At 40.5% G+C, this 576,716-nt stretch overlaps 4 protein-coding genes and 1 pseudogene across 17 annotated transcripts in view; 2 read left to right on the plus strand and 3 right to left on the minus strand.

Annotated features, from left to right (window-relative positions):
* The first annotated feature begins 19,941 nt into the window (after positions 1–19,941).
* On the plus strand, positions 19,942–201,787 carry Sulf1 (sulfatase 1). 4 transcript variants are annotated; one of them, XM_069990895.1, is made up of 22 exons: positions 19,942–20,226; positions 61,221–61,315; positions 113,877–113,949; positions 114,206–114,428; positions 127,604–127,843; positions 140,968–141,119; positions 143,662–143,831; positions 154,879–155,029; positions 156,243–156,418; positions 158,368–158,496; positions 158,755–158,811; positions 159,523–159,652; positions 173,969–174,188; positions 176,676–176,928; positions 178,972–179,068; positions 179,604–179,698; positions 180,029–180,094; positions 181,549–181,721; positions 188,211–188,353; positions 188,456–188,579; positions 190,944–190,977; positions 199,425–199,544. In XM_069990895.1, the coding sequence occupies exons 4-22, from the start codon at positions 114,257–114,259 to the stop codon at positions 199,453–199,455; spliced, it is 2,613 nt and encodes an 870-aa protein (XP_069846996.1). In that variant the 5' UTR covers positions 19,942–20,226; positions 61,221–61,315; positions 113,877–113,949; positions 114,206–114,256; the 3' UTR covers positions 199,456–199,544. The 4 variants fall into 4 exon arrangements, with proteins under 4 accessions (XP_069846996.1, XP_069846993.1, XP_069846995.1 ...); XM_069990892.1 differs by lacking the exon at positions 190,944–190,977 and having other exon boundaries at positions 199,425–201,787; XM_069990894.1 differs by lacking the exons at positions 19,942–20,226; positions 190,944–190,977 and adding an exon at positions 51,044–51,127 and having other exon boundaries at positions 199,425–201,787.
* A 4,530-nt stretch (positions 201,788–206,317) lies between these two features.
* On the minus strand, positions 206,318–332,209 carry Slco5a1 (solute carrier organic anion transporter family member 5A1). The gene is made up of 9 exons (XM_069990896.1): positions 331,288–332,209; positions 278,384–278,516; positions 272,759–272,976; positions 256,646–256,810; positions 227,283–227,481; positions 221,086–221,245; positions 218,789–219,030; positions 216,813–216,877; positions 206,318–212,961 (listed from the first exon to the last, which is right to left on the minus strand). Exons 1-9 carry the CDS (start codon positions 332,207–332,209, stop codon positions 212,504–212,506), a joined length of 2,562 nt encoding a protein of 853 aa, XP_069846997.1. The 3' UTR covers positions 206,318–212,503.
* Positions 304,305–305,115, plus strand: LOC138805783 (large ribosomal subunit protein eL6 pseudogene; annotated as a pseudogene).
* Positions 332,210–429,827: 97,618 nt separating the features above from the next.
* Positions 429,828–442,968, minus strand: Prdm14 (PR/SET domain 14). Its single transcript, XM_069991789.1, has 7 exons — positions 442,296–442,968; positions 441,607–441,660; positions 441,349–441,506; positions 439,020–439,287; positions 432,658–432,860; positions 432,077–432,178; positions 429,828–430,055 (listed from the first exon to the last, which is right to left on the minus strand). The coding sequence occupies exons 1-7, from the start codon at positions 442,966–442,968 to the stop codon at positions 429,828–429,830; spliced, it is 1,686 nt and encodes a 561-aa protein (XP_069847890.1).
* Positions 442,969–460,968: 18,000 nt separating this feature from the next.
* The window catches only part of Ncoa2 (nuclear receptor coactivator 2), a 255,599-nt gene continuing 139,851 nt past the window's right edge, over positions 460,969–576,716 (minus strand). For 7 of the 11 annotated variants that reach the window (XM_069990904.1, XM_069990897.1, XM_069990898.1 and 4 more), the window contains 22 exons: positions 551,909–552,013; positions 546,486–546,658; positions 517,734–517,837; positions 513,388–513,565; positions 512,977–513,060; positions 509,926–510,114; positions 506,633–506,734; positions 505,287–505,430; positions 502,617–502,764; positions 499,289–500,558; positions 491,699–491,909; positions 488,933–489,139; positions 486,010–486,246; positions 482,633–482,759; positions 479,196–479,361; positions 476,976–477,254; positions 476,724–476,801; positions 474,873–475,107; positions 473,158–473,335; positions 472,371–472,569; positions 470,735–470,824; positions 460,969–464,801 (listed from right to left, as the gene is read on the minus strand). In XM_069990904.1, the coding sequence (XP_069847005.1) occupies positions 464,790–464,801; positions 470,735–470,824; positions 472,371–472,569; positions 473,158–473,335; positions 474,873–475,107; positions 476,724–476,801; positions 476,976–477,254; positions 479,196–479,361; positions 482,633–482,759; positions 486,010–486,246; positions 488,933–489,139; positions 491,699–491,909; positions 499,289–500,558; positions 502,617–502,764; positions 505,287–505,430; positions 506,633–506,734; positions 509,926–510,114; positions 512,977–513,060; positions 513,388–513,565; positions 517,734–517,837; positions 546,486–546,658; positions 551,909–551,994 (4,497 nt within the window). In that variant the 5' untranslated portion in view covers positions 551,995–552,013 and the 3' untranslated portion in view covers positions 460,969–464,789. Of the gene's footprint in view, positions 464,802–470,734; positions 470,825–472,370; positions 472,570–473,157; positions 473,336–474,872; positions 475,108–476,723; positions 476,802–476,975; positions 477,255–479,195; positions 479,362–482,632; positions 482,760–486,009; positions 486,247–488,932; positions 489,140–491,698; positions 491,910–499,288; positions 500,559–502,616; positions 502,765–505,286; positions 505,431–506,632; positions 506,735–509,925; positions 510,115–512,976; positions 513,061–513,387; positions 513,566–517,733; positions 517,838–546,485; positions 546,659–551,908; positions 552,014–554,109; positions 554,195–576,716 lie in introns of all 11 variants that reach the window. The other 4 variants (XM_069990902.1, XM_069990905.1, XM_069990908.1 and 1 more) reach the window with 4 other exon arrangements.

Here is a 576,716-nt window from a genome sequence, read left to right on the forward strand (position 1 = left end):
AGGAGCTAAATGGCATACCCTTCATCTATTAGGATGGGTAGAATTTAGAACATACTCTCAATCGCCAGCACAAAAAGCATTAATAGGAACAGCTAGTGGTAATAATGTGGAAAAATGGAGCCCTTGTACTTTGCTGATAGAGAAGCATGGAAAACAGTTAGGTACCTTTTCAATACATTGAAGACAAAACTACCAATAATTTTACTAGTAGGTATATATCCAAATACAATGAAAATACACATCCACGTTAAGCATTTCATACAAATATTTATAGCAACGTTATTATCTATAGCCAAAGAATGGAAAAATCCAAATCCAAATATGTATCACCAAAAACAACATAGGAATGCCCAAATGACAAGCAAGCTGCCAAGCGGCTGCTGATGGCTCACACTTGTAATCCTAGCTACTCAAGAACCTGAGAGCTGGGAATCATAGTTCAAATACAACCCCAGCAGAACAGTTCATAGTTTCCAATTAAAGACCAAAAAGCAGGAAGGACCTGTGGTTCAAGTGGTAGAGCACTAGCCCTGAGTGAAGAAACTAACTAAAGGACAGATCCCTATATCAGCACAGAAGAAAGTAGGGGGTGGGGAGGAGGAGGAGGAGGGAAAGAGGAGGAGGAGGGAAACAGAAGGAGGAGGAAGGGAAGGAGGAGGGGGAGAAAGAGGAGGAGGAAGAGGAGGAGGAAGAGGAGGAGGAAGAGGAAGAGGAGGAAGAGGAAGAGGAAGAGGAGGAGGAAGAAAAGGAAGCAGCAAACAGCCCTTTCCAGCTTTTCAATGGCTTAGAATCAAAACAGCCAAACAGCCTGAAAAAAAAGCTTCTCAGAGAAGTGAATGGGTGACTGAAGGGACATACTGAAGTTTAATATTAGGCAGAGATTTTGAGAGACCCAGACACCCTAGTTATCTAGGGTACCCGTGCTAAGAATAGACCAGTATCCTTGATGAACATTGATTGCAAAAATCCTCAACAAATACTTGCAAGTACAATTGAATAGCACACAAAAAAGACCATCCATTATGACCAAGTAGGTTTTATTTCAGGAATGCCAGGATGGTTCAACATATGCAAATCAGTAAATGTAACACAGCACATAATTAAAACCAAAGACAAATATCACATGATAATCTCAACAGATGCAGAGAACGCCTCTGACAAAATCCAACACCTCTTTATTTAAAAGTAGGTATGACAGGCTCAAGAATGTACCTCCCAGGCCTCCAGCTACAGGAGAGTAATCCAATGAAAATGCCAGCCACTGTCTGTTGGGCCAAGCTGCGACCCATGCCTTACTAGGCTTCTTTGCTGCTCCCATCCAAGCAACAACCCCACAGGGCCAGGAAGATTGCCTGTCCCTAAAGACCCCTTCATAGCACGAGCCCCTTAGCCTGTCTGAATGTCCCTTTCATTGCTCAGAAGGGACTTCCCCCAACCAGGTTCTTCCCTTCCGACCGACCTCCCTCCCTCCCATCCATGGAGGTCCACAAGCTCTTCCAATCCCCATTCTCTCTCAGGCTAAATCTTGTCACACTTTATCTTTCTGGGTATCTGTTTCTTGGAGAACTGGCTAGCACAGCTTGATAACTGTCTTCCAACATAGTTGCTTTCGGCCAGGCGCTGGTGGCTCACGCCTGTAATCCTAGCTACTCAGGAGGCTGAGATTTGAGGATTGCGGTTCAAAGCCAGCCCAGGCAGGAAAGAGACTCTTATCTCCAATAAACCATTAGGAAACCGGGAGTAGCACTGTGGCTCAAGCGGTAGAGAGCGTGCCTTGAGTGTAGAGTGCAGGGACAGCGGCCAAGCCCAGAGTTCAAGCCCTATGACCGACCAAAAAAAAAAAAAATTGTTGCTTTCTTTTGTAATCAAATATACTTTATCCTCTGGAAACAATCATGGCTACAGTTATCTCGAAATTTATTCATTGTGTAGTTTAAATATGCATACACGTTTTTCAAAAGTAGCACAAACGATAAATAAATATATCAAAATAAGTCTACATATTTAGCTGTCAAAGACTACCAAACAAATCCAGAGACTACAAACCAAATCTGAATTAGGATTGCTTTTTTTTTTAAATTGTGAAAATACTGTACAGAGGGGTTACAATTACATGGGCAAGATAATGAGTACATTTCTTATCAAACATTGTAGCCTCCTCCTTTATTTCCCCTTCCCATCCCTTCCCATCCTCCCCCCTCCCCCGCACCCCCACCCAATCCTCCTCGCTCCCCTCCCTTCCCCCACCCCAGGATTGCTTTTTACCTCAGTCACAATGGCTAATGTCAAGAAAATAAAAACAGCTGGGCGCTGGTGGCTCACGCCTGTAATCCTAGCTACTCAGGAGGCTGAGATCTGAGGATCGCGGTTCAAAGCCAGCCCGGGCAGGAGAGACCGTGAGACTCCTATCTCCAATAAACCACCAGAAAACCGGAAGTGGCGCTGTAGCTCAAGTGGTAGAGCGCTCGCTTTGAGCTGAAGAGCTGAGGGACAGCGCCCAGGCCCAGAGTTCAAGCCCCACGACCGACAAAAAAAAAAAAAAGAAAGAAAGAAAAAGAAAAACAGCCAATGCTGGTGAGGATGTGGAGAAAAAAGAAGACTCATACACTGTTGGTAAGGATACAAGTTCATGCAGCCACTAAGGACATCAGATTGGAAGATCCTCAAAAAATTAAAAATAGAATTATATATGATCTGTATTCTACCCCTAGGTATCTAACCAATCTAATCCCTTACTAAAAAGATACTGGCATATCCATTGAGTATCACAATACTCAACTTTTAGAATCAGCTTAAGTGCCCATCCACAGATGAATAAAGAAAAATTGGGGCGTGTGTGTGTGTGTGTGTGTGTGTGTGTGTGTCTGTCTGTCTGTCTGTCTGTCTGTCTGTGTGTCTATGTCTGTGTCTATATGTGTAGCACATATTATTCAACCATAAATAAAAATGATATATGTGATTTACAAGAAAGTGGAACTCAAATTCTTCACATTAAGTAAATTAAGCTAAACTCAAAAAAGGAAACACATTTTCTCAGATGTGGAACAATATGAGAAAAACAATAACAAAAGCCAAATAAAAGTAATAGGAAAGCAAATAGGGAAGATGAGAAAAAGGAATAGAGGGAGAGAGGAGAGAGGATAATGCATATATGATCCATGTATACTACATGCATATATGAAAATGCCACAACAAAGTCCTTGGCAAAAGTAATATACAATTATAAAAGTATTAGATTTTTTTAATGTGGTATATCCATACAATGAGATGATCTTCAGGCATAAACAGTAATTAATTACTACCGCATATAACCTTGCATCACTATGCCAAGTGAAAGAAGCTGAACATATAAGGCCATGTAGTTTGTGATTCCATTTACCAGAAACAAAGAGATAAAGACAAAGAGACTAAGATAAAAAAGAAGATTCTAGGAAGGTTGCTTACTTAACTGCAAATTGAAAAAATGGTGTTCTATATTTTATTTATTATTTTACCCTACTAACCACCAGTTCTAAAACTTCCCTGGATTCTCCCATGCCCAAAGAAAGTACTTTTTTTACATCCTAAGGTGGAATTTTGTAACTCATATCCTTCCTCCCTAGGAAAGTGGATTACAGTCAGTGCTGTATTTTTTAGTTAGCACCTGTCTCCTTGGCTCTGAGAGGGGGTCTCTCTAACTCTCCCAGGATGATCCCACTTGACAATCTCACCATCATCGCTCATTTAATATTCTCACAAATTCTTCCTGAAAACAGCCTTCATCTGCCACTTTTCTCTTGAATACTTTTAGCCAGTCATCCAGATTTAAAATTTGGTGAAATTCAATGGATAGGAGTGATTTTTTTTTTTTAAAACCACGTAGCTGCCTTGCTATAGTTACAAGTCAGAAAGGTGATAGTCATCTTTCCCTCATTCTCTTCATCCAGGATCTCCCATTAGTCACTAAATTGTGTTGATCTTTTCCTTCCAATGCTCTTTGAATCCATCTGCACCCTTCCATCTCCACTGCCAACCCCCTCCCCAATCACCAACTCAGGTTTTCAACACCTCCCACCTCAATGCCCATGTCAGCTACCTGATGGGCCCCTCCAAATCTATCCTGCACACCATGGCCTCTTTAGCTGGCCTGAAACCACAGTACATTTGTATAGAAAGGATCTGGAAGGTTTTCAGATCTGTTGTACCAAACAGAGAGGAAACAAGAGCCAACCCAAATTTCAGCCTGCTGCCTAGGTTCATGTCAACTCTCCCAATATCGAGATGTGCAGAATGCAATAAAAGAAGAATTTTAAGATAATCATACAGGCCACACACAGGCTACATCAGACCTTCTCATGCTGAACAGATTGAATGGAAGTACAGTACCACAGAACCCTCAAGAAAAAGCTCAAAATTGGAAGGCTACTATTTTTGAGGAGACGAAGGGAAGAAAGGTCGTATGGATCCCAGGCTTGCTCTCAACCTTCCTGCCTTAAACTCCTACCTGCGTTATACGCATAGAGTTGGAGCTGCACAATCCAGGCACCAATCATCAGCCCTCCTCCTATCATATCATATTCAACCTGTAACATAAGAACAAGGGAAATAGAAAGTTTGCTCCAAAATGAAGTCTCCCATGATTATATAGAAGACTTGAGAGCTGAGGAAGTAAGCCAAAGTGTATGAAGTCAATTGTGAAGCATTCTATCATCCATCCTCACTTTACAGTGAAGCAATGGCTCAGACATGCAAACTGCCTCATCCAGAGTCACTCACACTGAGAATGTAACAGAAACAGGACAAAGATAACCTGCTTCCCAAGTGAATGCTTTTTCCTTTCCCTTGTGTCTCACATTAACTTCTCATACAGAGAAGTGTGCCTAATAAAGGCATGTTTAAAGACCCTTGAAACAGCAAAATCACCTATAACATTCTGACTTCTGCAATCTGGATTCCTGCTACTCCCAGGAGCAACGTAAACTGTGGTGGGGCTGCCCCAGTATGGACCTTAAGATGCTCAAAAACCTTCTGGAAGTGGGGGAAATCACAAAAATTCATTTCTGTGGGAGCTGAGGAACCCCCAAAAGGAAAACCCAGTGTGACTTAACTGTCCTTTCAATCGAGAGGACAACAAGGTCCACAGGTGATAATTCTCTCATTCTGTATAATAACTGAGCTTTGAATAAAGTAAATTGCGAAAAGCAAGGCACAAGTATCTCTAACCTCTGGGGAGAAAATGTTCATAGAAGTTATACCTGAGCAGGATTGTCCAGGACTAGATGCTCTACAGATAAGCAATAGTAAAGTTCTGTGTTCCATCAGTTGAAGCTTGGACCCAATCCCCAAGTTCTAGAGTTAGGTTTCATGGAGAGCAGTACTCATAGCTCTCATCATAAGCTTCAAGCCAACATATCAAGTCTGGTAGCAGACATTTAGGGCAGTTCAATTGACCTTGGGTCCTTGCAGCTGGCAAGAGAATGTTTCAGGCAAGATGCGAATATAATAAAGGTGATAAATAAGTTTATTAGAAAAGGAATATGACACACAAAGAGAGCATCTGGCATAGACATTCCATACGGAGACCACATTTCAGCCTGTCTCTGGCATTTTGCCCATCTTCAGAGCCTGGCCTTTTTTTTTTGGAACCCTTAAGACAACTCTTTGGGTGGTGGGTCTCTTTTCTGTTCTCTCTGTAAGGTCATGAGGCTAAAGATTTATTGCCCACCTTAGTTCCTCATTCTTGTCCATTCTTGGGGCTTGAACTGGGGGCCTGAGTACTGTCCCCAAGATCTTTTTCCTCAAGACTAGTGCTCTACCACTTTGTGCCACAGAACCACTTCCAATTTTCTGGGTAGTTTATTGGAGTTAAGAGTCTCACAGACTTTCCTGCCCCGGCTGGCACATTCTACAGTTTTCTGTTCTCTTTTTTCTCTCCAGACATCATGAACCCTTGAACCCAACTGTAGCCCGTATATCAAGATTTTACTTTTTCTCACCAAGCTGAGACCTCCAGAATTCTGAATTCTCTCCACTTCTCCCTGCCTACTTTCATGAAAGTCCTCCTTAAGCCTACCTCACCATCCTGATGACTCCAGCATTTTCCTTGGTGGACTGTGACCTCATTCTGCATGGGGTCTAGGCTTTATAGTCATAAAGAGAACTGCATGTGGACCTTTGCTAGTGCAGTGGTCCCTCTGTTTTACATCTGTACACTTAACTAAGAACAGATCAAAAATACTTTTTAAAAAACTGCATTTATACCAAACTTGTAGACTTTTTTATTTTTCTCTAGACAATATAACATCACAACTATTTAGTTAGCATTTACATTGTTGTATTAGCTATTATAAGAAATCTAGAGATGATTTCAAGCATGTGAGAAGATGTGTATAGGTTATATACAAACACTATATCTTTTTTTAAAATATGGTAACAAAGCAACCACAGGTTTGGGGATCCACAGTAATCCTGGAACCAAGTGCCTGTGGATACTGAGAAATGGGTGCATCTCCAAATTTGATTATATTGACTAACCCAAAGGCACTCTGAAAAAAATTGAAAACTGAATTTGTCATTCAATTTAAACACGGGTCTTATTTTTTATTCAAGGTCTATTTGATTTGCCAACAATCACAATGCTTTGATAAATTATATAATTTTAGTATAAGTGGCACAGTGATATTACATCTTTGTGGGCTACAACCATAAATTTTAGGCTATGAATTGAATTTTTTGCCATTTAACAAAGCAATTATATATAAAGTGCATCTTTATATAGTGCATGCACTAGAGAGATGTATTAAATTATGGAAATATCTTGTTTTCATAATATGCCTGAAAGTTTTCTTCCATCTTGTCTTCAATCCCACAGTATTATCACTACTGCAGAATTTGGTATCCAATTGTTGCTGCAGAGATGAGGATGAAAGAAGAAAGCCAAAAGAGACAAATTAAATGTCATGACTTAAATATGGTTAATAAATACATGTATAGACTAGGAACAAGTCACTCATCTCTGGAACCTTAGCTAGTCGAGAGGCTGAAATCTAAGAATCATGGTTTGATGCCAGTCCAGGCAGAAAAGTCTATGAGATTCTCATTTTGAATTAGTCACCAAAAAAGCTGGAAGTGAAGCTATAGCTTAAATAGGAGAGCACCAACCTTGAATGGAAAAAGCTAAGGAATATCACAAAGTCATGAATTCAAGCCTCAATACTGACACAAACAAAAATAAATGTGTTGCTACAGATTAGTAGTAAAGCCAGCAGAAAATTGTGTCCTATACAGTTTGTAGACGGCAAAACCTACCTGACAATGAAATGGGAAGCAGGGAGCTACAAGAGAATGTGGAAGTAGTAAGTCGAATGCAGGCAAGAATACATTGCATATGTCACAGAACTGAGAAATATCAAGGAAGGGGAGGGAGGGAGCAGGGTGAGGATGTTGAAGGGATGGATGGCACAGATCAAGATGCACTTTATATATAATTGTTTTGTTAAATGGCAAAAACTTCAATTTATAGCCTAAATTCTTTTTCTTTCTTTCTTTCTTTCTTTCTTTCTTTCTTTCTTTCTTTCTTTCTTTCTTTCTTTCTTTCTTTCTTTCTTTCTTTCTCTCTCTCTCTTTCCCTCTCCTTCCCTCCCCCTCTTCCTGCCTTTTTTCATTTTTCTTTGCCAGCCCTGGGGCTTGAACTCAGGGCCTCGGAACTGTCTCTGAGCTTCTTTTGCCCAAGGCTAGCACTCTACCACTTGAAGCCACAGTGCCACTTCTGGCCTTTTCTGTTTATGTGGTACTAAGGAATTGAACCCAGGGCTTTGTGCATGCTAGGCAAGCACTCTACCACTAAGCCACATTCCCAGCCCTGATAGCCTAATTAAAAAAAAAAAAAAATTGTGAGGAAAGGTTGGGGTGGGAGTGGTTGATGAGAATGTTAAAAGGCAGCAATATAGAGCCATTGTTTTCATGAACTGCTCTGATGAACAGCAACTCCTTTATACAACTACCTAAAGAACATAGAAACATATTTTTTTTAATGAGGAGGCAAGAAGGACGAAAGAATGAGTACATAACGCTGAGACAGTAAATCTTTGGTGCCACAACCTGACAGGTTCCCGATCCTGATCCAAACCAGAAAACTTTCCTCAAGGACCCCAAGTCTCCCTATGTAACTGCAGGCAAGCTTTGTAAAGAGGGAGACAGCGCAGGATGGCTGAGACGGGCTGAAGTGTCTTTCCATAGCATGTCTATGCACTTGTCCTCGTTCTCTGATAACATGTTGTGCATTGGCCAGAAAGTCAGAGCTTAAATATATCTTTTTTCTGACTTGGACCCTTTGGAAGGTCATACTAACTTACCCTTAGGCTAAATTACACTTTTAAATCTTCTGTAAATAATATAGGAAACACACATCCTGGGCCCAGCTACAAGAAATATATGAAATAAGATCAACTTGAACTTGGGAGTGTTCTGATTCTTTTCAGTTCTCCCCTGCCCACCTTATCTTCTCCCTCTCCATTTCCTTATCCCCCTGAAGAGCCTCTTCAAACTCCAGTGTCCTCAGCTGGATTTCACACATCCCTTCTCTGAAGAAGTTTTTGAAACCACACCTGTTAAACTATCAAAGGGTTTCGAATACTATGAGAGACATCAACAGGAATAAAAATTCAGTTTGAGTCAGGTCTCTTAGATTTCCATTTTGTAACTCTCAGATTATATTTAATGCCAAACTTCTCCCATGGGTTTTCTAGGTTATTCCAAACTCAGTGATTTACCATGCAAACAAGGAAGGTAGCAGGTTATTTAGGGTATTTTAGATTCTAAATGTTCCTAAGGTAAAAGGACTATCTTAGCAAACTCCCTCCCCTCCTCAAGAAGCTGGACTTTTTTTTTTCTTTTTTGCTAGTCCTGAGGATTGAACTCAGGGCCTAGGCACTGTCCTTGAACTTCTTTTGCACTCGATCACTTGAGCCAGAGCACCACTTCTGGCTTTTCTGTTTATGTGGTACTGAGGAATCGAACTCAGGCCTTCATGCAAGCTAGGGAAACACTCTACCACTAAGCCACATTCCTAGCCCTGGAGTTCTATTTTTGTTGTTGCCCTAGTAATTCTCCAAGTTTAATTACTTGTTTCATTTATTCTATTATTTATTTTGTGGTGCTAGGGGTGGAATCCAAGCCAGGTCATGCTAAACAAGCACTCTATCATTTAGCTACACTCCCATCTGTTGATAGATTCATTTTAATTAGGTTTAATTGTTTTTTGCTGTTTTTTTTTTTTTCCCCATCTTGCCTGCCTGGTAGTACAGTTAATCATGAAGAAAATGCCTTTAGTATTTGGACTTAGTTTCAATATTTATAACTACATCTACAATAAATAAATAATAGCTACCAGTAGCATTTACAGCAATAATAAGATCCTTCAGAAGGTCCTTTTTAAAAGCCCAGCTTTCCAAAACAACAAAATACAAACACTTGATTGACACTTTTATTCTAAAAGATGATCAGAAAATGAAGATGGGAGTCCTACCGTACCTTTATTACCTTTTTATGCTTGAGACAAGAGAAACATTCTGTCTGTATGGACGGTCTTAAAAAAATAAGTTTCTCCTCAATTTAAGTCTTTTAACTTAATGGGTATTAAGTTACCTTTTCAAAAAAAAACCCTCAATTTATCCAAGTATTCCAAGAAAATGCCTTCTTAATGCATTCATGGTCAAGTGCTAACATACACCTTTCTAAACCCATTGAGATACTTTAAAAATATGTTCTAACTGTATTTTCTCACAGGAAAACAAAATTTTCATCAGTAAATATTTTCTTTGGGATAAATTTATAAGCAATGAATAAGCTTAATCTACTTCCTAGACAACTTAGATACCAGAGCAATAAAAATGCTAGACACAATATGATATCAAATTTTCTTTAACTTATTTTGGCAAACTATTTTTAAAACATTTTGGAGGAAAAAGAATGAAACTGAAGTTTTGTGTGGTGCTTTTCTTTTTTACTTTTAAATGTCAAAGCCCTTTATATTCAGCTACTGGCTTCTTTTAAATCAGATTTCTAATCTCATAATTGAGTTTGCAGTGGTTTAAACTGTTATCAAACATCTTTGGGGTATTAGAACTCACTTCTGGTTTAAATGAAGCATCACTAGGACTGTACGTGGTGCTGCTCTGGGAAAAAGTAAGGGAGGCCAACTCAAATTCCTCTAAAGCTAATTAAAGAAGTTGGACTTGATTGGTTAGGAGTGGTAGTTAATGATTGCCTTGAGGATATTCACCTTATTTTAAAAAATCAAATACATGTGGCCATTAGGCCCCACAAATAAAAGGGAATCAAGGTATGTATGAAGGGAACTTAGGTGTAAATGGATGTACATACATGCTATTTAATATTTCCTGAGCACTTGTTGGATCCAAGTTTTCTAGAGACTTTGGATAGGCATTTATGAGAATTTAATCTCTTCCCACAGAATACAAGAGACAGAGCATTGAAGGACAGTAGAGCTCACTGTCTTGTTTCAATGCAAAACAAAGAATTCTATTCTACAATGTGTAAAACTGATTTGCAAATAAATATTAAGGTAATGAGTACTGGAAATGTAGCACCTAATCTACTTTGATCCATCCAGCTAGAGAAGAATGCAGACAAGACACAAAGGTAGTGAAAACTGATAGAAAAATTTATTAGGAAAGCAAAACACTTTTACTAGACTGAAAGTGAGTCATATATAAGGTGACAATGGCAATTATTTTTAGGAGGGACCAGTTTCATTGAAGTGGAAGAGGCTTAGAGTGTTAATTCTCTTCCAAAGACCAGACTATGGGATACAATGTATTCTCAAGGGTGAGGGAGATTTAGCAAATTCCCTTTGACTGTAGGGCAAGTTTTATTCACCTAGACTGCATAAGTTAGAGATCTGTTGTTTGGGAAGCTTTTGCTTAACTCACAGTTGGAATGAAGCCTGTCACCAATCCTTAGGCAGAGGGAGTACTTACCTTGCTACCTACATGATTTTGGTGGGCCCCGAAGGCTGGGTGGAAAGTTAAATTACACTGCCTTCACTCAGAAACCTGGAGATCAGGAAGTGGAGTTGTAGTTCAAGTGGTAGAGTGCTTGCTTGCCTTGAGCTGAAGAGCTGAGGGACAGCTCTAAGGCCCACAGTTCAAGCCCCACAACCCACAAAAAGCAAAAAAGAAACCTGGAGATCACATCTTCAATTTTAGGTTTACTTTGCTCCTCATCACTCTTGGATAGCAGCTCCCTACCAGGTAGGTCATAGTTAAGAACTAGAGATTTGAGATGAATGATCCTGTCTCCTTAAAGCTAGAAGTTCAAATGCAGACTCTACTTCTGACCTTGACCAAAGGCCCCCCCCCCCATTTTTTTTTGCCAGTCCTGGGGCTTGAACTCAGGGCCTGAGCACTGTCGCTGAGCTTCTTTTTGCTCAGGACTAGCATTCTAGCACTTGAGCCACAGCACCAGTTCTGGCTTTTTTTTGACCAGAGCATTTTAGGTTTCTAATTCTCAGTTCTCTTGTCTATAAACCAGGAATAAAATCAGGATCTTCTCCATTGATTTTTTGTGATGGTTAATAAAATTAACCTAAGTAAATATATTTAAAAGCCTCACCCAAATGAGAACTCCAAAATGATTAGCTGTCAATCATTTTTATTATAAGAATTTTTTACCATATGAAAATCATTTTTATGGGATTGATCATGGAAAAGACAGTCAAGACTATATATATATATATATATATATATATATATATATATATATATATATCTTTTACTGATATATATCAGTATACTGATATATATATATATATAAGTAAAAGATGCCAATGTTTACAAGGTTTTCTTTAGAGAGTGAAAATTAAATACATTTTAAAATATGTCACAAAAAAGTCCTTTTGGAGAATAGATTTTTTTTGTTTAATTCTGTGTGTTTTCAAAATGAATAGGAATCATGGTAGTAAACTCAGAAGTGTATTGTCTCATAGCTTCTAGCTTTAATATTGCAATTGATGACTTACAAAGCAATTAAATAATTAATTAGAAATCTTCGTTGATGCAAAGCAAAGAAGGAAATAGTCAACTTTAGCTTCTGACATATTTATACTTGAAATCAAAGCTTTTGTTAAATGAAAACCCAGAGAGCTATTTAGCATAAGAAAGTTTAAACACTAGCTTACTTAAGAGAGTACTACTTTTTTTCTAAGTTGGTTGGAAAATACTGGATAAATTTGCCTTTAAATGCAAATACAACTGGCTGCTGGTGGCTCACATCTGTAATCCTAGCTCTCAGGAGGCTGAGATCTGAGGATTGTGGTACAAGGCCAGCCAGGGCAGAAAACTCTGTGAGACACTTATCTCCAAATAACCACAGAAAAAGCTGAAAGTGGCTCAAGTGAGAGAGTTTAAGCCCAGGACTGTCAAAAGAAGAGAGAGAGAGAGACAGAGAGACAGAGAGACAGAGAGAGACAGAGACAGAGACAGAGACAGAGACAGAGAGGGAGGGAGGGAGGGAGGGAAGGAAGGGGAGAGGGAGAAAGAAAGGAATGAGAGACAGAAGGAAGGAGGGAGGGAGGGAGGAAGGGAGGGAGGGAGGGAGGAAGGGAGGGAGGGAGGGAGGGAGGGAGGGAGGAAGGAAGGAAGGGAGGGAGGGAGGGAGGGAGGAAGGAAGGAAGGAAGGAAGGAAGGAAGGAAGGGAAAGGAAATTTAAAAATCTATGCAGCATTTATTTTCCTAAAGTATCACAGATTTCATTTGCTTTAAAGTATGTAAAAGTAAGACAGGAAGATGAGTATCTCTTGAGATCTATTCCACTTGTTAAATAAAGTATGACATAAAAAACAGCTTTATTCAATAATTATAAAGCAAAGCTTTTTGTACTTAGGATAATAAAATATTGACCTAACAATTCTCATGCCTTTTGTTTTGTTTTTATACTGATACTAGGGCTTGAACTCAGGGCCTAGAGCTTTTTTGCTCAAGGCCTCTCAAGCACTCTCTCACTTGAGCTACAGCTTTGTCTTTTTGGTATTTAATTGGCAAGAACAGTCTCAAAGATTTCCATACCTAGGCTGGCTTCAAACAGCAATCCTCACATCTCAGCCTCCTAAGTAGCTAGCATAACATGCATAAGCCACGGGTGTCTGGCTTCTCATGACTTTTTACCACTGCCTGGTGATATAAAGAAGAAATACTGTATTATTAAAAGTATTTTGTACAAAATGTCATGTCAAAACCAGCTTTACAATGTCGGTGTGTGGGGGGAGGGGGGTATGATTGGGTGTGGGGGAGGGGGGAGGCTGGGAAGGGAGGTGAAGGGTAAACAAAGGAGGAGGCTGCAATGCTTGGTAAGAAATGTATGCATTATCCTGCCCATGTAATTGTAACCCCTGTGTACAGTATGTTCTCAAATAAAATTAAATTAAATTAAAAAAAATAAAAGTATTTTGTACATCTAAAGTCACACTGACTTCTCAAATTATTTAATGTAGCAATAGCAAAATACAATTATTCCAATGAAAGAAAATGTTTGCAGCTCTGAATTCATTTCTTAAAATGTACATATTGTTACTGAGAGGAAAACATGAGCTAATAATTGGGATGCTTACCCAGTTCTACCAGTGGTTTTGACATTATCTTGATACTTTCCTGGGTCTCAATCTTCTCTTCTCTAAGGCAATTGTATTTTGTCTATTATTCATCCTAAAAGAAATATTCTAGGGGAAAAACAAAAGAGGAGGTAACAATGCTTGATAGGAAATGTACTCGTTACCTTACTCATGTAACTGTAACCCCTCTGTACAGTATTTTTACAATAAAAAACCTACTTAAAAAAAGAAATCACATAGTACAATAAAAGCAACAACAAAGAACAAAGAAATATTCTATTGAATTATCTGGGTATGAGTGCTACCCATAGCTGCATCTAATACCTCTGCCACTTCCTCACCTTCTCTTTAGTTGTTGAGGACCAAACCTAGCACTTCACCCAAGCTAGCCTAGTAATCACTCCTCTAGCTCCAATTTTCTATTTTCATTCATATTACTCAACTGAGTTAGGAAATGGATATATTACAACAAAAAGATCATTTCTTCATTTTGGAATACTTCCAATCTTACTCCAAGTAAATCTTAGGAAACCTCATGTTCCTATTGCTACAATTCACATTTTCTTCTTATTTGCTATCTATACTTTCTATTAGTATCGCATCAATTTGATTTTCCGTTCAAGAGAGGACTAAAGCAAGGTGCCCCCAAATTTCCACAAATACAGATTTAAGAGTGGCTGCCAGATGCTACTGGCTTATGCCTGTAAGCCTAGCTACTCAGGAGGATGAGATCTGAGGATGCTGGTTCAAAGCCAGCCTGAGCAGGAAAGTCTGTAAGTCTCTTATCTCCTATTAGCTACCAAAAGTCTTGTAGAGTGTCCACCTTGAGCAAAAAAAACTAAGGGATAGCACTCAGGTCCTGAGATTAAGTCCCAATACCAGCTCTCTCTCTCTCTCTCTCTCTCTCTCTCTCTCTCTCTCTCTCTCTCTCTCTCTCTCTCTCTCTCTCTCTCTCTCTCTCTCTCTCTCACACACACACACACACACACACACACACACACAATCTGGTTTCTAAAAATTGTACTATTCTATTCCTACAATACTATTGAATCTAGTACCTTTTACTGAATTAACCCATTTGTAGGTCCCTGCTTTGTCCTAAGTCATTTTTACCACTTCATCTCATTCTCTCCAAATGAGGAGGGCAACCGTCCTCAGTCAGCATGGTTCTGGCTGCACTTCCTAAAAGTAAATTCATGGAGACACTGTTAGGTGGAATGGCTCCCTCAGGCTCCAGGGCCATCTCCGGACACAGCCATTGCAAACAGGAGCAAGTCTAGTGCTTGTCACAGAATTTACAGGAATTCAATTAACAAGCCATAATTTTCCCTCTCTTTCTGAGAATGACTTGGCTCTATGTGAATAAAGGCAATAAAGTTTACTTGAAGGAGAATAAGAAAATGTCTGAAGCTGGGTAGCCTCCAGTAATTTAGGCATGTATGTTGTTCCAAGCTACAAGATTTATTGCCTGTCCACAGACACTTTATGATATGAATAGCTAGAGGCTAATTGTTATACATGTTTCTAGTAGCCTGAGACATTAGGTGGTCTTTGTTATTTGTTTAAAGGACAAAATTTTAGGAATGTTACCATCAAAGCAAAGAATTAATCAGGAGGAGCTTTGTAGATTCCCATATCCTATCAGATTTACCATTAGTGATTGGAACTTTTCTTTCTCATACTAATCTAATATTTAGATGATAGAAGTCAGTCTCAGAGACAGTTTCCCAGTGTCACCCAAGCTAGCGTCTAACTAGCAAGCATCAGATGGTCAGAATCTTCCGATTTTTCTGGGATTAACCTAAAAAAAACTTTATTTTGGGGGTCTGATCGTGGACAGCCCGGGTTGTGGGGCTTGAACTCTGGGCCTGGGAGCTGTCCCTTAGCTCTTCAGCTTAAGGTTAGAGCTCTACCACTTGAGCCACAGCGCCACTTCCGGCTTTTTTCTTTTTGCTTATGTGGTGCTGAGGAATCGAACCCAGGGCCTTGAGCATGCAAGGCAAGCGCTCTACCACTCAGCCACCTTCCCAGCCCCTCAAAAAATATTTTAAGAATGAAACATTTCTGGACTGTCTAGCATCCATGAGGTCTTAATATCTAGCACCAAAATTAATTAGTTAATTAATTATTCTATCAGCATTGAAGAAATCTTATTCTCGTTTCATTCCCAATCATAAAATTCATGTCAAAACCAATCTCAGAAAAATGACAGTACAGAAATGCTGTGCTACCTTTTTTCCTTTCTTACTTTAGTTTTTTTTTTTTTTTTTTTCTGTACCAGTACTTGGGTTTGAACTCAAGGCTTCACACTCTTGCTTAGCTTTTCTTTTCCCTCAAAGCTGGCACTCTATTATTTTAACACCTCTACTTATGTTTTTTTTTTGCTGGTTAACTGGGGATAGGAGCCTGTCCAATTTGTCTGAGCAAGCTAGCTTTGAACTGAAATCCTTAGATCTCAACTGCCTGAGTTGGATTACAGGCGTGAGCCTAAGGCTCCTGGCCAATGCTACCATTTATTTTCTAGCAAAATTCAAACGTGCCATGACAAAAGACTGGATTCTAAACTGGTGACATCTCAAGTTTTTATTTTATTTATTATTTTTTTTTGGGGGGGTCCGGTCATGAGGCCTGAACTCTGGGCCTGGGTGCTGTCCCTCAGCTCTTCAGCTCAAAGCTAGCGCTCTACCACTTGAGCCACAGCGCCGCTTCTGGCTTTTTTTTTCCTTTTTGCTTATGTGATGCTGAGGAATCGAACCCAGGGCCTCATGCACACAAGGCAAGCGCTCTACCACTGAGCCACCTTCCCAGCCCCCACCTCAAGTTTTATTAGGGCTGCATTACCTCAGAATAACACTGAGTTAAAATGCAGTTGTGTTCAAAGAAGTCAAACCAAGAAACCTCATTGCTTGTTGAGCATTTGTGGAAGGCCTTCCCCACACCCAATTCCCCACCTGGTCTGTTTTTTCCCTGGATACAGGACCGCATTTCCAGGATCCAGCAGAATCACCTGCTTTTAGCAGCTGGGAGTAGGGTGAGCACAGGGCTGAGATGCTGAAGATTCCTGTAGCCAAGGCCTGCTCCCTCAACCTCCCTGATCTTTGTTTACTGATTTCAAGTTGGAACTCTTGGCCAATTGGCAGCACAAGGCGGAAAGAGCCTGGGTGTCTTAAGTGCATTAAATCTTCATATCAGCCTCCTGGCTTGGTAAACCTTGATGTCGGCTTTGTTCTCTTTTTCTCAAGCATGACAAACAAGTGGTTTTTCTTTTTCGTTTTAATGGTGCTCACAACAAAAAAAGGGGTAGTTTAGGGCTTTCTCCCAAGCTGATAGGTGTTTTTGTTTAATGAGGTTTTTATTATACTGTATTGGCTTCCCTGAAAAGAAATTACAAGCAGCAAACAGCTGATAATAGAACAAGATTGAAAGCAACAATAACCAAAGGGGGAAAAAATTAGTGTGGCAGCAGATGCACGCGCTCTGGCTAGAGGAATTAAATACCACTTCCATTCTCCCTTTGCCACCATTGTGCTAGCAAAAAAAAAGTGAATGTGGGCACTTATGTGCCAGTTATGCATGTGCAAAAGATATGGATCCAGATACAGCCGGGGCTAAACTACCATCTGTGGAAGAAGAAGCTCAGTCTAGACAAAGATGAGTGAAGCTCAGAGTGCAGGGTTTACAAGGGTTGGTGGGTTACCATGGAAACTAATTGGAGCTAATAAGTAAAGGGACATTTTTAACTGTGGGAACAGAATAGGAGGGGCCATTCCTCAATATCACTGTTACCTACAATTAATCTTTCATTTTAGGAATATCCCTACTTCATAAATCTATCCACTCCACACATAGTTTCAATCTCTCCACTCATCCTGACTTTAAAATGCTGGATTATCATCTTTGCAAATGCTTTGTATTTAAGTTTTGTTCTTTCAAGACAGAATCAATTTCTTCTCTCCCCCCCCCTTCTTTTTTTTTTCCTTAAAAAATAAACTGTTTGCAGATGGCAAAGAGAAAGGAAGGGAAGTAATGGAAAATTTTTAACTTCCAAACTGACACTAGGAGAAGGGAACATGGGGCTTACTTATCCTATAGCACCAACTTCAGGTTTTAGTTTGAGTTGATTTTTTTTCCCCTAACAAAAGCATTTCAGAACAAGGAGAAATACATCTTTGTGGACTTATTTTCTAACCCTTTTTGAAAGGTAGCATGTACACCCTGAGCAGAGAACAAACATTAGGATCAGAGCCAACTGCCAGAATCTACGACATATTTGGACTTTATTTTTTAAAGCAAGAATTAGGCAAGGTAAATAGCAGAAGTTATCAATAAAAGAGAAATAGTAATTGAGTTTTAATGAGAAGGTTTACAATGACGAAAGGAGCAAAGTGTTCACATTCAAAAGCACTTTAAACAATAATGTAGGTCACAGTCAGGCCCTCTTGTGTGAAATGTCTTATAGATCTGAGTTACAAGGACAGGGTTGATAAAAATGTATTGTTTTTAACACCTTTACAGTTTCTTAGGTTTTATTTTCATAACTCAATTTTCAGTTTAAGAGAATGCAAAACTACTTTAATAATGTCTCCTGGGTCTTCAAAATCTATGCCACTAAGGCAATCCAGATTTCCAGACAGGTCTGCTTGGATTAACCACTCCAGTCCTCCCAGAAAGAAAAAAAAAAGGTAAAAAGTTACAACAATTGGTACTATTAAAATTTTATAGTGCCCCAGGGAAACTTTTGCCTTATCCTGCCACTTGCCATTGTTTAAAATGTTTATGTTGATTATATATCTGGATTTAGGTGATTAGGAGTAGTGGTTTAATGAATTCACTATATTGAGAAACAGACACCTTATAATCGCTTCTGGAAAGAAATTGAGCTAAGGATCTCTTTTTCTCCCTCCTTTCCTTGTAATCCAGTTACAGGAAAACCCACTATATAAAAATAATAGTTCTCTCTCTATTCCTGTGCCTCAAAAATTGTACCTGGAGTAATTTTTAAATCTCTTAATATACTATCACAAAAAAAATTCCTGGACATTCAAAAAAATAAAGTCAATGTTGCAAAAACTGAAATGATTCTTTTTGTGACATTAGTACAATTATTAAATACCTATCTATACTTTTAGGCTTTACTATTTCAGGAAAGTATAAATCATTTTCTCCCCCAAACAATCCTATTTTCAGTTCCAGAAAAAAAAAATCAAAAGGTTTAACATTAAAACTGTTGACTTTTGACAAAGACACATACTGTTAGGGAATTGATTAATTTAAAGTTCCCATTTTCTCTGTAAGATGATGAAAATTCCTTAGATATCTGATGGAATTTTTGAAATAGTGAGATTTGTAAGTAATGAATTTATTTCCAAATATCTTCTAAAAGTACTTTAACAAGTATAACTTTTTTTTTTCTAAATTCAGCAAGGAAGGTAATTAGTTCTAGAAAATAGTTCAGAGAACCTAAAGGAAAAAAAAAACCATAAGAAGGCGGTACTGGAGCAATCCAAAATTGAAAACATTTCAAAGCAAAATTGTTAATGAGCTGTGGGTGCTTTATGGACACTATAAGTGCAATTAACCAGAAGCCAATAAAAATAATCAATGACAGGAACATAGTGCTTTTACCGAGATGTGCCCAGCAGCACGTGATTTTTTTTAAAGCTACCTTTATCTAGGGGAGCACGTGCTGTTTTACATAAGTAGAAACGAAAATAATTTTCATTGACTGGTTCTGAAGTTCAGTCTGTGGCAAATGGCCGAAGAGTTGGTATTTGAGAAGTTTCTGCTCCTAGCTCTGCGCCCTACCCTACCCACCCCGCAATCCCCCCCCACCTCCCCTACCCTCCCCCTCCCAGGAATGTGGAAGGCAGCCACCACCTAATCAAAGGAAGGTAGGAGTTTAGATTGCAAAATGTAGATGTCACATTTCAGTGCAAGCTACTCCTACATTTAACACTTTATCAACATGACAAGACGAATCTTTTATCTCCTTCGAGGGGCGGGGGTGGAGAGGTGGAGGGGGGGGTGGTGGTGGAGAATGGCTGGTGGAGGAGATTGCCCCTCAATAGATGGGCTGTAAAAGATTTTCTAGGCATCCTACTGGGAGCCTCCCTCTCACCCCCTCCCCCTCCAAATCCTGGAGGAGCAGAAGGACTTGTGAAAAGTAACGCACAACTGGCCACCAGAATAATTCATTCTCTTTACCTTCGCTGAAGCACCTCCCACTCCTCCCCTTTTTATAGCCAAGTCCCTTTCTCTCGGGGGGGGGGGGAAAAAAAAATCTCAGGTTACTTGACTGGGAGTTCTCAGACCTCCCTTTTCAGCCCTGCCCTCAGCCTCCAATCCGTAAGAGACACCCAGCCCCAGCAATTGGATTGGGCCGCCTGTCTTGACACACCACTGTGCTGAGTGCTTGAGGACGTGTTTCAACAGATGGTTGGGGTTAGTGTGTGTCATCACGTTCGAGTGGGGATTAAGAGAAGGCAGGCTTGCCTTGCTGGAGCTGTGTGGTCCTCTCCAAGTGAGAGTTGCGGGCAAGACAACTACTCTACTTTGCTCTGGGGAAGACGAGGAGGAATTCATTTGCAGCAGCCAGAAGAAAAAGCAGGGTTTTTTCCCAGGTAAAGTGAAAGACGCTGAATGCTCCCCTCTTGCTTCTCGCGCTCTTGCTTTCTCCCGTGGTTCGGAACGGAATGCTAGCACAGCAGGGCTTATCGAAGCCAGTGGTGGCGGTCCCCTCAATGCCGCTATTGTACTGGCTGACAGATAGCAGCGCACGGAGCTGGATGCTCGGCGGCTATTTTAGCAGAACCAACACTTCTCGTGCCTGGCTTTTGGAAGGTGTTGCTAAGAAAATGGATTTGGGCGATCGGGCGTGTGCCCTTTCGGATGCCCGTTAGAGACTCAAAACAGGAGCGGTAAATTGCTTGAAAGAAATAGCCCAGACCCAGAAAGCGTTGATTTCAGCTTTCAGAATTAGAATTCACTCTCAAACTGTTGCAGTTTACTACTCAGATTTAAAAAAAAAAAAACAGTCTTAAAAAAAAGTCTATTCCAGAATAACTGGCTGAGATGGAAATGCTTTGTGATCTGTCTGTGCAAGGTAGATGGTTTGATTTGTGGTAGAGCAAAGTGGTTTTTGAAACAACTGGGGGGGAAGCGTGACTGGGTACTCTGGAAACTCCTGAGAAGAAGGAGCTATCCTCTGAGCAACCTGAAACAAAAATGCTTGGAACTGGAAGAAAAGCAGAAAAGGAGGAAGGAAAGGGCTCTTAACACAGGCCTCCTTGAGCTGCAGGGGAGCAGATGGAGGTAATTCATTTGCAGATCCCTTTGTGAAAGTTTTACAAGTCATGGAAAACTAAAGTAGCGTATCTGTAATGGACCATTAAAGTCACTACATTTATAGGTTTTAAACAGGCTATCTGAAGTGTTAATTAAATGTTAAATACGTGTTCAGTCTCAGTTATAAACAAACAGAAAGGTTTTAATTATACATTAGTTATTGGAAATTAATGGTCACCTAGTGCCTGAGAAGCATAAAATGAGTTGTCATCTGCTGAGTAACCTACTCTGCCCAGAGAACCCACTGAGATTAAACTGGGTGGAATAGAACCAGAAGGTTTCTATGGTATATTTACTTGTGGTATTAAAAAGGGCCTTTCAAATTGTTGTCCTATTTTTTACAAGAATTCCCACATGATTTTTTTTCTTTTTTCTTTGTAAACTTTTAAGCAATTGCAGTGAGTCTCTGAGTTACTTCTTTGCCATCCTAACAGACTGACTGACTGTTCATATGCCTGTGGGGTCAGACAACCTTGTTCCTACTGGATTTGCTCAATTAGGTAGAGAAACCCAACAAGGTCCTCACCTTTTGCAGGTGAGAAATTCCATGTGTAATACTGTGAGAAACTATTCTCTGACATGTTGGGCAGGTAATGAAGGGGACATACAAATGAAGGGAGGAAAGGTGAAAATGTAGTCATTATATTCAATGCACATTATGAAAAAAACTATGTAATGTGAGGGTAGGAATGGGGGGGGTGATGGGGGAGGATGATGGGAGTGGTCACATTGATCAAGGTGCATTGTGTTCATTACCTGACTTAGGGAATTGAAAACTCTTCGTTTAACTATTCAATAATATAAAGCAAGAAAGAAAGTATTCTGAAATAGCTGTTTGGTAGGCTGAATAACAGGATTGATGGTTAGTGCTTTTTGATGTTACAGCTTGTAAAGTTATGTTTTACATTGTATTATATCTATGCTTTGCAGCCAGAGAGCTGCTGCTTTTTGTTAATTCTCTTTTTTAATTTATTGCTATTATAAATATAACTCTCTTTTTAAAAAAGTTATAATTAAAACATTATGTAAGCAGAGTGCTGTTATTCACCAGGTTCTCTAGTTATGATCAGAAAACAAAAAATGTCCTTCAGTGAGAAAATACCAGGCAATATTATCTGATTCCCAATATTATGTAACCAAAATAGGACTTAGTTTGTAAGCTGTCTTTTGGAATTCCAATCATTCCATTTTGGCTTTACAATGGAACTGGGGTTTAACAAAATAAAGACAGGAAGGCAGACTGATATCTTATGGCCTATGAGGAGCAGGACAGCATCAGGCAGGTATGGTGGGAACTATCCTGGCCATTTGCACCTTTGCAAAAAAATTTTTTTTCAAGAGAAAGTAAAGATCCTGCTCACAAGGTGCATAGATGTTCATTATGGCATTCCAAGGAAGCAAGGTACTATTCAGAATTGGCATTACCCCCACCCCAATGCTGTAGATGGATCACAAGGCCAGCCACCTGTGCAGGATTTCCACAACATGAGAGAATATCCCAATCTCCACACTCCCACACTTCAAAATTAAGTGTATAAAGAATATACAGTGGAAGTGTTTAGAAAGAATCAATCCAGACCTTGTGGATTGTGATTTGTCTCCTTCCACAAGTACTATAAAAGAATGGAGTAAAAAAAAAAAAAAAAAAAGAACTGAGTGAACTGAAAGAGCTTGCTCAAAAAAACCAGTGCCCACAGGGTAATCCCAGTTTCTTGTGGCTATCCAGATCCACCGCTCCAGATGGTAAACATTCAGAGGCTTATTTATGGTGACTTCTCCATAGCTTAGTTTGACATTTGGGTTCATCCTGACAGCACTTGCGATGGTTACACACATGAAGTTTCCATCAGTAATAACAGCTGTACAAGTATTTGAATACACCAGATCCTTCCCAGCGACATGAAAAATAACTTGGTTGTTTTTAATGGTACATTTTTGCTCCATCCAAGGTGACAAAGCTTAGAGGTAACCTTCAAGCTTGAGTCCTAAAAGCTACAAAAATTCATTTTTATGGTGGAGGGGAATACTATAATCCATTAATCCAGGTAATGACAGAATACATGGGAGATTATGAATGGAGATCATCACTGAGGAACTGAAAATGTTCTTCTATTCTGTTTCCTTCTAAGGAAATTTATGTGGAATCAGAAAGATTGTTGAGGCATTTCCATTGGTGCAGTGGAGAGCAGGGGAATGCTTTTCCTCTCGTTTCCTGATAGCTTATCCATGAAGGAATGGGCAAAGATTCTGTTCTTGTGTGTTGTAGATTTAAAACACATTTATTCTTTTAAGTCCATAGGCAGGATTCTGATACTCAGCTATATATAGTATGGAGATTTCTTCAACTATTGCCATGTGGATGAGGCCAACCCGTGGGTCAGGTCAGGACATCTGGTTCTTTTTTTCTGTGTGCAGTACTTTTGTGTACAGAGCATGGAGTAAATTTAAGGGGATTAGAATGGTTAAATGCTGATGCAATATATATATATATATATATATATATATATATATACATATATATTTATCATTATTGACTTAGAGAATAAAAAGGTTCATGTATAAAATGAAATCAAGTGGGGTGCAGGTGACTCAAGCCTGTAATCCTAGCAACTCAGGAGGCTGAGATCTGAGGATCTCAGTTTAAAACCAGCCCGGGCAGGAAAGACCATGAGACTCCTATCTCCAATAAACCACCAGAAAACCGGAAGTGGCACTGTGGCTCAAGTGGTAGAGCACTCATCTTGAGCTGAAGAGTGCAGGGACAGTGCCCAGGCCCAGAATTCAAGCCCCACGGCCCCCCCTCCCACTCCCCCTGCAAAAAAAGAAATCAATGGTACACTCACCTTTACTTGAGGTTAGGTCCATTGGAAAAAAATTGAAAGAAGTTATTTTATAGAAAAAGGTTTTGGATGGAGGGTGAAAAAAAAAGTTTGTCTTGAAATACATTTCTTATTTTAAATGATTTCACTATGCCAGGAAGGAGGAGAAATGTTCTGTTAGCATTTCTTTTCCTCTAACTGAAGTATTCCCTTCTCCCCTATAGCCAATCTGTCTTCAAATGCTGTAAGTTCTTTCTTTAAAATTTCTTCTACTTCAGGCCCTCAGCTACTATGCCAGTGCAATGATTCTAAACTTAGGTTATTCTAACAGTCTCCTAACTGGCCCTTTTTGCCTCCACTCATGCATTTAAAGCACATGTTCTACCACTAAACTCCATCTCTAGCCCCATTGCCTCTTCTGTCCACTGACAGGCTGAATTTCCATCAAAGCATTTCTCATTTGAGAATTAACACGTGGATCCTTGCTTGCTACAGGACGAATTTGATACTCCTCAGTCTGATATGCTGTTCCTTCGGTACCTGCCCCAACTTGCCCACTGCATTCCCACCTAAAGCCTACAACCACACAAACCTCTTATTCTTTCCAGTTAAAATGACAAAATCAGTGTTCACCCTTCCTAATCTCTTCTTTATCCCTTCAGTTTTTTTTAGTTTGTCTATTAAATGAATTTAGCATCTTGTGTATGGTACCTTCTTCTGTGGTACTAGAGATTAAACCCAGGGCCTTATGCAAAAGAGGCAAATTCTCTACCACCGAGCTACACCCTTAGCCGATGTGGCTATGATTTTAAGTTCATAGACCAGTCCATTCTCATGCATTTATTAATTATAATTATACATCATACATATTAATTATACATATTTATTTATCTACTTTGTTGGTTGTGGGGCTTAAAATCAGGGCTTGGGCATTGTTCCTGAGCTTTTGTGCTCAAGGCTAGTGCTCTACCACTTTGAGCCACAGTGCCACTTTGGCTTTCTGGTGGTTAATTGGAGATAAGAGTGTCACAAATCAACTTTCCTGCCCTGGGTGGCTTCAAACTGTGATCCTCAGATTTCAGCCTCCTGAGCTAAGGATTATAGGCATGAGCCACCAGCACCTGGCTCATTATATACATTGTAAGCTATTTTCCACCTCTTCCCTTAAACTTCCCTGACCACTACATTCCAGTGATATTTACTTTTTATTTATTCTGGTCACTTGCTATCTAAGGATTGTACCTAGCTCAGTTGCCTACCTTAAAATCCTACACAATAATTCACTTTTTAATCCCTTGACTCTTAAACTAAAGCAATAAGGACTGGCCTAATCCACCTCTCATAGGTGACACTAATAAAAGTGTGTTGATTAACTCTCTGGCTCACTCAAACATCCAAGGCTCCAAACATCCAAACTTCCAATGACCTCCCCCAAATGGGGTTGATATCCCATTTTTAAGGATTAACCAGCTTTTGTAGCTGGTTAAAAGGAAAAGAACAACAACGACACCCAGTTGACTTTATTTTCATTTGTGGTACGGGGGATTGAATGTGCTGGGCAAACATTCTACCACCAAATTCTACCCCATTTCCCTTTAAGTTATTTTAAGGGCCTTAAGAGTAAATACCACATTGACAGAATGTTAAATTATTGTCCTCAAATAAGCTTGACTGTTCTAAGAAAAAAATTCCATCTATTTCAGCATTCTATAATATGATACAAATTATGGCTATTAACTGTCCCATCACATAAATGTGGCCTTGGAGGAAAAGAGTACAGCTTTGAGTTCAAAAGATCTATGACCTCACCCAGATCACAGGTCACTTGCCATGTGGTGTTGGGGAAGTGGATTATTCCTTCTGAGTTCTGGCTTCCTTCTCTAAAACAAATACAAGTATATCTATCCTGGAAGGGTTGTAAAGAAAACACACTGAGGACTTAACCCAGTTCTTGTGGAGTATTGGATAGTCAATAAATAGGAGATAGAGAGGGTTGATGGATGCATATATAGAATATGCTGGGCACTGGTGGCTCACTCCTGTAATCCCACCTACTCAGGAAGCTGAGAGATGAAGATTGTGGTTCAAAGCTATCCCAGGCAGGAAAGTCTGTGAGTTTCTTATCTCAAATTAACCACCAAAACACCAGAAGTGGTGCTATGGCTCAAAGTCGCAGAGTGCTAACCCTGAGTGAAAAAGCTCAGAGAAAGCACCTAAATCCTGAGTTCAAGTCCTATAACCAACAAAAGCAAAAAAAGAAAACCATGTCATTCACTCATTCTGTGTGTGCGCGTGCGTGTGCACACACACTAGACTTGGGGCTTGAACTCAGAGCCTGGGTGCTATTCCTGAGCTACTTTGCTGAAGGCTAGCACTTGCCACTTGAGTCACACTTTCACTTCTGACTTTTTGGTAGTTGATTTGAGTTAAATGTCTCCTTGATTTTTCTGCTCGGGCTGACTTTGAACTGCAGTCCTCAGATCTCAGCATCTTAAGTAGCTAGGATTACAGGCATGAACCACTGACACCCGGTTCATTATATGCATTTATGGTGAGTATTCCTTTAGTATTTACTTCTACCATTAAGGGGAGGGAAATGGGGAAGAGAAAAAGAGAGAGAGTGAAAAAAATGGAAGGATATGCCTTTGGTAATAAGGAACCTGGAACCACTTGAAATGATAGAGCTGTGGAGTCAGCTGGGTAAACTGATCCATGGTTCAGGAACAGAGTCTGTATTAAAGATGATAAAGAACAGGCTGGCCCACAGTGCTATGGGTAAACAATCAGAAGACCCTCGCAGGGAGGAAGATTTACCAAGGGTCAGGTGCCCTTCTTTCTCCTGGAGTACTATTCAGAATAAAATAATAATAATAGTAATAATAGTAACAATAATTGATTAAAGACTATGGAGTGTCAGGTCAAGCTTCCATTTAAGCAAGGTGCCATTTAAGCAAGATAAAAGAATTTGGAACTTTACTATCTTTCTCCTCCAAAGCAAATTTAACCACATTAAAAAAAAAAAAAAAAGGAAAGCTCTTGCCTATTTCTAAACTCTGAAGTCACTATCTAAAATTGAACTTTATGTTGGTACCTTTCCCCCAGAAGAACAGCTGACTGAGAATTTCTCAAACACTGTCCTGAATGTTACTTAGCAAATATGTTCCAGGACAGTAGGCACTCAACTCCAGTTTTCAGGATCTTGGGAAAGATCAAAAGACCTTCTTTCCAACCCTGATCATCTGGTCTGCACCTGCCATAAGCAAAGAAAAGGAAGAAACAGGGCCTGCCTAGGGATGGGGTACAGACAGTCAAACCCTCAGCTTTAATAGCCAAAATAGTCTTGTTGCCTCCCAATGTAGAGTCATGTACTCCTGGATAATAATTCCTTAAATCTTTGTTGACTAAATACAGTGGACCTATCTTTTTGGTCCAAGGCCAAGACTCTAACTTGGTACTTGATGCTTTTACTCATTGGCTCTATCACCTGAGCCAGGCCTCCAACCACAGCAGTGAAACTCGCTTCAAAATTCAATGTTTTCATGTCTTTTTTTCTTTCTAAGTTTTGTTTGAGATAGGGTCTTACTCTGTAGCCCAAGCTGGCCTTGAATGCATTATTCCACCTCAGCCCCTTGAGTGCTAAGATTATAGGTATGCATCATCATATCCAGTTTAACATTTTCCTTATACTCTGATTTTCTTTATATTTTTCTTTTTATTTTAACAGCACATTTAAGAATCTGCGGGAAACTATTTCTAAACTTTGAGTCATGCTACCTTTTAGCTTCAGTGTGAGAGATTGCTATTAAAACACTATGTTGAATGTATGAACGGACACACTGTGTTTTTAGATGAAACTTCTTAATTGTCAAATACACAGTCTCTCCAAATTGACCTAAAAATGTCATTACATACAAATCAAATTTTAACACAGTCTTGAGAGTTGATAGGGGGAAAGTTGGGGAACTGGTAAGAGCCAGATGGCTTTTGTTCAATCCTAAAATTAATGTGGATACTAAATTTATGAGTAAGCCTAGAGATTTGTGTAAGTGTCTCATTGTAAGATGGGGATTTGGCTTATCATATACCTAAGCACTTTATACACAAATAACAACTGAAAATTTTGTGCCTAAGAAGTTGATTCTGACGTAGATTTTTTTCATCTGCCTTCATCTGTAGTTTTGCTTTGTTTCTCTTTTGTTTTAACTCACACTTTTCTTGTCCTTACCCATAGTTGAGCTACAAGTTGCTGTTGAGATACTAGTTCTGTTGCTACAATTTACTGGATTAGTTGGTTTATTTTTTTTTTTACTTTATTCTATAGTGTTATTTTTTCCGTCTCCACATAGAACTCTTAATACATGCAACATTTTTAAATTCATAGAGCACAAAGAAAACTGGAAACAGGATTGTTTAAAGAACTAAGGAAAATCCTCCAGTGTTCTCCCAATAAAAAGGACCCTAATGCCATCCGATCTACCTACCTTTCTACTTTTCTGAGCAATTATAGCTTATCCCCAAATAACCAAACTGGAAACGATAATATAATGCAGTTTCTAAATAGACTTTCTGACACAGAAAGCCTACTTCTTAACCTTCACCTGCCAATAATCAATCATCTCCTGAATAGAATGTCCTTGTACCCAGATGTGCTTTGCAGCACACCCAGGAATTCTCAAAGTTCAACTTTTACCTTTCATCTTACAAAAAGAGCATCTTCGAAAAGAAAGCACACCACAAATCATGTGCTACTTCTTGCTCTTGAGAGCTCCATGCTGGTAAGAGAAAGGAAGATACTCTGGGGACAGCAAATAAATAGAAGCCTAGGATGAGTTTGGCAAAATTAGAGACTACATATTTTATCACATTGTTTTTTCATATGTTATACCTGTATTTAGTGAAAGAAGCTTAGAAGGTTATACTTTACTTTTTAGCAGTAGAGCTGGTAATGTAAGGAAAAGTCTTAGGCAGCTTTCTAAACAGAATTAAATCCAAAAGAAACAGGCCTAAGAAAGCATGTGGTACTTGAGAACTTCCTGTATATTTTTATCCCAGTTGCCAAGAAGAATATAAAGTACTTTAAGATATCATTCTCATCCTCAAGAAGTATCTAAGTTAGTGTGAAGAGAAGACATATATACAAAATAATTTCCAAGCGTGATGCAGAGAATTTGCAGGCTGCATATCAATTATTAGTACTAATTAAACAAAAAGGATGTCAACAGAGCCCCCTATTGGAGGAACTGAATCCTGAGCTCAGCAGAAATTTGCTCAAGGTCTGTATAAAGATGAATCAGAGAATGGGATTCATTTCCATCTGCACTCACTTTCCTCTGTAAAGTGGGCAGATGTTCATTTCACATCATAGAGCACAGTAAATGCACAAAGAACTGCTTTATTTTTCAAGATGGGGGAAAAACAGAGCTGAGCTTGACATGCAGCTGAGTATTCGTTTTCAAATACAGTTTAATCAGATGGTGCGTATGTACATAATTTGGATATACATGGAAAAAAGTCAAAGAAGAAGGAGAGGAAGGGGAGGAGGAGAAAAAGGAATGACCTAGAAGAGAGAGAAAAAGGAGAGGAGAAAGGTTCTGGTCTTTCCTTGTTTCTCTGCACACTTTTCTATAATAAACATAGTGTGGAGTAATGAAGGAAGACCAGATTCTAGCATGTTCTGACATGTCAGGTGCAGAGACTGGAGTTTACATTTAAACAAGTGCCTTAGGAAATTTAAGTAATAGAACTTTTAGTAAATAGAGACTGAAAGAGAAACCAGACAATTGAAGGATGCCCCAAATCCGCCCCCCCCAAAAGTTGTCTATTTCCATCTAACAAGTAACAGAACCAGGCATGGAATGTATGCCTGCAATCCCAGCACTCCCAGATAAAGGATCATGAACAAGACCATTGCTCAAAACAAGAACAATAACAACATGTGCTAGGCACCAGTGGTGCTTGCCTGTAATTGTAGCTACCCAGGAGACTAAGATCTGAAGATGGGGTATGAAGTCAGCCCATAAAGGAAAGTCCATGCAACTCATCTCCAATTAACCACCCAAAAGCCAGAAGTGAAGCTGTGGCTCAGAAAAGCTCAGGGAAAGCTGTCAAGCTCTGAAATCAAGTCCTAGGACCAGCACACCACTCTCTCTCTCTCTCTCTCCCTCCCTCCCTCTTTCACACACACACACACACACACACACACACACACAAATATGAAGGTAAATAAGAAACAGAAACAGACCTTGGTCACATGGAGGGTACAGATAACATGTCGGTATCAGGCCCAGGACAGGGGAGAGGTTGCTCCACATAAGGAAAAGGGGTTTGATTCCCAAAGTGATACAGGAAGTGCCTATTTCTTTCAGAGCACACTCTTAAAAAACACAAACATGGATAAATAGATGTGTGATATTATATAATTTGAACAGACAAAAATCTCATTTCTGACAGATGTTAAATAGAATACACACTTGTGTTTTTATAAAAACAATCAGAAATATCCCTGCTTAAATAAAAAGAATCTTGCTGGACACAAGTGGCTCATGCCTGTAATCCTAGCTACTCAGGAGGCTGAGATCTGAGGATGGCAGTTCAAAGCCAGCCCGGGCAGGAAAGTCTGTGAGACTCTTATCTCCAAATAACCACTAGAAAATCAGAAGTAATGGTGTGGCTCAAGTGGTAGAGTACTCTCCTTGAGCTGAAGAACTCATGGACAGCACCTAGGCCCAGAGTTCAAGCCCTACAACCAACCAAAATAAATAAATAAATAAATAAATAATTTTAAAAAGGAATGTTCTATCAGATTAAAAAAAAAAGGTTGGCCATTTTTAGCATTTCTGACTTGAGGGAATAATGAAATTTCAAGTTAGAACAACAAACTACTTCCACAAAATACCTGTAATTCTCTTCTTTCAACTAAAAAAATGTTTATGTAAAGGGACATAAAATTTAAAGACAGTCTGGAGGCAAGAAGAAGTGAAATATTTAAGTTGCTTCTGCTCATAAAACATTAAGATTTAGTGTGGAAGAGAGTGACTGAATATATGAATGACATACTTTACAAGTGATGTGCAGGCTTCTTTTATCCCTATAAAAAACATTCTCTTGGAAGGGGTGACACTAATCATGATTCATCATACACATACATTGACATGTTGAGTTGAAACCCTTTTGTACAACTACTAAACAATAATAAAAATACAATTTCAGAAAATTCTTCAAAAAGAAGTTTTAACTGATACACACAATTGTACATAGTGATGGTCTACAGTATTTTGACACAAGTATATACAATGATGTATAATTATGATACAAGACCAATCGTTCTTAATTTTAAGGTTTGAGAAAGGTTTCTCCTCCATTCCCTTGCTTTTCTTTCTATCCCCTCTTGCTTTGGCTTTTTTTTTTTTTTAATCTTATCCGTTTCTGTGGTGTCATTTCCTCTTCCAAATAGAAGAGCCTTTCCTTGGTCATGGGTTTGATCGAACTCAATGGACAGGATTAGGGACAGAGGTAGTTTTATTAAAAGGAAGTGATTATGGTTGCTGTATCAGATTCTCACCACAGGAACTGAGAGCAACACAATGATTGAAAGAATACAGAACTTGAGTCCCTGCAAAGTAATTCTCTTACGAAAATATGAGACAATAGCATTGGCCATGGAGACCTGACAGCATTTTGGTTCCTCCAACAGGACACTCTTGGGTTCCATTTAAGTTTTTAATGAAGACTTTGACCTATTTTATTTTATCCAGTGTAGTGTTCTGAGTGTTGCTTAGTTCCTATGGGAGACATGCCAGCCAAAGTCTCAGTATCTGTAAATGAGGGCCTAATTGACACAAAGCAGTTTATATTTGAAAGCCATTAATGGCTGGCAACTGAATTGTTGAGACAATGAACCAAGGGTGGAAGATTTAATACACAAGTACTTCAGTTAGATCAATAAACATCATCTATGCATGCACAGAAGTTGGGTATAGATTCACAGTTTCATATGGGGTATTTCATCCAGTACCAACTTAGCTCAATGGCCAGGTGTCTTTGTATAGAGATAAGGTAATGAGTCGATATTCCCCATTTTCTTATTTTCAGGTTTCAATTTAGGATTCTACTTTTCCATGTTAAACTTCTAGACCTGTCTGATATACAATTCACTTCTTGAATTGGAGAAGTGTGATGCTTGTTTAAAAATTAAAAAGTTATAAAGACATGGGATAAAAAAGAATACCAATCCAGTCAAATATGATTATCACCTTTCTTGACACAACAATAAGGACAGAATATAGACAAAAAAACCCCAAAACACAACAAACTAACAGTGTGAAAAATATCTTGCTTAACAATCTTATTAACCATTTGCAACCCCCAAAATGTCTACCTATCACTGTACCCTTCGATTCTCCCACTTGAGCAGTCTCAGGAATGTGGAATCAGAGTTGCTACATTGGCTTATGCCACTGTTGTAACCCTTCGGGAGTTGAATTATCTTTGGACTAAGCTTCCATAAATTATATTTCACACTGGAAAAAGTAAAGTAAATGTATATCTTATGTATTATTTCCTTGCTTCCTTTTCAACACTTAAAACAACAATTAAGTGTGCTACCATTAGTCAAACAAAATTTGCTAAATAATGGAAGCGTTGTCCACTAGGACAAGGAGGCGAGTGGTAGATTAGAAGAAAAACATTGGAAATTTGGATTGTAGAACTAGAGCCATTCATAGTGCCATTAGGAACAAACTACTTACCTTTCAAAAGCATGCTATTGCTTCTACATTTATTTTTGCCATTCCTAGTATCTAGATTACATTATTCTCACTTACTGGAAATATCTGCTCTTCCCTTAAGACAAGCCTAAGTAAATAAAGCCTTCCTTTGAGACTAAACAGGATGGTAGGGGCAAGAGAAGGACTTTGATCCAATTGTGCCACCCCTTACACTTCTAAACTGAATTCAGCATTTCATCTCCTATTCTCTTATCTTTTTCTCATACCATAGTTTTACCAGTCTTCCCTTTGTACTGTTCCTCATACCTTTCGACAATAAAGCAGCAGTCTCCAAATTTTCTAAAGAATCAAGTTTGAATAAAGGTATCTGCAGTTAAGCAGCTCCTCACTTTTTTCTGCTAATCATTCTACTTCCTCCAGAGACTTTCTGCATTTTACTAAATGTTTTCACCATGTCCTGAATTTATGCAGTTTTGCTTTCTACTACAAGCTTAGGTGGACTCCCAGTATGGTTCTTCATACCCACATCACAAGCACTCTAAAGACTGGAGCACCATTTCCTCATGGAATATTCTTACCTCTGCTCTTCCTACCTTGAATAATTTCCTATTTCTATGTGTTCTTAGTCCACCTAAAATCTTGTCATCATTTTGCTTTTTTTTTTTTTTTTTTTGGTCAGTCATAGGGCTTGAACTCTAGGCCTGAGCACTGTCCCTCAGCTCTTCAGCTTAAGGCTAGTGCTCTACCATTTGAGCCATAGTACCACTTCCAGTTTTCTGGTGGTTTATTGGAGATAAGAGTTTCACAGCTTTTCCTGCCCGGGTTGGCTTTGAATCGCAATCCTCAGATCTCAGCCTCTTGAGTAGCTAGGATTACAGGCATGAGCCACCGGTGCCCAGCTTATTTTGTACTTAATTACATACAATTTTGTATATTTGTATTATTCATAGATTTTAAATATCACTATTTCACTTTCCTATTATTGAGGTAGAAGTGGAGGTTTAATCATCCGTATTGGTTTAATATAACTTTAAAGTAGAATATCCTGTACTTGCTATAGTCCTTCATTATACAGTCACAGAATAATTAAAGGCAATTGGGATAAAAATTACATTTTACTGAAACATGTTTTGTCAGAGGGGGATAAGATCAAGGGGAGGGAGGTTAGACAAATGGAGAGAGAAGGGCTGAGTAAATGCAGTCATAATATGAATGTGCATAGGCAAAAATGGAACCAGTTAATTTGAGGGAATGGATGGGGCTGGGAGAGATGGGGAGAAAGGTAGAAGGGATGACATTGATCAAGATACATTGTATCATAAACTGAAGTGTTGAATTGAAACCCCTCTGTACAACTACTTAAAGATAATTTAAAAGAGAGAGAGAGAGAAAAAAGAAAAGTACATGAACCAGCAGCAAATCCAGTTATACCAGGCATTTTTCTGACAATGTGGAAAACACTATTTCAACTACTGATTCTCTGGTACAATCCAACTCCTCCTCCAACCCCAATCTTCTGCCCACATCACTCTCAGGGCTGTATGAGAGCCAGTTGGATTCCAGCCAGGAACAGATTCAAATAGACAATAGGCCAAGTAGAATTCCCATCTTCCTTGATTAGATGTGAAATTGTATAGCTGGGTGTCACTCACTGCCAGCCACTCTGGACTCTAAGTGATCAATTAATTTCTCTTGAGAACTGAACTGAGGAGATTGTGACAATTCTGCTTTGGAGAAGCTGTAAAATTATAATGAGACCAGAATTTCTGGGGCAGTATGAGATACATAAACCTGCCCAGTATCTGTTTTGTAGCTTCAATTAAAACACCCTATAAATTTGATGGTGAGTCATAGTGGTTTGTTTTGTTTTTGTTTTTCCAGTGGGGCTTGACTATAAAAATCCTTTATTAGGGAAGAATTCTCCTTTTTAGGACCATGAGCAAGTGAGATGAGAGACTTTAAACTACTCAAAGAAAGGATATTATTACTACATTTTCTCAAAGATACTCAATCTTGTATGTTGCTGATTCTTAAATAATTTAGAACTCTGGGTTCTAGGAAAGGCAAGTCGGATACAGAAATACAGAATGTTAGAGGTGCACCTTGGAGATCAACTAAGTAAACTTTGTATTTGAGATATATGATGTGTGTGTAGAGACCTGCCTAAATCACAAAACTCACTCTTTTTTGTCCATTGTGGGGCTTGACCTCTGGGCCTAGGTGCTGTCCCTGAGCTCTTCAGCTCAAGGTGAGCGCTCTTCAACTTGAGCCACAGTGCCATTTCGCTTTTCTGGTGGTTAATTGGAGACTAAGAGTTTGACAGACATTACTGCCTGGGCTTTGCACTGTGATCCTTAGATCTCAGCCTCCTGAATAGCTAGGATTACAGGTGTGAGCCACTGGTACCCGGCTTGCTTGCTTGCTTGCTTGCTTGCTTGCTTGCTTGCTTGCTTCCTTCCTTCCTTCCTTCCTTCCTTTCTTCCTTTCTCTCTTTCTCTCTTTCTTTCTTTTTTCTTTTTTTGTCAGTTGTGGGGCCTGAACTTTGGGCCTGGGCGCTGTCTCTCAGCTCTTCAGCTTAGGGCTAGCACTCTACCACTTGAGCCATAGTGCCACCTCAGCTTTTTCTGCTTGTGTGGTGCTGAGGAATTGAACCCAACTCATGTGTGCAAGGCAAGCACTCAACCACTGAGCCACCTTCCCCAGCCCTGGCTTTCTTTTTTCATTTTTAATTTTATTTTACTTTTAGTGCCAGGGTAGAACTGAGGCTCTTGTAAATGCCAGGAAAGAGCTCTGCCAATGAGCCACATTTTCAACTTACAAAACTCATTCTTAGCAGAGAAAGTTCTAAAAAGTAGAAGTCAACTGGATGATCTGGACATGCACGGCTCACCCCTATAAGCTTAGGCATCAAGAGGCTGAGATCTGAGGATCAGAGATTGGAGCCAGCTGGAATCTTAAGACCTTCTTCAATATTCTTATATCCAATTAAACAGCAGAAATCTGGGACTGGAGGTATAGCTTAAGTGGTAGAGTTCTAGCCATGAATAAAAAGGCCAAATAAGTTCAAGTCCCAGTAGTGGCATACATGATATGCGCACACACACATGCAGGCACACATGCATGCATGCATGCACATATAAAATAAAGTAGAGACACTGAGTAATTTCTCCTGAGATTGAGATGAATCCATTTGTCAGTTTTACATTAGGATGTAGTAAGTACATGAAGGGATGAGAGTCCAGCTCTCTTTAGACCATGGACATTCTTGCTAAGTGCCCTGGCAAATAAATCAAGAACTATAAGTAGTGATAAGATAGGCACTGATCCACAAAACTCTTTTTATTTCTTTACCAACTATTCGTAGTGGAGAGTGCACTCTAATAGAAATAAGCTGCACTGTATCAGGGGATCTGCAAGTATGTGGCTCTATTGTAGAGAACTTTCTTTGTAGGGGTATATTGTAGAGTAATGCATAAGGCAGACTACTGGAAAGTTGACTATAGTATCAGCCATCACTCTTGCAAAACATTTTTACTTGAGCTAAACCACTGAAGCTTGTAATATTTGAATAACCAAAGAGAATATGCCACTTTTTCATGTTGGAAAGCCAACTCTATAAGAAACATCCATTTACTTAATGGCTAAAGGCTTCTGCATGAAATAATCAATGTAAGAACTCATGTCTTTGTTGGTTCTGGGATCAAGCCCAGGGCTTCACTCATGAAAGTGGACAATGACTGAGATATAGCCATAGCAGCTAGAGCTCATAACTTCTCACTGTCCCATATCTCAACTTTTTTTTGCAATATTAGAAAAATTTATTGCATTCTAAAAGCTTAACTCTCTCCCAGTAATCCCATTTACCCAACTAGGAAACAAACATTTGAAATATTTCCTTAGGTACTGGAATTTTTCCAAAAGAAGTATAAGAGTGAAATTCTTTGTAGCATAATAAATTACATGAGTATGTACATGATTATGTGTCTATAATTTATGCTTAAAACTGATGTATTTGTAAAGGAAGTAAAATTAGTCATTCTTGGATTATTAATGTTGTGTTCTACACAGTAACTTACATTTTTCATATTGCACTATAAGAAATAATGTGTTAATCATTCAAATAAAAAGGATCGATTTAGAACATATTAAGAGTAGCTTCTGGTTTTTCAAAAAGAGTTTTGCTTTTAAAACATGTTCTAGATTTCCTCTTTGTTGTTGTTGTATCTAAAGAAAGCCATTGCAATTTCTAGGGCAATGAAAGAACTATGTCAAAGAAAAAAAAGAGCATTTATGTTCATATTTTAGGTTATTGGTCATATTTCAGTTCCTTGGAAAATGTGATTGCAAATCTACTTTGAATTATGAAATTATCAAGTATATTACAACTTCTGATGAAAGAACAGATTCTGCTAGGAGTGTAAAGATAATTTGGCAAAATAATTATGTACATTGTGTGCAGCTAAACTTTATTACAGTAAATGCTGGATAAGAATCTATGTGAGGTTATTCTTTTAGCCTATAAGAATATTGTATTCATACTATTTTTGACTAAGCCTGCACAATAAACATTCTAGAAAACAGTGCTTCCTTATTTCCCATCATACCTCAATTGTTGTCTGTACTGAGAATAAAACAAGCCATTTTCAGCACTGAAAGGGAGGACCAGAGGAAATATGGCTGAGCTGTTACTAAGCTTCTTACAGCTTTGAGCAACAATGCTCTTTAATTTCTATAATCTTTTCTCAAATATGCTCATAACTTCCACCAAGAAATTCCCCATGAAATAGCAAATTGTTCATGTGAAAAATTGTACAAAAAAAATAAAAGACCAGTCCTTGCTGGTAGAGGAATACAATGCAAAAAGATAGGCACATAGGGACCAGCACATCCTTCCTTTCTTCCTCTGTTCAGACAGGTTTGGCACAAACCATCATCTGCTATGCAGGCTCTACCACAAGTTGTAAGTCCTCTGAAGTTTTACAGAATTTGACTTCTTTTGTTCCTGTACTTTGTCAAGTGTATGTCTTTTAATTTTATGTAACAATTTATATTGCCTAAAACACTTGAACATTTTCTTGATTTTGATGACTTTATGAAGCCTAACTACGTGGCCATTTTTAAAGAATAAGACTATAATCATAGCTATTCAAGAGGCTGAAATCTAAGAAATTGGGGTTCTAAGCCAGCTGAGTTAAATATATCCAAGAGACTCTCATCTTCAGTTAACTAGAAATAAAGGCATGACAGAAGTGGTAGAGTCTCAGCCATTAGTAAAAAAGCTGAACAAGAACAACAATCAGTGCTGAGTTGAAGCCCTAGTATTGGCATAAAAAGAAAAGTAGAATTAGAAATAGCAGGGTACTGATGGCTCATACATGTAATCTAAGCTACTCAGGAAGCTGAGATTTGAGGATTGTGGTTCCAAGCCAGCCCAGGTAGGAAAGTCCATGAGACTCTTATCTCCAATTAACCTTCAGAAAAGCAGAAGGGGAGCCCTAGCTAAAAGTGGTAGAGTGCTGGCTTTGAGCAAAAGAGCTCAGGAACAGTGCCCTGCCTCTGAGTTCAAGCCCTAGGACTGACAGAGACAGACAGACAGACAGACACAGAGACACAGACACAGAGATACAGAGAAACACGGACAGAGACAGAGGCAGAGAGAGAGGAAGAAGAAGAAGAGGAGGAGGAAGAAGAAGAGAAAAAGGAGAAGAAAAGAAAAAGGAGAAGGAGGAGGAGGAGAAAAAGAAGACAAAGAAGACGAAGAAGAAGACAAAGAAGACGAAGAAGAAGAAGGAAGAAGATGAAGAAGAAAGAAGAAGAAGAAGAAGAAGAAGAAGAAGAAGAAGAAGAAGAAGAAGAAGAAGAAGAAGAAGAAGAAGAAGAAGAAGAAGAAGAAGAAGAAGAAGCTGCCACATTCTTATGACAATAAATACAGAAATAATATTATTTAGTAATACAAGACCATAACGTGCAGATTACTCTCCGGATTAGGAAGGGAAGATATATGATGGTCTCTCTCAGTTCTTTCTTGTTTTGTTTCTCCGTCTCATTGTTTCAGCTTCTCTTACCCTCTCTCTGTCTCTCCATCTCTCTTCTCTTTGTCTCTCTTTCTCACACATACAGTTCCTGACTTACATTCAATTTCATAATTTTTTTTACTTGATTTCAAAGTGTGTCTATACAACCAATCTGTTGTTCTTTATTTTCAAGATAGTATTTACTAAGTAAACACCTAAGATTGGCAACAATGTATTGTAAAACATTGTATTGTATTGTTAAACATTGTCCACCTAGCCACAGACAATGTAATGTTTTGAACATGGCCAAGCTATGTTAGTTAGATTGTGTGTATTCAGTGCATTTTTGACACATGACTTTACAGGGCACTTATTGGGATGTAACTCCATCAGAAGTCAAGAGCCTTTGCATTCTTTCCTTCCTTCCTTCCTTTATTTTTTGTTTCCTTCTTCTCTTCCTCCTCCTCCCTCTACTGTTTCGTCCTCCCCCTGCTGCTTCTTCCTCCTTCTCCTTCTTCTTCTTCTTCTTTTTCTTCCTTTTCCCCTTCCTCCTCTTCTTTTTATTTTTTTCTTTTCCCCTGTTGTGCCTGTCCTGAATTCAGGGCCTGGGCATTGTCCACAGATTAACCTGAATAACTGATAGACAAGAGTTCTTTCCTTTTTTTGTTTTTTGAAATCCAAGATATTTTATTATAAACAGGTAAATAAATATCCTCTCTAATAGCTTTATAACTTTCTTAATTTTGCAATTATTGTCATATACAATTTTCTAAAAAGAAGAAACATCAGGACACAAAACAGTTAAATAATTTTCATACAAAACAAGTTGGTGAGAGGAGAAATGAAGAACTAGAATTTGATCTTCTAGCTCTTGAAAGATCTTCTGAATTTGTAATCTACTTCTGCAAATTAATTAAAATGTTGACTGAGCTTAAAAAGAAAAGAAGGTAGGCTGGGAAGTTGACTCAATGGTAGAGTGCTTGCCTCTCATGCATGAGGCCCTGGGTTCAATTCCTCAGCATCACACAATCAGAAAAAAAGCTGGAAGTGGTGCTGTGGCTCAAGTGGTAGAGCACTAGTCTTGAGCTGAGGAGCTGAGGGACAGTGCCCAGGCCAAGAGTTCAGACCCCACAACTGGACAAAAAAAAAAAATGAAATGAAGGTAGCCTAGCGCTGGTGGCTCACGCCTGTAACCCTAGCTATTCAGGAGGCTGAGATCTGAGGATCACGGTTTAAAGCCAGCCTGGGCAGGAAAGTTTGTGAGACTCTTATCTCCAATAAACCACTAGAAAACCAGAAGTGGTGCTGTGGCTCAAATGGTAGAGCATTTGCTTGGAGCTGAAGAGGTCAGTGACAGTGCCTAAACCCAGAGTTCAAGCCCCACAACCAACAAAAATAAAAAAGGAAAAAAATAGAAAAAAAGAAAAAAAAAGAAAAGAAGGTAGTAGGGGTGAGCTTCATCTCTAGCTGAGTGATACAGACCTTCTCTAACATGCTTGAGGCTTTGCGTCTCATGTATGCAATCTATTTCTGCAAAATGAAAAGTATAAACCACAATGATGCTGTTTACCAACCAATCATCACCATAGCCCAGGAAACACACACACACACACACACACACACACACACACACACACACACACACACACACACACTTGTATGTATGTGTGTATATAGATTTGTTTGATATATATGTTTTACATATATGTATATATATTTAGAGATGAGGTCATGCAATGTTGCCCTGGCTGGGCTTAAACAACTGGGTTCAAGTAATCTTCTTGCATTAGTTTTCCAAGTAGCTGAGACTACAGAACCACACCCTGCCCAGATTTTCATTATGATTTAATAATAACCTTTATTTGCTTACACTTTTGAATCATGACCTTCATGATGTTTCAGATGAAGAATGGAGAAGAAAAACATTATTGGACTCTTTATTGATTGCGAAATAGGCTGTGAGGGTTACTGGTACTATGAACATTCATAAGTACCAAAGGGCAGCATCTTCACTCATGACCCAGGTCCAGAATCACTGTTCCTTCTAATAGATCCCTTTGGTTTGGCTCTGTTCATGTGTGTGTGTGTGTGTGTGTGTGTGTGTGTGTGTGTGTGTGTGTGTGTGTGTGTGTGTGTGTGTGTGTGCGTGTGTCTGTGTGTGTGTGTGTGTGTGTGTGTGTGTGTGTGTGTGTGTGTTGCTGGAAATCCAACACAAAGCCTCATACATGCTAAAGGCATGTCTACCTCTGAGCTACACCACCAGCCTTCCAATATGTCCTCTTGGCATAGTGCTTTCATATGTGTACTAACCATACATAAAATACCTAGAACTTATGGTATATTTATCATTGAAAGAATAATATTCTCTTTAAGAACAAAACAAAATAACAGAAAGATGTCTGTGTTTTATTCATGAACATGATCTATAATTACATCACTTACTTAACAAGACATGCAAACATCCTAAATCCTATGCTAGTAAACTCTCTGTACACTACCTAATTTCACTTTTCACACTTCTGTGACAGGGAATTTTCATGACAGCCACCTTTCAAATAAAAGAACCAGGCTCTGAGAGCTTCACTGCCTCAATCAATGTCACAGACTTGAAGGAGCCAAGAACAAGATGTAGATCCAGGCCATCTGACTCCAGACCCCCATTATCTAAATAGTTCCCCCCGTTTTTTTGTACTAGTCTTGGGGCTTGAACTCAGGACCTGAGCACTGTCCCTTAGTTCTTTTGCTCAAGGCTAGTGCTTTACCACTTTGAGCCACAGCACCACTTCTGATTTTCTGGTGGTTAACTAGTGATTTGGGGAGGGGAGGGGAAGAAACAAATTGTTTAAATAAGGATACAGGTGGACCCATTGCAACAATGAGATGTACAAGACGCTATGTCAAAAAACAAACTTTACAATTTAGTCTTGTGGGGGGTGTAATTGTGGAGATGGGAGGGAAGGGATGTTAGGGGAAAAACAAAAGAAGAGGCAAAGGAGGAAGCAACAATGCTTGATAAGAAATGTACTCATTACCTTGCTCATGTAATTGTAACCCTCTGTACACTATTTTCACAATAAAAAACTTATTTTTTAAAAATAATGTCTCACAGACTTCACTGGCTCACTTGGAACTACGATTCTCAGATCTCAGCCTCCTGAGTAGCTAGGATTACAGGTGTGAGCCCCCACAGTTCAGCTTAAATAATTCTTATTGAACATACACACACACACACACACACACACACACACACACACATACACACACACACACACACATACACACACACACACACACACATGCTCATGTGTGCAGGAATGCAGGCACACACACTTTTTTTAGTGGTTCTTGGGATTGAACCCAGGGCCTCAGAAATGCTCCTGATGCACAAGGACTCTGAGTTACAGCTCAAGCCCTCCCTTCTTTCTTTCCTTTTAAGCTCAGTTGATATTTGAACCAATTTCCCCTCAGATTTTTTGAATTTTCTTGCTACTGAGAGAATGCTTTCTAGGAATAATAATTGGTAAGGAAAAGAGTAGGTATAAAAACGCAGGCTGGCACATCTTGGTATGCACGGCAGCCCCTGGCACACACGACTAGACATTCTGTGATTGTTCATTAGATGAACGAATGATGTTTGGAATTCCCTATTAAAAAGCTTTTAAAACATTATGATCTAAGTACATAAGCACCAGACCTAAAAATTAAGTTGGCTTAATTCACCAAAGCAAATGGTTTTAAAGCCAGAAGGGAAGGAGGGAAAATGGGAGAAGGAAGGGAGGGAGGCAAAGAAGGAAGGGCAGGGAGGGAGAAAGAGAGAACAAATTACCCTTGGAAGTGATTTTTACTTCAACCCTTGGAAAGCTAAACAGCTCTGCTGATAGTTTGACAGATAGGGCCTTTGATTGGATTACTTTAGCTTACAATCACTTGCTTACCACTGGTTGGATTTCACAGTTTTTCCTCTTAACCATAGTGTGACATAAAAAGAGGTAAGGCTCGCAAAGATGGATTGTGACTGCTGGACAGAAGTAGAATGGCTCTCTTGACACGGCTGTCTTCCTAGGTGCCTCTCACAGCGGTCCATGGAGCAATGACTTGGGAAGAGACCAGTCACAGACGGTTATAAGCTTAAGATGAGTAGAGGGAGATTTCACTTTTCCTCTTTTCTTCTAACTCATACTTCTAGCAGAGTTTCTTTTGTGGTTCCTGCCCACTCCAGAGTTTCCCGTAGGGATACATTTATCCTCAAATAACTGTGGTTAGGGAGCAGCCAGGACCCCACTACCTGGCTTCCTCCCTTCCTCACTAATGGTACCCGTATGTGCCCTACCGCCCAGTGCACAGACACCTTAGTCACAGCTTAACCCCACTGCAGTGGTAGCAGGGTGCAGAGGTGTTAGGTGAAACTTCAGTCATACCTTGAGTTCAGGGTAGTACTCAGTTTGTACTATCAGGGCCAGCCCTTTTTATTCTCTTTGCTGCCCATCACTTCTGCCCCATTCTCTGGCCTGAGACTTGGCTTCTTACACATGTACATTTCAACCCTATACTGGGGACCCTTGTAGGTACTGCACACTGAAGGTATTAGGGCTTGAGCTCAGGGTATGGACTTATTCCTTAGCTTTTTTAGTCAAGGCTGATGCTCTACTATTTGATCCACATCTCTGCTTTTGGCTTTTTGATGTTTAATTAAAGATAAGAGTCTCACCAACTTTCCTGACTAGGCTGTGTTTGAACCACAGTCTTCAATTCTCAGCCTCATGAATAGCTACAAGTACAGGTATGAGCCACCAGGCCTCAAATCCCCATGACTGTATTTTTATATGTATATACAAAAGCCTCCACTGGAAAGGAAATATGGTTTTTATTCAATATAGAAAACAATATTGAACTATGATTAAAGATAATAATACCCTAAAATATTAGGGGAAGGAGGAACTGAGCAGGGATCCAGTGGCTCATATCTGTAATCCTAGCTATTCAGGGGAATGAGATGTGAGGAGTGTGGTGTGAAGCCAGCTTGGAAAAAAAAAAAAAAAGTCCATGGAGACTCTTATCTCCAATTAACCACCAGAGCCAGAAATGGAGCTGTGGCTCAAGTGGTAGAATGCCAGCCTTGAGCAAATAAGTTAAGGGATAATGCCCAGGGCCTGAATTCAAGCCCCAGGAGAGGCACAAGAGAAAAAAGAACAGAAAGAAGAAGAGAAGGAAGAGGAGGAGGAAGAGGAGGAGGAGGAGGAGGACGAGGAAGCAGTAGGAGGAAGCAGTAAGAGGAGGAAGAGGAGAAGACAAAAAAGAAAGGAGGTAGGGAAGGAAGGAAGAAGGAAGGAAGGAAGGAAGGAAGGAAGGAAGGAAGGAAGGAAGGATGGATGGAAGGAAGGAAGTCAAGGAAAGTAACAACAATAACAAGGTGTCCACATGCTGGACACCATTCTAGGCAAGTTACTCATGTTAGTCATACTAGTTATAGTATAGGAACTTGATTTTTAAAAGTATGCAACTTTAGGGATAGGATTTGGATCCAAGTCACTTTGCTTCCAAAATTCCATGCAGTTTTTTAAAAGAAACTTTCATATATACAGGCTAATCATAAAATTCAGCCATCAATTAAATACAGTTTACATTTTTCTGCAATTTGCACCTTTTTTCCCCTTTAGACTAATTAAACTCCTCATGCTGGAAAAGTGCTTCTTCCCATAATTTTCTAGGCTTTTTTTTGGTAGCGTTAAAAGGAAGTTAGTAAGGAAGAGAAGACTGAGGTTCCAATAAAAATCTGTTAACTGGTGTGCAGCAACTTGCCTGTCAAGAATGGAACAAGTACTGGATGGGAGTGGCTCACGCCTGTAATTCTAGCTTTCCAGGAAGCTGAGATCTGAGGATCTCAGTTGAAAGCCAGACTGGGCAGGAAAGCTCTTGAGACTCTTATTTCTATTTAACCACCAAGAAGTTGGAAATGGAGCTGTGGCTCAAGTGGTAGAGTGCTAGCCTTGAATAAAAATAGCTCAGGGACAGCTCCTATCCATGCCCTGAGTTCAAGCCCCATGACCAACCTTAATACATAAATAAATAGCCACAAACAAGTAACCATAAATAAATAAACAAATAACCAAACACCATGGCAAAATACACAGATCACTCTACATATTGCTTGTTAATTGTTGGTCTCTGTTCTCTCCTAGGCTTGTGCGTAAGTCTCAGGCCCAACGCTTAGTGCTGAGAGTTCTGGAACAGCCCCCAGGGAGCACAGGGTGATTACTTAGAATAGGAGGTATCTCAAGAGTGGTTTTGTAAGATATTCCTACTGTTCATCTGAACAAGTTAAGTCTCACACATACTTAGTGAGTTCCTTTGATTTGCTTGTCCTTACCTCCAGAACATTGTTAGTAAATGGGAAATGTGTTATCTTTTCTTCCAACAGAAGTTTTAGGAAGCTACCATGGCTAATGGATTCAGTTCATTTACATCAGTCTAAATAATTTTCTTCTGACAGATTATTTCTGTTTTATTCACCCAGTGTGTGTGTACCTGTCTTGGAGCTTGAACTCAGGGTCTGGGCACTGTCCCTGAGCTTTTTTACTCAAGGTTAGCATTCTACCACTTGAGATCCTTAGCTCTCAGCCTCCTAAGTAGCTGGGATTACAGGGAAGAACCACCCTTGCCTGCCTATACCAAGTTAGGCAGATTATTACTAAGGATAAATGATTTCACATTCCTCATAAAGATGCTGGTCATTAAGAATATTAGCACACATTCCTCTCTTGGGATGGAAGGGAGCTGTCCTTTCAGCAATGCTGCTGTGTCAGCCTTTCTATTGTCAAACACAACAAATGATGAGAAAAGTCAATTTACTTGTTAGAATTAGTCAAGTGTGGAATCCTTTGAAGTTGGGGACAGGGTTTTGCTTGGATTCTAGAATCAGACAAAAGTGAGGACTAGATGTATGTTAGTAAAACATTGTGTAATTTAATGAGGACTATTTGTTGCCATAAGGTCTTCCAGACACAATCTATCTCTGAAAAAGAATTCCCTATGCCCAAAATAGAGGCTTGATGAGCAACAGATGTGGCTTAAATGGACCCTTCTTCCACTGAGCTGAGATGTATTTTGACGTGAAGGAGGTAAAATCCAGGAGAGAAAGGAAGTGCCAATAGCACAGCCTCAGTGTTGAAGCTGGTAGTGTGCTTCTAATAAGTGTATTTACCCCATGAGACAGAACACAAATGGGGAGGGGGTTGAGAGGAGGAGATGCAGAGACAGGACTTTGATATGGAGTCCCAGGCTGCTTTCAAATTTGAGATCTGCCCTCCAACTCTTCAGTGCTAAGATCACAAGTATGTCACACCATTCCTGAATACTGTATGTGCACCTCTGTGTGTGTGTGTGTGTGTGTGTGTGTGTGTGTGTGCTGGTCCTGGGGCTTGAACTCAGGTCCTGGATGCTGTCCCTTAGCTTTTTTGCTCAAGGCTAGAACTTTACACCACTTGAACCCACAGACTGTCTGTCCTGTCCAGGCTGGCTTTCAATGGCTATCCTCAGATCTTGGCTTCTTAAGTATCTAGGTTAGAGGCATGAACCAACAAGATGGGACTCAGAATGAATACCTTATAAAGGTTGGGGGATGTCCTACCTGCTGCTTGTAGAGCAGTTTGTATTTGTACTTAGTAGTCTAGGAACGTTCTGAGAAAAGGATTCCAATGGCTAGTCATAACCCTTAGAGTGATCTATGCCCTGGCAATGATTTGCAAGTTCCACAACTCAGTTTCTCCACCCATAAAGGAAAGATTAGAGCATTGTTCAAGAATGACAAATATTTCAGATTTGGAAATGACTAAATAATGAAGTGCTTAGATTCTATAGAAATGCCAAGGAGAAAAGAAGATTAATTTCAAACCAAAGTCTAGTACAAACATGACCTTCCTATTGTAAATCTCACAACCAGGGAAAGAAATTAGTTTTAACGCTTTGTTTCTAGGACTGAGAATTTGGAAATATTAGAATGGCTCAGATGGGAGGAAAAGAAAAGATCTGTTTACTATAATCTTTTGTCTGAGGAAAATTCTTTCTGCTACATTTTCTTGAAAGAATGCAGTTCATAGAGATTTCAGTGACAGGCAAGGGAGGGTCATCTTAATTCCTTTCCCTGGAGGCAGGACTGTAGTTCACCATCTCAGCAAAGAGAACAATGTTATTGCTTCCAAAACTCTGGAAGTGAGAATGATAAAAATGAAAAGGAGCAGATGGCAAAGCTCAGAGGGCCTTGAAATGAATAAAGGTCAGTTCTGGCTAACATAATTTCAGCTCTAATCATTTCTCTTTGCAAATAAGTCTAACCCTTAGCAAAACGTCAAAGGATGGGCTACTTGGCCCTAGCTCTGTACAAAAATTCCATTCAATATTAGTATTAATGTCTGGTCATTGTTTTGTTTGCCTTCTCTTCACCTGGGTGGTTCTGAAGGAGAGAGTCTCACCCCAGGGCCCTGGGGATGGCCAAAGCCCCTGTGCTCTGGGAGGCTGGACAGATAAGATCCTCAGCAGTGTCTTAGTCATTTTCCCCTCAGATTGCATTCTGGATGGGCAAACAAGTAAAGCAGGAATTTGGGAGGCAAGCTTTAGAGTAACAATAGCTTAGGGTACTCCTGGCTCCCCGGGGAGGAGGAGGGCAATTTGTTTGAAGGTAAGGTAACCGGGTCATTGTTAAAGCCCTTTAAGTTGAGTAAATTAAGTTGACTGGGTGAGTGTGGCTGGTCCCGTGGAGAGACTGAGACACAGGAGACTTTGGTCCACTGTTGAAGATACATGTCATATTACAAGCAGAGGAATGCAGTTTGGCCTTTGGAGTTCAGTGAGGTACAATGATGTAAAGGCAGCATGTGTGATTTTAGGCCTTACAAATCCAGTCACCCAACTGTGCCTGGGACTTACATCATTCCCATCCCTATTGTTTCTTGTGTCCAGTCACTTTTGACCAATCTGATAAATATTTGGATTTAAGCAGTTTTCTAGGTACTGTACTCTCAGGCGTAGACCATATAATTCTCTAGATGATACATGCAGAAGTACCTTTCACTACTCACTGGTTTGAATGACTAGGAAATCTTAATTCATGCAAACCATATTTTTAACCCTTTATTTCATTTGAATTTGTCTCAAGACAAATGTTGATACATTTCAGATACATAGTCAAAGGGCAAAAAAATAAAATCTAGCTAACCAATGTGAAGATGTTCCCATCTTTAAGGAGAATATTGCTAAGACACACTCACAAAACTACAATTTGGGCTGAGAATATGGCGTAAGTGGCAGAGTGCTTGCCTGGCATGCCTGAAGTCCTGGGTTCGATTCCTTAGTACTACATAAACAGAAAAAGCCGGAAGTGGCACTGTGGCTCAAGTGGTAGAGTGCTACCTTCTTTTGAAGCTCAAGGACAGTGTCTAAGCCTGAATTCAAGTCCCAACACTGGCAAAAAAAAAAAAAAAAAGTACAACTTTTCTCATTTTGCCTGTTATTCAACAAGTGGAAAGATAAGAGGGCATCTCAAGTGACATCTAAACCTGTCTTAGTTATAAAATCTTGGGCATGACATTTAATTTCTCTGAACCCCAATTTAGGGATTTATGTTTTAGTGATTTCATATACAGTGTCTCACAATGTTGATAAGACTGACTTTAAACTCCTGGACCAAGAAATTCTCTGGGAAGACCCCAGCCTTTAGAGTAGTAAGAACTGCAACTACATGCCCAGCTTGAGTTAATACTTTTTTTTTTTTAGCAGCAAAAACCATGTTTCAAGTAAACTACAATTTTTTAAATTTTTTATTATCTTTAAATAGTTGTACAAAGAAGTTCCCATTCTACAAAACAGTATATGAGTACAAAGTGTCTGACGACATTGTCACCCATCTCTCTTAACCCATCCCTTCTCTCACTTTTTTCCCTTTGAGATTAGGTGATTACATAAATTTCACAGTATTGTGGAATAGTGACAGTTAGAGTCACAAACACATTTTCATTTTCACAAGACAAATTGTCATTATCATGGTCTATACAGTTTGTGAATTCTATGAGCTTTGACATTACAAGTTATTTTTTCCACATCAGGTGATGTTTACATTTCTTTCCTTTTGCTTAGTGTAGGCTCTTCCCACTTACTCTGATCCTCCTCCTGGCTTCCCTCTGTTGTGTGCATACATCTACCATATATATGGCCTAGAACATGGAGTCATTTAGCAATGATATGACAAAATGGGTGGCTGTCCTTTGTCTCTTGAGTCCTGTTTGCCATATCTTCTTGTCTTTTGGCTTTAACATCCACATATCAGGGAGACCATGTGCCTTTGTCTCTTTGTCCTTGGCTTACTTCGTTCAAAATAATCTGCACGAGTTCCATCCATTTCCCTGCAAATGCCATTATTTTGTCCTTTCTAATGGCTGCATAATATTCCATTGTATATAGGTACCACAATTTTTGGATCCACTCATCAGTAGTGGGGCATCTGGGTTGTTTCCAAATCTTGGCGATTGTGAACAGTGCTGCAACAAACATGTGTCTTTGTATACTGGTTTCAAGTAAATTACAATTACGTTATGATTGGGATCCAAGCTATGATTGGATCCCAAGCTAGTCTGGTGTCCCTCTCATAGTTGACACTCTTTCCAGACAGCTGAGGTCCCTGAAATATCTCCTTAAATGCCCCAGAGTGTCTTGGCATCCAGTTTGATAAACTGCATGTGAGATACTATTTAAGGTCCTTCAAGGTTTGGACAGAATAGAAAACCAGCCACTGTAAATCAGATTTAGGTTCAAATTCTGGCTCTATTATGGCTTAAGCTGTATCATCAATATAATGGGTTGAATTTGAAAAGTCACCCAAAGGCCTACCTGCTAAACACTTGATTGAAAGATGGTGGAAGCTGTTAGTGGGAGGAGCTTAGAGGAAGGAAGTTGAGTCATTAGGAGAGTGTCCTTGAAGTGGATATTTGGAGACTGCCCCTTTTCTCTCTTGCTCTTTTTTCTTTTCTTTTCTTTATTTTTCTTGCAACTGAGATGAGAATCTTTATTGCACTATGCACTCTCTGCCTTACCACAGGCCCCCAAAACAGCAGAGCCAACTGACCATGAACTGAAACTCTCAACTTTGAGCCAAAACAAATGTTTCTTCCTAATTAGTTGTTTATCTCGGGCATTGTGTCACAAATGGAAGCTGACTAATCCAATCAGACTGGATTTCCCATTTGTGATTTTATTTTATTTTTATATTTTATATTTCAGAATCTAGCACATATCTCTACCATGTAGGAGGCCTTAGGTTTGATCCCTAGTACCACAGGAAAAAAAAAAAAGAAAAGAATGAATAGAAAGCATCAAGCACAGAAAAGGTGGGACAAAGGATGAACAAATGCAGCAGTGACACTCTCCAGACACTATACAACTTGTCAGGGAGGGGCAGGGAGGGAGAAACTGGAAGAAAATGCGATAAGAAGTGACACTGTTCAAAAAGAAATATATTCATTACTGACATATAACTGTAACCTCTCTGCACATCACCTTTATACTAACATTAAAAAAAAAAGCATCGTCTAGTGCCTGAAACTAAGTAGGTTTCAGAAATACTAGCTCTAATAGAGCTGAAAACAATAAATACAATAAGTGAAGATTTTCCACCTGAACTTATAAATTGCAACGAGAACTCTGTTATTCATGAAGCCAACCCCTGATCTCTTGAGGTTGAAATTCTTCAGATTCCCAACTGGTTTAGACTTACCCAAATTAATGGAGGCAGAAAAAATTTTCTCATTCACCAAACATTCTGTATACACTGGAGAGGATGGACTGTATAGATACTCTCTGCTTCTCCTATGGGACATCATGACCCATCTAGCCACCAGAGATGGAATTTGAAGCATGTTGCTTTTACCAAAAACTAACAGAGGACATGTCATCAAGAACACTTTCATACAAAGCCACAGCCACTCAGTACCTGCCAGATCATGTTTCATAGTTGATCATGTATTATAAACAAGTCTCTGGGGAGCTGTTGCTCATTTGCTGATGGCCTGCATGCTTTCAGTAGCTAAGGATTCCCCCTCTAAAGTGCATCCCAAAGTGTCTGATTGCTTCAACTCTCACCTGGGATCAAGAAAACTACACTTCATAGGTCTAAGGGTATTAGTCAACTTCAGTCCAACAGAAAGTCTAAACTCAAGTTTAGATGCTTTCTCCCCACCCCCCTTTTTTTCTTTGTGCCAGTCCCAGAGCTTGAATTCCCTGTCTGGGTGCTGTCTTTTAGGTTTTTCACTCAAGGCTGGCTCTATCATTTGAGCCACACCTCTGCTTCCAGCTTTTTAGTGGTTAAAGATAGGAGTCTCATGGACTTCATTTCCTGGGCTGGAGCTCCTGAGATCTCAACCACCTGCAGGGGTCACTGACATCTGGCTTTTTCAAAACATAAAAGCTTAGGTGCTTTTATTGTTGTTTTTCAGTGCTCGACGTGCCAGGTGAGCACTCTCCCCTTGAGCCTCACCTAACCCATTCACCAGTGAGGAACCTCTCAGTAGATCTCACGCTGACTTTCTTCCAGATGACATCTGCTTAGCTGTCAGATACTTCAATTAACACTCGGTAAGCGCTGTTTCTTAGGGTCCTGTCTCAGGCCACCAGAGAGATCAGAAAGAAGTCCTACAGCTATGTAGACTAGGAATGACCCCAGAGACAACAGTGTCAACTGGAGAAAAGAGGGGAATTCGGGGAAAGCCTGGGGGGTGAGGTGGATAGGGGAGGATTTGAACAGAGCCTAGAAGGCCATAAGAGGATAGGAAGTGGAGGAACTGCCAAGCCATCTTTAGAGAATGATTCACATTCCTATGTGCTGGAGTGTAGGTGCTGCTGGAGGGCGGATGGGAAGTGGGAAATTAGTGTAGAGACAAAAATTGGCATCCTTTGAATGCCAGGATGGGGAATTTCTTGACATGCTGGGGAACAGTGCCAGGGGTAGGGCAGGATAATAATATCTAAAGGAGATACAGTAGGAAGTTGGCAGTGGAGCAGGGAGGGCGGGGCTCAGAGGCATGAGAACTTTCTTGGATGAACCGGGCTGGATTTACTGCTCCCAGAGAGATAAAGCAGAGAGATCCAGCCAGGTTTAAAACAGAAGATTCTGCGACCATCAATGTAGCAAAACAACAAACGAGGAGAGAAGGAGAAGCATGGAGCGCACCTGGTTCCAGTCTAAGAAAGACCAGTGTTGACTGAAGCTCTTGGTCTCTTGGAACGCCTGGCTTTGCAAATAACCAAATACCACATATCTTCCTCGTCTACTCCATCCCGCCTCAGGCAGCGAGTGGACCGGGTGTGCTCCCGGGAGCGGAACCGCATGGCTGGAAACCTTGACTCCCTTCCCGCCCCCTCCTCCTGGCAGCCCGGGCCAGCTGCAGTGCGCGGTTTGTTTGCCTGGGTTTTGCATACACATACTGAGTTGCCTTCCCCCCCTCCTAGTCAGTTCAGCAGTGTCCCGAAATTCACCCCCAGTGTAACTTCTGCCTCTGCTCCTCCTCTTCTTGGAACTGCCTTTTGTTTGTCTGGCAGCGTTGGTTCCATGGGGGTGTGTGATGATAATACCCGGGGCTTATATAACGCTCTGCATCTTGCAAAGCACTTCACACACAGCCCCAGATGTAGCCTGGGGCTGGTGTCAGGCCCCGCGGCGGCTTAATCTACAAATAGGAAACCCGAGGCACCCAGGGCCAACGGGAGGGCAGTGGGGATCGGAGGCCAGGCCTTCTGGGCTCCTCAGAGCTCCTTGGAGGTCAGCTGCAGATAGGAAACAATGAGACTCCCCTTCTGGGGGAGGAAGGAAGTCCCGCAGCCACCTTATCTCTGCTCCTTTGCCTCCTCCCTGTTCCCAGAGCTTTTTGTCTACAGAAGATTGGGAAGGCGGCTCTTGTAAGTATGATGCTCTACTTTTGCTTTCAAAGGGAACAAGACAAACTTTCCTTTCTGCCCCGGTGCATTTCATGGTATTTACTCATTCCAATCGTTTGCCCTCATTGGGATTCGAGGAAGATGGAAAATGTGTTTCTGGCCAAAGTTCTCCACCCGATTTGGTCCCTCCTCAGGATCCTAGCAGGGGGAAAAGATTTCTGTTGAGAATTCATTTAACGAAACGACACTGAGGAGAGGTGTTTAAAGTAGTCCCTTTCAGGGTTATTTTGGCCCTGTCTGGCTGTAGGTAGTCTCTCTCTCTCTCTCTCTCTCTCTCTCTCTCTCTCTCTCTCTCTCTCTCTCTCTCTCTCTCTCTCTCTCTCTCTCTCTCTCTCTCTCTCTCTCTCCCTCCCTCCTTCTCTCCCTCCCTCTCTCCCTCTCCCCCTCTCTCCCCTCGCTTCCCCCCCCCACCATGAGCCCTGATGATTCAGTGGCTTGTTAGGCAACACGGAAAGCTGCAACAACTTTGATCTTCAGGTTGTCTGTCTTGTGTACACCCAATTTCAGTTAAGTGTAATTGTTGAAAGTTTCTTTTCACAATGTGAAATAAACCCCATCCTTCAGTCCAGCTTCTCTGTGCTGTTCAGTACCTTGTAACTATAACAGACACGTTAGGTTTTAGTTTTTCACTGCATGTCCTAAGGGTTTAATGTTGAAGGAACATGGGTACAAATTTCTAGAGCACAGGCAAACTAGCAAACTATGTTTCTGTAGAGAGAAGTGCACCTTGGAGTGACATTGCCTTTCAATCAAAAGTGGATTTAAGTTCTAGAAGAACTTGAAGAAAGGATACAACTGCTGAACATGTAGAAACTCTGATTTGCTAATGGAACAAACCAAGAAAATAAAGTTTTAATTTGTACTTATTTATTTTTAATTATCTTCAAGTTGAAATCTCAATTTAATGTATCCAAAATTTACATTTATTAAATCACCTCTATTGCTCGTTATCCTGTGAAGTACAGAAATTTGTTTCCTTAATAGTAATTCACAGTAGAAAACTAAAAAAAAAGTATAAATTGGTCGTAATATACAAAAATATAGTAAGTAATACACTAGATGTTGTGATTTATTCACAAGTTTCATTGTCTACCTTTCAATAAACACATGAAACCCATATATGTATATATGCTAGTATATACATATGTATATATATATATTTAATAACCTTGAACTCTTAGATTTTAGTGTTTAATGAACTGTTACATTTAGTGTTCAGTGTTTTTACATGATATGTAATATACAATGTAGGTCAAAAGGAAAAATATTTTATGTCAAATTTCAGCTGACAAAAGATCTGTATTTTTAAATTGAACAAACATGGTAAACAGTTATTTTTAAGATTTAAATGTGTTTAATGACATTTCTGTTTCAAATTATCTGTGGCTCTCAAGACATTCTAAGACATAATTAAAGTTGAAAATAAGACCGAATCCTAGTTGCTTTTACCCCTGAGTGATCTGTGATCTGCAAGTGATCTGTCAACACTAAATTCTATCCCCTAGCTAATTTGATACAATGATCAGCCATATAATCTTACAATTAGCCTCAGAATCTTCCCAGTTATGGCAGAAAGAGCACAGACTTTCAGATCATTTGGATTTGAGGCTTGGTTTGACCATTACCTGGTTGTAGGGCCAGCAGCAAGATCTTTACAGTTTTCACACCTATTTCATAAGACCAAGGAACAGATGTTGAAAAGACAAGAAGGAAATAATACGTGCAAAATATCTAGTGCAGGGTCTGAGAATACCAGTGGTTCAGTCCATCTGAAGACTTTTACATTTACTCCTACTTTTTCATCTGTCACTATATTCATTACTTTGTTGAACATTTGCCATGGATTTAAATGTATTTGTGCTAAAGCACTGTGATACAAAGGTGAATGAGATTAATATCCTGCCCTAGAAGAGTTCATAGTGTGATGAAGCAGACCAAAAACAACCAGATTATTTTTTTATAATGTCATACCTGCAAAAGTAGAAGTGTGTTGAAGATCAAGAGACAGTACAGAGTTGAGAACCAATATTTATGCCAGAGAAAGCCTAAGGGACTCAGGTGATGCTGACTGACTTGGAGATAATAAACAGAAGGTAAGAAGGATATCCCAGAAGATTGGTGAGTAGGAAGTGTAAGCAAGCCTGGGAGCAGGAACCAGGGTCAAGTGGGGCAAAGTATTGAATCTAGTGGTGTTAGAAGGTCAGTAAGTGCTCGATTATCTGCGTGTAGCCCCTTAAAGCCAAGTGCATGGACCCATTAGTTCTAGTGCAACAAATTCATCCATGAGCAGCCTTGGAGCTGCGGTCTACAGTATCATATGGAGATAGGAAGCCTGAACCCAAATGTCAATCCTAAAACACCACCAAGTCATTGACTCAATGGGATAATTTTATTTCTTGGGGCTATTCTCTTTGTTTGTGTCAATCCATTTCAACGATAGGACCATTGTTTAGCAAGCTCCCTAATTCATCTATGTTGTTGCCATTTTGAGGATCACATTCAATCAGTGGAGAAACAAAAAAACAACAACAACAAGAGGTGCAGTGCACATCTTAGAAAGATTTTATTTTATGAGCTGGGAAGGTGGCTCAGTGGTAGAGTGCTTGCCTTGCATACATGAGGCCCTAGGTGGTTCAATTCTTCAGTACCACATAAGCAGAAAAAGCTGGAAGTGGTGCTGTGGCACAAGTGGTAGAGTGCTAGACTTGAGCTGAAAAGCTGAGGGCTCAGGGACAGCGCCCAGGCCCAGAGTTCAAGACCCATGACCAAAAAAAAAAAAAAAAAGATTTTATTTTATGATTTATTTTGTGATGGTGGATTTCAGAAGTAGGGCTTTATATATGCTAGGCAAGTGCTCTACCACTAAAGAATACCAGCCCTAGAATGCTTTTCTATAGTTCATCTAGTAGCCCATATAAAGTATGGACTGGGTAAAGGCCTAAAGGTAGCAATACTGTAAACCCAGAGAACAGCTAAGAGACTATTGTTATAAACAAGTGAGAAATGCTGAGTTGATGCAGGTGGATGCTGAGCTCAGATTCCAGTCATACTCAGAAGACTGGCTGGACAGAATAAAGAAACAGGAAACTTGTACGATATTTGTCTTAGGTTTGGACAACTAGGTGGCTTTCATGGAATACCATCAAACAAGTAGAAGTACAAAATTTATAGAAGAAATAGTTTGTTGCGTCAATGCCAGGGTGAGATGTAAGGAAATTAGACTGCAGCATTGCATAAAAATTTTTTAAAAAATTAAAAATGTAGCAAAGTCACCAGATGTGGTGACACATATCTGCAATCCAGCATTTAGAAAATGGAAGCAGGACAATTATGAGTTTGAGGCCAGTCTGAGACCCAGTCTCAAAAAAAAAAAACAAAAAACAAAAAACAAACCAAACCCCAACAAACAAGATAAATTAAAATATGTAAAATACAATTTTCTCTCAAATTTTGAAAAGAAACATGAAGAGTAATCTTTGCCTCTTCTTTTTCTTCCCTCTTGTTTTCTAACTACCCCCAAGACACCTTCATATTTGGGCTCCCTGGCTTTATACATATCTTTAACCTTGAGTTCTTTAATCTTGTCTTAGTCATCTGTCAGCTGGATTTTGTTCCCATTAACTTTTCAGCAGGAATGACCTGTTGGAGTGATCTTGTTTTGTGTACCCTCAAAGTAATGTTTTTCTTCTACTGAGCCTTCAGAATGAGCAAAATGGAACATGTTTCTTAAAAATGTATCCTTATAATGCATTACGACTTATTCATCAAAAACAAGACCTTTTAGGGTTTAATGAGAATGTTTCCTTCTCTTGAATTCAGAGACTAAAATAATGCAGGTAATTTCTCATCTAGCCATTAAATAGCCTATAACCAACTCATTTTTCCTCAGTGTGACCAGAGTTCCTCTGATACTACAGAAGGATGCATGATTAGAGAAGAAGAGTGAGTGACATTTGCAAAATTATAAAAGATGACAACTGGGAGAGATTTCATGTTTTGAATGAATAGACAACCTGATTTAGCAGACAGGAAGCTGTGACTTTCTTAAATCTTTCAGATCTGATTACACGATAACCTTGGCTTTGTTCTATACTTTCCCCCTTTCTAAGCTTCTATGACAAAGCTTCTCTCAGGTTTCCTGGATTTCAGAGCTCTTACCCACCTGAAAGCTTCAGAGCAAATGCCACTGATTACCAAAGGGGTTTGGCTCCAGACTTTAGGGCTCTTCAGGCAGATTTGTATCATATTTCTTTCTGGTAGGTGAACTGTGTTTAAAAATAGATTTAAGAACCTATTTCTGTTTAACTATAATTTTTTATTATCCTTTCTTAGACAGTATTTGACTGTAATCTGAATTCCTACTGGCCTCTGATGGCTCTCACATCCAAACTCACTAAACTTTAGAAATAGACTTTAATTACAGGCCTGAGATTGTACCAAGGCCTTGTACATACTTGGCAAACAGCCTACCAGGGAGCTATATATCTCATGCCACTCTGACTTTTGTTTAATTAAGTATTTGTACAAAGGAGTTTCAGTTCCACAACCTCTTTGGCTTTTGAATGCTTAAAAATGTTTCTATTTATGCCAAAGTACTTCTTCTGTTAAATAAAAACAAAAACTTACATCTGAGAGTATGGCGCACACTGGCACACCTGGCTGGCACGTGTGAGGCCTGTGTTCCTCAGCATTGCAAGAGAATCACACAATAAAAAGGACTTTCTTCTGGGTGCGGGTGGCATATATCTAGAATCCTAGTTACTCAGGAAGCTGAAATCTAAGGATCTCAGTTCAAAGCCAAGCTGGACAGATAAATCCTGAGAGGCTCTTATCTCCAGTTAACCAGGAAAAACACAAAAGTAAGGTTGTGGCTCAAGTGGTAGAGCTACATCCTTGAGCTAAGTCAGGGAACTAGGTCCTCATTTAAGCTCTAGTACACACACATACACACACACACACACACACACACACACACACACACACACACACACACACACACACACACAGAAACTTCCCCAAAGAAACTATTAACATCCCAGCTATCCAAAATAATAAATATATACTTCAGAGTACCATGACTTCCATAGGGAAGTTTTCTCAAAAAGGAGCAAGACAATGTGGTGGAGGGGTTGGCACTAGTAGAAGTTGAAGAATGTAGTGATCTTCCATATGTGGTACAGGCTACCCCACGGTTAGCTTCCTCAGGCCATTTAAGGTCTTGGCATCCTGAGTAATTGCTGCACTTGTCCTGATCTCTTTGGGTTTGCTGACATACTGATTTACTCCAGCCTGGTTGCTGCCTGAGCTACTGTGCTTTGCCTACACGGTGTTTGGAGAGTGGATGGGTTACAGCTGTTGCAGCTGTCAGACACCTGAGGTTCAGGAAGACTGCTGGATTTTGCTTCATTTCTGAGCTCCATGTAAAGCTCCATGTAAAGCTGGAAGCTCCCCAACGCCATTGGCTTTGGCTTCTTCCCTGCATGTTTTTGGGTCTCCAGCCATGGTGCATGAAGTAATAGTCCCACATGCATGCATCTCCACAGTGGCAAGATTTGTGTGGTTCAGAACAAGTTTCTAATGAAGACATTATGGACCTTCCCACATCTTTAGGGGAAAATAGTTTGGAACTGTATTACTTTTCAAAGAGAAGGGAACAAAAGCAGAACATACTTCAACAGCAACACTAAAACAAAACAACTCATAGAAGACAAAGAACAACGATTATAAGCAAATCATCATTTAGTTTACACATCTGTCCAAATGTATGCATGAATTGTATAGAAAAGCACTTCCAATTCACTACTTAGAACCTACCCATTAGTGTTTTAGCACTTCAGAATGAATGGTGTTCGTGTTTTCCACCTGGGAATGTTATTTTAATGACATTTCTCAGCAACAAAATCTGATGAGTTTGTGAAGTTGGAGAGCCAGGAAATGCAGCTCAGTTTCTGAACACGTGAGAAAGCCAAGAGAGTTTCATTCCATCCTCCAGTTGCTTTATAGCAGGAATTCCTAAGTGCTAGTGTGGTAACATGCTGATGAAGAGACACCAACCCAAGCATCGCAAGTACAGCTGTTAACCTATCAAGCTTTACTTCCCAGCAGACTAAAAGCAGGTGAAGTTTTGGTACCCACCCACGCATATTCAAATTAATAGGCAGATAGGCCAATACTTTATAGACTTTTGGAGAAAGGGGTTTCAGAGATCTCCCAATCTTACCATGTCCTTTCATTCTAGGAATAGAAAACTATGAGATTCTGAGCTGGCTCTGGCTCTGGCTCTCTGTCTCTGTCTCTTTCTCTGTCTCTGTCTCTGTCTCTGCCTCTCTCTGTCTCTGTCTTTCTCTCTCACTCGCACACACACACACACACACACACACACACACACACAAACATACACATATGTATCTTTTTTTACATGACTGCTTACAGAAAATTCCACATCTGACTCAGAAAATGGAAGGGGAAAATGACCCATAGTGAAACAACCAGTTTCCTGGTCCATTTGTATGGCCCAGTAATGTGGGACAACTATTCATTCTTCCTTGAGGGACCACTCAAGATCTCAGATGCGTTTTAGTTAAAGTGTGTGTGTGTGTGTGTGTGTGTGTGTGTGTGTGTGTGTGTGTGTGCCTGCGCGCGCAAGAGTAGAGTTTGAAGTTGTGCCATGTGCTCTCACTTAGCTTTTCCTGTTCAAGGCTAGTACTCTACCACCTGGGCCACAGCTCTACTTTCAGCTTTTTACTGTTTAGTTGGAGATAGGAGTATGTCTGCCCAAACTGGCTTCAAACCTTGATCCTCAGATCTCAGCCTCCTGAGTTGCTAGGGTTACAGACCTGAGCCACTGATGCCTGGCTTCTTCTCACATTTTTACATGGATGTTCTCATATAATGTTCACTAAAAAATAGAAACAATTTTTCAGAGTATGCTGAGGTATAGAGAAAATAAGCTTCTGGGCTCACTCATCCAGTGAACACTGTAGTGTGTTGTGCAGACGTCTAATTCCAGAATCTGCTGCCAGTAGAAGCTTATGCAGAACTGTCTCAGAAAGTCTTTTTTTTTTTTTTTTGACATTAGGCTGCCAGCGTGACATAGCCAGATCTTCTGGCATTACATTCAAATGTAATTTTCAGTAGGTGCTGGATGTTGAACTCACAGCTTTGTACATGTTAAGTGTGTGCCCCACCTCTGTGCTAGCTACACCCTACCTCCTCAGATATAAATTTTCCCTTCATGGCATCTCAAGGTACCTGATAATCACAGGCATAAGTATTTATAGGTCCTAGAACATATTTTAAAAATAGGTATCTGCATGATGCTTATAATAATTTATGACATTTTAGAGTCTTGGTAGCAGGATGTGAGAGAATTTAGCAATTCCTTGGATGAGAGTCACAGGGGAGGGTCTGAAGGCCTAATAGATAGGTCAGGCCAGATCATAGAGGGTAGTTTAAATCTGGCTATTGGGGAGTGCAGCTGTTGTGTGGTGTGGGAAGAGACAAGATAAGGTTGTCCTAAGAGAAAAATGAGCCCTGAACTAACAGGTCAACCCAGGGGAAACCCAGTTCCAGGAATCCAGTGTTGGAGATTCTTCTAGAAGTAAGGGAAGGACCTGGGGCTGTCTACATTTAATAACATTGCAACTCTACAGCAGGGGATACTCCGCACTCATTACCCTGAGATTCTACTTCGTTTGTGTCAACATACAATTACAATCACCAAAGGGAAGGGAAGGAGGTGACAGATCAAATCATTATTAAATCCTAAAGTGTTCATGGGCAAGGGATAGTTTTTAACTACGACAGCAAATTGTTAGAGTATGTCATTTTTCTTAGTCTATCTTGGATTATTTCCCCTTCTATTTTGCAGATTATACACATAGGAGAGAGTGTTTATATATAAAATGTGATAGTCATAGTAGCACAATGTGTGATGTATGTGTGTGTGTGTGTGTTTATGAAGTAATACATTTAAAATGGATGCTTCAGATCCAAGCTGGTGGCTCAGCCCTGTAATCTTACCTACTCAGGAGGTTGAGATCTGAAGATTGTGTTCCAAAGCCAGCCCAGACAAGACAGTCCATGGGACTCTCATCTCCAATTGACCAGCGAACACCAGAAGTGAAACTGTGGCTCAAGTGGTAGAGTGACAGCCTTGGAAAAAGCTCAGGGATAGTGCCCAGGCCATGAGTTTAAGCCCTATTACCAGAATAAAAGAATAGAATAATGGGTGTATCCTTTTATTCAAGGTATCACATTTGTTTAGTCACATATTTCAACCATTATAAATTCAGAATAGAAACAAATTTAACCACTTTAAATGCTTGCTTTGTTACTCACCAGAACTTTAAAACATTTTGTGATTCCACACAGTTTCCTTTAAAACAGATCCTACAACCAGAAATTAGAGAACATTAACCTTTAAACTTGGAACACTGTGTAAACTTTTAAAAAAGAAATTCTTCTTTCTGAAATCCAGGAGAAGAATAACATGAAATGAATCTAATATAAAGTCTTTCCCTTGATGAGGAGGAGGTCACATGGAAAGTTCTACAAAAGCACTGAATCACCTTCAATGCTTCAAACACTCTTAACAAGTGATCATATGATCAATTTGGGTAAAATTTGAGAAACATCATGGTTAATGATATTCTCCTTTTGAGGCTCTGAAAGGGCAACATCTGAAAGATGAGCAATTGCTGACAAAATGAACCTTTGCCGTCTTCCTTTGTAGGTGCTGAGGGCCACCCACCATCGTCTGGAGAGAGTGAATTTAGCAAATGAAATGCAGATTCTTCAAGACAGAATAATTGCAGAAACTCTTCAAAGGTATTCATATTAAATTTGTATCCCTTAATTAATTGAGCCAAAGAACCATCTGAACACTTTATGTCACTTGCAGCAGGGACCAACTCATGGATGGAGAATAGTAAGCATCAGAATAGTAAGCATCAGGAGTTGCTAGTGTGATAATGTGCTGCAGCATTTTCCATCTCAGTGAAGGAAGCTGAAAAGGGTCTTCCATACGATTGAGCCATGTCATGGCATTAGTTCTCAGGAATGTCATAAGGGCTATCTGAGATGTGAAAATACAAGGAGTCATGACTTTATTAACATGATGAGCTATTCAGGAGGTTGGGTGAGGGGATTACAGAGGCCAGGAAGGACAGGCCAGCTGCATTTAGTCATCATTGTGTTATGTGTCAGAAGTGACAACTATACCACGGTCATTGACTTGTTCCTTGATTGTCTTCATAGTTGCATGCCCTGGAAGATAAACTAAAGTACCAGAATGCTTTCTTAGGAGCAGGGAGAGTTGTGGAGACCCATCATGAGTCTTTTTTCAAATGTCAACTCTACCCCCAACCAAAACTAATGCAGTGGAAACTGTTGAGTTCATTTAGTTTCAAATTGCTACTCATCACTGCCCTTAGCTTGATTTTCTTTCTGAGTCCTGTGTTGTCCTATTGCTGGCTTGAAGCCAGTCCCCTAATTACGAAAAAGTTCATGAACCTCACACACATACACGAAAAAAGCAGAACAGAATCTTTAAGTCTGGCTTGAATTTCAGGTTTGTTTTTTAGAGATTGGTTTCTACAGTTCTTCCTTCTAATACTTAGGAATTAAAACTTGTGTATTCTTTTTACAAATGACAAGTGAAGAGGGGAAATGACTGGAAGTGTATGGAAGTGTGTGGGTACCTGCAGTGAGTGCTGTAAGATGGAATCATGGGCATGAGCAATTTTCTCCTCCTTTTCTTTGTCTGCAAATGGGCTTGGGATAACCAAATAGCGTGGTTACTCAACTGTGTTAGAAGCTTGTTATCCACAAGCTGAATCAAGAGCACAAGAAGACAAGTCGCAATGGAATTTCCTTTAAACCTGCAATTAGAGCTGGATATGGTAGCATATATCTGTAGTAATCTCAGCACTCAGGAGGTTGACGCAAAAGGGTTGTGAATCTAAATAGTGAGTCTCAGAACAAACCAAAACAAAAACCCTGCCAACAAGACAGAATAACAGAAACTAGAAAAGAATATATGTATAGGACTAAGTTCAATAAATGGAACAGTGACTTCCTTAGAGTTCTGTATCTTCTTGAGTCAGTTCTCAAAAGGTTTTCTTGTGAATGTCTAGCCCAGTGTATCACTTTTCTCATGGGAAAGAAAAAGGTTGCTTTCTCCTCTGATAGCCTCAAAAATTAACTATAGAAAAGCTGGAAAACCTCGACATTGGAAGACATCCTTTATCTTCCCAAGAGGTCACTGAAGATCAGGTGTCTCAAAACAAATGTCTTACTTCTTTGTGTGTGCTAAAAAAGCCACTTTTCTTGAGGCCCACATTCGCTTTCTGGCTCATGTTCTCTCACTTCACACTTTCCTCCCTTTAACAGGCAATTTTACCCCTTGGGGTATTGTATCAATTTCATTTTGCAGCATATTCTTATCATGGGAAAAGAGAAATATGTGCTTTCTCTAATATTGGATTAGAGTCATTTGCTCAAGTTTAACACCCAGGACACTTATTTCTTAACAGTATCTGGACTGCCTGTGTGAATTGGCTCCAATCTTTGTTTTCCATCTTTGGGCTGGAAAATTCTAGTTTAATATCTGACTGGCTACTGACTTCAGAGATCTTTAGTCTTTTTTATCAAATGCCATCATTTGAGTCAGATTAGATAAACACCTGGACCACTTTCCACCACCACATCTATATTTATAGACCCACAATCCTCCAACCCAGCCAACTTGGTAGAAAGAATCTGGTCATTGTAGTGTGTGTGTGTGGACAGGTTAAGTTTATAAAATTAGGACTACTTTATCAGACCATACGTCTTCTGAAGAGAAGGCTGCTTTATTTTACATTATCTCTCTGCTCACCATCTGAATGTAATGTTCTTTTGCTTAATATTTTTCCAGCTTTGCAAACTACTTTGCAAACTAGAGATGTAATTCAGTCCTAGAGTCCTTTCCTAACAAGTGCCCTGGGTTCAATGCCTAGCTTGGTTAGTGCTGTTTTATTATTATTATTATTGTTGTTGTTGTTGTTGTTGTTGTTGTTAAAGAAACTGCTCACTCTTAGTTCATTGAACTTGACAGCTCCTAGAAAAAAAGATAACCCAAGCAACAGAACTGGAGATATTATAGGTAAATTATAAGTATCTCCTGTCTGTTGGATGTTCTAACAATGCATAACATAATAAAAGGACAAGTAAATCTCACTGCTTGGAGATTTTCAAGGTTCTCCTAAAAAATATTCATATTTGTGGAATAGATTGGCAGTTTTTTTTTTTGGATTGGCAAGATTTGAGAAGCCTGGTTGAAATACACCTGCTGAAATGTGAGTGACTAGTGTGGTACATTCTGAGTGCACTGTCAGATGACGTTTGGTACACATAAATGGGATCAATTAGAACAATGGCTATGTTGTTTGTAAGGAAATTTGGACTAGATCCTGTTGATGCCTATTTGGGATAGAAAATTTTATCAGCTGTAGCTGAGCTTCCCAGGTAACTTCATCATCATCATCATCATTTCTACAATATCGTAAGTCAAATTCAATACATTGATTTGAACTTAAAGAGCTTAAATTTATCAGTGATAATAGTAGAGTATACATTTGCAAAGAATCAATATTAGATGTGAGCCCTAAGAACCATTAAAGTTATTCATCTTGGTATCCAGTAAACATTTAAAGCTTTCAGCCTAATATAGACTTTCTCCATTTGGGTAGGTATGCCAAATTCTCTCAACAAAAGCAGCAATTTAATCTTAATTTTACTTATTTGCCTTTTTATAATATAATGCTGAGTATCAAATCCAGGGCTTTATGCATACTAGTAAAACACTACCATTGAACAGCATTCTTACTACAAAAGCAGCAATTGGATATAATAGTGTTTCATATTTTACAGAATTGGAATTTATTTATTTTTTAGTTTTTAATGAAAATACCATACACAGGAGTTACAATTACATGGGCAAGATAATGAGTACATTTCTTATCAAGCATTATTGCTTCCTCCTTTGTTTCCCCTTCCTATCCCTTCCCATATCCTCCCCCCAGTTCCCTCCCTCCCCCCAAAGTTGTAAAGTTCGTTTTTCAACATAATGACTTGTACATCTCATTGTTGCAATGGGTCCACCTGTATCCCTATAAACGATTTGTTTTTTCCCTTCCCTTCCACAAATTATACCAACATCAAATACAGTGAAAGCAGGGGTTATATCGTGGGAGAGGGACATACAAAGCAACAAAGAAATCATCTTATAAATATGTTAGAAATGATCGCATGAAAGTAAAAAACATTTGAATACTTATCTTGGGGGGTTCATTTCACCTAACATCAACTTATCTGACTTTTTCTGCTTGACCCAGACATATAGTAGTTATTGCAAATAAGGGAAATCATGGGACCTATGTTTCTTTGGGCTTGGCTTAATTCACGTAGTATAATTTTTTCCAAGTCTTTCCATTTCCTAACAAATGGGGCAATGTCATTCTTTCTGATGGAGGCATAGGATTCCATTGTGTATATATACCACATTTTCTTGATCCATTCATCTACTGAGGGGCATCTGGGTTGGTTCCATATCTTAGCTATGGTAAATAATTCTGCAATGAACGTAGTTGTGCTGGTAGCTTTAGTATGGTCTTGGGAATTTCTTTCTAATTTTTCTTTTCCTATCTTGATAGCAAAATGGTTTAGTTTCTGCATCATCTTCATACATATTTTTTCAAATATGTCTATCCTTTACTGTAGCCAGGGTATGGGACATTTGAGATGCTTTTTACTCCAAAAACATAATCCGTACCTTTATGTAGATAGGCATTCTATTTGGTTGTATTCTAATGCCTGTTTTTAAACTTGCATCTTCTTCCTTATTCTCTTGCCATTTCGAGGTTGTTTTTTGTTTTTGTTTGCTTGTTTGGTTTTTGGTTTGAACTCAAGGTCTGGGTACTGTCCTTGAGGGCTTTTGTTGTTGTTGTTGTTTGGTTTTTATTTGAGCCACAGCTCCACTTTCAGCTTTTTGGTGGTTAAATGGAGATAAGAGTCTGATGAACTTTCCTGCCTGAGCTGGCTTCAGATGGTGTTCCTCAGACTACAGTTTTCTGAATAGCTAGGACTATAATATGAGCCACTGGTGCCCCATACTTCTTTGAGACTTAAAGACTTAATTGTGCATCTTTAATACAAATCTAACCAATAACAGGGATTATCACCAAAAAAATAGCACATGAATGTACATAATTAAATAGTACTGTTTAGGTAGCACATTCTTTTTTGTGTGTGTGTGTCCGTCATGGGAGCTGAACTCTGGGCCTGGGTACTATCCTGAGCTCTTCAGCTCAAGGCTAGCGCCCTACCACTTGAACCACAGTGCCACTTCCAGGTTTTTTTTTTTCTGCTTATGTGGTGCTGAGGAATAGAACCCAGGGCCTCAAGCGTGCAAGGCAAGCACTCTACCACTGAGCCAACTTCTTAGCCCCTAGGTAGCACATTCTTAAAGCCAGTGACTTGGTGAGTTTTTGTTTTTGTTTTTGGTGTGTGCTTTGCAGTGCTAGTAATCAAACCCAAGGCCTTGCACATGCTAAGCAAAGCTAGTGCCATTGGACTATGTCCCCAGCCTGGTGAGTTTGTTTAAAGAAAATATCAAATGCCAATGGGTTGAGAAAACTGTGCCTATCAGGCTATTCTACCTCTAGCTGACGCCTCTGTACAATGCTCTGCAAGTACCTGTCCCAGCATTGAGCAAGGCTACCTCTCAGGATGCTTTAGCTATTAACAGAATGATGCTTTGTCTGATATGATGGGGTAACAAGCTGGAGGGATGTTGACAGACAAAAGGAAAATCCTTTGCTCTTGCCCTAATGATATATTCAGGCAGGAAGTTAAGAGGAAAACAGCTATTCCCTTGTTGGGGGAAGAGGCTGGGGTGAGGGGGAGCAAGGGAATTAATTATGTTGATGGTGGGGGATGGGAAACATTTATAAGGGGCCATCAAGAAAAAAGAATGGGATGATGTCATGCTTTACTGGGACAATCACTGAAATGAAATCAGGTCATACAACAATAGTCTTGTCTATGCTGAGGACCACATTTGTGAGAGATTACTATGTGGTGATGTTTCTCAGGGAGGGTCTAGGAGTCCCTACTTACATGAGCCTTGAAAACCCAGAAGACAAGAAGACCCCAATCATTCCAGTCAGTGCCCAAAAAACCTACACTGGGTTCCCAGCTTTGAAAATTATGAAGTCATAGTTTAGGATAGTTTAAAAAAGTCCCTGTTCATAGGACATTGAATTTAAAGAAAAAGAATGCAGTTACAAAACTTGGTATTAAACCACATGTTTAAAATCAGTGCTCATTTTTGTAGAATAATTTTGCATGGCATAGGGAAGTTAGAACAGAGTATATTCTGAAATGCTACCTTACACACAAGGTAGGAGTGATTAATTCAGCTTATAAAAGAAGCATTTGATCTGTGTTGATCTTGAGTTCCTGGTTCCAGTGACAAATACATTCAAGTTGAAGTTCCTCCACTCAATGGCATCTTAATTTGACCTCATTAACCTGCTTAGATTTTTATAAGAGTACACTGTAATTATAAATGAAGGTTAAACTTTCCAAGAATACAATTCTGTTGTTCTTGCATTCATAGAGTTTACAAGAACTAAGCCAGTGCTGTGGCTTTTTTCTACATGATTATAATGGTAGGATTGAAAAGCCTACTGTCTGTAGGCTTTTTCTATTAGCATCTTTGGCTTCAAAAATTTGCAAAAAGGGCTGGGAAGGTGGCTCAGTGGTAGAGCGCTTGCCTTGCATTCCTGAGGCCCTGGGTTCGATTCCTCAGTACCACATAAGCAAAAAGACAAAAGCCGGAAGTGGCACTGTGGCTCAAGTGGTAGAGCGCTAGCCTTGAGCTGAACAGCTGAGGGACAGTGCCCAGGCCCAGAGTTCAGGCTCCACGACCGGACCCCCCCAAAAAAATTTGCAAAAAAAAGAGATCATTCTGTGTAAACCACTGATCTTTAGATGTAGGTACATGTTCATGTCATGGTCTCGTAGATTACATAAAAATGTAAAAACAAATTTGATTACAGTGAAAATTCATACTTGCCTTAGGATTTTGCGCTCATATTACTGAGGAATCCTGCTTCATATGGTAGAGGGGATGCAGTTATGTTCATAGGACCAATAACAGTGGATAGTTATGAAAATTGAAAGAGGTACCTATTGAAAGAGTCCTGTTTGTTTTTATAACTCCTCCCTTTTTTTCTCCTCTGTTTGTTTTTGGCAGACTTTAGTGACATCTGAGTTTGTCATATGTAGTGAGTGTGTATCAGCATTTTCCATGCAGGTGTTATTTTAAGCAAATATGCTAACAAAGCAAACCACTTAGTCACAGACTCTTATAATGGGATTCACTATAAGATTAATTTAAAAAAATTTTAGCTCTTCAATTTTTTTTACCAAAGTGTTTTGATACATTTTCTAACACATACATACACACACATCTAAAACATGTATATATACATATAACACACACACATGCACACACGCACACACACATATACATAACATAAAGTCTTTATCTGAGATTAAATGCATCAAGATCCTATAAATTTATGAGAGTCTGGTCCAGCCATAGGTACAGATGTGATATTGCTGAGCAGTGTTAAGTGCCAATGGGATACATTCCAGTGCCATGATGTAAGGGTTATAGATATGCTAAATATCATTCATGGTGGTTAAGTTCACCATATCATAATTGGTCACAAAATATTACTTTTTTTTTTTAAATTTTGGCCAGTCCTGAAACTTGAACTCAGGGTTTGGGCACTGTCCCTGAGCTTCTTTTGCTCAAGGCTAGCATTCTTCCACTTGTGCCACAGTGCCACTTCCAGTTTTTTCTGAGTGATTTATTGGAGATAAGAGTCTCATGGACTATCCTTCCCCAGCTGGCTTTGAACTGCACTGCTCAGATCTCAGTCTCTTGAATAGGTATGATTACAGGTGTGAGCCACCAGTGTGTGGCAGAATTCTATTCTTTGAAGAACACTGAACTGATAATCAAATGTTGGATCTGGCCTTAGACATTTTCTTCATAGCTTTCTACAGATTAGAATGTTCTTGTCCTATTTTTCCCTTACTGGATGTTGTAAATATGAGATAAAGAATGTAAGAGCATTTTAGGAGGAAGCAAATATGGGAAACCATTCAAACATATCCTGTTGTTATTGGTGTAATACTAAAAGGCTAAGGTATTGTGTGGTAATCATTAGTTCCCATCACACTCTTATTATTCCCAGCACCTATTTCTTCCTCATTATTCTTTTAGTTTTATGTCTGCCTGCCAGTAAACTAATCCCAATGTGTATTTTTTGATGGCTGGCAAAAATTGAAAACATGTTTTGCAAAAGAAAAAAGGTTACAGAATCCTTAGGGTTATAATTATGTGTTTAGTGCATAAATGTCACAAAAATAACAAAATAAAATACAATGAAAACTCTTTAAGACAGAAGTGAAAAAAAATTACTGGGTACTATACTTCCAGAAATTCAGGTAAGGATTGGCTGTAAAATATGTGCACTTAGAATGATTCTGGATGATCAGTATTGCTTTTAATGCCTGTTAATTAGCTAATAACATGCACTAAAATGGCTGAAAGATTGTATCTCTATACTCCAGTCAGGGCACATCTCAAGACTGCCTTTCTTTTTTTTTTTCTTTTCTCTTCTTTTCTTTCTTTCTTTCTTTTGCAAATTCTTTATTGTGATTAAATGATTACCTAATTTCATAAATTTCACAGTATTGTGGGATAGTGATGCTTAGTTAAAGTTATAAATACATTTTACCTTTCAGGGGGCAAATTGTCTATCATGGTCTATAAAGTTTATGAGTTCTATGAGCTTTGCAATATAGTTATTTCTTCTACATCAGGTGATATGTACATTTCTTTCCTTTTGCTTAGTGTCAGCTGCTCCCTCTTTCCCACTCATTCCCTCCCTCCCATCGCTGACATTGAGTTGCTTAGTTCATTTTGATCAATGTCCAGAGGACTGCCTTTCTCTTAGGGGAAAATATTCAACTTTCTGGTTGCCATTTCCACCCCCATTGATTGACAGGGAATCTTCTTTCAAATATATCACCTGTAGTCTCAGTTACTAGTGTATAAGTGCTGAAATGTCCCTTCTGGGTGAATAGAAAGGAATGTAGTTTAAGTTTCTGTTATGAAAGTCTATGTCATTTAAAGAAAATTCTCTCTGGATGTGCAAATAGTAAAACAGTTTGTATGGCATGACTTGAATATACATGCACAAGCTACTGTTACAATGTCAACAAACTCCCAAAGGTGACAGACAATGACTCTGACTATTGAAACACTGGGTTTTGTTCATAGGCAACTCATATAGGCAGTAGGACCAGGTATTGACCTGGTTATAACTAAATTGAGTTATTGGTTTTTGTGGATGTTCAAAATTATACTTTGTAATGTATATTGGAGTACTGTAAGAAGCAGCATTTCCTACCATAGGAAGCCTTCAGGACGGGTGCAATAATTAATCACCTGCAAAAGTGATCTTGTCTCCTTAAAATAGAAATCCCTTTTATTTCTGATTTATAGTCAGTAAATCATGGGAGGAATGTGTCCAGGGATTAGAATACAGATTTGGGAGCCAGGCTGCCTGGCCTTGAGTCCTTGGTATGCCATTTGCTAACTGACTTTGTTTCTATTTGCCTCAAAGTCCTTGGATATGAAAAATGGGCAACAGTAATAACCATCACCTTCCTTTAACTGTTTTGAGGTTAGATTATTTCAAAAGTAGGGAGGGTGCTCAGAACAATGCTCTATATTATAAAGGTGTTTTTAGCTTTTTTTTTTTTTTTTTTTTGTCCGTAATCAGGCTTGAAGTCAGGGCCTAGTCCAGGCTAGTCCTCTACCACCTTGGGCCACAACATCACTTGTGGTTTTCTGGTGGTTAATTAGAGATAAGAGTCTCACAGACTTTCATGCTCAGGCTAGCTTTGAATTGCAGTCCTCAATCTCAGTCTTCTGAGTAGCTAGGATTGCAGGTGAGCCACCAGTGCCAGGCTTCTTGGTAACTATTATTACTACATGTGACAGTTTAAAAATTCAGTAAATATACAAATAGATACTATTTATATGTCCTGTAATTTCCAAACTTAATTACACACACACACACACACACACACACACACACACACACACATCAATGTATGATCAACTGGAGAAACTAGTCTCTAGCCACATCAATCACCCTGTGGAGACAGGTGCTATACAAAAGTAGGCCCACATAGCCCTCCCAAATAATAGCAACCAAATACTTTACATTAAAATATTCATTTGTATGTTCATAAGAACGATTGAGGGAGGCAAATGACATAAGTGGTCAGGGAGGATATTGCCTATGATAAACTTGGTTTGGTTTTTAGAGGGCTTTATGTTTGTTTGTTTTTGTTTTCTTTTTTTGTTTTGGTCAGTATGAGGGTTTGAACTCCAGACCTTGGCTGCTGCTCCACTCCTTGAACCATGCCTCTAGCCTTGCTCTTTGCTGGTTATTTTGAAGATGGAATGTAACTTTTCTGCCTAGGCTGGCTTTGAATCAAGGTGTTCCAGATCTCAGTCTCCTGAGTAGCTAGGAATATGGGCATGACCCTGGCTTTTTGTGCTGATACTGACATGAGAAACCATATTTAACCTTTTATCCTTTAGATTTAGTTCAACATTTTCCTACCATGAGTTGATGGGAAAAATTAACAGATGGATAATTACTAAAGATCCAATGAAAGACTCTCCTGAGGGAGCTCTTTATGATGGAATGGACCCAGATTCTGATCTCCAAGCAGATTTAATATGATGACTACTCCAGTCCAGGATACCTGCCTCTCCTCATTCCCCTTAACAAAGCTTCAGCCTCCTTCAGCATTCCCACAGAGCTGGATGCTCAGAGCCCAAACAAATGGGTCTGCCTCTTCAAAGCATTTTCGAGTATTTTTCAGGCAGTGCTTTTGTTTTGTTTTGTTTTTTGTCATTCATGGGACATGAACTCTGGGCCTGAGCACTGCCCCTGCACTCTTCAGCTCAAGGCTAGTGCTCTACCACTTAAGCCACATTGCCACTTCTGGCTTTTTCTTTTGTGGTGCTAAGGAATTGAACTCAGGGCCTCATACGTGCAAGGCAAGCACTCTACCACTGAGCTACCTTCCCAGCCCTACTTTTCAAGCAGTTTTAGTTCCCATAGCAAATACTGAGAAGATACAGAGACACCCCAACAGACTCCACGCCTACACAGGCACAGCCTCCCAGATTGTCAACATCCCTTGCTAAGGTGTTCGTTTATTACAATCAATTAACCCCATTATCACATCATTGTTAGCCAGAGATATAGTTTACATGAAGGCTCACTCTTGGCATTGTTCATTCCATCTGTTTGGACAAATGTTCACTGACATGTCATCAAATCATTTCTTATTTGTTTAGTTGCAAATAGTATATATTTCTTGACTTTTCTAAATATAGCACTATAGCACTAATTAGCATGCTATTTAAATGATGTCTGAGACTGAGGCTGAGATCGTATAACAACATCCTACTCTTCACTTTGTGTCATTAGTAAGATTCCCTGGTTGAAAAGAAGGGGAAAATCCTTAGAAGTGTCAGGATTCCCAAGTGTTTTAAAAATGATTTCTATGTGTTAGAAAGCACTAATTCTACTGTGCTTTCCACAACTATGTCTTATGTAAGAATTATGTTTTCTACAAAAAATTCAAAATTCAGATTGCATATCTAGTGTTGTCACAGGATATTAAATAACTACTATAAGCTGAGCACCAGTGGCTGATGCCTGTACTCCTGGCTACTTGGGAAGCTGAGATAGAAGAATGGCCATCCAAAGTCCATCCCTGAAGGAAAGTTTGTAAGACCTTTAGTTCCAATTAACCACTAAAAAGCTGGAAGCGGGGTGTGGAGCCAGTGGTTTAGCACATCTTGATTCAGGTGGACCTGTTGCAACAATGAGAAGTACAAAATGTCATGTCAAAACCAGCTTTACAATGTCGGTGGGGGGGGAGGGGGGTATAATTGGGTGGGGGGAGGGGGGAGGCTGGGAAGGGAGGTGAAGGGTAAACAAAGGAGGAGGCTGCAATGCTTGGTAAGAAATGTATGCATTATCCTGCCCATGTAATTGTAGCCCCTCTGTACAGTATGTTCTCAAATAAAATAAAATAATATTAAAAAAAAAAAAAAAAAAAGCTCAAGAATGGCTCCCAGGCCCTGGGGTCAAGCTTCAGTACTGGCACACACACAAATAACAACTATACAAATGTAGATAGAAAGTTTAGCTCTTCTACTGCTCTCTTTGTCATTGTAGTGGTCCCGAGAGCTGACAAGCCCTGCCACACTGTTTTGATTTATATAGAATTTACCATATTACATTTATTAACAGGCTTGCAAATTTTTCAGTTCTTTGTTTTTCCCAATATTTTCCCATGATCACTGTTGCCTACTTATAGGCAATTTCATGTCTGTTAGCCTGGCTGATGCTAAAACTGTCCTATAGGTAACTGACTCAAGACTCATTTTGTCAAAAGGTTTTTCCTTTCAGGTACTGTACTTTTCCAATATATAAATTCTATTTGGTCCTTTTGACTAGTTTTCATTGATGTTTTTATTTATATTCACATTTTCCTTAAAATCCTTGAACAGATTTATAATAGGTATTTTAGAGTCCCTGTTTGCCAACCCAATCTTCTCTATCATTTGTTTTCTGGTGTTTTCTTTTATTGTTGTTTGTTTAATTTTTGGGTTTTGAAACTGGGAATTGGACTCAGAACTTCACACATATACAAATGCTATGGCTCTAGATTATTCTCTAGTCCTTTTTTTGCCATCTATTGGGACTTGGGCTTGAACTCAGAACCTCATATTCTTGCTTGTGTGTGTGTGTGTGTGTGTGTGTGTGTATGTGTGTGTGTGTGTATGCTGGAGTGTGGCACTCTATTACTTGTGCCACATGTCCATTTCTGGCCTTTTGATGGTTAATTAGCGATAATTAACCATCTTGGACTTGTCTGCATGGGCTGGCTTCGAACCATGGTCCTTAGATTTCAATCACCTGAGTAGTTAGGAATACAAGTATGACCATAGTGCCTAGTGTTCCTATCTTGTATGTATGTATGTATGTATGTATGCATGTATGTATTATTTTGAGACAAGTTCTCAAGATGTTCCTGCCTCAGCATCCCAAGTACCTGATATTACAAGGGCCCAGCTTCTTTCATTTTAGATTTCTTTCTATTTCTTTGGCTCCAGGTAACAAGTCATATTTTCTGGCCTTTACAGATACCTGGTAATACTTGATTGGCTGATGGTAAAGCCTGGGTTTTATTTTGGCAGGTTGTTAATTTATTTGAGTATCAGCTGGCTCTTTCAAGCTTGTCTTTCAGTTGTGTTAGGTGAGATCTAGAATGATCTACTATTGAGTGCAATTCCAAGGTTTGACCTTTCTGGCTTCCCTACTCATGTATGTTCTGCTGAGTTCATTTCTTTCTCCTTTTATTTTGCTATGGCTGGTCAGAAATCCAGTATATTCCAGCCATATACAGTGTTAGCTGTTTGAGTTATAGCCCCCTGGTAATTGCCCCTTGTGGATTCCCATTCTAAATATCTATAGCTTAATATTCAGCCAATGGCTTCAGAGGGCCTCCTAAAGATGTTCCAAATACTTTCTCTTTTTAGCTCTCTCCTCGTATGCTCTATCCCACCAATTTTAGCTCACTTGCCCAAACAGCATTCATCGTCATCTCTGCCTGGGTCCCCTCTCTATGCAAAACCCAGTAAGCATCTACAGTTGGACATACCACACTGTGTCACTCCCTTGGGGACCACAACCAGCCTAATGGCTGAGGTAGGGGCTTCCCAGAGTACACTCCAAAGATTTCTGGCAGTGAATGACAGGAGGAGGGGCCACCATGATGTGGTTACTCAACCATGACCTACCATACATTATTTAAGAAACTTTATTTCTGTTCTTTTTCTCCTGTTGTACAGTGAGACTCTTTCAGGTAGTGGTAGAACCTCATTCATTTCTGGGTTCCCAAAGCCCAGTGAAATTTAGCACATCGTAGATGACACCACAAATGTCGTCGAATGAAAGAATGAATCATCATTAACACAATCAATTTGTAGGGTATCATGCTTAGTGGAAACATTGTCATACACACCAAAATGCTTCTATTAAGCTACTAAATGTCTATTATACTACTGGATACATAGGAGCTAGACATTAGTGCTAGGGCTGGATTGAGTCTATGCTAAACTTCAGACTTGGTGGTCTTTACAAAACTAAGATTTGTATCCAGAAGCAAAGATCACATGTTTTCTACAGATACCATGTAGCACAGTAATGACAAGTTGTTCTAGAATTAAAAGCACTTCTGTCTGTTTGTAGCGTTCAGTCCATGAACTTGGCAAACACAGAATCTATCTGATTCAGAGCAGGATTATAAACATCCAGACTACAGTGCCATTTACTTTCATGGCTGTCCATGATGGCGGGACTACAATGACTTTTTATTAAAATTGAAGTGGCCTTTGAATGAAAGTCTATAACTATCCCCCTATAAAAAGAAAGTCAACTTGCAAAAAGAGAATGCACAGTAAGAACTCCTATGAAATATAGAAACTGGAAGGCAAAGCAGTCCTGTATTTCCACATTAAAAGTACCTCTCTATCCAGGTACTGATGGCTCACACCTGTAATCCTAGCTATTCAGGAAGCTGAGATCTCAGGATTGAGGTTCAGAGCCAACCCGGGCAGACAAATCTATGAGACTTTTATTTCCAGTTAACCAGCAAAGGGTAGAAATGGAACTGTTGCTCAAATGGGAGAATGTCAGCTTTGAGTGAAAATGCCAAGCAAGAGCTTGAAGCCTGAGTTCAAGCCCCAGTACTAGCATAAGAAAGAGAGAGAAAGGAAAAGAAACAGAAACAAGTTTCACTCTAAGATCTTAAGACACAGGAGGTTTCATATAAGAAAAAATGAATCTGCAAGACAATCTGTATCCAAAAGCATGTAAAATTTGTGAAAGTCTGTTAAAAAAAAATCTGGGAAGCCTAAAATACCTAGAGACATAGAAGCATCTCATAATTAGAGTATCTTCATATCATTATAAAGGATCCTTAAAACTTGTAAGTATTCACACATACACACAGAGACACACAGATGCATACTATAGGTCAATTCAGAGTTCATAATATTGTTATCATCGGTATTCCCGTGTTTAAATACTTAATACCTCTTAATCCACAGGAGTCTTGAAATTCTTTTTTGTGCTCCTTTTCAGCTGTATTTATGGTTTCTTTCAATGAAAAATCAGTGCATGTTTTAGGTCAAGGAAGTCTGCTGTGAATGTGGTGAGTCCTGTTAGTTCATTCTTCTAGTTACCTTCAGCAAACTACCTTTTCATCTTTGTTCTTTGATTATACAACCTTCCAGGTGGAAGTAATAATTGGATCTCCACATGCCTGTTAAGCATCCCTAAAATTCTGATACAGAGTATCAAAAACTGATGCAGGAAACTTTGCAAAGTAATGATTGTACTTGTTTCAAGCCTGAGTGAAACCCTGTTTAAAAAGCAGCCATTTAAGTTCATAATGGCAAAACAGTTTAAAACTAAGGGCTTCATTTCACTTTGTTTCTCTTCCCTCCACAACATTTCCCCCTTGGTTTACATTCCCTGGGTAAGAATTTGAAGGGGACTTTGCCAAAGCCTCAGGTTCCACCTGGTTTGGGGTTAAAACCACATGAAGCCACTGCATTTTGCATAGTTTCCATTGGAAATGATCTACCAGCTTGGATTCTCTTTCAGGGCAAGCCAGACTCACATGAAACTTTGCCAGGCTTTTAGATGAACCTGCTCTAAGTTTTGATTTTATATCAGACTCTACAATGAGACCACTTACATAGTTCATAGTTCTATCTTTCAAAAGGCTCTCATTGTATCATCCCCAGAGTATGTATAATCACTCCTAGAGGCTGACAGCCAGTAACACCTTGTGGTAGTTTAATATCTCAGCCACTTGGAATTCATTCTAATCGGGAAACCAGATCAACTTTGTAATAGAGGCTCTGGTGTCAGGCAAAGCACTTTGGGGAAAGAATTTCCTTTGAAGTTTCAACAAAAGGGTTTTCAAGTAAATAGCTGGTTTAATTCTGGTTTAATTCATTCCTTCCTTTGCTTCTTCCTTCACTTACATATTCATCAACTCAACAGATACCCAGTGAGTATTACTCCATTGACCCACCCATCACTGTGACAAAATAACTGAAAAAGTCAATTAACAAAAGAAAACCTTTATTTTGGCTGGTAGTTTCAAAGGTTTCAGTGAGTTGGCCCTGTTTCGGGCCTATCAGAGCATAGAACTTCCTCGTAGGAGTGTGTGGCAGAAGAGGCCGCTCACTTCAGGGTGGCCAGGAAGTGAAACCGGAAGTGGAAAGGACCCACATTCCTATATTCCCTTCAAGGCCATGCCCTCAACACCTCCTAAAGAGTCCAGCAATTTCCATTAGCATCATAGGCTCTTTGGAGCTCACATGAAGACACCACACATCCCAGATGTCCCACATAAAGTTATAGGATTTAGTATTTTCCCAGCTAGGTTTCAGTCTTGCTGTGGTCCTTGGTTTCCTCCCTGTGTCCTTGTTACTCTCTTTAAGATTGGGAATGTTTACTCTGCGCCATGATATCTGGAGAGTATGTAACTTCCTTTCTGTTCTTAAAAGAGTTCCCAGCTGAGTTTAAGTCTCAGAAGAAACTTTGAGTTAGTCCCCCCCACCCCCAGGCTTGAACTCAAACTCAGGGACTGGAGCTATCCCTTAGCTTTTTGCTCAAGGCTAGTATTCTACCTCTTGAGCAGCAGCTTTATTTTCAGCTTTTTGGTGATTTATTGGAGATCTCAGCCTCCTGAGTAGGTAGGACTACAGATGTCAGACACCAGGGCCCAGCTTGAGTTGGACTTTTGAACAATGTTAGAAATTTTAAGGCTATGGAGACCCATGGAAATGGATTGAATGCATTTTGCATTAGGAAGTGGATATGAATCTTTTGGGAAGTCAGGGATGGAATACAATGTTAAAGGAGATGTATTTGAGTGTCAAGTGTACAAGGGGTGGAATTGTGATGGTTAATCTTGATTAACTTGATTAGATTGAGAATGGCTAAAGAGATTAATAAAGGACACCTAAGCAAGTCTGGAGAAAGTTCCAAGAGCTGATTAAGTAGTGGACTAATCCTCTGAAAGAGTCATAATATGGTAACAATATTAGAATGTGGTGAAAGTAGGAGGTGGGTCTAGTTGGAAGAAATAGACCTCCAGAGACTAGATCTTACCCTGGCTCCTTCCTTTATATCTCTTCCTGCTACTTTCCATCATGATGTGATGTTGCCCTACCATCTCCTTTGTTCCTCTGAAATCATATGACAAAATACATAATTCAAGTGTAAATAATAATAGTACTAATCATAATAAATAGAAAACACTAGATACTGTGAGATAAAATTAGGGAAAAATTAGAGATTAAGGTAGGTTGTAGTGTTAAAGAAGCCTCAGAATGAAATATTCAGTGAGATAGCAAATAGAACAAAATTTGAAAGTAGGATAACTTGAACAAAAAATAAAGGAAGTATAGAAATAGCAACCGGGTATCTTGAACATGAGTATCCCAAACAAAACAGTGGTAGCAAAAGCCCCAATGTGGACATGTACCCACATAATAGAGGAACCATAGGGAGACCATTATGACAGAAATGAGCCACTAAACAAGGAAGTGAGAGAAAATGAAGTCAAAGTCACAATAGGCTAGCACAAACCTATAGAATTGGGAAGGATTTTGATGGTTTCTTTGGCTGAAAAGGAAACCACTACAGGATTAAAAAATTTTTTTTACAATAGTACATTCTGATTTGTATTTCAAAAGCCTCTTTCTATCCCTCTTGGAGTAAATGGTAGATGGGCAAAGGTACAAAGAAAAGACTTATTAGGAGACTACTGAAACAGATAAGAGTACTTCAGAGTTGATGATAGAAATTGAAGTAGCAAAATTAGACACATGGTCTCTATATTTAAGGGGGAACCAGCAGTATTGCTGGATCAACTGGATATGGCAATGAAAAATATTAGAAAAAAAGAGGAAGGAAGGAAGTTCAGTAGTTAACAAGTATGAGATGCTTATTAGATCTCAAATGGAAATGTCATTAATTAGGCAGTTGGACTAATGAAATAGAAATTGGTTTTGGAAGTCATTATTATGGTATTCACAAAAATGTAAGAAGAGACAGAGGAAAGTACCCATAATATACTTCAGAATTTAGAGGTGAAAGAGAAGAGAGATCAATGGAAGAGTTCCAGTGAAGTAGGAGAAATACAAAGGCATGAAGAAGTTCCTTGGAGGTTAAAGGAAAATGGTATTTCTAGAAAAGAATGATCAGCTGTCTGACAGATCTGGTATTATGAAGATTGGGAAATGCCTATGGATTTATCGGCTCAAGTATCTTTAGTGATGTGTGGTGAAATGAGGTATGGGTAGGAAAAGTCCAAAGATAGTAAGCATAAGAGAAAATGGAGACAAGAAACTGAGAAACATATCAAAGATGTTGCTGCTAGTGGATTGAAGAAATGCAGCAATAGAGTCAAAGATATTATTAAACAATAAGAGAATTAACAGCATGATTCTGCCAATAGTGATACCATATTAAGAGGAAAAAGTGTTATAGGCAAAAGATGTGAGTATTGCTGAAGCTAGGATTTTGAATAGGTGAGAAATAGAACTTATGTGCACAGAAGTACCTGCTTCAGAATAAGATAAGGTGATCATTCGTCTATGCAAACAGACGAGAATAATAGAGTAGATGCAGATAGGTAAGCAGACCACACCTCATGAATGTGGCAGTTCTCCAGTTGCTTCTATTTCCTCAATGGAGTACAAAGCAAGGTTGAAATTGCAGGTCAGGAAAGAATGAGGTGATGTGAAATGGACATTTGAGAGTCTGGAAAAGTAATTTAACTGAGGAAATGAAATATGATCACCTTAAAGCTAAGAGGCCTATGGGTTCACAGTCCTAAAATATAACATAAATATGACCATTTAAGGTGAATTTTTCTTTTTCCTCCCAGTTTGCAAAATTGCACGGATGCAGGAGTGACTTTGACTTAACTTTGGTTTAGGTACCAAGCAAGGGTAACAGTGAGGAAGGGATCTGAGAGCATGTGCCAAGGGCTGATTGCAAAGCCTGACTGGGATCCAACCTAATAAGGAAGGCATGAACAGGTCTAGGTGGTGGGCTGGTGACAGTGTTGAGATCTCTGGACTGAGGAGGCTGCCAGGTCAAGGAATTGGAGATGGCTATGGAAAGAAAGGATCAGAGAAAAGGATAAATGAAATAGAGTGATGGAATGGGTGGGGAAGGGTGATGCCAGTACTGGTAAGAACTAGAAGAAAGGAGATCGATCCAGGGGACAAGTAGGTAGAGGAGAAGTCAGGAATGAAAGGAGGAAGGGTGCTAGCCAGCCACATCTACTTTAAAATCACTAAGAGCTCAAACGTTCATATGATGGATCGAGAAACTCACTTTTGATCTCAAGATAAAATGAGTTAGAAAGGAAGAGGGACTGTTCTGGAGCAGTAGGTAACTATGGAAACAGTAGGCTATAGAATCTAATCATAGGAGGTTACTTTTTATTAGAAATAAGAAACTTAAGCTGGGTGCCGGTGGCTCATGCCTGTAATCCTAGCTACTCAGGAGGCTGAGATCTGAGGATCCTGGCTCAAAGCCAGCCCAGGCAAGAAAGTCCGTGAAACTCTTATCTCCAATAAACTACCAGAGAACCGGAAGTGGCGCTGTAGCTCAAGTGGTAGAGCTCTAGCCTTGAGCTGAAGAGCGACAGCGGTCAGGCCCAGAGTTCAAGCCCCACAACCAACCAAAAAAAAAAAAAAAGAACCTTAATAGGTTCAAGGATGAAAGTAGGGGAGGATAGAAACTGAGAAAGGGCCAAAGGAAGGGAGGAAGGATGGCACTGACTTAATGGATGCACCCAAATTGGAATCTAGTTTTCTAGCATTACATTACTGAAAGGTAGAAGAATTACATACATCTTGGACAAATCATTGCACTGGGTAGGAAGTAATGGTTTGCCAAAATACAATTATCTTTCTTTCCCTAAGCAGAAATGATCAAGACGTCCCAAAACTTAGTCTTCTTCTTTTATGGGGAAATAAAGGAGAAAATTCTTAGAAAGGTGCCAAGCAATAGTACAGAGGAAGAAATCTACCCTAAGTATAGAAGGTCCATGTTTATTTTATGGCAGTAATAAACCAAGTATCTTCCCTGGGGAGAATGTTGTGCTCTATCAAGGACAGTGGACAAATAGTGTTTATACATAGAATGGTGGCTTCATTACCCTTTTATGGCTTTGCATCTTCTCCTTCTTTGACAAAAGATCATTTGGGAAGAGAACTTATTTCACTCAGTGATATCTTTCCCAGACTGTGCTGTCAAAAATAATTCATAGTATTTTTCTTGGTGACAGCTCAGAGGAGGTGGTCAGATTTTTATATTTTCATAGTTATGCCATATTGTATTCTTGATGCAAGAGAAAGGCTTTAAAAAAATTACCTGAAAATCAGAAGCAGTATCTTGGGCAGTTTTCGCATCCTTCTGAGCCCATAGATATTGAGAAAGTACTCAATGGGACTAAGTTTTATAAGTTCAATTTCATAATGGAAATGAATCCAATTTCTTTTGGAGTAAAAAAAAGGATGGTGGCCACGTAGACTTTCCCTGGAGTCATTATCCTTTTCTTGTTTATGAGTTATGTCTTTGCCTGTGGCGAGCCCAGGTCAGAATGACAGCAGGTGGCTCATTTCAAAAAGCAGTAAACCAGCATAAACCTTCTTTCTTGCATTTTTCTAAGAAACTGAGAAAGGAGGAGGGAGATAATTCAAGTGGAAAGAGAATATTAAGACAATTGTAATGAATGAAAAGCTTGCTTTTAAACTTTCAATAGCAGTATTGTAAAAAGTGCAATGTAAATTAGATGCTATTGTAGACCTTGTATCATAGGAATGATCCCCTTCATTCATTCCACAGATATAGCTGTTCATGTTTCTGTGGGCCGGACACTGTCCTAAGCTCTGGGGGAGTGTTAAAGATGTCCCTAGTGGCTCTTCCCAGGAAGCTTACCTTCAAAGATGAATGTAATACTGGCATGTCTGATTATTTTGTTATCCACTGCATGTGGTATGACTGCTAGAAACTAGAAACTCCATCTTTGGGAGAGGATGGGGTGAGATGAATTTTTGTTAACACAAATTTCTTCAAACTCTTTCATGCAGGATCCTTCTAACTATTGTTCCTTAAAAGTTCAGAAAAGTGATTTTAAATCAGTGTGAAAATTTGTTAGGTTCTCCCCCTCCCAAACTGAAAAGTTTGGAAGTATACATTGTTCCATAACCAAACTCCTGTCTTCTGCTGTCTGCTGACAGCTTTAAATATTTAAGACAGTAGAAGTTATGTCCCTAAAATTTTCTCAGTGATCTGGGCTTTGAGTGCAACACAATCCTCCTCTTGAGTGGCGGAGCTCAGAAGTGCAAATAAGGTGCTGGGGGGGAAAAGGCTCTTCTCCTGTCCCCTCCACACAAGGAACTTCCTTCCCAAGGCTGTGGTCTGTGTTTTGATTTAAAAGAAAATTTAAATTCATGGACTTTGAACCCAGCCTCCTCTAATCTATTTGCCAGGCCGAGGCAGGAAGATCAAGAGTTTGAGACCTGCAAGGGCTCCACAGCAAGACTGTGTTTCTAAGAAAACACTAAATGTATGAACTTTTGTTTCCAAAGATCAACTTATCTTTTCTCTTCCTTTCCTTCTTTTCAACCCCTGTGCCAAGGACCAAACTCAGAGCCAGGCACTTACGAAAGAAGTGTTCTTCCACTGAGATAAATCCCCAATGCCTCACCAATTTTTAGGCTTTATTGATCAGCCTATTAAAGCAATGGACTTTCTTCTTTTTTACTTTATTATACCATTTTCTGAAATACTTCCATTTAAAAATATTTGTCACTGGCATCCTGTAGAGAAACTACCTGAGTCTCGCTGAAATTGACAGGATTCTAGGTTCATGAGAAAGATAGGAAAAACAAAAAAATTAAAACATCCCCATGTAAGTGTCTGAAGAAGAGTAATTCAAAAGTACTTTCAACACTCTAGGAGAGCAAATAGTAAAGTGTCAAGTTCTTGTTTGGTTTGGCTAGTGGCTTCCTGCCCTTGAGAAATCCCTTTGGATTTGCAAACAACCTGGGTTTGCTGACAACTTGCTAGAGGGTGATGCTCTCCCAAGCAGGTAGGGTTCTGTACGTAGACACTGCAAATGGCAAAGTAGTTTGTATTTAGATCTTCATCTTCACAGCTTATAATCATATGATCTATCTGTAAACTTGCTATCAGCAGAAAAGTTACAAAAAAAACTAATAGGAAAACTAAATTCTAGCTTAGAAGATTGTCCCACAGGAAGCCTTGTAGTAGTGGAAGCAAATAATATAAAAGCCATATAATAGCTGTGTGTTTTAGGCCAATGAAAATGTAAGGCAAATGACCACGGGAGCCCTAGGAAAGAAATGAAGGTAGGAAGGCACAAAAGCTATGCATAAGAGGTGAAAACTTCATTCCAGATGCTCAAAGACACAAACGGGCAGGGTCAGCAGGAGATTCCGGGGGAGCTTAGAGGCTAAGCAGAAACAGGACTTTGCTTTACTTAAAATATCAGTTATATAAAATCTAGGATTGCAGGTGTCTCCACTGCTCCTAAGATATTCAGAAGGCTAGATGGATAGATTAAATGCAAAGTAAATATTATTCACACACTTAGAGATTAAAATTATGAGATTTTTTTTCTCTGTGTGGTTTCTACCCATTTGCTGTAGGTTTCTTTAGAATTTCAGGAAGAATACAAGGTGAATAGTGATGTTTGAATGTGTTACGTAGGGAAGACAGGGAGACAAAAATGGAGGATATGAGAGGAAATTTGTAAAGACTTTGATTCAAAAACCACCCCCCTCCACTCCTCACAACAGTGACTGAAACTAAAGGCAGAGGATAAAGTTTTTAGGTTAAGTCATAAAAATGGAATGTATCAAGTCATTTTCTTGAATTCCCAGAAAGTCTTTTATGCCCACAGTATGTGTCTTCCTCTAATCTTGCCCTTTGTCCCCACGTGGCCTTCAGTACTTGCCTCTTGACCTACAAATGAGTTGCTCTGGAGCCAGGAGCTGGTGGGTCATGCCTATAAGCCTAACATGTCAGGAGACTGAAATCTGAGAAGCCAGGCCTGGCAGGAAAGGTCTGTGAGATTCTCATCTCCAATAAACTACCCAAAAACCAGATGTAGAGCTGTGGTTCAAGTGTTACATTGCCACCCTTGAGCAAAAGAAGTACAAGGACAGCATCTAGGCACTGGTTGGCTATGTGTTCAAGACCTAGGACCAGTGCATAATACACACACACACACACACACACACACACACACACACCCTTTAAAGAAAAAAAAGTTCAGAAACCAGGTGCTGGTGGCTCACCCCTATAATCCTAGCTACTCAGGAAGCTGAGTTCTGAGGATCATGGTTCAGAGCGAGCCCAGGAAGAAATGGCCATGAGAGTCTTTATCTCTACTTAACCACCAGAAACCTGGAAGTGGAGCTGTGGCTTCAATAGTTAGAGCATTAGTCTTGAGCAAAGAGCCTAGGGATAGTGCACAGGCCCAAGTTCAAGCTCTATGAATTACCAAAAAAAAAGGTTGTTCAGAGCTTCAGGGAGATTTTGATAAAACTACCTGCTGCTCTTCTGCCCCTCCATCCTCCCCACTCAATCCAAATAATGTGGCTGAGTGAGGGTATGAATATGCTAGTGTTCTAAACATCACCCGTCCCCCCAACTCAGTAACATCTATGACATAGTTATAAGTATCAGATGAATCTATAATTCTCTTATGTATCCAGTTAAGAATGGGAATGGCCAAGTATAGTTTATACCTATAATCCTAGCTATTTTAGAGGCTAAGAGCAAGATGATTGTGGTTTGAGGCCAGTTTGGGCAGAAAAGTTAATGAGACCCTTTCTGAACTCTGAGCTGAGTATGTACACGTGTCATCCTAAGCTATGCAAGAGGATAGCTGCTCATGCATCCCCTGCAAGAAAAGTTCAAGAGACTCCATCTCAACAGAAAGGGACTGTGTGTATGTCATTCCAGCTACAACAGGAGGCATAAAGTAGGCAAATGAAAGTCCACGCATGGCTGAGCAGGAAGTGACAGTTAGTCATTGGGAACCTTTTAGGTACCATCTATTCTCCCAAGCACTAAGTAGTTCAGTTAAATTTTATGAAACCCATGGGGAGAGTACTATTGCCCCAGAGTTTAATCTATTCAAGTTCTCACTATTGGCAAGTTACCAAGCTCATATAACAACTCACCTTGTGAGATCCCAGAGCTTATATGGATTGTAAACCACTGTGCGCTAGGCAAACAGAGCTCTTGAATATGTGAGAAGAGCTGAGAATCTTCTGAGAGAGAGCTATTAAGAAATTTCTTCCTATCATATCTGATACAGTGCTGAATTTGAGGATATCTCTATTCTTATGAGTCTTCAACAGCACTGTGTAGATCAGGTCTGCAGTCATCTGAGGAACTAGTTGAGTTGTAGGAATCTCTTCCAAGATGGTGTCCCTACAAGGCACCATGGCCAGTGTAGGGCTGGCTGGCAACCAGAGGTCTCAGTCCTGACTGTGTGAACTTCTCTGTTGAGCTGTTTGGGCATCCTTGCCATATGGCAGAGAATTGGTTTTTTTTTTCTAGAGCAGGTGATTCAAAAGAATAAGGGACAAGCTGCAAAGTTTATTTTTGTTAAATGCCAGCCATTGTTCATGGGAAGAAGCAGCCACAAAAGGTGTAAATGTCACATGGCAAGGCTCACTGGGAGTTGAGTACTGGTGGCTCACACCTGTAATCCTAGCTGCTCAGGAGGCTGAGATCTGATGTGGTTTGAAGTCAGCACAGGCAGACAAATCTGAGAGACTCTTATCTCCAGTTTATCAGCAAAAAGCTGGAAATAGAGGTGTGGCTCAAGTGGTCTCAGGCTAGCCCTGAGCAAAAAAAAAAAAAGGCCCTGAGTTCAAGCCCCAGTATACACACACACACACACACACACACACACACACACACACACACACACACACACACACACACACACACACACACACACACACACACACACACGACTCATTGGGAGCCATGAACATTGTTCTCTCTCTCTCTCTCCCCCCTCTCTCTCCCCCCCTCTCACTCTTTCTCGCTCTTGCTCTCACTCTTTTTGTCCGTCTTGGAGCTTTATCTCTGGGCCTGGGCGCTGTCCCTCAGCTCTTCAGCTCTTCAGCTAGCTCTCTACCATTTGAGCCACAGCGCCACTTCCAGATTTCTGGTGGTTTATTGAAGATAAGAGCCTCATGGAGTTTCCTGCCCAGGCTGGCTTTGAACGGTAGTCCTCAGATCTCAGCCTCCTGAGTAGCAGCTAGGATTAGAGGCGTGAGCCTCTGGCACCTGGCACCTGGCTGTTCTGTCTCTCTCTCTCTCTTTTTTAACAGTACTGTTTCATGATTTGTGGTCAGGTTTTGCTATTGATGTTATTCAGTTATATTTACACAAGCATTTGACCTCTGCATATGTCCCAAGGAAGCTCCTATTGAGTTTCCTGCTGGGCTCTCACCTTGTTGTTCTCATTCCCGGTGATAGGAAGTAGAGGGCTTGTCACTGAATGTCAGGCTCAGTGAGCCATTGAGTCAACAGGCGCAAACAGGGTAGATGTGTTTGGACTATGTTCCATACTCATCTGTTTGCCATGTGATTTAACCACCTGTTGATGGGCAGAGCCACTATGTGGAACCTTACTCATACCAGACCATGGGGGAGGCCCAGTCTGTTATTCTGTTATTCTTACAGACTCACTGGTAAAGGGAGCCTAAGAGATAACTAAGACACTTACAAATGATAAAATATAAGTCCCTCCCCCAAATAAACCTTGCTTATTGTTATGTAGTTATACCCTATATCCTAACTTCTCATTCACTAAACCAGAATTGGAATAACTGCCTAAAACTGTTTCCAGACATTCATAATAGATTTCATTGCCATCATTTACTAAAGAACCCAGATGCACTGTTTGAATGGATTATTTCTCTTCCCAGAACTTTGTTTAATAGGCATGGAATCTGCTTTGGTCTCACAAAAAGGAAACTAATTAAAGCACATTGTATGGATTGTGCTTTCCCCAAAGTCCTTCTTAAACAATATGTTTTGTCCACTTTAGAGTTGTGATTATAGTAACTAATAGGGAAGCTGAGATGTTTCCATGGGAACCCCATATCTTAACATAATTCTGTCTCAGAAAGATTTTCTTTTTAACTCTGGAATCATTTAGTAAATATGAGCGGATGATAATCACAGTTTTCTCTATGTCTTTCTCCATAATTACCAAGACTTTTCCTCTTTGCTCCTGTTTTTGTGAATGCTCCAAGTTCAGGACCACCACAGGAAAGATGGGGGTTGGGGGTGGGTGTTTAAGCTGATTAAATAAATTACCACCCTGTAAGGAAGCACACTGCCAGGCCTGAGAATTCAAATCACCAGCAGTGTCAGCTCTTTATCTGAAGATGGGGCCTCACTTGTCTGCTGATGACCTTTGATAAGATCAATTCTAGCTTTGCTGAGACTCCCAGAGGATCAAGTTAGAGGTTAAGAAGTAAGACTATAAAAGGAATTATTGCTCCTTTACTCTTAAAGATTTAGAAACAAAATCCTTACTTGCTATTTCTCATTAAATAAAGTAGCTTATCCAATTCACTTGAGGTGTGCTGTGGCCTCATTTATGAAATTCTCCTTCAAGTCATTTCTATAACCCTTTTTCCACTAAAATTTTCTTTTTTTTTCCTTTCTTGAGGATTTTATAAGGAAACAAGTCATTCTATGGCTTAAAATAATTGTTTGTAAATAGACAGGCATATGAGAAAGCCTTAAGCTTCACTGAACCTTAAAAGAATTTCTAATATTTGGTAACGGGAAGCCTCCTTCCATTCTGTAAATACACATCACACACACACACACACACACATACACACACACACACATACACACACATACACACACACACTCACATACACACACACACACATACACACACATACACACACACACTCACATACACACACACACACACACACACACACACACACACACACACACACACACACACACACACACACAAACTGGACAGGAGTATGCTTACAACAGACGCATTAGCATTGTGGAAAACCAGGTCACTAACCCTTCTTTTTCCAAAACAACAACAAATCCTTAACTGGTTTTAATCACTTAGAAAAAAACATTGCTTCTGAACAGAAAGGAACTGTGATTTCATTACCCCAAGAAAAAAGAAAATGTGTATCAGGACCCTCAGAGGTGTTCTTCAAAAAAAAAAGTGAGAAATAATAAAGAAAAGAATGCAAGCAACTACCTGTTTCCATTTTAGATCCTAGGTTTATAACTAATTAGAATAATTTGGATTAAAAACACTATTGAGAGATGCAAATTGATTAGTCAGAAGATATTAATACTGAGAAAACAATGAATTAGAACTAAGGTGGGTCAAATAATTAAGAACACTTATTGGCTCTTCTGTAGCAAAAGCTATTGAAAATACTGATGGCTCCTACCTTAATCCCAGCAAGGCCAAGGCCTTATTGGGTTGTTGAGAGTGGTAAAATCTAGTTCTAAAAGCCCTCAGGATATTTGTTCCAAAAGCAGCTACATTGGAAAAAATGTGGTTATTATTTAAAAATAAAAACTTCCAATCTGTCTCTACTATAATATTAAAGTCAAAGGCTCATTGTGACTGGCCCCAAATCCAATAAACAAAGTTAAAAGGCAAACAACAGACTCGCAGAAAATATCTGCAAGGTTCACTTGCAAAGTCAACTATTTTTCCTGGCCTGAGGGAGTTTTATTCTTAGCAGTTATGATAATGTGATATGGAATGGGGCTGAGGAGGAAGCTATCCATACTTGAGGGAAAAAAAATTGTGTTAATGACTTCATTGAGAGCTGCATGATGGAAGTTCAGCTGGAGGCTGAGCACTCACTAATGCACATTTCCCATGATTGGAACCTGAGGTTCGCTTACTTGCCATTTTTGCAGGAAGCAACTACTAATTAAATAGGCAACCTCCAAGCACCAGATTTGAATGAAAAAAAGTCAGGAAGCATTTCCCAACAATTTGTTTAAATGTCATTTTTATAATATTATATCTTTAGAATCAAATAGGTCTTTGAGAATTTCTACGAGAGCACATTAATATTTTCAGGGTGATATAACATAAGCCTGTTTCTAAAAGACTTATTGATATGCCATAAGAAGCAAGAATCTTAGTGCACTTGAAGATGTCAATTCTGAAAATCAGGGATAGATTCCTGGAAACATTAGCAGGCACTGGGGGTTTCTAATAACTAAGAACGGTTTTCTTTTATTTTTTTTCTAGGAAGTCAGGAATATTACATTTCTGTTCTGTCTATCCACTTTATTACCAATTCAGACTTCAAAGTGAAAGTCCACTTTGAGTTTCCTTGACAAATGGCTGAATTATAAGACTTCATTTCAACACTCTTTTGAGATGTAAGAGAAATGAGCCAAGGTAGCAGAATCCAAAAGGCAATTGGAGAGGCTGGCCAGGTTCCACGTTTCTCAGGCTTATGAAATGGAAGTGTCATATTGACACCATTGATGTCATCCATATTTGACAAGAACTGAATTTTTAAGTGGCCTGAAACACACCGGTTATCATTCATAATTAATACTTATATGAACAATGTAAAATTAAATCACACAGGAACATGTTAAATGAAAACAAGTTGTTGTGTGTGTGTGTGTGTGTGTGTGTGTGTGTGTGTGTGTGTGTGTGTGTGCTTTGTACTGGTTCTAGGGCTTCAACTCAGGATCTGGGCACTGTCTCTGAGCTGTATTGCTCACAGCTAGTGCTCTGCCACTGGAGCCACAGCTCTACTTCCAGCTTTTTGGTATTTAATCGGAGATAAGAGTCTTACAGCCTTTCCTGCCCAGGTTGGCTTCAAACTGCAATCCTTAGATCTTAGCCACTAGGATTACAGGCATGAACCACTGGCCCTGGGTAAAAGCAGGTTTAAAAAATAAATACAATTTATGTATCATAGAATGTATGTGTATGCACAGAGCTCCCCTATGACCCAGCAATCCCACTTTTGGGCATTTACCCAAATGATCACAAACAAGACCATACTAAAGCTACCAGCACAATCATGTTTATCACAGCATGATACACCATACCTAAGATATGGAACCAACCCAGATGTTCCTCAGTTGATAAATGGATCAAGAAAATGTGGTACACACATACACACACACACACACACACACACACACACACACACAGACATACACACACAATGGAATTCTATGCTTCCATCAGAAAGAATAACACCACCCCATTTGCTAGGAAATGGAAAGACTTGGAAAAAATTATATTGAGTGAAGTAAGCCAGGCCCAAAGAAACATGGGTCCCATGGTTTCCCTTATTTGCAATAACTAGTAAATGTCTAGGACAAGCATAAAAGGTCCAAAGCTATGTACATATGATGATATAAGATGATGCTAAGAACCCCAAGATAGGGACACAAGTGTTTTTTTAAATTTGTGGCTGTTCTGTTTAATGTACTTATAATGTACTATGTGATTTGTTTTGTTTCTTTTGTATGTTCTTCTCCCATGGTATAAGCCCTGTTTTCACTGTATTTGACTCCACTGCTCTGCATCTTCTATATATGTTTTTCTAATTTGTGAAGGGGAAGGGAAATAACAAAATACTGAAATAAGGATACAGGTTGACCCACTATAACAATGAGATGTACAAGACACTATATTGAAAACAAACTTTACAACTTCTGTGGCCGGGGAAGGAGAAGGGGAGGTGAGGAGGGAAGGGATACTAGGGAGAAAAACGAAGGAGCGGATAATGATGCTCGATAGGAAATGTACTCATTACCTTACTCATGTAACAGTAACCCCTTTGTATAGTATCTTTACAATAAAAAAAATATATATATATAAAGAATGCAAAAAAAGTGTGTGTGTGTGTGTGTGTGTGTGTGTGTGTGTGTGTGTGTGTGTGTGTGTGCAGATAATCTAGATTGCTTTGGGTTATAATTAAAAACTTTGGGACTTGGTGCTGTACTGGAGCTCACTTGAAGTCTATTGTACTTCTCTGAATCTCTTTATTCTGACTGCTGTGGAAAGCAGTCGGAAAGCACTGGGAAGCATTTAGGCTTTCATGTTTCCAATGTGGCTGCTGCTGCTCCAGCTTTAGATCCTTACAGTGTGAAGTCAATGAAGAACAGAGCAGTGAATTCCTTGACAGTTCAAGCAACAAAACTGACATGACTCTCATTTGCTTTGAGCAACATAGGTTTGGTCATTTATCACTGTTTGAAACTATGAGTCTTGCTAGGAGGGCCAGGAAGGGTACTGAGATGCACTCTGGGTGATATGCCTTGTGTGAGAAGGCAAGGTTTATTCTTAGAGGTATGCATGATAGAGAAAGTAAAGAAATGATTTCCTCAATCCTTTGGGCTTTCCTTACAGCCTGTGTTTATTGTCTGTGATGGGTAGGACACCCTGGATTAAGTTCATTTGCCTGGAGACACTGACAGGGTATAATCTATTAACCACATTCCCCAGCCTAAAGTTGGCTGCATTGTAAGATCATCCTTTGACCAACCTAAAATTACTGAGGATGAAGCCTGGTGTCGTTGTGTATACCTGTAAGCCCAGCACATGAGAGACTGAAGCAAGAGGATTGTGAGTTGCAGACCAGCCCAAGCTCCATAGGAAAATAAGAAAAAAAAAAGTTATGAGGAGGGAACCCCAGATTATTAATTCCTAAGGATATTTCTCCTTTTCTAAGAATTCTTGGTTTGCAGATTCACAGATTTCTATTCACTTAGAGCAACATGGCCACGTATTTGCCATTGTTTAGGCCAATATGTCGGACTACGCAGCAGGACATAGAGTGGCACCTGCTGGGGTCCCATGCTGCTGCCTTGAGGAGGGAGCTGATGTCCCTGCAGGCACTTGATGGCCTGAAATAAATGCTAATCTGCCATCAACTAACTCCCTGTGGAATCTTTTTTTTTTTTTTTTTTTTTTTTTTTTTTTTTTTTTGCCAGTCCTGGGGCTTGAACTCAGGGCCTGGGCACTGTCCCTGAGCTTGTTTTGCTCAAGGCTAGCACTCTACCATTTGAGCCACAGCGCCACTTCTGGTTTTTTCTGTGTATGTGGTACTGAGGAATCAAACCCAGGGTTTCATGCATGCTAGGCAAGCACTCTACCACTGAGCCATCTTCCCAGCCTTCCTGGTGGAATCTTTACGGCTTTGTTTCCATTCTGTCATCTCAGAAATGGTGAAAATAGAGGGAGGGGGAGGGAGGAGGGGAGAGGGAGAGGGAGAAAGAAAGGGAGAGGAAGAAGATGAGGGAGAGGGAAAGGGGAAGGGAGAGGAGGAGGGAGAGGAAGAGGTAACAAAAGCCCTTGAGTTGGCCTATCAGGACTTTCTTTTTCCTCTGCAGGAGGATGGATGTTAGCTAGCAGCTACCCATTTTAGGTGCAGATACCCAGATTGCCGGCTCTCCTCACAGCATCTGCTTCAGAATAAGACTCTTAGCAGTCTGTTGGATATCTGTATGTAAGCTGAAAACTGATTTCATTTGGAAAGTATAAATAGCTTGGTAGTACATGTTTTTCCTCCTCCTTCTCCTCTTTCTCTTCCTCTCCTTCTTCCTCCTCCTCCCCCTACTCTTTTTCCTCTCCCTTCCCCCTCCTCTTTCCCTTTCTTCTTGTTCATTTGCTCACTGTACATTTTTGTGTTGGTAATGGGAGGGACTTGAACTTAGGGCCTGGATGCTTAAGGCTGGTACTCTACCACTTTGGGCCACAACTTCACTTTCTGCTTTTTGCTAGTTAATTGGGGATAAGAGTCTCGTGGACTTTCCTGCTTGGACTGGCTTTGAATCTCAATCCTCAGATCTCAGCCTCCTGAGTAGTCAGGATTATAAGTGTGAGCCATCCTCATCCAGCTGCTTTGCCTCCCCCATCCCCATTTTAAGCCCTTGGGATCTTTGCACAGGCACATGCCTCTCACCCCATCCTCTGACACCATGCCAGCTGAACCAACCCTGTGGCAACCACTGGTATTTGCTGCAGTCATTGACTGTAGATTTGGCTAGCAATTTCTAAATGTGGAGTACTAATGTGCTAAGAACTCCTTTAGGAAGATGTCATAGTTAGCAACCTAGGCCACATGGACAAGACACTAGGTGAGTTCTGAAAGCCCTGGTCTAGAGGAGAGGGAGGGTGGGAGGGAGGGGAACTCAGGAATGATTCCTGGGAAGAGGAACTTCAAAACAAAGTGAGAGCACCTGATGACAGAGAAACAAAACAGAAAATCCTGTCATGTCAAAACCTTCCAATACTGGAGTCCTCCTCCTCCTCCTTCGTGCATTTATTTCCAAAACAAAGTGAGATAAGCCAGGACTGCGCCCTGAAGCTGGGTACCTTCTAGTGTCTAGAGCAGTCTTTGAAAAGCCCACAGAGCTGCATCTGTCAGTGAACTCTTCCAGCTCCTCACATACACCTTGCTGTCATGCCACCCACTGGATGTTGAGGGGGAGTGGAAATTCCTTACTCTTTGTTCATGGAAAAAAAAAACAATTTAAAAACTAAGGAATGGCTTTAAGGCTGACTGGGAATAGAGTCACACTTCTTTTTTTTCCTTCCTTCCTTCCTTCCTTCCTTCCTTCCTTCCTTCCTTCCTTCCTTCCTTCCTTCCTTCCTTCCTTCCTCTCTTCCTCCCTCCCTCCCTTCTTCTCTCCTTTCTCTTTCTCTTTCTTTCTTTCTTTCTTTCTTTCTTTCTTTCTTTCTTTCTTTCTTTCTTTCTTTCTTTCTTTCTTTCTTTCTTTACTTCATATCCTAGAGAAATGACCAAGAGAAATCAAAACTCAGTAAAAAATGCAAAGGCTTTTAAAGATGAAAGATTACACACTACTTGAAAAGGGGATTTAAATGTCCTATTTTTTTCATATCCTCCTGTGATATGCAAATATGAAAAGATCTTATCCTTAGCAGTCGTTAGCTTCACATTTAAATATGGCTAAAATTGTCAAGATGAGGTCGCAAATTCATTTCTTAAAGTATTTTACACTTACAAGGAAGAAATCTCCCTAAAAGATGGAATATTAGCATCTAGACTCCCATTGTTTTACTTCAAAAGCATTGGCTAAGCCTTTTTGTTGAATGATTCCAGATGGAGTTTACAGGTGAAATGACAACACTGCCCAGGGGTTTCCTAGGGCCCAGGAGAGAAACACATAATCTCTGGGGAGGAAAGTGGATTTTGAGAAATAGCAATAAGTGAAGGAACTTTCTTAAGGGACAAAAGGGGACCAATTATTTTGGTGGGAGAAAAAGTAGCTAGGAAGATAGTAGATTCTTGAAACTAGAAAACATCTTAATATTTGGGCCACAGTTAACAAGGCATTGAATTTGAGCAAGGAAAAGATGTCGCTAGGCTGGGTTGAACTTTGGATCTTCTTCGTGCTAGCTACACCTTCTGCCTCTAGGTTGCCTTCTCAATCCCTAGGAAATAGAAGTTAGAAAGATGATCAGAAGCTACTACTATTGTTGAGAAAAGAGTTGATGAAGACTGGACTATGTGGGGGGGGGGGAAGAATTAAGAAACATTTCCATAATAAGATCAACAGGATAGGAATTGATCAGACTTGATGAAACAAGAAAGTTCTGGAATAAATGGAGGGAGGGATCTGTATCACTTCAGTTTATCACACTGCTCACAGAATGACAATCATGTCACCACACCAGACAATGACACTAATATGGTCCTCAGCTACTTTTCCTCCCTAGTGAATAACACAGTTATTTTCTGTAATGAAAACTAAAATACTAGAGGACTTGATATTTATAAGGCAATTTCACATTTACCAAGTGGGCCACTAATTTTAAGTCATTGGATAATAGCTTCCATTACTATTACATTGGATGAGTAGCTATGACTCACAGAGGATTCTCAAGTCTGTCTGGTAGCAGAGAGAGCAGACACACGGATTCAGAAAGTCCTTTCCAAGTCATCTCTCTTTCCCTACAGCAGTCCTACTTAGTTGTCCAGTCAGAGAGGACCATTCTCCCTGCCAGAACAGAGGCACATACTATTTCTCCCTGTCTTCTTGCCCACCTGTAGGCACAACCCACCATCATTAGACCTATACATTCTTGCTATATGATGTCATTGAGGGCATCACTCAAGATAGGTGTTATGCCTTCTTTTATCTTCTGCCACATAAAGTCTAAAATGAACATCAATCAGAAGCCTCTGGAGCAACTCTGTAACTTCCCCAGAACCTGTCACTTCAAAGGCAAAGGCAGACATCCAGTAAATGAAATCAGTAGGAAATGTTTGTCAGGTTTCTGTCCTGACAAATACCCCCAAATGACAATTCACAGAGGGGAATAGATTATTTCAGTCCACAGTTTCAGGGCTTTTAATCCCTTGTCATTTGGTTCTGGTGCCATGGACCTGGGGCACCATATGGTGATATTTAATGGCAGGAGTATGTGGTAGAGAAGGCACAAAGGAAAGCACAGAGAAAGAGGAAGGGTCTAAGATCTGAAAATCTTCTTCAAGGACACACCTCTAATGATCTATCTTTCTCCCAGTAAGCCCCACCTAAAAATGAACTGAAGCAGAGCGCTGGTAATTCTAGCTATTCAGGAGGCAGGGATCTGGAGGATTTGAGTTTGAAGCCAGCCTAGGCAGAAAGTCCATGAGACTCTTGCTCCAGGCTGAGGCCTGGCTCAAGTGGTAGAGCTGTGATGTGAATAAAGTTTTAGTACTGGGGGGTGGGGAGGGATGAGGAAAGGGAGAGGAGGAATTGAATAAGACCACTTCTGAAGTCCATTCTTGATTGAACTGCTGTAAGCCTGTGATTCCATGAATTAAAACTTTAAGGATCATCTAGTTCATTCTTTTTTTTAAATTGGTTTTATTGGTTAAATTAGATCATTTCTGTTTTTTCTTTTTAATTTAATCACTTGCAAAAATACCTCTAGGTACAATACATACCTGCAAATATAGAAATCAGGGCCTTGATTTTTTTTCAAAATCTTCACATTAACATAAAAAATTTTCGTATCTTTGGAGGTAAAATATGAAATCCATTGTTGGAGCTACCATTGAACCTCTCAAAAGGATACTCAGTCTAGGAGCCAATGGTTCCTAGACTGTAATCCTACCTGTAATCCTACCTACTCAGGAGGCTGAGATCTGAGGATCAACTGGCCAAAAAAAAAAAAATTTAAAAAGAAGCTCAGGTAGAATGCTTATTTCTATATTACCTCTTTAAGTATTCCAGAATTTTGTGTGGATATTGTTATCTTCTAAAGAAGCTGAAAAGCTTCTTTGTGTGCACACATGCAACTCAGGGCCTGTGCACTATCCTAAGCTTTTGTTCTCAAATCTAGTGCTCTACCATTTGAGCCGCAGCTCCACGTTTGGCTTTTTTTGGTGCTTAATGAGAGCTAAGAGTCTCATGGAATTTTTGCCAGGCTGGCTTTGAACCATGAACCTCAGATCTCAGCCTCCTGAGTAACTAAGATTATAGACATGAGTTACCAGCACCTGACTGAAGAGCAATTTATACCGTATAAATCCACTGGATTTCCAGGAACACATAAAGGAGGATTCCATTTCTGTTCTTCATTTCTACCACTAATGAGATTCCTCAAATTTTTTAATCCATGCAGAAACCTTAAACCATTGTAAATACTACTTAAATATAGTTTAGAGCTTAATGCCTGCTGACAGAATTTCACCTTCTCACCTGCCTCTATGGATTTCATACCACTTTGCATACGTAGTAATTATACCTTTATTTGTGCCGTTCTTTATTTCTTCACATGGCTCACTAACCATTGGCTGTTGTTTGTTGTATTCTAAACAGAAACCAAATTCTTCTCCTCTGGCAAAAACGCCATTGTGAATCTAGGATGGGTATAGAATGAAGGAAAAACAATAGTTACAGTTATGAGATGTAACTGGGATTTTGACTAGATAAAGTAGAAATCCAAAATAGTAAAAAAATAAAATAAAAAAATAGTGTTTATTGACAAGAGATGTTGCTCTCTTACGGAAAGGAAATCAAGAGTCAGGTTGTTGAGGGAGCCAAGGAGCTAGGCTTCTCTCCTCCCCTCTCCTCCCCTCCCCTCTCCTCCCCTCCCCTCTCCTCCCCTCCCCTCTCCTCCCCTCCCCTCCCCTCTCCTCCTCTCCCCTCTCCTCCCCTCCCCTCCCCTCCCCTCCCCTCCCCTCCTCTCTTCTCCCTACCCCCACAGTTTATTTGTGAAAGTAACTCATGATTCAAAATGGCTGCTGAAGCTCCAGCCACAGTATGTGATAGGGTCTTTGGAACCATCCCAACAGTATCACACAACCTTTTTATTATATTAGTCTTGTGGGCACCTAGCTTCTAGGAAAGCCAAGAAATATCATTCCTTATGATTGATGGATCAGGTAGGCAATTGGCTGCCTGTACTATATAATTTTTAAATATGACCATTTATTTTCCTTTTAGCAAACAATAACAAAAATGATATAAGTTCATACATTGGAGAAAAATAAGGGTGCCCACCAGGTATTGTGCTTTGTCATCAGTACTATTTTGCTTTCTTCCTTCAACCCCAGGGTCAGGCAAAGCCATGGTTTTAGGTCAGGTGAATTTCCAAGAATAACTCAAAACTCACGACTCTTCTCTCCTCCATAGTTCCTACATAGAAAACTTCCATTTTCCAGTTGCTGTCTGTAGAGAAAGGTCTAACCTTCCATCACACAATCCTTTCCTATTTTGAGATTCATATCACATAAGAGTATGTTTTCAGCCGGGCACTGGTGGCTCACGCCTGTAATCCTAGCTACTCAGGAGGCTGAGATCTGAGGATCGCGGTTCAAAGCCAGCCCGGGCAGGAGAGACCGTGAGACTCCTATCTCCAATAAACCACCAGAAAACCGGAAGTGGCGCTGTAGCTCAAGTGGTAGAGCGCTCGCCTTGAGCTGAAGAGCTGAGGGACAGCACCCAGGCCCAGAGTTCAAGCCCCACGACCGACAAAAAAAAAAAAAAGAGTATGTTTTCAGCACTGTAATCAACCTCACTCTCTAGACTATTTTTGTCAAAAGGTTGCTTAAATTGTTAAAAATGGACACATCCTTAAGGCTTTCCTCAAATTATTAATCCTCAAGTTATTTTATCTCAATTGTTCCTGGATAACTCTTTCCCCAAAGTTGCTTTTCATTTACTTTTCAAAGCATGACTCTATTAAGGGTACTCTAATTGACATAATAATACATTGAAATTATTAGGAAGCAGTGTTCAAGCTTTAATTTACCATTTTTCCATTTTGAAATCAGTGATTATCTTTTATTTTCACTGGCTGGTGGGTTTGTACAGAAAGAAATGTAACCCTAAAACCAATACTCTATTTGCTGAGTGTGTTATGAAAAGGAGCAACAGAAAGGTCTAAAACTTGGGTAAAATGCACCTTTTCTTGGTGCATGAAATTATGCATTTTTAAAAAAATACTTAGGCCCATGGATGATGGCATTGGCATTTATTTACAAAATAACAAACTAAAATGAAGAGATCTGGTTTTTCCTCTTAGGAGAAATACCATCAACCACAATCAGAAGGCTAGACTTTGAGAAGTAGCTAAATACATATTAGTTATGGAACACTTGCACCAGCCACATACTGGTGGCTCACACCCATAACCCTAGCTACTCAGGAGGTTAAGGTCTGAGGATCACTATTTGAAGCCAGCCTGTTCAGGAAACAGACTCTTATCTCCAAGTAACCACCAAGTGATGGTTACTTGGCTCAAGTGATCACGTGATAGAGCACAGTCTTGGGTGACAAAGCCATTCAAGAGCAGTGAGGTCCTGTGTACTGGCATAGATACAAAAAAGAGATAGTTGTCCAATAACCAAATTTGAAACATTTGAATTTCATCTACCTAGTCTGGCAAATATGGTTCCTTGTGGTTTGTTTTCACAAGACTTCACTGTGGTGCTTAGAGTAACTTTAACATCATGTTGGTAATGGGGAGCCTGTGGGCCCTTCAAAGCATGTTTTGGAACTGTAGTGTACCTCACATTGTCTGTATACAATGAAGACAACTTTGTCTTCATTGGTCCATCTTCTCCCAGTGCCTAAGTCCTTTACAGAAGTATGCAACAAAGGTCTGCTCAGTTCAAATGTTTATAGAAATTAGAATAAATGAAATTGAACAAGAGATGGTAAACTGGCTACTAGTCAAATATCTGGGTTGGGGGGCACAGTTAAATACAGAAAATGGCCAAGTAGCAATTCTTCCTTGGAACATAATCCAAAACCCACTCTTCCTTAACGCCATTCATCTAACACACTCAATCGGTAAAAATAAGCAAACCTAAGCAAACCCAGAAAGGAATCACATAAGTATACAAGCCCTCATCTCAGGCATTGTCATAATGCCTGTGCACTAAACACACCCACATTGCACACCTGGTAGAGACCCTCCATTTCTACTGTCCACAGAGATGGTCCAGGTTTACCATACTGTCCTTCCTTCTATCTCCTTATCACATTACAGAGACCAGGGTAGGGGTGGGGGGGTCAAGAGGTAAATACACCAGTATTAAGTAGAGGTGATCATTAAGGGCAAAGGAAGTTAAGATAATACCAAGCATCCATGAGGTGTAAGTCTGGTGTCAATTCTGCATCAGGAAAAGTCTTCTGTGTCTCCATATCGTATAGGAAGAGGGAATTACAGCAAAGGATGATATTGATGTGAATGAAGATGGCTCAGAGTCAGAGAATAGTGCCGTCCACTATGACATTCTTTGAAGACCAAGAAATGTGAAATTAACTCGAAAGCAATTAATTTGCAGTCATGAGGTAGATGGTTGGTATCATGAGCTCTAATGATTGCTGCTTGCCCCCAACACACACACACACACACACACACACACACACAGAGTGTTCCTCTTGCTTTCTTGTTTTAAGTTTGAGCCTCTAAATAGTTAACATAAAATATCATGGAAATTCACATATTTAGGTCCCCTCTGCCTCTACCTACTGTGATAGATAATTGAGGTATTGCTGTAAATGATCTGAGTTAAAGTCTTACTAGAGGAGATTGGGAAAACAACCACAAGCAGCCAAGTGCAGTTATTTTAATCAGATGGAGCCTCCTCCAGCCATTGAGCCAGGAAGCCAGGCCTGGGGTAGGGATGGTTCACATAGGTGATTCTGATTGAGTTGAGGGGAACACAGTCCTGCCAGGGATGGAGAAGGGGGTGAAATTTTCATAAAGGAATTTCAATGGACTGGAGATTGAGGATGATGTCATGAGGGTGTGGTGAAGGACAGCTGGTAGCCACCTGCCCTTCTTCCAGAAAATGTCAGGGATAGTGTGTGTAGCAGGGGGAGGGGAGGAGAGAATGGATCTCTGGGGTGACAGGAACAAAAAGAAAAAGTCAAGTCCAGTCTTCTTTCTGTCCCTGGAAAATGAAGCACTCTAGTAGTGACTCGGAGTCTGCAAAGGATCATCCGTGACAATGCACAAATTATTTCACCTTCTGCCTCAGCACCAAGGATTCATTAATCATTGTAAGTTGTCTCCTGACTCCTCAATGCCAAATAACAAATAGAAGAGACCCTCTCATTCAGAGAGCTGTGACTCGTGGTCCTGAATATTCATGTTAAACCACACCAGTCCACTCCCTCCCAGCAACCATGCTTTGTTTTACTGAGCTTCTGTTTGGAAGGAGCGCTGGGGTTGGCACATGGTGTGTGGCTAATACTGATGCCCTGTTTTGCTCTCCTGGGGAGCTAGAGAAAGGTAGGCTGCAGATAGAAACATCAGGAACACCTGAGGTCCATTTTTACCCCCAAGTTTTCTCCCATGAATCTTCTCAGTTTGAAATCATTTAGATATACAAATAGACATGAACTTTAAAAGCAAATGACAAAATAGGACAGCCATTATTGTGGGATTGCTATTCTGCTCTGGGTGTAACTTTGGGCAGAGCTCTTAACTTCCCTGAATCTGTTTTCTCATTAAAACAACAAAGAAGTGAAGCTGGAACCTTACTTCATAGGCACGTGGGTAAGATTATAAGGACTCTGAAGGGATTTTTGTCCCTGCCTTCTATGCTTATTAGTGAAAAATGCTATTTGGTGATGGAGAGTGAAGCTGGGTTCATATCCGGTAACTGTGGGAATCTGGAGTTCCAGGAAAATAAAAGGGAAAAGGAAAGGTGGACATGGGAGTATTGATGGATTTTCTAAGGTCAGGGGGAGGGGATGGGGCCAGAAGGGAGCAGAATGAAGGAAAGGAAGCAAGCCAGGGGTGAGGGAACACAGATAATAAGACACACCCCTTCTTGATTGTGCCCATCATTTGTAGTTGTCTCTGTGGTTCTTGAAGTTACTCCTGTAGGCAACAGGAAACTCAGGCTCCATTTACCCTTCTCATCTGGAGATCAGACTACATGTATCCCAGTTAGGGGTTCTGAGAAGATGTTATGGCTACTACGATCAAGAAAGACGAAGCAATTTGTGAACTTGACATAAGCATTGATTCAGCCATGGCACCAAATCTCTGTTCAGTCCACAAAACTAGTGACTCACTGCCAGATGTCACTGGTTCACTCACGCTTGTAACTCTAGCCATTCAGGGGGCTGAGATCTGAGGATCACAATCAAAGCTAGCCCAGGCTGGAAAGTCTGTGAGACTCTTATCTCCAATTAACCACCAAAAAGCCAGAAGTAGAGCTGTGGTTCAAATGGTAGAGCACTAGCCTTGAGCACAAATGTGCAGGGACAGCACCCAGGTCCTGAGTTCAAGCCCCAGTACTGACACACAAAAAACAAACAAAAACACAAAAGTAGTTATTTGTGAAAGGATTTGATAGGTTTCTGCTGTGAGGCCAGAAACCTATCAAATATGATTCTTTATAAATTCCTTCATGACTGAAATGCAATACTGTCAGGAAATAGAAAACATACAAACAAAACATCCTGAGATTCATCAAGACAGGAAGTCTTAAAGACTCAGATTTAATCTTTAAGATGACAACTAATATTCTGAAGTTGTCAAATGTTACTTGACACATGTGTCTTATTTTACCGTAATGGGCCAAAAGGATGAATGATATACTTGGAATTCACAAGCTAATAAAGAATTTTCTAAATAACTCAAGCTCCTTACTGTTTATAATTTTATGAAATAATTCCTGTGCCTTGCCATCTTTCCATTAATGAAAACTAGTCCCCTCTCCCCCCAACCCTTTTCTTTCTTTTTGACAATATTGAGTTTCTTGCTTTCTAGACAGGCACTTTACTGTTTGCTCCTGTTTCAGCCCTTTTAGTTATGATTACTTTTGAGGTAGGGTTTCTTCTATTTTTTTTTTCTCAGGTTGTCCTGGACCACAATTCCCTATTTATCTGTAATTGGGATAATAGGTACAAGCATTCCTATATCTAACTATTTATTGATATGAGGTCTCATGAACATTTTCTCTGGCCTGGCCTTGAACTGTAATCCTTCCAATCTGTATCTCCTGTAATCCTCGGATTACAGACATGAACCACAGGTTCCACAGGTGACCAGTCTGGTTTACCTCTCATTTTCTAAGCAAAATGTATATAGAAACCCAATTTAGGTAAAAGAACAACAGCGTTTTGTTTTTTTTCTTCCTTAGTTGTCAAGTAAGCACCATCTACCTTTCTAGGTTGTGGTAAGCTCACAAAAATCATCAAAAGTTGCTTTCCTTTTTGAAAACTCTAACACTGAAATCACCTTACTGTGTTATGATCTTTCATATCACATCAGGTTTTAATCATCCTCCGCCTTGCTGCACACGCGCGCTTAAGGCTTCATGGAAAACAAATCAATGGAATGAAGGATCACTTTCGGTGACTTTGAAAAATGTATTGTTTGAAATGGCCTCTGGTTACCAGCTTTCATGAATGGCTGATTTTGCTTGTGGGGCATATCATGTGGTTTAATTATATCAGCTTCTTTTTTATGACAAGTGCTATTCTTGTGTCTACTGAGAAATGAAGGCTTTAAACAAAGTAACAGTCATAAGTGAGAAAATAAATTCTAGAAATTGAATAAACAACCTGGGTGGGTGTTAGTTGTTGAAAAGACTAGATGACATCTAAGGCAAGGCCCACCTGCAAACCTCTTATTTATTGATACTTCAGTGACAATAAACATAAATTTTTCCTAAACAGCCATGGGCCTACATCGTAATCAGAGAAAAAGTTCAGGAAGATTTATTTTACAAGTAAGGTAGGTAATGACTTAAGGTGCTTATCTGGATAAAAATATTTTCATTACCTAAACCATTTTTCAAATTCTCACCTGTCAGTAAATGAAAGCAATCATGTTTTGAGTTTCAAGCCACTGCAAGTCTTTGATCCAGACAGCATTGTATGATATGAATATGTAAATGTTAGTGAATTTGTCATTTTAAAAGACCCTTGTGGGGCTGGGAAGGTGATTCAGTGGTAGAGCGCTTGCCTTGCATGCATAAGGCCCTGGGTTCGATTCCTCAGCACCACATAAGCAAAAAGAAAAAAGCCGGAAGTGGCACTGTGGCTCAAGTGGTAGAGCGCTAGCCTTGAGCTGAAGAGCTGAGGGACAGTGCACAGGCCCAGAGTTCAGGCCCCACAACGGGACCCAAAAAAAAAAAAGTTTCAAAAGTCCCTTGCAAGCCGGATGTCAGTGGCTCACGCCTGTAATCTAGCTACTCAGGAGGCTGAGATCTGAAGGTTGTGGTTCAAAGCCAGCCCAGGCAGGAAAAGTATGTGAGACTCTTTATCTCTGATAAACCACTAGAAAACTGGAAGTGGCACTGTGGCTAAAGTGGTAAAGTGCTCACCTTGAACTGAAGAGCTGAGGGATAGCGCCCAGGCCCAGAGTTCAAGCCCTACGACTGACCCAAAAAAAAAAAAAGTCACTTGCTACATCTCCTTAGATGCTAATCTATTTACACTTCTACATCTCAATAATAATTTGAGGTAGATAAATGAATTTGATTGGACAAGAATGTCATAGATCAGAGAAGTTCAAAATAAAAATACATGATTTGTACTCATTATATGTTAATGGCTAAGATTAAAGAGTGGGTTTTCCTAGAAATATCTGCTGCTACTCAATTTTCTTCTACTCTCATAGAATTTTCCATCAGGACAGGTCTAGTGTCAAGCTCTGTCAAGCTTCCAGCCAGTGAAGATCTGATAGTCTGAAGAGAATGCAGAGTTCAGATACATATTGAAGATGATTTTGTTGTGGAAAGCCTCAGGATTATGTATCTAACCAATTGTACAAAAGATGTCAAAATAAAATTTCCCAGTTTGACTTGAGAAGGAGGAGTTTTGAAATATCCACACATGAATTTTAAGTTTTACTTGCAAATAAGTTGACTTTAATATAGGTGACTTTAATGTAGTTATATATGTGTTGACTTGAATATAGTTATTTGATTCTTTAAATTTCTTCAAGTAATCAATTTGGAGTGGAGGGAGAGGAGGAAATCTAATCTCTGTAAACTGCTCTGAGCTAGAAGCTAGAATTCTCTTTTTAAATGAGACTCATCCTTTACACTCTGTTCCTTTTCTTGGTTATCACCCAGTGTGAGGCCAGCAGGATGTGTGGAAGGAACTTGTACTGTACTCCACCGCGTCAGCCCTTACAAAGTGTTCGCAAACATTATGTTGGTAGAAAGCATGACAGCATAGAAAGTAGGTCAGTGGAATTTTTTCAACAGTGTTGTAATTTCTATAGTAAGTTCAACTGTTCTTCTAACATAAAGTTTGACTATGAGGCTAATCTTTGGGAGATATGTTTTTGAAATATAAAAGTACCATCTTCACTCTACAAAACATATTTTTCAATGTTAGTGTATCACAAGGAATGAGGAACTTTAAAATAAATGCTCACCTGTAGGTTTTGTACTGAAGAAACAAGAAACAGATAAAAACAAAACATGCTTTAAAAAGAACTCAAAGCTACCTGGGCACTGGTGGCTCACGCCTGTAATCCTAGATACTCAGGAGGCCAAGATCTGAGGATCGCAGTTTAAAGCCAGCCCAGGCAGGAAAGTTTGTGAGACTCTTATCTCCAATAAACCATGCAGAAAACCACAAGTGTCTCAAGTGGTAGAGTGCTAGCCTTGAGCTGAAGAGCTGAGGGACAGCTCCCAGGCCCAGAGTTCAAGCCCCATAACCGACAAAACACACACATACACACACACACACACACACACTAAACTCAGAACTGATCCTGAGTGTGGTGTTTCATGCCTGTAACCCTAGCACTTGGGAAACTGAGACAGGAAGGTCGCAAACTCAAGGCCAAACTGGACTACATAGAGAGACCCTATCTCAGAACTAAACCAAATCAGAACACTCAACTCTGTTAAAAAGCATTGTGCATTTGTTTGTCTGATGGTACTAGGGTTCAAACTCAGGGTCTTGGAAATGCTAAGCACACACCACTGAGCTACATCCCTAGCCCTTGAAAGCACATTTTTAGTCCCCACAATGGTTGAATGTAAGCTGCAGAAATCCTGTTCATTTTTGCAACATTTTGTGTCAGTTCATGCAAATACATTTATACAATTATCTTTAAGAATACCCCTGTGTGTGTGTGTGTGTGTGTGTGTGTGTGTGTGTTCATAAGGATCTGAGGAACCTTCAGACTTGTGTCATAGACAATACTGTTCAGTCAGTATGTCTCCTATTTCCTCTCATTTCCCCAGCCTCTTGCATTGGGCCATATGACTGGTTACAGCCAATGAAATGAAATGTTGGCAACGAACTGGGTCATGTTCAGATTGGGGCTATGAAAAGCTGCCTGCAAGATTCTTTAGCTTTTTCTCCTGTTGCCTCTTGGCCCAGTTACTGCAGCAACAAGACAACAACACGCTATCCTGTCAGTGTGCATCCATGCGTGACTGGCTGGGCACGAACGGGAGTTCTCTGCCATTTGAGTGTAGTTTGAGTAACAAATATATTTTTAATAGAATAAGCCAGTGATATTTTCAAATCTACTTGTTATTGCAACAAATTACTTTAGCAGGACTAATGTCAAACCTCATAGTATTCCAACACCACTAGTCTCTGGGTATATATAGCATCAAATCCAAATTTAATGAAAAAGAATGATTAAATTAACACTATACAGTAAGGACTAAGATGTACATGTTGATAGTCTTTTTTGTTTTAATCAATAATTGTGTTTTCATTATTGACATTGTCTTTCATTTGGCCTATTTTTAAACCAGTTTACAAAATTCTTTTCTCTCTCCTTTTTTCTTTCTTCCTCTTTTTTAAAAAAAATCCAACAATGTGTGTTCTCATTTTGTTGGCTCTTTCTGGCATCATTGGAATACACAGTGACCATTTATGAGTCCCTTCAGACACTTCATATCATCTGCTCCAAGAACGTCAGGTTTTCCTGGTTCTGTCCATAATATTCAGATCACTTTATTGTTCTTTGTTTTCCTAATTCTTATTAGAGCTAGACAAATAGTCTTTGCATTGGAATTTTTGCATTTTCTAAAATGCCCTTGGTGAACTCACTCCATTTTTGTTTGTGTTTTATTTTGGTCTCAGTGTGTATTTGTGGTGCTGGGGATAGAACTTAGGCTTTTTGTACATGTTAGACAAGTTCTCTGCATTGAGCTAGATCCCTAGCCCTCCAGTACACTAAATTTTTGTGTGACTTTGATTCATGCCACTGTCGGGCTCTTGGTCCTGTCTGATTCTCTCCCTCTCTCTCCGCTTCTCTCTCCCCTCTTCTTTCTCTCTCCATCAGCCCTCGTAGGAATATAGGAACATTTCTGTCTGTAACTTCACACTTTCAACTCCTACCTATTATATTCCTTCATGAAAAGACAAAGAAAAATCTAGAAAATGTGAAGCCATTCATTTGCAATTTGATAATACAGCAGATCATTGAAATAAAAAAATGTAAAAATACTATCTGTCCTCTGCTGTCATCATCATTACTCACTACCTAGTGAGTGGATGACTTTTTAGGGTTCCTTTTCCAATTTCAGAATTCCCAGCACTGAGCAGAAAAAGGGGAGAAAGGGAGAAAGGGAAGAAAAGCAAACAGCTCTGAACCAAGAAAGATCTTATCACTTAGTGTTTCCTCAATGTGCTGCACAGGTCAGAGGTGTGCACTCCTCCCTGTCAGCGTTTGTGGGAAGAAGATTTACGAGTAGAAAGGTATAAAAAGGTTGTCACTCCAGAAAGAGGCTCTTTCTTGTCTATCTCCTCCACTCTAAAGTGTGATCAATTTGATCAAGAAACAGGCATTCTGGGGATTACAATAGATGAACTTTTGCCAAATATAGGATTGTGAAAAGACTCAATTAGCTCCTTCATGGTTTCCTCTATGTCATAAAGAAGGTAACACAGCTCAAAGGCTTCCTCTGCAAAAAAGAAGTGATGTATGACCGGCTTGAAAGCCAAAATTAGGGGGAGAGGGCCCTGTAAACCGATCCTAAGAAATGTGAGTGCTCAGATTGCCCGTGGGGGATGGAGGGTTAGATGTGAACTCCAGCTTCTTGCTGATGGGATCCTGTTTTGTTTCACTCTGACAATAATTGAAGTGTTTCTAGCTAAATTCAGCTCTAAGTAGTTGAGTAATCTTGCCTGCTTTGTTGTGTTCCATCTTGAGAGTGGCATTGTTTTCCACTAGACACAGTTCTTATGCCTCATGCCAGAGAGGCTTGTTCCTTCCACTGCCATAGCAGGATGATTGCTCCGCTATATACTTTAAATGTATGAGTATTCATTTATTTAAAAATAAATGAAGTTGGCTCAGTGGTAGAGCGCTTGCCTTGCATGCATGAGGCCCTGGGTTCAATTCCTCAGCACCACATAAGCAAAAAGAAAAAACCCAGTAGTGGTGCTGTGGCTCAAGTGGTAGAGTGCTAGCCTTCAGCTGAAGAGCTGAAGGACAGCACCCAGGCCCAAAGTTCAGGCACCACGACCGGACCAAAAAAAAAAAAAAAAAAAAAAAAAAAATCTATGTTATTCTCAGGTTTAAATAAAGGACAAAAAAACACACACAGAATGTCATCATTAATCAGCAACTGCTCTATGAGACCAGGAATTTTGGAACTCAGGACACTTTTTCTTAAAAAAAAAAAAAAAAACCCAAATCTAACATTTGTAATAAATCAGACCAGATTTCAACCTCAGAAGTAGAAATCTTAACTATAGAACCAGCTCAATAAGAGGCAACCAATAATTCTCAAACCCTTGGCTTCAAGATCCTTTTATATTATTTAAATTTATGGATGATCCCACCCCAGTAACTTTCACTTATATGGATTATGCCTATGACTATTTAAAAATTAAACCCAATAAATTTAAAATGATGTGTTATTTTTTCAAACAACAATAGCTTATATTTTTTAGGTAAGTAACTATTTTTCAAGCCAAAAACATTACCAAATAAAGTAACTTTCTTTAATGTTTATCTGAATTTAAAAGAGTTGGAGCCAGGCGCCAGAGGCTCAAGCCCGCAATCCTACCTACTCAGGGTCATGGTTCAAAGCCAGCCCAGGAAGGAAAGTCTGTTAGACTCTTATCTCCAATAAACCACTAGAAAACTGGGAGAGGCACTGTGGCTCAAGTGGTAGAGCTTTTGCCTCTAGCTGCTGAGCTGAGGGACAGCGCCCAAACCCAGAGTTCAAGCCCCATGACTGACGGCAAAAAAAAAAGAGTTGGAGAGGGCTAGATGTTTGTTGATGCATTTGTTCGTTGTTTGTTTGTGGCAGGGTTTTACTATCTAGTCCTAACTGGCCTGAAGCCCCTTCCTACCTCTGCCTTCAGGTGCCGGGATTAGAAGTATGGCACTACAACACCTGAAAAAGTTAGATTCTCATGGTATCTGCTTCTGCATTCAGCCTACTGAAATATATTATTTTGGTTGAAGCAAGCAATAAAATCTAGCCCCACATGGATAAGTACTTGGAAGAGTAGAAATATTTTAGTAGCTTTTCCAGATACTTGTACATACTATTTTTTTCTATTAGATGTACAAGTGATTATTTCTTGAGGGTTAGCTATAGTAAGGAATGTAAAACCACATCAATGAATTGTACTTACTCAAAATCCAGTGGTTATCTTGTGCTTTGAATGATTTTTTTAAATGTGTTATCGTGTAGCATTTAAATCATTTGGGATATTGGATCACTGAATTATACCATTAGTGTAAGTGCTGGTATCATACAAAAACATTTATTAATTTTATCAGTAAGATTATCAAAAAGAGCTTTACATTTAGGAAATTGTCAAGCTTGATATGGTGAATACACTGTTTCTTTGTGCTTGTTTGTTTGTTGCCTTTTTTTCCCTATACTGCAGTTGAAACATAGGACCTTACATTTGCTAGGCAGGCGCTCTACCCCTGAACCACACCCTGAGTTCTCAAATCTACATTTTCTAAACTTCTGGTTTTAATTTTACAGCTTACTGCTAGGTTTCTGTCATTGGTAATAAATACTGTCAGCCGTTTCTTTCGGAATTATAGGATCATTTTATTCATTATTTGAGAAAATTCTTACACAAAAGATTTAAATATGAATAATTCTTTTAAGTAAGAACTGGTGTTGGTAAAGATATGCTAGCTAATTGAGCTGTCAGCTCAGGCACCTACAGCAGATGATAACCATTTATTTACCTCCCAAGGCAGTCAGGGAATGTGTTTGCCTCCTAAGCCATCAGACACAACATTGCAAACCCAAGTCATATACTCAAGGTTAAGGTTGAATAAATTCAACCTTTTGCTATTTTTAAGTGAAGGTAGCATTTTAAACTGTGAAACAGGTTTAAAAAAATTTAAGCAGTTTTCTAAACTGTTGATCTACAAGTACAAACATCAACAAAGTTTTAAAAAAAGAACTATTTGTGTATCCGTATTCTTTTCAAAATAGTCTCAACTTCATGGACGCCTGACAAGGGTCAAAGTCCCTCAAAATTTCCAGTCTAAGCCAGGCAACCATGGCTCATGCCTGTAATCTTAGGAGGCTGAGATGAGGATCAGGGTTTAAAGCCAGCCTGGGCAGAATAGTCTGTGAGACTCTTATCTCCAATAAGGTACTCAATAAAGGCTGGAAGTGGTGCTGTGGCTCAAATGGTAGAGTACTAGCTCTGAGTACAAAGAGGCTCAAAGACAGTGCCAGGCTCTAAGTTCAAACCCCAGGAACGCAAAAGAAAAAAAAATTAAGAAATTAAATTCCCAGTCTACATTGAAAATTTCCTTTGTAGACAAAAGAAATTTGACATTGGCCACCATCCTTTTTTAGTTTAATTTAATTTAGTAATTCTGGGGATGGAACCAGGAACTCACAGAGGATGGATAAATGCTCTATCACTGATCTACATCCTCAACCTGGCCACCATCTCCACAGAAGGCCTCAGCATCAGATTCCTGTACAAAGGGGGCTTGGTAACATCATTTTCTCCAAAATCTCTTGAGAAGGCAAGAGCTCTAATGTAGCTAAATGCATTGCTAGGGAAGACTGTGTTTCTCCCTCCAGCTGGCTTGACATCTTTGTGATCTTCTTTTCTTTTGCTTTCTGTGTGATTTTGAACAAAATGCCATATGTATAGTTTGGATTGAATGTCCTAAACAAAGGCCTGAAAACTTTCCACACCACTTGACCATCACGACAACTGGGCTTTTCATCTATGGCTTAAAGAAAAGGCAACTTGTATTCTGGTCCTAGCACCATTCCAAGCTCAGTTTCCATGTGTGAGAAACCCCTTTTTACATTTCTCTCATTTGTTACTACTTCTCAAGACAAATTGTTAAGTCTCTAAGGACACTTGTCGTCCACCACAAACTATCCAATTCAGATGTCGCATCCTTGTCTCTTCTGTCAAGTCCTGTATTTTGCCTGTCAGCCTTTCTTTTCTTTTCTTTTTTTCCTTCTGTGCTTCTTTTCCTTCTAGAGCTAGAAAACAGGGAGCAAGAGGATGACAGATCCTAAAAGGTCATTTTTGAATGAAGAATTGTCTGTGTGCAGTGCTCTGTCTGAGTGTGTGTGTGTGTGTGTGTGTGTGTGTGTGTGTGTGTGTGTGTATGTGTGTGTGTGTGTGTGTTTAGAACTGGGTATGGAACCCTGGACACTACATAAACTAAACAAACACTCTATCATTGAACTATACCTCCAGCCCTATGCAGTGTTTTTAGTGTAGGATGCTCTCTGTGTTTTAGGGAAGGAGGATATAGGACAAAAGATTGGGCAAGAGAGAGCTCAAAAAAAATTTAAACACTGAATGACTATGCTTTTGGGTCTGAGTTCTCTTTTGGATATGAATTTCCCCAGGCAGGGGGAAAATATGATGGCCAAAGCATACAAAATCCTAGTTAGACAAGAGGACTAACATTTCAAGATTGCTTGTATAGCAAAGGTGACCACAGTTAATAATAATGTATGGTCGGTTTCAAAATTGCTAAGAATTTTTTCCCCTTCAAGTACTTGGGATTAAACTCAGGGTGTAAGCTCGCCTAGCAAGCCACTTGAGCCATGCCCCAAGTCCAAGAATTCTTTTTAAATATTCTATCAAGAAAATGACAAAGATAGGCTAATCTCTTTTTATGATTCTACAGTGAACCATATGCTAAAGTGTTACATTGTGCTCCACAAACATACAATTGTTAGTCAATTAAAAAAAACAGTTAAGTAAAAGAAGAAAATAAGATAAAATGTGACAAGAATTAAAGAATAAAGGTTTCTCTTGTCCCTTTAGTTAGCCAGGAGAAGAAGTCACTGAAGAGGTTAAAACTCCACCTTCATTCACCCTTTTCTTTATGAGGAAATGATTTCTGGTGTAGTTTATGCAAGGTGCTTTTAAAAGTGAATTTTCTTTTTCCTAAAGGAAGAAGTAAAGGAAGCAAGATAAAGAAAAGAATAACTAGCCATGTGGATTGGGTTCCAGGGACTCTTATCAGCATCTTAATTGTCAAGGACTTTCCTTTTTGTGTGGATGATTATTTAAACCCAGTGTCACTGTTCACTCAGTGCAGTGAATGCACTCTCCTTTCCCAAGGGCCATTGTCAGCAGAGGTGGGTTGGTTGATACAGCCAAAGAAAACATGTCCTCTTCCCTCTTTCCTCCCACACCCTTTAGGCTCTGAGAGATGAGATGTGTTTTGCTACTTAAAAGATGAAATCCTCTAAGTAATTTCTACGTTTAACAATTAAGCCTGGCCCACAGTGTGGGAACAAGGCATTATTGGACATCTCATTTCCCATTTTCCTGATTGGTGCCTGTATCATATTTCTCATGGTTTAAAACAAGTGCACAAAAGCCAGTCACAGCCACAGGGCAACATAATCACAGGATTTCTGGGTCCAGCATGCACAGCGATTGTTGGAATAACCCTGGGTCATTAAGGAAATACATGGAATCATGCCTGTGGACTTGAGCTGTGGGATCAGGTAGAATTGCCTGGTTTGTAGCTAGGACTGCCTGTTCACAGATACCAGGTTTTTATTTAGAAACCTTTCCTTTTCCCTCTCTTTCTCCACCCCCTCTCCTCTGTCTCTGTGTTTCTGTTTCTGTCTGTCTTTGTCTCTTTCTGTCTCTATCTGTCTCTCTCTCTATTTCTCTCTGGCATTCACACACACAATGTAATTATAGGCTGCAGAGTGAAAAATGTCAGAACATTTACAAAACAGTTTAGAAGGTTTTAAAATAATACGGGTGTGTGTGTGTGTGTGTGTGTGTGTGTGTGTGTGTGTGTGTGTGTGTGTGTGTGTGTGTGTGTGTGTGTGTTGCCTGAAACAAAATAACGCTCAAGTCAGGGGTAAACAGTGCACATTCTCTCCTCTTCCACTGTCCCTTGACTCTCTTCAGAATTCAGTAACTGGTGATGGATGCGGGAACTCCTACCTCTGCTAGGTGATGCTTATGCTTAATTAGTTAAGCTTATTTGTCTTATGACAGTTTATGACTGCAGATCAAAATACAGATCCCCAGGTGTGAGGGGACAGAGAGGCTGATGAAGCAGGCTACTATCTAATTAGTTTGAGAGTAGCCTATATTCCCATAAAGAGCTTCCCACATGGCATAGCCAAGGAAGATACTTCTTTTGAATGCTCCCTTTCAGAAATTCAAGAGAAAAGCTTTCTGTGGCTGAATGTTCCAAAGTGGAGGCACATACTTTGTTTTTTCTAGCTCGTTCTAAAGGCCTACTCTGTGAAGAAATTCAGCAAAGATTTTTGCAAGCTCTCCTCTCTAGATTTCCTCCTCTGCTTCCTCTTCTTCTTCCTTCTCTTTCTCCTTCTCCTATCTGGAAGGGTAGCCACTAACCTCAGTCTCTGAGCCAGTCAGTCATCTTGCTGTGCAGGTCTAAATCTGTGGCTGTAAAACAAATCCCTGTGCTGTCTGTGCCAGTCTGGCCCTGACAGTACAGCTGTTGGCTAACTGTGGAGTTGGGGGAGGGCTCTGTCCACTTAGGCCCCATCAGGAGAGCCAAGTGCTGGAGAGAAGGGCCAGCCTTGCCCAGGGGAAGCTCCTTTCTTCCCTGTAGGTTGATAGAGAAGAGCCAGGAGCTATGGGGGACCTGGGAAAGGTTGTCCTGCCAGTCAACCACTACGAAGTCTAGTGACATGACGCAGCTGACACACAATAGGTTTGCATTGCATTCTGTTTGCTAGGTACCTGGTATGGCATGTGGGTGAGTTCATGCTCCCCACATGCAGACCCATTCTTCCGGGGCACTGTGTGGTCTTTGGGGCATGGCTGGCTCTTCCTCATCAATCATTAGTTTTGTTGAAGATGTAGCAAGTATTGTTAGAGTATAAACAGGAGTGAGATGTTCACAGCTGTGTATGGGATCTCCTTGGGAAATGGAGATGTTCTTTGAATCATTTATTAGGCAGTTCTGTATGTTTACTTTTGTCCCTTTTGGAGAAGAGAGGAAAGAAATATATAGTATCTATACATATTATTTGCAGGTTCAAGAGACTACTTCAGATCAAAGTCTACTTGGAAACCCTTAACTGATGTTTCCTTTGTATTTTTTTTTCCTTTCCCCTTTCTAGGACTCCATCTGCAGATGTTCTGAATACTTCTGGGTGTAGAAATTGATTATTCAGCCAGGATACCTAACTCAAGGTATTAAGTCTTGTCAAAAAGCTTTTATGATTGAGCCTTGTGCTGCAAATTTTACTTTGGCAATGGCTTGAAACAGAAAGAGTTGGACCCAGAATAATGGGGGAAGGTGATTTTGTGAAGCAGTCCAGTGCTTAAAATCTCCCCAGTGCTATGAGGGTTCTCTCTGCCACTGGATAGATCATTTTGGATTTATTCCCGGTAGCCCTTTTTCTGCAACTGTGTTTGAAGTTTGAGTTACATTTTTTTCTCTTGACAGTCCCAACTTTTAAAACTCAAGTGATTGAGGCATTTGTGTCCGTTTTGAGACATGAAGTATTCTTGCTGTGTGCTGGTGTTGGCTGTCCTGGGCACAGAAATGCTGGGGATCCTGTGTTCGACTGTTCGGTCCCCAAGATTCAGAGGAAGAATACAACAGGAGAGGAAAAACATCAGACCCAACATTATTCTTGTGCTCACTGATGACCAAGACGTGGAGCTGGGTAAGACACTCAAGTTTTCTTTTATCTTTTCTTTTTTTGCCAGTCCTGGGACTTGAACTCAGGGCCTGGGCTCTATCCCTGGGCCTCTCTGTGCTCAAGGCTAGTGTTCTACCACTTGAATCACAATACCAGTTCCAGCTTTTTCTGTTTATGTGGTTCTGAGATATTGAACCCAGGGCTTCATGAATGCTAGGCAAGCACTCTACCACTAAGCCACATTCTCAGCCCGACACTTGAGTTTTCATGTATCTATCACTTTTGTTCAAAGGCTTTCCAGAACCTCAGCTTGATCAGGGATATTCAAGTGGGCCTTTGTGGCATTTGACTTCTATTACTTTCATCAACTATCTGGTTCATTGAGTATACTTGTATTGCTTAACATGCATTTGGTTTGTTTTCATATGGACTTTTCTGGGAGTAAGATTTTGAAACAGTGTGGGAATAAGCTCAGGAGATGCAATTGAAGGACAAGAGGGTCTAAGAGGCCAAGAAGTTGAACTTGAATCTTGGAAACTCTTGGTTAAGAAACTGATAAAATATTTTTTTGGGGAAAAATTGTTTCAAAAAGGACACAAGTGGTTTTTTTCTTTCTTGCTATTGTTTCTAATATATTTATAAGGTGATTGTTTTGTTGCTTTATATGTCCCTCCCCCACGGTATAACCCCTGTTTTCACTGTATTTGATGTTGGTAGAATTGGGGGAGGGGAAGGGGAAAAAAAACAAATTGTTTAAGTAAGGATTCAGATTGACGCATTGCAACAATGAGATGTACAACATCCTATGTTGAAAAACGAAACTTTACAACTTTGTGTGGGGGAGGGGGTTTCTGTAGTCACGGAGATGGAAGGGGAAAAACAAAGGAGGAGGCAACAATGCTTGATAAGAAATGTACTTATTACCTTGCTCATGTAATTGTAACCCCTCTATACGGTATTTTCACAATAAAAAAAACTTATTAAAAAGTTAGGGAACTTGCTATTCAGTGTGTGAATATACTTTTTTTTTCCTGGCCAGTACTGGGGCTTGAACTCAGGGCCTGGGTACTGAGCTTTAGCTTTTTTGCTCAAGGTTAGTTTTCTACCACTAGAGCCATAGCTCTACCCCCACCTTCTTGCTAGTTGATTGGAGACAAGAGTCTCATAGACTTTCCTGCCCAGGCTAGCTTAAAACAACAATCCTCAGATCTCAGCCTCTTGAGTAGCTAAAATCATAGGCACCAGCCACAAGCATCTGGCTATGTGAGAAACTTTTGATAACTCTTTGTAGAATGAATCACTGATTTATAGCTTGGTGCAGTAATTGTTGAGTGACTAAAAATTATAGTGTTCTCTTTTTTTTCTTGTCGGTTGTGGGGCTTGAACTCAGAGCCTGGGAGCTGTCCTTGAGCCTCCTTGTACTCAAGGCTAGCCCTCTATCACTTGAACCACAGTGCCACTTCTGGTTTTTTAGCCAATGGGGACTTTTCTGCCCAAACTAGCTTGGAACTGAGATCCTCAGATCTCAGCCTCCTGAGTAGCTAGGATGATAGGTGTGAGCTGCCAGTGACAGGCTAGTGCACTTCTTATCCTCATATGTAATCCCACTTTCACCCTAAGGATGTGCTTTTGGAGTTCTCTCACCTGGGTTAATTCTAGAACACTCAGGATGTTCCAGTGGTTCCAACTTTTCTTCTGATTGGTTTCTCGTTTCTCACCTCATGTATGGCATAGCCCTAGAGTTTTAGCCATGGCCAATGAACAGGGATGAGAAGTTGGTCCCACACGATGCCACCCTCATCCCTCATCTCCATCTTGGACCTGTAGTCTCACTTGTGGGCATCGCTCAGCTGTGGGGATGATAGGAGGGACACACAGACACACAGGCCCTTCACACCTGGGCCCTGCAGAGCTTCCCAGCTCCGATTCCTCTGTGTTGCATCTGTCTGCATGGAAGGGCACTTTAATTTTCAGTTTGAAACCACACACTATGGAACCCCAAACAAAAAACTCCTGGGGTTCAGCTGGAAGCAAATGTGCTAAAAGCCAGCATGGCTCATCATTGTTGAAGTCAATTGCAAAGTTGGCTCTCACTTCACTTAAAAAGAAAAACAAAATCTGTGTGGATTTTCAGATGCCATGCCAAAATAAAAGATACATATGACTTTAGAATATATGTACCTGGTGGTTTGCATGTCTTAACTCACTTACAGAGCAAGGACACATGAAGTACTCATGCTTGATTCTCTCCCACTCTTCCCTTTTGCTATAAGCTAAGAACAGGAACTTCTCATAGCTCCAGTTTTCTGCTCAGTAGCTGATACCATCACCTCTTGGTCCCTCCTGTTCCTTATTCACTCTGTTGGTAACCCCTCCCATGAACCAGTCTGTCAACAAACATTCGTAGCGCTCTTCCAACAATCTGCAAATGCATAGCAGCTCTATAGGCTGTAGGAGAACCGAGCTGCTGAAGTGTACGATTTCACTGGCGAGATGACTGAATCACTGTGAACCATGAGCCAAGAGTTCAAAGAACCATTTCTCAACACCAAAATGATGCTTCTGGCAATGGCTATTGCTTAATACCCATCCTTTAAAATAACATACTTTTAATGCTTCATGAGACTGGCTTCTCTAGGTACTGGCTAGTTTGTTTTTAAAATGTGTAACGATCATATCCATTTCTAAGTACACCATGTGTTAATGTCGAATATGTTTGCATCATTTTGTAACCCATCTCCAGAGAGTTTACATCATACAAAACTAAAATTCAGCTACTCAGGAGGCTGAGAATTGAAGGATTTCAGTTCAAGGCCAGCCCAGGGAGAAAAAGTTTACTAGACTTTTATCTCCAAAAATAACCAACAATGAACATGATTGTGCTGGTGGCTTTACTGTATCCTCATTTGTAACCTTTTGGATAAATACCCAGAAGTGGAATTGCTGGGTTGTAGGGAAGTTTAGTCAATGTTTAGTTTTGTGAGAAACCTTCATACTGCTTTCCAGAGTGGTTGAATGAGTTGACATTGTCACCAGCAGTCAGGCCCAGGGAGACAAAGGCTGCATGCTTTCTCTCAATGTGGAAGTTAGAATTAGTTTATAAATATATAAATGCTTTGGGACGCACGCAAATGTACACAGGCTTATGAACTGAAATACAGTCGATTCAGATGAGATCTCAAGGTAATTCTTTAGAAAGGCTAAATCAAAGGTCAACAAAATAAACACCAGGAAACAGGCCCTTGAAAGGGACAGAGTGACCAAAGGGAGTAACAGATGCAGAGAGGAAAGGGGGGAAATGCAGTAAAAAAAATTCAATACAAAATTATGAGAAGTGAGGGGAGGGAGGGGGTTGGGAGGTATGAGAATGTTGAAAGGGATGGCATTGACCAAGACACATTATATTCATAAAATGCTTTGTTGGATGGCAACTCCCTTGTACAACTACTTAAAGATGATAAATAAACAAATAACCAGTAAACATAAAAGGACTTGGAGGTGTGGCTCAAATGGTAGAGTATTAGCCTAGCAAATGAGAAGAATTCCAACCCTAGTATAACTCTCCCAAAAACCTTAAAACTCGACATCCATTAAACAATATTACTCTCTCTTGCCCCACCCTCACCCCATCCCCACAGAGCACCATTCTATGCTGTATCTCTGAAGCTTGCTATTCTAGGTACATATAATATTTGTCTTCTTGTTTCTTCCTTATTTCATACAGCCTAATGTACTCAAAGTATACCTAGATGTCATGTGTCAGAATTTCCTTCCTTTTTAAGACTGATTAATATTCTATCTCATTTATACAACAGGTACCGCATTTTGTTTACCCCTTCACTTTTGTCTCCTGTGAATAATGCTGCTCTGAATATGAGCATACAAACATCTCAGGTTCTTGCTTTCCATTCTTTTGCATAAGCAAGTTCTATCTAGAAGTGGCATTACTGAATCATAAGATGAGTGATTGTTGTTTTGTTTTTGAAGGACCCCATTACGGTTCCCCAAAGCAATAGTACCATTTTACATCTCTAGCTATGCAGAAGTGTCAAAAATTTTCCACATCCTCATCAACTCTTTTCACTTTGATTTTTTTAATTCTGTGTGTGTGTGTGTGTGTGTGTGTGTGTGTGTGTGTGTGTGTTTGTATGTGTTACAGTAGTAACTGTCCTTCAGTGTGTGATATGGTATCTCATTGTGATTGTCATATGGTTGGGTTCAATCTTCCACTTACATGTAATTTAGCCTGCCAAGTATTTTAACAAACCTTTATTTATGTTCCATTTTTTGTATCTATGGGTTACAGGCAATTTTTTCTAAGGTGTCTCTGAAGAGCTAAAACAGACTTAGAAAAAAAATTATCATTTTAGAACAATTATCAAAAGGTTAACAGAATGCTTTTCCTATTTGGAAAAAAAAGTGAACTAATTCTGCCTCTTTATCTGGAAAGACAAAGGTTGAGCAGGCTATGGGTTATAAAGTTTCTGAAGTAGAGCCAGGAAGGGAAGAAATGGTCAGTGGGAATAAAGACTACTCCCTCAGCTTGGAGAACAAGTAACTAATTTTGTGCTCTGGGAAAGGAGGGAGACGCATAAGGAACCCATCGATCAAAGTGCTAGAATCCTGCATGTGGGTAACATTTTGTTGTTTTCCAGAGAACATCCGTTCCCAGCAATGGACAGTGTCATCCCACCCAAGTTGAGTGGATGGGACAGTGATCACTGTCCCAGGGGGAAGTCATCTGTGGCGAGGTGAAATGACTTAATCGGTGCTCATCTTATTTTTGAAATGGCTTGTTACAGAATATACAAAGTTCCTCAGGTTGTGCCTTGATACATAATTAGTTCATAAGCTTTTAGTCTAAAGCACTGGACAAAAGATTTACAAGAAAATGTTTTTTAATCTGCAAAAGCACACATGGTAATGATCGTCCTAAAGTTCAGGATAAGGGCTACTTTTGGGTCAGGAATGGTAGCCAAGAGCACCAACCATCTCCACAGTTCATTTTAATATGTAGATGTATGGGTGAATGGATGAATGGATGTCTGTTTGAACATACGTATGTACGTACATACATACATATGTCTGTATTGTATGCATATATTTAAAGAACCACCATGGCATCTTACTTGATTAAGCTAGGAGATGTGTTATTCATCCTGCTATTCCTTAGGTGGAAAATACATTCCTATATAAAAAGTATGAAAATTTGAGATGAAAACTACATTCAGCAAGATAGAGATTAGGTGCTAAGTTAAATGAGCATCTTTCCCAAATGGTTCCTCTGGAAGCAAAACGTGTGCCTTGGCCCATTGATTTCACCCAGCATGGAATTTCTGATATTCTTAGATGTCGGGTTGTTGCTCACATTACAGCAACGCTGATCTGATGTTTCTCTTAAGTTGTAAGTGCATTGAAGCCATAAGCACATGGAGGTACTTTGCTTCTTTAAAGCAGAGGTCAAAAAAACAAGGTCTTCAGACTGGAGTTCTCTCACAGATGTGTGCTGTTTGACTTGCACAATTTTTTTCTTTTTTTTAAATGAAGCCAAGAGTTTAAAAAAAAAATCAGGTGGTTGCATGTTCAATTAAGAATCCAGATTCTGAGCTTTTTTGAAAATTCAAAAGAATGAGAGCTTGCTTTCCTGTGATTGAGCCACCAGCTTGAGGTCTCAAGGGGTATTTCCACTGTCCTGACCCTACACCAGCTGGTCCATACCTCAGTCTTTTGCTTCCCCCTCAGTATCTATACCAAAGAGCAGTTGCCACTTAGCAAAATACCCAGAGTACTTGCTGCTTTGCTCACAACAGAGAAAGTTCTGTAGGCCACACCTTCCTTGACTATAGGAGCCTGAAGAACTGATGCCTTGTGAGTTTTCTGAGCTGGTCATCTCCACTTCACAGACTTTCATGCCTGGGCTGGCTTTTAACTGTAATCTTCAGGTCTCAGCCTCCTGAGTAGCTAGGATTACAGGCATGAGCTGCACTGAAGCCACTGTTTCATGTTCCATACTTCACGGGGGAAATGATTGTTATCAAGAGAAGACTACAGTGCTATTGTTCACCTAAATATTTAGCATGACACTCACATTGTCATACAACTATGATATTGACAAATTATCATGGCAATTAATGAGAGCAGTGCTGGATCATTGTCATTATTATTCATCAAGTCATCAACTGCTACCGTCCTCAGGAGGATGTCTATGTAAATTTTACCTCTCAGATTTGCATAAATGACGATAATAGTGATACTATTTATTACTGAGTTTCTTGCTTTGTTAGTTGAAACAAGTAACTGTAGAAGACATAAAGGAAATGTTGATTTTATAATCATGTAAGATATTGAATAATCAAATGCTAAGAGATTTGAATCAGAAATGGCCAAAATTAATCTCAAAGCTTTACATGGATTTGGTCATCCAGATTGGCAGGACATTTTTCTCCCTCCCAATCTCTTTACACAGATGATCTGGGATTGAAGCCCTTGCAGTATGTGCAATGATTTGAATGCCTCGCCACGGTTTCTTCCCCATCCCCAGCCTGTGACATACTCTCTGCAAGCAGTTACTGCAGCCTTGCTTACTAACTGTGCAGTGCCAAAATGGCAGATCTTGCAGGCTTCCTGCTGGGCGCTGCTTTTCCTTACCCAGTCATCAGTGACCTTCGGAGTGTCCTGCTCTACATCTGATTACTGTCACAGCCTCCTTCACCTTTCAGGAGCAGTGACAAATATACCCCTTCCCACCTGGAACTCTGGCACTGGGACAGCATTTCTTGGCAGTCCTGGGGCTCAGCTGTGGCCTGGACCTTTCCTGTCACCAAATGGCTCAGTCAGCAGTACCCCCGTGCCAGCTACGCAGTCCTAACCTCAGTGGCCTCAGAGCCTCTCTGCAGCTGTTCCCACCTAAGATGAATTAAAACCCTAATGAAGTTGGAGTTTTGTTTGGAGACCCAGAGGTGAAATGACGTGTGTGTACACAAGTGCACATGCACACACATGCACACCAGTACTGGGGTTTGACCCCAGAGCCCAGATTCTGTCCCGTAGCCTTTTCATTCAAGGCTGGCACTCTACCACTTGAACCACAGCTCCACTTCTAACAAGAAGGGAAAGGTAGAAAGAAATGTAATATGGTTGATGTCAGCCCAGAAAGAAATGGCAGCTGTTCCTTGTTATTGGCAGGACCTCCTGAGTTCCAAATGTGGCTGTTTAAGTCCCACATAGAGAATGGCAGAGTATTTGCATATAATACGTGCACAGCCTGCACCTACCTCAAATCTCTCTGGATTACTTAAGCCCAATACAATATCATGGTATGTGCAGTTGTCATGCTGTATTACTTAGGGAATAATGACAAGGACAAGGTCCAGGTCAACTATTTTCCATCTGCAGTTGGTTGAAACACTGATATGTTAGGGCCACACCACTCCTCGCTGACAGTGACTTCCTTAAGCATCCTCCCATTTGTTCCTCAACAACCATTGGTTCCCTTTGAACCAATCAAGAAGCTGTTACTGCCTCATTTTTTTTCTTTTACCTACAGGAAACAAGCCAAAAGATGTTAAATGACTTGCTAAAGCTAATCCCCATAAATCCCCCTAAATTCAAAGTCAAGGCTCTTTCTCTCCTGTATTACCCTCCTAGAAATCTTGGTGTGAATATTTGGCCTTATCTACATAGCATTCCTGCAAAATAATTATTCTAAACGTGAAGAACCAGCAATAGCTGCATTTTAGATACCAAAGGCATAAAACCTGGAGAATTAAAGAATTAAACCTTAAAACAAAACTGAGCCTTCCTCCTAGAAGATAGAAAATTGTTCCTCCCACTGCTCTCCACAACTGTGAGTGCCAAAGCAACATAGAGATTGGATTTGCACAAGTAATGATAATGGTGCTGATAATGATCGATTTATATGTATATATAATGGGGGATTTTGTTTGTTTTGACAATATTAGGATTTGAACTCAGGGCCTTATTCTTGCTAGGAAAGTTCTTACCTTTGAGCCACACCTTCAGCCTTGATTTTTGCCTTAATTCCTGCCTGGGTGCCTATTAGGCTTCTGTTGAAAATAGGTCTCAGAGGAGTCACCAGTTCCCAGCTTGCCTATGTTTTTGAAATACAATGTCTAGTTACATCGCATAGGCTGCCCTAGAACTTGCAATCCTTCTGTCTGAGCCTCCCAAGTGCTGGGATTGCAGGTGAGCATCACCACAGCAGGCTATGAGTTATACTGAAGAATAGTTTTGGTAAAACTTGCAGATGAAAATCTATAACATATCACAGCAAGAGTAGGTGCAAGACAAGGCAATTTGATTGGCCAGCATCAATCAACACGTAGGTGTAAAAAGGATAGAGGTGCTTGGAGTTTTTCTTTCTAGAGCACACAAGCGCAGCTGGGAGAAAAGCTTCAGATTCCTGCACTTCATCATCTGTGCACTCAGTATCCACTGGGATAAGAGGCAGTGATGACCACCAAGGTGGTAGATGGCTGCTAAAGGCCCATAAATCTGAAGCCTCGCTCCCCTCCTCTGTGCCTGAGCTGTATAGGGATCTGCATAGCCCCAGAGAGGGGAGGAATTAGTTAGTGTCTGTCGGCCTCCCTTATGAGGCCAGATGAAACGAGATGAAAATGCAGGAAGTGAGATCCATCCTGACTGTCATCTGTGTTTTGAAGTCTTGAACACATCAATGTCTTAGTGAGTACATAGCTTGGATGGTGTTTCAGAGTGTAGTCACTGGGGAAGACTCTACATTTGCATCTGGGCTCTGCTTCTGAGGCCTTGTGTGGCTGTGGATGTATGGTTTAACCCTGTGTACTTCATTTCATCATACAGAACACAGGAAACCTTCAGTAATAGCCCCTGCCAAAAGGGTGATTGTCAGGGTTATGCATGTGAACCTGGCTGAGATGGAGTCCTGTCTGCTGTTTATCTTATATTCTAGGAAGTGGTTTAAGCCACCCAGATCAATCAAAATGAGCTTCTCACCAAAGTCTCATCCAGCTCCATAATACCCTAATTCTGTGTCCAGTCCCCAAGCCACTTCACCATACCAGAGAGCAGGCTTCTAGAAATGGAAATTCTCAGGCTGTCTCCCATATACTAAACCAATATCTAGACTGGGACCTAGGACTCTGCAACCAGTGTTCTTCAAATGATTCTTATTTTTATCATTTATGTGGGTACTGGGGCTTGAACGCAGTTCCTGGGGTGCCATCCTTTAGCTTTTCTGCTCAAGGCTAGAACTCTACTACTTGAGTCACCTCTCTACTTCTGGCTTTTTGGTGGTTAATTGGAGATAAGAGTTGCACAGACCTTGCTGTTTTTTGCTGTCTTTGAACCAGGATCCTTAGACCTCAGCTTCCTAAGTAGCTAGGAATACAAGCATAAGTGACTGTTGCCTAGATGTTTTTGCTTGTTTGTTTGTTTGTGGGGTGTGTATATGTGTATATGTGTGTGTTTGTGTGTGTGTGTGTGTGTGTGTGTGTGTGTGTGTGTATGTTTTCTGTTGTACTAGGGCTTGAACTCAGGGCCGGATGCTATCATTGAGATTTTTTTCACTCAAGGCTGATGCTCTACCACTTAAGCCACAGCTTCACTTCTTGTTTTTAGCTGGTTAGTTGGAGTTAAGAATCTCACACATTTCCTTGCTTGGGCTGGCTTCAAACCATAATCCTCAGATTTCAGCCTCCTGAGTAGCTAGGATTACAGGAATGAGCCTCCAGCACCTGGCTTCAAGTGATTTTTTTTTAGAGTTGGACAAGCAATGTCTGAGAAGCTTCTCATTTCTGAGAAGTTCAGCCAGTGTCTGGCTGAAAGACATTGTCTTTGTTCCACCCCAGTGGAGCAGCTGCGTTGTTAATGGCACCTTCAGGAATCATCAGGGCTCTGCATCCTTCCCATTGACAAGGGGCTGGTTGGAAATAGGTCATTTAATGGAGAGACTGTGTAGGATCTCCCTATGGTCAGCTCAGGTCTTTAAGAAAAGGGTGATGCTGAGAAGAGAGGAGAGCCTTGGCTGGTTATTCCAGGCATTGTGAATCTGGGCTAAGTTTTAGCCCCAGTTTTGATATTCTTTTGACTCTTGGTCAGATTTCTACTTCTGTCCCACATTTGTAGTCCAAATGATTGTGTAAACTGGGAAGTTGTATGATTCAGGACCTGGGTCAATCACCTCCAGCTGCATTCCTGTTTTTATTTGAACTCAGTGAAGGCTCATAAAGGAAACTTGTTCTTTGAAGTAGACTATTAGACAAGGAAAACCCATCCGCTGTGTGGTGCTTGCTGTTTTCTTGAAATTCAGCATGCTACAGTGAGTGAACACTGGAGATATCTAAGGAGGGGAAGAGAAGGAAGCGAATGGGCGTCTTCAGCTACATTTCACACTCCTTTTCTGTTCATTTCCCACTCTCGTTTTAGTAGTTTATCACCAGAATGTTTCCCTTAGCTGATCAATCAGCACATAAATATCATCCAATACGTCTTTGGTTGTCTACAGGCACATTTTCTCTTCAATTCTCTACCACCAGCAAAACTATGACATTTCCAGCTTTCTTCCTCTCAAAATCTTTGAGGTATTGGTCATTGATGGACCACTGGTGTCCTAGGACATCAGTGAGGTCTGCTTTGAGTCTCTCTGTGTCAGGAGAGCTACCTGGTCCAAGTTCTTGTCGCCCCAGTGGTGGAGAGCTGCAGCCACCATCACCCTGTGCAGATGGCAGACAAGCCATACATCCTCCTAAATTCACATACTGTCCTTTCCAAAACAACACCTCTCAAAACCATTTCCCTTATCATATTCTTCATACCTTTAGCAAAGACCCTCTTTTGCATTGCGTGCGTGTGTGTTGTACATGTCTATGTGCTGGTACTGGGACTTAAACTCAGGCCCTGGATGTTGTCCCTTAGCTTTTTAACTCAAGGCTGGTGCTCTACCACTTGAGCCTCAGATTTACTTCAAGCCCTGCTGGTTCACTGGAGATAAGAGTGTCACAGACTTTTCTGCCCAGGCTAGCTTTGAATGGGGATTCTCAGATCTCAGCTTTCTGAGTAGTAATAGGACGAGAGGTGTGAGCCACAGATACGTGTGTGTGTGTGTGTGTGTGTGTGTGTGTGTGTGTTTGGCTTGTTTGTTTTCCAAGATGAGATTTTGCTACATAGCCGACTGGCCTGAAATTCCTAGTCATCATACCTCAATCTGCTGGGATTACAGGCATGTACCATTGCACCTGGCTTTCTGCCTTGTTTCTTCGATCAAACTAAATTATCTCTGTCTTACATTCAAGTTATTTGCTAACGCTGCTTTAACATTTCATGGAGGAAATTAATTTCCCTTTTTCGTGCCAGGACATAAGTGTGCCATTCATGTGGCTCCACTTGGTTCTTGCCGCCTCCAGAATGCCACCCATGTCATCATCCCCCTGTGTTCCCAGCAGCGGTCCCCACCCACTCAACATTTTTTTCTTCCATTTCTTTCATTTGTCCTCATGTCTTACTTTGGAACTCTTAGCATCATTATTCCAGTCACCTATTTCCTTCTATGAACCATTACCACAATTCACATTCTTATATGCTGCTTTACAGATATGCTTAAACAATTTCTGCATGTAGCTTTCAGCTACAGAGAGCTTACTACTGAAGTCCAGAGGCAGAAGGTTTTTTGATTATTGTGCTCTGAGAACACTTGGGGAAGGGGGAATGGCTCCCCTGGATGCTGAGGTTGGTAGAATGTTCAGCATGAAGTGGGCACTTCACTACAGGTTATTTACTGACTACAAAAGGTTTTTTTTCATCCCCGGGAAAACAACCAGAAGAGAAAGAGCTGTTCGGAGCCTTCTTCGCCAAGTTGTATCTTAAGGAGCTTATGACATCCTATTAGAAATCTCTCACATGTACTCTCACATGCATCATGTACATGGAACAAAAGCTAACATATGAGAAAATGAGGGTAAGTGTGGAATTTTAGACTGTTGAGCATTTCTCTTCTGCTCTGAATGCTTGCCTGGATTGCATTATGATTTCCTTCTTTGCTGGAAAGCACAGACTTTCTCCCTTTCATTGGAAGGAGTGAGACCTGCTGGAAATCTGAGGCTCTGGGATTCAAATGCAATGGGCTTGGCTGAGGCACTCTGCAGTGCATTTCTTGACAAGTTCTGAAAAGACTATTGAATTCTGGCCCGTGCTTTTCTGCAGTGTTTGGAAGTGCTTCAGCTGCAGTGTTTGGCTGGGTATAATCATCAAAATAGGCTTTTTTCCCCTCCTCCTTTCTTAGCAATCTTACATTACTAGTTCATCCTGAAAGTAAAAAGGAATATGTTTTACAACCATGGAAATACTTCTGAGTATAACAGGATCATAGTTGCTTCATAAGTAAACAAGCTAGCTTGCAGGCCAGGCACTGATGGCTGTAATCCTAGCTACTCAGGAGGCTGAGATCTAAGTTCAAAGCCAGTCTGGGTAGGAAAGTCTGTGAGACTTTTATCTCCAATGAACCACCCAAAAGCCAGAAAGGGAGCTGTGGTTCAAGTGGCAAAGTACTAGCCTTGTGGAAAAACATAAAAACAATAACAAAATAAAAGCTCAATGTCAAACAAACAACATGTAAACTAAGCAAACTATGAGTTGGTAGTCTTCACTTGACAGAAAGATTGGCAGAGGTTTGGTTAGCTGGCTAAATAATACCAAGTTATATGGAAGAACTTTTTGTTTGAAATTAAGTACAGATATTTTGAAGAACTTTTACCTAATATCTTCTTCTGTTTTCTTTCATATGATCACAATATTACATTTAGTAATCTCTGTTTCTCCCTAGTGTTTTCATATGTGGTGAGTGTGTGCTTTGATATTCTGTGTTACAAGCTATTGTTCTACTGTAGTCTTCAAGAGGCTGCTGAGTCTGCTTCCTATCTAAAATTGTACCTGTAATGGTCAGGTTAGCCTATATTTTTCCCACCCTTGGTGATTAAGGAGAAGAGAAACTGAAATGTGTGTATCATTCCACACAACATTTGAGATGGTAAGTCCACAAATGTTTTGTTTTGATCTAGAAATGAGAACTGACCAATTTATAGGCTACTTCAACTCCTGGGAGGGAAGTCATGTGTCAGATGAGCAGGTAAGGAGTGACAGATGCGGTATCAGTGAGCCACTGTGAGGTACATATTGCTAAACCATGCTGGAATTGTGCCTTTCAGGGTCCCTGCAAGTCATGAACAAAACGAGGAAGATTATGGAACATGGGGGCACCACCTTTACCAATGCCTTTGTGACCACACCCATGTGCTGCCCGTCCAGGTCATCCATGCTCACCGGAAAGTATGTGCATAACCACAACGTCTACACCAACAATGAGAACTGCTCTTCACCCTCATGGCAGGCAATACACGAACCTCGGACCTTTGCCGTCTATCTTAACAACACTGGCTATAGAACAGGTAAAGGATATCACTGCACCCCTGACTTAGGCAAGAAAAAAAAATGCACTGTAATGTATGAGAACTTCCAATAAGACCCTGAATGAAAACAGTCTAGCTTCTCTCTTCTTCTCTGTCAGAATCCTGTCCATCCATTCTTGTTATCCCATATTCTATTGCTATAACAGAATACCTGCAACTAGGAATTAATAAAGGAAAGATGTATATGTAGCACAGGTTCTGGATGCTAGAAAGTCAAAGAGTCCGGTGGCAGCTTCCAGCAAGGGCTTTGGTGCTATGTTACAACATGGCAAAGGCTGGAAAAATAGACAAGTTCATGCAGAAGAGACAAAACTGGAGAGGTAATTTTTCAGTTGGAAAAAGGCATTGATCCCTCTTAACAACCTAACCACTTCCAAAAGACCCCACCACAAAGCACATCAAACTGCAAAACGAGTTTCAGGACAGGCAAACCATATTTAAACCACAGCACTTACTTTTTTACTCTGAAGAATACACCAGGGAGAGTTCCCTCAGAGAGAAGTCTGGAAGATTTCAGTGGACACAATATTTAATGTGTTGTAGCCATGCAAGTGCCCAGAAATAAGAATTTTCCAGGATAACCTGAAAAGAATGAGGTTATTTATTTGTACTGGTATTGGAGTTTGAATTTACCTGGTACTGTCCCTTAGCTCTTTGCTCTACCACTTGAGCCACAATTCCATTTCTAACTTTTTGCTGATTACTTGGAGATATGAGTCTCACGGACTTTCCTGCACAGGCTGGCTTTGAGCCATGGTCTTCAGCTCTCAGACTCTTCTGTAGTTAGGAATGCAGGTATGAGCCACCTGTGACTGGCATGAATGAGTTTTCGTCCCATTACCTCTTTATCTAAACTCCTCCCATCTCAAGGAATCATGTTACAGCTTGAAAATGTTTTTTAGATGTGGATAAACTTCTGCTGATTGTTTCTATGAGAGATTATTAAGTATTTCCAAGCTGCTAAGTACTTATGCCAAGGTCTGGTACATAGTAGAAGAGCAAAACTACTTACTGAGTAATGACATCAATGATGTGGACCTTATTGTTTCAGTTATTTATTAATATATAATCAAGAGGATTTGAAACATTAAGTCATGGTCATTTAAAAAAAATTATTGTAAAGGTGATGTACAGAGGGGTTACAGTTACATAAGCCAGGTAATGAGTACATTCCTTTTGAACAGTGTCACCTACTCTCTCATTCTCTCCCAGTTTTTCCACTACCATCTCCCCCATCTGAGTTGTTTAGTTCATTTCCAACATAGTGTCTAGCGACTATAACTGCCGAATTGGTTCCCCCTTTGTCCCACCATTTCTGTGCTACCCCCCCCATCTCCCCAAAACAGATAGATTTACATACAAGACAAAGGGCACAGAAATCAAATACAGCAATAAGAGAGAATAAACAACAAAAGAAAATGGGAGCAGAAAGAACCACAAACAGTATACTACAAAACCAGACCCCACAGAAACATAGGCTGCATGGTTTCCCTCATTTCTAATAATTAGAATGTGCCTATAAATCTACAAGTAAACCCAATGGATAGTATAAGACAAATAATTACTCTTGGACATGATTAATACACAGCACTCTAAACATTCATACAGTGAGACCAGAGGAGGATATTCTTAGAAGAGGCCCACAAGAGCTCAATAACTAAGCACATATGACCATATAGAATGATGCATATCAAAATGAACTCCAAGACACAGAAACAAGAGGTCATGGTCATTTTTAGATCTCTACCCTTTGAAAGAGAAAAATCTCTATTGCTGTATTTTCTGACATCATTTCACCTACCTAGGGCAAATTGAGGCAACTAGTTTTGAAAATTGAGGACCTCTTTCCAGAGGGCTTGTGAGCTTCGTGCCAACTGAGAAAGGAGCCAGGTTCCTGTAGGAAGTGGTACCCCCCCACCCCCCATTCTCCCTGTGTTGCATCCTGTCCTCAAGGCTTCTGAGATCGTCCTTGGAAGGAAGTAGGAATTTGGGGGGAGGAGCTGCAGAGCAAAAATTAGGTTTAGATTTCCCACCCCCTCAGGAACCAGCTAGATTTATTCATAAGAATTAAAGACAACCTCATAAAAGCTTGTTGGACCAGCTGTCAGTGGCTTACTCCTGTAATTATAGCTACTCAGGAAGCTGGGATCTGAGGATTATGGGTCAAGGCCAGCCAGGGCAGGAAAGTCTGTGAAACTCTTATCTCCAGTTAACCAGCAAAAAACTGGAAGGAGGGCTGTAACTCAAGTGATAGAACACTAGCCTTGAACAAAAAAGAGACAGGGCTTAACCCTCAAGTTCAAGCCCCAATATTGTGCACGCACACATACACACAGGCATAAATGCACACAAAGCTTGTTGTAAAATAACTTTCAGACCTATAAATTTCTCCTAAGAAAAAAAAATCTCTGCTATCAATTCCCCCAAATCTTTCTAAAAATGAAATGGAAGGAAGGTGATACACAGCTCAGGGTAGTGCATTTGACTGGCTGGGTACTAGTACTGCATGCCTATACTCCCAGCTACACAGGATGCTGAGGTCTGAAGATCTCAGTTCGGAGCCAGCCCAGGCAAGAAAAGCTATGAGACCCTTATGTCCAGTTAGCCACCAAAAAGCTAGAAGTGGCACTGTGGCTCGGGTGGTAGAGTGGTAACCTTGAGCAAAAGAAGCTCAGGTACAGCACCAGGCCCTGAGTTCAAGACCCCAGGACTGGGAAATGTACTCATTACCTTACTCATGTAACAGTAACCCCTCTGTACAGTATCTTTACAATAAAAAATATATATTAAAAAGGGAAAGAAAGAAAGAAGGAAGGAAAGAAAGAAAGAAAGAAAGAAAGAAAGAAAGAAAGAAAGAAAGAAAGAAAGAAAGAAAGAAAGAAAAGAAAAAGAAATTTACCTTTCCACTGGATTCAGGAATACATGCTCATTTGCTTTTTGACAGAACCTCCTCCCACCCCACCCATGGCCACTTAATGCTTGTTATTTATGGATGAAAATATTGATTGTGCAAATGCTAGCATTGTCACTCATAGGCATCTTGCAGAAGCAATCCCTCTGCTGTCTCAAGGGTGTTTGCTTCTGCAAAAAAGAACAATGAGGTTCTAAGGAGGTTAGGGAGAATACCTTACCTCTAGTGTGTTTTCTCCCATTAGTGACAAATTTATAGCATCTTTCATCCAAGGACTCTAAAGCAGTTTTCAGAACCATCAACCTCCCTGTAGGGTTCATAGTTGGCAAATGTACTCAGCCGTGTTTTATAACTGAAATGGGGACACGAAACACTGCATAACCAGCTCAGATGCAGAAGCAGGAATGGTCCCTTAATGCCTGGTTTCTGAGTTTAACCACCAAATTGGGGTTTGCTCGTGGGAAACGTTGTGTGAAACCAGGCCTTCCGAATCCCAGGCTCCCTGTAATTTAATCCTAGCAGCAGACGCCGAGCTTGAAGGGATGGAAACCCAGTAGCCTAAGTTCACTGATGATGTTTCAGTAATAGAGACCACAGAATGAGACAGAATCCTACCAGGTCATAGCAAAGGCAGCTGGTTTGTTCAGGGCTGACTCGGGAAAGATGAGAAGAGAATTGGCTATTGCAGCTTATATTCTTTATATCAGCCATGTTAGCTAGTCATCTCACCTCATTCTTACAAAATGCTTGGAACAAAGAATTCACCCACATGACCATTAAACAAATAGAGACTCACAAGGGTTAATTGTAGTGAGCCACAAGTCCCTCAGTGCTGGAGTTAAGCTAGCACATAGGACCCTTGGGTCTTTTCTCTTCCCCTGATCTTATTTATGGAAATATTATTCGATCCTGCCTTGCTCCAAATGCCTGAGGCCCATAAAATATAAGAACAGAACCATAAGGACCCTGACAAACAAACACAAAGGATGATAGCTAAAGTCAAGGCAAAGTTGGGGATACAAACTACATGCTATGATGTTATAGGGAAAGATTGTAAGTATGTGTGTGTGGCGGGGGTTGTATATGTGTGTGTGGCATGTGGACCTGCCACAACAAGGACTTGAACCCAAGACCTCATGCCCTCCCTCATCTTATGCCCTCCCTCATCTTATGCCCTCCCTCATCTTATGCCCTCCCTCATCTTATGCCCTCCCTCATCTTGTTTACTTGATTTTAGCTGTTGCTATACAGGAGCCACACCTCCAGTTTGACATTTTGCTACTTTAAGAAGGAATCCTTACAGTCCTTTCTGTCTGAGCTGACTTCAAACCAAGATCCTCCAGATCTTAGCCTCCTAAGTAGCTAGGATGACAGGCGTGAGCCACTGATACCTGGAATGACTGCCTATTTGGAGTTAAGCTTCCAATGGCAGAAGCAAAAATGGGAATACTATCACTTGCAAAGTTTGGTGGCTCACTATAGGAAATTACAATAAGTCACATAATTACCCTACGATGATTAGAAAGGTTTGACTAAAACTCAGTGAAACTTAAAGTGTCTTTGTTTTTTTTTCTTTTCTTTTTTTCTTTTTGAGACAGGGTCCTGCTAGGTACCCAAGCTGGCTTCAAACTCTTAATTCCCTGCATTTAGTCTCTCCAGTTCTGAGATCACAGGCATATTTGACATGACTGACAATCATGTGGAGGAAAAAAATTACACCCACAAGATTAAAGTGACCCACAAGTTTAAAGTGATGTTCTCATGAAAAGAGCAGGCACCAGGACCTTGCTCTTCAGGGCTCTGCCTGGTGTGCCACCTTAACGCAGGGTACACCTAGGATGAGCCTGTGGTGCCAGAAAGGTTGGCAATGAAGCTATTGAATACCTGTGTAGCCAGAAAGCTTCACGCTCTAGCTGGGTCCTTTAGCAGGGTGTTCTCTCAAGGAGAGAGAATTGGTTTACTCCTGGGAACCAAGAGTGATTATAAAACTAGACTTCTCCTAGGTCTTAAAACACTTGGGTAATAATGGAGTTTGTAGTGAGCCATTCTTTAACATAAAAGGAACTCTTCAAGAAAAGCAAGGACTTTTCCTAATAGTTGGGAGCAGGTAAAGGATAATAGGCACTCAAGAAAGTAAATTTGGAAGCCGGGGAGAGGGGGAGAGGAAAACAGAGAAGGAAGAGAGGAGGAAAGAAAGAAATTTGTATTTACTTATTAATAAATCAGAAAGTTTACAAATTGGAAAACCTAAAATATCAGTAATAGAGAACATTACCATCTGAATTTACCTCTGATGAGGAAATATTGAAATATCTCAGATTTAGGAATTAATTCTTAGATGTCTTTATGATAATAATTATTGATCTAACTATGGACAATGGCCTATTTGATAATAAACAAGCACTTGAAAATGACAAGGATGTAAGAAAATAATGAGAATTGGCTAGTAGATATTAAAAGTATATATTTGTGGGACACTAAACTATTAGAAAACAAATGTCCAAAGACTTTATTGCTTTCTAAATAATGAATATATTAATTTGGAATACATAGTTATAAACCTTAGAAAAATAATGACAGAAACCAAAATACATATGATATATAAATATCCATCTAGAGCAAAGCACCAAGCAGCCATAAGTTTTATGACAACTCAGAGAAGATAAATTACCCAGGAGGTTTATTTTGGGAAGCGTCCAAAATACATGGATCTAAACGCGTTGAATTGATCCTCTATTATATTTACCATTGTATGACATGATTTTTTCCCCCAGAATTTAGGCATATTTTTGGCCTGGTTTAGCCTAAATTTTTTTAACTTTAACTCATGGAAAATATGAGTTCAAGAAGGAAAAAACCAGTAACATGCCTATTACACTTTGTCCTGACAAGTAGAGGGAAACAGCATGGATTATCTATCATAAAAAAATGAATGCTCTCCCTGAACTCTGCTAACAATGAAGGTGAAAGCATTAATAGGAAACTTACCATGAATTGTTAGGTAACAACAATTCCCATCAGTTGAGAGGCAGCATCGAAGGCCAGACACAACCCTGAAGTAAAAGAGCAGGTGCTGTAGTCATAGCCTAGATTACCGATAATATGTCTTAAAGATCAGGAGGAGTATGGGAAGGGATGGGAAGGGGAAACAACGAGGTGGCAAAAATGCTTGATAAGAAATGTACTCGTTATATTGCCCATGTAATTGTAACTCCTCTGTATGGTATTCTCACAAAAAAAAAATAAATAAAAAATAAGGTCAAGCAAGGCCACTTTCTCAACTCTAAAAGGCAGAAATTGGCCTCAAATGCCTCTCTAAGTTTTCTCTCCTATCCAAAATTATATTGCAACCTTATTAGCCTCACTATAAGTCTTTTGTTAATTCATTAAAATTACATTATTCAAATTATGATGCATAGTACATAAAATCATATATACATAGTACATAAAATCAGATAATACCATAAATGGAAGAGGAAAAAGACCTGCACTTGAAGTAAAGTTGGTTGAGAGACAGGGTCTATATTCCCCAAGCAGGCTCTAAACTTCTGGGCTTAAGCAAACCTCTTCCAGAGCTTCACTAATAGCTGGGATTACAGGCATATGACACTGAGCCTAACTTTGCTATATGTATAATGTTTTCAAAGAATCTGGTGCTTTTTTGTTTGTTTTGTTGTTAATGTTGTTATTTATGCTGGGACTTGAACTCAGGGCCTGGGCACTGTGTCTGAATTATTTTGCTCAAGACTAGTGCTCTACCACTTGAGCCACAGTTGCACTTCCAGTTTTGTTTTGTTTGGTGGGGGGAGGAGGGAACAGGGGTATATAGTTTATTGGAGATAGGAGTCTCATGGACTTTCCTACTTGGGCTGGCTTGAAACCAGGATCCTCATATCTCAGCCTCTGAGTAGCTAGGATTATAGGCTTAAACCAGCAAAGAATTCTTTTGTATCAAATCAATTTAGATAACATAATCTATTTTTTAATTGTGTGTGTGTGTGTGTGTGTGTGTGTGTGTGTGTGTGTGTGTGTGTGTGTGTGTGTGTGTGTGTGTGTGTGTACTGGGGCTTGAATTCAAAACTAAAGGGCTCTCCCTTAGTTTTTTTGTTCAAAGCTGGCATTTTACCACTTAAACCACACCTCTACCTCTGGCTTTTTGGTAGTTAATTGGAGCTAAGAGGCTCATGGACTTTCTTGCCCAGACTGGCTTCAAACTGCAATCTTCAAATCTCAGCCTAAGCTAAGATTATAGGCATGAGTCACCAGGACCCAACCTCCATGACTTGTTACATTAAAAAGTTTGTTATTTATAGCAAGTATATTTACTTATTCTCTAGTATGTAATTTTCCTAAATGTAGAATTCACTCAGGTAAGACAAGCAAATGTTCTTGTTTTCCTGAATTATGATACTATAGATTTTTGACAAGTACATAAACATGCAACATCACACATACATATGAAAGCACATGTTTGTAACTGAGAAGACACTAGAACATGCAGAGATATTTCCTGTCTTCACTGGATTTACAATCCAGTTGGGAAAAACAAATCCATGTACATGACTTGACATAAGTCACAATTTTAACTTGGTTCCACATGATGAATATTTGTAATTATTACTGTGAAACCATGGTACTCCAAATCTATCAATTACATAGAGTAAAATTACAACTAATATATCATTCAACATATTCAAGTTTTGTCACATCAGATCTTTTTGTAGTTACCATGGCTGAATTAAAAATAAATGCCGTGGCTGTAAGTAGTTAAGGGAAACTTTCCTAAGGATTACGTAATAGGCAAATCTAGGCAGAAGCAGCTTGGCCTGGAGCCAACAATAATTATAATCAGAGTTTTCTTATCTTTCGTCCTGTCACACAGGCTTCTTCGACAGAACCTGTGAAGGGAAATGTTTAATGATGTCTGAAAGGACAAAAAGATACAGAAGGTCATATTGCAATGCATTCTGATAACAGTCGCTGAATCTAATGGCCAATGCCAAAGGACATAAAACCTTTGAACTATCCATAACCTAAGCATAGATATAATGGCAATATGGGCCAGAAAATGAAATTGGCCGTAGGGAAGAAAGAGATTTAATATATCTGGAGGAAAACAGAAATCCTGATAATCAAATGCAGAGTACTGCCAGGAAATGTAACATCCAAAGAGGCTAGGAGTGATTACAAATGAGTCTCAGTGTCGTGAGGCAACCCTGCGGAGCCACTGGCAGCTGACAGCACTGGGCGCTGTGTCAGGCCACAAGGGCTTGGCCCCTTGGACCAGTGTGATGGGCGAGGGCACATCTGGAGGCCTGAGCACATTTTTCACACTCCATTAACACAAAGACACCGAAAACCTGGAGGGAGTTCTGAAGGCCATAACAAGGACTATTAAGAGACTTGAAGGAGGTGCTTTATAAAGAGAGGATTAAGGCAAAGGTCAACACCCTTGGAGATGGGTAGAAACAGTACAAAATGACCCAAAAAGTAAAACAAAGAAGAAAGGGTAGGAATAACAGGGTATGGCTGCCCTAAGAGAAAAACCACTAAAAGTAGCAAGAAAAATTTTTAAAACTAATTCAGCAACAAAATGGAAAAAAATAATAAATAAATATAGCTGGGCACTGGTGGCTCACACCTGTAGTCCTAGCAACTCAGGAAGCAGAGATTTGAGGACAGTTAGTCTGAAAGTCCATAAAACTATTATCCCCAGTTAGCCAGCGAAAAGCCAGAAGTGGAGCTGTGGCCTAAGCAACAGAGTACCAACCTTGAGTGAAAAAGCTAAGGCCCTGAGTACCCAGGGCCACCCAGGCTCTGAGTTCACAGAAACGAAGAAACCAAATGGAGGAACAGTTTGTTTTCACAAAATATGTCCTATTGTGAACACATAATTCAGAAGTTGACAGAAAAATTTCCTTGCACTGTAGAATAGTAAACTATAATGAGAAGACAGGATAAAAAGGATAATGGTAATAGTTTGCTGACAACAATAATAATAATAAATAGCTGATAATAATAATAGCCCTGCGATGTGCTCTGTTTGAAGTTCCCACCTATGGATCTTAACATGTGGTCCCCATCCAACCCCTCCACTGTTATTGTTCTCATTTTTTGTGGCTTTACAAAGGAGACTGGAGTGGGGAGAAGTAGAAGAATTGGCCTGCAAGTAGATAGTTAGCAAATAGCAGAGCCAGGATTTGAACCCAGGGCAGGTTGGCTATGTTTACATCCTAAAGCACTGGACTTTTTTTTTTTTTTTTTTTTTTATTACTGCTTTGAAGACAGAAGGACCTAAATATAGGATAAACTTTTGGGGATGAGGAGGTGACCAAAGAAGAGAGCTGGATTCAACGTTACCATATATACAGTTGTTGTAAACAGGACTTTGGGGTGGGATGGGGCCTGAGTCTGCTGCTTACCCATTTCAAGTCAGAAAAGGAAAAATGATCCATTCTTCACTCTGGTGAAAAGGCCAAGTAGTTTCTGTAAGGACAAGAATTCCTCTTGCACATAGTCAGGCCAGAAAGAAATACAATTATCAGAGGCTAGGTCCTCCAACTCTCTTTCTTGCAGGGAACCCAGCAGCTTGGCTAGACAGAAGTCCTTACGCAGCAGTCATGTGGCTGGTTGACCTCTTGACTGGCTCATGCATTCATGGGTTCAACAAGAAAACATCTGTATTTGCTGTTGGTATAATTTGTGGAGGGAAGGGAAAAAACAAATTGTTTAAATATGGATACAGGTGGACCCATTGTAACAATGAGATGTACAAGACGTTATGTAGAAAAATGAACTTTACAACTTTGGCATGGGGGGGGGTTGGGGGGTGGGGGGACGGGGAGATGGGAAGGGATAGGAAGGGGAAACAAAGGAGGAGACAACAATGCTTGGTAAGAAATGTACTCATTACCTTGCTCATGTAATTGTAACCCCTCTGTACAGTATTTTCACAATTAAAAGAAAAAAGAAAAAAGCCATCCTGTCAATAAAATAATTCAAATGGAGGTGTTTCATGCTTCTCAGACTGAAGCCCAGATTGTTTCCTAGGCAAATAAAACTAAAGAAACTGAAGTTCTATGAAAATATTTTAAAAACTAAATCTGCTTTAAAAATGTCATTCAAGCAAAAACACAGAAAGTTATATGTCTACAATTATAAGATTTTTGAAAGACATTGGGTCTGTGAGCCCTGGTGCAAGGAACAGACATGGTAGAGTCTTATGCTTCCTTGTACCGAGTGCAGGGATGGAGTGGGGTTTACAGAAACCATGCAAAGGCAATGTTTATCCTCAAAAAGCTCCATGCCTGTAATCTTAGCTGCTTAGGAGGCTGAGATCTGAGGATCATGGTTCGAAGCCAGCCAGGACAGGTCTAATGGACTCTCAGAAAAAGCTGAAAGCAGTGCTGTGGTTGAAGTGATAGAGTACCAGCCTTGAGCAAAGAAAGCTCAGGGATAGTGCCCAGGTCCTGAGTTCAAGTCTCAGGACCAGCGCGCGCGCGCACGCACACACACACACACACACACACACACACACACACACACACACACACACACACACACACACACACACACACACAAGTTCCCACTGTAAGAGATTGAGCTTTTACATGAACCTGACCTTGTTACAAGAGAGAATAGGAGGATGGCATTAGAGATACAAGACCCAGGGCTGAGGAAACAAGGCAAACTCCTTCAGTTATGAGAGGCATGACCTCTGTGCTAGCATCCAGGGCAAATGGGGAGAGCAGTAGCAGCAAGGAAGGAGAGGTAGAGACCAGGAACCCACCAGCTGAAGAGCAGGAGGATGAGAAGAGACATAGGAGGTGGACTAGAAAAAGGAGTTTCTCAAATCCTTGGGTGAGCTATAGAATCAATCTTGATTTTTCAGGAAAGAAGGGGCACCTTAGATTATGATGAACATGCCTGTAGCTTGTTTGACTTTGCAGTCTGCATTAGTCTGCTTCTGCATTAGAAGCTTCTGAGCTGGTGGTGTTCAAGTCATCAGAAGATGGAAAGAGGTGGAGCCTACAGGAGGTATCAACTACTCAGCCAGAGGAACATGGGAGTGGGTAAAGCAGAGGCGGTCATGGGCTGAAGAAATTGGAGGGGGTGGCTACTGTCATTCAGGGAATTAAAGAACATCTGACGAGTGAAGGGAAAATGGTTAAGTCCATTATGGATGACGGCTATAACGATGGAATGTTCAAATGGAGATGTTCTACAGGTAGTCGTATATCAAAGATGAAAACAAGCTAAAAGCTATGTAGTAGGGATACAGATAAGATGTTCATTGAGTGATTTTAAGATTCAGAAGCATACCCATACCAATAAAGTGACCTGATTCTAGATCTGGTTTTCCTTATTTCTTTATTCATTTATGTATTTATTTTCATCTCAAGCCAGTCTTCTTTGAACTACCTTTTTGCCAGTGTCTAAATGGTATCACCTATGAAACTTGCCTACTTACAGCTAAGTGTGGTAAGTCATACTTATAATCTCAGCACTGAGGAAGCTGGCAACAAAAAGTGATTTTGAGGCCAGCTTGGACTATATAGAAAGACTTTGTTTCAAAACTGGAAACGGGATGGTGGCTAAAGTCTCTAATCCTATGAGGCAGAGATCTGGGATCATAGTTCTAGGCCAGCCTGTGCATAAAAGTTGGAAAGACTCCGTCTCAACTAATGGCTGGGCACAGTGGTTCACACCTTTTATCATATGTACAGGGGAAAGACAGTGGCTGGGTGCAATGGCATATGACTGTCATCCTCCATAACATGAGGTAGCATAGGTAAGAAGATCCCAGCTCAGACCTGGCAGGGTCTCAAAACAACCAAAGCATTAAAGATATGGGTGTGGCTCGGCTAATAGAGTTCCTGCCTAGCAAGTGTGAGGCCATGAGTTCAATTCTCAGTATTGCCAAACTTAAAGCAATAACATCAACACCAATAATAAATTAATCATAATAAATAACACCTGCTTTATGAACCTGGGAAATGGCTTCAACAGAGAAAACATCTGACTCACTAAAGAACATGGCCTCTCTCATGCTTTATAAAAACTAGGATGTGTGTATGTGTAGCTGTATATATAGGTGTATATGTATGTATACCCATGTCTCTCTCTATATATATCTGTAAGCTACAGTTTTCTTGCTAAATTGGTTGATCCAGTATTTGTGTTTACCCAGAATGGTGTTTCTTGATGCCTTTTTCCTAGTGTCATTGTAAGAATTATAAGTAGTGCCCTCTTCTTCTCTCAAATTGTTAGGATTAACACCACACATTTGCTGCCACCCTTCTGGTATTTTTAAGGGTTTGGCTTCTGTAGTATCTCAATCTGTTCCTAAAATTTTAATCTCACTTTTTTTTTTCTTTTCCCTCTTTCTTCTGCTCATCTTACATCAGAACAAAGGCACCATTATCCCTCTCAGAAAAGCTTAACCAGACGTGTTACATGTGGCCCTTCTTGGGTATTATAGGCCAAATCTACCCAGGTGAGGCCTTTCCAGGGCCCCTTTCAGTGACCATCGGTGCTTTCATGGCCCAGAGGCCACTATTGCATCACCATTCTATGAGCAATTAACAATTTCAAGTCACTTTATCTTACCACAATTTGCATGGGCATAAACAGATTTTATCATGGTTCCATACTTTGAAAACTTTGTTCTCTCTGTATCTGAGAACCATGATGAATGTTACAGTAATATCTCTGTAATTCCCAACACTCAACTTGTCAGAGAACTTAGTTTTGTCACAAAGACTGAACCTTCAGTTCTCTAGGAATTGGCCAATGGTAACTCACCCTAGCTCTTTCCCTGATTGTTACATCAACTTAACAAAAGACTATATTCTGGTTTTCTTCCAGAAGTACCAGAAGAAATAGATTCCCTAAGGTGCTATAATGATTATGGCTATTTTATTGAACCATAATACATATTACTCAGTGCTACTTACATTGAGTCAAAAGGAAAAGTGTGGTGTGTGTGTGTGTGTGTGTGTGTGTGTGTTACTGTGCCAAAGGATCAGAGAGCTGTATTATACCAGCATTATTTTGGCATTGCTGCTACCTAGATTAATTTTCATCTTGCCATTTCTTTTTCAAGTCATCATTACATATTTATGCATCTTATTTATGATTAATCATTTCACATGAGATGATCTTTTTTTTTCCTTCTTCCTCCCCATTGCAGCCTTTTTTGGGAAATACCTCAATGAATATAATGGCAGCTACATCCCCCCTGGGTGGCGAGAATGGCTTGGATTAATCAAGAATTCTCGTTTCTATAATTACACTGTTTGTCGCAATGGTATCAAGGAAAAGCATGGATTTGATTATGCAAAGGTAATTTTCAAGCACTTTTACACTGCATCAATTTGCTTTGTGCATAATGGGGAAAAGCCATTTTCAGTGAGTTAAACTATCCACAAGATTGGCTTTCTATGTTCTCACAATGTTAGAATGAGAAATTTCAAGGTAATTTTCAACTCCAAGCAAGAAAGACTCTGTTCAAATAGCACTGCCTTTGTAGAGTGGTTTTTTTTTTTACCCCTCTCATTAGGATGAAAGGCAGTCAGCTTTGATGAAAGTATCATCAAGACAATCATACATCATCTGCTCTGTCTTGTAATAATTTCTGTTTTCCTTCTTTCTGGATGGCTTGTCCCCATAATCAAATGTTCATCTTGGACTCTTTTCTTTGCGTTTCAGTGGGTTGAAAGTATATTTTGGCTTCAGATTTAGATGTAAAAGTAAGGGCAGTGCAATGATTAAAGGGTGAGAACCCACATTACCTGCTTTTACTTCTTTCTGACCAATCTTAGCAGACATGTAACAAGGGCACCTGTCCCACAGCAGGCAGGAAGAGACTGCAGAAGGGCCTCAGTCTCTCAGCCATGGGGTTTCCAAAATCCATTCATGGAAACTGAAATTAACATGTCCCTTGTGTCTCTAACAAGTAGATCCATCCTATACTTGACTTATAAATTCACACCGGTGTTGTGATTGCTAACTTAAATATAACTTTTTTTTTTTTTTGTAAAAGTAAGGGGAAGGTATCTTTCCGTGTGGCCATTACTTTGCTTTAGATACTCCCTTTCTGCTTCTATCCATCTCTTCCTCATTTACCTAAGAGAAGCCAAGAATCTGCTGTATCTAGCAACCCCTCCCAAAGGCTAGAACACTTGGTAGAAACAGCAAGAGGGAATTTGATTAAATGTTGTTGGCAGAAATGGAAAGGGGAACTTGATTTAATGTTTTTGGCAGGTTGCTGGGTCTTTATTCTTGGCTCAGTTGAAGTGCAAGGGACTTGGAGGGCGATAAGGTACAAATTGGGATCTTTCAGACCCTTCAGAAAGCAATGAATGCAAATGAATTCACAAACACTTCTAATAGACTTTGAGACTCATCAAAGTGGAGAGCTGACAGGGACCTTGGAGGCAAAATTGGAGTCCTGTCCTCATTTTATAAGATGAAGAAAATCAGTCTGGAGTAGTTCAACCCCTCACAGACCCCTGGTCCCTTCCCTGGGTGTGGATATCATCTTTGCATGTGGACAACGTGTGCCACAAGCCCTAATCGTCAGTGCTATCCTTTTCTATCTGTGGGGATGCTTTCCATGCTTCTTATTCAAGCTATTAACCTTCCATTCCCTGTTGTACTAAGGAGAGCAAAGTAATCAAGATTCTCTCCAAATACTAAATCAGCGTAACTTGCTCATTATCACAGCCGATTAAGCATCAAAGACAACTGTGTCCAAAAAGAACGTGTATCTTTTTTTTTTTAATAGTGAGGGAAGAAATGGAACAGACACCCCATAGAAGAAGGGGCCAGCCTGTGAGCGTGTCCTAACAATGACATGTGACATAGATTTTTGCCCCTCTTGCACTGCTTTTGCAGCTGTTCTGGTCCTTAAATCTACAACATGTGATTTAGCTATGCCTGGAAGTTTTTGACATTGTGAACATTGCCTAGGACTTTCTGAGTCAACTTTATACTGGAGCTCCAGGCCAGGGATACACACGTAAAGGCAGCAGGTGGTTCAATTTAAGTTTTCATCTTTTCTTTTCTTTTTTTTTTATTTCACTTCCTCCCTCCCCCTTACTGACTTGCATGAGCCCTCCCCTGACTGTGGGTTAAGTCATTTTATTAGCAAGTCAGGCACTAATCCCAGCAGCTGTATTCCTTTAGTTGTGCAATTAACACAGTATAATCGGCAGGAAATCAACTGCTCCCTATATTTAAATGTTTCAAGTTTAAATTAATTGATAAAATGTTGCAGCTTTTCCCAGGAGCCTGGACTGGGGGCTATGGCTTTGATTAGAGATTATTGTGTTATCCCCACAGGTGAAGTTTTAATTGAAAGGAAAGATCTGTTCTCATTTTTTTGTGCACTTCTGTATGCATTAGTGTGTAAATTTCTTTGTGTGTGTGTGTGTTCCACAACTATGAATTTGATGTGGGTGTGGGTGTTTCCTGCCCTTGAAGTAATTAAATTCATTGCCAACGAATTACATCAAGGAAACCTGAGAATGAAATATGTATCCGGTATTTCATGTGTTCTTGCGCTTGTATTGCCAGCTCTGATCATTATCTTGGGCAAACACGACTTGCCTTTTTTTTCTCCTTCCCTAATTGCTAAATTGTGCATTACTTAAAATACCTTTTTTGTTTGCATGTTCCTCAGCCAGCAACCCTAGAACTTAATGGCAACTGATTTTCTCTTTTCTTGAAGATGTTGGTGCTGCCTTGGGAGGTACCATTTTCTTTCCTGCCTCAGACCTACCCTCAGCGTTCAGTGAGTTGCTCTGAAGAAAGCAGTGCTCAAATGTGATCTGATGACTGTCACTTTTTGTAATTTTTGTTTTGTGTCAAATGTATGTTTCAGGACTACTTCACTGACTTAATCACTAACGAGAGCATTAATTACTTCAAAATGTCTAAGAGAATGTATCCCCATAGGCCCGTAATGATGGTGATCAGCCACGCTGCGCCCCATGGCCCCGAGGACTCAGCTCCACAGTTTTCAAAACTGTACCCCAATGCTTCCCAACACATGTAAGTACCCACATCAACCCTCCACCCCCTGCCAGTCACAGCCTTTCTCCCCACCCTCTCTGCCCCTTAACCCATTTCCTTTCACTCCACCTAGTCTACCAGCAAGGCAAAGATGCCAGCGTTAACCAGGACAGGATGATAGTTTACATGCTTACCGCAGCCACAGACCTGATAAAAAGAGCCCTGTCTAGGCGATTTGGTTAAGAATCATGTAGCCCACGTCTACAGTAACTTTTATGAAGTGACACACATCGAATGAATGGGGCATTTTTTACTGAGAGCTCTCTTTCCATGTGTTAAGGAATGTTCATTGTGTGGTCTCATAATGATGATGCTGATAGGGTGGTATGCTTTCCATAGAAGCAGAGTGGCCATGCAGGGCTATCTGTAGAAATGTGGGTTTATTTTCTGGGTGAATATTCCAGCTGCCTTGTTGTGCAATTAGAGTTGTGCAGAAGACAGTTTGAGTGTTTTGCTCCAGAGCCCTTCTCAGGTCATGACTCTCAAATAACCTGTTTCCTTTTGAGAGGCAGAAGTCATGCAAGGTAGTCATGCAAGGGGGAGGTGCAGGGGAGGGCCTAATGGCTGAGAGGGAAGACAGGGAAAGCAGATAATCCTCACTAGGCATGGGTGGGAAGTCTGGGCACCTTGGCAGCAAAGAATATGGTTTACTTGTTGACTCTGTCAACGCTGTTTCTCCCAGCCACTGCCATCAATACATAGTCTTCCATTCAGAGCAGCTAGCACAGGATTTGCCAAAAACTCATCAGTTAGAAAGGCAGGGAGAAGAAATGGATAACTACTTCTTTTATCACAGGCCTCCAAAACTGATAAATAGTGTGCATAAAGAACACACTGCCTTTCCATCCACACAAACTTTAGAGACAAGGTATCAGATGGAAAGAACTTTTGGAGATAGAAAACTGCTGAAGGCAATCTAGTTGCTTGTTATTATATATGCCAGAAGAATTTCTTTCTATCCTTTATTTTGTGTCTGTGGGGGGGGGGGTTGGTTGGTACTGGGGTCTGAACTCAGGGTCTGGGCCTTGTTAACTTTTTCACTCAACACTGGTGCTCTACCACTTGAGCTATATCTCCAATTCTGGTTTTTTACTAGTTAACTGGAGACAAGAGTGTTAAGGATTTTCCTGTCCAGATGAGCTTTGAACCTTAAGGCTTGGATCTGAGTTGCTAGGATTACAGGTGTGAGTCACTGGCACTTGGCCAATTCTTATTGTATGTCTTCTAGTAACTAAGTGATGAATGCAGATCATCTCTATACTAGAAAGAAGTTCAGAGCTGATTCAGAGCAGGATTGAATATGAAGGCAGGTAATCACTTATTGCAAGTTGGAAGACCCAAGCCTGGTTTTTGTTATTGTTGTTGTTTGTTTTTATGGTACTGAAGTTTGAATTCATGAACTTGGGCTTACTAAGCAAAAGCTCTGAAAATCTTTTTTTTTTTTTTGAAAATCTTCCCTGCATATAATCTGCATCTAAATTCATGAAGGAAGCACTTGGCAAGAGGGTCTCAGTTAAAATTTAGTAACCAGCTGACTTGGTGGAAGAAAAAGGTCTCAGAGATTTTCCTGGATAACCCAGAAACTCACTCACCCTTCTTCCTTTTCTTGTGAAGCAGAAATCACATGTGGAGCCTCCTTGGTTGCATTTTCAAAATCCCAGCCTAAGATGACTTCCTACAACCATAAGTTTACAGGTGTTTCCTTGAGTTTGCAGAGAAAGGATTGATAAAATACGGCATTTTATGGTTCCTTAAAGTCTGCCTGCCTTTGAAGCTTCAAGTCAAGGACCTAAGCCTGTGGGAAAATCAGCCATAGGTCAAGAGGTTCTGACAGCACGGCTGCATGACAATAATTGCACAAGGGAATCTATAGCGATCTCAGTACCTCAACAGTAGCTTTGAAAAAAAAAAGAATCTCTGATTCCTACAGTGCAGCATTCCATTTCCTTCCTCAAGTGTGTATGAGTACTGCCTATGTTGCAGAGCTGCTCATGTTACAGGACAGCACAGCCCACAGACAGGCTGAGGAAGACATTATGGCTGATATTCAGAAATCAGAAAGTGAGGACAGGGGTCAACACAGTAGAGTCTACTATCCAAGTCTAGCTTGCTACTAGTTTGTATTAATAAAGATTTATTGAAACATTGCCATACTCATTTGTTTATGTATCATCTATTAATGCTGAGATCTTGAAGGCTAAAATATTTATTATTTGATTCTTTTGACGAGTAAGTTTGTTCAACTCTGTTTAGGAAGGAGACAGACAAGTATCCAAGGCCAGTACAGAACAGGTCCCTCATGGGGTTATGTAACTTTATAGTGAAATTACTTGGGCCAAAGGGGATTCAAAAGGGGGCTCAAAAGATGAGGAAAAACTGAGTATAGTAGTGCATGCCTGTAATCCTAGCTACAGGCATGAGGCAGAGAGAGGAGAATCTCTAGTTGAAGTCTAGCCAGGCCAACATAGCAAAACTAAAGTAAAAAGGACATAACTAATGTGCTAAAGGGCTTGCCCACCATGTGCAAGGGCCTGGATTCAATCAACAAGACTTAAAAGGGGTGGAGAGGTGTTTGTAGATGATGCTCCAGATATTGAGTAGATGATTTCAGGGAAAGACTATTGCCTAGGCAAGGGTCACTGTATAAGTAGGTCAATCCAAGATGTGACTGAGACCTGCAGAATGGAATGGAATACAAATAAAGCAGTAAAGCTCAAAAAGAAAAGGCTCACAAAACAATGGGAACTTAAGCAAGTTTGCACATTCACCAGAACAGTAACAAAGTATCAGTCCACTTTGTCATTCCCACACGCAAATAGGGTCATCTCTTTTTCTTCCAACTGAACCAGCTATGCCCTTACCATTGATTCTAGAGGTGGCAGAATGAAAATATTCAGGCCTGGGCAGGAAACAAGCCTGCTTTCCTGCTTTCCTGCCTCAGTGGCCCTCACTAAACCCCTGAGTAGTTTCTTTCACCTCTCAGAATCTTGAGGGTCTCATCTTTAAAATGGGGTAGTAGCTGCACCATGATGTGATGCGGTGAGCAAGAGTTCAGAGGGGCAGCATGGATCTACCCCCCCATTCCACCCCCATCCCCAAGTCAGGGATGCAGAAGCCACTCCATCCTATCCGTGCTAATTCTTACTAATCCTTTCTACTATGAAGAACCCTATACAACTGCCAATCTATGATCCCTCTTGCCTCACAACAAGTACAGTATTGTACTGTTCAACTTAAAGGTTTAGAAGAAACAGGTAGGGAAGAGACAGTTCCAAGCCTGTCTATGGTTGACACAACACATCTCTTGACAAGCTAAGATTGAATTGTGGTGAACCTCTCAAGATGGCCATTATAAAAGGCCAGACAAGACTAGCCCCTATCTGGGCTGTGTTGACCTCTAAGTAGACATAATGAAGCTATGGCAAAAGCCAGGATTTTTGTTTGTTCTGTTTTGCTTTGTTTTTGTGTTGGTACTGGCATTTGAACTCAGGGCCTAGGCACTGTTCCTGACCTTTTCCCTCAAGGTTGTCACTTTACCATTTGAGCCACAGCTCCGTTTCTGGCTTTTTGGTGGTTAATTGGAGATAAGATCCTCACAGATTTTCTTGTCCTGGCTGGCTTTGAATCATGATCTTCAGATCTCAGCCTCCTAAATAGCTCGGCTTACAGGCCTGAGCCTCCACCACATGGCACAATTGTCAGTTTAAATAACATTATGAGCCATGGAAAATGAAAATTCATGTGGTTGGTGGGGAATTTCTCTTTAAGCCTTGGGCTTCCTGCACCTTGTTTGTGTGAAGTGCTGTTTCCAGCAGGCTTTGAACTCCAGGCATCTCTGTTGCGAAGGTCTCCCTGGCTGTTGCTGGAGGAAGGGACTGGAGGGAGGGAGTGTGTGCCCATGTGGAAGGCAGTGAGTGCCCAAGTTCAGAGTTCAGAGTTCAGACAAAGGAAGTGAGACAAATTGAAGACAAGTTGTCCATTGTGGTGCATGGAGCTACTGAATGGCCAGTTTCCTTAGCGAAAACATTAGCAAGGCATTCAAGCAATGGGGATGCAAGAAGTTAAGTGCTTTGCGGAATATTTAGCAGGCTCTGTGAAAACAGACTCAAGCTGTAGCCTGTCCCCTGTTGTGTGCAAGGTAGTCACGTGAACATTTGCTTCCTAGGTGGTCGAGCATCACCCATCCCTGTCAGCCAGCCTTGGCTTACAGCTATGTGACTCTCTCAGACTGAGGCCAATGTATGGCGTTGCCACGGTGTTCGCCCCTGTGCAACAGAGAAAGCCATCAATGTCAACCTACTTATTGGCTTCACAAACTGAGGGGAATGAGAGCAGGCTAGCGCCCCCTTTAGCCATGTGGCAGTACTACTCAATCAGACACTAAGCCTCTTAGAAATCTGGGAAGATCTCCAGTGGAAAAACTTACATCATAAGCCTGGTCATGAAGCCCTTCATTCTGGCTAAGATCCTATCATACTTTGCAATGAATCCTCTCCTCCATGTCCCACTGAGCTGTCATGGCATCAAGGAAGCTAGGATTGCATTATTGCCTAAGAAAAGCCTTGTTGTTGTTGTTCTTTGCTGTTCCAGTTGTTTCTTTCCATACTTACACCACATACACACAGGCACATATGCCTATATTTGCTTGCACACTGGCATGTGCACTCTCTCTCTCTCTCTCTCTCCCTCTCTCTCTCTCTCTCTCTCTCTCTCACACACACACACACACACACACACACACACACACACAGAGGTTCATTCAAATGACCCCTAAAATCTTGGTGGACCAAGCCATGTCTGCTAATTGGCAAGAATTGTTGTGAGAGGAGAGGAGAGTATACTATGTCAAAGGAAAATACACCTCTGTATATGCTACAGGATAAAGATTTTCCAATGTGTTATCTAAAGCTGGAAAGTAATATCTTGCCTTAAAATGAATTTGCATATTCTTACTGCATTTCTTGCACAAATTTATGAAAGGTAATGCTTTTGAGGATAACAATTGAGCATACAGCACTAAAGCTCTCTTTTGCATATCCCTTCTTTGTTCTTTATATAACACTGGTCACTCAGATCCCTAAAGTTCAAGGTCACAACTTTCTAACTGGTATCATAGAGTAAAGCAAGGCAGCTGAGTCCTAAAAGCTGTAGAAAATATCCTGTCTTTACCCAGGGGCCTAGCCTGCCAATTACTCATATAGTAATTGCAAATTCATTTTTGTTTACCAAATAAAGTATGTTAACCTGTTCTAGCTAGCTGACATTAAAATATTTTAAAGATAGTATGAACATACTTAAATAATGTTTTATGAATTCAGAGTAACCTAGAAATAATCTCACAACACGTGCATTTCTTCAAACTATTTCTTTGCTAGTAAGAAGAGTTACTCTCCTAAAATACCCACTGATCACAGAGAAAGGGGAGCTTATTGGCTTGCAGAATTCTTGTCCCCACTTTGCCAATAAGTAACACTGAAGAGAGAATCAAATCTTAAGAAAAATCAGTGTGATCATGAGGTGGAACTCAAAAACTTGTGATGTAGGTGCTGAGCAGTAAATCCGAACAAGCAATAGCAGAGCACATGATTGCCTTGATGGGGAAAACTTACAAGTTTTAAATACAGGAGAATTTAACTTTGTGGAAGCAGAAATGTTTTCTTGGGAGTATATTTTTCTACGGAGTATCTTTTCTAGGACACAAAAGTCTGAGTAAACCCCTAATCCTACAGACAACAGAAAGTATTAGCAGGCTGAACACCTATAGTTTGCCACTGATACAGTTGTTTATTATTATTATTATTATTATTATTATTATTATTATTATTATTATTATTATTTTGCCAGTATGGGATTTGAATTTGGGGTCTCACACTTTCTAGGCTTACTTTCTGGATTGGCACTCTGCCACTTGAGCCACACCCCCAAATCAGTTGGTGTGTGTGTGTGTGTGTGTGTGTGTGTGTGTGTGTGTGTGTGTGTGTGTGTGTGCATCATACTAGGGCTTAAACTCAATACCTCATGCTGTCTCTCAGCTTTTTTGTTCACTGCTGGTGTTGTACCATTTGGGCCATGTTTCCACTTCTGTTTTTTTTGGCTATTTAATTAAAGATAATAGTCTCTCAGATTTGTCTGGCCAAGCTGGCTCCTAAATTCAATTCTGAGATTTTGGTCTCCTGATTAGCTAGGATTATAGATATGAGCCATAGACCACCATAACAGTATGTCCTTTTGCCTTATCCTACTTTAAAGCAACAGCCAGTGTTCCCCTGCCTTGTCTCTGATATATCCAATGTGTCTTAGAGAGTGAGAGTTTGTATTTGCACCCCCAAATTGAAACTTCGAGGCACCCAGATGGGAAGCAGAATAGTCTGTGTCAAGATGAAGGTTGAGAGGATTGAAAGAATTGCTCTGGACAGAAAAACAAAAACAAACACACACACACACACACACAACACAAAAAAAACACAATGTGTTCATCCCTTCTCCTTTTAATGGCTAGGACATTGAGTCCCTCTGCAGTGCTGTGGTTCAGGATGCAGATCATTGTGTGATGTCATCCTGAGAGGTGCCAATCTTGAGCATCTTGCCTTCTCATTGGTACAATGGAGACAAGATGCCCTGATGAACAACTGAATAATAAGCTCTCTCCTAAGTCCCTATAAGGATGAGATAGTCCTGAACTTGCTCCTTTGAAGTTGTTGTTTCCACTCTACAGATGAAGAAACCGAGGCTTGAATAACAAAGAAAAACCTCTTCCTAGTAGAGTTCTAGAAAGTAACATCAGATGTGATTCAAAACCTGGTAGCATCTGTATTTTGTTTTGTTTTGTTTCACTTTAACCTAAAACAGTTCCCACTGCGTTGTTCAGTGGCTTGGGTTCTAGCTGACAGACAGCTCCAAGCCCTGTTTAAATAATCTGAAGTCAGTCCCTGGTTAGGGAAGGAAGCCTTGATTTTCACTAGAGGAACAGTAGGCTGCATCTTCCAGGAAGTTAGCAGAGCTCAGCAGGAGGCAAACCACAGCACTTTTCAACAACCTTGTCAGTTCCACTAACCCTGGACCTTCCACCTGCAGGTCCCAGAACAGCAGCTGCTCTGGAGGATGCTGTGGCTGTCTGTCTTCCTTTAAAAAGCAAACTGTCCCCCCTCCTTGCCACCCGCTGGGACCCCACCTGAGATTCCATTCTTGGAGTTGGAGGTCTTCCCCCACCCCCATCCAGAAATCCAAGAAAGCCAAGGGGAGGAGGGATGGACAGCTTTGACAACAGGCCCTGAACTCTCCCTTTTAATGTAAACCAGACTGAACATATGTCATTCGGTAAATCCAGGAGTCCAATTTGAGGCTTGTAATTTGCTGCAAGCTTCCCAGCTCGACAGGGCAAGGTGGGCTGGCCTGAGAGCGTCAAGGTACTGGGGAGAAGATGTAATTTGCCCTCTGTGAGCCTGCATGTCGGCTCTCTATTATAATTTTTTTTATTTGTGCTGAGGTTTTGTGGTTTAAAAAAAGTCAACTAGATTTATTTTAAAATTAAGCTGACCCAACATCAAAGGCAGTGAAAGCAGGCTGTTTATTAGAAAGAACCCCTGTGTAATCTTTTATAGCCATATTCTCTTACAGGGCACATATCAGCAAATGGTTAGGAGACCTTTCAAGAACAACTCGCTCTATTTCTTTGACCTCAAACTACTCCCCCCATGAGTGGAAACCTCTTTGTAAGGGGATTTAGAAGCCTCCCCTCTCCTTCTCCTCAACCTTTTAATCTAATCCTGTTTGTAACTTGACATGCTGCATAAGAATGAGAAACAGAGACTTCATTCCCTCACCCATTTCCTTCCCACTGTGGTCTGTTCTACATAGCAGGATCCTTTCAGGCCAAATAATAGGCCTGTGTGGCCCATGAACTATGTATTTAGGAGGTAGAAAAGGGTTTGTGAATTAAAGGTTTTCTCTGAAGTCTAGAGCTGGTGGCTCATGCCTATAATCCTACTCAGGAGGCTGGGATCCAGAGAATCACAGTTTAAGGCCAGCCCTGGGAGAAAAGTCTATACAAACCCAGAGAGAGAAAAGGAGGAAGGGAGAGGGAGAGAGAGAGAGAGAGAGAAAAACAGACAGAGAGATTTTCTTTTTGAAAAAATGGCAAGTAACACCTGAAGAGTTTGCATGTTAATATTATAAAGGATTTATTTTGATCCCAGACACCCAGATGGTTATATTTGTTTATTGGCTCATGGAGGAAAATCAAGGGCCTCTGCTCAAGACATTTTAAATATGTATATATAGTCATTCCTCAAACCAAAATAGATCTATGAGCTGATGGAAAAATGAGTTAAACTGGAAATGCTCATCTCCCCTCTTGACAGCCACATCCTGAAAACACCAGAGCTTCCCTTGCTGCCAACCATGCTGAATCATCTCCCCTCACCTTTCCCTCCCCCAAAACACCCTGTGGCTGTCAAAAAGATAACCTGTGAACCAAGGTTTGTACCATTTGGCTACAAGATGCTGGAAAAAAAAAACAACAAAAACCAAAAACAAACCTTTCCTGAAAGATTCCAGAGCCCCTTCCCCTGTTCCCATCCTCCCCCTGGCCTCTGACCTATCGTACTTCACTTGTCTGCCTTAATAAGAGACCTTAGTTGTAAGAAAAAGGTCAAATTGTTTCTCTGGCCAGGCTGAAGAAGACTTGATTGCCCTTCTCAGCTTGTTCATTACAATCAACCCGTTGGCCCGCCTCTCTCTCTCTCTCTCTCTCTCTCTCTCTCTCTCTCTCTCTCTCTCTCTCTCTCTCTCTCTCTCTCTCTCTCTCTCCCCCTCTCTCTCCCCCCCTCTCTCTAGCTCCCCTCTCTGCCCTTTTCTTTATTCATACTCCTGATACTTGAACCATCTCCCTTGAAATATTCACTTGAAATATTTCCTTACATGAGCCCCATTTATAGATGAGCAAATCGAGTTGCACCCTCTCTTCCACTCCTTGAAAGTGTCCCTTTAGATGACGTTGGCCTGCCCTGCTGAGCATAACTTGTCTGTTGAGCTCATTTGGTACTTGTGCTGTTGCATGTCTGCTCACTAACAAGCATCTGTACTGATCTCAGAGTAACTTGTAACAAGAAGGCCAATGGCACTGCTGTTAGCATTCTCCATAGTATGAAGGAAGAGTGTCAAATTCTCCTAGCAGAAGGAAATGAATGATGACAGCTGACATTTTTATGGCTCAGTGTACATGAGAAATGTTCTAGTGTAAACTCATTCACCTCATTGGAAAGTCACCACAGCACCACCAGTTAGTCAGGTCTCCTGAAAGCACTGGGTTTCATTTCTATTGATGGATCCTGGAGTCCCCTTTAGTTAACTGCATCCACAGCCCTTCACTGATGGGTTTCTCCCTAAAATAGAGATGGAGTAACCAGATTTCTCAATGAACATAGCCAGTTGCTTACTTTGAGAGACCGGCTATTTCATTCAAGATATTATATTCATTCACTGGATTTGATGTCGGTGACCTGCATCTTGTATATACATTTTTCTAATTTGGGAAGGGGAAGAGAAATAACAAAATGCTGAAACAAGGATACAGGATGACCTATTGTAAGAATGAGATGTACAAGACACTAGGTAGAAAACAAACTTTACAACTTTGGGGGGAGAGGGGAATTGGGAAGGAAAGGGATAGTAGGGGAAAAACAAAGGAGGAGGTAACAATGCTCCATAGGAAATTACCTTACTCATGTAACTGTAACCTGTCTGTACACTATTTTTACAATAAAAAAAAAATAAAAGAAGTACACACTTCCATCTAGCAGGTGAAGAATTTCTGGAAAAAGTAATTTCTGAATTAACTATTTTACTGATGGTAGAACTATTTAAGTGGTCTATTTACTCTTTTAAAAAAAGATATTCTATTCAAAGCAATCTCAGATATAGGAAGGACTTTCACTTCAATTTTGCTCATTTGGCTACAGCAAGTGAACTTTGGAATCCTGTTTTCATTCTACCACTTTTGTTAATGGCTAAGCCTTAATATTTTCATCTTTAGATGGGGACAATAAACCCAATTCCCAGAACAACTAAGATATAAAATGAGACAATGTATATCAAAGACTACACAATACTTCACATGTGGTAAATAGGACCACCATGTGCTTAACAACATTTAAAGAAAAGACTCAAGTCCAGTAGAAAGTTCTAGAACAAATTGTTCTTAATGTAAGAACCTCTCTAGCACGTTAAGAACATGAGGTAGTAACATCCACTGGCAGAGGGTTGGATAAACCTTTAAGGGGAAAAAATGACATATTTTGTGAGTCTCCACTGGAAAGTATGCCATGTTTCTTAGATCTCTGTGGTGGCTTAGATACAGACTTAAACTAACTTAATCTGGCACAATAAAATGTGCTTCCCTCTAGTATACAAAATTTGTGTCTTGAAAACCCATATCAACTTCTTGTCTAAATATGTAAATTGGTAAATGTGTAAACTTCAGAAATAGTCTTGGTTGAAATTCCAGCAAAGATAATTAAATTAATGGTTTCAATATACAACGGAATGCAAAAAACTCATGGACATTTATGAGAAACCAATAAGATACTCAAGAGATTCACGAGGGAAGAAAAAAATATGTTGACATCATATTCTATAGATTTTATTTTTAATAACTAGCAATAAAATTTTTACAAGTTAACATTGCCTTGAGAACATTCCCTTCTGTATTATTGAGTTGTATCTGTAGATTTTTAACATAAACATAATCATGTAGATGTATTTCTTACGCATTTCAGTTACTGAACCCATGTGAACTTATACTAATGATATATCAGCGGCCAGGCCTGGTTTTCTCAGTATGAGTTCTGGTACCTTCACAAGATGGATGCTGTCTCCAGTGGTGAGGGTTTCAGATCTTTTTAATAGGGTTTAAATTATCCTTTCTGAGTGATTATTTAACAATCTTCAACTTGTTTCTGAATGGATAAGTAAAAAAAAAATTTTAATGTGTATGTATATAGTAAGAGTCTTTTCTGGATACTTTCAGAACTCCAAGTTATAACTATGCACCCAACATGGATAAACACTGGATTATGCAGTACACAGGACCAATGCTGCCCATCCACATGGAATTTACAAATGTTCTACAGCGTAAAAGGCTCCAGACTCTGATGTCAGTGGATGATTCTGTGGAACGGGTGAGGATATGAATCCACTCTAAGGAAAGGTTCATGTTGGGCTTCATTTGCATAGATGCATTCCTGCTTATTTCTTTCATATCCCAGTATCCATGTAGGGACAGAGACAGAAAGGGAAGGAGAAGTAAGGGAGGGGAAATGGAGGGGGGGGGAGCTTAGAGAAATATCCAGATCAGCAACTTACTCATTATTCCCTTATTCTTCTCCAGGTTTAGTTCTTAAGGAACCAGTGACAAAAGAGAGAAAAATAAAAACATAAATTAAAGGTTCTGTCCTCTAATATCTTCAGAAATTAAGCAAATGATTTAAATGACTAAGACAAGTGGAGTATAAGGCAATAAAGATTGGTAATGATGTTGTTGAACTTAAAATTAAGTGCCTTGTCTAAAACAACAACTATTTAGCTGTAGCTAATTTTAACCATGTGGAAATGTGAATCGAGTATCATGAAGGTTTTTTTTTTTTTTTTGCCTTTTTAATAGAAATCAGAACTACAAAAAAAATTGAAATTTCCTCAATTTTAAAATCTAGAATAAGGCAAGAAATACATGTGTAAGGCTAAGAGGCTGCCTGTTTTTAACCATAATAATTAGATAAAAGAGTACTAACATTAAAATTTGCCTTAACAATGGATTTTCAAAGTAAAGTCTATGAAGTTTTGGTGGTAGAGAGGTTGTTCTGTGGTTTAATGTTGTTTCATTTGCTGTTTTATCAAACAAGCAAAGCCTCAAGTGACATGTGCCAGATTCAAAAAAGTTACATTTCAAATATGTCACTGGATCTTTTCCCACCAGAATTGTAAGCAGTGAGAAAAGGTGGAGCATGTTCATACACTTTTTCACCTTACCAGAGCAACTCTTGGCTTAAAGAAGCCAGGCACTGATGACTCCACATGTGTAATCCTAGTTACTCAGGAGGCTGAGATCTGAGGATTATCGTCCAAAGCCAGCCAGGGCAGGAAAAGTCTTTGAGACTCTTATCTGCAATTAGCCACCAAAAATCCAGGAGGGGAGCTATGGCACAAGTGTCAAAGCACCAGCCTTGAGCAACAAAAAAGGACAGTGCCTACATGCTGGGTTGAAGAACCAGCATTGGCACCAATCTCTCCCCCCCCCTCCAAAAAAGGAAAATAAGAAGTGGGTAGAAACCACAGTCATACTACAGAGTGCCATGCTATGTGACAGTTGACTCTGACTTGTGCACTGTGTTTCAGCTCTATAACATGCTGGTGGAGACTGGGGAGCTGGACAACACTTATATCATCTACACCGCCGACCACGGCTACCATATTGGGCAGTTTGGACTGGTCAAAGGGAAGTCCATGCCATATGACTTTGATATCCGTGTGCCCTTCTTTATTCGTGGTCCAAGTGTAGAACCAGGAGCCATGTACGTATTTCTCTGCAGGATTTAGCTGTTGCAGCTCATGTGTCTGACATCATGCCATTGCTAATCCAGTGTCTGGTTTCCTTTTAACCCAAACGAAAAAAGTGTCTGTGGAGTTGGTAATTCAGAAAATGAAAACCTTTCCCCCTGCCATGTGTTAAGGTAACATAAGCATACTGAATAAAGGGAAAGGCAAAATAATGGTATCAGTGGCTAGTTTTCTTCAATTAACCAGAATCTATGTCTTTTTGTCTGTGTCCACTGTCAGAATGCAATCCTTCAGATCATCATCTTTACATTCTCAGAATCAGAGCTGTACTGTTATTTGTAGAAAAGGTCGTTGCTGCCTTCCTCCTTTTTTGTTGGTGTTGGTGTTTGGTGTTGTTGGTTGTGGGGTTTGAACTTAGGGCTTGGGTGCTATCCCTGAGCTCTTTTGCTCAAAGCTAGTACTCTACCACTTTGAGCCACAGCCCCACTTCTGGTTTTCAAGTGGTTAATTGGAGATAAGAGTCTCATGAGGACTTTTCTGCCTGGGCTGGCTTTGGATCTTGCTCCTCAAATCTCAGTCTCCTCAGTAGCTAGGATTACAGGTGTGAGCCACTGGCACCTGGCTTTACTTTTTACTTTTTAAAAATTACTACCATAATTTTTTTTAAGAAAATGAAATGTTACACTGCCTTACTTTCCTCAAAAAAATAAAGATACTTTTCTTTTAAAATTAAATTTGTAATATCTTTAAGAAGGTGTACAAATGGTAAGTACCATTCAACACATCAATTTACAAGTACTATGCATCATGATGGGTATGACCCCTTTATCATTCTCCCCCTTAGATACTTCCAAGAAAAAAGGGGACTAGAGTTGTTTCTGCTCCTTAGGTTGATCACTGCAGCTCTTTCCACCCTTGTTTTACCATTGCAAAATTGGTTTCACATGCCTTGCCAATCATTTCAGAATGTTTTGTATAAAGTGTTTTGAAAGAATTATAGAAAGAGTGAAAGAAAAGAATATTCAAAACAGCATCTAACTCGTGCTCTTCTAGAACATTGGAGAAGTTGGACAGGTGGTGTAAGACCTGCTTCAGAGATTTTGTTTCTGAAGCTGGGGGCCTAGAGCCCAGGATTCTAAATGTTACCCATAAGTCCCATGTGCCATGGTGTATCCTGGGAGAAGATGATGGGAGGAAGTAAGGTTTCTCTGAACAACAGTGTTATGTTTTATGTGATCATTAAAAAGCTTCTTGGAAGCCAGCCACTGGGGCTCATGCCTGTAATCCTAGCTACTCAGAAGGCTGAGATCTAAGTATTGCTACTCAAAGCCAGTCCGGGCAGGGAAGTCTGTAAGACTCTTATCTCCAATAAACTACTAAAAAAGCCAGAAGTGGAACTGTGGCTCAAATAACAAAGCACTGGCCTTGAGCATAAAAGCTTCGAGACAGAACCCAGGCCCTGAGTTCAAGCCCCAGGATCAGTTAAAACACAAACAAACAAACAACAGACAAAAACACCTTGGAATGATCCTATCTAGTTAGAAAGCTTTATATTTAAAGTTATATTCAACACTAAAAACTGTGCACTTTTTCTTTAAACCATTTATTAAGAATATTGATGCTAAAGGCCCAGTTCAATAGAGGAGATAGGGACCATCTGGTTTTCCAAAAAAGCATGTATCCCACAGAAACCATGAGTCAGTTCCTATCTTGTCCAGCTATGCAGCCAGAGCTTTGAGGGCATCTCTCCAGCCTGAACCCCACGAGAGTCAATTAATCTTGCTCAGAAGCAGCATTGTTGATGGCTGTTCACTCATTTTGGCCAAATGCCACTGCCCTTCCTTAGGAGACTAGACGAGTAGGTGAGGAGGTAGAGGTCAATGAGTCACTGCTGTGGGAAGGGCAGCCCTAAATGCCACCCTCTATAGTGTTCAGGCTGTAACTATTGTCTCTGATTTTTCAGTGTCTCACAGATTGTTCTTAACATCGACCTGGCCCCTACGATCCTGGATATTGCAGGGCTTGATACACCTCCCGATGTGGATGGCAAGTCTGTCCTCAAACTTCTGGACCTGGAAAAGCCAGGTAACAGGTGCGTTAAAATAGTTTCTCCAAGCACATTGAACTCCCTCACCGGAGCCAGAGCCAGACAGCAGCTACAACAAGTGGAGGCAAAGTATGCTTTGCTCATGAAAATTACCTTGAGCTGTTGGTGAATACCACATTGACGGAGGTGCAGTTGTGGGCTGCAGGAAGTGAGAGGTGTTTTCTTTAAATAAACTTGTTAGCACAGAACCATTTGGAAAAAATGTCCAGATGCCAACAGTAAATATTATTATTTTGCTTTCAGGTTTCGAACAAACAAGAAGGCCAAAATTTGGCGCGATACATTCCTAGTGGAAAGAGGGTAATTATTGGTTCCTGGGGTGTTTCTGGGAACTGTCCTAGTGGGCCACTTTTCTCATTGGGTATTATTTTTTCTCTTTATTTTGATTCACTAAGTATGCAGATCTCTCCAGCTTAGTAGTGAGATTGAATGGTTTGTTACTTGTTTGCTATCAGATACTGAAGTAATTAATCCTGCATCAGAACTTAGAGAATAAATTCTCTTAAGATGGGACCAGAAACTCTCAATGTGTAAAGCTTTCCTCTGGCCTTCTCATTTCTTCCTCAACCATCCTTCCTGTCTTCCTCCATGCAGCCTCCAAGGCTTGCTCAATTTTTGACTTTCTACCTCTTTTCCTTATGCTCCTTTCATTGTTTTAAATATGTAAATTCATGCCATTGTAATTAGTTCCATAGTCACTTCTGGTTTCCCTTTTTGACTTAGACTATTCATTGCCATGATGTTTTTTCTTTACATAAATTAGGAGACAGAAAAGTATTTATATAGTTGTTTGTTAACAAAAAGAACTTCCTATCTTGACTTCATATCTACAAAGAACCAAGCTTGGAAGTTTCCTGAAGGACTCTTCTATACAAAGCCTTAACAACATCTTGTTATTTGCCATGGAGTCATGTGACAAGGAAGGAAAAGGGAACAAGCAGAACTCAGGGAAGGTAATTCGAATCAGTTCTCACATGCAAAGCTTTTCTTTCTTTCTTTTTTTTGTCAAAGCAAATTTCTACGCAAGAAGGAAGAGTCTAACAAGAATATCCAACAATCAAATCATTTGCCCAAATATGAGAGGGTCAAGGAACTGTGCCAGCAGGCCAGGTACCAGACAGCCTGTGAGCAGCCCGGACAGGTGAGTGCCACTGCTTTTTACTACTACTCCATTTCTAAGTTAAAATATCTCCTAGAAAATAATGTATAACCTGTAGGCATCGGCTTTCTATGTAAGCCTGAGTCACTCACTGTGATACTGCCTCACCGAGAGAATCCTCTAACAGGTCCAAGCTGGGTCTCCTCATTACTACTTGTACAAAGATGATGCTCAGATTGAGTTCTGTGCCAGAAGATAATGGCTCCATTGCTGGAGAAGATTCTTAGGGTCCTTGTTAACTAGTCATCAATCTGTAATTATGAGGCCATCTATCAAGACAATAGTGAATGCTGAGCCTCTGAACACTGAACCTCCTCAAAAGACTGGAGGGAGACTCCCTCTCTAGACTGAAATGTTCACATGTAACAGACTAGAGGCCAGAATCAATAACCTGGGCTGGAAAATGGAAGGAAAACCACATTCTGGGTATTTATTGTTTCTGTCTGTGCTTACAAACTTTCTACTATAAAATATTTTATTTATTTATTTATTTTTGTGCTGGTCCTAAGGCTTGACCTCAGAGCCTGGACACTTTCTCAGAGTTTTGTTACTCAAGGCTAGTGTTCTACCACTTGAGCTGTAGCTCCTCTTTCAAGTCTTTCATATTTTATTGGAGAAAAGAGTCTCACAGACTTTCTTGCTTGGGCTGGCTTTGAATTATGTTCCTCAGATCTCTGCCTTCTGTGTAGCTAGGATTACGGGCATGAGCCATTGGCAACTGGCTCTAAAATATTGTAAATGAATCTTCCTCATTATTAAAAATAAGCCTACCCAGAGCACCATTTATTATAACAATGAAAGAAGTACTTCACAATGGATTAACAGTGCTTTTGAGGAAAGTGAGACCATATCAGCACAAAACAACTTTAAACATTCTTGAATGAAGTCTGTGCTAACCAAAAGGAAGTCTATATCCTCTAAAAGAAAATGCCATGTTATAATGGGAGAAGAAAGAACAAATTCAGAGGAAAGTGAAGAAAATAAACTATTGAGCATTTGTCTTACCATAGTTACAGTATACACTTACTCAATTTAGTACATCTTTTCATTGACATTATCACTTCTGCCTAACAAATAAATATCTAGTATGTTGAAAAGCAAGGATCCAAATGAGAGTTGTCTAATTAAAAATGAAATACAAATACAAGCCACTTGTTGCCTTCTAAGGTAAGTTATATTAACTAAGCAGGAGTTTCAATTTTGTGTGAGATTTCTTTTTAACTTCTCTAACTTCTACACATTCATATAATAGCCCATACTAGCTCAAGGTATTAGGCAAGATATGAGCCACTTGTTTATTATCACACTAGACCAATAATAATTTTTATTATGATTCTTTTGTTGTTGTTGTCAGTCATGGGGCTTGAACTCAGGGCTTGGGCACTGTCTCTGAGCTTTTGTGCCCAAGACTAGTGCTCTACCACTTTGAGCCACAGCCCCACTTCCAGTTTGGGCGTGGTGAATTGGAGATAATAGTTTCACGGACTATTCTGCCCAGGCTGACTTCAAACCATGATCCTCTGATCTCAGCCTCCTGAGTAACTAGGATTACAGGTATGAGCCTTTGGTGCTCAGCTATGATTTTTATCTTATGTTTTTTTATTATGATTTTTGTTTTTCTTAGGATTCCAATGTGTTGAATGTACAATCATAATAAAAACTTTGATGCTGTTTCCTCATTTTTTTTAGTTTTGAGAAAGAATAGTGTAGGGATGGTGAGTGGTTGAAGGAAAGAGAAAAAAGAGAAGGAAAGGCTTCAGGTCATTCAACGATATCTTAATTTTCAAGTGTTTAGTGGAGAAGCTTTGGCCTATTCATTACATTTAAATATGAAGTCTTCAGATCTTTCTCAGGGAAGCTCTAAGCAACATTATGAATACAACTTTATAATTGTTTTGTAGCTCTAAGATAATTTTTATGAGCCAACCCCAATAGGCTAATTGACTTTTATTCAGGAGTTGGAAATGTTCAGTGGTAACTGTATCTCATGTAAATTGATGATCTTGTATGCTTTGGGCCTTCTAAGTGATAAATATGATAACCATATTGGAATAAGATATACTGCATACATACTTACTTCAAAGTGTTCACATTTGCAAATCTCTCCATATGGCTTGCATTGAAATTTTCCTTTATGTCCTAAAGGGCAAATGTGGCATAAGTAGATTTAGCACAAGCTGTACTTGTACCACATGCTAACAGTATTAAAATTTTAATTGTGCTTTTTCATACTTTTCCAAACTTATTTTGCTCTCATGAAATAAGTCTTTTTATATGTGGCTCCCAAGAGTTTTTCTCTATTGTTTTACTTCTCTGTGAATCTGTCTGAACTTAGACTCTATCACATGGAGAGTGTCAGCACCAATCTTAAATGTACCTAAATTCATGTAACAAAGAATCAGGTAATGTCTCAACGGTGATTCATTTGTTCTTGTGGTACTGGGATTGGAATTCAGGGCCTTGCCCTTGAGCCATGCCTCTAGCCCATGATGATTTTTTCCCATATGATTTCTTTAAATTGAGCAGAAGTGGCTTATAGAAGAGGTGAAGACCTAGACAATATGTCCAGTTACCTCAGGCTTCAGTGAATCCATGCCTATACCAGCAAGGTCAGCACCACTGGGAGCTTGTCCGCAATGTAAATTTCCTGCTGAGTATGGCAACTCAGATCTATAATCCCAGCTATTTTGGAGGCAGAGACCAGGATAGAAGTTTAAGGCCAGCCTTAGCAAAAAGGTGATGAGACCTCATCTCAACCAATAAGCCAAACATTGTCTGGCCTATCAGCCCTGGTTTCTCAGTAGGTTATAATTAAGAGGATTGAAATCTGAGACCAGTCTGAGCAAAAAAAAATTTTTTTAGAAATTTTAAAAATGCAGAAGTCTACCTGAAAACAAAAAGAAGAAAAAGAAGAAAAGGGAAGGAAGGAAGGAAGGAAGGAAGGAAGGAAGGAAGGAAGGAAGGAAGGAAGGAAGGAAGGAAGGAAGGAAGGAAAGAAGGAAGGAAAGATAAATTCTCTGGCCACCTCCAGACCTACTAAACTGGATTCTCTGAGTCCAGCGATCTGTGTTTGAATGTGTCTTCAGGGGACTGAAATACATGTATTCTAACTTACTGCTGTGTCTACTGATGGGGCTCAAATTATATAGCTTGAGAATCTGAGAACATCAAAAAAAATTGAGCCCCTTTAAGGCAATTATCAAGTCCATGGATCAAACCTTGTAAGTCCTTTGTGCTCTGTCAAATCCTTGTCTCAGACTGTTGCACTTCTTGTTGGACTACTTTGAAGATTATTAATTAATTAATATTATTGTTATTTTGGTGACAGTGTCACTAACTTGAGAAAAGAGTCCAGAGTAATGAGATGGTTCAAAGTGACAGGCTGGTACTGACTTGCTAGGATTCTACTCCTTTGATGGCACAGTGGACCTCTTCTTACCAAGGTTAGGAGCCTTCATTCAAAGAGAGTTGAAACTGTAATTTGACTCCCTGATGTATAGAGGAAAATTCAGCCCTCCTGGCCCCCTTTCTTTAGTCTTAATCCCCGGAGAGACCACATGGCCCCTCCCACTGCACCCATGCCTGCACCAGGGTACAGTCATTTTGGACCCTTGAATCAAGTTACTTAAGTTCTCCTGACTCTCAGCTTTTCTGTCTCTAAAGTGGAAAGAATTAATCTCACTCTTGTGAGGATTAAGTGACATCATCCATAAAGTGCTAGTGAGACTGCGATTAATTTTCTCCCATGTGTGAATGCTGGATGTTGTTATGGTTCCAGGCAGTCTTACCTGTTGTTTGTGTTTCTAGAAAGCCAGCAGGGAATTAATGCGGGCCGCAATCCCAGACGCCTGGCATCCCTCCTTGTCTGTGGGCACAGAACAACCAGCGGGGACTAATTAACACAACAGGGACATATGTGTTTGCATTGCTTCCATGTTTCAGAATTAATCTGAGACAAAGTGTGAATTCCCACTACTCTCTTGGGCTAGGCATTGCACCTCCAGGCTCATTCCTGTACACACATTCTCCAGACACACACCTGCACACCCACAGACAAATCTTTACCTTGTGGTTAAAGGACTTGTGCAAACAGAGACATCAGTGGTGCTCAGCTCTGGTTGAAGTTGCAAGCACATTAGAAAACTGTCACTAAGAATTCACCCACTGCCTCACCCCAAACCAAGCAGATCCAAGGCATCTGTTTTTTTGGTTTTTGTTTTTGTTTTTTTTTTGTTTTTTTTTTTGTTATCTTTTTTGTTGTTGTTGTTCTAGTCCTGGGGCTTGAACTCAGGGCCTGGGTGCTGTTCCTGAGCTTTTGTGGTTAAGGCTAGTGCTCTGTCATTTTGAACCGCAACTGGGCTTTTTGGTAGTTAATTGGAGAAAAGAGTTTCACAGGCTGTCTTGCTTAGCCTGGCTTTGAATTTCTATCCTCAGATCTCAGCCTCCTAAGAGGCTGAGCCCCAGTTCATCTGGTTCTATTTTAGGTGTTTTTGAGGTTTTTGGTGTTGGTGGTGGTATTATTTTTGTTTTGTTTTTGTTTTTTGTTTTTTTTTTTGCTGGTCATGGGGCCTGAACTCTGGGCCTGGGCACTGTCCCTCAGCTCTTCAGCTCAAAGCAAGCACTCTACCACTTGAGCCACAGCGTCACTTCTGGCTTTTTCTGCTTATGTGGTGCTGAGGAATTGAAACCAGGGCCTCATGCATGCAAGGCAAGCACTCTACCACTGAGCCACCTTCCCAGCTCAAAGGTGGTAGTATTATTTTTAAGGAGTTGTACCAAGATGTTTATTGGGCATTTTCACTCCTCCTTTAGCTTTCCTCTGTTTTCCCTCTTCCATCCCTACCCACAAGTTACAGAGTTCTTTTTTGGGGGGTTGGTCATGGGGCCTGAACTCTGGGCCTGGGTGCTGTCCCTCAGCTCTTCAGCTCAAGGATAGCGCTCTACCACTTGAGCCACTGTGACACTTCCGGCTTTTTCTGCTTATGTCGTGCTGAGGAATCAAACCCAGGGCCGCATGCATGCAAGGCAAGCGCTCTACCACTGAGCCACCTTCCCAGCCCCACAGAGTTCATTTTTTATCATAGTATATATGGAATTCAATGATAGCATCTGCTCACCCTTCTTCCCTCCATTCCTGCACCACCCCCCCTTGTCCACCCCTACCCATAAAAGAAAAACAAAACCAAACAAATTAAATGGCTTTTTAAAACAATGTTAAGAACCCTAGGCCTAGAATTGAAAGTGTCAAAATGAGAGTCTTGGAAATCTCCTACTTCCACGATACCATATTCTCAATTAGAAAAATTTCTCTGAGAAAACTTACATAAACTCATATTTCTTCCCCTTTTATTTTGTACTTTCCTCCTGATCCTCTGCTTCTATGAGAGACAAGTATATTTTCCCTTTAAAACTATGTATGAATGGCAATCTGGCACCAGTGGCTAACACCTGTAATCCTAGCTACTCAGGAATCTGAAGATCCGAGGTTCAAAGGCAGCCCTGGCAAGAAAGACTAAGACTCCTTTTTTTTTTTTTTTTTGTCGGTCATGGGGCTTGAACTTTGGGCCTGGGCACTGTCCCTCAGTTCTTCAGCTCAAGGCAAGCGCTCTACCACTTGAGCTACAGCGCCACTTCCGGTTTTCTAGTGGTTTATTGGAGATAGGAGTCTCACGGTCTTTCCTGCCCAGGCTGGCTTTGAACCGAGATTCTCAGATCTCAGCCTCCTGAGTAGCTAGGATTACAGATGTGAGCCACCGGCGCCCGGCATAAGACTAAGACTCTTATCTCCAGTTAACCAGCAAAAAGCCCAAAGTGGATGGATGGCTCAAGTGCTAGAGCACTACCCTTGAGCAAGAGCATTAGGTCCTGAGTTCAAGCCCCAGTACCAGGGTACACAAGCACGTGCATGTGCGTGCGTGCACACACACCCACACGCACATGCTCCTATGAATGGCATATGTGGACGATATATACCACTCTGCACATGAGCCAGCTCCAGAAATGTTCAAATCCACCTAGACAAATGAAATCAGAGCCTCTGGGAAGGGAAGGCCAGTGGCAGCCCTCTTTCCACCTACAATATGATTCCTATGAGCAGAGGGTAGAGAAACACAAATGTCAAGTGAAAATTTTTGACTTGATTGGTTTTTTTTCTTCTGAAATAGTAGTTATGTAAAAGAAATTCCCTGGGCATCCAATGTTGAAGTACAATTTATACATTCTCTGGCATTTCAAAGGCAGCTTGATTTGTTTTTATGGAGCAAATGTCATGTCTTTTTGTTGAGCTGTTACAATTTAGTTTACCTTTCTACTCTTATGTCACTATAAAGCCAGAGACTTGTTTAAAATTCTGTAATGACACTATCACCAAGCAATCTGGTAGCATTGTGAGAAAGTCAGTGAAGTTCCACTCCAGAATGAATGTCTTTATCATAAGCCTCTTCCCTACCCTTTGTGCCCAGTCATAGAGCATGAACACAAAGACATTTATGATTGCTCCTTTGCTAGACATTGAGAGCCTTTTCTAAATACCCCTGAATCTGGGCTCATAGACGAGGCCTGCAGGTCCCTGCATTCTGGAGGGGCATCCAGAGGATGGGGCTTCCTATTGCCAAGCTCTGGCTAAGCCCTGCTATGCTCTAGGCAATGAGGACCCTTCAGCCCTTACAGCCAGCTGCCAGCCCAGCTGCAAGGCCATATTGGAGCAGATGTCATCTACTTAGTGTTACGTCTGTTCATCTTGTCTGTGCCTCTCAAGTCAGAAACAGACAAATATAGACACTTGCCTCATACTTGACATAATGTGGCCCTGCCTTGATTAATTTCTACTGTATCTTCTTTTCCATTACTTCCTAATGGCCCTTTGTCATCAGATTCTCCATCCCCTAACATGCTCAAACCAGTTGTTTGAATTTTGAAATTTTTGTTATCGTTTGGCTTTTGTTGTTTGTTTTGCTTGTTGTATTGGGAGTTGAACCCAGAGCTTCACACTTGCTAAGCGTGTTCTACTTCTTGAGTCTAGCCTCGAGTCCTTTAGTTTTATTTTGAGACGAGATCTTGCTACCTTTGATCAGACAATTCCTGAACTTTCCATCCTCCTGCTTAAACTTCCAGTGTAGCTGGGATTACAGCCATGTGCCACCAAGCCCGACTCATCCCACCCTCTCATTTGTATGTTAGTTGTTGTATCTGCCTTCCCAAAGTCTCTCTGCTCACCTGAGGCCCACCTGGAGGCTCACAACAATGCACAAACTATTCTGGTTTTAAGGTTTTGTTCAATGTACATAGTGATTGCATCCTGGGTTCACTGCCTGCTTACTATATGATCTTGGGCAAGTTACTTAGTCTTAACACTGCCTCAGTTTCTTCATCCACACTAGGTATACTAATGCCTGCTGTAGAGAGTTGCTGTAGGATTATATTATATTATATTATATTATATTATATTATATGAGTTCCATGGTTCATCAAGCACTTGGAGCAGTGCCTGGCTCATGAAAAGCACTCAACAAATGATCACTATCATTTGAGAGCCAAGGTTAGTTTACTGTTTTGCTTTTTCTGAAGTGCAAAGACCAAACCTCTTTCCACATTCTAAGGTTTGCTGTTTACAAATGATTTGCTTTGGTTAAAATCTAGAGGATATATTTCTTTCTTCTGTCTCCCTCCTTTCTAATTCCCATCTTACCCCATCTTTTTCCTTGGCACAAATAACTACATTTCACAAAGAAAAAAATCCGGACAGTATCTCAAGCTAAGAAGCAGTTAAAGTAGGGATATTTGTATAATTTTTTACATTGTCCAGTACTGAGAGAAAAGTGTAAAGAAATGGTCCTATGGGGGCAACAGTTTAATGATTTTGATATTGGTTGAAGAAGGAACAATCAGTTATCACAAAAATTACAGTTGTTACATTTCAGAGAAATGATTTGATCTGTATTGTGACCTAATCTACTTAAAACATATAATAATGAATTTTGTGTGTGTGTGTGTGTGTGTGTGAGTGTGTGTGTATATATATATTTATATATATAGAGAGAGAGAGAGTAGTGTGTGTGTGTGTGTGTGTGTGTGTGTGTGTGTGTGTGTGTGTGTATGCATTCATTCCAGTGGACAACTGAAAAATCTGTAGCCAAATTTCTGGTTTCTTACTCATGCACATGGGCCTAAGTAAGTACAAATAAAAGCATCCTAAGAGAATCTGAGGAACTGATGCCATTGAAGATGGAGAAGCAACAATGATATCTAGAAGTGATGGCAGGAAGGAAAAGTAGTTAGGATGTATGGATATAAGCTATCAATACCTGGCTTAGGTAAACTTTTTTGGTTTTGCTTGAATGCAGGGCTCAGCCCTGTCCCTGAGCTTTTCTGCTCAAGGCGAGTGCTCTACCACTTTGAGCCAGAGCTCCACTTCCAGGTTTTGAGTGATTAATTGGCGATGAGTCTTATGAAGACTTTTCTGCCCAGACTGGCTGCTCTTCTCTTCTTTGTCAGGCATTCTTTATACCCAGGAAGACAGAGTCAACCACACCCCTGAATACATGACTACCTAACAGTGATTTCTCACTGAGTTAACTTTTGGGGACAATGCCGGAATATGAGATATCGTCTGAGCCCATATTTTCAAGTTGCAGTGTTGCTGGAAAGACTAAACTGAAAATAGTTACTGGAGAAATCATTTAAATAATTTATCCAGCATCTTACCTACAGCAGGTATGCAGAAATACTTGTGGAATAAACGTGGATTAAACTGCTAGCATACACTGCTAATTCAGAGAGGAAGGAGGAGAATCTAAATCCGATTGTTCCAGAAGCAGGAGGACTTTACAGAAAGAAGTGACTGGGCAATGGAAAGGGAGATGACCTGATTTGCTGATAAACCTCAGGAGGGTGGATAGAGGCAAGGCAGTGTGACAGATTGTCTGCCAAGGCACTTGGGAGCAACACTCATGTCCGAGTCTGACTCCTGTTCCATTAGCAGCTGTCTCTCCTGACCCCAGGCTTCATCAATTCTCCTCACAGTTCTTATGCAAGGCAAAAATCACCTCTCATTGCTTTGACCATTTAAATGCCTTGAGGCACTGGTTTTAGTGTAATTCTTTCAAAAATCCTTTTTCTATGCCACCATCTATAAACCCTCCAAGCAGAGTCACCATTTTAGGAGCTATTCCAAGGTTTTATTGCATCGTCATAAAAATGTCATGATACGGGGCACTGAAATGATTGTTGGCAAATGTGTGATAATTATAATCCATTGGAATTCCTAGTACATGTTACCACTAAGAAGATGTTCTAAGCTTCTAGCTAATTACTTTATCTAATAGGATCTGAAGCTTTTTCAGAAAGTCCGTGGTAGAAAAAAAAAATGGGCATTTTCCAGTGGCTATTGCCTTATTTATGTATTTGTGTAAATATGTGTATATCTGTGTGGGAATGTGTGTATGAATATATTCATATATTCTGCATATTAAATTTTGTAGGATACATTATCATCTGCTGCACAGACAGTGTCATGCACCTAAGATGGTTAAATTCACTCTTCAGCAAAGAAATATTCTTTTCCTTTGTCTCTATTACAGAAAATCAAGAGAATTTGATTAACAAGAAAATGGATTGGATTCCTAATTGACTAAGCAAATAAAAATTATGTCTACATCTTGTGTTCTATAGAGTTGTGTGCCATCAGCTCTTCTGACCACAAAGGCAAAAAATTTTAATGTGGCTATTTTTGCTATAGTCAGGTAAATTAAAAATTGCTATTTGATAAGGCAGGGTGACATACACCTGTTGTCCCAACCACAAAAGGAAGAATCAGAAAAATTACTATAGCCCAGAAATTAGTAGCCAGATTCTGGTGGGTCATGTCTATAATCCTAGCTACTCAACAGGTTGAGATCTGAGGATCATGTTTCGAAGCCAGCCTAGGCAGGAAAGTCTGTGAGACTCTTATCTCCAATTGAGCATTAAAAAACAAGAAGTGGCTCAAGTGGTAGAGTACTAGCCTTAAGGAAAACAAAACAAAACCAAAAACGCCCAAAATAAAAAAATAAAACAGGGACAGCGCCCAGGCTGTGAGTTGAAGCCCTGGTACTGGCACCAAAAAGATAAATAAAAATGAAATTAGTAACCTCACCAAAGTTGGTATAAATTGGAACCATAGAAGGGCCACATTTTTTATGTGATAAACAGCTGAGTACTTCTGAAGCTTCTGGCTGTGAATCATGAGTCTTGCTACTACCGGCATTGAACAGACAGGTCACTGTGTACAAATGCTGTAGGCAGAGATTACCCAGATGGATAGGTAAGCCTTAAATAATTCAGATTGCAGCCATATAGAGATATAAACAGACATATCCAAGCAATAGTTTTCCCAATTTTTTTTAATTTTTATTTTTTGTGAACATACTGTACAGAGGGGTTACAATTACATGGGCAAGATAATGAGTACATTTCTTATCAAGCATTGCAGCCTCCTCCTTTGTTTACCCTTCACATCCCTTCCCAGCCTCCCCCCCACCCCCCACCCAATCCTCCCCCCCCCCCAGTTTTCCCAAATTTTTGAGTGAGCTATTTTGGTAAAATGCTTCACTAGTAAGATCTCTCTCTCTCTCTCTCTCTCTCTCTCTCTCTCTCTCTCTCTCTCTCTCTCTCTCTCTCTCTCTCTCTCTCTCACACACACACACACACACACACACACACACACACACACTTTTACTTGTTTTTATTTTAGAAAGGACTCTAGAATTCTATGTCTGGGAATGAGCCAAACTGGCTCAGGAACGAGTATAGAAATATTCCATCAAGAAATGTATGTATAATGCAGTGATTTCTCTTTTTTGTATATTTTTTATTGTAAAGATATTGTACAGAGGGGTTACAGTTACATGAGTAAGGTAATGAGTCCATTTCCTGTGGAGCATTGTTACCCCCACCTTTGTTTTTCCCCTACCATCCCTTCCCTCCCACTTCCCCAACTTCTCCCTCTCCCCACCCCAAAGTTGTAAAGTTTGTTTTCAACATAGTGTCTTGTACATCTCATTGTTACAAGGGGTCAACCTTTATCCTTATTTCATCATTTTGTTTTTTCCCTTCTCCTCCTCAAACTAGAAGAATGCAGATACAAGATACAGGGCACTGGAACCAAATATAGTGAAAACAGGGGTTATACTATGGGGGAAGAACATACAAAAGAAACAAAAAATCACATGGTACATTATAAATACATTAAAAACAATAACAAGAAAGATAAAACGCAGTGATTTCTTAATGGAGTTGTCTCGATTTCTAAGAACTTCTCATGCTAACTAAATATATTTATAGATGTCACAAAGCCAGACTGGAAACCAATGTTGTCCACATTCAATTGCAGAATCTTAGAACCGATGAAACACAATCTGCAGCTAAATCTAAGTACTTGTCAATTTTATAAAGAGAGAGCAGGGGAAACTGTTTACTCTTAATAGAGTACATGTCCTAAAGTATAAATGTGCTGATTGTACTTATCTGTGGAGCTGTAACATCATCATATTCTAAACCCATCTTTATCTACACTCACTATGCCCACAAATGCCGATGTCCTCTGAGTCACACCTCCCGCTAGGTAGACCCCAGTATATCCCGTCTGCCTTCCCCCATGGACTATGGGTACCAAGAGGTCCAGGAGCCAGTGACTCTTACCCTAAGATACAGCTTGGGACCACGTAGAAAGTTTCTGAAAAATCACAGTATCTGGCTAAGTTTGAGAGACACTCATGTGACATAACTATCTTGTGGCTAAACAAGTTATATTTTGTTTGTTTGGTTTTTTGAGGAAGAGTCTTGATTTGTAGCTGGCTTTGAAGCTGAGATCCTCCTGCCCTGCCTCCACACTGCTGTCATTACAGGGAAAAACTGCCATACCCAGCTGATTGGAGATTTCTTTTCGTTAAATTTTCCACTTCAGTCCTTAGACTAATCTTGTTTCTGTTGCCTTTCCGTGGCTCTGTCAGTAAGTAGTCTTCTCTTGAATGCGTGCTTCTTTAGATAAGATGTCCCAACATTCAAGACATGTTAGGAAAACACTGAAAGAAGATTATGACTTGAGATGGCTTGGGAAAAAAACAACAACACAATAACATCAAGAGGGTAGATTTCACTACAACAAACTCACAGCAAACTTTGTCTATCTAAGACCTGGAAACTGCACCGCTTAAGTACTCAAGCAGCCCTGATCAATATGAACTGAGGATGTATAGCTCCCTTCACATAAACCATAGAGGACTTCATCACTAATATCTAAGTGCCATTGTGTACATAAGTTTCATTTGACCAGGAACCATGGCCAGACTCTACTTTGCATTAGGAGGCTTTGCGTGTAGTCACCAATAGTATGGCATTGGCACAACAGGACAACAGATTGAGAGAACATGCAACATTTAAAACATTTATATATATATACACACATACATATACATAACTTTACAGCATAAATATCATTACATTGGCCACAGTTTATATATTTGCATTTAAAGTATCAGGAAGGCACTGTCTCACATTTAGAATCCGAGCTAATCAGAAAGCTGAGATTTGAGAATCAAGGTTTGAAGCCAGCTGCAGTTCACAAATCGCAAAACTCTTCGAATTAACCAGTGAAAAGCTGGAAGTAGAGGCATGGTTCAGTTAGTAGAGCACCACCAATGAGCAAAAAAGCCAAACAAGATAGAGAGTGAACGCTCTAGTACTGACAGGGTACATACATGGTACTTTTATTGATAACACTACACTTTCTCATCGCTTGCATCACTTCAAGTTAAAGCCAATATTCTTCCTACCTCCCCAAGGAAGGAAGAGAAAGACAAATTAAAAGTAAAAGAAGTTTCAGGTTTTCAAAATATAATGGATCCGTTGAAATGCTTCCCACGACAAAGAACTAATATTTCAACTAGATTGATGCCCGAGAAGTGTCGAGGACTCTTAGTTCTGATGAGTCATGTGGATTTTTTTTGTCAGTTGTGCGACTTGAACTCAGGGCCTGGGTAATCCCTCAGCTTTTTGTGTTCAGGACTAAAGCTCTTTCACTTTGAGCCACAGTTCCACTTCCAGTTTTCTGGTGGTTAATTGGAGGTAGGAGTCTCACAGACTTTCCTTCCCCAGGCTGGCTTTGAAATGTGATCCTCAGATCTCAGCCTCCTGAGTAGCTAGGATTACAGGTATGAGCCACCAGTGCCCAGTGAGTCCTATGGATTAGATAGGCCCTGCAGTATTAGTAGCAGCTGGGGTTGAAATCTCAAACTAGGAAACCCAGTGCTACTTCCCTGGGGCATTTGTTGGGAAAGGTGCTGTCTCCCTCAGAAGAGTGCCCACAACACAGCTGTCATGGGCAAGGTGTGTAGAAGGATGAGAAAAGATGAAAAGAAACCCAAGATCATTAACATCCAGAGTATGAGTTTGCTTGGCCTGTATTCCCCACATGCCACTCTGCCCTGGCTGCTGAGAGATTCAGAGGCAGAAGCCAGGCCCTGGTAGCTCACCCCTATCATCCTAGCTACTCAGGAGGCTGAGATCTGAGGATCCCAGGTCAAAGCCAGCTGAGGCAGGAAAAGTCCATGGGATTCTTATCCCCAATTAACCACCAAGAAACCAGAAGCAGAGCCATGGCTCAAGCAATAGAACACTAACAAGTAAAAGCTCAGGGACAGCACCCAGGTCCTGAGTTCAAGCTCCAGGATGGCTGTGTACATGCATGCATGCACGTGTGTGTGCGCGCGCACACACACACACACACACACACACGGAACGAAGGAATGAGGGAGGGAGGGAGGGAGGGAGGGAGGGATGGTGGGTGGGAGAGAGGGAGGAAAAGAGGAGGAGAGAAATGAGACAAAAGAAAATGAAATTCAGGGGTGGAGAACAAAGCAGCCAAGTTTGTTTTTCCAAAGAGGAGTGAAGGTGGGGGTGGGTCCTCTGTTAAAAACAGCCCGGACAGCTGGGTCCCTGTGTCTTGGAAAGCTAAGGGCTTTTCTGTGCTTCTAACAGGGCTGTTTAGTCTGGGTGCTGGGGCTTCATATATCAGTTTTTGGCTCTAGTGTCATTGAGACAGTTCTAATTTCCAATTATTTCATTGGCATCTGTATTTGCCCAGGTTGGAAGAAAGTACTAAATGAAGTCCCTGCAGGATCACTTAAAAGATTGTCTTTCTTCATTCATGTGCTTTAATGGTATTGCCAGAGCTGCTTAAAAAAAAAAAAAAAGGAAAAAAGAAAAAAAAACACCTAGGACTGCACTTAATAAATACCACCTGTGTTCCCATTGCTTTTTCAGAAGTGGCAGTGCATTGAGGACACATCTGGCAAGCTTCGCATCCACAAGTGCAAAGGACCCAGTGACCTGCTCCCAGTCCGCCAGAGCACGCGCACCATCTACTCCCGAGGCTTCCAGGGCAAAGACAGAGAGGAGTGCAGTTGTCGCGAGAATGGCTATCGCGCCAGCCGCAGCCAGAGGAAGAGTCAGAGGCAGTTCCTGAGAAGCCAGGCCTCTCCCAGTAAGCCTTAATCTTGTGACCCTGTTCAGTGGCCAGCCAAGGCCTCAAGGACATAAAAGCTTGCTTCTTCCACAGATAGCATCAGTGTGTGGTTTTCAGACTAGAAGCAAATCATTGTTCTAAATGAGAAGGCTTATATTAATTGGAAGTTTTGCACTGTAAATATTTTCATTGAAAATAGAATATTTAGTTAAGAACTAGATGCAAAACATATGCACATGCAAACAGCCATGGAATGGCTCCCAAAGGGAAAGGGGCATAGTTTAGGTCCATTTTATTTTACCTTGGAGTTTATTAATGCCCTGCTTTATCTGCCTTAAACTGTTCATTAAAAAAAAAAAATCAATCCAGTGTATCATTGTGTGTGCAGTTAAGACAAAAAGGATAAGAAACTTTTTAAAAGATATGTTTAATCCATTTTAGAACACTATATATATATATATATATATATATATATATATCATTTTGTCATATCGTTGGACTTATTGACTGGCAGTGTCAAACTAGCCCAATTTAATATGAACTTCACTGTCTGGTATTTCCTTCAGAAAAGCTATCCGGCAGGGGGACCATCAATCCAGATGTGTTATATGTATAATCTGATTTGTTGAATGGTAACTCCTTTGTACTACTACTTAAAGATAATAAAAATAGAATTTTTAAAAATAAATTAAAATACAGAAGAAGAAGAAAAAAAGACCTCAACTCTCAGGCAGCTTTGAAATACCTGATTATGTAAATAAAAAGCCCACAGAATGACACCTTCCACTGATGAGTGAGGCTCTAGTGCCATCTAGTGGACTAATGGGAAAGTGGCTCAACTCCATCACGGTTGTTTGTTGTAGTCACTTGGAAATAAGTGTCTTGGACAGTTCTGTGTCCAGATTTTGGGGGGGTGGAGGGTGGACTCATACCAGACAATAATGGGAATATTTAATCCTGGCATTGGTATCGTACGCCTATAATTCTTTCTAGTTAAGAAGGTAAGATGCGAGGATTGGGGTAGATAAATCCATGACATTCTTCTCCCTAACCAGTAAAAAGTCAGAAGTGGAGCTCTGGCTCAAGTGGTAGAGTACTAACCTTGAGAGGAAAAGAAAACAATGAGAGCATGAGGTTCTGAGTCCCAGTACCAGCTCACACACATCCAAGCAGGCATTTTTGTGGATTCAAAACAGGCTTTAGGATCATGAATCTTTAGTATTTCACCCAAAATTGAGTGTGTTCTCTATGTAGATGCACATTTTTCTCAAAGTCAATCATTTTCAATGAGTTCTTAAAAGAACCCATAACCTGAAAAACTAAGAACCATTGACTTAGATATTGTTCCTTCCTGGAAAAATAAGCCCAGTTTAAATTATTCAGACAAGAATATCTAATTAAAACCAACAAAGGATGAGGTCCTCTGACATAGTCCTTGGACAAAAGTGAATTACAAAAATGCAGCGTAGAAGTAGGAGGCTTCCTCTTCCCTTCCAGAAAGTTAGGCCCCACTGCCCAAGCATTGACCATAAAACACATGAATATGTCAATGTTGGGCACAAGCAGGAATCCTGGGGAGCTTTTTTCAAATGGTGGAATCTAGCATAGTAGAGAGCAAGATGCCACATTGAACTCCGGGAAATACTCAGTCACTTGCTGTCATGGAGGCCACTCACCATCAGGAAATGGCAGAGTTGTGAAGAGCTGTCTCAAAGCCTGGCCTTTGTTCCCTCTTCTTCCTGTTTCCAAAGCAGGTGGGTAGCTAAGGCCAGATGCCCGAGCCTCCACAGACTAAATGTGTCTGCTAAACAGGGGCCCAGTGTGGCCCTGTGAGGGCCTTCTTTAGGACCTGATAATTATTTGACAAATGTTCCGGGGTCCACAGAACACCACCCTCCATCTGCCAGCTATAAAAAGTCACTTGATGATGAGCGGGTCCAATTGTAGTTCCTGTATTTCTGCAAAATGTATGGAACATTTAAAGGTTTGGTTTTCTCATTCATCAAATGAGGATGATGACATCAATTTCATGAGCCTACTAGGACAATCCAGTATATTTTTATGTAAGGATTTATTATAATCATACCTTTTAAGAGGATAGATATGAGATAATACTTGATGTAGAAGACAGCAACAACTCAGTGAAGAAAAGTTATTATGAATACTGTAATCAGGAATATAATTTTATCCAGATTACCATAGCTAAACATAGAAGTCCCAGCATGGAAAGAAAGGGTCTTAGAGATTACCAAGACTGCCCCTCCCCCAACTTGAGGGATGAAGGGCGTGAAGCCCAGAGAAGCATGAAATCCGTCCCCCTTCTGTGGGCTACAGCCAGATGAAGCCCATGGCTCCTCATCCCGGCTCCTCTAGACACCATGGCTGTCCAGAGAGCTGCAGTGACCACAGCTCTGCATCTTGCTCCGCCTGTGTCTCTCCTTGCTGGGACAGGTGATCAGTGTCTTCACTCCTCACCCACACAAACCCATCTTCCTCTGTTTCCAGAGTATAAGCCCAGATTTGTCCATACCCGGCAGACTCGTTCCTTGTCTGTGGAATTTGAAGGCGAAATCTATGACATAAATCTGGAAGAAGAAGAATTGCAAGTGCTGCAGCCAAGGAGCCTTGCCAAACGCCATGATGAAGGCCAAAGTGGGCTGGGCAGCCGCCAGGCTGCCAGCGGTGGCAATGAGGGCGAGATGCTGGCAGACAGCAGCAATGCAGTGGGCCCACCCACCACTGTCCACGTGACACACAAGTAAGTTCACTAGGGTGGACATAGACATTGTCCCCGGTCCCCTGTGATTTCCGTTCTGCCCTTTACAAAGAAGTGGCAGCTCTGGGTGGGGCTGGTCTACATAACCACCAGTGGTAAGGACGTGTGCTTCCAGTTCAATTTCATATTAAGGCTAATCAGCTGGGAATCCAGCCAGAGTCATTCTGTCACGTCTTGATTTAGCAGGCTTGGAGTTCCTGCCACTAAATAATTACCTTTGTAGGCGTCTAGGAGCATATGGAAACAGTTATGGGGACTGGTGGGGGCTCTTCCACGCTGCGTGGTCTGATCACTTACAGCACTGTGTCATCATGATCTCAGAAATGAAACACAGCCCCAGAGAAGACTGTGGGTCCTGAAGGAGATTTTACAAAAGCAGCGTAGAGAAGGAAGGTATGGAAGATACAGAAAAGCCTATGTGTCCCAGATTACGGAGGTCGGAAAGGGCCTTGCGAGGCACGTAGGGAAGGGAAGGGACTCTGCCACGCCTGTAATGCTGCTTGATTCTTTGGCTTCTCCTCAAATGCAGGCACTGGTGGCTCACGCCCATAATCCTAGCTACACAGGAGACTGAGATCTGAGGATCCTGGTTTCAAACCAGCCCAGACAGGAAAGTCTATGAGATTCTCATCTCTAATTAACCACCAAAAATCCAGAAATGGAGCTGTGGCACTAGTGGTAGAAAGAAGGAAAGAAAGAAAAAGGGGGGGGGGGAGGGAGAGGATGAAAGAAAAAGAGAGAAAACCCTTTTGAATTTATTGGTAGGATTTCTTTTCTCCCTAATTTCATTATTTTGGAGGCATGGAGCATGTAATAAGCTCACCCAGGACATTTATTGCTGGTCTGATCTCCGGGCACTTAACATTGTGAGTTATAAACTAAGAGATTGACACTAGTATTTGTTTCTCTGTCATTATGGGTTGAGCCATAGCCATTCATTCACCTTCTTTCAGGGGCTCTGCTCAAGGCTGGCACTGTACAGCTTGAGCTACCCCTCCACCTCCTGGCTCAGCACTCAATGCAGAGCTGGTGTCCTGTGGTGCAGACCAGTGGTAGAGCACTTGCTGAGCATGCAAGAGGCCCAAGGCGAAGACTTCCACACACGCACGCGCGTGTGCACACACATGCCGCACACACATATACACGCCACACACACACGCATACACACACGTGCACGCGCACGCACACGCGTGCACACACGCATGCACGCACGCGCGCACACACACACGAATAATAATAATTTTTTCAAAATGATTAGTGGAGTACATAAGACAAGCTGTTTTGAACAAAATGCCTGAAATGAATACATTTCTTCTCATTGTGTTATTTCTTCAGATAAGCCATTTGCATTGTGATTATGGAAAAAAAATCTTTTTTTCTCTCTATATGTATACTTTAACAATGGGCTTGGGAGTAGAACATGTTCATGGTGACATTCTGTTTTGTTTTATTTTTTGTGCTACTCAAGGTTGAACTTGGGGCCTCATGCTTGTTAGACAGGCACACTATCACTTAAGTATCACACACATACACACACACACACACACACACACACACACACACACACACACACACACACACACACACACCTTTTTGGTTTTGTTAAGCTATTTTATACATCCAGCTTCCCACTTATGTTCAGTCTCCTATTTATGCTTTCCAAAGAGCTGAGATGATAGATGAGAGTTATCACTTGAAATGGAGTCTTTTTTACCCTAGTTGACCTCAAATCTTGATTCTCCTGACCCTGCCTTCTGAGCAGCTGGGCCTACTGGCGTGAGCCACTGTATGCAGCTTGAGAGCATGCATAGGAAAAGCTGCCTTGCAAGAAAATCTTAGTGATGATCTTAGTCTTAGACTTGTGTCAACATCTTTTACCAGGACACACTCTCATTGTCCTTTGTCTATTCCAAACTCACTCTATATCTACAGTAAGATTTTTGAGGCTGCTAACTTCATTGCAAACTTCACGTTTAAAAAAATATATTGGAATGTCAACCTGTTTATTCTGTGTATGTTTTGCAGGTGCTTTATTCTCCCAAATGATACAATCCATTGTGAGAGAGAACTGTATCAATCAGCCAGAGCCTGGAAAGACCACAAGGCATACATTGACAAAGAGGTCAGCATCCGGGCTGAGAGCGTGGCATGGGGCGGAACACTCACCTTACACGTGCAGCCTGGGCTCCATCCACAGCAGTGTAAACAAATAGTGATGTCAGCACAGACATGAGTTATCTTCCATGTCCTGGTTGCTTGCCAGCCCTACTGTGGCCAGGGACATACTGTACATATGCATCATCATTCTCATTATTACATAAAAAAGAGGAAATCAAAGTATTTATCTTTCTCCCCAGTGATTCAGTGGTAGCCCTGCTGCATACAGACTCAAAGATCAAAGTAAGTCAATGATCACTTGCAATCTCTTGAAGAAAATGACAGAAAGGCATCTGTGAGTGTTTATCTGTGTCACACCAGGTTGGGAGAGAGAGAGAGAGACAGAAAGAGAGAGGTATTCTGTGCCCAGTTTGTTTCCAAATTAATTTATCAGCTTCCATAGTTACAATTGAAGAGCACAGCAAACAATACAAAGCAAGTTACTTGGCAAAAACAACCCCTCCCTTTCGATGTTCACTGTTGGAGTGTGTGTTTTCCAGATCGAAGCTCTGCAGGATAAGATTAAGAATCTGAGAGAGGTTAGAGGACACCTGAAGAGAAGAAAGCCTGAGGAATGCAGCTGTGCCAAGCAGAGGTGACCGTGTGGCTGGGGTCCTCTTCCACAGGCAGTGCTACCCAAGCTGGGGGGACATGACCAGTTTGTTAACAAACACAGAGCCAGCTATGTACAAAATGTACAAAATAGTCACTTGGTTTGTTTCAATTGCATGCTCACTCCTGTGCTACACTGGCCTCATTCATGTGAGCCATTGAACTTCCGCAAGCTAAAGAATCCATCTCCCCAAGCTGAAATAGTGTCCCTTGAGTAACTGGCTGCCCTCTAGGTTGCTTTCTTTTTATGAAACGCACTTTGTGCTCAAAGGCAAGGTCATAAAGACTCACTTTATAATCTTCTGGCCTGCAGCTATTACAATAAAGAGAAAGGTGTCAAACGGCAAGAGAAATTAAAGACCCATCTTCACCCATTCAAGTAAGTAACTCCTATCTGTCCTCCTTTGCTGGTTGTCAAGGGCTGGTCACTGTCCACTGTGAGGCTGGGGGAATCCTTGCACTGCGAATGGTGATGCTCTGGAAGAGGCAGATTCATCTGTCCCGAGGGCTTGTAGCTGAGCAAGTGGACAGCGCAGTCAGGTGCTCTACTCAGGAGGATGAGATGTGGAGGACCACAATTTGGTGGGTTTTGTTTTTAGGTTTTGTCAGTCATGGGGCTTGAACTCTGGGCCTTGATACTGTCCTTGAGCTCTTCAGCTTAAGGTGAGCGCTCTACCCCTTGAACCACAGCGACACTTCTGGTTTTCTGGTGGTTTACTGGAGATAAGAGTCTCACGGACTCTTCTGCCCAGGGTGCCTTTGAACTGAGATCCTCAGATTTCAGCCTCCTAAGTAGCTAGGATTACAGGTGTGAGCCACCAGTGCCCAGCTAGGACCAGAGTTTCAAGTCAGCCTGGGCAGAGACGTCCACAAGATTCTATTTCCTTAATTAGCAAAAGACCAGGCTAGAAACATGGCTCAAGTGAAGAGCCCCAGCTCTAAGCAATGAAACTGGGCTACAGCCTAAGGTCTTGAGTGCAAGTACTAGAACTAGCATAGGTAGGGAGGAAGGGAAGGAAGAAGGAAGAGAGGGAGGGAGGAAGAAAGGAAAGAAGGAAGAGAAGGAGGGAGGGAGGAAGGAAAATATAGAAAACCAACACCTCCCACAAGGAACTCTATGATGCTACATTGCTTCTGGAATCTTTGACAGAAAGCCACACAGATTCCACTCTAGTTCTGCCTGCATATTGTACCTCCCATGTTGAGACTACCTTCCGTCAAGAGCAACTGCGTCAGAGACAGGTGATTAGGATTCGGAGTGCAGTAGAGCCTCCTGTAATGGTGCTGTATTCTGACCTTATAAGGAAACAGATACTTCAAACAATAGCAAAATTTACATGTATAGGTGATTTGCTCTTTGAACCTCAACAAAAGCCTTATGACAAGAATTTTTTAAATCAGCTTTCCAAACCAATTTTGTAGAATTTACCGAAGGATCTTTTTGGAAGTCTTTTATTCCAGCCATCCGCTCTGATCAACGGTTGACCCTATGGCATTGAACCACCCCCAAATTATGCCATCTGCCTAAAGAGTGTGGTTAACGGGGTCCACTGGTGCATGCATGAGACGTTTGGGCCCTTCGGTGCTTGCACATAAATGAGGGGAAAGATGTTGATCCTGTTAGGTTTAGAAGGTTCTGACATAGTTCTAACACTCACTGAGTTTGTTTACCTTCTCCACCGTGCTCACTCTGTGTCGAGGCCCTCTGTGAAGTAAAGCTCTTCTGCTTTCGTGTATCTGTTACCGTGAATCAACATGACTGTGGTAGGCTTCTAACGACAGTCCCATCTGTCACTGAGAAAGGGCCTGGGGTCACCCTTTCTCTTGGGACAGGGAGGCTGCTCAAGAAGTGGACAGCAAACTGCAACTTTTCAAGGAGACGCGCAGGAGGAAGAAGGAGAGGAAGGAGAAGAGACGCCAGAGGAAAGGGGAAGAATGCAGCCTGCCCGGCCTCACCTGCTTCACGCATGACAACAACCACTGGCAGACGGCCCCCTTCTGGAACCGTAAGTGGCTCATTGCACACGCTCTTTCCTGCCACCAAGACAGAGCACATGACTCTTACTAGAGTTCCTTAGTTCAAGTCTTTAGCCCCAGAAAACAGACATCTAAGCAGATGGAGGAGGCAGGTGTCCTATAAAGATCTATACTGCAAAAATAATGGCTTTCTTCATTAGAAAAAGATGTTTGGTATTGGGCTGGGAAGGTGGCTCAGTGGTAGAGTGCTTGCCTCACATGCATGAGGGCCCTGGGTTCGATTCCTCAGCACCACATAAGCAGAAAAAGCTGGAAGTGGCGCTGTGGCTCAAGTGGTAACAACAGGAAGGGTTTCTTCCTGGCAAATGCCTAATTTTATCCCAACTAGATTTTTTTCTTAGCTTTACTCTGCATAGTGTAAGTGTAATCAAAGAAAGTAAAAGATTGGGAAAGAATCCATACCCTCTGCAGGTTTACTCTGCCTCAGTGCTAGCAGGGTGCAAGAAGTATTACCTCACATTTGTTGAGCTGTTGAGGATACAGAATAATGATGCACTTTTTAAAACGAGTGCTTTTATCGTCTTTGGTGGTCTGTGTATAATATTCATGGAGGACATTCAGAAATAATACCCTAGATTCTCATGGTATGTCATCCAATTGAAAGCTTACCAGTAGAGCGGATACACACCCAATCTTTCCATTAAGAGGCTCAGTGGAAACCACTCAGGCAGTGGATTTGGAACTCCAAGGAGTTGTAAAATCCGCAGACTATTCTTAGGAGAATCAAAGGCCAATCCAGGAGGAAGTTTTACCTTACCATTTGGGTGCTTCCTGATTTGTGTCTGTGCTTGGGTTTAGGCTAAGTGACTGTTAAGTCATAGCACTCAACTTCTTATAGAGCTCCTGAAATCAAATTTGTAGATCTTTGAGGGATATTGAGATTGCTGGATTTTGTTTCCCTCCATGCTCTGGGCTGTGTACAGGGATACAACAATAAGCATGATCTCTCATTCTCTGCTCTCATCACATTTACATTCCAGTGGGGGGGAGGGTTATAAAAAGAAAAAAATGAAATAAAATAATTGCAACTTATATTCATGCAATGAAGGACAAAGTGGTCAAGGTTTAAGAGGATCCTTCTAAAGCAGGTAAAGAGTATGTGAGTCACCTTTCTATTACTATGACCAAACACTTGAGACAATCAACTTGGAAGGAGGAAAGGCTTATTTGTAACTCACAGTTTTGGAGGTTTCAGTCCATGATCAGTGGGCTTTATTGCTTTTGAGCCTGTGGCAAGACAGGGCATCATGACTGAAGCATGTGGTGGCAGCTGAGAAGCAGGGAGAGAAGGAGGATGTGGAGAGGCCCACCATTCCCTTCAAGAACACACCCCCAGTAACCTAAGATCTCCCACTCAGCCCCACTTCTTAAAGCAAAAGGAGCAAGCTTTTTAATGCCTGAACCTTAGGGGAGATTCTAGATCCAAATTAAAGCAATGGTTCTCTGTGAAATCTAAAAAGTAAAGTCATCCAAGTATAAAGGAGAGAACAGCATCTCAGTGGAGAGGGTAGCATGAACAGTGGTTCTGAAAATGTGACCGATTTGGTAGGAAGCCCCTTGAAAGATGAAACCTTCAGAACAGGAAGTTCCAGTGGCTCCCGCCGGAAGGAGGCCCTTACCCCTTTGTCTACTCAGACCATCCTGTTCATGACAGCTTCATTTCTTAGCTTAGCCACTGGCAAACCACCTGTGGTATCTCCCAGACTCCTCTCTTGCTCTCATCCATCCACTGTGGCTGAATTTAGAAGGATCTCTTGATGCCATCCTGTTTTTTTCTTAGCCTGAAATGCAAAGCCTTCCCATAGCCAATAAAGTCCTGCATGCTATAATTTGGTCCTTGTCTAGATTGTTCCCTCGCTCCCACTCCTGCCCTCCAGCCATCTGCTCAGCCGTCTTCCTCTCCCACGGCACGGCCTTTGTCCTCTCTTCCAAGGCTCTGTGCCTCTCAGTCTACTCAGCCTCCATTTCTCCTTTTCAATGGTGCTCCTCTTGGAGACCATTCCTGTGTCTCACATGAGGAACCCGATTGCAGTTAGCCCTCCAAATCCATTGGTTCTACAATGGTACATTCAAGTAACTGCACATGGAATATATTTAGAAAACAAATGTACTGAATATATTCAAGATCCATGTAACATTTACATTGTTTCTGGTGTTACAAGTCATCGAGCAAAGATTTCCAGTATGCAGGGCATTGTGCATGGTTCTATACAAATACTACATCATTGTATATGGGGAACTTGAGCTTTTATTGATTTTGGTGTTCTCAGGACTTGCTGGAACCCATCCATGGATACTGAGGCAGACATATACACTGTCAGCATTATTTGCAATTAGATATTGTTATTGTTTTAATTTTATATTCACATAACTTTTGCTTTCATCACTAGACTACATGTTTCTCATTATAGATAAAACCACATGTATGTGACACTGTACCTCTGACATATTAGGTGAATAAATATGTAAAACAATAAGAAATCAACTTGATTTAATTGAACTTTCATTGTCTGCTGCTAGGTGTCACTGTGCTAGTAACATGAGGAATGGAAGGAGCAGTCTCCTGTTGTCACTTAGTTTTCGGAAGCAGAGGAGAGACTCCATCTCACTCAAACCAGATTGATATATATGGTGCTTTTGAGGTTGTTATTCTAGAACAATGACTTGTGAAAAAAAATTTTAATAGCAAGCCATAGTAAAAAAAATTCATTTTAAAAGCAAAGCACCCATGACTCATCCCTATAATCCTAGCTACGCAGGAGGCTGAGATCTGAAGATCTCTGTTTGAAGCCAACCTGGGCAGGAAAATCCATGCAACTCTTATCTCCAATTAAACATCCAAAAGCTAGAATTGGAGCTGTGACTCAAGTGATAGGGCACTAGCCTTGAGCAAAAAACGCAGAGATGGCGCCTAGGCCCTGATTGCAAGCCCCAGAATCAGCACATAAATGCATACAAAAAGTATGGTCTACATTAAATTATACTTTATTGTGCTACCATTCTAACCTGACCTGTATATTATGAAAAGACACAAAATAAAAATTTAAATTAGAGAGGAAAGTTTATTTAAAAATTTTTTATTTGAAGAGCCGGGAGCTGGTGGCTCACGCCTGTAATCCTAGCTACTCAGGAGGCTGAGATCTGAGGGTTGCGGTCCAAAGCCAGCCCGGGCAGGAAAGACCGTGAGACTCCTATCTCCAATAAACCACCAGAAAACCGGAAGTGGTGCTGTAGCTCAAGTGGTAGAGCGCTCGCCTTGAGCTGAAGAGCTGAGGGACAGCGCCCAGGCCCAGAGTTGAAGCCCCATGACCGACAAAAAAAAAAAAGAAGTACAGGGCTGGGAAGGTGGCTCAGTGGTAGAGTGCTTGCCTTGCATACATAAAGCCCTGGGTTCGATTCCTCAGCACCACATAAGCAAAAAGAAAAAAGCCGGAAGTGGTGGTGTGGCTTAAGTGGTAGAGCGCTAGCCTTGAGCTGAAGAGCTGAGGGACAGCGCCCAGGCCCAGAGTTCAAGCCCCACAACAGACCAAAAAAAAAAAAAAAATTATTTGATTCCTTAGAGGGTCCTTAAAAAATGTAACTCTGATTCATTAGTCTCCATGTCACACTTAAAATGTACTGAGCCAGCTGGGTGCCTGTGGCTCATGCCTATAATCCTAGCTACTCATGAGGCTGCCTGGCAAAACAACACAATTTTGAAATTCAATAATAACAATAGGATAATGAGTATATTTCTTTTTTTTTAATTTAATTTAATTTTATTTGAGAACATACTGTACAGAGGGGCTACAATTACATGGGCAGGATAATGCATACATTTCTTACCAAGCATTGCAGCCTCCTCCTTTGTTTACCCTTTACATCCCTTCCCAGCCTCCCGCAGCCCCCTACCTAATCCTCCCCCCCCCCCATCAAAGTTGTAAAGTTTGTTTTCGACATGACAACTTGTACAATTGTTGCAACGGGTCCACCTGTATCCTTATTTAAATGACTTGTTTTTCCCCTTCCCCTCCACAAATTATACCGACATCAAATACAGTGAAAGCAGGGGTTATACTGTGGGGAAGGGACATAAAAAGCAATAAAGAAATAATCTTATAAATGCGTTAGAAACAAATGCATGAAAGAAAAAACATTTAAATACATATCTTAGGGTTCATTTTTCTAACATCACCTTATCTGACCTTTTCTGCTTGACTCATACATAAACTAGATATTGCAAATAAGGGAAACCATGGGACCTGTTTCTTCGGGCTTGGCTTACTTCACTTAATATAATTTTTTGTAAGCCCTCTGTACAGTACTTTCACAATAAAAAATATTAAAAAAAAAAGACTTAAAGAGAAACTTCTCTGAAGAGGAAAGAAGGATGGCCAATAGACACATGAAGAAATGTTCAACCTCTCTAGCCATAAAAGAAATGCAAATCAAAACAACATTGAGATACCACCTCACCCCAGTTACAATGGCTATAATCAAGAATTATAATAACAACAGATGCTGGAGGGGATGTGGACAGAAGGGAACCCCACTGCATCGTTGGTGGGAGTGTAAACTTGTTCAACCACTTTGGAAAGTAGTATGGAGGTTCCTCAAAAGACTCCACATAGAGCTCCCCTATGACCCAGCAATCCCACTTTTAGGCATTTACCCAAATGATCACAAACAAGACCACACTAAAGCTACCAGCACAACTATGTTTATTGCAGCCTTATTTACCTAAGATATGGAAGCAACCCAGATGCCCCTCAGTAGATGAATGTTCAAGAAAATGTGGTATATATACACAATGGAATTCTATGCCTCCATCAGAAAGAATGACATTGACCCATTTGTTAGGAAATGGAAAGAATGAAGTAAGCCAAGCCCAAAGAAACATAGGTCCCATGGTTTCCCTTATTTGCAATATCTAGTATATGTATGAGTCAAGGTCAGATAAGGTGATGTTAGGAAAATGAACCCTAAGATATGTATTCAAATTTTTTTTCTTTCATGCATTTGTTTCTAATGCATTTATAAGATTATTTCTTTGTTGCTTTGTATGTCCCTTCCCCACAGTATAACCCCTGCTTTCACTGTATTAGATGTCAGTATAATTTGTGGAGGGGAAGGGGAAAAACAAGTCGTTTAAATAAGGATACAGGTGGACCCGTTGCAACAATGAGAAGTACAAATTGTCATGTCGAAAATGAACTTTACAACTTTGGTGCGGAGGGGGGGGAGAGGATTGGGTGGGGGGCAGGGGGGAGGCTGGGAAGGGATGGGAAGGGTAAACAAAGGAGGAGGCAACAGTGCTTGATAAGAAATGTACTCATTATCTTGCCCATCTAATTGTAACCCCTCTGTACAGTATTTTCACAATAAAAACTATATTAAAAAATAATAATAACAATAGGAAATTTAAGCACATTCAGAACTTCTGCTTTGGGTGAGAGAGAGAGAGAGAGAGAGAGAGAGAGAGAGAGAGAGAGAGAGAGAGAGAGAGAGAGAGAGATTCATTTTTAAATTCTATATCTCTTTTAAATACATTCTACGAATATTTAAGGGAACCTCTTCATAGTACCAATGATGCTCATGGCCAAAGCCCATCACAAATTAAAGTGGTGGAGAAAGTCCACAATGATTCCAAATGACGCCTCCCCCAGGCTACCAAGCTGGGCTTGAGCTATCTCCAGAGCCTCTCACACTGTGGAGGCCGGCCTCGGGAGGCCTTGCTCCTGATCCAGAGAAGAAGTGAGGGGGCCAGCATCATCCCTTTAAGAAACAGCCATTTCTTTTTCCTTTTTCCAAACAGATTACCAGAAAGACAGGTTCTGGTTTTCTTCTTCTTCTTCTCATACTCCAGTCATTAACCCCTCTTCATAGAGCACTGTCTAACATGGTTAAGGACAGAACTGCCTAGTGGGCTGCAACTTAACCTTGGCCTTCAGCCTCTCAGAGCTCCTCATCTTGTTTTCTGTATTCACCTGGATTTACAGCAAATGTATGTGGGAGAGGCGACATAGTTATCTTTAACATCAAACCATAATATTTGTAAGAAAGAAAATTAGTCAAGTACTAGTGGATCTACCTATATATCCCAGTTACTTGGGAGATTAAGAATGGAAGCATCATGGTTCTAGGCCAGAAAAGTCTGAAACATTCCATCTCCCAGTGATGACAGGAAGCCTAAAATAGGCAGATTGTGGTCCAGGTGTATGCCCAGGAAGGAAGCAAAGCCCTATCTCAAAGCACATTTGCCTTTACATACAACACACACACACACACACACACACACACACACACACACACACACACACACACACACACACACACACACACACACACACACACACACACACAGAGGCTGGAAGCATGGTTTAGCAGTAGAACATCTACCTACCAAAAATGGACCGTCCAAGCTGTTTCATTTTATTTGTCTTTTTGTTTTGTTTTGTTTTTTCTTTCTTGCTCAACAGTGGGATCCTTCTGTGCCTGCACAAGTTCTAACAATAACACTTACTGGTGTTTACGTACAGTAAATGAGACACATAATTTTCTTTTCTGCGAGTTTGCTACTGGCTTTTTGGAATATTTTGATATGAACACAGATCCTTACCAGGTAAAACTACAAGATAATATACTTTCACTTTATGGATGTTGTTGGTGCTCGGATAACCAGAACAGGAACTTATATCTGGTGCCCTGCCTTCTTTGTTCACAGCTCACCAATACAGTGCACACAGTAGAACGGGGCATTTTGAATCAGCTACACATACAGTTGATGGAGCTCAGAAGCTGCCAAGGGTATAAGCAGTGTAACCCACGACCTAAAGGCCTTGAAGTTGGTAAGGAAAAAAAATCATATACATATATATGTATATCTTGGAAAATTCTTTATATTACTAAGTTTTCTGCCTTTGAAACTTGTATATGTGCAGAGACATAGTATTCAGGGGTAGTCATAGGGGAAACTTTCCAGGCAATTTAAAACATAATTTGATCTCTCTCTAAGTTTAATTCAGAGTATATAGCAATGAAAAACTCCAACTACCAAAAGATTGGGTTAAGTGTTTCCTTCCAATCTCTCCCAGAGGACTATTCTAATAGTAAATTTTGTAGCAACTGTTGGAAGTTGAGCTGTAAGCGTTGGAGATTTCCTTGCTATCGCTGTCAACGATCATAAGATATTCTAACAAAACCAGAAGGTCCTCTTTTTTTGTTCTGTTTTGTTTTTAGGGGAACTTGGTAGAAATACACAGTGGCCCTGTTTCTGCTTGTCAGTTTGGAGCTCCTCCAGTTGGATCCCTGCCCATGTCATAGTGAATTTGATTACTTTTTCCAATAGTTCCCATCTGAAAATAGAGATATTTGAGAAGTACACTAACTTGGGACCTGAAATGGAATTAGCCAGAGGTTCCCTCTCCAGTCTGCAGTGTGTAACTGACTTCTCCTTTGGCTCATGGAGACATAGCTCATTCAGTGTTGCCCCAACTCTTTCCTCACTTGTTCTATTACAACTCTAGAAATTTAAGTATCAGCTTCCCATAGGAGAAAAGAGAAAGAACTGAAGCTAGCAAGGGCATTGGTATGTACACAGCATGTCAACCCCCAGTGGGTAAAAAGCAAGCTGGACTTACAGACATTAGGAACCAGTTTGTAGGATCTCAGTTTATTTTTTAATTTTAAATACATTTATTTATATCTATTTATTTATTTTTGTACTGGTCCTGGGGCTTGAACTCGAGCCTAGGTGCTGTCCCTGAGCCTTTTTGCTCAAAGCTAATGCTCAACCATGTGAACCACAGCTTCAAACTTCCAGCTTTTTTGGTAGTTAGTTAAAGATAAGAATCTCATAGGCTTTCCTGCCTGGGCTAGCTTTGAACCGTGATCTTTAGATCTCACCCTCCTGAGTAAGATTGTAGGTTTGAATCACCAGCACCCAGCACTTTTTTAAGAAATTATTATTATTCCTTATTACCTATAAGTAACATATGATATATAAGTTGTACAAAGGGATTCTGTTTGTACAAAGGGATCTCGGTTTGTGAGCACAATGCAGCTTGATTAATGTCAACCCTTTTGACCATTCTCTCTCAACCCCACTCATTCCCCTCAATTTACCTGGTCAGGAGCCCACTTTAATAAGCCAATTTTAACCTTTATCTGTGGGTCCCATATTTAACCAGCATCCCCAGCAACAGAAGTGACAAATTTTTGCCTCATGTGACTTGTGGGGGAAAAAGAGTTTCTCCTCCTGAAATGATCAACATCCTTGCTTGTCATTCTACCACTGTAGAGAACTAAAGGCCTTTGAGCTATGGGTATCCTATAAGAAAGTAGAAATTCAATGAGGGAGGCCACACTTCAGTTATCAATCAACACTTCTTAGTTGAGTGGAAATTTATTGCAAAACCATGAGAGGACCAAACTTGAGAAACAGGTCACTAACTCCACTCAACTCAAGCATTTTCAGATTTCCTGCCTATCTATTGAACTTTTCCTAAAATATTACAAAAGGAAGAGAAGGAAAGGGAGGAAGGAAGGGAGGAAGGAAGGGAGAGAGGGAGGGAGGGAGGGAAGGAGGGAAGGAGGGAGGGGAAAAAAAAGCAGCCCACAAAGGGAAAAAATAGCCCACAAAGGCCTGAAAACTAAGCTACCTATTAGATGCTCTAGAAATATTACACCCAGTTATCTCTTCCTCAAACAACCTGGCATTCATAACTGCTTTGTAAAGACGTAAGAGCTTTGCTGCATGAAATCCAATAGAGTCCTTAATGATGAAATTCCCACTCTCCCCAGGTCTGTTATACTCTAAATGCTCCAGTCTCCTCTCTAGACTGTTCTTAAGGACAATGATAACTGGCCTGTTTTTTGAGTAATTGTTTTTCTAAAAATGACCAACATTTAACTTTTATTGAGACTTCTGGAAGTTCTTTCCTCACCACTTTTAATTGAACTCTGCTCTTTTCCAACTATTTTTTCCCCACGGGAATTCTTCCTTTTTTTAAACTTTAAACTTTTTTATTTATAGCTCTTAGTCCTTATTTTAAACCTCTCTCATAGAACATCTCTGTGGCATTTCAACACTGTCTATGTTTAACCCAATGTGTTTCTTTCTAGGGTGTAGAGGTTGTGCATGGAAACTACCTAGTGAATGGTTTTGTGAGTTCTAAAGCTAACATAATTACTCTTGTATTTTCCTATATCAGGAAATAAAGATGGAGGAAGCTATGACCTACACAGGTATTCAGACTTTTTTATTCTTGGCAGTGTATTTCTAAATAATTGCATGATCCCGTCATTTCAACTACGTACGTGTTTCTTACCATGTGGCTGGTTCTCATCGCAGCTCGGGGTGCATGTTTGTCCTAACCACATTCCATCATATTTTGGCATTGGTGACAGACTTGTCATTTTGCTTTTAAATCAGTTCCCCATTCCCAAAAGAGGTCTCTTATACTTACTGCCATGCTTATTTTGCTCGTTGGATGATGCTTTTAAAAGCCTGGACTGATGTGGAAGGGGAAATGCCTTTGGAAGTGCTCTGGGAGAGGCGGGTGGGAGGTTTGTTTTGCTTGTAGGACTTGCACGTGGATTTGGTGGGAAGCCTTTATAAAAAATGAGTTAGAGATATTTTTATTAAATATTCCATTGGTGCATAAAAAGGACTGCTGAGAAATTCAGGAATGTTCCAAAGCTCACATTGGAGAAAGCAGAACTTCCTTATTAATAATTTTCATTAACTTCGGTGACAAGAAGCACTGGCTATAAGGATTCAGAAGACTCTGAAAGGAGTAGTAAATAAGGTGAATGGTAAGAGTGTCTTGAGTCAAGATGCTTAAATCAGAGGGCCAGGGGCATGACTCAAGTGGTAGAGCACCTCCCTAGAAAGCACAAGGTGCTGGATTCAAACTTAAGTACCATCCAAGAGAGAGAAATGAAGAAAGAAGGAAAAGAAAGAAAGTAAAAAGAAAGAAAGAGAAAGAAAGAAAGAAAGAAAGAAGAGAGAGAGAAAAAGGAAGGAAGGAAAGAAGGAAGGAAGGAAGGAAGGAAGGAAGGAAAGAAGGAAAGAGGGAGAGAGAGAAAGAAAATGGATGAATGCTCAGAAAGGTATCAACATAATACTTAGTAATGGCTAAAACACAAACATTTCATGAACTACCCTGCATGCGAACATCTTATCCCTTTTTAATCTGCATTCCCCTTCTAACTCACTGTGTGTGGGAGTAAGTACCTGGTATGGTAGCAGTTGGTCACCCCGGAATGTCAGCCATTGCTATTTTCTCCCTTGAATACTGAATTTGGAAGGATCTGTGAGAAGTGTGCTTGCTGGGGGAGACTGGGGCACCGATGTCTGCTCCTCACTGATGGGTGTGCCTAAAAGAGAAATGTCCATCAAAGAAACATGGACTCCATTAGTTATATCCATATCAATATTTTCTCTAGAAAACAAAGAAAATGGCCACTCTAGAGCCCGTTCACCCTGGCACCTCCCCCAGCAGCCTCCTGAGCAAGGGTCTCAGGTGTTTCTTCTAGACCCGGCTCACTCTTCCACCAAGAGGCTAAGAGACGATAGGATGAGTGATGGGAAAGACAGAACGAAAACCCAGGAAGCTGGACTTCTGAGGATGTCTAGAATCATTTATATATCTCTTCTATTGCCCTCCTCCCTTATCTTCTTTCCTTTCCTCCATTGGCCCCACAATGACCCCCACATCACCCCCAGAACACTTAAATAAGGCAGAACAGAAGAAGAACCCATTCTTCAGGGTATGGACTGACAAGCAATAGCCCACACACCAGGATGATTTCCTGCATCTCAAGGCTTACATTAAGACATTTCTGAAGTGTGATATAAATGGAAATAATACTATTGGCTTTGCAGTGATTTGGTGATGCACTAAAGGATTTTCAGTCTAACAGCCTTTTACTTCAGTCATAAATGAGGTAAGAGGATATTCATGGGTTAAGACATAGGCCTGGCCAGAGACCTGAGTCACAGTTATTTTCCATGGCACCATGAGGTCATCCCTGGACAACTTTTTAATGAAGGGTGGTTAACTGTACTTGGATATGATTAAGTGACAAGCATCTAGGCTTCTCCCCATCCCTGCTGCCTGCCACATCACTCAACAGTCCCAATAATGTATTGATCCTGAGCCTTGGCAACGCTAGCTGTGGAAATGTGCAGAGGTGACATGTTCCCTGCTGTCCTTCTTGTCCCCTTCCAAGCTACTTACCAAAGTACCAAGGCAGAGGATAATGTAGCACTCAATGCCACTGGCATTATCCACACCACCATCTCGTATAGTGCATCAGCAAGTGGCTTAGACGTGTCCCCATTGTAGACAGGGATCCTCAAACGGGGTTACTAAGGACATTTGCCTGTCACATCCAGAGACACACTGGACCCCCAAGTGCAGTGTTCGATGCAGACTCACCTGCTCCTGGGCTTTGCTGGGTTGAAGGGGAGCACTGTCAATGTGGCAGAGATTGCTAACTGGATGAGGGAGGGCACAGTGCAAAGGCCCTCGTGTGCACGAAAGAACATTTAGAAGCCTTCCTTCTTTGATTTTGTTAGGCTTAAGAAAACTAATCGGTGTGTTTGTTTGTTACTTCTGAAGTTTGATGAGGAAAGCTTTTGAGAGGACTCTTAACAAGCCAACCTGAATAATCTGAAACTGAAAAATTCAACATAGTGTTTTAGAAAAGTTCTTATTTACAACCTAAACTAAACAAATGTTTATAAATGGCCTTCTCTCCATGGATTGTCAAAAATGAATCTTGAGAGATTTATTTAGAGGGTTTTCAAAAAGCAAAACAGTTCGGTGTGTGTGTGTGTGTGTGTGTGTGTGTGTGTGTGTGTGTGTGTGTGTGTGTGTGTGTGTGTGTGTGTGTGTGTGTGTGTTTCAAGACTAATGCTCTACTGTGTGTGTGTGTGTGTGTGTGTGTGTGTGTGTGTGTGTGTGTGTGTGTTGTTCAAGACTAATGCTCTACCACTTGAGCCACAACTCCACTTACAGCTTCTTGCTGGTTATTTGGAAATAAGGGTCCTGGGCTTTCCTGCCTGTGCTGACTTTGAACTGCCATCCTCACATCTCTGTTTCCTAAGTAGCTAGGATTATAGGCATGAGTCCTTAGGTGCCAATTTTTTTTGCTTTATTGTTTTGTTTTTTTTGTTGTTGTTATTTGGTTTGGTAGTTTGTTATTTTGTTTGTTTGTTATTTTGGTTTGGGGTTTTTGTTGGTTTTGGTGCTGTAAATTCCATAAGTCAGGAACTGCTGAGACTTGACCTGCATAGTCTTTTTCAGCTAGGACCAGCTGAAAGGGCTGAGCCCAGGCACACAAGACTCCAGAAATCATTTGGCTGGGAGTGAAAGCGGCATCTAACTGTGATATAAAACAGAAAAGGATCAACAGGTCTAGGGGATGCTTGTTCTTCCTACTGAGCATGAAAGCCACTGATGCCATCACCCTTTCATATCCACACAGATCAGCTGGGCTGAGGACCCATGTCTGTGAGGGGCAGACAGTTCTTGCAGCCTTGATGTAGCAAGTGCTGTCTGATCCTTCCTGCCAACTCCTCTAGCTGGCAGGCAAGAGGAGCTCTAAACTCCACCCTCACTTTGTGCTAGCAAATTTTCAATCAGTGAGCACTGAAGATGGCCACGATGGTACGACTATATGGCCCTGAGGTTATCTGCAGGGGTGTTGGTGCCAGACTGCCTTGGGTTCAAATCCCAGCCTCACTGGTGCACATACTTGGCACACAAGGGTCTGTAACAAGCCCTAGGCAGTGGAGGATATAAGTAGTAAAGTAGAAAATGAGATACTAGCACTTACATGCATGAAGCAGTGTGTAAAAGGAAACAGTAAGAGACATCAGTCCAAAGGCTATTAGTATATCTTGTATGTTTTGTTGGGAGGAACTAAAACTCAGCTCCAACTCCAGCTGTCTTCTTAAGGGTCTCTTAGTGATTTCACAGCCTTTCTGCTTCTAGGGCCAGTGACTATTACCAGTAACTTGAAATAATTACATTTATTCTAAAGATTTGATTTTCAGAACAAACATACACACCTTTGCTTTCTAACTAAAGAAATTCAGCATAGCCCAACAGCTGAGGATTGGCAAAAACCAGGATTTACATACTAATGTATTAATTTTTTTAACTTTCTATTTTGACATAACTGTGTTTACATGAAAATTTGTGGGAATAGTTTTCAGATTAATTTGCGTAGCACTATTGTGTTCTGGTTTCTTCACTTAATGGTTTTCTTTCCCTACTGGGTTTGGATTTTTTGTTATTGTTTTTGGTGATGTTCTCTCTCTCTCTCTCTCTCTCTCTCTCTCTCTCTCTCTTTCTCTCTCTCTCTCTCTCTCTCTCTCTCTCTCTCTCTCTCTCTCTCTCTCTTTCTCTCTCTCCCTCACTCTTTCTCCCTACACACACATCTGCACACTATTTTTTAAAATTTAACTTTATATTTTATTATCCTTAAACAGTTACATATAGAAATTTCTATTAAAAATATTCAGTTTGTGGGCTGGGAAGGTGGCTCAGTGGTGAAGCACTTGCCTTGCATGCTTGAGGCCCTGGGTTCGATTCCTCAGCACCACATAAGCAGGAAAAAAGCCAGAAGTGGCGCTGTGGCTCAAGTGGTAGAGCGCTAGCCTTGAGCTGAAGAGCTGAGGGACAGTGCCCAGACCCAGAGTTCAGGCCCCACGACCGGACCCAAAAAAAAAAAAAGTCCAGTTTGGTAGTACAATGCATCTTGACAATGTCATTCCAATCATCATTCTCTCTCACCCTTCCCAACCCTACCTAGTTAAATTTTTGCATATATACATTGAATATTATGATTGCCTTACTTCATAAAGAGAGTTTAACATTTTGTTTGACTTTGTTCTCCAAACAGTCACACAACATTAGGATTCTGAAGCTATCTCAGAACACTCCTGTGAGACCCATGGGGCCCTGGCTTGTCTTTGTTGAATGGGGTGTTTTGTTTTGTTTTTAAAATTGTTTTTTAGTAACTTTTCTTTTTCTTCTATGAACTTGTTCTGATTAGGTTTCCATCTCTATTGGCTTCATTTTAATAAGCTGTTTTCCTGAGAAGTTATCTGAGCAGTTGCAGCCCCAACCCTGGGATCACTGTATAGAGGAGTAAAAGAGGAAGTTGAGATGACCTAAAAAAGAATTATGTAGCCATACAGCCTTCTGCCTGCACTGACCCTGCTCCATACCCTGCAGCCTTCCCGGAAGCCATCTGTAGCCTTTGTCTGTGTTGCTGGCAGACAGTTGTCGGCATGATGTAGCTGCAAGGATGTGAGAGGCCCAGGTCTAGGAATGCCCCTCCTCCACTCCTGTAGCTCCCACCCTGTCCACTCACTCCATGCACCGAAGTGTCCACCACAAGGGAAAACTCCAAAAGGGCCCCTTGGTGGTTCCAATGTTCCAGTAAGTGTTCCAGTTTATTTCTAGTCCATTGGATCTGACCTGGATTAACTGTCTCCTATTGTTTCTGTGTATTTTACCTTGAATCTTCTACCATTTCTTCTTATAAAGATGATTGCTCAGTTTTGCTTTAGAACTTAGGAGAAACTTTGTTTTCCTCCAATAAGTTGTCCTAATACTTGCAGTTCTTGTTTGTTTGTTTGTTTGTTTGTTTGGGTCCAGTTGTGGGCCTGAACTCTGGGCCTGGGCGCTGTCCCTCAGCTCTTCAGCTCAAGGCTAGTGCTCTACCACTTGAGCCACAGCGCCACTTCCGGGTTTTTTCTTTTTGCTTATGTGGTGCTGAGGAATTGAACCCAGGGCCTCATGCATGCAAGGCAAGCGCTCTACCACTGAGCCACCTTCCCAGCCCTACTTGCAGTTCTTTAAATGTCATTTGCCCCTGTTTTCTTATTTAACCAGATGCTTTCTTACTGTTCTATTTGTACTGGCCTTCTTTGACTCCCAAAGAAACATTCAATGAGCTTATCCTCATTCATCTCTCCATTTCTTCCATTTTCAGGTGCCCCGTTTCTTCTTTGTCCTATATAATGCCAATTTTTTTTTTTGGGGGGGGGAGTCCGGTCGTGGGTCTGAACTCTGGGCCTGGGCGCTGTCCCTCAGGTCTTCAGCTCAAGGCTAGTGCTCTACCACTTGAGCCACAGTGCCACTTCCGGCTTTTTTCTTTTGGCTTATGTGGTGCTGAAGAATTGAACCCAGGGCCTCAGGCATGCAAGGCAAGTGCTCTACCACTAAGCCACCTTCCCAGCCCAATGCCAATGTTTTTTAGCCCTTCTTTTGCATCTGTTTTACTTGAATGTTTCTAGAAAAGTGCTCAAAAAGAGCTAATGTGCACAGTAGTTCCTGAATTTTTTGTTTGTTTTTTTGTCATGAGGCTTGAACTCGGGGTCTAGGGTACTCTCTCTCTCTCTGTCTCTCTCTCTCTGTCTCTCTCTCTGTCTCTCTCTCTGTCTCTCTCTCTGTCTCTCTCTCTCTGTCTCTCTCTCTGTCTCTCTCTCTGTCTCTCTCTCTGTCTGTCTGTCTGTCTCTCTCTCTCTCTCTCTCTCTCTCTCTCTCTCTCTCTCTTTCTGTCTCTTTCTCTCCCCCTCTCCCCTCTCCCCACCCTTTTTTTGCTCAAGACTAGCGCTCTACCACTTTGAGCCACAGCTCCACTTCTGGTTTTCTAGTGGTTAATTGGAGCTGAGAATCTCACAAACTTTCTTACCTGGGCTAGCTTCAAATTGTGATCTTAAGTGCTTAGCCTCCTGGGTAGCTAGGATTACAGGCATATACCACTAATGCCTAGCAGTTTGTGCATTCTTTATTTATTACCAATCCTGGGACTTGAACTCAGGGGCTGGGCACTGTCCCTGAGCTTCTTTTGCTCAAGGCTAGCACTCCACCACTTGAGCTACAGTGCCACTTCTGGCTTTTTCTGTTGATGTGGTACTAAGGAATCTAATGCAGGGCTTCATGCTAGGCAAACACTCTACCACTAAGCCACATTCCCAGCCCAGTTTGTGCATTCTTGTAGGAATCTTTAAACTTCTTTGATACTTGACAAAGGATCTGGCTGGGTGTGAGATTCTGCATACTTTCATTTCTCTCCTAGGACACTTTCACATCCTCAGATTAACTTGCTTAGCACTGGTGTGTTGTGGTTTTCTTCACTTGATGGTTTATTTTAGCAGGGATATTGTCATAATAGGTTGTTGTTGTTGTTTTAATTCCTGTTTTGTATTTTCTTTTCTACTGTTTTGTATAGAGTTAGGCTTTTTTTTTATTTGCAAGGTTTAGACTATTCACACAATTCCCAGTTCTTTTTTTGTCAGTGTCACCCAGTATACTCATGATTTCAGGGTGGGGGTAGATAGGTCATAGGACCTCCAGTCTCTTGTTTCTCTTGTTTTCCCCCTTTGCAGGACCTGAGATCTCCCCCCTTGGGCTCCTTTCTTTTACCAAGCAGTCTCCCAAGGTTATCTCTCCTTTCCTTGGTGGTCTTTGCTCCCTGAAGCGATGCCCTTCGAAGACTTCCACCTCGAATCGCGTGTGTGTCTTACCAAAACCCTGGACAGTGTTTCCCACATGGTGCTGAGGCTTCTCCCCAGTGTTAGCTTCACGTGAGCCTCACTTCCGCTCTTGCTTCTCACTTCCAACTGGATTCTCACTCCACCCTCACTCCTCATTTCTCTCCGACTACTCTCTTCCCAGGGTTTATGGCCAGAATGTGACCTGCAACTCTGCTGGGATTTGGTATTCACATTTTTTATTTGCAGGTGGTCTGAGGATTTTAGAATATTTTCTCTTCTAGTTGCACGGAAGCCGTGAGTTTTGTGTTGTTTTACTAGTTTTTCTTGCTGCTCTCTCTTGCTTTGTGAGTAGTTCATCACACGGATCAAAGTTAGTGATGGGCCTTTCTAAATGCTACTTGGGCACACTGAGAAAGGGGTTTGTTTTGTTTCATTTCATTCCAGGGCTATAGTCCTCTTGATGATGTATGCAGATATGAGAAGGGGAAAGCTGCTATCTTCTTTGTGAAAAAATTCAGATGGAGATTTATTAAAAAGACATAGATTTATCTATAGTGTAGAACTTCTAGGCCAAAAAAAACTCAAGGAAACAGATCAAATTTGAATTGAAGATGTACTTGATTACACATCTGAGTACCAGAGACAAAAATAAAGATACTGTACTACATATTGCCTATTACATTAAAATGCTTTGAAATCCATCAGCCACCCAGCCACCCAGCCACCCTGTAAATAACAATGGATTTGCCATACACCTATTCCTACAATTGACAAAAAAAGGACCAAGATTCAAACAGATTCATGCCCGTACTCTCCTGGTTAGAGTAACAGGAATAAACCCTGAGTCCTAGGACAGGTGTGGCAGGTAGGAGAGATCCACTCCACCTCTAGCTGATGCATATGCACAGAGGTTTTCACTTGTCTCAACTTTTTTCCTATTCCTGCTGTCACTAAGTCACCTATGAGTATGACAACTCCTCAGTAAGAAATCTCTAGGGGCCACCTTGACAATAAAATTAACTTTAAAAGAAAAAAGAAATATCTAGGGGAAAATACTTTCTAGCGTTCTATTCCAAACTGGTTTGTTTAAAAAAAAAATAGCATAAGGTGCTTGTCCAGTTAAGTAGGAAATTATTTTTGCACTGATGAAGCATCTTTCCTGTCTCCACAGAGGACAGCTCTGGGATGGATGGGAAGGTTAGCCTGCCTAACCTCCCTGCAGACACCAACTGGCAAGGCTTGGAGGAGTTATACAGCGTGAATGAAAGCATCTATGAGGACAGACACAATTATAGCCTTAGTCTGCTGGACTGGACTAATTACTTGAAGGATGTAGATAGAGTATTTGCACTGCTGAGCAGTCACTCTGAGCAAAATGAAACAAGCCAGACTCAACCTGCTCAAAGTGATGGGTTCTTGGTTGACTCTGCTGAGCTCTCGGTGCCAGGGGAGATGGCTTCGGCAGAGTCCGATGAAGACCCAAGTCTTATGGTTGGGGAAGTACCTCATTTGACCTTGCCAGCTGACCTTCAACCTCTGTATTTGAACCAACCCACATTAAGTCCAGATAGTAAACTTGAATGGAATAATGACATTCCAGAAGTGAATCATTGGAATTCTGAACACTGGAGAAATGGTCAAACTGAAAAGTGGATGGAACAGGAAGAGGTCATCCATCCTGAAAGTGCTTTCAGCCGCAATGGCATGACAGAGCTAGCGCTTCCGCCCCACCCCGGGCTGCAGCCCATTCACAGGTATCAGGTAGCACTTCCCCAGGATGATGGGCCAGGAGAAGATGTTTTTGAAGATCAACTGTATCTTCCTGTGCATTCTGATGGAAACCTTCATCAGACGCTCAACACATCCAGCATACAGCAGCCTGTTCTTTCCAGTAGTGTGGAGAGGAAGCTGGCCAAGGTGAAGAATTACACAAAGGATATTGAACAGTATTTAAAAGACAGTGCCTCCTCTCCTCTCTCCTCTGTTCCCTGACCCCAATCACAGTATTTTTTTGGTCAACTTTTTACTAGTAAATTAATAACGGCAATCCTATCTACCAACATTCCAAGCCACCCTGGGTGTATCTGTGTGGTTGAAATCATGTGAGCAAGTGATATTCCCACTGGGACTCATTGTGGCAATCCAGTATTTGCCCAGAGTAAAAAGAAAGGTTGGAGGGGGATATTATTTTGTCTCTTTTGTGTTGTTTCTTGGTACTAAAACAGTATTATCATTTGACTATCATAGGGCCATGCATATATAAAGGTTATCCAATCAAAATGGCTAGAATTGTGCCTTCTAAGTCCCTAAAACTTGACTCTCTCTTTCTCCCCCTGGTGAATCTGTCAATTCTCATTAACTGCCTGCACAATGGAGTTCTGATTCATTTTTTTTTTACCACTGGAACTTTTTCCATGTCATCATTTTTGCTTCGATGATTGTTGCACTTTGAGATTGGAATGCCATGTCTGTTTGGGGGTAGTGGTACTGTTGTATTTTTCAGGCCTATCAGCCACACTGTTGCCTCTCGGTGTGAGAAAGTCAAACAAGCCCCAAGGAAGACACACAGTATGGATCACATATTGTTTAACGTATGCTTTTGCCAGGATACTATTGCATGTGTTTTACCTCGACTTGCTAAACTTGATTAGCAGAAAGGCATGGCTAATAATGTTGGCAGTAAAAATAAATAAGTAAGCAGGACAAAAATTGCCTGATCTCTCTGTGCTAGTTGTTCACCTTATGCTTAAAAATGGCTAATTTTTGGTTGTTTCCTTAACAGAAAGGAGAAAACAACAACAACAAGAACTAAAGACATTTTAATGTCAGCTTTACTTTTCTTGCCTTGATTAATGAAGTTTGAGTGCTGAGGAAATATGGATAGTTTTGGATTTGTGTAAGACTTTTTTCAATGAATTCATGATTGCGCCACAATTTAAACACATCACAAGGGAAGTTAATTGTGCAACATTGAGTTATAGGAATATTTTTAAGTCTGTCACTAGTCCTGATTTTTTATGACGTTTAGTTCAAAATTGCGTTTGAAAAATCTGTATTCTTAAAAATATTCTTGTTTTAAATGCCAACAGAAAGTTACCTCGTGGAGAGTTCAGTACCCCATTCAATTTCCTAAGAAGATTTTTTGTTTGAATTAACTATTTTTTTCATTTTAGATAATTCAAGAATTAAGGTTCATTATGTTTTCTTTAAGTGTTTAAGGGTAAAACCTTTTAAAGAAAATTTAATGTCATAGTTGAATCTTTGGTAACTTTAAGTCTTTATTATAGACTCTGTACATATGTTAAAATTAACTAGCTGTTTATCAGATGTGTGTGTCATCTGCTGAATGACAGAATAAACATATTTATGGTCATGAATGATGTGCTCTGTTAAAAAAAATTCAAGATCTTAGGAAGCATACTGTGGTGTTTCTTTTTTAATCTTGTATAATACTCTGTGATACTTTTATAGAACAATTCTGGCTTCAGGAAAGTCTAGAAGCAATATTTCTTGAAATAAAAAGTGTTTAAACTTTACCTGTTTCAGAGAAGTGAACTTAACCATTTTTTTTTTATACAACCATTCCTCACAAATTGAGTTCTGATCTAAGTACCAGCCAGGTTGTAAAACTATCCCAAAGTCAGTGCAAGGCAGAGCATTCTCAGTTAAATGATTTCAACGTGGAGCTTTTCTCTGCTGTCAGGGGGAGGAGAAGGCAGAGGTGAACCAGGAGGCTTCTCACACATGCAGCCTGGGAAGATGCAGAGGACTCCAAGTTGTGTTAACACTGTGGAAATAGTCATTTTTGAACCAGGATCCCCATGTTGACACATTCCTGTGCCCCACCACCACCACATGGCTGGGCCCCAGCAGTATAAATGGGCTTTTCTAAAAAGTAAGAAGACAGACCCACCAAGGGTAGTTGGGCTTCTTTGGGGACCATGGAAGCCTAACCTCTTCCAAGACTTTACATTCGCTCCTTTCTGCTGTAACAAATCTTTTGCATTGGCCTCCAGGTTAAAGAGTAAAGAATCTAAAATGTCAAAAATAGAGGGTTAAAAATAAAGGAGGGGAATGGCAGGAAACAAAGGATTTCAGGACTGCAATCTTTGGAGGACTGCAGGAACTGCAGTTTCATCAAGGGAACAAAGTCTGAGATAACAGCCTTTACCTAAAGTCATCAGTTCCCCGGTTCAGCCCAATTCTGTTTGATAGCCCCCCATTTTCACAGAAAATATCTCAGTTAATCCTCAGATTCATTACAGCTTTATACAACTGGCACTAGTGACTTATGTCTGTCATCCTATCTACTCATAAGGCTGAAATCTGAGGATCAAGGTGTGAAGCCATCCCAGGCAGGAAGTCCATGAAACTTTTACCTCCAATTAACCAGCAAAAAAAAAGCCACAAGTAGAGCTGTGGTTCAAATGGTAGAGCACCAGCCGTGAGTGAAAAAGTTAAGGGACACCACCCAAACCCTGAGTTCAAGCCCCAGCATTGGCATGTGCATACACACGAGTGCATGCACACACGCACACCTTTATATAAGCCCTACCAGCCTGTGTCTTCAAAGCTCTGGCAACTCACTAGACTACTATAACAGCTGCAATGATTCCCTAAGGCCATTTCTCTTCTGCCCTCCCAACTCTCAACACAGCCCATGCTCACCATGAGGCAGAGGCATCTTGTTCATAGCTCTATATGAGACCCACCCTCTGCTCAGAAGACTTCAGCCACAGCTCTCCTCTGGCTTTTTGCTAGTGAATTAGCGGGAAGAGTTTCATGGACTTTCCTGCCTGCCATGTTGGTAGATGCAGCCACAACAATGCCAGCCCTCCTGATCCCCTCACCCCTCCTCAGCCTCTGAACTAGTGCCACCTTTTATCTTTCCGGCTTTCCTCCCATTTACATCTACTTTCAGGCTCCATTTCAACCTGTAGAAGTCTCATCAGTTCATCAGATTCCCATATTGTTCCAAATATTACCAGTTCCCACCAACATTCCTGGACTTCCCCGCTCCCGCCCATCTCTCTCCCGGCTTGCATTCTTTCATCAACAACAGTTGATGTGTCATGTCTAAGCGAGAATAACCAGCCACTCTCATGTTTTTGCTCTGTCCCAGTTTCTACCAACAAGCATGTGAATGTGACCACCTTGCTCTAAGTTAGGTTGAGGATGAAGACTTGGCTAGCATGTTGCTCGGAGCCTTCTGACAAGCCCCCTGCTGTGTAAGCAAGTGGAGAGGGTGGTTTGTACATCTCAGATTCTTCTTGTTGGTATTGGGGAGCCCCTGATACCTCACTTAGGGACAGCAACAGAGATAGGGACAAAGGGAGTCAAAGTCTTTGGGGCTGACCTAACTCATCAACTGGCACATGAAGGCAGGGAGTAAAGGTACTATCTACTGTCTGGATTTTCTACTCTCCCACTAGTGGGCTTTCTAGATTCTAAAGAGCCATAATCTATATCCTCCTCCCTTTCCTCACAGGTCTCTCACTTCCTAGGAACCAATCAACTGCTAGTCATTTTCAGTGGAAGAAAAGAAATCATGTACCTTGCTACTCCCAACCCACTCCAGCCAGGAAACCTGTATTAATAGAGCATGTGTTTTTCATACTGACCACTAGGTGGCAGGCTACTATAATGAAACACATCTTTGCTTGGGGTCAGGGCAAAAGTGACCACTTACATTGATTTCTAAAGCAATCCTCTATGTGAGTGTTGGACAGGAACATATTTAGAACAACTTGATCCAGGACAAACTTGCTCTTTCCTCAGTGCCTAGCTCCTCAGCCATTCCAGCAGGCCAAAAAAAAAAAACAGTTTTAGCTCCCTACTGATTTATGTTGGTATTATAAGTTGGAACTGTATCAAATTTTGACATTTAAATTCAAAAGTGAGCACGGTATATTGATCCCTTTGCTTTCCAATGACTTTATGCAATTAAAAATGTTTTTTGGCTACTATATGCTAAGACCACAGAGGCCATCTCTGCCAAGCTGGCATTTTGAAGAAGAAACTGGATGCTTTTCATAGCAATTAAAACACTGAGGTTGTCCTAAGTCTGGGACTAAAGCAAGATGAGTAAGTGACCACATTCCATAACCTTGCCCATTGCTAATCTCCTAAAGCCAAATATTTCTAATGGATCTAGTTTTCAATTTTAAAAAAAGATAACCGTAAAATGTCTCTCCTTTTACTCAGAAAGGATAGAAAATTTAGGGCTGGGAAGTTGGCTCAGTGGTAGAGTGCTTGCCTCGCATGCATGAGGCCCTGGGTTCGATTCCTCAGCACCACATAAGCAGAAAAAAGCCGGAAGTGGCGCTGTGGCTCAAGTGGTAGAGCGCTAGCCTTGAGCTGAAGAGCTGAGGGACAGCGCCCAGGCCCAGAGTTCAGCCCACACAACCGGATCCAAAAAAAAAAAAAAAAAAAGAAAAGAAAAAAGAAAAAAAAAGAAAGGATAGAAAATTTAAGCAGCTTGGAAGTAGGAAACCCCATTGCTCAAATCGAACACCAAAACCTGATAAAAACTAGTCATTTTGCACAGGGACTACTATCTATTCCAAACAAGAATGGGCTTGTTTGATGGCCAAAGTGAGAAGAAATAAGGGCTTCCCTGTCAACAGACAGTCTTTCACCCAGTAATTCATGGACCTTGGTCCTCTCTGACCTTACTCTTGATCAGTGTGCAGCGGGGTGAGGGAGTGTGAAGTGGAAATCACTGTCTTGCTTCCTACCTAGAGCGCTCAAGGCAGGCTCTAAATATAACCACTCCGCTTCAGCCCATGAGTCATGTTGTTATTTCTACATCTCCTTCACCTCCTTCAGCCTCTCACCCAAAAGGTTTTGATGCCAGTGTGTTTGGAACACTCTCCTGTCAGTCAAGACAGACATCCAAATTGGACGGACACTAAGTGAAATAAGTCCGACACAGAGTGGAATGGTATCTAGGAGGATTGTGTAGGGAAGGGATGATGGGGACAGAATGGTTAATTGGTACAGAAGGGCAACGGAATAAGAGAAATAACTTCTAATGTTCTATTGCACAGTGGGTAACTTTATTGACAGTTAATTGTAGATTTCAAATGGTAGAGAGGAGTCTGAATGTTCCCAGCACAAAGAGAGAAACGATAGATGCTTGTGGCAATGGGTATAGTAACTGCCCTGACCATTACATATTATGAATGTGTACTGAAACAGCACACTCTATCCCACAAGTATGCAAAATTAGTACGTATTAATTAAAAACTTGAACCTATATACACATTCTTTAAACCAGTGTGTTTCTCCCAGGTAGAATCCTAGGACAGTTTCTCAGGGACTGGCTCTGTGGCCCATTTTTACAACAAGTGATTAATCTGTCATTCAATGGACATAAGGAAATGAAGAGGGGTTTTAACTATTTATTGGACATGTTTTGATATTGCCATCTGTAGAAACCATCTTTTATTCTGTTCTGCTTGAGGCTTTTCCTTTATTTGCAAGTTTTAACCCTCACAGTCAACTGCAGGGCAAAGAATAGTATCTATGAAGTAATCACCATTTGTCTCAGTTTAATTCCAGGTCCCTTGGCAGGTAGGCAAAAGCATGAGACTGGTGCAGGCCAGTGAAGTGATTGGGAGCAGAAGTTATGTGTATTACTTCTAGGCTGGGAAAGAGTAAATCCCCCTTGTCATTCTCTGGACTCTCCCTTTCCTTGCCCCAGCAATCAAGAATGACCCAGAAATTTCCAGAATGTGCAGCTTCTAGATGGTGTAGCCTCTTCCCTAGGTCCCTGATGCGCTCTGGGCGTTGACCACATTCAAGGTAAAAAAAATGTTCGATAGTCTAAATGTCTGTTTCTAGTTGGAATAAGTGATGCACAACTCCAGATTATTCTCTTTGATGACTCAGTGAAAAATGAGGCTCTTAAAATATAATTCTAGTAGTTTGCTGTAGAGCACTCAGCTTCAAGACAAAGCTACCTCTTCATTAATCATTATTTTTGTGGGAGCAGGGGGAATCTCATGCTGTCATGTTTGCCCCATCCTTTCAAAATACAAAAGCCAGAGACAAACTAATGTCAATCCAACACACTTTATTCTGTTTTTTTTAAAACTGTTTTCCTTAATTTTCAATGATCAAGTATTCAAGATGTTGTAAACTGAAGTGGATTAATCCATTGACAATTGATTTCATTAAGCACAAGGAAATTTATCGGACATCTTTTAAATTACTCTAACAGATCTCCAAATAAATATTCATTTTAAAAATCACAAAATCAACTCCATTTTGAAACAACTCAAAAACACCCCATTCATCACAAGCACACTTCTCCACACAAGCACACACACACACACACACACACACACACACACACACAGAGTGAACGCACAGTCCACTGAGATCCTAATGACAGATTATTTGACACGGTACTACATTTCCTTATACCACAGAATTCAAGGCTCACCTTTCCAGTTTCATGCTTCTAAGTTGCATTTGGAGTTTTCAGTAGAGGTATGTATTTTAGGAAAAATGCCCACTATCAAGTCTCACCAGTGGTTCTTATTTTTCATTTCTTGATACAAACTTTAGATTTCTCTTGTTCACCCCTTTGGTTGACTAACATGCTGACAATTTTAATTTTCAATAATATTTTCTCTTTCTATTTTGATATGTACAATAGACGACCAGAAAGAAAGAGAGGGAGAGAGGAAAAGAAGAAACAAAGAATGAAGAAAGGAGAAAAGAAGGAAGGAGGGCAGGAAGAAAAGAAAAAAGAAAGAAAGAAAGAAAGAAAGAAAGAAAGAAAAAAGGCAATCCCTTCCAAATCCCAATGCTAAACACATCTCACAATTGTATGTTTGTTGGAGAAAATATAAGACTTCTTATCTAAATAGCTATATACCTCTTTCTGAAATTATGTTTAGCATCTGATTATTCTTGCTAAACTAAGTATCAAAAGCACTGAGTTTCTCATAGAAAAGTATTCCCCCTCGCAGTCTTCATTTTTGCAACAGAATTCAGACTGCTGAAATGAGAGCAATGGGGGTGGTTCTCTGGGAAGTTTTCCAGACTCCTAAGTGCAAAGCTCATGCAGCCCTGTGTTAGTGAAATACTGTGAATTCTGTAGTCAACATGCGTCATTAAGTACTTTTAGCACCAAGGCATTTTAATGTTGAAAAAATATAAACGAGCTAAGGAGGATTTTCATCACATTTGATATTCTTTAGGGCAGAATGAAAAAATGAAGTGCTTCAAATTAAAACTCTTCAAATATAAACAGATCTGATTCTGATACAAAAGGAAGTTCTTGGACAGACACATCTAGCAGCATTTCAGAAGATGAGAGAAGAAAGAAAAGATAAAGTATACACAGTAACTAATTTTCCCTGCCAGATATACTTCCTTACTATGGAAGAGGAAATACACAGACAAAGGATCCATATAGAATTCTGCAACATGGAGTCATCAACCCTGCTATCTTGGCAAAATTATGGGGTTATAGTGTTTTGGTATCTATCTGCTACTTAGAATACTTGCTATGCACCTACCCACCAATAGTTACACTCATCTTCTGTGTCATCAATGATGTCTCATAATCACACCATGAAATCAGCCACCAGCCTAGGTCTTGGGCTTACCCACAGCTCCTGAACACTCTAGAGATTTTCTACAAATGCTTCAGGTCTATGCAAATGGTGAAGCATCTCCTTAGTACACAGAGTTTCTACAGAAAGGAAAGAAGGAAGGAAGAAAGGGAAGGAGGGAAAGAGAGAAATAAGGAAGTAGAAAGAAAGAAAAAGAAATAAAGAAGAGAAAGAGAAAGTAAAGAGAAAGAGAGACAAAGAGAAAGAAAGAAAGAGACAGAGAAAGCGAAAGAAAGGCAGGCAGGCAGGCAGGCAGGCAGACCAGAAAGCAGGAAGGCAAAAAGGCAGAAAGGCAGGAAAGAAGGAAAGAAACTTTCTGGCTCCAAGTCTACCAAAAAATACTAGTTGGAAGTGTGGACTCAAGGACCTTCCCACAGATGTGAGATAGGCCATTCGTTGAACTGCAGATACTTAGCTCCAGGAGAGCTAGGAGAGCCCTGCTTGAAAATATGCAGATGTCATGATGTTTAGCCCTAGGAAAGCTTTTGCTACAGAGAATGCTGGCCTTCTGTTTCCCCTAAATGGTCTGATTTGCTTGCCTCTGGTCATCCCTGGAAACTTTGAGGCATAAACCCAATATGGAAAGTTTAAGCTGACCCCTGAGCTACTGCCTTATATGGTCTGTTTCTGTTGGACTGGATCTCCACCCCAAATATGGTGGCGATGGAGTTGTCTTTAAAAGTTCTGTTCAGGCTTAATTCTGGGCTGCAGGTCTTTGAGACAGGAGTTCACCTGCAGTCAAGGGCTCGCCAATAAAAACTCCTAATTCAACCTCTAAAAAAAAAAAGAAAAGAAAGAAAAAGAAAAAAAGGTCCTTCTTAGTGGTTGGGGAAAATGGAGGTTAACCATAACCTGCCAGAGCAGCTCCAAGCAAGTCCTTTGTTGAGGGCTGGCCCTACTGAGCACATGGGCAGTTTGGTGTATATACTAAAAGAAAACATCAGAGGCAGTACTAAATGTACCTGTTTTGGAATCTTAAACCTCATAGTCACCAAAACATTTATTAGAAATGGTAATATTCTGAAAGAAAAAAAAGAATTGAGAAATCCTCTGAGCTCAGATTCAACAACTCTGCTGGCTATTGAACTCACAAATTGATAAGTTGAATCAAAACCCCTTTGCACAACTATTTAAATTTTTAAAAATTTAAGAAAAGAAACTCTGCTGAGATTTAATGTTTACATTGTAATTGGATGTATTCTAGATCAAATACAAATTATAAATCCTTGAGCTATCTTATGACAGTGTTCTTATTACATTTAGCTAAAGAAAATTTACTTCTAAAATCTAGTAAAATATTAAATGTAATAGCTCCTACATGAGTTTCCTAGAGTATTTTTCCTATTTGCACAAAGGAATGAATAAGAATGTCTCTATTCTTCAGCAATCATAGTGCATGTAAAAGTGAAATGCATGGACTATTTTATAGTCATATCTGGCCTTTGTTAACTGAAAACTTATCTGCATGATATAATGTAAGAAGTGAACAATGAATCAGAGAAATCCATATCTATACCCTGCCTTTGCCTATCTGTACAACTCTAAATAAGTGACTTTACCCTCTCTTTGCTTCAAGTTAATGTTTATTTTTTAAAAATGGGGTGGGGGACTATAAATGTATCGCAGTAGTGGAACACACACTTAGCGTGTGCAAGGCCCTGAGTTCAATCCCAGCACCACCAAAGAAAAGTCTTTGCAAGTTATTAAGAGGATGAAAATGCATAATTATAGTTAGTGTCTGACAAAATACTCTGCAGTCAACACTCCACAAATACTAATTTGTTTACTTGCTGCTCTTCTTTCCTGGCTATCCCTAACACTGTGATTCTAAATGACTTTTTACTGTACTCAAGAATTAACCCCACCTATTGGGACAAGAATTTCATCCTAATCAAGATATAACTAAAAGAACTGTCTACTCTATACCCTTGGGAGTTTCTCAATTAATGGGCTGAACTCAAGGGTATGATATTGCATAATAAAACCAAATAATACATTAATTTACAGACATGATGAAGAAACAAGATTTACTTTTTGCCAATACCAAGTTCATTTGTAGCCTATGCATGTAGAGAGGGCAATTAAACTTCTAATATGATCCATGACTATAAAGTAACATGACCAAGTTGTTCACAAACACAGAAACCCATATATGTACAATTTAAAAAATGGTATCATCTACAAAATAGTCACTTAGTTGGCTACATAATATTCCAATGATGCTTCTAGATCCTAAAGCATTTTGGGAACAATTCTTAACTGGTACAAATTCTACTTCATTCCATCATGATTGTTACTACTTAAAATTCTATATTTACCAACAACACATTCATGATACCCCTGCTATTTATAAGTGTCAAGAAGTACAATAGTAACTTTGTGGCACACATTTGAAGCCAACTCTTTTTAGTTGTGTCTTAATCACCCCAAAAGATTTCATGGATCAGTAGATAGTAAAATGGTACCTAGCAGACAACTGGTGTCCAGTCAGTGATTGCTGAACTGAATGACCATTCAAGGGAGGGAAAGGGGTTCAGAGCTAAGAACCCCTCGTGGGTCAAGAATCTTAATACCAAACACAATGCCACTCCACCAAGAGTCTCCTAATGCAGAATCTCGATGATTAGAGAAAAAGAAAGAAAAGATCTTCCTCCCCATCGTGCATATCTTCAAAAGTTCCAAAGCCAAAGGAATCTTTCCCTTGTAAAGGATCAAGATCTCCCACTCAGGGTACAGAAGAATCTTGAATAGACTCTAGGTTGATCTGCAACGTTTTCTGAAACCTTCATTGACCAAAGCTTGACGAGTATCACTATAATTACAACTGTAGCCAGTCAATACTTCTCACCTCCATGACAGCCAAGCACAGGAGCCAAAAGAAGTTCCCTCTTATCTGTGATAGTAGCTCCACCCCTTATGGACATTATTTAATCTAACAGTAATAATCTCCTTCATGAACTGCAGATAACTGAGAGAATCATTTGGCCAATGTCATTCCTAGAGAGAGAGGAAATCAACCCTCTCCCCAGGAATATGCATAAAATTCTACCTGTACAGTGAAGCAAGAATGGAGTCCCAAAAGCCCAAAGCATTTGTCAGTCTGTCAATTACTCTGTTCTGTGGAAGAGTATAAACCAGATGATGAAATCATTCCCAGGGTTAGTCCTTCAGAAGCATAGGCTCCATGGCAGAAACAGCCCATAATTCCATTGGTAAGGGGCCCTCTCAGTCCCTGACAGCCAGATCCCTGAGTTACTGTCTGTCAATACATTAGAGCTTAAGAACCATGTAGAAAGAAAGCATCCTAGGTATTGCCTATGTCAAAGTGATATCTTGGGAGGGTCTTAAAAGAAAGCTGGATAAGGAATCCAAAATGCAGTTGGGAATGGAAAAAAATCTTCTCAGAATTACTACAGGGAGGAGAGACGTGGTGGGACAGAAGAGCAGAGTGGGATAGAATGATTTATCTTAATGTTCAATTATCCCTAACTGCCAGATCCTATTCTAGGTCCAAGCTCACAAATCTCCCCGCTCCTGTATTTAAAGTGATTATCATAGCCCAGGTACAGCTTTCCTAATTTATTCATTCACTGAAGCAACCCTAGGGGGAAAAAAGAAAAGAAAAGAATACAGATTTGCTAGAGCTTTAAAGATACAACTAAAATGCTCCAGTGAGACTCATTCTCACACCTGGAATTACTTTCTCAAATATTTTGAATATCAAAATTATAAATCTTAAGTACATTTAGTGGGCCTGTAGGAACTAAAAGAGTTTCGACAGCAATTTCTTTGGATGAGAAAGCTGTTTCTTTTCTTATTATTCATCTCGAAGTACCGTTGCTAGCCATATTGTTTAGCACACTAGTCTTAAAGCCTCTTATGAAAGAATACTGCAGTTTATGTTCAAGCTATGAGATATATGATTGAGCAAACTCTTTGACAAACCTTATGACAGGGCAGACAGAAAAAAGAGAATGTGTCTTATGAAATGATGTTGCTGTTCCTTTCATGATAGCATTTGAAAAGTTCTACCTGATTGATAACTCTGCTATGGCTTAAAATGCTATTAACAGTGCTTAGGGAGCACTGAGCTTCCACTTTTCCAAAACCCCATCTGCTTAATTTTCTGAAAGCAAAAGTGACATACATGCTGCATTTATTTTTCCAATCAAATTGCATAGTTGAGGCAAATTCATTTGTGCTTTGTAGCAGAACTCAAGGGAGACGCTCGTATCTAAACACTTTGATTGGCAAATGCAAAGTCATGGTCAAGCTCACCTTTGATTGGTGTATAGGCTAATGAGATGCACGACCATTGCCCCACCCAAAGACCTCAGCCTTCTACCCCACTGGAGCGTGTGCATCAAATAAACACAGCAAAACGTGGTAACAAACCTATCTAGACTCTTCCTTGGAGAGAAGAGGGGAAAGGCTCTCAGTCTTGTTGAGGTATCCAGCCCTCAATCAATAGTGGCTGTGTATACTGAGTTTTGTTGGTTTGAGGATTATGTCTGTAGAGGTTAAAAAAGAGAAATAAAAGAAGGCACAGATGTTTCTCAAGTCGCCATGTTCAACTCAACCAACAAAACAAGTCTTCTGATTTCAAGCTTCAGGAAAGATGCTACATGTCAGCAGGGCTCTCTTCCAGTCCTAGGTCTGCAGTGGAACTTATTGCTTCTGGGAAGGGACCCGGATAGGTCTGTGCTGTGTATGAAATCCCTTTCTGCAGACCAGTTTCTTCGTGGACATCTCCCTGGGTGCTGAATGCTGGGCATGATCTAGTCCGGGCATATTTCTCAGCATTGTCAGGCTGGCCCACCAGCTCGCTCACGGTGTTCAGAGGGAATTCTCGGCACCTCTGCCTCTGCAGTTCATCTTCCTTGTATTTTATAGAGTACCAAGCCAGGAAAATAAAAATAAAGCCAACAAACTTGAGGCCAGCCGCCAAACCAAAGTAGACAAAACGAAATGATGTCACATTGTACTCCCAACAAGAGCCCTGCACGCCGCATTCTTGTTGCCACAGCATACAGGTAGTGTCAATAACCGCCCCAAAGTAAATTGGAGTAGGAATGTATGCTACATGGAAAGAAAGAAAAATAGAACAGTTTAGCACATCTTGGAAGAGAAATAAGATACTTTTTGTTTCATTTTGGTTTTATGTTTTTGTTGGGTTGGTTTCATACCCTTACTTAGACTTGAACTCACTTAAGAATAGCGCTCTACCACTTAGCCCCAAACCTCCACTTCCAGCTATTTGGTGATTCATTTGAGATAAAAGTCTCATAGAGTCAGGGACTGGTGGCTCATGCCTGTGATCTTAGCTAGTCAGGTAACTGAGATCTGAGGATGAAGGTTCAAGGCCAGGCCCAGCAGGAAATTAACCACCAGAATAATGGAAGTGACAGAGCGCTAGCCTTAAGAAAAAAGAGCTCAGGGACAGTATTCAGGCCCTGAGTTCAAGCCCTGTGACTGATCACAAAAAAAAAAAAGTCTCATAAGACTTTCCTGACTTGCCTGGATTCAAACTGAGATCCTCAGATCTCTACCTCCTGAGTAGCTAGGATTATAGGCATGAGCCACTGGGGGAGAAATCAGACTTGTAAATACTAAAGTATGTGTTCAAAAACCAGTTGCTAGGAGTGATTTTCTTGTGTTGATAGTTTTTGCAAAGATATCATCATAATTTGTTTCTTATAAAAAGTATTCCCTAAATAGTAAATATTTTCCACTCAGAATGTGTTACTGATGTTTTTTGGAACATAAAACAACTATTGCTTTATGCATATGTCAAATCATCACATTGTCCTAGTTACAAGTTTGTCAATTATATCTCTATAAAGCTGGAGGAAGCATCTACTGCCAAAAAATCATGCAATTAGAGAGTCCTTTTAAAATTAGATTTTTTAAATTAAAAACTTAAGAAGCTACAGTAGAGCTCTTTTTTGTCTCACTAACAATCAACACATTTAAGTCTTGTGGTTAAGTCCTAGTGTTTGAATGAAGGAAGAGGAGGAGGAAGCATTGTCACTCATAAGTCAGACACCACATCAAATGATAACCTCACAAAGGCACTTGGTAGATGGAAATAATCATGACATAAAATACACCTTTGAAGCTTATGAGACATCTGGATGAGCAGAAGCTTTGTAGTTTGAAATATGATGTAGACATTTAATTCCACTCCCACTCCTACCCCCGCCACAAAGTCACCTAGTAGAATTCCTTCATCCTTTGCCAAAATGTGCCTCACCCCTAGCTCATTCACCTGAAAAATAACCATCTCTCCTTTAAGTTTCTGGCTTCAGTGGAAAACACTCTACTCCTTTACTAACTACCTCACAGTATTTACTTAAACCATTAACCATTTGTCAGCCTATAAAGTCCTTCATGGCAGAAGTCAAATCTCCTTTGGTTTGTTTCTCAAGAGCCTATCAGAGCCAAGCTGTCACCTATAAACCCAGCTATAAGAACCACATTTTGAAGCCAGCCGAGTCAGAAAAGTCCATGAGACTCTCACCTCCAATTAACCACCAAAAAGCCAAAAGTGGAGCTATGACTTAAGTGGTAGAGCAATGGCCTTGAGTAAAATTCACTCAGAGAAAGTGCCCTGGTCCTGAGTTCAAGCCCCAGGACCAGCAAACAAACACATGCACACATGCACACACACACACACACACACACACACACACACACACACACACACACATGCATGCACACACGCACGCACACATACACTTTTTGGGACAGCCAGGGATCCTCATTAAAAGTACATAAGAAAGAAGAGTGCTAGGAATGGGGTAGAAAAGGAAGAGGATAATAATAATAATAATAATAATAATAATAATAATAATAATAGAAGAAAGAGGGAAGAAGAAAGGATAGAGAAGGCTGTGAGTAATACACTTTTGTGTGCCAGAACTGGGGCTTGAACTCAGGTCCTGGAAGCTGACCCTTAGCTTCTTTGCTCATGGCTGGCACTCTTTCAATTGAGCCACAGCTCTACTTCTGGCTTTTTGGCGGCTAATTGGAGATAAGAGTATCATGATCTTTCTTTCCTAGGCTGGCTTCAAACTGTGATCTTCAGATCTTTACCTTCTGAGTAGCTAGGATTATAGGCATAGCCACCAGCACCAAGTAAGTACATGTTTAAAATAATATATATTAGGCTGAAATGAGGTCTATCACTACAATTAAATCTTACTGCTACTAAAGTACTATCTACTTATTTGCTTTGAAATTTTGGGAAAATGGATATTAGTTTGTGAGCCTGAATATACTTTTTTTCCGCAGAAATTAAGGTAAAATTGAACTGGAAAATAAATGCCTCCTATATCCTCTCTCTACTTGTGTGTAGTGCTACAGCTCACACCTGTAACACTAGCTACTTGTAAGGTTGAAATCTGAAGGATTATGCTTTGAAGCCAGCCAGGGCAGGAAAGTGTCTGAGATGTTTATCTCCAATTAAGCACCAAAAAGCCAGAAGTGGAGCTGTGGCACAGAGAACACAAGTTTTGAGTAAAAAAGCCAAGCAAGAGTGCAAAGTTCCAAGTTCAAATGCCAGTGCCACCACATACACACGCAAAAAGAATAATGAAAACATTTTCTGGTTTTCAAAAAGACCATAACTCTGTGTGTGTATGTGTATGTGTGTGTTTGTGTGTGTGTGTGTGTGTGAATTTTCTTTAAGTAGCATGTTTTAAAAAGCCATACTTACAAGAGCTTATTGGAAAAATATCATTCTTGGACTGGCCTATCTACCCTATTATATGACAAACTGATACTTTCCGAGGGAATTAACTGTACAACAATAGGATAAAGTCATTTTAAACACTTCAAAACTGAATTCTAATTAAAAAAACTAACTTGCTATTTTGTCCTGTGGACAATAGTACTGATTACTGGGGGGGGAAAACACCAGCTGAAGAAAAATGTCATACTGCTACTTAAGAGAGAAAAATAAACCTGATGACAAGGAAGTCAATTAACAATACAGCACAAATGATCAAGCAACAGGTGACATGAAAGTCTGTTTTGTGTTCATTGTCCCACATCTTCCTGGGATGACATGGCACATGTGAAATGATTCTTCAAGCATTCTATTCACATGGCACCAATGAGCTTTCTTGGTGATGAGGAAAGCCTGTAGAGTGGTCTTACATGTGGCTTTGAGGATCTTTTTTGTTTTCTTCTTAGAATTCTTTTGTTCCTCAGAAAACTCAATAGGTATATGCTTTCCACAGTCCAATAAAATTACTATAAAGAAGTAAGAAATTGAACATTTCACAAGTAAAATGTGTACCAATATCTCATGCTTTCATGTTAGAAAACTCTAAAGGGACCAAAAAAACAGAGTAATAAACCAATTACAAAGCCTGGTGCCAATGGCTCATGCCTGTAATCCTAACTACTCAAAAGGATGAGATCTGAAGATCGCGGCTCAAAGCAAACCTTGGCAGGAAAGTCCTTGAGACTCCTCTCCAATTACCACCAGAAGTGGTACAGTGGCTCAAATGGATAGAGCACTATCCTTGAACAAAAAAGCTTAGAGACAAGTGCTCAGGCCCTCACTTCAAGCCCCACAACCACCACCACCAACAACAACAACAAATTACAAATCTGTTGACTTAATATTTATTCCTGTATAAACTTATCTGGAGAATTTTGCCCAAGTTTATGTTCATAGTAAAAAACAACAACAAAAAAAAAACAAAAAAAAATTACCCTAAAATTGGCTTTGTTTGATCAGTGTGAACTTGTGATCTCTCCATTGAAATCTGAAAATTAGGAAGCATGCCTTTACCATAAACCTGTAAAATCCTAGCCACAAATGCTAACAAATGATTTAACTCGCCACTTGTAAAGGGCAATGAAGGTCTCCCCACTGCAAAGAGGAACTCAAAGACACTCTTGGAAATTCTGGGACATACCAAGTGTTCGTAACAAAACAAACTGCATTCCCAGTGCAAAAGGTCTCTCTTCATCTTCCACGGACCTACAGTGAAGAACAAGAAGAAAAGCATTTAAATAGGGACCCTTGGAAAATGGCCACCAATCAAGCCTGCTTTGTGCAAAGCCAAGAATGAATAGAATGCTGTGTCAAAATATTTAATTATTTAGAATTTATTAACAAAAGTGAGGCCAAATTTTTGGTAGTAGATCATAGACCAGAAGTCTTCCCAGTGAAGACACAAATCAAAACTCTTCTTTCTCTGTGTGTGCTGGTATATGGCAAAGGCTCTTGGCTAAACAGATAAACACAGCTCTAATGAGATTCAAAATCAGTTCTATTTTTAAAAATCATAAAGCATTATCCTAATACTGTGTTCTCTGGGCTTGTTGGCTTTTTCCAGAATGATGGATATATCTAATCACTTCCATAATTTCTCAAGGTAGAACAAAAAAAAGAAAAAAATACTCGATCTACTCAATCTAAAAATATATAAAAGAATCAAAATTTGAGAAAGAATGAGCTCCCCCAACCACACTTTGTGTGTGTGTGTGTGTGTGTGTGTGTGTGTGTGTGTGTGTGTGTGTGTGTGGTGTGTTATTAAAATTTATGCTACAAGCTGGGCACTCATATCTGTAATCCTAGCTACTCAAGAGACAAAGATATGAGGATTACAGTTTGAATCAAAGCTATCCTGGGCAGAAAGTACACGATTCTTATCTCCAATTAACCGCCAAAAAAGCCAGAAGTGGTTTCACAGCGAAGATCTACCTCAGCATCTAACAGAAAAAAAAGCCAGAATACCCCTGGTACAGCCCAGTTACCCTCACTAAACTTGGCGATCTCAGCAGGTGCCCCTGTGGGGTTCTGCAAAGTCATAAGGAAGAACACAGACTTCCTCCTTCATGTTCTTATTGTCCTGCACGCCTGGATTCTTCTCAGCTAACATGCGTATGATCTACTAATGCTGCAGCTTTTATTGCAAATACCAGTACAAGGATTTCAATGTGCCATCAACATTTTTTTAAATTTTTATTTATTTTTTATTGTGAAAATACTGTACAGAGGGGTTACAATTACATGGGCAAGATAATGAGTACATTTCTTATCAAGCATTGTAGCCTCCTCTTTGTTTCCCCTTCCCATCCTCCCCCCGCCCCCCCACCCCATCCTCCCCCCCCACCAAAGTTGTAAAGTTCGGCCCTGTGGCTTAAGTGGTAGAGTGGTAGCCTTAAGCTGAAGAGCTGAGGGACAGTGCCCAGGCCCAGAGTTCAGGTCCCAGGACCAACAACAACAACAAAAAAAGAGTGAATTGCCATCAACATTTTTAACAGAACAAAAATAGTTTCCACATCCTTTTATTTAAAAAAAAGGGACAAAACCCCTAACAGGAAACCTAACATGGCAAAGTAAGTACAGTCTGATCAACTGAAAAAATCACATTTCCTTGATTCAACTCCAGAACTTTATACCACAGTAAAATGAATGGGTTCAGCATTTTTGAAACACAGGCCTAGCATAAATGATCATCGGTGCTGGAGTCAGGGTATTCATCATCTACAAGGCAGGAGATAATAGCTTTTGTGGTCTGCATGATTTAGACACTTTACCAAAATACTTCCTGCCTTTTCAGAGGCCCAGCCTCCTAGAGCTAAGCCAAGGTTGGCTTTCAGCTCCTGAAAACGAACCTTGTAGTGCAGAGACTTCAGAGGTGCCCAACAGAAGCCTAGCTAAACTAAAACTCAATTTAAGAACGGACAGTCCTGGAACATGAAGTGTTACAAAGATCCTTTTCCTTGCTGACACAGAAAGTCACTTCTCAAGTGACACCTGATGACTCTACACAATCAAATCTTGCTGTCCCTGCTTTGTCTCTCTCCCTGCTCCTGTGACAAGCATTCTGGCAAGACTTGTTGCGTGGCTCACCCCAGCTGCCACTGTGAATGCTGCTCTCACCTGAGAGTCACTATGATGGCCGACGGCTGGGCGCATGCTGTGATAAAGGTGACGATGAAAAGAAAAACCAAGAATGGGATGAGGGTGTTGCAGGTGCGCTTGCACTTCCCTGACACGGCGTAGCCGTTCTCGTTGAGATACGTTTTGACGATGACCACGTGCAGCTGACTGTGCTGGCCCACTGTGGGAGGGGTGATCACCTGCCGACTCTGGACGCAGGTGCATTCTGTGTAATTCCGAATCTGAGGGAGCAAATTCAAGATAGGTTGTTTGTCAGTCAGAAGCAAACTGGGCGTAGGGAGCTTAAGACAAATGAAAGGAAGTGGAGCTGTGGCTCAAGTGGGGGAATGCCGGCCTTGAATGAAAAAGTCAAGAGAGAGTTGAGGCCATGAGTTAAACTCCAAAACTGGAGTATTTTTTTTAAATAAACAGGTGCTGGTGACTTATGCCTATAACCCTAGCTACTTGTGAGGGCTGAGATCTGAGGATTGTAGTTCAAAGCCAGCCAGAGCCGGAAAGTCCATGAACACTGAAAAGCCACAAGTGGACTTATAGAGCAAGGGTAGAGTTGCCATCCTTGAGTGAAAAGGCTAAGAGTCAATGCCAAGGCAGTGAGTTCAAGCCCCAGTACCAGCACACCCTAAATAAATAACTAAATAAGCAAAATCTGACACAAAAATGGCTTCTTTGTTGACCATAACAAAGAGTTAAAATGCATGGCTAAAAATACCAAAATCTTCTGGTTACAAAGGTTTGAACTTCTTGTAAGAAACTTTCAACATTTAATTTTCGGACATGTGCTCATTCGGTCCCTCTAATTAATTAGAGAAGCCCCTTAAAACCAAGAACACAGCTAGCACAACTCTGAACATACACACAGTAGGCCCTAACGTGGGTCCTATTAAATAGATTCATAAGCAAGCATGATGGCTTTAGTATCAACAACAATGAATTTCTCATTGGCTGCTCCAATGTAAACTACTTAGCTTGTGACCATGACCTCCTGTGAATGAATAACCCACTGGATGATGTCACTTCAATCTGATGATTGTGCTCCCTGCCCAGGGCTGCTCTGGACTCAGAACCCAGCTGTCAGGATATAATGCTGAGCAACAAAGAAAAACAAAATCACTTGTCTATTTTCCCTCCAACAAATATCTTCTGAGCCTCTACTGCTACACCAAGTTCCATTCAATGGGACCGAAGGCAGAGAAGAGCAAAAGAAAACAAATCTCTGGTAAATACCAACATTTCCACTGGAAGCAAATAAAAAAGTGAAAATGAAACTTTATTAGTGATTACTGATGGATCAAAATAGACCAGCAAATGTTAAATCAACCCACTCATTTTCTGCTGAATGGGAGTCAGCTGAATCCATTCTCTTACTTCCAGCAGCAGTAAAAATTGTGGATGTAAAACTGGGTGTTGTTGACCAGCATTTTGCTGGTCTTTTAAAAAGAAAGAGCAACTTTGTCCCAAAGGATCTTCTTACTTCCAAGAAAGAATTTGGCCTCTTTCAACATGGTCACATACTGGAGCTCACCAATTATTTAATAAGGTATCAGCAACAGGAATTCTTCATTTATCACTCTAACTTCAAATCCAGACATCAAGACTGGCAACACTCAATATATTCCCTTTCATCTGTATAGAAAAAAAGAAACCCAATGCATTTTAAGCTTACTTAAAATGCAACGGCACACAATGTTTTTTATGAGAAGAGTCAAACCAAGCTCAATAAAGAATGGAGTAAAAGATGAAAATTTGCTCCCACAGTATTATAGTCTATTTATAATTCACAGGAATGGGAATTTTCAAAATAGCCTATTCTTCAACTGACAGAAATATCCTTACACTGAAAGTGGGGGAAAAAAGGTTTGAACTGAAACAATCATCTTTGAAAAATGCCTTTGTTCATCTTCCCAGACTCTGATCAGAAGAAGTGCTATCCTAGTCTTTCCATCAATACCAACTGTAGTCACCTTGACCTTCAAGTATATTCCAAGGGCCCTGTCAAAGCAACAGCTGGGAAGCCTGGAGCTCAGCCTTATCAACTTTCACTGAGCTGGCATGAAATGTAAATAAGAGACAGGCAAAATCTCTACACACTCAAAAATGCTCTAGTCAACCTAGGTAAAAGAAAAAAAAAGGTAGCACTGTATAGTTTTCTTTCTGCTAAGTATTTGTCAGAGGTTGGAGTCTGTTGAAAAGAGAGACAGAGGTCATTATGTGAATAATAAACTCTGTCACTGGTTGTTGGATTAACAGCAGAAGAGGAATTTAGGAAATATACTCACCCCAGTGCTAAGATTACCGCTGTTAACACAACCAGCCAGACAAGGGTTAAAGTATGTAATTCCATCGGATCCACAGACTGGCTCATACTCATGTATTTTACAACCACAATTAACATTGCAGCTTCCTGTCAGATTCCTATGGGGCATGGTCAGAGAAGGTCTAGAAGAGCAAAGAAGTAAATTGTGAGCATTGAAGTGAAACTAAGAAGAGTTTTTTATATTTAGTGATTTCTGTTTCAGATGGGATATTCCCATCGATTGGTACTATGGTATACCAGGTACCCATTCTCAATAATTGTCTTTATGACTTCACAGCAAAACAAAAAATAGTGTTTCTGTTTTTCTAGTACAACAGATTCTTCACATTTTATCCAATTATCTGTCCTGCTCCAATTTTACCCTTTACCTTGATTCTCAGGACTTGACCTCATGTCTGGGCTTAGTGATTTGAGCCCTCACTTAAGTCCATCCTCACTGCAAGCACAGGACTCTATATCCTAACAAGAGAACTTTTTGGGCTCAGCAACTCCAATTTTATATAGCCCCTCACTTTTGTCTACTCATATAACTGTAAGACTTAGCTCCATATACAAGCAAATTTGAGCCTCAACTTTGGTTTGGTTTTATTTTATTTGAGGGTGCTAAGAACTGAACAAGTATCTTTTGCATACTATTAGCAACCTATAGTCCAAATCCTAGCTTATTTTTTTTAATGGTTCGTGTGTTTGTGTAGGGTGGGGATGGGGTGTGTGTATATTTGCTGTTAATGGGGCTTAAACTCAGATGCAGAATGCTGTCCCTTAGCTTTTTTTGCTCAAGGTTGGCACTCTACCACTTGAGTCGTAACTCCACTTCTGGCTTTTTGGTAGTTAATTGGGGATAAGAGTCTCACATACTTTTCTGCTCAGATTGGCCTCATACCACAATTTTCAGAACTCAGCCTCCTGTAGTGAGCCTCCTATAGTCACAGCACATGACTATAATCCAAGTTGCATTAAGGGGCAGTGGTAGGAACATGAGAGTCCATGTCCAGCCAGGACAAAAGGGTGAGACCCTATCTGAAAAATTATCTGAAGAAGAAAGGACTGGGGATGTGGCTCAACTGGTTTACTGCTTGCCTACCAAGTGTAAGGCACTACGTTCAGGCACAAAAAAGGAGCAATGTCTTGTTAAGTGCCAAGACTTATCTTTAATGATTATGTCAGTACCAGTTATACAGCAATAAAGCCCACACCAACCATATCTGTTCATCTATAAACATAACTGGGGCTTTTCTCCTGTGGCCTCTTTGCACATTCATAATTGAGTCCTCACATTTCAATGGGAGAAACAAATGCAAGGTAGGATTAAAGTACTATCAAGAAAACCTTCTAGACTGAGATATGGCAAAACACATTTGTAACCCAAGCCTTCCGGAGTCAGAGGCAAGAAGATTGCAATGTCAGAAGACAGTTGGGTTTGTAGTGGGTAGGAGTGGGATACTGCCTACTTTCCACAATTAAGATTTATGTGGTCTCAGTCTGAACAATTTTATCCCGCAAATTGGTTTTCTGTCTATATTACTTTAATTATCCAATATTCTCTGCATTTATTAGAATTTTGCTGTCTATACATAAGCAAATAAGATAGCTAATTAAATTGTTTGTAATGGAAAAATAAAAAAATAAAAAGATTTATTTGAAAACAGGGGTTATACCATGGGGGAGGAACATACAAAGCCACAAAAAAAATCACATGGTACCTTATAATATGTTAGAAACAATAACAAGAAAGAAAGAGCCACTTGTGTCCCTATTTTGGGGTTCATTTCACTTAACCATCTTATCTGGTCATACGTATATAGGTATATAGCTTTTGACATTTTTTACTTGTCCCAGATATATACTAGTTATTGCAAATAAGGAAAACCATGGGATTCTATGTTTCTTTGGGCCTACCTTACTTCACTTCATATAATTTTTTCCAAGACTTTGCATTTCCTAACAAATGGAGTGATGTCATTCTTTCTGAGGGAGGCATAGAATTCCATTTAGTGTGTGTGTGTGTGTGTATGTGTGTATACACATTTTCTTGATCCATTCATCTACTGAGGGGCATCTGAGTTGGTTCCATATCTTAGCTATGGTAAATAATGCTGCAATAAACACAGTTGTGCTGGTAGCTTTAGTATGGTCTTGTTTGTGATCATTTGGGTAAATGCCCAAAAGTGGAATTGCTGGGTCACAGAAGAGCTCTATGTGGAGTCTTTTGAGAAATTTTCATACTGCTTTCCAAAGTGGTTGAACAAGTTTACATTCCCACCAACAATGCAGTAGGGTTCCTTTTTGGCCACATCCCCTCCAGCATCTGTTGTTATTAGAGTTCTTGATTATAGCCATTCTAACTGGGATGAGGTGGAATCTCAATGTTGTTTTAATTTGCATTTCTTTTATGGCTAGAGAGGTTGAGCATCTCTTCATGTGTCTATTGGCCATTCTTATTTCCCCTTCAGGGAGGGGAAGGAAAAAACAAAATGTTTAAATAGGGATACAGGTTGACCCATTGTAACAATGAGATGTACAACACACTATGTTGAAAAATGAACTTTACAATTTAGGCGGGGGGGGGAGAGGTGAGGGGAGGTTGGGGAGTGTGGTAGTGTAGTTGAGGAGGTGGGAGGGAAGGGATGGTAGGGGAAAAACAAAGGAGGAGGCAACAATGCTTGATAAGAAATATACTCATTACCTTGCTCATGTAACTGTGACCCCTCTGTACAGTATTTTCACAACAAAAAAAAAACATTAAAAGAAAAGATGTATGTGGCCTAAGCTTGATGCCAGTGGCTCACATTTATAATCCTAACTACTTAGGAGGCTAAGATCTAAGGAACATGATTCAAAACTAGCCCCAGTAGAAAAGTATGTGAGATTCTTATCTCCAATTAACCACCAAAAAAAGACAGAAGTGGAGTGTTAGAGCACTAGCCTTGAGTGAAAACAGAAGGTCAGGAACAGTGCCCAGGCCCTGAGTCCAAGCCCCAGAACTGGCACACACACAGACACAGACACAGACACACACACAGACACAGACACAGACACACACACACACACACACACACACACACACACACACATATATATATATATATAAGGAGGGAGGGGAAAGAGAAAGACAGACAGACAGACAGACAGACAGACAGACAGACTTGTATGTCCCCAAATATCAACCATGCTGAGGAAGAGTCCTCAGATCAACTACCACATTCTCCAAATTATGAAATGATGAACTGGACAGTCAAGGAGGGGAAGTGATTTACCATGAAGCTTATTGGTGCTACACTAACTGCTGCCATGGGAGATGTTCAGTGTGTGTCACTGTTCTTCACCAGCACTTCAAGAGCTACAAAGAACAATGGAAAAGAACTAGGCTAGGTTCTAATTTCAGGCCTCACATGGAGTAGATGCATGTCCTGGAGTCACATCCTTCATCTATGGTTATTGTGTTTGTCCAGCTTACATGAGCCAAGAAAGGATAGCCAGTGAAGGGCAAATGATAAAACACATGCAACACCATCAGTTGACTAGAAGAACACAGTCATCACTGTATACAATTGTCATTTAAAACTTACTTCAGTTTCAAAGCTAACAAACTCAAACAAGATTTTTTTTGCCCTTCTGCATTATTTTCACAAGCATATTTAAATAATACTTTATTTATTATTATTTATTTAATTAACCAGAAAAGACTGACATTATCACCAACTTTACATATGAGAAAACCAAAATAGAACAATATTAGATAATTTTCTGGCTAGATAACACAGCTAGAAAACCATAATGTCAATAGTCAGTACTTATCTTTGAAAATCATACTGGTTTAGACAAAAAGAGTTTGAAGGGAGAAGAAAGAGAACTTCAGAGGATTCACTCTTCCTAAATCCATTTTCTCACTAACATGGAACTGGTTGTCCACTAAGCAAAACAAAACTAAGGGGAGATAAAGTGGACTCAGGGAAAAGGATTGGGGAAATTTAAAAAAAAAAAAAAAAACCATTACCATGGGCTTGGGGAAGAGAGCTGACTGGGCGAAATAAATGGATTGTTCAGCAAAGATGAGGTCCCGCTAAGATTGGAACTCATAAATTTGTAATGGAGCCAATCAGCACAATTACATAATTTTTTCCAGTTGTGCTACTAGAATCTAGAAGCGCTTGATTGAGAGGACTTGAAGTTTCAAAGTAGATAAGAGTGCAAATGGTGAGTAGAAAGGCTTGGGTTCATCGGAAAAGGCTCAATGGGGCCGCTGCAGTAGACAAGGCACTCACCTAGAGGAATCTCCATACTCTCTGAACTTCAACTGAAGTGAAAGAGCAAAGGTGAGAGATAGAGGGGAAGATCATGGACCACCTTAGGAAAAAATGAGACTCATGGGCCCTTCTGTCTTCATCTGTGTACCCCAGATCTAAATTGGAACCCATGAGACACATAGAAAGTTAAGGTTCTGTTCTAGATGTTCACAAATACCTCTTTCTTGAATTTAGGATGAGATAAGTCTGAGATATACTAAACTGAGTATTGCCAACCTGCAAAGCCCAGAATTAAACAAATAGCAAAAATGACTCTGACAAACCAAATGGTAAAATGTAAGGAAGGCATAGAAAACAAGCAAAAACCATATTTTGACTACATGAAGAGAGAGGTTTGAGAATATATTACTCTCTAAACAACATCAGGAAACAACTAGAAGAAGTCAATGAAGAAAAAAAATCAAAATAAAATCCAGCCTAGGTTACATAGCTAGTTCAAGGCCAGCCTACGTTACATACTGAGATTCTGTATTAAAATGTGTGTGTATGTGTGTATAAAATTTATCATACATTGTTACTAAAAATAAATTTATATGATTTATAAAATAAAAGTGTGTGTAAATAGAAAACAAGGGTCAAGAAGAGATCTCACAGCAAAAGATAAGAATATATCAAATGTGAAGAATATAGACGGGGCAGAGAGGGGAGTCTCAGAGACACTCGCACTACTAAATACTGAATAACTAACCTGTGTGGCCTGCCCATCTCAGTTTTGTCATCTGTAGAAGCAGGAGAGCAAAAGCACCCACCTAACAGTGTTGCCCTGTGAATTCATGTAAGGCACTAAGATGACTATTGGCATGCAGTAGGGCAGTGTAAGGGCAAACTATGCTTCATATTCTCACTGTTGGTCCAGAAATATCTCTAAATATATTGCTCAATAATAATGAAGCTCAGCAAAATAAATGTATGATTCTGTGTTGGATATAAAAGGAAGAAAATTCTCAATATGTATTGATAGTTTTTTCTAGAAAGAAACCTTGAAAGGATATGCAGTAAATATATAAACCAGGAGAGGGCAGCTGGCACCTGTAAGCCCTAGCAACGCAGGAGGCTGAGATCTAAGGATCACAGCTTGAAGCCATCCCAACTAGGAAAGCCTGTGAGACTTTTATCTCCAACTAACTACCAAAAAGCCGAAGTGGAACTGAGGCTCAAGAGATAAGAGTGCTGGCCTTTAGCTAATCAAGCTAAAGGCCAGCACTCAGGCCCTAAGTTCAGGCCTCAGTACATATACACAAAGAAAAAGTGATTATCTGGTTCATCTTTTGGCTGGAACAATCAGAAGTAGGTGAATGTAGAATTGGGTAAAAGCATAATTTTTCTTTTTCCTTCCTTCCTTCCTTTCTTTTTGGTTGGTTTTGGAGCCTGAACTCTGGGCCTGGGTGCTGCCCCTGAGCTCTTCAGCTCAAGGTTAGCACTCTACCACTTGAGCCATAGCACCACTTCCAGCTTTTTCTGCTTATGCGGTGCTGAGGAATCAAACCCAGGGCCTCATGCATGCAAGGCATGCACTCTACCACTGAGCATTGAATTTGAGGTTTCACAAGCTGTGTGAACATATTAGTCATTCAAAATGTTATGTTACAAATAATATTTCTCATTATTTCAACAAATACTTCCTCCTCATCTGTAATCAAAAGCTATAGAAGTCACCATGAAGACTGAAATAGACATAGACCAAGGCAAGACCATAACCTCTGCCCTCCAGAAACATGTACTCTGCTTTCAAAGACATAGAGTAGAGCAGGACATCTGAGAGGGAGCGTCAGAACCCACCCAGTTATGGACCTAACACAGGGCTCTGCACTTCAATCACATAACACAGGACAGCTCTGCAAGAAGTACTTACCCTGTTGTATAAGGGATGTTTATGCCCCCTAGATTAATACTTTCACATCCAACAATAAACAGAGTTGAAAAACACAGTAAAGACACACCACTGCAGATCATTGCTAGTTTGGCAGATTCTCTTGCACCAAGTTTCAATTTCTTTATAATGTAGCCTCCCAGGACAATACCGACTCCAGCGCTAGGGACAATAATAACACCTGGAGACAAGAGAAGGAAAGGATTTGTTTAGTTATTTCTATTTTTTTAATTAGTTTGTTTCTGCTGGCTTAGTACTAAAGAACAAAAAAATCACTGTCAATAAATCTTGAGTGTTTATGATCTCCTACTATAATATTATTTTCAATGCATATGATCAACTAAGGGTTCATATCTATATCTTATAAAAATGTTTACAAGGCAATAAAGACAAATAACCCATTAGAAAAATAAGCAAAATTTGAATTGGTTCCTCGCCTATAAACATAGAAAAGACAACCTCTTTATTACTAAGAGGGAAATAAGAGCCCAGTGAAATACTATACACACCAATCACACTAGTAAACATTTTAAGGCCTGATAAATCTACATGTTGGCAAAGAGTTGGAAACTCCTAACGTTAGTGTGATGTGAATATTGAAATCTACTTTGAAAAATAGATGGGCATTACTGATACACTTGAAGATATACACAGGAATATATAACAGGCATTTCCACTCCTGGATCTATGCCACAAACATCATAAGATATTTGAAGCATCGTAACAACATAACAACACAAACTGGAAATAAACTGAATGTTTATTAACAGTATATACATATATATATATATACATATATATAATATATATCACAGAGCACTATTACATAGAATATAAAGGAAGAAATTCAAGCATATACAGCTATGTGGAGGAATCTAACAAAGACAATTTTCATGCAAGAAAAACACAACAGCCTGGCACCAGTGGCTCATGTTTATAATCCTAGCTACTCATGAGACTAAAATCTGAGGATCACAGTTTGAAGCCAGCCCAGTTCTAAAGGGGGGCTGTGGCTCAAGTGATAGAATGTTAGTCTTCAGCAAAAGAGCATCTAGGGCATCTAGGCCCAAGTTCAAACCCCAGGACTGGCACAAAGGAAAGGAAAGGAAAGAAAAGAAAGAAGAAGAGAGGAGAGGAGAGGAGAGAAAAGAGAAAAGAAAAACAACAGAATACACACAACGTGATTACACTTGCATTAAGTTCAAGAACCAATACAACTAAGCCATAATGTGTAGGGATGCATATGATTGTAGAGCTGTAAAGAAAAAAAAATAGTTATCAAAAAACCCAGGGTGTTGTATCAGGAAAAAGGGGGCTCCTCTGGTACTGAGTATACTCCATTCCATTATCTGGATAATAGTTATCACTATGACCGGAATGTCGGTGTCCCCTCCATACCCCGAAACTCATATCTTAAAATCCTAACCCCCAGGCATTTTCCAAAGAAAGAAATATATTCATTACCTGACTTATGAAATGGTAACCCTTCTGTACAACATCTTAATTAATAGTAACAATAAAGTTACTTTTTAAAAAGTCCTAACCCCCAGATGAGATAGCATTAGGAAGTGAAACTTTGGGGCAATTACTTCATGAGGATGGAGGCCGCATACATGGCATTAGTGCCCTAATAAAAGACGTGTCTGAGAGCTGAGAGCTCTCTCACCTTTGCACTCTGTGAGAACACAGTGACAAGGTGCCGTCTGTGCGGAATGAGCCCTCGCCAGATACTAATCACCAGTGCCTAGGTCGGAACTCCTAGGCCTACAGCTGTGAGAAATAAATTTCTCCGGCTTATAAACCACACCATCTCTGGTGATCTTGCCATAACAATCCAAATAACCTAAGTGTCTACTTTATATTTATTCCCTATCTCTAAATATTTGTTAACATACTTCTGGATATGTTATAATTCACAGGAGAAAAAGAAAGAAATAACCATGATGTCAGCTATAAGAATCAGTTTAGGAGATAACTATCACACAGTAAAATACTTATACAAAGTGCAAAGAGAATACAAGAAAAATGGCACTGGAGTCTTCCCTGGGATAAATCAAGCGTGGCCACAGGTATGACTGGTAAGATGGGTCAGTCAGGGTCCTCCTATGATGCTATCACAAGATGTTTATCCATCAATTCTATTGTTCCAGGAATCCAAGGTAAATTCGGGAGATAATGGCTGAACAAAGGAGATATGCAAAATTGAAGCAGAGATGCTAAATTTTTATCCTGCTTTTAGTCACCATTTGAACACTTGTAGGTTCAAGTGAAAAGTCAATGCTTTTAGCAAAAACTGTTTCTAGGTACCTGTTATAATTTTTTCCCTTGTGACTAAACACTTCTTTTTTTCTTGTTTTTTATTTTCTGAACTTCAGAAGCTTATACAAAGGGGTTACAATTTAACATGTCCATCTAAGTGTCCAGTGCTTGACCAGAGTCACCCCTTCCATCATTTATCAATGTGACTAGAGAGGCAAAGCTTTACCTTTAGAACAAAAATGGTCCATTAATAAAGTTCCTGCTTCCACTGAACTAATATATGGAGCAGAATGCACTATGCTAAAGCCTCAGGATAACAAAATAATGATAATAACAACAACACTACTACACTCAGAACAGAGTCATAATTAAACACAGATAATTTATTTAATTTTGCATCCTAATTAGTATTAGGCACTTGATAAAAAGATAAACTATCATCAGTAAAAGTGAGGGTATGGCCAGGCACCAGTAACTCACGCCTGTAATCCTAGCTACTCAGGAGGCTGAGATCTGATGATCAAAGTTTAAAGCCAGCCCCGGCAGGAAAGCCCGTGAGACTTATTTCCAATTAACCACCAGAAAATGGGAAGTGGTGCTGTGGCTCAAGTGGTATAGTACTCGCCTTGAGCCTTGAACCTTAAGCCTTGAGCTGAGGGACAGTGCCCAGGCCCAGAATTCAAGCACCACCACCGACCCCCCCCAAAAAAAGTGAGGGTATGTCAAACATAAACAAAATGTTACTGTAACCCATTAACATTGTCTCCTGGTGCCCCTAACCCCTCACCACCTAAATTTTCACACTCTCAATACAGAACAGTCTGGACTCCATTCATACTAATCTGTAGGTCAGATCTTCAGTGTTTATGGAGAATTTTAGGTGTCCTATGATATACCTACAAGATTTGGTGCTTGGGAAGACCAGGTATGACAGGAGAGCCTTGCTGTGCGCTCTCTCTGTCTCTGTCTCTCTGTCTCTGCCTCTCTGTCTCTGTCTCTCTCTGTGTCTCTGTCTCTCTCTCTCCCTCCCTCCCTCTCCCTCTCTCTTTCTCTCTCACTTTTTCTCTCACTTTCTTTTGTTCACCTCTCTCCCCTCCCCCATCCAGTAAACCAGCTGTAGTTTAGAGTTAGCTTCTGTAGGATTTCAGAATCAGTTTCTACACTCAATATGCTACCCTTTCCCTATTCCAGACCTTTCCCATGTGAGGGAAGCCAGGTCTAAAGTTGATCTTACATCTCTGGCTGGTTGCCTTTCTTTGCTTCTCTCCATCTTAAATTCCTGAGGGCCAGCAAACACAGTCCTGGCTTCACTGAGCCTCTGTACTGACCCAGTCATTCCCCAGCCCCAAAGTGCCTATCATCGGACAAGATAGGGAACATTTCTAAGACTTAGCTCCTCTCCTCTGTAACCCAGAAATAATAATGGGCCTTCACAGGATAGTCAGAATTAAATGAGTGAAGGCATATGAAAAGCTCCAAACAGTGGCTAACCTACAGGACACACTCAGTAAACACTGGCAATCATCATTATAACAAGTATAAATATCATTCATTATCTGTCTAGTATTAATGAGTTTAACATTTACACATATTAATTGAACATGTTGAAATTATAATTAGGCAACTTTAATATGCTGTTTAATATGGAGGACTGAATTTTAATCAGTCTATTTGTGATCCACCATAAACTTCTATGTGTTCTTAAGCATAATTGTGTCACAGACATTGCATATATCTATCTATCTATCTAGATAGATAGATAGATAGATAGATAGATAGATAGATAGATAGATAGATATAGGTGTATATATATACCTAAAGAATCCCCCTCAGCATTCAACTCTGTTCAGAAATGGTCTGAGAACATGCTGTTACTTTCCCATTGGAAATCCTTCATCTATCTGGCTAAAGACATGGATATCTTAGTTGTCCTGCTTCCTTTCTTCTACACCAAGCATTGTAACCTCACAGCAGATTTTGAAGCAGTTAATTCTGGGATACAATATACCTTGACCTTATAAAGTTAGGGCTGCATGGAATTAAAGCATCATTAGAAAAAAATTAATGACAGCTAGTTAATTTCCTAATCAGTAGGCTTTTTAATGTAATTTTCCTCTTCAAATTTTTATCTCTACATAGATACTATTTGTATTGTATGAAGCACATAAAACAGACTTAAGCTGAAGGCAGTTCTGGGAGCCCAAGAAACCTTGAAATGAAGGAAAAGAGGACAAAATGAAGCTATACCTTCATTACCAAGGGTGCTGCAGGTTCTGGGGACTTCAGGTGTATGGTTGCTGTTGTTTTTCTGGTACCCAGGACTATCCTGCCTTTGCTTCTCAATTTCATCAGTTTCTTCAGTACTTCAGGGACTGTGTATTTACTACTTCCCTATCTGTCGAGTATACCAGTGCTCAGTGAACATCTTAATGACCAGATTTCATGACTTAGAATTATACAAAATATGTAAGTGATCACATTCATTTCAGTTTGCAACTACTTCTCCAACAAAGTAATCTTGCACTGTTCAAAGAGAAAAATGTAGGATCTAATCTGAACTAAAAATCAATTTAGAAGTGACAAGTATTCAACATATAGATAGATGGGGGAAAAAACACTCTCACTTTTGTTAAAATTCTGCATTGAGCAATGCTAAGCAAAAACTTACGCTGACCAGCCACCAAAGGTAAGAAATGAGTTCTTTCAGACCTCTCACAACTATTCTACTGGGTGGTACTCATAGTGGTACCCAACCTGCCACTCAGGGGAACAAAGTGAATAAAATAGGATCTCAGAGTTTCCATCATCTTTAGGCTCTTAGATCTAGACTCACTGCCCCTGTTCAGGTTCTGCACAGGTAACATTCATAATAAAATTTAAAATAAATAAGTTGCAAACATCACTATGAATAAAAAAGAAATATCACTGGGCACTGGTGGCTCACACCTATAATCCTAGCTACTCTGGAGGCTGGGATCTGAGGATCCTGGTTCAAAGCCAGCCCAGGCAGGAGAGACGGTGAGACTCTTATCTCCAATAAACTACTCAGAAAAAGCCAGGATTGTATTTGTGGCTCAAGTGAGCACACAGAGGTTCAGGGACAGTGCCCAGGCCCTGAGTTCAAGCCCTAGAACCGGCAAAAAAAGAAATATGATTGTAAGCCACTTTAATTGTAAATTTCTACTTCTACTACTCAAGAGAGCTGGGCACAGGGATAAGAAGAGAAAGGAAGGTGAATACCTGGAAAATAATGAATTCATTCATCCATTCACTCACTCATTCTCCCTCTTCTGCTTTTCCTCTACACAACACACACACACACACACACACACACACACACACACACACACACACACACACGTTAACTATATAGACCAGATACTCTGACAACTCCTCTTTGTATAACAAATCACTTAATTCTCTTCATTTTATGAGCTATGATGCTCTGAAATCAAAATGTGCCTTAAAGTTGACAGAATCTCTGCCTTATGTCAAAGTCTGATGAGAAGCCCTTTTCTCCCATAGCAACTCTAATTTTTTTTTAATTTAATTTAATTTTTATTTGTGAACATACTGTACAGAGGAGTTACAATTACATGGGCAGGATAATGCGTACATTTCTTACCAAGCATTGCAGCCTCCTCCTTTGTTTACCCTTCACATCCCTTCCCAGCCTCCCCCCTCCCCCCCAATCCCAATCCTTCTCCTTCCCCCCTTCCCCCCCCCCCCCCCGCACCGACGTTGTAAAGCTCGTTTTGGACATGACAACTTGTACTTCTCATCATAGCAACTCTAATTTTGTTCCTTAGTATCACACCACCAATGGTGGCTTGGCGTTCTTCCCACACCACATCTAGTAACTCACAGAACAGGTAAATCAACTCATTTATTCAACTTCTCTTAAGCTGATTCTTCTAACTTTAGAACACAAAATAAATGTCTTCCTCTTGCCTGGGGTAATGACTTTGATGTTTTAAGCTTCCACATCTCTTACAAACATTTTCTTGTAGAGAATAAGTATCAATTACCACCAGAAGGGATCGATTAAAGAGACTATTTTCAAAACCTTGAAACTAGCAAATATTAAATGGTCTGAGAACAGCCAACACAGTAGTAAATATTGTCAGAAAGATGAGAGTCTAGGATATGTTTGCTTTTAATATTCCATCTCTTACTCCTGTAAAAATCACAAGAATCCCTTCTCAGATAATGTATCACTAAAATTAATTTGTGATATCTTTTTATTAATAGATGATATGTTTAAGACAATTTTCTTTAAGTTCACTTTAAATGCATATATATATATACGTATGTGTATATACACATATCTATATCTATCTATCTATCTATCTATCTATCTATCTATCTATCTATCTATCTATATCTTTGCCAGTACTCAGACTTGAATTCAAGGCCTAGAGGGTCTTCCTCTTGAGCCATAGCTTCAGTTTGACTCTTTGATGGTTACGTGGTAATAAAAATCTCATGGAATTTTCTGCCTGAGCTGGTTTCAAACATCAGTCCTTAGATCGCAGCCTCTTCAGTAGCTAAGATTACAGGCATGAGCTTTCAGCACCTGGCTTAAATTTATACTATCTTTTTCTTAGGTGTAGTGTCTGTTTTAAGACAGAATAAACTGTCTTTAAACCCACCGTGTGTCATGGTATAACTCTGTATTAGGGTAGCAGCCTATGTGGGTTGAGGTCCTGGGAGACAGCTCCATAGGCCCAGTGAGGACTTCCAGGAAACTCTTAGGAATTCTCCTGAGCTGGCAGAGTAACTAGCCTGACACTGTGCTGCTGCAGACTAGTTGCTCAAGTTTTCCCTTCCAAGGCTTCAATCAAAAGAGAATATTAGAAATAGACCTTGGGCTTCTGCTACCCATTGGGTTTGCTGTGTCAGTCATAATGTGGCTCAGATGGGACCACTTACAGATAACCTATAGTGAAGTCTCTTGGATTTCCTGCATAATCTTGCATAGGTTATTAATATAAGGCTTTCAAAGAAATGAGACACTTCTAAAAAGCTTAGCCTCAATTCCTTCAGAATGAAGATAGCTCTATGAAGCCCATATTTCACTTCTAGGCCCAGTGGACTTCATTCACCAATAATATCATCTCTAACTCTTTGCCAACACAGAGAGACACTGAAGTAGGAGAGAAATATGAGAAGCCCAATCATGGGGATTCAAAGTCTTGTGAGTCCTGAAGGAAAGGTAATAAAAAGGAACATTCAACAGAGAAAACAACCATGCTTTTGATGTCAGGTTTCTGCACAACTCAAGCTGCAATAATGCAAAATGGCAAATGCCAAGTTGTATCATTAAATGACTCCAAAATCAAATCAAATTAATATTTCATCTATAGGACTTATAAAACTTCAAAGAGTTTACTACATCCAAGCAATAAAACCAGAGAGCCAAAACAACTTGAAATGACAAAAATGCAAAGATCTGAGTGTTTCCTGCCATCTTTTTTTCTCCAACTCTGGGAAACTAGAGATGAGATGCTTTAAGCAAATTTCTGCAAAGATGGGAGGAGGGCAGGAAGGGCCTTTAACAGAGGGAGTTTCACAGGAGAATAATAGTACCTTGTTAATGTCTTCTGTTGCCCAAATAAGCCACAGAGGAAGAAGACCTTGGCATCAAGTTACTGTACTTAGGACTGAATGTCCATTCACTGAGACAAAGCCTACCGATGTGGGCCTGTGCCAATGGCATAGCCCTCTTAGGGGCCCTTTGTGCAGAGTTCATTTGCTGACAGCAGTTTTCAACTTCTCATCTGGCCATTATGGTCCAAATTCTTACAGTGCAGAGTTTCCCATCAAGAAGTTTGATGGTGACAAGACCTACTAATAGCTGAGCTGCAATACTCCACAGAGCTGTACCTTCCCCAGGGAGAAGTGAGCAGATTTTCAAAATTCTATCTGGAATAAAAAATTAAGATAAATTCTGCAGACCTAAAGTATGCTTGTTAGAGTGGCTGTGCCACAAAGTCAGGTGGGAATCTTGATCTTTATTAATTCTTATATATGTAATATATATATATACATACATACATATATATGTTTTTATTGTAAAAATACTGCATAGAGGGGTTACATTTACATGAGTAAGGTAATGAGTACATTTCCTATCGAGCATTGTTATTCCCTCTTTTGTTTTTCCCCTACCATCCCTTCCCTCCCCACTTCCTCACCTCCTCCCCCCCCCCAAGTTGTAAAGTTCATTTTCAACAAAAGTGTCTTGTACATCTCATTGTTACAATGGGTCAACCTGTATTCTTATTTCCGCATTTAGTTTTTTCCCTTCCCTTCCCCAAATTAGAAAAATGTATATACAAGATGCAGGGCACCGAAATCAAATACAGTGAAAACAGGGGTTATACTGTGGGGGAAGAACATACAAGAGAAACAAAAAATCACATAGTACATTGTAAGTACGTTAGGAACAATAGCAAGCAAGAAAAAAAAACACTTGTGTCCCTTGGGGTTCATTTCACTTAACTTTATCTTATATGGTCATATGTACATATATTTTTACTTTTTTCTGCTTGTCCTAGACATATACTAGTTATTACAAATAAGGGAAACCATGGAACTATGTTTCTTTGGGCCTGGCTTACTTCACTTAATATAATTTTTCCCAAGTCTTTCCATTTCCTAACAAATGGAGTGATGTCATTCTTTCTGATGGAGGCATAGAATTCCATTTAGTGTGTGTGTGTGTGTGTGTGTGTGTGTGTGTGTGTGTGTGTGTGTGTGTGTGTGTGTGTGTGTGTGTGTGTATGTATATCACATTTTCTTGATCCATTCATCTGCTGAGGGCATCTGGGTTGGTTCCATATCTTAGCTATGGTAAATAATGCTGTTATAAATATAGTTGTGCTGGTAGCTTTAGTATAGCCTTGTTTGTAATCATTTGGGTAAATGCCCCAAAGTGGAATTGTTGGTTTATAGGGGAGCTCTATGTGAAGTCTTTTGAGGAACCTCCATACTACTTTCCAAAGTGGTTGAACAAGTTTACACTCCCACCAACAATGCAATAGGGTTCCCTTCTGGCCACATCCTCTCCAGCATCTGTTGTTTTTAGATTTCTTGATTATAGCCATTCTAACTGGGGTGAAGTGGAATCTCAATGTTGTTTTGATTTGCATTTCTTTTATGGCTAGAGAGGTTGAGCATTTCTTCATGTGTCTATTGGCCATTCTTATTCATACTACAGTCAAATTACTCATTGGAACTTACTGTGATTCTTTTTCTTTTTTAAAGTGACAACTTCATTGCGCATTAATTCACATGCTATACTTAACTGTATATGAAGTATACAGTTCAACATTTTGGGGGACTCTAACCCAGGGTCTTACACATATTAAGCAAGCATTCCACCACTGACCTATATCTTATACACATTTTTTAATATATTCACAGAGATGTGGAACATCGCCAAAACTTTAGAGCATTTTCATCACCTCTAAAAGAAACCAAGTGCCCATTAGCTACATACTCATTTTCTCTCTACTTTCCTTACTCTGTCCTAGCCTAGATAATCACTAATTGGCTGTTTCCATCAGTTTGTCTATTTTAATCCAATGAAGTAATACAGTACATGGGTCTGACACCTGTTACTTAACATGTTCTCCAGGTTCATTCACGTGAGAGAATATGTCAGATCTTCCTTACTCTTTATGGCCAAACATTCCATTTTATTTACACATCACATTTATTTATCCATATATCAATGGAAGGACTTTTAGATTGTTTCCACTTCAGGCCATTCTAAATAACGCTTCTGTGAACATTCATATACAAGCTTTGCGTGGCATGTTTTTGTGTCTCTTGGATACATCCATATAAGTGGAATTTTCAGGTCATAAGTTTGAAGAAATGTTGGGCTATTTTCCTGACTGCATCATGTTTGCACAGCTTCACCAATTGTTATTATATTAGACAATATGTGATTATAGCCATTAGTGAGGATGTAAGGTAGAACCTCCTTGTGGGTTTGATTTTCACAACTAATGAGATCAGGCATTTCTTCATGTGCTTGCTGTTGGCCATTTGTATATCTTCTTTGGAGAAATTTCTATTCAAATCCTTTGCCCATTTCTTAAAATTGATTTATTTGCCACTTTATTATTTGCTTGTCAAAATTCTTTACCTGAAATGAATTTTAATATGTTCTAGATATAGTTGCCTTCAAAGATATACAAATATTTTTCATATGCGATTGGTTATTGTTTACTTTCTTGGTGGTGCCCTTTGATGAACAGAAGTTTTTTATATTGATGTTTATGCCTGTTTTAAGCATATTATCTTGATTAATTTTTTTTAGTAAGTTTCAAAATCAGGAACTCTGAGTCCACTAACCTTGTTCTGTCATTTTCTTTTCTTTGGTTTTTGTTTTGGCTAAACTAGGTACTTTATATTTCTGTATGAATTTCAGAAATGGTTTGACAATTTCTTCAAAGAAGTTTTCTGGATTTTGTTTTGAACTATAAATCAATTTTAATAATAGTAACTCTTCTTTTTTTTTTTTTTGTCGGTTGTGGGGCTTGAACTCTGGGCCTGGGCGCTGTCCCTCAGCTCTTCAGCTCAAGGCAAGAGCTCTACCACTTGAGCTACAGCGCCACTTCCAGTTTTCTGGTGGTTTATTGGAGATAGGAGTCTCATGGTCTCTCCTGCCTGGGCTGGCTTTGAACCGCGATCCTCAGATCTCAGCCTCCTGAGTAGCTAGGATTACAGGCGTGAGCCACCAGCGCCCGGCTAGTAACTCTTCTATACCTCCAACAGGAAGAATGACATTGCCCCATTTGTTAGGAAATGGAAAGAGTTGGAAAAAATTATATTAAATGAAGTAAGCCAGGCCCAAAGAAACAGATCCCATGGTTTCCCTTATTTGCAATAACTAGTATATGTCTGAGACAAGCAGAAACGATCAGACAAGTAGATGTTAGGGGAATGAACCCCAAGATAAGGACTCAAATGTCTTTTCTTTCTTGCGATTGTTTCTAACGTATTTATAAGATTTCTTTGTTGCTTTGTATGTCCCTCCCCCACAGTATAACCCCTGTTTTCACTGTAAATTTGATGTTGGCATAATTTGTGGAGGGGAAGGGAAAAGACAATTGTTGTTGTTGTTGTTGTTGTTGTTTCAGGGTTTTTTTGGGTCCTGTCGTGAGGCCTGAACTCTGGGCCTGGGTGCTATCCCTCAGCTCTTCAGCTCAAGGCTAGTGCTCTACCATTTGAGCCACAGCACCACTTCCAACTTTTTTCTCTTTGCTTATGTGGTGCTGAGGAATCGAACCCAGGGCCTCATGCATGCAAGGCAAGCACTCTACCACTGAACCACCTTCCCAGCCCCAAGACAATTGTTTAAATAGGGATACAGGTGGACCCATTGCAACAATGAGATGTACAAGTAGTTATGTCAAAAAACGAACTTTACAACTTTGGCAAGGGGGGGTGGAGATAGGAAGGGATGGAAAGGGGAAGGAAAGGAGGAGGCAACAATGCTTGGTAAGAAATGTACTCATTACCTTGCCCATGTAATTGTAACCCCTCTGTACATTATTTTCACAATAAAAATAAATAAATAATAGTAACTCTTCCAATCCGTGAACATCAAATAACTTTGTATTTAGTTATGTAATTTGTGTGTGTGTGTGTGTGTGTGTGTGTGAGAGAGAGAGAGAGAGAGAGAGAGAGAGAGAGAGAGAGAGAGAGAGAGAGAGAGAGAGAGAGAGAGAGAGAGAGAGAGAGAGAGAGAGAGAAAGAATCCTGGTTCTTGGGCTCAGGGCCAGGGTATTGTCCCTGAGGTTTTTAAATTTTTTGCTCAAGGCTAGCACTTTACTACTTGAGCCTCAGCCCCACTTCAGGCTTTTTTAGTGGTTAAGCAGAGATAAGAGTGTATACATACTGTCCTGCCCAGGATGGCTTCAAACTGTGATCCTCAGATCTTAGCCTTCTGAGTAGCTAGGATTATCTGTCTGTATGAGTCACCAGTGCCTGTGTAGTTATATGATTTTTTAATTTTTAATATTTATTTTTCTAACTGGCAAAGTTATACATATATGATATACACTATATTATTTTGGAATATGTATACATTATTCAATGGCTACATCAAACTAACATGCACTAATAAATGTATTTTTTCCTTTTCTGTGGCAGGAACACCAAATGAATTCTTTGCAATTTTCTTAAATATGATTGTATACTATATTGTTCAATACCTCTCTCAAGTTTATTATTACTCACTGAAACTTGTTTTCTCTGACAAGCATCTTCTTAAAATTTTAAATAAATTTTAAAGTTCTTAGAATATAGATTTTACATTTCTTTTATTTCCTTTGTTAAGTATTACTCCTAAGTATTTCATTCTTTTGATGCTAATGTTAATCAAAATGTTTCTCTAATTTCATTTGTATATTGTTCATTAATAGTATCTAGAAATACAATTAATTTTGTGCATTTATCTTTTATCTTGTAACCCTGATAAACAATTTATTAGCTTTAATCATTTCTATAATGGATTCCTTAAGATTTTCTCCAGTGCATACTATGTAAGCTGTAAACAGTTAGTTCTTCCTTCCTAATATGACTGTCTTTTGTTTCCTTTGTTTGCAAATTATGATGCAAGAAATTGCATAATTTGGCTGGAATCTCCAACGTAATGTTGACAGAAGTACCAAGTATAGATTAAGTCACCTTTTCCCTGGTTTTAGGAAGAAAGCATCTAGTCTTTTGAGATCAGGTAGGATGTTAACTAGAGTTTGTTCTCAGAGACACCTTTTAATATATACTGTTTATAATCTTCAATCATTTCAATTCTAGTTAACCTAAAATTCATTTCTGTGTTGTTTGCAAATGTATTAAGTGTAACTTTCCCAAAACTTACAAAAACATTATTTTAAAGATACATATTTTGTTTAAATCTTTATTAAATATCAACTACGTGTCAGGTCTGGCTCTCAACTCTGGAGAAACATAGTAAAGAATACTGACAAAAATTCTTTGAGCTGGGAAGGTGGCTCAGTGGTAAAGTGCTTGCCTCGCATGCATGAGGCTCTGGGTTTGATTCCTCAGCACCACATAAACAGTAAAGGCCAGCAGTAGTACTAGCTCAAGAGGTAGAGCACTAGCCTTGACCTGAAGAGCACAAGTAGAGCACCCAGGCCCAGAGTTCATGCCCCACGACCAACAACAAAAAATTCTTGTCCACATGGAGTGTACATTCTGATGTGGAAATACAGACTAAGCAAATTATACCAAATGGTAGAAGGTAACAAGTGTTACAGAGAAAAACAATGAGCAAATATAAGAGCAATCAGAGTAGAAAGAGAAGTTCAGTTTTAAGTAGGATCTACTGGGTAAGGTCTTACTGATAAGGGGTTGTTTGTACAAAAAGATGAAGGAGAGAAGGAAGGACAGTACTCATGAGGATCAAGTCATACCTCCATTACAAGCTGTTTTCCTCTAACCACTTACATTTATGGGAGCCTGGGATAATAAAACTCAGATTTTTTTTATAACTAGAAGAAACCCCAAAAATTAGCACTACTTTTTCTATGAATGAGATAGCTTAAGTTAGAAAGCCTAAGAGAAACCATAGGACCTATGTTATTTGCAATAACTAGTATATGTCTGCAACAAGCAGAAAAGGTCAAAAGCTATATACATATGACCAGATAAGATGATGTTAAGCGAAATGAATCCCAAGATAGGGACACAAGTGGTTTTTTCTTTCTTGCTATTGTTCCTAACATATTTATAATGTACTATGTGATTTTTTGTTTCTTTGTATGTTCCCCCTACATACATGGTATAACCCTGTTTTCACTGTATTTGATGTCAGTGCCCTGCATTTTGTGTATACACTTCTCTAGCTTGGGGAGGGAAAGGGAAAAAACAAAATGCTTAATAGGGATACAGGTTGACCCACTGTAAAAATGAGATGTACAAGACACTATGTTTAAAAACGAACTTTACAATTTAGGTGGGGGGGGGAAAGGGGAAGGGAAGGGAGGGTAGGGGAAAAACAAAGAGGAGGTAACAATGCTTGATAGGAAATGTACTCATTACCTTGTTCATGAAACTGTAACCCCTCTGTACAGCATTTTTACGATACATATATATATATATATATATATATGAAGCCTAAGAGAAAAGCAAGGCAGAGAAAAGTAGGACAGAAATCTTAGCAATTGCTGCATACTGGACATTGAATCTGCAGGTATGGTTTTGAGAGGCATGAAATAAGGACATTGTGATTTTAAAAAACACCTCAAGAATCAAAATTTACTATAGTATTAATCTGAGCGCCTAAGAAGAACTCTGCTGTCTATAGAAACCTAGGTTTCAGTAGCTCATGAATTCCTCAACCTTAGAAAAGGTACCCCTGTTGGATTAAAATAAACAAAACAAACAAACAAAAGAACACCTGAAAGGAACCAGATGGCATAGCTGGTGTGTGCCTTCACAAACTAAATCTCTCTGCAAAACACCTCACAGTCTCCTTCCAGTATTGCTCTGACCTGATCTAGTCTGAGTTTTATATCATAAAAAAATCACATATTTTCAGATATAACTTTTTGTTGGAAAGCAATAATGTAACTTGAAATAACAAAAAATGATAAATTTAACTCAAAGGACACATATGAGTCAGTGGAACTAAGAAAATATAGTGTAACAACTGTCTACTAATGAGCTTCCTAGCTCAGCATCATGAACTTTACTTCCTAACCAATAACTATGGGTTCCTATCAAAATGAGATGGTCAATAGTTCACCAAGAAACACAGATATTATAGGGTTGGGAAGGGGTTTCAGTAGGATCAAAAGTAGCCCTGAATCCTTTCACATTTTAATTTTGACCAAAATAAAGGCTATATTTAAAAATATAGACCATATTCAAAAATTTCTTAAAATCTCTATTGAAACAGTGATGAGCGGGGAAGGGGGTGGGGAGTTATAGTTACCATATTTAAAAACTTTTAACCCCAAATATAGAGAAGAGTAGCTGACATCTTAGCCAACTGGACGAAAAAAGAAAGAAACTATTACAAGACAAACTCAAACCTTTAAGACACAACAAAGAAAGCCAACATAGGATAACATGTGTTTTGTAAATATAATCAGAAGTGGATGTGAATATGGAGGGTGTGCATGTGTATATGTGAGAGAGAGAAATATTTGTGTGAATGTGTATATATCAATGAATGTGGCAGATACAGAAATTAGGCAGTTAATAGCCAGTTTGATCAATAATGTAGCCACAATATATGAGGTTATATTAGTTTATATACTCTAGAAAATTATTGGTATCTGAAGTTCCAGCACACCAATATAAGAAATAGATAATAAACTTACTGGAGAATCTACCTACTGTGTTGGTCATGCACAACAAGTATAATATTTGATTCTTAGCTATGTTGGACTGTTTGTAAAAATGTATTATTTAGCACAATATTAAAATTGAATCTTTTATTATACTTATAAGTTTAATGTACATAATGAATTTTTCGATACAAGTTAATATATTTCTAAAAGATCTTTGATAGTTCACATTATATTCACTTATTCCTTATATCCATCAAAACAAGAAAAAATCTATAAAAAGAGGAAGATATTAATGCTTTTAAAAATATGAATGCATCTAAAAACATGCCATATCATGTATTTCTACATTTTATATGTTTGTGTGTTAATCAAGGTTCCCATTTCTGTGAAAAATGTAATACCTGGGGTAATACAAAAAAAATACTTATAAAAGAAGAAATGCTTATTTTCGCTCCTATTTCAGAGTTCTCAGTCCCTTGTCACTCGGCCCTGCTGCTTTGTTCTTGTGATGACATGTTGTGGTGTGGTGGGAGCATGCAGTACAAAGTCTGTTCACATCATGGCAGCAATGAAGTAAAGGAGAAGACAGATAAGAGCTAAGTCCCAGTATTTCTTTCAATGCTACATCCCCAATGCCTATCTTCTAATGTCCCTTACTCATACCTACATGAGCGACTCATACCTGTAATCCTAATAACTCAGGAGTCTAAGAGTTCAGAATCATGGTTTGATGCCAGCCTGGGTAAGAAAGTTCATATGATTCTTATCTTCAACTGACCACCAAAAAGCCAGAAATGGACATGTGACTCAAATGATACAACACCAGCCTGAGCAATAAAAGCTAAAGGGCAGTACCCAGGCTCTGTATTCAAACCCTGGTACTGGTATACACACACATACACACACACACACACACACACACACACACACACACACACACACACACACACACACACACACTTTTTTAAAAATAAGGATTCCGCCCTCTCCCAGTGGCACTACAGGCTGGGGATCACACTTTCTACACTACAGGCTGGGGATCACACTTTCTACTCATGAGTCTTTACAGGACATTCAAAATCCAAACTATAGAAGTAGCTCATTTTTGGCATGCCCAAATGAATTCAATATTTAAAATAGTATATATTTTACATAAATTAAGGAAGATGTTACTAAATATTAATCTACTCTCTGTAAAACTAATATAAATTGTTCCAGTGGAGAAATGTGCACCTATGTTTCTGAATGCCCATTTTAATAAAAAAGCCAATGTAAACAATATTCCTTTTTATTACTAATAGAGATATGAAAAGAATTTCAGTAACATGTCTTGACAAAATTAGTGACTAGCCGGAAATCTAATCAGTGTAATAGTTACCGAGCTAGGGAACTCCATATTCTACCTTTGGCCAGTGGAAAAATGCCACCACAGGAAGTTGAACTTGGCAACAAAAACCTCTTCTGTGATTCACTGAGATGGTTCAGATTACAAAAGGACATTACTTCAACTTCTAATAGTGTCTCAGCACATGTTCCATTATTCAGATAAAAAGAATATGGCATTTCCTGCCTGTGTGGTAACCAAATCACGGCTACACATAAAAGCCAAGTTATTTGTTAGCTCTGGGACGTGATGTTTATGAGTTGATAGAAAGCATCTAAGGAAATGAGAGACAGTGGAATGAGCTAGGAGTGAGAACGGTCTGTCCTTAGTTCTAGTAGTATTTGTGAGGCTTGAATCAGCACTATAAAACTGGGATTTTCTATTTCTAATACAATGTACCTACTTCTCTCATCTCTTTCTGTGTAATGATTCCCCTGTCTTTTTCTGAAGGACAGAATATATGAATCAGGGGAAAAGAGAGGGTCATCGTATATTAATAATTAATATTTGTTTTTCATACTGCTTAGAAATTTGTAAGCTTTAAAAAAATGTTAGCAGCCCTGATGCCATTTCACAGCTAGTAAAGCTGAGACCAGCTGGGCGCCGGTGGCTCGTGTCTGCGATCCTAGCTACTCAGGAGGCTGAGATCTGAGAATCACGGGTCAAAGCCAGCCTTGGCAGGAAAGTCTATGAGAGTTATGTCTAATAACCACCAAAAATTGAAAAATGGACTTATGGCTCCAGGGTTAAAGAGCCAGTCTTGAGCAAAAAAAATCTAAGAGATAGTGGACAGGTCCTGAATTCAATCGTCTGAATTGGCACACACACACACACACACACACACACACACACACACACACACACACACACACACACACACACACACACACACACACACACACACACACACACACACACACACACACACACACACACACACACACACACTGAGGCCAGAGAAATTAGTAAAGTCACAGTGGGAAAAAAAGTGGCAGACAAAGCTCTTGAACCCAAATCTTCAACTTCAAAAGCCATAACATATGAACCTGAAAGAGCATACCCAGTAAGAAGTTTCTAGATTCTAAAAAATTAGTAATATAATCACCAAGCTACTTACTCCTGAATCCCCTCAGACTCTCCCAAATCAATAGCACAACAAGTCAACCTCACACCATCCTTGAGTGACAAGGAACAAAAGAAATCTATATATAAACATTAAGTAAATCTAAACTGCCTGAAAAAAAGGTATTACATATATCTAAAGTGGAGTGTGAGGATGCAGGTTAACCTGAAGATTGCTCTCAGAAGAATCTAAGGGGTCTGGAGGCAGCAGCAGTGGAATATTCATTAGTTGACCCAGGGTAAGACAAAGTCACCTAGGTTGATCCATCATTCTAGAGATCCAGATATATGTTTTCATTCATTACTGCATAGGGGATGTCTTGAGCTTGTCTTTGATGTTTGAACTGAAGACATGATTCACTTAGCCTGAAAAAGGCTCCTCCAAGGGTCCAGACACTTATTCCCTGGAGTTTCAGTCCTTTTAAAAACCTACCTAAGCTCTCTCAACTTGACTTTCATTCACAAATGAATCCTATTCTGTGACATAAAAATATATTTTTATGTCAAAGGCTCTCATGGGGCCTCTGGGCCATTCTACACGTAATTGATCATCATGAGAGCCTGAATATAGATGTGGAAATCTGTAGAAAACTGCCCAGAATATCCCTCATAAGATAGTGATGTCTGTCTGTGGTTTTCAACATGTATGCATACACATGCACGCACACATGTACCACATACCAAATTCCAGATATAAAGCCAAAAATGAGCAAAATAATGCATTTTAGTAACTGAGAAAGTTCGTGACATTACACTTCACTCTATTCAAGTACAAGAAATAAAAAAATTTAAAATTTCTCCCTTTTCCCCAAGAGTTGTGAAAAGGTACTGTATTGGGGGTAGAAAAGAATCTAGAAATAGATATTTTTGATTCTGGCTCCATACTGGTTCCCATTGAAATCAGGTTTATGTACAATATGCTACACTTTTAAAGCAATTGTACTCGTGTTTTTATCACATCTTTGAGCCTTCCAGGGTTCAGATGATATGATCTATCAAGTTTTCACTTTAATTTCAAGTCTCTGATCCTGTGTCCTAGCAGCTCTTGCCCTGCCTCTTTCTCTCTCTCCTCTCTTTCTTCTTGCTCATAAAATTAATCCTCTCAGTGTCAGATGTCAGTGGCTTACACCTGTAATCCTAGTTACTCAGCAAGCTGAGATCTGAGGACTATGGTTCAAAGTTAGCTTTGCCAATAAAATCCATAACTCTTATCTCTAATTAACCACCAAAAAGCTGGAAGGTGAGCTGTGGCACAAGTAATAAAGTGCTAGCCTCAAGCACAAAAGCTCAAGGACAGCATTCAGGCTGAATGAGCTTGAACTCATTCAGCTTGAACTCATCAAGCTCTAGGACACACACACACACACACACACACACACACACACACACACACACACACACACACACACACACACACACACACACACACACACACACACACACACACACACACACACACACACACCACACACCCTCAATCCCCTCAGATAATTTTTCCTGTGAATGTTTTCAGTACATCCTAGCACTGTCTCAGGTACCTGTCCCTAAGAATATCTCAAAAAAAGTATGACAATTATTTCTCATAGGTACTTCTTAGATACTGGGCCTAGCCTATCATTATATATTCTATCATTTCATTCTCAGAACTTAGGATGGTCACAGACATTTATGAGCTTGTACAGGGTCATGAGCAGACAGTTAGGGTCACTGCACTTTAGAAAGGTCATTGAAGTTGGGGTGCGTCTGTGTTCTCAAGCTGTTTAAATAGCCCCTGGCACGGTTTATAAATATTTGTGCATGGATGAGATGAAAGGGCTGAGCAGAAATTGCAGCAGCATCCATCTGCCAGGTCTTGACGGCTGAGCTTATCCAACACATAAAATGTTGGAAGAGAAATAATTAGCACATATATACCACATTTTCTTGATCCATTCATCTACTGAGGGGCATCTGGGTTGGTTCCATATCTTAGCTATGGTAAATAATGCTGCAATAAACATGATCATGCTGGTAGCTTTAGTATGGTCTTGTTTGTAATCATTTGGGTAAATGCCTAAAAGTGGGATTGCTGGGTCATAGGGGAGCTCTATGTGGAGTCTTTTGAGGAACCTCCACACTGCTTTCCAAAGTGGTCAAACAAGTTTACACTCTCACCAACAATGCAGTAAGGTTCCCTTCTGGCCACATCCCCTCCAGCATCTGTTGTTGTTAGATTTCTTGATGATATCCATTCTAACTGGGGTGAGGTGGAATCTCAATGTTGTTTTGATTTGTATTTCTTTTATGGCTAGAGAGGTTGAGCATTTCTTCATGTGTCTGTTGGCCATTCTTATTTCCTCTTCAGAGAAGTTTCTCTGTAAGTCTTTAGCCCACTTACTTATTGGACAGTTGTTTCTTTGAGGATTTGTTGTTGGGGGGGATTTAATTTTTTTAGTTCCAAGTATATTTTAGGTATGAGATCTTTGTCCATTATATGGCTAGTGAAGATCTTCTCCCAATCCATGGGCTTTCTATTGATCTTGCTAGCTATGTCCTTTGCCATGCAGAAGCACTGCAGCTTCATGCAATTTCATTTGTCCATCCTTTCTTTAATTTGTTATGTTTCTGTGTCTCTATTAAGAAAATTTCAACCTGTGCCAAGGAGACCTAGGGTTTCTCAAGAAAATGTGATCTATATATACATATACACACACACACACACACACACACACACACACACACACACACACACACACACACACACACACACAATGGAATTCTATGCCTCCATCTGAAGAATGACATTGCCCCATTTGTTAGGAAATGGAAAGACTTGGAAAAAATTATATTAAGTGAAGTAAGCCAGGCCCAAAGAAACATAGGTCCCATGGTTTCCCTTATTTGCAATAACTAGTATATGTCTGGGACAAGCAGAAAAGGTCAGATAAGATGATGTTAAGCAAAATGAACCCCAAGATAGGGACACAAGTGCTTTTTTCTTTCTTGCTATTGTTTCTAACGTATTTATAAGGTACCACGTGATTTTTTTGTTGCTTTGTATGTCCCTCCCCCATGATATAACCCCTGTTTTCACTGTATTTGATGCCGGTATAATTTGTGGAGGGGAAGGGAAAAAACAAATTGTTTAAATAGGGATACAGGTTGACTCACTGCAACAATGAGATGTACAAGACGCTATGCTGAAAAACAAACTTTACAATTTAGGTGGAGGTGAAGGGTGGGGGGAGAGTGTAGTTGAGGAGGTGGGAGGGAAGGGAGAGTAGGGGAAAAACAAAGGAGGAGGCAACAATGCTTGATAAGAAATGTACTCATTACCTTGCTCATGTAATTGTAACCCCTCTGTACAGTATTTTCACAATAAAAAACGTATTTAAAAAGAGAACTAATTCACACAGTAAAAATTCTAAAACATAGCAGCTTCTCTAAGGGCTAGGTCCATCTATGTAATCCCTCTGTACAGTATTTTCACAATAAAAAACTTATTTAAAAAGAGAACTAATTCACACAGTAAAAATTCTAAAACATAGCAACTTCTCTAAGGGCTAGGTCCATCTATGTAATATGAACCATACAGATTGCTTAAGTTACAGCTTGCAAAACCTGCCCTGTGTACTTTATTTCCATCAGTTCAACACTGTGAAGAGCAGGACCTCTCTTGTAGAGCTTTTGTAGATTACAAATGATGCAGAGATCACCTCTCTTGACCATTGTGTCTGGTCCAGAGTGGAAACTGAATAAAGTTCACCTATATCTTCCTGTATGGCACAGGCTTATATGGAAAGAAAGATGCCAATTTAACATGGATTCTAAAAAGCTATCGAGATTTTCTTCATGGTGCTTTCACAGAGATTCACTCTTTTGATCTTTATAACAATCTGAGGATAAAGGCCAAGCATTTGGGCAGGGAGGAGAGTGAAATGAAGATGGAGTGTTAATTGATAAATATAATCATGGCCACTCAGTCTCTCTCTCTCTGGAATCAGCTCTGCCAGATGGTTTGGATATGGCTTGAAATGTGTCTCCCAAGACTCTAGACGCTTCTGCTGAATGTTGGTTAGCAAAGGACTGTCCCTTCCTGGCTTAGAACATGCAGGCTTGAGTGTAATACTAGCACAAGGCTGAGTCAAAGGTCATTTCCTGACCTTGGAAATGGCCAGCAAGTCCAGAGTTCCTGCATATCCAATGTATTCTAGTCACATTAGAATCTTAATTTCAGCATTAAGAGGAAAATCCACTGCTGGGCTGGTGGCACATGCATGTAATCTTACCTACTCAAGAGGCTCAAGAGGTGAGGATTGCAGTTCAAAGCCAGCCGAGGCAGGAAAGTCTGTGAGACTTTTATCTCCAATAAACTACCAGAAAGCTGTAAGCAGAGCTCTGGCTCAAGTGCTAGAGCTCTTGCACTGAGAAAAAACAACACAACAAAAAAAAAAAAAACAATTCAAGGACAGTACCTAGAACCTGAGTTCAAGAAAGAAAAGGAAAGAAGAAAAGAAGGAGAAGGAAAGAAGGAAAGAAAAGAAGAAGGAGAAGGAGAAGGAGAAGGAGAAGGAGAAGGAGAAGGAGAAGAAGGAGAAGGAGGAGAAGGAGGAGGAGAAGGAGGAGAAGAAGGAGGAGGAGGAGGAGAAGGAGAAGGAGAAGAGGAGGAGGAGGAGGAGAAGGAGAAGGAGAAGAGGAGGAGGAGGAGAAGGAGGAGGAGGAGGAGGAGGAGGAGGAGGAGGAGGAGGAGGAGGAGGAGGAGGAGGAGGAGGAGGAGGAGGAGGAGGAGGAAGAGGAAAAAGGAAGGAAGAAAAGAGAAAAGAAAATTTATTCATACATTTGTAAAGTACACAAAAATAGTCTTTAGAAACTCCCCTTATATAGTGAAAGAACTAGTGTAGAAAAGCCATAAGCATCTTAGAAAGAATGAAAAGAATCAAAAGGGCATTTACTGGTCCTTGCTCTCCTCCATGTAATGTTGTAGTGAGAGTGCCAAGGCTCAGACTTAGCTCTTGGCACTACCTTAAATCTCACCAGCAAAACTACAGAGCACTAGCTGAAGACAGAAGGTAAATATTTAAGTTTCTAGGCAATAATAAAAATTACGCTTCTCATCTTTAAAATAAAATATATTCCAATTTAATCATCTTCCCATAGTAACTGATTTATTCTATAGTGGAAAAACAAAATATTTCAAAGCTATTTATAACTATTTATAATCCTGCATGAAAGGGCTGAATCCTATGCAGAAGTGATACTGAAATATCACAGTGCTCTGAAAACAAAAGTTGATGTAGCCCAGCAGCTATGCTTGGGTAGAATTGTGTGGAAGTAGAATCTTTTTTGACTCAGTAGTAGGGCTTGAGCTCAGGGCCTTATGCTCTTGCTCAGCTGTCTTATTCAAGGCTAGCACTCTACCATATGAACCATGCTTCTAGTCCAGTGTTTTGCTGGTTAGTTGGAGATGGTATCTCACAGACTTTTCTGCTTAGATGGGCTTTAAACTATGATCCTCAGATCTCAACCTTCTGAGTAGCCAGGATTATAGGCAAGAGCCACCAGCCCCCAACCTTGGAAGTAGAAGCTTAAAACCATTAGAATATCATTTCTTTGGAAATTTAAATGAAAATGGTAATAGCAGCATCTGCATCTTAAAATATTTCAGTTGAAAATACAGATTAATTTTATATGTGCCAAGGAGTACAAGACTCAGGTAACCTGACTCTAGCTTTTTTTTTTTTTTTTTTTTTTATTGTGGACTCTAGCATTTACTACTTGCCTTTAAGCAAGTTACCTAAACCTCTTCAGACCACCTTTGTATTCCCTTCCAGAAAATAAACATAATTGATAATACTTGCTGCATAGACATAGTTGCATGGAATAAATAATGTTATCCATATATGTATATGTATACATCTATCTATCTATCTATTTATCTATATATGAGTGTGTGTGTGTGTGAGTGCCCTCTTAGTGTTTTGCACTTATTAAACACACAGTATGTGTTAGCAACTGTGTTATGGTCATTATTACTATTGCAGGGATTCATTCTCACACCTAGTCAGCTGCATTCCTGGAAATATAAAGTACTATCATCTTCATAAATCATCATTCTTTCCTATGATATATAATTAGGTTATTTTTTCCATTTATGTTTTATATCCTATTAAGAGGTCCAGTAAACTTCAAAGCAAATCCCTATTTTCTATTTATTTGATCCTTACATGACATTGACACCAAGAGAGATAAGAGAGAGATTGCCCTCACTTTATAGAGTTTAGGGAGGTAACTGATTTGCCCAAAGTCACACTAGTCACAGATAGTGACAGGATTCAGGGCCACACTGTTGAGCTCCTCCTGCAGAGTTTTTCCTACCATTACAGGCTTTTTCAAAATAGCAACTTTCTAAGATTTAATTTCAAGCAAGATATGTGACCCTATGTGAATTAGCAGGAAGACCATGAACTAGAAGAGTGTCCTGTGACACAGGTCCACAATTGGGTAGATATACACACAACATTAACATGGGATTGATTGACAATAATGTGGTAATGATATCCTTATCAAACACAGGAGTGATTACTGTGAGATTTGTAATACTGATGGTCCACTCACAGATTTCCCACTCCCAGTGCCTTTTCTTTAACCTATGCCCCTCCATTTGCCTCCAGAGCCCACGCTGAAGACATTTCTAATACAAACACAAGCTGCTTTCCTTTCTTCCTTTCTCTCTTCATTTCCTCCTTCTCACCTTCCTTCCTCTCTCCCCCTTCCTCATCCCTTTCTTTCTTTCTTTCTTTCTTTCTTTCTTTCTTTCTTTCTTTCTTTCTTTCTTTCTTTCTTTCTTTCTTTCTTTCTTTCTTTCCTTTCTCTCTCTCTCTCTTTCTTTCTTTCTTTCTCCTTTTCTTTCTTTCTCCTTTTCTTTCCTTTCTGTCTTTCTGTTTTTGTTTTTGCCAGTCCTAGGGTTTGAACTTAGGGCCTGGGCACTGACCTTGAGCTTCTTGTGCACAAAGCTAGCACTCTATCACCTGAGCCACAGTGCTACTTTTGGTTTTCTCTGATTATGTGGTACTAAGGACTCAAACCTAGGGCTTCATGCATGCTAGGCAAGCAGTCTACTACTAAGACACATTCCCCCTACCTCCTCTTCCTTTTTAAATCAAGCCTTAACTTATCTTCTCTTGATGTTTTGCCATTGCTCAAGCTGATCACCAACAGGGAATGAAATAGCTTTCCTCTCAACTCCAAATGGAAAAATTCAACTTTTCTTTTAAAATCTGGTAGAAAGCCATTTCTCCCATGAAAGGCAACTCAAACATGTTACCCCACCAGCCAAAATAATTGTTGTAGCCCAAATCTATCAATTATTTAAACAGCTCATTCTAACCTCTTTGTCTTTCTTTCTCTCTTTCTCTCTTTCTTTCTTTCTTTCTTTTTTTCTTTCTTTCTTCCTTTCTTCCTTTCTTCCTTTCTTTCTTTCTTTTGTCAGTCGTGGGGCCTAAACTCTGGGCCTGGGCCTGTTCCTCAGCTTTTCAGCTCAAGGCTAGCACTCTACCATTTGAACCACAGTACCACAATTGGCTTTTTCTGCTTATGTGGTGCTGGGGCCTCATGCATGCAAGGCAAGCACTCTACTACTGAGCCACCTTCCCAGCCCTCATTCTAACTTCTATAATTCCTTCTTGTCCTCTCAAATCTATATGTATTTCTGGGTCCTAGTTTGGGTATTTACATTTCCCCAGACAAATGCACAGCAGAGCACCATGAACAGAGCTGGTGGTTAGTGATGATATGCATGTGTGAGTAATCAAAGGACAGTCCTTTGGCATGTGTTTGGGACTTCATCACTATTGTGTAAGATACGATGAGCAAATTGCTGTGGAGCGTCGGGGTAGTTTTCTAAATGATCTTGTTACATAAATGATGAGGTTAGGGTGGATCTCAATGGTAGGACACCTGCCTAACGTAAGTGTGTACAAGGTCCTGCCTGTGATCCCCAGTACTGTAAAGTAAGTCAACAGATAAGACTGAAAAGATAATTCAGACCATAAAACTTCAACAGATAAGAAATTAAAACTATTGCTAAATATTTTTTTGGATAAATGTCTTAAACATTCCATTTCACTCTTCATGCATAGGGAGAGATTTAAAGAAGAAGAACAACAACAAAAATCTCAAAGTAAGTCTTAAAATATAAAAATATAAGCCAGGTACTGGTGGCTGACACCTATAATCCTAACTAGATTAATAGGGATGCTGAGATCTGAGGATCAAGGTTCAAAGCCAGCCTGGGCAGGAAAGGTCCATGAGACTATTTCCAATTAACTTCCTAAGAAAGCCGAAAATGAAACTGTGGCTCAGGTGGTAAAACACTAGTCTTGAGAAAAAAAAGTGTAAGGGCAATGCCCAGGCCCTGAGTTTAAACCCCATCGCCAACACAAAAATAAATTATTAATTAAAATTTAAAAAGTAAAAATCTAATAGAACAAGGAAACATGTTGAAATTGTTTTGGGCATGGAGGAAGGGAACATGATGGAGGAGATAAGAATGACTGGAATATATTGTGAGCATGTGAAAATTTAACAATGAAATCCCCTGTATATAAAAATGCTAATAAAAGCTGGGCACCAGTGGCTCATGCCTGTAATCCTAACCAGCTAGGAGGCTGAGATCTGAGGATCACAGTTCAAAGCCAGCCCAGGCAGGAAAGTCTGTGAGACTCCCATCTCCATAAACCACCAGAAAACCGGAAGTAGCGCTGTGGCTCAAGCGATAGAGCTACTTGCCTTGAGCTGAAGAGCTCAGAGACAGTGCCTAGAGTTCAAGCCACACTACTGGAAAAAAAATGCTAATAAAAAAGTGGCAAGATAATAAGATACAAATTGATGTTCAGAGAGTAAGAAGGGTCAATTGACAAAAAAAGTATTGGGAGGAGTTTTTAAAAGTTCAATCTTACTCTATTGTAACAGAGCACCCCCTATATCTGAATCAATATCTGTATATTACTATTGTTTATGAACTGAGATGAAGAAGTCTTGGGAAAGAACACAGTAGAGGATCCAACATTGCATAATTCATACTGGCAGTGGTTTAGAAAAAAGAAAAATGCTGATGACAAAACACGAATGGAATTGGCACTATGTGATATTGCTTCTCTGATCATAAAATGTGTCATGAGAGGAACAGATGCCATGAACTAGCCTTATTCAATCTTGAATGCCAAGAGCTAAGTGGGCCACAGTTAGAAATCAGTGCTTTGACCACACCACTGGGGAACTCTGTGGCCAACACCTAGGTTCAACCAAGACACTCTCTCTCTCTCTCTCTCTCTCTCTCTCTCTCTCTCTCTCTCTCTCTCTCTCTCTCTCTCTCTCTCTCTCTCTCTCTCTCTGTGTGTGTGTGTGTGTGTGTTGTGTTGTGTGTGTGCATGCTATTCGATTATTTATTTAGACCCAGGATCTCATTATGTGGTTCAGGCTGGCCTCAAACTTGAGATCCTCATCCCTCAGCCTCCCAAGTGCTGAGATTATAGGAATGAGCCACCATTTCTAGCTCAAGTTGAATTGAACTCTATTTTTTTCCACACGGAATTATCCATCTATTCTTTACCTTTTTTTACCAGTAATTAAGAAGTGGACACTCAAAACAATTCAATTCCTACATGGCTCAGCATTGCACCACAGCCACCAAGCCCTGATATCAAAATGGCATATCTGGAGGAACATAGACAAACTGTGTAGCTAGAATAAGGCATATATGGCGTCACCATGCTTGTCCTGAGGAAAGGTGTTTCTAAAAAATATTGGGATTCATGGTGAACAAATCTAGAAGGCTCTGTTGTGGGTTCCCCTCTGAAAGTTGCACAGCACACACTACGAGCAATGAGGAACAGCACAGTAAGGTCTCTGTCACACAGAAGGTCCAAATACATTTGACTAAGAACTTTATTCTACTAACTCCTTTGACTATTGATACCTAGCTTGGGAAACGCTTGAATCTACCCTACACATAATATCTCTGTGACTTTCAATCCAGTTAAAGGCAATGCTTGTTTGGGCTGTCCAAAAATCATTGCTTAAGGGAAGACTTAAACTAGAAATGGGAAGTTACAGAATTCTGACAATCAAGTTAGGATCTGGAAATTTTACCTTGAGAGGAGAGAGAGAGAGAGAGAGAGAGGGAGAGAGAGAGAGAGAGAGAGAGAGAGAGAGAGAGAGAGAGAGAGAGAGAGAGAGAGAGAGAGAGAGAGAGAGAGAGAGAGAGAGAATTACTAAAGAAAACCATACTTTAAGCACAATTACTATGGCTAATTGTTCATACCAGCATGGGTGCCATAAAACAAGTTTATGTCCTTTTATGTGCAATAGGAAGCAGAGAATCAAGTGATTATCCAAATAGTTCAAATCAATCTCTCTTCCTACAACAATCCAACACATGCTATTCATTTTGAGATCATTCAATTGTTCTAGGTTTGAATGTGGAACTAGAAAAAGTGAGAACACAGGCCATCTGAAAAGTGATCATTGTTCTATGCTGTTTAAGTATATTATATTAATAAACTTGGCCTTTAAGAAGATATAATCATTGACCATCTTTAATACCAGTAAGGAAATGTCTAGAATACTACATGACATAGTATACTGAAAATTCCTTGAATATCAAAGAATTTATTTTCCCATGTTCCTAGTTATCTCATTCACTATGGAAGACTGTAGCACTAAGTTGTATTATAAGTATACATACCAAAGAATCCTAAAAATCAGTTTGGCTAGCTGTTATACATCTAAAATAAAATCCATATATTTTCTTTTTAAATCACAAGCATCTCCAGTAATTCAAGTGAAATCCATTCACCTTTATAAAGGGAAAAAATTCCTGATATATTAGAACTGACCTATACTTCATATTATCAACATTTTAACATAATACTTTAAGATATATGCCAACATATACAATGATAAAATTTAAACTGGGATGTCATTTTTTAAAAAAACTGGAATGTCATATTTTAGTTTTTTAATGCAAAACCATAAAAACATTAATATGCAAAATCTTTCTAAAACACTATTGGTAGGTGTCACATTCTGAATTAAAGAAAACATATTCCAGAATTTCCTCCTGCTAAGATCGAGGGGCACCAGTAGGTATTAATACACTCGTGAAACACCCGCATGTTAGACTGAACTTTCAGTTCACTCACTTCATTGCAATTTAATGGTCAGAAGGATCATGTTTTCAAGCAGCCCTAATGGCAGTACCTTACCAGTGTAGATGCTGGCATTGGAAGCTGGGATGCCAAACTGTGACTCGATGAACTTGGGAATGAAGGTAATGAAAGCAGTTACAATGGCACTCTCAGCTGTGTATGACAAACTCACAAAAAGGAATGTCATGTTGCTTAAGATCCTGACAGCTGCTCTTGGTAGGTCTACAAAATGACAAAAATGACAAATGAATGTTATAAACAATGGATGGGAAACAAAATAAAACTGAATTGTCTTTGAAATGAACTGTGGAAAAATAGCCATTTGACAGTCTTTGCCGCAGGACAATAACAACGGAAAGATCAATTAGAAGCCATTTCCCTTATGAGAACTGGTTATGTTGGCTTTTTTTTAAGTTTTCAACCAAGGTAAGGAAGAAATAATGTGTCTAAGAACATACCTATTTACAAATAGCCTTATAATACCTCAATTAAGCCTCCTACTTCAAAAACTTGTTTAAAATAAATGCTTTGCATTTTTCACAGTAGAACACATTTTCTTTTTTTTTTTTTTGCCAGTCCTGGGACTTGAACTCAGGGCCTGGGCACTGTCCCTCAGCTCTTCAGCTCAAGGCTAGCACTCTACCACTTGAGCCACAGCGCCACTTCTGGCTTTTTCTGCCTATGTGGTACTGAGGAATCGAACTCAGGGTCTCATGCATGCAAGGCAAGCACTCTACCACTGAGCCACCTTCCCAGCCCCTAGAACACATTTTCTGTTTAGATCTTGATTAGAATACATTTTCTGTTAACACCCTCAAAGTCTACTAAGTGGGTAAAATTTCTGCATACAACTCTAAGTTATGGGTTCCAACCCATCCAACTACCACTTTCCTGAGAAGATCATTTCCGAGTTGACATGTTCTCTCTCCATATTGCAGGTACCCATAGCAGAGGAACAAGGACATGATGGAGATCTCATCTTCCAGAAAGTACTAGCTGAAGAAGCTGAAGTGGATGAAGCTGTAAGGCTAGACCATTCCAGGTACTTTGGATTTATTATGGAACAAAGATCCATGATTGCCCACTGGGAAAGAGACTAGAGAAGGCTCTGCAAGTTGCTGTCTAGTGCATGCTGGCCTATTCCTCAGGAAAGAACAAAAAGTCTATTCCTTTATTTCACAGAGCTTGCCACAGATAAATGTACAAGTATTTTTTGCAGCATTATTCATCATTACATGTAATTTGTATGTAGTCATATGTAAGTAAAAATCAAACCAAAACTGTATTTATATGTGGTCAGCTTAATACTTCTCACCACATATTTAACATGACACAGATTGAGAAAAAGAGGGATAAAAGAAATTTCTTTGAGGCTGGAAAGGTGGCTCAATGGTAGAGTGCTTGCCTCATATGCATGCGGCCCTCGGTTCAATTCCTCAGCACCACATAAGCAAAAAATGTCAGAAGTGGTGCTGTGGCTCCAGTGGTAGAGCTCTAGCCTTGAGGAAGAGCTGAGGGACAGCATCTAGGCTCAGAGTTCAAGCCCCATGACCAACAAAAAAAAAAGGAAGTTCTTGGATATTTTTGCAAGTTTATAAGGCACATTCATATAATCCCCACATATCTCCATGGGAAAAATAAGGTTCTCCAGTTTTCTTACTAGTCATCCCAAAATATAACTAAATCCTTAGAGTCCAACATAACAAAGTCATTTCATTACTATTAACCAACAAGTTTTACTATAATGTATAGCCTCCTATTCACCAAAATCTGATGATCAGAAAGTAAGATTATTTGCTATTATAATTTTAAATTGTAATCAAATTGAATGTTCTATATCTTAATTAAAATTTTAAGGTTAAACCTTAAACCATTTTGAGAGATAAGATGAACGTTTTATTTTTAACATAAACATAATCAAAGCACTTTATAAAGTCTCCAATAATTTTCTTTTCTTATAAACAGTAAACTAAAATGTCATATACAAAAATTAAAGTTAGTGTTAAGAGTGCATATCAACATTTAAAGATTCAAATTCAGTTCACTTGGTATACCAAAAGCCAATGAGTTGAGTTTAAAACATCTGGAAGAAATTGAAAGTAAAAAATTAGATTCATGATGACACTCTGTGTGTGTGTGTATATATATATGAACATTTAAATCATACTAGTCCTACCAAACTGATTTTTTCCTTTAGACTCATTTGAGTCAATAAGTAGCCCTCTGTTTGCAAAAGCAAGTAAATATACATGGTGAGTCCTCTCTTCTCTTTCATTAAAAAAACGAAAGTCTGATGTTCAAACCTTCTAAAAGTCTAACTGGCCTTCTTTTTTTTTCCATGCTCAGCAGCCCCTTACTAGAATTGAGCTTCCTGCCCATGTGCCCTGCAGGTACAAGATACATGTGCCTCTAGCTGGTGGACTAAGCCATTGAAAAGTAATGAAAGTCAACTTTCCAAGTGCCCAAGAATGGAGTTAGAAATATGAAAGGATGGAAAGTTAGATATTAGATTCTAGCTAGAGGAACAGACATGCAGCTCAACTGGTAGAGCCTAGCAAGTATGAGGGCCTGAGTTCAAAGCCCAATACTTCCAAATTAGAGCTGGAGATTGGCATGAACCAAATAGGTAGGCAAATAGAAAAATAATTTTAGATAGATAGATAGATGTATAATAGAAAAGTGTGAAAATCTAATAGGAATCAGATACACTTGATCCTCATTGTTCATGGATCTCACATTTACAAATTAATTAACCTAGCAGCTAAAATTCACTTGTAATTTCAAATTTAAATTACTTTCAAAGCCACACTCTAAAAATTTGAGGTAGGAAGGAGTGACATTATCCAAAATAGAAATGTACTCATTACCTGACTTATGGAGCTGTAACTCCATTGTATATCACCTTTAAAAGAACAATTTCAAATAACTGGAAAAAAACGAGGTATCCCACTCATCTGCCCCAGCTGAAGTGGAGCACAATGTTCCTCCTTCAGGTTTCATCACCATGTGGTAAGTCCCTTTTACAATATGCTGTCACATTTTTCTCATTTTGCTTTTTGTTGGTGACTTTGCTTACTTTGTAGTAGCGCATACTTATAATCTCAGCATTTTCAGAGCTAAAGGCAAAAGGATCTGCAGTCCAAGGCTAGCCTTGGATATATAATAAGACCGTGTCTCAAAATAAAATAAAATAAAATGCCCTGAGAGCAGTGCTGTAGTGGTATGTAGAGCTCTTAAGCACAAGTCACTGGAAGAAGCTGTGGAAAAACTATATCCAGGAGCTTTCCTTCATCATGAGTTACAGTGCTATTGGCCAAAGGTCAACATTAATACACCAACACTATGTATTAAATAGCTGGCTTCAAATAGAAGCACATTAATAAAATCAGGCTATGTGCACATCTATTAATGATCACAGTGTGACACTATCCTAACTCTGTATCTCCCCTAGGAGAATGCTTCTGTTATTTGTTAATTCTGTGCTCATGGTGACTATTTCATAGAGACCAACTGTCACAAGGAATGGGAACTGACTATGCAGCTCCAAAACACTTCCTGTAAGTACTTATACCTTACTTACCAATTCATAATTACACTATGTTTATTAATGGTATCATGAAGAAACCTAGCAAATGTGATTGCTTCCATTGATCAAAGTTAACCTAACTGATGATTGGGCAAATGAATACCATTTGCCTATATGAAGCATTATTTTGGGGTAGGCCTAAAATAACTCCACAAATAAGAAGACATTTCAAACTGAAATTGAGCAACAGTCTATGACATTAATGGCTTATTCTTTTTCAAAAGATCAAGGTCACAAAAGGCCAGGAAAGATGAGAAACTGATCCAGACTGAAGGAGACTAAAAGATACAGAAACTAAATACAGGTGAGCCTGGACTGAATCTAGACATAAAGAGTATTATTGGGATTACAGACCAAATATTAATGGGCCCTGTAGTTTAGTGAGTAGCACAGGTTTAATGTTAAGCCCACATTTTGCTTGTGTGTGCTGGTCCTAAGGCTTGAACTCAGGGCCTGGGTGCTGTCTCTCTACTTTTTTTTTTTTTTCTCAAGGCTAGCACTCTGCCACTTGGGCCACAATTCCACTTCCAGCTTTTTTTCCTGGTTAATTGGAAAGAAGTTTCTTGGACTTTCCTGTCCAGGCTGATTTGGAACCACAATCTTAAATCTCAGCCTCCTAAGTGGCTAGGGTTATAGGCATGAGCCAGTTGGCACTTGGCAGAGTTCTTTTTTTTTTTTCTGTCGGTGGTGGGGCTTGAACTGTGGGCCTGGGCACTGTCCCTGAGCTCTCCAGCTCAAGGCTAGTGTTCTAGCTCTTGAGCCACAGCTCCACTTCCAGTTTTCTGGTGGTTTATTGGAGTTAAGAGTCTCACAGACTTCACTGTCCAGGCTGGCTTTGAACCACGATCCTCAGATCTCAGCCTCCTGAGTAGTTAGGATTATAGGCATGTGCCACCAGCACCTGGCTAAGTGCCTATTTTTGGGGGGGTGGTCTGGTCCTGGGGCCTGAACTCTGGGTCTGGGCGCTGTCCCTCAGCTCTTCAGCTCAAGGTTAGCGCTCTACCACTTGAGCCACAGCGCCACTTCTGGCTTTTTCTTTTTGCTTATGTGGTGCTGATGAATCGAACCCAGGGGCTCAGGCATGCAAGACAAGTGCTCTACCACTGAGCCATCTTCCCAGCCCTTAAGTGCCTATTTTTAATATGATTGCCAGGAGCCCATGTAGAAAATTGTCCTAGCACTTAGGATATACACCATAAGTACAAGAAGAACTTCCTGTCTGCAAGTTCTAAGAAACATTCAAGATTGAGGAAGGAGTACAGGGCTCAGAGTAATGGGGGCTCTGTGTGCGATTTTACAGCCTTTATATAAATTCAAAATAGTTTCAAATGCGCAAAGAAATTGAGCAAGGGAGTTGCTAAATACTTGGGTTTTCCACCAAATACCTATTTTTTTCTCCCAATCCTACCTATTCCTTCAATTTTCCTAGTTCCATTTTCATATTTACACAATGAATATGACTGTCTTCTCCCACCCTTCCTACTTTTTATGTTGCAGTATATATTTTAGATAATTTTAATATTTTAGATAACTGTATCATTATAAAAATCAAAGATGGCATTAAAATCACGATGAAAGAGAAATGATGAAATAATGATAAGTGATCATTTTTTAGTCATTTAAAGCTAAGAAATCTTAACAAATTCAGTGTTAAGAGCAAGCTAAAAGCAGGAAATGTCTTAAATGGTAGTAATTAGGAATGAAATTCAATACAAAGCACCGTCACTCAAGATACTATCAAATGAACAGAACTGAGCAACCACTGAAGAAGTGTTAGTAGCACTGGGAAAGATTTGCCCTTCTTTTTGGGAGGAAGTCCCAGCATCCTGTGCACCTGGACCAGGTTATATCCAATCACAACAGGGCTATGCTGTGATGAATTTGAAAATGGATCCTCCCAATGACCTTGCAACTCTTCAAAGTTTCAGAAAGTCTGAGATGAGTGGTGTGAGTGGACTCTTAGGGAAGCTGTAAGAAACCAAATCAGTCCCATCGAAGGCTGACACACTACCACATCTCCGAAGCCTTATAGATGGCAGCATCATGGAAGGATCAGGTATTGTTCCCTCCTATTATTTTGGCCAATGAGCAAACTTGCTCCTTTGGAAAAATGTGTCCCATTGTGGAGAGAGGTCTGAGTGCCTGCCAGACTGAATCATCCCTCACCCCTTTCCTCCTCACTCTCTTTGGAATCTACATGCCAACACTCTAAGCCTTGACATATTATACTGTTTTTCTGTTGTTTCTTTTCCTCTCTAGCTTCCTTTGAGAGCAACAACTGTAATTTTTCAGATAGATAGATAGATAGATAGATAGATAGATAGATAGATAGATAAGAGATATATCTTCCCATATCTATATATCTCCAGAGTTCTTCATACTATCATTGCCCTTCCTTAACATCTCACTATGAAATTCCTTGACTCTTCTAAGTACTAAAAGTATTGATCCCTTAACTGCACATCTTCTAGTTCTTTTCATTTGTGGACCCTAAAGCCCTCTATTATATCAAAATGCTTGTGGAGACTTGTTCATGGAACTGTTAAAACTTTAATGACTTCTTTTATGGCCAGGAAGTCTTGCACCATCCTGGGTATGGTCTTGGGCACTGAACAGAAACAACTTTTCCACACTTGTTACCCAGGAGCAACAAGCAATCTTTAGTCTCATTCTCCTGAAAAAGCTAAACTATCTTCACTGTCAAATTCAATATGGTCCAGACTGTCCCTATCTCCACCAGTTTTCTTCAATACCAATGATGCATGGATTCTTCAACCCCCAAGTCCCCAAAAGTATTCCAAGACCTCCAGTTGCCTTGCCTGGAGCCTGTCCCTGCACCACTCACCTATACACAAAAGGGCGAGATCAGAGGCATCAGGCCCCAAAATGCGTCATCAGTGGAGCTTGCCCCAAGTACACTCTTGTACGTTTAAACCCAGCACTGATACGAATTTTCATACATCTTTCTGACTATTATTTTTATGATTAATCCTACTGCTATTTTGCACTGAGTACAAAGAAAGAACTTCCTTCTCTAGGAATCCCTTGCCCATATTGTCATCTTACCTTTTAGCTCATAAACTGTATGTCCAAATGTAAAGGTTTGACCTACCACAAGTAAATGAACATGCAAAGAAAGAAAGGTAGGGCAGAAAACAAAACAAAAAAATAGAAAAGGAGAAAACACGAACAGAGCAGAGTATGAGAATCAGCAAAAGAAATTAAATATGGCCACAATAATTTTCCTGAGCTTCAATGCTGACTTAGTTTCTTGGCCACCAAAACAAAAAGTTTTCTAAGTTCAGTATCAGAACCACAGAAATGTATGGCCCCTGAAACCAACATCATCTGGTAGCTTGTTTAAAATGCAAATTCTCAGCTGGGTGCAGTTAGTGTTGCCTATAATCCCTGCTATGCTGGCAATCAGGAGGATTACAGTTCACATTCAGCCCAGGCAAAAATTTTGTGAGACCCACCCCCCCACACCCTTTCTCAACCAATAATTGGGCTATCTAAATAGAAAGTTCACAATTCATGGTGGTCCAGGCCTAAATTAAAGATCAAATTGGGAGTGGGGGGAGTGGGGGGGGGGATGCAGTTGTGGAGGTGGGAGGGAAGGGATGGTAGGGGAAAAACAAAGGAGGAGACAACAATGCTTGATAAGAAATGTACTCATTACTTTGCTCATGTAATTGTAACCCCTCCTCTATACAGTAGTCTCACAATAAATAACATTAAAAAAAAGACAAAATTCAAAAAATAACTAAAGCAAAAGGGGTTGAGTAGTAGTGTAGAGCTCAAGTTTCTGAGTTCAAACCTCAATATCACAAAAACCTGTTAATTCTCAAGTCCCAGTTCAGATCCTCTAAATTAAATACTTTGAACTGGGCTCAGCAATCTGGGTGTTAGGATGAGTCTTAGTGATGCTGATATACACTAAAGTTGAGTATCACTGTTCTAAAAAAATTGGGAAGTTATAGAAAGCCTACTCAAGCTGGACACCTGTGGTTCACACCTGTAATCCTGTAATCTCAGGAGGCTGAGATGTGAGGAGGGCAGTTAGAAGCCAGCCCAGGTAGGAAAGTCTGTGAGACTCTTATCTCCAATAAACCACCAGAAAACTGGAAGTGGTGCTGTGTCTCAAATGGCAGAGTGCTTACCTTGAGCAAAAGAAGTTTAAGGATAGTGTCCAGGCCCAGAGTTCAGCTCTAGGAGCAGCAAAAAAAAAAAGCCCACTTAGCAGTGACCTTTGGGCAACTATGGGGATTCAAGTGACCTTCAAGAAAGGCTGCAAACATGGTCATCAGTGCAATCCAGCAAAAGTGTTCACTATGCAAGAGAGTTAATATAATGTAACCCCAGCTCATGGCTTTTGGAGGGTCCTACTTTCTAGGTGAAAACATGGTCCTAATATGGCCCCCAATTTTTATGCTTCTTTTGAAACCTATTCTGAAATTTCTTGGGGGACTCTAATTCAAAATTTACTCCTGCCTCTCCTCTCTGTACTAGTTCCCATCCCTACTATCTGGAGTTGGAATCCTTAGGCCATCTTTGGTACCTTCTTCCCCGTGATGCACGTGACAGCCCCGAGACCCACTACGTGGTGTAAACTCAGCCAGAAATGTAATTGAGGAGGGTGCCTTTCTGGTGCTTCCTTTCTCAGTGGGTAAATGGTAAATAAGTCAGTAAAATAGCCAGCCCACCATTATCCTCAACTTCTATATCTGCAGATCCAAAACAATGGGATTAAAAGGCTGGTCATGGAGCTATGTGCTTGTAATCCCAGCTATTAGGAAGTGATTGTAAATAAGAGGACCTCAGATTAGGCCATTTCAGACAAAAGTTATCCCAAAAACCAACTAAGAATGACGTTCAAGATGCATTCTACACATAGCCTAACTTATAGAGTAAGCCTCTTTGTACAACTACTTAATAAAAAACATTAAGTATCAAGCACAGGGCCTGAATTCAAACCCCAGTACCCTAAGAAAAATACCATATTTGTTCTACACATGTACAGACTTTGTCTATACAACTCTATTCACACAGCATGATGAAGGATGATCAGTAATCTAGAGATAACTTATGGTATTCTGGAGAATGTACATAGGTTTGTGCAATACTATGACTATAGTGTGGGGCATTTTGTTTGCTTGTTTGTTTTAGGGTTTGAACTCAGGGCCTTTTGGTTACTAAGCAGGCTACTATGCCATTTTATATAAAGAACTTGGGTATCTCTGGATTCTTTTTTTTTTTTAACTTTTTTTTTGGGGGGTCCAGTCGTGGGGTCTGAACTCTGGGCCTGGGCACTGTCCCTCAGCTCTTCAGCTCAAGGCTAGCGCTCTACCACTTGAGCCACAGCACCACTTCCAGCTTTTTCTTTTTGCTATGTGGTGCTAGGAAATCAAACCCAGGGCCTCATACATGCAAGGCAAGCACTCTACCACTGAGCCACCTTCCCAGCCCAGTATCTCTGGATTCTTGTAATTGATATGAAAACCCTGAACCCAGTTCCCTACAGATACTAAAGGACAACCGTATATTGCAGGTTAGTGATGGATGCTGTGGAAAAAAAAAGAGAGAGAGAGAACAGGTTTTTTTTTTGTTTGGTTTTTTTTGTCGGTCGTGGAGTTTGAACTCTGGGCCTGGGCGCTGTCCCTCAGCTCTTCAGCTCAAAGCGAGCGCTCTACCACTTGAGCTACAGCACCACTTCCGGTTTTCTGGTGGTTTTATTGGAGATAGGAGTCTCACGGTCTCTCCTGCCCGGGCTGGCTTTGAACCGCGATCCTCAGATCTCAGCCTCCTGAGTAGCTAGGATTATAGGCGTGAGCCACCAGCGCCCAGCTGAGAACAGGTTTTTTAAAAAAGTGTTAAATGGGACATTGAAGGGGTTTCTTTTCCTTCTTTTTCCTTATTTTTTCTATTTTTTTTCTGGTATTAATTTGTCTTGTGTTTTGTTTTGTGATTGCAGATGTGCATCCCACATCTGGCAGAGGCTGGAAATTTTTAAAGAAGGTGGCTAAGGTAGACTTGATTAAGAAATTCCATTTGAATGAAAGACTAAAGAAAGTATAGGGCCTTTGGGGAGACCATCCCCCGCACAGGGACAGCAAGTGCTAAGGCCCTGAGGTGAGCATGTTCTGGCATAGTTGAAGTCAATGTGGTTGAAGCAGAATTTTAAACAACAACAACAACAACAAAGAACAAAAAAAAAAACTAGATGAAAGAACATGATGATGTGATGATGTTGGGAGAGAAATGCTGGGGAGGGAACTTCCTGTAGGTGAGAAGGGAGGCCATGGAAGCTTCTAGAAGAGGAACGTTGTCAGGCTGTTCTAAGTACTGAGTCAGCAGTAAGTAAGGAGATGGGGTAGGAGCAGTGCAGTAGGCTGCTGTCCCTGCCTTGTCTTCTGCTCACCCCCTCACAGAAAGCTGTCCAGAGCTATCTCCCATGCTTTCTCCCAGCCCCCACTAAGCCACACATTCCCCCTTGTCTACCTCTCTGAGTGTTGCCAAACCCCTGCTCAATTCTCTCCGCATAAAGAAGGAATTCAGTGGAAGGCCAAGCCACAGGATCTCTACAGCATGGCTCCATCTTGCCTAGTTAACCTTTCCTCTGCTCTGAGGGACATATTCAACATGCCAGCACAATAAACTATTTTAGGCCTACCCACGTCCTTTGCTTTGTCTGGAATGCTCCTGCCGCTCCATCTCTACAAGATTCACCTCAAGTTCCCTGCTCCATGTAACCCCACCTGATTCCTCAACCAAATGCCTTCTCACCTGCCCCTGCTCCTCCACACCCCTGGGTCGGCCCTCTTTCTATGTCCTTAATAGGTTTCTGTCTGACCTTGTGTCCCTGAGTGAAGTCTTTAAGCTCTGAGGGTAAACCATGGCTCATTCATTTCACCTTAGCCTAGAATATGGGAACTTTTACAAGAATAAATAACCTTCCAAATTTAGTGGTGCTAACATTATCTTTTGATGAAAAAAAAATACAAACTTGAAACTTTCAGCAATTTCTTTAAACTCAATTGATCACTTCAAAGTAATTAGGCTCTTTAGTGAAGATTATAAACACATTTCACTCAACATACAAGTCTAGCAGAAAAAAAGCACATGCTTTCTGCTAGATTAATAATGATGAAAGATTAAAAGTGGATAAAGACATTTTAATAATTAATATCCACCAAAAGTTTGCTGTATAGAAAGATGTCTGATTAAATTTGTGAGGCAAAAATCAGTTATAGCAGAACATACTTGTAATTCCAGCCCCTGGGAAGTGGAGGTGGGCTACATAGCCCACAGCCCGGGCTACATAGCCAGACCATGTTTCAAAAACAGTAATAATAAAAATTAGAATAAAGTCATGGGTCAATGGCTCATGCCTGTAATACTAGGAACTCAAGAGGCTGAGACCTGAGAATCATGGTTCGAAGTCAGCCTATACAGGAAAGTCCATGAGACTCTTATCTTCAATTAGCCACTAAAAGTACCCAGAAGTAGAGCTATGGTTCAAGTGGTATAGCACTAGCCTTAAATCAAAAGCCAGCCCTTAAGTTCAAGACCTAGGATCAGCACACACACACACACACACACACACACACACACACACACACACACACACACACACACACACACACACACACACACACACACACACACACACACACACACACACACACTATCAAAAAGCTTTAAAATACTGGACCTCAAACCAAAGGAAAATTGATCCATTTAAATATTTTAAGTGTTTGTTTTTATTTTTAAGATTTTTATGGAATCGATGTTAATCCTCTTTATGGAAAGGTAATGCAGATACACTGAGAATTTGACTTTACTCTTTGTGGTGTTTTAAAACAGCCTGTCCCTGAATAATTTATAAGAAGAATCTGGAAACACTGAGTCAGATCTTCCAAGTGTCTGTCATTAAATGCAGTATTAAACAGTAGAAAGTTCAGAGAAACTTCTCACGGCATTCTCAGCAAAAGAATTCTAGCCAGGTGCAGTGATCCACACCTATAGTGTCAGCTACTTGGAAGCTGAAGCAGGATTCCTTAGGTCCCAGGGCTGTAAACCATCTTGAGCAACATAGCAAGTCCTATCTCAAAACAAAACAAGCACAAAAGGTATAATCTGGATAGTCCAAATCATTGTCCTTTCAAGGACTGTCAATCACTGCTGTCAATCACTACCTCCTCCTTTAAAAAAAAAGCTAATAATAGTGTCAATATTTTACGTATTAAATAAGATAATAAGAAGCCCTACTCCAAAAACCAGAAGGAAAAAAGAGACTTTGGCACCCAAACTCAGATTTAACTCAGGATGAAATCAGAAAGAGCTTAGGAATCTCAGCATCATAAAATAAATCCTATCAGTGGCGGAGTAATACCTAGGGATTTCATCTGTCCTTTAAAAAAAAAAATTAGTTCATCACTTCCTTCTAGAAGGTCGGTACTGAATACTCTAAAAGAAACCAATGTGTAGAATAAATATGAATCAATTTCAAATATCCCAGTATCATTAGTAGTATTTGGGATATTTTTGGTGGAAGGTTTTTAATGCAATCACATTAAAAATAACATTTCTCTTTAACAATAAAAAGTTACAGTTTTGATCCACTTAAGAATTCAGGGGGGAATTAGGCTGGGAAGGTGGCTCAGTGGTAGAGCGCTTGCCTTGTATGCATGAGGCCCTGGGTTCGATTCCTCATCACCACATAAGCAGAAAAAAAAAAAGCCGAAAAAAAAGTGGCGCTGTGGCTCAAGTGGTAGAGCGCTAGCCTTGAGCTGAAGAGCTGAAGGACAGTGCCCAGGCCCAGAGTTCAGGCCCCATGACTGACAAAAAAAAAAAAAAGAATTCAGGAACTGGGCCTCAGCTGCACTGGACATTGATGAAAACTAAGCAACTCAAGGGCAGTGATGGGAGAGAGGGAATGAGAGGAAAAAATGGAACAGCTGACACTAAACAAAAGGAAAGAAATGTACATATCACCCCATGTGGAGGAAATAGTTGTGTTGTCAAAGCTCATAGAATTCAGAAACTTTATAGACCATGTTAATGACAATTTGCCTCAGGAAGGTTAGAATGTGTTTGTGACTTTAACTAAGTATCACTATCTCACAATACTGTGAAATTTATGTAATTACTTAACCACAATAAAAAATTATTTTAAAAGAATTCAGGAGCTGGGAATGTGGCTTAGTGGTAGAGTGCTTTCCTAACATGCATGAAGCCCTGGGTTTGATTCCTCAGTACCACATAAATAGAAAAAGCTGGAAGTGGCTCTGTGGTCCAAGTGGTAGAGGGCTAGCCTTGAGCAAAAGAAACTCAGGAACAGTGCACAGCTATGAGTTCAAGCCAAAAGAAAGAAAAAGAAAGAAAGAAGGGAGAAGAAAGAAAGAAAGAAAGAAAGAAAGAAAGAAAGAAAGAAAGAAAGAAAGAAAGAAAGAAAGAAAGAAAGAAAGAAAGAAAGAAAAAGAAAGAAAGAAAGAAAGAAAGAAGAAAGAAGCAAGAAGGAAGGAAGGAAGGAAGGAAGGAAGGAAGGAAGGAAGGAAGGAAGGAGGGAAGGAAGGAGGGAAGGAAGAAAGGAAGGAAAGAAAGAAAGGAAGGAAGAAAGGAAGGAAGGAAGGAAGGAAGAAAGGAAGAAAGGAAGGAAGAAAGGAAGGAAGGAAGGAAGAAAGGAAGGAAGGAAGGAAAGAAAGAAATTCAGTACATGTGAAAGTAATAAAACAAATCAGCTATGTTGTCCCAACTGGAGTTTTAACCACGTGAAGGTGATCAGACATCATATCAAGGGGACAGGATAATTTCTAAGAAATACTAACAAAATCAAGTCGGAACTGATCATGTAAACCAGCTACCCATCACTGTTCAATGACTCTTCCTATTCTTTCCTTTTAAAGAAAATATCCTGCCAGAGGTGGTGAAGCATGCCTGTAAATCCCACCAGACAGGAGGCAGAGGCTGGAAGTCCACCAGTTTCAGGCCAGCTTAGTTAGACTTCATAACAAGATCATATCTTAAAATAATTTCCCCTCCCTAAAGAAAATATCTTGTACTATCAAATCCAGCAGTAAAAAGATTGAATAGTTCCCAGAAGTTACAAGGTGTATAGATTGAAAACATAGTGTATAGATTAAACTTCCAAAATTCATTTATAAATTCTGTGGCAGTTTTTGACTATTTTTGAAATTGCATGTCTAAATGTGGGTTCCCCCAGAATCAGAATCTGAGACAAGGATTCAAGGTCAAGTAATTTATTTGGGCATTTCAGAAGTGTCAGGAAGGGAGAAGGTAATATACAAAAGATACAAAAACAGTTCTGTCAACAGTTGTCTAGACTTTTAATACTTGATATTAATACTTGATATGGATTTCTCTCTCTCTCTCTCTCTCTCTCTCTCTCTCTCTCTCTCTCTCTCTCTCTCTCTCTCTCTCTCTCTCTCTCTCTCTCCCTCTCTCTCTCTCTCTCTCTCTCTCTCTCTCTCTAGTCAGTCATGGGGCTTGAACTCTGGACCTAGGAACTGGCCCTCAGCTCTTCAGCTTAAGGCTAGCACTCTACCACTTGAGCCAAAGCATCACTTCTGGTTTTCTGGTGGTTAATTGGAGGTAAGAGTCTCAGAATTTCCTGCCTGGGCTGGCTTTAAACCTCAATCCTCCTGAGTAGCTGGGATTACAGGCATGAGCCACCAGTGCCCCACATCTCTCCCATTTTCTGACTACCCAATTCATATATTTCATAGTGAAGGCATCTACTCCTAAGCTACAAAATACATAATTTAATTTTACCCAAACTTGTAGCTCTCTCTTTGACTTTACTTTGTACTCTCAATAAATTAAGATGTATGTTTTAAATTCCTTAACATCAACTTTGCTTCAACTATGCCATTTAAAAAGACATGTCTGTGACAACAGACATAAGGGTCTACAATACAGCTATGAAAAATGAACACTGATCCACACTGAAGAGGCTTGGGCCACACCAGCATCTGGAGAAGCCTTTACTTTATTAGAAAAGATTCTGGTATCCCCAGATACAAAGTACTTGGAAGGAAAGGACAAAATTTAAGCGGCAAGAAGCACTTTCAGTAAAATGTCACTCCCCTTGCTTTCAATGAATATAGCCTTTTAAAAACTTATTGAAATGATTTGGAAAAACTTAGAAATAGTTAGAATTCTAATTCTCATTGAATAGTCCAATTTAATTATGGTTCTTTTTAGTCTATAGGGACAAACCTGAAATAAATTAGTAATGTAAAGTTTTTTCTTCAGTCTTATTGTTAATAATAAAAAAAGAAAAAAGAAAAGAAAGAAATAGAGGATACTATGCCTGGATAAAGCTTATCTACCTTGACTAATACATGCCTTATCATTTATGTAAAAATCAATTCTGAATATCTATCTTGACTAATACATGCCTTATAATTTATGTAAAAATCAATTCTGAATATCTTGACTAATACATGCTTTATAATTTATGCAAAAATCAATTCTGAATATCTATCTTGACTAATATATGCTTTATAATTTATGCAAAAATCAATTCTGAATATCTATCTTGACTAATATATGCTTTATAATTTATGCAAAAATCAATTCTGAACTGGGAGTCAGTGGCTTATACCTGTAATCCTAGCCACTAAGGAGGCTGAGATCTGAAGATCCTGGTTTCAAGTCAGCCCAAGTGAGACTTTCCAATCAACCACTAAAGATCTGAAGTGGAGCTTTGGCTCAAGTGGTAGAGTACAATCCTTGAGCACAAAAGCTCAGGTAAAGTACCCTGAGTTCAAGTACTAGGACTAGCACACACACGTGCACGCACGCACACACACACACACACACACACACACACACACACATCAGGTATCACTGACTGCCAGAAATGATACATCTAAATATCTGTATCTTTATGCTCCAAATCGCTGCTTCACAAACTATCTAGGGAAAGGACCTTTGCTTTTTCTATTACCAACCTATCATTGACTAATAGTTTGGCAAATAGAAAGTGAAGTTTTAGAAAATGTATTTATTTATTTTTATTTAATTTTTTTTTGTCATGGAGCTTGAATTTAGGGCCTGGGCACTGTTCCTGAGCTCTTTTGCTCAAGGCTAGTGCTTTACCACTTTGAGCCACAGTGACACTTCTGGTTTTCTGGTGGTTACTTGGAGCCTAGGCTTGCTTTTAACTGCAATCCTCAGCTCTCAGCCTCCTGAGTAGCTAGGATTACAGGCATGAGCCACCAGTGCCCAGCTTAGAAGATTTATTTTTAAGACATGCAAAATATAAGCCTATTTTTTATTATGGTTAGATTCAACGGATTTTCATTATTATTAATAGATTCAACATACACACTGACTTGTCAAGTTTCACTCTCAACTTCAGTGTTTATCTAGTCTGCTAAAAGATTCTTGTGAAGAGCACAGGCTTAGAACCACACCTTCTCCTCTTGAGTGCTGGAGAATGGGACCCGGGGCCTTGAGTATGCTATGCAAGCACTCTATCACTGAGCCTCCTTCATCACACTTCGAGGAGCACCAATCAAAAGTACCATGCATGTATTTATTCAAGATGTATACTTTACCTCTGACATTCTTTCCAAATCCCATAGAAGAAACTTTTTTGTCCACTTGTTCATTTGCATTTGATTTCTCCTTCTTAACATCATCATCACTAACAACATCAACGGAAAATTTTTTTTTCTTCTTTTTCTTGTGTCGAGGTGGAAGCTTTTTTGGAAAAGTAAACATTGGGAATATCACAAGAAACATTGCAAAGGCACAAAGGAGGAATCCACTCCACCTAAAAAATTGGGAAATGTGAATAGCATTTACAGCTTTTGTTTGCTGACTGAGAACAAATTAGCAAAGTAGAAGCTTGCGGTAATAAAATCTCCAAAGAAATCTTTTTACCTTCATCAACTGTAAAGCAACAAAGAAAAGAAAAAATTGGCCAAACTGAGAAAATAAAGGTATTTTTCCCTTTCTGTGGTATGATTAGGAAATCCACTCAGCAATTATACTACTATAATCACAGATAATATAATCAGCAGCGGATTAGAATTCCACTCAAGTATTTTTCTGTAGCTACCTGTCAGTTCTGCTAACATCAGTTGGCTATCTTATAATGTGGATTTTATAAGAAGCTTAAAAGAAAAATAATGAACACTTGATAACATGCTGTGTGAATCAATATAGACATTTTTCTTAGAGGTATTAATATTTAATGTTATATATATTTTGTTTGTTTGTCTTGGTGGTAGCAATTGAACCAGGGAATTGTATATGCAAAGCTAGTACGCTGACACTAAGTTATACTCCATCCCAGGTCAAATTTATTTTAAACTTAATTGGTGGGATGACAGGGATATAGCTCAGTGGTAGAGTACTTGCTTAGCATGCACAAGGCCCTGAGTTGGACACCCAGAAATGTAAAAACTAGTGGGGAAGGGGAGAAAAGAAAACAAAGAGAAAGGAAGGGAGAGAGAAAGGAGCAAAGGGGGAAAGGGAAGAGAGAAAGTGAAAGAAATTTCATTACTGATGGTATTCAAATATTTTTTGAATATTTGGCCCTTCCTAGTTGGTCTTCACAATATTTAACTCTGTATGAGAGCTACCAAAACATTTACAATTGTTCTTGCTTTCAAGAACTGGTCACATAGGTACAACCAAGCTAAAATACAAGAAACATTCTCCAAGAAATGCAAGAATACAATTGTGTATTAGAGCATGGTATAGATTGTGAATGCTATAAAAGCACAAAGAGGGGAAATCAATGTGTCAGAAAACTTCCTAGATTTTGAGCTATGTAGACTCCCAACATTGAGTGTAGAGCCTGAGCTGTGTAAACTCAGAGAGCTCATGGAGATTACCGAGACTAGAACCTAAATTCTACTTGGACCATGTGTTACGGCCTGGAGCTTCATACCTACAGGATTCCACATAAGGCGATTTCTCAGATCCTTTGCCATTCCTGAGCAAGCAGAGGTCTATGAGCCTATCTAAAAGTGTGGCAACTTCCAAAGATTCCTCAACTCCAAATCTGCCTTTAAGGATTCCATGTTAATAAAACTCCAGCTCTGGCCTCTGTATCAACCTGTCCCTATTAGTAATATCCAGTTTGTGGGCAGCCCAGGAATGATGAATTCAGCCCCGGAAGAACATAAATCAACTACAAAATGAAAACTCATTTTAAATGTCTTTCTATTAAATATTGCCATAGGGTAACAAAGGTCACAGTTTAGTTGGGGGGGAAAAAAAGATTCCTAGAACCATTCAGTAATAATCCAATGTGGTACTGTCAATGAGATAAAAGTATACCAAATGAAAAGTTTAAGATAATAACAAAAGAGCTTTACTTTGGGATGATTGCTAAGGACAAACTTCTAGCAATTTCATTTATTCAGAACATTATTACCAACCTAGTGCCTGGTACAGGCTAGATAACTCGAAAACATTGATGAATAAAGTGAAAGAGATAGGATGTTTTAAAAACAGGGGGAGGGGTCATCTGTATGCTGGGATCATAGCTATGTCATTATCTGTCTAGATTCCTTAATACTTGGCTGCTTCCAGGCTCTGGCCAGTCAGTGTACCACCCATTTCCATTTATCATTCTGGAATATCTCTCCTTTCATCCTATAATAGTTTCCTAAAATCCAACATCCTCTCTCCAAGAGTGGTGGGCCATGGAATGGAGGGGCTGTTGCATGAGCTGTGGTTTCACACACGCTCTGGCTTGTATCCCATCCTTATCACTTACTAATGACAAGATCATGGGGGAAACTATCATGCCTTTCCACTTTGACTTTTCCCACCTCAAAAAAAGGGTGAGAAGTCATTAGTGAAGTCTAGAATTAATTAAAATTGAGTTAATTAATTAATTTAAACATGATATATAGAATGAACCTAATGAAATGCCTGCTACGAAATCTGTAATTAATTCATGGTAATTAGCTTTGATTAATTGCTTTTGAGTGATCTGCTCTCAGCCTTACTCCTCCGCCTCCCCACAGCCACTGATCTAAAATTTTATGCAAATCTTAACCATATGGTCTTATTAGACCAAAGTGAGAGCACATCCCAGAAGAAGGGGACAGATTATAGCACACATATAACCATACTATAAAAGTCTAGTCATTTCAAAAGCAAAGCAAGCCCACATTTTCCAATACTATAGTGTTTAAAACATAGATAGTAAATGTGATCATGATGGATACTGAGAATATAACTGAAGAGGACAATGGTAAAAGCTGAGTGGGACAGGAAAGTATGTTGTATGATGACAATGGCTAAAATTGAAAGGCCAGAGTAGCAAAATTCATTTTGTGAGTCATTCAGGACACTCATGAAGGGCAATCATTGCTGACAGTAGCAAAAAGTTCTGCCCTGGAGTCTATTTCTTAACCTAGCACTCTCTAACACAAAAGCTTTGGGCAAATAATTCAACTCCCTGAGCATTAGTTCCTTTACCTGCAAAATGGGGATAATAGTAGTGACTACAGGTGGCTCTACAATGCTTAAATAAATGTTTATAATGCTCTTATTATAATGAACAATACATAGTAAGCACCTAGTAAACACTAACATTGTTCCTTTCTTCCTCTCTCCTTCCTTCTTTCTTCTTTCCTCCTTTTCTTTCTTCCCTCCCTCTTTCAGCATCTATTTAATGCATTGTATCAAATAACCATGCCTTTATTCAAGATGCTTTTACAAACAGGACTCTTAAATAATCCAAATTCAAATTCATTTCTAATGTAATTTTATTTTTACTATTAAGTTCCTATACAGAAGGGTTACCATTTCACAAATCAGGTAATGAGAACCTAGACACTGTCACCCCTTCCTTTGCTTCAAACTAATTTTAAATAGACATTATACAGCTCTTTATCATTTATAGAACTAATATTGAGCCGGGAGCTGATGGCTCATGCCTGTAATCCTAACTAATCAGAAGGCTGAGATTTGAGGAGCGTTCAAAGCCAGTCAAAGCAGGAAAGTCCCATGAGGCTCTTATCTCCAATTAATCACTAGAAAACTGGAAGTGGAGCTGTGGCTCAAAGTGGCAGAGCATTAGCCTTGAACTAAAGAGCTCAGGCACAGCACCCAGGCCCTGAGTTAAAGCCCCATGACCAACAGAAAAAAAAAAAAAAAAAACACAAAGAACTAATAGTGAGCTATAAAAAATGGATATATTGTTTGAATTCAAAGGACTGTAGATTTAGCACCTGAAAAGCAGGTCCAGGAACCACTTAGAGCTCTCCACAAATGGACTCAGTCATTCCTTACTATAATCCAATCAAGAAGGCATTATAACTACCTCATTTGTATTACAAAACAATGAAAGCACGTGGAAGTCATTTTTCCAAAGCCATTCAATGCTATTTAGGTGCGAAATGGGAACATATAGCTTTAGGGTCTACACTCCAAATAGTTCCACTGAGATACCAGTTGGATTGTTCTGTCTACTAGAAAAGTTTTGTCAGCACAAAGCACTCATAGAACTAAAGCTCCTACTCCCCTGCCAGGCCTTCAGTTATTTCTCCTCATCTTACTTTCATTCCCATTGTTCCCTTATCACCACCATATCCTCGGGACATTTAACTAGGACACAGATACATTAGATATCCATAACTATATTTTAATAATCTAATTTTCTTTTTTATTGTTATTACAAAGGTCTGATGTACAAAGTGATTACAGTTACATAAGTCAGGTAAAGAGAACATTTCTTTTTGAAGAACCTTATCCCTTTCCTCTCTTTCTCTCCCAGTTCATCTAATTTTTTTATCATAAAAAACTATCCCTACTCTGGTTTATTTCAGAATTGTAAAGAAAACAGTTAAAATTTCACTGTCAAGAACTTAAAACTCCTGTGTTCATTCCCCATCACTGACAGGGTAACTCTTTTTCATATGATTAAAAAATCTTACCAAGCCAAACTCATCTGTACCTTAATGCTTCCAGTTTCAATGAGGAGTACTTACAAGAATGAAAGGTGTTGCATAGCCTAATTCATATTTACTAACTGCTTAGAAACCTGAACTAACCATTTTCCTACCAATCTTATGGTTGTGTGGTCTTTTTCTACAATAAAATGAAGAAAACAGGAAAAGCATTCTAAGCAACTCTTTTTTATCTAAGCAACCCTTTAGAAAGTAATTGTTTGATATTTGTAATCCATAATATGCAGTATTATCTTTTCCCCAAAAATTAATGTCAAGTGAACTTAGGACACTAATATTTTCAGCTCATGCTTTTGTGATTATGAAGAAATAATCTATACTCGAGGACTATGCAGATCTCCCACACATCCTTTGTTATTCATATGAGAATAATATCCACAGTTGAAGTTCTCTTCCTGAATCCTAAACATTACTTATTTGGCAGATAATTAAAGTTCAGAAAGTGAGAAAACAGCTAAGTCACATGTTGAGAAACAGAATAATAATAGAGAAAAAAATTTGCTAAGAGAGTGGCAATGCAGAAGTAGGGCTAGAGTTCTGGACCATGGGAGAAGATTGTCAAACAGAAATACAAGTACAATAATGAGAACAATCATTTTTAAGGCAATGAAAAGGAAATAAAAAATAGGATTAACCAGGAAAATCCCATCCTGACCACAGCAGCCGCCTTCTTGCACATTGCTATGAAGGACATAGCCCAGTCCTGGGGAATGTGGATTAAGATACTGCTACCAGTATTTTATCTCTGTATTGGTTTCCTGTTGCTGCTATAACAACCATGCACTTTAGTGGCTCAAATAACAATGGAATGGCCAGGGATGGATTACTTCTGAATATTCTAGCTAGGGGAGAACCTGTTTTCTTACCTTTCTCACTTCTAGAGTTCACCTGCATATTTTCACACAGAGACACTTCCTCTATCTTTTAAGCAAATCACTCCAAATCCTGCTTCAATCAACATATCTCCTTGTCTAACTCTGGCCATCCTGTCTACTTCTTTCCTTTGGTTAATAATCTTAGCTGATTCCCACATTAAGATCCTTAACTTGATTACATCTGTAAACTCTCTTTTACTATAGAAGGCAACATATCCATAGGTTCTAAGATGGTAGAGTTATTCTTCTACATACTGCCCACTCTCAGGTAAGTTTTAGCTACTTTACATCTCTAAATGAAAAAAAATTAAATAAAAGGGTAACTACCATTAGTAAGAAGTAAAATCCAAAACTTAGCACATAATCTTACCAGTTTCCAATAAAACGAGGGTCATTCTGGTCAAGGTGAACAGGATTTCTGGGATCAACATAAAAACCAATAAGAAGTCCACCTAATAAATATCCAACTGCAGGGCCAAGTGCTCCCATGACATACATGATGGCTGAAAAGACAGAGGGGGAAATGTGAAATGCAGCAAGATTTCGTACAAGTGCAAATCATTATTTAATTTCACAGGCCTCCTGCAAGCATGCCATGCTTCAGCCCAGGCAATGACTTCTTAAGTGCTTATGTTGACATTGGGGCTTCAAACACTTGACTTTTTTCCCCCACTGCTACCTGTTGTGCTCTTGGAGCATTACCCAGAGAGCTTTTGGATTTCTTTTGGTTTTATTTTTAAATATAAGTGTTCAAGCTTTATCCTGGAACCACCTAAAGGCAAATTTTGGAAAGTAGACACCCAAGCTAGTTAATGAGGAAGTCACTGAAATGAAGGGAAACAACAGAAATGAAGGGACACAGGGTGAACAAATGCAGCAGTGGTACTCACTAGACACTGTGTTGGAAAAGAACTACACAAATTGAAGGTAGGGATGGGAGGGAAAAACTGGAAGAAAGTAAGAGAAGGGGTGACATTGTCCAAAAGGAAATGTATACTTTTCCTGACTTATGTAACTATAACTCATTGGTACATCATCTTTATAATGACAATAAGAAAATAACAATTTTTTTTAAAAAGGAAGCAAAGGGAAGTGAAGGGAAGGGAAGGGAAGGGAAGGGAAGGGGAGTCTCAGGAAGATAAAGAAGATAAAGAAAAAATGAAGGAGCCACTGTCATTGCAGGAAGATGAGGAAACTTGAAGTCAGATTGCCCTTGGGGCTGGTTTAGCTGAATTGACACAGCTGCTCAAGTACCCTCCAATTGCTAGTATTTTTCTAATCAGCATTCCAGATTCATATCGTCAATGGAGAAACCTTTTTTTATTTTATTTTATTGTAAAGATGCTGTACAGAGGGGTTACAGTGGCATGAGTAAGGCAATGAGAACATTACTTTTTGACCATTACCCCTTCCCTTGTTGTTGTCCCACTATCCCTTCTCTCTCCCACCTCCCAAACTTCTCCCCACCCCACCCCCAAAGTTGTAAAGTTCATTTCCAATATACTGTCCGGCGGGTATCCTTGTTGCAGTGGGTCATCCTGTGTCCTTGTTTCAGCGTTTTGTTATTCTCCTTCCTCTCCCTAGATTAGACAAATGTGTATACAAGATGCAGGGTACCAAAATCAAGTACAGTGACAACAGGGGATATACCATAGGGGGAAGAACATACAAAGGAAACAACAACAAAAATAAAAATAAAATTACATGGTAAGTTTAAAACAATAACAATAAAGACAGACCTCTTGTGTCCATATCTTGGGGTTCATTTCACTTAGCATCATCTTAAATAGTCATATGTACATGGCTTTTGAGCTTTTCAGCTCATCTGATAAGATTAACCTATATGTATACTATTTATTGCGAATAATGGAAACCATGGGACCTAAATTTCTTTCGGACTGGGTTACTTCACTTAATATTATTTTTTCCAAGTCTTTCCATTTCCTAACAAATGGGACAGTGTCGTTCTTTCTGATGGAAACATAGAATTCCATTGTATGTATATATCACATTTTCTTGATCCACTCATCTACTGAGGGGCGTCTGGGTTGGTTTCATAAGTTAGCTATTGTGAATAATGCTGCGATAAACATAGTTGTGCTGGTAGCTTTAGTATGGTTTTGTTTGTGATCATTTGGGTAAATGCCCACAAGTGGGATTGCTGGGTCATAGGGGAGCTCTATGTGGAGTCTTTTGAGGAACCGCCATACGAATTTCCAGAGTGGCTGGACAAATTTACACTCCCAAAAACAATTCAGTAGGGTTCCTTTTGGCCACATCTCCTCCAGCATCTGTTGTTAGTAGATTTTTTTATTATATCCATTCTAACTGGGGTGAGGTGGAATCTCGTTGATTTGATTTGTATTCCTTTTATGGACAGAGAAGTTGAGCATTTCTTCATGTGTCTATTGGCCATTCTTATTTCCTCTTCAGAGAAGTCTCTCTTTAAGTCTTTAGCCCACTTGTTGATGGGGTGGTTGTTTCTTTGAGGTTTATGGAGGATTTAATTTTTTGAGTTCTAAGTATACTTTAGATATTATACCCTTGTCTGTTCTATAGTTAGTGAAGATCATTTCCCAATCTGTGGGTTTTCTATTGATCTTACTAGCTATGTCCTTTGCCATGCAGAAGCTCTGCAGTTTCATGCAATCCCATTTGTCCAACCTTTCTTTGATTTGTTGTGTTTCTAGATCTTTATTAAGAAAATTTCAACCTGTGCCAAGGAGCCCTAGAGTTTCTCCTATTCCTTCCTGTAATGTCTTAAGGGTGTCTGCTTTGATTTCTATATCTTTAATCCATTTGGAGTTGATTCTGGTGCAGGGTGATATTAAAGGATCTAATCTTAGTTTTCTACAGGTGTTTAACCAATTTTACCAGCACCATTTACTGAAGAGACTGTCTTTCTTCCATTCTATTTTTTTGGCTCCCTTATCAAAGATTAGGTGGCTATAGGTCTGTGGGTTCATTTCTGGGTATTTTTTTCTTCAGGTCTGTTTCTTGTGCCAGTACCAAGCTGTTTTGATTACTATGGCTTTGTAGTAGAGTATGAAGTCTGGTATTGTTATTCCTCCAGCACTGTTCTTTCTGCTAAGGATTATTTTTGCTATTTGGGGTCTTTTATTGTTCCATATGAATTTTTGGATTGCCTCTTCTATTTCATTGAAGAATGAGGTTGGGATATTGATAGGTATCACATTGAATTTGTAGATAGCCCTTGGCAGTATTGCCATTTTCACAATGTTAATCCTCCCTATCCAGGAGCATGGGAGGTTTTTCTACTTCCTTAGTTCTGCTTTAATTTCCTTTTTCAGGCTTTTAAAGTTTTCATCATAGAGGTCCTTCACTGCTTTAGTTAATTCCTAGGTATTTTATTTTTTGTGGGACTATTACAAAAGGAGTTGCTTTCCTAATTTCAGCTGCGTTCTTCTCATTATTGGCATACAGGAAAGCCATTGATTTTTTTTATTTTTTATTTTTTGGGGTCCGGTCGTGGGGCCTGAATTCTGGGCCTGGGCACTGTCCCTCAGCTCTTCAGCTCAAGGCTAGCACTCTACCACTTGAGCCACAGCGCCACTTCCGGCATTTTTCTTTTTGCTTATGTGGTGCTGAGGAATCGAACCCAGGGCCTCAGGCATGCAAGGCAAGCACTCTACCACTGAGCCACCTTCCCAGCCCCAAAGCCATTGATTTTTGAGGGTTAATTTTATACCCTGCTACTTTGCCAGAGTTTCAGATTGGGAGCGGAGTCCATGTGGTGCTTTAAATACAAGGTTGATTATGTCATCTGCAAAGAGGAAGAGTTTTACTTCATCTTTCCCTATTTGGATCCCCTTTATATTTGCCTCTTGTCTTCTTGCTCTAGCTAGGCATTCTAATACTAACCTGAAGAGGAGTGGAATAAATAGGAAATAAATAGGAAATAAAAAGGAATAAATCTTCCTGAATGGAGGGGATCAAGACATCCAAGTGGATCAGGAAACTGTTTGAAAGCACTTGTCTCAGGACCCAGGTGAGCTCACATTTCCCTGTCCGAGGATCACAAAAGCTATCATTTGATCAAGAACCAGAACATAGCCATCAAAATGGGCTCATAGAAAATAACAAAGTGATTAGATTTACTTAATTTTTCATATTCATATTTTTACTCCTAGAAATTTAAAATTCTAAAAATGCCAACTTAAAATTTTTGAGGTAAGAGATAGAATTTTTTCATTATCTCTAAGTAGTGTACAAAGAAGTTTCAGTTTAAAGCTTCAGTTTATAAGTAAATATATCCTGATCAGTGTCACCCTTTCCATCATTCTCCCCAATAGATGGAATTCTTGAGAGGCCTAGAAAAATCTAGTTAAATCTTTTTTTTAAATCTACTCCAAATCTTTTTCTGGTAACCATTTGAACTCACTTGGGGACAATTCCATAAACACTTTCAGGTATTGCTGGGTGTGAAGCACAGTAAACTCAGGTGCTAAGAGTTTCTCATTTCTTCTGACATCATATTTTTAAAAATATGTTTTATTATCTTTAAATAGTTGTACAAAGGAGGCTGGGAATGTGGCTTGGTGATACACTGCTTGCCTTGCATGCATGAAGCCCTGGATTTGATTCCTCAGTTCCACATAAATAGAAAAAGCCAGAAGTGGTGCTGTGGCTCAAGTGGTAGAGTACTAGCAAAAGAAGTTCAGGGACAGTGCCCAGGCCTTGAGTTCAAGCCCCAGGACTGGCAAAAAAAAAAAAAAAAAAGTAATTGTACAAAGGAGGTGAAAATTAACAAAGCAGTTTATGAATACAATGCATCTTGAACCCACTTCAACATCTCTTCACCCATCCCTTCCCTTACTTTTTTCTTAGTTTTGTGGTGTATGCAATGAATTCTTGACTACCTCATCCTCCCTTTCCTCCTTCATTTGTCTAACTCTCTCTCCTTAGCCCCACCCCCACCTCTTACATGCAACCATTTCCTGGTGCTGGTCTTGTTGAGCTTTGATCTAGTCTTTCCCAAAAAATTATACTATTTGAGTTCCAAGCATCCATTTTTAACCACTGAATAAACATGGAGGTTTTTCCATATTGTTGAACTGGTATAAACTTTATTGGAAAGTAAACAGGAAAATCAGAATGCCTTCAACTTACTTCCTCATTCATACTTAAATAAACTTTCAATAAACTTGTGCCTCCTGCTACTTACAAACACAGACAAAAAGATAGTCACTTAACACCTGCTGTCAATTTTCACACCATTACAAGAAAAAGTGAAGCATTTATTTTACAAAACCATCTGCTTGTAATAATAAGACCTTAAGTTCTGTGAGGTCCAGTCTGTTTGGAAATGAAGCGTGAAGGCATAGCTTTAAGGAACTGGCACTCTTTCGGAAGCATGCTTTCCATAAATAAAATTAGAACCTTGATAAACATCTTGTTAATCTCTTTGTTTATAGGCTAGACTGTAACTCAAGAATAGAAGGTACTTTTTCAGGGACAGGTATTCCCATATGCATAGGAAGAGAAAATTTATGTTTACCCCTCCGGGCAAGTCGGCACCATTTACAACTTCAAACTGTAATGAGGCCAAAATGTGACATGAATCATCTTCCCAAAAATAGTTCCTCTGGCATGAGAGATGCTGTCTTACAAACACACACAGAGGAGGGTATTTCCACCACACTGTTGATGCCTGGGGCACTGAGTGCAAATCTTAGAGCACAGGGAAGTACAGCTTGTGAACTGCAAGACCACACAGTCACCAACCGGATGGAGAATTTGTCTGATAATATTAACAAAGAGAATTCAGCTAATTTAGAAACTATAAAGCTTTTTAAAAAAATTCAACAATGTAATCAGAAATACTTACTTTCATTATAGTGCAAGGACTTTAAGTGTAACAAAATTGCACACACACACACACACACACACACACACACACACTCAACCTAGCTTGATTTAGTAAGAAAAATCATCCTCTAGGAAGAACTTGAATATTTCTGGCCACTGAGCTAGCATTTAGTAATTGGTTTAACAAAGGCACTCTTTCAGAGCTTTAGGAGAACAAATATTTGAAGTCAACTCATACCATTTACCCTCCCAGTCAAAAACGCCCAACCACTCGCCACTGACTAAAGAAAAAGACCTAAAGTGCTCTCCCTGGAGTCCAAGGGTTGAGCAAACTAACCACCAGCTTCCACTCCACTATTAAAGTCACAAAATCTTAACCTTGAATTTGGGAGTGAGCAGAGCCTCAAGCAAAGCCACCTTTCTTCTCTGATAGCACCACTCCCCTTGAGCCTCTCTGCTATCTGCAGCCAGTCCACTCTGCAAAGCCCAAACAAATCCAGCCTTGGCCATCTCTCTGTCCTAAGAATACCTGTAGACTACATATCATCTGTTCCTCTTTGTCCACAATACTTCTTCATGAAACCCTGTAAGTAAAAGGCATTAAACATTTATCCCCAATGAATACTACTTTCTGGATAAATAATAAGATATACATCCTACTAGTCTCTCTCATATGACTTATACCTATCACATCAGTAAATCCTGATGATTAGTTGATTCTACCACCAAACCATATCCAACATCCAACTCCTCCTCTTTACCTCTACTGTTGACATCCTAGTCCAAGCCACCATTTTGGTTTGGGTAAATGCTCTCTGCCTTTTAAGACATGCTATTACTTCTGTAAAATGTATTTTCAACTCAGGCAGCCTTAATGAGTTTCTAAAAACATGAGACAGGCCAGTCCTTTCATTTTTACATCTTTCATTGGGATGTGAACTTTAAAAGTTGATTTTCAAGTTTTAATTTTAAACAATTTATCTTCTATTTCTCATGTATATTAAGTTTGCTTACTTATTTTAGCCCTATTCATAGTAGGTTAAAATTTTTATCTTTTGTTTTTATAAGTTCCATTGACTTTAAAACTTTAAACATTTTGTTATAACCGCCCCCTTTTTTGAATCTTTTTAAAAATGTTGTATGGATTCATTCTCTATCCTTGTCTGTTGGTACTGGGGCTTAAATTCAGAGCCTCTTACTTTTGCTCAGCTTTCCTGTTCACAGCTGGAGCTTTACAACATGAGTCATATCTCCAACCTGATATTTTTCTGGTTAGAGATGGACTCTCACAGACTTTCCTGCCCATGTTGGCTTTGAACCACCATCTTCCAGGTCTCTGTCTCCTAGGTAGCGAAGATTACAAGCATAGGCCCCTTGAGTCTAGCTTTTTTCTGTCCTATTAAACATTACCTCTTAAAAAACAACATTTTTTCTTGTTATTATGTTTTATTTATGTTGTGATGGATTTTGATAAGAGCTGATGAGAATCTATCCTAGCATCTAATCACATCTGGCTTATTACCCTCCTGTTTCCAATCCAGTGGCCCTGCATGACTGCCTGCCAGGAAGAATGGTGGCCTGAGAAACTAAGGGTTGTTTCTCCCGTGACTCCCACCTTACTTTGCCACCTCCATTCCTGGAAAGATTCAAAGAATTCCAACCCTACAGCCCAACTTTCTGAATTCTCCTGAATTCAACCTGCCTGAGCCACCAAAAGTGACCCCAGCACTCCCCAAAAGTGGCTCATCAGCCAGCCATGAGCCTCTCTGGACCAGAGAAACCAAGGGACCCAATGAAAATGGGCAGAGATCCCACTGTCATGGAGGCAGCGGAATAACCTTCCATGCCTCATACTCTAATATGTTGAGTGGAGCAAAGAAGTCATTCCTCCATCCATACCTCTGTGACAAGGGACAAGGAAGTGGCTTTGTAAAGGTGAATAAGATTCATAGGTAGAATCGGGGGGGGGGGGAACACATAAAACAGACTATGATTTAATGCACAATGAATAGGACAAACACCAACAATATGCTGTGAACCATGGGAGAGGAATGTGATGTGGTAATTAGTTGAGGAGAGAGAAGTCATCTTTGTGGAAAAAAATGACTTATCATAATCTTCCAGGAAGAGAGGAAAGGCTAATAGAAGCTGAACAGTCCATTTATGAACAGGCAGACAAGTCTGGAAGTCCATGGTGTGTTTGGGAACTGCCAGTGGTGTCACAACTGGTAGGAGGCTGAGCATGACCACTACTGCCCCCATCCTGAACTCATCCTGGAGCTTCAAGGCACATGGAGCTGTGTGCAGGGTTCAGCTTCTCGCTGTTCATTGAACATGGCTTCCTCATACCCCTCCTGGACCAGGACCTATTTCTCAGTATCTCTTCTCTGAGCACACTGAGGAGTTTGGCAGTATCATATTGACTTCCAACTCTTCACTGGCTATGGGAAATATTGTCTGCTACTTGAGAGTAGAGAAATAGTCCCTTCCATGGTGCTCTGGAAGGTAGGCCCCAGCACCTACCATGAGAATTTGAAGTGCCAGTCTTGTCTCATGAGCACGCGCCTCTTCCCCCCTCCCCTTTCTCCTTGTGTCCCAGCAGTGGGATTCAGTGGAGAGTCCAGAGAGTCATGTTGATGCCAGAGACCTCTGTGCAGCTTGGCTCTGTTGTCCCTATCCCTTGGGAATGGAAAATGCTTTCTCATGCAGTCTCTTCATTCATGAGCAGTGAAACTACCACTGTCTTCAACTGGAACACACGGTTTCCTTCTGCCTATTACATATCTTACCCACTTCTGGTAAAAGCAATTCTACTTTCTTTTAGAAATGACCCACTCCCTTGTATACACAGTCAGTCTGTCTGTCTGACTGTGTCTGTCTATCTGTCTCTTTCTCTCTGTCTCTCTCTGTCTCTGTCTCTGTCTGTCTCTGTCTCTGTCTGTCTCTCTGTGTCTCTCTCTCTTTCTCTCTCTCTCTCTCTTTCTCTTTCTATCTCTCTCTTCCTTTTCCCCTTACTAATTCTATCTCTCTCATGTCAGTCCTGGGACTTGAACTTAGGACCTGGACATTGTCTCTGAGATCTTTTGCTCAAAGTTAGCACTTTACCACTTAAGCCACAGCTCCATTTCTGACTGATTTGGTGGTTAACTAGAGATGAGCATTTCACAGATGCTTTACACCTCGATCCCCAGATCTCAGCTTCCTGAGTAGCTGCAATTATAGGCATGAGCCACTGGCACCTAGCCCTGGATTCTTCTTGAGATCTTTTCTCAATGCTATTCCTCAGAGAAGCAAGTATCTCTATATATGAACCCACAGTGTTCCCCTTTGCTGCCACAACTTCTTATCACCCACCCAGCTGGAGTTTTCACAGAGCACAAACCACAATATATGGCACACACTTGTCTACTTGATTGTGATCAACTCTCCACTGGGATGTCAGTTCCATGGGAACAAGGACTGTCCTTCACAGATGTATTGTGAATCCTGAGCACATTACAGTTGATCATAAGCCTGAATAAGGATTTGCTGAATGCAGATGAGATGAAGACATGGACTCTGAATCTTGAGTAAAGCAGCAAAAGCAGTAAAGCTTCATCTGACAGAAGACTCCTGAAGGATCATCTATTGGTTTCTACTCACTGGACTCCTTGGGCTATCTGTCCTTGTGGGCCATCCACACCTCTCCCCATCCAAAATCATTGCCTTCCAGACTTGGATCCTATGCTTTACAGGTTCTTCACAGGCTTGCCCTCCTCACTTTGGTTTCCTGCGTCCTTTGAGCCTCCTTGGGACTGGTCTGATTTGCCACACCCTCATTTGAACTTGATCTCCAATTTACCAGCCTTCCAAGTTGCCCTGACTCATCTTCTCACTGCTCACTAGACATTGCTTCCTCACATTTCCTCTCAGCTACCCTACGAGGCTGTGAATGACTTAAGAACTAATGCTGAGAGTAGCTGAGTTATAAGCATGACTCGGGTCCAGAACTGAGTCTGGACTTACACCAGAGATGGTGCCACAGACTCACATTCTATGTGCATGCTCCTGATCCTCTTAAGAACAATTCAGCCTGGCCTAGGATGAAATGATAGGAGGCAAGGCACTTCCTGTATGTGTTCGGAACACTGCTACTGCAGATATGGGACATGAAAAGCCATCTGCACTTCACTGCAGTGTGACAGCAGTGATACCTACTCTAATTCAGCTTGCATCTCTCCCTGAAATCCTTCATTGAACCACAGCATTATTGAAATTTTCCTTCAGGAGCTAGGAATGTGGCTTGGTGGTAGAGTGTTTGCCTAGCATGCATGAGGCACTGGGTTCAACTCCTTGGTACCCCATAAACAAAATAAATAAATACAATTACTTTTTTAAAAAAGAAACTATTCCTTCTCTCACTTCGTCCCTTCATGAACCAAGAAGATAAGAGGCCTTTGATCTTGGTTATTTTGAGCAGTGATTTTTTTTCTTTTAAATGATTCAGTTACTTTGACACATGCCTTATAGCAAAAGACCAGCTGCAGTGACAGTCACGGAGCAGTCTGTCACTTAGCTAAAACATCCAGGGAGCATCTCAGGTCACAAGAGAGAGGAAAGAAGGGAGCAGCCTATGCAGACCTGGGCAGTGCTTTCCTCGCTACCATAGTGAGACTTCGTTGGTTTAAATTCACTGTCATCCTCTAGAAATGTTTCCAAGACATCTTAAATTTTACAGCGTAATCTGTTCCCTAGAAGGGAATCTACAAATGCATACAGAAGCAGCCAGTGGCACTTAATTAGAGTCTTGAGCTTGGGAGTATGTAGTGTTTTAATGTGCTAGGATTTGAAATCATCGAATTGGCCACTTGTATCGTTAGATCTTTGGGCTGGATCCCAAGCACGAATGTCAAGAAGGCATGAAAGAAAGCCTGCCAAACCTTTAAAATAATATTTGGAAGGAAAAAAATAGGAATTCTTACAAAAAGAACAGATTAGCTCATAAGGCAAATAGAAAATGCCTGAGATAAATGAAAGCACTAGGGAGCCCCCCTCCCAATAATTTAATCTTTCCTTCTTATCAAGAAACAGAAGCTGCAAGCAATGAGATTTAACAGTGAGCAAATATCAAAATATGACAGCAATGATTAGTGCAGATATAAATTTAGTGAATTGGTTATTCTTGCCATAACTGGTGCAGTTACACAATAAAACACATATATCATGATGACATTTATCAGTTTATGATAAGAAAAATAAAGGCACCATTAATAATAGGGTGATTGCTATCCAACTCTTGACTTATAATATGGCTATTACTTCGAATCCCTATGAAAATCTTTTATACCTTGAGGAAATACTATTTTTTTCAAATTTAAATAAAAATGAAAGATATAAAATGCATTAACATGATCCTGATTATCTCAAAAACATATAAAAGACTACCTACTATAAATGCTATAAGAACTAATACACAAGTCTACCAAAATTGCAGGATACACTACCAACGTTAAAAACCACTTGTATTTCCATATATTAGCAATAAACAGAAGTTAAAACAAGCCAGGTGTCAATGGCACATCTGTAATCTGTTACTCAGGAGGCTAAAATCTGAGGGACAGGAAAGTCCATGAGACTCTTATCTCTAATTAACCATCAAAAAGCCAGAAATGGAGCTGCAGCTCAAGTGGTAGAGCACTAGCCTTGAGCAAAAAAGCTCCAGGACAGTGTCCAGGCTGTGAGTTTAATCCCCAGAACCAGCATGTGCACACATGTACACATGCGCGTGCGCACCCGCACACACACACACATACGAAGTTAAAACATTACCACTTATGGCATCAAAAATATAACAGAGATAAATTTTACATCGCCAAATTTTTAAATACCCAAATAAATCTATTGATATGCCTTATTTGTGAGTTTCCTGGTTTATTATTGTTAAGGTCCAACAATAAATCCTAATCAAAATCCCAACAGAATGCTTTTTTTGAATAGAAATTGACAAGTTCATTGTAAAATCTATATGAAAATGCAAAGGGTTTATAACATTCAGAATAATTTTCCAAAAAAAACCCAAAAGACTGGCCAGGCACCCATGGCTCACGCCTGTAATCTTAGCTACTCAGGAGGCTGAGATTTAAGGATTGTGGTTCAAAGCCAACTCTGGCTAGGGAAGTCTGTGAGACTCTTGTCTCCAATTAACCACTAGAAAATGGGAAGTAGCACTGTGGTTCAAGTGGCAGAGCACTTACCTTGAGCTGAATTGCTCAGGGCCAGCTCCCAGGCCCAGAATTCAATTCCCATGACCAACAACAACAATAACAACAAAAGAACAAAGTTAGATACCTAAAACTACCTGATTTTGAGACTCAGAAAGACCCTGTTACAAGGGTGAAGTAGTACTAGCTCAAAGATAGACAAATAAGCCAACAGAATGGAAAAAGCAAAACCACAAAAAACACATGGTACGCACACACGCGCACATACAATTGATTTTTTTTTTGGTTTAGGTTTTTTTTAACTGTATTTTTTTTGTCTTTTCTTTTTTAGTACTGGGGATCAAACCCAGGACATTGCACTTGCTAGGCAAGCGCTTTGCCACTGAGCTACATCCCAGCCCCACAAGTGATTTTTTTAACCAATGAGCAAAGGTAATTTCCTGGGAAAAAGACAGCCTTCTCAACAAATGTCCTTATTACAAGAAAACAAACTCAGAATGCAAAACCTAAGATAGATAAATTGTAAAAGAAAATAAATGGAGAAAATATTCTTTTTATTAATTTGTTATTGTAGAGTTGATATACAGAGGGTTATAGTTACATGAATCAGGTAGTGAGTAATGAGTACAATGCTTTTTGAACCATCTCTCCCCTTCTGTCACTCCCAGTTTTTCCCTCTCATTCCCACCCACAAGATATGTAGTTTATAAGAAAATATTCTTGAATAGACACTTTGCTGAAAAAACGTGTTATGGAGGTGTATTATGTGTATGAAAATAGTATAATGAAATCCACCAAAAACTTAAGAGTAGGGAGATGGTTAAATTTTTAAAAAGCATAGAGATGGATAGCAAATAAGCTATCTATGACCAGCATTATTAGTCAAAGCAGTGTATATTAAAACTATATGAGATATCTCTGAACTCCTCGAAATGGTTTTAAACTACAAAGACCATATGCAATGGTTTCAAGATTTGAAGCATGACCTGGGCTTGCTAGGATGCATGAAGCCCTGGGTTCAATTCCCCAATACTGCATAAACAGAAAAAGGCAGAAGTAGCTCTGTGGCTCAAGTGGTAGAGTACTGGCTCAAGTGGAGAGTACTAGCCTTGAGCAAAAGAAGCTCAGGGACAGTACCCCAGCCCTGAGTTCAAGCCTCAGCTCTGGCAAAAAAAAAAAAAAAAAGATTGTAAAATAGTAAGAATTCCCATGTACCACTGGTGGAAACATAAAGTGGTATAGCCACTTCAGAAAACATTTTGGTACTGCCTTCATGTAAATATATACCTGCCATATGATTCCATTCCTCTACTTCTAGGTATTCTTACACTAACAAGAAAGCCTACATCCATACAAAGACTGAAATAAAAATGTTCATAACATTTCATTCATAGTCGCTAACATGTGAATGGACAAGCAAATTGTACTTGTATTCATATCATAGAATACTGCCCCATAATACAAAGCAAGGGACTATTAATACATGGTAAAGCATGGATAAGTCTCAATATATTTTTTACAAGTACTGGGGTTTAGAACTCATACTTCTCCCTTGCTCAGGTGAGCCTTATCTGTGGGTTATTCTGTTCTGAATATTTTTGAGATGGGTTCTCACTTTTTCCCCAGGCAGTCTGATCCTCCCTTTACTCTTCCTGCCATCGCTGGGATGGCAGGTAAAAGCTGCCATATTCATCTTTTTATGTTGAAATGGAGGCTTGTGATATTTTTTGCCTCAGCTGGCCTAGAACTGTAGTAGTCTTTCTGATCTGAGCCCCGCACAGAGCTGAGACAACAGGTGTAAACCTCTGTGTCCAGCTGCCAATTTTTTTTCTTTTTGTCAGCCATGGAATTTGAACTCAGGACCTGAGCACTGTCTCTGAATTCTTTTGCTCAAGGATCGCACTCTACCATTTTGAGCCACAGCTCCAAATCTGGTTTTCTGGTTGTCAATTGGAGATAAGCTCATAGACTTTCCTGCTTAGGCTGGCTTTGAACTGTGATCCTCAGATCTCAGCTTCCTGAGTAGTTAGGATTACAGGAGTGAACCACCAGCGCCCAGCCCAAAATAATCTTAGTAGAAGAAAGCAAACAAAAAGAATATATTGGCACATTTAATTTATAAAATTACAGAAAAAGCAAGCTAATATCTAGTAATAAAAAAATAGATCAGTGGTTAACTTCTTGTCAAAAAGAAAAGAGAAAATACAGAGATATGAGATAACTTTTGATGAAATTGGATGTGTTTCCAGCCTTGATTACAATGATGTTTTCATGAATGGTAAGGGAGGGAGTTAAGCTAAACTCTTTGCAGCTGTGTACATACTTACATAGAGTTTATTTTGTCTATTTTACATCAGAAAAATATAACCCGTGTCTAAAATTGGATTCTTGTGAAGTTTGCACAACCCTGTGCATTTACTAAAACTCATTAAATCACACATCTGGAATGGATAAACTTTATGTTACGCAAAATCATTTTTAAAAACCAGACCAGAAATTCAAGACTTTAGCTCAAAGGCCTGAATAGTATGTCTGAGGCCCTGAATTCAATTCCCAGTACTACAAAAAAAATTAAAAACAAATAAGTAAAAAGTAGACCAGAAGGAAACACATTTATATGTTAAAATATGTTTGTTTAGGGAATATGGAAAAGAACTTTCCATACTTTCAGTGTTTCTAATTAAATCAAAACAAGAAAAACATGTATATATACACATATATATATGCATATATACATATTATATTGTTTTGTTTATATATTTTATGTGTGTACACATTCACACACACACACACACACACACACACACACACACACACACACACACACCTTAACTGGGAATTGATAGATCACCCTTGTAATCCTAGCTCTCAGAAGGCTGAGGTCTGAGGATCACGGTTCAAAGCCAGCCTGGATGGGAAAGTCTATGAGACTCTTATCTCCAATTAACTACCAAAAAATCCAAAAATGGAACTGTCCTTGAGCACAAAAGCTCAGGTACAGTTTCCAGGCCCTGAGTTCAAGCCCAAGACTAGCACATGCTTCATTTGTTCCTCTATTACAGGGCCCTCTTCAGGGTTACCAGTACACAATGAACGTTAGTAAATCTGAGAAAGAAGCGCTGGGCATTGGTAAGATGCTCCTCCAATTTTTCTTCATGATGAACTATTATAATAAATCAAGGGTTGGCAGGCTGCCAGGCAGATCCAGTAAGTAAAGTTTTATTGGAATACAGCCACACAGATTTCATTTACATACTATGTGTGGGGCTGGGTATTTCCAACAGTAATAGTGTAACCCACACAGCCTAAAATACTGCCTATCTAACCCTTTATAGAAGAAGCTGACTGAATTTTTTAAAGTATCAGCTACCAATAAAAATTCTAATTTTCATCACTAAGGTAGTTGTAATTATCTAAGCTATGGATATAAACCACAGAGGATCTGGTAAACTTCCATTTAGATGTATATCTGAAAAAAGCCACTTTTCCATAAATGTCTAAGTTTTAATAGGTAATCTAGGTCAAAGTTATAAATGTAGGTATGATTGTACATACTTGTAATCCTAGCACTCTTGGGAAGCTGAGTTCAAGGTCAGTCTGGGCTACATAATGAGACCTTGTCTCAAACAAATAATAAATAAGCCAGGCACCAGAGGCTTGTGCTCTAGGAGGCTGAAATCTAAGGACTGCAGTATGAAGCCAGGCAAAAAAGTCTGTGAGACTCTTATCTCCAATAAACTACTAAAAATAAATCCAGAAATAAAGCCTGGCTCAAGTAGTAGAGCATGAGCCTTGAGCAAAACCATCTGAGAAACAATGCCCAGGCCATAAGTTCAAGCCCCAGGACCAGCACACACACACACACACACACACACACACACACACACACACACACACACGCACACGCACACACACACGCACACACGCACACACACATCATCATCATCATCATCATGAACTACTTGTATAAATATAAAAGAACTACTTGTATACAATGGAAATTTATTTATAAAGTCAACTTTTCCAAGATTGGCAATTTCTCAGTGATCCAATTTGTAAGTGTTTAAAACCCCAAGCAATATTTTAGTTGAACTGATTCATGCTAAAGTTAAATAATATCAACACTATTGTTTAAATGACTACCTGCAGAAACCACATTAGACTCTTCGCATCACTTGTTCCATTCAATACTTTATTTAAAAAAATCTTTCTCCTAAATACCCTGAGTTCAGTCCCCAAACTATATATTTAACTTTCCGATGTACAGCTAGAAAAGCTGAATCCTAGAGACACAAAAGAGACAGCAACTAATAAGGCAGAGCCAATTAGAATGAGGCTTTAATGGAAACCAAAGCTGATCTTCATTTCATTTAAAATCATATGGCTTCCAACTTAAAAAAAAAAAAGACAAAAGTGACAAGTAGCCTTTAAGTCACTACTAGTAAAGAAATTAATCTTGTAAGAGCTGAAAAACCTCAAAATATTTTTGTAACTGTTAGTAGCAGGAGTCGTAAAAACATTGGCCATGAAAAAGGAAGCTCATTATTTAGATTTTCGTCTCCAGTTTCATCACTAATTGGCTGCCTAAGGATGACAAGAAAATGTACATTATGTGCAAAACGCATCCCAAATATGTTGCATGACATTTATTTCAGTAATTATGAGGAAGACACAGTGGAAAATACCAGCTGTTTAGTTATCTCCTGGGAAAGGGCAAGTCGCTGCCAGGAAGCAGCGCTCAGGTAAACAGGCACAGTATGCCACAGCCCTGCTCTCTAGCCCTTGGAGAAGTATGACTTCCATAGGAATACCCGGACACAAGTGCTATGTGGTATGCAAATGTCCCTATGGCCATTGGCATCACACTGCCCATCCACTGGACATTACAGATATTCAAATGATAGAAACCCTTCAGGATATTTTTACTGTTACACTTTTTCCACAATCCAGGAGAATTAGCACTAGCACAGTAAGAATGCCTACACTGAATGTCACTGGAAGGCTTATTCTATGTTCAGCAAGTGTTCAAAGTCAAGGTCTATAGTAATTGAGGGGAGAGTGGTTACTAGGACATTTGTTATTGCAAGATACTGCACTATGGCCTTCGATGGATTTTCTCAGTGGATCTCGATGCGTTCCTATGTGGAAGGTGCTGTGATTGTTTCCACTTGAAGTATTACCCTTTATAGACACTCCCTTAGTGAGAGAAAGAATTCATCTGATTGAAGATAAGCCCTGACTCAGGCAATAAGAAAGATCTTGTTGAAATACCGTTCTACTAAGTTAATATGTGTAAGCCATTTATGTTTCTTTTCTCATACAATACATTTACATACAGTGCTGTAGTAAATTCTCATTTAGAAAGCAGGAGGCATTCTGCAGTTTACTCTTGTGAGAAAGAAATATGATAGATGGCTATTTTAATACCAGGAATTTTGTTTTAAAATAAAAAGTGATATCCAGTGTTTTAAGGGCAGTTATGACTGGACTCAGCATTCAGATACATGAATGTGTGTGGGTCCCTTCCAGACAGGCACTGTGATCTTAGATAAGTTACTCAGTTGCGCAATAAATTGGGATTGTTACTCATCTACTTCCAAGAGTTTTTGAGGATAGTGAAGGAAAAAGGAGTATATAAAGTCCTTAGCACTCACTAAGTGCTCAGTGTAAGCTACAACAATTTTATCTCAACTTTCATTGTGAAAATTATGCTCTTGAGACAAAACAGAACTTCAGTGTATCTTTAGAGCCACAAAAGGATGATGATTGATAATGATGAAGGTGATGTTTTGTGATGATGTTTTGATGATGGTAATTTTTGTGTTAAGTATATTTTATGATTTCCAAAGTCTCCAAATATAAAATTGCCTAACTTCCCAATAGCCAGAATATTCAATTACCCAAAATGTACTATTCCTTAACCATCAATCAATTAGGAGTCATTTTTGAAGCTGTGCTTTATGAATACCTCCTGTTAAATAGTGAGTGAGTGGTAGGGGAGTCCAACTTCCATCTGAAAGGGCATGGTGAACCATGTGTTGAATAAAATCATATGAAAAGGATAATCAGGATGGCATTCTACATATTTCCACATTCATAAAAATGTATGCTTAGAATGAATCCTGGCTGGGCACTGTTGGCTCATGCCTATAATCCTTGCTTCTCAGGAGGCTGAGCTGGGGGTTGGAAGTTTGAAGCCAGGCTAGGCAGGAAAGGCCAATTAACCAACAAAAAGCTGGAAGTGTATTTGTGGCTCAAGTATAGAATACTGGCCTTGAGTGGAAAAAGCTAAGAGACAGTGCCCAGATCAGGTTCAAGCCCCAATATACTCCTCTCTCTGTTTCTGTCTGTCTTTGTCTCTCTCTGTATCTGTCTCTCTGTATCTCTGTCTCTCTGTCTCTCTGTCTCTGTGTGTCTCTGTCTCTCTGTCTCTGTCTCTGTCTCTGTCTGTCTGTCTGTTTCTCTCTCTCTCTCTCTTTCTCTCTCTCTCTCTCTCACACACACACACACAGAATAAATCCTAACATAAATGATGAGTGTGCAGGATAAGATGTATTAGTGCAGGTGAATCAGTTAAATCCACCACTGCTGGGGGATGGTATTGGGGGAGTATACACTGGAGAACAAGGAATAGATGGGAACTCTCTGAGTCTTTCTCTCCTTTTCTCTGTGAGCCCAAAATCTGTTTCTGTAAAAACTAAAAATGTAAAATAAATAAATAAATAAAGAAGGTAGACCAGTGGTTAGGAGAAAATACTTGCAAAAGACTTGTATGTCTTTTGTTATGTCTAACAAAAGACTTAATTATATACAGGCTGCATAAAAGGAATTCTTACTACTTGAGGTTGGTGATTTAGCTCAGTGCTTACCTAGCACATGTTAGGCCCTGAGTTTGATCTCCATCACAAAGAAAAAACAAAAAAGTAGTCTTACAAACTCAGTGGCCAAATGATATTGAAATAGGCAAAAATATTTAATATTTTTCCAAAGAAGAAAGTACCAAGAAAGCAAATTGTCTATGAAAAGATTCTCAGGATTGTTAATCATTACATAAAGGAAGATGCAAGCCATGAAAAACTTCTATCACCAGTATGGCTAAAATTAAAAAGATATGAATTCAAATGTTTTTTTTCTTTCATGCGATTGTTTCTAACACATTTATAAGATGATTTCTTTGTTGCTTTGTATGTCCCTCCCCCACAGTATAACCCCTGCTTTCACTATATTTGATGTCGGTATAATTTGTGGGGGGAAGGGGAAAAACAAATCGTCTAAATAGGGATACAGGTGGACCCATTGCAACAATGAGATATACAAGTTGTTATGTCGAAAATGAACTTTACAACTTTGGTGGGGGCAGGGGGGGAAGCAGGGAGGATTGGGTGGGGGGGGGGCGGGGGAAGGATGGGAAGGGTAAACAAAGGAGGAGGCTACAATGCTTGATAAGAAATGTACTCATTATCTTGCCCATGTAATTGTAACCTCTCTGTACAGTATTTTCACAATAAAAAAATAAAATAAAATATTAAAAATAAAAATTAAATTAAAAAGACCACTATATTAATAATGGTGAGGAAATGAAGCAACTAGACCTCTCATGCATCATTGGTGGGCAATGTAAAATGGTGCAGCCATGCCGGAGAATGGTCTGGTGGCTTCTTAAAACTCACATATACATTTAAGCCCAACATATACCAAAATCAAACCATTAAAAATATAAACACTAGTGGTACTTTTCTAGTAGAAAGATACAGAGAATGTATAGTCAGTCCTGGAGCTTGAACTCAGGGCCTGAGCAGTGAACCACAGCTCCACTTCTGGTTTGGGATAGTTAACTGGAGATGAGAGTCTCATGGATTTTCCTTCCTGAACTGGCTTTGAACTGCAGTCCTCAGATTTCAGCCTCCTGAGTAGCAAAGATTACAGGCATGAGCCACCAGTGCCCAGCTCCATTTTTCTTTTACTGTTTTTTTTTTTAAAACCATGGAAGTTTCACTGTGATATTTACAGGTATTTTCATTGTGATATTTCATAGTTGTGCACAGTGTGCTTTGAACAAGTTTACTCCATTATATTATTATATTTCTTTAAACCCTCTTTCTCCTTCCCCTCATTTTCAAATGGTGTTTGATAGGTGCCAGGATGCTATCTTCATAGAAAGGGACAGACACACAGACACACAGACACACAGAAGAAAGTCAGAGAAACAGAAAAAGATGGTGATAGACAGAGGTTCATCACAGTCTTTTCTTCTTTTCTCCTGTTAATCTCTTCTGTAGTTAGTCTTCCATTTCTTATTAGGGTTTGTTTTTTTTAATTCGGGAGGGAAATTGTGTGTGTACCAGTCCTGGGGCTTGAATTCAGGACCTGGGCACTGTCTCTGAGCTTCTTTTTGCTCAAAGTTAGTGCTCTACAACTTGGACCATAGGTCCACTTTTAGCTTTTTCTGAGCAGTTAATTGGAGGTAAGAGTCTCACAGACTTTCCTGCTAGAACTGGCTTCAAACCTTGTTCCTCAGACCTCAGCTTCCTCAACATTACAGGCATGAGCTACCAACACTCTGTAGTACTTTTTTGGGGGGGCGGAGGGGTCCTCCGGTCGTGGGGCCTGAACTCTGGGCCTGGGCGCTGTCCCTCAACTCTTCAGCTCAAGGCTAGTGCTCTACCACTTGAGCCACAGTGCCACTTCCGGCTTTTTTCTTTTTGCTTATGTGGTGCTGAGGAAACAAACCCAGGGCCTCAGGCATGCAAGGCAAGCGCTCTACCACTGAGCCACCTTCCCAGCCCCACTCTGTAGTACTTTTTTAACAACACTTTTGCCTCTCCGAACTTTAATACTATTAGAGGCATGCAGGGAAAGTTCAAAAGTAGATTTAAAAGCAAGTAAACAACATAAACAATTTCAAATTATTTCAGCAGACAAGCTGAAGACAGGTCAACTCTTAGATCTCCTTTGACCAAAATTACATGGTGACCATCATCCCATTAAGGCAACATGGCCTCTTTTACTTTGTGATCATGCCCTAATTTTGAAATATGTGTTTACTCTGACTACTACAGCAAGGAGAACTTAATTTCAAAAAACAAAACCCCTTGGCAGGGGTCAAGGTGTTAACAGTAAGTTACACAGTAATTTTCAGAGGGTAGAACTAAGACATGGAGATCTTTGCAAATCTCATTACTTGTGCTAGCCATGATCGCCAGCAGCAGCCAGGGTGCATGTCTGTCTTGCCACTGAGTGAACATTAACCCTAGCTATTTGAACTCATTCTCATCCAAACTGTGCCAACTCAGCTTAAAAACTGCTGGCCCAAATTACAGCTCATGGGATTTTTATCAACATATGACTTGGAGAGTCACAAACATTCTAAGACCAAAATAATGTAGTAATAATACCTTCCATCTCCGGTGAATAATTCTTTCTAACAACCTTGGTATAAACTAATTACCCACATAATTATCACTTTAATGTTCATTTAGGTCTGACAATGAATCAGAATACTGTAACAATATAATGTGTGAGCAGTTTATTCTTTAATTAAGATGCTTTTCGACTGTGCATCTTAATTGCGGAATAAGGGACGCAAGCCAACTAAATTCAGTGTCTTGGTATAATCTAAAATTATCATCTCACAAACATGAATGTCTCACAAACAGCAAGTGTCTTAGGTTGAGTTTCCCCAGAAGCAGATTCTAGAACCAGGATTTGAACACAAGTAATTTGATCTGATTCCAGAATATTTGCCTTTTGTGTTTAGGAATACCATACACCATTTCAACTCATTCAAATGCTACCTGTATCAGAAATATTCCCCAAATAATATTTATCTACTGGCACACACATAATCCACTCTTCTAGAACTCTGTGTGCATGTTTGTCCCCCAAGAAAAAACAGCTTATTTCTCAATCAGTAGAAAGCATCCTAGGACACATAAGCTGGCATAAACTGGCACTTCTTGGTCAAGGAGCTTGCCCACTGTACAACAGTACAGTCACCCTCAGCCAGTGAACGGTACACAATATCTATAGATTGTTGGTTTTGCTCTTGTTCATTTATTTTGTGTTCTGAAAGCAATGTAGACCCAGACTATTCAAAAACCAAGTGGTAAGTAATAGTGCTAGATATGTGGCCAAATAAATAACCTAGAAAGGAAATCAGCATGGAATCTGATAGTAATAAGCTTGTGTTTTGTTTTATTGGTACTGTGGCTTGAACTCAGAGAGTTGTGCTTACTCATCAGGTACTACCTGATCCATGCTTTCAGTACTCTTTGCTTTAGTTAATTTTCAGGTAAGGTCCTGCTACCCCACCCCACCCCCAATTCTCCTATGCCTGCCTCCTACTTATGGCCCTCATGTAGCTGGGGTGATAGCACAAGCCACTACGACCAGCTTATTGATTTACAAGGGGTCATGCTAGCTTTTTGCCTCAAAAAAACCATGCTAGCTGGTTGCCTCAGACTGTAATTCTTAGTGAAATCTACCTTCTTAGTAGCTTTTAAGTGTGAACCACTCATTGTACCAGGCCCAAGTGTCTCTCTCTTGAAGTGTTATGAAGGAATGGGTGGAGGACACTGAGGTCAAGGACCAGCAGGCCCACAAGACTAGCAGGAAGCCCTGTGACATTCTAGATCTCATCATGCCCAGAGTCCTGGAAGACTGAGGAACAAGTACATGCATAGATGCTGGGAAGAGCTATGGACAGGATCAGGGCCTGGTTTCAGGTACTAGACAAACAGAGCTATTCACAAGGCTGCCTTTATGCATAAGATGTTCCCTTACCATGTCACCTACATCAAATAAAAATAAGCCAAGGCATGTTACAGGCTCTCGTCCGTAATCCTAGCAACTCAGAAGGCTGAGATTGCCAGCCCCAGCAGACATATCATGAGATTCTCAAACTCAATTGACCAGCAAATAAGCCAGAAGAGGAGCTATGGCTCAAGTGGTAGAGTGTCAGACTTAAATGAAAAGGCCTAGCTTCAAGCCCCAGTACTAACACACACACACACACACACACACACACACACACACACACACACACACACACACACACACACACACACACACACGACTTTTTTCATCTACTCCTCCCTTTACACACCCCAAGTTGGTTCACATCCCCCACTCTCTTCTTGTTCCCCATTACTGTGGATAATTCAGTTTCCTGCCTTGACATTTATATGCTTTTCTGCCATCCTAACTAATTCATTCTGTATTCACAATCTTTTTTTTTTTTTTTTTTGGGTGGGTCTTGGGGCTTGAACTCTAGGCTTGGGCGCTGTCCCTGTGCTCTTCAGATCAAGGCGACCGCTCTACCGCTTGAGCCACAGCGCTACTTCTGGTTTTCTAGTGGTTTATTGGAGATAAGAGTCTCACAGACTTTCCTGCCCGGGCTGGCTTTGAACCGAGATCCTCAGATCTCAGCCTACTGAATAGCCAGGATTATAGGCGTGAGCTACCGGCACCTGGCACAATCTTTTCTTATGAGCACCTCTGCCCTTCTATATCCTAATTTTACTAATCCTTAAAGATCTTGCTTAAATCTACACTTGTGTGAAATGTTCATGATTTTTTTCTTAGCAAATGATAATAGCTCTGATCTTCCCATTTGGCCTTAATCACACAGACTTCTGTGCTCTGGTATGGAAATGGCACCAACCTGTGTCTCTTAAGACAGGTTGTATCTGTCTTCTTTCCATAAGTATATTGTAGTATTTTTGAGGTTGCTTGCATTTCCTAACACCTTAAGAGCTCTTCATGAGAAAGATAGATTGGGTGAGAGACAAGGTATTTGTAATTTTTTTATAAAAATAAGTGCTAGACTAACAAGATTTCCTTTTTTAAAAATGTAAAGACAGAATTTTGATGGAACTACTTTCCTTGTTGACTTTAATTTTTGACTTTACTATTTATAATGCTGTTTACCCTGACACCTGAGTGTCTCTTACTGGCCACTTAATTATTCTCCAAAGCAAGCCTTCTGGAGTCACTTAGTGGAGAAGGTCATTAAATTGTTGTATATTGAATTTTTTAATGAAATCAAAGAAACCGTATATAGATTTCCAGTGATAAGCTAATGCCTCTGTTGTTAATGAACTGGATGTTGTCCTACTGGGTGATGAGGTCCCTGGGGAAAATTGTGTGTTTTCCAACATCCCCACGATCCCAGTTCTCACCTGGGTCTCTGGCACATAGTGGGTACTTTCCATTTGGCAGGAGATAACAGAGAGCTTCACTAAAGGCTCAGAAGGGAGGAAATACTATATCATTTTTATAGTAGATGAAATGTATCATGATTTACATGTGTCTTTCTTTCTTTCTCTTTTTCTTTCCTCCTTCCTCCTCTTTTTGCTTCTTTCTGCTAGTACTGGGGTTGAACTCGTGGGCTTGATCTCTTTCTTTTTCACTTGAGGCTGGTGCTCTACCACTTGAGCCACACCTCTAGTTCTGACCATTTTGCTAGTTAACTGAAGATAAGAATCTCTTCAATTTGTCTGACTCTGAAAAACCTCAGATCTCAGCCTCCTGAGTAGCTAGGATTACAGATGTGAGCCACCAGCTCTCAGCTAATGTTTTGCTTTAAAATGGACAAGCACAATTAAGAATGACTGTAAAGTAATTATGTGCTATTTACCAACAAGTATCTTTCCTCTCCTGACTAAGCTCATGCATGTAATGGATTTGCAGCACCTATCCATGTTATGGTGACTGCTGCCATTCTGGTTTGCAGAGTTCATGTGTTTCCTTTTCTCTGTACTGTGGAGTGCTGGTGCTGAGCTGACTACATCATGTATGTTGTCCTCAATTTGTTTTCCACTGAAATTTATCTAAGAACCCCCAAGGCTGGCCCTTCCCAGGTGGCAGGCGATGATTGGGACCTCAGATAGTGAGCAAAAACATTATACAAAGTAGCATCTAAAATTCTGGTATCACTGTGTAAGCATTAAAAGAGAACCACAGCTTCAGTGTCTCACGCCTATCATCCTAGCTACTCAGGAGGCTGAGATCAGTTTGTATCCAAGGCCAACCCTGGGGAAAAGTTTGTGATACCCCTTCTCACCTAACAAAAATCTGGGTGTGGTGGTGCACTCCCGACACCCCAGCTACAGAAACACAAATAAGAGGACAACAGTTCTGGGCATGAAAGCAAAATTGCTGGTGACATAGCTCAAGATGTAGGGTGGCTGCCTAGGAAGTATGGTCCTCAGTTGAAGAAAGAAGGGAGGAAGGGAAAGAGGGAAGGAGGGAGGGAGGAAGGGAGGGAGGGAGGGAGGGAGGGAGGGAGGGAGGGAGGGAGGGAGGGAGGGAGGGAGGGAGGGAGGGAGGGAGGGAGGAAGGAAATGAGGAAGGAAATGAGGAGGGAAGGAGGACAGGAGGAAACCCTCTAGCAGTCCAGATGTCAATGGGAAACATTTAAACTAGATTGGACAGTGGTTCGGTTGATCAGTTGTGTGAAAGTTTCAGGAGAAAGAATTTATAAGGCTTGGTAAGCAATGAGACCAGAGATCCATTGGCCTCAACAAGTAGCTAAGGCAAACATTTATTATCAAAACTCATAAATGAAATAACAAAATCAAGATGAAAAACTGGTTTAAGAACAAGTGGAAAATCAAGAAAAGCTGGTCAAAATTGTGACCCAAAAGCAGCAGTGATAGGAATTCATGTGGAGAGTAGCATATACTCATCTAGAAAAAGACCACTAGCATTTGGGGAGTTTTTGTTCATTTGGGGTGTTTTTTCTTTTCCTTTGCTTCCTTTGATTTTTGTTTTTGTTTTTTGTTTGTTTCTTAAGGCAGGGCTTTAGCCGGGAGTCATTGGCTTAGGCCTGTAATCCTAATTACTCAGGAGGCTGAGATCTGAGAATCATGGTTTAAAAGCAGCCCAGGCAAAACAAAAACAGCCCAGGCAGGAAACTTCACTCAAAAAAGCTGAAAGTGGAGTTGTGGCTCAATTGATGGAGCACCTACCTTGAGAAAAAGAAGCTTAAGGACAGTACCTAGGCCCAGAGTTCAAGCCCAGGACCCACCAAAAAAAAGGGGGGGGTCTCCCTATGATGCCCAAGCTGATCTAAAACTCCTCACTTCTAAATAAGTTTGTTTCTAATTATAAAGTGATTTAAGTGTAGTGCAAACAAATCGGGCACCAAAACCAAAAATAACAACCACTCGGAATTCTCCTACCCAGAGATGACCACTCTTAAGTATGCCATCCTTTTTAGCCTTTCTTCTGTCAAGAATAACCACAAGAAATTTCCCATCTTGCAAGATGGCGGGTGAAAAGGCTGAGAAGCCGGACACTAAGGAGAAGAAACCTGAAGCCAAGAAGGCTTATGCCGATGGCAAGGTGAAGAAGGCTACCCCTAAGGCTAAAAAGCCCAAGAAAGGGAGTCCCCACTGCAGCCAAAGCCGGTCCTGGACCGAGGAACTGGCAGATACTCCCGGTCTGCGATGCGCTCCAGAAAAGCCATGTATACAGAGGAAGTACTCGGCTGCTAAGTCCAAGGTTGAAAAGAAAAACAAGAAGGGTCTCGCGACTGTCACAAAACCAGTTGGTGGTAACAAGAACGGAAGAAGCCGGGTGGTTAAGCTTCGGGAAATGCCCAGATACTACCACGGAGGATGTGCCTGGCAGCTGCTGAGCCATGGCAAGAAGCCCTTCAGAGAGCACAGCGAAGGCTGCGGCCCAGCATGGCTCCAGGGACCGTCCTCCTCACCCCCTGCGCCCCACGGAGGCAAGGGAGTGGTCGTCTTTAGGCAGCTGCGCAGAACACACCAGAAGTTTGTTATTGCCACCTCCACAGAAATCGGTATCAGCAAGGTGAAAATCCCCAAACACCTCACCAACGATTGCTTCATGAAGCAGCAGCTGCAGAAGCTCAGACACCAGGAGGACGAGATCTTGGACACACAGCAAAGAGAAATACGAGGTTACAGAGCAGCGCAAGGCTGATCAGAAAGCTGTGGACTCACAAATTCTACCCCAAATCAAAGCTATTCCTCAGCTCCAAGGCTACGTGAGATCTCTTTTTGCTCTAACAGATGGAATTTCTCCTCACAAAATAGTGTTCTAAACTTACTGAGACCCAGTGCTTATAAGATTACAACCTGCAATCCTAGTTATTGATTCGGCTTAAATCTGAAGATCACTGATTGAAGCCAGTCCAGGCAGGGAAGTTTGTGATACTCTTATCTCCAATTAACCAGTAAAAAATCAGAAATGGAATTGTGGCTCAAAGGTAAAGCAAAAAGAGACAGGGCCCAGGTCCTGAGTTCAAGCTACCATACCATCACAACACACACACACACATGCATGTGCAGATACACATAAGAGATGGAAAGGTAAGGTAAAGTGAAAGAAGAGCTAAAATTACTCTCCTTGACATATAGTAACAGAATTATTCTTTGCAACAATGTGGTGAGATGGGCAATACAAATTATTATCATAAAGAAACTGAAGCTCAGAGAGTTCAAGAAACCTGTCCCCAAATAACAGCTAGTAAATAACAGAGAAAGGCTCTGAACCCAAGCAAGCCAGCCCCAACCTCATGGTCTTAACCATCATGAACATTCCTTTTTTATGATATACTTCTATAACATATACCAAAGTAAAAAGGTAGTAACAGAACCTGTATACATACATTCTTTCTTCAACAAAGTCTTCAAAATATGTTGCTTCACAGGAACAAAAAATTCCTAGGAGCTCAAAACCAATGGTTCAGATTACACCTATATCCTAGCTATTCAGGAAGCTGAGATCTGATGATTGCAGTTCAAAACTAGGCAGGCAAGAAAGTCCATAAGACTCTTATCTCCAATTATTAAGCACACAAAAAAAGCTGGAAGTGGAGCTGTGGCTCAAGGGGTAGAGCACTAACATTGAGCAAAAAAGCTCAGGGACAGTGTCCAGCTGCTAAATTCAAGCCCCAGGGCCAACACACACACACACACACACACACACATACACACCCTCAGTAAAAGTCCATAAAAGGGGCACCATCTGGTATCTCCTCATTAAAGTAATTGTTTATCAAATCACTGCTCTCCCTTCTGTCTTGTAGGGACTGAATTTCTCAGTTTGTTAAGTCCAGTAATTAGGACTGACTAGCTAGTGCTGCAGTACAAGCAGCCTGAGGTATCTCAGGACTTAAAACCACAAAGGTGAGTTTCTTACTACCAAACCTAAAGCCTCATACAAACTAGGCATGTACTCTGCCATTGAGCGCCCCCCCCCCCCCCGCTTCTTCCCTATGACTTCCAACTCCAGAACATACATTGATTGTCTCAGAAAGCTGCTGAGGGCATGGCAGAGCAGCTCATATCATGCCAGTCAGAAAGCAGAGAGAGGGAGAGTGCCTGCATTTATGGGCCTTCTCCTCTCGCCCTCTTCTCTCTCTTATTCTATCTAGGTTCCCAGCTTTTGTGATGGTGCCATCCCTATTCAGACCAGGTCTTCGCCATTTAATCTCTCCTGGAAATCCCTCACAGAAACACCCAGAGATGCAGTTTACAAATCTCTTAGATGCTTCTTTCTTTCTTCTTTCTTCTTCTGTGCCTGTCTTGGGGCACTGTCCCTAAGATTTTGTACTCAATGGTAGTGTTCCACCACTTGAGCCACAGCTCTACTTTCAGCCTTTTTGCTGCTTAATTGGAGATGAGAGTTAACAGACTTTCCTTCTGTGGTTGGCTTTAAATTGTGATCCTCAAATCTCTGCCTCCTGAGTAGCTAGTATTATAGGCAGGGGCCACCCTATGCTTGGTCCTCCTAGGTGCTTCTTAATCCAATCAAGCTGGCAGTGAAGATTAACTATCACTAAGGGAGAACCCCTAATCACCTCTGCTGTCACTTTATTAGTTTAAAACTCACATCCTGAGTCCCTGGAGTCCTCAGGTCCAAATCACAACTTGACTAAGATTCTATTATCATCAACATCCCTTTAAGGCACAAATTCAAATATAGATAACTTACATTTGTAAAGCTGTAACACAAATGAACATTTCAGTCCTCCTTTATATGCAGCAAATGCTGCCAGAAAAATATTAGTCCAAAGTAACTCTAGCTAGCAAAAAATCAAAGTGTTCATTATTATTATTTCCTCAATAGTTATTGACAAAAATACCAGAAAAGGATACATGTCACTATTTTGAGATTTACTGCTTGTATTCAAATCAACTATGAATTTCATGAAAATGGAAAAGGATGTTAAAATATTTTGCCACAAAATACATTACCATTACTTTATACATTCCTTCATTTCTTTACCAACATGTGATGGTTTCAAGTTCTACATTTTCTGGCAGATTTTATTTTAATTACTTGTCTGCAAGAAGCTTTCATTTGCAAGCAACAAAATAAATCCACATAGTGGTATCTGATGAATATATTTACATGCATCTTCCACAGTTTTTCCTCTAGCTTAACTAACACAAAATCTGTCATCCAAAAAAAACTGACAAAATCAGTAGTCATTCATCCAGAGTGACAAGAAGACCCTTAAAGAGCTCATGGCACCACCTCTTTATCTGAGTTCAGGCAACATGCCCCAGGTCCACACTGACAAAAATGTCAGAGCAGGCTGAGCACTGGTAGCTCATGCCTGTAATCCTAGGTACTCTAGAGGCTGAGATCTGAAGACTGTGGTTCAAAGCCAGCCCAGGCAGGAAAGTTCACGAGCTTCTTATCTCCAATTAACTACCAAAAGCTAGAAGTAGAGTTGTGGCTCAAGTGATAGAACACTAGCCTTGAGTAAAAAAAGCTCATGGACCGTACCTAAGCGATGAGTTCAAGTCCCAGCAGAGACTCAAACTTCATCTGCCTTATCCAAACCCAGAATACTTTCTACCACCCAAGTTGCCTTAAGGTTTGTTACCATGGGCTAATCACTTGGTTCTCCTGGTCTCGTTTCTTTAGATAGAAAGTGAGAGGGTTCAACAAAGATAAGGAAGTAAGGATTGATTGAAATTCATGTAAGGACTGATTGCATTCATGCATGGAAATGTTACAATGAAAGTCTCCCTTTTATAACTAATGTATGCTAAGAAAGAAAGAGATATGGGGGAAGGATTAGGGAAGGGAGGGAGGAACACATCCATAGATCAAGACTTCCCAAGTAGGTTTCAAGAAACACTATTCTCTGAAATGGCGGGGCAATTAAAAGATTCATGGTCACATAAAATTAAGAAAAGTAAGTATCTGCCTCTTTCCCTGGAGGTTAATGAGTATTTGCACAGGTGCTATGGCTTCAATGTAGCTTGTTCTCCAAGGCTGGTGTTGGGAGCAGGACACTCAGTGTGGCAATGTTGACAAGTGCTCTGACTGACCTTTAAAAAGTGAACTTAGCTGTATATTGTGGCTGCCTGCCATCCCAGCACTCAGGAAGCTGAGGCAGAAAGAGCATGAGTTCCAGGCAGCCTGGGCTGCATAATGAGACTCTGAGACAGACTCTCGGATTGCTGGGTCACTGGGCGCTCCCATGGGAAGGATTGTCACAACTCTGCAGACCCCAATCTCAGTCTGGCTTTCTTTCTTACCATAGTGTGACCTTTCTCATACACGTTCCCACCGCATGCCATACACCTCAAAGTGATACAGCCAACGGGGCCCTTGAGAGCTAGAGAGATACTGTTTAGACTTTCAGCCTCCACAGTTACCTAAACAAACCTCTTTTCTTTACAAGTTGGTCTTGGACATGTTGAAATAGCAATGGAAAACACACTAACACCAAGGGCTAAAGTAAAATAATGATGAATTCTGTGTGTTCAAAACTTACTTGATCATAGGAATGTTTGCATGTATGCCTCAAACGGTTCCTCTGCTCTCTATGACTACTCTCCTTCCTACCATCTCTCTAACTCCAGGAAGATTAAGCTTCTTCCTGCTGAGTTTAGACCTGTCCATTACTCTCCTGACCCTACCACTGCTCCTCTGCTCTAATTGCTTTTTCCTGCCTTCCCTACAAAGTGTTCTACTCTTGTATTCTTTTTCTACACAACCTTCATCCCTACTGAGTACCACACAATGTATTGTCTGTCTCTTCCTCTGAAATAGAAGCTGCTAAAGGCAAAAACAAAAAAAAAACCCTCTGGCTTGCTCTAAAATGCAACCTAAGCCAGCAGGAGTGCACTAAACAGTTGGTGAACAAATGAAGCCTGTGAAATCAGTTTCCTGTAGAACACTCATAGAGAGCTGTAACTACCCTATGGCACCAGTGTCATTTGGACACTTGGTAGAAATGGAACTTCTCAAGCTCCATCCTGCTCCTACTGACCTGACCCACCAGGGTGAACCCAGCAATCTGGATTCTCTGGATGAGTCTGATGATCACTTGGGTTCTAGAATTACTGATCTAGATCAGTACAAAAAGAAACCAGTACAAAAAATTCTAAAATTCTATTCATGAGCAATTCTCTTACGGTACCCTACGCATTTGACAAGGGAATGTATTCGTTTCTCAAGTTTTCTTAGAGTTTTAAGATTATCATATGTGGCAACATACTTCTTTTCCTTCTAATAGAAATAAAGCTCTAATTAACACACAATGTCCCACTGAGAATTAATCAGCTTCACAGTTACCTCAACACACTTGAGGGCCATTTTACCATCTGCTATACCTAAGAAGAATCAGTTACCCTGGAACAATTAAAGCTGGCTAATAAAGGTTACAGGCCTCGAAATAAAAAGGAAAGAACATTCACACACATACAAGCGTGCCACCACATATGCATGTGTATACAATTTTCTCATCATGAATTATGAGTATGTATAATCACTTGATTATAACATGGAAAATCCAATTTATTTTAATAGTGAGAAATACCCTGGAGGAAACTGTATAAGCACACATTTTTATCTATTTTCACTTGTTTGCTTAGAAGAAACAATAAGAAATTGTTAAATCAAAGTCTTATTGGAAGATGCCAAATAAAATACACTGTACAAGTCACAATGACTTCTAGGGCCCTCCATGACCAGACCCAAGCACATGGTCATGCTCACCAGGAAGATGCTCCATTCTTTTTCAGGTCCAAGACCAGGACTCAGACCTGGCACTTTCACTCATTGGCTAGCATTCTATCAACTGAGCCATACCTCTAACTCCTATTCTGCTCTTTTCCTACTTCCTTCTTCCCCTATCCCCATCACAACCTTCTCTTCCTTTCTGGTCTGGTCCACTCCTGCACCTTAGTCAAGATGGACATCGAGGGGCAGGACTACCACCCCCAGACCTCAAGGCTGTCTCCCTTTTGAGACTTTGATGGCAGCTAATGACAGACTGGCCACCAGCCATAGGAACAGTACCAGACTGCATGACTGTCCTCCTACCTGTGTGCAATCCAGGTGCATCTCTAGTTTCAATAAAAGAAGAGTGGGACCTAGCTATTTCATCATCCTCCCCTACCACTGCCAGAGCCTACCATCTTGCATCGTGGGCTTCTCTCTTGTATTCAGTGATACTCAAAGACTAGTTGAAAGCTAATCTTTACAGTCCTCAAGGAAATCCAGTACCCCTGCTCCATCACATACTTAGGTAAAGAGGGTAAGCACAACAAAGTAGACAGAGGGAATCTATACATGTAAGAATCTTGTAATCAGAGAAGGGGGAGGGTTAGGAGAAGACTCAATGTCCTTTTAGCAGCAAGCAACAGGTCATAGTTCAGGTGAGTGTCACTTATGTCTGACCAAGTGGTCCTCTAGAACTATACATTACAATTCCCAGCAAAGGATACAAAATACAGTTAGGCCTGAAAGCAGGATATTTCTGTTAGACTAAAGATATTTACCTCAAAAATTACCCAAGTTGTGGGCTTCTGTTTTCTGAGCTTATCTCCTGATGTCTGCTTAGTATTTGTGAATAGCCTTTTCAAGGCTCCACCTTTCACCATGCCAAATAAACAAACAAAGGAAGAGAGTCATCTGCTCCATAGCTACTAGCATCTCAGAACAGAGGCTGCCCTCTGCACCTCAGGGAGGAGTACAGTGACAAGTGGCCCTAGGCAAGGTGAGCATGTCTTCCAGAGATATGCACTGAGGTCTTTACCCTAACTACAGGCCTAAGTTAATGCCCTGACTTTCCCCCTGTGTTAAAGCAGAGAGATGGTGAGCCCTCGGGTACCAAGGCATTCTTAAAATACCTATGTTCAGAAAGCAAGTGTTAGCATCTCACCATTTAATGATAATCACCATTCAAGTTGTGGCTAACCTTTGTAATGGTAATAATCATTGGGCATAAAAGGTGACCTCAAGATAGCTACTGAGGTATAGCTCCATAGTAGAATACTTGACTAGAAGGTACAAGATCCTGGGTTGGATCATTGGTACTGGGAACACACAGACACACACACACACACACACACACACACACACACACAAACACACACACACACACACACACACACACACACACACACACACACACATACACACACACACACACATACAGTCTGAGACTATGAGGAATCACTACTCTGTATTTTTTCCTGATCTAGTAAGTGTGATGAATCACAAAAGTTTTCTCACCATGTGTAAGATGCCTCCAAGAAACCTTGTTAGGATGTCAGCCCATGTCTGCTGAACATTAGTTGACAACTTGTGTTCCAAAAGATTTTTCTCAAGCCTTCTCTTCTCCCACCCTACCATCCTCCACCTCCACCACAGCCACTGGGCTACTAGACTCTAGCAAGGAAACTTGCTTAAAATAGAGCTTGGAGAAAAAGAAGTCTGCTAAATCAAATGAACAAAAGAAACCTGTCACTAAGTAGATCCCAGTGGCTAGTCCATACCCTCAAATTTAGGCATATTTCCATGGAAGTCCCTGGAAGAAAGGGGTAAGAACAAGCAGCTGCTGATTCTGTGTCCCCAAGACTCAAATTGGACTTCAGCAAATCTTACAATCCCAAGAAAGGAGCTATTCTTGGTTCTGTATTTGAAAGCACTCACTGACATTGACTACCTTAAAGGTACATAAAATCTATTAAAATTATACTAAAGCAAGGCAAAAGACAAAACTACAATGAATTCTGGTATGATGGATCTTCACATTAGCAATCATGGAATTCCAAACTTTATAAACATAAATGTACTTGGATTTCCAAACTAATCCACAACTATCAAGATAACACACAAAGCTATGTGCAGAATACAAGCATGTGTACCTTCCCTGCTCTAAACAGTAGGCAAAAGTGTCCCCCATGTAATACGCATGCTGGAAAATAAGAAACAATTTCAGAGAAGTACTAGTGAGGCCCTGAGTTCCCCATCAGAGTAGGTTCAGACACATAAGGCTGGTAAGGAGCTATACCTGGCAGGTGAACAAAAGCTAAAAAAAGACTCCATTGTTCGTTTAATGGGGAACTTCTCTGGCTAGGATTTCTACAGTATGATAAGTTCAAAAGCCGAGAGATCAGTGGAGTCATCTGGGAAGCTATTACAAAGTGTAATTCTAGGATCTACCTGGGATTTTAGGACTATCCTTACTTTATTAGGCCAACTAAAAGTTGGCCCAGCAATCTGCATTGTGAAAGATGCTCCTCAGGTAATAGTATTGAAAAACACAGATCACCCCGGAGAGCCAGAATCCCAGCACTTGAAAGCCTGAGGCAGGAAGATCACAATTATGAAACCAGCCTGGGATATATAGTAATAGCAAGACCTTATTTTGAGAGAGAGAGAGAGAGAGATATTAAGCATAATGAAATATTTAAGAGATGGGGGAGAATAATGGAAGGATGGCATTGATCAAAATGCACTATAACATAAATGGAGAATGGAGGGAAGAAGAGTGAGTAAATGCATTATCTTCCATGTATATTTGTAAAAATTAAATTCTATAACTGGAGGGTAGGGATGGGAGGAGGGAAACAGAGTAAAATGATAGAAGGGGTGACATTGATCAAGATGCATTGTACTCATAACCTGACTTATGAAATTGCAACCACTTTGTGAAACTAAATAATTTTTAAGAGATGCATTGTACTCATGTTGAATTGAAACCCCTTTGTACTAACTTAAAGACAATTTTTAATTTTTTTTAAAAAAGAGATGTTTATTATCCATTATGGAGTGTATGTGTATATATATACATATACACATATATCTTACATATTGTTATATTTATGTATTTATGTATTTTGTTATACTTTGTTAACACAGCCAAACATAATTTTCTAGTATCTGGAGAAATTTTATCTAATCCGCAGGTTTAGATTATACAAGGCATAAGGGAAATTGATGACAATTATCATGCTGACAATTTTTTTAAGAAATCAGTATATATTTTAAATTATACTGCTACAAAAAAAAGTATGTCTAAAATTTTTATTTAAAATAAACAGTTAAAACTTTATCTAATGAAAATCCCCCAACAAAAGAATAATACAAAAAATATCCTCAAATAAAATAAAATACAATTAAAAAAAATAAATAAATAAAAATAAACATTTCAAAATTGAAAAAAAAAATATCAACAAATTAGGTAATAAAACTGATAATAAACTATCTGGCTATTTTAGAAAATAAATATTTTTTATTGACTAACTAAATTAGCAGCACAGTAACTGCAGAATGCATTTGGCCCCTGGCCTCCTAGGGTCTTCTCCAAAACACTAACTCAGATTGGCTCACATTAGAACAGTCCAAGACTTTAAATCAGTAGGAGGAAATTAAAGTGAAGTGTAATAATCAAACAATAATGTCCAAAGAGGAAGGGAAGGGCCCAGTGGGAGCCCATAGATTCTGAAGTAAGCTTGAATTGTCACATCGATGAAAGGAAAATAGCCCTCAAATTAAAGTCCCAGATGAGGCCAAATAAAAAGATAAAGAATAAAGCCATTTGTCGGTCAGATTTTATGAACAGTGAGAAGAAACACCTGATACTAAAATATACACATATGGACAGATAGGCTCCTAAAAACTGCATAATAATTTTATTTATCATAGCTAAAGCAGTTCACAATAAACTATTTTATTTTAATATAAATTTGCATTCCTAACTGAATTAATAATATATTCTAAGCTTTTTTTGCTCACCTATCAGATTTTTTAAACATGACAAACCTATAGGCTTGAGCCTGATAATCAAAAATCAATTAAAAGACATGCACAGTAATCCACATGTACTTTTTAACCAAATAAATACAGTGACATCTTTTTTAAGTATGAAAAAGCTTTTTTTACCTAAATACAATTGTCAGTGAAAATGAATATAAATATATTGTTTGTCATATAGCTTTTTGTTATTGCATTTGTTTCTTTCTTTCTTTCTGAGACAAGTTCCCAGGGAAGCACATGCTGCCTTTAAACTCCTGCCCTCTTGCCACAACCTCAGAGGAGCGGGGATTACAGGCACACACCATCACACCTGGCTCTTGAATGTAGATTCCTTTAAAAGAAAAAAGATCAAGTAACCTATCACAATGTAGTCAAGTTTCTGTATGAAAATACTGAAAATCATTTGAGCCCTTGGAAACACACTGCTTCCTCAGAGCTACCTACAAAGTAATCATTATAATTATTATAGCATCATTATCAAACTAAGTTCATTTTTTGTCTTACAAATTTATTACTTTTCTATAGTTACCCAGAGGGATTTTAAGATTACATATCAATTTATATGTACAATGCATCTTTTTTTTTTTTTGTCAGTTGTGGGGCTTTAACTCTGGAACTGGGCACTGTCCCTCAGCCTCTTCAGCTGAAGGGTAGCACTCTACCACTGGAGCCACAGGACCACTTCCAGTTTTCTGGTGGTTAATTGGAAATAAGAGTCTCGGGGACTTCCCTGCTGGGGCTGGCTTTGAACCATGATCCTTAGATCTCAGCCTCCTGAATAGCTAGGATTACAGGTGTAAGCCACCGGAGCCCAGCTACAATGCATCTTGATCATTGTCATGACTTCCATCATTGTCCCCAATCTTTCCCAACCCTATCCATCTGCTCATTTCTTAGTTCCATTTTCACAGATAGACACGTGGTTATTAAGTTAACTTCCACATACTGAATTACAGCTACTGACCTAGATTGGAAGCAGATTGGGGAGAATATGATTTTGTATTTATGATTTTGCTTTGCATTGAGGGCAGGTGAGGATGACACCTCTTCCTTGCTTCCTAGAGATCAGCAGCATTGGTTAAGTTGACAAGCTAAGACCAGAGCAGTACCATATGGGACATTGCTACAACCCCTGACACATTCATATCATCCCATGACCACAAGTCTCCTTAACATTGTGCTCTGCCTAGCCCATGATTCACCAGCCACAGACTCAGGACAACCCCAACTGAGAATTACAGCTGTGGACACAGAAGACCTGAGAGTGGTTTACCTGTCTCAGTTCCATACTAGGGCACTGGATTCTAGTGTCCAAAACCCAGATGGGAGCTCCAAAAGCTTGACAAAGCAAGGCTTGACAAGCCTGGCAGTGGTCCTGGCCAAACCACAAATCAAGGCAATGGAGACCAAAGCTCACCAACCTAGAAAAATCTCAACCCAGGTCCAAGGAGACAATGGGCTGCAATCTACAGGGACCAGGCAAGGGAATGTAGTGTTATTAGGTAACAACTGGTGAAGAGTTTAGGACAGGAAATAGAGGCTGCAAAAACTATCTAGGGCACTTGAAAGGTACTATTTGAGTTGGGCATAACCTTAATTGTGGACAGGAAAGGGGCTGGCAGGCACCAAGCAGTTTCCATGGTAAGGAAGAAAGCTGTCAGAACAAACACAGAAGCTGACGGTGATGACACATCCCAGCATGGATCACAAGGGCCATGGATAGGGATCCAAACTGCAATTCACATCTCACTTTCAACATTTTAAGCCACACCTTTTATAAAAGTAATGACATAGAAAAATCAACTGATTAGGTCTTTATTTCCATTTTGCCCATGCAAAGTCTGAAGGAAACACCATTAGGCAATAAGCTTATAAAAGGTAGACAGAAAAAGAGTAACAAGAAGCGTTAGTAATCACCTGTAAAATGTAATTTGACCCTATAAAACTAACAATTTGAGGATATCCAAAATTTCCTACTCTAGCTAAAGCAAGTGTGGGTCATATTTCTAGAAGACAGCATGAAATCACTCTGAAGATATTTTATAGCCTTTTCTTGCCTTCATTTCATTTTCTATGCCTTCATTTCTAATACATACAGATACTCATATGCACACATACCAACACAGACTCTCATACCTTGCATGAGAGGAGTGAACAAAGAGGGCACACTTTTGCTCCAGCACCTTGACTTTCTCTCTATATAATCCACTCTACCATCTCATTTACAATAACCACACAAGCCCATGTATCAAGGGCGGACTATGCATGAAGTCACAAGCCCACTCCAGGATACACAAAGACTGATTAGACTCCTAATCAGAGACTTTTAAGGCTTGGACAGAATAGAAAACTATAAAAACAGCCCCTGAGCATAGGTGCTTAGGGCTGTGCTCCTTAGCAATTAAACTTGATTATAGCCAACAGCTCCCATCATAATTATCAGAAGCCCATGGCAAGAGCATTTCATTAAGAAGCTATTTATAACTGGAAAGCTTTGTCTTCTTCCTTCCCATGATTACTCTTCACTTGTAGAGAAAATATCAGTAACCACCTCAGACACAAGGAAGGACGGATTCTAGGCCTCATTGGATGTTAGAGCAGCAATTGCTTGGGGAAAAAAAAAGTGGTTTCCCAGCCAAGAATATCTAACAGAACAAAACCCACATGGCTGTGCCTTCTGGTTCAAGGTTAGTCTGACACACTGCAACCCTACAGGTACAGTCAACAAGGCACATTGGCCAGAGCTTCTGAGGAAATCACTCTGTTCAGAAAATCCACCAGAAGAGCTGGACTCTGCCAACAACAACAACCAAAGCCAACACCATCTTCTTCCTAAACAGGATTGTGGGAGGTGGAGGGGGATTGTGATGTGTGTGTGTGTGTGTGTGTGTGTGTGTGTGTGTGTGTGTGTGTGTGTGTGTTTGTGCGTGCGCACGCATGCCAGTCCTGGGGTTAGAACTCAGAGCTTGGACACTTCCTGAGCTTTTTTGAGCAAAGATAGGATTTTAAAACTCAAGCCATAGCTCCACTTCCAGCTTTTTGATGGTTAAATGGAGATGACAGTCTCACAGACTTTCCTGCTCAGGCTGGCTTCAAAATATGATCCTCAGATCTCAGCGTTGTGAGAAGCCTGGATTGAGTGTGAGCTACCAACATCTGGCTCTGAACATGATTATTTTTAAAGAACAACAGCCCACATTTTTGAGGGTTTAATCACATGTTGGGCCAATCCCTGTTTTAAGTGCATCACATGCCTTAACTCACAATGGTTCTTGATGATCCTCACGAGCACAGAGGCACAGAAGAGCTGTGGAACTGCCCAGGACACTCACAGAGTGAGAATTCAAACCCAGGCATCAATCTCTGGCAACCACACTCTTAGCACAGGTTCAACAACCTTGAATATGTGATTATGTGGGATTTATAACACAGATGGTCCAGAAGAAGTCAGAGAGTAAAGTTCTAGGAACCTGAAACTCAGACATATCACATGACTTGCTGGAGTTCACACAGCTGACAAAAATCTCAAATCATCAAGAATAAATAGCAAGTCAGGCGCTGGTGGCTCAGGCCTGTAATCCTAGTGAGTCAGGAGGCTGAAAGGATAAAGATCAAAGGCAACCTGGACAGAAAACTCTAAAAGATTCCACTCTAAAATAATAAATAAAAATAAAAGATTCTATTCTAATTAACCAGCTAAAAGCTAAGCTAGAGCTGAGCACCAGTGACTCACACCTATAATCCTAGCTACTCAGGAGGCTGAAATCTTAGGATCATGGTTCAAATCTGGCCAGGGCAGGAAAGCCCATGAAGATCTTATTTCCAATAAACCACCAGAAAACCGGAAGTGGCTCTGTGGCTTAAGTGGTAGAGTGCTCTCCTTGAGCTGAAGAGCTGAGGGACAGTGCCCAGGCCCGGCCCAGAGTTCAAGCCCATGGCTGACAAAAATAAAAAGCTGAGCTAGTCAGGGATGGTTCAAGTGATAGAATGCCAGACTAGTGAGCAAGCTGCACAAACACAAAGCCTAGTTCAAACCCTCATATAACTGTCCCCCTTCCAAAAAAAGAATAAATGGTAATAGAGGGGGTGAATTTGGTCAAAGTACATTACATAAATGTATGTAATATCACAATGGAATCACATTGTACAATTAATATATACTAATAAAAAGAGAAAAAGAAAGAATAATTGTTGCTTAATAAATAAATTAGATTGCAAGTTTCTTGAGGATTAGGAGCTCATCTCTGAGTTAATTATAGAAACTCAGAATAGAGGACTGGGAAGGTGGCTCAGTGGTAGAGTGCTTGCATCGCATGCATGAGGCCCTGGGTTCGATTCCTCAGCACTACATAAGTAGAAAAAGCCAGAAGTGGCACTGTGGCGCAAGTAGTAGAGCATTAGCCTTGAGCTGAAGAGCTGAGGGACAGCACCCGGCCCAGAGAGTTCAGGCCCCATGACCAACAACAAAGTAAAAAGAAACTCAGAATACAGTACAGTGATACCTTGTCCCGTGGTTCCAATCCCTAAACAATGTTTTCCAAAATCATAGATTAGATAAGAAGACAGCTTTTACAGAAAAGGAAACAAAAGTACTTAAAAACTTCCTGGTTTGGTCAAAGTCATATCACTAACTACAGTTAAATTTATGTTGAATTTCAAAATAGCTGAATGTGATAGCTTATTTCTACAAGTGGATGACTACAAAGTTTAAATTCTAAATGAATAGTTTCCAAGGAGCTATGAGCCTTACATAAATGAATAAGTAAATAGCCCACAGCCTCTCTGGACTGCACCAGAAAAGACAGTGCACAGTGAAGAACATCACCATGAACACTGAATCAGAGGTTCAGAAGAATGCATTTACTTTTCAGCTTGCATTTAGCTATTTCTGTCCTCCACCATCTTCATTAAAGAAATTGAGACAAATTTCTTTTGAGCACTTTACAACAATGAAATAACAAAGGGCATCTGAAGAGGCTTCAATATTGACTTTCAGAATCATTATTCTAAGATTTACATACTTTTGAATATAAGTCATAGGTCATTTGTCCACCTTCTCTTGGGAAGTTTTACATATAGTTAGAAGTTGCTGCTATCCTTCATCAAAAGGAAAGCCATTACAATGGAGTTCAAATCAGGACGCTTCAGCTTTCCAGCCAAAATGAAACACCAGAGACATAAGCATATTTCTAGACAAATGTCTTTCACCCAATAATACAAAGAGAATTTGCAAGTAAGAATCATTAGTCCATCGCTACATGTTGATCAGAAACTGATTAACAGCTAGGAAGCTGATGATCTGAGATTCACCCCCACCCAGTCTTGTTCTCTTAAATTTCTCCCTACCCCTTATTAAAAGCAAGTACATCTTAAAACTTCCATGCCTTCCATAAGAAGTCAGGGACAAAAATATAAGGAAACATCTGGAAAGACTGAAATCCATTGTTATTGTTAAGTATTACAGCTAAGAATTCCCACATGCTGCAAAGTTGGGAACTATATAGTTCAATTTTGGCAAATTATGGAATCCCATCCTGCTGAAAATAATTAGTTACATGAAAGGCTCTTACTTTTAAGCAACAGTAATGTCCACCTACCTAAGTTATATTCAGTAACAGGGATTAGCATTGTTGCACGGTGACAGTTTTACAAGCAATCACAACTGGGGGGGGGGGGGGGGGGACGTGGAACAGAACTTGAATTTGCCATCAGGTGATACATAGCTGCCGGAAAAAGGAGCCAAAGGAATGCTGGATTCCCCAGAGACAGTTGTCACTTGGCAACCTAGGTCAGTCTACCAGAGCATGACGTGGAGAGAAAGTACTTTTGATGGCTCAAGAAGAAAGCCAGGCTACAGGTCCTCTTCAGACCTGAGTCCACAGTTTCAGAAGACAGTATCAGGTCAAAATGAAAATGCAACCAGGCACTGGTAGCTCACACCTAAAATCCTAGCTACTCAGGAGGCTGAGATCTGAGAACCCCGCGTTGAAGCCAACCCAGGAAGGAAACTTTGTGAAACTGGTTTGAAGCTAGCACAGCCAGGAAACTGTGAGACTCTTATCTACAATCAACCACAAAAGTCAGAAGTGGAGGTATGGCTCAAGTGGTAGAGCACCAGCCTTGAGCACAAAAGCTCAAGGACAGTCCTTAAGCCCTGAGTTTAAGGCCCAGGACACACACACACACACACACACACACACACACACACACACACACACACACACACACACACACACACACACACACACACACACACACACACACACACACACACACACACACACACGTATAGAACTGTTAAAAGCATAGAACCAAAATAATACTGGGGAACTTAAGAAGTGTCAGAAATCCAGGTGCCAGTGTTCAGGCCTATAATCCTAGCTCATCAGAAGGTTGAGATCTGAGGATTATGGTTCAAAACCAACCTGGGCAGGAAAGTCCCTGAGATTCTTATCTCTAATCAACCAGCAAAAAGCCATGGCTCAAGCAATACAGCATCAGCCTTGAGCAGAAAAAAGCTAAGAGGCAGTGCCTAGGCCCTGAGCTCAAGTCCTAGAATTGGCAAAAAAAGAAATGTCAGAAATCTAAGAACATTCCTCTTACCAACTTCTATTTTTTGGGGGGTGGGGGGTCCAGTCGTGGGGCCTGAACTCTCAGCCTGGGTGCTGTCCCTCAGCTCTTCAGCTCAAGGCTAGCACTCTACCACTTGAGCCACAGCGCCACTTCCGGCTTTTTTTTTTTTTTGCTTATGTGGTGCTGAGGAATCGAACTCAGGGCCTCATGCATGCAAGGCAAGTGCTTTACCACTGAGCCACCTTCCCAGCCCCCAACTTCTTTATAGATGTTGAAATTTTTTTTAAAAAACCATCACACCAGAAGCTTATGAACTTTTCTTTCCCTTCTACCTCGTCTCCATAAGATAAACAGTTACAGTTTCTTTGGCTTGTATCCTGGTTTTGCCACTTTTAATATGATGTTATCCAAATTGTTTAATCTCACTTTTCTCTGTATAAAATGGGGAAAGGGAACTGGAGCACAAGAAGAGAGCTGTAGTACAGTTACTCTGTGGATAAAATAAAATAAGCAAGTATTCAGCACAATGCCTGGTATATTTTAAATGCTAAAAACAATATTTGCTGAATAACACTCTTGTTAGACTCCCACTGGAAACACATCAAAGTGGGATATATACATATATATTATATATGTGTGTATATATAACTTTTAAAAGAAATTAGGCCTTATAATTCCTCATTAAATCCATCCTACATCTGCTCTGGAAGTCCAATTATCTGGCTGGTGGGGTATGCTTCAGAATGCTGATTAACTGCTTTCTAGAATTAACTGCTTTTCCAGAATTCCTTGCCTCCATGTTTTATTTACTGAAGTAAATAAAAGAGAGCTCCAATGTAGGAAGATTGTTTGGGGTGATGTCCACTTTCCTTCCACATACACACACACCAGGATTTCAGTATTCCCAACATCAAGAATATAATTCAGAAGATCTCCATGGTTAAAAATTTGTTTTTAACTGATGGGAACTGAAGTCACCATAGAAACCATGAAGGCCTCAATATTTTTGCACCCACTAAAAATAATCCATTATAGCACTTACACTACCTCCTATCATCTACTAATAATACAAGGTCATATAGAGACTAGAGTGCCTACTGTGGAAAGATGTAGCAATGAGCATTGCACAAACAATTTCAATTTCCCATCTTTTGTTTGCTGGAAGATTTTGGCTTACAAAGATATTATTTTTCTGAGTTTCCTCCATACAAGTATTCAATGCTTTTCTGATTTTATAACATGGGAATTTTTATTAATATTGTTTATGATCTAAAAGAATACTTTAGAAATAGAATAAGTTGAAGGTTTAAGGTTTAAAAAAAGAAAAAGTTTACACATCTCTACTTGCAATACTTTATTGGACAATTCTCTGACAGAACATGACAGAATGCACTAACATGAATCCACTCTCTAACTACAAATATCCCAGCACCCCACCACCACTACCACAAGACCTGGTGGAACTACCCAAAATTCCACATAGGTTCCCTCTCTCCTTGTAGACTTTCACCCTCAAATTCACATTCTAAAACCTGCTTTGCCTCCTCCACTGTCTAAAACCCTAATTCTTTTTTTTTTTCCATCGTGGGGCCTGAACTCTCGGCCTGGGCACTGTCCCTCAGCTCTTCAGCTCAAGGCTAACACTCTACCATTTGAGCCACAGCGCTACTTCTGGCTTTTTCTGCTTATGTAGTGCTGAGGAATTGAACCCAGGGCCCTCATGCATGTGATGCAAGCACTTTACCACTGAGCCATCTTCCCAGCCCCCTAATTCTTTTTTTAAAATTACAGCCAAAGCAATAAATATTTCCACACACTTGAAAAGGCAATTTGCATAAAATACAGACATTTATTAATTGGCATGTGCTGGAATTTTGGATATACTACAGAGCTATGAATCTACAGTCAAGGATATGGACTATTCAAATTTCTATCTATACAATAATGACTTCTTAAAATATAGACTCATGGGTTCATCTAAGTATATGAGCATTATTGTGCAATATATCTCCAGAACTTATTCTTCTTGCAGTACTGAAATTCTATACCCATTAATTCCTCAATTCCCCTCCTCCCCAGCTCCTAAAGAACCACCACTCTACTTTCTGTTTCAATGAAGTTAACTACTTTAAATATCTTACAAGTAGAATCATATAGTACTTTGTCTTTAGGTGGCTGGCTTGTTTCACTTAGCTTAATATTATAATAATTATTATACTAGGTGTCAGAATTTGCTTCCTTTTTAAAACTGAATGCTCATCTTTTGGTTATGGTAAACTCTGCCGCTTTTAAACAAAGGTATGCTGCTATTCCAAGACACTCTTTTCAGTCTTCCTGGGCATATACCATAAGTAGGACTGTGGGTTATATGACAAATCTACTTTTAATTTTTTTGAGGAAATACTATAGTCTTTTTCATAGCACAAATCTTGTCATCTTTTGGAGTCTCCCTTTTCTTGCCTATCAAATAATCATTTTGAAAAAGTGGGATTACATGAGATGACCTCTAGGATACATCTCCTACTGTTAGCAAAATTCTCAGCTAATGGGGCCAGTATACCCCCTTTCCTGTCTGACCAGAAAAATAACTTCTCATCCTCATTCTCCAAAACACACTGATTGATCTGTCACCAAATTTAATTCCCGATAATGTTGTAAGTTGTCACATAAGAACAAGAGGGTAGTCAAGTGTGTGAGTCTATATGCTATTCCGAGTTGGAGTTCCCCACATGGCTTCCAGGCTCATCTCTGACACCATGAGTTCAAGAGAAGAGTTCCAAGAGAAGGAAATGCAACTGCACAGAACCTTCCGGTAGGAAGAAGAATGGACAGTGGTCCTCCCATTGTTCATACCAAAACGAACATCATTTGTTCCAGGTCATCTCTCTCACTAACCTCCTCAGTGATTGTAATATCAGTTAACTGTGCAATTCTAAGAAATAGCCACAGAATATGAAGCACCCACATCCAACATCTTGAGAGATGGTGAAATTCCTCCTGACAAAGCAGAACCATTACCTGCAATGATTTTACCAATGGGAGCTCTCACTTCAAGCCCACAGCAAAGTTTCCACCTGAAAAAGAATCATGGATCTCTGATCTTTTGATCCTTTGTGCTCAAAATGTGGACCTTAGGCCAGATGCAATGGCTTCCCCTAGGATAATATTAAATATGAGGAATCCCAGGCCCAACTCTGACTTACAGAATCACCGAGAGCCTTTGGTAATTCACTGAGCATTGAAGTTTCAGAAGGAATTTCAAACAACAGAGATAAAAGAATTCGTAGCAAAGCAAAGAGAAAAAGCATAGAAACCATTTTTAGTTGGAGGTGTTACCTCAGTCACTCAGCACTTGCCTAGCATGCACAAGACCTTGAATTCAATTCTCAGAAATAAATAAGCAAGCTTTGAAAGTGTACTAGCTTTAAAAAAAAAAAAAAAAACCTTCTAGAACCACTAGAAAGGCTGTTTCCTGTTATTTGTGGCTGGGTTGAATAAATCAGTGTGTACTCAACTGACTTTTTTACAGTAAACAAGAAATCTTTATGCAAGCCAGGCACTGGTGGCTCACTCATGCCTGTAATCATAGCTACACAGGAGGCTGAGATCTCAGGATCATGGTTTGAAGCCTGCCTACGAAAGGAAAGTCTGTGAGACATTTATCTCCAATTATTTACCAAAGTAAAACTGGAAGTAGAGGTGTGACTCAAGAAGTAGAGCACTGGCCTTGAGAAAAAAATGCTCATGAGCAAGGCTCAGGCCTTGAAGTCAAGCCCTAGGATCAGCAGAGATGGAAGGAATGAAGAAAGGAAGGAAGGAAGGAAGGAAGGAAAGAAGGAAGGAAGGAAGGAAGGAAGGAAGGAAGGAAGGAAGGAAGGAAAGAAGGGAGGGAAGGAGGGAGGGAGGGAGGGAGGGAGGAAGGAAGGAAGGAAGGAAGGAAGGAAGGAAGGAAGGAAGGAAGGAAGGAAGAAGGGGAAGAGGAAAGGGAAGGAGAAGAAAGAATGGAGATTATGCTGCTCAGTTAGACTATGAAATTGCTTGTTTCTCTACATCTTAAACTGATAAATTTATCTTGGAGGCCAAATATGTCCACTATCTAGTTGGTCTAAAGTCAATCACTGCTAAGTATAGATAAGATCCATTTGTTCTGACACAGATAAACAGTCCCAAGCATGTGGGCCAGTCAGTGCCATTCCAGTAGCTTTTTTTGTGTGTCCTGGAATCATGTCCTTAAATCCCCTAATCATCATTCTCCCTCAATTAGTTTTCAGTGAAGACTATTTTTTTCTATTTATTCTTAATTTGCACAGAGCCTACTTCCAAAAAGGATTTTATGTAGCTTACAAAAATAAACACATTGTAAGAGGGACAAGCAAAATCCAAGTTGAATTTAAAAGCCAATAAAAATTCGAAGCAGGGAATATGAATCCCCACTCTCAATGTTTCCTTCTGGCCTTCTCCATGCCCCTTCTCAGTCAGAAGGATAAATGAAGCTGAAATAAACAGGTATATATATATATATATATATATATATATATATATATATATATATATATATACACAAGATATAAAAAAGATATAAAAATTCAGCCCTGCTCCTTGGCTTTCATGAACACCAACCCAACTGGGGAGAGCAGCTCTGGCCAGGGCTAGATGGACACATCCATGGGATTCTGTGACTGTTAGAAAACCCACTTGCTCGATGACATGTGGTACATTCTTTGACTTTACTTCTATTGAGGTTTTAAAAAGTGGTGTTTTGGTTCACACATGTATAATCCTTTGTCATATGTCTCAATTAACTCACAACTCAAGTGTGGGAAAAGGGTGCTATTTTGGGGGCCCCCCAAAAAAAATCAGAAAAATTAGTGCTTAGTAAAGCCACATGACATAGAAGACAGGTTATTAATACTGATCAGAAAAACCCAAGTCTTGAATTTCCAGCTACCAAGGCAAAAGGGAAAACACAATAGTGTAGCAAATATGGTAGAAACTACTATGCACTCACTGTACCCACGTTTGTCCTACCTGCCTTCCTCTACTTAAAGGCTGAAAATCCTCACACCTGCATCTCCAAAATCATGTTAGCTAAAATAGACAGGGAACATCCTTGAGGTAGGAACATAATCACCCCCATTGAAAACTGAGGCTGAGAGAAGAGCTTTGTCTAAAGACCCAGGCACTCATAGAAAGTAACTAAAATCCAGATTGTCTGCCTATTCCTTCTTTCTAAGATCCTAAACCAATCCCAACCCTTCCCTCTTAGAGGAACATCAGGGCTGGTAGTTAAAGAAGGAGACATGTGATGGAGGGGCCAATGGCCAGTCTATTCTAATCATTTATCTTGAATATCATCCAACTGAAGCGCTGATCTTTTATTCAATAAATGCACCCTTTTCTTTTTTCTCACCTGCTATTATCATCCTTTCTCACATATCCTTTTTCTCCTTGAGATATAATTACAAGTCATAGTCTGGTTGTTGACCCTACTATGTATTAAATCCTACAAAGCTTTCTCTATGCTCCAGGCCAACATAAAGCCTCTGTCCACACAGGAGAGCCAGGGTGCTTAGTGTAATCCCAGTTATCTCTCCTCTGGGACCACATCTTTCCTACAGTGAGCGCTGCCAGAATTCTAACATAGAACCTTTAGAAGTCTAAGATATTCAGTTACACCTCTTCAATGGTTTTAACATTACTTCAAATATTTGTTCCTGCCTGTAATTACTTTTGTGTCACCTGCTTGCTTGCTGTCTTTCTTTCTTCTTTCTTTCTTCTTTTTCTCTCTTTCTTTCCTTCCTTCCTCCCTTCCTCTCTTCCTTCTTCCCTCTCTCCCTCCCTTCCTTCCTTCTTTTCTTTCTTTCTCTTTCTTGTATGGTTGTGATGAGAAGTTAGACAGACTGACAGAAAGGTTGAGAAAAGGAGAGATACAAGAGACCAGAAGAGCAGTTTTGTGAACAATAGTAGATACTTTAACTGTTATTTCTTAGGAAAAAAAAATCTACATCATAGTTGTTGAACACTGTCCATGTTCTAAGAACACAGTATTCTTTCTGATCTTAATATGCATAGAAGTAGCCTATAAACTTGACTTTCAAAAGTTTTGAGCTAAGGGTGGTGATGTACACTTTTAATCTCAGCACTCCAGAGGTTCTATGTAGCAGGAAGATCAAGAGTTTCAAACCAGCCTAGGCAACAGAGTAAGACCCTGTCCCAAGAAAGGGGGGGGCGGGCAGTTTCCTCAAAATGTTGAGAACAATCTTGTTTGGATCATGTGTCCATTCCTTCAGACCAGTTCTTAAATCCTCTGCACTGTACCCACACTTGAATGTGACACAACCCCCAGTTTCCATGAGCTCTCCAGACCTCTTGCCAGAGTCACAGAGGCAGAGGAAGCTCGAGGTCCTGGTGTTAGCTTGATGCCCTTAAGCAAGTTGCTTTAACACTCTGAGCCTGTTTCCTCATCTTTACACTAGACCAAAGAGCCTCCATTTCATAAATCCATTGAAAACATTAAACATTAAAATAACCCATTTAAGATTCCTCATGATCAAACCACATTAGTTTTTACTGACATTCATTTCATACAAAGCAGAATGAATTCTCATGGCTTTCCTGATGGATGTGCCCTAAGGCATTCATTGAATTTTCTGAGTCACTATCTTTTTTAAAGAAAAGAAAATATAGCCGGGCGCTGGTGGCTCACGCCTGTAATCCTAGCTACTCAGGAGGCTGAGATCTGAGGATCGCGGTTCAAAGCCAGCCCGGGCAGGAGAGACCGTGAGACTCCTATCTCAAATAAACCACCAGAAAACCGGAAGTGGCGCTGTAGCTCAAGTGGTAGAGCGCTCGCCTTGAGCTGAAGAGCTGAAGGACAGCGCCCAGGCCCAGAGTTCAAGCCCCACGACAGACAAAAAAAAAAAAAAAGAAAAGAAAATATCATATCTACAACTTTCCTCCCCTTGGACATGGCATATTCCATGCTTGAGTCAGCCATGTTTCTCCATTCCATCGCAAGCTCTTCAAATGCTGAGTCTGTGTGCCACCTCTGCTCTTCTCAAGACTAGAACAGAACTGAAGAGGCTTTGTGACAGTGCTTGCCTATACTGGACACACACACACACATACACATACACACTCACACACACCTAAACCTATCACAGTGGCTAGCACAGAATATGTATGTAAAATACACTTGCAGATGATGGACATTGAATTGAATCAAGTACTCTGTGTGTATGTGTGTATATGTGTCTCTCTGTCTCTATCTCTATCTACCTATATGTGTGTGTGTATATATATATATATATGAAAATAGCATAATGAAACCTGATAAAAGTTGATTAAAAGAAAAAGGCTTAAAGAGGAATACATTTGGTGAAAGCACATTGTACACATGTATGTAAATATCACAATAAAATCATTGTTGATTTAAAAAATCAACAATGCACTTGGTGTTTCTCTTCTTGGTGAGCAACACTCCAGGAAGTTACATCTCAGGATCTTTGATCTTTAGTAGATACTCTGTAGTTTGCCTGTGCTTTTGATGGAAATTTGTGTCCATGTATCCAAAGGTGAGTTGGAACAGGGATGCAGGCTGTTGGTTTGTATGTTTGCTACTGGTGCTAGAGCTTGAACTCAGGGCTAGGAACTCTCCCTGAGTTGGCTTGTTTTTTGTTTGTCTCTCTGTGTCTCTGTGTCTCTCTGTGTCTGTCTGTCTGTCTGTCTGTCTGTCTGTCTGTCTGTCTGTCTGTCTCTCTCTCTGTCTCTCTCTCTCTCTCTCTGTCTCGCTGTCTGTCTGTCTGTCTGTCTGTCTGTCTGTCTGTCTGTCTGTCTGTCTGTCTCTCTCTCTCTCTCTCTCTCTCTCTCTCTCTCTCTCTCTCTCTCTCTCTCTCTCTCTCTCTCTCTCTCTCTCTCTGTCTCTCTCCCTCTCCCTCTCCAGGTTAGCACTCTACCACTTGAGCTACAGCTCCACTTCCAGCTTCTACTGGTTAATTGGAGAGAAGAGTTACACAGACTTGCCTGCCCTGGTTGGCTTCAAACTCTGATTCTCAGATCTCAGCCTCCTGAGTAGCTAAGATTACATGCATGAGCCACTGGCCCCCAGCTGGCCAGAACTTTTCTCTGAATTTAATCCAGCCTTGGTATGAACTACCAATAGACAGGAAATACAAGGCTTGGAGGAACAAGGTAAATTACACCATCAGGAAATAATCAGATAAGCCAAGTATATGAAACATTTTACATGTCAGCTAGTTTTAGCCTTCAAAAGAATCCATGCCATAGGCAGAAAAACAATTGAGACACTGTTCTGGGTTATAAAAGGCTTCAAACAAAGCAACCGAAGACAATGTGTGAGCCTCCATTGTTTTTTTTTTTAAACCAATGAAGGGTTTTTTTTTTAATTGGCTTTTAAAATAGTAATTATAAGAGACTTTAAGGAGATAGTTGAGAAAAATATCATTTAAACTGGATATGTTATGATATTAGGTTAATGATTATTAGCTTTCTTAAAATTTCAATGCGTTTGTAATTATGTAAAAAAAGTATTTTTATGTGGTAGTGCTGGGAATCAAACCCAGGGCCTCTTACAAAACTTAAGAACTCTACCAATGAGCTATACCCCATCCCCAGAAAGCCCATATTTTTAGACATATGCTAAAGCTCAGAGCTGCCTTAATGCTGACAAAGAGCTTAATCCCCACCTACACATACACACACACACACACACACACATACACACACACACACATACACACACACACACATACACACACACACACGTGCACATGCATATACACAGATTAATGCAGTAAACATGACAAAAAGAACAATTATGAATCTAGACAGTGAGTAGATTCATTATACTGAAGTTCATTATACTATTGTTTCAAATTTTCTATATGTTTGAAAATTTTATAAAGGCAAGATACTCTTCTTCTCTGTCCAGAATGGAAACGTCTTTCTCTTATATTTAATCATAAAGAATGGCATCAAACTCTGTCCTGACGCATTGAGTCAGTTCCTGGAGAATCCTGAGAGTCCAGCACCCGCTCTAACAGCTTCTGGGACTGATGGCTGTACTAAGGACAGAAGGCTTGGTTATCCCTTTTACACTGGGTCTCTTTTTCACTTTCCTTTGAAAACCTTATTATTCCATACCAAAGATCCTACCAGCATACAGCTAGTAAGCTATGAAATGCAGCAGGAATTTGATTATTTACTGTTTCAACTTTTTATAAAGTAAGATCTTTAAGTTTTGGTTGGACTCCAGTACAGAAACAGAAAAGCAGACCTCTCCTGTAGTATACTGGGCCTACTCATCTCTTTAGATGTACAGCTTCATCAAGGCAGGCATGGAGGCTTACTCCCAACTACTAAGGAGGACCTAAGGCAAAAATAGATGATCCTCTATGAAAAGACACACTAAAAGCAAAAGAGCTGGGGATGTGGCCACAAGTAACACCAAAAAAAAAATATTTTAAGTGTCATTTGGAAGGAGCAGTTGCTACAGAGAGGTGCTAACAACCACACTGATTTATTTCTAGGAAGTAAAGTAGCCTCAACAATAACTTCCTGGCCTCAGATGAGTTACCTATACTTAAGCCAAGTATCTTCAGGTCAACTCAACAAATCTCAGAGCCTCTGCTCTTCAGAAGACAGCAGTGAATTTCTCAAGGTTATGTCACTGAGGGGCTGCAACTCACAATAAAAATAGCTTTGAGTATTATAACCTGCATTGTTGTTTGAACATAACTTAGTCATCTGCTCTCGTTGGGGCTGGGGGATAGTTGTTTTATGTTCCAGGCATGTGATATGTAAGGAATACATGCATGGGGTGAATAAAGCATGCCTTCTGTGATCTGGCTACTCAGGAATGAGAGTAAATGAAAACAGTAATTCTAAACCTCACATGTTAGTTATTCCTCTTTCTTCCTGAAGTAAGTTCTAAGGACAGCAACTAGTAGAGATTTCATAGGCAGAGAGAGAGAGAGAGAGAGAGAGAGAGAGAGAGAGAGAGAGAGAGAGAGAGAGAGAGAGGGAGAAAGAGAGAGAGAGAGAGAGGGAGAAAGAGAGAGAGAGAGAGAGAGAGAGAGAGAGAGAGAGAGAGAGAGAGAGAGAGAGAGAGAGAGAGAGAGAGAGAGAGAGAGAGAGAGATGCATCACTGGGGAAAAAACAGGAATAAGATGGGTCTGAAAGTCAGTTCCTAGAATTCTCAACTTTTTTATTCTCCCCCAGACAGAAAATCCACCAAATCAAAGCTGAAACATAATACAAAATAAACTTTAGCCTGGTGCTAGTAGCTCATGCCTATAATCCTAGCTACTCAGAACCTAACAAAAAGCTGGAAGTGGAGGTGTGAATCAAGTGGTAGAGTGCTAGTCTTGAGTGAGTGGGGGAAAAAGCCAAGCAAGAGCTTAAAGCCATGAGTTCAAGCCCCAATACCAGGAGACACAGACACACACACACAGACACACACACACACAGACACACACACACACACACACACACACACACACACACACACCCTCACTGCTCACTCTACTTGAAAATGGGCAAGAACCTTTCAGTTCTATTCAGGAAAGATTCAATGTGAGTCAAACTCATGAGAAGGGGAAAGTCTCACCTAGGTACAAGGATGCGTTTTCTTTCTTGACATTGTCATCTAAGTAAGTTGGTCCCAGGGTGTAGATAGGAGTGGAGCCCATTCCAATGAGAATCTGTGCACACACGAACAAAGCCACATAGACCCAATGATTGTTTCCTCCCGAATCCTTGGGACAAGGAGGAGGCTCCAACGGGGTGGAGGAGGAGTTGCCATTCTGACAAAGGCCATCGTTGGAGGCTGAAGCGTTCAACTCTTGGATCTGGTATGGGGGAGAGATGAAGTGAGGTAAGGCGAAGAGGGCGGCCCCGAGGGCGATGAAAAGTCCACCCACTGCCAGCCACAGGGGCCTCCGACCTCGGCCACCAAAGTAGCTGACAAACACCACCACCACCAGGTTCCCGATGTCAAAGCAGCTGACCAGCAGCCCCGACTCGGAACTCTTCAGACTGTAGCGCCTTTCGATGGTGGTGATGACACTACTCAGGTACCCGGAGACCATTAGGGCCTGGATGAAGGTCAGAAAACACATGCAAACCAGGAAGCAGCGGGAATCCGTGAGGACCACATAGAGACACCTTGTCTCCTGGAGTGGGGCCAGGGTGGAAGACACCGAGACGGTTTTGCTCACGTCCATCCTGTGGTTGCAGTCCACGAGCCCGGCCATCCCTCCCGAAGTGGACGGGGCCGAGGGGCTGAGTGTCAGTGGGTTCTGGCCTCGCTTCAGCTCCTGGTGGCCCGAAGAACGCACACCCTCCCGGGCTGGCTTGGCGACTACACTCGCAGGACTAGGGTTCGGCCGGCAGGAGGCGCTGTTCAGGGACGGTAAACTCGTAGACCTTGAAGTCTCCGGCCCGCACTTCCCCCCGACGGCGTCCACGGTGGCCGGTGCCTCCAGTTGCTGCTCTCCAGCCGGGGGCTGCAGCCCAATCCTTTCGTCCATGGCGCTCCGAATCACAGCTCGCTCGCTGATGGCACACGAGAGCTCTGGCGCTTCTCATCCACCCGCACGAAGAGGGGCCGAAGCAGGGCCCGCCCCGTCGTGCCGACTCTAGACGCGGCTTGGGGACCGCGGCGCTGCGCCGCAGGGCACCTCACCAGCAAGTTGGCGCCCGGGGCATCCTGAGCGCAGGTGCGGCGCCAGGGATCCGCAGTCGCGCGCCCTGGGGACCAAGGGTCCTGAGCGTCCTGAGGATCCTGCGCTGAGCACTGTGTGATGTCCACGTTTGGACAGAAGTTCGCTCGTGGCCGGCGCCTCGGGTCCCAGGCGCATCCCCTCCGCCGCCGCCGCCGCCGCAGGATGGTGACCCAGAGCCAGTGCGGCTGGCGCCCGGCTCGGGGAGGAGGCGGGGGGGGGGGGTGGAGGACACTTAGCGCTGCCGTCCACACCACATCCCGTCGGGCTGCCCCCAGGGACGCCGGGTCCCCACCGTCCGAGCTGGAGCTACCAACCTGCAAAGCAGAGGGAGAGGATGGTTGGTGAAGGGCGGCTGGAGTTGGCGTCCCGACGCCTAGCGGGGTCAGGCCTAGGTGACCCCGGCGGTCCTGAGAGGGATGGATGGGCCCGCCAGGGGCTAAGCCCGAGGTCTCCGCAGCTGTGGGCTGCAGGCGCAAATCTCGGGACAATAAGCAGCAGGCGATCGGCCGAGACTCTCGCTCCTCATCGTCTGCGGCGGACCTGCCCCGCCCCGCCCCTTTCGCCTTAAAAAGTGCCTTTGCTTTTATATGCTAATAATTATCCACCTGGCAGCTCTGACTCACAGGCCGTGTCTTTTATTCGAGTGCACTAATTGCAACCTTCTCCAACTCCTACTCCATTACTCAAAATAGAAAATGCCCAAAAAGAACAAAGGAAAGTTTTTTTGCCCCCCCCCACACACACACATAATGCATTCCCAGTCTTAATCAGAGAGGAAAAAAAGAAAAAACAAAACTACGCGTGTGGAAATGTGTGCACACTTGTGCTCTGGCAGGTGTGCGCGACCGAGATGCGAATCTGATCTGTGGGACACCTATCAAATCCAGAGGCCGCGGTTAAAAAGTCCACGCGCGTTTTTTTTTCCTCTTTATTCCCGGCACTAAAAATAACCTCTTGCCCGACAGAACGATTCAATTACAAACTCCAGGCCCGGCGAGGCTGTGGCCCGCGCTGTCCCAGCGGGCAGACTCCGGAGAAACCGAAAATCAATTTGCCGTGCAGATGGCTGGGGACGCCACCACCAAACAAAGAGACGCCGGCACGCCGGCCCAACGCTCGCGGGAGCACACGCGCGTGCACACACACACTCCCCGGCCGGCCCCGCACATGCGGGCGGGCGCGCGGACAGGGAGGTGTGCTATTTGCCAAGCGCACCCCGAGAACGGGGGCCTTGGCGTGTGTATGCGCGTGCGCGGGGACACACACACACACACACACACACACACACACACACAACCATCGGGTGCATGTTGGAATCGCACGTGCCATCTGGCTCTCAGATTGAATTCAGTGAGTGCCCAACACAGGGGTAACCCCAGACTAAGTCCCTAGTGTTGGAAGCTCCACTCCCGGAGAGGCGAGGGGCACCAAGTGGGAGCGCCACGCTGCATTCGATCTCATTCCGCGACGAGGTTTGTATGATGCTGCTGGATAAAGAAAAGCAAGAAGGAAAGATGAGGGCCAGAGGTGGGAAGGCTGGGAGGCCAGGAGCGCCCGCGCCGGCGTGGCTGGGCCGGAACGGCTCGTGGGTTCCCCGCCGGCCAGCGGCGCACAAGCCTGGGCTTGGGCACCGCGGGATCGCTCGCCCCCACGCCTCCCCGGGAAAACCCCGGCCGCCGCGGAGCGCAGAGCCGGGGGAGATCCTGGCATGGGAGCCGCCGCCCGGGCGAGCCCAGCACCGCAGCGCAGCCTCCGACCCACGCACGCATCGCGCCCGGGAGCTGGAGCCGCAGACGTGGAATCCCAGGGACACCCCGAGCGATCGCGCGCCCGCACACGCGCGCACACCACACACACACACACACACACACACACACACACACACAGTGCGGGGACTGCCGGGGACAGCTAGCCGCTCTGCCCTGCACACGAGCCGCTGCTACTCACTAGCGAGTCTGTCGGCCGGTTCCCCTGTCTGAGAGCGGGCGGCAGGAAGTGGGGAGTAAGGAGGCGCAGGAACAGTTGGGAGCCGCCTTCGGAGGCCGCCTCAGTCCCGCTGCTGAAAATCAGTGAATGAGAACTCCGACTCCGGCTGAACTCTTCCCCCTACCCCGCGCCTGTCACCCGAGCCTCTCCTCTCCAAGCAGACACACGCGCACAGAGAAGCGCCCGGGAGTGCTGCGGCTGAGGGCGCAGGCGCGGGCGGCCACCCAGCCCAGCCCTCGGGCAGCCAGCCACCCTGCTGCCCTTCACCTGCACCGCGGGCCGGGCGAGGAGCACGGATGCCTCGTCTAAGAAGACGGGAGGCTGGGGGAAGGAGCCCCCTCCCCCTAAAAAAAAGAGAAAGAAAAGAAAACATTTCAGATCCTTTATTCCGCGCCTAGAGGCACGCAGCACGTCTCATCTACCACAGGGATTCTGGGGACCAAAGATGAATAAGACAGGAGGATCTCTGGTGTGAAGCGACCAGTGCCCCGAGAAAATGTCCCATGCAAATAGCCTAAAACAAAGCGGTATGTTCTATTGCAACGTGCTACTGGAGAAACTTAAGTTCATTCCCAAGTAGCAAGAAGGCCAGCCCAAAGGCACGAAGACATGGTTCTATGCAAGGTACTATGCTACAGAGGTATATGAACTGCTTCAAGGATGCAGGGATAGGGCCCGAATAGGGCAGGATACTAAATATTTCACAACTTTTGTATTGTCAGTCCCGAGGGGCTGTGACTCTGACCTCCTCATCAGACAGCTGACTTCAGTAGTAATAGATAATCTAAGGCGAAGCATCTTGCAGACACCAAGTTAGGAGGCAGATGTTTCCCTAGTGAATGGGGTGGTCCAGATGTTCTTCAGTTGCTGCAAAAGAACTACACAACAAAAGAAACAGAAGAGTAGAAGGACAGTAAAGATTTGGAATTGAGCCAGGCACCCGTGGCTCACGCCTGTCATCCACTCAGGAGGCTGATATCTGAGGTTCTCGGTTCAAAGACAGCCCAAGAAGGAACCTCTGTGAGACTCTCATCTCCAATTAACCACCTGAAAACCGGAAGTAGCGCTTGCCTTGAGCTGAAGAGCTGAGGAACAGTGCCCAGGCTGGGGGGAGGGGGGGGAGAGAAAGAGAGAGGAGAGAGGAGAGAGAGGAGAGAGAGGAGAGAGAGAGAGAGAGGAAGGAATGGAGGGGTTGGGGTGGGGACTATGGAAGTGTCTCAATAGTTGGGAGCATAAACACATCTAGAGATGTCAGAGTCATCTACCCAAAGAGGAACAGTACACCTCAAAGTGGAGGCCCAGAGCTGGATAAGAACCAAAGGACAAAAAAATCCACTGGGGGCTTGAAGTTTTATCCAACAAGGCAGGACTAGTGAACAATGTGAGATCAGGAGTTTTATGATTCTGCTTCCTCTAGGAAAAGTAACCAGGAATGTAGTATGAGACATCTGCTTCCTACTTACCCTCACACAACCTCAAAGCAAAGGGTGAGGTGGGGACTGATTGAAAACCCATTGAGACATTAGTCTTGCAGTAGGTATAATCTATAGCATAGGAAAATAGACAAGATAGGATGATTCCTGCCTGATGGATGGAAGCCAATGAAAACAGAGGAGGAGCCAGCACTAGTGGCTCATGCTGATCATCCTAGCTACTCAGAAGGCTGAGATCCGAGAATCACAGTTCAAAACCAGCCTGAGCAGGAAAGTTCATGCAACTCATATCCAAAGTAACTACCAAAAAGCTCAAAGTGGAAATTTGACTCAAGTGGTAGAGTACTAGCCTTGAGCAAGAAAAAACTCAGAGATAGTGCCCAGTCCCTGAGTTCAAGCCCCAGGACTGCCCTCCCTCCCCAAAACCCACAAACGAACACAACAACAACAACAACAAGGAGAAATATATTGAAGAGGGAAGATGGTTCTCACTTTACATGGATTTGAAATGACTTGGTGACGCCCAAGCATGCATGATTCATATCCACTAGGACACAGGATGCACAGGAAATTTGGGCTAGCAATATGGGTTAGGAGTCATCAGCCTGAAGATAACATGAGGAAAGGTAAACAAATAAAGAAGATCACGCAAATTAAGAGATGTAGGCTAAAGAGGGAGCAGCAGGATCTAGGAAGAGAAGCAAAGAAAAGAAACTAGAAGTTAAAAAAAAAAAAGAAACTAGAAGTTAACAGTCAGAGGTAATGGGATGGATTAGAAGACAGAATATCACTGAAGCCAAAGGAGTGGACAGCTTTAAGAGGGAAAGATGCACAATAGAATGAAAAAGGGGCTGTCCACTGTACCAATAATTAGGTTTGCCATTGCTGTCATGCCCTGGCTTTAGCCAAGGAAAGCACGTCTCCACTTCACAGATGTGACATGTGCGATGTGCTACAAAAGTCTAAGCTCTTAACCATTCTTACTCCTCTCTTCTCACTGGGTAGCATGTTGACTTGTATCTGTCCATGATGACACCATCACCATCTCTACAGCTAATTCTTAGAGGCAGGGGACATGAGAGTTCAAACGTGCTTGAAGTCCATGTTGAGACACATCTAGCAGTTGCTAGAATAACCAATACAATGAGCCAAAGACAAGCATTAGCTCCTTCCCTCCTCCTGTCCCCTCTTCTTAAAACCTCTCTCAGTCCCCTGGCCACTTTCCCCTGGCTTTTCCCATCTGACAGGCCTGCTCAGCCTTTATCCCACTACCACTGAAAAGGAAGGCAAAATGTATGTGGTACTTCCTATACCCAAATATTCTTCAGAGCTTATTGTGTTTTCAAATCTCTGCTTGCCTCCTTCTCAGCGCCTGTCTCATTCTCTCATTTCAGCTTCAGCCCCAGACATCAGCTGTTCTGTAGCAAATTCAATCTGTTACATCAGATGCCAGCAGAGGGCTTCCCCACTGAAAGCCAAGCAGCCATGTCCCCAGAGCATGCTGTGTTGATTCATGCTCAATTACCACAGGGAAACTAAAAACAGCCCAAAGAATCTATGGATTTTTTGTTGCTGTTGCCACAAATAGAAAGGTCACGATTTGTAGACAGGATTTAAAAGGTCTGTTTGCTGTCCACAGAAGAAAACAGGAAGAAAATATTCAGCACACGGTTCTAAGTATTCCCTTTGCTATCTCTCTCATACTTTGATATGACTAGGACAGGTGTTAACAGTCACTTTGCGTGAGTGTGACAAAATACCTGCGAAGACTACTTATGTGGAGAGAGGTTTATTCTGGCGTGCAGTAACTGAATGATGTTTCAATCCATGGTGACATGGCTCCATCACACCTGGGCCTGTGCATAGAGAAGCCAAACATCATAGCAGAGCAAATGACATTCTGGTAATCACCTTGTAGCTGATAGTATGGCTCACCCTTAATGGACAGAAAGCAGAGAGATTTTAAGAGAGAGATTTTGAAAGAGAGAGTTTTTTTCACCTCCCAATAATGCTATAAAATTATGAATCTATCAGTAGATTAATCCATTAATAGGTCAGAGTCCTTAAGATCCAATTACATCTTAATGGTTTGATCCACCAGTAGGAACCAATTCTGTAACACATAAACCTTTTGGGGGAAACACTATCTGTTCAATCCAAAACACCAAATATGCCTTCTTTAGCCCTAATTTTCAGATTAATGAAGAGAAATTGATTCACATCGTAGAGTTAAGCTGTGCCTTGGCTTATTCTGTTCCATATGTAAAGTTATCTAGCCAGGTGCCAGTGCCTCACATTGGTAATCCTAGCTACTCAGGAGGCTGAGATCTGCGTGTTGAGGTTCAAGGCCAGACTGGGAAGGAAAGCTGATGAGTGACTAATTGGAGCGGTTAAGTGGAGGTGTGGCTCTAGTAGTAGAATGGCAGTCTTGAGCAAAAACAATCTAAGTAAGTGCAAGACACCCTGAGTTAAAGCCTCAGTACTGGCACAATAAATAAAGTTACCTAGGATATCTGCCTTGTTTAGAGAGGAAGCATATGATCACAAACTCTCCTCAAATTTTCAGATTTACTTTTACCCTCAGATAGATAGATAGCAGCATTGCTAAGTCACTCACTCTAGCTCATATGTAAGAGTTTTCTTTTCTGATCTTCATTTGACTTGAGGGCAGCCTATGGAATAACCAAAGGCAGAATACAAGTTTAAAATTTGGCTGCTCCTGCAGTAGGAAGCAGGAGGAGCTCTCTTCTCTCCATTTCCTTCCTGCTACTAGAGGGGCCTTTCTAAGATTCACAGTAGCATCAAGAATTGAATTTGGTCTAAAATATCTTATCAGATAGATAGTTAGATAGATAGATAGATAGATAGATAGATAGATAGATAGATAGATAGATAGATAGATAGATAGATAGATAGATAGATAGATAGATAGAATAAATAGATATGCAACCTATAGACATGCCTAGAATAAATGGACTAGACATTGTTTAAAAGAGGAAAAACCAAGGCTGGGAAGGTGGCTCAGTGGTAGAGTGCTTGCCTTGCATGCCTGAGGCCCTGGTTTGATTCCTCAGCACCACATAAGCAAAAAAGAAAAAAGCCAGAAGTGGCACTGTAACTCAAGTGGTAGAGCGCTAGCCTTGAGCTGAAGAGCTGAGGGACAGCGCCCAGGCCCAGAGTTCAGGCCCCACAACCGGACCCCCCCCCCAAAAAAAAGAGGAAAAAAACAAACCTTTAAGTAAGTCTGTAACTCAACTTGACATTTCTACCCACACTTAGAAGTGAATTTCAAGCTGGCTCAAATGGGAGTGGAGCAGATACTAGGGTACGGTGAATGCAGCTCTATGGTTTGAGAGCACTGCTAGGACTAAAAGAGAACAATGATCAGCCCTGCTCACTTTAGTAGTGTGGGTCCCTCACCCCCAAGAAGCATGTGGACAGTTAAGACAGCCAGTTGTTCTAGAAAGGAGCCAAGATGTCAAATAGCAGCTCTGGAAAGCAGCCAGGAGAAGACAGGAGCTTATTGGTCAAGACCTTAAAGAAACTCCCTTAGCAAAACTAAGCCACATACTCCATGACACTAGTAATGGGGAGGAATCCTTTGTGAAGAGGAAGCCTAAAAATTCATGTTCTCATGAAAAGTGTCCTAAATACCACCACTGCCATTTTGGCTTAGGAAAGTAAGAGATAAGACAGGGCAGGGAAGGATGGAGATTAGGAGCCCTAATAGTCTCTGCCTGTTGTTTTGGTAAGTGCGAGGCTTGACCGTTCTTGGCCCAGGCCATTTCCCAAAGTTTGTTAGCTGCTATAAACCTTGAGCGCTGACAAAGAGGAAGTTTGCTTGTGCTCACTAATAAGCCCCATTTGCTGGGCACCAGTGACATGCCTGTAATCTGGGAGCTAAGATCTGAGCATCATGGTTCAAAACCAGCCTGAGTACACAAATCCATAGGACTTATCTCCAATTAGCCAGCAAAAAGCTGGAAGTGCCAGTATTTGGCTCAAATGGTAAAATTCCAGTTTTGAGTAGAAAAGAAGCCAAGGAAGAGGCAAAGCCTTGAGTTCAAAATCCAGTGCCAGACATAGATAGATAGATAGATAGATACATACATACATACATACATACATACATACATACATACATACATACATACATACAGATGATAGGTCCAGAGATGATTGAAAGACAGATAGTAAGTAGATAGACAATAAATAGGTAGATAAATAATAAGTAGAAAGAAGATTGATAGAGATAGATAGATGATAGATAGATAGATAGATAGATAGATAGATAGATAGATAGATAGATAGATAGAGATGATAGGTCCATAGATTATAGATAGATAGATAGCAGCATTTTCTCCTATGATGTGACACGTGGTGTACACAGATGTCCTTGATGGGTTCTTTATACCATTCCATAGGACGTGAGCTGCAGAATCTCTGACTCTGGGCCTATTTTCCCAAGCATCCATGAAACAGGAGCAAGCCAACTTGTCAGCTTAGAGATAGAGTCAAAACCTAGACCAAGAAAAATAAAAACTACACCTCACAGGTTTTTGGGGGGACGAGGGATTGGTGTCCTAGAATTTGAATTCAGGGCCTTGCTCTTGTGAGGCAGGCCCTCTACTCTTGGAGCTACACCCTCAGCCCTATTTCTTTAATTGTTTTTCAGATAGCTTCTTCCACTTTTTGTCCAAGTAGTTGAATTAAAAGCATGAGCCACCACACCCCTCCAGACCCTACAGTTTTTGACAAGCAACACCCAACTGAATAATTCTACCAACATATTACCTTCCTTTATATTCTGCAGTACAGCTAGCCCAAGGTGTAAACTGTTCTTTCCTCAAGCCTATAGCAAAACAAATAAATGCGATAGCAGGAATCTAAATGTGTTAGACGTGAATTCACCTTCATCCTGTACTTCCTTGTTTCTGTTCTTAACTTACAGAGCAAAGCATGACTTAACTTGCAAACAAACAAAAAAAAAAAAAAAACACAAAATAACCATGCAGGCCAAAAACAGGACCTAGAATATAAATAAAGAAAATCTATGTATTTGAGTATAGTTGTTTTCTGACATGGAATAAGTGACTTAAAATTAGAGAGGATATAGGGATTGTTTAGCTAAAACTTACTTAACAAAATCAAAATACTGTTGAAACTCATACATAATCCTTACAATAAGGCCATTAGAATGTTAGCCTTGTAATATTTCCTCCATTCTGATTTTTCAAGGAAACTATGATTATTTCTCCCCTACTCTCAGTAGTTTAGACATATATTTAGACTCAAACTCTTTTTAAGAGTAAAAAATTTACTTTTCCTTAAATACTGTTGTCAGATGAACTGTATTCCCACAAAAACATGCATGTGTTATCATCATACACCCCAAGACCTCAGAGCTGAATTTGAAGATAAACTGTGTGTGTTATCAGCATAAACTCCAAGACTTCAGAGCTGAATTTGAAGATAAATCGTTCACAGAAATGATTAGAATGAGAATCATTGGGGTGGGCACTAATCCTAAATGACTGGTGTCTTTTCTTTTGGGTGGTATTTATAACTTCACTTCATGGCAGTGGTTGGTTCGTTTCTAACTTGACTGCCGATTTTTGAAGTGGTGATAGATACACAGAAACCAATGTACAACATTCCTTTGGTGGATCTTTTACCTTCATTTCATTTTCTGTATGAAGTGTCCTCAGAAAAACTAAAAATGGAACTGCCCTATGCTTCAGCTGTGCCACTTCAGGGTGTACATCCAATAGAACTCAACTTAGCATACAAAAGAGACAGTGTATCCCCAAGTTCATTGAGGTACTATTCACACACACTAGCCAAGCCATGGAATTAGCTTATGTGTCCAGATGAATAGATGAAGAAAGTGTGATCTCTTTATACATTTTATATATATATTATACATATTTATACATATATACAGTAGTATAATATTCAGTATAAAGATTATACTATGCCATTTGCAGGAAAATGGATGGAAGTGGAGGTTATCATATTAAGTAGAATAACTCAAACTCACCAAGCCAAATATAATGTTTTCTCTCATATTTTGAAAAATAGATTTTTTTTTCTTAAGGCATGAAAGTAGAAGATGGATCTTTGCAAAGAAGGAAGAAGGGAGAAAAGAAGCATAAGTTGGCATGGGAGGTGAATATATCAAAGTACATTATACACATATAGTAAAATGTCATCATAAAGCTCGTTAGTTTTAAAATTAAGTGCTAAAAAAGTTGAGCGGTTATTTTGTTTCATTTGTTTGTTTTGGTGTGTGTATGTACCAGGGCTTGAACTCAGGGTCTTGGGCTCTTATGCCTGAGCCTGGCTGGCACTCTACCACTTAAGCCACACCTCCACTTCTGGCATTTTATTGGTTTATTGAAGATGAGCGGCTCACAAACTTTCCTGACCCAGCTGGCTTTGAATTGCAATTCTGAGATCTCAGCCTCCTCAGCAGTTAGGATTATAAATGTGAACCACCAGCACCTGGCAAGAAAAAAGTTTTTAAACAACAACAGCTAAATCATATTGTCTTAACCATTACAATTTTTCCCTTTGGTTGAACTGGTTGCTTTTTAAGATTTTAATGATCCACAGCTTTTTATAACTTATACAAATATTTCCTATCCTTCAACAGTATATATACTATTTTGTTCTGCCAATTTAAAAATGTGCATAATACCTGAAACCTTACTTGGAGTTTAAACATAGTTTTCCTTTCAAAATGTGGAATTCCCTGGAAGTGGCGCTGTAGCTCAAGTGGTAGAGCGCTCGCCTTCAGCTGAAGAGCTGAGGGATAGCGCCCAGGTCCTGAGTTCAAGCCCCACGGCCGACCAAAAAAAAAAAAAATCTGAACAGAATGTGGAATTCCTTCACAAATCCACAGATGGATAATTCTAGTTTTACCCTTAGTGAGCACATGCTCATCATTTTGTATCTCGTTTTCTCCCAGGCTGAGATTCAAACTCAGGTCCTCCTCCCTCCCCCATTCCAACTTCCCACAGACTCTACCACTGAGCTATACGGCCTCTGAAGAGTAAAAGAACTCCCTACCAAGTGATATAGCTATACCACATATTCATTCTTGTAGGCAACCATCAAGTTTATATTTGGAAGTAAATTAGGAGCAACCAGGGTTATTTAAAATCATACTACTGGGGCCGAGAAGGTAGCTCAGTGGTAGAGTGCTTGCCTTGCATGCTTGAAGCCCTGGGTTCGATTCCTCAGCACCACATAAGCAAAAAGAAAAAAGCCGGAAGTGGCCCTGTGGCTCGAGTGGTAGAGCGCTAGCCTTGGGCTGAAGAGCTGAGGGACAGCTCCCAGGCCCAGAGTTCAGGCCCCACGACCGGACCCAAAAAGTATATAAATAAATAAATTAAATAAATAAAATCTACTACTTTAAGTGCTTTAGAGATATTTTGTAAATGTGATTTGGCTTGTAAGTGCCTAGAACAATTCAACAATAGTGCATTGCTTGTTGAATCTTAGTAACAATCACAAATCATTGCTAGCAGTGCATTCTCACAGAGAGTTGTCAGAGAGTCACAGAGATGAACATTTTAAAATCCTGCTATAAAGAATGTACTGTTTACACTCACTTTTCTCTCTGCTGTGACACAGCACTTAATCCCACAGAGGGGCTTAGAGATAGTGGGTAAGACCTGAGCATTGATCACCTGATTCATGGATAGGAGGGGCAAGGTCATGCTGACTAAAAGCTCCTAAATATAGGTGTTCTATTTTAAGCAAAAGTGTCCCTTCTGTTCCCATAGTTTTGTGAAAATATGCCCTACATTTCTTTTTTAGGGCCTAGTTTAGATCTTGCTATTTGAATGAACAAAAGTCAGTAGCCCAACATAGGACTCCAGTTTCCACTTGAATGCTCAGATGAAATCATAATCTCTCCTGTTGAGGTTCTCATGCTCAGGAACCACCATCCTGTGATCTTAAATAGTCATTCCAAAATAAAAGTTCTTTCATTCTATAAAAATAAGCTTATCACTTTCTATGTGTTCTTAAAGGTTTAGAATTTAGTTTACAGTGGGTGGAGTAGAGTTGGCTTTTTCTAACAGTTGGTATTTTTAAATAGTAGTAAGTGGTTGCTTTATTCAGCACAACAATTTTTTTTTTTAATTTTCTTGTGTGCTTACAAGGAATTGAGCCTTGGACTTTGTGCATGCCAGGCAAACACTCTGCCACTGAGCCTTTATTTTAAAAAATACCTTAATATTCAGCTGTTCCTGTCAGCAAAAAAAAAAAAAAGTATGTGAGGTTTCTATGTTCAAGTATCCAGCAAAGTGCCACACTGGAGGTGTGGTTCAAGTGGTAGAACACCAGTGTCAATGAAAAAACCAAGCCAAAGCTCAAGTCTCTGAGTTCAGGCCCTGGTTCCAGCATATAAACACACCCACACACCCATACAACACACCCACCCACCCATCCCCACACACACATCATCATCATCATCATCATCATCATCATCTAAAGGTAACTTGTAGATGCAATGAAATTTTTTCAGAGGAATAATAAAAAAATAGTTTGTACTATTTGATGCATATGGTTTTGTAATATATCTAATCCATAGTGTATGATTTGGATATAAAATGTATCTCCAAAACTTGTATTCAAGCCTTGATCCCCAGATAGATAGATCTAAAATCATTGAGAGGTGATTGTATCATAAAGGCTCTGACTTGACCAATAGATTAATGCTTTAGTGATTTCATAACTTGAGAGCATTATTGGGAGATGGAGAAACTAAGAAGTAAGGCCTGGTGGAAGGAAGGAGGTTTCTAGGGCATGCCTTTGAATGGTCCTTGGCCCTTTCCTGTCACTATTGCTCTGCTTTCTGGCTCCATGAAGGAAGTAACTCTTCATCACTCCTTCCACACGAAGACTTCTGCCTGCCAAAGCCCAAAAGCCATGGCAGAGACATGCCAATGTTCAAAAATGTTTCCCCCTTTAAGTTGATTTTCTGTTATCACAGTAACAAAAAATATAATTAACATACGAAATTGCTTGAAACCCAGGATAAAGAAATGGTAGATAAAGAGACCAACTATCCTTTGCATTTTTGATAATTAATCCTATACTTGCTCATTTTAAAATCTTAGAATAGTAAGATTAGTACATAAGACTCTTATCTCTAATGTATCAGCAAAGTGGTAGGCTAGAAGTGTGACTCAAGTGATAGAGCACCAGCTGTGAGCAAAAAGAAAAAAGCTGAGTCAAAGCCCAAAGCCCTGAATTCCAGTCCTGGTACCAGCACCAAAAAAAAGAAAAAAAATCACCCCTGCGTTACTTGTAAGTAACTTAGTAAGATTGTAAATCTTCAACTTTGAGACTTTAAGCAGTAGATAAACCTCTATAAACATGTGTCAAATTGGAGGGTGGGAGTGGGGAGATAGGAAGGGATGGGAAGGGGAAACAAAGGAGGAGGCAAGAAATGTACTCATTACCTTTCTCATGTAATCATAACCCCTCTGTACGGTATTTTCACAATAAAAAAGAAAGAAAAGGTTGGCCCAGAAGACATGGATAAAACACATATTGTAGTAAAGATTATGGAAATTCATTTATTAATAAATCCTTAAAGACCAAAGGAGAGAGGTTGAAATTTTTGAAAGAAATTCACCATATTTTTAAATGGGCCAGGTGATCAAAACAAAGAGAAAAGGTCCTTTGAATGTAGCAGTTAGGAGCCATGCCAAAGGACCTGAAAGAGATTGCATTGCATTTCATTCATCATGCACTATGCTTGTAACCAGTGTGCACAAGAGATCTGAGGGAGAAAAAGGTTGAAACTCATTGCTAATACACACCCCAGGGGGTGATTGGTTTACATTCATTAGCATGGGAAGTGAGAGCCCGGTGACTCTGAACAATAAGCAGTGAATCGTACACTGTCTTAAAATCATTTTTTCTGTGACAGGTGGATGGACCAAACAGCTGTGAAGATATGCCTTTGAATCCTGGAAGGAAATGTCAAAACCCCACACTAATGATAGAGCAACAAAGGAAAATGATTTCTCTCAGCTGTTTTTCAAGAACTACGGGTGTCTTGAGGCTCTGTCTAGTTCCAGAAATTATACATTCAGATAAATGCTAGGCAGCACCAAACAAAGGAGCCCTGTTTTCTATTCTTCATCTACTCTTACTTCAGCTAGCAGAGACAAAAATAAGATCCTGTAATCACAGTAGTCATAATAAAGAGAGAGCCCCAGGCAAGAATATCAATGAAAAATTCATGACATTAAGATTATTTTAAAAAATCACATTCATGGTTTATACACCATAAACAGAAAAAACATGAGAGTTTTATCAACTAGCCAACCAGGCCTCATCATTTTTTAAACAAAGCTGGTGAAAGGTGTTAAAGAAAAAAAACTTCATGAGACACAAGAGACCATGTCATTTGTTCCTTTTAATTAAGAGCACTGTAAGCAGGCAAAGAGAAAAGTCTTGACTAATTTGTCAGGGTAATGACTGTGGTTACTTGATTCCCCGTGGTAATCTCTCTAACACTTTACATGGAGAAAAGCAAAATTAAGGAAAAGTGTTGTCAATTATTAGGTCCACATGTGAAATAGTTCCTAGAAAGAAGGTAAGAACTACAAAGCTAGACACAGCCACAGCACCTATAGCCAGAAAAATTATTTGAGAAATTTCAAGTGAAGATTTAAATTTAATCACTTCATAAACACAAGTGCTTTTCCTTTTCTCTTCTTTTTTGTGCTAATACTGGGACTTGAACCTCAGATCTGGCTGCTGTCTCTTAGCTTTTTCACTCAAAGCTGGTGCTCTACCACTTGAGCCACTTCTAGTTGTTTTGGTGGTTAACTGGACTTTTCTGGCTAGGCTGGCTTTGAACTTAGATTCTCAGATCTCAGCCTCCTGAGTAGCTAGCATTACCAGCTTGAGCCACTAATTCCCAGCCAAATGCAAGCGATTACTGGCTAAAGTCCAACAAAATAATATATGACAAAATCATTTGTGAGTAACACCTGCTACAGAGAACAGGAGGCCCACTAATATTAGTATTGTAACTTTAAAAGTTCTCTGGGCCGGGTGCTAATGGCTCACACCTGTGATCCTAGCTACTCAGGAGACTGAGATCTGAGGATCATGGTTAAAATCCTACCCAGGCAAGGAAAGTCCATGAGACTCTTATCTCCAATAAACCACCAGAAAACCAGAAGTGGCACTGTGGCTCAAATGGTAAATAGCTTGCCTTAAGCTGACGAGCTGAGTGACAGCACCCATGCCCAGAGTTCAAGCCCTGCAACTGATACACACACACACACACACACACACACACACACACACACACACACACACACACACACACACACACACACACACACACACACACAGTCCTTTGGGCCAGGTGCTGGTGACTTACACCTGTAATCTCAGCTTTACTCAAAGGAGTAAAAAAAGAGAGGAGAGGGACACACAGTGAGGGAGGTGGCTGTGTACATGTGAGAAGTAGTAGCCACCCTGAAATGAGCAGCTGCAGCTGGAGAGGACAAGATCATTTAATCACTAGCACTTAGGGGCAGTGACTGGGGACCAGCATAAACGCCTTGGAGTTAGCCAGTTTCCAAACTCCAAATGGAATTTGGCATACACTTGTCACTGGCTGCAGTGCCACCAATTCCTAATGGTTTTGGAACATGGGAAGTGAGGCAGGGCTGCTAGACACCTAAGCACACCCACCTCACCAGGCAGCAGCCTGGTTACAATGGATATGAATCTAACCAATCCAAGCTGGATCTAATCCTAACTCAGGAGGCTGAGATCTGAGGATTCAGATTTGAAGGAGCTAAGACTGTGAGACTCTTATCTTCAATTAACCACAAGAAGTGGAGTTGTGCGCTAGTCTTGAGTACAGCAGGAGGACTAGGAGGAGGAGGAGGAAGAGGAAGAGGAAGGAGGAAGAGGAGACAGAAGAAGGAGAAGGAGAAGGAGAAGGAGAAGGAGAAGAAGAAGAAGAAGAAGAAGAAGAAGAAGAAGAAGAAGAAGAAGAAGAAGAAGAAGAAGAAGAAGAAGAAGAAGAAGAAGAAGAAGAAGAAGAAGAAGAAGAAGAAGAAGAAGAGGGGGAGGGGAGGGGGAGGGGGAGGGGGAGGGGAGGGGGAGGGGGAGGAGGAGGAGGAGGAGGAGGAGGCAATGACGAAGACAGAAGAAGATAACTAATACAAGCAGGCTAGCTTTTAAAACAAAAGCTTTTTCTTTATGAACTTTTGGGGGTTTTGTCTTCATTGTGTGGGGATTGAATTCTTGCGTGTAATAGGCAAGTGTTCCACCACTGAGTTACACTCCAGTCTTTGGCATGCTGGTTTTTTCCTTTTTCTTTTTCTTTTCTTTTCTTTCCTTTTTAAAAAATTTTTTTTTATTGTTGTGTTATCCTAGTCTTGAAATGACAAAAGTAGACTACAAGAGATGTGAGCAGTAATTGGAGTTGACACAGGGATATGGACATATTTAAAAGAAAATCTGTGGAAGAGGAAGAATTACGTAGAGAGTTATATTTCTTTGATGCTAGTTTTGCAATTTCAAAGCTAATAAGGAAAATTCAAAGTGTAAATGCCAATGCCAATCTATGATAACATGCTTACCACTCACATGGCAATTAATATAAGAACAGGTTTAAATTGTGAAGAAAGAAAGCGTGGCACAGGAACACACCCCGTAGTCTCAGCTGCTCAGTAATCTGAAGTAGGAAGATCACTTGAGCCTTGGAGCTTAAAGCCACACTGGACATCACAACAAGACTTATGTAAAAAAAAAAAATTTTTTTAATTGACAAAAAAAAGGACAAAGTTCTTCATAGAAAGGAGTTTAAAAGCAACCACTTGGTTGTTTAGCATAAGAAAAAGATAGTTACCTCAATGCATAATAAACAAAATGAAAATTAGCCAGTAGCTGGTGGCTCACGCCTGTAATCCTAGCTACTCAGGAAGGTGAGATCTGAGGATTGCAGTTCAAAGCCAACCTGGGCAGGAAAGTCTATGAGGCTCCTATCTCCAGTTAACCACCAAAAAACCAGAAGTGGTGCTGTGGCTCAAGTGGTAGCACACTAGCCTTGAACTGAAGAGCGTTCAGGAACATCACCCAGGCCCAGAGTTCAAGCCCCATGACCGACAAAGAAAAGAAAAGAAAAGAAATGAAAAGGAAAATTAAATATTCACTGAGATAAAATTTCCCACAAATCAGATTGGCAAAAATATAAAAAGCTTGACAACTTATTGGGCTAGGGAAGTCTGAAGAGCGAGGGAGGGGAAGTGCCTGACTTTCATATATTGTTAGCACAAATAAATTACAGGAGTATTTACCACAAGTGCCAGCAATCTTATTTTTAGGCATCTTCTCTGAAGCTAGATAAACACTGAACAACACCATCATAGGATTAGTCATGGCAGAATCGTTTGCAATCACAAAGGTTTAAAGTGTTCACCAATAAAGAACATATTGAAACTGATAAATTGCACACAAAGAGAAATGTAGGCAGACACAGAAATGAATTAGTAAGAATTCTGTGTCATGAAAGGGCTATGTCTAATATATTAAGTAGAAAAAAACACACAATAGTATTATAAAATACTACTTCTTATAGAAGAGGTATAAGGAGTGTTATTTTTAGGAATGTTTTTACATTTTTACATAGGAGTGTTATTTTTAGTTTGCTTATTTTTCCAGAAACTCAGGAAAGACAAATCAGAAGTGAACACTAAAGCAAGATGTCAGTGATTCACAGATGTCTTCCTAGCTACCAGAATGCTGAGATCCAGAAGATTGTGATTAGAAGCCAATCCAGCCAGAAAAAAAAATCCATTCAACATCAGCCCCAAAAGAGTAAGCAAAAAGTTGGGCTGGAGGCATGTCTCAGTGGTACTATGCCAGGGGGTGATTGGTTTACATTCATTAGCATGAGAAGTGAGAGCCAACTGTGTCAGTTGAGCAAGCTCACAGCCTTAATTTCAAATCCCAGTATTGGGTGGAGAAAAAGTTAACACTGGGCTGGGAAGGTGGCTCAGTGGTAGAGGGCTTGCCTTGCATGCCTGAGGCCCTGGGTTCGATTCCATAGCACCACATAAGAAAAAAGAAAAAAGCCAGAAGTGGCGCTGTGGCTCAAGTGGTAGAGCGCTAGCCTTGAGCTGAGGGACAGCACCCAGGCCCTGAGTTCAGGCCCCACGACTGGACAAAAAAATAATAATAATAAAATATATATATATATATATATATATATGAAAAAGTTAACACTAACTTCCAGACTAACTGTAGGGAAGAAGGGAATAGGGAACATGAAGAATGGATAGGAACAGTGTTCAACAAGAAATGTACTCATTAACTTACCCATGTAACTGTAACCCCTCTGAACAGCATCTTTACAATAAAATAAAATAGAAAAGAAAAAGAAAAAAACAGTGTGGATGGAGAGACTTCTCTGACATATTGCTTTGTTGTTCTTGTTCCTGGTTTGGAGTTTGGGTTTTTGGTGGCTGGTGTGGGGGTTTGTTTGGTACAGATACTAGGCTTGAACTCAGGAATTCACATTGTCCTTTAATTTGTTCATGTTAGCCTGGTGCTCTACCACTTGAGCCATACTTTCACTCCTGGGTTTTTGATGATTAATTGGAGATAAGAGTCTCTCAGCTTTTCTGCCTAGGCTGATTTTGAACTGTGACCCTAAGATCTCAGCTCTTCATTAACTAGGGTTTTAGGAGTGAGCCAGGCTCCTGGCCCTGAATGTTCTTCTATCTATAGTTTTGATTTTTGATTCATGTAACTGTTTTTCACATCTAAGAAGTAAGTTAAATTAAAAGAAGAAACAAATAATTCTGTACCAAATGAACAACATATTGGCACAAAGCAAAAATGTATTTCAAGAGCCTTTTGGGTCCATATTTATCCTGCACATTCCTGAGTGGCATATAGTTCAAGGACTAGAAGAACAATCCAGAAACTCCAAGCCTCATGTATGATATTGCTTGCAGTAATGCTGTTATAATATTGATTTTGTAACTGTGGATCCTTTTATGTATCTACTAGGATCAAGTGAATGACCATGTCAATCTTTTTCTTCAGTTTCCAATGAAAGACAGATATAAGTGAGTAAATATAAAAATAAGTGAAAGGGGCTGGGAAGGAGGCTCAGTGGTAGAGCGCTTGCCTTGCATGCATGAGGCCCTGGTTCGATTCCTCAGCATCACATAAGCAAAAAGAAAAAAAGCCGGAAGTGGTGCTGTGGCTCAAGTGGTAGAGCGTTAGCCTTGAGCTGAAGAGCTGAGGGACAGCGCCCAGGCCCAGAGTTCAGGCCCCACGACAACCCAAAAAAAAAAAAATGTGAAAGATATAAATATAAGTTAATAAAAGCCCATAACCTTAAACTTGATCGTAGCTTTATTGACACAGCTAATTTGTCCATAGAATTAACCTTTTTTTACTAGTCCTGGCAAAAAAAAAGTTCAGGGACTGGCCACTATCCCTGAGCTCTTTGGCTTAAGGCTAGCACTCTACCACTTAAGCCACAGCACCACTTTTGGCTTTTTCTGTTTATGTGGTACTGGCGAATCAAACCGAGGGTTTCATGCATGCTAGGCAAGCACTCTACCACTAAGTCACATTCCCAGCCCTGAAATTAACCTTTCAAAGCACAAAACTCAATGAGTTTTATTATATCCATGGGGTTTGCAAGCGTTACTACTATTCAATATTAGAACATTTTCGTTGCGCCTTCCAGAAAAAAGTCTATGCCTTTGAACATGCTCTCCCATTTCTCTCTTCCTCTTAAGCCTTCAGAATCACTAATTTAATCAACACTTTTGTTAGTCATGGGGCTTAACTGGGGCCTGAATGCTGCACCTGAGCTCTTTTTGTTCAAGACTAGTGCTCTGCCCTTTGAGCCGCAGCCCTACTTACAGTTTTCTGGTGAGTTAATTGGAGATAGAGTCTCACAAACTTTCCTGCCTGGGCTGGCTTTGAACTGCGATCCTCAGATCTCAGCCTCCCGAGTAGCTAGGATTACAGACATGAGACACCAGCTCCCAGCTTTAACTACTTTCTATCACCAAAACAACAAAAAAAAATGCCTATACTGGGAATTTCATGGAAATGAAATCATAAATAGATGGTGCTCTTTAACTGGCTACCTTGATTTAGCAAAATACCAAAATCTGTAGCAATGTCTTATTGTTCCCATGACAATTTATGACAAGCTGAGAGGCTTTAAACACCAGAAATTTCTTCTACAGTTATCAAAGCCAGAAATCTGCAATCAAGATGCCAGTGGGGTCATGCTCCTCCAAAGGCACGAAAGGACCATCCACTGTGTTTGCTGGACTGCTCACCTCAATATCGCTGGGTTCTCTCTACAGCCACAACGTGTTGGGACACTGGAAGTTGGGTTACCTACCGATTGTGTGTCTGTCTATCTACATATCTTTCAGCGCTGCCTTCTTGGCCTGGAAAACCTTTCAGACTTTGGTTTTGAGAAAATCAGAAGTGTCCTGTGCTTTTAGAGCTTTTAGGGGTGAGATTGTTTTTCTTCTCTTTCTCAGCACTAGGGCTGGATCATGCTCTGCAAGTGCTCTACTACTGAGCCTTATCCCCAGCCCAGCCACATCCCCAATCTTCATTTTTCTTAGTAAGTCAGTTGAAGCAGAATTTCTTGTTAACATCTGGAAACACTCACTCAATTCAAAACCACAGATTAACTTACACTCTTATAGCCTAATTCATCATTGTATATTTTCCCTAAGTCTTTCTTTCAAAATTCTCTCTTGTCCAGCTTGTACCTCTCCTAAACGTCCCACTCTCAATCCATGCACTCTTCTGGATTACTTCCTAAAGTAACTCCTTAGCTGACCTAGAACTCCAGTCACATTAATTTAGTGTTTCTCGGAGAGAATGGCTTCCTGTGACAAATACTTGAAGACTACCAGTTTTGCACAGTTGGATAAATTAGTAGTCAGCATGTCAGCTGAATTCTTTCCCTAGTTTCAAAGCCTTCCAGTAGATGTTTCTGAGCGCTTGGATAAATAAGTTCCCCAACTTTATTACAGGCAGACTCGTACAGTTCGGGCAGCAAAGGTACTACAGAAGCACAGGTATTACATAAGCAATGTCACTGTTAGTGTGACCTAAGACAGCCAGTCAATAGGGAAGAGGTATTTCTGGAAATCAGGGACCTCTTTGTCAAGAAAGTAGAAGCTCAGCTGTTAATCACATTTCAGCTGCTGTTCTTTCCCTATAAATTCGTTATTTCTTCTCTTTTGAAGACATTGTAGTTTCCTCTACATTCTGACCCTTGTTTTAATTGTATTTTTTTGTCTTTTTTGGTACTGGGGATTGAACCCAGGACGTTTCACTTGCCTGGCAAGTGCTTTGCCACTGGGCTACCTCCCAGCCCCATTCTGACACTTTTTTTTTACAAACTATTTTCATTCTAGACTCGCTACCTTTATTTTTAACATCTTATATCTTTCTCACTTGCAAACTTACTTTTTGACTTCAGTAGTTTTAGCTTTTCACATCTTTTATTTTGAATCTCTTCTGCCACCTCTCCTTCTCTGAGGCATTTTAGTGTATTTTGCCTTTTAAACTTTCAACCCATTGTTATATTTTTTTCAAACTTTTTCTTAGATATTTCTTAATTTTAACTTTTTACTTCTTTTATGTTTTACAGCTCTCAGTTTACTTTTTCTCCTTTTCTTTTCACAGAATATTTTTTCATATGTGACTAATTTTTCTTATAGCTACCAATAAATGACAGAAGTTGGTCATAGTGGCACATGTCTATAATCCCAGCATTTCAAGGATGGAGGCAGAATCATTAGTTCAAGACAGCCTGAGTAGCATAGCAAGGAAGGAAGGAAGGAAGGAAGGAAGGAAGGAAAGAAGGAAGGAAGGAAGGAAAATTGAGCTGACGAGGAGGAACTCATGCCTATCTATAATCCTAGCTAGTTGAGAAGCTAGAAATAGGAAAATCATGGTTCAAAGCCAGCCCAGGCAGAAAAGTCCACAAGACATCGTTTCAACCAATAGCTGGGTACAGTAGCATGGACCTGTCATTCCAAGCTTCATGAGAGGCTGACCTTAAGAGATTTGCCATTTTCCAGCCAGCCTGAGCAAAAAACTCCACAAGACTCCATCTCCATAGAGAAGGCTGAGTGCGGTGGTGTGCTCTGTGATCTCAGCAATAACTGGAAGCTGAAAGCACATGGACTGGATTGTAGCTTAGGTGAATATTTCTGCAGGAGTCAAGACCTTAACCTAAAAGTAAGCCAGACACTGGTGGATAATACTTGTAATCCTAGCTACTCAAGAGGCTGAGATCTGAGGATCATGGTTCAAAGCCAGCCCAGGCAGGAAAGTACAGAGACTCTTATCTCTAATTGCCAGAAAACGAGAAGTGGCACTGTGGCTCAATTGGTAGAGCACTAGATGTGAGCAAAAGAGCTCAAGTACAGTGCCCAGGCCCTAAGTTCAAGCCTCACCACTGACAAAAAAAATGATGAGTCAAAAACAGGGCTTGGCAATGCATCACGCAAAAGCCTAATATCCATTATATACAGAGATCTCAAGAAACTAATCCCTCCCAAATCTAATAAACCAATCACTAAATAGGCAAGGGAGCTAAAGAGAGACTACTCAGAAGAAGAGGTAAAAATGGCAAAGAAACACATGAGGAAATGTTCATTATCCTTGACCATAAAGGAAATGCAAATAAAAACAACCCTGAGATACCACCTGACCCCAGTCATAATGGCCTATATCCTAAATTCAGACAACAAATGCTGATGGGGATGCAGAGAAAGAGGAACCCTACTGCACTGCTGGTGGGAACATACACTAATACAACTGCTCCGGAAAGCAGTCTGGAAGTTCCTAAAAAAAACAAGCATAGACATACCCTATGACCCAGCCATACCACTCCTAGGCATCTACCTTGAGCAACAGAAACCAGGATATGACAAGGACACCAACTCTTCCATGTTCATTGCTACACTGTTCACAATAGCCAAGATATGGAAACAACCCAGATACCCCCCTACAGTTGAATGGATCCAAAAAATGTGCTACCTATATACAATGGAATTTTACACAGTCATTAGAAAGGGTAAAATAATGGAATTCACCGGGAAATGGACGGAATTACAACAAATCATATTGAGCAAAATAAGCCAAGATCAGAGCTACAAATGGTATATGGTCTACCTGATATACAGATGTTCGATTCAAAACACAATGAGATATGACAAACAGAACTCAATAAGATATGATAAACAGGACTCAAGATACCCATGCACAGTGGCACCAAAAGAGAATAGTCTTGAGGGAAAAGCACCAAATTATAATTCCCACCACCTCTTCATATGTACATAAAATAATATATAGACTGGGAAGTGGTGCTGTGGCTCAAGCGGTAGAGTGCTCACCTTGAGCTGAAGAGCACAGGGACAGCGCCCAGGCCCAGAGTTCAAGCCTCACGACTGACCAAAAAAAATATATATATATATATAATATATAGACTGAAAAGAACCCCAAAGTCAAGGAAACAAACGCCCTCTTCTTAATGTTTCTTATCATTTTTAGATGACTCTATAATCTTTACCTCATATATGGTGTATACACATGCACATCTGAAGGAAGGTTGGAGAAGGACACAGAATCAGTGGAAAGTGGATGAAAAAATATAGCCAACGGGCCCATCAGCTGCACTGGACATTGATGAAAGTGAACTAAGGGACTCCAGGGTGGTTGGTAATCGGAAGGGAGGGAATGAGGGAGAAAGAGGAACAGCTGCTACTAAGCAAAAGGAAAGAAATGTACATATCACCTGATCTGGAAGAAATAGTTTCATTGTTACTGTTCATAGAGTTCATAAGCTTTGTAGATTAGAATGATGATTATTATCTTTGTGAAAGTTAAAATGTGTTTGTGTCTTTATCTAAGTGTAACACACAACAATGCTTTGAAAGTTATGTACGTAGTCTTAATAAAGAAATATTTGGAGACAAAAAAGCAAGTATTTGTTTATACAAGAGGACTCTGCTTTTAATGTAGAATTAGCAAGCTCTCTAAATCTGTCATACTAAATTTTTTAAAAATGAATTGAGCCATCATTAAAAAAGAAAATTCATGTTTCCATATTATAATCTTTTTTTTCAGGCAGGAGAAGTTTATTTACTGAACTGCTGGCCCCGCCATGCAGGTGGAGAGGTATAGCTGGAAAAGGAAGGGGCGGCGGTCTTATATGATAATCAGTTGCCTCACAATATTTGGATAAAAAGAACATGTATGAAACACATCAGAAAAAAAACAATTAAATTTCTAAGGCATTTTACCGAATAAAAAGTAACCAAATAAATTTAAAAAACAAACAAACAGGGCTGGGTCAGGCATCCGTGGCTCATGCCTATAATCATAGGTATTTAGGAAGCTGAGATCTGAGGGTCCTGGTTCAAAGCCAACCTGGGCAGAAATACTCTTAATAAATCAGAAAAAAAAACTGTAGGCCTGGTAAAGTGGTAGAATACCAATAGTGAGTAAAGAAACCAAGCCAGAGGTTGAGGCACTGAGTTCAAGTCTCAGGACTAGAAAAATGAACCAAACAAGGCTGAAGACATGCTCAGTAGTAGATCAGATGACTAACAAGGGCAAGACCCTGAGTTCAAACACCAGTATTGAAAAAACAAAGAGCAGGAAAATGTGTTGAAAAGGATGCAATTGTACAGCCTCTAGCAAGCAAATAAGGGAGATTTGAAGTCGCTATTCCTTCTCTGTCCACAATTACCATACTCTGGCCTTGCACATCAACCTGTCTCAGATTCCCATCTTAATTTACCTTTGATCTTGGCAAACTTTTGGATATTTTCTTAAAGTTCATACTATCTTCATTTCACCTCTTCTCTATATTCATAGGAAAGGTCATGACAAAATGAAGTATACACAGGAACAGATAAATACATACATCCCTAGACACAAGAGAGGGATCCCAAATGGACATGTGTTATGTGTATCAGTGAATGGCCTACTCTTCTAAAATACCAGAATGTATGGGATAAGAGGGCTTGCTTTACTCTAGCTCATGAAGAAATTCTCTACATATTGAGAACTCTCTCTTACCTCTCTTCCCAAAATAGGATTGGACAGTCTTCCAGAGAAAGATTTGCCTCCTGAACCATTCCTCCACATCCATTCATCCATTTCATTTGTCCATCCAACAAATTGTTGGAGTCACTTTTATGAGCTAATCCTTTAAGACCCAGCATGGGAGAAGACAGGTATGTAGCCTCAATTCTTCTGGCCCTTATATTGTAGTAGGGGAAGAGAGTCAACAAACAAATGTATCAAATAAGTGCTTTGAAAATAAGGCATGAGAACAAGGTCCCTAGACTACTTCACATGAGAGAATGGGAGACAGCCAAGCAAGTTCTATAGAAAAGTGACCTTCGAGGCAGGACTTGAGTAAACAATGGAACCAACCATGAGATTGTCCAAAGACAGCACAAGGCTATAGTTACAGCTCAAGGATTTGCAAATAGCCTAAAGTAGAACAAGTATGATTTATTGGAGAACAACAAGAAAGCCAGCAAAGGAAAGGGAGTTTGGGCCCATGCCGTTCTTTTTTTTTTTTTCCATGCCGTTCTTAAGGTAGAAGGACAAGCCTAGTAAGGTGATGAGATCCAAGCCACCAGATCAGCTCTTGGCCCTTCTACCAGGTGCTAAAGTTGTGAAGCCTGACATTGTAATCCATGGTAGGAGGCAGCCTCTGGGCCAGTATTATTCTGCCAGAAGGACCAGATGCACATGCCACCCTAACTTTGCTTAACTTACCATTCCAAAGAGTCACCTTGGGAATGCTGCTTGGGCTGAGTCACTGGGGCTGAGCAAGCCCCAGTAGAGTGCAGAGAGCCTGGCTGTGAATGGTTGAGTGTGAGCTAGGCTTATTCCATTTGGGGAAGCCCCTCCCTGCTGGCCTCGGCAGCATCCGCGATATCAGCGTGCTGCAATGACAAGGCCCATGGCTGTCCATTCTTTTTTTTTTTTTTTTTTTTTTTTTTTTTTAATTGTATTTTATTTTATTTGAGAACATACTGTACAAAGGGGCTACAATTACATGGGCAGGATAATGGATACATTTCTTACCAAGCATTGCAGCCTCCTCCTTTGTTTACCCTTCACTTCCCTTCCCCGCCTCCCCCCTCCCCCCACCCAATTTTACCCCCCTCCCCCCACCCAATTATACCCCCCTCCCCCCCCCACACCGGCATTGTAAAGCTGGTTTTGACATGACATTTTGTACTTCTCATTGTTGCAACAGGTCCACCTGAATCCTTAAACGACTTGTTTGTCCCCATCTACTCCACATGTTATACTGACATCAAATATAGTGAAAACGGGGGTTACACTGTGGGGGAGGGACATACAAAGCAACAAAGAAATAATCTTATAAATGCATTAGAAATACATGCATGAAAGAAACGAAAACATTAAAATACATATTTAAGGGTTCATTTTCCTAGCATCACATTATCTGACCTTTTCGGCTTGACTCATACCTATACTAGATATTGCAAATAAGGGAAACCATGGGACCTATGCTTCTTTGGGCCTGGCTTACTTCACTTAATATAATTTTTTCCAAACCTTTCCATTTCCTAACAAATGGGGAAATGTCATTCTTTCTGATGGAGGCATAGAATTCCATTGTGTATATATACCACATTTTCTTGATCCATTCATCTACTGAGGGGCATCTGGGTTGGTTCCATATCTTAGCTATGGTAAATAATGCTGCAATAAACATAGTTGTGCTGGTAGCTTTAGTGTGGTCTTGTTTGTAAACATTTGGGTAAATGTGGCTGTCCATTCTTATCTTTGGTCATTACAGTAAAGCTGGGAATAAGAAACCTGATGGCTGAAAACAATGGCTTACACCCTGATAAAGAATCCTGGACTGTTGACATTAATTGGAAGACATGGGACAAACAGCATCTCCACAGTCTGTGAACATGACAATCCAGCCTGACCATACAAGGCCAAGAACTCCTCTCCAGACATGTGGGAGGAGCTGATGGTGCATATCCCAATCTCAGGACATGAAGGACACATTAACCCATTTTCCAGTAGTGACAACCCCCATGTCTGAAGACTCCAATAACAGCTTGTGGTCATGGGACTTCCAGAGCAAGACTTCTTGTGGGACCTGCTCTCTTTCCTGTCTGAAAGAAGACAGCTTTTGTCAAGCTTTTACATGGCTTAATATTAATATACCTACTCCTACTTAGGTGTCTCTGATTTGATCAACTTTCTGGGCCCTAGGCCTGGTGACCTAAATCCAGTGGCAGTGGCAGTGTGGTTCTCAATGACTATGGCTCCTTTTCAGAAACAAAGACAGAAAAGACCCCAAGATAATGAAACCTAAGTTCATTTTCTAACATTAATCTAATTTATCACTCTATGTCTATCAGGCATCCAAAAGCATTCAAAAGCAGTTTCCTCAGAGGTGTAACTCAGTGGTAGAGCAGTTAAATAGCTTGATCCAGGCCCTGACTTCCACCCCCAGATCCACAAAGAAAAAAATTTTTTTTAATCTTCTTCCAAATCCCACCTTCTATTTTAGTCTCCAAATATACTATCAGCTTGGAAAGACAAAACAAAAGAAAGAAAAGAAATTCCCCATGGAACTTTCTACCACCCAACCATTCTGGAAATAGCATTTTCTAAAGGTCACTTAAAGGACCTGTCTTTCAAACATCTTAAAAAGTCTAAGGATAATGCTAGTTTGCACTTTGCTGAAGAACTGCAAATTCTACATAAAGAGCTAGTAATGATCTTACCCTGTGCTCCCAGACACCTGGGGTAGCACAGTGAACTTGCAGAATATTTAAAAATTTTGAGAAACATTTGATATCTGCCAGACACAAGACAAGCTGCTAGCTCAAGACAGCCCACAGTTTTCAGCATTAAGTAACCACAGTACTTTTAATAGTGTCATCTCTTTGTGGAATGGGTTTTTAGCTTTGATAATAATACAAAAACTGGAATTCAAAGTGTTGTGTTTAATCTGATTCTAAAGTTTGAGAAGCTGTGCAGGGCCCCAAATAAACACATATCTAATTAGCAATCATGATTAATTAAAACTAAATTAAAATACAATTTTCTTCTTTTAGCCAGGAACTGGAGGCTCGTGTCTGTAATCTTACCTACTTAGGAAGATTGAGATCTGAGGATCTTAGTTAAAAACCAGCCAGGGCAAGAAAGTCAATGAGATTCTTATCTCCAATTAACCAGCAAAAAGCTGCTGGAAGTAGCATTATGGCTCAAATGGTACAGCACCAGCATTGAGGGGAAAATGCTAAGGTACAGTACAGTATTCAGGTCCTGAGTTTAAGCCCTAGTGTTGAAAATAAATAAGTTCAAAGCCATCTTGTGCTACATAGAAGGACCAAAATTAGAATGCATGTAGGTCATATACAAATGACACACCATTTTGTATAGATTTGGGCTTCCAAATAACAGAGGATTCTGGAACCTATTTCTCACGGGTGCTAAGGAAATTGTAATGGCAAATTCCTTAAGGGTGGTAATGATTTTAGTGACTTTGAGTTATTCACCATAGAAAATGTTCTTCACACATGAAAACATACAGTATGTGGATCAAAGAATAAAGCACAAGGAGCACAAAGAGAGCTCAGTGGCTATGGAGCAAACCTCTTTTTAGTCATATAGCCAGTAGAGATTTCCGAGAAGAGGAAATCATTTGAGTCAGGCCACTGTACTGAACCAAAGCATATCCCCCCATCACCCAAAAAGCCCCAACCAATATTGACATTAACACTAAGGAAAAGGTGTGCCACATCATAACTAACAGAAAGGAAAAATGAGTTCATATTTCACTCCACAAAAGGTAGAATTCAAGTCCAAAAGTTTTAGATATACTTTCTCCACATCTTTAAACACTCATCCTATATTCCTTTAAAAAGATCATCATACATTTTTAAACACTCAGGTATGTCACATCTGAAGATAAAAGGTCGACACAAGAACTGAGCAGTACAGCACATGCCTAGCATGTACAAAGTGCTGAGTTTGATCCCACAATAAAATTAAAAATAAAGATAAATAACAGAAATGGAATGGAGCTATCTGTGCCTCCAGCATAGTTTTTTATCCTCTGCTTATGACCAAATTATTAAGTACAAATATCTGAACTAGAGTTCAAGACCCATGACCGACAAAAAACAAAAACAAAAACAACAAATATCTGAACTAGGAAAAACATATTTGTTTAGGATTTTTGATGTTCAATATTTGAAGAAACTAGGAATCAGCATTTTACAGGACCATTTTAATGAGACACATCTTTTATCATTAAAATTTAGAACCAGACATTTACAAGCTCAACTTTGACCTAATGCAGGTATAAAAATGAACCCTAGCTATATGCTTCTAACAGATTTAAATAGGAAGAAGAAGGAAAGAGGGATAGAAGTCAGAAAAGGAGAAAGAAAAAGAGAGAACTTTCAGCAAATAACAGATACTATGTATGCTAGGAGCTTTCACAAGTATTATTTCTAAATTGCACGGCTATTAAGTCAGAAATAGTCTCTGTGCCATTAATCACAATGAGCAGAGCCAGATTTTTAAAAAAAAACTTCCTAAAGCTTTATACATGAATTAATTTATCCTCTAAATCCAGGTCTCTCTTAAACAAATGATGTTAATGCTTGAGCTGGTTATGAGATCCAAATCTGTGTGTGCATTTAAATTCCTCATCCTGCTTTCATTCCAGAATAGATGTTCAGGTATCTAACTACAAATCGTTTAAGAGAGACATGTTTTTTTCTCCAAATTTTTCTTCCCCATGTATGAGCTTCTACAAAACAAATGTTAATGCCCACTTTGTGACCACTTGGAACCTTAATTGGGCACAATATGTGTTTATATGCTTTGAAATTTGAAAGGTGAATTAAGGGTGTTTGTCCTTTGGAAACTGGAGACATGGCTGATATCTTCAGCTGTTAGAAAGACTGTGGTGCTGAAGAGAAAACAGCTTTGGGCTGTGCATATGCAGAGTTCAGGCCTAGGACCTGGAGGTATCAGGGAGGTTGCTAAGGTTTCCTTCTGAAGTATCCCCTGAAGGCTGGTATGGTAAAGGCTTGATCTCAAGACTAGTCAGCACTATTAGAAGTGCTGAATCCTTGAATAAGCCTGACCTAGTGGGAGAAATTTAGGTCACTAATCCCTCAAAGGGGATTGTGGGGCTGCCCCCTTCCCATCTCTCTTCCTCCCAGCCATGAAGTGAATGGGTTTATTACCACCAAGCGCTCCCTATGGGATGTGCTACCTCATCACAGGCTCAAATGCTATTGGACCACGTGGCTACTGGCTGAAACTTCCAAGACTGAGCCAAAATAAACATGTTCTCCTTTTAAGTTTACTAATTCTTGGGTCACATTACAACAGCAAAAGCTGACTAAAGGGTCATTTGTCAGTGGAAACTCTACTACAGTGGGACTGTATTCCTGGTAATTTAAGAATTCCATTTCTTGTCAACTCCCACCCCAGTCCCAAGTCTCTAGCCTCCAGCTAGGTTGACAGAATGCTGCCTGCTTAGTCCTGACCACAGCTGAAGAACGTGCCTGGCCCTAATGATCTTTGAGCTTCTGTAAATCAGCTTGCTTGCTGGCTAAAGTACCACCTGTGTGTGGTTTGGGTCTTTATAAACCCTTCCCTGTTGGAGGGCCCTGATGCTCTTAGTTCTGAGGTATCCCAGGACAAGGTAAGTCACTGGCCAGCTAATAAAACTCCTTTAAAATGAACCCTAAGATATGTATTCAAATGTTGTTTTTCTTTCATGCAGTTGTTTCTAACACATTTATAAGATTATTTCTTTGTTGCTTTGTATGTCTCTCCCCCACAGTATAACCCCTGCTTTCACTGTATTTGATGTCGGTATAATTTGTGGAGGGGAAGGGGAAAAACAAATCGTCTAAATAGGGATACAGGTGGACCCATTGCAACAATGAGATGTACAAGTCATTATGTTGAAAACGAACTTTACAACTTTGGTGGGGGGGGGCGGGGAGGATTGGGTGAGGGGCAGGGGGAGGATGGGAAGGGATGGGAAGGGGAAACAAAGGAGGAGGTTACAATGCTTGATAAGAAATGTACTCATTATCTTGCCCATGTAATTGTAACCCCTCTGTATAGTATTTTCAAAATTAAAAAAAAACTCCTTTAACACCACCTCTGTAGATTTCTCAACTCCAAGCTTATTACAGTCAGATGATGTTTGCCTGTCTATGCATAAGCTGGGAGGGTGGCTCAGTGGTAGAGAGCTTGCCTTGCATGCATGAGGCCCTGGGTTCAATCCCTCAGCACCACATAGCAGAAAAAGCTGGAAATGGTGCTATGGCTCAAGTGGTAGAACACTAGCCTTGAGCTGAAGAGCTAAGGGGCAGCATTCAGGCACGGAATTCAGGCCCGATGACTGACCCCCCCCCCCAAAAAAAAGTTTACACAAAGTTATTTCTTTCTAATTTTCCATTGTTACAAACTTCTGTCTTCTGTGAAAAATAGTGTTAGGAGATGACACAGTGGTCACTTTTTTTTGCCAGTCCTGGGGCTTGAACTCAGGGCCTGGGCACTGTCCCTGAGCTTCTTTTTCTCAAGGCTAGCACTCTACCACTTGAGCCACAGCACCACTTCTGGCTTTTTCTGTTTATGTGGTACTGAGGAATCAAACCTAGGGCTTCATGCATGCCAGGCAAGCACTCTACCACTGAGCCACCTTCCCAGCCCTCAGTGGCCACTCTTGCACTAAACTATCAACAACTTTGCAAAAAAAATAACAATAACATCATTATGCTGACAGCCCAATCCTTCTGTGTTGGTGGATCATAGAATTGAAACAATAAAGCAAAACCATCCTTGAGATTTCTCCTTTTCCCAACTCCAACATCCAACCAGCATCATGTCCTGTTAGTTTTAAGTGCTCATGTCCCCTCAATGACCCTTCTCTTCTGAGTGATGCCCATAGGCTGAGCCCCAATATCTCTCTCAATAGGACTTGCAACAAGCTCCTAGCCAGTCTCCCTGATTAAACTTTTTGACCCTCCAGTCAGCAACTACAACAAGCAAAAATACCCCTTGCCTCAGTTTATCCTTTTGTCTATATGATCTTTCATTCCTCAAACACACCAATTCTGTGTCTACCTTAGGATCTGGAGCTTGTTCTTCTTCTGATTTGAATACTCTTTCCTCTTTAGAGAAGTGATATTATCACCACACGATCTAGTGATGCTCTTCTCCCACCCTATCCTTCTATATCAATAAGTTGATTTTGTTTCCTTATGATACATATTTATAGCTAAAATGATCTTTTCTGCTTGTTTCTATGTGTCTTGCTTTTCTTCCCCTCAAGAAGAAAATTCCCCCGAAGACAAGAGCTTCATCTTTTTGCTAATTTCTGTATTCACAACTAAAGAATAGTACATTAAAGCTGAATGAATGAATGAATGAATGAATGAGTAGGTACTTTCAATAGTATGGTTGTAGCTCAGAAACAGAGCAACTGCCTTGCATGTGCAAGGGCCTGGATTTGATCCCCAGTACCACACAAACAAAATGACTGTCTTCCAACTTCAGATGCTAGTTCTCATTTTCTCTTCCAAAATATCTTACTGTGAACAAACATACTTAGTAAAAATCAGCATTTATTAAAAAAACATAAAGCAATGTATCTCCAGCTCTGATCTAAATAAAGCAAAACATACTTTGAGCTGGACATGGTGGTACAGGCTATAATCCCAGCACTTGGAATCCTGAAGCAGGAGGACCCAAAGAAACGCAAAGCCAGCCTGGCTTACATAGCATGACCTTGTCCTTATTTTTCCCCCCAGAGCTGAGTATGAAATCAAGATCTTCATGTGTGCAATACAGATACTCTTTTTTTGGGGAGGGGGGCGTGTCAGTTGTGGGGCCTGAACTCTGGGCCTGGAAGCTGTCCCTCAGCTCTTCAGCTCAAGGCTAGCGCTTTACCACTTGAGCCACAGCACCACTTCTGGCTTTTTTCTGCTTATGTGGTGCGGAGGAATCGAACCCTGGGCCTCATGCATGCAAGGCAAGCGCTCTACCACTGAGCCACCTTCCCAGCCCCATGCAATGCAGATATTCTATGACTGAACTATATCACTGAGCCAACTAGGCAACTTTTCTGAATGCAATCTTTTAATTTTAATTCTTACCACAAAACCTGCCATTGTTATTCTTATTTTGTAGAGAGGGAAAACAAACTAATCAATTTCACTTCAAGCTATCTACAGGAAAGAATGGTCAAAGCTCTAACATTGTTTCCTGCACTTAATGATGTTCAATGGTTCCATGGGCGCTGTTCAGAAATCTTTGACAGAAAGAGAAGGGAAATCTTCCTTCTTTTCTCACACAATGACGAATTCCCATACCACAGAGAATCTGTCACATCCTATAATTTCCTATAATGAGATGTCAATTTTTAACTTTTGTGGGATAAGTTATGCAAATAAGCATAGGCTAAAAGAATGCACAAACTAGGATGCAATAGCAACAGAGAAAGGGAACAAGAATTCCCCTTGCACTTTCCATTATCATAACCATCTGCAGATAGCCACCCCTGTGCAGGCACAGGGGTCAGGATTTTGCCAGGGAGAGAACTCCACAGCTGCTCCTCATCTGGCTCCAAGCTCACCTGAGAGTGTGGCCTGTGATCAGGGCCAAGAACTGTCTTTAATGTATTTGCTTCTGCCACATGGACCTCCACCAAACAGAAGGAAATGTGCCTCTCCACTTGGCAAGATGAGCCGTGGAGTCTGGCCTGAGTAACACATGCTAGGTGACAGTGTACCCTAATATGGCTTGCTGGCACCCTTTCATCCAGAAGCCCCCCCCCCCCGCCACTTGTCTACAAACAAAAGGAAAAATGGCGCCTGTGGCTTGCGTATTGATGAACTTATGTCTATACCTCAACTACAGGAAATCATTATGCCTTTAAACGTGATTTTAAAAAGAATTAAAGCTGAGTGTTGAAGCCACATGCTTGTAATTCTAGCTATACAGTAGGCTAAAAATCTGAAGATGGGGCTGAGAAGGTGGCTCAGTGGTAGAGTGCTTGCCTTGCATGCTCAGGGCCCTGGGTTCGATTCCTCAGCACCACATAAGCAAAAAGAAAAAAGCCGGAAGTGGCGCTGTGGCTCAAATAGTAGAGTGCTAGCCTTGAGCTGAAGAGCTGAGGGACAGCGCCCAGGCCCAGAGTTCAGGCCCCACGACCGGACCCAAAAAAAAAATATCTGAAGATGAAGGTTTTAAGCTGACTGACCAGGGCAGACAAATCTCTGAGACTCTTACCTCCATTAACGAGAAAAGAATCAGAAGTGGAGCTGTGGTTAAAGTGGTACAGCACCAACCTTGATTTTAAAAAAATTGAGAGTGTGAAGCCCTGAATTCAAACCCCACTACCAGTCAAAAAGGAAAGAAGAGGAGAGGAGAGGAGTGGAGAGGAGAGAGAGGAGAGAAGAGGACAGGAGAGGAAAGGGGAGGGGAGGAGAAGAAAGAGGAGGGGAAGGGAGGGGAGGGGAGGACAGGGAAGGGGGGAGGAGGAAAAGAGGGGAGGGGAAGGCTAGGGAAGAGAGGAAAAGAGTGGAGAAGAGGGGAGGGGAGGGCTGGGGAGGAGAGGAGAGGAGAAGAGAGGAGAGAAGGCATTTCCAGCCAGGTACTGGTGGCTCACACCTGTAATTCTAGCTATTCAGGAGGCTGAGATCTAAGGATCATGATTCAAAGACAGCTGATCAGGAAAGCCTGTGAGACTCTTATCCCCAATTAACCACAAAAAATGCTGAAATATAGCTGTGGCTCAAGTGGTAGAGCACTAGACATGAGAAAAAGAGCTTAGGAATAACACCCAGACCTTGAGTTCAAGCCCCAGGACTTACCTTCCCCACAAAAAGAAAGAAAATAGTACAGTGTATTACCAGGCCTACTGGCTCATCAGGTAGAGTAAGGTAACAGGAGAAGGGACAAGTATTGGAAAGGTTGAAAAAGGTATTCATTAACCATTGATTTGAATAACATTAGGAAGACCTCATATAAAACATACAAGCTCACATCAAGTGGCCAGTGAGTAGCTCATGCTTGTAATCCCAGACACTCAGAAAACGAAGATATAAGGATCTAGTTCAAAGCCAGTGCTCATAACAGTGAGAGCAGAGGCCACAGCTTGGGCTCTGAGCTCACACCAAACCTGAGAGCTAATGACCAGCTCTTAGATCCATTTCTAAATGGCCGGAGTTAATGTATTGGCATTTCAAGCCAAGAAACAAGTTCCTTTTATAGAATACATTTGTCTTCCAGAGGGTCACTGTATGTCGGGTTCCAATTACTGACTCGCTTTTTCTTCTCAAAGATTTCACAAACCATTTTAAGCCTCTCTGTGTCTTTTTAAAGATAAACTGTAAACTTGTTTGTAAAATGGGTAGTGGCAATGATTGCACAATGGTATGAAAGTACTTAGTACCACGAAATTGCCTGCACTTAGTGGATAAAATGGTCATTTTATGTTATGAGCATTTTAACACAATTTAAAAATCCTTCACTTAAAAAGCAAGTGAAGCCAGGTGCCTGTGGCTCATGCCTGTAATCCTAGCTACTCAGGAGGCTGAGATCTGAGGATCGAGGTTCAAAGCCAGCCCAGGCAGGAAAGTCTGTGAGACTCTCATCTCCAATAAACCACTGGAAAACCAGAAGTGGCACTGTGGCTCAAGCAGTAGAGTGCTCTCCTTGAGCTGAAGAGCTGAGGGACAGCGCCCAAGCCCAGAGTTCAAGCCCCACAATTGACCACCCCCCCCAAAAAAAAAAGCAAGTGAAAAGCTGAGCACTGGTGGCACACGCGTACAACCCCAGCTATTCAGGAGGCTGACGTGAGGATTTTGGAACAAAGTCCTCCAGGGAACAAAGTCTGTGAGACTCTTAGCTCCAATTAACCACCAAAAGCCACAGTGGCTCAAGTCGTAGAGTGTTAACCTTGAGCCCAAAGGATCAGGGAAAGCAGCCAGGCCCTGAGTTCAGGCCCCAGGACCAGTAAAACAAAAGAAAACAAAAGAAAAAAATAACAAATCTGCCAGGAGCTAATAGCTTGTGCCTGTGATCTTATCTTCTCAAGAGGTTGAGATCTGAGGATCACAGTTTGAAGCCAGCCCTGGTAGGCTGGCTCATGAGACCCTTTTTTTTTTTTTTTTTTTTGGGTCTGGTGGTGGGGCCTGAACTCTGGGCCTGGGTGCTGTCCCTCAGCTCTTCAGCTCAAGGCTAGCGCTCTACCACTTGAGCCACAGCACCACTTCCGGCTTTTTTCTCTTTGCTTATGTGGTGCTGAGGAATGGAACCCAGGGCCTCATGCATGCAAGGCAAGCACTCTACCACTGAACCACATGCATATCTCTTGATAGTGCTCAGGAGCCAGATATGGTGGTATACACCCGTATTCCTAGCACTGGTGGAAATAAGATCTCAAGTTCGGGCAAACTAGAAGAATATTAGTGAGATTCTATTACACACACACACACTATACACACACACACACACACACACACACACACACACACACACACACACACACACACACACACACATACTCCCAACCAACCAGTGGAATAAGAAATGATAATAAAGCTAAAGGCACACAAATGATGGGTCCCTTGAAATTGATGCCCTGGGATTAATCTCCAGCATAGAAGGCAGAGGAGAGGGGGGGAGGAAGAAGGAAGGAAGGAAGGAAGGAAGGAAGGAAGGAAGGAAGGAAGAGAAAGGGGAGAGAGAGGGAGAGAGAGGGAAGGAGAGAGAGAGAGAAAAAGCAAGCAAGAAAGAAAGAGGGAGAGAGGGAGGGAGGTGGGGAGAGAGAGAAGAAAGAGAAAGAAAGAAAGGAAGGAAGGAAGGAAGGAAGGAAGAAAGAAAGAAAGAAAGAAAGAAAGAAAGAAAGAAAGAAAGAAAGAAAGAAAGAAAGAAAGAAAGAAAGAAAGAAAGTTAAGCACCAGTGGCTCACACCTATAATCCTAGCTATTCAATAGAGTGAGATCTGAGGATCCCGGTTTGAAGCCAGCCCTAGCAGGAAAGTCTGCGAGACTCTAATTAACCACCAGGAAACCAGAGGTAGCGCTATGGCTCAAAGTGGTAGAGTACTAGCCTTGAGTGGAAGAAGTTCAAGGACAGTGGCCAGGTCCTGAGTTCAAGACCCTGACTGACAAAAAAAGAAAGAGACACACAGAGACAGAGATGAAAAGCAGATTCAACTAAAGTTCATCCCCAGGTTCAGGAGACAGCTGATTAAAAAAAAAAGTGCGGAAGTGGTGCTGTGGCTCAAGCGGTAGAGCACTCCTTGAGCTGAAGAGCACGGGGAAAGTACCCCGGCCCAGAGTTCAAGCCCCACAACCTACAAAAAAAAAAAAAAGTGCAAAAAGCTAAGGTCTGGTAGCTTATGCTTTTAATACTAGCTACTTAGGAAGCTGTGATCTGAAGATTGTGGATCAAAGTAGCTGGGTCAGGGAAATTTATGAGATTCTTTTTATTTATTTATTTGTTGTTGTTGTTGGTCATGGGGCCTGAACTCTGGGACTGGTCACTGTCCCTCAGCAATTCAGCTCAAGGCTAGAGCTCTACCACTTGATCCATAGTGCTACTTCCAGCTTTTTCTACTTATGTGGTGCTGAGGAATTGAACCCAGGGCCTCATGCATGCAAGGCAAGCACTCTACCACTGAGCCACCTTCCCAGCCCCATGTTTATGAGATTCTTGTCACCAATTAACCACCAAAAACTTAGAAGCAGACCTGTGGCTCAAATGGTAAAGCACTAGGCTTGGGTGAAAAAGCTAAGAAACAGTACCTGATTAGATATGTACACATTTAAAAAACAAAAATAAACAAACAAAAACAACAGTGTCCTCATCTTTCTTCAGTGTCTGTATTTTGCCTAATCCCAGGTGTCATGGTGTGTCAGTGTGCATCCATGTCTGCAATGCAATCGCTTCATTACAAATAAGTCAGGCAAAAATAAGGATCTGAGGGGGAGATTGATTGGAATATATTGGTCACATGAATACAAATTTCATATTGAAATCTTTTGTATAATTCATATGTACTAATTTTTTTAATGTCAGGTGCATCAGGCACCAGTGGCTCACACCTGTAATCCCAGCTACTCAGGAGGCTGAGATCTGAAGATCGCAGTTCAAAGCCAGCCGGGGCAGGAAAGCTCATGAGACTCTTATCTCCAATAAACCACCAGAAAACCAGAAATGGTACTGTGGCTCAAGTGGTAGAGCGCTAACCTTGAGCTGAAGAGCTGAGGGACAGTGCCCAGGCCCAGAGCTCAAGCCCCATGACTAACAATAAAAAATAAAAAATACCAGATGAGGACTGGGAATGTGGCTTAGTGGTAGAGTGCTTGCCTAGCATGCATGAAGCCCTGGGTTCCATTCCTCAGTACCACAGAAACAGAAAAAGCCATAAGTGGCACTGTGGCTCAAGTGATAGAGTGCTAGCCTTGAGCAAAAGAAGCTCAAGGACGATGCCCAGGCCCTGAGTTCAAGCCCCAGCTCTGGCAAAAAAAAAAAAAAAAAAGCCAGATGCTGGTAGCTCACATCTGTAATCCTTGGTATTTATGAGGCTGAGAGATCTAAGGATCATGGTTCAAAACCAGCCCAGTCAGGAAAGTTCATGAGATCCTAATCTCCAATTAACCACCAGAAAACCAGAAACGGTGCTGTGGCTCAAGGAGCACTAGACTTGAGCAAAGAGCTCAAGGACAGTGCCAAGCCTCTTGAGTTCAAACCCTATAACCAACAACCAAAAAAAAAAAAAAAAGGAAGGAAGGAAGGAAAGAAGGGAGGGAGAGAGAGAAAGAAAGAAAGAAAGAAAGAAAGAAAGAAAGAAAGAAAGAAAGAAAGAAAGAAAGAAAGAAAGAAAGAAAGAAAGAAAGAGAAAGAAAGGAAAAGAAAAAACTGAGCCAGGCGTCAGTGGCTCATGCCTGTAATCTTAGCTACTCAGGAGGCTGAGATCTGAGCATCGCAGTTCAAAGCCATCTTTTTTTTTTTTCCCCTGCTTATGTGGTGCTAAGGAATCAAGCCCAGGGCCTCATGCATGCAAGGCAAGCACTCTACCACTGAGCCACCTTCCCAGCCCCCGAGACAACCATCTTTAAAAATCAAAACAGCAACAACAAGAAGTAAAACCTTCTATTGTACCTTTTCTTCTTAAGAGTGGCTTCTTTTTTTTTTTTTGGTCAGTCATGGGGCCTGAACTCTGGGCTTGGGTGCTGTCCCTCAGTTCTTTAGCTCAAGGCAAGCACTCTACTGCTTGAACCACAGCACCACTTCCAGTTTTCTGGTGGTTTATTGGAGATAAGAGTCTCACTGAGTTTCCTGCCCAGGCTGGCTTTGAACTGTGATCCTCAGATCTCAGCCTCCTGAGTAGCTAGGATTACAGGCGTGAGCCACCGGCGCCTGGCAAGAGGGGCTTCTTACACTAAATTAATATCCAATAAATATTTGAGTATGTGACAAACAAGACACCAAACACCAAAAAGTAAAATTAGAGGTGGAGAAAACCCAAATATTCCAGGCACCTGGTTTCTAGTGCATAGAGGTATATGCTCCAGTTCAGTCATGAACACTACCATCGTCCTTATAAGAATGATGGGGGCGGGGCAGGGGGGACTGCAGAGAGAACCCTGTTAGCAGAGCAGTCCACCAGCATTCCTGGCCATGTGCAGAAAGGGTGTCGGGTCACAATTGTGCTAGATCCTTTTCTGCCTAGCAACTGGTAAACAAAAGAAACACCCTTTGTCATTGGCCAGATCTTTTTTTTGGCAACAAGCGTAAATACACTCATTTTAATTTTAGCTACTGGAATTACATTTTCGCGGAGAGAGAGAGAGAGAAGGAAAGGAGCATAACTTAGAGTACATTCTGCACCTCCTAGGGTGAAAAGAAAATAGGATTTAACTCAATGATACATTTAACGCTGTAACTCATGGAGACATCTGTGATTGTTCTAGATCCTGGAGCTCAGCAAAAGATTGATTTTAAGAAGCAACATCATCATCTTCATCTTTTGGTTTGTTTGATTTTCTGTGCCACGACTGGGGCTCGAACTCAGGGCCTGTGTACTTTTTCATTGAAGGCTGGGGCGCCACCACTGGAACCACAACTCCATTTCTGGCTTTTGCTGGTTAATTAGAGATAAGAGTCTCATAAACTTTCCTGTTCAGACTGACTTTGAACCTTGATCCTCAGAACTCAGCCTCCTGAATATCTAGGATTACAGGTATGTGCCACTAGTGCCTGGCTTCCTCTTTCGTTTTAAAAGCAATGTGGACTCATGGCTGAAGGCTCGCAAGTGAAGACTCTGCGTCATCCTGTGTCCCTCAGGATGAGAGTAGCACATCCCTAAGCCTTTCCTCACCAGGCTCCTTTGTAAGGCTTTCAACCAAGTTTCACTTGTCTCACTTAATCCCTGCAACAACCAAGGTTGTTAGGACTCTCACAAGAAACTTGGCAACCCACATAGGCCCCTGTCCAAAGTCAAAGTGAGTTTTCAACAAGTCTAGGAATCAAGTCCAGCTTTCCAGCCCCTCCTGGATGATTTTCCTTCTCATATTGGAAAACATTCCTTTCTTGTTCTATTCTCAGTCTACGCTGCTGCCTCAGCTGAAAATAGAATATCCTTCTACAGCCAGGGGCTCTGCCCTTCATGGCTGGACAGAGGGAGGGAGGGAAAGAGGGTTACAGGAACAGGGCAAATGGCTTGCTCAAGGAGGTCCCCCATTGACCACTGTCAGATTTAACAAAAACAATGATAGGAAATGTCCAGTTAGATTAGAATTTCAAGTAAACAAGGAAAATTTGTTCAGTGTAGGGTCCAGGAAATATTTGAAACATATACATTCTAAATATATATGTTATTTATCTGAAAACCAGTTTGAGTGTCTATGGTGCATCTGGCAACTCCACCCTCCACCCTCCACCCATACCACTTGCTTTGTGTTTGTTTTTGTTGGTGGTAGGGATTGAATTCGGGGCCTGAGCGCTGTCCCTGAGCTCTTTTACTCAAGGTTAGCACTCTACCACTCTGAGCCACTGCACTACTTTTGGTTTTCTGGTGGTTAATTGAAGGTAAGAGTCTCATGGACTTGCCTGCTCAGTCTGGTTTTGAACCTGGCAATCCTCAGTTCTCAGTTCTCAGCATCCTGAGTAGCTAGGATTACAGGTGTGAGCTCCCAGCACCTGACCATCCTACTTTTCTGCTAGTATCCACGTAGGGGAACATCAAGGCAGAAAATGCTTCCAGGACACAGCAAGCAACACAGATGCTTTTCCTAACCATGCCTGAGAAAGTTGTTCCCAAGTTCACTGTGAAAAAATGGTTCTCCACACACTTCCTCAGAGACTTAGGGTCCTTAGCATTTAATCAGGTGCTTTGTAGAAAATGCAAAGGCTGAGTACAGTGGCGTACCTGTAGTCTCAGCTACTCAGGAGGATGAGACACGAAGACCATTTGAGTCCAGGAGTTCAAGGCTAGGCTGGAAAACATAGTGAGACCCCCCACCCCATCTGTAAAGTTAACTTAAATTTAAAATATAATGCAATGATCAAAGGGCTAACATTGATCAAGATGCATTGTACTCTTAATCTGAGTATTCTGGAATTGTAACCTCCGTGTACAACTATTTAATTTCTGTACAGAAGAAATCATTATTTGTTTGGCTTATAGAAAGGCATTAGACTGTTGTGCTGTATAAATAGTTGTATAATAAGTATCATGTAAGGCCGAGCACCGGTGGCTCACGCCTGTAATCCTAGCTACTCAGGAGGCTGAGATCTGAGGGTCGCAGTTCAAAGCCAGCCCAGGGAAGAAAGACATGAGACTCTTATCTCCAACCAAAAGTGGCACTGTGGCTCAAGTGGTAGAGTGTTAGCTTTGAGCTGAAGCGTTCAGGGACAGTGCTCATGCCCAGAATTCAAGCCCCATGACTGACAAACAACAACAAAAAAAGCATCATGTATATGTAAAATTAAATAAACAAATAAAAGTAAAAATGAAATGATATTTATGAGTTCTGAGGATCTTTGTTCAAAATCAGCCTGAACAGGAAAAGCTCCTGAGACTCTTATCTTCAATTAAACACACACACACACACACACACATACACACACACACACACACACACACACACACACACACACACACACGAAGCTGGAAGTGGAGCTGTGGCTCAAGTGGTACAGCACTAGCCTTGAGCAAGAAAAGTTCAGGGACAGAATCTAAGACCTGAGTTCAAGCCCCCAAGCCAGAACAAAAATAAAATAGTTATGAAAAGTTATAAAAATAATATTGGAAAATAGTTATAAAAATAGAGTACAGGGGGCTGAAGCAGAAAGAGGAAGAATTGAAGGCCAGCCAGGCTATATAATAGGACTTTGTCTCAAATATTTTTTCATTATTAAATATTATAAACATTATAATTTGAGCCAGGCACTGGGGCTCACACCTGTAATCCTAGCCACTCAGGAGGCTAGTCATAATCTGAGGATCTTGGTTCAAAGTTGCCCAGTCAGAATAGTCTGTGAGATTCTTATCTTCAATTAACCACCTAAAAGCTGGAAGTGGTGTTGTGGGTCAAATTAGTAGAGCACAGGCCTTGAGTAAAACAGCTTAAGATAGCGCATAGGCCCTGAATTCAAGCCCCATAACCAACAACAAAAAAAAATTTTACTCATTTAAATTATACTTAAATAAACACAAATTAATCATTTGTGTTTCCTTTCTTTTTTCCTTTTTTATTTTGTGCTCATATTGGAGCTTAAACTCAGGGTCTGGGTGTTGTCTCTTAACTTTTGCACTCAAGGCTGGTGCTCTACCACTTGAGCCACAGCTTCACTTTATGCTTTTTAGGTGGTTAATTAGTGGTAAGAGTCTCACAGACTTTTCTGCCCAGATTGGCTTTGAACCATGATCCTCAGCTCTCAGCTACCTGAATAGCTAGGATTGCAGTAGCCAACAGTGTCCAGCCACTTTCCTGAGAAAACTTTTTAAAATATTTTGTTATTACAAAGTTGATATACAGAGGGGTTACAGTTACATAAGACAGGTAAAGATTGTATTTCTTTTTGGACGATGTCACCCCTTCCCTCATTCTCTCCTAGTCTTGAGAACTCATTTTTCAGCTGTGGGGTTTGAACTTGGGGCCTGGGGCGCTATCCCTGAGTTTTTGTGCTCAAGGCTAGTGCTCTATTACTTGAGCTAGAGCTCCATTTCCAGTTTTCTGGTGGTTAATTGGAAATAATCCCATGGACTTTCCTGCCCAGCTTACTTTGGAAACGTAATACTCAGATCCCGGCTTCCTGAATAGCTAGGATTATAGGCATAAGCCACCAGTGCTAGCTCTTGAGAATTTTTTTTTTTTTTTTGTCAGCCATGGGGCTTGAATCTGAGCATGGGCACTGTCCTTGACCTCTTCAGCTGAAGACTAGCACTCTGCCACCTGAGCCACAGTGCCACTGGTTTTCAGGTAATTAATTGAAGGTAAGAGTCTCATGGGCTTTCCTGCCCAGGTTAGCTTTAAACCGAGATCCTCAGACCTTACCCTCCTGAGTAGTTAGGATTACAGGCGTGAGTCACGGGTGCCTGACTTCTTGAGAACTTCTTAATGGTTACTTAACCACTTAGGACACAGGATAATCTTTTGCTGAAAATAATATCCTTGACCAGCTTGGAAAGTTTGTCATGGAAGAAACTGTACAGATAAATGCCGGTGACTTTTCACTTAGTAAGAATGTTGCTTCTCCAGGTGCATGTCTTACAGCGCATTCTCTTTATATACCAAACACAGTTCCACACTCCAATTATTTCTAGTGAATTATTGCTTCAGAAGCAGCACTAGTCCAGAATAAGACTATATTCCAAGAAAACATCTATATCTATATCTACATCTACATTTATATCTATATCTATATCTATATATCTATGCCAAGAATGCTTTTGAAGTCAGGTTCTGGTACCTCCTGCTTGTAATCTTAGCTACTCAGGAGGCTGAGATCTGAGGATCATAGTTTGAAGCCAGCCCAGGCAGGAAAGTCCATGAGATGCTTACCTCCAATTAACCACCTGAAAACCATAAGTGGCACTGTGGCTCAGGTGGTAGAGTGCTAGCCTTGAGCTGAAGAGCTCAGGGACAATGCCCTGATTCTTCTTGTTTGCAGATTTGGTCTTTGCATTTTCAACTGTTCAAAGGAGATCTGCCAATGGCATCTCTGAGGTGTGGTATGGAGTTCTAACTAACAGCAAGGTCTGTTCCCTGAGTCACATGACTCTGGCTTTACTGTTGGCTTACACCTACAGAAGTACCTCCACACACTGTCCTGTCTCATAACACCCTCCTACTCATACTGGCTGCTGGAAATCTCCAAGGAAATTCTCTGTGCCCTTCTAAAATGAGCTGGACTTTGTCCAGAATGCTTTCTGAGCTCTAACCCCATTTTTGATTCCACCGTTTTTGTTTGTTTGTTTGGTTGGTTGGTTGGTTTGTGTCTTTTCTTCTGGTGGTATGGGTATTCACTAAGCCACTGGTTCCCATAGGCTAGATGATCCATTTTAGGGTGAAGTGACATCACAGGAGATTCTGCATTTGTTTACATGAAGGTGGAATCATTAAGGGCCAGGCATAGTGTCTCATATCTGTAATCCCAGTGCTCCAGAGGCTGAGATGAGGGAGATCATTGTTGGGTAATCCGCTCACAGGGACGGTGGCATGAGTCTGGGTCCCAGCTACAGAGAAGGCATAGGTGAGAGGAATGAAAGTTTAGGAATGAAGTCCAGGAAGACCTGAACTGAAAAGTAACTGAAGCAATAAAGGCTTAGCAAGCGGCACAAGTTGTGGAGAACCTACCTATCAAGTGCAAGACTTGGATTCAAATCCACACGCCTGTTGATACAAGGCTCAATCCATCCTCCAGACGCAAACCATCCTCTTGCTTCAGCCTCCGTATGAGCTGGGGGCTTCACTGACTTGCATCCCTGCACCGGCTTGGATAGCCATTTGTTTCTGAGAAGTTCCAGCAGAGGGCACTGTCGTGTAGCTAGAAAGAATAGCTGGTTCTGGTGATAGGAGAAAACACAGAAAATGTTGGCAGAAAATGTTGGCAGTGGTTACAAACTCAGCTCCAGAATTTGTATAAAGAGACTGAGAGTGACATTCCGGCCAGAGCCTAAAGACACCCAAAGGAATGTTTGCATAGAAGAGGGAAATGGAGTATGATTGGCCATAGGAATCTTGGAAGCTTTAGCAGCCCTTCCCAAATCAGGAAAGAAACAGCAAAAAAGACTCAGTCATTAAAATGTTTCCCAACAGATCTTATCAAAGCATCTTTCTCTACTTTGGACATTTGCTGAATTTGTTCATTTTCAATGTCTTTGGAGGGCAAGTAAGATAGGAGACAAGATAGGAAGGTGTTTAAATCTAGTCTCTGCAAGTCCCAGCATCAAGCAAGCACAAAGAGAAGGAAAGGTCAGGACTGGGGGCTGCAGCTCAGTGGTAGAGTGCTTCTCTGGCATGTGGAAGATCCTGGGTTCAATCCCCAGCACCACACACACACACACGAAGAAAACATTTGTTCCCTGACAAGCCACTGTCAATGAGGCCAGTCTTTTTTTTCAGGCACCATTTAGAGACCAAGAGGTATCCTATTATCCTAGACATCAAACAGCCTCTACAGTAAGAACTAATGAGCTCATAGCAGCTAGACCTTCATAGCAGCTAGACCTGGGACTTTGTGTACTTGCCATGACCTTGGACACCTTGACTCCTGTGATCATACTATATATAGTCACTGTTATTTGTCTTGTGAAGCAATGGTCAGCATGAAATGCCTTCAGATGAAACTGGAAACTAAGTCAGCCAAAGTAAAAACCTGTGCTGTTTTCATCTCTCCATTCTGTCTCTCTCTAGTAGAACTCACATTTGTGATTGTATTTTTCTAAAAGATGATATTTATTTTTCTTTTCTTTTTTGGTGCTGGTTCTGGGGCTTGGGTGCTGTCCCTGAGCCTTTTCACTCAATACTAGTGCTCTACCACTTGAGCAACAGCTACATTCCTGGATTTTGGGTGGTTAAGTAGGGTTAAAGTTTCATGAACTTTCCTGCCGGGGCTGGCTTCAAACGGCTGTCCTCAAATCTGAGAGAATAGTTAGTGTTAGGAAAATGGAGGAGAACGGAAGAGGAATAGCCCAGAACTTGATCATCAGGGGAGGACTGTTTGGGGAACAGCGAGGGGCACAGACTTCCCGGTTTGGAGCTGGGTTTTTATAGGAGGTCCCAGCAAGGAGGCAGAGGTGAATGAAAAAGCCACTAGGTCAAGGGAGCTGGGGGCCTTTCAGTTGGGCCCACAATGGGATGATTACAGCTGGGCTTAGGTGGATTGCCCTGCCTGCACTTCAAACAAGTTCACACATACCTGGGATTTTGCCTGGCGTCTGTATGGGCTTGGGACAATAGAGTGGGGAGGGGGGGGGGTCAATCCTTCAGTTAGGATTACAAGAATGTGTCACTAGTGCTTGTTGTATTTTTTTTCCCAATCCTGTGGCTTGAACTCATGGCCTGGGTGCTGTCCTTGAGCCTCTTTGTACTCAAGGCTAACACTCTACCACTTGAGCCACAGCACCACTCCCAGCTTTTTCTGAGTAGTTTATCAGAGATAAAAGCCTCATGCGATTTCCTGCCTAGGCTAGCATTGAACCTTGATCTTCAGATATCAGCTTCCTGAGTAGCTAGGATGACAGACATGAGCCACTAACACCCAGCTTAAAAGATGTGTCTACTGCAGCTGGCTTCTAATCCCAGTCCTCAAATCTCAACCTCCTGAGGAGCTAAGGTTACAGGCACAAGTCACTGGTGCCTAGCAAGGACAATTATTTATGAACCAGTGGATCTTTGGAGAAGAAGAGAGGAAAGTTTGCTCTCACTAAAACCACAAGTATCCATTACACCCTTTTTTTTCTAATGGGAATTGAACTCAGAACTCAAGCTTGCTAAGCAAGTATTCTACCACTCAAGTCACACCCCAGTCCTGTAACCCTCATTTGAATATTAAAATAGTCATTTTCAGAAGGCCTAACCTTGACACGGAAAGGCAACTGTCTGATAAGACAGCTGAGTCCCTACTATACAGACACTTGCACATCCACATTCATGGTTGCACTATTCCCAATAGCCAAGTTATGGAAAGAGCCAAGATGTGCTCCAATAGATGAGTTAGATTAAAAAAAAAGTGTAGTACCTACACAGAATGGAATTTTGCACAGCTATTAGAAAGAATATCATTTGCAGGGAAATGGATGGCCTAGAACAAATCATGTTAAGTGAGGTAAGCCAAGCTCAGAAAGACAAATGCCACATGTTTTTTCTCACATGCAGAAGCTAGAGCTAATATACACGGACCTGATAAATTATGCAGGACTCTAGGCATTCACACACAATGAGACCAAAGGAGGATATTCTTAGGGGAGGAGCACAAGGGCACAATGCCTATAAGGCACCTGATCATATAAAATAATATTAGTTGAAATGAACTCCAGGAAATGGAAACAACGTTGTGGGGTGGGGTGCTGTTTTTTGTTTTTGTTTTTGTCTTGTTTCTTCATTTATCTGTCTTTGGGAGGGCAAGGGAGGGCACAGAAATGGAGGAACAAAGGGTGAACCAAGGCTACAGTGTTGCTCACTAGATACTATGTTAAAACTGAACTATGCAACTTGTGCATGTGGACAGGAGGGAAAAACTGGAAGAAGAGAGCTAGGGAAGGAGTGACTGCCACAAAAGAAATACACACTTTATCTGACTTAGGTAACTAACCTCTCTGTTCCTCACCTTTATAAAAAGATGGCTCTCTTCCACAGATCCTGTAGGTGGCGCTTGTGCACTGGTTTCAAATGAAGAAACCCAGCTCTGATCTTCCAAGAATCACAAAGTGTTCCTACCCATCCCATGAAAGAAAGAAGCCCACCCAGCATGCTCCCTTTGCCTTTCCTCACCTGGGAACTCTCCCCTTCAACAAGGGGAAAGAAAATAACTGGGCCCATGAAGGGAAGCACCAGTTTCCAGACATCTAGGACTAAACAGCAAGGTGACCTTGAACAGCCAGTCCCCTAACTTACTTCTTAGAGTCCCCTGTTTTCTATGTAGAAAATTACAATGGTGGCTTACATGATCTATAAAGTCACTTCTAACTCCTGAATTTTATTCTCCACAGACATACCAAAAGAATCCCAAATGGTCCCTAAGAAGAAAGGAATTTTTAAAATCAGAGTTGAAATGAATTATGAATAATCTAGCTTAAAAAGCCTCTTTCTTTGGAAATCTTCTGCCATGTCTTCCTCAAAAAGCTTTGTCAGCCAGGCACCAGTGGCTCATGACTATCATCCTAGAGTCCCACATGGCCAAGATCTAAGAATCACAACCCAGGCAAGAAAGTCCATAGGACTCTTATCCAATTAACCATCATAGACAGAAGTAGAGCTGTGGCTCAAGTAGTAGAGCACCAACCTTGAGCAAAAAAACTAACGGATAGTGGCTGGGGAGGTGGCTCAGTGGTAGAGCACTTGTCTTGTATGCATGAGGCCCTGGGTTCAATTCCTCAGCACCACATAAGCAAAAAGAAAAAAAAAGCCAGAAGTGGTGCTGTGGCTCAAGTGGTAGAGTGCTAGCCTTGAGCTGAAGAGTTGAGGGACAGCGCCCAGACCCAGAGTTGAAGCCCCACGACTGGACCCAAAAAATAAAAAAGCTAAGGGATAGTGCCCAGGCCCTGAGTTCAAGCCCAGCACGCACACACACACACACACACACACACACACACACACACACACACACACACACACACACACACACACACATTTTGTCCTCTAGGAGTCAACATAATTCACAAGATAGCCCATATGACTTCTAGAAACTTCCTAATGTTGAGCTTCCATAGATTAGTCTTAATCCTACACTTAATTGTGAGCTTTAGGCTGGGAATGTGGCTTAGTGGTAAAGTGCTTGCCTAGCATGCACAAAGCCCTGGGTTCCATTCCTCATTACTACATAATTAGAAAAGGCTAGACGTGGCACTGTGGTAGAGTGCTAGCCTTGAGCAAAAGAAGCTCAGGGACAGTGTCCAGGTTCTGAATTCATGCCCCAGAACTGGCAAAAAAGAAAAAAAGAAAGGAAGGAAGAAAGAAAAGAAAGAAAGAGAGAAAGAAAGAAAGAAAGAAAGAAAGAAAGAAAGAAAGAAAGAAAGAAAGAAAGAAAGAAAGAGGGGAGGGAGGGAGGGAAAGGAAAATAAGGAAGGAAGGAAGGAAGGAAGGAAAGAAAGAAAGAAAGAAAGAAAGAAAGAAAGAAAGAAAGAAAGAAAGAAAGAAAGAAAGAAAGAAAGAAAGAAAGAAAGAGAAAGCGAGCTTCACCCCTTTCAAGGGCCAACTCCCCAATTCTCAATAAACAGACTTTGCCTCACTAGAAGATAATGAAATACTTCAGATAAAATCCAAATAAAGTAGACTCAATTTGAACTATCAGATTCTTTGTTCCAAATACTTGTGCTTAAATTCTTTTGCATCGTAAATAGGCACAGCACACTGGAGACCCTAAACAGCTCCAGGCACCTGCAGCTCTTCAGCTTCTTGGTCCACATGTGACTGTGCCAGTAGTGCAGAGAATGAGTTTTTTAACTGCATATAATTAAAATCATTAAAAGTTAATGGGGACAAATTGGAGAGAGACTCGACAAATGGGACTACCTTAAAATAAAAAGCTTCTGCACAGATAAAGCTATCGCAACCAAGCTAGAAAGACAACCAACTAATTGGGAAAAAATATTTACCAGCAATATATCAGACAAGGGGTTAACATCCTGTATATACAGGGAACTCAAGAAACTAATCCCTCCCAAACCTAACAAACCAATTACTAAATGGACAAGGGAACTAAAGAGGGACTTCTCAAATGAAGAAATAAAAATGACAAAGAAACACATGAGGAAATGTTCATCATCCCTGGTAGTGAAGGAAATGCAAATAAAGACAACCCTGAGATACCACCTTACCCCAGTCAGAATGTCCCACATCCACAAATCAGCCAACGACAAATGCTGGAGGGGATGTGGAGAACGAGGAACGCTATTACACTGCTGGTGGGAATGTACACTCATACAACCACTTTGGAAAGCAGTCTGGAGGGTCCTTAGAAAGCTAAAGATTGACCTCCCTTACGACCCAGTCATACCACTTCTAGGCATCTACCCTGAACAACAGGAACCAATATACAAGGACACGTGCACCTCCATGTTTATTGCAGCACTGTTCGCAATAGCTAGGATATGGAAACAACCTAGATGCCCCACCACAGATGAATGGATCCAAAAATTGTGGTATCTATACACAATGGAATATTATGCAGCCATTAGAAATGACAAAATAATGGCATTTGCAGGGAAATGGATGGAGCTAGAAGGAATCATGTTGAGCGAGGTAAGCCAAGAATGAAGAGACAAACAGTACATGGTCTCCCTGATAAGTGGATGATGAATCCAAAATGTTAGGTGATATGACAAAACTAACAGGACTTAAGAAACAAAAGAACTCCCACTCATCTGGTTGAACCACTACTAAATATCCCCATGCTGCTGATCACATATATGGTATATAACATATGAGCACCGTTATATATTACAGACTGTGATAGACAATTTGCTCCAGGAAAGTTAGAATGAACTTGTGACTTTAAATGAGCATCATTATTCCACAATACTGTGAATTTCTGGAAATTAAGTAATCACTTAATCACAATCAAAAAAAAAAAAAAAGAACCTTGGGGAAGGGAGGGAGGGAGGGGATGGTAGGGGGAAAACAATGGAGGGGGTAACAATGTTCAAGAGGAAGTGTACTCATTACCTCACTCATGTAACTGTAACCCTCTGTATAGTATCTTTACAATAAAAAAATTTTAAAAAAAAAAAGTTAATGGGGGCTGGGATGTAGCTCAGTGTCAAAGCGCTTGCCCAGCAAGTACAACATCCTGGATTCGATCCCCAGTACCAAAACTGAAAAGACAAAAAAAAGAAAAAGTTAACGGGACTGGGTACCAGCAGCCTATAATCCTAGTTACTCAGAAAACTGAGATCTAAGGATTGCAGTTCAAAGCCAACCAGGGCAGAGAAGTTCCGACTCTTACTTCCAATTAACTAACAAAAAGTGAGACATAGAGCTGTGGCTCTGGTGGTAGCATGCTATTCTTGCTTGAAAAACCTAAAGGACTACATGAGATTCATGCCCCAGGACTGGCACAAAAAGAAAGGAAAAAAAATTGGAAACTCTTTTGAAACAACATGATGTATAAATCTCATCAGAAAACTTATAAAAGTTTTCTGAAATCTCTAATACATAATCTGAAATCAGGTATTTGCAATGAATTGAGAAGGGCTAAGAATAACACATACTACGGATTTATTTCCTTTCTTTTTCTTTCCTGTTTTGTGTGTGTGTGTGTGTGTGTGTGTGTGTGTGTGTGTGTGTGTCTGTCTGTCTGTCTGTCTGTCTGTCTGTCTGTCTGTGCCAGAACTGGGAGCTTGAACTCAAGGCCTAGATGCTGTCCCTGAGCTCTTTTGCTCAAGGTTAGCACTCTATCACTTGAGCCACAGCTCCACTTCTGGCTTTTTAGTAGTTAATTGCAGATACAAGCCTCACAGACTTTCCTGCATGGGCTAACTGCAAATGGTGATCCTCAAATCTCAGCCTCCTGAGTAGCTAGGATTGCAGGCATGAACCAGGGGCCCTTGTATTATTCTATTTTTATCAAATCTTTAAGCTCATATTATTCAAAGTAGCTGCCAATCTGTGGCTTTCTTATGCAAATTTGTCCAGTTGGGTTTCTGGGTTCCATTGTAGAACTTTATGCTACTCCCTTTTTCATTTCTGTCTTGGATCTGACTTCTTTTAGCCAGAAAATATGATTTGGGATGTGATTTCAATGTCATGCATCTGTAACCCTCTTCGATTTCCTGCTGTCCAATAGTTGGATAACTAAACTTCATTTATACTCATCCAAGTCTTTAATTAAAATATTGACAAAGTTTAAGCTGAAGAACTTTTTAGTTCCCATATCAGGAACCACTCATTAATTAAGCATTACCCTGAATGTGCTTTTTTTTCCCCTGCTAGATAATAATTTACTTAATTAAAATACCATGCATTGCTCATTTTTCTATTTTCTGTCCTGCCCGGGGCTGCCAGTCTCCTTGTGGAGAGGAATATTAGGGTTAGGATGGGAGAGGAAGGTGGCAAGAGTCCAGACAGGGGCAGAACAGCGGGGGGGGGGGGGGAAGGGGGAGACTGCAGGAAATTAAGCCCAGAAGCAGCAACTGAGCCAACTAGACTACAGCTTGGGGGAAGCTGGCTTGCCCAACCAGGTAAAGTCACCAGTGACTAGGTAGTGCAGGGGTGCTGGTGGGAAGGACAGAAACTAAGAGAAGTATGGTAAGGCTTCAGGGAGGTGAAATTCAGTGTGAGCCTGCCTCTGCCTTTAGCTCTTAGCCCCTACCAACTCTCTCATCTTACGTTCAGGAACCCTTAAACTCAGAGGGCTCTCCGATCTTTCATCCAGACATCTACAGCATCTCTGCAAAATTGGCAAGCTATCAAGTCTCAGCTAGAACACTTTCACCAGCAGGGGGCTCACTATTTCATGGGAACATATTCTAGTGGCAAAACAACTGAATTTTTATGGACAGTTTCTTTGCAATACGTGGAAGTAATCGTCACTGGGTTATTTCGGCCCTCAACTGAACCAAACTCTTTTTTTCTTATTTTGGTCGGTCATGGGGCTTGAACTCTGGTCCTGGGCGCTGTCCCTCAGCTCTTCAGCTCAAGGCTGGCGCTCTACCACTTGAGCCACAGCGCCACTTCCAGTTTTCTGGTGGTTTATTGAAGAGTCTCATGGAATTTCCTGCCTGGACTGGCTTTGAACTGTGATCCTCATATCTCAGCCTCCTGAGTAACTAGTATTACAGGCATAAGCCACCGGCACCTGGCTACCAAACTCTTTTTTTAACATGACAGTTATAGTTTATGTCAAGGCAGTAAATGCCTCCTTAATTCCATTCATACTCAGATTTTCCTGGGAATGAAAGGGACATACGCTAAGATCCTAGATGGTACCCAACCGATAAAGCTTCCTTCCTTCCTTCCTTCCTTCCTTCCTTCCTTCCTTCCTTCCTTCCTTCCTTCCTTCCTTTCTTTCTTTCTTCTTTCCTTCCTTCCTTCCTTCCTTTCCTTTCCTTTTCTTTCTTTCTTTCTTTTTTTTTTTTGGATCATGGGGCCTGAACTCTGGGCCTGGGCGCTGTCCCTCAGCTCTTCAGCTCAAGGCTAGTGCTCTACCACTTGAGCCACAGCGCCACTTCCGGCTTTTTTCGTTTTGCTTATGTGGTACTGAGGAATCGAACCCAGGGCCTCAGGCATGCAAGGCAAGCGCTCTACCACTGAGCCACCCTCCCAGCCCCCTTCTTTCTTTCTTTCTTTCTTTCTTTCTTTCTTTCTTTCTTTCTTTCTTTCTTTCTTTCTTTCTTTCTTTCTTTCTTTCTTTCTTTCTTTCTTTCTGTTAGTCATGGGGCCTGAACTCTGGGCCTGGCGCCGTCCCTCAGCTCTTTAGCTGAAGGCAAACGCTCTACCACTTGAGCCACAGTACTACTTCCAGTTTTCTGGTGGTTTTTTGGAGAGAAGAGTCTCAAGGGGCTTTGCTGCCTGGGCTGGCTTTGAACCATGATCCTCAGATCTCAGCCTCCTGAGTAGCTAGGATTACAGGCATGAGCCACCAGTACATAGCTGAGTATGTTTCTTTCTATAAATGCACGCCTATAGAAAACTTATCTTATAAATTAGGAACGGGGTCGGGGAGAGTTGGGGGGAAGATGGGAAGGGATAGGAAGGGGAAACAAATGAGGAGGCAACAATGCTTGATAAGAAATGTACTCATTATCTTGCCCATGTAATTGTAATCCCTCTGTACTTTGTTTTCACAATAAAAAATAAAACATAAAAATAAATTACGCACAGTAAGAGATGAATCATATAACAATAAGAAAATAGAATTAGAACAATATCCTATACAAATAATAATTTAAGACTTCTGAACAATTTATTTCAGGAATCTTCCATAATATTTTCAGATCATGGCTGCTACGGTAGCTGAAACCCTGGAAATGAAAGTCATGAATAAAAGAGGAACTATTTTACTTTCATTCTTCATTTGACAGGATTTCTAACCTCATCACCATCTTGCTTGTCTTTCTCCATTGTTCTGATAAGCTTATCAATATTCTGTAAAACACAGAACAACACACAAACACACCCACCACACTTCCTCCAACTACTGTACTCATTGGAGAAGTCACATGATCCTGCTGACATTTTCAAAACTTAAGTCATTAAAATGTAAACAAAGCTGAAGTGCTCTGTGGCTCATGCTTGTAATGCTAGCTACTCAGGAAACTAAGCTCTGAGGATAGTGGTTCAAAGCCAACCTGGTCAGGGAAGTCCATAAGACATTTATCTCCAATTAACCCACATACACATATATATAAGAAAGTCAGAAGTGGGGCTGTGGCTGGAATGGTAGAACACCAGCCTTGAGCAAAAATGCTAGGAGACAGACAATGTAAACTTTAATTTTCCCCTTCTGCTCTCCTGCACAGGTGATAATGTACAGAATGTTTTGTCTTTGAACATTTTCCTCAGATACAACAGAACCTAACAGAGACAAGAAATCACAGTATCTTATTCTCTGTCTTCACGAAGTTAGCAGTTGAAGCTTAAATGTTCAGTAACATAAAGCTCTTCAGTTGAGAGCAAATGATCTTTTTGTGGGACTGTGGTTCAGCATACAAGCAAGGGGAAGGGAAATGTCTTTGGTCTCCAAGCAGCTCTTTCGTCTGAAGTCATCTTCATGGCTAAGAATACAGTGGTTGTTGTTTTACATGCCTAGCATAACCCTAATATTGCAAGACTCTTCCAAAAGACCAGAATATCTAAGTCGGTGATGAGTTCCCCACAGCCTCAGAGCCATGCAAACTTGGGAAACAGAATACAAGTCCCATAATTCCTTCCCCTCTCCCTGTCTTCTCTCCAGCCACCGTGTCATTGGGATGTGATACTCCACTAGACAGTCTATACTCTAATTGAAATGACCCAAAGACAGGGGTGTGATGAAGTGGTTTGAGCATAGATGCTGCAGAGAGAGATCCATATTCCAATCCAACCAGGAGGCTAATGATTATGTGTCACTTTGGAAAATCATCACCACTTTGTTGAAATAAAGTCAGTCCATATGCATCGGGTCAGACCCGCTAGCCCATAGGAGGGCCAAGACCCCCCTTCCTGTGGGTCTTCCCATTTCTGTAGAAGGAGCTCTGATCAAGGACAAAACCTGGCTGGTTTAATGACATTACTCATGGCTAGAACTTCCTGGAGGTGATGCTCACCTGTGAAGTGTCCTCACCAATCACAGGCCAGTAGGACACCATCAGTCCCACCCCCTGCTCACAGGGCCCCACAGTAGAGGAAGCAAACCCAAAGCAAGATGGTTCCAGCTAGCTAGTCTTTGACCTGTAGGACTGAGGAAGAACTAAGTAATTCCAATATTTCTGCAATGCTCTGCTCAGCTTATCAGTGGGAAACACCGGGAAAACCTTGGAGTAACTTTGAGAGAGTTATATCTGTATGGTTCTTTTTTCTTTCTTTCCTAGCAAAACTAGGGTTTGGACGCAGGGTATCACACTTGGTGAGTAGGCACTCTGCCACTTGAGCTCTGCCTCCAGTCCTCTTTGCTCTGGAGAGTTGGGAGGCTTTTTTTGTTTTGTTGGTCATGGGTCTTGAACTCAGGGCCTGGGCACTGTCCCAGAGTTTTTGTGCTCAAGGCTTTTGCTGTATCACTTTGAGCCACATTCTCCTTCTAGTGTTTTGGTGGTTAATTGGAGATAAGCAGTCTCTTGGACTTTCTTGCTCAGGCTGGCTTTGAACTACAATCCTCAGATCTCAGCATCTGAGTAGTTAAGATTACAGGCATAAGCTACCAGTGCCCAGTTGCTTTTTGCCCAGGCTGCCTGGGCTGTGATCTTCCTATTTACATTTTCCACCATCGCAAGAATGACAGGCTCATACCACAAGGCCCAGCTTTTTCTTCTGAGACAAGATCTTTTGTACATTTTCCCATCTTAGGTTATTTCACAAATATGCCATATGTCTCAGATACTTCTTGAGGTTGACTCTTGCTAACTCTTTGCTTGGCTAATCTCAAACTATAATCTTCCCAATCTTCCCAAGTAGCGGGGCTGGGAAGGTGGGTCAGAGGTAGAGCACTTGCCTTGCATGCATGAGGCCCTGGGTTCGATTCCTTAGCACCACATAAGCACAAAGAAAAAACCCAGAAGTGGCGCTGTGGCTCAAGTGGTAGAGCGCTAGCCTTGAGCTGAAGAGCTGAGGGACAGCGCCCAGGCCCAGAGTTCAGGCCCCACGACTGGACCCCCCCCAAAAAAAAAAGCCCCAAGACCCAGGTAGCTAAGATTACAGGAGTGAGCCTCTAGAACGATTATCTGCAGGTTTTTTAACCCATGAACTAAGCCTCACGGTAAGAGCAGGAAAGGGAGTTGGACTGTGGGGAAATTAAGGCCCATCTTCCAGCGGGGTGCCAGAGGCTGCCACCCATAATCCTAGCTACTCAAGAGACGGAGATCTGAGCATCAAGATTCAAAGCCAGCCCAGGCTGTGGAGTTTGTGAGACTCCTATCTCTAATTAACCAGCAAAAATCCTGAAATAGTGCTTGGGCTTAAAATACTAGAGCACTAGCCTTTGAGCACAAAAGCTCAGGGACTTTGCCCAGATACTGAGTTCAAGCTCCAAGAGGCAGACAGACACACAACCCATTTCCAAAAGGGCTGCTATGCTAGAAACAGGCAGCAGAAGCCTATGGTTCTGGAGAATTCTGGAGACAGGGAGGTGGTTCTCATCTTGATTTAGCTTGACACCTATAACCTTGAGCCTCAATGGCGTCCTTTACAAAACAGGGTAGAAATAACTACCCTTACCACAGTGGGGTGTGGACAAAAAGGCTTGAGGCACACAAAGAGATTAGTGGGAAGTAACTCTCAGCTCTCAGAGTGCTCTCTACTGGCCAACAGGACAGTGAGGAAGCTTTTCAGGCTGAAGTTAGAACTCACCAGTTTGGTGTCATTGTAATCAGAGCCTTGATTCATATTATAAATACCCACATGGAACCTCAGAAAGTGAGCATTAGGCAAAGAAGAATCCCCTGGGGGCAGCACCCAACTCAGCATTGAGTAATGGAGGAAGTTTCAAGGGGAGTACTTAGCATTAGTCCCCACAGTGCCCACCTCCGTGCTGAGGAGCAAGGAGTCCAAAAGTCTGGAGGCAGAATGTTTGGCAGTCAGTCAGTGTATTTCCCGCTGGGCTGGGAAAAACTAATTCAGACTTTAATGAAAAGGACTACTCACAACATTTGACATATTATGTCTTTTCTTTGTAGTACTTTTTACCTTCTAATGAACTACCCCTTACAAGAATGCCCAGGGGTCTTGTGTTTGTTTCAGCAATCCATCCTTAACATCTAAACTTGGCTCTGCACACACACACAAAGCTTGCAAATAGGGCTGGGAAGGTGGCTCAGTGGTAGAGCACTTGCCTTGCATGCCTGAGGCCTTGGGTTCGATTCCTCAGCACCACGTAAGCAAAAAGAAAAAAAGACGGAAGTGGCGCTGTGGCTCAAGTGGTAGAGTGCTAGCCTTGAGCTGAAGAGCTGAGGGACAGCACCCAGGCCCAGAGTTCAGGCCCCCCCCAAAAAGCTTGCAAATAAATAACTGTGCAATGGAATAATATGTAGGGTAAGATAAAGACTTGGAGTTGATTTTAACTGCCATAAGATCATGGAGAGATTTTGAGTAGGAAAATGACATTTTGGTTTGGGATTTTTTTTTTCAGTGTTGAAGATCAAGCCCAGTGCTTCATGCATGCTAAGCAAGCATTATGCCACTAATCTATATTACCAGCCCAAGTGTATGGAAATGGGGGAGGGATGAATTTTTGTTTTGTCTGGGTAGTATTGGACTTTAAACTCAGAGTCTTAAGCTTGTTGACTGGTGTTCTACCACTTAAGCCATGCCTCTGACCCTGTTTTTGCTTGTTATTCTAGAGGAATATCCTAGCTGGGTTTGAACCTGGATCCTCTAGATTTTAGCCTCCTGAGTAGCACATATGAACTAGCAGCACCCAGCTGGGATGTTTCGTTTTTGTCTTGTTTTGCTTTATTTGAGATATGGTCTCATTATCTACATCAGGCTGAACTTGAACTCGAACAAGAGATCCTCCTGCCTCCATCTCCGGAGTGCTAGGATTCCAGGGATGTGACAAAAAGCCTAACCTAAATTTATATTTTTTTTTATTTCTTTGACTAGTATAATAGAAAAAAAGACAAACAAAATGAACATATGGATGGATGGATAGATGGATTGGATGAATGAATGGATGGATTGGATGGATGGACTGGATGGATTGGATGGGCTAGATGGATGGATTGATTAGATGAATTGAATGAAAGATGGAGGGATAGATTCAATGGATTCGATGGATGGATCTCAAATTCCAAAGCTCCTGCTTTGGAAAAGAGGACTTCTTAGGCATCATTCAAACTAGAAGCTGTTCTATCCTATCAGAAAGTTGAGTCATGTGTAGTCTCTATTACTCCAAGACTTAGATGGGTCCCGAGGGAGAACAGAGGTGGGAGCCCCAGGCAGCAGTGGGAAGGAATAGAGGCAGGCCAGGCAAGGCAACCTTCCCAGGAGACGGCAGGTAAGAAACTTCCACTGTTCACAGCTCACCTACTGCAGAGACAACCAAGTTTGTGTCACTGGAGTCAGATACAGACTGCCTGGGAGCTGCAGAGATAGAACAGAGTGGCCACAGGCATGTGAGTGTGAAAACGTGACCAGTGGAATGTCTGCCATACATGCCCAACTGAGAATGTCACCTTGAGGAAGTGGAACTCTGGAACAAAGCCACTCTGTAGAGGACTCTGTGTGTGGGTGTGGGTGTAGATGTGGGGGTATGCACATGCCCACGCTGGAAATCAGGGCCTATACACAAAATAGCCTTGAGCTATGTTGTTCAAGGCTAATGCTCTATCACTGGAGCCACAGCTCCATATTTGGCTTTTTTGATGCTTAATTGGAGATAAGAGTCTCAGAGTCTTTCCTGTCTGGGTTGGCTTTGAACCTCAATCCTGTGATCTAAGCCTCCTGTAGTTAGGATTACAGGTGTGAGCCACCAGCACCTAGCTACTGTAAAGGATTTGAGATACTTTCAGTCATTCTGCAGCTGATACTCTCAGGAAACAGAGGTTTCTTTCACTCCCTGGGTAAATCAACTACTCAATTCACATTTTTGGTATTATTATAAGGTCTTAAGCTGAAAAGCGAGGCCACCAGAGCCTGGCCCACATTCCTTTCCACAATCACATTATTTCATCATACAACTTTACTTACTGTTAGTATATAAGATAAAAAGCAATAAGTCTATATAGATTCCACTTGTGAGCACAGTTACTGTCTTTCTTTCTTTCTTTCTTCTTTCTTTCTTTCTTTCTTTCTTTCTTTCCTTCTTTCTTTCTTTCTTTCTTTCCTTCTTTCTTTCTTTCTTTCTTTCCTTCTTTCTTTCTTTCTTTCTTTCTTTCTTTCTTTCTTTCTTTCTTTCTTTCTTTCTTTCTTTCTTTCTTTCTTCCTTTTTGTCTGTCATGGGGCTTGTACTCTGAGCCTGGGTGCTGTCTCTCAGCTCTTCAGCTCAAGACAAGCGCTCTACCACTTCCGGTTTTCAGGTGGTTAATTGGAGATGAGTCTCACGGACATCCCTGCCCTGGCTGCCTTTGAACTTCAATCCTCAGATCTCAGGCTCCCGAGTAGCTAGGATACAGGCTCATGCCTGTAACCATGTACAGGCTCATGGTTACTGTTTTCTGCATTTGATTTTTTGTTTCCTTTGCTGGTGCTGTGAATCAAACCCAGAGCCATACCCTCAGCTCCCATTTAATGTGCCATTTTAAAAAGTAAGCATATCTGCCAGGTATCAGAGGCTCACACCTGTATTCCTAGCTACTCAGGAGGCTGCTCTAAGGATCACAATTCAAAGCCAGACAGTAGAAAAACATCTGTGCTACTCTTATCTCCAATAAACTACCAAAAAGTCAAAAGTGGAGCTGTAGCACTAGCCTTGAGCAAAACAAAAGAACTCAGGGTCAGTGCCCAGGCTCTTAGTTCAAGTCCTAGAGCAGACACAAAATAAAATTTAGTCAGGCACCAGTGGCTCACACCTATAATCCTAGTTACTCAGGAGGCTGAGATCTGAGGATCGCAGTTCAAAGCCAGCCCAGGCAGGAAAGACCCGTGAGACTCTTATCTCCAATAGACCACCAGAAAACTGGAAGTAGCACTGTGGCTCAAGTGGTAGAGCACCACCCTTGAGCTGAAGAGCTGAGGGACAGCGCCCAGGTCCAGAGTTCAAGTCCCACAACAGCCAAAAATAAATTAATTAAATATATATATATATTTTTTAAATGGGTGTTTCCTCCATTCCAGATCAACATTTGCTCTCACTAAAGAAGCCATCTGTGTGAGAAAGACAAGGAGGTCAACACATTGGCATAGAAAAAGAAACTAAAGATTTTCCTCTTTGAAGCATACCCACAGTTTATCTTTTGCCTTTTAGCTTCTAGTTTCTTCTTGTGACTTCCAAAATCCTATGTGTTAGGTTTTTAAAAAGAGGTGGCCGAGTTAGAACCGCACCAGCACGCACGTGGTATTCAGATAAGGGGTAGGTTTATTCAGTAGACCTGCTTGGACCAGGCAAGGGTGGCACTCCACGTGGCTGGGAAAGGCCTGGGAATGAGAGAGAGCTGGGAAGAGAGGAAAGAGAGAGAAAAGAGCAGAGAGAGGGGTAAGAACAGTAGCACTCACGTGGTATTCAGGTAAGGGGTAGACCTGCTGGGACCAGGCAAGGTTGGCACTCCACGTGGCTGGGAAAGAGAGAGAGCAAGAGAGCAAGAAAAGAGCAGCAAGAGCTAGAAATGAAAGAGAGAGAAAAAAGAGAGCAAGAAAAGAGCAGCAAGAGCTAGAAACGAACAGAGAGAGAAAAAAGGGAGGGTCTGGGCCTGGGCTAGCCCTTATGTAGGGTATGGGTGGGGAAAGGTGTGGCCACATCAAATTCAGATGTGACCTCAGCGGATGCAGATGTGACCTCTTCCAGGTGTCCCAGTTGCCTAGGTAATGCAGGTACTGGGTGGAGACTTTGCTGCGAGGAGGGTGGAGTCTGCTCGCCATCCAGGTGCAGACCTTACACTATGCAAGTAATATTTTACATTTCCTAAAATGTGGTTTATTTTTTTTTTGGGGGGGGGGGTCAGTCCTGGGGCTTGAACTCAGGGCCTGGGCACTGTCCCTTAGCCTCTCTACCACTTGAGCCACAGCACCATTTCTGTGTATGTGGCGCTGAGGATTCGAACCCAGGGCTTCGTGCATGCTCGGCAAGCACTCTACCAGTGAGCCACATTCCCAGCCCCTCCTAAAACCTTTTAAAAGCTTTCTCCCTTGGAAGAAGAAATTGCAATCTTGTCTTTTACTTCAATCATTTTATGGGCCATTAATTGAATAGATAAGGTTTCTCCATGGAGGCTGAAGGGTCATTTACCATTTCCAACCTGACAATGCGGTGAACACTGGAGAGCAGGAGATTCTTGTAAAGGACAGACACCTAATTTCCCAAACAAGCTGTGGCCGGCTGCTGCTTCTTTAACAGATCCTTCATATTCTTCTGTAACCAGTGGGAGTTGACTCTGACCACTGCATAATTAACTGTGTTGTACATCATCAAGGCCTTGGGAAGGCTTCCCAAATTGAGTTTTCACCACTGGTTATTTCTGCCACCAGATATGTAATATCTCTATGATAAGTCATTTTGAACTTCTGGGAAAGTGGCACTCATCTTCCATAATTTGATGATAAAATTTCCTTTTCCCCATTATGTAGCAAGTATCAAGCACTGCCTTACTTGATGACATGGAGAAAGTTTTCCCACCAAAAAGTTGGGAACACAGCTGTTAAGATGGCAAACAAGCCGGGTGCTGGTGGCTCACGCCTGTAATCCTAGCTACTCAGGAGGCTGAGATCTGAGGATCAGGGTTCAAAGCCAGCATGAGCAAGAAAGACCGTGAGACTCCTATCTCCAATAAACCACCAGAAAACCGGAAGTGGCGCTGTAGCTCAAGTGGTAGAGCGCTCACCTTGAGCTGAAGAGCTGAGGGACAGCGCCCAGGCCCAGAGTTCAAGCCCCACGACCAACAAAAAAAAGATGGCAAACAATTTTGAACATGATAAAAGATGAAAATGTTCCTCCACCAAATCTGCATCTGACTTTACACTTCATGCTACTTCAACCTCTAAGTGGCTCATTTTCTTGAGTATTTCCTGTGCCACAAAACAACATGTACCACTGCACAAATGGTGGATTTGAGGAGTAGAAATATTCTTTTATCCACATCAATGTACCAAGCTGGAAATAAGAAGACTGGGTCTAAGTAACATGCCTTGTCCTCACAGCCATCCTGGAGCCTTGCTGGGAGGTGGGGCCTTTTCACTCAGCTTTGAAAAGCCTAGAACTTAGACTGGCCTTTCTTTGAATATGCAAGTGTATCATGCTGATTAGCCCCAGGAAAGTTTTGCTACAGAGAATGCTGGCCCCTGTATATTCCCCCACAAGGTCTGTTTTTGTTGGACTTGAGTCCCCACTCCAACCTTGAAGGGTTTTTGGTTTTGGTTTTGTTAGTCTTGGGGCATGACCTCAGGGCCTATGTACTGTCCCTGAGTTTCTTTTGTTCAAGGCTAGCACTCTACCATTTGAGCCAGAGCACCACCTCTGGCTTTTTCTATTTATGTGGTACTGAGGAATCAGATCCAGGGCTTCATGTATGCTAGACAAGCATTCAATGACTAAGCCACATTCCCAGCCCCTAAGCATGTGGTTTTTGCCTTTAAAGCTTTGTGTTAACTACCTTCTGGGCTGCAAGTCTTTGGGACAGGAGTCCACCTGCAGTCTACAGCATTCTAATAAAGAATCCCAATTCAATTTCTCCAAATGTGGCTTCTCTGATTCTCCCAAACAAATTCCCATGAAACAAGTTTTATGTATTCTTAGAGCTGAAATTTCTAGATAAATCCAAGCGCCTGATCCTAGCTTCTGAGAGGCTTTCAGAGCCTTGTGAGGACCCCAGGCACCACTTCCCTGGGTCTGGGTGCACAGAACTTGCTCCTCAGGACTGGCAGGGTGCTCTGGAGGCCAAGGTGGATTCTCTGAGCCAGGGGCCTCCAGCCTCCTCCTCTCCAGCCTTTCCCTTTTTCTCCCTCCTCATTCCCTCCTTGGGTAAGACACTCCCCTCCTCCTGCCCTGTAGAAGAGCAGCTTTCTGCTGCCTAGCAACTAGGGGAGAGGGGAAGATGATGGGGAGGGGAAACTCTTAAGGAAGGCAGGGGAGTGGCCTCCTGGAGTTTTTTGTTTGTGTTGTCCTTTCATCTCCCCAATCCCCCCCTTCCCAACACACACACACACACACACACACACACACACACACGTATAAACTCACACAAACACACCACTAACCTCAGCTCAGCCTTGGTAATTTTAATCTTGGAGGTCTGAATTAAGCCAGCGTGGTCTGTAGATAAGGTTATCACATGGTATCTGCTGGGGGGCGGGGCACGATTCCAAGACAGGCTCCACCCTATTTGGGATACCAAAATCTGTGGATGCTTGAATCCAATAGAAGTGGGGAGAGCCAGAGAGGGAGAGGGAAAGGGAATGCATTTGTGTGTGTATGTCCATACTGAGGCTTGAACTTGGGGCCTGGGCACTGTCCCTTAACTTTTTCACTCAAGGCTAGTGTTCTACTTGAACCCCAGCTCCAGTTTTTTGTTGGTTAGTCAGAGATAAGTCTCATGGTCTTTCCTGCCCTGGCTGTCTTGGAACCACCATCTTCAGACCTCAGCCTCCTGAGTAGCTAGTATTGAGGCTTGATCCCACCAATGGAAGCCAGCCCATGATATGTTATAGCCTAGTATTTGCATAGAACCTATACACATACTTAAGTCATCTCTAGATTACTTGTAGTATAAATACTGCATACATATAGTTGCTATACTGGATTATTTAGAATATAATAACAAGAAAAATCTATGCATGTGCAGTAGAGATGCAATTTTTAAAATATATTTTCAAGGTGTGGCTAGTCCAATTCATGGATGTGAAGTCCACATATACAGAAGGCTGATTGCAACCATGCCCCCTACTCTAGTTTGGAATCCTCAGCTTACCTGTGTCCTTCAACAAATTTAAGTTTCACTTGCAACCAAAAGAATTTTAGCCAGTACTCTGCAAACTATAAAACAGAACTACACCTCTAAAAGTCATGGAATTGAGGAGCCAGTGGCTCATGTCTGTAATCCTAGCTGAGATCTGAAGATCCCCTTTCAAAACCAGCCCAGGTAGGAAGGTCTGTGAGACTTTTATCTCCAATTAACACCCCCTATCCTTCCCCCCCACACCAAAAAAAAAAAGCCAGAAGTGGGGCTGTGGCTCAAAGTGGTAGAGCAGACTTCAATGAAAAAGCTAAGGGGCAGAGTCTACACACACACACACAAAAGTCATAAAAGTATGCTCTCTCACTTCTTCCTTCCAATCATTTACACCTTTCATTAATTCAAGAACTATAATTGAAGCTAGGTGCTAGTGGCTCACCCCTATAACTCAGAAGGCTGAGAACTGAGGATTGTGGTTCAAAGCAGCAAAGTCCCTGAGACTCTAATCTCCAATTAACCACCAGAAAACTAGAAGCAGGCTCAAAGTAGTAGAGCACTAGCCTTGAGCATAAAAGTCAGGGACAGTGCTCAGGCCCTGAGCTCAAGAACCATGACTGACAAAAAAAAAAAGAACTGAGAACTATTAAGTATCTACATAAACAAGAGCATGATGAGACAGTAAAACTAACATGTCATTGACTTTTTTTTTTTTTTTTGGTCGTGAAATTTGAACTCTGGGTCTGCAAACTGTCCCTCAGCTCTTCAGCTCAAGGCAAGCACTCTACCACTTGAACCACAGCGCCACTTCCAGTTTTCTGAGTGGTTTTTTTTGGAGATAAGAGTCTCAGGGAGTTTCCTGCCCAGGCTGGTATTGAACTGTGATCCTCAGATCTCAGCCTCCTGAGTAGTGAGGATTATAGGTATGAGTCACTAGCACATGTCATTGACTTTTAATAATAAAATGAGGGGGGCTGGGAAGGTGGCTCAGTGGTAGGGCGCATGCCTTGCATGCCAGAGGCCCTGGGTTCGATTCCTCAGCACCACATAAGCAAAAAGAAAAAAGCCGGAAGTGGTGCTGTGGCTCAAGTGGTAGAGTGCTAGCCTTGAGTTGAAGAGCTGATGGACAGCACCCAGGCCCAGAGTTCAGGCCCCATGACCAGACCCCAAAAAACAAAAAAACAAACAAATAAAATGAGGGAATTTCAACATTGTACTCTAACACACTTGGGAAAAAAGCAACTCAAATGTTTATAAAATTTTATAATATAAAAATTAATTATATCTTATTTGGCATTACCAATGTATCTGTGTATGTGTATGTGTGAACAATCTTCACTCCTTTTTTAAAATAACATATGAGTAAGGAAAATCCAATGTTCTGATCTGGTGCTGTTTGGGGTAATATAGCTTCATGGTAGAAAGAATCTAATCAATGTCATTAATATACATCCGATTTCTCCCTGACATGAGCATGTCTGTTTGGCATACACAGAGTAATAGTGATTGTCTGCTCTCCATCTCTGATGGAAAGTTAACTCCCAAAGCTCTCATTTCTCTATCCCATTACCTGGGGTGAAATAAAGCAGTATTGGATTGTGTATTTGTGACTTATATTGGCATGTTCATGGAAGAACTTGTCTCTAAATACTAGCCAGATGTTTTTTTTAATTCTAAATTCATATTTATCAAGGTTTATAGGAGTGTGAAAAGAGACATAGGCTGAAATTATATTCTGCATAATCTGTTGAATATCATGAATGTTAGTTCAAATAACCCTTTTAAGATTTTTTTAAGGGAAGAGGCTTCTGGGAATTGACCCAGGGCCTCATGAATGCAGGCAAGCACTCTACCACTGAGGTACATTCTCAGCCTTCAAATGCGCCTTCGCTTACAACAATTGTAAAATGAATTTGTTCTAGACCAATAAGTCATGAGAACCGTATGTGTGTGTGTGTGTGTGTGTGTGTGTGTGTGTGTGTGTGTGTGTGTGTGTGTGTGTACCAGGACATTTGAGCTGAGGGTCTCTCTTGCTCAGTTTTTTTGCTCACAGTTAATATTCTAACACTTAAGCCATGCCTCTAGTCTTGTATTTTGCTAGTTAAATGGAGACAGTCTTGCAGATTTTTCTGCTCAGGTTGGCTTTGAACTATAGTACTGTACTCCAGTTCCCAGATTCCTGAGTAGTTTGGATTACAAGCTTGAGCTTGTAAATAATAAATATAGCCTGAGACCAAGACCTCTTTACTCCAATATCTTCTGGGTCATACCACTCCTAAGCACTTACCCAGAAGATCACAAGCCAGGACATCATAAAGACATTTACACAGCCATGTTCATTGCTGCACTATTCACAATAGGGAGACAGCACAGATGCACTACAAGATGAGTGGATCAAAAAAAAATGTTGTACTTATATACAATGGAATTTTACACAGCCATTAGAAAGAATAATAAGTCATTTGTAGGGAAATGGATAGACATAGAACAAATGCTGTTAAGTGGGATTAAGCATTCAGAAGTGGGAGTAAGCCAAGAGCTGGTGGCTCACACCTGTAATCCTAACTTCTCAGGAGGCCTAGATCTGAGGATCTCGGTTCAAAGCTCGTCTGGCCAGGAAAGTCTGTGAGACTCTTATCTCCAGTAAACCCCCAGACAACTAGAAATGGCATTGTGATTCAAGTGGTAGAATGCTTGACTTGAGCTGAAGAGCTCAGGGACAGCACCCAGGCAGGGAGTTCAAGCACCACTACCAAAAAAAAAAAAAAAAAAAAAGTGGGATAAAAAAAGATCTGATTAGCCTGGCGCTGGTGGCTCTCGTCTGTAATCCTAGCTACTCAGGAGGCTGAGATCTGAGGATCTCGGTTCAAAGCCAGCCCAGGCAGGAAAGTCCATGAGACTCTTATTTCCAATATACCACTCAAAAACCGGAAGTGGCGCTGTGGCTCAAGCGGTAGAGCACTCGCCTTGAGCTGAAGAGCGCAAGGACAGCACCCAAGCCCAGAGTTCAAGCCCCACAACCGACCAAAAAAAAAAAAAATCTGATTGAGCCCTTTTCCTTTTCATCCATGCTTCTCCACCATGCATGGTGGGGGCACCAGTTCGGTAAATAAACTTCTTTTCCTGCCTGAATAGCGCGGGGGGGGGGGGGGGGGGTCTCTTCATCGGCTACCTAATGAAACCTACCTATTTAATATACCTTACATTCCATTCCTGAGGCTCTGGGTGGAAATGACTGTTAGAAGAGGAAAGATTTGGGAGGTAATTTGCTGCTGGACTATGATAGCACACAATGATCAATTAGATATGAAGGACCGGGGTCCAAGGTCCTGAGTGACTTCCAAGTTTCTGCTGATATCACTAAGGGTTGAGGAGGGAATTCAGCCTAAGACATAAAAGGGATACATTTGGAAATTATAGGTCTGAGTGTAGGAGAAAGATCTGGCAGGAATTACAGATTCATCAGCATTAAAAGGAACAGAAATGGATGATATCAAATCAATGTAGTGTTATACATTTATGTAAATCCAGCCACTACAGAGACAGAGGCTGAAAGATCAGGAGTTTGAGGCTAGCCTAGCATATAGCCTATGTATTGTAACTGTCTAAAAAGAGAAAGGATTGATTCACTCGGGGATAGCATATAGAGAAAGAAAGAGCTGAGGGCCAGACCAGTGGCGACATTACACCATGAGCAGGTGCCCAGCAATGAAACCAGGTAGTGTGTGTACCTCATCACAGTCCTGTCATATCATCGGGTCCTGGACCACCCATCTTAACTGTAAAAGTTAGGACAGTGGTAATTCCTACTTTTCTGGGGGAAAAAATCCAAAGAAATAAAAACCCAAAGAATTCAAAACATACCTGTCCCCAAATCATCAATGTCAGATGTTACTATCCCTGCTTGACAATACCTCAAAGGTCTCCCAAGTCCATGAATATTAAGTGTAGCTTTCATATCTGATCATATAGACTGATAATAACAATAAACAACATGGATGGAGCGCTCACTAGACACTAAGCACAGTCTTGGATATTCCACATTCAGCTCTTCAATCTGCCAAGTATTGGGTTTACTATTCCCACTTCACACTTGTGGAAAGCCCAAGAGGTTGGTTGACTTGCCCCAGGTCATGAGTTCACAGCATGCCTAAAGGGATCTCAGACAAGAACAAAGCTAGTACAGGAATAAAAAAAGGCTGCTTTTCCATGCCTGCCCTCCCCCCGCACACACACACACTTTCTATGCCTGTAAATTTCCTATCTACAGAAGCCAGGTATACTTACTTCCAGCACTCCTAACCATGAAGACAAATTGCACAGGTGACAAAAAGTAGAGTTCCATTTTCCCCTGTAAATGTAAAGCATGACTGGGAGTTTACCTTGCTTCTTTATAAAAATTATGAATGACTAAGAAATATCTGGCACAATGTGAATACAATCTCAAAATAGATACATGATTGGTGTGACTAAGCACTGATGACTCACAACTGTAATCCTAGCTAGTCCAGTGGCTGAGATTTGAGGATCACTGTTCACTCTTCCAAGCTTAGCAGAAAAGTCCAGAAGCCCATTATCTGCAATTAACCAGTTAAGAAACTATTTGTCTCAAACCTACCATCAAAAAAAAAAGTTTTCTTATTTGCACATTTTTTAATTTTTACATTTACTTAACAAAAAGTTGTCTTATTTACATAGAATACCCTTGGGAGAAACCCAGGGAAAAAAACTTGCCAGTAGACAACAGCTCAGCAGGATTAAGTCATTAGGCCTTGATCTTTTGTTGTTTCAAATCTAGGCTAAAAGCTTCATTTTAATGAAATAGAGACCCCCTCAAACCCTACAAAGTAACAAGAGTCAATCTGGAGTCCCAGCTACCTCTTCTGAGCAATTACAATCGACATAACTCTAGAAAGCCCTAAAGGGTTTGAAAACTTGCCCACCCCCCACAACTCCAAACATCTGCATCACCGAAGCTAATCATAATGCAGAAACCGCAATTATTTTTAACAGGGACTAATTAGGTTTGTGCAGTTTGGGCATTGTAAGTAGGTTGAGTCTTTTCCTAAAGGAGTTGACAAGTCCAGTCTGCAGATTATTAACTACATAGGTCTATATTCCATAAGGCTCATTCTGACCTTTTAACTTTTTTATGAGGCAGTCATCAATGAATGGATCAATAGGACCACAAAGGAAAAGTGAGGTATTTATGAGCAAAACTATATCCAAAACTAAAAGAATGACTGACAGTCTATTGGAGGTCAAAATCTAGCAGAATTTATTCTTAAACTGATACAGTTTAGTAAATAGTTATAAAATAAACATGTTATAAATATGGTAAGTCCACAGAGACAATACCTTGGAAAGTCCTGGCATCAAGATCAAATCTCTCTCTCTCTCCTTACCTCATTCCCTTCCTCCCTGTCTCACCCTCCTTCTTTCTCGCCCTCTCTCTTTTTCTCTCCCCTTTCCCCTTCCCAAGGGCCTGGGGCATGGGAAGCAAGGACTCTACCTCTGTCTTACACCCATAGCCCCAGGCTGTCTCCTACAGTACTGTGCATTTGACAAAGTTCACTGTTACCATTTATTCCTTACAAAAAGTCTCTAGAGTTACAAAGAAATTTCCAGATAAGTGATTTTTCACTTCATTTTTCCTACTCACCCCCAAAGTGTTGTGCCCAACAGAAAGATCTAATTTCTCTTTCTTTGTCTGAACCAGATACAAGGCTAATCTTAGAATCTCACCTCAATGGATAAAAACTAAGCCTACAAATGTTTTTTAGAAAGAAGTTTTGAAAATGAAGCTTTTAGGGTTTGGAGTATGTATGTATGTATGTATGTATGTATGTATGCTTGTTTGTGTGTAGGTGCCAGGACTGGGGGCTTGAACCCTGTCCGCCCAGCTGCTTTCCCTTAGCTTTTTGATCAAGGTTGGTGGGCTGCCTGCCCCTTATGTCACCTCCACTTCTTTCTTTCTCTTGGTGAGTTGGAGATAAGAATCTTGAGACTTAACTGCTCTGGCTTCAAAACCTAGATTCTTAGATCTCAGCTTCCTAAGTAGCTAAAATTAGGGGTGTGAGCCACCGGTGCCTGGCTTAATGAGCTCTTTTTTTTTTTTTTTTGTAACCAGTCACTTAATTGTACTCGTGTATGTGTGTGCTCACACACAGGATTATGCCAGAATAAATTAGTGCTTTGTCCCTGGCCAGAAGGAAGCTAAGAAGCTAAAAGGTAATGAGTTTTATTAACTCATAATGTCTGCAAAGTAGCACAGCATCGGCTTATCGGTTCCCTTTTTACTCACTCCCCAAAGACCCACTTACCCAGAGTAAGCACGTCCTGGATGCCCAATTGATCCGCAGCCTACCGGCTGATGCGAAAGGCTTCCTGACACTAACTTGGTTCTCGCCCCATTTCCTCGGTCCATAATGAACCCCACAAAGCATACTCCGCGCTACAGGGACTCTACCTTCCAAAGTCGCTGCTAGACTGCACCCATCTGCGTGCAGTTCCAATACCTTCCCGCCAGAACCCTGCAATCAGACATAAAGCTCTTTGACTCCGACTGGAAAATTCTGAGTCATTCTGCTAGTTTGCGCTGAGAAAAGAATGGAAACTCTAATGAGCCGGGAGATGAGGGTTCTAGAAACCAGGAGGCTGAGATCCAAAGATCCAGAATTGGAGGTGTAGCTCAAGTGGTAAGAGTACCACCAGCCTTCAGGGGGAAAAAATGTATATATGAGCAAGGACGGGACTGTGATTTAGTGATCGAGTGCTTGCCTAGCATGCATGAAGAGCTGGGTTTGATTCCTCAGTACCACATACACAGAAAAAGCCAGAAGTGGTGCTGTGGCTCAAGTGGTGGAGTGCTAGCCTTGAGCAAAAGAAGCTCAGGGACAGTGCCCAGGCCCTGAGTTCAAGCCCCAGGATTGGGGGGGGGGGGAAGAGCAAGACTTAGGGCCCTGATGTCCCCGGAGCTGGTACAAAAGAATAGAGCTTGGGGAAGAAGGGTGGAGGGAATACAAGATTTTAATGAGGCCAGGCGCCCGTGGCTCACGCCTGTAATCCTAGCTGCTCAGGAGGCTGAGATCTGAGGATTACAGTTCAAAGCCAGCCCAGGTAGGAAACTCAGTGAGACTCTTATCTCCAATAAACTACCAGAAAACCAGAAGTGGTGTGGTGCTGTGGCTCAAGTGGTAGATCGCTGGCCTTGAGCTGAAGAGCTGAGGGACAGCACCCAGGCCCAGAGTTCAAGCCCCACGACCGACCAAAAAAAAAAAATTTTTTTTTTAATGAGGCTGGGGATTTAGCTCCAGAGCACTTGCCTGTTCTTCAACCCTCGGTGAAAGTTTTCACTGCTTGAGAAAAGCAGGTTTCTTCATCTATTTATTTGGAGGTTATAGATATAGGCTCTTCCTGTAACTCAGGCTTGAGTGCTAGGATTACTGGGATTACTGGCACGCACCACCATACCTACCTAAAAACAAATCTTAAGAGAGATTCTTGGACTTGTTCTGGAGGCTGAAAGATGGGGCTTTGTCCTGTTCTCCCCCCCTCCCCGCTCCGTGTGTGTGTGTGGGGGGGTGCACATGCACTTGGGGTGGGGGGATTCAGGCCTGGGCACTGTCTCTGAGTCTTTTTACTCAAGTCTCTCAACCACTAGAGCCACAGCTCCATTTCAATTTGTGTGTGCACAGCACACGCCCCTCCCCCCCCTTAATTGGAGATAACCATCTCAAGGACTTTCCTGCCCAGGCTGGCTTCCAACCAAGATCCTCAGACTTTAGCCTGCGGAGTAGCTAGGATTAGAGGCCTGAGGCACCCTCGCCTGGCTCTTTGTTTTCTAATCATTCTATTTGATTCGGTGCAGATCTCTTTGTCTCTGAATGAAAGAGTAGTACTTTCTACAAAGATAGAGCTAGAGAACCCACCTTCAAAACAATTGCTGAAACTAGAATCAGCACTTGCCCAAGGCAGTCACCTGCAGCCTTAGCTTCACTTTGGAAATGTAAATTTCCAGACACCCCTAGACTGCCCGAGCCTGGTACTCTAGGGGTGGTATCTAGCACTGGATTAAATATCTGTTTCCAAAACTATCCTGGTGATAAAATGACACTTGGGGGGTGGGGGGTAGGGTAGAAAAGACTCCCAGAACCATTCTTGGATCCAGAGAGTCAGTTTGTTAAGTACAGCTCCAGTGTCTTCTCCACAGGCAAGTTTAGAAGCCAGGTCTCCAAAAGCCTCTAGTGATCTCCAGACTTCTCCCTATGTCTGCCCTTCTTGGGTTGCTTGGCTAGAACAGGATTTGCAAGTAGGGAAGAAGAGAACAAAACTGAGGCTGAATGAGATGAGAGATTCCTCTCCAGTAGCAGTGGGAGGACACAGTGGCTGAGATGGGACACAGGACTTCCGGGACACCAAGCTAGGAAAGCCAAAGAGAGGTGTGGCAGGCCCAGGTCCCATTTGCAGAGATGAAGGAGGGAGGATGGCAGAAATGGTCTGCTGGCATGGAGACAGAAAGTAATTGTAAGTGGCCACTGGCCTTAGGAAAATATTCTCAATCCAGAATTGTGTAATTTAGGAGTTTAGATGAGTATAGCTGTTGTTCGGGGGCTTGAACATGGAGCTGAACACTTTCCTTTGACTTTTTGGCTCAAAGACTGGCATTTTACCACTTGAGCTAGACCTCTACTTCTGGCTTTTTGGTGGTTAAAGAAAAATGTTTCACAGATTTTTCTGCCTGGGTTGGTTTTGAACTTCAACCCTCAGGTGTCTCCTGAGTAGCTAGGATTACAGGTGTGAGCCACCAGCATCTGGCTACTAACAGCTTTGTATGTTTGCCTCCTGCATCTTAAGCTTCTGTCCCCAGATAGAAAGTGTTCAAAAGAAATAACTTCTGACCCAAACATACACAGAATTTTTCCAGCTCTTGTTAAAAGTCTAATAAATGACTTATATCACCAGCTCCCAGTGAGGTTTTGTGAAGCTTCTCTTTACAAGGAGGGATGCTCCACTTAGGTTCCTCAACTGCTATCACAGAATAAGAATTTGGGGTCAAGGCATAATTGTAAAACATACAAAAACTTGGCAGAGCTTTATTGAGTAAGGCACAGGCGAGCAAACAATCAGGCAAGCAGAAAAGCAGAGGCACATGTGAGCAAACTGTGGGTGTTCTCAAATAGAGAGATGCTGGGCACTTTGACATAGGGCTATTTGTTAATAGAGACTTAAAATGATGGAAAGCTAGGTGTTTTTGCCAGTCCTAAGGCTTAAACTCAGGGTCTAGGCACTGTCCCTGGGTTTCTGTTGCTCAAAGTTAGCACTTTGGGCACCAGTTGGGGCTTTTTCTGTTTATATGGCACTGAAGAATCAAACCCAGAGCTTCATGTATGCTAAGCAAGCAGTCTATCACTAAGCCACATTCCCACTCTTGGTGTTACACTTTTTTTTCTTGGGCTCAGGGTCTCTAACACTGACCTTTAAATATTAGATCATTATCTTTGAGCATCTCTTGTAGGAAAGAATATCCCCAGCCATACCTTTTAAAACTGAGATAAAGAATGCATCCATGGGCTGGGAAGGTGGCTTAGTGGTAGAGCGCTTGCCTTGCATGCATGAGGCCCTGGGTTCAATTCCTCAGCACCACATAAGCAGAAAAAAAAAAAAAAAAGCCAGAAGTGGCGCTGTGGCTCAAGTGGTAGAACGCTAGCCTTGAGCTGAAGAGCTGGCCCAGAGTTCAGGCCCCACGACCTGACCAAAAAAAAAAAAAAATTCCTGCCAAAGCTGGCTTCAAATTGTGATGGTCAGTTCTCAGCCTTCTAGTAGCTAGAATTGCAGGTGGGCCACCAGTGCCCTTTTAGATCATTTTCTATATGAGACTTGTACCTTGGTGAAATTTGGTATCCAACCACTCCTCAGATACAGAGGTCTATAATTCCAGTCTTCATTCAGCTCTACCTGCCTGCTGAGATTGTTTACTGCACTGACACTGGAAACAGTGCCAATAATGACATTTCACCTTGGTGCATAAGCAAAAAGGTACACACTGAAGGTTTCCCAGCTTTGCTGACAAATGCCTGAAATTACAACCCTAAAATGTTATTCCAAGAGCTTTATGTTCTTGGGTTTCTAAAACAATGAAAACATTAAGTTTTACTTATCTCAAGAATTCTGCTGCTGTCTCTGCAAGGTTTGATCACTGTTTGTTTAGTTGTGCAATGCTGGGGATGAACCCAGACTTCAACATGTTAGGTAAGCACTCTAGCACTAGCAAAACACCCAGCTCAACCCACTCACCAATCACTTTTTGCAAGGAACAGACATCAGCTTGTGGCTGAGTGGAAGAATGTCTGTTTCATAGGTGGCTTAGGAAAGCCCTTAGGGCTGTCTTGTTCGTTTAAAATGGATAGAGAACCAAGTTAGAGGGTATGAGGATAAATAATAAATGACCAGACCGCAATTAGACCAAGGTTAATAAGCCTCAAACCCGGTGGGTAAAGCTTCTCTCTTTGGAAGGAAACCCTACATAATTGCATCTCAGTGGTCTACCTGTTGATGTATCTACTGTTTAGAAAAACAAAAACCTGATGCTGATGGCTCACCCCAGTTGTACTAGCTACTCAGGAGGCTGAGATCTGATGATCAGCAGATTCAAAGCCAGCCTGGGAAGGAGAGTCCTGGAGGGTCTTAACTCCAATTAGCAACCAAAAAGCTGGAAGTAAAGCTGTGGCTCAAGTGTTAGTGTTAGCCTTGAGCACAAAAGCTCAGAGAAAGAACCCAGGCCTGACTTTAAGACTGACATACGCACGCGCTTGCACACACGCACACACACACACACACACACACACACACACACAGAGGCAGGAGGGGGGGAGTAGAGAAAAGCATCCAAACTGCCCCTAGACTGTATCACCACACAAAGAAAAGTGTCTTAATTATGATGATCACTTTACTCACTGGGCATTTACTTTGTTCTATATGTGCAGAGAGAGAGAGAGAGAGAGAGAGAGAGAGAGAGAGAGAGACCTGCACTTGCTAGACAGGTATACCATTTGCTATTTGCTACTTCCCTGAAACCCCCAGCCCTCCAAGACCTTTAGAGAGACTCATTTATAGTGAGTGGTGATAGCATATAGAAGACCATGACTTCAAATTTCCAAGACAAAGATCCATTCAGCATTAGCTAGGAAAATGTGTGCTTGCCCTTAATAGACTCTTCTTAGCACTTGCATCAGTCAGATGTGAAACGGTGCTGGGAAGTCTAATGATAAAGGTAAGCAATGGTAATTGGTTGTTATGGATTAATCAAAGAGTATATAAAGCAAAGCATATAAATTTTGGATGTAATCATCACTGTTCAGAAGTGTGCTATACCCTTTCAGAGAAGATGAATGAGCACTGGGAGAAAATAAACTTATTTTTCTCATTAATGATACTTGCTTTAATTAAAGGCAAATTTATTATTGGTAATTACCTTTTTTATTTAGTCAGGCTTTTGAAGAATAACACAGCAAGAAAAATACTAATTTTTTTTAACAACAATCACATGAAAATTACTGTTTCTTTCTACTTTTTCCTATATAAGGAAAATTTAAATTTTAGTTCTTAACAACTCTGAGGATATACTAAAAACTGGTGAATTATACACCTTAAAGTGTGAGTTATATATGGCAAATGAATTCTGGCACAATAAAATGACTTTTAAAAAACTGGACATGAGCTGGGCGCTGATGGCTCATGCCTGTAATCCTAGGTACTCAGGAGGCTGAGATCTGAAGATAGAGGTTCAAAACCCTCAGGCAGGAAAGTCCATGAGACTCCTCTTTTTTAAAAAAATAAATAAATTTTTTATTGTGGAAATACTGTACAGAGGGGTTACGGTTACATGAGCAAGGTAATGAGTACATTTCTTATCCAGCATTGTTGCCTCCTCCTTTGTTTTTCCCCTACCATCCAATTCCTCCCACCTCCTCAACTACTCCCCCTCCCCCGCCTAAATTGTAAAGTTGATTTTTTGACATAGCGTCTTGTACATCTCATTGTTGCAATGGGTCCACCTGTATCCCTATTTAAACATTTTGTTTTTTCCCTTCCCCTCCCCAAATTATACCAACATCAAATACAGTGAAAACAGGGGTTATACTGTGGGGGAAGGACATACAAAGCAACAAAAAAACCACATGGTACCTTATAAATATGTTAGAAACAATAGCAAGGAAGAAAAAAACACTTGTTTCCCTACTTGGGGTTCATTTCACTTAACATTATCTTATCTGAACTTTTCTGCATGAGACTCATTTCCAATAAACCACTCAGAAAACTGGAAGTGGTGCTGTGGCTCAAGTGGTAGAGATCTTGCCTTGAGCTAAAGAGCTGAGGGACAGCGCCCAAGCCCAGAGTTCAAGCCCCACGACCAACAACAACAACAAAAAAAACAACTTGGGCATGGTGGTATATGTATGCAGGAAACTGAAGCAGGTGGATGGTGAGTTTGGATCATGAGTCTTCCTCTGGGCTACAAAGCAAGACTTTGTCTCAAAATGAATAAATTACATTTATATATTATATATTGCATTATACATTATATATTACATTATAATTTTAATGTTTTACTTGCCATCTTAGATTTATAATTAACATCCCTCCAAATTATAAAATAAAGCAAAATATTGTTGCATTTATCATGTAAATACATAGAGATTCAGATATTTGCACACACAAATATATCTACACTAATTTCCACTTTGGTGCAATTTGTACATTATTGAATGCTTTTGTATTATGATTTTATTTTATAGGATAAGGATCATATACTTTATAAAACACACATTGATCCAATAGGATCAGTTATAATGTTGGTTAAACAGTGGCTTATCACCAGGCACTGGTGGCTCACACCTGTAATCCTAGTTAATCAGGAAACTGAGATCTGAGGATCCTTATTAAAAGACAGCCAGCCAGCCAGATTAACAAAAATAAATTAAAAAATAAAAAACCAAAACAAAAAAGCCTCTTTGTAGAATTACTCAGCTTAACTGACGAAATGCTTTACTTGAGATAGAAAGCTAAGGGATGGATGTTCACAAATAAAATAAAATTAAATTAAAAAAAAAAAAAGAAAGCTAAGGGATGGGACCCAGGCCCCCAGTTCAAACCCTAGTACCAGCAGAAAAGCAAAAACAACCCCCCCCCACACACACACCAGTGGCTTATCATTTGACAAATACTATAAATGCACTAGCTATAAATATAAAAACAGTAGTATGGTCATTATGGAAAATAATTTACACCCCCCTCAAAACTGAGAAGAAACTAGGAATGGTGGAACACACCCAGAATTCCAGAGGCCAAAGCACCTGAGCGCTGGTGGCTCACACCTGTAATGCTAGCTACTGAGGAGACTGAAATCTAAGAAACATCGTTCAAAGCCAGCCTGCAGGAAATTCCGGGAGACTCTGATTAACTACCAGAAAACCGGAAGTGGCACTGTGGCTCAAGTGGTAGAGCTCTTGCCTTGAGCTGAAGAGCTGAGGGGCAGCGCCCAGATGCAGAGTTCAAGCCCCACGACTGACCAAAAAAAAAAGCCAGAAGTAGAGATGTGTCTTAAGCGGTAGAGCACCAGCCTTGAAAGAAAAAGCCAAATGAGAGCATGAGGCCCAAAATTCAAGCCTTATAATCCACACAGGAAAAAATAGAGAAGAGGAAGGAAGGCAGGAAGGTAGCAAGGAAGGAGAGAGAGAGAGGGAAGGAAGGAATACTACCAAAGTCTTCCTATGATGTCAGTATTACCCTGACATCAAAATCCAGTAGGGACACAACAAAGAAAATAAAATTACACATCAATTTCCTTGATGAACACAGATGGAAAACTTATTAGTAAAGCACTTGTCAAAAACACATTGAAAAGATCATACACCATTAGCAAGTTGATTTTATTCCAGGAACACAAGGATGGTTCAACACATGTATCAATAAACATCATACAACACATAAACAGAATCAAGGACAAACTTTACATGATCATCTCAATTGACACAGAAAAAGCATTTGACAAAATTCAGCACCCTTTTATCTCTGAAGAAATTAGGAATAAAAGGAACATATCTCAACATAAGAAACATAAAACATATATTGAGAAAACTAAAAGCATCTCCTCTTTTTTTGTTGTTTGTCAGTCTGGGCCTAAACTCTGGGCCTAGGCAGTGTCCCTCAGCTCTTCAGCCCAAGGTAGTGCTCTACCACTTGAGCCACAGCACCACTTGTGGCTTTTTCTGCTTATGTGGTGCTGAGGAATCAAACCCAGGGCCTCATGCATTCAAGGCAAGCACTCTAACACTGAGCCACCTTCCCAGCCCCAGCATTTTCTCTTACATCAAGAATGAGACAAGGGTGTCCACTCTCTCCATTCTTATTTGATATACGACTAGAATTCCTAGCTAGAGCAATAAGGCAAGAAAAATAAATCTGTAGTTAAAGGGGGAAGAGATCAAGTTAGCCATATGTGCCAGTGATATGGTTCTATACATGATACCCTAAAAATTCCACCAAAACCAGTCTTTTATCTCTGATAAATCCTTTTAGTAATCTAGCAGAATATAAGATCAACATACAAAAATCAGTAACTTCTTTGTAATACCAACAATGAACAATCTGAGCAAGACATCAAGAAAAACAATACTATCTCTATTGCTGACTCCTCATAGAATGCTTTTCAGCACCAGCTCAGCTACTTAGCGGAGAATTACCCGAGAAGAAAAAGGTAATCGGGGCTGGAAAGGTGGCTCAGTGGTAGAGTGCTTGCCTTACATGCATTAGGCCCTGGGTTCAGTTCCTCAGCACCACATAAACAGAAAAAGAAAAAAGCTGGGAGTGGCACTGTGGCTCAAGTGGTAGAGCGCTAGCCTTGAGCCGAAGAGCTGAGGGACAGCGCCCAGGCCCAGAGTTGAGGCCCCACGACTGGAACCCCCCCCCCAAAAAAAAAAGAAAAAGGAACCATGCAGTGGAAATTATAATAGTGATAACTTCTATTTGTATCTTGGCTCTAAGGTGGGACGAGTGGGATAAAAGAAGCTTGATAAGAAAAGCCTAGCAGCTATTCAGCCAACTGTTTAGTCAATGAATATTGATTTGTGCTACCTCTACAGAGTCCAGAGGAGTCAATAGGCCAGCAGCAATGGTTTACACTTGTAATCTTAGCTACTCAGGAGGCTGAAATCTGAGAATTGTGGTTCAAAGACAGCCCAGGCAAGAAAGTCTGGGCAGAAAAGTCCATGAGAGACAATGTTGAAAGTCATAACATTGATCAAGATGCACTGCTTTGTTGAACGACAACACTACTTAACAATAATAAAAATATAATTAAAAAATAGAGAAAAGTCTGTGAGACTTTTATCTCTAATTAATCACCAAAAATCCAGACGTGGAGGTATGGCTCAATGGGCAGAGCATCAGCCTTGAGTGAGAAAGCTAATTAAGAGAGCAAGCCCCAAGTTCAAGCCCAGTACTAGCACAAATGATGATGATGATGATGAAGAAGAAGAAGAAGATGATGATGATGATAACAATATACCTAGGTGAGTGTCTAGTAGAAGTTTTAGAAGCAAGGGCATTCAGAATCTGTTGAATGATCAACTACTGAATTATTTATTGTTTATAAGTCAAATTTACTGCAATCATTAATGACAACTGTAGGTTATCCTAAAGAACTCATTTCTGCAGAACCCGGCAAAGGCTGAATTTGTTATATATAAGCACAATTTCATTGACATTTAGTCTAAGGCAAGCAAATTACCCAATGGGGTGATTTATAAATTCAGTCAACTTAATTCTCTGATAGGAAGCTGAGCCATGTGCTGTGGTCATTGGGTCTGATTTATATCAGAAAAGTGTACAGAAGAAAATGGAGGTTCTCTATCTTGCTCTTGTCCTGTCCCCAGTCTCCTGTTACTATATAACAGGCCTCCTTTTCCCTTAATTACCTTCTTCATGGGTTGAGAGCTTTGATGACTTTATTAAGCCTTGCAGTGCAGTTCCAGTCCCTACCCATCTGATTAATTAGCCCAAACCTTATTAACTTCCTAATTCTGATCAATAAGGCACTGATGCTAAACTGTGCAAGGGCAAACTAAGGAGGCAATTTTATTTCAAGACAGAATCATGTCTGTTTAAGGGAAATGGGCACTTTCTTTATCTTTCTAACTCCTACCATATTGGAATAAATAAGGCAATAATAATGATAACAATAATAATGATCTTCCTGGAAGAAGGCTTGCACACACACAACACACACACACACACACACACACACACGCATGCACACATGCATGCATGCCAATTTTGGAGATGGAGTTACATGGATTGTCCTAGCTGGCCTGGCAGGAAAACTGCTGTCCTCTAGATCTCAATTTCCTAAATTTCCAGTATTACAGGAATAGGCCGCAAGTACCAAGCTAAATAAAATGATTAGTGAAGCCAGGCACTGGTGGTTCATGCCTGTAATTGTAGGTACTTAGGAGACCTGAGAATCATGGTTCAAAGCCAGCCCTGGTAAGAAGTCTCCAGAAGTGGTGCTGTAGTTCAAGTGGTAGAGTGCTAGACTTGAGCAAAAGTAGCTTAGGGATAGTGCTCAGGCCCAGAGTTCAACCTGCAGGAGGGCAAAACAAAACAGAAAACAAACAAATAAACAAAAAACCCACTGGGCTTCACTTTTAGTATCTAGTGAGTTGTGTTTAAAAACAGCAGAGCATCTTTAAACAGCTGGTAAACACAACTTTATAGAAAATCCTATAAAAACCATTACTAACTGCAAGAGAATCTCATTTAGAAAACAAAATAAAACAAAAACTAAAAGTCTGGAAGACCTGTGGTTGGAAGTGGCAGGCATAGCTGTTGGAGTCTTTGTGGCAGGGGCTGGATGAGAAGCAGTCTAGGGAGGAGGCCTGAGCAATGTCTCATACCATTTTGCTGGTCCAGCCCACCAGGAAGCCAGAACTAAGGCAAAGTATGAATCTGAGAAAGAGGTGTATTTGTAAATACAAGAAAAGCACCTGAAGATCATGGATCCCAGCCACCGAACTGTCAAATTTGACCTGTCAGCTGCTAAATTACATCTGCCTTCTGGCAGATCTCAGCTGCCTGGTTCACAGAGCTGATACCCAGACATACCATCAATACCACAAAGACTGGACCAAAGAGGTATACCGGCTCCTTGCATGGCTCTGAAAATAATTGAGCTAGAAGCTTTCAGATACTGGGAGTGGGCTTGGAACCCAGCGGTAGGAGAGGAGTTTGTCTTTCTACTTTGTTACACTGCAGCTAGGATGGAATGTCTTCGGTAAAATGTGAGCATCTTTATAATAGGAAACATCCCCCTCATTGCTCGTTTTTCTTAAAACATTTTTATGATGATTTACATTGAAATTGTTCTTAGTTATTGTTGGTTTCAGTCCTTCTAACTGATCAATCTGCTTTATACTATTTAGTGCACTAACCCTTCAATATGGGGGAAGGTGGTGACAATTTCATTTGGTTACATCCTTAAGATAAAGTCCTAGTGTAAATGTTTCTTAGTTGTTCTTTTTAATGTACTCTTTGTAGTAGATGAATAACAAAATGTATCCCAGGTACCTATAATCTTAGCTATTCAGAAGGCTGAGATCTGAGGATCATAGTAAAGCCAGCTGCAACAGACAAATCTGTGAGACTTCTAACTCCAAATAACAAGCAAAATGCTAGAACTGGAGACATAGCTCAAGTGGTATATAACTATAAGTTCACTACTGGAAAGCATACCAAAAAAAACCCCAAAAAACAAAAAGCAACATGATGGACTAACTGAGGCTACATGGTGAGACTATCCCTAAAAAAAAAATAAAACTAAAACAAAGTATATAGTAACTCCTGTGGTAATCAAATAGCCCAAATGTGAGATATTTCAAAATATTTTCAGTTACAAGAAGGATGGTCAGTTGGGCACTGGTGGCTCATGCCTAGCTACTCAGGAGGCTGAGATCTGAGGATCGTGGTACAAAGCCAGCCCAGGCAGGAAATCAGTGAGACTCTTATCTTCTATTAACCAGCAGAGAAATAGGAGTGAAGCTGTGGCTCAAAGTCGTAAAGCATTAGCTTTGAGCAGAAAACTCAGGGACAGTGCCCTGAGTTCAAGCCCCTATGACTGACTTTAAAAAAAGAAAAGAAAAGAATTGTCAGAGCCTTTCCATTTAGATGATGCTTCTAAAATTTGTCCTTTCTTCCTATAGCGAATGGAGTACAATATGAAAGCAGATTTCACAAGCAGAGCTTCCTAGACTCTGATTTAGAGCTCTTGGGTTTTATCTCTTTACTCTCACCCCTATCCCTTTTACTTGGATTATCTTTCTCTCCTCATTTTTAAAAACGTCTCTCCATATTTTCCTGCCTGGGCTAACCCCGCTGGGCTCAGCTTCTAGAGTCCCTTTCTTGGCTCAGTTGTGTTCCTCTTGTTTGTCCCACAGGGCCTTACCTAATAAACAAACAAAACTATTGCAGTTGGCAATATAGAGGAAAATGCAGTGGCTTTTCCTTCAGAGGAGCATGCAGTCATCACCTTACTCAGTTGCTCGGTCATTCACCTAGTTAGGTCTGGTACAGAAATTAACTTCATTTTAAAGCTCACTGGACTCAGCATATGCTTCAACAAATGGATTCTTGTGTCTGGAGACCAGTAAAATCCTTGTCTCCCTTGGGGATTCTGTTACAGCATTTGTTCTAGGACATTAATGGATGCCCTAACCCGTCTATGCTTTGTAGAGCAATGACACCTCAAGGTCACACTCTTTAAATGAGACATGTTCAATAGGACTACAAAAAAATGTACATGTGCAGCATGCGGACATTCTTGGTGGCATTAGTCATTCATATTGCTTCTTTTTTTCAACCTGAAACATAATGGGCAATCTTATCCTAAGAAGCATTTTAAAAATCAACAGATCAATTTCTAGTTAGAAGTCTTTTACATTACCTAAAGCAAATGTTCAATCAGTACCCAAAGTTTGCTCAGAGTACCCTAGGGAAACAAAACTAGAAATGTATTTTCTATGCAAGAAAATGGTCACGATGACACAATGCTCCTAAATTATCTGCCCCAAATCAATCGAAAATATATTACAATGTCTACCAAATTATTTCACAATGTAATTAATCTCTCCTTTCTGTCCAAAATTCTTTTCAATTTGTTTTATTGTTCTATTTTTGTGCAAAGGACTGCTCAGTAAGAGTGGGGAATGAACATGTTTTAGTGTGGTACTGTGTTTTGAAAAGGCAAAAGAAACTCGTGGCTCATAAAATCCTAGCTACTCAGGAAGCTGAGGCCTGAAGGATCAAGGTTCAAAGCCAGACTGGGGAGAAAAGATCACAAGACTCCATTTCCAAGTAACCAGAGAAATGCCAGATGGAGGCATGGCTCAAGTACTAGAGCATCAGTGAGCAAGAAAGCCCAAGCCTTCCCCCCAAAAAAAAATCACAGAAAAAAGGGGGAAATATCTAGAATGAGAGGAAACAAATGGGTTATGAAAGTACAATTTGGAACTTGAGAAAATGTGCTTAAAATGTTTCAAGGTAAATCATAGAAAGGGCCTGATCTGTGCTAGGCAATCTTTTCTGAGCATGAAAAGTAGATTAACAGACCAATGATCAACAGGCCAGCACAACAGTTTGAACTCAGTGCTTCCTGAGCTTTCTCCCCTGGTACTCTTAACTGCTTGAGCCACACCTCCAGCCTGGCTTTTTACTGGTAATCAGAAATGGAGTCTCTCAGACTTTTATCCTGGGTTGATTTTCATTTTGAACTTTTTTTTTTTTTTTTTGGTCAGTTGTGGCGCTTGTAATCAGGGCCTGGGCACTGTCCCTCAGCTCTTCAGCTCAAGGCTAGTGCTCTATCACTTTGAGCCACAGTACCACTTTCGGTTTTCTGCTGGTTAATTGGAGGTAAGAGTCTCAGGGACTTTCCTGCCTGAGCTGGCTTCTGACCAAAAGTTCTCAATCTCAGCCTCCTGAATATCTAGGATTACTGGCAAAAGCCCAGCTGATGTTAAACTTTGATACTCTGAAAGACTAGCTGATTTTAAACTTTGATACTCTAGGTATCAGTCTCCTAAGTAGATGGGATTACAGGAGCAAGACACAAGGAATTGTCACTAATTGTCAACTCTTTTAATAATACAATAGAAGTAAATATCTGACTGAGTTGGACACATTACAATTAGTGATGGCTTCGAAACCCATTGTGTGGGCATGTGTTCCATTGCGGCTTCATTCCTAGCCAAGCAATAGTGGATGAATGAGCAAGTTGTATACATTACATATAAATGTAAGTATGTGCCGATGGTTCAGGTCAGTAACCCTAGCTACTCAGGAAACTGAGATCTGAGAACTGTGGTTCAAAGCCAGCCTAGTCAGGAAAGTCCAGGAGATGCTTACCTCCAATGAACCACTAAAACCCCGAAGTGGAGCTGTGGCTCAAGCGATAGAGTGCTAGTTTTGAGCAAAAGAAAGCTAAAAGACAGCACCCAGGCTCTCAGTTCAAGCCCCAGTACCAGCGTGAAAAATAATTGTAAATATGTATTGCATATACAAATGCACACATACATATCAAGAAGCAAACAGAGCTATAAAAGCTAGAGGGGGCTACTAGAAATTTCATTCAGGGAAGAGGAAAGGGGAGAAGATAAGTGAGAAGGAGAAGGAAAAAGGAAAAGAAGGAAGAGGAGGAAGCGGGAGGAGATGGGAAGGGGAAGGAAAGAGAGCGGGGAAGAGGCAGGAGGAAAGAAGAGAAGGACTAGGGGAATGGGGAGGAGGCCGCGCAGTAAGGGTGGGGGATGCGGGAACAGTTCTGAAAAACTGGCAAACGAAAAAAGCAAGGCTGAGGAACAACTGCCTGCCAACCGTATCTCTGGCCGGGCCTAGAACTTATCTTGAGTCTGGGCGCCTTCCACATAAAGACCACCATGAAGTCTCCCACTGCAGTGTGTGGCCGGGGACCGTCGCTCAAAGGGCTGGTCCCGCCGGTCGGTGGCCGGGGCCCTGATGGAAGTAAACCTGGGAGCTAGCAGGGCCCCGGGGTTGGGGTGGCGGCTGGCTGGCTGGCGGGAGGGAGGGCCGGGTCCTGCACCTGCGGGTGCTGAGCGGCGGCCGGGTCAGAGCCGACCCAGCCCCCGACCTCTGCGCGGGGTCCGGGCCGCGGGCCAGGAGCTGAGAACGGGCAGGGTGGAGGCCGGTGGCCTCCAGCCGCGGGCCGGGAGGAGGAGGGCATTTGTCATCCAGACCCCGGCCATGCCCCGCGAGAGAGGGTCGGGCCTGGGTGCCACCAGGCGGGTACATCAACCATACACCGCGTCCAAACCCAGGCGCCGCTCAAAGCCGACCCTCACCGCAGCCTTTGCTCTCACGGAAACCCAGGACGCCCCGCGTGGAACCGTCGTACCGGTGTGGGGGAGCAGGGTGGAGGGGGTGACAAGACCGAGACACAGTGAACTTCGCAGCGGATGTGTGGAAAGGTAACCCCTCTGCAACCATTTAACAATAATGGAAGCACGATTGTTTTTTTTTCAAATATACAAATAAAAAATAATGGTTGCCAAGCGCCGGTGCTCACGCCTGTATTTCTCCCTGACGAGGCTGAGATTTAAGGATAGCAGTTCTCTGTCAGCCCTGGTAGAAAATCCCTGAGACTCCACACACACAAAAAGCCAGAAGTGGAGCTGTGGCTCAAGTGGTGGAGCGCTAGCCTTGAGCATAAAAGCTCTCAGGGACAGTGCCCAGGTCCGGGGTTCAAACCCCAGGACCACACACATACACACACACACACACACACACAAAATTATTATCATTATTATGGGAGTGGGGGAAATCAAGGAAGGAAATCCCAGTGCTCAGGAAGCTGAAGTAGGACAAGTGTTCTATTCTAGCTTGACCCTGACTCAAAAATAAAATGAAACGAAACAAAGACAACCTCTCTGTACTTTATAATATAAAGTTACAATATTACGTATTATAATAAAATATAATTATAATTTGTATTATAATACACAGTATACTGAATTAATAATGAACTTACAATTATAAATTATATAACATATAAAATATTAATATATAAATATGTTATAAACATTGATATATCTGTGTTACATTATATTAATATGCATTGTGTATTATAGTATATATTATGTTATATATTAATGTTATTCTAGATAAGCATATAAAATTATAATAAAGTATGATAAGGAAGGAAGACAAATATACTTCCAGTTGTTTAACAGTAAACAATCAGGCAACTGGGGGGGGAAGGAGAAGGATTGGGATTGGGGGGGGAGGGGGGAGGCTGGGAAGGGATGTGAAGGGTAAACCAAAGGAGGAGGCTGCAATGCTTGGTAAGAAATGTACGCATTATCCTGCCCATGTAATTGTAACCCCTCTGTACAGTATGTTCACAAATAAAGTTAAATTAAATTAAAAAAAAAACAATCAGGCAACAGCCACAGCTGAGGTCTCTCTACAGCTGAGCTGCCTAATCATCAGTATGGCGGGGCCCATGCCTTTCTATTGCCTAACTATATTTACTATATTGCATAGCCATTACATCTTATCCAGGAATTGATCCAGATGAAAACCAATGAGGATGTAGGTACATGTTTACATGAATGTTTAATAGTGTTTTTTTTTATTTTGTGGGACTTAAAAATAATTTCATTGTTATTGTGAAGGTTTTGTAAGGGGGACTACATCAGGTAATGAATGTTTCTTTCTCTGGACAATGTCACCCCTTCCTTTACTTTCCCCCAGTTTCACCTTCCTGTTCCTGCCCACAAGTTACATAGGGTGGAGACAGAGAGAGGGGAGAGAGAGAGAGAGAGAGAGAGAGAGAGAGAGAGAGAGAGAGAGAGAGAGAGAGAGAGAGAGAGAGAGAGAGAGAGAGAGAGAGAGAGAGAGAGAGAGAGAGAGAGGAGAGAGAGAGAGAGAGAAACACATAGTATACATTGAATAGCATGATTGCATTTGTTCACTTTCCTCCCTTTCTGCATCTTCCTTATATAGTTTATGACTATACTACCAGCTACTAAGGAGGCCAATTTGTGAAGATCCTGGTTGGATGCTAGTCCTAGCAGACAAATCTGAGACTCTTTTCCCCAATTAACCAGCAAAAAGTCTGAAGTGGAGCTGTGGTTCAAGTGATAGGGCAGAGTGACATCCTTGAGAAAGCTCAAGCAAAAAGCCCAGAGTTCAAGCCCAAGTACAAGCACACAAATAAAAGGGGGAGGAGCTAACAAATGATTGGTTGTCGATCATGGTTATTGAGTAAGTGAAATGTGATGCTCCGGTTTAAAATAGTTATTTGGAAATAATATTTAAGATGCATAGAAGGCAGGATGTGATGGTACACACTGTAGTTCCAGCCTCTTGGGGCCCTGAAACAGGAGTGGCTTGAGCTCATGAGATGGAGACCAGTCCAGAGCAACATAGGGGCAAGCCTATTTAAATTAAAAAAAAACAAAAAACTGTGTGTGCACCTGCGTGCGTGTGTGCACATGGGCATGTGAGTGTGTTCTACCTGTGTGTGTGTGTTGGAGCAGCTTACCAAACCCTGTCTAGTTTTAGAAGAACACAAGTGGAAATGATCTGGAAAGGCAGAGAGAGAAACGTGGTTGTCACAGGGCGGCTGAATGCTGAGCGTTCATTTTCCTGAAAATGTTACTTTGTAAAGGTAAGAAGGACACTTGTCTGTGTTTTCCTTGTTGTTGTGAAGGTGATGGACGGAGGGATTGCAGCTGCACAGGTCAGAGAATGAGCACCTTTCTTGAGGAACAGAGTCGCCCCGCCCCTCATTTCCTCCCAGGTTTCCCTCCCGACCCTGCTCCCGCACCGGGTGCGCTTCCTCCCGCGGATTGTCTGCGGAGCGCACGGCTGCTCCCGACGCAGTCCTCAGCTCCCGCCGCCGCGGGGTGCAGGAGCCGATGCTGCCGAACCCTGGCTCCCGGCTGGGCTCAAGGTCCACGGCTCCGGGAATGCGAGGCGGGTGGGGGCCCCAGGCCCCGGCTGACGACCCCGCTGGCAGCGCGTCCCGAAGCGTTGACTCCGGGAACTACGAGGCTGATGAAATGCCCGCGGACTTCGGGCTGTGGCTCGGCCTGCCGGGCTTCGAATGGCCCCGCCAGTCCCTGGGGGCCTCCGCCTACGGTGGCAGGTTGAGCCTCCTCCCCAGCAACGTGGTGCGGGCTGCGGCTGCGCGGGGAAGGAGGGCTCGGGGTTCCTGGCTGCAGGGAAGCGAGGTCGTTCGAGCAGAGTCTGGATCCATCCCTACTCGAGACAAAAATACAAATAAAAACAAACACCAGGTGAGGAGCCCCAGGTGGCCGCTGGCTTCCCGGGCCGCGGTCGGGGAGGCTGTCCGCACGTCCTCCCCGTCTGTCTGTCGCCCCCGGGGCTTCCGCGCGCGGGTCCCAGGGCAGTGTCTCATTCCCCCGAACCTGCAGCTTTGCTTTTCCCGTCCCACAGAAACAAACAAATACTCCCTTCTCTCAGTTTTTACTACTCAGTTGAAGGCTGCTAGTGACAAAGGGGGAACAAAAAGTGACCCCCCCCCCCTTTCCTAGTCCAAAGGAATCTCAGCTTTGCGCCCATTCACGACTTCCAAATGCACAAAAAGAGGGAGCCTGACCCTGACGGGGACAAAAGTCAACTGCAAAAAGAAAGGGAAGAAGAAAAGCAGAAGGGGAAAAGGGGAAAGGAGAAGGGAGGGAAGGGGGAGAGAGGGGAAGGGAAAAGGGAAGAAGGAGGCAGGGGAGGGGAGGGAAGGGGAGGGGAGGGGAGCCAACAGTGGGGCCAGCACGACCCCCCACCCCACCCCGAATTCAATCGAGGAAGTACAAAGTGTCAGCGCACACACAGAAATTGAACCAAGCGATGGCAAACAGGAGCTGGGCCAGGCTGGGACACAAGAGAACACAGAACACCACCACCACTTTCAGATCTGGGGAAGAGGGAAGGCTGGAGGTGTTGGGAGGAAGGGTCCCCCGGGAAGCACTGTGCATTCCATCTTGGGGGATCCGTGCTGAGGGACTGTTAGAAGGGCCTGGGAACCACTTTGCTTTTTTTCTTGACTTCCACACACTGGTGATTAAAATAACCAAGTCCACTGTGGCAAAGGAAGGACAATCTCTCTACCCAACCCTGTCATCTGAACAAAATCCTAAAGATCAAGGAAGGTGACTTTTAGGACTTTTCTCTGGAGTTTCTTTCCAATTTTTCTTTTCTTTCTTTCTTTTTCTTTATTTAACTCATGGCATGAGCACTGTTCTGAGCTTTTGTGCTCAGTGCTGGCACTCTACCATTTGAGCCACAGCTGTATGTTGGCTTTTTGGTGGTTAATTGGAGATGAGTCTCACAGACTTTTCTGCCAGAACTGACTTTGAACCGCAATTCTCAGATTTCAGCCAGCTGAGTGGCTAAGATTGCAGAAATGAGCCACCAGTGCTCAGCTTTTCTTTCCAATTTTTACAAGTATATCTCGACAACAAAAGAGGAATGGATCACTTGAAGAATGTTTCTAATTTACTGAATGTGTTTTTTTCTTTCTTTGTCTGTGGTGGGACTTGAACTCAAGTCCTGGGCACTGAGCTCTTTTGCTCAAAGTAATAGCACTTCAGTGGTTAATTGGAGATAAAGAGTCTCAGGGACTTTCCTCCTCAAGCTGGCTTCTAACCAAAGATCCTTAGATATCAGCCTCCTGAGGATTACAGGCATGAGCCATCAGAGCCCGGCTCTGAATGTGTTTGTCTGTCTTACATTCTTCCATTTTAGTACTAGCCATTAGCAAGTAAAGACAACTTTTCATTTTAAAATACAGAAACAATGAACCAGGTTCTGAACCCTAATCTCAGGAAGTGCTACTATGCAGAGAGCCTCAGTTCTTCCCTGCATTCATGAATTACTTCTCTCCAGATACCTATTCCTAAACCAAAATGATTCTGTCAAGCAGTGGGTCCCTGATGTGTGAGAAACAGCACTGAACTGATTCAGACAGGACTGAACTGATTCAGACTTAGTACTCACTGATTACTTAATGAGAAAAAAGACTGGAGTAAGGAAGGAGAGAAGAGAGTGGAGGAACCAGAAGATTTTTTTTTGGGTAAAAGAGACCCCCTGTTGTTTAGTGGTAATAACATGCTCTCTTTTAGTAAAATGGTGACATGATGCTTATTTCCCAAGAAGGTGGTTAAAAATCAGTCCTTGCATTCTCTGGTTCAAGTAGAAATGCAAATGTAAAATGTTTTATGTCCCAGGAATCATTTTAAATACAGTGGAAAGATAAACTTAACTTGCCCTGCCTGAGAGCTGACATCAGTTTATCTGCTTTTTAGCCATTTATCAAGCAATCATTGAGTTAAGTCTACACCCTGGGAATGCTGAGGGCAGCATTAGCCATAAATAAATAAGCTAATATGTTCAACAGCTAAATGAATAGACTTTTCCTGGGTGTTTTATGGTCTGGAAAGAACGCAGCTTTTCATTAAAGGAATCATTTGAAAATGTGGAAACTGATACTGCCCCAGCCCAGATCTCTCTGCCCATTGATAATGGCCTCTGTATTCATGTGGGGGTGGGAGACCAATGTCCATTTACTTTAGCGAAGATTGCTATTGAATGAAACCTTTAATGGGGGTGTTTACAATCCCACTCAGCTAAGAGCCCAGGGAAGCCTTAGAATAGTCTTTCCCTCCACCTTGACAGCTCTTAGAGAATCGATGTAGGTAATATGTCAGCTGGTGGTCAGCAGCCCTATACGTAGAGGGGTAGAGCTCAAATAGAAAGTGGCAGGTAGCCTCTTAGAGAGGGTACAGAGCATAAACACTCTGAAATGCGAGGCTTGGATTGCAGTCCGTGCTAGGATGGGACAGGAGGTAGAAACAAAGCCCAGACAGCAGGCAACCATCAGAGCTCAGAAAGCCTTCCCATCTGGGAGAGACTTTCAAAGCCCCACAGCTCCTATGGTTTATCCACTTGTGGCATGCCACTTAAAATTTTTCAAATAAAATGTATGTGTATATATGTACACATATGTGCATATACACATACACATACATGCATCTATACTAGGGTTTTATACTGATTTCCTCTATTTGTGGTAGTACTGGGGTTTGAACTCAGGGCCTCAAGCTTGCTAGGCAGGTACTGTGCCACTTTGAGCCATAACCTAGGCTCATCAATTTTTTTAAATGTGCTAGAGGCTATATATACTGGTCATCCCAGCACCAAGGAAGCTGATACAGAAGAATTTTGGAAATTTTCAGGTCATCTTGGCAGCTAGAAAGATCCCATCTCAAAAAACAAAAGCAAATAAAAACATGCTAAAATACACAAAGCCAAGTTTATCATTAGTAAGCAAACAGCTCAATAGCGTATTGCTTCCATCCTTCTATCCTTGAAACTCTTTTCATCTGTACCCACTGAAGAGTAAATCACAATTCCCATTCTACTTTATGATTTTTGACGATTATTAGTAACACACACTGGGAATCACATCATATTTATCCTTCTGTGACTGGTTTATTGTAGTTAGCATAATGTCCCCAAGGTTCGTTCATATGTAGAAGCATACATCACATTTCTTTCCTTTTACAAAATGTTAATTTTTTTGAGCTAATTAATTTTGGACACAGGGTCTGGTTAGGTTTCCCAGGCTGGCCTTAAACTTAGAATCCTCCTGATTCAGCTGAAAGTACAGGTTCATGACACCACATCCAGCTAATATCTATTAATACATAGTAATTGTATATATTTATGAGCTACAGTGTGGCTATGTGTGGGTGTGTATGCTAGTCTTAGGGCTTGAACTCCGGGCCTAGACTGTCAAAGTTAGTATTCTATCCCTTAAGCCATTTCTAGCTTTTCAGTGGTTAATGAGAGAAGAGTCTCACACTTTCTTGTCTGGGCTGGCTTTAAACTGCAATCCTCAGCCTCCTGAGTAGCTAGTACAGGCAGTGATTCTTATCCTTAGGGAATTGGATAAAGGGACTCCTTTATCACAAGCAAGCCCTTTCTATTTGAGAATTAAAACACTAAATCTAGATAAGGGATTGCTGGTTTTCTTTCTATGGATTCCTAACCCGCCATTTATTATTAGAGGGCAAAAAGCTGGATGGTGCATATGTAAACAGCCTACTTTTATCACTCTACAAACGAGATCAGTTTCGTTCTTATTATCATTTGACTTTTAGTTTTTCTTTTGCTTTTTTTTTTTCCCCTAGGAAAAAAGAAAACAAGCTTGAGGAGAATGAGATGGCTTTGCTGTTCACTTCTTAGCTCTCTCCCTTATCTCAGTAAGTGAATTTGTTGCAAATGGGGAAAAAAATGTATTTTATCCTGGTATAAATGTCAACCAGGGACTGGAAAGGTGGCTCAGTGGTAGAGCGCTTGCCTTGCATGCATGAGGCCCTGGGTTCAATTCCTCAGCACCACATAAGTAAAAAAAGAAAAAAGCCGGAAGTGGTGCTGTGGCTCAAGTGGTAGAGTGCTAGCCGTGAGCTGAAGAGCTGAGGGACAGTGCCCAGGCCTAGAGTTCAGGCCCCACGACCGGATACCCCCCTCAAAAAAAAATGTCAACCAAAATACAAACAAAAACAAGAAATATTGAACTCTGTTCACTAGTTTGTGAAAACCAAGATTGGTATATTACCAACTTTGATTTCATATTTTCCTTTTTTTTTCTTCTTCTTCTTCTTTTTTTTGTTGGTTGTTTGGCCTGAATTACTGGGCCTGGGAATTATCTCTGAGCTCTTCAGCTCAAGGCAAGTGCTCTACTACTTGAGCCACAGCACCACTTCCAGTTTTCTGGTGGCTAATTGGAGATAGAGTCTCACGGACTTTCCTGCCTGGGCTGGCTTTGAACCTCAATCCTCAGATCTCAGCCTCCTGATTAGCTAGGGTTATAGGCATGAGCCATTGGCACCTGGCAGATATTGTATTTTCTTGACAAGAAACTGCTTTCAACACAAAGTTCTTTGCTAGAAATCCAAAATAAAATTTATAAATCTATAAAGAACTGGCTGGGAAGGTAGCTCAGTGGTGGAGTGCTTGCCTTGCATCCATGAGGCCCTGGGTTCAATTCCTTAGCACCACATAAGCAAAAAGAAAAAAGCCGGAAGTGGCACTGTGGCTCAAGTGGTAGAGCACTAGCCTTGAGCTGAAGAGCTGAGGGACAGCGCCCAGGCCCAGAGTTCAGGCCCCATGACCAGACCCCCCCCAAAACAAACAAACAAACAAAAAAACAAACTCTATAAAGAACTTACATAATATTAAAGCATGTATGTACCATTTACTCCACATTTTAATGTATCAGTAAAGAATTTCAAAATTTCTAATTGATGGCTAAAGAGTATGTCAGGAAAATATTTTATCCTGAGATAAGATATTCATATACAAAATCAGAACCTCCCTAAACTCATCACTAAGCAAGAATTTATTTCAAGTTACTGAAAATCAGCAAAACAATAAGGTAAAAACTTCATCTGTGTATGGAAGCACTACTAACTTCCTGAATATGTATTCTTTTAAAATAATTTAGAAAATTTGCTTTCTGATTTCCCATGTGATGGAGATGATAAATAAGAGACACATTTAGCTCTATTTTTCTTTATACTTTCTCTTTCAAAATAATTCTGATCATTTTATTTTACTATTTTCTATCAACAAGAACTATAAGATATTTAGCAACATAGTACCCAGCATCCAGTGAAAGGATGTCCTGGTCTTAGGTTTAGTGTTCCTAACAGATCAACACAATCAAAATCTACTCCCCTACCCCCAAGCAATTCTGAAAGTACTTAAACCTGTAGTGTCAAACTTGAACCACCAATAACAGAAGGTCTAAGTCAGGATTTGTTATTTTACCTCTATGATACTGTGAATGGCTGCTGCTCCACAGTGGTCCGATTCCTCATTGGGTACATCCTAAGCTGAACTGATGTTGGCACAACTGAGTTGTAGGCCTACTCGGGTCCCGAGCAAACACCTGCCTATTTTGAATGTTTTCTTCTAATGTAGCTTTGAGGGCTTTGCCAAATCATCAGGCCACTACATTTCACCTGTTGCTGTGTTGCAGTAATGAAGGGGGGGTGGGGGGGAAGGGCGGGAATCAAGTATAGCAGTGGGATTCTCAAATAATAGAACTGAGCTCCACCTCCAAAAAAGACCCACTAGGTAAAGCCAGTGAACCTGCATTTTGAACATATTTCCGGGTGATAATGATGGTGAAGGAAACATATCTCTTAGAATCATTGAAAGAATATTATCAATAAAATTGGTGCAATTCTTACTAGCTTAAGAGGAAGGAAAAGTTGCCTTGTCTCATTCCTCTTAGCAACCACTCTACTACATAAAAATTGCATTATTTTATAGATGAGATCTGCTGTCTTATTTGTTTGTGCCAGCCCTGAGGCTTTGCAGGGTCTGGGCACTGTCCAGGGATAGTTCAAAGCTAGTGCTCTACTACTTAAGCCACATCTCTCCTTTCTGGTTATTTGGTGTTTAATTGGAAGTAAGAATCTCAGGGACTTTCTTGCCTGGGCTATCTTTGAATCAGGACCCTCAGATCTTAGCCTCCTGAGTAGCTAAGATTCAAGGTGTGAGTTACTAGTGCCCAGCTCCTATGATAGTTACAAAGTTGGCTTGAACCATCTTTAGAAATATGTGAAATACACATTGTGAAAAAAACAAGACAGTTGATGCTAAAGTGGTAGAGGATATTCATAGCAATCACAAAGCCCAGATTCAAACACCAGTACTGAAGGAGAAAAAAAAAAAGACAAAGTAAAACATAAGAGGTGTTGAAGAAATGAGAATAATGATGTAGTTGACGAAAGTACATTAGATGCATGAATGAAACTATTACAATTACACAATATTACACAATATACTATTACACAATATACACTAATAAAATACAAAAAGGAATTTGAGCCAAGTGCTAGTTGCTCAAGTTATAATCCTAGTACTCAGGAGACTGAGATCTGAAGATCACAGTTCAAAGCCAGTCAGGGCAGCAAAGTCTGTGAAACTCTTCTCTCCAATTAACTACCCAAAAAAGCTGAAGTGGAGCAGTAGTTCAAGTGGTAGAACACTAACCTTGAACAAAAAAGCTCAGGGGCAGGGCCCAGTCCCTGAATTCAAGCTTCAGGTCTGGAACCAAAAAGAAAAAGAAAAAGAAATAAATGTAGGTGCTCCAGGTAATTACTTGGGAAAAGATATTATGATCTATTTCTTTAAAAAACAGTTCATGCTAGCTTTGAGTGAAAAAGCCAAGTGAGAATGTGAGGCCCTGAATTCAAACCCTAGTACTGGTGCATGTGCACGTACACACACTCATGCACACACACACGCACGCACACACACAAACGCACACACATGCACACATACTTCCTACTATTCAAGTTTGAAGAACAGTTTTTCAATGAGTGAAAAAATGAGAATCACACCAGCTTTACCAACACTTGCTTTACCGTTTGATTAAAAAGTTCAAACTCATACCTATTAAGAAAATGTTTCAAGTAATATATTTTAAACCAGCAGTCAAAGGAAGGCTGCTAATTACCTGGTGAGCTTTCCCCTTTTCAAAAGACCATTGTTCCAACTTAATTAACATGAATTAAAACAGAGCACATTCCCATTAGGAAAAATTACTGGACCCTAGTCAAGGCCGTGAATTCCCCAGAGGAAAATCTGTCACTGCTTCTACCTTCACTCCATCTACTGCTCAAAGAGCTGGGACACAGCTGTCAGAGCAGCTGTTCTGGATTGAATTCACTCCCCTCTCTTGACTATGGGCCATGGAGAGGCAGAAGCCAGTCAATGCTCAGGGGGTCAATAGGACCGCAGCTAGGAACGGGCCGCACCCCTTGTTGCTAGCTAGTTTCATAGGAAATACTTGTCTCTAATAATTTTTAACTGTTTTTTTTTTTTAGTGTCAGTAGTTGGGCTTGACTGTAGGGCCTCACGCTTTAGCTTTTTCGTTCAAGCCTAGTGCTCTACCACTTAAAGCAGGCCTCCTCTTCTGGATTGTTGCTGATTCTTCGGAAATAAGAATCTCAATCCACTTTTCTCTCTAGGCTGGCTTTGAAACACAATCTTCAGATCTCTGCCTCTTGAGTAGCTAGGATTAAAAGCATGAGCCATCAGTGCCTGGGCTACTTGTCTCAAATAGTTTATGTGAATATTTGAGTTTGTGTTTGCTTGTCTTCACATGGGGTAGAATGGGAGCTAGTTGAAAATGCTCCTTCCAGCTGGGCACCACTGGAATTCCTGTATTCTTTTTTTTTTGGTTGGTTATGGGGCTTGAACTCTGGGCCTGGCGCTGTCCCTGCGCTCTTCAGCTCAAGGCAAGCGCTCTAAAGCTTGAGCCACAGCACCACTTCCGGTTTTCTAGTGGTTTTTATTGGAGATAGAAGTCTCACGGACTTTCCTGCCCGGGCTGGCTTTGAACCACGATCCTCAGATCTCAGCCTCCTGAGTAGCTAGGATTATAGGTGTGAGCCATCAGCCCCGGCTTCCTGTATTCTTTTTTTTTTTTTGGGGGGGGGGGGAGGGGGTACGGTCGTGGAGCCTGAACTCTGGGCCTGGGTGCAGTCCCTCAGCTCTTCAGCTCAAGGCTAGCGCTCTCCCACTTAAGCCACAGCACTTCTGGCTTTTTTCTTTTTGCTTATGTGGTGCTGAGGAATCGAACCCAGGGCCTCATGCATGCAAGGCAAGCACTCTACCACTGAGACACCTTCCCAGCCCTCCTGTATTCTTAACTTCAGGAGAGTTGAGGTTTGCAGCCAACCAGGGCAGAAAAAAAAAATGTGAGACTCCATCTCCAATTAACCAACAGCAAAAAAAGCCTGACTGGAAGTATGGCTGGAGGGATAGGACACTAGCCATGCAAGCAAGCCAAGCAAGCTTGCAAAGCCCTGAGTTCAAATGCCGTAGCTAAATAATAACAAATAACAATAGCAATAAAAAAATGAAAGACTTAGTTACAATACCACCAAAGCTCTGACTTGATTTTTCGAAACACCATTCTTCCATAAAGCTCAACAGCAGGTGGCCACATTGTACAATTGGGGACCCAAGGCAAACAGTAGAGAAAAGGCCCGGCCTCCTCTAACTTACCACACAATCTGGGGGCGCTTCCCAGGGCTTGTGTGCTGGGAGGCCAAGGTCGGTCTTTGGGTATAGTGAGACTTTAGACTCCTTTCCCTGGCACCCACCTCCCTTACACTTTCACTCTTTCTAAATTAAGTAAGTCCATCCTTGTTAACAACTGTGCAAAGCGTTTCTGTAAGAACCACATCCGCAGTCCACATGAGGCCTATTCGTTCATAGGACGTGCCATAACAAGGAAGAGAGAGAGAGGAAGCAGAAGAAGAGGGGAAAGGGCGAGTCTGCGTTTCCCTCGGGTCCACACTCAGGGCTAGTAGTCTCCATGGAACTTCAGGTGGGTGTAGAACGCTTCTTGATCCGGGAAGGATTTCCCACAGAGGCTGCAGGTGCCACTCTGGTCGTCTTTGTGCGAGCGTCGCACGTGGCTGTCGTGGGCAGCGTGGGAGGCGAACGGTTTGCCGCAGTACTTGCACTTGAAGGGCTTCTCCCCCGAGTGCTGCCTGATGTGTGTGCGGAGGATGCTGGACGCAGTGAATTTCTGCAGAGAACCGAGGGTAGAAGGAAGAGCCAGCTTCCACGGGCTGGTTCCGTGCCTGGATCCTAATGTCACCCTTAGGTTTCCTCCCTGCCTCCCCCACTCCTTTTTTGCTGGCATTGGGGCTTGGGGTCAGGGTCTAGTTCTACATTCTCTCCACTTAGGCTTTTTGGGTTATTAATTGGAGATCAAAGTCTCACAGACTTTCCTTGCCAAGCTGACTTTGAACCACAACCCTCAGATCTCAGGCTCCTGAGCAGCTAGGATTATAGACTGGAGCCACCCATGCTTGGCTCAATTTTTTTTTTTTAAAGAAACTCCCAAGGTATTATACCAATCTACTAGATTTCCAGATCCTTCAAATTTTTTGTAGCTATTCATTGTTCCTTTTTTTTCTTTCTCTTATAAAAATCTTTCCCTTTATTTACTTCAATACTATTTTTTGACCTTTTTCATTTTCAGATAACACATTAAAAACTTTTAAGAAAATAGGGTGAAAATGTGGCTCAAGTGGTAAGAGTTCCAGCAGAGAGAAATCAAGCCAAGGTGAGCCTGGGGTTCCTGAGTTGTTCAAGCCCCTGTACCAGAAAAAAAAAAAGGTGGGGGAGGGAGAAAAATGGCTTTTGGATGCCTGGCATGGTGGTCCATGTCTGTAATTCCAGCACATTACACCCGGCTGAGGATTGTGAATTCAAAGCCACTGTAGGCTATACAGTGACATTTCATTTTAAACATAGGACAAGAAAATGACTTTTATTTGGAGTGAAGTCCAAGGACACTGACAGAAAATGCAATGTTAAAGTGGTCAAGTGAGCTTGGGTCTGGTCAGCCCATCATCCACCTACCTAGGCCTCTCTCATTGCTGGGATTAAAGATGAGAATCACCACGCTCAGCTTATTGGCTGACATTTCACTAATTTGTGCCTAGGTTATGGGGTCTCACTAACTTTTCCTAGGCTGGTCTGAGACATATTCCTCTAAATCTCTGCCTCCTGAGTAGCTGGGGTTATAGGTAGACATCACCAGGCCTGGCCAAACATATGTATATGAACTCAAATAGCAACACATAGTAATGTGTAGTAATACTCTGATATGTAATAATGGATATACATTGGACAGAACATGTCCATCATCAAAACCGAACCTGAGCTATTTTGCTAATCATCTTTGGTCATGTTATTATTGTCACTACTTTAGCTCCCCCTTCATTTTAATAATCCAGTGTTCCTTGTGACGTAGATTAAATGCCACACTTACAATGTCTCAATCTTCCAATCTAAGTCTTCATGCTCATGCTTTAAAAAGTGGGAATTGGGCTCAATAGGAAGTGTACTCATTACCTTGCTTATGTAATTGTAACCCTCTGTAGAGTATCTTTACAATAAATTTTTTTTTTTTTAAAAAGTGGGAATTGGGCCAGACACCAGAGAATCCTAGCTACTTGGGAGGCGAACCTGACAATCGCAGTCCAAAGCCAGCCCGGGGAAAGGAAAGCCCATGGGACTTTTATCTCCAATTAACCACTCAAAAACTGGAAGTAGAGCTATGGCTCAAAGTGGTAGAGCACTAACCTTGAGCCAAAGAGCTCAGGGACAGTGTCCAGGCCCTGAGTTCAAGCCCCACCACTGACCCCCAAAAAAAGTAGTAATAGGAGTCTAGCATTCCATTAGTGTTTATGGAATCCACCTACCCTACGTCCCATTACCACTGAGGGACTAAGCAAGAGACAAGCTAATAAGTGGACTTGCTCGAGGCTGCAAAGTAGGTATGTTTCAGAAGCCAGGCTCAAACTCTAGCCAAGTCTATGCTTTTAAAGTTTCTGTCACAGTGTCTACAATCACAAACCCCTGCAAATCTGGGCCAGATCTGACCTGCTTCAGCAAACTCAGGCACATATTGAGTGGCAATGGGGACTGAGCTAGCCACGAACTGAATGCATTGTCAGTTGGGCTTCAGGCTTCCAGTTCTGAGCTTGGATGCCAGGGCAGGGCTCCAGGTGGACCCTGGGAGGGCATGCCACGTACCTTCGTGCAGTATACACACTGGTATGGCCTGTCTCCGGAGTGCACCCGCATATGCTTGTTCAGGCTGGAGGACTGAGAGAAACATTTCCCACAGATAGAGCACTAAGGAGGAAAAGAAAGTTACCGCTGAGATTTCACTTTCCTAAGGAAGTCTGTGTCTACTTTAACTCACCAGGACAAAAGGGAATGCTCTTGTTCATTCTGTGGACTGCTATAAGCAGTGGATTTCCCCAGCCCTGGTTATGGTCCACTCGTATCAGGAGGAAAAATGTCCAAGGACTCTACTGAAATCTCAGGAGGGGGGCTCTGGTCCAGACCCTGCCCAACACTGCTGAATACCAAGGCTGTGATGACATGCAATTCATCCAGCCTTGCTGGATGGCAGATTGAAGTGTGGAAACTGGGTGGGATCCCCATGTTCCCATGTAGGAGTGGGTCCCACTGTGTGAAATGAGCAGCTGGGTATCCCCAGCCAAGAAAGTCAGCAGGTTGTCTGTTACCTAATGTCCATTCTGCCTTCCTTACCAGGCTGTAGACCTCAAGCATCATGTGATTGATTCGTGTATTTAGAGAGTGCTCACCAGGTAAGGCCTGTGCTTCTCATGGACATGAAGGACGTGGATCCGGAGCCGGTCCCGTTTTTCAAAGGATCGTTTGCAGAGAGAACAGGGAAACTTTCTGTCCCCCCTGTCCACACACGGGGTGTACTTGAGGTGCTTATCTCTGTAATATCTGTAAGTAAACACCTTTCCACACCTCTCGCACCTGTAGCCTTCTTCAGACTCTGTCAAAAATGGGGACAGAAGAGCCAGGGGACCCATTAACTACTTCCCCTCCTCCTTTCATTTATTTAAAACATCTTTCTTTACATAAAATCATGAATATATACAATCAAGGTAGAAATGTAAATAGATCCGCATGTGCCCAACACCAACTTGAAAATAACCAATTCTCAAACCATTTCATTTTTGTGTCTACGGCTTCTCAATAGAACAATTTTAATTCTAATTCACCATTTGGCTAATACACACCTCAAACTTCAATCTTTGCAAGATTGGTGGCTCATGCCTGCAATCCTAGCTATTCAGGAGGCTGAGATCTGAGGATCACAGTTCAAAGCCAGTCCAAGCAGGAAAGTCCGTGAGATACTTATCTCCAATTAACCATCAGAGAACCATAAGTTGAGCTGTGGCTAAAGTGTAGAGCACTATCCTTGAGCAAAATAGTTCAGGGACAGCACCCAGGCCTTGAGTTCAAGCCTCACAACTGACTAAATAAAGTATTTCACAATAGTATTGTCATCTCTAACATTTAGTGCCTTAAACAAAATACAGATATGTAAATAGACATGCACATGCTTCTCTATTTATTTCTGGTACTGGGGCATAAACTCAGGGCTTGGGCATTATCCCTTAGCTCTTTCTGCTCAATGTTGGTACTCTATCACTTGAGCCTCACTTCCTCTTCCAGTTTTTGGCTGGTTATTTGGAAATAAGAGTCTCACAGACTTTTCTGTCTGGGTTTGCTTTCAAGTATAATCCTCAGATCTCAGCCTCTCAAGTAGCTAGGATTACAGGTATGAGGCACCAAGTGCCTGACTTTTGTATTTATTGTTTGCTTAAATTAAGATTTAAATTCTACATGTTCTCCATGGTTGCATTTCTCTTAAACACCTTAATCTATAGGTCTTCTTCTACTAGTTCTCTGAAATGTTTCTGTGGAAGAATTTTTCCCTCCAGCTCAATTAAGAATTAAAACACTTCCCTCTACCTCCTAGTTTTCCTGAAACAGGCCATTGGGCAAAATTTGGTTCAAATGTTAGAATGTTAAGGGTTGAAGTACATTGACTTTCACATTACACAGCATTACTGAGATGTTTCCTTTAATTGGAAACACTTATTGGAAACCTGCAGATAAAATCATTCTGGCACTGGGACACAGGGAAGCTGTGATCAGAAATTTTGATAACTGACAACACACTAGGGATGTTTCACAGGTGGCTAAGGAAACAAAACACCCATTAAAGTGAATACCACCAGAAGACACTGGCCAGCGAGGGACACCCAGGGCCCTACTTGCTTTGTGAAATATGTGACACTCTTGGAATTGGGGACCCCTGCCCAGGGCACTCTATCTCAAGAGTTAGATTTTTTTAAGTGTTTAGGAAATACTAGCCTTGCTGAATTTGGGGGGTAGAAAGAGGGTTTCTAAGACAAGATTAGTGATTTTCATAAATCGAAACACTAAAGCACACCACAATTCAGAATGAAGGTTCAACGAGTTGGCATTCTATAACTACTTAGGCAGAAAAGGAACAGTGACCCTTTACATTTCTATTTAGGTCTTTGTAAGTTAATTTTAATATTTATTTTTGGTTATAATAATTATTGTTATTTTGACATAGGGTCTAGCTACTCCAGGCTTGCCTCAAACTCCCTTTCTTTTTTCTTTTTGTCAGTCGTGGGGCTTGAACTCTGGGCCTGGGTGCTGTCCCTCAGCTCTTCAGCTCAAGGCTAGCCCTCTACCACTTGAGCCACAGCATCACTTCTAGCTTCTTCTGTTTATGTGGTACTGAGGAATCAAACCCAGGGCCTTATGCATGCAAGGCAAGCACTCTACCACTGGGCTACCTTCCCAGCCCAGATTCCCTATCTTTTTGTTTCAACTCCCAAGTATTGTGATTACAGGCATGCACTGCTATGCCTAATTTGATGCTTCTTTTTAAATCATGCCTAAAAGCATTCATATTGAGTAGGGAGGTATAGATCAGCGATAGAGCACTTGCCTAGCATATTTGAGGCCCTGGGTTCAGTTTGATCATCAACATGGCAACAAAACAAAACGTTATTCATATTAATAGAAAATGAAGTCATTCATGAGTCTTGCCAATAAATTATATTGATTCAAGTTCCCTTCCATGTGCAGTTCAAAATCCATGCCATTCAATAATGATGCAAACATCCAAAGCTGACAGATCAGAAGTGGAGCACAGGTAACTAAAAATTGAGTTTTCTTTTTCCATCCTTAGCTTTCATCCAGTTTATTTCTATAATTGTGATCTCAGACACCTGCTCACTATTCCATGTTAGAAAAAGATGATTATTTATTTAACAATTATTCTATTACTAAGTACTTAGAATTTTGCCACTCAAAAGTCAAAACTCTTATCTCCACTTAACCACCAAACATGGAAGTGGGCCTGTGGTTCAAGTGATAGACACCAACTTTGAACAGAAAAGCTAAAGTACGGTACTGAGGACGTGAGTTCAAACACAAACACATACGCAACATACATACATACTTCTCCTGGGTTTCCTTTAGGACTTCCCCCACTTTTTCTCTCCTTTTTTCTTCCTTATTTTTGAGACAGAGTCTCATTGCATAATCCAGGCTGTCTCACTATGAGCTTATACTGACTAACTCATAGTCCCCTTCTGCCTCTGCCTGTCGAAGTGCCTAAAGTGACTTGGCCAGGATGGACTGTTTTGTTTGTCTGCTTTGCAGTATTGGGGGTCTTGTGCTTACTGGTAAGCACTCTACCACTTGAGCCACACTTCTAGCCCTCTGGCTGGGCTATCAAAGATTCTGGACATTTTTTAAGATTTACTTATTGTGGGTCAAGGGGCTTGAACTCAGAGCCTAGGTACTTTCCCTGAGCTCTTTTTGCTCAGGACTAGTAGCCTACCACTTTGAGCCATGGCTCTACTTCCAGTTTTCTGGTGGTTAATTGGAGATGTCTCACAGACTTTCCTGCCTGTGCTGGCTTTAAACTGTGATCCTCAGATCTCAGTCTCCTGACTTGCTAGGATTGCAGGCATGAACCACCAGCTCCTAGCTGATTCTGACATTTTAATAATAGTACTAAAATAACTTCTCAAAGACATAGTAGGTTTGTAAATAATATTTCTCAATCCACTTTTCACTTGCATTTCAAAAGTGTTGGTACATTTCTGGACATGACCTTTTTAAAGAGGCTTTCTTGCTGTGGTGATGAATGAGATAATACCCCTCCCATCTCTACCTATATCCCATGACCACACCTACATACTGGGGGAACAGGAGGGTAGTCCACCAAGACAATTTTTTTTTTTTTGTTGGTCGTGGTGCCTGAACTCTGGGCCTGGGCGCTGTCCCTCAGCTCTTCAGCTCAAGGCTAGTGCTCTACCACTTGAGCCAGAGCACCACTTCTGGCATTTTCTGTTTATGTGGTACTGAGGAATCAAACCTAGCGCCTCATGCATGCAAGATAAGCATTCTACCACTGAGCCACTTTCCCAGCCCCACCAAGACAACTTTGACAGCTATTCAGACCACCAGAAGAGCTCCTGTGACCTCCTCATGCTTGGTGGGTATTTCCTTGCCTTTGTATCACTGTTGCCTGAGCCTGATTTCCTTCTCTCCCCACCCAGAGGACCCCTACTTCATCTTCATTCCTAAGCAGCTTTCTCTTTTACATTGGGGTCCAGGAGTCAGTGATAGATATTTGGGAACAGTTCATGTCCTAAAGAGTATCAGTCAGGCATGAGACGTATGTAGACACTCACTGCAGTGTGTGATGAGTTCAATACATACATACTTATACAAACACACACATACACATTAGCCTGCTTCCTGGGACTTTTAGTATATCACAAAATGGGGTGTCTTATTTTATTACATATATGACTGCAATTTGCATTTGTCTAGATCAGATTTCCCAACTTTTGAATGTATAAAAAGAGCTGGAGGGGCAGGGAAGGTGGTTCAGTGGTAGAGTGATTGTCTTGCATGCATGAGGCCCTGGGATCGATTCCTCAGCACCACATAAGCAGAAAAAGCCAGAAGTGGTACTATGGCTCAAGTGGTAGAGGGCTAGCCTTGAGCTGAAGAGCTGAGGGACAGTATCTAGGCCCAGAGTTCAGGCCCCATGACTGATTAAAAAAAAAAAAAAAAAAAGAAAAGAAAAAAAAAGAACTGGAGCTGAGCAGTCTGGGGCTCAAGCCTATAAGTTTAGCTACTCAGGAGGCTGAGATTTGAAGATCATGGTTAAACCCAGTCCAGACAGGAAAGCCTATGAGACTCTTACCTCCAATTAGCTACCAAAAAGGCAGAAATGGCACTGTGGTTCAAAGTGGCAGAGCCACTATCTTTTAGCATAAAAGCTCAGGGAGAGTGCCCAGGCCCTGAGTTCAAACCCCTGGACCAGCACCAAAAAAAAAAAAAAAAAAGGGGGGGGGGAAGGAAATAAAAAAAGGGTAGCATCTCTACAAGATAAACAGTTGTTTTAACCATCTTTACTTTTGTTGTGTCCCAGTACTAGAGCAGTCGCTGAGTTTTTTATTTTTATCTTTTTGGTTGGTCATGGGGCCTGAGCTCTGGGCCTGGGCATTATCCCTCAGTTCTTCAGTTCAAGGCTAGCACTCTACCACTTGAGCTGCAGTGCCACTTCCGGCTTTTCTGCTTATGTGGGTGCTGAGGAATTGAACCCAGGGCCTCATGCATGCAAGGCAAGCATTCTACCACTGAGCCATCTTTTCAGCCTTTTTTTTTAAAAATAAAAAATAAAACAAAACAAAAAACCTCAAGGCCGGCACTCTACCAGTTGAGCTACAGTTCCATTTTTTGGCTTTTGGGTAGTTAATTAGAAATACTCTCATTGACTACTCTCTTGCCCAGGCTGGCTTCAACCCCAACTCCTCCTATCTTGGCAGGGTACCCTTAGTAGCTAGAATTGTAGTTATAAGCCACCAGTGCCATGTCTATGAGACCTGTCTTGAAAAAGAAAAAGTCAATGTTTCTCAAGCTTGCCTGACCCTCGGGCTGAGGTTGTAACTCAGTGGTAGAGTGCTTTCCTAGCCTGAAGCAGGCCCTACGTTGGATGACTGGCAGTGTTTAAGAATAAATACTGGGCTGGGAGGGTGGCTCAGTGGTAGAGTGCTTGCCTTGCATGCATGAGGCCCTGGGTTCAATTCCTCAGCACCACATAAGCAGAAAAAGCCAGAAGTGGTGCTATGACTCAAGTGGTAGAGGGCTAGCCTTGAGCTGAAGAGCTGAAGGCCCCACAACACACACACACACACACACACACACACACACACACACACACACACACACACACACACACACACACACACACACACACACACACACACACACACACACACACACACACACACACCTTCTCTGTAACAGTAACAATTAAAAAAAAAAACCTCACCCAAACTAAAGAGAGGGGGCAAAGAAAAAAAAAAAAACTTCAGCTGGGTGCTGGTGCTAATATCTGTAATCCTAACTACTTGGGATCATGGTTTAAATCAAAGCTAGCCCACACAAGAACTTCTGTGAAGACTCTTATCTCCAATTAACAACCCAAAAAGGATTAACCACCCAAAAAGGCCAGAAGTGGAGTTATGACTCAGGTGGAAGAGTGCTAGTCCTGAGTGGAAAGGCCAGCTCTAGAACCAGCACAAGAGAGAGAGAGAGAGAGAGAGAGAGAGAGAGAGAGAGAGAGAAAAGAGAGAGAGAGAGAGAGAGAGAGAGAGATTCTTACTTGATACCCAGCCTATACACAAGGAATCCTTTGAAGCAAAAACTTAAAGCAGTGTTACTGTTTAAGTGATTCCCATCAATATTTTGTATTCTACTTTGTTTTTATTCTTTTTCTTTAATGCCAGTCTCAATCACTACATTGATTTTTCCACCCTACTAAAATGCTGCACAACCCACCATTTAAAAAGCTTAGCCTGAGAGAGATGACTCAGAAACTTGCTCACCTAAGCCACAGGTGGCACCCATTTATTTCAGTTTTATTCTCCAGAGGGTTGCAGAGGTAGAAAAGATATATCATTATGAAGATGAGGAGACAGCTTCAGTTCAGCTTCCTGCATTAGGACTGGGTGGGTTTAGGAAGAGCCCAGTCCTCCCATTGGAAGCTCTTGTTGAACGGGGCAAAGTGAGCACTCACCATCAGATTGCCCAGCCGGCTGGTTGCCCTGCTCAGGGGCCTGAAGGCTCATAGGAATGTCCAGGAACTTCTCATAGCAGTTTCCATACCACACAAGGAGCTCCTGGTTCTGGTAGACTTCCTTGCAGCTCTCATAAAATATCTGCCCTTGATGCTGTACTGCCATCAGGTTCTGTTCCTTGGGGAAGCGGGCACAGTTGACATAAGACATCCAGTGCCCAGTACCTTTTCCATCAATAAAGTGGCTCAAGTGACCATCTTCAAAGATCTAAGTAAAATGAGACATGAAGAGGGTGTTTGTTGCTCTGTGGAGACAAGGTCTCACTTAAATAGCCTCAGTCTCCTGAGTGCTGGGATTAGACATGAGCCTACAAGCTGCACATGAAGTTTTGATTTGTGATTTGTTTTCGAGCCTATAAACTTATGAAAAACTGATCATTCAAATGTCTTACTTGAATATATTACTTACTTGAATAATACTAACTGTATTTCAATAAATCAGATTTTTGTTGTTGTCTCTGTTTATGTGCGGGTAGTAGGCCTTGAATTCAGGACCTGGGTGCTGTCCCTTAGCTTTTTTCTTTTTTTGGCTCAAGGCTGACCCTCTACCACTTGAGACATATCTCCGCTTTCAGGTTTTGGTGGTTAATTAAAGATAAGAATTTTCAGACTTTCCTGCCTGGGCTGGCTCTGAACCATGATCCTCAGATCCCAGCCTCGAATGTATCTAGGATTACATCCATGAGCCACCAGTACCAGGCTAAATCAGATTTCTGAAGTAAGGGAAACAAATTTAATCCCACCACTTAAATGCAACTATTTACTACCTCAGATACTGACAGAGTCATTGCACAATTTCAGTCTAACATTTAATTGAGCTGGAGATGTTGCTTAAGTTGTACAGCATAGAAGAAACCCTGAGTTAAAAACCTCAATAACATTAAAAAGGAAAACAAACATTAAGCTGGGTACCTGTGCCTTATGCTTGTAATCCTAGTTACTCAAGAGGCTGAGATCTGGGGATTTCTGTTCCAAGAGTCTCCAATTAACAATCCAAAAGCCAGAAATGGAGTCTTGGTTTTCAGGTGGTAGAGTACTAGCCTTATGCATAAAAGCTCAGGGTTAGGGCTGAGTTATAAAAAAAGTTCTGAGTTACAAAAAAGAAAAAGCTGAGGCTGGGAAGGTGGCTCAGTGGTAGAGTGCTTGCCTTGTATGCACGAGGCCCTGGGTTCGATTCCTCAGCACCAAATAAGCAAAAAGAAAAAAGCCAGAAGTGGCACTGTGGCTCAAGAGGTAGAGCGCTAGCCTTGAGCTGAAGAGCTGAGGGACAGCGCCCAGGCCCAGAGTTCAGGCCCCACAACCGAAACCCCTCCCCCCCAAAAAAGCTACTCATTACCTGACTTATGAAATGGTAACTCCTCAGTACTATACCTGAATATTAATAATAACAATAAAATTATGCTAAAAAACACTGATCACAAAACAAAAACTAAGAAATTCTAATGTTTTATTATAGCAACTCTTTATTCTTACCCTCTCCCATCTACCTTGAATTTCTGATAACTTTTCTGTTTCTGTTTACTATTTCTAAAAGTAGAAATTTAGGGTCAAGCTATTTTAAACATTTTAAGGTATCTGGTATATTCTTTTTTTTTTTTTTTGGTCCGGTCATGGGGCCTGAACTCTGGGCCTGGGCGCTGTCCCTCAGCTCTTCAGCTCAAGCTAGCGTTCTACCACTTGAGCCACAGTGCCACTTCCAGCTTTTTTCTTATGTGGTGCTGAGGAATCGAACCTAGGGCCTCAGGCATGCAAGGCAAGCGCTCTACCACTGAGCCACCTTCCCAGCCCTCTGGTATATTCTTACAAACATTTTTTTTTTCCTGTAAATCAGCAAGATGCAATCTCACCAACATGCCCTAGGGTCCTTTGCTAGTTTGGAGAGTATCCATTGAAAAAGAAGAAAACAACAACAATTCTTGGCTGTAGGGTAGGTTGATGAGGTTCATTGTATGCATGTATGGAAATGTTACAATACCCCCACCCACACAACAATGTATGCAAAAAAAAAAAACCTTTGAAAAAATTCTTGGCTTAAAGGCAAATACCAAAGTCTCAAATACATTTATATTTCCTTTAGTATACTTTTCAGCACTGTGTAACATTTAAAGCAGTTGCTTTTGTCTATAAATATAATACAATGCGTTGTTTAAGTATCTATTCTACATGATGTGTTCACAGCAGGTGTTCACCTCCCTCTCAGGCCAGGACTCACCTGGAGAGAAGTCACTGTCCCCCTCTAGCCACCCTTCCTGACCTTCAGCAAATTTACCTCCCACATCAGAGAGTTGTCCCTGTGGGTCTTGACTTCACTAGCGTTGACCACTTTACCCCGAAAGGGGCCAAACCGGATTCCTTTGGCAATGAAATTGCTGCAGAACACACCAAGATGAGGAATGCTGCCAACCATTGCCTGCATGATGCAGAGACCTAGGGAAAACCAGGCCAGGCAGAGAGAGAAAAACCAAGTTTAAAAGAACTGGGTATTTGTCTCTGGAAATAAAGGCAAGCAAGGAGTGCAACTACCCACCTTCTGGAAGCTGGAGCGAGTCTTTATCCAGAGTTTGGGGAAGATGGCTTGGTCCTAGAAAAACAAAAACCAAAAAAACAGAGGTACACCTTTTCCATTAGCAATGTAGGATGAAGTACTTCCCTGATGCAGTTTCCTCCATATTCTCCAGTTTTACCACCATTCTGAGTTCCTTTTGAATCTATCCCTTTATTGTGTTTTTCCCCCCTCCCCTTTCTTCTCTGAAGAGAGCTTTTCATATACAGTCTCGCACTGGAGACTCAGAAAAAAACCATCCATCGTGCAAGGGTCTGTATGTAATATCTCCACTTTGCAAACTCGAGAAAGCTGAGAATCACAGCTACTGCTTGACTGAGGTCAAGGTAAATGGCTAGTCATCTAACTTTGGTACCAAATGTGGATTTTCAGGAAGCTGTCTGGGAGAGATATCCTGCACATCAACAATGCCACCATATCAACCATTTCTTCATAGGTCTCGATTCTCACTAAAACCAACCCCAGGAATCCTAGGGCGGACTTCAGCGAGCAGGAGCTGGGAAGCAGGCAGGATTGAGCAGGGGGCTCTTGCCGGAGCTCTCCCCGCCCCCCACTCTCCAGGACATCTTAGGCCCACTTTGAAATGCTACTTCTCAACACTCTGGCGCTGGTGTTCCCTTTCCCACCCACCTCCCAGACAGAACTCCCCTTACCCGAACTTTCTGTGGGGACCGGGAAGCCTGAAATCGCGTGGTGCAGACGGACTTGGGGCTCCGGATTGGGTGTGACGCCATATAAGACAAAGTGCAGCTCCTCCTGGGTGAACTGGAAGCGAGAACCTGGCAGTTTGTCTTGGTTCGGGGCTTTGGAGCCAGATATCGGCTGGGAGCTCTTCAGTCCCTCGGGTAACAGGGAAGCAACCACAGAAGGAGGCAGAAAGAAAGTTTCAGGCCCCCAACACTGGCCACTGTTGCTGAGGCCACCAAAGGAAACCAAATCGTGACTGATGTCACCTGTGTACTCCCCGCTGTTCGGGCAGGGTGGCGCCTCCCTGGGGAGGGGGGGGATTGGGTACCACGTGGACAGCTTGCTGTACCAGGGCAGGTTATAGAAAGGCTCGCTCTGCAGAGCCAGCTCGGGGCTCAGCAAGGGAGGCGCCATTCGGAAGGGGAAAGGGGCGGTCGGCTGGGTGGCCGTCACCGAGGACTCGGTCTGCGGGAAAGGCTGCAGGTTCTCCTCGCTCGAGGGTAAGGCGTTCCCGTAGTGGCCGTAGCTTGGGAAAGACGCATAGTAGGCGGCCAGGTGATGCGGGGTGCTCTGGAACCTTTCGAGCGGGTAGCACGCCTTGTCCTGGAGCTCGGCCTCCGCGGGCTGCTGCAGGGCCATCGCGGGATGCGCACGGCGGCCTGCGGGGAAGCAAGCCCGGCTGAGTGCGCGGGACCCGGCCGCGCCTCTCCCACCCGAGGAGGCCTCCCGTCGCAGTTGGTTCAATCTAGACTTCCCAACTCGATCCCACAGGAGGAATAAAAATAATAATGTAAAAACTACAAAACGCATCAAAACGAAAATCAGCCTCCGTGCCACGCGATTGCACGTTTCTACTCAGGAACTTGCGAGGCTCTGGTCGCCCTGGCCTTCCATCTCCAAACCACCTTCACTAACCAACCTCCCCACTTTCCGCCCCCAGCCCCGCCCCAGCAACACTAATTTAAGTCAGCCTCGTCCCCGGGGTCGTCCGCCGCGGCCGACCCTCGTGCTTCTGGGGCAGGTAGCAGGAGCTAAGGGTAATAAAAAGGTAGAGAGGGGTGGGGAGTCGGCCGCCACCCCCTGGATGTCCCGGGGGGGGGCAGCTGGGAGAAGCCAAAGGCCCGCTGCGCGTGGGACCCCGCGGGTGGAGGTCCGGCCGCCAGCCCGGCACCTGGCTCCTCCCGCGCAAGTCCCCGCGATCGCGACTCCCGCAGCCGAGCCGCGAGCCCGCAGCGCCCGATCGCCCCGGAGATTCGCCTCCGGCGCTCCGTTTCCCACGCACGCCGAGTCCGGCCGACGTCTCGCGTCTCGGGCAAAAGTCTGGTTACCCCAAGACTGAAGCTCTTCCAGAGCCGGGATCAATGAGCCCAATGAGAAAACCAAGCAGGGTCGTGACTCAGAAATGAAAGAACAGGGGGTCAGCAGAAGAGGTCAGCCACCGCGCAGCGACGCGGCCGGGGCCGCTCGGCTCCTGGCTTCCCTCAACCCCAAGGACGAGCAACTCGAGTTCGAAAACCGCTTAAGGACTCCCGCACTACCCCACCGCAGCCCAGCCCAGCCCTCTCCTGGCACATTAGACACCCAGGATGGCAGCGCTGAGCGCCCTTGCCCGAAGCTGGGGAGGACCACGGCCCTGAGATCCAGAGTCGCGTCTAGCCAGGCGCCTACCTGTAAGCAGCCAACGCTTCCAGACGCCGTGGGGCGAGCAGGCTCCGGACCAGGGTGGGGGATTTCGGGCAGCACCTTCAGGGCTGAGGCTGGGTTAAGACCGAAGGTGAAGGGCGGGGCTGCAAGGGATCCTAGACGGCGAGGGTAGGGAGGGGTCAGCCCCTGGTTGATTCCCGGGACCGCCTTCTCCCCGCCCACCGCAACCATTGGCCCGCACTCCCCTGGTCCCCAGGTCTCCGGAGGTCTACACACCCTCCCAGGGGTGCCAAGGTAGAGCGCTCACCCCCCCCCCCCCCACTTCCCGAGGCAGATGTTCTCGGAGGGCAGGGTCGGGAAGCTGCGAGTTGGCAAAAGTCCCTCCGCGCGCACACCCACCCCGGCGGTGGGAAGGCTGAGCCTCGGAACTCAGGGTCTCGGCTTCCAGTGTGTCAAAAGCCTGGGGCCGACAGACCTTCTCCGGCTCCGTGGGCATTTATCTCAGTCACCGGCCGTGGATTGGGCGGGCATCGGCGAGTGGCGGGTACTGGGCACCTGCGCTCCACGGCTCCGCCTCCGCCTCCCCCTCCCGAGGCACGCGAGGCGCCAGGTGGGCGTTCTGCGCCCCGGGAAGTTTTAATCGCCCGGGGCCAGCTTGACCCTACGGTGGACGACTTTCGACCTTGGACGCTGTTGGCTCCGAAAACCAAAATCCCAACCCTTAGCCAGCGCTCAAGGACCGCTTCTTATATTCCCCACGCGGGCCAACGAGGCGGAGAAAGGAGCGCTTTTAACCCATTTGCATGGACTCCACAGGTGCAAGCACCTAGGGCGGGGAAAGGCGCAGTCTCGCCGGACGGGTGACCTTGGCAGGGCGCCTTGCACCCAGCAGCCGCTTCTCCCCGGCTACCCCTCAGCCACCTGCCCCTCAGCGGGCTGGGGAGGACAGGGGAGACGCGCAAACCCTCGCGCCCCGGTGGGCGAGGCCGCCAAATTCCCGAAGCTGGGGAAGAGGGGTCCTGGGTGGAGGCCCCCCGGCCTAGCTTGGCCCTCTCGGTCTTGGCTCTGACTCTGGACAGCCCTTCACAGTCCTGGAGATCTGCCCCTGTACGCCATCGCCCCGGGTACAGCAGCGGGATGGGGGGGGGGGGCGACCGAAGGCCAAGCGTGGCCCCCTTCGGTGCTCTCTGTCCACGCCGGCCGTCGCAGTCACCCTAGTTTTGCTGTGGTTGAGGAGTGTTCGAGATTAGAGGCGGCCCGTTGTCGTCCCAGCTGCGATGGAGATGGTCAGAAACACTGAGTTCTGTCTTCTAAGACCCTGAGATCTCGACGCAGAGATCGGAGTAGTGAGGAGTACCTGTTAGATCTTGCGCCTAGCCCAGCGCCTCTGGGAAAGGATGGTGTGCTTGGAAAAGCAGAGTGCACGCGGCCACCCGCTCTTCCCCGGGATTCTACCCCGGGCTTTCATCCACCGCGGCGTCTTCCTGAAGGATTTAAAGGGGTGGCCCACAAGTGTCAGGCCGTTTTTAAGTGTATTCAAGTGCTTGGGCTTTAGAAGCCTTGTGCACCTTACCTTAGGGTCTTGTTCTATACAGAATCAAATTTGCTATATTTTAAAGACTTTTAAAATGAATAACACGTGCCTGTTAAATCGTTTAAAGAAAGAAATAAAAGCAGAAGCTGCGATTTCATCCTTAACTCTTCAAAGGCAATCCCAATCAACAGTTTGGTTTGTTCCCTACTCCCATTCCTCCCATTCCTTCCATTCCTCCGCCCAACTTAGGTACAGTTCCTTAACCAAGGCACATTGCCAGCCTGCCTAGGAGCATTTCTGTCTTTTTTCTCTTCTCTCTTCTTTTATGTGTCTCCCTCTCCTTCCTTCCTTCCTTCCTTCCTTCCTTCCTTCCTTCCTTCCTTCCTTCCTTCCTTCCCTCCCTCCCTCCCTCCCTCCCTCCTTCCCTCCCTCCCTCCTTCCTTCCTTCCTTCCTTCCTTCCTTCCTTCCTTCCTTCCTTCCTTCCTTCCTTCCTTCCTTCCTTCCTTCCTTCTTTCCTTCCTTCCTCAGTACTGGGATTTGAATTTAGGGCCTCACCTTTGTTACAAGATGCTTTACCACTTGAGTTGTAACCCTAGCTTTCCTTTTTTTTTGCGGGGGGGGGGGGGGTTCTAGTCTTGGAGCTTGAAAACTAGGGCCTGGGTGCTGTCCCTGAGCTTCTGTGCTCCAGGCTAGCACTCCACCACTGGGGCCACAGCTCCACTTCTGGATTTTATTTTATTTTTTATTATATCGGAGATAAGAATCTCAAGGGCTTTCCTGCCTGGGCTGGCTTCAAATGGATATCCTCAGATGTCAGGTTCCTGAGTAGCTAGGATTACAGGCATAAGTCATTGGTAGCATGCTCCATGTAAGCCCCCCCCCCAATAGTATTATTATTCATTAAGTATTTATCTGTCCACTAGTCACCATTCCCTATTAATATCTGAGGATTTTATTCCTTAAATGTGCTGTCTGTATAGAATTTTTCCTTCCCTCCCTCCTTTCCTTCATCCCTCCTTCCCTTCCCTTCCTTCCCTTCCTTCCTTCCTTCCTTCCTTCCTTCCTTCCTTCCTTCCTTCCTTCCTTCCTTCCTCCTTTCTTTTCCATTCATTTTGATTTCCTTCCTTTCTCCTTTCTCTTTCTTTTCCTGACCAGTTCTGGTTTCCTTGCTTAGGCTGGACTTGAACTTCTAGGGGTTTACCTTGGGCTTAGTGTGCCTTCCACACCCACAGTTTTAACAAACATTGTTTGAAAACCTAGCTACTTGGCAGGGCACAAAGTCAGGTACAGGGAATACAACTGTGAGCAAAGTAGTCTAATCTCCTTTACATGTGTTGAGGAAGGTCTGAATTTGTGTAGATACTTGACAAATGTAAAGGGAGCAAAGAAAAAAATATAAAGTATCAAAGAGAAGAGAGTTTGGGAAGTTGAGGGGATGACAAAGTTCTGCCCACCAAAGGAATTGGAAAGATCTGAGGACTTAGCTCAGTGAAGGAGTGACAAGTGCTATTCCAGGCCTTAGGTTACCACGGACACTACAGCCCAGAGAGCTGGGCTCCTTCTCAGAACTGAAGGTGGAAGAGTGGCCTGAGGGAATGGGAGGTTTTGCTGTAGACAGTTGGTGAGATGGGAGGATGCTTGTATATTTATGTGCAAGTCGTCATTGGAGGAGTTAGCCCTCTGTATCCTAGGGTTCTGGATCCTTGGATTCAATCAACTACAGATCAAAAAAGATATGGAAAAGATCACATCTGTACTGAACAAATGCAGATTTTTTTGTCCTTATTCTTTAAATTATATAATATAATAACTTATGCTAAGTATTGTGGATAGCATCTATTGGATGTGATTAGCAGCCACGAAATAAAGTAATCAGGAAGATGTGTGAGGGCTGTGTGGAAATTTGACAATATTTTATGTAAGGGACTTGAATACTCTTCAGTTTTTCTACAGGGCACTGTGGAGTCAATCTTCACAGACACCAGAGTTGTCAAAGTGGAAAGCCTCTGTAAACATCAAAAACATGTAAAGCTTTAACTAAAGGCCAGTATTTGTTTAGATCCCACCCCCACCCCCATTCTTGGGGCTTAAACTCAGAGCCTAGTTGCTGTTCTTGAGCTTTTTTGCTCCAAGTTAGCATCATACCACTTCAGTTACAGCTCTGCTTCCAGTTTTTTGGTGGTTATTAGAGATAAGAGTCTCACAGACTTTTCTGCCCTGGGCTGGCTTTGAACACAATCCTCAGATTTCAGCCTCTTGAGTAGCTAGGATTACAGGTGTGAGCCACTGGCACCTTGCTGCCTATAATTTTTTTTTGGACGGGGGGGGGGTGAGGAGTTGGGGGGGAGTTGTGGGACTTGAACTCTGGGCCTGGGTGCTATCCCTAGCTCTTCAGCTCAAGGCGAGCACTCTACCACTTGAGCCACAGTGCCACTTCCCTGCCTATAATTTTTAAAGACAATTTTTAGCTTTGATAAAATGGTGTGTGTGTGTGTGTGTGTGTGTGTGTGTGTGTGTGTGTGTGTGTGGTATGTGTGGGTGGGCACTAGTACTGAGGCTTGAACTCAGAGCTTTGTATTCTTGGCTTTTTCACTCAAAACTGGCACTCTACCATTTGAGTCACAGCTCCACATCTGTCTAGTATTTTTCAGGTTAATTGGGAATAAGAGTCTGCTTCTCAAATTCATCTGCTTAGGCTGATTTCAAACCAGAACTTCAGATCAGCCTTCAGAGTAGCTAAGATTACAGACATGAGCCTTTAGCCCCAGGCTGAAACACACATCTCTTATTTGTACTAATGGTGATGGCTGCATAAAGCTGGTACAGTTCCTCTCTGCCTCTTCACTGCCGGGGACTGAATCCAAGCCCTTTTCTGTGTTTGGGTGTTCTGCCACTAAGCTACATCCCCAGCACCTTTTTAAGATTTTGAGACAGATAGCTCACTAAATTGTCTAGGCAGGCCCTCAAATTAGAGCTCTTCCTCTGAATAGCTGGGAATATAGGCAAGCACCACTACCCTAGGCCCCAGTTTTTATTCCTTAGGGCTTTGGAAATTTCTGGAATGGAATATTAGAATTGTTATGACCTTGGTTAAATTTTCAGGTATACAGATAGGATATTAAGGAAAGTTCTGGCTGAAATGTGGCTTAGTGGTAGAGTGCTTGCTTAGCATGCATGAAGCCCTGAGTTCAATTCCTCAGTATCACATAAACAGAAAAGGCTGGAAGTGGTGCTATGGCTCACTTGGGAGAGCACTAGCCTTGAGCACAGAGGGGCACAAGGACAGTGCCTTGGCCCTGAGTTCAAGCCCCAGGATAAAAAGTTCTGGAGGCAGAAGGAAATCCATAGTAATATTAAACGGAGACATACTGTTAATAAACTAAATGTCCATGACATAGAAAACTCCAATTATGAGGCAGAGGTTATAAGACTGGATAAAAAACTGAAACCAATCAATACAAGATCTATCCATTGGTTGTCTACAAGAAATCCACTGTGAGCTCTGGGTGTGGCTAGAGCAGTAGAGCAGCTGCCTAGCAAGCATGGGGTCTAAATTCCAAACTCCACTATTATCAACAACAAAAAGAGAAAGAAAAGACTCCCCCGGTGGCTCACATCTGTATTCTTATCTACTTAGGAGTCTGAGATCTGAGGATTGTGATTTGAAGCCCGCTGGGGCAGGAAAGTCTATGAGTCTCTTATCTCCAGTGAACTACTTAGAAAAAGCCATAAATGGTACTCCCTTGAGAAGAAGAATCTTAGGGACAGTACCCAGGCCCTGAGTTCAAGTTGCAGGACTAGCAGAAAAATAAATAAAGAGAGAGAAAGAAGGAAGGAAGAAAAAAAGGAAGGGACAGCAAAATGCCAAAAGCCAGAAGTAGAAATGTGGCTTAACTGGGCAGAGTTCCCGCCATGAACAAAAAATTCCAAGAGAGAGCAAGAAGCCCGAAGTTCAAGCCCCAGTACTGACAACACACACACACACACACACACACACACACACACACACACACACACACACACACACACACACACACACACACACACACACACACACACATTGTGAGTCTGAAATTTCAAGCCCCAGTACTGGCATTTAAAAAAAAAAAGATTCTAAGGAGTCTGAGATTTCACCCTTCTTGCAAGTACCAAGGGAGCTACTGAAATTTCATTGTTGTTGGTAGGAGAAACTAGAATGCTGGTAAGAGATGCAAGTTGATTCATTATTCCTAGTAATAGCCTACAGTAGCTGGACTGTCAGCATTTTTCAGAGGGTGGAAGAATGGGTGAATTGCTGGAGTGCAGGGTTGAGAGGCTCTTTTTTTTTTTTTTTTTTGGTTGGTCTTAGGACTTGAACTCTGGGCCTGAGCCCTGTCCCTCAGCTCTTCAGCTCAAGGCTAGTGCTCTACTACTTGAGCTACAGCACCACTTCTGGTTTTCTGGTGGTTTATTGGAGATAAGAGTTTCATGGACTTTCCTGCCCAGGCTGGCTTTGAACCGTAATCCTTAGGTCTCAGCCTCCTGAGTAGCTAGGATTACAGGTGTGAGTCACTGGCGCCTGGCAAGAAGCTCTTACAATTATAATGAGGAGTGAACATGTCTGCTCTTCACTGTGTCTTTCATGGTTGGAAGAAAACCTGTCTTTGGCTCTGGAGAGAAATAGTGTCTCTTTCTTCCATGTGTGTCTATGAAAACAGTTGTGAAGAGAGGGCAGACTTGCTTTTCAGATGTGTACACACCAATGGAGAATTGACTCCTGAACCCCAAAGGTTGTGTGTGTGTGTGTGTGTGTGTGTGTGTGTGTGTGTGTGTGTGTGTGTGTGTGTTGAGGTTTGAAAAAGGGCCTCACAAATAGGTGCACTACTATTTGTCAAGCACCCAAGACCCTACTTTTTTGAGGCAGGGTCATATGATGTAGCCCAGGATGGCCTGACTCATGATTCTCTTGCCTCTACCTCTCTGATTCTAGGATTATAGGCCTACACTCTCACAGTAGACTCTGACCCTCACTTTTTTCTGCATGCTATTACTGGGGCTTGAACTCAGTGTCTCACTGAGTTACTGCGTGGCTTTTTCTTCTCAAGGCTGGTGCTCTACCACTTGAGCTCCACCTCTACTTCAGGCCTTTTGCTATTGAATTGGAGATAGACTCTTTTCTGCCTGGGCTGGCTTCAAACTACCATCTTTAGATCTCAGCCTCCTGAATAGCTAGGCTTACAGGTGTGAACCACCAGAGTCAAAATGACCCCCACTTTTTTTTTTAACAGTCTGCTGCTCTAAGGGTACATTTGAGGTTCTTCTCTGGTCTCCAACTGGGAAATGAACTAATTGGAAAAAGAAAAGGAAAAAAATTCTAAACATGAATTAGTTATTAGGCCCTATTTTCCTAGCCTGGACTTTAGCAATTTTTCTCAGCTATATTTTTGTAACTCCTCAGTTCATTTTGGAAACAGACTTTTCTGACACATATCTGTTAGAAATGGAAGCCAGCAATCTGACAATATACTAAAGTAACCTATTGGCCTGTAACTTATTAAGTGCTGCTGAAGGATTATTATTAAGATATCAGTATTTAAACATATCAACATAACAGGACTCTTTCCAATGTTTTGGACTCTTTCACACTTTACAGTTGACATCTGCCTTGCATGTGCATGGAAAAGACATACTCCCCACTGACCAAAGATAAACTGCACATAAGAGTCCTTCTTACTATAAAAAACTAAAATTTTAGAAGCGAAGTGGCTTAAATGGGAGCAAATAAGGGGAAATCCTATAAAACAGACACAAACCAACCAGCACTAAGATACTAAGATTTCTGGAGGTGTGGCTGAGCAGTATTATGCCAGCTTAGCTTTAGCAAGCACCAGGCTAAATAAATAAATAAGGCAGGCAGGCAGGCAGGCAGGAAGGCAGGCAGGCAGGCAGACAGGAAAGAAGGAAGGAAGGAAGGAAGGAAGGAAGGAAGGAAGGAAGGCTAGATTAGAAACACCAAGATTTAGTTCACCAATCTTTTATTGATTGATTTTTTTTGAGGCAGAGTCCCGCATTAATAGCTCAGGCTGGCCTTGACCTTGTGATCCTCCTACCTCAGCCTCCCTTGTACTAAGATTGCCACACATGCATTACCACACCAGTTTCTTCTAATTTTTAAATATACAAGTGTGTACTAAGAGTGTGTGGGACAGGTATTTGGCCTCAGTTATGCAGTTAGGAATAGAAGACAGCTGGGACAAAAGCATACATGGCAAGAAACTAAGAAAGGACATAAATCACCTTTTCTTTTCCTGCCCAGGGCAGTAGGTTCCAAGTCCAGGCAGTGCTTAGACCAGTAAGCCCTCCCACTTTCACCAAAGACGGGAGGGCGCTCCCCGCCTCTTTCCCCCCAAAAGGCCAATCTTTCTATAAGGTAAATAAAGAGAAGTAATAGAATCATAATAATTTAGTAATTATTCTGTAGGGTCAGAAGCCAAGAGATGGAAATACTCTCCATGCCCAACCCTTCAATGGTCACATGCCAACAGGACAAGGTGAGGTTAGGATAGCTAGCTATTACTCTGCTCCGGCTCTGGAGGCAGCCCAGTAGAAGCAGATGTAGAGATTGGTTCCAGCTGGATCTATCTGCTAATTCCATTGGCTGGGAAGTTGACCTGAGTGGCCAGCCCCTGACTCCAGAGTTCACTGCTCCCTCAGGCTCTTCTTGATTGCTGTGTATGTAGTGTGTGTGTGGGGAGGGGGGGGAGGGGAGGGAAGCAGCCGACTCCCCTTAATGCCCTGCCCTGCCAGCTGCTTCTGTGATACCGAGGTCGGCTCTAATTCATCCACCCCTGCCTCTGTCCCCTTGACTTCTCAGAAGCCTCCAACCCTCACTCGGGTCTGCCAACTTGCTGCATTTGCTTACCCTTTGTCTCTCTGTTTCTGTGGCCCTCTTACCCTCCCAAAGACAAAAAAAAAAAAAAAAAAAAAAAGACAAAAAGAAAAGAACACAAAAACAGCAAAAAGAAAAAAAAACCTGTTTCCATTTTCTGGAGTTCATTTCAATAAATATGATTTTATATAATCAAGGGCACATAGGCATTGTGCCTTTGTATTCCTCTCCTAAGAGTATCCTCCTTTGATTTGTTCTAGGTCCATCAATTTCCCTGCAAATGACATATTATTCTTTCTAATGGCTGTGTAAAATTCTGTTGTGTATAAGTACTACATTATTTTTTGTCGGTCGTGGGCTTGAACTCTGGGCCTGGGCACTGTCCCTCAGCTCTTCAGCTCAAGGGTAGCGCTCTACCATTTGAGCCACAGCGCCACTTCTGGTTTTTTCTGCTTATGTGGTGCTGAGGAATCAAACCCAGGGCCTCATGCATGCAAGGCAAGCACTCTACCACTGAGCCACCTTCCCAGACCAAGTACCTCATATTTTGGATCCACTCATAGGGCATTTGGGCTGTGTCCATAACTATTGTGAATAGCGCAGCAATGAACATGGATGTGCAGGTATCTTTACAGTGTCCTGGCTTGTAATATTCTAGATAGATGCCCAGGAATGGTATGGCTGGGTCTCTTGGTGTTTTGTTTTTAAAAATCATCTTGGAATTTTGAACTCTTCTTGTTCAGACTAGAAAACTGTCAAAAGAACTTGAGAAACCACTGGGCAAGAGGAGGTTAACCTGGGGCTGTAAGGTCTCTCCTTGGAAGAGGCAAGTGAATGTGGAAATGGCCAGCATTTGGAGCAGAAGGAAGAGACTGAAAAGCCGCCTTTTCCAGCATGGTTTGCACTGAAGTTCTTAGGAGGAGGACACTGCAGCTGGGACTCCCTCTTCTGGTCACTCACTCACTCTTAGCTTAGCTTAGTGTTTGGGGCCCCCCAGTGGGGAAGCACTCTGTTCTTCTGCATAAGGTTTGTAATCATTGTAGAATATTTACGTCCCATGGTCAGCCATATATACTTACCTTGGGCCATTTTCCTTAGGTTTAAAGGGATCTGTCTAGCATCTGTCGGTCTACCAATCACCTTTATTTATCATCTACTTATCTGTATCTATTATGTATCATCTATCATCTACTTATCTGTCTGTCAATCTATGTACCACCTATCTATCCTGTTTATCTAACACCTATCATCCTTATCATCTACAGGTATGTTTACCAATTATCTATCCTCTGTCTATATCTATATCTCTCATCTATCTGTATTTATCATCTTTGTATCAGCTATCTATCTCTATCTATTGATCTACCTACCTCCCCCTTCTCTCTCTCTCTCTCTCTCTCTCCCTCTCTCTCTCTCTCTCTCTCTCTCTCTCTCTCTCTCTCTCTCTCTCTCTCTCTCTCTCTCTCTCTCTCTCTGCCTTTTGTAGCTCCATCCATTGGGAAGCTTGCTCTCATTCAGGGCCAGCTCTCAATATAGCTCATATGCATTTTCAGCTGTACCCCTGATCTGTGTAAAGCTTGGGATTATCTTTCTTTTGCTAGTCATATGGGATCCCCTGGAGAGAGAGACACTGGTTCATCTGTGGCAGGGGCCATGGGCATCTGGGCAGGCAACCTGTACATGCAGATTATTTGTATCATCTGCCCCTCTGAGGCCTTATCATCATGAATCATTTGCATTGTATGATTACCGCTGAGCACCTGTGCCTTTATGACATGTTAGGTCCAGTGGAACCCAGTTCACAGCAATGAGTTATGGAAGTATGGCAAATCTCTGTTTTCTGGTCACTGTTTTCTGTCTCTACCAGGGACCAGTAAGATGCTAGGAGCTGTTTCTTTTTAAAAAATTATTTATTTTAAATTCACAAATACCTTTTAATCCTCACAATGATAGTCATCATCATCTTAATCTACATTGCTTATGAACTCTATGACCTTTAACAATAAAGCTAATTTTTTTTTACAAATTGGGTGATATGTACATTTCTTTCTTTTTGCTTAGTATCAGTTGTTCCTCTTTCTTTCTCATTTCCTCCCTCCCTTCACTGCCCTTGAGTTGCTTACTTAGTTCACTTCCATCAATGTCCAGTGTAGCTGATGAACCCCTTTGCTATATTTTTTCACCTGCTTTTCACTGATTCTGTGCTCTTCTCCCTCCTTCCCTCAGATGTACACATGTATATACCATCTATGAGGTAAAGAATACAGAGCCATCTAAAAACCACAGGCCAAATTAAGAAAGGTCCTTTGTTTAGGAGCTGTTTCTCTTAAAGTGCATAGAGAATTGGCCCTCTGTATCTACAGATTCAATCAGTTACATATTGAAAAATACTGGAAGCCGGGTGCAGGTGGCTCATGCCTGTAATTCTAGCTACTCAGGAGGCTGAGATCTGAGGATCACAGTTCAAAGCCAGCCTGGGAAGTAAAGTCCGTGAGACTCTTCTCTCCAATAAACCACCAGAAAACTGGAAGTGATGGCTGTGACTCAAGTGGTAGAGTGCTAGCCTTGAGCTGAAGAGCTGAGGGACAGAGCCCAAGTCTAGAGTTCAAGCCCCATGACTGATAGTATACTTAAGGGAGCAGTCCCAAGTATAAGTCCCTTGAACAACTAATGACTTGTTTATCAAAATGAATGCCAGAAAGTGGAAACACATTCTGGGGGTGGCTAAGGGGAGGGCACAAAATTGGGGAGAAAAGGTAATTAAATGAAATCATTATATTCAATGTACATTATGTAAAAAAAAAGATGTAATTTGCAGATAGGGATGGAAGGGGAAAATGGGGAAGAACAAAGGAAGGGGTGACACCGGCCAAGAAGCATTGTATTCACAACCTGATTTGTGGATTTTAAGTTCTCTGGACAACTACTAAATCATAAAATTTAAAAAAGGAAAGACTGGAGTCAGTACTGAAGATACATAGAGATGTTTTTTCCTGCTTGTCATTGTCCTCTTAACAATATAAGAGCAGGTGAGGATGTCCTATGGTTATACCATAATCTTAATTACTCAAGAAGCTGAAATCTGAAGATGATGGTTCAAAGCCAGCTCTGTCAGGAAATTCCATTAGATTCTTCTTTTTTTTTTTTGTCGGTCGTGGGGCTTGAACTCTGGGCCTGAGTGCTGTCCCTCAGCTCTTCAGCTCAAGGCGAGCGATCTACCACTTGAGCTACAGCGCCACTTCCTCCATTAGATTCTTATCTCCAATGAGCCACAAAAAACCCGGAAGGGGACCTGAGGCTTCAGTGGTATAGTGCCAATGAAAACAAAAAAACAATGTAAGAGCTGTTTACATAGTATTTATATTGTACCAACTATTTTATGCAATCCAGAGATGATTTAAAGTCTACAGGAAGACTTCATGTGAATACTGTGTTGTTTATACAAAGGGCCAAGTGTCTATATGTAGATTTTGTATCCTTGGGGCTTCGAGAAGCTGATCAACACCCACAGATTCGGAGGGACAACTATTCCCTGCTGCAGATGACATAGGAGCCTGTGATCGGATTCTTACACCAGAGTTCACTCTGCACATTCTTCTACTGCTGACTGCTTCTTCCACAGGCTCTGAAAATGGGATTGCAGGACCCTCTGCCCAGCAGCTTGGAGCTTAGAATCCTTTTGCGCCACCTGGTGGAAGAACTGGAACCACCTTCCTCTGGGTGGAAGGCTTTGAACCACAGTCCTGTGAATAGAGGGAGTGTTCTCCAGAGCCTAAATGGCTGCACCAGTGCTGTGGTAGGAGATTCAAGAGGCAGCAGTTTGTCTTTGTGCTGTGTGGGGATAGGATTGTGAGTGGTGGCCTTCACTGTAAGATGATCTCGGCATTGCCATTGGGAGCCACAGATGCTACCTGCTGGAAGTGAGTTCTTCTCTGGGATGCTCTCATCTTGTGGAGACACTAAGATTGGGGAGAGTTGATGGGGGGGGGTGGTAAGGGACCCACGTGATAACTGTAGTTGTTATATCAGACAAGGCCCATTCCCACCCCTGCCCCTATTAAACCTTTGTGGAGAAGAGGTCTTCATTTCCTGTCCTCAGGCAAGGGAACTTGTTTGCTGGGCCTCGGAGCAGATGTGGCCACATGTGGGCCTGTATCCTGTGGAGTTTTTCTGCCTCTCACCATGCCACTCATGGCCTACAAAACCAGCTACCACTCTTTTTACCTCACTTCCAGGTTCAGGTTTTGCTATTCTTTCTGCCTGGATGGTCCTTGTCCTTATGTGTTTATGGCTTTCTAAAAAGGCCTTTGTAACCAGGCACTGGGGGCTCAAACCTGTAATTCTAGCTACTCAGGTGGCTGAACTCTGAGGATTGAGGTTTGAAGCCAGGCCAGGCAGAAAAGTCTGTGAGATGAAAATTAATCAACAAAAAGCCAGAATGATTGAAGGGTCAACTTATGAGCACATATAACTATCATGTGTGTCCATGTGCCTAGCAATGTGTCAAGATACAAGAGCAAAGTAATATAATTAAATGAAGAAAGACTTCTCAAATCTCTGAGAAAACCAGACAAAAATTAATAAAGGATCACTTTTGTGCTGTTTACTATGTTGAAAGTTAAGGGATAATGAATGATATAGCATGCAGAATTAACCTAGCTTTAGTAAGCTTATATGCATATGAGACAAAGGAAGATTAACCAAGGTTAAGGGATTATAATGAGTCATTTTGAACAGATGTGCAGCTTCTACATGGCCAATAGAAGCAAAACTTGACAGAACTAAGAACCACAAGGTGTAATTTTGTGTGTGTATGTGTGTGTGTGTGTGTGTGTGTGTGTGTGTGTGTGTTAGAAGTGCTGGGAATTGAACTTGGCGTGTTAGGCAAGCTCTACTACTAATCTCCACCCCAGGAGTTAGAATGTGAAATTGTAATTCATGGGCTAAGCAGATAGAACACATGGCATACTGCTGAAAGCAGCAAACAGAAAATTCATAGTCTATTAGAAGAGAATAGGGTTGAAAATGGAATACTTTAACAGCTTCAAGAAGTTAGGAAAAACAAACTGTATGTACTAGAAAGAGCCAAAAGCCAAGTACAACTAGGGAACCAAAAAATAAAAAAATAAAAAGTTCAAGCACACGTAAGTGAGACTCTACCAAGGGGAGACAGACGCCAGACAGATCCTACCAAGTTTTCCCAACACATACTCCAGGTGCCAAAGCAAAGCATTCCTGTTTTCACCACACTCATGGTTATCTTTGTGACAATGATTAAACTTTTTTCTTGGTGCTGGTTCTAGGGCTTGAACTCAGGGCATTGGCACTATCCCAGAGCTTTTTTGCTCAAGGTTAGTGCTCTACCACTTGAGCCCCTGCTCTACTTCCAGAATTTTGTGGCTAGTTGGAGATAAGAGTATTGTGACCTTCCCTGCCCAGACTGGTTTCGAACTGTGACCCTTAAGATCTCAGCCTCCCTGTGTAGCTAGGATTATGGGTGTGACCATAGGTGCCCAATTTAAACTTTTTTTTTTGGTCAGTTGTGGGGATTGAACTCTGGGCCTGGGCACTGTCACTGAGCTCTTCAGCTCAAGGCCAGTGCTCTACCACTTGAGTCACAGTGCCACTTCTGATTTTTCTGCTTATGTGGTGCTGAGGAGTCGAACCCAGGGCCTCAGGTATGTGAGGAAAGCACTCTACCACTGGGCCACCTTCCTAGCCCACAGTTTTAACTCTTAATTCTGCCAAACAGATGGATGAAAAAGTCTTACTTTTTGTCTGCATCTTGGTAATGTGATGCTGAATAACTTTTTCTTTTCTTGTCTGTTGTGGGGCTTGAACTTAGGGCCTGTGCACTGTCCCTGAGTTTTTTTGCTCAAGGTTAGTACTCTACCACTTTGAGCCACAGTTCCACTTCTGTTCTGGTGGTTAATTGGCAATGCGTCTCATAGGTTTTCCTGTTCCAGCTGGCTATGAATGGCTAGGATCACAGGCATGAGCCACCCGTACCGGGCGCTAAACTTCTAGTATTTATTAGCCATCTTTCACTTTCATTATGTGATCTTACTGTGTTCATTTTATTTTGATGAACATTGTCACACTTTCAGTTTTCTTTTTTTTTTTGGGGGTCCGGTCGTGGGGCCTGAACTCTGGGCCTGGGAGCTGCCCCTTAGCTCGTCAGCTCAAGGCAAGTGCTCTACCACTTGAGCCACAGCTCCACTTCTGGCTTTGTTCTTTTTTTGCTTATGTGGTGCTGAGGAATCGAACCCAGGGCCTCATGCATGCAAGCCAAGTGCTCTACCATTGAGCCACCTTCCCAGCCCATCAGTTTTTCTTTTGTAGAGTATTTTTTAATGTATTGTAATGATATTGGTGTTTTATGTTTAAATTTTTGGTGATAATAGGACCTGAACTCAGGACCTTGCAGTTGTTAGACAGGTTATCTACCACTTGAGCCATGCCCTCAATCCTGTGAGCATTTTAAAGAATGCATTCATTTATTGGGCATGATGATTCATGCTTGTAATCCCAGCACCCAGGAATCTAAAGCAGGAGGACTACAGATCTGAAGGCAAACTGGAGTACAAAGTGAGGTCCTGTCTTTAAAAAAGGGTTTTTACATCTCCAACAATGTAAACATATCCTAATTGCTATTTTATTATGTTTAGCCTAGCCGATCTATTTGGCATGCTACTATGGTAGGATTCAGTATTTGGTTTCTCTGATCTGAATAGTAATCACCTCAGCACCTTTCTTTTAAAATGATTCGTATGGATTACAATTGGAATCTTGATTCTATAGTATGCTTATACTTATGCTGCAGTCTCTCTTGATTTCTGCTCTGATGTGGCTATCCTATTAACCAATATGTTGTTTTAGTACAATTTCTGTATCCTTTTCTTCTTAAGGAGTTCTCACTTATATGTATTTTTCAGTTGTGTCTTATCTTTTGGATGCTGATGGAATTGTAATGACTTTGGAGCCTGGGTCTTTCTGGGTTCATGGCATGGCTCCATTTTGGTTTTTCCTAAAGGAGTAATTCTATTTGATAAACACTGAAGTATTTGGTGATTGTGAATGGGGGCTATTTAGGAAATGCATCTATAAACTAGTTATTAGAGGCAAGGGATTGGGAGATGTCACTGGGTACTGACAGGTAAGTAAATTCTGGTGTGTGTCTTCAAGTATAGATAATGATATAGTATAGGAAATCATAGTGGACCCTATATTTCAAAAAGATAGATGAGCCAGGAGCTGATGGCTCATGTTTATAATCTTAGCTACTTAGGAGGCTGAGATCTGAGGATCACAGTTTGAAGCTAGTAGAGCAGGAAAGTTCATGAGACTCTTATCTCCAATTAACTACTAAAAAGCTGAAAATGGAGCTGTGGCTCAAGTGGTAGAACACATGATGAGTTCAGCCTCAGGACTGGCACACACACTAGAAAAACCCCAAAATAAAACAAACCAAGAAAGCTAGAAGAAATGATTTTGAATGTTTTTTCTATAAACAAATGATATTTGAAGAGATATGTTTACCTTCATTTAAATATCACACAGTCAAAGAAAAAAAAGAAAAAAATTACACAATGTATAATGTATTGACGCATTACACGGTACTTCATAAATACATACAGTTATACATGTAGACACCTTAGATGGTACTCCACAAATATTTACAATTTTATGGATCAGCTAAATAAATTAAAAACATTGTCTACTAGTGTGGTAGTATTGATTTTTGTATATTCTAGCCATCCAAATGGACATTTCCATCATTCCAAGAGTTACTCACTGGCTCTTTTGGGTCTGTGTATTTTCTTGCTTTCATTCCTAGCATTAGTATTTAATTTCTTAGCATTTCAGTGTGAGCTTAAAAATTTTTCTTTTTCTTTCAGTATAGACTTTGAACTCTCACACTTGCTAGAGAGGCAGTAAGCCATACTTCCAGCTCTAATGGATACCTTTTTCCTTTCTTTTAATCTGTTAGCGTAGTTAGTGGCATTGGTAGCTTTTTCTAATCTTTCATCTTGTTTTGGTGTTTCTGAAAAAGGTAGCTGGAGAAATTGCTTCTGGCCACTGCAGAACCTGTCAGGACCTGCTCCTCTTCAGGCTACCATCTGTATGTAACAGCTCAACAGACTTTTACTTCAGAGAAAAAAGAGAAGATAAAAGTACAATTTCAGGTCATCTATTTCAGAGTTTAGGACCTGAGTTTTAGGAATTTTACTTGCATTGTTCACCCATTATTACCAGATCAATCTACTAACCCTTTATGCCTTAAGAAGCTAGTCAAAGTTCATATTGTTTTCATAGATTTGGGGAAGTAAAGAAGAGGATGGTGAAAATAGTAGGAACATTTAGAAATTCACTTAGGGACAAATTTGACCCATGTGTAATCATTCTTCTTGGTTTCAAATCAATAATCTGTAAAATAGGTTCGTTCCTGAGAAAATGAACCATTAAAGTGCTGTGAACATGTTAACTGCCCCCTAGTGGGGTAAAAACTTTCTAAAAGACAAGTAAGGTATTTTTTTATTTAAATGCAATTATGAAAGAAGATACAACATAACTACATTAAAATCTCTAAAGCCATGTAAAACCCGAAGGCATTAAAATTTATTAAATGATGCAATAACAACAGAAATCTTTATTTACAATAGCATTATTTAACATCAAATAAGCAAAAAGCATCAGCAAAGCAATATTAACTTGCATAAATGTATTTAAAATTTCTCTGAATATATCTACCTTTGCATAAACTGCTCACACTAGAAATACAAACATCAATGCAGGTGAACAAAGTGATGTTCAGAGTTAACTCCGTTTTGAAAATAAATCACAACCTGAACACTGTACGCTTTCTCCTGAAGAACCATAGTTAATATATTGCTTAATTTTACCCTTGTATAATCTTTTCATATACACACATCTCAGATGCAACTTTATGAGGAACTGTACAAATAAAACCCACAAATATGACAAAGGAAAAAAAAAGACAGTTAAATGTTTGCAGAAATGTACCATCATCACTACTCAGGAACATAAAGAGCAAGTGATGATGCACGTATTCAAAAATTGTACACAATTCACTATACAAATATAATACATCAGACAGCTATGTAGGAATATACAAGACTGAAAAACAGATCTAAGGCATTATGCTAGATTTTAGCATTTTGAGGTTCTTGCACATAGCTTTTACCTGTAGTAAGAAACTTAAAAGATTTTTGTTTTAGTCTATAAAGAAACACCAGGGAGAAAATTCTAATGAAAATCGAAGCCACTACAGTAATTTTCTTTTGTGCAGAGGATGCTTTGCTCTTAGGCAGCATACTACCATATAAACACTAGAAAATTTTAAATTCACACCAACAATTAATGGCTTAAGTTGCATTTCAAAATTGATTGTGTATCTTTGGGTTCTGCAAGTGGATCTGTGCCACCCAGTTCATGCGTTAAGCCCATATGAACTCCATTTTTAAACACAGATTAAAAATTGCATCATACAAACTGCAAAAACATTGCTTTCAATTATTACAGGCCGTAAGAGATACACGTGGGGGAGGGGCCTTTTTATCTTCCAGTCAACCAAATTCATTGTAGTAAAACAGCCCACTTCACTTTTAACCTTACCACATTACATGAACACTTAAATGGATTTTATAACCTAGTTAATGTATGCATACTTTCACATTATGTTTTTCACATTTAGTAATATTAAGTAAAACACTGATTATTTCGTCTATTAAACAAAAACCAAGTACTCAGTCTAACCAATTTCTTGTGTACAGCATGAGAAATACTGATAACCAAGGGAATTGATTTGGCTTTTGCTTCTACAGTGATCAATATGATCAGAGGATTACTTCACTGATTTTCTTTTCCTAATTAGATGTAAAACAAAAAATATATTACTTGATCTGAACCATAAGAGGACTTATATTCTCTTTCCCTTTCTAGACATATGATCATGAATTATTCTAACCTGCCCGTATGACAGGCTTGCAAGTTTGTCTGATATGGGATATACATTCCAACACAGGGCCAATGAATAAACAGTGACGGCTATGTGGATATTTGGGGGTGAATTATAGTGAAAAGGGGCATAAAACTCAAAACTGAACATCTGTGGTCTAAATTCCATTTTCTTTTGTGCTGAGTGAAGTTAAAAGTCACCCTAACTCACATATATTTCTAACAATTAACTTATAAACTGGTCACGTTACACTGTGTGCCACATGAGCCTCATGGCTTGGATGAGGCCTGGAGTTCGGGCCTACACCTGCTTGCCATCTTGACGTCTCAGCTGGGCAACCCAACAGTTTGGTGGAGAAAAGTAGAGCCTTTGAGAGAACGTGTGAACTGGCGGCAGCTAAGAAGTGCTGTTCCTTGGCCACCACCCAGTAGGGAGAACCCTCTCAAAGCGGGAAGAAGTATTGAAATGCAAATTTCTAGAACGTCTCTTTAGTATGGAGCAACACTTTCAGACTGTCTACTTACCATTTCTCTTTGGGCTGTATCTCTTTCCATAGTCCCATAATTTGCAGATAGAAAGAGATATAAATATAAATAAGGGAGTTACTTTTGTACATTTTTTTTTTTACCCTGCCAAAAATAATCAAATTCCAAGGGGTGGGGGGGCTTGTCTGTTCCTAAAAAGCCTGGCTAATGCGGTATTATAAAATGCTTTGCTTTTTAGACATCAAAAAGATATCACTGTGAAATTTAGGTAAGAAAGTATGTGTACTAGGGTTGCGGAGACAATAGCTCAAAAAAGGTCATCAGTTTCTTGGTATTGCGGTTGTCTGAAACTGAGCCCAGTTAATAAAAGACTATCCCCCGCAGAAGGGGCAAGAAAAACAACCATAAAAGTGGCCTGCTTAGTCACATGAAGTCTTTCTAAGGTTCATTAAGAAAGAATATAAACATACAAAAATCAAGAATTTGTTCCTACAGCGGCTGCATATCATATAGATAAATGATTTATGAGCAGAATCACAAGGTTTAGAAAATAAAAAGTCTTAAATCTACAAATTAGGTCTAATCAAGGCATTGATATCCTTTACAAAACACCTTTAGGAGACATTGCTATGAAGATATCTAATTTAATACTGAAGTACCTCATTTTTGAGTCAATTCCACAATATGTATACCTCACAAAAATTATACAATTAAAACACTTAAGTTCAGAACTTAAATTATTGCTTGTTTACATATAAATCGGATTTTGTGTACCTTACAAAACTTCGGCTTCGTCAGCACTGCTAAAAAACAAAATAAAAAACACATGGCAGAGGTGAAATCTGTCGTGATATCTGCTGTCAATTTCAATACACAAGGTATTTCTCCCATTTTGGAGGCCAGAGCTGCTGGGAACAGAATAATCATGCATCCAAAGTAGGTATCCTTAGCTTGATTGGAACCAAGGCTTAATTTCGCTGCTCTCCTTGCCAGTAAATGCATTTTTTTCTGAAATTCAATAGTTAGCAACTGATGAGTAGCTGGCAAAACATTTATGGAAGTAAAGGGCTTACCTGGCTTCTGTAGCTTATGTGACATTGAAACATGGAAAGCAAGGGGCTACGGAAGGCAGAGGAGAAGGTGAGGATGAGGGAAAGGGAGATGTGTCAGATCATTGTAAAGGGAACTCAATTTAGAATAGCTATGATTTAGGTGAACTAGTTGCTTTTAACAATGACAACAATGGAACAGATACTTGTTAATATTAACAGCCTCTTGCAGGCTCCTTTTCATCTGTTCAGAAGTGGAAACTGCAATGTGTTCTTTAGAGCTTTCTGCAAAGGTGCAATTATGACTCTTGGTTTTCTCTTATTGAGCATGTCTGTACCTACAGCGCTGTCCATGTGTCTGCCCTGCTTCCTTCCCAAATGCAAGCCTTCGCCTCAGACACCTTTCACTTTAATTTTCAAGAATTCTTTTCTTTTCCCCAGATGAAACCATGATATTCTGAACTAGACTAATTTGATTAGCCAGGGAAAACAAAGCAAGAAACCAGTGTCTGGAACTGAACAGGAACAGAACAAGAGCATGGTTCTCCTTAAATACATACATTAAATACATTCAATCTGACATGGGGATGAAGTTTGCCTGTCAACATTTACTTTGCAGGAGAGATCTAAGTTGCACTAAGGTGAATGCAGTGAACAGACTGAGCGACGGTCTGGATGCGGCTTCGGGCTGTCAGGAGAAGAGGCGGCTCCTCCACTGGCGGCAGCCTGAGTATGCTCCATGCTGGGGCTGAGGCCCAGCTGTCCGCTGATCAAGCTCTGGGAGAACTGGCCACAGGCCAGGTGGATCAAAACAAATAGACACAGCTCTCCAGACTGGTAAGTGTTTTGAGCAAGTGAGCCTGGTCAGCTGAAGAATGAAGCAACCAGCTACCTTCAAGGTCAGCAGTATTTCTGTAGGAAAACATACATAGAAAGTTGTAAAATAGTTTTTTTTTTTTGTTGTTGTTGTTTTTTTTTTTTGGATTAGGATTTGAACTATGGGTCTCACACTTGCTAGGCTGAAGCTCTACTACTCGAGGCATGCCTCTAGTTGTAATATCTGAGTTTCTTATGAAAGCATCACAAGGCTCATCACAAAAACATTCAACGACCCGATTGTTCTAAATAATGCCAACGAGTTTCCATGACTGACACAGGGAGGCAGAGGGGCTGCTCTAACTAGACTCGAGGCTTCCAGGGGGATGAAGCAGCACAACAGATCCTGTGCAATTTCTTGCAGGACATAATCTGCAAATGGACTACCAATCTGTTGTGATTGGCTTGTGCTACTGAACCAGCATATCCTTGTCCAATTCCATTTCTCCCACAAATATTACTGATGAACACAGTTGCCAAATGTCCTTGATTTTGGCAGCATATAACCCAGGAAAGCTGCCATTTCCTAATCTATCCCCAAACTTACACAAATCCACCGCCAATAAAATGTCCCTTTTAAACAAGGCATGGTGGTGCATACTTACAATCTCAGTATTCAAGACTAAGGTAAGAGAATCTGCGCTGAAGGAGACTCTGACTCCAAAACAAAACAATAAGAACAAAAAAACCATGTAACCTGTAATCTTAGCTCAGAGGATCACGGTTCAAGGCCAGCCTGGGCAAAAACTTTGAGGCCTATCTAACCAATAAAAAGCTAAACTGACTGCATCCTCAAAAGGAGGTTGCTCATTAAGAAAACCCCAATAAAACTAGAAGATATCTACCCTAAACAGATGCACAAATCACAACTTGCAAGGCAACACGACATTTCCAAAAATTGATGACTTGTTAAAATGTGAAATTTAGGGAGAAAATGGACATCCATTTAGAACTCCAAACAGGCATGATCAGAAAAGAACAACTCCATGTGTTATTATAATAAAATAATAAAGAGTGCTCAAAGCTGGTGCTGGTTATGTGCCAAGTTATGTTCAAAGACAAATTAACAAGAATCACAAAGGTAGAACTGATGCAGGAGAGCTCTTAGCAGAATAAACAAATGAAAAATAGGAACAAACTAAATAGTATTAACTCAGTAAATCCGCAAACTTCTAAGACAAATGTAGAAGTTAAGCATTTCAGTAATAACCCTGAATGTGTAGTTTCTCTCTGTCTCTCTGTCTGTGTTGTTGCTGGCAATAAGCCTTGAAATCAGGCTCTTATTTGGCTTTTGGTGCTCTACCATTTGTCAGAGCTCCAATTCCAGATCCTTGCTGGTTAACTGGAGACAAGAGTCTTAGGGATGTGTTGTCTACCTGTGCTGGCTTCAAACTGTGACCCTTAGATCTCAGCCTCCAGAGTAGTTGGGCCTACAGGCAGGAGTCACTAGTGCCTGGCTTAAAAGTCTTAAATCTCAATTAAAAGATGAATGGATGAATTATTTAAAAAACAAACAAGATTCAGCTAGAGACCAGATACTAATGCCTAACACTAAATAAATATTCAGGGATGTGAAGTCATCTTGGACAGATAAATCCAAGAGTAAACTCTTATCTCCAGTTAACTGGCAAAAACCAGAAGTGGAGGAGTGACTTAAGTGGTGGGGCTCCACCTTAATGGAATAAGCTCAAGGACAGCACCCAGGCCCTGGGTTCAAGGTGCAATATTGCCACCAAGACATCATCATCAACAACCACCACATTTTAATCATTTGCTGCCCACAAGAGACCTGACTCACGCCTGTAATCCTAGCTGCTAAGGAGGCTGAGATCTGAGCATCACAGTCCAAAGCCAGACTGGGCAGGAAAGTCCAGGCAGAAAAGTCCATGAGACTCTTATCTCCAATAAACCACACAGAAAACCAGAAGTGGCTCTGTGGCTCAAGTGGTAGAGCGTGAGCTGAAGAGCTGAGGGACAGCGCCCAGGCCCAGAGTTCAAGCCCCACCACCGACAGACAAAAAAAAAAAAAAAAAAAGAAACCTGACTTTTATTTTTAGTCAATAAAGTGCTGGATTCTCAGTCAGAGCAGTAAGGCAAGAATAATAATAAAGAAGGAGAGTCAAGTTACCCATATTTGCAGAGATGGTCCTATACTTAAAAGACTCAAGTCTCCACCAGAAAACTCAGATCTGATTAAACACCTTTGGCAAAGTAGCAGAATACACAAATAATTAACATATATCAATCAGTAGCTTTTTTAGATACAAATGATGAACAGAGAAAGAATTCAGGAAAACAATACCATTTGTAATAGATTTTTTAAAAAGTACCTAGGAATAAACCTAACCAGGGAGTTAAAAGATATTTAACTGCAAGAACTATGAACATCAAGCAAGAAGACATCAGAAGGAAGAACTCACATTCATTGATGAATTCATAGTGTGAAAATGGCTATATTACAGGAAGCAATCTACAGATTTACTGCAATCTCCCATCAAAACTCCAGTGGAATCCCTTACAGAAATAAAAAAAAAAGTGTTCCTAAAATTTATTTTTTAATTTTTATTTTTGGGTCTGGTTGTGGGGCCTCAACTCTGGGCCTGGGCACTGTCCCTCAGCTCTTCAGCTCCAGGATAGCGCCGCTCTACCACTTGAGCCACAGCGCCACTTCGGCTTTTTTTTTTTTTTGTTTATGTGGTGCTGAGGAATCGAACCCAGGGCCTCATGCATGCAAGGAAAGCACTCTATCACTGAGCTACCTTTCCAGCCCCTAGTGTTCCTAAAATTTATATGGAAACTTAAAGAACTCTAAATAGCCAAAGAAATTCTGATCAAAAAGGACTGTGCTGAAGGTATTACAAAACTTTATTTAAATTATACTACAGAGCCATAGTAACAAAAATAGCATAGTCCTAGAACAAAAAACAGACAGGCCAGTGAAATATAACAGAACACAGAAATAAATTTGTGCAACTAATACTACCCAATTCCCAACAAAGGTACTAAAAACATACTGGAGAAAAGATAGCTGCTGGAAAAAATTCCATAACCACATGTAATAGACTGGACGTAGAGCCTTATCTCTCATATTACACAAAAATCAATTAAAAATGGATCAAAGACCTTAATGTAAGATCCGAACATTTGAAACTTCTAGAAAACCAGTAGTTACAAATAGGAGGAAATACTTTCTAAATGACTTTCTAAACAAGATTCCAATAGTTCCGGAAATGACCAAGAATTGACAATTGCACTTATCACCTCCTCCCCCATAATCCAACCAATAAACAGGCAAATGAATTGGACAGTCCATACTACTTCAAAAGAAGTAGTACAAGTGACCAATAAAAAGACAAATAAATGTTTCATATCTTAGCCATTAGGGAAACACAAATCAAAACTATACTGAGATTCCATCTCACCCCAGGCATAATGGCCATCAACCCCCACCCCCCAACAAAAACAACCCCAAACAACAGCAAAAGCTTCCAAGGATATGAGAAAAAGAAACCCTTATAAACTGTTGCTGGGAATGAAAACTAGTGCAATCACTATGGAAATCAGCATGGAATTTTCTCAAGAACTAAAAATAAGAAATACCAGTCACTGGTATATACCAAAAAACCCCCAAACCCTACATATATGACAGATGCATGTATACCTGTGTTTACTGCAATACTATTGACAATACTCAAGTCACAGAATTAACCTATGTGCCTATCATAAAGAAAACATGGTATCTATACTCAATAGGGTTTTATTAAAAAAATAATAAGATCATTGTCATTTATAGTAAGATGGATAGAACTGAAAGCTAACTTAAGTGAACAGGCCAAACTCAGGAAGACCAATGTTTTCTCTGATATTTGGAATCTAGATTTAAACATCTATGTACATTACACACACACACACACACACACACACACACACACACACACACACACACACACACACACACACACACACACACACACACACACACACACACACACACACACACACACACACACACACACACACACACACGAGTCTATTTGGGGAGAGGAAAGGCACTGGTAACAAAGGAGCAATATCAGGAAGTGGAGGGGTGAAATCTGATCAACATACATGGTATACATGCAAGAAAATGTCACAATTAAACCTATTGTTTTATAAAATTAATATATGTTAATAAAAATTTAAAAAACCACATGAAGTCACATTGAGAAAATTATGATACTAAAATAAGGATCAAATTTATACTGACTTTCTAAGTGTGACTGTTAGTATTATTAACAAAACCATCCAAGAGGCACTTTTTTTGCACGGGGTGGCGGGGTGGGGGGTGGCGGGGGGGGGGGGGGGGAGACAGCCTGGGCGTTGTCCCTCAGCTCAAGGCTAACGCCCTACATCTTGAGCCACAGCGCCACTTCTGGCCTTTTCTACTTATGTGGTGCTGAGAATCGAACCCAGGGCCTCATGCATACAAGGCAAGCATTCTACCACTGAGCCACTTTCCCAGCCCCCTGACAGGTTTTGTTTTGTTTTGTTTTTTTTTTGGGTCCGGTCATGGGGCCTGAACTCTGGGCCTGGGCACTGTCCCTCAGCTCTTCAGCTCAAGGCTAGTGCTCTACCACTTGAGCCACAGCACCGCTTCCGGCTTTTTTTCTTTTTGCTTATGTAGTGCTGAGGAATCGAACCCAGGGCCTCATGCATGCAAGGCAAGCGCTCTACCACTGAGCCACCTTCCCAGCCTGACAGGCTCTTTTGTTGAGGCAATTCAACATCAACATCAACCTTATGTTTCTCCATTGAATGGGTGTTTTTTTTTTTTTTCCTTTGGGTGCCAGTCCTGTGGCCTGAACCCAGGGCCTGGGCAGTATCTATGAGCTTTTGCAAGGCTAGTGTTCTACCAATTAAGCCACAGCTCTACTTCAGGCCTTTCTGGGGTAGTTAATTGGAGATAAAGAGTCTCATAGACTTTTTTGCTTGACCTGTCTTAAAACTGCAAATCTCCAGATCTCAGCCTCTGGAGTAGCTAGGATTATAGGTATACACTACTGTTGACTGGCTTACAAAGATTAGCATATATTAGTTGTACAAGGAGAGCTTCATTATTTTACTGTGACATTTCCATTCATCTAAACAATGTATCATTATTAATTTCCCCCATCTGTCACTCTCTCAATTCTCTACTTCTGAAAACAATTTCAGATTTCACTGTTCTTTTTCAATACATGGAAACAAACTCCGCTGACCATATTCATCCCCATCCACATTCTTCCTTTGTCCTTCTGCTGGTGCACCTACCCTATCCAAGTTTGTTTTACTTTGGATAGAGTTTTAAGAGTGTTCTCTACTGCTGAGAGTTGTATCTCTTCTCTAAAGTGTACTGTGCAGGCCCAGTTACTTGTGTACTAAGCGGCTCACACATCTGTGCCAGGCACACATTGACCATGGAAATATAACTCCTCTTGAAGTGTTTCAACTGTCATAAGCAAATAATATAAACAAGATACAAGATTGCTGCTGAAACACAATGAAATAAAAACACTAAGACTTAATTAAGGGAAAGCAAGTAAAAGTTAATTCTTTATCTTCCTAAACATTTATTATCATTCAGAACAGGCAATAATAAAAATTTGTCCTAAATGAGAAATTTTATTGTTTTGTTATATTATCATTTCAGTGCAAAACTAAGGTCATACACCACCATCAACTGAATTAAAATATTCATGCCAGAACACTATGCCAAATGAAAGCAATTTTACAATTACCTCTACCTTACTAGTTGATAATACATCTATGCCAATTTTGGCCTATAAAATACTCATTTTTGGGGTTGGGGATTTAACTCAGTGGAAGAATACTTGCCTGGTGAGTGAAAGGCCCTGAGTTTAGTCCTCAGCTTTGCCCCAAAGCCCTAAAACCAAAAACCCAAACAAAAACACTCTTTATTTCACTTCACACGTCACATGTCAGGTGCTTACCCGTGATGCATCTCCTTCCTGCTTAATCATATCCATTCCAGGCAGCTGGTTTGGGAAAAGGCTGCCTCCCCTCAGAGCAGGATCATTAACCTGAGGGCAATAAGAAACGATGGTAGGGCATCCAAAGTGTACATGAAAAAACTGACCACTAACTTTTCTCTTCTTTGTTTTAGCGGTATAATACTGAGGAAGAGACCACACAAAAATAGCTTTATCCTATTCTCTCATGTATGTACTTTAGGGAGAATATACAGAAACATGAAAACTAGCTGTCTTCAAAAGTATATTCTATTTGCGTTCTATACAGAAATTAAATTTGGAGATAATGGAAACATATTCATGCTATAACCTGTTTACTTTTTGGCTGATTTAAACTAAACTGATCAGTTATAACAGACATACAAGTTATTACTATAAGCACACAGTCTTATAGTAAAGAGCTTTAATTGTCTCAACTATGCAAAATAATCATTTTATAGAATAAAAAAAGCACTGTAACCTTTAGAAACTTTTCACAAAACAGACTACCCAAACTTCAATTGTCTAGTCTCAAAATCACATTCTAAATTGAAATTCATGGGCATGCCAAGAATTCATTGTTGGTATCATTTAAACTTCCAATGCCTCAGTTTGTCCAAATATGAAGTAAGATTCAGGGTTCTTACCACCATTTTTTACTTTGAACAAACTACTGAAGGTCAGTAGTCAAATAAATAGTATGTTGGGTTCTTCAAAAGATCTGTAATACCATGTTAAAATTACTAATCTATATAGCTTTACCTCTGAACCATCCAGAGATTTAAATTTTAGGCTGTTGACTTACTATCTATCACCTAGTGAAGCAGGTGCATGCTTAGGGACAGGATTATTTCTAGTAGTAAAAAGAATATTTTATTTTATCTTTGGCTAGAGACTGTCCAGGAACCTTGCACATGCTAGGAAAGTGTTTTACCATTGAGTTATATCCCCTGACATCAAAAGGAAAAGTTTTTAGAGAATGTGTGTCAGTTTCATTTTAAGCCAACCCTAGGAGGAAGATAGTTTTTTTTTATTAATCTGGTTTTACATTTAAAAATGAAATGAAAATGAGCCAGGCACTGGTGGCTCACTCCTGTAATCCTAGCTACTAAGGATGCTTAGATCTGAAGCTCTCGATTCAAAGCCAGCCCGGGCAGGAAAGTCTATGAGACTCTTATCTCCAATTAACAACCTGAAAACCTTTAGTGGTGGTGTGGTAGAGTGTTCGCTTTGAGTTGAAGAGCTCAGGGACAGCTCCTAGGCCCAGAGTTCAAGCCCCATGATGGGGGGAAAAAAAAAAATCAGTTCTTAATTTGCAAACCCCAAACAAAGCCTTAGAAGTTAAATTCATTTAGTATTGTTAAATTCCCCAAATAAAAGAAAAATGTAAATGATGTAAAAGAAACATAAAAAAATTGATAGGAATTCTTTCATATTTATCTCATTAATAAGTATTTCTATTAATTTCATTAACAAAGGTAAAACTATGGTGAAAAAAACCTTCAAAATTTAAGTGGGAGTTGAGGGCAGACACTAGGAAGGTGCGAAGATCTAGCTAGTACAGAAACAGACAGAAAGCTATGGCTAGTAGACACCTGCTGCTTGCCCTGGCGCCCACCTGCTCGGGACCCATGGAGGACAACCCTGACGTAGGCACAGAGGTCACTGAGGTCATGCTGATCTGTCCTGTCATCTGGTTCATGTTGCTCATGCCACCTGTGTTGGTCGCCATGGATACATTGATGTTCATATTGTTATTGTACATGCTGGTGTTTGCTTGCTGCCCGAAGTGTGGTGGGGATTGTTGTGAAAACATGCTAGAACAGAGCAGAAAGATAAATGTTAGCATCTGGCTGCAAATAGATGCAGCAGCTCTGAGCACTTGTTTCTCAGGCACTTATTTACAGTAACTTAAGTGAACTGGGAGGAGGGCTTGGAGGGGGCATGCAGCATGGTAGTCATGGTAGTGGTGAGACCTAAAATAACAGAGGAAGTGCTCCAGAAGGCTGCAAAGGAATCAAACTCTTTCTAGCTTCTATATTACTACAATAGTCCACATATATTCCCCACTGTCCTGGTAGCATCAGAGGGGCCTTTTGTCTTATCACTGTCCTGATAAGGATGAATATGCCACTGCCTTCCATAGAAATTCTATGATAAATAGGTATGGGAGTACCTGCTTGGACTGCTCCTTTTACCTCTAAAGGAAAGATGTTTTGCTAAAGCTGTTTTTGTAAATCTCTGGTACTTTTTTCTCTAGGAGAGTAAACTGGCTTATATAGAAGTATATTTGGCATGACCCTTCTTCAGCAAATACATTTTTAAAAATGAGGATAAAAAGAAAGGTAATCTATAGAAGCTTTCCTTATCATTTGTATCAGAATGACTTAACAATGTGGTGTTACCTGTTTCCACCCATGTTCCCTTGTGCCCATCCATTCATGTCGGAGGGGGCCTGATAGGCTGGGTTGGCCTGAGACTGCTGCATCATGGGGCTCTGGGTATGTGCCATTCTGGGCGACATTAGAGGACTCTGGGGAGTCGTAGCCCCAGTGAAGCCAGGATCAGGTTGCTGACTTATGCCTTCAAAAAAATAAAATAGAAACCCAGAGATCGTTAGGTTCTTTGTGGAGACAAGGGGAAAAAAAGAGAGCATTCCAAATTAAGTACATAAAGAAACTTTCAAATACATGATCATATGCTGATTAATTATATACATTTTAAAAATGATCGTGAGCCCACACAAAAAAATTACACAAAGGGAAAAAAATCTCCATACTTTGAGGGGCTTATATGAGCCATAATACACACACACACACACACGCACACACACGCACCACACACACACACACACACACACACACACACACACACACACACACACACACACACACACACACACACACACACACACACACACACACACACACACACACACACACACACACACACACACACACACACACACACACTCCAAAAAGGAACTGGAGAAAGGAAACTAGGAAAACAGGCAACACCTCCTGAATGTTTCAGAGATGTGCATTAAATTTATTTTTGCTTCAGACTTGTAAAACTCATTAATAATACTTACTAATTAACTTAAATTAGCAGTAGAAGTTTAAGATCCATACACTAATATAACAAGTTACATATTACCTTTGTTTCTTTAAAGAATTAGGATACTAGAATCTAGCCAACACAAAGTTGTTACTGGCTATATATAGATAATTCCAACAAGGGTTAGAGAAAGACAATTTGAATATTAATGTAAGCATTTACATCTATCAAAAATTCAGCTATTAATTGAACACAACATGCACATTAATTTTAATGTTCATGACATTACATGCTTGGTATTTTATCTCTTAAGACTGACACTGAAGAACAAATCAATATGAAGTAAACTAAGAGGTCTCCCATTATGTTTTCCATATAGTACTTCTCAAGAATTACCTCTTGAGGTGGGGAGGGAGCACCTGGGGAGGTGGGAGGGAAGGGATGGTAGGGGAAAAACAAAGGAGGGGGTAACAATGCTCCATAGGCAATGTACTCATTACCCTACTCATGTAACTGTAACCCCCCTGTACAGTATTTTTACAATAAAAAAAAGAATTACCTCTTCATAATGTAATCCATAAAATCTTATTTTTCAAAAGCTTCAAAAGAATAACTATTATATATGTTTATTCCATTATTAAACAGTTTGTATTTCATCTATTGATTTGTTTGAGTCAGTCTCAGAGGCATTCAAATATAAATAGAAATATATGTGCACTGTGTTCACAGGCATTGACTAGAACAGATACACTCATACACATTCACACGCCTGACAGACAGACACATACACTCTACACATACACACTTACTTCGGTCATTCTTAAAGTAAGACCTGCACTCAGAGAAAAGGAGGTACCTGAGCTGAGAGCCTGGAAGGTACTGTGCTGGACTTGGGGACTCCAGCCAGGCCCCAACTGTCCTCCCAGGTTTCCTATCATTCCCTGGTTAGCCAGATTCATCTGGGAGCCATGCAAAGAGCTGTGAGAGAGGAGCTGTGACCCATGACTGGGGGACACTGGGGAGAAAGGACTGGTGAGAGGTGGTGGGGATGTGAATCCAGTACCGTAGTTTGGAGGAAATGGAAACTGCTGGGCATTTGCCTGGGGAATCCGGGGATTGCTCATGGTTGCTGGTATACCACTAGGAGCCACCATGCTTGGTGTCATATTCAACCCTTGTCCTCTCATCATCAAAGTTCTCTGCTGAACTTGCTGTTGCTGATGCATTTGTCTCTGTCGAAGATGCTGGTTTAGGATTTCCCTCTGTCGCTGGGCCAGCATCTGTGCATTAATAGGTGCCTAGATCAATACACAGAGAAGAAAAATAGAATAGATCCAGATTAAAAAGGAAACCAATGATACTGTCTCATGTACAGTTTCTTGGAAAATAAAATTACATAGGAAGGAGAGACTACTCAGAATTGAATAACTGCTGATTAAGTATGTGAGTTAATTTCTACACATACGATGATTCTAAAGTCCTGATAATACCCATTTACTCATTTTGTGAGAATACAGGTAACTAAAGGACTTCAAAAGAACACAGTGTTTTTTTCTTTTTTGCCAGTCCTGGGTCTTGAACTCAAGGCCTGGGCACTGTCCCTGAACTTCTTCTGCTCAATGCTAGCACTCTACCCCTTGAGCCACAGTGCCACTTCTGCCTTTTTCTGTTTATGTGGTACTGAGGAATCGAACACAGGGCTTCATGCATGCTAGGCAAGCACTCTACCACTAAGCCACATTCCTAGGCCCACAGTGCTTTTTATAGGAAGACTTTGTTTTGTTTTTGAGAACAGGGTCCTGTTATGTAGCCTAGACTAGCCTTAAAACTTGCAATACTCTTGTCTTCCATATATCAAGTGCTGTGATTATAGAGTATGCCACCATGACCATCAGAAGATTGGTAGTTTGTTCAAGGAATATTCAGATCTAAAAAGAATCAGTCATTGTGCCAAAAGGTGATATGGTACTCCAGAAAGGCTTTAGAGATGCAGAAAGAAAGGAAGCACAAGAAGACAGACAGGATAAGAGAGGCCAGGACAAGGAAGGAGGAGAAGAGGCACACATGAATGGACAAAGGAAAAAGTACCAGTAAGAGGGATACAGCTGTCTATGTTTAAGAAGATTTAGTCAACCTTTTTGTCATTTGTGACTTTTATATTTGTAAATCCACTTGCTCACTAAAATTTATTTGTAACATCAAAATCATAGCTTATGGCACCATTATAATCATACATGGGCACAAAAACCTTGGCAAATAATTTCAGATGCCCAATGTGCACATCACTCACTAAGGTGAAGTGAGATAATACTTTTTCTGAATGTTAAGAGACTGCCAAAATAGTTTCATTAATATTCACATTGGACTTTCTGTTGATGATTTTACTGTTTAAGTAGTCATAAAGTATAATAAAGAAATGCTGTCCACAGTTATGAGGTATAAAACTCTGATGTGCTTACAACATGATGTTTAGGCTTCAGTTATAGTTTATTATCCAAGAGTTCAATGTTAATGATACAATATACAGACAGACACACACACACACACACACATACATGTCTTTGAACAGAAACTTACATAAAACAAGTTTATGTATTGACTGACTGGCTGAGAGCATTGTGGCCCGTTCTCTTCCCAGGGCAATAGCTTAGCACTCTCTAACTCAGTACTGGCAGCAACTTTATGAAATACAAGTAACTTTATGTAATACCAAGAATCAACTGAAGCTGGCAATATAGATAGCTGCATCTAGAAGAAACTAAAAAAGTGAGAGTCTAAATAGATGGGACAGAGTAGAACCAGTATGTTGATCTTATGGCCTTTTTAGGCCATAACCTGACTCACATTAGCAAGGAAGAAGAAATGACAACAGAAGCTAACATAGTGAAAGTAGATGGCTAGTCTGCTTTCTTACCTGTGTTGGTACTCCAGGCCTCAGAGTTAAGTTCACATTTGAAACATTGCTGATTTGATTCATAAGTGGCTGGCGATTCTAAACACAGACAGATAGGAATCAATACCTTTTTTAAACAGAACATATTTTACTTTCAATCACCTTTTTTCAGTAACTGCCCTGACCCAGTACCGGCATATTGTTGGATATACCACTAATCTTCCTGTGTTTCCACCACCATCCCAATGCTGAAGACCCCATGGAAGAACAAACCTGCTGTGCTTGGAGGCGGTGCTGAAGCTGTAGTCTCAGTTGATTTGGCTGGTTCTGCACTAGGCCTGTAGGTCTGAGGCCTGGTCTGGGCTGCATACGGAGCGCAGCATAACTAGGCCGCTGTCCCATGGTGTGGAAGTTTGCATCTTGCATGGGAGTATAGCTGCCCTGTGCCATCTGGGCCTGAGATGCATACTGCTGTGGGAAAACAGGGGCCTTCTGCTCCAGCATGATGTTGGAATCCTGACTTGAGAACTGTTCTGGATCTACTGCTTGGCTCTGAGGAGAAAGCCCCAATGACAAATAAGTAGATAAATAAATGAACAATGGAGGCAGGGACAGGAGGGGGAAACTGGGGGAAAACAAAGGAAGGGGTGACACTATTCATCAAAGAAATGTATTCATTACTTGACTTCTGAAATGGCAACCCTCTCTCCTATACATTATTATTATGAAGAAAATTATATATAAAAAATAAACAAGGCCACTAAAACCAGCACAGTAAATATAAGGCTGTTTTCTCTTGCTCATACATTTGAAGCTGTTTACCTGTACTTACTACACAAAAGTATCATTAGCTAGACTCCACATTTCTATGTTATGATATCTGTTTGGAAGGCCCATTTATACCAAGACAGAAGCAGCGGTTGAGAGCCTGACTTTCAGCAGTCCTATTCCCAAGTGAAGGGAGAAATGAGTCACAACTACAGAACACTTCTCTTCACCCCATCAATCAGAGCCAGTCAAAGACGTGAGGTTCAGATAACATCTAAAAGTGGTAAGTTTGTGTGTGTGTGTGTGTGTGTGTGTGTGTGTGTCTGTCTGTCTGTCTGTCTGTCTGTCCTGGGGCTTGAACTCAGGGCCTGGACACTGACACTGAGCTTTTTTTGCTTAAGGCTGATGCTCTATCACTTGAGCCACAGCTCCACTTCTGTTTTTTTGGTGGTTAACTGGAGATACGAGTCTCATAGACTTTTCTGCCAGGACTGGCTTGGAATGGCAATCTTCAAGAGCTCAGCTTCTTCAGTAGCTAAGATTATAGGATGAGCCACCAGTGCTCCACTACTCCCAAGGACATTTAAACATTTCCCTTAGACAAACTCAAGGATAATTAATCTGAAAAATTAATAAGATAATTAATCAGAATGTTAACTCTAACTGATACTAAAGGCAAAGCCAGTTAGCCACACAGCAAGCAGTTAACCTCCATTTTCCTTTTTTAATTTACCTCAGGTTACCATGTAACCTCCAGTCATATCTTTCCATTATGCTGTTTTCAGTATGAATCGACAAGTCTGAACTCCCACTTAGTCTGTTAAACAGTGGGAATTATGACAAGACTATTTTTAGTGCTTCAGAGGCATCCGTAAAACCTTCCTCACAGACCCAGTGACATGCCAGACATCTAAGATGTACACTGGACCTTGGATAGTACTTTATAACAAAAAGAAATAAAGATGACTCATGCTGAGTAAAGAGGAAGAAGTGACAAGAGCAGGATGGATTTTCTGGGTCACTCATCCTACAGCGAATCAGGAAGTGCTGCTTCATGGAACGTGGGTGCATGTGGCTAGCTTTAGAAGGCACTGTGTATTTTCTGATACTGTAAGCTATTTATATAATTGCTACCAAGTTCTCTCAAAGCAGAGGCATGGGTTTTAAAAGTAACAAACTAATTGCCAGGAGAAGAAAAGGAAAATAAGCTAAGACTGGGGTAACTTTATAATTTTCTCATTTGTTTAAATATCTCCCAAATTATTATGGGCCCCATATACATAAAGATCAAAATGATTAGTAAGTTGTAGTCACCCATTAACCTCTGCTTAGCTACCTGTAAAGGATTCCTTTACCACCAACAGCCACCTACACCTGCCCACTGTAACTGGATTGTTCATCCTAGCTTCCCTTCCAGGTGAAGGGCCTAGGTCACCGGGCAGCTAGGATCCTTGTACCTCCTCTGTTCTCTGCTCCCTGTGTGTCCCTCCCTGAACACGAGGTGAGCTGTGCTTGAGTTTCTGCCCTTCTGCCCAATAACACAAATCCTAGGGCAAAAGTTTATGTGAGAGTAAAAGGAGAGAAGGGAGAACGAACAAACATGGCCATCCTATTGGGAAACAAAAAGTATACTGTAAAACCAACTGAAGGTACATGCAAAGAAAGGAAAGAGCAGCATCTGTGGCTGTCAGAGGGGATGGATACCCTGATGTTTTGGGTGCCTACCTGGCTGACCAGTTCTGGTATTCCCAAAGCTCTATCGATCTCCTCAAGGCCATCAAAGTTCCTCAAGGCCAGATAAAGCTGGTCCAGGAGGGCTCCCTCATCACTCGGGGACTCAGATGCAGGATGTGGACACAGCAAATCATCGGGAGAGCTGCCAAATGGCTGCCTGTAAAGAGACAAACTTCATCTTGAGCTGATCGATAAGCTAGTCAGCTTCCAGGGTCTCTGCAATAAACTCCCACACCAGCCCAACAGAGAACAAAATGACAATCTAAAATAAAAGATACATTTAAATATCCACTTTATTCAGTGCCTCTTATAGGCCAAACACAAATCTAGGCACTTGTAGGCATGATTTTGTTCCCATTGTCCCCACTTTACAAAATGGATGCTTAGGTTTGCCAGGTCTGAACATCTGCTGGAGATTCTGAAGATAACTCTGAGAGGCTGTGATTTGAGGATGGGTCAGTGTGAGTCCTGGTCCAATAATCTGCTCTCACAATTATGTAGACATCTATTTAGTACACCAAAGGACTGTGCTGACTGATTTCTCAGGATTTTTCTATAGGAGGCTATGATGTCCATGTGGAAAGAAGAGACTTTTTTTTTTTTTTTCTTGAATTTAGCTACAGCTAGATTAAAGCTGACATGACTGATAAGGACATTGCCTAGTCATGCATACACAATATTTATCAAAGACCCTTAAGGTTGATCACCAAGACGCACATTAGAGATATGATTTTAAGATAATTTAGGGGTAAAATCATAACACCATTGCTGCTGGCTCAGGCCCATAATCCTAGATATTCTGGAAGCTGAGATTTGGAGATTGTGGTTTGAGCCTAGCCTGGGCAGGAAAGTCTGTGAAATGCTAATCTCCAATTAACTATCAAAAAGCCAGAAGCAGAGCTCTGTTTCAGGTGACAGAGCACTAGCCTTGAGCAAAAAAGCCCAGGGATAGCACGTAACCCATGAGTTCAAGCCCCAGGATCAGCACACAAAACAAACAAACCCCTCTTCGCTGTGCAAGTAGTGTACACTTGTAATTCCAGTGTTCAGGAGGTAAGGGCAGGAGGATCACATGTTTCAAGATACTCTGGGTTACAGACAAAGACCCTATCTAAAAAAGAAAAATGCTTTTATTTTTTATAGTATTTTTTTTTTTTTTGCAGTACCAGGGTTTGAATTCAGTCATGCACTATTTGATAGGCATGAATTCCATCACTTGAGCCACGACCCCAGGCCCAGAGTGTGAGTTACTTTAATACTGAAAGAGAAAATGATACTTGTGTTTTGCTAATGGTCTGTTTTATATTCTTTTAATACTATATAATACTATGAGGAAAATAAACACTGTAAGGACAACCAAAATATTTTTTTTTTAAATGCTGGTCCAGGGGCTTGAACTCAAGTGTCTGAGCACTGTCCTTGAGCTTTTTTTGTTCAAGGCTAGTGCTCTACCACTTGAGCCAGAGCTTTACTTCCTGCCCAGGCTGGCTTTGAACCACGATTCTCAGATCTCAGCCTCCTGGTAACTAGGATTACAAGTGTGAGCCACTGTACCCAGGTGCAAACTCATTCTTAAGTGAGAATAAATTAATCAAAGGATGATGCTGTCAGCTGAATCCAGTTCGGGATTTTTAAAAAATTTAAATTGATGGCTAACTGGAGATAATCTTGCTGATTTGTCTGCCTGGGGCTGCCTTGCAACCTCCATTCTCAGATCTCAGCCTCCTGAGTAACTAGGATTATAGGTTTGAGGTATAACCTTTATATCAAGAAAAATATGTTGTATCATGGCTTGGTATTAGAAATTTGAGTATAATTTAAGTTATAGTGCTTCCCTCAGAGACATTGTAGCTTAATAACATGAAAAAACCCAGACTTCTAGTGTAAACTTAGTAAAAACAATAGAGTGAATATATTATTTTCTTCCTTTTGAGTAATTAGAAATATAGTTACAACCTAGGTGGCATCTAACAGATAAATGTACCATTAGTGAGGACAAACTTCAGAGGGAAAATGAGGAACATACACATATACCCCAGGAGGAATGAGAAACTACTCATTAGCTGCAACAATGTGTACCTATATCCACATTTCTCTCTCTCTCTCTCTCTCTCTCTCTCTCTCTCTCTCTCTCTCTCTCTCTCTCTCTCTCTCATATCTCCACTTTGTGTATTTGTGGAACTAGGACTGGATCCCAGGCCTCTCACATGCCATGTACCATGCCCAGCTGCTGTGCTCCACCTCAGCAGAAACTTGTATTTTCCTTTTCTTTGTGCCAGTACTCGTGTTTGGACCTAGGGCCCGAATACTATTGCTTATCTTTTCACTCAGGTCTAGAGCTAGAAGTGCTAGCATCACGTGGCGTGTTCTATGTGTACTGGTGCATGCCTGTGGTCCCGGCTACTTGGGAGGTATAGGTGGAATGGCTGGCCTGAGCAAAGTGAATAAAGGTAACTAAAGTCAAAATAGCTAGGGGTATGGCTGAAGTGGTAGAATGCCTGCACAGCAAGCACAAAGCTTTGAGTTCAAACCCAGAAAAACAAAAACAAAAAACTCCATGAACCTATAGAGAAATAAAATTCAACATATATCAAATACAAAGCAGGATGAATATATAACTCCATGCCTAGACATGCAGTGAAATAACAATGCAGCAAAGTAAAAAAATATTTCAGAAGCAATTAAAAACTGGACACAGTAATGGATATCTAGAAAATCATGGTTTGAGGCTACACAGCAAAAAAAGTTAGCAAGACTCTTCTCTCTATTAATAGACCGTGATGGCACACACTTTGTCAAACCAGCTATGTCTTAGGCGTAAGTGAGGTAGAAGGATCGTGGTCTGAAGATAGCCCTGGGCAAAAAGCATGAGGCTCTATTTGAAAAATAAATCCAAAAATGACTGAGGGCATGACTCCAGTAATGAGTTCTGAGTGTGGATAGTGACCCTGAGTTTAAACCCAAGTACCTTCAAGAAAAAAAAAAAAAATAGTGAAAAGCAATTAGAAAAGAAACAAGCATGCTTACAAAACCAGAACAAAAACTCAACCAAATTTGATCATATACTATCTTTCCTTTTCAAAATCTTTTTTAAAAGGTTGATGAAAAAAAATCTGTTTTTCAGAGGATGGTATTTAAGATCCTCCATAAATCTACTACTAATCTACTGATAAACCTTATTTTACTGTCCTTTATTATTTCATTGTGTTAAAATACAGATAATATAAAACTATAACCTGTGGGGCCCTGCACTGATGCTTTGCCAACTTCACTGGCCCTTTAACTTTCTCTTAGATGATCTGTTCTGAATACATGAACATTTGTCAAATACCTATTCAGAAGGAATTCACTTCAAGTTTAGCTATGATAAGACATACAGAACTCACAAGTGCTTTTCTGTCCTGGTTCTCCTGGTGTGCAGGACTTACCTGTTCTGGTTGGCGAAAGATGCTTGGTCTATAGGCAGGATGCTCTCAGGCCACGGGGCAGTCTGATTGGGAGGAGCTTGTTGGCTATACTGAGCTCCACCCATGTTCATCTCTAACTCAGATGGACCTAAAAGAGAAGGGGTACGGGGAACACTTGAAACCTTACATCTTGTAATCAAGGTAGTCTCTATTTCTGCCATGGTATAACAGAAAGAGAAATATCTGATATATAGAAAATGGAAAGTATAGAAAGAATAATTATCTCAGTGAAAGTTAAGAACATAAAATTCTGCTCTGAAGTAGAAATGAAGGTTAATAGCATCTACTTTAGGGGATGTCTAGATTAATAGCAACAACAGAATCTTCTATACTTTTAAAGATTTTTGTCCATGTGTGTTGTATCTCTAAGTAATTACTGAACTGGAAAGTGAAGCTGGAAAGTAGAAAAAAAGGTACTAATTTATTATATACACATATATATATATATATATATTTTTTTTTTTTTTTTTTTTTTTTTGGGTCCGGTTGTGGGGCCTGAACTCTGGGTCTGGGCACTGTCCCTCAGCTCTTCAGCTTAAGCCTAGCATGATATCACTTGAGCCATAGCACCACTTCCGGCTTTTCTTTTTCTGCTTATGTGGTGCTGAGGAATCGAACCCAGGGCTTCATGCATGCAAGGCAAGCACTCTACCACTGAGCCACCTTCCCAGTCCCTGACTATATGTTAATATACTCAAGATTTTTAAAATGAAAAATATAAAAAGAAATCCCAATCCTTTTACTGGCATTGCTTTGCATTTTTATAAAGTGCTTGGATATGTGGACTAATAGAAGAGAGGAGGCCCTCCTCCCTGCTTCCACACTACTGGCTGTGCTAACAGTTGCCAGCAGGAACTTCTGGTAAATTCTAGTGGCCACCTGAAGGAGCAGAAAAGCAAATAAGACACACTGTATCTGATGAAGACAGTTGGGCCTTGCAGATACGCTGAAAGGCACTGGGGTATTGTGCTGTTCTAGACTATCTGTGCTTATATACTTTTGCTAATTGCACTTCAGTTAGTTCTCCTAGAAGAGTAAGGGCAGAGGAGATGAGGGAAGACAACTCAGACATGCTTCTCAGAAGTTCTCTTATAGGCTTTATAACTAAGGGATTTTTTTTCTTTTAAAATATGGGGCAGGACCTCATTATGTAGCCCAGGCTAACATAGAACTTATGATAGTTCTATGTCCTGCCTTTAGTCTCCCAAGTGCAAGGAGTACATGTGACCACATCTGGCTAATAAAAGCTTTTAAATTATATTATGATTACCTGTAGAGCTCCCTCCTATACAGAAATTTTCTGTTAAGTTCATGTCTTTTTTTTTTTTTTTTTTTTGGTTGGTCATGGGGCTTGAACTCTGGGCCTGGGCGCTGTCCCTCAGCTCTTCAGCTCGAGGCTAGTGGTCTACCACTTGAGCCACAGCGCCACTTCCAGTTTTCTGAGTGGTTTATTGGAGATAAGAGTCTCATGGCCTTTACTGGGCGCCCAGCTGGCTTTGAACCGAAATCCTCAGATATCAGCCTCCTGAGTAGCTAGGATTACAGGTGTGAGCCACTGCAGCCCGGCAATTTCATGTCTTTTTTGAGCTTATTAAGAATCAGAGAGGGGCTGGGAAGGTGGCTCAGTGGCAGAGTGCATGCCTTGCATGCATGAGGCCTTGGGCTTGGAAAAAGCTGGAAGTAGTGCTGTGGCTCAAGGGGTAGAGTGCTAGTTTTGAGCTGAAGAGCTGAGGGACAGCGCCCAGGCCCAGAGTTCAGGCCCCATGACTGACAAAAAAAAAAAAAAAAAAAAAAGAATCAGAGAAATCCAACTACACAAAAAAGGCACATGCTCTTCAGTAAAGATAGACTAAATTAAGTTTCTGGATATAAGAGACTTTTTACTATGACCTTTGGTAACAATTTTTTTTTTTAAATCTGTTTAATTTTGCATAGATATCTTTTTTTTTTTTTTTTAGCACATTCTATGCAACTCTTATATAATACAAATTTAAACATGGGAATCACTAATGACCTTGAGTATATTCAGTATATAAAGGCCATACAACTGTTATCTTCCAGAAACAATAAACCAAAATATGCTGAGCAGTTATATAACTAGATTAAAAAAATGATGACAGGATGAAAATTCTGCTGTCAAAATAAACTTAGCATGTTTCTGTGAATGATTTAGCTCTTATTTAAGCATATGTAATATCTAAGTATATGAAAAATACATAAACATTGACTTATCTGAATTATGCTAATGTACAAGAGGAAAGTAAATATATCAGTTATTAAGAAATTAATTTTAAACGAAGGAGGCAACAATGCTTGATAAGAAATGTACTCATTATCTTGCCCATGTAATTGTAACCCCTCTGTATGGTATTTTCACAATAAAAAAAAAGAAAGAAATTAATTTTAAGTAGGAGTTGCATAGACCATTAAATTTAGCATAGCAACTTTATTACTGTAAAGTTGCTATACCTACACACGATACACCTTTCAGATTGAAATTGTATGATTTGATGGGTTTTAGTATGTTCAGAGTTGTGGTTTAGTATGTTCAGAGTTGTTTGACTATCATCAAAACTAATTTTAGAGTACTTTCATTCTTTTTTTTGGTTCATTGTGGGGCCTGAACACTGGGCCTGGGCGCTATCCCTCAGCTCTTCAGCTCAAGGCTAGCACTCTACCATCTGAGTCACTGCACTACTTCTGGCTTTTTCTGCTTATGTGAATGATGCTGAGGAATTGAACCCAGAGCCTCATGCATGCAAGGCAAGCATTCTACCACTGGGTCACCTTCCCAGACCCAAACTTTCATTCTTTAAAAAACAAACAACTTTTTTTTTCCATCTAACCCTTAGCTCTAGGTAACCACACTCTACCTTCTATATTTGTCTAAACTCGATGTTTCATATAGATGGTCTATGAAATGTATCAGACCATTATTTTTAATATCATGTAAACTATCTCTAGGTTGAAGTCTAGTGATCCCAATATTATGTACAATGTTTACGGGCCCCTGCCCCCTCAGTGAGGATCTGGGAGAGTGTGATTTAATAGCCCCAGTGGCATCTGAGTTCCTGAGAGGTTTCTGATGATCATGAAGTTAGAAACTGGCTGTACTACTCAATGAAAATCATATATATAGCATACACAAAGGTATTTAGTTTTCTTATATATCCAGAAAATGATTCTACATATAATGCTAGTAAAATCCCACATATGGCTGCTTCACAGGAAAGACTACCTGAACTGTAATCCAGGAGCACGTCTGAAAAATCTTGAGATCCAAAGCCTCTCTCTAGGAAAGAATAAATCTGAAGGCAGTGAGCACTGCACTACCTTACCTATATTCATGACCTGAGACTGAAGCATCTGTCTTTGGCCAGGCTGGTTGTTGGGTCGCATGGGGATGCTGGCTGTTGGGTTCCGAATCATACCTCCTTGGATTGGCCGGTTCATAGCACTGGTGGTAGCAGCACAAGTGACTCTCACAGGTGAACTCTGAGGTGCCCATTCCCCAGATGGCATGGTGGGCCGGGAAGCATTGCTACCAATCATTCCTGCATGCAAGCCAAAGGAAGCTGAGAAATGCATACACATATGCTGAAAACATAGTTAGAACAGACAGCAGAATCTTACTTTTTACAAGACAATCATTTTATAATCCACAGCCCAATAGCTAACACCCGCACTGCTGCAGATGTGAAGTGACAATTACTACAAAGTTTTCACAACATAGGCCTGCCACTCTTCATAGTTCAGAAAAGCAGTTACAATTGTTCCCATATGTACTTAAGAGACAGGTGCTGTGGCGGGTGGATAACCCCAACTTCCTTCCTCAGGAAGTGAATCATATTAGCTGCTATACACGTCAATGCTTTGCTTTCCAAAAGGGAGGCGAGGCTAAGGGGAACAAGGTAAAAACTGATAATCAATACCCTGCTTATAGACCCAAATCACAGAAAACATTTCAAAAGGCCTATATAAGGCTTCAAAATCTTACCACCCTTTTCAGAGTTTTAGAATTTGGTAAGCTTCAAAATTTGCCTGGCATAGCCTCTAAGTAATGAAGAAATCAAAGGACCTTTCTGCTTTACTATAGTTCTTCCTAAGCCAAGACAAAGGAACCCTTACTATTCAGTATCCTGGAGCACTATATTCCTAACAGTACAGATCTAGTTGGACCAGAACAGACTTATGGAAATCCTTTTATACTTAAGATTTTAACAGGTATATGACCACACATAGATAGCAATGCAAGCAAAACACTGCCAGGCAGGATCTTGGCCTGGTACCTGGGATGCTGCCAATGACCAGGATTAGCCAGGACTTGAACTTCTGAAGGGAAAAGCCCACCAATGGTGAAGCTTTCTTTCGAAATGTTTAATTCTGGGTGTTGAAAATCTTTGCTTTCAAATTCATGGCCTGCTGTCATGTACTTTAATGTGACTAACAATTAAAAATTGGGTATGTTTAACAAGTGGCAAGGATATGGATTGAGGAAGTTTCTTCACTTGTGAAATGAGAAATATGCTGAGAATGATAAAGAGTAATTAGACTTAAAATGTGGAACAGTATTAATAGTTAAAAACAATTTTAAGGTTTGAACTATACAAAGGTATGTTTTAGTTTCCAAAAAAATCTACCTAAATACTATGTATAAGGGAAGATTATTCATAATTCAGTAATAGTAGTTTAATACTAACGTGGGTAGTTCCATTTTAGTCTGTTTTGGGAAACAGAATGAGGATAGTAAATACCTGCTATCGCCTGGCCACCACTAATTTCTGGACTGGCCAGATATAGGCAAAATTTCTTTGTTAGATTTATACAACTCAAAGTTGTCTGTGCTCTGCTAATAAAAAAAAGCTTGCTAAAATATGGTCTACTTTTATAAAATTTTTAATAAATCCACATTCTAGTTTTAATCAGACTTCATTTATCTTAAAATCAGCAAAGTGCACTGTATTTATAAACTGCTATGTTGAACTGAAACCCCTTTGTACAACTACTTAAATAAAAAAATTAAAAGAAAACAGCAAGGTGAATATGATGGTTTCTATAAGTACATAAATTAATGATACAGTCAGTGCCTGGAATAGAGTTGAAGCAACCAATAAGTATATGTTGATGAACTCTTTTGATCTAGCACAGTTCATGTTTCCCATGAATTGTGTGAACTAATAATTGAAAATAAAAAGCCCATCATCTTCCCTTAAATGGGTCTTTTATGTTCAGCTAACAAAATGGCAATGTATAGGAATTACAGACTAATCTAAAAAATAAAATACCAAGAATGAAATACAATGGTTAAGTTCTTTTTATAATATCCATTTCTATGCCTTTGTGTTGAGTATCTCATTGAGGCAAAGGAAGAAAGGCACAGATTGTGGGCAAGTCTGAATAAGAAAATTCAGTAATCCCCCGTATCCATAGCAGATGTTGGAGTACAAGAGGGTGTGGCCAAAGCGAGTGCTGTGCCATAGTCTCCGGCTTGGATTAGAAGGCACTCTGGGACTATGACATCTGCCGCACAGTGACTATTACTTAGCAGACTCCTGAAAATTATAGCAGGTTAAGATCTGAATCAGACAACAGGAAGCTGAGGCTCTAGATCTGAAAGTTATTATTGGGCTAGGGAAATGATTATTTAAAGGTTCTATATTTCCTCCAGACTGAGTCTTGCTCTAATGCCCAGGCTTGTCTTAACCTTATGGGTCAAGTGATCTTTCTGTCTCAGCCTCTTCAGTGAGTGGGACTGCAGACATGTACTACCTAGCCTGGCTAAAATTCTTTATCTTTATATATATATATATATATATATATATATATATATATATATATAATATAGATTTTTTTCCTGAATGAGAACTTGATCACTTAGAAATATGAAAGACCGGTTCAATTTTAAGCTTTTATTCTTCCAAACACAAATGGTTAATAAAGTTTTGGGGATATCAACAGATTATCAATGGAAATTAGTAATCACCAATTTATTTTACAGATACCTAACCAGAGTATTAGAAGTAAAATAAGCCTAGGCTGGAGGATTACTTTTCAGAAACCATAGTAGAGTAACAATCACAGAATGGAATGGGTTAATTTATTAGAATGGTTTCCACTCTCTCACAGAGACTCTGTAGAATTTTTTTTACTTTTACACGTTAGTTTCTAAACAGTTTGATGGCAAAATTCTACTAGTTCAATGTGGATCAAAACATTCAGTTAATAACCCATCAATAAAATAACAGTGCATTTGTCCCTTACCTGTGCTACTGTTCCCTAAGTTTCCTTGGTTTCCTATCATCCCTTGGTTACCCATCATTCCTGGCTGAGGTATCACTGAGTAAGGACTATTGTTTCTGATTGGTGGGAAAGGTCCAGCACCAGTTGGGCTTTGCAATGTGATGTCAAGTGGTAAATTCTGGTTTGGCAATAACCTGCCCAGTTGCCCTGGTCGTGGGTTATTAAAAGCTAAGGAGAAAACAAATGAAAATTGAAGGTTAATATAGAATGATGGAAAAGAGTATTCACAGTAGTAGTTTTTAGGGAAAATGTTACCTGTAAAATAACGAAGATATGCAAACCAGGGACCAACTACCTACACAGAAGACAAATTTCACAAATATATGCAGTGACAAAGTGTAGATATGTGATCTAATCAGTTCTCTTATTTGTGACAATCTTGCAAATATAAAAATAAAAAACACATGTGTATTATTTACACATTTTTTCTCCCAATTTTAAGTTTTAATATTGAACTGCAGAAGAAAGTCATTAATATGTTTTTTCCCCCATGGTATGTTGTACATTATTAAAACGTAGGACTAGTGACTTTTTTTTTTTTTTGGTCGGCCTTGGGGCTTGAACTCTGGGCCTAGGCGCTGTCCCTCAGCTCTTCAGCTCAAGGCGAGCGCTCTACCACTTGAGCTACAGCGCCACTTCCGGTTTTCTGGTGGTTTATTGGAGATAGGAGTCTCACAGTCTTTCCTGCCCGGGCTGGCTTTGAACCGCGATCCTCAGATCTCAGCCTCCTGAGTAGCTAGGATTACAGGCGTGAGCCACCAGCGCCCGGCCCAGGACTAGTGACTTTTGAGGGGTAAAGTGTGAAGATAGCATCTCACTATGTCAATCAGGCTGGCCTCAAATTTAACAATCCTCCTTAGTCTACTGGGTTAGAATATAATTTCTTTCCTTTCTTTTCTTAGTGCTAGTTTTGGGACTTGAAATCCAGGCCTGGGTGCTGTCCCCGGGCTTTTTGTTCAAGGCTAGTGCTCTAGCATTTGAGTCACAGCTCTACTTTCAGCTTTTTTAGTGGTTACTGGAAATAAGTGTCCCATGACACTTGGGCTGGCTTTGAACTCAACCTCCTGAGTAGCCAGAATAACAGGCGTAAGCCACTAGAATCCAGCCTAAAGTGCAATTTCCTAATTTGACTTTCCTTGGATTAGAATTAAAAGAGGATATTCTCATTGGAAGATAAAAATCTTTACATATAAACTGTGTTATCTGAAGCAATATTAATCTGAAGGTTATTATTTTAAGTTAGCTTCTTTAAATTCTGAACATATTTAGATAGGAAATAACTTTTATAGCTAGTTCACAAAATTCTTATGTTGTAAGCATTACACTAATTTCACACAGATAATCTATAAGGTAGTGGATGTTAAATTTTCATTTTCAGAGCACAATTCAATAAAAAGTATCAAGTATTTTATCTTTCCTAGATTATATATAAACACAGTCAAAAATCGTAAGAAAAAGTAATTTCTTACTAACCCACAGGAGAGAGAAAATATTTGGAAGAATTAAGTCTGCAAATGGAATCAGCACCTGAATCCCATTAGGAGATACAGGTAGAAGGGGAGTTATGTGTCTCCCTCCAGCTCCTCACTGTCTCTTCACAGCAGAAACTATCCAATGTGTTTCTTTTTCACTTCTCAATTCTTTGACTTGGTAATCTCACTGGTCCATCACTAATTCTCCACTCCCCAAGAAAAAGTTTGAGAGACAACAAAATAAAAACTCCTCCCCCCACCCCGCCCCACCCTTTCAGAATGGTCAGGAATCATTTGAGACAATATATAGTAGTTCTTGGCTGGTGGTTTGAGAACAAATGTTAGGCACCAGCCAAACCAATTGTGTTTGTGTGCGTGCGTGCATGCGTGTGTGCCAGTACAGGGCTTAAACTCAAGGACTTGCACTCTCACTTGGCTCTTTTGCTCAAAGCTGGCAGTCTTACCACTTGAGCCATACATCCATGTCTGGCTGTTTGCTGGTTAAATAGAGATTAGAATCTCATGAACTTTTCTGCCCAGACTGGCTTTGAACTGTGATCCTCAGTGTGTCTTCCGCACAGCTAGGATTATGTCAAACCATTTGAAGAAAAAAGCCACTCTGTTCACCAACATTAGAGATTATCTTTCTATCAATTATGGTTCTGCTACAGAAAAAAAAATTTCCCCATTCAAAAATATCAGATATTATCAAGGTTTTATCTAAGTAAATAGTTTTTAATGATTACCTTTAAAAGTTTTTAAAAAATGATGAAATGCATTTTATAAATAAAATGAATTAAACTTAAGATATATGACAAATTTCTATATAAAATGTATTTTGGGAAGCATTTTTCCCTTCCTTTCCCACCCTCTTTTGATTTTAGTTTTTGAGACAGTGTCTCTTGGCCTTGTAACACAGCTGGTCTCTAATTTATAATCCTTTTGCCTCTGTCTTAATAGAATTAAGGTTGCCATTGGAGCACAGTAGCTGAAATGAAGGGAGCTGTGACAATCAGCTGAGGAACTTTATCAGTAGGTCAGGCTTGCTGCATGCGCAACATGGATCACACTACCCTCAAGAAAAAGTCAGGGAGCCTTGTTTACCAGACTATGTTCTGAACACTGTTCCTGCAAAAACTTGACAGCAGATGGTGCTATTTGATCACAAAACCCTTGATATGCATATATCAGACTTTAAATTGAATAGTTATTACATAGGAATTTCTTGGTAAACCCAGCAACATCTCATACTCACTGCTCTGTGAAATTCGCAATGCTGTTTTCTGGGCTCCAACAGGTGTAACAGGGCTGTTTTCAGCTGTGAGTTGCATGAGGTCATTGATGATGGCTTGCTTGTCAACTGATCCAGCAGGGGCGCCCGGCCTCGTGTCTGGGAAAAGCTGTGGTAATTGGCTATTCTGTAAATCATCCAAAATCTCCTCCAAGTTGTCCAGTTCACTGCCAGGCTGCAGTCAACAAACAGAAGAGTTCATCTTGGCACACTCCAAGAGTAGGCTCCCCAGGCTCAATAGCAATTACACACCTACCTGAGGCACCACAGTCAAACAAAAAATGCACACACATTTCAGGCTTAACAGCTGACTGATCATTTAAAAAAAAAGTTAAACTGACAAAGGTAAACTATTTAATCTTAGTCCTGAATCCCCTCATCAAGAAGAGATAGCTAAAGTAAAAAGAAAGCTCTTCTTAAATCATGACTCATTAGCAATTTATAAACTCCCTTTTTGGCCAATCATTTAAATAATTATGAATAAGTACTTTCCAATTAATTTGAGCAGACTATGACTTATAGTTCAAGTCTAAGTTTTGGTAAGCTTCCCTAAGAAATAGTGGTAACACAAAAAGTGGCATAAAATGTCATCAAATGTGCATTGCCTGGTAGGGTACTACCGCCATAACAGCAGGATAGCTGGAGTGAGGGTGGGTGCAAAATGAACTTCCAGTAACTAGGAACTAGTTAAGCATTGCCTTTTCAATTTGAGTAGTGTTTTTTTTTCTGCCTACACTTTTCAATGTCAAAAGACAGTGGCTTTCTCAGTCATTCATCAATTTAGGTAATAAAATAGAGGAAAGCAGGATAAAAGCTGTTGTTCATTTTAAGAAGCTACAGTATTTCTTAGGGCTCTCTTTCTCCCTTTATATTCAATGTAAATTAATAATTTTAAGATGATAAGGTGTCTATTATTTTATAACTAGGACTTTTCTTCTTCCATGAGGCTAAACTGGTTTCACAGATATTCTCTTAAGTGAAATCTAATTTGTGTCAGTATTTAAATAGCTATTTCAATCACAGAAGAAAGTGGCCGAGCTAAATGCTGGGATTACTTTTCAGTGAAGAAAATGGCAAGGAATATATGTTAAGCAGTTTCCTCAAGGTCACTGAATGGGCTTTGAAGCCTTGACCATGAATCAAGAAAAATGTGGTTCTTTTCTCTACATTGGCAAATCAGATGAAATAGAGGCCATACATAAAATGAGTTCAACTTGCAGAATGGCTTATTCTTTTCATCCTTTGCATAAACTCCATCTTCCACATGCAGGAGGGATTTGCTAAGATTTTTTGCAATGTATAGCAAAAGTAGTGTAAGTAGTATTCTATGTAGGATGACCACCCCCCACCCCGCCCCATCCTTAAGACAGGATACCACCAGATAGCCCTAGTTAGATTTGAACTCTTTATCTTTCTGCCTCTGTGAACTGCAAGGATTACAAATATAGAAGACAACATTTGATTTATGATATCTTCTGATTAGAAACAGTTCAAGTTAGAAAGTTCTGACTGAAACAACAGTTTATTTCTTTTCAGAGATAACTTAGCTTGGTGGAAAACTTGGCAGAAAACCATTTTCCAAGGAATTCCTAATGTACTGTTAGAGAAATTTATAAGGCCATTTTCTTGTCATCCATCACCATCAGAAGAATAAGATATCTCTATGGAATAATTATATCTAGAAAAGGATTAAATTCCAAAGTTAACAACCTAAAGTACAGATAAAACAATCCTTACAACACCTTAGGAAGGCCTTGCACTTGAGACTCTTCCAGGTATTATGGCTTTTTTGAGCACAGTTCTAGTAGCTCAGGTATACTACACTTAAAAACCTATATTTATGTGTTCACATTTTTAGAGACACGGAAAACTAAAGACCATCAAATTTATATCACTCATGTCACTGTCACATTGCTAGGGCATATGTAACTTATTGAGCTGGCTAGTGAGCAAAAGTAACAATACTTCAACAACCATTTATGACCACCTTTTTTTTCCTTGTATACCTAAATGCACATGGATAGGGAACTTATTATAAAGCTATCCTCACTAAGTTTTAAGGAATACATGTCTAAGTCAACACTCCATATAAACACTTGTACTCCAAGGATAGTCTTTGCAATACAGTTATGGGCACTCAATCAACAAGATTAATTTCCTTAATTATATTAACACATAGTTTAAAAGTTTTTATTTTCCTGCTATGATCCACTATATAAAAGTTTCTTACAGAAATACCTGCAATTTTCATTGATTTTTCAGAAAAATGTTCCACAAATTAAAGTGTAAAATGCTTACATTTTTTCATAAAAAATTAAGAGACCAGAAATAGGTTCTGATAAGCTGTGAAGTATTTCTCTGCTCTTTGAAGCCAATGTTCTCTACAATGTTGCTTTGTGTGGAGAATTTTTAAAAATGGCTTTTAAAGTTTAGTGAGTGCAGAAGGAGGAAAGCAGACAATAATAAGTAATAAACTGCCTCTTGAAAAAAAGTTTTGCAGATTGCCTTTTGTAAGAAATACCCAAAGTAAGCCCAATAAAAAAGAATACAAGTAAACTATATCATTTTTTAGTGAGTGCGTTTATATTTGCTCCCTACCCTGAAATACCTAAAAATAGTTTTATGTTGTAAACTACATACAGTCTGGGTTTAGACTATCATCTTTTCTTTTTATTGTTTTCCCATTCCCATCAAGTAAATAATACTGTAAACCATCTCAGCACAACAATGATATCACAGTGTCAAATAATTCTGATGATGAGATTCACAGAAATTCCTGTGTAATTTACTTCTGTGTCTAAAACAATGTACATATGTAATATGTTAATCATAAGTGGTGTTTGACACAAATGTCGTTTGAAATATGTACAGATAAACATATGCATAATGTTTAACTCATACATGTGTTAAAGTATGAATGATTTAAATAAGTTTATTTTAAATAAAGTATTTAAAAGTTTACTATTTTCTTCAATCAATTTTAGAATTTCATCTATTTGCTCTTATGGTATGGAGATTAAGCCTAAGTCTCTATGCATGCAAAACCAAACTATAATCCCATAATAATGTTTTATGTTTATAGGCCTGTCACACCAAACCCATCTGTAATTTTAAATGTTCTTTAGAGATAGAAGTTCAGACTATCTATATTTTTTAGATTGGTTAACAATAAAATTTAATGACTATAGCACTATTTTCTGTATTCCTGTAAGTTCTGGAAGAGATGAATTTGATTACTTGTAGTTTCCGATAAAATTTCTTCTATACTTTCGTTAAGTTTTAATTCTCATCACAAGTTCTTTTAGTCCCTACCCACTTTGTTAGGCACAATTTCTTTGCAAGACAGAAAGATTAATGCCTTCCTTTAAAATGCTTTGCCAAGATACTTCAAAGTTTTGCTTAGGCATCTATTTGAATGCTCAAATTAGCCACATCAATTTGAGTACTTAGCTTAAACTATTTCAGGCAGAAAATGAGTCAGATTTTTATAAAAGTTCTACAAAATGAAAAATAGACTTGATTTCATTTTCATTTTTCTACTTTCATGATTTTTTATGTGTAAGTCAACTTGTTCTCCAGGGGAAAGGGGATAAAGAAAACATGCATTTTTAATAATGTAAGTATTATAACAAGTTACAAAGTATCTTTTCAAAATATATTAAGTAAAAGGTATAATTTTAGTACATCTAACTTTCTAAACTAAGAAAGAAAAACACAAATCTACCACATTTGGAGGGAAATTTTCAGGAAATTAAAATGTGGTCTGCCTTTCTAAAGGAATCAAAATGCCAAGAGACAATTTCTAATGCCTCACTCTTAGTGTTTCAGTAGCATCTGAAAGAATATGAGTTTCGTCTGGTGAGGAGTCAACCATGCACCATTATATAAATAAATAAGCATAGGACTTAAGTCAGTAAACATACTGGAAATTTTTCTGTCACTGTTTCCTGTTGGTTAGGAAATGTCATAGAAACATCTTGTCTAAATACTCTGCCCAGTTTTTAAAAAATGCTATTTTTGATATAATAGTACAGGCACCATCAAGGACTTCCTATCTTTAGTAAGTTAGTGATATGTTGAACAATGAATGCCTTTTTTTTTCTAAGTTAAAATAATAGGACAGTAATTGCAACTCAGGCTGTTTTACTTCATAATTTATTGTATACCTTTGGAATGAAAGAAGATTCTTCAATATCTCATGCAGCAGGGATAAAACATACAATTCCTTTATATTGAAGAGTGGGGAAGGAGAGCAAGGTGTTAAGATGATTGTTTGCTTTTCTCTTTCTAACTATGATCTAAATATAGGTAATGCATACTTCCTGCAGTAACTTCACATTGCAATGTTTTTTGATGTTACAGTTGCTCTGCATTTTTTATGTAGTTTTAAAAGGGTGTGAAAGGAAGAAGAGACTAGAATCCAATTTCATTACAAAAATACACTTATAGTGTGTGCATGTATATACTTGTGCCTGTGCCTTTTAAGCTAGTGTATTAATTATATAAAAGTTTCACTGTGACATTTCCATAGAACTATTAACTTACTTTCATCAAATTCACCTCCTCCATGCTCTTTCTTGTGCTCCTTCCTGCTTTTTAACCCATTTTAACAGGTTTTACAATTCTATTTTCATACATGTATATAAAGTATTTTAAATGTAACCATCCTCTCCATTACCCTCTCCTCATGACCTCCCTTCTTTCACTTCATTCCCCTCTTGAAATAGTCTCCATTTGATACTCATTGAACCCTGCTTATTGATCCACCCAAAATAACAGACCTATGCTGATTACATCTTCAGATTTAGGTTTCCTAGATGAGACAATTTTAATTAGAAACTGTTTCTCCTAAATAACAATTAGAAACTGCCAGTAACATCACAAAACTTCTTTTCTTGACTGTAGTTAGTACAATCATATATAGAAATGTCACCTTTCTCTGAGCCTTTAAGTATCTAGGGTCTCAGGCCAAAGCAGAATCAAATTCTGTTTATGGAGGAAGGGACGGGCCCATGTTACATACCAAGTTAAAGTGGACCTCCTGAGTCACAATCTTATTCTCTAGCATGTGTCAAGACACTTGAATGACACTCTCTGTGTCTGTCACTTTGACCTGCCATTGTATAGTCTAATCTAGTAAATCTCAAAAGGTGAAAATATTGACAGATGTCAAGACATTGCTAGTAACTTTCTCCTGAAGCCCTGGTATCCCAAACTCAAGATTTTACATTACCAAATAGCTGTTACAAGAACCTTGCATTAATTTAGTTTAAGGAAGGAAATTACCAATGTTCTTCACAAACTTGACCATTTCCCTTTTGAATGGTATGTGGGTTTTTAACAATTTTATCTGTCCTTAAGGATGGTATCAGTTGTCAAAACATCAAATAAAAGAAATAAAAGAAACTTCGCGTGGGAAGGGTCTAGAACTGGCCAGAAGGGCAGCCTTTTGGTCTCATTGGTTCTTGGTCCCCAGCAGACATCTAGCCAGCCTCTGACCAAGATTATGGAGCACTGTTCCATCTTTTCTTTCCCTGAAGATGGTGACAGATAATATACCCAGTTGCAAAACAAATTTCAGGACAAACTTATGAGCCATTGTTTAAGTAGGAAGGCCTTTGCAGCTTCTTCTTAATCCATCATGAGTAAAGAAAAGGTGCACCATGCAGGACATGTTTCCGGATTAAAGGAGAGTTGACAGTCCAGGGTGAAGTTTGGGATCATTAATTCTCACTTGGTCTACAACTCCCCAGGAAAGGCTTGATGCCAAACCATTATGGCTACTGGAACTTACCTATTTTTTTATTTTTATTTTTTGGTCGGTCATGGGGCCCGAACTCTGGGTCTGGGCGCTGTCCCTCAGCTCTTCAGCTCAAGGCTAGAACTCTACCACTTGAGCCACAGCACTTCTGGCTTTTTCTGCTTATGTGGTGCTGAGGAATCAAAGCCAGGGCCTCATGCATGCAAGGCAAGCACTCTACCACTGAGCCACCTTCCCAGCCCTTCACTATTTTTTTTAAGTAAGAAAAACTGACATTTCCCCCTGTGATGCTATTATTATATTAGAATGCTATCAAGAATAATTTTGAGATGGGTACTTGTGACTCACACTTGTAATCCTAGATACTCAGGACACTGAAATCTTTCAAAGGCAATCTAGGGAGGAAAGTCCATAAGACTATTATTTCTGATTAACCATCAAACATCTGGAAGTAGAGCTGTGGCTCAAGTGATAGTGCACCAACTTTGAGCAAAAAGTTAACGGACAGTGCCCACCCAGGCCTTGAATTCAAGTCCCAGTACTGGCATTTCCCCCAAATCCCCAACAAACCAATACTCCCCTCTCAAAAAAGAATGATTTCAAGAGAAAGGGTTTGAGGTGTTTGAAAAGATATAACATTTCAGTTAAAAGCTTCAAATATCTATTGTAAAACATGGAAGCAATAGCTAATAACAAATGTATTTACACTTGAAAATCACTTAGAGCAGAATGTAAGCATTTGCACTACAAAAATTGGTAGGCAATACATATGTTTATAAGCTTGATTTAGCCATTCCATGATGTATGCATATTTTAAAACACTGTATTATATATCATAAATATAGGTGAATTATTTTTTCAATTATAAAAAAAAGAATGATTTTGAACTTCACCTGGGATTACTTGGATACCCTGGATTTTTTCGGGGTATTAATTATTCAGACAAGCCTAAGGGACAGTATAAGCTATTTATTTTAGTTTTGAACTTGTGTATTACTATCACTGAGTCACCTTTTACCTCTCTTTTCTCTCTACCCATTTCTTTTTATGTATTATAACAATGATCGAGGAAATTCTCGTGTTGATTGAATAAGGTACAAAGATCTTTATTAGTTGAAAACTAGTTAAACTCTGATCAGTAAACTATTGCTAGCCTGTTGCTCATCCTGCCCACCTATTTTTTTTTTTTATGACTAATTAGCTAAGAACACTTTTTTCTTTTTGGGTCCAGTCGTGGGGCCTGAACTCTGGGCCTGGGCGCTGTCTTTCGGCTCTTCAGCTCAAGGCTAGTGTTCTACCACTTGAGCCACAGAGCCACTTCCGGCTTTTTTCTTTTTTCTTATGTGGTGCTGAGGAATTGAACCCAGGGCCCAGGCATGCAAGGCAAGCGCTCTACCACTGAGCCACCTTCCCAGCAAGCACATATCTCTTTTTTAGTTATGGAGTATTTTGTGCCCATGAAAACTGTGTACTCCATAAGCAAAATTTTATTAAAGCATAGCCATGCTTTTTTGCTCAGTGTTTATGCCTGTTTTATACTACAATGGCAGAACTAAATGGTTAATAACAGAGTCTATGCCTGACTAGAAAGGTGTCATTTTTTTTTAACTAGGGGGAGGGTTTGAAATGTTCCTTTAATTTCACAGCTTCAATGCAAATTAACTGTTTCAAGGTGAGAACTAAAAGGAAAAGGCTCATTTTTACTGGATCACCCAAGGCCTCAAATTGTATCTGTGGAGAAAATCCTTGATGGATAAACATTAGTATACCTGAGAAGACATTACAAAGCTTACCTGGTCACTGGGCTCAAAGCTCATCTCTTCCTTCTCAGTTTTCATAGCTATTAGTTTTGTATTACTGGCAGGGTCTGTCTTACTGTCCAGTCGCTCAAGTTTTGGGGTTATTTCTGGTAAACCGATATCTTTAGTATCATCTTTATCTAGCAAATAGCGAAGTAGTGCATTCTCTTTCTTCTTGGGGCTCACTGGCTCTTGTTTAATAGTCACTTCCGAACCAGGAGCTGTGCTGCTGGTCTCCTGGCTCAGCTCTTTGCCTGTGGCTTCTGCTGTTAGCTTGGCCAAGTCCACAGGGGAACTGCTGTCCTGCAAGAGTCTGTGCAAAATTTTATGCTTCTCCTTGAGCGAGGTCCCATGTGTAGAGCCAGGCCCAGATAAGCTACCTGTGGAGTCCTTGTTTGTGTCCGACAAAGAGCTGGGCAGGGGTGAAGGCTCCATCTGGTCAGACTTGGTAGTCAGCAATTGCAAGAGTTTGGTCTGCCCTTTGCTGTCATGTAGCCGGTTCTGTCCCTCAGCTCTGTCCGCACTGACAGCCTGGGGCATGCTGGAATCACTTGTTTCCTTTTGCTCTCCAGGGTGGCAGCTGTTCTCCGCTTGTCCAGTTGTACCTTCTGATGGCTCCCCATAAAGTCCAAAACAGTCTTTGGAGTCCAAGCTTCCCATCTTGCTGAGTGGGGGAGGATTCATATTAACTGGGGAGTTTTGCAAATTGCCCATTTTTAGGTCCGGTGAAGCCAGCGATGACCCTAATGAGACCCCATGCCCCTCACTGAGGGCCTGCAGTGCATTGAGGGAACTGTTGGTATAACTATGGCTATTTCCTGTGCTGCTGCAAACTCCCACAGGGGAATGCAAGCTTCCTGCAGGGGAAAACTGACTGGGTGGGATGCGAGGACTGCCAGCCACGCCGGGGCTCATGCGATGCCTTGGTGAAAGCATGGAGGTGTGCTGCCCTGGATTCATGCCAGGGCTGCTTTGTGAGGGACTGTTCATTTTGAGTGCATAGTTACTACCCTGAGGAGTGGTTGCTTGCATGCCGGACACATGGTTCATTCCCCCAGAACCACCAAACCTGCCCATGGGCATGCCCATTTGTTCCTTTGGGCCATTAATGGGAAAATTTATATTGCTACTGAGGGTCATGTCCTGACCTGGGTTCCCACTGCACATGGCCTGATGGGCAGGACTGCTAGAGCTAATTGGATTCAATGGCTTCCCCATCGCTGGTGCAGTCAGATCCGGATTCATTACACATACATTCTGCTCTCTGTATAATGAGGAAAGAAACAAATATAAGATAAATGCAAGAATACTTAGCAAGTTGTTATTAATTTGAAAAATGAGATGGCCTCTTTTTTTTTTTTATAAGATCAGGCTACTTTTAAAGATAGACAATACTTAAATGAAACGATCGCCAATTATGGACAAGATTGAACAGGTACAGTTTTGGAACAAGAGGGATTTTTTTTTCAGGGAACTCATTAAGATGTCTGTGGTTTCACAGATGGAGTGTGCTTGACTTCTAGCATATTGAAATTTCGGTTAGTAGATAGGACATCACAGGGGTTTCAATTATACAGTATATAGCTTCCTCACAAGTAACAAATGATAATGTCTCAAAAAATACTGCAAACAAATATAGCTGCTTTCAATTTTTTGCCAGAAATTACATAATCTAACAAAAAAAAACCCATAATCTAACAACAACACATCTGTTGGATTTGAGATATACTATTTGGCTCAAAATGAACAACAAACTGCTGGTTCTAGACCCAGCAATTACTACTGTTTGGAGTTAGATCATTTTGTCTAGCAGATTTCCACTCATTCCCTGCCGCCCCCCGCCTCCCCCCCCCCCCCCCCCAAGTCACAAGCAGGAGCCTTAGCCCCACAAGGGAGGACTTTAGAGAGAAGGTAGTTTGTCATCTAATCCCCCACTGCTCCTGGGACACTCCAATCCACCCCTTAACTGATGACTAAAAGCAGGTTTTTGAGTGAGATGATTTATTTCCCAAGCCCCATGAGCTTTCATTTTCAGGCTTGGCAGTCACTTGTGAGTTACAAAACATGTTCACACATCCAAACAAAACAGGTTTCACAAATTGTCAAACATCAGCCTGCAGTTAGGTAGATGAAACCTGCCACAACTAAATCTGTAATCACTTTCAAATTGTTTTAGTTTGAGGTTAGATTTATTTACAGTTTGTAAATAGGGCTGCCTGATTTTTTAAAATTTCTACATTAGAAAGTAAATGAGAAATGTAAAAAACTAGGATTCTAATGAAAGCAACTTGATTTATTGTCTGGTAGTACCTCATAAAGATTAATATAGCATAAAATAGTTAAATATATTACTTTGACATTTAACCGTTAAAGAATGTTTTTTTTGGGGGGTGGGTGGTATGACCCTGGGGCCTGAACCCTGGGCTTGGGTGCTGTCCCTCAGCTCTTCAGCTCAAGGCTAGCGCTCTACCACTTGAGCCACAGCTTTTTTTTCTTTTTGCTTATGTGGTGCTAAGGAGTCAAACCCAGAGCCTCATGCATACAAGGCAAGCACTCTACCACTGAGCCACCTTCCCAGCCCCTAAAGAATGTTCTTAAAAATACAAGTTATGAGCCCAGTGCTGGTGGCTCAGCCTGTAATCCTAACTATGCAGGAGGTTGAGATCTGAGGATCACGGTTTGGAAGCAGTCTGGGTAGAAAAGTCCCTTGTGTCTCAAGTAGTAGAGTGCTAGCCTTGTGCACAAAGAGGCTCAAGGACAGCCTCTAGGACCTGAGTACAAACCCCATAACTGACAACAACAACAACAAAAATACAAGTTATGACATTTATTTTAAAATAATGTTTCAATTTTCTTTCTTTATTATAGAAATGTTTATAAGCATTCAATTTAAAATCTAATATCAAAAAGTTAAACAAGAACAAAAAATTAAACTATTTCAAGAATATATTTGAAAAGTCTAAGATTTAAACACATGGGAAATCACAGCATTGACTTCGATATTCCTGCCTTTGTGAATCTGCCTTCTTCAATGCAAAGGGAGGTTATGTCAGAGTAAAGTTAATACTAGCCTTTTGTTCTTCTAGCCAGGCCTTGAAATTTACTAGCATTAAGGTCATCAAATGATAGCTCTATTTAATTTGCCAACAAGATGAGCTGGTTTTGACCACCAGTCAATAACAATTTAATTTTATATTTTGTAGTATCAGGATAGACAAATAGAAATGTCTCATAAACTGTAAAACTCCAGCAAAATTTGTTGCTTTTGAAACACTTTCTCTCAACTTAGGAAGGGAAAATGAGTTCTTAGAATTAGAATTACCTGTGAAGCATATGTAAAGATATTACAAGCTGAGGCTCATTAGTAGTCTGAGAACGGATGAGTTTGCTCTTCGTTTGTGCAGCAACAAGAGTGCCATCAGACAAGGAAAAACGATAGATCTGACTGAATGCCAATCCTTGTCTCAGTACTGCAGGGAAACAAGTAAACATAATATACAGTTAGGAGGAAAAAAAAAGAAAAACACTGGTGCGTATGAGAAAGACATGTAATAGTAATTAACTTCATTAAATTTCATGGCATTTTCCTTCCAATATGTTAAAAATTGTAAGTAATACATTATGATGTTAAAACAGTCCAATTTTTAAAAGCATATGTTATTTTCACTCAGAATATCCAAAAACCCAGAAATTTGTCTTCTTATGAAAAAAAATAACGGCATGAGTCCTCAAACTATATATTTTCTCAGATCTTTAGTATCAAAGCAAAAAAAGAGTGTTAAAGGTTTATTAGGTCCAAATAAGGCTTTGGATGATTTGTTTAAAAATGGATAGAAAAGGATACAATGCAAATGCCAAAACATGGTATCTCTAATGAGTACAATTTGTCTTTGGTTTCCTATATAATACAATTATTAAATTGAAATTCCTGACATTAAATGTGTTCTCTTAATATTCATACTGAAGTAATACACCGTTCAATCCATCATCTCACACTACTTTTCCCCACTTTTGTTTCTCAGTGTGCAAGTGTAATTCCATTGTTAAGACAACAGGAAAAAGATAATCAGAAGACTTTCTAAAGAAAAAGAGGCTATACAAAATTGAAACAATAAAAGTACAAATTGCAGTGACATATAATTGGTTTAACCTTTAGGTAAAGGTCAGATACTTCAAAACATCAAAATGACACAAATCAATTAGGCTATTATAATTTCTTTTAAATAATCTTGACTTTTATTTTTTTTTGGTCATGGGGCCTGAGTGCTGTCCCTGAACTCTTCTGCTTAAAGCTAGTGCTCTACCACTGAGCCACAATACCACTTCAGTTTTCTGTTGGTTAAATGGAGATAAGAGTTTCTAAAAGGTAACACAGATAAAACTTTTAGAGTTAGGCTCACATTTCCAGTGGCTTATTTCAGAATTATCTGACCTTGGCTGTGCTCTCTAAAGACTTCACATTTCCATTTATTCTATATCCAACATCTCTACTAAGCTAGTTTGAGCAAGCATGCACCCAAATCATTTCAGAAGCTCCCCCCATGTTGATTTCTATTCAATTCATAGAAAAGTCCCTGGTGTTACTTACTGATTTCATAAGTATGAATGCTATATGGGATTTTTGTTGTTAATCTTATCTGTTTAAACCAAGCATGTGCCTGGCACATCAGTGTAAGGAACCATATGAACATGTTCATACATGAAGATTACTTAAATTTCTGTTATTCTTTTTTCCAAGTGGTAGCTAGTAAAATGGTAGGTTAAATATTGATTTCTGTCAATCTTACTTTTTTCCAACTTAAATGAAAATACTAGAAAGTACATATTAGTGGATTCTAAGAAATTGTAAGACATATGCTAAGTAAAATGAGAAAAATTTAAGTGGAAACCGGAAAGTTCATTTATTATGAGCTGTTCTTTTTTCATTAAGTAACCCAAAATGTATAAAGTGCAAACATGCAAACTGTCCTGGTAAAATGCCAAGGTCACAGATGCACATTAAATGGATGACAAACTACAACTCCATTTTCAACAATTATGAACAATTTTTTTTTCTGCAAAGATGCAGACAACTGTCCATGCTGAGTTATGAAGTACACTGCACTGTCATGAGTACTTCCTGTACTGCAAGGCACACACTAACCAACCACAACCTGCCAATCACTGAGAGAAAGTGTCTTCCTCCCTGACTGTGCATTTATTAAAGCAAAAACATTCTTTTGTCTCATTCTTTAAAAAAAGACCAAAATGCACTTGAAAAAAAGTGACTTTAGAAAGACTGTTGGGAGCAAAAGTCATAATGCCCACCAGGGTGGGCTCAGGTGATATCTCAGCTGACACTGACTGAATGTTGGAGTCCACACTTGCCACGCCTTGGCCGGCATGCACAAAAAGGGAGGGCTGAGATGCTTTGTTCACGGACCCTTCATTCCTGTGAGGGTGTGAGGATGCAAAGTAGAAATAAGGCCATACAAAGACCAGGTTCTCACTGAAGGATGCAGTATTTCTAAAAGATGACTTGAAGTCCTGAATGTGTTCTAGTTGTCCTATTGTTACCTGAGAAGAGTCATTACATATCTCTGGGGCTTCAGGAAACATCCAAGCCATTGTTTACCATTTCTTTGAAGGAAGACTTAAGATCCTACTGTTCTCTCTACCAAGGATTTAACCATTGTTGTAAATTTCATTTATTCCTATTTCCAAAATTTCCTTTATGAATTAGATATGTTAGATGGTATCTTTTAACTCGTTATATGTCTGCTTAGAAACCTCAGGAGCAAAGAAAACAACCTCTTCCCTCATCCTTTTGCCTGTCTTTGTGACATTATCATGTCCTGCTCTGTATCCTCAGGAAGCATCTGGGGCCAGATGACACACAGGACAACTGTCTTTGGGATAAGCTTCAGGAATAACTGTCCCCACCCCCCAAACACCCTCATAGGAAGCAAATGTAACATTTTCTTTGAGGAAAGTATTGCTCAGAGGAGCTTACCTTCATGATGATGCCTCTTAGCATAGGATACAGATTCTCCTTCATGCTGTGCATGGAACTTCTGAATGCACCTTCTCACTAAATCCTCCCAGCCTGGTTTCATGGCCGCTCTCATGGTGCTAGTATCCAGAGAAGTGATCTTGCCTATGAGATAAAAGCAGGCATTATACCCATAGACTTATCTATTCCTTATGGGTATTGGCTCAGAGACCCAGTGGATACCAAAATGCATGGATGCCAAGGTTCCTTACATAAAACGAATAGAAATATTTGCAAATGTTTATGTACATCCCCTTAACTTTTTTGTTTTTGAAACTTCAAAAGATGGTACAGGGAGTTAGACTTTATCATGTACATATAAGTGTTCAGTGCTTCGTTACTGAGTCACCTCTTCCATCGCTCTCCCCAACCCTGTCTATTCCCTCACCTAGACTCATTTCACTCTTCCTTTTTTTTTTTTTTTGAGTCCAGTTGTGGGGCTTAAACTCTGGGCCTGGGCGCTGTCCCTCAGCTCTTTAGCTCAAGGCTAGCGCTCTAACCACTTGAGCCACAGTGCCACTTTTTTCTTTTTGCTTATGTGGTGCTGAGGAATCGAACCCAGGGCCTCATGCATGCAAGGCAAGTGCTCTACCACTGAGCCACCTTCCCAGCCCCTCATTTCACTCTTCTTGTATTTGTCCCGTTCCTTTTTTCATTAGTTCACCTCCTCTCCCACAAGGCCAGTTCTTAGAATCTGATTTCAGCTTCCTGATACTCATTTAGTTAAAACTGTCTGATAACTATTTGAAAGGTTTATTCCATGGAATTTCAGTCCTGTATATACATACTCTACTTTCACCAACTCTGCCCATATACTTTATTTAAATCATCTCTAGATCACTTTTTTTAAAAATAAAGTTTTAGCAAGGATTTAGCTTAGTGTAAAAGGGTTAAATTAGAGAGAAATAGAAACAGTTCCTACTCCCCATGCAGTAGATTGCTTCAGAGTCCAATGCAAATACTGTTGTATAAAGTTACTATCCTGTATTATTTAGGGAATAATGGCAAGAAAATTGTCTATTATTTGTTCAGTACAGATATAATATTTTTCTTTTTCTTGAGTGTTTCTGACCCATGTTTAGCAGAATTCACAGAATTGGAACCTACAGATATGGAGACTGTACAATACACAGACCCAAAGGATATTCAGGGTGTACCTACGGGTATTCAGCCTTTCCTGCTCTGGTGCTCCAGCTCCTCAATACCTCTACCCCAGCAGCAATCACTTCTTGATAGTATTCCAAGTATGGTTTTTGTGTTCACAAATACCTAAAATTTTAGGTCTTCTCTGGAAAAAAAAATCTTACCTTGGAGATCTTGGCGAGTAGTAAAACTTTCAGATGAGGGAAGAACTGGTCTTTCCTTCATAGGAACTCTTCTTGCCACACAAATCAAACAGGACTGCAAATCTTAAATCATACATATTTATGTTTATGGTATTAGTTTTTTGGTAATCGAAATAAGACACACACACACATACACATACACACACAGCTCCCCCTCCCCGCCCAGTCTTGGGATATGACCTCAGGGCCCTCAGGGCCTTAGTGCTGTCACTGAGCTCTACCACTTGAGCCACAGCTCCACTTCTGGGTTTTGGTGGTTAACTGGAGATAACAGTTCTATGGACCTTCCTGCCTGGGCTGACTTGGAACCATATTTCTCAGATCTCAGTCTCATAAGTAGCTAGGACTACAAGTCCTTTTCAAATTAAAAAAGGTTGGCCAAAAAGCTGATATAAAGAATAATCTCCATATGTATGTATGTATATATATATATATATATATATATATATATATATATATATATATATATATATTTTTTTTTTATCGGAAGTGGGGCTTGAACTCTGGGTCTAGGCACTGTCCCTCAGCTCTTCAGCTCAAGGAGAGCACTCTACCACTTGAGCCACAGATTCACTTCTGGTTTTCTGAGTGGTTTATTGGACTTCCATACCCCAGCAGGCTTTGAACCATGATCCTCAGATCTCAGCTTCCTGAGTAGCTAGGATTACAAGTGTGAGTCACCAGCACCCAGCTTCTTTATATCTTCTTATGTCACTGATTTATGATTGTTGCCCTTAAACTTGGGAAGTTCTTGAGATACATCCAATAATAGCTAATATTTCAAGATTAAAATTCATCATTGGAGTTATAAGTGTAGTTCAGTAGTCAAGACCATGTTCATCATGACTCAGGCCCTGGGTTTGATTATTATGAAAGTACCCATACATGCACACATATGTACACATGCACACACACACAGAGTAATCATCTTCAACAAAATAAAAACCAAAGCTTTGAATGCATACTATGAGATAAACCTCTTCCTAGCCATTTTATAGATTATCAACTCTGTTAGTCCTCTTACCAATTCTGAGGCAGGTAGTCACATTATTTCCACTTAACAGAGGAATAAGTAGAAGTGCAAAGTTTAAGAAACTTGCCCAATATCCTATCATATTTTAGTGAAGCTAGACCTCAAATCTGAGCACACCATGGTTTAGAAACTCTACTTTATACTGGGATATAAAGTTCAGTGGTCAAGAGTGCTAGATATGATCTCCGGTAGCACAAACAAAACAAAACAAAAAGAAACACTGCTGTTACATATCTGATTTTAAATATACAAAAAATGTTTCAATCTGAAGCACAAAATAATCAATTAGCACAGCTGTACCTTTGCTATACTATTTTAGAATACTATCACAGGTGAATTAGCAGCACCTGACCCTTTTTTGTTTTGAGGCAGTGTCTTACTATAACACAGGCAAACTCATGCTCCTACTGCCTCCATCTCCTCATTACTGGGATCCTACTACTGTCTCTGCCATGAAAAAATGTAGAAAACTAGGCTGGAGACATGGCTCAAGTAGTAGAGAGCCAACCCAATGAGGTAGCCAAGTGAGCACAAGATCCTGAGTGCAAATTGCAGAATTGCAAAAGATTTTTTTTTTTTTTTTTGGCCAGGCCTGGGGCCTGGGTACTGTCTCTGAGCTTCTTTTGCTCAAGACTAGCACTCTACCACTTGAGCCAGTGTCACTTCCAGCTTTTTCTGTTTATGTGGTACTGAGGAATCAAACCAGGGCTTCATGCATGCAAGGCAAGCACTCTACCACTAAGCCACATTCCCAGCCCACAAAAGAAATTTTAAAGTGCATTTTAAATAAGAAGTACTAAATAACTAGTATTCAGTGACAATTATGGTTTAGTCATTTTTTTATAAACTTTTTAAAAATTAAAAAAAATTATTTCGTGTTTTACATGTGTTAAGCAAGGGTTTTATCACTGAGCTATAACCCCAGCCCTAAACCTTATTACAGTCTGATACTGGTATTATTGATTTCACTTGCTAATAAACTGCTGTTCAAAGAGGTTAAAGAACTTGGCCCTAGTCACAGAGCTTGTCAATGGTGAATTACAAGCTGGCCTGTCTGATTACATAGCTTTCTCTACAAATGTGGAATGTGTTCTCCAATACTGTCTTGTGCTACAGAGAGTAGCATCTAGCTGTGTGAAACACCTTGACTGGGGATAAGAGGGGTATACACTAATCAGTATCTCTTTATGGTAAGCAGCCTATGAGTTTACATAATCTGAAGCCTCTCCTTTCCATATTTTCATATCTTCTACTAAACTGTACTGTAGACTCTGTCCATGGAGAGGGATTCCATGAATTCCTTTGAAGTACATTTAAAAAATATTATTTGTGCTGGGTGCCGGTGGCTCATGCCTGTAATCCTAGCTACTCAGGAGGCTGAGATCTGAGGGTCGCAGTTTAAAGCCAGCCTGGGCAGTGAAGGCCGTAAAACTCTTATCTCTAATAAACTACCAGAAAACTGGAAGTAGCACTGTGGCTCAAGTGGTAAAGCGCCAGCCTTGAGCTGAAGAGCTGAGGGACAGCGCCCAGACCCAGAATTCAAGCCCCATGACCAACAACAACAACAAAAATTGTACCTTTGTGTCTTATTTGCATTAGATGTTTGAAGGAACTTTGTAGCCCCTGAATATTTAACCACTATTAGAGCTGCACTGGACACAGTCACTAGTAGCAGGTGGCTATTTAAATGTAAATTTAATTAAAAAAATGCAACCCCCTGGTTATATGCATTATAAGCGTTCAAAAGAAATGTGAATCATGGCCACCGTGCTGAACACTGAAAATAAGTCACTTTCATCATTGTAGAACATTTTACTGGGCAGTACTGTTCTAGGAACTTAAAAACTGAAATTACTGCCAGGCTCATGCCTCAGGGCTCAGGCGGCTGAGATCTGAGGATTGCAGTTCAAAGCCAACCTGGGCAAAAGTCCATGGGACTCTTATCTCCAACTACTCAGCAAAAAGCAGGAAGTGAAGGTGTAGCTCATGCAGTAGACAGTCAGCCTTGAGTGAAAATAGCCAAGTGAGAGGCCCTGAGTTCAAGCCCAGAACTGGCACCACAAACAACAAAAACAGACAAACAAAATCTCATTTGAATTTGTCAAAAAAGAGAGTCACAACTGAAAAGGAGCCAGAAACTGCTTCTACGTTTTCTTGGTATAGATTATTAAGGGTGAGGAATAAATTCATAGACACATTAACTCCTCTAGGTCTGTCTTACCTTCCCCTTCTTCTTTGATGGACTTTGGTTGAGAGACCGCAAAGCACTGCATAGTTTCATATTTCTGGTGTGCTTCCTGGTTATCATGACCTTCCTCTTCTGAATCAGGTAAAGGTTTTACCAGCATCCGACAGTTGAAGGTATGGCTGTTCCGCCTGGGAGGTTCTCCAGACCAAGATCCCCCGTTCACTACCAAAGCAAGAGTTATGCATCATTACAAGGAAACCACAACAGATTCAGCCGCTAAACTACCAAAAAATAGGATCACTTTACTTTTATAAGTGCTTGATTCTTTTCTAAATACTTTGATAATCTAGAAGGGAAGAAATTCTCAAGTAAACATTTTAACAACTTGGGAACCTCCTTGGAATTTTCAAAACACTTATATTCCTTTCTACCCCATTTTTCTTCAAGACAATGTCTTGATTTCTTATTATTAAATGTCACAGTTTCTATTTTTGAGTTTTCCTGTGATTTCTCAGAAGCTTAGTTTTATGTGCTACCTACTACCCTATACCTAGTGAATGATATCAACTGTTAAATACATCCAAGTTTTTTGAGCACTTGGACTTCTATAGTCAGGAGTAGAGGTCCTTTCATTAGTGATGGGGCCTTACTATTTAGCTCCATTCCAACCATCGCAACTGATCTTGCACCTTCCCCAGCTTAAACGTCCTGCATCCCAATGCACATCATTGCTCCTGCTGCTACCACACCTAAAATATCAGGGTGATCCTAACTCCCTCTAAGGAGCTTGTATTCCAAGAGCTTCTATAATAAACACTTTACTAACTACTCAGGTACCTACTGCTTCCTCTCCTCTTTTTTCTTTTTCTTTGGTGGGGGCGGTGGTGGTGGTGGTGGTACTAAGGTTTAAACACAAGGCCTCTCACTTGTTAGGCAGATGCTTAACCTTTTACAATATGCCTCTAGCCCTCATACTGCCTTGTCTTACAGATCTTTCTATAGAAACTTTCCTGTATAGGCTGTAAGTTAGCTGCTTCTGAAGTACTCCCATGCAATCTCTCTTAATGGCTCCAGGCATAGTTAGTTCTTTAACAATACTGAAATGTCCCTAAAGATGCAATGTTAACGTGATTTACTTCTTTACAGATGCAAAACTCCATACACCTTCTATTTTAGTATAAAAATGTATATATCAATTTAAAAATTAACTTAAGAAAGAGATATTGAGCCAGGTGCTATAATCCTTGCTACTCAGGAGGCTGAGATCTGAGGATCCTAGTTCAAAGCCAGCCTGAGGAGGAAAGTCTATGAGACTTGTATCTCAAATTAACGACAAAAAAAGGGGAAAAGAAGCCAGAAGTAGAGCGGTGGCTCCAGTGGTAGAGTGCTAACCTTGAGCAAAAAAGTTCAAAGATAGCAGCCAGACCCTGAAGTTAAGCCCAGGACTGGCACAAACAAACAAACAAAAAACAGAAAAAAAAGGAAAGAGATATTTAACTAAAGCAGGGCATTATGGAAAACAATGATTAATTTGGGGGGAGGGTATTACCATGTTTACGGATCAGATAAGAAATTAGATATACAAAAGCATGTTCAACTTGTAGAATACCTGCATTTAGTATCAATCCTAACTTTTACTTTGGTTTTCTTTTGCCATTCCCTGTACTTTATTAAAAAAAAAAAATTAGGTCCAGTACAAAAACAAAAAAAGAAGATAAAAATCAGCAACCAAAAGAAGAGCAAGAATGCCCGTGGAAGTCGCTAGTCAATGAGCACTGTAGACAATAGTTATTATGGTAATGGGCTGGGAAGGTGGCTCAGTGGTAGAGCGCTTGCCTTGCATGCATGAGGCACTGGGTTCGATTCCTTAGTACCACATAACCAAAAAGAAAAAAGTCGGAAGTGGCGCTGTGGCTCAGGTGGTAGAGCGCTAGCCTTGAGCTGAAGAGCTGAGGGACACAGAGTTCAGGCCTCACGACTGGACCCAAAAACAAAAACAAAAACAAAAAACTACTGCTAAGTCCCTGGCTTCTAGGCTGTTGAGGGATTAAAAAAGCTCTAGACAGAAAACAGTAAACCTCAAGTTAAAATTACAGAAGGACCTACAACCAGCCTGCTACATTTTCCTAGACATCTGATACTCTTGTTTCATTACCATCACTTGTAAAAGCTCATTCACGTCATGGAAATTATATAAAGCAATTAGTGGAAAAAGGAAGAAGAGTTCTTATTAATTTGAATTAATACTAAGGTGAAAGTAAAAAAGAATGGCAATGAGTTCTTTTGAGAAGTGAATTAATAAGTATAGGTCCTTTGAGAAAGTCATGAAATCACCGAAGAGATCTGAAAATATACATTACTTGAAATAAGAGATTCACTTTCTTCTTCATTTATTAAAGAATATAATAAAGGAATCCCACTCTAGTATTCCTAAATTGTGTATTAATGTTGCAGTTGCTTTGAACAAAGGGTTATCCTGTCAAGGAAAAGCTAGCCATAATGGAATTTGAAAAGGATTGTTCCTATGTACCTTGATGACAATAAGACCTGCTAATATAAACGGTTTTAAGAAAAAGAATAGAAACACTTGACAATTCAGACCTGACCTTATTCTGTACTAAAATATGCACTCCTTTTATCTGTGAAGATGTTCTTAGCATCATCAGTTTAAGTGAGAATATTTAAAAAGAAGCACTGACTAAGTGGGAATCGCAGTGCTCTGAGGCAGCAACTAATGTGGGCCCATGCTGTGAACCTCACCACAGAAGGTGGCCCTTAATCATCACACACACTTCTGGGCAGTATCTCCAAAGCAAGCTGAAGAAGTCAGGGAATCTGAGCCATGGTGAGTGGGCTATGGAGGCAGTGTTTGTGATGGAAAGAACCCATTGGGGCTGCAGGGCTGATGTGCTGGAAGCTCTCTCGATGCCACTTGTTCCTGTAGAATTTTGTATACACACATCATACTCGTTTTCACCAGTAGGACTCAAAACGAGCTGAATCTCACTTCTAATGACCTACTTTTCAGGTGGACAAATTCCAGGTGGCTAGTATTGGGTAGGGCAAGGTGAGACAATTTGTTACCTTCTTTCTCTCTTTCTCTCTTGTTTTTGGTGGTACTGGGGTTTGAACTCAGGGCCATTTTAGCCATTCCTTCTGCCCTATTACCTTATTTAAAAACAAAAAAAACAAAACAAATAAACAAAACCTCTGAAAATCGTTGTCATGAGTACTTGTCATATGAATAATTTTCATGTACTTTATATAGGATCAAAAGGATCATTCAATTCAAGATCAGTATCCAAAGACATCCTTCTTTTCATGACTTCTAATCTTAAATACTTAACTGCCTCTAAATCCTACCCAGTCCCTCGAATTCCCAACTAACAAAAATACTGACCTATTTTACCCATTCCAACCAAAACAATCTATGTGAACAGTATGGGGAAGGGACGTGGGGGACAGAGGCCCAGCAGACAGCAGAATGTCATTCACCTATAGACTTTGGCAGCAGGTTTTTGACAAATTCAGTGTGGTCCCCAACGTGCAGGATGCTGTATACGCTTTTGTTCATCAGCTCTTCTTGGTTATACCTTAGATATTGTGTCACATTCTCTGAAACAAACACCACATTGCCTTCCAGATTCACCACAAAGAAGAACCCATCAAGGGCCTAGAAAAAAGACAAATGGTTATTTACATATTATATGCAATTTTTAAGAAGAGAAGGATCAGTCCCTTCAAGGGAAACAATTCATACATGGATAGAAAAAAGATCTCTCTAGCCACTTTACAAGTTTTGGAAAACAGAAATGATTCTATCTTAGATTAAGCTAAGTGATAAACACCAAATTTATCAAGTTATAACTACTACCAAATAAAAGTGATTAAGCATCATTTCTCTGTATTTTAAAAATGAAAATGAACTACTCCACAAGACTCAGCACAACTTTGATGTTACTAACCCAATACACAGTCCTTTGTTTCATAGTTTTTCACATTATACAATAGGAGTAAGAGATCAATGAGACTTTTTCCCCCTCAGATTAAAAACAATGACCAAAGACCCTCCCTCCCTCATTTTAACACTTGTAAAGTTGCCAGGGTTTAGGTGAAAGAATTTCAGATCATCTCAGACCCTGAGAGTAACATTAGGTCTTTATTATTTGGCAGGTTCAGAGAAGGTTCTGGACAGGGTCTGTGATATGGCAATGTAGTTTCTGACATGGGAAACTCATATGAACTTCAGTATTTCTAGTGAGTATTTTCCAGATGAAGATGTGGGTTCCCAAATTACCAAAGTATCAGTAGCATGCTTCTTATATGGCTTCAAAGTCCCATTCTTTGTGTCATCTCAATCCAGATTAGGAAAAAGAGATGAAGAATCGAAGATCACTCAGAAAGTAAAGGTAAACTAACAACAACAATAAGAACAGTAATAATAATATAGCTATTGGGAATGTTTACTGTGCCTTACACACAGCTGTCATTATAATATTTTCAACTCTCAAAGCAATGTTTTCATTTTTCCTCATTTACAGAAGAGGCAACTGGGCTCAAAATAGTAAATGACGGCTTAACTAGTCAGTGGTAGAACTGGAATTGGAATCCAGATAGACCTGACTCTAGAGATCATGCTTTCAGGTACCAAGGAGCTGGTTATTTTCTTACAGTATCTATTCCAAGTCCATTTTCCACCGAGTTTGCACTGACAATGAAAAGTCTGGTGGTTCACTGGGTTTTTCCTAGTTATATTAACTCCTCTTTCCCTTTTGACCCATAGAGCTATGTTTTATGGGTCAGGTACATGATCAGGACTAGAAAAAGTTTGAGACCAATCAGGGCCAAAGGGTCTAGTCAGTTTATGCTACTTAAGTTTCTCCACAATACATGCTTTATTTAACATAAATGTTAAACATTTATGTTAAAACATTCCCATATAACAGTAGACATGGATGCAGCCTAAAGTGTTTACTATCTCCTTAGTTTGCTTTTTCTATAAGCTATTATTTTACAAGACTCCTGCTTGGTGAGTCATCTTTGATATCTTCTGTTTTTAATTCTATTCCAAAGCTGAATGTTCTCTCAATCTAGAAGTGACCATAAGGTAACCAGTTTGAAGCTCCTTTTTTTTTTTTTTTTTTTTGGTGCTGGTCCTGGGACTTCAAGTGGAACCTAGGTACTGTCTCTGGGCTTTTCTGCTCAAGGCTAGTGTTTTACCCCTTGAGCCACAGCTCCACTTCTAGCTTTTTAGTGATTAATTGAAGGTAAGAGTCTCTTGGCTTTTCTGTCCAGATTGGCTTTGAACCATGATCCTTAGATCTCAGCCACCTGAGCTGCTAAAATTACAGGAATGAGCCACTGGTATCAGGCATTCTTTCTTTTTAAAAATTTAAGTCTAACATTACTTGGCTTTCTGTTTTTCTTAAATATTCTGTCATGTGCAGTCATTAGTATAAAACATACTTAGGGCAAAGCAAAACTACCATTATATTGGCCTACTACAGTAGGCTGCCAGGAAACCTGTACAGTTTTGTGCATTGGTACTAGCAGAGAACAGGAAGGTAGTCAGGTGATTAGTTATGTGCCAAGCATCCCTTCTAAACTCACTGTTTTAGCTGCACATTCAACAAGGGTTTTCATAATTATGTTACTTCTCATTCACTTTTGAGAGTGCACATTGCTTCTATTATTTTGTACCATGATAAAAAGACTAATTTGTGGCCTGATAAAACTGAAAGATGGAAGTGGTTCATCTCATAAAACTGTTTTTTCAATAGCTCACTACGATATGGTCTGATGAAAAAAAAGCTGACATTTGGTTCTGTTGCCTAGAAACCACTATGCTATGATGCAAGCATGAGTGTGCAGACAGGCCTCAAGACAGCTCTATGGGAACATGTTTTCTCTGTTTAAATAATGACATGTAAACAGGAGTAAAATGTAAATTCAAGTCCTAAGTCCCTGATTCATTCAAGTACTTTCTAATATATTTAGCACTAATGTCCTACACATGTACTTGGCTCAACGCACTGAATTCTCAAATAATTTTGAAATAGCAAAAATGTTGGCTTCATTTTATTTAATCAGGTCCCCGGACAGCTAGCAATCAGTTTGTGCAATTAATGAACTTGTTCTCAAATGGCTTGAGTTGCAGAATGACATTACACTAAAGCTCCTTTTTAAGTTTCTTTTTAGATGCCTTAAGTCTTCCTAGGATTTCCCACTGTATTCCCCTGACCGCCTCCCCAGACACAGTAAATAAACATGATGTGTGGAAATTTCCCAATTGTAACAATTTAAATTCCAATAATTTTCAAATCAATTTCTTGTTTGTAGTTCAAAAGTTTTCCAAAAGAAATTACCTACTTTCTTTCATGTAATTCCTATCATCTACCTGGTTACAGTTTTCATTATCTGCTTCTAAGAAACAAGTGCAAGTAGCATTCTCTGGCCTTCTACTGCCTGAATGGGTAGGGAAAATCAGGTTAAACATGTTTCTGTTTTTTCCCTGGAAATGGTGGTTGACTGCTTTCAAGCCAGTGATTCAAGAGAAGATAAACAAGGCTCAACACAGGGTCATTGAAAGCCTCTTGGCCAGCAGGTCCAGCCTCAGGGAACAAATTTTGTTATTTCTTAAGTACAAATACTGGGTCAGATGATCTTTAATCTTTCCTGTCTCTTCCCTACCTTCTGCCCTCAATTATACAGATTTTCATAGAATTAGATGTTCTAAAAATAAAAATCATCTATGAACCAACTGAAAAAAGAGACAGTAAGATTGGAAGAGTTCTGGCTGTTTTAAAATCCTAATTTCACATATATGTGAGGCTGCTGCAGCAAGCGAATTGATTCATAATGACAATGCTGCTGCTCCTGGCGATGCAGTACTTTTCAGCCTCAGCCTATCATCAGCAGAGTAAATTATCCTGAGAACTGACATAATTTATGTCTTGGGTTCTGCAGTTCCTTGTTATATATTCACTGACATTTTTTTCCCTCTCATCTTACTATAGCCCACATCTTGAATTTTAATTTTAAATCAGGTACAGCAAAGCTCTTTGAATTTTGTACAAGTTAGTAAGAAAGGAAAGCTGGTGCTACAAATCTCAACAGTAGATGGTCATCTAACTTCTCAAAGTTAATACAGAGGCAGTTAAAGCCAACTACCAACTATTCTTTATCTTAAATGTTCATTCTGTCTCTTATTTCAACTTTATTTTTGAGATTAACCAGCACATTTGAAGACGTACACATAAAAAGCATAATGCTCCTTTTAGGTTCTTGAGTTCTAATCTATTTATACAGGTTTAGGTACATGGTACACATAAAACGTATGACTGGGGAATATTCAAATTAAAATATGTCATAGAACGTAATTGACCTGCAAAATGTTTTCCAAAAGTGGGTACTTGCCAGGCATCTGTGGTTCGCATCTGCAAACCTATCTATGAAGAAGGTTGAGATCTAAGTATCAAGGTTTAAAGCTACCCAAACAGGAATATCTGTGACATTCTTTTCTCCAATTAGCCACCAAAACAAGCCACAGTGGAGCTGTGCCTCAAGTGGTAGAGAAAAACCAAATCAAAACAAAGCAACAACAACAACAAAAAGAGTGCTCAAGTGGCAATTTAAACTAGTTAATCTAATTCTGTGTTGTTAATTTCAAACCTAATACTAGAAGAGCCAGGACATAGGTATTTACATATACACATATTAGTAAGCTGAAGCTCTGTAGTACTTAGTGTAGATTCTTCTCTAATTAATTCACCTGAAATTAAATCTAATCAAGTGAAGATCAATAAAATTTAAATTACAGAAACAAATGAGGAAAGTGTTACCTCCAGCATCATAGGCCCCAGAGCATCCTTGTCAATGACACCCTGCCCTGTAGATGACACGTCTGACTTCTGAACTTCATCTATGTTGGCAGCTGCTGCTTTCTCTGCAACAAACATAAGAGTGAATTAAATGGTACTATTTCAAGGGCAGAGTGACACAGAAATATTCTTATTGTAATGATTTATAAAATCTCTAGTGGGATCAGATGTGGCTATAAGAGAGTTGGATTACTCTCCCACCATGTCTAAACACAGAGAGGGCTGGCAGCAGTAGCCAGGCATTAACTTTTCACCTCTAGAACCTGTGGCTCGGATCCCCTTTCAGGCTGAAGAGAAAATGAGTTTAGAGGTTTTGTGCTAGTCTTGGCAGGCATCTCCCCCCGCCCCCCCAGATTATGAAACCACTATATACTATGGCACAATTAGTTTCTACTCAAGAGATTCTGTAAACTAGGATAAAGGAAGGGTTGGTCTGTTGCTCTCAATGTAAGAGCATTAGCAGGGATATAGCTGCACATATCTGGAGAAGAAATAGTGTCCTAACCACCTATAGCTGTTCCTACATGATATTCTAGGAGGTCTGCCTTGACTCTTACTATTCCACTCCTGCTCACACTGACATTTTAGACATGGTCCCTAACTTGTTGAAAAGGCTTAATGATTTAAAGTTGAGGGAAGGTACCTAACTGGTGAGGTACTCAGAGAAGACCAATAGCTATGATCTGATCTGCTACAGAGGTGTATCATAATGCTCCAGGACTGAAACTCAAGGGTCATGAGACATCCCACAAGGATGAGATATTTAGTGAAAAAGCTCATGGAAGAGATTCATATCTATCTATCTATCTATCTATCTATCTATCTATCTATCTATCTATCTATCTATCTATCCATCCATCCATATATATATATATATATATATATATATATATATATATATATATATATATATATATATATATATATATAGCTATTTCAAGAGCACCACAAAAGGTTAAAGTGTAACATACCTATCAACAACCCTCTAGAAAACAACACAGAAACCATGTGCCAATTATTTGTAACTGAATAAATTATACCTTTTTTTACACCACATGTGAACATTGTATAGTAAACCTACTGTATTCACAGATTATTACACACAGTTTTGACCACTTGTGGTAAAAAACACAATTATTTTTTTAAAAAAAATCAAAAGAAATTTCAAAGTAATTTTTTTGGGTCAGGCACCAGTGGTTCATGCTTATAATTCTAGCTGCTCAGGAGGCTGAGATCTGAGGATCGTGGTTCAAAGCCAGCTGGGACAGGAAGGCCATGAGACTCATCTCCAATTAACCACCAAAAAAACTGAAAGTGGAGCTGTGGCTCAAGTGGCAGAGCACTAGCCTTAAGCGAAAAGCTCAAGGACAGTGTGTAGGCCCTGAGTTCAAGCCCCAGGACAACACAAAATTTGTTTAATCCCCTAATGCCTCAGTATGAAGCTTGGCTAATATAGTGCTCAGTCAGTCCTATGTATTGTTAGCCATGTTTAAATCACTGCACGATCTCTTTGCCCTGCATTTTGTGAAAATCTACCTCCCCCAAAGCAAACATTACTCAAGAACCAAGGTTAAAATGAATATATCTAGTCTAAAGGATAGAGTGCAAATTATGTTTTTTGGAAGATGGCATGGCAGAAGTAGGGCAGTGTTATGGGGAAAAATGAATCATGTGGCTGACGTACAGTACTGAACTCTGCATGCTGATCATTGTTTCCGCCATGACAGTCTCCTTGGAACCACATACACACAAGATAACAAGAGTGTACTATGATTAAATGCAAAAAAAAATACAACATACAACTCACACAATCAATTTGTTCCCATGACTCTGGTTTTAAAAAAAAAAGGTTTCACACAGTATTTAAAAAAATCTATAAAGACTGATTTCTGGAACCTAGAGAATTAAGGAATTATGCAGGTCCACCAAATTTTGCCAGTCTCATGATGGTAAGCTTCTGTGATGTATATTTATCACTGGAAGAAGAAGATGGCATGTTTAGTTCATACCCAAGCCTTGCCATTTGGTACAAGTGCGGCTCACAGCAAGTCACTTTTAAAGCTTCAGTTTCCTTCCGTGCAGTGTATATCATACACTTAGTCAAGAATAAATGAAATAAAACTGGGCACTGTGGCTCTCACTTATAACCATAGCTCCCTATGAGGCTGGGATCTGAGAATTGTGGTTAGAAGCCATCCCCAGCCAACAAACCCATGAGATTTATCTCCACTTAACCAGCAAAAAAGGCACAAATAAAGTGTAGTTTGTCAAGATTAGAACACCAGTTCCAAGCAAAAAAGCTGAAGGAATGATGGGGAATATAGTCACAACATTTAATGCATATATGTGAAAACAGAACTAGGAAACTTGAGAGAACAGGAGCAGTTGGGATAGCTAGACTTGGGGGAGAATTCTAGAAGGAGTGACACTGATTATGATTAAGATGCATTATACAGGATGACATTGTTCAAAAAGAAATATACTCTTTATCTGATTTATATAACTAATTCCTCAGTACAACATCTTTACCATAACAATAAAAAATTTTAAAAATACATTGTACACATAAATTGACATGCTGAATTGAAATCCCTTTTACAACTATTTATAGATAATTAAAAAAATAAACATAATGTCACTTCACAGGATACCTTTCCCTCCATTTTTCCAGAATCTCTTTCATTTCAAGCAGAACCTGAATCAATGTACATTTGATCATTTCACTTTGTAAGCTGTAGATTTCTCAGGTTCTGCTCACTCTGTCACTTACAGAGCAAGGACAGAACATGTCCTATCTACCTTATCTGCTCCTTCATCTTTTTCAGGGAATATTTGGCTGAAGAGCAGTTCTGGACTTACCTCATATGCTTCCACCCACACTGCTCTACGTGTAATCTCACTAGCAAAGGATAGGGAATTTAGGACCTTGTGCATGCTGGGCAAATGCTCTACCACTGAACTATACCACAACTTGATGCTCCTTTTATTTATCTATCTATTTTGGGTGCCATTCTGGGGCTTGAACTCAGGGCCTGGGCACTGTCTCAGAACTTTTTTTCTGTTCAAGGCTACTACTCTGCCATTTGAACCACAGCTCCATGTTGCCTTTTTGGTGGTTAATGAGGTTAAGAGTCTTAATGGACTTTCCCTGCCTAGTATGGCTTTAAACTGCAATCCTCAGCTCTCAGCCTCCTGAGTAGCTAGGATTACAGGTGTGATCCACTAGCACACAGCACTGCACCTCTTTTAACTGCCCTACTTTATGAAGGCCCTTGTATGCTTCAGATAAAAACTTTATTAGTACCAAATCTCAAACCTATGTACATGCCAGATATTATGGATTTACATGGTTCTGTTATATTCTCATTTCATTTTTAGTTTTTATGTGTGAAGAAGGAAGGTGCTATCATGCCGCAGGATAGTGTTCTGTACCTTTTCCTTTGATGCCTCATTACCCACAGAAGTACGATATGCGTTCCTATCAGAAACTCCCTGCAGCAGCAACAATGTTCAAGTTGGAATGCTTTAGGAGATCTGTGAGACTATGCAGTGAAAATTTGAACAGATTGAAGGCCTTTCTTCCATAAGTCTGACTGATACATTCCAGTGGGTTTCCCTGTGCTCCTGGGGTCCATGAATTATGCTATTCCACCACACAGTACAGAAGGTCCCTGATGGCTAGCACTGACCTCAAGCAAGTTTTTCACTAAGTATGTTGTGTCTGACTGACAGAATAGACTCTTCCCTGCACTCATTCCTCGGAGGGTAGAAGTGAGTCAAGTTGATGGTAGGTGGAAAGAGGGACTAACTTTCCACTGGCCCTGCAGGGGACACAGGGACAGGAAAGCAAAGAGACATAGGCAAATTCATGGAATTAGGAGTTTAGGGTTTCTGGAGAACAGGTCTCTAACAAGAAATTCTTTTGACTTTCATACTTCAAGGTATCTCATCTTCACCCGTTTCATTTTTCCACTGTTAAAACATTTTCCTCTACCTTTTAAACAATGGATGTGCGTGGGAGTAGAGCTCAGTGGTAAAATGTGAGGTCCTGAGTTTGGTTTCTGACCACACTCTCCAAAGAAAGAAAAAAGAATGGATTTAATTGTAAGGAAGACTGATGTTGGGAAAGTGAAAGATGAGCACCTAATATTGGCCAGTAGAAAACTTCAGCTTTTATGATATGAGATTCTAAAATTATAGCAATAGTGAATCATTGTTTTCTGTAGCAGCTATACTAATGCTTTATTTTAGGGTTAAATAAATGAAAAAAAGAATGATGCTTATCATACTTGGCTTTTGAGTCTTTTAGATACACAACCACTAGACTTTGTGAGATGTTTATATTTTGGGATGTGCTCAACTTTCTGAGGACCTAAATTCATCTACTAATATTTTTGTGAAATTTAAAAATACTAGGATAATTCAACCGGGCAAGTTCCCAGAGGTAAATCTTGATGTTTGGATATTCCTAATGTTACAGTAACATGCCCTGGCAAAAATTTTAGGGTTTTATGAGATATGCATTATCAGTACCAACTGGTACAGAATTTTAAAATTCAATATAATTTAAGATAAGGGACTACATTTTAAATTAGGAGATATTTTAGTTATGTTAAAATGTGTTTTGGGCATTAGTGGGAACCTTAGATTAAATGATTACCCTGAAATACTATTTATAATATTTATAGTATTAAGCTGATAAATGTTTAAAAGAAAAGGAACAGCAGCTAATACTAGTGTCACAGTTTGAGAGGCCTCTGTGGGGAGGTAGAACACTGCCTGAGAGATGGGTCTGTGTCCTGTCTGGGACTACAGGTTGGTTCAAGTAAAGTGAACAAGCCTCTAGTAAATATCTGGAACTTTAGCCAGGAGCAAAACAATTACAATTAAATGAATGACAAGGCCTTAACTGCAAGGAACTAATTTTGAGTTCCAAGCAGAGAGAAAAACAGCTGGCCATGGCTGAAAATATTTTTCCTATGCTGTGGGATGTGCATGTGGATGCAACAAAGACACATGGTAATGGATGTGTGGCATTAGGCTACTAGAAAACTTCAGGCTAGCCTTGAAAAACAACACTTAGGAATATTGGCAAAAAAGCACAACTGAGCTGTCGGCTCTAGCAATCCTTAACTTGAAAGCAAAAACAAAAAACAAAAACCCTGAACATTTTCATTTGAGCATTTTGAAATAGTGGAACGTGGAACTTAACAACTCCAAATGAGTCTAAAGATTGCAAGAGAACTTTGAACAAAACGATGCAATTCTTACATGAATGCAATTTAGATACATTAAGAGAATGAGGGCTTTTCATTACTTGTGATGTAAACAAAGAAAAGCCAAAGAGATAGGAACTCACTCTTCTCACAGGCATGTTTGAAATATATGTAATTTCTACCCATCTTGTTATCTATTCTTCAATTCTGAATTGATTTTATGCTTTGGCTTTTTCTCAGTATTAAAAAAAATCAGTATGAAGTGATAGAAAACACCTAGAAATATGGCTTCAATAATATAAGTGAAATTTGAATTAAACTAATCCTGAATGTTATTTGAGTATTTCAAGAAGTAATACCTCTGTTCAGTGGAGCCTTGAAATTAAATAGTGGGTGGAGGAGGAGAAAGAAGGGAAGTAGGAAGAGAGGGTGGCAGAAAGAGGAAGATGAAAAGAAGGACTCTTTTGAAATTTAGTATTATGCTAATTGGACATATGCTGGTATCTTGACAGAGCATTTCAGTCATGAGTATGTTGGTTTTTTTTTAATGTGGGAGATAAAAATAAGCTTAAATCCTTAAGATATATTTCTCTGTCTGTAAGTACAGCATTACTATACCAAAACACAGTTCAATATTTTTAAATTAGGCAGTTTTCTCAGTGGTCACAAACTATATTTGGTTTTCTATATTTTGCATCCATTGACCATAAAAATAAATTCGGTTGCAAAAATACACTTAAGTAAACTCCACAGTAGAGAGCTAGTTCCAGAGTTTCATGATTCAAACCTTATGAAATCTCATTATTTTAGATGGAATTTTTAAATTAGAGAAAGAGATGCTAATTTCCAGTGCCTCGGAAAACATAGCTCCTCTCTATCTTGACTTCATGATATTTCCCCATGTACTGTCAGCTATGTGTTAGAGCGTAACTCTGGTGCTTGAAGTTTTCTTGCAGTGTTGGGGGACAAACCCTGCGCCTTGGACATGCGAGACAAATGCTTATTAACCACTTAGCTATATCCTTAGCCCTTCTGCTGCACTTTGAGTATTAAACTTCTTTTTTGGTTGTGGGGCTTGAACTCAGGGCTTGGGCATTGTTCCTGAGCTTTAAGGCTAGCACTCTACCACTTTGAGCCACAGCTCCACTTCTGATTTTCTGGTGGTTAATTGGAGATAAGAGTTCCACAGACTTTCCTGCCTGGGTTGGCTTTGAACCGTGATCCTTAGACTTCAGTCTCCTGAGTGAGCCACCAGCACCCAGATGTGAGCCACCAGCACCCAGCCAACACCCATTCTTTTCAAAAAATATAATTTTATTGTTATTAGTAAGGTGATTACAGAGGAGTTACGTTTTTATAAATTAGGTAAGGAGTAAATTTCTTTTTTGGACAATGTCACCCCTTCCTTTGCTTTTTCCCAGTTTCCCCCTCCTGTCTGAGTCCAAAGTCAGCCCTGTCAACACACATAGTGTGTACTGAACAGCATGATTGCATTTGTTCACTCTTCCTCCCTCTGTTCCTTCCTCCCTCTGTTTTGCCCCCTAAAAAAAGAAAAAAAGACCTCCAAACAAAAACACCACCACTACCACCACCACCCAAAACCCATGTTTCCATCTCCTGAAAAAATTTATTCTTTTTAAAGAATATAACCAAAGAAAATAACAGTGAAAATCTGAATTCTGTCATTTTTTCTTTATTCCTAAAAAAGTTTAAAGAATCCTAATAGTTATGATCTAATAGCAGTTTTACAAATAATGCCAATTTCTTATCAGACTATCCAACGATGTCTCTATGATATAATCTTTTCCTCACTATTCTTTCTGGGTAGTTGTTTCCAGAGCAATCTCTCCTGGTCCTCTTTTCCAGAAATCTAATACTAATTAAGTAGATTTCCAGTTCCAAAGAAAGAACAAAACCCTACATCTTCAGGGACTGTATTAAGATGAGTCATGCCACACACTGGGGGAAAAATCATTAATATTATATTCCATATGTTTTTTCATAGGTAATTATTATTTGTGGCTTTTCTCAGAGCAAGGAAGATGAGACATTTGATCTTTAGAAATAAGGCTGATGTAACAATATAGCAGCAGTATTTTTTTTAAGTAGCTGGATTAAACTGCTTTTTATTACTGGTGTTAGTTTGAAAGTAATAGTTCTGATGAAATAGTAATAAATCAAGATTTGATCATTAGATATTAATAAATGGTAAGGCATTTTACCATTATATATATTTTTTTCCTTCAGCTCTACTCTCTACTATTTCTTTCTCTCTTTCTAACTTATTCTTATTCCAAAACACTTATTGTGTTTTGGAAATGTTTTGATTCATATCAGGGAGTCTTGTCTGTATGTTTTTAGGCAAGTGAATGAAGATCATAAATATGAGAACAGGGTCCTATCCCTAAACAGAAAGGCGTGCCACAGCTCAGGGGCATCCACACCACCATTCTAACCACAGCAGAGCAGTGGCAACCACTACTGAGAACTTGGAAGCCTACATGAAATTTAATGCCTGTTCATTATGACAGGTGATACATCATCATGGCAGAAGTTGCCACTCTTTCTTTCCTGTCTTTAAAATCATCTGAAAAGACTGCAGAAAGCTTATAGACATTAGCCTATCTTAAAGAAAATCAGAAGTCAAACAAATACCACTTAATCTGTAAAAGGATATCAATTGAGAAATAACATGCAGGGTACTTACAAATATATAGAATCCCCCCCCCCAATATATAGAAAAAATTTTGCACAGTTCATGACATTTAAGCCAATTAAAAGTTTAAGTCATTTTTTATGTTTGGTCAAGTATGAAAAACAAGTTGCATTTACTGAAGGTACATTATTTAAAGCAATAGAATCTTTGACTAAAATGAGCCTGATACATTTGTGCACGTTTTTATAATAAGTTCCCTTGCTTCAAAATGAGTAAAATCATTCACCCTGAAACTTTTCAATTTTTCAGTGGACTGACATCAAACACAAGTCTAATCACCCTCACAACAAATATTAAGATTCTACGGGGAATACACCTACAATTTCCATTTTTTTCTTGAGTTTAGGAATTGGATGGTTTCAGGTGAAGTGACTATCAAACCCAGCAACAGTGAAATCCGTTCAGAGCAAAGTTACTGAAACAATGATGGCAGTTTCTGGCCAAGCGTAACATATTAAATATTATAGATAAAGTTATGTAGCATCTCAAAGGTTCTAGAAGGTAAAAACAAGAGAATTATGCATCTGCAACAAACTAAAATTAGAAAAGCTGCCATATGGCTCTGTGAAGCCAGCGTCACATTCTTATTCATTAGGAAGCATTCTGCTAACATAAAAACACAAGGCCCTTCCTTTGCTCTCCAAATGTGTTTATCTTTTCAACATTAATGCACTATATATCATGGAGCTGCTGAAGTCTCCTGCCGTGCATATTAAATATGTGCAGCTGCAATTTCTTTAGTAATGGGAGGAACCTAAGTCCCAAGTTGCTTCCCTCTCTTTCTGACATTGAGCTTCTTGTTACCACATCATGATTTCCTTTGCTGGCATGAAAATCAGCAAAATTAACCAAGGCCATCTCCAACCAGCACTCTTCAGGGAAAGCAACAGATTTGGTTTCATTTTCATCAATGGTGAGACATGACTACTTAAGATTCCACAATCTTGTCACAAACTGAAAATCTGCAGGCCTACACTGAAGAAAGAGATGGCCAGTTATCTGAACAGACTCAGGTCAGGTAACAGTGGCTAATAACTGCTTTTTGTTCACAAAAACTATCACTCATCTGTTGTCACCACATATATTTTTGCTTGCCCTAAATACAACCTGTCAGTATAGTCATAGGGCAAAAACCCAAGGAAACATGGTTTCAAAAGTGGCACAAATGACCAAATGAAAAGGCAACAGGTACATATATCAGTAAGTTTGCTATGGCAGCACTAACTCAGTGTGTTCATGTGCCTCTACCTTCATCTACAGCAATGGAGTATTACAATGGAAGGACAAATATACAGGAAGACTGCTTATTAGAGTAAATTATAATTCACTAGGTTCAACTAGCTATGATTTTAGAAGCTATCTGAGTAAGGACGTGTAATAATCATGACTTATTCAGAAATTTTAAAAATGGCTTCTTTCAAAAGCAATGCCAAAAAATCATACAATAGGAGCACTTAAAGTTTCTGATATATCAGGTTAAAATAAATATGAGAAAAATGGAAATTATAATAAAACTTATATCTGAAAGACTTCAGTCTAAGTAGTATAAATATTTACCATCTAAGTATATATCTTCTTACAGACTTGGGAAACCTCAAGTCCTAACATTCCTGCCTTACTACTCAGCAACATCAATGCTCATCGCCTCATCTCAAATACAGCATAGATTTCAAGATTCTGACAGCTCCACTGGCATTTTTTTTTCAGCAGGTAGAGTCTATAGTAGTATTGTATTTAAACTCAGGGCTCCATACATGCTAGGCAAGAGTTCCCACCTGAACCATACCTCAAGCTCTTTTTTGTTTTAGGTTATTTTTCTTCCATAGGCTCTTGTTTTGTGTCCTTCCTGTCTATACCTCCCATATAGCTGGTAGGTATTACACACATGTACTAACCTCAGGGGTTGTGAGGAATGTCTATTTGTTGCCTGGCGCATATGGGTGCTCATTAATACTGAACTGTTTCCTAGCTGGAACTGAAATGAAATTCAGTTTGGCTAGGATCTCAAGATCACAAATGTTGGGCTGGGAAGGTGGCTCAGTGATAGAGTGCTTGCCTTGCATGCATGAGGCCCTAGGTTCTATTTCTCAGTACCATATAAACAGAAAAAGCCAGAAGTGGCACTGTGGATCAGGTGGTTGAGGGCTAGCCTTGAGCTCAAATTGGCTCAGGGACAGAGCCCTGGCCCTGAATTCAAGTTCCCGGACTGCCCCCCCCCCCAAAAAAAAAAAAAAAGATCACCAATGTCTCTACAACTGATTTTCATTTTTTTGCATCAGAGGTGTTAGAGATTGGATGAGAAAAAAGTAAGTTTATATCATATATGCTAAGAGAATCATGGTAATTCCCAGTGGTCATGCCACCAGAAAACGAATTTGGAAAGATGAAATACCACCAATCCTTTTTAAACACCTGACAGATGAAGGGAATAAACATTAAACAGACTGACTTTATTAATCCAGACTGCCATGTAGGAACGTATGACATGCTTCATGTAAAAAAAAGCAGTTTGGGTAACACAAGTTTTTTTAAATCAGACTGGAGGATTTTCCTAGCTTCGAATAAACCATGTGTTAGAATTGTAGCTCTGTGGTAATTTGACTGTCTAGCATATGTGAGGCCCTGTGTTCAACCATCCTTTGTTCTACAACTCTCATACAAATCCACTAAATGACATCATGAAGATTGTCCACCAAAGGTGAGCACTGGCTACTCAGTTTCCTTATCCTGTAGCTCCAGCCCTGCTACCAGTTCTAATGGCTTTAGCCTATTTAAAGGGGTGCCTTCCCAGACACAGAGATCCTCCCAAACCATCCAGACACCTCATCCTCATTTGTTCTCATTGCTGTGTAGCTTGCTCTTGGATTCTGGCAGACCTACCTGCTTTGCTCTCCACATGATCTTTTTGTCCATCTGAGCATCTCTTCCTTTCAGGTTTCCTCTGCAACACAGGACCTAATGCCATTCAACAGACCTCTTCCACACACAAAAAAACAACTGAGATCCTAAAAATACTATGGGAGGCTATAGCTCCTGGATTTCATCTTGCTTCTTACTGAGAGTTCCCAGTTCTATCGTTCTAGTCTGCTTCAGAAACCAAGGGAAGACCTCACTAGCATGCGTTTTAAAAAGCAAGTGTTCCCAATGTAATACACCTAATGAAAAACTGGATAACAGAACAGAATCATCCAATTGACACTGACAACATTAAATTATTCTAAATCCTATCATCTAAGTAGAGAAAACAAAACACTGAGAACAATGAAAGAACCTTATGTAAGTATAGAGAATACCACTCTGGACAAATAAAAAAGACAGGAGGAACATGGACAGCTTTAAGGGCAAAACAGTCCAAGTATCTGAGGCCAAGAAAAGAGAGCTCTCTGCAGAGCTGCTTCAGATCAGGGTCAATGGTGGTATTTGCTTTCTAAGTCATATATGAGGAGAAGCATGATCCAGAAAAAAATGGACAATCTAATACTTCCCAAGTATTTCACAGCCCAAAATCTCGAATAGTTAACAATTTGGAGCAGGAAAGTCAATGAGACCCCAATTAACTACTTTAAAAAAAGCCAGAAAGCAGAGCTGTTGAGTACTAGCTTTGAGTAAAAATGCTCAGGGACCGGGCTCTGGCCTTGAGATTGAGCCCTATGACCAGTGCGCACATGTAGGCGTGCATGCACGCATCACGCATGCACGTGCACGTACACACAAATTGGTTCAGTCTGGATCAACTCTGCAAGTTGCTAACTAAGACAAAACTCCAAAGAAATCCTAGATGAGCATTTAGGGAGGAAAACCTGGGACTACGTGAGGTCTGAGGTAACAATGACTGTAGCAAAGAGTACCATCTGTCATTTGGCAACTGCTGTTATGCATAGGTCACTGCTCCTTCTTTGTATGTTTGTTTATATTCTTCCTGCCTCACAAAATTTTGTTCTTGTTTTCTAATCTGTTAGGAACCTGGTATGGGAATGGGACTACAAAATAGTTAATTTACACATACATACTAACAACACAAATGATATACCTAAAAATGTGTTTTATCCTTTGTCTATAGAAATGAAAGGAACCCAAGTTTACTACCAGAACTCAAGAAAGGATGGGGAAAAAGCGTATAATTCTAGGAGTTGATCATTCAGAAGGTCTACATGCTCCAAAATACCTTTTGTTAAGAGAAATTACACAAAATATCATTTTTACAAAACATAGAAAGTAAAGTTTATTCTTTTCAAATGTTTCAAATAGTTTTCAGTTTCTTTTTCTTTTCCTTTCTTTTATTCAGTTGTGGAGCTTGATCTCAGGGCCTGAAGACTGTTCTTGAGTTCTTTCCCTCCAGGCTAATGCTCTACCACTTTGACTCACAGTACTACTTTCAGTTTTCTGGTGGTTAATTGAGATAAGAGTCTCACCGACTTTCCTGTCTATGTGGCTTTCAACTGCAATCCTCAGATCTCAGCCTCCTGAGTAGCCAGGATTACAGGCGTGAGACTCCAGTGCCTGGCATAGTTTTCATTTTCAACTCACCTTTTATACATAAATTCAAAATGGCCTTAGTCTTTATGAACTTGGCACCGGCAAGGCTACTCAGTTTTGGGGGCTGACCAAGAAGGGTAAAATGCTGTGAGGAACAGAGTAGTTAGGATTTGTCTTCTGGCCCTCTCAAGAAAAAGAGCGGTTAGCTGGGTTAGTCTCAGGCTGGGGGAGGTGGGAGCAGGGGAGGGCTTAGAAGAACAGGTTGATTCACTCTGAAGATCAAATAGGCCAAAACATTAACTGCCACCCCATTCCCTGCAAGAAAGCTTTCTTATATAAACACGAGAATTCTGATCAGTATTCATTCACCGTTTTGGAGGGTGGGGATAGGTACTACGGTTTGAACTCTGGGCTTGCCATGTAAATCATGTCCCTGTATCCATAGATTTTTTTTAATTTTAATTTAATTTAATTTTATTTGTGAACATACTGTACAGAGGGGTTACAATTACATGGGCAGGATAATGCGTACATTTCTTACCAAGCATTGCAGCCTCCTCCTTTGTTTACCCTTCACATCCCTTCCCAGCCTCCCCCCCCAATCCCAATCCTTCTCCTTCCCCCCTTCCCCCTCCCCCCCCACCAACATTGTAAAGCTCGTTTTGGACATGACAACTTGTACTTCTCATTGTTGCAACAGGTCCACCTGTATCCTTAAACAACTGGTTTTTCCCCATCTCCTCCACAAGTTATACTGACATCAAATATAGTGAAAGCAGGGGTTATACTGTGGGGGAGGGACATACAAAGCAACAAAGAGATAATCTTATAAATGCGTTAGATTTTTAATAAACATTTCCAAACTTAGATTGCATAACATATCACTAAGTTGAGCAAGAGATCAATAAAAACAGTAGGTGAAAGGAAAAGAAAAACTGGGAAACATTTGGAAAACAATCCTAATTGGACACAAAATAATGTTCCTTTATTGTTATCATAGTACTCTAAATTCAATGTGTGTTCTACAAAGAGTTCCTACCAAATCTCCATTCAATAGTTACTGCATTTCATAGCAAGAACAGGTTTAAAATCAATCTTTAAAGCAATCCTTCAAATTTTTTATGGCATGAATTCTCTCTAAATGAAGCAGTAAGGGCAGTGAATCATCAAGCAAATGTCTACAATTGCTTAAAGCAGCAATGAGAAAGAAAACAAGAGTTTGAATTCTTCAGGTCCTGACCCATATCAAACCAGGCAGCAGGAGAGGCTGGTCCACAATCTTAGAAATTACCAGTGCCTACGTGTTTCAGAGCCCAATAAAAGTGTATACAAGAGGTAGCCTTCTTCTCCCATTCTTATGCACATAGCATCTGTGCAGCATTGTAGCATTCTTCCACATGCATATAGCATTCTGTGTAAGTGGAGGGGAAAACACTGTGATTACCACTGTGACTGGTAATTCCCAGAGGCTTATATTGGTTTTGTACTCTCAAATACAAGAGACTATTTAAATAGTCAAATCCACTTGCAAGAAATTAGAATACTTAAAGCCTGTCCATTTGCTGTCCAAATTTAGGTTATAACAGATACACTGCACAGATTACAATAACCATGGCTATTCCACAGATAAGACAACAGAAAACTTCTCTGAAGGCAAATAATGATCAGTCTTTTACACCATGGAATGTATCACATTGCAATAGCTTATTATAAATGTGAAAACCACAATGGTAAATTATCTTTGATAATTCTTATCCTTGATAAGTTCTTCTTAATATACTAACTGATTTAAGTTAAGTGAAAACTAATTTTGTTTCACATATATCAGGCATAAGACATGTTTACCACATATGCATAAGTACTCAATGAAATAAAATAGAATGTCTTCTTATTGTCAATCTTAATTATTCTACTTAAGTTTCTAAACCCTAGATGATTTAGTTCAATACATCAAGACTTCAAAAGCAATTTATGGAATGGCGTTTTGAAAGAACAAGTTCAGCTTCAGTGCAGTTGGACAGTTTGAAACCAAGAAACCTGTTTTGGAAATCCTACCCGCCCAGTGCTAGCTTGCAGGTGAGGCAGATAATGTGGCTGAAAATGACTGACAGAAGAGCTGGCAGGCCCAGTTCCAGAGGCTCTGAAGGAACAGAAGACAGCCAGCCTTTTTTGCATTCTTAGCCTGGCCTAGAGAGGTGCTAGCCTTTTGTCACTGGTAATTCATTCAGCCGCCTCTCAAATGAATCAACTAATACCTTTGATTTGCTTTTTCAAGATGTACTGTTTGTTGTTTTTATTGCACCAATGCACAGTGTGGTTTCGCAGATACTAGAATGGTGGTAGTTGTCAGCTCTGAAATGCCAAGAAAAACATTTGGTTGCATATAGGGTTTCCTGAGAGCAAGTTAGTACATGACCTCAATCTTTTCCAAGCTTATCATAATGCCATGAGGCTGTGCTGATTCAGCAAAGCAATCTATAATCACTTGCAAAATGCCTATGCCTCACAGGGATGTTATTAGGCTTAATAAAATAATGCATGTGGGACACTTCAAGATCTGTAGAAGGCAAGTGTGAAGTAATAATATTATTCTGCATTTATAATTATAAGCAGCTTTACAAAGACAAGACCTTATAGATCTATTCACAAATTACAAATAAATATTACTTTAAATAACTGTATCATAAAAACACAAGAAGAATCTGAAATCATCTTGGCTTAAAAATGGAATACATAGACTCTAATGTCTGAACAAAATGAAAAGAATCAGACAAGTTTCTACTAAAGGAAAAGAACATTACATGTCTTTGTGATAAAATATAAATTGAACTTGTAACATTTTATTATAATTATTAAGATATTGGTATTAATGAATTGAATAACACTTCTGTGGATTGTGTGTGTGTGTGTGTGTGTGTGTGTGTGTGTGTGCGCACACACACACACATGCTTGAGCACGCGCAAGTCCTGGGGCTTCAACTCTGGGTGCTGTACCTGAACTGTGTTCAAAGCTAGCACTCTACTATTACTGCACTTCTGGAGATAAGAGTGTTATGGACTTTTCTGCCTAGGCTGGCACTGAACTCAGATTTCAGTCCCTTGAGTATGAGCCACCAGCATCTGGCTACTTCTATGGTTTTTAATCAATAAACTTATACTTTAGGTCAAAGTCAGTGAAACAGCAATACATTTCTTCAGTTATTACAATACTGAACATCAGTTTTAAGTAACATGAATAAAAATGCAAATACTAGCCGGGCGCTGGTGGCTCACACCTATAATTCAAACTACTCAGGAGGCTGAGATCTGAGGATCACGGTTCAAAGCCAGCCTGAGCAGGAAAGTCAGTGAGACTCTTATCTCCAATAAACCACTAGAAAACTAGACATGGCACTGTGGCTCAAGCGGTAGAGTGCTCGCCTTGAGCTGAAGAGCACAGGGACAGCACCTAAGCCCAGAGTTCAAGCCCCACGACCGACCCCCCCCCCCAAAAAAAACTGCAAATACTTTACTGTATGTGATTTTTCCCCTTTCTAAATATTAGAGTACGTCTGCTTTTTTAATTAAAGGGGCCAATAACATCTGTCTCAGATAGGGAATATCTGACACTTTCCCTCTATCCCATGTCAGCTGGGTGTGTCTAACAAGCAGTCTGGACTGAGATGCTAATGCTAGGCCCTAAAGGGTCACTATCTCTACTGGGTGGTATGTATTCTTTTTGGTTTGGCAGGTATTATTTTCTCCAAGTTATCTCAAAGATTCAAGCTATTATGCTTAGTGTTTCCCTATATAGTCCTAATATCACTTGCTTCATCAAATGGAAACCATCTAATTGGATCTTCTCTGAGTTTCCATGGGACCATCAATCCAGGAACCAGAGACTGGTTTTCTATTTTTGTACCTTCTTATCCCACTGTAAGTGCTAACCATGTAGACACAACAGGGCAGAGGTGTGGAGAGGTGAGTGCTTACCACATTGGAGAAAAGCACAGAAAAAGTCCTGTAGGTGGACTGGGTTCCCTTAGGGGATCAACTTCAACAAACAAAACAAGAAAATTTACTCCTTAATTCTCTTTTAAAATTTCCTTTTCAAAAAACTAGCATTTTATATCTTTTTAAAGGAATCATGTCAGGTGGTAGGGATGCAAAAAGACTAAAAGAAAAACTTTGAACTCTTCTGAGTTTTAAGGCACACTGCCATAATTAAGCCAAGAGCTGAAATAGGGTTGACAGGCTATCTTTTTAAAGGAGAAGGGATTTGTGAACGAATTGAAAATTTGAAACTTGTGAGTATGAGCTGAAGTATGAATGTATTTTATTCATTTAGTTGGGAGACTTAGCTTGTTTGAAAAGTTAAGTTTAGGAAACTGCAGTTTAGATGCTGAAATGAATATAGACTCTAATTATTTGAGATTTTCACCAAGAATGCTTTCATCAGAGTATGAATGTGGCAAGGCTGATTACGTACCTCAAAATAAACTTCCATCAACACACCAGGAACCATGCACATACCTCAGGATCCTAACAGTGCCTAATTAGTTCTCTGAGGTATAAAGCACAAACGAATTTGAAAATAAAAAGGTGATGGCTAATGATCTTCTATATAATTCTCTAAGGATAAACCAAATTGCCAAGGAAGTTAGATGTACAAATCTCAAAAATTCAGGCTGATAACATTTTCCAGGAGCAATAACAATTGGTTAATTTTTCAACATTAAACCTAGTTAAGAGGTGGACTTTAAAAGGAAGAAGTGTACCATCATTTAACTATAGAGGTATCTATGCAATGTAAGTTATATGATCTTTCCTTTCTAAGAAAAGTCTGAGTCTCTTAATTTAGAAGTGGAGTTTAACCCCATGGGAGCACAGATCTTTTCACTTGCTTATCCTAATCCTGAAACTGGGAACTCAATTTAAAACTTTAATCGCTGCAAAAAGCAGACTTTAATAGAGCACACAGAAATTACCTAAGGGGGGAAAAAGAAATTACCTAAGGGGCCCTTCAGAGGAATATGGAAGAGAAGCAATATGGAGGATGGCCACAATCATTTACTTCTTATAAGAAAGTCAATACTGCAAAAGGGAAAAAAGTAGGTAGGCTATCTAAAAGTCAAGAATTATTTAGGAGAAGATACTGTGGTGGTATGAAAGCTAAAACAGGTAGACCTACTAGAATGAAAACTAATAATGAAACTGGTAGGTACATAACACTGGTCCACAAACATTTGGCACTTTTGTAAGTCTTTACAAATGCTAACATAGAATGCTTTCAGCTAGGTGATTTAACAATTCCCACTGTCTCCACTTCAGGGGTCACTTTATGAAAAAGTCCAATTGTTCATAATTTATGTATTTAAAAATATGGAATATGTTTACTGAGTCCTGCAGGTGAAGAATGGGTAGTGTGAGTGTGGGTGTACGTGCTGTTACTGGGGTTTGACGTTACACTCTCCCTAGGCTTTTTGTGTTCAAGGCTAGTGCTCTATCATTTGAGCCAAAGCCCCATTTCTGGCTTTTTGATGGTATTAGACATAAGAGTCTCATGGACTTTTCTTGCCTGGGCTGGCTTTGGTCCACACTCCTCAGATCTTAGCCTCCTTAGTAGCTTAGTATTATAGATAATGAGTCACTGGCTCAGACAGTGAGTATATTCTAACAACCCTAAGTGATTACATATGTAGTAGCCAAGTATGAGAGATTAAAAACTGCTATGGCTTTGAAACCACTAGGGTAGAGATTCAAAACCTCAAGTCTGCCTGTGAGTCAGAAAATGAATATTCACTTCAGTACCGAAGGACACAATGCAGATTCCTAAACATTCATCAAACTGCACAGGTGCCTCCTCCACATTCCCAGTACCTGCTTACAACATCCTCTGGCAAAGGAGCTCCTCTGAAAATAAACCTTTTTTAGGGGGAGATAGGGGTGGGTAGATTTGCCAGTCCTGGGGCTTGAACTCAGGTCCTGGGCACTCTCCCTGTGATTCTTTTTTGCTTACGGGTAGTGTTCTACCACTTGAGCCACAGCTCCACTTCCAGTTTTTTTTTTGATAGTTTATTGTAGATAAAGAGTCTCATGGACTTTCTTGCTTGAGCTGGCCTTTAACTGTGATCCTTAGATCTCAGCCTACTGAGTAGCTAGGATTAGAGGTGTGAGCCATCAACACCTAGCTGACAAATGTTTTTCTTCAAGTGATCTCTGACCTACTACTATTATGTGGGCTTTGTTTCTACAAATAGACCCTAAAGAAGAGGGAGAGAAGCAGAGATGGAGGAAGAGGAACAGACAGACAGACAGACAGACAGACAGACACAGACACACACACACACACACACACACACACACACACACACACACGTGTGAAATAAAGTCTCCGCAGGAACTGGAAGGGACCCAAGCATCTTCAGTGAGATAAAAAGGGATAAACTGAAGTTGAGGTATAGAAGTGACAAAGACTAAACTTCACTTATATTTCAAAAACATCTGGAACACAACTTCCTATGCATTTTTAAAACTTTCTGAAAATGTGTGACTTTTGTTATTTTACATATATTTTACTTGTTATAGCAGTGACAATCCTTAGACAATTTCAAAAGTTGAAAGTGTACTCTAGATCACGAGTACACAAAAACCTGAATTTTGTGCTTGCAGTGGACCAGAAAAGAAAAAGTCCAGGAGAAATAGAGGTATGGTTAGATGAAAACAGTGGAAGGGGAAGCAGGTGGACTATGAGGAAGAATGGTAAAGGTAGCCTAGAGTCTATGAAAACGTGTGTTCTAGCCCCAGCCAAGCCAGGTCTGCTCATCGCTACCACTGCAGGCCTGTACTTCTGGTGCTGCTCTTGCTCTAAGAGTCTTGACTGGTACTGCACGGCAAGCACAGTCCTGGAAAGCCAAAACAGATCTCTCTAGAAATCACAGATGTGTCAATTGAGTAGCCTCTCCAGTACTCATCATGTATTAAACACCAGGAGAAGGGATCCTACCTTTAGAAGCTCATAGGATGCTATCTAGACTTGAAGTAAGATAAAAGAAAAGTTTGGATTACCTTTCCCAATGCTTCTAAAACATTTTTTACCTTATTTATCTAACATCTATATGTTTGAAACAGAGCTGAATACATCCTACTCTAGTTAGAAGCATTATTGGTATTAATATGCTTATGGAACTGGTCTGGGAATCTAAGTACACTTAGAGAGACATAGCTTTTGACAGAAAATGCTCTCTATTGGGAACAATTAATTTATTAAGAAACCTTAAAGAAAGATTTTAAGGTTGAAAACTGAATTTGTTTCTTAAAGAGAGAGAGACAGAAAATGGAAAATGGGCTTAATAAATTCAATCACACACGAGATATACTTCCATATAATCTAAGAGACAAAAATACTTATATTTTTTGCCCTTGACAATTTCACTAATAATATTCAAAAAAAATGTATGATGTATTTTTTTTCTTGAACTGACTGATATGGAAGGGATTACTGATTGAAAATTGCCTATCAAAAGAAAATGATTCTTAAGAAGGTAAGTTTAATTTAGGGGTAGTTTAGAATGATGTCAATTATGAAAGATCCTACTTTTCTTTCCTTTCCATCAGATATAATAAAATTAATGTAACAAAATGACACTGTTCATGTGGCTGTCAAATGCAGGCAGGCTTAAATAATAAATCACATCAAGAAAGACTTCAGACCTAAGAGAGCAGAAGAAACAGACTCCTCCAAATGGCACAAGAATTCTGTATTATCCACCAGCTAGCATTAACTGGGAGTGAAAGGCCATCTCAGTGATGAATGTATGGGAAGGAGTACTATGTCAATATCGGTCCTATTTATTTCACTTTTCATTCCCTCCACGAGACAAAGTGTCTTAATTCCAAAATGGACAGGCCCACCAGGACTCTAAATCTCTTACAGGTGATCGGGCTTTTTTCTTTTTAGAGGAAGAGTTTGAACTTGAGACATCCTGTCTGCTTGGTTTGCTTGTTCCACTATTGCTCTATCATTTGAGTCACACTTTCAATTTTGCTCTTTGCTAATTGACTGAGATGACATTTTCTGCCTGGGATGGTTTTGAACCTCAATCCTCTGGATCTCAGCCTCATGACTAGCTAGGATTATAGGTCTCAGCTCTGGGTACTTGGCACGGATGATCGAACTTTTATATTAGAAGAGGAGAATCCAAGCCCACTTTACCTAAACAACTTTTCTCTCATAGTCCATGTATTTTTTTTTTTTTTTTATGAAACCATGTTATATTGGCCCCTTTTTATATAAGAAAGGACAAAAGATACAATGGGCAAAGATACTATTTCAGATAGCTATGGATATTTAATAGTTTAAATTCTTGAAATCTCATAAATCCATTTTTCTAAGTGGAAGTTTATATTTCCACAATTCCCTTTTAGAATATAAGATAAAAATATACTTCAGAGTCTTGTATGTAGTTAAGGACTCTTGGCCCCCAGATCTACTCCTTTATTTTAGACCAATTATGCAATGAGTACTGGGGTAGTCACAGTGATTGTCAGCAAAGTCTGTTGTGTCCTCAATATATTTCCTGAAAAGGGAGACTATACTTTCTTATCATAGGCAGAACTGTTGTACATCTAGAGGTTACACTGCACCATGGAGATGGACAGATAAAACGACGAGAAAACAGAACATGTACTCTTGATGGAAAGTCTCCATTCATAACATAACAGGGTATGAAGCAAATGTCCTAAAACAAGCTTGTTACCCAACTTTTTGGCAAATTACCAAGATGTCTTTTGGTATATACAACAACTTTGTAGTTCCTTTGGATTTTTATCATCATCATCTTTTACCTGACCAGAAAACTAACTTGCCATGAAAGTACGTGACCAGAAAACTAACTTGCCATGAAAGTACGTGTGTGTACCATTTTCTAAAGTAGAGATCAGCAAGAAATATTCTTCATAGTTATTTTAAATAACAGTTGATACCATTTATTCAATTCATTTATAACATCATCTTCCAAATGGCAGGAAAATGCTTGAAGCTAGACAGAAATCTGAATGTGAACTCTAGTGCTCTCTCTCAGTTGTGTGACTTTAGGTAAGTCTAGACTGAAACCTTTGCTCCTACTGCAAAATGGAGATAAGTAAGTAAACTTACCCTATAGGAGAATCACAAGGATGAAAGGAGATGATGGGTATACTCAGAAATATCAGAATGAAGTAAGCAAAGCAAAGATTATACATGCTGCTTAGTATATAGACTTCTGCTAGAGTTTTTATAAAGATAGATCTATATTTGATAGCATTGATAACTATACAATTAGGAGTGTTAATGCCATCTATATTACAGTGAGATCCTATTGCAAAAAGTATTTATATAAAATGAGACAAGAATCAGCAGTAAAATACTACATTACTGAAGAAGTAAAGTTTCTTCTCTTTAGATGGCTATCTGAAATAATTGTAAACAAATGCCTCTTGATTGAAATTTAGCTTCCCTATCTGGAACAGTCTATAGTCTGAGTACTTACAAAGGCCAATGAGGCTGCTTGAAGTAATCTCCATTCTTAGCTTAGAGGTGATTCTGTCTCTAAAAGAATACGATGTACGTTCTTGTTTATTGTTTTATATCATGCATCTAGCTCCTGGCTTATAATAGTAATTACATTTTATATTCTACACATTTTTAGCTATATTGTTACCAACCAGTTCCGATATTTGTATGTATCTCAAATCTAACTGGTCATATAACATTGCTGTTCTATCTCAATTATCCTTGTGGCCACAGACACCCCACCTCACCTGACCATAGCCTGGGATTTTCTGCCTAACAGCTGCCTCCCCATATTCCTCTCCTATCCCAAACATGCTTTGGTCACGTCAGATGTGGAATGATAGCTACTTGTGACACAGAGAACATTTATTTTCTTTCTGATACCACAGGAAAACATGAAAGTGCTGAATACAGAGCAACAGTATTCAGAATGGGGTGAAATGAGAAACAGCCTACATCAGTAATCTTTCCCTTTGAAAGATACTCATCAGAAATCAAAGGCACCTGGTTATTATTCACTGAAGTGTAGAAGGCACAGGAACCTAGGCCGGAGACAGTTATACCCTAGAGGTACCATCTGCGATAGTGCCTGCTCAGTGTCTAGGGCCTCATGATTCCATGGCTCTAAGACTTTAGACTTTAGTCATGATAAGGTACTTAACAAAACCACATGGAGCCCGAAAAAATCATTATCACTACCTCTCCCTTCAATACTATATGGTAAAACTACCCCTATAGACACAGAAGTAACTACTACAACTCAATTTTGAGCACACTGCTTTTGGAATACCACTTTCTCTGATAATAAACCTAAACAAAGTGGAAGCCAAAACCATCATTCTCAGAAGCAGGGGACAAAACAGTGTAAAAAAAAAAATTTCCAGGGGCTGGGAAGGTGGCTCAGTGGTAGAGCGCTTGCCTTGCATGCCTGAGGCCCTGGGTTTGATTCCTCAGTATCACATAAGCAAAAAGAAAAAAGCCAGAAGTGGTGCTGTGGCTCAAGTGGTAGAGCGCTAGCCTTGAGCTAAAGAGCTGAGGGACAGCGCCCAGGCCCAGAGTTCAGGCCCCACGACCGGAACCACCCCCCCAAAAAAAAAAAAATTTCCAGGCTGGGGCTGGGAAGGTGGCTCAGTGGTAGAGTGCTTGCCTTGCATGCATGAGGCCCTGGGTTAGATTCCTCAGCACCACATAAGCAAAAAGAAAAAAGCCAGAAGTGGCGCTGTGGCTCAAGTGGTAGAGTGTTAGCCTTGAGCTGAAGAGCTGAGGCACAGTGCCCAGGCTCAGAGTTCAGGCCCCACGACTGGATCCCCCCCCCCAAAAAAAATTCCAGGCTACAGTGTGAATTCTATACCCACTGGCCTCAAGGCCTCAATTTTTTTTTTTTTTATGCTGTTCCTGGGCCTTGAACTCAGGGCTGGAGTACCCGACCCTGAGCTTTTTTGTTCAAGGCTACTGTTCTGCAATTTAGCCACAGTTCCGCTTGTGACTTTTTGGTGGCAACCTTATTATTGTGACTGCGTATGAGTTCCCTTACCAACAAAACACAGGAAGTAATATCAATCCGGAAAGAATCTTATAATCAGAATGGATTGAGAACAAAGCAGAGAGTGAGAAGATGGCAGAAAACTATGTACAAACATTCTTATTACATGCTTTTAATATTGCTGAAGAAAAAAAATCAGTTACATAGCCTTAGATACAATTTTTGTATGGTGCACTGTAATATACTCTATGTTGGGTGTTTTGAAAAGTTAGCTGGGCACTGGTGGCTCACACCTGTGATCCTAGCTACTCAAAGAGGCTGAGATCTGAGGGTCATGGTTCAAATCCAGCCTAGGCAGAAATTCATTGAAGATGAGCAGTGGTGGTGACTGCAGAACAATGTGAATACTTAGTACCTGCCACGGAGCCATGCATTTCAAAATGGCCAATTTTATGCTATGTATACTTACCACAATAAAAAAGGGTCATATTAAAATCAATTCTCTGGCTAAACTTAATTGGTATCTAGAGTCTTTAATCAATAAGTATTAACTACCATCCACTGCCTTAGAAATCTATAACTTTCTCAGGAAACCTATATAAATACAATTTATGACCCGATTGCTGATAAGAGCAATTCAGGAGTAAAATATCCAACAATTAGGATATTAGCCTAAAATGGTAGAGGTCAACTTTTAGTGGGTTTTTGCACGCATGGCAAAGCACGAGTTGGAAAGGTGTGCATTTTCTACTATAAAGCTCAAGTGAAGAACCTGTTTTCCTAGAGTTCTAAGTAAAAGAACCCAGGGGTACAGCGAGAAGGGAACACTTAAAAAATAGGTCCCTACACTACTATCAGGGATGCCTCAGAGAGGAACAAAAAGTGAACATTTTCTAAGCAGAAAGGCATAAACTAAAATATTTCTGAGTAAAACATTTCACAGTCATAGAAGGATGAAAGAACTGAGATGGACAGAGCCTCATTTCACCCATGGCAACTACCATTGCAGGCTATAAAGACTTAACATATCTCCCTTCCCTGAATAAGGGATCTGAATAAGGAAGTCTAATGCAGTAGAAAGCTGGGGGATAAAATAGCTGAAATGAAGTACAAGGTCTAGAAGTGAGATCTTAGTGCCAGTAGCTTCATATGGACCTGGTTCCTGTACCTCAGAACCTTCTTTCCAGAGTACATGCCACTCCTGTTTCTAGAACTGAACTTCATTTTTTTCTCATTGTTTTTGTTATGTACTAATAGTAGACTTCTACAGGTCTAATATTCTAGCATTTGATTCTAGCAGGCATTCCACTGCAGTGTGGTAGTAGAACCTTATTCTTCCCCAAATGTGTTATCATCATGTTTATCATCATTAAGCATTCGGAAATAACAAATCAAAACCACACGTTAAACACATTAGGATGGTCACTAGCAAACACATAGATCACTCAAAAATAAACACTTTGACTCTACTTAGATGAGATATTTAAATCGTCCAACTCCTATCAACAGAACATAAATGATGGTTACTAGGAGCTGCTGGGCGGGAGGACAACAGCAGAGGGTTCTGAGTTTTAGTCATGAAAGATGAAAAGTTCTAGAAACTGCTTACAACAATGTGCAGTTGACAGTACTGTTGTCAGGTACAGATATAAATTGTTACAAGAGTAAATTTATGGTTTGGGCTTTTCACATCCCACCCATATTCACCAAACTGGAAAAAAAAATTCCTTGGAAGGATCAGTTAAAGTAGTTGCATGAAGAATAAATTACTACTGTGTAAGCCATCTCAGTCTGAAAATTCACTTTGGTCTAAAGTCTACAAATATAGTCACATTTCACTCTCCTTTGTTTTATCAGAATAATAAGTTCAAGAATAAAACTGCTCTCAATAATCTGTCTGAAAAGCAAACAGTATTTAGAAAACTTTTGTGCATTTTGGAGACAAGGTCTTCCTATGGAGCCCAGTCTTACCTCAAACATAATCTTCCTGGTCCCAGCTTCCCCAAAGGCAAAATAGGTTTATTCCACTTTACTTAGTATATTGTTAAGTGTAAGAAGGCTCAGGTAAAAAACATTTTTATAGGTCTGGAGGGCAATTCCCCTTCTGTGTACATATTACACAACTGTTTAAATTGGAGTTATAAAGCAATCATCAATCCAAGCATTTGACTCATTTAGTTCACATCTACATATGGTCCCGAAAGTCCAGGTGGGCTTTCCTACTAATCTGTCTGCATATATTTCATGTACTAGCATTGGTCACACAAACAGAAATGGTAAAAGAAAATTATGGTGAAAAGTAAATCAAAATGCAATACTATTCACTTAAGATAGAATTTTGAACATAAATATCGTGTACCATACATATCAACAAAATACAGAAACATTAAACAAAGCAAACAGAAGCCAAAAGACTTATGAAGAAAATGTACCAATAATACGTTATCAATAGACTTTATGATGAAATTTGTGCCCTCATACCATTTTTTTCTGGTATTGGGGCTTGAACTCAGGGGCCTCACAGCCCCTCTGTATTTAAGTTTGAATAGAGGTGCCTCTGAATATATCTAAGTCTCTTTAAAAAGTTACAAAAATGAGTGAAGACTGTTATTATTAATTACTGGTATTGAAACAAGGACTTACTACTTAGGTATATTTTCATAAACTCTCGAGTTAGTTTTAGTCAAGGTGACAGGTGAGGCTGAAATACCAAGTTTGGGATAATGGTAGAAAGATGCAAGTTGGGTTTCACTTATTATTTATAATGATTGGCAACAGAAGAGATGGAGCGGTTGGGCAACAGGCAGAATGGCTTAGCCTGACTTAGGTGTTGCTCTAGAACATATTGAGAGAGAACTCGAACAGCCTAACCAGAGCATCAGTGGTGAGTGATGCCCAGTCTATGCAGAGTTCTCTGGCTCTAGAAAATATTTAATTTCTTTAAGTGACCATGGAGAAAAGATAATCACCCTTCCACCTTTTTTCTTTCGCTTTCCATATGAAGGAAGAAGTCACTATCAGATGATGTTAGCACAGAAGAGAGAGAAAAGCTGCCTTTCTGCTTCATGTGAGAAAGAAAGCTACCAGCTAATGAACATTTATTGTAACAGGCTCTTGCTGAGTGCTTCCTCAGACAATCCGAGGAGACTGTCTCACAGACATGAAATAATTTGCTGAGGCTCCAAAAGGTAGATGGCAACATGATTTTCTGGTCTGATTTTGTTCTTCTAAACAAAAACCATGTGTTAAACAAGGAACATTCCTGAAATACTAGTTAGGAGGTTAAAAGCATATTTGTACTTTTCATTTTTATTTAATGTTTGCTTCCCTTTTCCAATTAGACTGCTTTTCAAATCTGTAGGCACGTGATTGAAAGAATACAGTGTGACAAGGTGTTTATTATTGCTGCTTCTTGGATGGCTGCGGTATGCACCTTATGATTAACACTAGAGTAGTTTAGGCATGGCACAGGCCCAGCGTGACACATCTTAACCTGTTTTATGGTTTGAGTGGGGAATTACCAAGGTTTTGTAAAACCTTAAAAACCAATGTAAGACTTTCACAGTGGTTAAAAATACATGTATGATTATGTTAAGACATAAAAGACATGAAACCTTTTTTTCTAAGAGTTCTAGGAATATTCTTTCATCCATTCATTTATAGCCTAAATGAACAAAGGTACAAAATTAAAACAGAGTTTTGGTAAGGGGAAAAAGAGAAAAATGAGGAAGGGAAACTAATACACTAAGGGAAGAAAACTTGAATGTTGATGGAGTTAACTTTGCTAAAGAAACTAGGAAAGTGAGACTGGTTTCCAGAGTAGGCTGGTATTAGAAATTGTCTTGTGTATGCTATATGCATGTAAGTTCCCTTTTTATTTATTTATTTTATTTGTTTATTTATTTTTGGGTCCAGTTGTGGGGCCTGAACTCTGGGCCTGGGTGCTGTCCCTCAGCATTTCAGCTCAAGGCTAGCACTCTACCACTTGCGCCACAGTGCCACTTCCGGCTTTTTTCTTTTTGCTTATGTGGTGCTAAGGAATCAAACCCAAGGCCTCAGGCATGCAAGGCAAGCACTCTACCACTGAGCCACCTTCCCAGCCCTTTTTTATTTATTTTTGTATTGCCTCTTTTTGCTCAAGGCTAGCACTCTTACCACTTGAGCTACAGCGCCACTTCTGGCTTTTTCTGTTTATGTGGTACTGAGGAATGGAACCCAGAGCATGCATGTGAGGCAAGCATTCTACCACTAAGCCACATTCCCAGCCCAATGTATGTAAGTTCTTACAAGACAGACCTTTATTTGTGAAACTCTTCTACATAGAACTGTTCATTAGAATATATATGAAAATGAAAAATGCTATGATGATAATATGCTAAGAGATAGCATTTTATGACTAATAGCACAATTGGAGGCTCACAAATCTATAAAGACAAAGATATACTTTTAAAGTCTACCTGTTTGAATATTATATAAAAGGGAGATTAAAAAACATGAACTTCAAGAGGATGCACTGGAAAACAGGAGAGATAATGATATTCCTGGCCCTGCAGGAGACTTGTATACAGATACTTCAGAGCCTGTATTCACCCCAACACTGGATGCTGTTAATATATGCCCAATAAAGATTGATTTTTGGCACCACAAGACAAATGTATTTTTTAAAAAATATTACTTACTTTTTTTCTGTAGGCAAAAATATCAAAGAAGAGAAGCACAAAATGATCTTAGGAAAAAAAGAAAACCACCGGAAGAAAGTGTTCATGTTCTGTGTTTTAACTTCACAAAAGAATTTTTCCTAGTGATTACAGCCTTTCCAAACTCTTGTCATTCAGGATATGTAATTCTAATCCATTGGCAAGACCAGTAGAGGCTCAGACGTAATCAAATATGCTGACTAGCTGAAACTAGAGGTGCTTCACTTCCTCACTTCTGGTTTACATCTCCACCTACTCTCACTTGTGAATTATGATAGTCACTTGCTGTGTAAGATTTGAAAAGTCCAAATGGGGGAGAAGAATGAGTGGGCTCCTAGCTGAGTTTAGCAGATGAAAAGTTACATCATCCCAATTTACCTCGGTCCCCTGTCTTGGGAATGGCTGAATTTTATATAAAGCCTATTTATAAACCACTGCAAGTGATACTTGCATTCATCTTACACTGTGACATCATTTTCTCATCAATAATGTAAGCCTAAGAAATGGATTAAAGAGACTCTGAAGGGCTTTCTCATACATGGAAAAAGAGAAACCAACTCAACTCTTCAGATATATGAATTCAGTCCTCTTACCTTGTTCTTTGATCTGGCGAATTTGCTTCACAGTTTCTTTTAAGATTGCACATTTGTCAGGTTTGAAGTTAAAGTTGTCTATATCATTAAAATTTGCAAAAATAAGCTCTGCAAGTTCTTCAATATACTTATTTTCCTGTTCACGATTACGTTTCTCAGTATTTCTTTTGGGGCTAAAAAGAAGAAACACATTTTTATTATGTATTTGAAACTGAGCTATTATGAAAAAATATATAATAAAAAAATTTTTTGTGCCATCCTAGGGCTTGAACTCAGGGTGCTGTTCCTGAACTTTTTTGCTCAGGGCTAGTACTCTGCCATTTTAACCACAGTTCCACTTAGGCAGAAGCCACCAGCAACTAGCTGATAAACCAATTTTATTTTATTTATTTTACTTTTTGTCGGTCGTGGGGCTTGAACTCTGGGCTTGGGCGCTGTCCCTACATTCTTCAGCTCAAGGCGAGCACTCTACTGCTTGAGCCACAGTGCCACTTCCGGTTTTCTAGTGGTTTACTGGAGATAAGAGTCTCACAGACTTTCCTGCCCGGGCTAGTTTTGAACCATGATTCTCTGATCTCAGCCTCCTGAGTAGCTAGGATTACTAGGCGTGAGCCACCGGCACCCGGCTGATAAACCAATTTTAATACAGACACGACAAATAAAAGCTACCTATATAAACACAGAAATTCTTTGGCTGGGGAAAGGGAGGTTGTCCAAAAATATCGCATGTCCTTTAAAACCTACACTTGCCAGGTGCCAGTGGTTCATGCCTGTAATCCTAGCTAATTTAAGAGGCTGAGATCTGAGGATCATAGTTCGAAGCCAGTCCAGGCAGGAAAGCCTGTGAGACATTTATCTCCAGTATATTACCAAAAATAAAAAAATAAATAAAAGCCAGAAGTGGAGTTGTGGCTCAAGTGGTAGGATACTAACCTTGAGCAAAAGCAGCTCAAGGATAGTACCCAGGCTCTGAGTTCAAGCTCCAGGACTGGGAAAAAAAAAAAAAAAAACTATTAAAAAACAAGCCTAAGTTTATGTAATTAAATAATCAATGTGCCTACTGTCTCACACTGGGCTGTAAGATTCTACACAACAAGGATCTACATGATTATGGTCAATACTGTCTTTACTTGATGAAGTTTCACACAAGTGGGAACTGGATTTATTGTTATGCAAATAAAGAAGGCTCACTTTGAACCATGATCCTCAGATCTCAATCTCCTGAGTAGCTAGGATTACAGGCATGAGCCAAAAGCGCCCGGCTAATATGTTATTTATTTATTTATGCCTTTTCTGGTGTTTGAACAAACAGGGATTTTTACTCTCACTTGGCTTGTGAGTAAACTGATCATGCTCTACCATGTGAGCCAAGCCTCTAGTCTGACATTTTTTTAGTTACTTGGAGACAGAGTATCAAGACTTTTCTGCCTGAGCTGGCTCTGAGCTGCAATTCTCAGACCTCAGCTTCCTGAGTGGCTAGGATTATAAGTATGGCTACTGACACCCAGCTAGGGAGATTACATTTGTAAAAATTTTACTTAAGATAACTAAAAGAAGAAAGCTATTATTCCCAGTTATAAAAAACTGCAATGACTTTCTTGTAAAACACTGAGATAATAAAAAAGAAATCTTTATAATTGTATAGGCTTTTAAAAAGTGTTAGTAATCAAATCCTGCAGCCTCTGTAGATAATACAAGAAATTACAACGGGCAGCAAAAGTGAAACTAATACAGCATATTTGTTAACTGTCTAAGCTGAATGACATATGAAATTCAAAGGGTCCAAATTCAAGTAAAGTGTTAAAAAGTCAATGGAGAAGGAAAATACCAAAACTGGCAAAATCATCTCATTTGAATAGAATAGCAAACTCAGATATTAACTAACTGTATAATTGTTTTGTACAAGTACAGTGAAAGACCAACTAAATGACATTCAAAACACTAAAAGAGTTGTTTAATAAAATAGAAGCTGCTTGAATTTTATTTATTTATTTATTGCCAGTTCTGGGGCTTGACTTAGGAATTAGGCACTACCCTGAGCTCACTGTAACCACAGCTCCACTTCTGTCTTTTTTTTTGGTCGGTCATGGGGGCCTCGAGTCTGGGCCTGGGCGCTGCCCCTCAGCTCTTCAGCTCCAGGATAGCACTCTACCACTTGAGCCACAGTGCCACTTCTGGCTTTTTATGTTTATGTGGTGCTGAGGAATTGAACCCAGGGCCTCATGCATGCAAGGCAAGCACTCAACCACTGAACCATCTTCCCAGCCCTGCCTTCTGTCTTTCTGATGTTTAATTGGAGGTAAGAATCTCACAGACTTTCCTTCATGGGCTGGCTTTGAACCGTAATCCTCTCAGCCGCCTGAATAGCTAGGATTACAGGCATGACCCACTGGCACCCAGTTGCTTCTTTTATATGTAATTGAATATATTAATTAAAAATTTTTGCAATTCATAATATATTTCTATATATTTGTCTCTAAATATCAGTTTTCTCTCCCTTTCTCCCTCCCATCTGTCTGTCTGTCTGTCCATCCTGGGGTTGAACTCAGATCCTGGGCATGGTCCCTAAGCTTTTTTGGTCAAGGCTAGTGCCCTACCACTTTGAGCTACAGTACCACTTCTGGTTTTCTAGTGCTTAATTGGATATAAGAGTCTCACAGGCTTTCCTGCACAGGCTGGCTTTGAACCATGATCCTCAGATCTCAGTCTCCTATGTAGCTAGGATTACAGGTATGAGCCGCAAGCACCTGGCTATTTCTTTTTATTATCACTTGTGTGTGTGTGTGTGTGTGTGTGTGTGTGTGTGTGTGTGTGTATGCATGCATGTGTGCACATACGCTGATCCTGGGACTTTGAACTATGATCCTCATATCTCAGTCTTCTGAGTATCTAGGATTACAGGCACATATATCTTTTGCACTTACAGAAGTGTATCATAGAAAAATTCTTAGAAGGGAAAATGCTAGGATAAAACAGGATATTGCCAATGCCAGTGGCTCATGCCTTTAATCTGAAGCTACTCAGGAGGCTGAGATCTGAGGATTGTGGTTCAAAATCAGCCTGGGCAGGAAAGGCTATGAGATGCTTATCTCCAATTAACACTAAGTGACAGGTTCTAAGTTCATGCTCCAGCACAAAAATAACAGAAAAATAAAATCAAAACCAAACCAAAGCAAAAAAAATCAACACAATGAGGATAGGCATGTATAATTCTGATAAAGCCAAATTAGCCTGCATGGAGAGTCTAACAATTCTCACTATCATCCATACTTGCTTAAAATTTTTTTTGCACTTAAGACCTACAATCTGTTCTTATGAAAATAAAACAATGCAGCATAAAACACAGCAAATCATTTTACTACAGGATTTTTTTTTTATTCTTATCTTTTGTTTTTTTTGTTTTTGTTTTTTTGGTCCGGTCGTGGGGCCTGAACTCTGGGCCTGGGTGCTATCCCTCAGCTCTTTCAGCTCAAGGCTAGCACTCTACCATTTGAGCCACAGTGCCACTTCTGGCTTTTTTCTTTTTTGCTTATGTGGTGCTGAGGAATCAAACCCAGGGCCTCAGGCATACAAGGCAAGCGCTCTACCACTAAGCCACCTTCCCAGCCCCCTTATCTTTTCTTTTGAAGTATTGTGGTTTAACTCATGGTCTCATACTTGCTAGGTAGGTGCTCTACCACTTGAGCCACACCACCAACCTCCATACTGTGCTTTTTTTTTTGTCGGTCGTAGGGTCTGAACTCTGGGCCTGGACACTGTCCCTCAGCTCTTCAACTCAAGGCTAGCACTCTACCACTTGAGCCAGTGCCACTTCTGGCTTTTTCTGCTTATGTGGTGCTGAGGTATGGAACCCAGGGCCTCATGCATGCAAGGCAAGCGCTCTACCACTGAGCCACCTTCCCAGCCCACTACAGGATTTCTCATAACATTCTGTGATGTAAGAGGAAAACATACATTGACTATAGAGCAAATGAACTGACTATAAAAGTACAGAGGGGCATCAAAAAGTGTACAGTTTCCCAGGGCACCCATGGCTCATGCCAGAAATCCTAGCTACGCAGGAGGCTGAGATCTAAGGATTGTGGTTCAAAGCCAGACTGGGCATGAAAGTCTGTGAGATTCGTATCTCCAATTAACCTCCAGAAAACTGGAAGTAGAGCTGTGGCTCAAAGAGATAGAGCATTTGCCTTGAGCAAAAGAGCTCAGCACTAGGCCCCACAAATGACAAAAAAAAAAAAAAAAAAAAAAAAAAAAAAGCAGTATATCGATTTTAGCCAGGAACAGTAGCTTATGACTATAATTTTACCTCCTCAGGAGGCTGAGATATGAGAAGCAGGATTTGAAGCCAGACTGGGCAGGTGAGTTTATGAGACTCCTATCTCCAAAAAGCTACCAAGAATAAAATCTCCAAATCCAAAAAAACCGTAAAGCTTTGGCTCAAGTAGTAGAGCACTAGCCTTGAGCAAAAGAAATGCAAGGATAGTGTTCAGATTTGGAATTCACACCCCAGGATCAGCACACACAAAAAAAGCATATGGTTTTCCTCTGAGTGTAAAGAAAAATAAAATCGGTAACTGATTAGTATATTTGAAATTTAAGCTACTGCTACTACAATATTTAAAAGTTCAGTTGTAAAGGAGAAAAACCAAATATGGTATTTGAATTAGCAGTAAATGCTAAAATAACCCAGAACCCACCTGAACTCCCATCGACCTCACTTCCTACCTCAAGACCCTACTGATACTTGGATAGGGGAGGCCGCCATGTGCTCTCTCTCTGGGGCAAATATGGCTCCTCTAATAAACCTTGTAATAATCTTTCTCCTGTGCCTGCCTGCCTCTGCATGGTCCCCTCAGATGGATGTGATGGATCCTTTCATAGATAATACTAGTTTGTTTGTTTGTTTGTTTGTTTTTTTGTCGGTCATGGGGCTTGAACTCCGGGCCTGGGCGCTGTCCCTCAGCTCTTCAGCTCAAGGCGAGCGCTCTACCACTTGAGCTACAGCGCCACTTCCGGTTTTCTGGTGGTTTATTGGAGATAGGAGTCTCACGGTCTCTCCTGCCCGGGCTGGCTTTGAACCGCGATCCTCAGATCTCAGCCTCCTGAGTAGCTAGGATTACAGGCGTGAGCCACCAGCGCCCGGCTGTTTGTTTTTTTTTTGGTCGATCATGGGGCTTGAACTCTGGGCCTGGGCGCTGTCCCTCAGCTCTTCAGCTCAAGGCTAGCGCTCTACCACTTGAGTTATAGCGCCATTTCCAGTTTTCTGGTGGTTTATTGGAGGTAAGAGTCTCACGGACTTTCTTGCCCGGGCTGACTTTGAACCATGATCCTCAGATCTGAGCCTCCTGAATAGCTAGGATTATAGGCATGAGCCACCGGTGCCAGGCTGTTAATACTGATTTTTTAAAAAGTAAGACTCTAACCTGGGTCCAAGCTGATCAGGACATTCCTTTCGCTTCCTTGTCTCTGACCTGGATGGGTCAGAGGTATTTTCTCCCATCCCACTCATCTTGAACACATATCAGCAACTATAAAAGAAAACAAGGAAAAAGAAAGAGTAAATGAGCTGTTGATAAAGTGTCTGATCATTTTGTCAACAAACAACTTTGACTTTCATCAGAAATTTGACAACAGTAACAAAGCAATTAACACATTGTTTTGCTATATGTGTTTGTATAATTTGTACTTACAAAGTTGTCTTTTATTTTGTTTAACCTTGCCTAAAAGGTTAAGCAAATGGAAAGGTTAATAACATGAAACAAACCAGCCTACCTCAGTGAGTCCAGACTCTTTAGACAGGAGCTGGATTACAAGAGCACCATGAGTTGCTTTCTGCTAGACTAGGCCTAGGCTGCAGCCTGCAGTTTCAGGGGCGTTGTTGTACTATGTGGAAACTACAGGTGTTGTAAGGGGCTCCTCCCAGTCTCTGTTTTGGGTTGGCCAATGTCATGTCTGTGCTGTAATAGTTCACCTAGGGAAGAGGCAGTGCTATAATTCTAAATTGAAGGCTTCTAAATTTAGCTAGTAGATCTGACACCCATGTGTTGTCCCGGATCCCTGTGCAAGGATTCTTAAATAGTACTCCTCAAAATGGAGGCTCTCTCTTCCTGCTTCCCTTAAAAGGCTCACATGACTGGATCTCTTGCCCTTTCTTCCTCCTCCTCCTTCCTTCCCCACCTCTCTTCTTCCCCTCCCATTGTGCTGATCCTGGGACTTACACTCAAGGCCTTGGCACCATCCCTGAGCTTTTGTGCTCAAGACTAGCATTGACCACAGCTCCACTTCTGGCTTATTTTGAAAGAGTCTCATGGACTTTCCTGACCAGGCTAGATTTGAACCACGATCCTCAGATCACAGACTCCTGAGTAGCTACAGTTGCAGGCCCAGCTTCACTTCTGGCCTTTTGGTAGCTAATTAGAGATGAGTCTCATGGCCTTTCTAGCCGAGGCTGACTTTGAACAGGGATCTTCATATCTCAGCCTCCTGAGTATCTAAGATTACAGGTGTGAGCCACAGATGTCTGGTTCCTTTGCCCTCTCTTTTTGGAAGTTAGAATCCTTCCCTGCACAATGCACCATGGTTTGCTTTGTCACATTCCATTATCTCACCTGCACCCTCTCCCCTCAAATCCCTCAGTTGGTTCTAGCTGTCATCACCAATAGTCTTTAATGCACTCAAAAACTCAGGGGAACAATTGATTATGGGCGGGGAGAATCATTACAGCTCCAGATTACTGTAACTTTCTGTAAGAAAGTTAAGGACAAAAGAATCAGTGTAATCACACTGGTCATCACTATCAAAAGTGAAATACTAAGCTAGGTCCTGGTGGCTCACCCATCCTGACTACTAAGGAGGCTGAGATCTGAGGATCACAGTTCAAAGCCAACCTGGGCAGGAAACTCCTTGAGACTCTTATCTGCAATAAACCATCAGAAAACCGGAAGTAGCACTGTGTCTCAAGTGGTAGAGTGCCCGCCTTGAGCTGAAGAGCTGAGGGATAGCACCTAGGCCTAGAGTTCAAGCCCCACAACAAACGAAAGGAAGAAAGGAAGAAAGGAAGAAAGGAAGAAAGGAAGAAAGGAAGAAAGAAAGAAAGAAAGAAAGAAAGAAAGAAAGAAAGAAAGAAAGAAAGAAAGAAAGAAAGAAAGAAAGATGGAAGAAAGGAGAGCGAGAAAGAGAAAGAAAATACTATTTTAAATATGAAAAAACAAGAGAGAACTAGAGTCAGAATTAAAAGAAGTTTAGTTCTGAATTAAACAGACTAGCAAAGGTTTTTAGGAAAGTGTAAAAGATGGCTACTTCGCAGTGTAATAACTGCTTAGCAAAATGGAAAAATACGCAGCCTCAAAAGTGAAGGCAATATTTAAAAGTCTCTTACAGATCCCAATTCTATGCCATTTCCCCTTCATTATGTTCTCCAGCCTTCTAAGTAATCTCTGCCCTTTTCTACTTTTTGTGGAGGCTTTTCTAGGTTAGAAAAAGAGAAGGCCAAGTCAGTGAAAGACCAAGAATTTAAGAAAAACACCAGATGGCAATAGGTTCATCAAGAACCAGGATAAAAAAGAAAAGATGGGCTAAAGAAAACAGTACCCGAGAGCAAATGCAGGATCACACTTCCACATACCTAATTGCCCGTCCGATTTTTGAGTATACTCTGCAACGCTCAGTCTTGTCTCACTACAGTTGCTTCTTCTGGCCACTGTTCGGATCTAAGGGGGCAGCAGAACCAACTGTTCTTAAAGTCATCCTATCTATCAGCTGAGGGAGGCTGCACCAATTGCACATTCACTTCAGGTCACATGGAAGATGCAACTTGGGAATTGATGCCTATGCTGCCTGCTGGTGCGAGTAATGTAACTAAGTCCCAAGGTCTTGTACTGTGATCACAGTTTTGGCCTGATAATAAATATAATCTGTGCTTTGTTAGCATTCATTATGTATCAACTGGTGTACAGATTCAAAGACACACTATGAAAGGCAGTATTGTAGAGCAGCCTTGGGCCAGTACCCATGTCCAAACTTCACGACTCGGTCAGTTGAGTGACCTTAAAAAGTTAGTGTACCCACTATGCTAGTGTAAAATGGAGATGGTCATTAACATCCACAGAAGAGGGTACCAGGCAGCCTACTAAGTGTCAGAGTTGGGATTTATATACAAGTATACTCTTATTCTTAACTAAAATGCTACCATAAGCTGCATTAAGGCAGCTCAACCTTGTAATCCTAGCTATTCACAGGGGCTAAGATCTATAGAATTATGGTACAAGGCCAGACTAGACAAAGAAATAAGTAAGGGTCCATCTCCAAAAGAACCAGCAAAAATAAAAAACCAGGTTTGAGATGTGGTTTAACTGGCACAGTGCCAGCTGACAAACATGTGTGGGGTGGGGAGGAGAAAAGAGAAAAAGAAAGATCAGAAAAATTTGCAATTGATAAAATAAGTGACAACATTCTGTGTACCTAGTTTGTGGACTGAACATAGTATCATCATTGTTTACATTTAAATTTCCTGATATGCATATCCTAATCACTGCAACTGCACAGGGAAACAGCACTGCTGTATTCCAACAGCACTAAAGTAAATGAGTGGACCAAGAGCAAACGTTTTCTGTCTAAGTGTGGTAAAAGCAGCTGAGCACACTGTTTTATTTGCACTTACTCAAGGTTATCTTACAAACCATTCTATTTGTAATTTTAAAACGTCATTTATTTCCTTCTGAATAACTTTCTTAATTGCCAAGTTTTTTTTCTTTTTATTATACAGTGGTGCCTTAAATGTATTTCCTTAGGATCTAAATTTCTGCTTTCTGAATACAACTGCTTCTGTATTTTTCTATGCCTGTTTCAAACATCATTTTTTTCCCCCAAGCAACTCTTACAGGATACGTGCCCCCCACAACATTTCCAACCAGCTTTGATACCACAAAGAGAAGGAGGACATGTGGGAGAAATGGAGGTGTAGATGACTTGGCCAATCAAGAAAGGGAGTTGCTCCTTGGTGGGCCCCATCAGGCAGCCCATCTGAATCACTGCCAATCACCCAGGGAAAACAAGGACCTGAGACCAAAGAAAGAGGCATGGATTGGAGGAAAGGCGAGAATTAAACTTTGGAGCCAGGAAGGAAGGAAGATGGTAACATACAGAACATGGTAGTTGCTATCCTGAAGCAGGCACATAGATTTATGAGTCGCATAAATTTGAGGGGGATCAAATTAAGTCACAGTGAACCTCACTAACAAAGGGCTCCAGCAGAACCGTTTTGCTGCCACCAAAATGCCTGATATCTTTACTAACTTGTGTGTAGCTAGGCTGGCAGGGAGTGTCAGCATGACACTTATGTGTGTTAGGCCAGCGAAGTTAATTTTTTCCCACTACTCTAAAAATTGAGTAAGGGAGAATGACAGGAACTGATCAGATTACTTCGCTGCTACTTACTCATTGGAAATTATCTTAAGCATTAATGGAGATGCATTTGACTGCATTCGCAGATCAAAGTTAAAAATTAATTTCCAACAAAAAAGTTGGAACTAGAATACAAAGAAGGGCAGCACTGAAGGTTTAAACATTTTTATTTTGTAACTTACCCTTAGGGAATAGTTTGTTAACATTTTTGCATGTTTGCAACATTTGCATGAAATTAAAATTCTTGAGCATATCTCACTCTGAAACTGTTCGATGTAAATGTAAAAGCTGATCATGGATACAAGTAATCTCTCTGAGTGTATCTGATGATAATTACAGTCATTGAGAATGAACCGGTTTCAAGCAGATGTTGAGGGTAGTGAAGGACAGGACTGAACAAGAAGTTTCCCTTTGTCCATTCTTGTTATCTACAGCCATACAATAGCCTTGCTTTCACTGTAACTGCACCCCTTCGCTCTCCTCGGTTGATATCAACTTGTCCTAGATAGCAAAGGAAGGAGTTACAGCCACCAAGAACTAGTTAAGTTTTATTTTAAAAAAACAAGACATTAGCCAGGTGCCGGTGGCTCGTGCTTATAATCCTAGCTACTCAGGAGGCTGAGATCTGAGGATCACAGTTGAAAGCCAGCCCAGGCAGGAAAGTACGTGAGACTCTTATCTCCAATAAACCACTAGAAAACCGGAAGTGGCGCTGTGGCTCAAGCGGTAGAGCAGCGCTCACTTTGAGCTGAAGAGCACAGGGACAGAGCCCAAGCCCAGAGTTCAAACCCCACGACCGACGCCCCAAAAAACAAAAAAACAAAACAACAACAAAAAAACCAAGACATTTGGGGGATAAAGTCAAATACTTAGCTACCAACAGAAAGCAAAATACGTCGGAGTCCTTAGTACAATTTAAAATGCACCCCTCTTTCATAAACCCATCCAGATCACGAATTAAGTATGAGGCATGTAAAACAGCCTCATACCATGAATCACTCAGAATTTATGTAACCCATAATATGCATTTTAGTTTTACCCTCTTTTCAGTAGAGGTCATCTTCTAAACCATGCCTAGGAAACTATCAGATTAGTTATATGTTGAACAAATTCAGTTAAACAGTAAGAATACCATTGATTAAAATCCACATTTGGGGATGAAACATCATATCTCTGGAGCTAGCTCTAAGATAGGTTTTAAAAGTTAAACCTGACACTGGGATTTATCTATACAACATTAGTTCCCAAGGTAGAAACAACAAAGAAAGTTGTTAAAACAAGTCATCAAAACCTCTATGAGGAGGATCTGTCAAATAAATTAACTTCTAAAAGACTTCTACATTCTCCAACAACTTCCAGGTTCTTCAGTCTTTTTTCAAAAGATGAGGGGAATTGTGTGGCAGGCAACAAATGTAGATCAAATGGTCTAGAACTCATGATCATACAGCTTCAGTTGCTGAGTTACAGTTGGAATTACAGGTATGCACCATAATGCCTGGTTGACAGAAACCTTTTTTTTTTTTGTCAGTCGTGGGTCTTAAACTCTGGGCCTGGGTGCTGTCCCTCAGCTCTTCAGCGTAAGGCTAGCGTTCTACCACTTGAGCCACAGTGCCACTTAACAGTTTTCTGGTGGTTAATTGGAGATAAGAGTATCATGGACTTTCTTGCACGGGCTGGCTTTGAACCATGATCCTCAGATCTCAGCCTCCTGAGTGGCTAGGATTACAGGCATGAGCCACTGGTGCCCGGCTTGACAGGAACCTTTTAATGCTCTAGCAATATAAAAGTATACATAAATCATCCATCATCCATTTGGACTCTACTAAACTACAAAAGGGTCTTTCAAACAGCCATTGTTCAGAAGGCCATCTGAAAAGCTAAACTGTAAGCCCTACTTCTTTATCACACAAAAACACTTTTTCCTTTAAAGTATACTGTGTTCTTGGGAGTGATCCCTTTGTTAAGCAAAATTTCTCAGCAGTTTCTGATAAGGCTAAGGAAACATAGTATCTAATGCTACAATAGACAAAACTTGCCTTTCTCTGTGGATGCCTGAGAAAGGTAGAAAACAGTGGGCCAGGCATTTGAAAGTCATATGACACCGACATGGATAAAAAGCTGTTTAGTAGACAGCAGGGGAATATCACCTTCTAATTAGTGTTAATTGGTAAAAATTACCCAAGGTCAACTTTTGGTAAGACTTCAACTTTTTGTAATAGTTAAATACTCCATACAGACTATGTAATTTTTGATTCATACAAGCATCACATGTACAAATAAAACAATAACTACTTAGATTTATATACAAAGGAGTGGGAGCATACAGAAAATCAACCATTTCTTCCCACTGGCAAACAATGCAGTTAACAATTACAGAGGACACTATATAATATTTCAAAACACTTTAGCCAATAAAATGTATATTTTATTTCTCCCCAAAACTCATTTTTACTATATCATAAGGTCATTTTTAACTTCATCTCTTTGTAAAGCTATGGTGCTTTTCAGTTTTCAGACAATAAAAACTTAATTTGCCTCACATATTACAATCTACATCTACAGATTCAGACTCATAAAACTGCACATTAATTCACACCCTGACAACAGTTAGCTTGTAAAGTTTTAGAGGAATCATTTCAAATAAATCCAGAATTAATGACACCTTATTTGAAAACAAATTCTCAATTTAATGCTACTAATTTACAACAGCATACTGTACATTTGACTTCTTATGTAACCACAGTAAGTCAGACAGTGTTCTTATTGAGATAGGAATTTTCAGTACTAAAACACTAGCAGTCTATAGTTGGGTACACAATAAAAGAAAACAACAGATCCCACAACTAACTACTATCCAAGTAAAATGGACATTAGCACCTACCTCCTGAATGCTTGTATCTTAGTCCATGGAACAGTAACAGTGTATAAACAAATGTTTAAGCTAAAAATTTCCTTCCTTCTCAATATGTTCTGCTCTTAGATTTACTTGACTATAATGGCCTTAAAGTGGTATATTAGACAGTAACCAGAAGACATATTCCATTTTCTGACTGAAAGCCAATAATACTCATGAATTTTTTAGCTGAAAGACACTTCAAGATGCCACTGGGAAGACTGTAATAAACACATTAGTCTGCAAATGGGCAGCAGCAGCTCTTTAACACATGCTGCAATAATCAAGTAAATGGCTAAATTCATGTTCACTGGTGATACAAATATTTAGCTGTAACGTTTCCATCAACAGCGCTTAAAGAAGAGAAATCCTCCAAAGTTGAGGCAAAATTCGGTGCAGAGTTAAGGAGGTAGAAGCTGTTCTGCACTCTCGTTACCAACAGGGGGAACATATCTAGTCTGACATCCGTGGCCTAAGATGGTTTCCACTTTCAGAATTCTTACAAAGTTCCTTAACACAGCCTGTCACTGGGCTGCTTATATACTAGGCAACATCAGCAGGCCTCAATGTGACAGGGTTTTGGTAAGACCTCAATTGAGAAAACTTTAGAAGAAGCCATGTACCTTCCATAATGTGAACAGTGTCCCTCTCCTTCTTAGTCTGTTAACATTCTGGAAACCAGTTTTCTGCCAAAACTTAAAAACTGTGGAATGGTAATGACATGCTTCTGTTTGAGTTTCATTAAAATTCAATTACCTTTATTTAATCTGAAACCAATTTTAAACTCCTTTATAAGAGTAAACACCTCCCATTAATGACAAATTTACTAAAATAGCAAGGGTAGATAGATTGAACCTATACAAAAAGGGCTTTTCTCATGAGTTGTAGAAGATCACTCAATAAAAAGTAAAGTGAAAAAGAAAATATGATAGAAGCATATACAGTTTAGTAAATATATTTGTATTTATACATTTAGAATTATACATAATTTGTTAAATAAAACTAGTATGAATTGTACTATTCTATAATCTTCTCCCACAGTATAACATGTTCTACTTTGTTGTATTTCTTAAAACCAACATTTATTGAGGATTTATATGTTCAGCAGTTTATGTATATCTTCCTCTTTAAAACCTAAGTTTGATGAATGTCTGGTTAAAATGTGTATATATGTCTAACAGGTGATCTAACTTCTCTGATTTGCTTCCATAGTAACTGAACACATAGACAGTAACAGGGCAGGATGCAAACTCAGGTACAATTCTGTAACAGTCATGAGCTGGGAGCATGGCTTAAATGTTAGATTATCTACCTAAATACTCAAGGCCCTGAGTTTAGGTCCCAGTACACTCATACCAACTAAAAGCTGGCAACAATCATTTCTGAGTGCTCACTATGTTGGCAGGCATACCCTGTGAAAACTCCTTCCGTTCTTGGAACAAGGTGTGCTTGTCATCATTTACAGAGGAAGAAACTGAGGCGTCGATAACAATGAAAGTTATACAAGGCTACACTGAAGTTTTAGAGCTCATAAGTGAATCTGAACAGTTCCTCAACTCTTAGCAGCTATAATATATGCATTAGTTTCTTAGTATTTTAATACTTTCATGGAAGAATGCATTTGACATAGTAAACAGTGATTATAGAAAAGGAAAGTACTGTTATTATGTTTAAAAAATTGAACTAGGAATTTTCTCTAGTACCCCAACTTATAAGGTTCCATCTATAACAGTAACAATGTTCTTTCACTATGCAACCAGACAGTAAGTGGTTGGGTTTAAAAGTCAGTTATGGATAACTTTAGAAAGTAACACATTATTATTTTAATAATGTATTTTATTGCAATGATTGCATTCTTTATATTCATTGTATAATAAATATAAAGTCTGAATATACCTATAATGAGGTATTGCCTACTATTTCCAAATTTTATTTATTTGAAACACCCCTACACACTTTTTGAAAAAAGTTTTTCCCCCATTATTGTTGTTGTCCTGGGGCTTGAATTCAGAGACTGGGTGCTGTCGATGAGTTGTTGGTTTTTTTTTTGGTTTTCTTTTTTTTTTGCTAAATGCTAGCATTCTAACACTTGAGTCACAGTTCTATTACCAGAGTTCAAAATTTCACAGAAATCTTTGCCCTGGCTGGTTTCCAACCATGATCCTCAGATCTTAAGGCTTCTTGAGTAGCTAAGATTATGGACATGGACCACTGATGACTCTATGTTTTGTTTTTTTGAGACAGGATTTCACTATGTGGCCAGCTCCCCTTAAATTCAAGATTTTCCTGCTTTAGCTTCCAAATGTTGGGATTATAGGCCTAAGTCACTACACCTGGCCCTTACAAGTGTTTTTAAGGTACAGATATTACTTTTCCAGTCTATTAGAAATGTATTATAGATCCTCATTTAGCAGCAACTTTTGTCCATTTTGAATTTGAGGTCCAGTTTTCATAGAAACAACTATTTTCAAATCAATACATAACCAGTAACATATACAGTTAAAGTACACAATTGAAATAACAAATAAAAGTGGCACAAACTGGTTTGGAGACCAGAAGGTGGCTGTTGGTGGGCATGCCATGACCTTGCAAGTGCATAAATGGGACAGCCTGGAACTGCAAACTGGTTGGTAATCTCCAAAGGCTAGCAGCATGGGGTTATGATATATAGAGGGGAATACAGATCACAGGAACATGCAGCTCTATCAATCCAACAGAGGTTGATTACATAGGTCAGAATTTTACAAAGTTAAACTCAAGAGAGAGGTCATTCAGTTAATCAGCAAATAGTATCTATTACAACTTACTATGGGCCGACCATGGTTCTAGGTTTTAGGGAAATCGCAATAAACAAGAGACCAAGTCTATGCCTTTAGGTTCTATCAGGTAGGAAGGGGGTAGGGAAGGGCTAGAAAAACAAATAAAATATTTATTCTATCAGATTGTGATTAGAGACACAAAGAACAGTAAAGGAAGGTTAGGATACACTGTAATGTAGATCTGGGTGAATAGAAGACTTCATAGATCCCTGTAGAAAGAATTACAGGTTCTCTTTTTCTTTCTGTAACCATTCATGGACCATTATTTCTGCACCTGTAAGTTCTCATGACAGCTCTGCTGGTCCACAGGATGGCCATGCTGTGGTCTCCCACGCCAGTTTGTGAAAGACTCCAAAACTCACTTAATTCTAATCTCTCTCTTTCTCTTTCTCTCTTTCGTGTGTGTGTGTGTGTGTGTGTGTGTGTGTGTGTGTGTGTGTGTGTGTGTGTGTGTGTGTGTGTGTGTGTGTGTGTGTGTGTGTGTGTGTGTGTGTGTGTGTGTGTGTGTGTGTGTGTGTGTGTGTGTGTGTGTGTGTGTGTGTGTGTGTGTGTGTGTGTGTGTGTGTGTGTGTGTGTGTGTGTGTGTACTCAGCGCCTGGGTACTGTCTCTGAGCTTCTTTGCTCAAGGCAAGTGCTCTATTTTATTTGAGGCACAGCTTCACTTCCAGAAGTTTTGTTTTGGTGGTTAATTGGAGAAAAGAGTTTCTCAGAGTTTCCTGCATGAGCTGGCTTCAAACTTGCTACTCAGATCTCAGACTCCTGAGCAACTAGGATTACAGGCATAAGTCATCAGGGCCTGGGCAGTCTTTTCAATTCTTTATCTCTAATCAAACATGAAAAGAAAATAGAGCCAAAACAGGCAAACATTTGCAGGGGGAAAAGTATAGAAGCCAAACTGAGGGCTTGAGGTCGGAAGAAATATTACTTACAGCTTTTTTGTCAGTCTGAATTATGTTTCTTTACTGGGGTAAATGCTGTGTAATATTGTTTTTGAAATATACTCTGGATGTTATATGTTCTCCCACACTTCTACAGGGGGAGAAATGACATGGGGGAAAATGTGGTTTTAGAAAGTTCTCTGAGTCATTTTCTCAACATACAAATTTCAGCAAACTTACTTTTGGTCAGGTAATTACATTAACTCCAATAGCACTTCCTATGAGATAATGGCTACTTCTCAAAAGGAAAAACACAACTGTAATCAATAGAGTCCATGCCCCCACCCTGCCCAATCAGTCCTATTTGGTCTTATAACTTTTATTTACAAATAGCACAAGCCTAGAGAATAATTAACTAAATCGCTAGAATTAAAATTTTATTTACAATAACTCATTATTTGAATTAAAAAATTATCTTTGTCCCTAAAAATGTGGGGTAAAATAATTATTTTTTTCTCTCTCCCAAATGTTGTCTTTTGGTAATCATCCTAACAAATACTACTGTAAGCCTAGCAGAGCTTATGTTGCAGCTCATGTTTCAAATTTGGGACACAAACAGCTTTAACAGATAGACAATTATACTGTTATCAGTGGGATTATAGAACAAAGTCTTCAAGGCTGGAGGCCAGGGAAAGTTGTAGGGAAAGTTATAAAGAGCACAACGTTTATTTTTCCAGATGGAAAGTCACTGTGCTTTCTGGAATAAAAATTACACTAAAACATGACCATTTTGCTGGGCACAGGTGGCTCATGCCTGTAGTCCTACTTACTCGGAGGCTGAGATCTAAGGATGGCTGTTCAAAGACATCTTAGGCAGGAAAAGTCCATGACCATGAGTCACTTATTTACAATTAACCACCATAAATCCACAAGTAGAGCTGTGGTTCAAGTGGTAGAACGTTAGCCTTAAGCAAAAAACAAAACAAAACAACAACAAAAACCTTCAGGGATAGCACCAGCACTCAGGCCCTGAGTAAAAACCCTAGGACCAGAACATCCTCCCAGCCCCGCAAAAAAAAGTAATTTCTAATTATCCTTTTTTTTTTTTTTGGCCGGTTGTGGGGCCTGAATTCTGGGCCTGGACGCTGTCCCTCAGCTCTTCAGCTCAAGGTGAGTGCTCTACCACTTGAGCCACAACGCCACTTCCGGCTTTTCTGCTTATGTGGTGCTGAAGACTCAAATCCTCATGCATGCAAGGCAAGCATTCTACCACTGAGCCCCTCTAATTATCCCTTAAATAATAAAAAATTCAAACACAAATAAGCCTGAAGTGTGTTGAAAATAAAATGCCTATGCAGATTACTAAAGAAGAGTGGTTGTAAGAGATATTAAGAAGATTAAAAGAAATTTCTCATTTGTTCCTCCATCCTAAGACATTTTTGATCTGAAAGTATAAAGAACAATTGTTTTGTAAAACCTACCTATCTTTGACTAAAGATCTATGAGACTACTGAACTTTATTAGCCATAACTCACAGGGAATAAGCATGCAATGAACCTTTAAAGAAATTAAGGTAATTGCTCGACACCACAGAGACAGCTAACTATATTATGTTCCTTCTGTCTCCTACCAAAATCAAAGGGATAATGATTCATTAATCTGAAATTCAACTCTTGCTTTCCATTGGGTTAGAGTGATGTGGAAAACCTAAGCTAGCTCTCATCATGACACATTACATATTATGTGTCCTCAAGCACACACATGACATCTTTAGTTAGAAGTCAAGTGTTTCAAAACCAATTGCAGTGACTATTACTTAGGGAAAACATATTTAACAATTAAGTTTTAGAAGGTCAAATTCGTAAACCATACAGGTCTCCTTTTGGTTTGAAAATTCCAAACTATATTATAGGCTTTTAACTTACAGTCTATTTCTTTCCTTTTTTCCTTTCTTTCTCTTTTCATTCTTCCTTTCTTTCTTTCCTTCTCCTCTCTTGATGTCTCTCCTTTCCTTTCCTTTCCCTTCCCTATTCCGTTCCCTTCCCTTCCCTTTCCTTTCCCTTTCCTTTCCTATATTAAATTCAACTGTCCTAATAATTACTGCGTAGCTACTAAGGGCAAATTATTGTGCTCTGGACACTGTGATGAAGTCAGCAAGTAAAAAAGAAAACTTGATAACAATAAATGAAAGATGTAGGAAGAGGATACAAATAGGGAACTAAGTAACATGGAAAACTACACAGGGAAATGCAAAGTGCTATTGAGGAGAAATTACTTATTGCTTTAAGGAAATATCTGGCAAAGGTTTTATGAATGCTTGGGCTGGGTTTTAAAGAATGGGTAGAATTCTCCAAGGTTAAGTGCTGGTGGTGAATATGTAGGAGATATCTTCAGGATCTTACAATGGTGCAGCTCACAAAGAACAAGACCAGGCCAGAGGTGCTAGAGTGGGGTGCATGGCCAGTGTGGCCACAGGACCAGAGGAGGGAGGAATTAGGCTAAGGTCCTGTTGCACCCTAAGGAAGCCAATGGAAGCCTACAACTGTGCTTCTCAAAGTGTCACACAGGAGCTGGCAAGAAATCCATGCTGGCTCTAGCCAGACAGCAAAATGAAGACACTGAGGTGGGGCCTACCACATCTTTCTATCCAACCTGCCTGTGATGCTTACATGGCTAAAGCTGAAGAACTTCTGCCCTCAACTTAAATTTTCTTGCCCACTAGTGACCTGAAGTTGACTAACTTTCTTGAACAATTTTCTTTTTCTCTTGGGGAGAATGAAGACAGATAAAATAGAGTGCATTTTCATTCAGCTCTCTTTTTAGTTATCAGATACTTAGTTAAATACATTGTAGAGCCTGAAAATTCTACTTGATAGAATGAGTAGTAGTTGTTTTGACTAACTTACTATAGTGTGGGCACAAAGAAAAGTATAAGATAAAGGCAGCAAAAATCAGTTATGCCAAATTAAAAAAAAATCAGTTATGCCTGAGACATTAGCATGGCAGTGGCATAAAGGACATTTTCTGGCAGAAATAGGGAAAGGGGATGAAGAAAGCTAATAGGACATTGCAAAAGGCCATACATGGTACAACTGCATCTCTATGAAATGTCCAGAGTAAGCAAATTCATAGAAACTGAAAGCAGATGAGTGGTTACCAGGGGATGGAGGAAGGAGAAACAAAAAGTGATTGCTAATATAAATATAGGGTTTCTTTCTGGGTTGATGAAAGTGCTCTAAAATCAGGCAGTATTCAAGGCTGTACAACCTGTGAATAAACTAAACGTTGCAAAGCTGTATACCTTCAAAGGTTAAATTCTGTTAGATGAATTTAAATTTTGTTGTTGTTGATGGTAGATGTGGGGCTTGAATTTGGGGCCTGGGTGATGTCCCTGAGCCTCTTTGTACTTAAGACTAGCACTCTACCACTTGAGCCACAATGCCACTTCCAGGTTTGAGTGATTAATTGGAGATAATATTCTCACAGGGACCTTTCTGACAGGGCTGGCTTTGACCCATGATCCTTAGATCTCAGCCTCCTGAGTAGGTAGATTATAGGCATGAGCCATCAGCACCTGGCTGTAAATTTAATTTTAGTAAAATTATTAGAAGGAACTATCACCCTCCCACAAAAACAAAACCTACAAGTTTTTAAGCTTGATGGTGATAACCAGATAAGCAAAATTCACAGGTGTCTAGAAAATACACTGAGGTCATTTATAATAATTCCATCTGTATTTGGTATTTAGAACAGTCCGGTTCATGAAGCTTACCAGAGCCTGAACCAGGAGGGGAATGTCTAAAGTTTAGTTTCTTTCTCTTGGATGATGAAATTCTAGACTGTAGCAACAGTTGCATAGTTTTTAATGTATTTGATGTTACCAACTTACATGCTTAAAAATAATAATGCTTACGTGAATGTTACCACAGTAATTAAAAAAACAGCAAAAGTCAAACAAATACAACAAGAGCATTATTGGGAACCATTAGAAGTATGTGATTTTTTTAAATTAAGTTTTTTATTGTGAAAATACTGTACAAAGGGGTTACATGAGCAAGGTAATGAGTACATTTCTTATCCAGAATTGTTTCCTCCTCCTTTGTTTTTCCTCTACCATCCCTTCTTTCCCTCCTACCTCTTCAGCTACACCCTCCAGCCCCCCCGCTCCCCGCCTAAATTGTAAAGTTCATTTTTTGACATAGCATCTTGTACATCTCATTGCTGTAATTTGTCAATCTGTATCCCTATTTAAACAATTTGTTTTTCTCCTTCCCCTCCCCAAATTATACCCACATCATATACAGTGAAAACAGGGGTTATACCATGGGGGAGGGACATACAAAGCAACAACAACAAAAAAAAAATCACATATTACCTTATAAATATGTTAGAAACAATAGCAAGGAAGAGAAAACCACTTGTGTCCCTATCTTGGGGTTCATTTTGCCTAACATCATCTTATCTGACCTTTTCTGCTTGTCCCAGACACATACTACTTATTAAAAATAAGATAAACCATGGGACCTATGTTTTTTGGGGGCTGGCTTTCTTCACTTAATATAATTTTTTCCAAGTCTTTCCATTTCCTAACAATGGGGCGATGTCATTCTTTCTGATGGAGGTGTAGAATTCCATTGTGTATATATACTTAGAAGTGTGGTTTGACTGTCGGCAAAGCTTTCTAGATAATACAGAGGTTCAGCTTGATTAAGAACTGCCACTTGGTAACCTCTTTGGTTGAACCAACCTAGAATCACAAATCTTTCTTTCCAAGCTCAAGGCTCTCACCTCAAAATCCAGTCACTGCTGGGAGTTTACTAACAAAGATGAACTCATTCATTTCTCTGCCCCCTCCCCATAATGTTCTACCTGCAAGGTATTCTATTGAACATCACCTCTGGATTCTCCTTTTCACACCATCACAAGGCAACTTTTGTCTTTCAAATATTCCAAGTGTCCCTGATCATGACTCACTACTGCTTGTATTTTATCTCTTACTTGGATTTTCCAACACCAATCTCCTTGCTTTCTGATTATTTCCTTGTTTAGCATCTTTAGTTACTCAATTCCCTTAGAAAGGAACCCTGTTTCCTCAAATGTCAGCCAAGGCATTTCATGATACTGCTCTTGCCTGTTTCTATAGGCTCATCTCCTGTCCTGTTAGCCAAACCTGTAAACTACAGGGTTTTTTAACCTACTACATACCTCCTCTTCCTCAGTCTTTGGCTTGTCCTTTAAGGAATAAGACAGAGATCTTTCTTCTTCTAGTTAACTCTCTCTTATCTCCTAAAACCAACTCTAATATCTCCCACCCCTACGTTGTTGTCCATCTCTGTGTAACAGCTTATATATAACTCTATCATTAACATGTCATAATTATCTTCTGTGTTTCTTATTCTGCTTCTTAAAGGGCAGAAGCTAAGCATTTTTAAAAATCCTAAGCCCTTATTAGGCTGCCTGTCATTTGAATAGTTACGGTTTATGAGATAAATTGCTTCACAAACTACTAGAGTTTAAATAAAACGATTTTTGCCAAAATAGGTAACATTATTGAACATTTATAACGACACCATAAAATATCTGTATTATTAAGTTTGACTCACAATTGACTCTGAATTATTATCATTCTCCAAAACAAATCTAAGGTCAGCAGCACTGATGCTGGAGGTGGGACTAGAATTGCTGCTGTCTAACTCTAGACTTGCATGCTTTGAATGCTTTACAGCTCCTATGCTGGCTTCTCACCTGACACTCATTTCACTACTCTCCTCTTCTTCTAGGGGCCACTTCATCTCTTCCAATAGATAATTGTTACCAGTATTTTTTCCTTAGTAAGTTTTTTTTTTAAAAAAAGTTTTGATATTAACCTGTAAGAAAGTATTAGCTTAGTCCTCAGAGCTAGCCTGTAAAAGGTAAAACACAGAAGTTTGCAACCCAACCAAGCTGAAAAACAATTAAGTGTATGAAATTCTAAGTAAGAGAAACCAAGATGCCAGTTATTTGAGTGAAAATTCCAGGGGAGTTTAGCTGGTTGCAAGCTGAATATGATGTAACTAATTTACTTGATGCTAAACATTAAAATAAATTTACTCTTAGACTGCAAGAACAAAAGCAAAATTAGAATTCTGTGATTCAGATCAAAACATGTGATTCTGTACTGAGATCCAGCTCTAAGAGGTTTACGGGGAAATTAGCCAGCGATGCACACATACACATATACACAGAGAGAGAGAGAGAAAGAAGGAAGAAGAGAGGGAGAAAGGGAAGGAGAGGGAGGGAGAGTACAGAATGTGGTAAGCTACTAGGGAAACAATCACAGATGAGAACACATCTACTGTGTGTGTTGAAAGGACATTCCAAAGAGAAGAGATGCCACAGTGGCAAAATATGCAATTTTGAAAACAAACTCAAAATGAAGTATACCTTATTCTAAATGCCTGGGATAAGGAATATTTCAGATCTTAGGATTTTAAAAATTTAGAGTTTCTGCAAAGACCTTACCAGTTAGGGCATCTATTGTAAGAAAATCTGGAATGCTAGCATTTTGGATGCTCCCTTTCTAATTTATTAGGTGTTTGGTAATTGTTGTCAGACTCTGTGTTATTTAGCTTTTAGAGTTCTACAGAGCAGATACTGTCCCCCATTTTAATGAGTTAAACACAAATTTCAGAGATGTTTACTGACCTGTTCAAGATCTGAGGTTTCAAACCAAGCTAACTGCAAGGATAAGGTTCTGCCCATAATGTGTCACACTTTGACATTAAAAAATATATTATCTTGCAAGTTGTGAATGCCTATCTCTGGAGAGCTCAGTTGTTACCATCATGAGAACATTTCCAGGTATAGTCAGCATCCACACACATTTAGCTAACTGCTGGCCTTCCAATGTGAACGGAAACTCCAACAGAGGAGCCAAAAGCTGCTGATCTCATGCTAAGGAATGAAGAAATCAGACTCTTGATTTTCCTCTTAGCACTACTAAGGAAATAGGATCTTCCATTTTCTCTGAACTTATTTAAAGTCAGTGACACTTTAATACACCACAGATTGCTCCCAGAACTTCCAGGTACCAGCTGCAACCAACAGGAAATTATTTGCTTTAACTACAAAATGGTACCAACCTTAGGTAGAATGGACATTCAGGACAGCAGTGCTCCTCTATGTCCTCAATGTCTTCACAGCTGCAGTACAGACCCTTGATTCTAGTGAAGCATCTATTCTTAATGGCCCAAAATAAATGGGGTCCACTTACTTTGTGGGTTTTTATATAAGAAAGCACTTATGCACATATCTGTTACTTTGTCACTACCAAATCCAAAGTGCCTTGACAACATTTCAACCAAATTCATTAGAAAATTACATTTCAAGGTCTAATTCCAATTGTCTTGGGGTTACCTAAGGAGAGCTAAAATAATCAGAAAGTGATGTGAGATCAAACCAGGGGAGGGCAAAGGAGCCTTAAAACCCTGCATGGAACTATTACTAATTCAACAGTGGTTAATTCATATAAACATATATCCCAATTTATTCCTCAAGAGAAAGATATGCAGAAATATGATAGGATTCAAACTGTACTTCTAATTTAAAGAAATACAAGAGTTAGAGTCTCACAGACCTTGGTATCTGTTGCAGTTTCAAACAGATGTGCCCTGTTCTAAACTGAACAATGCCTGCTCCAGACCTTCCTGAGGACATGAAAACAGCTAATCCATGGGAGGCAACTTTTATCAAGCTTCTTACCTCAAAGAACCATCACCAGACCCTGAGAAATTACTCCTCACAGATGTCTGAGGCAGGCATCCAGCCTACAGTCTGCCCAGGGGCCCTTGGGGGCTGCTGGACAAAAAAGTTCTATGCAAAGATAAAGGGGTGAATAGTTGGGTCAAAGGCATTCTTTGTCTTTGGGAGATAGAAGAGAGTTGTTGAGGCAAAAAGATACTTAGGGAGAAACCACTAGATAATTAAACGTTCACAGAGTCACCTATAAGACAGAGTTAGAAGGCCACAAAGATGAGCAACAGGAGTGGGAAAGGCTTGAGTGGATGGTAGAACAGAGGCAGAGAAGCTGACAGGGGTGGGGGGGTCTTTGTCACCACTACACAGTGGTTCTCAAGCTTTACAGCTTATAAGTCCTCTCCTCTGCATAGTTCTTCTGGATCTCAGTAGTTAGGCACTCACACAAACACTCAAATGCATGTGAGGGTTTTGATCTGGGGGATACAGATCAAACTATAAACTCTAAGTCTGCTCCTTTCTATACCTGATCTAGTTAAATTATTTTTATCTCCTAACTTGGCCTCAGGGTTCCTGACCCTGCAGATTACAAATCTTTCAAGTCATGTCTTGTTTTTAATCATTTACTAGCTGGGCAACTTTGGGAAAGGTGTTAACTTTAGTGAGCCTCAGTTTCCATGTCTGAAATACTTGGAAATAATATTAATTTCTCAAGTTTGTATGCAAGAGATAAAAGTATGTATTATAATCATTTAGTATACATAAAATGCAAGTTTTTGATATGTTTTCACTGAGTGGTTAACCTACTAGTCACCAAATAGCTTATCTTTCATTTTAAAGAAATAAACAACTTTTGGATCTGTATGGAACGTTCTTTTACTAACCAAAAAAGGTGAACTAACCTGTACCTTGTGAGGGTATACACAGGCTTAATGATTATTCAAATCCATCGATCCTGAGAAATGATGTTTGATGGAAAAAAAGGCATGTGAGAGTAAGTGAAGACTAGGGCAGAATAAATTTAGGAAAGAAAAAGATGGAAGGTAGTAGTGACTAGACACCTAACAGACCCTGTTAAACTAAATACTTTAGTATGTTGGTCTAAGGGTTTATATTTAGTGTAATCTAGACTGAGGATTTTTTAAATATACATTTTTTATTGTAATGATACGGTACAAAGGGGATGAGTAAGGTAATGAATGTTTTTCCTATAGAGCATTGTTACTCCCTCTTTTGTTTTTCCCCTATCATCCCTTCCCTCCCCACCTCCCCAACTTCTTCCTCCCCCACCAAAGCTGTAAAGTTCATTTTCAACATAGTTAGACTGAGTTAACTGTAGTTTATTTTAGCTAAAGGTAAGGTAGCAAATCTTGAGACCCAAATACATGCAAACCTGTTTTCTTCCTCCACTGAATATACTAAAATGATAGAGCATTTGACTCAATGTAATAAAGTGCTAAAATTCTCTTTTCATAAAGTTCAGATAACAGTTGTTCTCTTTCTTTGTACCTTGTAAACTGGCAAGTCCACATCCTAAATTTAAAATATTTGAGTCCTATATGAGATTTTGTAAATATGTTCTACAAACTATTGTTTAGAATAAACATTAAATATTATACACAAAAAAGATACAAGGGTGATGATATGTAGATGGTATAAAGGTTTCAAACAAATTAGCTGCCTTTATAACTAGGATTATTATCTGAAACACTTGGCACACTGTAAGTACTCCATAAACAACACTCTCTATTTGAATAGGGAGAGGCTACCTCCTTCCTGCTCTCATATTGTAAAACAAGTATCCATTTTTCAGTCTATCTAGGGTCACATTTACTTTCACATCTGTCTTTTCTGTTTAAGATTCCCTGCAGCTGTAGTACTGAAGTACTATGTAGTGTTCTTTTTTTCTTTTTTTTTTTTGGGTCCGGTCATGGGGACTGAACTCTGAGTCTGGGCGCTGTCCCTCAGCTCTTCAGCTCAAGGTAAGCACTCTACCACTTGAGCCACAGCGCCACTTCCGGCTTTTTTTTTTCTTTTTTGCTGATGTGGTGCTGAGGAATCGAACCCAGGGCCTCATGCGTGCAGGCAAGCGCTCTACCACTGAGCCACCTTCCCAGCCCCCTATGTAGTGTTCTTAAGGGCAAGAAGGTTGTGATGTGCTTATAGAGAGAATACACAAAAGTGCTTACATAGGAGCTTGAACTCTAATGGTCATGAGTTAATGAAACAATGTTATATAATAAATAAAGCATTTCTACTATCCAGAAACACACATAGGTAGAGTACACAATGACTGGATATGCTGCAGTCAATGTGACTAGAAGATCCCAGAAACCTAACCAGTATTTATTTCCCTTAGGAGCCTAATATTTACTAATTCAGAGGTTTGTTGTGACTTCATAGTAAAATATAGCTCCTGTAAATAAGGAGAATAGACAGTTGTACTCCAAAGGCAAAATATATGAATAGCTGACTATGCTTGAAGAATAAGGTAGAAGGGTACATACAGACCAAAATACTTTACATCCTACTAAGGAACGTAGACTTGAAATGATTCTAATCTGCAGTTAGTGAGTCAAAGACTATGGGCTTTAGGAAGGATCTATACCTTTCTGCTCCTTAGCATATCCTTGCTGGTCTTTGGCACATGTGTACATCTATAAAATACAACTACTTAATGCTTTCTTCCTTTCTTTACACATGCTGTCCTCTACACTCTAAATAACACCAAGACAGAAATATCCTGTGAGCAATCACCACAGACTGAAATAATAAGGCAGCCTGATGTTAGCTTTGAACCTCTGGAAGAATGAGCCAAAATAAATCTCTTTTCTTTATAAAGTTGGTTTACCTTAAGTATTTTGTTATAGAAACGAAAAATGACAAATACAACTTAAAATAACACAGTCTACAAAGTACAGGAGATACCCACCTAACAAAACCACACAGACAAGAATTCATCTCTAGGAAATGGTCACAGATGTAAAGAGAATTGTGATAAATATCAAGTTGGCAGTTTATATTCTGGGATCTTAACTTGGATCCTCTTCAGTTTCTGTATTTCCGCTTGTAATTAGAGAAATGCCTTGAGTAAAGGACAGCAAGGTCTCCAGCCACCAAAACAAAGGAGAAGCAGTTAAGTAAAGAAATATGTACCATGCCTTTCAGATTACTAACTACAGGGCTTCTCTTCTCTCTTAATCACATGGCAATGCATGACACTTCATCGTCCCTTTTTCTGAACCATCTCTGTCACCCCTCCTTAACGTGCACTTGAATCAGCTGTGAGGTAATTTCCATGATAAATATTTCTTTGCAATAAAAAACAAGTATCATTTAAGCAATGCTTTATTCCTAACATATTTGAAATAAAACAGGAAGATCATTAGAAGCACAAAACATTCAAAACCTTCTCATAGTTTTCCTTGTCACTATATTCACCCTAAGATTCTAGAATCAATCAGCAATTTCATTGGAATTCAGAATACACAGTAATTTGTAGCTGAATCCTGCTCCACTACTTATTGGCTGTGTGAGTTTGTATAACATATTTTACCTTTTCTGTGCTTCAGTTTCTTCAATTATAGACACAGGATAGTATAACCTGTAGTGTTGTAGGACTAAATGAATTAACAAAGGCAAAACCCAAAGACCAGTGCCTAACTCCTAAAAAGCCCTATTATATAAAATTTAGGTTCAGAGCAAAGAAAACTAGTACTGCTTTGGCTAAGGAATGCACCACCACCAACATGTGCGTGCGTGTGTGTGTGTGCGTGTGTGCGTGTGTGTGTGTGTGTGTGTGTGTGTGTGTGTGTGTGTGTGTGTGTGTGGTTCCAGTTGGTCCTAGAGCTTGAATTCAGGGTCTGGGTACTGTCCCTGAGCTTTTGTGCTCAAGGCTAGTACTCTGCCACTTGCCCAGCTCCATTTCTGTGGGATGAGTCTCACTGACTTTGCTGCCCAGGCTGGCTTCAAACCTGCATCCTCAAATCTCAGCCTCCTGAGTAGCTAGGATTACAGGTGTGAGCCACAAGTGCCCAGGCAAAATGTAATCTTTAACATACATATACAACATGAAAACAGAACGTCCAATGTTAAAACAGGAAATTAAAGTTTAGAAAGGACAATTAATAAAAGTTTTTTAAAGTTCTTTTTTGGTGCTAATAGGGTTTGACCTAAGAGTCTTGAACCTTTTAGGAAAGGTCTATAACACTTGAGCTATAACACCAGAGGTTCTTATCTGAGATTTGAATCTGAGATTTGAACATAAGATTTGTCATCCTATTTGATGGAAGTCTAAAGATTTACAAAAGCATGTATTTTAAATGTATGTTTCATAATATGCTTCTTCCATTTACTCTAACCAATTAATTATTCGTTTAAGTTGGTATCTTAAATGATAAAAACAAATGTCTAGCTTCTATCTCAATGTATGTCTTCATTATGACTGATTTTCTAAGAATTAATTCATCCAAAGTCAAGGTTATAGTATTTACCCTCAGTACTAGTGGGTCACTCATACTTGTAATCCTAGGCACACAGGAGGCTGAAACCTAGATATCAAGGCCAGCCTGTGCAAAAAAGTTCTTGAGACTCTATGTTTGTTAATCAGCAAAAAAACAGGACTGGAGGCATGAATCAAGTGGTAGTGTGACAGTCCTAAGCAAGCAAGCCAAGCAAGCTGGAGCCCTTGGGTTCCAATTACAGTACTCCCAAAGGAAAAAAAAAAGAAAATTATAATATTTGGTGTTTCTTACAAAGTCATTAGTAAAACACAAATAGCAAAAACGAATACCTTTACAATGAAAAGAAATGTATGTGTGTTATGCTGTCTTTGTGACTGTTATCCTACAAGGTCTAACGCTGCATGTTTACTGTGAACTAGTTACAAGTTATTACTGCAACTAAAACACATCAGAAATGCCAAGCCTAGCCTCTCAAAGTCAAAGACCACAGTATTGTGAAAGAAATGGGTAAACAACTGATCCTAAGCCTCTTCCAGCATTTCTAAGTAGTAAATTTTAGAGTAAGCCTGTAAAGATACCCTAAAAATATACGCTGCCTCAGATACTGCCTTTTTTTTACTTCATGAATTACATATTTCCATGACTTCCAGAGAATTAAACTGTGTTTAGAATATTGTATAATACTTTAACCCTACCTAACCTTTCCAAAATTTTTACTTCCTCAAAAACCACAGAGGTCCTCCTATAAGAATGTTTCATTGAAGTTCACAACACTGAATACTAAATTCACTATTAATTCCTTTTTTTTTTTTTACCCTATCTTTCCTACAAATTAAAAATCGCTCCAAGAAACAAACTCCTTCAGCCCAACAAGATCAGACCCGATTATAATATTTGTGGTTAATATTGTGGTTGGAATTCTGAAGTGTAGCAGGATTTGCAAGCTAGTCCTCTGGCTTGTTTAGACACCTCCCTGAGGTAAAAACTTCTGTCTTTTTAACTCTAACAATGTGGACAGAATGCTTCCTCATTCCCCATCCTCCATAAGTAAACATGTTTGTAGATAACACAGAATATTAATCTGTTTATGAAAGTCCTAGAAAGGCTTTAAGTACTAGGAAGAAGATATTATCAAGAACAAAAACTAGGGCTGAGGAATAGCTCAGTGTCTAGAGTGCTTGGCTAGCATGTGCAAAGCCCAGGAATTACTCTTCCGCACAATTCCTCCGCACCCCAAATCCAAAAATAAAAGCATTATAATTACAATAAACTTTTATAATAAAATAGTTTTAGGAGTAGAAATAAAATGAATATTTATGCCATATACAAAGAAAACATAACTAGTTTAAAATTACCATTTAAGACTGCTAGTGTGAAAAGTCATGCCTAAAGTCATGAGGAAAATACATATTCTGAATAGCCTAGGGGGGAAAAAGGAAGGTGCAGTGTGATTACACTTACTAAAGTTGGGTTCCAGTTAATTTGCCTTTGTTTCCCCAGTTTCACTAAGTTTTATAATAATATAGGCTACAAAAAAAAAAGCCACCTTCCACAATCTAAAAATCTTACTCTCGTTTGAAGGAGTCACCATAAGTTAAAAAAAAAAAAAAAAGGAAAATAAAGCACAAATTTGCAACTTCAAAATTTTTATTATTCAAAATAATTAAAATTTGAGGCTAGAGTCTTCAAGACTGAAAGTTGTTAGCCTACTTTTAAAATGAGGATACAGCTCTACAGTTAAAAAAAAAAAAATCCAGAATCATAGTTATAGTTAGTTAGCTGTCTATTTAAACCAAGTTAACAACAGGCTACCATGGGTGTTAGTGAGTTGTTGTTGCTTTTTTTTTTTAAAAGAAAATCTCATTTAATAAGATTAATGATTTATTAAACTATATTATACTAAGATACGGTTTGCAGGTATTATAAGGAAGGAAACTTTCCTGCACTCAACATAATTAAAAATTATGTTTGAGTTGCTCTTAGCATCCTATATTGGAAAAGATAGCAAGAATTACTTCTTTTGTTAAACTGTCTACACAGTA

The sequence above is a fragment of the Dipodomys merriami genome, unplaced genomic scaffold (genome assembly GCF_024711535.1).
Source record: "Dipodomys merriami isolate MVZ:Mamm:240054 unplaced genomic scaffold, mDipMer1.0.p SCAF_4, whole genome shotgun sequence".
NCBI classification, from domain to species: Eukaryota; Metazoa; Chordata; class Mammalia; order Rodentia; family Heteromyidae; genus Dipodomys; species Dipodomys merriami.

Coding starts and splice junctions, on each gene's coding strand:
- Prdm14 (XM_069991789.1), bottom strand. CDS start 442,968: ATGGCCCTGCAGCAGCCCGCGGAGGCCGAGCTCCAGGACAAGGCGTGC. Junction 441,661..442,295: donor GGTCCCCACAGAAAGTTCGG/GTAAGGGGAGTT, acceptor TTGTTTTTCTAG/GACCAAGCCATCTTCCCCAA. Junction 439,288..441,348: donor ACAACTCTCTGATGTGGGAG/GTAAATTTGCTG, acceptor CATTTTACTTAG/ATCTTTGAAGATGGTCACTT.
- Slco5a1 (XM_069990896.1), bottom strand. CDS start 332,209: ATGGACGAAAGGATTGGGCTGCAGCCCCCGGCTGGAGAGCAGCAACTG. Junction 272,977..278,383: donor CCTCGTTTTATTGGAAACTG/GTAAGATTATGT, acceptor CCAATTTTTTAG/GTGGAGTGGATTCCTCCTTT. Junction 219,031..221,085: donor GCGGTAATCTTAGCACTGGG/GTGAGTATATTT, acceptor TTGCTCCCTCAG/ATTCGGAATTACACAGAATG.
- Sulf1 (XM_069990892.1), top strand. CDS start 114,257: ATGAAGTATTCTTGCTGTGTGCTGGTGTTGGCTGTCCTGGGCACAGAA. Junction 114,429..127,603: donor TGACCAAGACGTGGAGCTGG/GTAAGACACTCA, acceptor TGTGCCTTTCAG/GGTCCCTGCAAGTCATGAAC. Junction 188,580..199,424: donor ACCTAAAGGCCTTGAAGTTG/GTAAGGAAAAAA, acceptor CTGTCTCCACAG/AGGACAGCTCTGGGATGGAT.